We start from the raw sequence: 576,716 nt of genomic DNA on the forward strand, positions 1-576,716 counted from the left end.
AGTAAAATCACATCTTAATTTGTTGGGTATTTTTTAGCCTCTAAGTTATAAATTTTGGAGTCTGCAGAAATACACTCTTATATTGGACAGAAGACAAAGAGGTACAGCCACATCATTTAGCAAAAATTTTGAGTGGCTACTCAGAAATCACTACAGAAGATGGAGTGGTACTCTGCAGCCCTGTCTTAATTCTGAGTCCTATGGGGGCCACAGGGTGGGGGGAGAGAGACCTGGACTGAGAACCAGATGACCTAGGCCCCAAACTACTATTCACTGGGGGGTTCCTATAGGGCCTTGGACAATTCAGGCCAAGGCTGGGCTGGGTCTCAATCCTCCTTCTAGAAAATGAGGGGGTTTGGAGTATTATCAGAGTTTCTCAACTGGGTTCTTATAGCCCTAGACTTAAAAAAAAAAAAAAAAAAAAGAGTCCTTAGGAAAAGACAAGGATGAGCTCTGGGCTTCATCCCAGCTCCCTATTCCCCCATCTCAACATAACAGCTCTGCATCTATATGTTTTATAAATGGGCTTCCATGTGTGAAAGAAAAGATTGTAGCTAAGTATTTAAGAAAATTCTGGTCTAGACAATTATGAATGAGAATCATCACTTACATAATGCTTACTACAGGCCCAGCTCTTTTCTAAGTATTTTACATACATCAAATAATTTCATCTTCACAACTCCTATGAAATAATATTATTATCTCCATTTTATAGCTGGAAAAACTGAGCTATTGAGCAATGTGCCCATGTTCATAAAACTTGTAGGTGGTAGAGTTGGGATATGAACCAAAACAATCTGGTTACCTGATCGGCATTCTCTCTCTCTCTCTCTTTTTTTAAAAGATTTTTATTTATTTACTTATTTGAAAGAGAGAGAGAGCACGCACAAGCAGGGATGAAAGGGAGAAGCAGGTTCCCCACTGAGCAGGGAGCGCAATGTGGGACTAGATCCCAGGACCCTGGGAACATTACCCGAGCTGAAGGCAGACTTTTAACCAACTGAGCCACTCCATGATTGGCATTCTTAATGACTGTGCTGTATTACTATTCACTAGCATCTTTCTCAAAAATTCCATGATTCCAATATCGAAACTTGGTTTCATCTTTAAATATAAACCTTGTCACATAGGAGCTTTCTTTGAGCAAGAATTCAGACTTATTGCCCTTTAGTTAAAGGTGGGAAAGAAAATGATTTTGGATTCCCTTTGCAGGAAGTATACTTTTGAAAAACAATGGGGATTAATTTCCTTCTTCACTCTTCCCTTCCTTGCTTTCATATTTACTGACAATCCGCCATAGGCTAGAACCAAATTAAGCAGTGGAGATGAGGGAACTGAAGTCACAGTTCCTGACTCTAAGGACCTCAGAGTCTACAGTGAAATGAAAATTTTTAATTCACAGAATAAGTCCTAAAGCAGGCACAGGCCAGGATGACACATCAATAAAGAAGACAGAAGAGAATCCTAGAGGAAGTACCTTTACATATTTGAGGGTCAGCACAGGAGGGTTTAGCCATATCGACAAAGCAGAAAAGGGCAAAACTGGTTAAAGGTAGAACAGAAAGGCGTGCAGATAGAGGTGAGACATTTCTTAGGGCCTTTGAAATAGCTGGTGTGATTAGAAGCTATCAGCTATCTGGAATATCAACGAAGATGACTCAAGAGAAGAGCCAGGAGGTAAGGGAAGACCTCATATACTAAGGAGCTTGGATTTTTGTCTATAAGAAAATAGGGGTCCCATTAATTTCAGTATGGACTTATCCGAGGGCTATAGAAGCCAGGAGTAGAAAGGATGAGCAGTAGTTCTATCACCAATCTGTCAACAGTAATTGGGTACCTATAATTCAAGGCTAAGAATTGTTAGGAGTTGGTCATGCTCACTAGGGCTCATTTTACATAGTAACTCCTTAGAACTGCCTGGAGGATAGATACAGGACCCTAGAGATGGATGGCCCCATGAAAGACAGACTCATGCAACATGTCATATGCACTGACTAGGAAGAAAACTGACATCCAGTTTGAGAAACTTCATTCCATTGTACCTGCCACATAAGCCCTTACTGCTCACATAATAATTTGCCACTTCCCCTTTAGAATTTAATTTCTTTTGCAAATACCTTTCAGGTTACCTTGAGTCTTAGTCATTCTTTATCTTTTATAATCTGGTCAAAATTTAAGGTTCAATAAAATAACTAGAGTGTACATGAGTTTTTCCCAAAATTAATTTCATTAGCCATTAATATTTGGAAATAGAAAGAGAGCACAACTAAGAAAAAATACAAATATCCTCTAGTCCTGGTGAAAAAGGAAGGGAAAGGAACTATTATTGACTATTACTGATCACTTAATATGGAAGCAGATTCTCTGCTGGAGTCTCACTAGAGATTATTTCCCTTAACCCTCAGGGCAAGCTGGTGAGGCAGGTATTCTTTCATTTTACAGTTGAAAAAACTGTGCTGCAAAGAAGTAAGTATCAATCTAAAAGTAGGTACTAAAAATCCAAGCCCAGGTCTGCTTGACTGCAAAGTCAACATTAAAACTCTGTATACACAACTTATCTTAAAAGATTGAAAAATTTTAAAGAAATTATGTGCAAGAATGTGCATGGGTGTGTAGAAAATTCCACATGCTTACTTGGATACCAACACTTATTAAATCACTTACAATATTTCAGGGTTTCTTTAGGTGACCACACCTATAAGGCATTTAAAAAAATTTTTTTTAAAGATTTATTTATGTATTTGACAGAGATTACAAGTAGGCAGAGAGGCAGGCAGAGAGAGAGAGGAGGAAGCAGGCTCCCCACTGAGCAGAGAGCCGGGTATGGGGGCTCGATCCCAGGACTCTGGGATCATGACCTGAGCCAAAGGCAGAGGCTTTAACCCACTGAGCCACCCAGGCACCCCCCTATAGAGAATTTTTAACAGCTTTCTGTTCTCTATCATTTTCCAGCTGAAGCTTTCAGGTTGCGCTGTCAGATTCCATCAGTTAAGACACATGCTTAGAAGGTTCTTATCATGCAGACAGGACTAATCTGCTCTTCTATTTGGCCTGGCTCAGTGTACCTCCTGCTGGGTGATATGATTCAATAAGCTCAGTTAGTAAAGAAATTGAGTTAGATTTCAGAAAATAATTATACTCCTACCTCTCCTCAAATACCTCCAAGGATCTGAGCCTGGTAGAAGAGAACTTCACACCTGCTCAGTGTGAGGAGCAGCATATACTTTGTCTGGGGAGAAGACATCAAGGAAAGTGTGGCCTTTCCATGAGCATAAATGAACATGAACACAGTCTTATTAGCATGTTTCAAATATTTAGCAAAATTAAGACTACATTTACATGCATACTGTCTGAACTAATATACCTTCTGGTATGAATGAACCTTGAAATTGTGAGGTGCCTAAGGCAAAGGTCTTCTCCTGCCTTTCTCAGTTTGTGTTTAATCATATTGAAGTTCCTCAGAAGTCCAAGAGGACACAAAAAAACAAGAGCTCACATGCTAGCACATGTAGTCAGAAAACTGGCCACTATGATTACAATGAGCTCAAAGTTCTCCAGGAAAACCAGCACTTGTCACTGTGGGTAGAGAACAAATATTTGGGGGCTTGTCTTGAGTGTTCTGCTGCTTTGGTATGGTTGTTTTCATAGCAGAGTTGTGTAAAGAGGTAATGATATCCATTCATCAGTGAACATTTAGGTTATTTCCATATTTTGGCTAACATAAATAGTGCTGCAATGAACATGGGGGTGCAGATACCTCTTTAAGATCCTGATTTCAGGGGTGCCTGGGTGGCTCAGTGGGTTAAGCCTCTGCCTTCGGCTCAGGTCATGATCTTAGGGTCCTGGGATCAAATCCCACATCGGGCTCTCTTCTCAGCAGGGAGCCTGCTTCCTCCTTTCTCTCTGCCTGCCTCTTTACCTACTTCTGATCTCTGTCTGTCAAATAAATAAATAAAATCTTAAGAAAAAAAAATCCCGATTTCAATTCCAGAAGTGGTATTGCTGGATCACATGGTGGTTCTATTTTCATTTTTTTTTGAGGAAACTTCTGAGTTTTTTCCATAGTGGCTTAACCACTTTGCATTCTCCTGAACAGTGTACAAAGATTCCCTTTTCTCCACAACTTTGCCAACACTTTTTAAAAAAACAATAGCTATCCTAATAGGTATGAGGTGATGGCTCACAGGTTCTTTTGCTTTCATTTTTTAAAAATTTTGATTAAAGTTAATTCATTAACATATAGTGTACGATTAGTTTCAGAATAGAGTTTAGTGACTAATTAGTTGCAGTGCTGATACTCATTACATCGTGTGCCCTCCTTAATGCCCATCACCCAGTTACCCCATCCCATCACCCCCTTTTCTCCACAGCTCTCAGTTTGTTTCCCATAGTTAAGATTCTCATGGTTTGTCTCTCTCTCTCTGATTTTGTCTTATGATATCTCATAGATTTGATTTGCATTTTCCTGCTAATTAATGATGTTGAACATTTTTTCATACACCTGTTCATACCATTTGTATGTTTTCTTTGGAGAAATGTTTGCTGAAGTTCTTTGTTTAGTTTTTAATAAGCTTATTTGTTATTTGTTTTGTTTTGTTTTGCTATTGAGTTGTAGGAGTTCCATCATCAGATGAATAAATAAAGATACATACAAAGGAGTATTATTTATCCTCAAAAAAGAAGAAAATCTTGCCATTTGAGATAACATGGATGAACTTGGAGAACATGAGTAAGTGAAATAAGCCAACCACAGAAGGACAGATACTGCATGATTCCACTTATATGAGGTATCTAAAATAGTCACACTTGTAGAAACAGAGAGCATATTGGTGGTTGCCAGAGGCTAGGAGGAAATGAGGAGTTATTATTCAATGGATATAAAGTTTAGTTACGCTAGATGAGTAAGTTTTAGAGATCTGGTGTACAATATAGCACCTGCAGTTACCAATATTGTACTGAACACTTCAAATTTGTTCAGAGGGTAGGTCTCATATTAAGTGTTCTTTTTTTAAAAAAAATTCGTTTATTATTTATTGATTTATTTGAGAGAAAGTGAGAGCGAGACAGAGAGAGCACAAACAGGGGGTGGAGGGGAAAGGGAGAGGAGGAAGCAGACTCCTCAGTGAACAAGGAGCCTGATGCAGGGCTAGATCCCAGGATCCTGGGATTATGACCTGGGCCAAAGGCAGACGCTTAACTGACTGAGCTACCCAGGTGCCCCATATCAAGTGTTCTTATCACAGGGAGAAAAATAAAAGAGACATAAAGATAACTTTGGGAGGTGCTGGGTTTGTGTATTATCTTGTTTGTGGTAGTGGTATCATGGGTGTCAAACTGTACACATTAAATATGTGCAGTTCCGGTTATATCAATTATATCTCAATAAAGCCATTTTTTTTCTTCACAAAGAAGTAATAATAGCAATAGCTTACAAAGAGCATCTAGCTCAAATCCTTCTTGAAAAAGCAGACTATAAATAAACAAAATGCAAATCATACTGAATATCTCATTAAACCCTCAAAACAACCTTGCTGTCTGTAATTATTATTTAAATGATAAGAACTCTGAAGTTTGGAGAAGACATGTGACTTGCCAAAATCCAAGGTTAAGATTAGCACTTAGACCTTTTGACTCCAAATATTCCATTCTAATGTAGCAAAGTACACATAATGCCTGGCATATAGTAATTACACATAGAGGTATAACTGGTTGCGATCAGTCCTTTAAGTCTACGGTTATGGATTTACTGCTTTTAGAAAAGCAAACCTGGATAAACCCTTAAGGACCATCTACACTATCTACTCATTTTACAGGTGAAGAGACAGGATGTTGTTAGGGTACAGACTATCAAACAATGCCTATCTTCCTTTCTTCTCAAGGTTCAGGGAAAAGAGAAGAGCAGGGCTAATCAGAGAGCAGTAGATACTGTTGATTGACCACTGAAAAGTCATTCCCAAGCTCCCTCCTCTTCTTCTGTCATTTTTCCTCACAAAAGCTGCACAAACCTGAACCTAAATTCCCTAGCTTCCCTTGAAAGTAGGAATGCCATATGAGTCCATCTTGGACAATGATGTATAAGAGAAGATGTGCTGGAGTGGTCTGGGGGAAAGAAACTCTCTCTGTGTGAAAAGGACAGAATAATGGAACTCCATTATTCCTGCGTTTGAAGATGATGGTGTGAGGACACAATGCCTGGACCTTTGGCAGCCATCTTGCTACCTTGAGGGAAAGGCCAAGAGAAATACACTAATGTATCATCCAGACCTCATGAAATTAATGGATCAACCTCAAAATTACTGTCTTCAGACTTTTTGTTACTTGAACAATATGTACCCTTAAGTTTTAAGCCACTGTTAACTGTGTTTCTTAATATCCACAGTCTAATGCATGCTAATCAATGTGGAGCAGAAATCAGCAAACATTAAGTTCTCTCTTCCTTTCCTCCCTTATCAACTGTCTTGGAGGGATCCAGGATTCTGGAAATAGCTCCACTATATCATGAACTTCATTACAGCAAGGATGGTGTCTATCTTGATCAGTGCTGTATTCCTATACCCAGCAGAGTGCCTGGTACATAATAGTGCTTAGTAATAATTGCTAATTTTTAATTCATTCATTAATCTCTCCACAAATATTCATTGTGCACTCATCTTATACATGAGACACTAAGATAGATGCTGATGATAAAGAGATAAATAAGACATACACTCTACCTTCAATATGTTGGTAGTTCAAGTAGGGGAGGCAGATTGGACATGCAATTATGATGCAATGTAAGAAGTGTGTTATAAATGTCATAGGAATATGGGAAGTAGAGAAACTAATGCTGTAATGGGAGGCAGGGTGAGGATGGAGTCACCTCTCCTCATATATCCTGCTCTTAATTTTCAGTCTTGGTGTTCAGTTTAGATAGTGAATATTTATTCAACACCTACTTTATACATGACATCATTCTTGGCAATAATTAATAACCATTACAAAAAGAGCTAACCTTTATAGTGCTTATAATGCATCAGTCTCTGTTTTTTGTGGCTTATATATATTTATTTCTTCCCCACAACAACGTGATGAGATAGGCACTATTGTTTTTCCCATTTTACAGATGGGGAAACTGAAACAGAGAGAAATGAAGTTCGTTTACATGGAGAGTAAGTGGCAGAGTCAGAGCTCAGTCCAGACTGTCTGGCTCCAGAGAGCAGGTATTAGCCAGTACTTGGAAGACATGTTCACTCTTCTGTAAATATTTCCAATCATTTGAGAAAAATGGAAATGGATGCTTTCATCACTGCCCTGGTTCCTGCTTTGATTTGAACACATATTTTGCTGGATTTTAAGTCTAGCCAAGAACATAGCACCAGCATGTTCTTTCCTCCTCAAGCAGTCACCCCTTTCTTACAGAGCATACAAATAACAAACCATGACTACATCAATTTCCATCCTTATTTTAAATGTGGTGAACAAAGGATCAAGTCTGAGACTGGGCTGAGAAAGTCTCTGTCCGTGGAAAATGAGTTTAAAGACACTTTCCACTACGGACATTTTTTTCCTTACAAAATTCTCAAAATGTGAAGTCTAATTACTTGGCTGTGCCAGATATGCTTTTTCAGCTTCTGCTAGACTTAGCTCAACACTAACTGTGCTTACCCTTGCATACAAAATGAATCTCATTAATTCCTTCTTCCTTCTTTCCAAGCTCACAGAAGGAAAATGGAAACAAAACTAGTGGCAAATTCTCCTCTTTAAATGTGTCTGTTTTAGAAACCTCCCTTCAAATCTGGCTCTTTCCACTCATAAAAGGGCTGCCCTATGACCGGCTGGTTCTGAGTTCCTGAGGTAGGAACTTACAGAAATTCTGTGACTAATATGATTGTTTCTCCTGTGAAAAATCTCATGAAAGAACACTTACTGAGGAGCTCTGCAAAGAAACCAAGTTACATTTAGAGCCAGGGATGCATCCACTTCCTTCCCTGTCTTCCCTTCCATGATCAGTATCAGCACTGTATTCTCTTAGATGCCACAGCAGATATAATTTGTTGATAGTATGCTCAGAATGACACAGACTTTCTTAGGTATATATATATATATATATATATATATATATATATATATATATTTCATTATTTCACACCTAATGAATTTCAGATCATTTAATGATATTGATCATCTTCAATGTGAGATTCACCAAACTTTTTACTTGTAACCACTCCAAGATCTAACTGCCAGTGATAGTTTAAAAAGATGTCCATAAATTCTTTGATACTTCTCTTTTCCAAACATAGAGCCCAATTCCCATCTCCTTAGGGACTCTTTAAGGACTCACTTCTAATGAACAAAACGTAGTAGATATGAAAGTGTGTGACTTGGAAGTCTAAAGGACTAAAAGATTTGCGATTCCCTCTTTTTTCTCTCTTGCTCTCCCTCTCTCTCCCTCTCCTGGATCATCTGCTGAGGAGAAGCCAGCTGCCATATTGTGGTAGGCACTCAACCGGCCCTCTTAAGAAGTACATGTGGAGTTCCCAAGTTGCCTGTCAACAATCAGCATTAAGTTACCAGGTGCATGAGTGAGCTGTCTGGAGTGGGGTCCTCTAGACCTAGGCAAGCCTTTGGTCCCAGCCAACACATTGACTACTCTAACATCCAGACCCTGTGTCAGAACCACTCATCCAAGCACTCTTAGGTTCCTGATCCACAGAAACTGTGTGAGATAGCAAATGCTTATTGTTTTAAGCTACTACCTTTTAGAATAATTTGCTACTCAAAACAGATAATTAGCATACTGACAGAATAGAAAGATAGATGACCTACAAAAGAATGACATCAGACGGACAGACTTCTCATCAGTAATAGTAATCCTGAAGATAATAGTGTCTTGAAATGCTAAAGGAAAAGTCACCGCTTTTACTTACGTCTTTTCAATGTTATCTCCTTCACTTTTGAGTCCCATCTTTTCTGCCTCCTCCTGGTTTTTGCGCTATTACTGTCCTTTGTATTTCAGTATCTCTTCCTCTGACTTCCTGCCTACAGACAAATATCTCTTTTATCCTAAAATGACAAAACAACTACCAACAGATTAAACTCTTTATTTGGTCTGGTTTCCCTTTAATTCTTTTGTCCATTTCCCTCACCTTCTCTTCCTCTTTCTCCTCATCTACCTCTACTCCCTCACAGCCCACTCCCTTTTGAACTCTACCACACCACTCTCCCAAGCATCACCAAAGACTTCCTAATTGTCAAATACAAACCCAATGACCTCTCGGACTTTATTGTCCATGACCTTAGGAAGCACCAAAATTAGAAAACTGTAGCTTGGTCCTGGGGCCCTCTGCCCCTGCACATGATATGTTTACAGTTCAGCCAAACTGGCTCTACCCATTCACTGCTCTACCATTCTGGTCCTCTCATATCTCCTTTAGTGGTTCTCCTTTCTGGTGCTCTTTTGTTTTGTTTTGCTCCCTCCACTATTCCTTAAACTATTAAAAGCCTCTCCATAAGAGACACTCAACGTATACTTCAAGTTAGTCTCAAGAGTCCTGGCCCTAGGGGCGCCTGGGTGGCTCAGTGGGTTAGGCCGCTGCCTTCGGCTCGGGTCATGATCTCAGAGTCCTGGGATCGAGTCCCGCATCGGGCTCTCTGCTCGGCAGAGAGCCTGCTTCCCTCTCTCTCTCTCTGGCTGCCTCTCTGTCTACTTGTGATTTCTCTCTGTCAAGTTAATAAATAAAATCTTAAAAAAAAAAAAAAAAAAAAAAAAAGAGTCCTGGCCCTAAAGTAGATTTTTCTCTTTAGGACTTTGGCTTCAACTCCTACTTATCATTCTAGCTTGGAGTTCTCTCTTCATTTCTTGAATCTCAAGATACGCTTTGCTTGCCTGGAGCATTGTTCTGTATTTCTGTTAAATGTATGATTATTTGGGGTCATTTCTGTGTATTATAGTGGGACAGGGACAGGGACCCTCCTGAGTAGCTCCATTGCAGAGGTTTACTCTATTGCAAAAGATAATACCCTTAGTGTCTTGTAATTTAGACATATGTCTACTTGATTTATCCCTGCCACTCTATAGAAATTCCCTGAGGGCAGTGCTCTATTTTATCCTTTTTTGGTAGTTTTTGATCTGGAGCTTTCACCCTAGCAGTGCTCAGATGGATAAAAAAAAATCAAATATTAAGCATCTTAATTTCTCTTTTGAACCAACTTATCAAGCTTAATAACTGTTTATACCCCCCCCCCCCTTTTCCTATTCAATACCCTAAGGAGCCTACAGTGCCCTAAATAAGCACAAAAAAAAAAAAAAAAAAGAAAAAAAAGTCCTGGGAAACCAGAGCAAGCTGAGTGCATAGAACCAGAGCAGAATGTAGCCTCAGGAAGAATTCTTTTTTGTCTGGTATAATCACTAGTTATGATGACTTTCCTGGCTTCTGGTTTTACAAATGTAGGTTGTATCTAAAATTAAAGTAGATTACTCCATTTTTATAAATCATAAATATGAAATGACAGAAAATTTCTACAGGTTTAGGCTTTCTTCCATTAAAAGGAAGGGGAAAAAGAAGATGGGGGGAACCAGAGGGGGAAACAAACTGAGGGTTTCAGAGGGGAGGAGGTGGAGGGATGTGTTAGCCTGGTGATGGGTATTAAGAAGGGCATGTGTTATAATGAGCACTGGGTGTTATACACAAACAATGAATCATGAAGCACTACATCATAAACTAATGATGTACTGTATGGTGACTAACATAACATAATAAAAATTTTTAAAATGATAATTTAAACTGAACTTCAATCGCGGTTAATATTTGGATATAGACAATTAGAACTTACATGTAGTATTATTATTTTTAAAAAATCATAACCAAATGCTCATTTCTAATCACACACACATGAAGGAACAGATATCACTTTGTTTTCTCTATATTTACAAATTTCAGTGTCATTTCACCCATGCTCTTTTTTCTAACCAATTTCAAAATTTTCTTCTTTGGATTGGAAAACAAACAAACAAAGCCAGTGTAACCAACTTAACAGCCTGCCTTGATCCCATGTTAGAAAACATTTAGTAATTTTTCCTTCTTAGGGTTCTTATAAGCTTTCCCAGGAGCATTCGCATCATTGATATTCATGAGCAACCACTGTGACAGTTTAGTAAACAAACCTGATGATAAATCCATCTTTCCTGTCATATGTGACAAAAAAACCTTCAGAGGCTTTATTTATGCAATTTAGATCTCCAGGCTTTAAGTATGTGGTAGTTTTATTTCACAAAGGCTCCAGGCAGCAAAGTATTTATTTTACACTCTTGGACCTCATCAAGGGACTGGCATAACCTGTTCTTGTGTTTATCTTTTTGCAAATGGGCAACATAATATGGAGATGCCACCTGCTTCGTGGTAGGGAGGAAGGGGGGGGGGAGAGCAGGAGGAGAAAGGTGGAGGATTAATTAGTTAATATCTATGAAGTACTTTGCAGATGGAGAGTGATATGCAACTGTGAATTTTAATTATGGTTCCCTGCCCTCCTTGGCAGATACAAATAGGATAATTTCTTAGAATGAGAAGCAATGGTCTAACTTAGCACTCAGATGCTTTGATTTGGGGGAGTAAAGTTCTTTGTGGGTTTTTGTGGTGATAGCAATATTTATACCTCACTCCATTCCTCTGCGGGGGAGAGGCGGGGAGAAAAGGAAAGTCAAGGACATGTAATTGCGATCCTCATGGCCCCATCCAGAAGTGGAGGGCCCTGTGGGAGCGGCTTTGTAGTCCTCTTATGAAATCATCAAGAGTTTAAGACTATCACTAGATTCTCTCTCTCACCATCATATGCTTTTTTTCTCGATGATGCATATGTATGTTTTCCTTTTCAGAACATACAGAGTTCACTTAAAGAAAAGTATTAGAACCTGAAATTCCATTTCTAGTTATATAACTAACAAATGTCTAAACATTTCCATTGTAAGTCCATGCACTAGAATGTTCACGGCGGCATTATTTGCATTAGCCTTACACTGGAAACTGTCCACATTCCCACCAAAAGCTGAAATGGTAAATAAACTGTGATATATTCACCCAGTGGACTACAATACAGCAATGAGAATGAATGATCTATAACTAAATCCAATGAAAACATATATATCATCAACATAAAAAAATGAAAGATACCAACACAATCATACATACTGTATGATTCTAGTGATTTTAAAGAACAACAAAAAAGACAGAACAAAAATGCAGGATGAAATGCATGTTGTTTCTAGTCAAGATAGTGATTAACCTTGAGGGATGATGACTAGTGATTTGATGAGACCACAAGAGGATACTTCTGAGCTTCTGACAGTGTTCTATTTCTGAACTTGGGTGTTAACACAAATGTGTTCAGATTGTGAAATTTTATTGAGCTATGAGCTTATGTAAGCTTAAGCCCCTTTTAGATAATAAATCTCAATGCAGTATTTTAAAAGAATAGTACTAATTGATCTACTAATATTAGGCTAGTTGGATTCCAAGCATAACAAAGCATTTGCTAGGTGTGTCTGGAAAAACCAATAAAAATTGGGAGGATTTCTTTCTTCCTTTTTTTTTTTTTTTATAAAATTAGTAAGAATTTTCCCAAAAAAACCTAAGTCAGAGGATAAGTAGGTAACATGTTCCAACTCTTTCCATTCCCTATTTGGCAATTCAACAATGAAATTGAGCAAGGCAGCTTACATTTCTAGTTGGCATATTACTATTTACACATGCTAAATTGAGATCCATACCAGATAAAATATCTATGGAATGCCTTCCCTTATGGAAAAGATGCTGAAAATGACCCCAGGGTTTAAGTTCAGCAACTGAATAACAAAATATAATGCAACTTTCATCTAAATAATGGCATTATCTCTCAAAAGACAACTGGTATTGGAAAATTTTACCTTCATTTAACTTACTTTCCATCACAAGCCTCTCTCTGAAGTGTCATAGTGCTGAAAAAATTGCACCATGGTTTACTAGTGCTCTTGAAGGGTTTGACAGAAACATGCAGTGGACTCCTGGTGACTTTAGTTACTGGTAGTAGGCAGTGGTAAGTTAAGAATTCCTTGTAAAAGCTGAATCTACTAAATGAACTGGTATATCTGGACCAATCTATTGAATATTGGTTATCTTGCAGGTATGTACAATCTCAATCCCAAACTCCAGTGGTTAAAAGCAATATACAGAATCAATTTTTGTAACTGAGAGATAGAAGAGTATGTTCATGTCCTTTTCTATTGCTTCTTCTAAATCAAAAAGTCCTGACCTGGTATCATTAGACACATCCAATGACACATTGCTATGCATGTGTCACATCTCAACCAGTATTTTAAAAATAATTTAACTTTAATGTTTTTTTTTTTTTTTTAGTATAAAAGTCATAGATTCATAGAATAAAGAAAGATGCCACAGAATCAGATGAGGAACTGATCCCAGGAGTGTGTGATAGAATGTAATGCCCCAGGATGTGTTGTTGATATCACTTATCCAGGTAATAGCTCTTCAGATAGTTAATGCTCTCAGACTTCAGGCATAGTTCCAGACCACCAAGAAATGGTAACAAACAGAGCAGACTAAAATTTGTGCCCTCTTGAGCATACATTCCATCAGGTAAGACATACAATGAACAGTAAATTTAGCAAACAAGTATATAGCATGTTAGAAAGTGATAAATTCTATAAGAGAAAAAAAAAATCAAGGACAGAAGTCTAAAATGTAGGGTAACTTTGAGAACGGGACAGGTTGCAATATTCAATAGATTGGTCCAGATCTCAGGCCTCACTGAAAAGGTGAGGCTCGTCCTTGATAGACATTGGGGACCTTAATGAGGTAAGACTCTTAGATTGATGGGTTCCCTTGCTCAGCATCAGGCAGGCTTGCCTAAAGAAATGGGCTGGATCTACATGAACAAATAATTGCTTGTACTTTAAAAGTTGTATACCATATGGCCAAGACAATGTGGCCTTGTATGATCTTCAAAGCAGGTGTTAGCAATTGCCCACCACAGCCACAGAAATGTCTCTGTAAATCTTCTCAGTAACCAAATGAATCAACTTATTTCTTAGGGTTATCAAATTGAACCAATTACATTTAAAGGACATCTGCCAAAAATAATGATCTCCATTTTTGAGTGGCTGATAATTATGCCATTGTTTCCAGTAACAGATTGCAGGACAAACTGTCTTCTGAGACCTCTTCTAGTTCTGAATAATCAGATCAAATCATCCATGAAGAAGAAATTTCCCTCCTATTCTCAATGGCCTAAATGGCAATCATCCACAAGCATTCACATCATTAATTTATGAATTAAAATAGGGAGGGACAGACCATACAACTTTAAGGTCAGAATCTATGTTATACCTAACTCTTTCACCTTTCTTTGCCACACTACTTCTTTATCCAGAACCTAATTGCCATTAATATTTTTCCATACCTTTTTATGTTTTTACACTACTCCTTTGTTCCAGCTATCCTCATGCCAGAAAGAAGAAGGGGGAACCCTTCTTCCCAAGTCCTATCCTCATTTTAAAGCATCATGATAATTTTCCTTTTTGTGAGGCAATCTGAACCCTCACCCTTCCAGCCACTTTTTTTTTTTTTTTTTTTTTTTTTTTTTGCTTCCTGAAGCATTTATATAGTATCTGCACTATTTCTTGGCACCAGCCACTCTTGTACAGTTAATTATGTTTTATGTCGTTTCCCTATTTCCCTAGTGATATTGTAAAACTCTTAGGTTTTTGCATTTCTCAGTCTTAGCTCTGATTCCTTTACCTGTTAGGTGCTTATTAAATGTTGGGTATAACATATGGTAATGAAAATGGCACTAGTAGAAATGATCAGTTTTCAGCTGATGAGTGGGAATCCTAATCGTTCTTCAAATGGCCCTTAAATGGTCGATGAACTGAGCCATTGAGAGGTTCTAGTTGTCCATTTATGTCATCAAGTTCCCCACGCACAGACAATGACAATTACACTGTGACGGCAGCCTGACTGACAGCATTTACAAAATATCATTGATATTAAGTCACAGAACATTTTCACAGATATGAAAATATGGAGAATATGTTCCTTAAATTATATAAAAGACTTTAGAAGAAAAAAGTGAGGGAAAGTAACAACCATTCATTTATGGTCATGAAATTCACACAAATAAAATTACTAAGTACCACTATTAAGTGTCTACTGGGAGCCAGGTCCCACACTAGGTGCTTCAACACATAGTACTTTTAATCCTCAGACCAGCCCTGCAACTCAGGTTCCATGTTTCCATTTACAACAGAGGATAAAAGTACAGGGAGATGAACTGATACACTCAAGATCACTCAGCCACTAAGAGGCATGTTGAGCCTTTCTACTCAGGTTTGTAGTATTCTCTCCACTTCAGTAGGCATCCTCAATCCCATGGTACAAATGCTCCCGTGGTTACCTCATGTTTTTATTTGTTCCTGGCAGCAATACATATGAGAAGAGGACTAGATTTCACAAAATGTTGAATATATATTTCATCATCTTCTTGAAGAAGTTTCCTTGGTGAAGAAACTAAGGCCCACAGATTTATTTATTTTTTAAAACTATTTTATTTATTTATTTGAGATAGAGCAACAGCAAGAGAGTAAGTGAGAGAGAGCATGAGCAGAGTATGGGGCATGGGGAGAGGCAGAGGGAGAAGGAGGTTCTCCCCTGAGGAGGGAATCCAATGTGGGGCTTGATCCCAGAACCCCAGGATCATGACCTGAGCCAAAGGCTTAAACAACTGAGCCAGGCAGGCATCTCAGAGGCCCACAGTTTTATATAACATGCTCAAACACACACAGTACATAAAGGACAAAACCCTAACACAAACTGAATTTGGGTGAACTCTAAAACCCTTGTTCTCTCCATTACCTAATACCAAAGAGATGTATGTGTCTCTTATGATGAGAGATTCAATGTTGGTGGCCATTGAGCCCGACCATCGACTTCCCCTAACTCTTCATGCTACCATTACATCTTAGAACTGAAGCCTTCTTAGGCTTCTGGTCCTTCATGGGAATTTTCCAGGTCAGACATGCTGAGCAAATGAAGTCTGACCTTGAGAACATAATTTCTTGCATTTATTTATTTATTTATTTGTGTTTGTTTATTTATTTATTTTCTTGCATTTAAAAATGATTAAAAAAAGAAAGAGATAAAGAAAAGCTCTATATATCAAAACATAAATAATGATGGCAATAGTCAATATTTTGTATAATTTGAAGGCAAAACATTACAAACCAGAGTTAATAAAATTTAGAAGTTAATAAATATCATATTCCTATAATATTCTTTCAAAAAGATGTATTACTCTAGAAGAGGCTGAAAGGCATTCTCATCTTTAAAATGAAATCAAGAACTGGCAGAGATACATTAGAAACAAGGTTTTATGACAATCATCAGCAAAATTTAAAGTGCACTTGTCCTTTAGCCCTGTAATTCTACCTCTAAGAGTTTATTCTTTGGATCAAGGTGTCAAGTATACGAGATATCTGTCTGCATATGCTCTGTGTAATGTTGTTTGACTAGTGAAAACTTGGAACAATAAAAATGTCTATCTATAGAATGAATTGAATAAATTAGAGTACTTACATACTATGGAATATTTTTCTGTAGTTAAAACAAAGGAGGTAAGTCCTTATGTTCCACTGTGGAAAGAGTTACAAGACATATAGATCAGTTACCTACCACCATAATAACATTCCTCAACTAATTATCACCAAATTCAGTGGCCATATAACAAGTTCAAACCCTAAGCATCTGGTGTCAGATGGAGAGAGAAGAGGTAGTCAGAAGACCACTGATTATGACTGGGCCTACTTACACATCTAGTGGTGGCCAGGCTGTTGACTGGTCTAAGCTAGGTTAGGATAGGGAGTCTAGGAAAACTCGACTCTCTCCATGCGTTTTTCATTGGCCAGTAGCCAAAGCAAATGACACAGATGAGTCTAGTGTCAAGAAATGGGGCAGGTGAACTACCCATGGCAGGAGAGCACAGTTACAGGAAGGAGTGAAGAACTGGGGCAATCACTGCAATCTACCACACTATATAACTTGAATTATTTTCACGATTTATCCCATTACTATCCAACCATCTATTTACCTAAGCATTAACATAGACAGATATATATTTATCTGTCTATAGAACATTTTTAGAAGGATGGCAAGAAAATTTATATTAGTGACTAACTTTGGGGGATGTAGGTTCAGGGAGGTGGGTGGGATAGATTTTTAAATCTCATTTCCCATCCTCCAAGAATATATAATTTACAAGCTTATAATTAAAAAATTAATTTTCAAAAATTTTTAAATGCTTATTTTACTGAGGTATCTAAGTTTGTGAGATTTAGAGCAACTCTTCACAGCTGGGTGACTTTGAACCCTAAATTCTTTCTGTCAAACCAGTCTCCCAAGATTTGAATGGTCCTCCAGATCCTTCTGCTATTGACTTGGGCCCCAGCTTGGAAAGAGCTACTCTGCTGGAGGGATAGCTCATTAGCGAGCAGGATAAATGACCTCCAGATTTGTCTTGAACAAATCCTGCCAAATGAAGTGGACTAAAGGGATTGAAATATGACACATGTAATAGCCAGTGCTGGGGAAGCTCTTCTGGCCTGAAATCCAATATCCAACCTCTGTTCATTTTCAGCCACATCATAAATTGAAGTTGGCTAGAATCATCACGGAATTTATATTTCTTAAATATGACTGTGTCTGGCTGCATCTTTCTGTCAGAAACTCACAACAGTCCTATGCAAAGCTAAAGACTGCTTTCCCTAGAGGAAGCAATAGCACTAATCATAAGTGAATAGATCATTTTGTCTGATGAAACCTCAGGTGTCTTATTAGTATTCTGTGATTGCTATATAATTTAAAGCCTTGCACAGGAGCCCCATGTAGCTCCTGTAACACCATAAGCATTTGTTGGATGCCAAGAAGTTGTACAATTAATGGCTTCTTATTTTCAGTGGACTCTTCTACAATAAACATATTAAATCAAGATTTTAAATGTGGAAATTGATCCAAATATAAAATTTATTCAGGTATGTTGATGAATTATCAACTGTTTGGGGACAAGAAATTGACAAAAGTCCAATTAAATGAATAAATAATATTTATGGATTTTCTTCTAGTAGACTAAAACAATTCAAGAAGTTACAGGTAACAAAGTGAAACTTTGGTTACTCATTTATTCAAGTATTTAAAAGGTTGTTATGTGTTAGATACTGTTGTATCTTAACTGAATTGTAACTTAACTGAATTCTACAGATGTAGGTATGACAATTCAAGGAGAACATCTGACCATCTACATGTACTGGGCACTGTGCTATGCATTTATTTATATCTTCACAGCTGGGTGGCACACAGGTGGGAGGGCTGGGAAATACCCAACTGACACTGAAATCACAATGCACAGAGAGATGGTGGCAGCTTGTGGCCTGAACCCAATTGGTCAGTTAACTGCTAATATGAAAACAACAATGTTCTCCATAGAATTTAAACAACAGAGTCTCAAACATAATGTCCAAAATATCTAGAACATAACCCAAAATTACTCAACACAGACACACAGACACACACACACAAACCCCCAAAATTGTAACTCACATAGAAGACAATCAGTAGATGTCAATTACAACAAAATTATCTGACAAAGACTTTGAAGAAATTCTCTTTAATTAGGAGCACTTCTATGTTATTTTTAATATGATAATACTATGAGGCTTAATGTGAAGAAATAAAAGTTAAAATTCTGAACATATAATTATTTTTGGAGTCTTTAAGCTGTATTAAACATGTGTGGAGAGCCCAGAAAGGTAAGTATGTGGAAAGGGTAGTATTCTAGACTCAAATGGCATCTCAACTCTGGTCCCTTCTTAGCTACTTAATCATGAATGGTTTACTTGCCCTTTCTCATCCCTAGTGTTCTCATCTTAAAATTCAAAGTAATAATGCTTTGTGACTCCTTGTGAGCATTAGAGGTCAGATATGTAAGTCACTTCATAGTGCGGACATGTAGAATGGGAACATTAATGTTCATTTTCTCCCTCCCTTCCTTACATTAGCTTGCTAATTGCTGCCATCCTGACCTTGAAATGGTGACATTTTCTTCTTATTCTGGAAAAGAGTCACCATCTTTGAAGCTTATTTCTCCATTTCAGATTCAAGAATACTAAGAAGGAAAATAAAATTTCTCCCTTAACTATGGTGTGATGCCACCAAATGGTTTCTCTGGGGTACTGGTTTACATAAGGCCCACAAAATGCAGAGTAAGACTTTTCTGGGGTAGCTGGCAGTGGAAAGGTCTATTGCATGTGGGGTGCATTACGATACCTCCTGATTAGCACCTCGGTTGATTTATGTGTTTGACCTTTTCATTCATGTTCAGCATATGGAAAACATCAAATGTGTTGCTTTGAGATGGATTCAGATTTTTAATATTAAAAATGGAAAAGTTAAATAAAGAGAGGCATTGCCCTTCGCACCAACCTGATGAAAATGACAACAGGGTGACAGGATTTTAGAGCTAGAAGAGGCCTGGGGAAGTATCCAGGTCAGTGCCCTCATTTTGTACTTGAGGGAACGAAGGAGAGGGAATATAATTTTCATGACTTAGCAATTATTGTTTATATAAATACCTTTTTTTAAGGGCCATTTTCCATAAAAGCACTTAGATACACTCAAGAATGAGGTCAGGGAATGTGTCCTGTTCACCACTATATCCCCAGCTCCTATAAGACTTTCTGGGACACTTCATAGGCTCTCAAAAAATATTTGTTGAAGGAATATAGTAATCTTAAGCTGCCAGAGATAAGTATGCTTTTGTGATGGTTTAAAAGTATATCTGTGTAGAAAATTTTAGAAAGTTCCTTTTTAGTTCATAAAAATAATTAACTCCCATAGAAAGATCAATGTCTAAAAGGAGTACATATAACTAACATTGAGGACACTCTAGTTTAGCCTTGCAGCCTTATTTTTCTCTGTCTCTCCCACTTTTCCACCAACCCTAATCTCTAAGCCTCTACCTTTCTTGCCTCTGGTGCTGCTCTGACATCCTAGTCAGTCTAGCCTGGACCCATCCAGATGCAGCTGTGCCTGTCTCCTGTTTGCAGAACTGCTTTATTGCTGGACCAGGGGTGTTGGGAGCTGGCTTTGTAACTAGGTCCCAGCTTTTCATTGAAATAGTTTCTTGCCTCTATGAAATTTTGTAGTTAAACCTTGCTCCACAAAGTCCCGAAGCACTATTTTGGACCCATAGAATTGATTGATCCCCTTCAAACCAGGAAAATAGACTTTCTCTAAGTGCACTAGAGGTCTGTTAACACATCAAGATATATAGATAGATGATATAGATATAGATATAGATATAGATATAGATATAGATATAGATAGATATAGGTAGATAGAGATAGAGATAGAGATATATCTCATAATGGTTACCCTACAGGTGTTTGTGGTATACCATTTAAGCATGTACTCTCAACTGCAGTTACAAGCTGGTATTTGAATTCTTGCTATCTATATATTATGTCAGAATGTACAGTGGAAATATATTTAATAGGCTGAGCATATATCTCTGTTTCCCTGGGACAGTCCTGGTAAATGCCCAACAAAAAAGACTGTACCCTTTTATTGTTAAATGTATTTTAGTCTGAGTGATAACTCTTCTGTTAAGAGATGTAGTCTGATCTCTAATAGGACATTAGCTGATAGGACATTAAATTTAGAATAAAGTCATGGATTGGTTAGTGGTTAAGAGCATGGACTTTGGGTTCAAAATCTGACTGTATCGTGCACTAGTTAAGTGATTTTAAAAGAAGCTGCATATCCTTTCTATACCTCAGTTTCTCAGCCATAATCAGGGGATTGGTAACAATAACTACCTTATTGGTTTGATATTTAAATAAGATAATATATTCAAAGCATTTAACACAATTCCAGGCATATAATTATTCCATAATAATAATAATAATATATTGATAGTTATATTAAGTGATAAGTAGTTTCATTTCTTGCCCTGATTTTCCTCTCCTCTTTCATTTCAACTCTGGGCTTTGCTCTATGACTACACTGCATTTTCTTTAAAATAAAATGTTCATGGTCTTGGTCTTCACACCTCATGAATGGTGTCTGGTTCAATAACTGGAGCTTTACAAAGTGACTTTTAGGTCTAATGAACACAGGGCTTAATTCTAGTTTCTGTTACAAGGTAAAATGAGAGCATATGATCTGTGTGACTCAATGCCAAGCCACAAGGGTCCAATAATGACCTGAGAACTGGATCAGGTTATTATTTGGACCCTTGTGGCTTGGCATTGGCCATGTAGGTGATAGGTCTAAACAGACATGGATAAATGACAGGAGACTTCATAGACTTAAGCTTAATAAGGAATTAAGGGTTTCTTATTAGCAGTTTTTAAAGGCTATTTTTTTTTTTCTTAGAGGGAGGGAGGAAGAGTAGAAGGAGAGGGAGACAGAGGTCTTAGGCAGGCTCCATGCCCAGTACAGAGCCCGACATGGGGCTCGATCTCACAACCCTAAGACCATCACCTGAGCCAAAACCAACAGTCAGATGCTTAACCAACTGAGCCACCCAGATGCCCAGGGATCACAATTTTAAATAGTGTGGTCTTGGTAAGGTCTCACTGAGAAGGAAAGATATGAGCAAAGCCTTAAAGGAGTTGGACATGCAGATTTGGGGAAAACATTACAGGCAGACAGAAGAGCAACTGCAAAGATCTTTAGGCTAAAGTGTGCCTAAGTGCTGGGGCCACAAAGGTGAAGCCAGGGTGGTTGGAGTGGAGTAGAGTGTAAGGGTAGGGGTTGGGGTATAAGGTTAGGGCGGGAACAAGTTCTCTGAGCTGTGCTGTAGCCTGATCATATTGTCCTCGATTGTTTGAATAACCCTTTACATGTCAAAACCGTAGATCGTGGATCTAACCATTTATAAGACATTTCCACCAGAATGCCCTAAAATACTCAAACTCAACATAAACAAAACCTCAACGTATTACTCTCTGCACCGACACCTTCTCCAGTCAACCAAACCAGAAACTTGGGGGTCATCTTTGAATCTCTGGACCCCTCACTCCTCTTTTCACCAAATTAAATTATCAAGTCCTAGCTATCCTCTGCAAAATACCTCCCAAATCCTTTCATGTCTCTGCATTTCTACTACCTCTGAGCTTGGATCACATACACAGACCACCAAGGTCATTGCTGCTGCCTTTTAATTGTTCTCTCTGCATCTAGTCTTGTATCCACGCTACAACTCTGCTGTCACACTCTCCTAAAGTTACTTTTTCAAAAGATCCAATAAGAGGAGTCATTCTTCAACTTGAAACTCCTCTGTGACTAACCTACCAGAACCTTCATCTCAGCTCGCAAAGCCTTTGCTAACTTGTTACAATCATAGAACACCTTGAGAACTGTTCTGGTAAGGACACTGTCTTAAATTTCAGTCATGTTTACCTGTCTTTATTAGGGTAGTACTTCAGACACTGATGCAATCACATCTCCATAATCCTGCTTTGTTGAGGGCTCAGAAATAGCACTGCCTGCTCTGAAATGAAAGAGGTAACAGCTTATGATTAGCAGCCGAAGGAGAAATATACTAGCTCTGGGGTGCTTCCAAAAGTATGGATACTTAAACAAACAAAACAAAGCAATGATAGGACTTTTGGCATCTCTCTTTTCCTCAAGAAGAGGAAAAGCCAACAGCCCTAGCCAGGTTACCAGTCTTGGTTTACCTTTTCCTAGTATTATAAGACTACACCTGAAAGGCAAGCTGGCACAATGAGAGAACTATTGCATTTAGAGTTTGAAGGACTGGATTTTCCATCTGGCTGTCATGCCATCAACGTATGTGGCTGTGGACAACCACTTCAAAATTCTAGGCCTCAGTTACTCCATCTGTGAAATGTAGAATTTGGCTTTAATGGTGCAAAAAGTCCAGCTATGTTATTCTATAAATCCACGATTGTTGGGCAAATAGAAAAAGGGATAGCGAAAGACAGTTTATCTTTGTTTTCCCACTGATGGAATAGCATAATGGGTGATATTTTCTATGTGCTCATTTGTTTAATAAATATTTATCATGTATTTACTAGGAGCAAGATCAGAGGCTAGAACTTTTACCTAAGAACTGGACTTAAACAAAAGTATATCAAGTTGCAGAAGTGGCTTTTCTATAGATACACATTGTACAGCTTAATTGCTTTCAGACAAATGCTCCACTGAGCTTAGATATCTAAATGGCTTTCTTAGAGAATATATCATATTTTAAAACTGTAATTTTCCCCAGTATTATGTATTAAAGCCCTGCAATAAAGAAAAAGAGGCTCTGACCTGCCACCTTGAAATCTAACATTTGGACGAAATAATTTTAATTCATGAATTCATCAGAATTGCTATCAAAATGATTGAAAGCAGCAAAAAAATTCTAGTAGAACTGGACCTTTAAGAACTGATTTTTGTTGGCAGAGGAAACATGTCCACTATAATAGGACAATTTAAATGCATAACTGTTAAAACAAACTCTTTAAACTATTCCCTGCATGTCCCAACATTCATCATGTTGACTAGCAAGACATCAATTTTTCATAAAATACTGTATAACCGAAAAGGAGACATTTAAAAGGGAGAAAAAATTGAATTCGCTGTTTCAGCTCAGGCTCTGATGATTTTGGCATTTTGTAAGGTGATTAACTGATTGTATGGGGGGGGGGGAAGAAGCAAGTGGTACTTCACAGAGCTATACAGATTGAGTTCTGTTTTCTATTTTACATTTTTTTCTTCCTTAACCACCTTGATTTTTTCCCTTCCCTCAGGCACTGCATATGTCACAAGAAGAATGAGTTGGCTTCACGACAAAGTCTATGCTATTGTGCCTTCACATCTGCCTCAACAAATACCAGTGTTGGCAGCCCACATGAGGCAAAATGGATTAGAACAGGACACAGCTCTATTTTGCTGAAAGTACCCACGATGCCTTTTACTTTGGCAAAGGGGAAAAAAAGGTTAGGGGTAAAAATAGTTTTTTAAAAAATATTTCAAGGGCCATTCCTAATATTTTATCAAGGAAGCTAGTGTTGGGTTTTTTTGTTTTGTTTTGTTTTGTTTTGTTTTTTAATGACTTCACTCCAATGCCTCAATTTTTTGGTGTCTAAAATCTCCTTCTCCTTTAGCCTAAATTTCACATAAAGTCCCTTTTAAAGGGCCTTGGGGTTAGAGAATACAGAAACTCCAGTAAATGTTCTCTGGCTTAGCTGGTTTTTGGGCACAACAGATAAGCCTCATCCTTGTCTCAATACAGAGTTAAACAGTATCAACAAATAAACCTTATTCTTGTCCACAGCATAGTAATATTTACTTTGATTTTGAATAAAAACAGATGGTTAAGGCCATAGCAAAGACCACGAAATAAAGAACTTCTTGTCTCATAAAAAAACAACTACGCCAATAGTATGCTGTTGTGTAATTTTCAGAAAGGTATAATCCTGACTCATGAAATATAAAATGACCACACATCAAAGGTTGTTTCCAACTCATAAATTAATAAGGGAATCCAGAACATGTTAAGGCCAAAGGAGAGCTTAAAGAACAAACATATATATATATAGGCAATCAGAAATGGTGAAATGAATGTGTTAATAGATGCAAAACTGGTTAATATTCCTTGAGGCTGTAAGATGTAATGTTTTAGGCTTTTTCTATGGGGTAAAAATCAATTACATTTCTATGGGGCATAGTTCATTTGCATTCCTATGGACAAGAATTATTTGTATTAATGTTCATTTTCTATAACTTAACTTCTTTCTTTTCAGAGTTACAAAAACAGTCTAGTCAATAGAAATATAAGGTTCACACATAGAAGCATATAATCCATGGAGAGTCCACTAGACATCTACACTCCATTAAAGAATACCTAAGTAATCTCTTCTGTCCATTTCCTGCTCTTGAACACTTTTTTGAAACAATTTTTTGAGGGGGAGGAGGGTAGAGGGAGAGGGTGAAAGAGAATCCCATCCTAAGCAGGATCCATGCCTGGCGCAGAGCCCATTGAGGGGCTGGATCTCACAACCCTGAGATCATGACCTGAGCTGAAATCAAGAGTCAGATGCTGGGGATGCCTGGGTGGCTCAGTTGGTTGAGCAGCTGCCTTCGGCTAAGGTCATGATCCCGGGGTTCTGGGATCGAGTCCCGCGTCGGGCTCCTTGCTTGGCAGGGAGCCTGCTTCTCCCTCTGCTTCTGCCTGCCTCTCTGTCTGCCTGTGCTCGCTCACTCTCTCTCCCTCTGTCTCTGACAAATAAATAAAATCTTAAAAAAAAAAAAAAAAAAAGAGTCAGATGCTTAACTGACTCAGTCATGCCGGCACCTCAACCAAACAATTTAAGGTAACAAAGCCATCACATTTCACCGTATCACTCTTGGTTTGTTAGAGTAATACAACATTTATATTGTTCCAACTTCCTTTTCTTGTGAGAAACATTTTACTCATTATCCTTATGCATATATTTTAACACACATTTGCTAGCATTTATACAGAAGAGTTTCCCATTAGTACAATAACTAAGTAAAAATGTATGATCATTTTTTTAAGGAGTAACCAAAGAGCCAAACTGCGTTCCAAAGTACTTTGTTAATTTTATTCCTAATAAAAAGTATGTGGGGGGTGACCATATCTTCAAATTCTGCTAACACTTAACATATTTATTTAAAATTTTCACTCTGCAAGGAAAACAATGAGATATTTGACTCAAGTGTGTATATATAAAATATACGTGTGTATACACACACGTACACACACACAAACACACATATATATATGTACGTAGTTATACGTATTTGTGTGTGTAAAATGTTCCTTCTTGGGTCCAGGATTTTATGATTTCCTATAAATGGCTATTTCCCAACTGAAGTATATAAAAATATTTTTCTAATTCTTTTATAAATTCTTAAATATTTAGACCTGTAGTCTATCTGGAATTTTTTTCATATATGGTATGAGGAAAGGATGTAAATTTACATGTTTGTCTTCAGATGGATAAACTATATCAAGATAATTTATCAAATAGTATATCTGGATTTTCAAATTTTCTTTTTCATTCCAGTATAGTTAACATACACTATTATATTAATTTCAGGTGAACAACATAGTGATTCAAGAATTCTATGCATTATTCAGGACTCTACATAGATCTACCTTTGAAGTCTATATTCTGTAACAACACTGATCCACTGCTTATTTTTTGAAACTATACAACACTACTTTAATTACTGTAGCCTTATAGGAATTCTATTATTTGGAAAGACAAATCCCCTTTAGTGTTCCTCTTTTCCACAATTTACTTAGTTCTGCTTTCATATATAACCTTCCCACTGAATTTTAAAAATCACCTTGTCCAGTTCCACAAAAAGCCTACAGGGATTCTGAGTGTGTTTACATTGATTTTATAAATATACTTGGAAAAATGGAAAATTTTAAGTTATTGAGTCTTTTATCCAGAAACCCAACCACTTAATTTATTTCGGTATTATTTTATGTCTTTTAGTAAAAGTCTTGTGGTCTTATCACTTAGGTTTTATGAACTTCTTGTTAAGTTTACTCCTTGGCATTTTTAGTTTCTGACCCATTTATGAATGAAATCTTTTACCGTTACATTTTATAATTATTATTGCTGGTATATATAAAAGTAATTTATGTTTTTAAATGTTTACCTCATTGTTGGTTTTCTAATTCTTCAAGTTTTTCAACTGATTCTCTTAAATACTCCAGGTAAAGGATCATCACACTTTTTTTTAAATTGTTATGTTAGTCACCATACAGTACATCATTAGTTTTCGATGTAGTGCTCCATGATTCATTGTTTGTGTACAGCACCCCGTGCTCCATGCACTACGTGCCCTCCTTAATACTCACTACCTGGCTAACCCATCCCCCCATACCCCTTCCTCTAAAACCCTCAGTTTGTTTCCTGGAGTTCATAGTAGCATAGTTCATCTCCCCCTCTGATTTCCCCTGCTTCATTTTTTCCCTTCCTTCTCCTAATATCCTCCATGCTATTCCTTATGTTCCTTGTTGAACATAAGGAATAGCATGGAGACCATCACACTTATAAATACTGATAGTTTGGTCTCCTTCTTTCAAATAACTATATCGTATTTCTTTTGCTTTCTTATTCCATTGACTGGGATTCTCAAAACATCACTGAGTAATGGAAGTAATGCCAGACATTCTTATCAGGCTCTTTAATGTTTTGTCATTTTATGTATTTTTATGTGTTTTTATGTATTAAATAAAGTATTAAAATATTTTAATGTATTTTGCCATTAATGCAGTTATTATATTATTTTAATAGCTCTGCTTTTTTAGGAATGGATCTATTGGAGAAAAGCAGCAACTACTGGGATAACTGACTTTCTTGTCCACTCCTTTTAAAAGCTATATTCATGGTGCACCTGGGTGGCTCAGTTGGTTAAGCATCTGCCTTGTGCTCAGGCCATGATCTCAGGATCCTGGGATAGAGCCTCACATCGTCTGGGCTCCCTGCTGAGCAGGAAGTCTGCTTCTTCCTCTGTTTCTGCTATGCCCCCTGCTGTGCTCTCTTTCTCTTGCTCAAATAAATAAATAAAATCTTTAAAAAAATAAAATAAAATCTCTATTCATATAACTTGGTATTATTTAGAGTAAGCACTGCTTACTCTAATTGTTGGTGAATTGCAGAGATCAGGAGGAACTATACACCAGAAAATCCCAAGTAAATAATTAATACTTTAGAGATTCTGAAGGATATTCCAAAGACTCATTATTCTAGATTCACTCTTCTTGGTTACTCTTTGAAACAGATTACCAGAATTCTCTATATTTGGATTATCTGTCTTCTCAATAAAATTGACTTTACAAAATTATAAATTAATTCCTTGGCATGTTCATCAAAGAGTGATATAAGAAATGCCCATAAATAAAACAGCACATTTTTTGGTAAAAGGGCCAAAATCCAAACCAGTTAGGACTGATGTGAGTAAAAGTACTTCTGTCTTAATGAACTGGTATGATCTCTTATTAGGCAAAGAGAGCCATTTAAAACACTCATTTTTTGGCCTTCACTGCCAGGTAGCTTAGATCTAAGTTATGATATTAATAAGTATATTCACTTATATCTATTTCTTCTCTATTTTTTATACACAAAAGAGTATAATTCCCTATTCCTTTGGAAGTAGGTGTGGCTGTATAACTTATTCTGTCCCACCAAGAAGAGGTGACTACAAGTAATATGAGTCACTTTTAGGTTAAAGCATTTAATTGCTAGAGGTCAACTCTCCAGCCCTCTTTCTTCAGCTGTATTAATCAAGAGTCTAGAAGATGGTAGATCCTGTTATCCTAGATCTAAAACTGATCAGTTAGAGGAGAAGGCAACTCTCAAACCATACTGGATGCATAACATGAATAAGAAATAAATTTGTATTGTATTTGATCATGGAAACTTTGAGATTATTTGTTATTTCAGCATAATCTAGCAAATTTTATATGATACCTAGATTATATTAAGTTGCTTAAAATATCATTTTAAAAAGTATATTTCTACATCTATCCTCTGGTATTTAGTTTTCATCCTTTTTTTAAGTGTTTAATTACTTGGGCCTTTGAAAGTAATCTGCTCCTCATTTTTGTTATTTTTTTAGTCTCTTTTAGAGGTAGAGTATAAGAAATATGAGCACAAATTTATGAATATTGGATCAACTTGGTCAAAGTGATTGCTCAACTACATAAAATGAAAGGATAAAAGCAAATCTGACTATAGGAACTGTACATAAAGTCTATACTAGGTTTTGTCATGGCTCTTCGCTTTTATATTTTATAACTAGTTAGCTACAGAGAGTGGTCCTCTTATTGTTGTTTTTATTGACAATCTTTCAGGATAGATCTGTGACTAAATTTTTATTGTTGAATCTCTTTACCTTTTGTATGCTTCTAGGACTATGTCTTTGTTAAGGAGTATCTATAACATCTGCTGATGCTGATACTGGTCCTTTCATGCTGCTGTTGCTTTGAAGAGAAGCTGCTACCACCAGAAATGAAAGGTATAACTGGGGAAAAACATAAAGGTCACTGTCTTTTGAACATCATTTAATCCCCAGAGAGCATGTGACCCTCCTGGTGCAGACCCAGGCCAGTCCTCAACATCCTAGAAAGAGCCAAAGTTTTATTATATCCCTCAAATGGTCATTTGTTTCAGAGACTAGACAATGATGCCAAAGCCACCTCAGTCCAAAATGCTAGCCAAATGTCAGCTTTGTCTACTATGAAATTATCCACTAACATAAACATAATGCTTATGAAATCTCTGCCAAATGTTAAAAGATAAGGTGGAACCATTATTTTTCTTTTCCTATACTGGTACCACACCTTCATTTATTCAACATTATGCAAATATTTACTGAATACCTACAATGTGCCAAACCCTTTCCTAGGCCCATGTGGTAGGTCAGTGAGTGAAACAAAGGTCACCACTACTCTTTGGCTGGCCTGCATTCCAGTGGCATAATCAGTCAGACGGTGGGCATATGAAGCTGATAAGTGCCATATAAAAAAGTAGTTGAACAGGGTAAAGAGACAGATTGCAATATTAAATAATATGGAAGGTTAGCTTCACAGAGAAGGTAACATCTGAGCAAAAACTTGAAAGAAGTGAGGTAAGTGGCTAGGCAAGTATTTGGGGAAATCTCCCAGGCAGATGAAGCAACCCGTATAATGTCCTGAGGGTGGAGTACACCTGGGAACTAAGTAAAACAGCAAGGGATCCAGGAGGCTGAAATGGGGGGGGGGGAGGAGTATGGTAGAAAAAGAGGTCAGAGAAGCAAGGAGAGGAAGAAGGTCTTGCAGGGTGTATAGGCTCTTGCCCTGAGAGAGATGGGCACCCAGTGGAGGGTTAGAGCAGAGGAGGAACTGGCTGACTGAGGTTTTAAAAGGATCATTCTGGCTGTTGTATTGAGCACAGAACATGAGGATAAGGGTGAGGCAGGGAGACCAGTTAGGAAGTTATTACAGAAATCCAGGCAAGAAATGATGGGATCTCAGTTCAGAGTATAGCTGCAGTGATGGAAGAAGTGTTCATGTTCTCAATGTGTCTTTAAGGTGAGACATCAGGGTTTCTGGATGGATTAGGTTTAGGATATAAGAAAAAGAAATAAAGGATGACTCCAAGTTTTTTTGGCCCAAACTAAATATGGTCAGGAAGAAAGTCAGAAAGTCAGGAAGAAAGAAAACCCATAGTAAATAAGGTTCAATTCAGATTTTTTCTTTATATTCACTAGAAAGTTGGTCTTGTGAAATGAAAGCCAGTGATACCTGCATCAGGGTTACAAACAGGAACCTTTAAGTTCAAGGGTCACCTCTCTTAACCTCATAAATATGCTGGGTCCACCTTGTTTTGAGCTTGCTTGAGATTTTTCTGCTCGTATTTTTTTTTTTTTAAGATTTTATTTATTTGACAGAGAGAGACAGCCAGAGAGGGAACACAAGCAGCGGGAGTGGGAGAGGAAGAAGCAGGCTTCCTGCAGAGCATGGAGCCCGACATGGGGCTCTATCCCAGAACCCTGGGATCATGACCCCAACCGAAGGCAGACACTTAATGACTGAGCCACCTAGGTTCCCTGTGTTCATATCTTTTAACCCATTCCTTGTGTAACTGTGAAAATAAACTGTCCTAAATGATTCACCTTACTCAAAAGCTCTCATAAACAAACCACAGTAAATTAGGCATCTTCCTGTAAAAGTAGTTCATGAGGTAGTTAAAATTTGCCCACATGAAAGTGACACTTATTTGGCACATTTATGGCATTTAACAGAGACTAAAATAGCAACCACTCCTTAAGCTCTATTATGAACTGTGGTAGACGGTTATCCCATATACGACACATCTTTTACTAGACTGTGGTCCACTTTCTAAGAAAAAGATGCAACAAGATGTGGTGAAAATTGCTTAGGTTTTGAATCAGCCCAGACTGTACTTGAATCCTAGCTTTGATAATTACTAGCTATATAACACTGAAAAATTTGCTAAACTTCTCTGAGCCTCACTCATTTTCCTTATCTATAACTTCGGAACAACAATTTCTGTCTTGCTTGGATGTTGTGAGGATTTAAAATAACATATGTAAACCCTGGAGCCTGAAAAGTGCTAAGCAAATAGAGATATTATCATAACATATGATACACATGTATTAATGATTACTATTATATATTGGCATATAAATTACTATATTTTAATAATGGTATTAATATATTACTATTAATCAGGCCAAAGTATGAAAATAATAATAATAGTAATAATATGACAATGACACCTAAGGCAGATTCAATGCACAATTAATTCCATATATTTTATTAGAAGAAATAAGAAAGTTGTATCAGACCATATCATGTCTAGAGTTTGTTGGTCTATATAACACTAATTGTTTGGATAAAAAAGAGATACACAATTGAAAATGTGTTACCTTAAACACAGCAACAACTGATAACAAACAAGGTGACCAAAAGCCCATTTCCTGATGTGATGTCGTGACTGCAAGAGCTGGAAAAGAGAAAAATTGTTCTACCCAAGGGCCACCTGCAAATAGGATTTGTGCTGTCACCCACTCCCTAGGATTTGAGGATTGCCTATCTCTTAGAGTCAAAGTGTTATTCAATGGCAAGACTTGGCAGATATTTCCAGAAACCTCTGACACTCAAGGAAACTTTACTTAGCATTTCAAACTAGATACATTTCTGCCACTTTTCCCCTCTAACATTGATTGGTTAGCTTGGAATTGGGTTGAAATTTTAAGTTATATCCATACCCAAAACATTAAACTAGGGTTCAGAAATGCAAAATTTCATTTGTGATTTCTTGCTAGAAAGCAAAAGGATGATATCTGGGGACTTCAAAGGGGCCACAGCATTCTTTCTCTTATTATTGGTATCAGCATTCTTGATTTTTTATGCAGCTTTCTTGGAAGAGATAAGGAAAAATCAGACCACTTTGTGGCACACACTGTGGATGAGTCAGCAAATGAAGTCTTGATTTACTGAGCACCTCTTACTGAATCAACAGCCGTGCACAACACTGTCATAGACATTGTCTCACTGGTCTGAATAAGATAGATGTTATAACTTCCATTTTACATATGAAGAAACTGAGAATGGGAGAGATTAGGTTACAAGCCAAAGTTCACACACCTGATATATGGTACAGCAAGGACTAGAACACGGTCTCTTCCGCTTTCCCAGGGAAAACTCTCTCTCCCATTTCTTCTCACATTTCATTTCTTCTTCCCATCTTTTCCCCACGAGATTAGGTGTTTTTTCTGTCATCTGGGATCAACACTGCCACTATGGTGGCCACTCGCTGAGTTACAGGACTCTAATGTGACCCTCAGCGAAGGGTTGAGGAAGAAACCTTTGGAAGTTCCCGGCATGCACCGTGGTTTGTGTTGACTAATAGGGGACTATCACTGCATTATTTTGAAGCTGACTTGAATCTTCCAAATCAAATGAATGCCCTAAATATCCACTGAGGGAATTAAAACTAGTTATTTCCAGTAATTACAAATTATATTACTCCATTTTATGCATAGATAGTTAAAAAACTACCACAGGCTATAAAATTATTGGCTAATGAAAAGAACATCCTAAGGTTTTGATTTATTGTCACTGCTATCAGAGACGACCACAGCCACTGTTAGAAATGTATAAACAACCTCAATGAAGGTTTAATGTGTTTTTATCATGAGCTTCCATTGCCTGCTCCCTGTGAGACGAAGCTTTGTGCCTCTGTGCATTGTGTAATTAAAATCCTTTCACTCAAAAGAGAAGCAAAGACAGTTATCAACTAATTTATGAAAGAAACAGGAAGACTCTTACATTACCAGTAAGAGCAGTGGTAGGAATTTTTATTTAGGTGTGAACATTATTAATTGCCACTGAGACTTTGGAGGCAGACTTCTCAGATACAAAGCCTTCAAAAGAGGCTGTGTCTAGGTGATAATAGCAGATGATGGTGAACAGATTCAGCTTCCAGAGTTGTTTTCAATAACCTGCTTTCCCTGCCTGAGAGAGCTCAGAGGCTTCCTGAGAATGCTGTACCCAGAATACAAAGAGTACAGTGTAAACCTGACATAAAGACAAGAGTGCCCTCACAAGCCCCATGACATGACACCAATCAGGGCAACCACACAACAGAAAAAGACACAAATTTACTACTGCGTTCTCCTTTGAGAGTGAGTGTGTCAGTAGGATTAGATGTGATCAGAGAGGAGATTAACATCTCCCAAATATTCTGAGTTAAAAACAAACAAACAATAGAAATAATCGTACTATGAGTCAATGATCTCTTTGATATTATACCTCCAGAAAAGGTTTCCTGAAAATCAACACCACCACCACCCCAGGAAGAATTATTCTTTTTGCCCAAATGACTCTTTTGGCTGGAACTGATCGGCTAATGCGGCAAAGCTCAGCAAACCCCCGCAGTGCAGAGTGAATCACTGATGACACATAAATACCAAGATTAACCTTAAACATTGTTTGGGCTGCTCCCCTAACCATTACAAATCAGGTAACAACAATGCAGACATGTGGGGCTGCTGAAGGCAGTTTTTTTTTTTTTCTGCCAGAAGTCACCTAAGAAAATATTTATGCTTTTGAAGAGTTTTCATTGTTAGGGATGGATCCCGTTTTCAAAGGGAGAATGCCACAGTCACTGATTCTGCCCTTTTAAGCTCTTAATCATTCCTAAAATTTATTCCTATTCTCTGACTCCATGTTTCACTCCACCTGACAGAACCTGGCAGCAAAGTGACCAAAGGCAGTACACAATTGAGAGGAACAAAAGATGCAGTACATGTTCATTGTCCTTGAGATTAAATGGCATGATTACTCCTATTAATCCTCTCTTTGTGGTTCATACATCCCTTCCTTTGGTTTATAAATTCTAAATCCTAAGATTTCTCCTAATATACTGACTTGTTAATAATATACTTTTTAAAAAGTGTTTAAATGCCACAGGCTAATGAAAGGCTAAAACACAAAACTAATTTTGCATTATATAGTTTCAGATGAAAAAATAAAAATTGCTCCAATATAAATGACTCATTATTCTTGCAAGAGGTATTAGCCTTCAATTACTTAAAAATCAGTCACTTCTTCCAGTTACTTGGCATCTCAGACTACCAAAAAATAGATGACTGAGACAGTCCAAGACAGAACAAAGCAATAATTTGTGGTTGCCTATTCTTCCTACTTAACTTGATTTCCCCAGTGCTTATGGGATATAGGGCTGTAGACTATAACAAATCACCTGAGGGGGAAGGGGAGATAATCCTGTGAATTCCAGAGTGTGACCATGAAGAAAGCACTTGGGAAAAAATACTTCAGCCATGTTATTCTTCAGGAAACGAGGACCAGGATCGGACACTGGGCTTTTTGGAGACAGGCTAAAATTGTCCAGCTTGTCTTGATTGGAAATCAGGAAAATTAACTGGAGTGTATAGAAAATGGGTTATTTGTATCAACAGGAGTTCTTGGTTTTCAGAAATATTCATTCTACATTCCACAATTCAACCAAATAATTAGTTAATGCACCTCTAACTTCGAGCAATCAAGGCTACTTTTTGGTTCAAAAAAATTAAGGAACTGAAAAAGAATAAAGTAAAAACTGAGGAGTACTGCCATCTTTTAAAATTCAATGAATGGATAAAGAAGATGTGGTCCACATATACAATGGAATATTACATCTCCATCAGAAAGGATGAATACCCAACTTTTGTATCAGCATGGATGGGACTAAAGGAGATTATGCTGAGTGAAATTAGCCAAGCAGAGAGAGTCAATTATCATATGGTTTCACTTACTTGTGGAACATAAGGAATAACATGGAGGACTTTAGGAGAAGAAAAGAAGTGAAGGGGGGAAAATCAGAGGGGGAGATGAACCATGAGAGACTGTGAACTCAGAAATAAACTGAGGATTTGAGAGGGGATGGGGGATGGGGGATGGGTGAGCCTGGTGGTGAGTATTAAGGAGGGCATGTATTGCATGGAGCACTGGGTGTTATACATAAACAATGATTCTTGGAACACTATATCAAAAACTAATGATGTATTATATGGTGACTAACATAACACAATTAAAAAAAAAGAAAAATCAATTTTGGTATAACAATGGAGTAGTTAGCATGTGAAGAGAAAGTCCAAACTCTTAGATACCACATCTGAAAATTATAATATTAAGGGTCAAAAACAGCCTTTTTAATGGAAGCCAATGCATTACCAAGTTCTTAAATAGTGTGTTCCTCTCAGTGAGCATTTTTAATATGGAGTCTACAGTTGGGGCTATTGATGTAGAGACCGAGGGTATCCAGGTCCGTCAACTGTGGTACACAGGCCCAGAGGTGGAACAAGACTAGAATCATGACATGTTCATCTGCAAAGAACAGGCATGGAGGAGAAGAAGGTCTAGCCAAGAATATGAAGCACAGCATTTAGATGAGACAAAAAGACAGTGGCACGTGCCCATTCAAAAGATGCTGAGGTTCAAGGAAGTGCTTTTTCAAAGTTTTGTTACTAGATCTGGAATCCAAGGTCAGAACATATATGAAGTGATATTTAGTTAAATAACATGCTAAATTAGGGGTCCTTAAAGTGTTCCTTACTTAGGAAACACTTGGCTCTGGGATGAGGGGTAGTGTTGAAGCTTTTGTTGGCCACAGCTACTGTCAGAACAGGACTCTTCTAGCAGGAGCCAAGCAGTGGTTATGCCAGGATGATCAGTTCCTGGTGCAGAACTGACCATGAAATATGATTCCTTTACAAAGCCCTTCATGCTAAAATCATTTGTCTCTTTTTCATGAAGATTACATAAAACAATAATATAATATAATAAAGTTGCAGTCTCCTACACAGTGGAATATTGCTTGCTTTTTGCATAAATAATTAGTGAATTACAACTGACTGAAGTAGCCTCTGTGTGAGTAACATATAAATCCTCTAGAAAACTATTTTCTGTTACTTAAGAGGGGTTTTGACTTTTCAACACCTTTCTAAGCATTATCTATATTTTATACATATGCAACAATATTATGGGCCCTTCTTTTGTTTGAAAGGCCATAAGTTAATTGATTCATGGATCAAATGTGAAGGAAAAGTCAGTATCATTCCTAAACTTCACATTAGGTTGTCTTGGAGAAGGTTCATTTGGTGTTTATAAGTGCTTTTTCAACATTTGTTGAAGATGACACATTTTCAAACATGAGATCAGGTTTAAAATTTCCTTCACTCTTTCCTTAATGCCTGACTTACAAAGCCCTTCATTAGTGGCCTGTGACTACCTCTCTAGTTTAGTCCCACAAACCCACTCTACTTTTAAATATACCAAACTATTAAGAGTTTCTCAAACATAAGCTACTTCAAACAGCTATGCTTTTGCACATGCTGCATTCTCTACCTGGAATGTTCTGCCCTGAGTAAAGGTTATCTCCTGTTTATCCTTGAGGATTCACCCAACACATCTTCTCTTGTTGCAGGCTCCTCCTTCCTGGGCTCAACTGGGCATCTTGCCTAGATGCTGCCAAAGCAGTCCGTGTTTATGATTGTCATCTGCCATTATTTATTTATTTATTCATTTATTTGCCTAAAATGTGAGCTCCTTGTGGGCACTCATTCTCATTAATTTTAATAAAAATCTATGTAACTCAGGATATCTGAAATATTATTTTCTCAACATGTTACCAACATAAATAAACTATGACTGAAACATCTATATTCTTTTTGTTTCATAGTAAGTCTTCACTCCAGTGCTTATTTTATACATGGGATACACAAGAGTTGAGCCAGATACAATTAAAGTGTTCAATATGTGGCTAGTGGTCACCATGTTGAATATATGGTTCTATTTCATTGCTCTTATTGCAGTGTCTAGAACCCAAAAGGTATTTAATAAATGTTGCTGACAAATTCAAATGAGTCTCAAGCACAAGCAGCATTAAGTATTGTATCTTTAATGCCAAAAAGTTGAAATTTCCATGTAAGGTCATTATGATAGACAATTTTGGAATTAAATCTTTCTATAATCTCTGGATTTTTAATGATTCCTTAATGCATGGATTGCTTTAGTTAGTCATGTCTCATCATAAGTAACAGCATGACTAATAATCTTATTGTACTTCAGTCTGCTCCTTTGTGAGGTATGGAGTTACTTAGGAAGAGAATGCTTTTCCTACAGCTAATCTGCTTTTTAGGGGCCACAGATTCTCACAGGGCTCAGAGATATGCTTCTTTTTACCCTAACTTGTTCAATTTTTTTAAGTTACCTTCTGTCAAATCACTCAGTTGTCCATCACTCTGTTCACCTCTTCTACCCTTACTGCTTCTTTATGTTTGCTTCGTTCCCCAGCTCCTCTAACATCAAAGAGCTGGAGGCAAGAGTACAAACGGAGCCCTGCCTATACCATATGTCTAAATACTTAAATTTGTAAATTAAGTCAACAATCTGTTAAATAAAATATGTTCATTTCTTCCCTATTGACAAACGTATTGAGAATACCAAAATTCAAATGATTCATGCAAAGCAATGTTTTGTTATTGGGCCAGTGATACTTAGAAAAGTAATAAAATAAAAGTCTCCTTGATACATCATTATTTATTTAAAATATAAATAAGCTGTTTATCTTAGAGATATACTATGTTATTATAATCAAGATGTCTTGATTTTATTTTTTCTTTTTTTTTTTTTTTTTTTTTTTATTTATTTTTTATTTTTTATAAACATATATTTTTTATATACATATATTTTTATCCCCAGGTCTGTGAATCACCAGGTTTACACACTTCACAGCACTCACCAAATCACATACCCTCCCCAATGTCCATAATCCCACCCCCTTCTCCCCAACCCCCTCCCCCCGGCAACCCTCAGTTTGTTTTGTGAGATTAAGAGTCACTTATGGTTTGTCTCCCTCCCAATCCCATCTTGTTTCATTTATTCTTCTACCCACTTAAGCCTCCATGTTGCATCACCACTTCCTCATATCAGGGAGATCATATGATAGTTGTCTTTCTCTGCTTGACTTATTTCGCTAAGCATGATACGCTCTAGTTCCATCCATGTTGTTGCAAATGGCAAGATTTCATTTCTTTTGATGGCTGCATAGTATTCCATTGTGTATATATACCACATCTTCTTGATCCATTCATCTGTTGATGGACATCTAGGTTCTTTCCATAGTTTGGCTATTGTGGACATTGCTGCTATAAACATTCGGGTGCATGTGTCCCTTTGGATCACTACATTTGTATCTTTAGGGTAAATACCCAATAGTGCAATTGCTGGGTCATAGGGCAGTTCTATTTTCAACATTTTGAGGAACCTCCATGCTGTTTTCCAGAGTGGCTGCACCAGCTTGCATTCCCACCAACAGTGTAGGAGGGTTCCCCTTTCTCCGCATCCTCGCCAGCATCTGTCATTTCCTGACTTGTTGATTTTAGCCATTCTGACTGGTGTGAGGTGATATCTCATTGTGGTTTTGATTTGTATTTCCCTGATGCCAAGTGATATGGAGCACTTTTTCATGTGTCTGTTGGCCATCTGGATGTCTTCTTTGCAGAAATGTCTGTTCATGTCTTCTGCCCATTTCTTGATTGGATTATTTGTTCTTTGGGTGTTGAGTTTGCTAAGTTCTTTATAGATTCTGGACACTAGTCCTTTATCTGATATGTCGTTTGCAAATATCTTCTCCCATTCTGTCAGTTGTCTTTTGATTTTGTTAACTGTTTCCTTTGCTGTGCAAAAGCTTTTGATCTTGATGAAATCCCAGTAGTTCATTTTTTCCCTTGCTTCCCTTGCCTTTTGCGTTGTTCCTAGGAAGATGTTGCTGCGGCAGAGGTCGAAGAGGTTGCTGCCCGTGTTCTCCTCAAGGATTTTGATGGATTCCTTTCGTACATTGAGGTCCTTCATCCATTTTGAGTCTATTTTTGTGTGTGGTGTAAGGAAATGGTCCAATTTCATTTTTCTGCATGTGGCTGTCCAATTTTCCCAGCACCATTTATTGAAAAGGCTGTCTTTTTTCCATTGGACATTCTTTCCTGCTTTGTCGAAGATTAGTTGACCATAGAGTTGAGGGTCTATTTCTGGGCTCTCTATTCTGTTCCATTGATCTATGTGTCTGTTTTTGTGCCAGTACCATGCTGTCTTGATTATGACAGCTTTGTAATAGAGCTTGAAGTCCGGAATTGTGATGCCACCAACGTTGGCTTTCTTTTTCAATATCCCTTTGGCTATTCGAGGTCTTTTCTGGTTCCATATAAATTTTAGCATTATTTGTTCCATTTCTTTGAAAAAGATGGATGGTACTTTGATAGGAATTGCATTAAATGTGTAGATTGCTTTAGGTAGCATAGACATTTTCACAATATTTATTCTTCCAATCCAGGAGCATGGAACATTTTTCCATTTCTTTGTGTCTTCCTCAATTTCTTTCATGAGTACTTTATAGTTTTCTGAGTATAGATTCTGTGTCTCTTTGGTTAGGTTTATTCCTAGGTATCTTATGGTTTTGGATGCAATTGTAAATGGGATTGACTCCTTAATATCTCTTTCTTCTGTCTTGCTGTTGGTGTAGAGAAATGCAACTGATTTCTGTGCATTGATTTTATATCCTGACACTTTACTGAATTCCTGTATAAGTTCTAGCAGTTTTGGAGTGGAGTCTTTTGGGTTTTCCACATATAGTATCATATCATCTGCGAAGAGTGATAATTTGACTTCTTCTTTGCCGATTTGGATGCCTTTAATTTCCTTTTGTTGTCTGATTGCTGAGGCTAGGACCTCTAGTACGATGTTGAATAGCAGTGGTGATAATGGACATCCCTGCCGTGTTCCTGACCTTAGCGGAAAAGCTTTCAGTTTTTCTCCATTGAGAATGATATTTGCGGTGGGTTTTTCATAGATGGCTTTGATGATATTGAGGTATGTGCCCTCTATCCCTACACTTTGAAGAGTTTTGATCAGGAAGGGATGTTGTACTTTGTCAAATGCTTTTTCAGCATCTATTGAGAGTATCATATGGTTCTTGTTCTTACTTTTATTGATGTGTTGTATCACATTGACTGATTTGCGGATGTTGAACCAACCTTGCAGCCCTGGAATAAATCCCACTTGGTCGTGGTGAATAATCTTTTTAATGTACTGTTGAATCCGATTGGCTAGTATTTTGTTGAGTATTTTCGCATCTGTGTTCATCAAGGATATCGGTCTATAGCTCTCTTTTTTGGTGGGATCCTTGTCTGGTTTTGGGATCAAGGTGATGCTGGCCTCATAAAATGAGTTTGGAAGTTTTCCTTCCATTTCTATTTTTTGGAACAGTTTCAGGAGAATAGGAATTAGTTCTTCTTTAAATGTTTGGTAGAATTCCCCCGGGAAGCCGTCTGGCCCTGGGCTTTTGTTTGTTTGGAGATTTTTAATGACTGTTTCAATCTCCTTACTGGTTATGGGTCTGTTCAGGCTTTCTATTTCTTCATGGTTCAGTTGTGGTAGTTTATATGTTTCTAGGAATGCATCCATTTCTTCCAGATTGTCAAATTTATTGCCGTAGAGTTGCTCATAGTATGTTCTTATAATAGTTTGTATTTCCTTGGTGTTAGTTGTGATCTCTCCTCTTTCATTCATTATTTTACTTATTTGGGTCCTTTCTCTTTTCTTTTTGATAAGTCGGGCCAGGGGTTTATCAATTTTATTAATTCTTTCAAAGAACCAGCTCCTAGTTTCGTTGATTTGTTCTATTGTTTTTTTGGTTTCTATTTCATTGATTTCTGCTCTGATCTTTATGATTTCTCTTCTCCTGCTGGGCTTAGGGTTTCTTTCTTGTTCCTTCTCCAGCTCCTTTAGGTGTAGGGTTAGGTTGTGTACCTGAGACCTTTCTTGTTTCTTGAGAAAGGCTTGTACCGCTATATATTTTCCTCTCAGGACTGCCTTTGTTGTGTCCCACAGATTTTGAACCGTTGTATTTTCATTATCATTTGTTTCCATGATTTTTTTCAATTCTTCTTTAATTTCCCGGTTGACCCATTCATTCTTTAGAAGGATACTGTTTAGTCTCCATGTATTTGGGTTCTTTCCAAACTTCCTTTTGTGGTTGAGTTCTAGCTTTAGAGCATTGTGGTCTGAAAATATGCAGGGAATGATCCCAATCTTTTGATACCGGTTGAGTCCTGATTTAGGACCGAGGATGTGATCTATTCTGGAGAATGTACCGTGTGCACTAGAGAAGAATGTGTATTCTGTTGCTTTGGGATGAAATATTCTGAATATATCTGTGATGTCCATCTGGTCCAGTGTGTCATTTAAGGCCTTTATTTCCTTGCTGATCTTTTGCTTGGATGACCTGTCCATTTCAGTGAGGGGAATATTAAAGTCCCCTACTATTATTGTATTGTTGTTTATGTGTTTCTTTGATTTTGTTATTAATTGGTTTATATAGTTGGCTGCTCCCACGTTGGGGGCATAGATATTTAAAATTGTTAAATCTTCTTGTTGGACAGACCCTTTGAGTATGATATAGTGTCCTTCCTCATCTCTTATTACAGTCTTTGGCTTAAAATCTAATTGATCTGATATAAGGATTGCCACTCCTGCTTTCTTCTGATGTCCATTAGCATGGTAAATTCTTTTCCACCCCCTCACTTTAAATCTGGAGGTGTCTTCGGGCTTAAAATGTGTTTCTTGGAGGCAACATATAGATGGGTTTTGTTTTTTTATCCATTCTGATACCCTGTGTCTTTTGACAGGGGCATTTAGCCCATTCACATTCAGGGTAACTATTGAGAGATATGAATTTAGTGCCATTGTATTGCCTGTAAGGTGACTGTTACTGTATATGGTCTCTGTTCCTTTCTGATCTACCACTTGTAGGCTCTCTCTTTGCTTAGAGGACCCCTTTCAATATTTCCTGTAGAGCTGGTTTGGTATTTGCAAATTCTTTCAGTTGTTGTTTGTCCTGGAAGCTTTTAATCTCTCCTTCTATTTTCAATGATAGCCTAGCTGGATATAGTATTCTTGGCTGCATGTTTTTCTCGTTTAGTGCTCTGAAAATATCATGCCAGCTCTTTCTGGCCTGCCAGGTCTCTGTGGATAAGTCAGCTGCCAATCTAATATTTTTACCATTGTATGTTACAGACTTCTTTTCCCGGGCTGCTTTCAGGATTTTCTCTTTGTCATTGAGACTTGTAAATTTTACTATTATGTGACGGGGTGTGGGCCTATTCTTATTTATTTTGAGGGGCATTCTCTGAACCTCCTGAATTTTGATGCTTGTTCCCTTTGCCATATTGGGGAAATTCTCCCCAATAATTCTCTCCAGTATACCTTCTGCTCCCCTCTCACTTTCTTCTTCTTCTGGAATCCCAATTATTCTAATGTTGTTTCGTCTTATGGTGTCACTTATTTCTCGAATTCTCCCCTCGTGGTCCAGTAGCTGTTTGTCCCTCTTTTGATCAGCTTCTTTATTCTCTGTCATTTGGTCTTCTATATCACTAATTCTTTCTTCTGCCTCATTTATCCTAGCAGTGAGAGCCTCCATTTTTGATTGCACCTCATTAATAGCTTTTTTGATTTCAACTTGGTTAGATTTTAGTTCTTTTATTTCTCCAGAAAGGGCTTTTATATCTCTCGAGAGGGTTTCTCTAATATCTTCCATGCCTTTTTCGAGCCCGGCTAGAACCTTGAGAATTGTCATTCTGAACTCTAGATCTGACATATTACCGATGTCTGTATTGATTAGGTCCCTAGCCTTCGGTACTGCCTCTTGTTCTTTTTTTTGTGGTGAATTTTTACGTCTTGTCATTTTGTCCAGATAAGAGTAAATGAAGGGGCAAGTAAAATACTAAAAGGGTGGCAACAACCCCAGGAAAATATGCTTTAGCCAAATTAGAAGAGATCCAAAATCGTGAGTGGGGAGAAAGGGGATAAGAGGTTCAAAAAGGAAGAAAGAAAAAAGAAAAAAAAAAAAAAAAAAAAAAAAAAAAAAAAAAAAAAAAAAAAAAGAAAAGAATTTTTTTTTAAAAAAGAAAACACCTAAGAAAAATGTAAAAAAATATATATATATATTAGATAAACTAGTAAAAAATCGTTAAAAAAGAAAAAGGTAACAGTTAAAAAAAAAAAAAAATTTTACCCGAAGGCGAGAAAAAAAAAAAAAAAAATGAAAAAGAAAAAATTAAATTAACTGCAAGACTAAAAAAAATCACAGGAAAAAAGCCATGAGTTCCGTGCTTGGCTTTCTCCTCCTCTGGAATTCTGCTGCTCTCCTTGGTATTGAAACCGCACTCCTTGGTAGGTGAGCTTGGTCTCGGCTGGATTTCTTGTTGATCTTCTGGGGGAGGGGCCTGTTGTAGTGATTTTCAAGTGTCTTTGCCCCAGGCGGAATTACACCGCCCTTAGATTTTATTTTTTCTATTCACAGAATGACCAAAAGCTGGAGCCAGTAAAATAGTAAATATTTTTAGCATTGTGGCCCTTAGAAGTTTATCTTCACTACTCAACTGTGCTATTGTAACGTGAAAGCAACATGTAAACAAATGAATGTGTCTCTGTTCTAATAAACCTTTATTTGTGAACATTAAATTCAGAATTACATGCAGTTTGATATGCCACAAATATTACTTTTTGAAATTTTGCCTAACTATTTAAAATGTAAAAAAAGTTCTTAAAATGCAGACTGTACAAAAACAGGGGCAGATTTGGACTGCACGGTCTAACCTGCTGACTACTGATCTAAATGACTGAAATACAAAATACAATTGATTTCAAAGTATACAAAGTCTGAGTATATTACAAAAAATATAAGTTAAAGTAAACATAAAAATACAAAAATAAATAATTTCTCATTTTCTAAAAAGTCTTTTTCCAAAATATTAAAAATTATTTACTAAAATAGAAAGACAATATACACATTTCAATCAATACATATAAAAATTTAAAGTCAAACTTCCTTAAATATTTCAGAAATTCTCAAATTTTTATTTCATACTGCATAATTCTTAGCTCTTTTTTAATGCCAGTGTCAAGCATGGTCCATTTTCACTTTTAATTTGAAATTGAAGGTCTTTATTTCAAGCCCCTTCTGTTCACTTCCCGGTTCTAATTAACAATTTGTACACTTGAGAAATACAGCATGGCTTATTTTAAGACTAATTTTTTTCAGAGTGTCCTACTTAATTTGTAGTCATCCTGAAAAATCAGAGATAACAGCATTTAATTACTGAAAAACAGGTTTAAAAAATGCTTAGGCATGCTAAACATTTCATATATTCTTTGACATATATTCTTTGACCAATATGAGTATCTCAATTTTGATTGTCTATTCCAGTAAAATTCAAAAGTGCATGACTGTCTTTTGCCATAATGTATCATAGAATATTCTGTGATGCCAATGGGAAAAAGAAAAATCAACACATGTGAATAATGATAATTCATAGACTTTTTTATTGCACTAGTTTGCAAAGCACTTCCATATACACTGTTTCCTTTCATTTTTTAAATTCCTGATATAGGGAATGCCCTTGAACTTGACCTTTTTCTCCCCTTAGCACTCTTGTCTTCATCCAACTGATGGAATGCTACACATCTCAGGTTAAAGATTCCCTTCTCTATGAACCTGTCTCAGTTTGTACAAGAGTTTGATGCTTCAACCTCCATATGACCAATACTTCTTGTATCTTATTAAACTTGCCCAGCTTTTTGGCAAGAGTTGACTCACAACTGCATAATGTGACTTCCCTAAGGATTAGGATTGCAATTTTATTCACCTTTGGATTTCAGCAGCCAGCATGATGTATGGCAAGTTACATACGCTCAGGCAATCCATGATTGATTCATTTATTCATCCAATGGTTATTTGTGAAATGAACTAAAAGTTCCAACTATCATTCTAGGCGCTGGAGATGCAACAGTACACAAAACAGATAAAAATCTCTGCTCCTGTGAAGCTTTCATTTTATGAGAAGAGTCAGACAATAAACAAGATAAACCAGGAAAACTTATGGTATGTTTGGTGATTACTAAGTGTCGTGGAGAGAAATGAAGCAGGAAAGAGTACAAGGAGTGTTGAGACAGGACTGCCTCATTAAGAATGGACATTTAAGGGCTCCTGGGTGGCTCAGTTGGTTAAGCAACTGCCTTCGGCTCGGGTTATGATCCCGGAGTTCCAGGATCAAGTCCCACATCAGGCCCTCTGCTCATCAGGGAGCCGACTTCTCCCTCTGCCCCTCGCCCCTTTCATGCTCACGCTCTCTCTCAAATAAATAAAACCTTTAAAAAAAAAAAAGAATGGACATTTAAGTGAAAATTTAAGAAAGGAAGGAAGAAAACCACTTGGATAACTGAGGGAAAGCAGGAGGGAGTATGCTTTTCCTACTGGAGGTAGGTGTGCCTGGGATGGACTGAGCAAAGAAGAATCAGTAAGGAAGCCATATCTGTAGCCTCAAAGACTACTACAAGCACTGCAGTCTTTACTTTGACTAAAATCCAAACTTTTAGTTATAAAATAAATTAGTCATGGGGATGAAAAGTACAGCATAGGGAATATAGTTAATAATACTGTAATAACTTGTATGATGACAGATGGTAAAAACATTGATTATGGTAAGCACTGTGTTATATATATAATTATTGAATTACTATGTTGTATACCTGAAACTAAACATAATATTCTATGCCAGCTATACTTCAATTAAAATTTTTTTAATTAAAAAATCCATTGGAGGATTTAGAGCAGAGTACTAACATATTCAATTTTGGTTTTATCAAGATCATCTTCATTAAAAGTATGTACATGTGGAGCAACTGATTAGAGAAAACATTTGCCTAAAGTCATACAGTTAGAATTTGGAAAATATAGGACCAGAACCAAGCTTAGCCCAAGTGATTCTTTTTCCAGCACTGTTCACTGAGAAAGAGTTCTCAGGAGTGCGACCATTGTTGAAAAGAATGATTTTGTTTTCCTTCCAATTGCTCATTGATTATGTCTAGGGGTCGCTGATTACTTGCAAAAAAAAAAAAAAAAGAAAAAGAAAAAAAAAAGAAATCAATCAATCCTGATATTTTAACTGGATAACCTCAACTTTCTAAAAACGTTGCATATTTAAAAATGTGCATACGTTTGTCATTGTCCAGACAATACAACTGGATGTTAGAATGAATTGTTCATTTTTTATTTGGCTGGTCATGGGTTATTTATGCACCCAACTAGTCTCTTCAGTTTTATTTACATTCATGACAAGTAACACTTGGGGTTAATTATTTATGAATTTGAATTATATAGCTTTATGGCATAATTTTCTTTAAAAAATCCTATGTATTTGTACATAAATAATAGCAAACAAATTTATTTTATTCTTCCCACTCTCCAATATTTGAATCCTTAGCTACTAATGATTAACCTGATGCTTAGGTTATATAGACATAATATTGATCACTTATCTCCCTAAAATACTATCTCTATTCTTGAAATGAGAAATAATATCCACTTGAAAGCTGATAAGTGATACACATGAGGTATTATTATTATTACAATATTATTAATTTGTCATTATTAAAATAAAATTTCTGAACAGCATATTTATATTATCATTTCACTGGCAAAAAATTATCAGAGATAATGGTTAAATAAATTATTGAGGTAAGAGAAGACTAAGAGAAGAAGAGTAGCAAATATTTAATAGGTTTTCATTGAATAAAATGAACTAAAAAATAAAAATTAATTGCCATTCTTATCATTAGGTTTTTTAATACCATTAGGTTTTTAAAATTTTCACCTTTATTAAGGTATAATTGACATATAAAATGATAAGGTATTCAAAATGTACCTCATGGTGATTTGATACATGTATGCATTATGAAAGGATTTCTCCCATCTAGTTAATTAACACATACATCACCTCACATATTTATCTTTTTTGTGCATGTATGAGAACATTTAAGTTCTCACACAGCAAACTTCATTTATGTGATACAGTATTATCAGCTATAATCACCATGTTTTATATTAGATACTCAGACCTTTATCTTATAGCTAAAAGTTTGTACCCATGAACAACCTCTTCCTAATTTTCCCTAACCCCAGCCCCTAGGAACCACTTTAACTCTCTGTTGCTGAATTTTACTTGACTTTGTTTTGGGGAGTTTTTCCTCTTGTTTCTTTGTTTGTTAGCTTCCACATATGAATGATACCATGCAGCATTTGTTTTTGTCTGGCTAATTTCACTTAACATAACGTCCTCAAGCTCAATCCATGTTGTCACAAATGGCAGGATTTCCTTATTTCTTATGACTAAACATTATTTCATTCCATAAGTATGTATATGTGTGTGTGTATAACATATATAATATATATAATATAACATATATATAACATCTTTTTTTAAATCCATTCATCTGCTGATGGACACTTGGATTGTTTCTATATATAGAATATATCCTAGCTATTGTGAATAATGCTGCAGTGAACACAGGAGTATAGTTGTCTCTTTGAGATCCTATTTTCATTTCATTAGGATATATACCCAGAAGTGGTTTTGCTGGATCATTTGGTAGTTCTTTTTTAATTTTTTGAGAAACCTCCATACTGTTTTCCATAATGACTGCACCAATGTATATTCCCACCAACAGTCCACAAGAATTCCCTTTTCTCCTCACTAACACTTGTTATTTCTTGCCTTTTTTATAATAGCCACTCTAACAGGTGTGAGGTGATACTTCATTGTGCATTTCCTTGATTATTAGTGATGTTTTGTATCCTCTTATGTACCTCTTAGCCATCTGTAGTCTCCTTTGGAAAATTTTCTACTCAGATCTTCTGTTCATTTTTTAATTGGATTATTTGGGTTTGGTGGAGCTTTTTTGTTTCTTTGCTTTGTTTTGTTTGTTTGTTTGTTTGTTTGTTTTTGGTTTTGGTTTTGTTTTTTGGTTTTTGTTTTTTTTTTTAGTACTGAGTTGTAAGTTCTTTATATATTTTAGGTATTAACCCCTTATCAGATAGATGATTCACAAATACTTTCTCCCATTTAGTAGTTTTCTTTTCATTTTATTAATGGCTTCCTATGCAGTAGCTTTTTGATTTAATATAGTCCTATTTGTTTATTTTTGCTTTTGTGTCATTGCTTTTGGTGTCAAATCCAAAAATATCATTGCCAAGAGCAATGTGAAGGAGCTTATCCCCCATGTTTTCTTCAGGAGTTTTATGGTTTCAGGTCTTATGTTCAAATTTTGAATCCATTTTGAGTTGAGTTGATTTTTATTTATGGTGTAAAATAGGGGTCCAGTTTTCCTAGCCCATTTATTGAACAGACTCTCCTTCCCCTGTTGTCTATTCTTTGTTCCTCTGTTATACATAATTGACCATATCTGCATGAATTCATTTCTGGATTCTCTATGTCCCATTAGTCTATGTGTCTATTTTTATGCCAACATAACACTGTTTTGATTATTTTAGCTTTTTTTTTTTTGTTACGTTATGTTAGTCGCCATACAATACATTATTAGTTTTTGATGTAGTGTTCTATGATTCACTGTTTGTGTATGACATCCAGCGGTCCATGCAATACGCAACCTCCTTAATACACATTACCAGGCTAACCCATCCCCCCACCCACTCTTAAACCCTCAGTTTGCTTCCCGCAGTCCATAGTCTCTCATTGTTCATCTCCCCCTCTGGTTTCCATGCACCTTCATTTCTCCCTTCCTTCTCCTAATGTCCTCCATGCTATTCCTTATGCCACTGGAATTCTGATAGAAGAGATTGCACTGAAGCTGTACATTGCTTTAAGTAATACAAACACTTTAAAATGTAAATTCTCCCAATCCATAAGCATGGAGTATCTTTCCACTTATTCATGTCTTCTTCAATCTCATTCATCAATATTGTGTAGCTTTCAGTATAAAGTTCTTTTACCTCTTCAGTTAAATTTATTCCTAAATATTTATTCTTTTGATGCAATTGTAAGTGGGACTGTTTTCTTAATTTATCTCTCTTTTTAAAAATTATTATTATTTTAAGATTTTACTTATTTATTTGACACAGAGAGATCACAAGTAGGCAGAGAGGCAGGCAGAGGGAGAGGGGGAAGCAGGCTCTCCGCCGAGCAGAGAGCCCCATGCAAGTACCCTGAGACCATGACCCAAGCCAAAGGCAGAGGCCTAACCCACTGAGCTACCCAGGTGCCCCTTAATTTCTCTTTTTTGATAGTTCATTATTAGTTTGTAGAAATGCAATAGATTTTGTACATTAATTTAGTGTTTTCTCAAAATTTACTGAATTTATTTATTAGTTCTACTTATTTTTTGGTGAAGTCTTTAGAAGTTTCTATACATAACATCATGTCATTTGCAAATAGAAACAGTTTTACTCTTCTTTTCCAATTTGGATGATTTGTATCTCTTTTATCTTGCCTAACTGTTCTTGTTAAGACTTCTAATACTATGTTGAACAAAAGTGGTGAGAGTGTCTTTGTCTTTTTCCTGATTTTTTCACCATTGAGCTTTTCACCACTGAATATGATGCTAGTTGTCAACCTGTCATATATGGCCTTTATTATGTTGAGGTACATATCTTCTACATACATTTTTTGAGTTTTTATCATAGTGGATGTTGAGTTTTGTTAAATGTTTTTCCTGCATCTATTATTGAGATACTCATATAATGCTTATCCTTCATTTTGTTAATGTGGTATGTCACACTGATTGTTTTTCAGATGTTAAACATCCTTGGCATCCCTGAAATAAATCCCGCTTAATCATGGTATATGACCCTCTTAATGTACTGCTGAATTTTGTTTGCTAATATTTTGCTGACAATTGCTGCATTGATGTTCATCAGGGATACTGACTTGTAACTTTCTTTTCTTATCGTGTCCTTGTCCAATTTTGGCATCAGGGTAATATTGGCCTCATAAAATGAGTTTGGAAGTATTCCCTCCTCTTATTTTTTGGAAGAGCTTGAGAAGGATTGGTATAAATTATTCTTAAATGTTTGGTAGAATTCCCCAGTGAAGCCATCAGTCCTGGACTTACATTCATTGGGAGGTTTTGATTACTGATTAAACCTCCTTATTACTAATTGGTCTGTTCAGATTTTCTATTCTTCATGACTCAGTCTTGGTAGGTTGTATGTTTGTAGGAATTTATCCATTGCTTCTAAATTGTCCCATTTGTTGGTATATAACTGTTCATAGTAGATATCATTAATTTTTGAAGACCAGAAAAAGGGCCCCTACTTTTTCAGATACTAATATAAAATCCCAGAGAGGAGAAGCCCCCCAGTGGGTCAGTATCAGGGCATAACCTAGACCCTGATTCTGTAGTCATCTTCCATTTCTTGTCCAAAGGCATCAGGCACTCAATCAAAAGAGTATGATGTAATCAGCTACATAATTGTATTATTATTATTGACTTACATATATCAAGCTCAGAGGTTACAAAGTGCAGTCACATACATTATTTCATGTATTGATGTGTCAATTTGGTTATACTAATAACTTACTGATTATTATAATTAGTAGTTTGTATCTAGACATAGTTAGATATATAAGTTAAGCTTACTTACTGACTCTTCAAACCCATATTTCACAGGTCCCTCTGGAGTTAATTTTAAGCATCATTTAACAAGAGCTAAGCAACAGTGTCTCCCTGCCCACATCTACCAGTATGCTCACCAACCCAGGAATTGTTGGAGGTATGATTTGTGTGGGTCAACAACATTTCAAAAGATATGTTTTGCTGTTAGTATTAGGGACAAAGGTTGCCAAATTGTTATTTCATCAGGTAATGAAATTTTTTAAAGTACGTATTTTTAGAATCACCATTTTACTCTGTGGTTATCACTGAATCAATGATTTGTTCAAAGTTAGCCAGTATGGCGCTCTTTAGGACTTAAGCTTTGGTCTTCTGACTCTTATGCCAGTGCTAAGAAGTAAAGTTTAATTCTTAAAACAAACAAAAGACAAACAAAACACTTAGGGCTGGTAACCAAAAATCACCATGTTTAGACATCAGAATGAGAGAATAAATGTGGTAGAAAGAAAAGCAATGAAGTGGGTTTTAACAGGTGGATGAGAAATGTTTAGTCAAGAAATAACAGAGAGAAAATGTCCTTATGGTAGCCTGAAACCAGCTGGGAAAGAATCTTAGGTAAGTCAATAATTGGGAGTCTGAGAAAAATTGGAAAGGATATAACCAACTTAAGGTGGTATTTGATGAAAATCTTTGTATCCAGTATAATAAGAAGTGGAAAGGCTTGACCAAAGGAGTTAGAAGGATTCAAGATAGTGAAAAAGAAAAGGTACTGGAGGTGGAGTTAAATAAGAAGATCAGGAGTTAAATAAGAATCAGAAAATTGGGAAAATAGAGAGAGCTGAAAAATGTAGTGAAGGCAGTAACATGCTGTTTTATGAGCAAGTTAACGTGGACGTTCAAAGCACCAATGAACGTTCACTAATTCAGGGCTCCTAAGGCACAGATTTTTCAGTGCCATTAATTTGGCAATTCGTCATATGCTGTCTTGTGATTTTCCTTATATTGTTTGAACAGTTATTATCTCTTCTGTTATTTAACTTTTTATGTCATTATTCTTTATCTCTTTAGGATGTTCTGGGGTGAGGGCAGTACAGGTGAAACAAGCTGGTGGGAGCAAAGACAAATTCTGTGTGAGATAAAAAAAAAAATCTGGTTTGTGAACAAATTTTATGTGGAATATCCAAGATAGCCTGTAATTCCCAACTCTCTATGGATTATACAAATGAAGTGTCTAGGACATAGGTATTATCTGACCAACAGTGAAGAGATACTAAAGTGAATGAAGAAAAGTTATAAGCTACTACATATGGGTCATAAGGTTTCACAGGAGATTAAAATTTCTCTCGGAGAGTAGGAATGACCACTATAAAGAGTATTCAAAGGAGGTTACAGAAACCTCCCTGGAAGATTTTAAAGAGATAAGGTTGAGATTATTTAGGCATGGTAGAGAAGGGTTTTCAAATGACAGACTGGACCAGTGCTTGTTTCTATGAAATTTTTACATGTATCCAGTGAAATCAGAAAAATAAAACAAAGTCAGTATAACAGATAAAGATATGGATTCATAAATGACACAGTACAGATATAGTTGTTAGATATTCTTTTCTGAGAAGGACTTTTTGTTCTGTATTCCAATATATTATCCTTTTTAGTTTTTTGGGGGGGTTAAAATATTTTTTAGTTAAATCATGCTGATAGTAGAAATTGGTATTTTTAACATGTTATTACATGTTAAAGAAAAATTAGCATTCTTATGATGTAAACTACCTTTTCTCTTTCAAAAAATGTCTTTTTAAATGTTGCTGTCCCATGATCTACAGGCAGGCAACCCCTAGATTAGAGGGCATAGTGGAAGATGTGCAGTGAGGGGAGGACCGTGCAGCTCAGCTGTTACCAGATGATTCTTAACTTTAAAGCCAGTGGGGCCTGTGAGAGATAAGTCTGGGGAGGCAGCAAATGGTTCAGTCTAAAGAGGTATGTCTAGAATTATTAGTAATATTAATAGTTAATCATTATTGAATGTATATGATACTATTAACTCATTTTTTACAGGTGGAGAACTAATTGCCAGGGAGATTAAGCTACTTGCCCAAGGGCACAAACTGGGAAGTGCTGACACTGGCATTTGAACCCAGGTTCACCTGAATTCCAAGTTCTTACTCACCATGCTATTACAACTTTCATTAATGTTTAAGTAGTTATTAAAAACTCTGAATACAGAAAATACTGTCAACAGGACCAATATGAAAGGATGAAGAGGGGTCCTTAGCAGAAGATATGAACAGACACTTCTCCAATGAAGACATACAAATGGCTATCAGACACATGAAAAAATTTTCATCATCAGTAGCCACCAGGGAGATTCAAATTAAAACCACATTGAGATACCACCTTACACCAGTTAGAATGGCCAAAATTAGCAAGACAGGAAACAATGTGTGTTGGAGAGGATGTGGAGAAAGGGGAAGCCTCTTACACTGTTGGTGGGAATGCAAGTTGGTGCGGCCACCTTGGAGAACAGTGTGGAGAGTCCTTAAGAAATTAAAAATAGAGCTTGCCTATGACCCTGCCGTTGCACTACTGGGTATTTACCCCAAAGATACAGATGTAGTGAGAAGAAGGGCCATCTGTACCCCAATGTTCATAGCAGCAATGGTCACGGTCGCCAAACTGTGGAAAGAACCAAGATGCCCTTCAACGGATGAATGGATAAGGAAGATGTGGTCCATATACACTATGGAGTATTATGCCTCCATCAGAAAGGATGAATACCCAACTCTTATAGCAATATGGACAGGACTGGAAGAGATTATGCTGAGTGAAATAAGTCAAGCAGAGACAGTCAATTATCATATGGTTTCACTTATTTGTGGAGCATAAAAAATAACATGGAGGACATAGGGAGATGGAGAAGAGAAGGGAGTTGAGGGAAATTGGAAGGGAGGTAAATTATGTGAGACTATGGACTCTGAAAAATAATTGAGGGTTTTGAAGGGACAGGGGGTGGGAGGTTGGGGGAGCCAGGTGGTGGGTATTAAGGAGGGCACGTATTGCATGGAGCACTGGGTGTGGTGCAAAAACAATGAATTCTGTTATGCTGAAAAGGAATTTTTTTAAAAATGTAAAAAAACAAAAGAGAGAGCGGGGTCCTTAGCCAAATGTAGTGGTTATTAGCAAGACACAATGATAATTCACTCTGTTTGGTGTGAGAAGTATAAGCACAGCAGCTATTATTTTTAGCCAACCTGAGGTCACTAGAGACAAGGAAAATGAGAAATTTATGGAGTTGTTTGGTTTGGATGGAAGACATATTGGAAAGAAGGTAGAGCTACTGATTCAACTAAATATCATCACTGAATTCCAGTGGATGACTCTAGATCAGAGTAACCAGAAAAATCATTTGAAGCAGTACATAGAAAAGACATTAAAGCAAAGAGACCCATGCTCAGACTTCAGAGTATCACAGAGTATATCACTGATCAATAAGTGTTTTAAGTTTTTATCATAAGTCAGATACTGTTCTAGACACCAAAGAACAATGGTGAACAGCCAGACAAACTCCCAGTCCTTCTGAACCTTACACTCTAGTGTGAAGGAGGAACAATAAACAATAAATATATGAGAAAGTGATCAAGACAAAGGGATAGGGAGAAACCGAGTGGATGCTATTTTAGACACTTAATGGTGAAATGCATCATACACACCAGCCCTCAACTTCCACTCTCAAGAAATTCAGTACATCTCAACATACCATGCCATAACAGAGCAACATCAGGTAATAACTTGTGACAAACAGTTTCTGTTACAGAATATTCTAAAAGTGGAATATCTGTCTACAGAGCAATATCAATACAGACAGACCAATATGATTATACTTCATATCAGAAGACAGTCCTGTCAAGTCTGCCATCTCTTGGGCACCTGCCCCAATCCTTCACCCTTCGTGGTGTGGAGACAGTAATGAATTCAGCGTGATCCAGGCATTGCTCTGCAGCATCACTGTCAGGCTCAATTCTTGCTATGAGACTAAATACCAAATTTAAGAGCTAGTGGAGGGGATGCCTTAACTCTAAGCCTCTTAGGTGCTTTGTTTTGCACTGAGATAGTTTTGAAACATTAGCAACAAACCAAGAATATCCAAGGGAATGTGTGGAACCCCTCTCCCAATCCTATGCACACATATGCATTAACTAGAAAAGTATCTGATGACTATGAATTTGATAAACACTCAGTATCAATTCTATTTCACCCTAGGAGGGAAAAAGCCACATAAATCCCTGTAGGATATTGAGATTCATTAGTCAAGTGGAGGATTTATGAACTTTGAACTCATGAGTCACTACCACATTGCTCTGCCCAAGTCTTTGTACTAGTTGCATCCTTTATTTCCACTGCACAAATTGCAGAGGTGACAATTCAATTTCTTTCCATGCCAAACCGCAAAGTACTTTTAAATCTCCTAAAGTAGAGTGGAGAAATAGTCTCTCAGAAAGCCACACAGAGGATATTATAAACATTCACTGCTACAGGTTAATTTTTAGAAATGTTCATGGAACACCTACTATGTGTTAGACTCAAAGTCTTAAAGACACCGACTTTTCCTTTGCAGTTCAAGGAAGAGAAACCAAGATCCCTTTCTCTTTGAGTCTTGATTTTATTGCCATTGATCCCTTATATGTTGTTCTAATTCCTATCCTGTTAGTTCTAAGAAAGCCATTTCTTTAAGGCCACAGAGTCTTTCATAACAAATCAGAAAGTATTTTTATTTGGTATCTAGTATGTAAACTTCTGAAAGTAATGTTCTCTTAGATTATATTTTATTGGTCTTTTAGAAGGCTGCATCAAACTCCAAATCCCTGTTTCCTAGCTTTGCTAATATACAGTTCTTATCTTGAGCTCAATGGAAAGTAGGGTGATGATAGCAAGATACACCGTAAACAGAAAACAGTACAAAGTGTTCTTCCCTTGGAAAGTTCCCAGATTTTGTATTAAACTATTACTGGAGCCAGGAACAAGCAAAATAGGTATGCAGCACTGTGAGAAAAATTAAGAGTACATTTGGCTATTTTAGAATTAGCTTGTCCAAAGAAATTCATAGTTTTCATTACACAAAAGTTGAAGAGTTTCTATTTTCCTACTTGGCTTCAGGTATAGTCTGTTTTCCTTCTTTATCCTTCCCCAGGCATATAGTAAAAATAGAACTCATTATAAGTATAAAAAACTATAGTTTTATTTTTCTGACAGAATAGGGAGAAAAAAAAATATGACTTTCCACAAGACAATGTCAATTTGCAATCCCAAACATCACCCTCGACATGAATTGGGATTGCCTGGCCAAACATTAGAGTTTATGGAACAGAGATTCCAGGTAATAGACCTGTTTCTATAAAAAATAGCTGTTTGGGTAGTGATTGAGTTAGTGGGTGTTTTGTTAGGGGTCTCACAGAAATCCAGATAATGAAGTATGATCATTTTATCTACCAAAACCTGCCAGATGGCTATTTGCACAGATGTGAATCTGTCTGGTAGGGCAGGGAAAACTCTGCAGTATTTATTCAATATTTTATTATTGGACAACTTTTGAGGGCCCATCATCCTTTGGGTTTATTACTATCACATCACTAGCTTTCAAACCAATGCAGCAGCTGTTGTGATCATTTATCATCTTTCTATCCATATTTCGCCTTGCTCTTTATGAACGAGGAAATTTTGCCTACTATCTAAATATAAGGTCCTTAATTTTTTACTTTCTTATATACCACATAAAAATACTATTTATTAGGGGCGCCTGGGTGGCTTAGTAGCCTTAGTAGCCTTAGTGGCCTAGAAGGCCTCTGCCTTTGGCTCAGGTCATGATCCTAGGGTCCTGGGACCGAGCCCCACGTCGGGCTCTCTGCTCAGTGGGGAGCCTGCTTCCCCCTCTCTTTCTCTGCCTGCCTCTCTGCCTACTTGTGATCTCTGTCAAATAAATAAATAAAATATTTTTAAAAAATACTATTTATTGGAGTGATTTACTTACCTATTAGGCCATTTTTCTCTTTTTTTCTTTGATCTTTTTATTCTACTCCTTTCACTTTTTAATGGATTTAATTCTACTGTGGCTATTTATTTCCCTTGTGAACCTTCACTCAGATCTTGGTTATTACTAACTGTATACACTTAAGAAGAGTAAGCATGAGTTTATTTTCAAAAGAGCTATAATTGGGAATTCTGGACATAGGAAACTGAGATGGAGGAGAGTGAAACAGGGTAAGTAATGGGCATTACAGAGGCTCCTTGAACACTGCTTTGTTTGTGAAATTTTCCCCAGAAAAACCCACTCACCCTGGTTACAGGAGAAGGTGGGCAGGGGCAGAAGCAGTTGGAGGGAGAGTTCTATTAGAGGGATCAGCCCTCTGGACCCAGGGGTGTGGAGAGAGTAGTCTTTTTTTTTTTTTTTTTTATGCTTCATTTGAAAGTTTTTTTTTTTAATATAATTTTTTATTTTTTATAAACATATATTTTTATCCCCAGGGGTACAGGTCAGTGAATCACCAGGTTTACACACTTCACAGCACTCACCAAAGCACATACCCTCCCCAATGTCCATAATACCATCCCCTTCTCCCAAACCCCCTCCCCCCAGCAACCCTCAGTTTGTTTTGTGAGATTAAGAGTCACTTATGGGGGCGCCTGGGTGGCTCAGTGGTTAAGCCGCTGCCTTTGGCTCAGGTCATGATCTCAGGGTTCTGGGATCGAGTCCCGCATCAGGCTCTCTGCTCAGCAGGGGGCCTGCTTCCTCCTCTCTCTCTCTCTGCCTGCCTCTCTGCCTACTTGTGATTTCTCTCTGTCAAATAAATAAATAAAATCTTTAAAAAAAAAAAAAAAGAGTCACTTATGGTTTGTCTCCCTCCCAATCCCATCTTCTTTCATTTATTCTTCTCATACCCACTTTAAGCCCCCATGTTGCAACACCACTTCCTCATATCAGGGAGATCATATGATAGTTGTCTTTCTCTGCTTGACTTATTTCACTAAGCATGATACGCTCTAGTTCCATCCATGTTGTCGCAAATGGCAAGATTTCATTTCTTTTGATGGCTGCATAGTATTCCATTGTGTATATATACCACATCTTCTTGATCCATTCATCTGTTGATGGACATCTAGGTTCTTTCCATAGTTTGGCTATTGTGGACATTGCTGCTATAAACATTCGAGTACACGTGCCCCTTTGGATCACTACGTTTGTATCTTTAGGGTAAATACCCAATAGTGCAATTGCTGGGTCATAGGGCAGTTCTATTTTCAACATTTTGAGGAACCTCCATGCTGTTTTCCAGAGAGGTTGCACCGGCTTGCATTCCCACCAACAGTGGAGGAGGGTTCCCCTTTCTCCGCATCCTCGCCAGCATCTGTCATTTCCTGACTTGTTGATTTTAGCCATTCTGACTGGTGTGAGGTGATATCGCATTGTGGTTTTGATTTGTATTTCCCTGATGCCGAGTGATATGGAGCACTTTTTCATGTGTCTGTTGGCCATCTGGATGTCTTCTTTGCAGAAATGTCTGTTCATGTCCTCTGCCCATTTCTTGATTGGATTATTTGTTCTTTGGGTGTTGAGTTTGCTAAGTTCTTTATAGATTCTGGACACTAGTCCTTTATCTGATATGTCGTTTGCAAATATCTTCTCCCATTCTGTCAGTTGTCTTTTGATTTTGTTAACTGTTTCCTTTGCTGTGCAAAAGCTTTTGATCTTGATGAAATCCCAATAGTTCATTTTTGCCCTTGCTTCCCTTGCCTTTTGCGTTGTTCCTGTTCCTAGGAAGATGTTGCTGCGGCTGAGGTAGAAGAGGTTGCTGCCTGTGTTCTCCTCAAGGATTTTGATGGATTCCTTTCGCACATTGAGGTCCTTCATCCATTTTGAGTCTATTTTTGTGTGTGGTGTAAGGAAATGGTCCAATTTCATTTTTCTGCATGTGGAGAGAGTAGTCTTGAGAGAGGCAATGAACAGGGTAAAAGCAGAATGTTCCCCTGACTGAGGTGCATACTCAGCATTAGAAAGGCTGAAGTGAGAAGGAATAGTTACTGGAGAATGGTGAACACAAGAACATTTTCCACATGATTCCCAGCCATCTGTGAGGCTAGTTTTGGTTTCATGGGAGAGAAAAAGCAGGTCTTGGTTAAACGTAACTAATCATATATTGCATTATAAAAAATCTGTCTTATCCTTGATTTTTTTAAATTAATTTTTTATTTTTTATAAACATATATTTTTATCCTTGATTATTGGCCCTACTGGGCAACTTTAAGAATACAAACACTTGAGAATTGGTATGTGAAATGAAAATAAGCAATTGTCTCCACATGCTGTGCAAAGGGTTTTTTTTTTTAATTTTTTTAATTTATTTTTTAATTTCTTTAAAGTGTTCCAGAATTCATTGTTTATGCACCACTCCCAATGCTCCATACAATACAAGCCCTCCACAATACCCACCACTAGTCTCACCCAATCTCCCACTGCCCTCCCCTCCAAAACCCTCAGTTAGTTCCTCAGAGTCCACAGTCTCTCATGGTTCATCTCCCCCTCCAATTTCCCCCAACTCCCTTCTCTTCTCCATCTCCCCATGTCCTCCGTGTTATTCCTCATGCAAAGGTTCTTTAGTAAAATTCATTGGCAGCATTCTCTTTCACAGCAAGTACTGGAAAATTCTTCACCATCTTCTTCAATTAAATTTGGAAATGGGGCTTCCTGACTCTTTTTTTAAAATTAAATTTATTTATTTTCAGCATAACAGTATTCATTATTTTTTCACCACACCCAGTGCTCCATGCAATCCATGCCCTCTATAATATCCACCACCTGGTACCCCAACTCCCACCCCCCAGCCACTTCAAACCCCTCAGATTGTTTTTCAGAGTCCTTAGTCTCTCATGATTCAACTCCCCTTCCAATTTCCCCCAACTCCCTTCTCCTCTCTAACTCCCCATGTCCTCCATGCTATTTGTTATGCTCCACAACTAAGTGAAATCATATGATAATTGACTCTCTCTGCTTGACTTATTTCACTCAGCATAATCTCTTCCAGTCCCGTCCATGTTGCTACAAAAGTTGGGTATTCATCCTTTTCTGATGGAGGCATAATACTCCATAGTGTATATGGACCACATTTTCCTTATCCATTCGTCCGTTGAAGGGCATCTTGGTTCTTTCCATAGTTTGGCAACCGTGGCCATTGCTGCTATAAACATTGGGGTACAGATGGCCCTTCTTTTCACTACATCTGTATCTTTGGGGTAAATACCCAGGAGTGCAATTGCAGGGTCATAGGGAAGTTCTATTTTTAATTTCTTGAGGAATCTCTACACTGTTCTCCAAAGAGGCTGCACCAACTTGCTTTCCCACCAACAGTAGAAGAGGGTTCCACTTTCTCCACATCCCCTCCAACACATGTTGTTTCCTGTCTTGTTAATTTTGGCCATTCTAACTGGTGTAAGGTGATATCTCATTGTGGTTTTAATTTGAATCTCCCTGATGGCTAGGGATGATGAACATTTTTTCATGTGTCTGATAGCCATTTGTATGTCTTCATTGGAGAAGTCTCTGTTCATATCTTCTGCCCATTTTTTGATATGCTTGTCTGTTTTGTGTGTGTTGAGTTTGAGTTCATTATAGATCCTGGATATCAACCTTTTGTCTGTACTGTCATTTGCAAATATCTTCTCCCATTCCGTGGGTTGCCTCTTTGTTTTCTTGACTATTTTCCTTTGCTGTGCAGAAGCTTTTGATTTTGATGAAGTCCCAAAAGTTTATTCTCACTTTTGTTTCCTTTGCCTTTGGAGACATATCTTGAAAGAAGTTGCTGTGGCTGATATCGAAGAGATTACTGCCTATGTTCTCCTCTAGGATTCTGATGGATTCCTGTCTCACATTGAGGTCTTTTATCCATTTTGAGTTTATCTTTGTGTATGGTGTAAGAGAACAGTCGAGTTTCATTCTTTTACATATAGCTGTCCAGTTTTCCCAGCACCATTTATTGAAGAGACAGTCTTTTTTCCACTGTATATTTTTTCCTGTTTTGTCGAAGATTAATAGACCATAGAGTTGAGGGTCCATATCTGGGCTCTCTGCTCTGTTCCACTGGTCTATGTGTCTGTTTTTATGCCAGTACCATGCTGTCTTGGTGACCACAGCTTTGTAAATCAGGTAACGAGATGTCCCCCGTTTTATTTTTGTTTTTCAATATTTCCTCAGCGATTCAGGTTCTCGTCTGATTCCATACAAATTTCTCGATTATTTGTTCCAGCTCTTTGAAGAATACCGGTGAAATTTTGATCGGAATGGCATTAAAAGTATAGACAGCTCTAGGCAGTATAGACATTTTAACGATGTTTATTCTTCCCATCCAAGAGCATGGAATGGTCTTCCACCTTTTTGTGTCTTTTTCAATTTCCTTCATGAGTGTTCTTCCTCAAGTACAGATCCTTTACCTCTTTGGTTAGGTTTATTCCCAGGTATCTTATGGTTCTTGGTGCTATAGTAAATGGAATCGATTCTCTAATTTCCCTTTCTGTATTTTCATTGTTAGTGTATAAGAAAGCCACTGATTTCAGCACATTGACTTTGTATCCTGCCACGTTGCTGAATTGCTGTATGAATTCTAGTAGTTTGGGGGTGGAGTCTTTTGGGTTTTCCATATAAAGAGTCATGTCATCTGCGAAGAGAGAGAGTTTGACTTCTTCATTGCTGATTTGGATACCTTTTATTTCTCTCTGTTGTCTGATTGCTGTTGCTAGGACTTCTAATACTATGTTGAACAAGAGTGGTGAAAGTGGGCATCCTTGTCTTGTTCCTGATCTCAATGGGAAGGCTGCAAGCTTTTTCCCATTAAGGATGATATTTTCTGTGGGTCTTTCATAGAGGGATTTGATGAAATTCAGTAATGTCCCCTCTATCCCTATACTTTGAAGCGTTTTAATCAGGAACGGATTCTGGATTTTGTCAAATGCTTTTTCTGCATCAATTGAGAGGACCATGTGGTTCTTCTCTCTTCTCATATTAATTTGTTCTATCACATTGATTGATTTGTGAATGTTGAACCATCCTTGTAGCCCAGGGATGAATCCCACCTGGTCATGGTGGATAATCTTTTTTTTTTTTAATATAATTTTTTATTTTTTATAAACATATATTTTTATCCCCAGGGGTACAGGTCTGTGAATCACCAGGTTTACACACTTCACAGCACTCACCAAAACACATACCCTCCCCAATGTCCATAATACCACCCCTTTCTCCCAAACCCCCTCCCCCCAGCAACCCTCAGTTTGTTTTGTGAGATCAACAAGTCTGGAAATGACAGATGGTGGATAATCTTTTTAAAGGAGTATGCAACCACCAAGCTGACACTGCAGGAAATATTAAGGGGGGTTCTATAAAAGAGGAAAAATCCTAAGAATAGCATTGAACAGAAATATAGAAACAATCTACAGAAAGAAAGACTTTGAAGATAACACGATGTCAATAAAAACGTATCTCTCAATAATCACTCTCAATGTGAATGGCCTAAATGTGCCCATAAAATGACACAGGGTTGCAAATTGGATAAAACTACAGGACTCATCCATATGTTGTCTACAAAGGACCCATTTTGAACCTAAGGATACACCCAGACTGAAAGTGAAGGGATGGAGAAGCATCTTTCATGTCAATGGGCCTCAAAAGAAGGGCGGGGTTGCAATTCTCATATCAGATAAATTAGATTTTAAACTAAAGACTGTAGTCAGAGATACAGAAGGACACTACATAATCCTTAAAGGGACTATCCACCAAGATGATCTAACAATTGTAATATCTATGTCCCCAATATGGGAGCAGCCAATTACATAAGAAAACTGTTAATCAAGATAAAGAGTCATATTGATATGAATACACTAATCGTAGGAGATCTTAACACGCCTCTCTCAGAAACAGACAGATCATTGAAGCAGAAAATCAATAAAGAAACAAGAGCACTGAATGACACATTGGAACAGATGGACCTCATAGATATATACAGAACATTCCACCCTAAAACAACAAAATGCTCATTCTTCTCAAGTGCACATGGAACCTTCTCAAGAATAGACCACATACTGGGTCACAAATCAGGACTCATTCGATACCAAAAGACTGAGATTATTCCCTGCATATTCTCAGATCACAATGCTTTGAAACTGGAGCTTAAATCACAAGGAAAAGTTCAGAAGGAACTCAAACACCTGGAAGCTAAAGGCCACCTTGCTTAAGAATGCTTGGATCAATCAGGAGATCAAAGAAGAACTGAAACAATTCATGGAAGCCAATGAGAATGAAGACACTTCGGTCCAAAACCTATGGGATACAGCAAAGGCAGTTCTAAGGGGGAAATACATAGCCATCCAAGCCTCCCTCAAAAAAATTGAAAAATCCAGAACACAGCAGCTTTCTCTACATCTTAAAGAACTGGAGAATCAACAACAAATCAAACCAACTCCACACATAAGAAGGGAAATCATCAAGATTAGAGCTGAGATCAATGAGGTAGAAACCAAAGATACAGTAGAACGTATCAATAAACTAGAAGTTGGTTTTTTGAAAGAATCAATAAGATCGATAAGCCACTGGCCACACTAATCCAAAAGAAAAGAGAGAAAGCCCAAATTCATAAAATTATGAATGAAAAGGGACAGATCACAACTAACACCAAGGAAGTAGAAACAATCATCAGAAGTTATTATCAACAGTTATATGTCAATAAGCTTAGCAACTGTGATGAAATGGATGCATTCCTGGAAAACTATAAACTCCCAAAATTGAACCAGGAAGAAATCGACAACCTGAATAGACCGATATCTAGTAAAGAGATTGAAGCAGTGATCAAAAACCTCCCAAAAAATAAGAGCCCAGGAGCTGACAGATTCCCTAGGGAATTCTACCAAACTTTCAAAGAAGAAATAACACCTATTCTCCTGAAGCTGTTTCAAAAAATTGAAGCAGAAGGAAAACTTCCAGACTCTTTCTATGAAGCCAGCATTACCCTGATCCCCAAACCAGGCAAAGACCCTACCAAAAAGGAGAATTTCAGACCAATATCACTGATGGATATGGATGCTAAGATTCTTAACAAGATCCTAGCAAAAAGGATCCAACAGCACATTAAAAGAAGAAGAATAAATGAAACAAGATGGGATTGGGAGGGAGACAAACCATAAGTGACTCTTAATCTCACAAAACAAACTGAGGGTTGCCGGGGGGAGGGGGTTTGGGAGAAGGGGGTGGGATTATGGACATTGGGGAGGGTATGTGATTTGGTGAGTGCTGTGAAGTGTGTAAACCTGGTGATTCACAGACCTGTACCCCTGGGGATAAAAATATATGTTTATAAAAAATAAAAAAAATTAAAGTCTAAAAAAAAAAAAAAAAAGATTATCCTTCCTGACTCTTTAAATGTGAATAATCAAATATCATCTTCATTATTAACTAAGCCCCATATATATTTAGTGACTGACAAGTATTTCATTGTGAAAAGAAATGGGATTATATGATCAAATCAAAAGTATACAAAAATCTTCTGCCCATTTTTTGATATGTTTATAGCAGCAATGGCCACGGTAGCCAAACTGTGGAAAGAACCAAGATGCCCTTCAACGGATGAATGGATAAGGAAGATGAGGTCCATATACACTATGGAGTATTGTGCCTCCATCAGAAAGGATGAATACCCAACTTTTGTAGCAACATGGATGGGACTGGAAGAGATTATGCTGAGTGAAGTAAGTCAAGCAGAGAGAGTCAATTATCATATAGTTTCACTTATTTGTGGAACATAACAAATAGCATGGAGGATATGGGGAGTTAGAGAGGAGAAGGGAGTTGGGGGAAATTGGAAGGGGAGGTGAACCATGAAAGACTATGGACTCTGAAAAACAATCTGAGGGTTTTGAAGGGGCAGAGGGTGGGAGGTCGGGGTACCAGGTGGTGGGTATTATAGAGGGCACAGATTGCATGGAGCACTGGGTATGGTGCAAAAATAATGAATACTGTTATGGTGAAAATAAAAAATAAATTTAAAAAAAGTATACAAAAATCTTTCCTCCTTTCCTCCCTTCTCTTCTCTTTTTCTATTCCTCCTCCTCTCCTTTGAATGGAGGAAGTTGGTGTTGTTGGATAGAAAGCACAGTGGAGTGCTGTATTTTGTTAAATGTTTTTTCTGCAATTATTGAGAGAATTGTATGGTTCTTGTCCTTTTTCTTTTTCTTTTTTTTTTAAATTAAGATAGCACCAAGAAACTCTTTTTCACAGAGGAGGAACAAACAATCCTAAAATTTGTATGGAACCAGGAAAGACCCTGAATAGCCAAAGGAATGTTGAAAAAGAAAGCCAAAGCTGGTGGCATTATAATTCTGGACTTCAAGCTGTATTACAAAGTTATATTCATTAAGGCAGTGTTGTACTGGCACAAAAACAGACACATAGATCAATGGAACAGAACAGAGAACCCAGAAATGGACCTTTAACTCTATGTTCAACTCATCTTTGACAAAACAGGAGAGAATATCCAATGGAAAAAAGACAGTCTCTTTAACAAATGGCATTGGAAAAATTGGACAGCCACATGCGGAAGAATGAAACTAGACCACTTTCTTACACCATACACAAAAATAAATTAAAAGTGAATGAAAGACCTCAATGTGAGACGGGAATCCATCAAAATCCTTGGGGAGAATACAGGCAGCAACCTCTTTAACCTCAGTCACAGCAACTCCTTGTTAGATACATCTTCAAAGGGAAACAAAAGCAAAAATGAACTATTTGGACTTCATCATTGTTTTTGCACAGCAAAGGAAAACTAAAAGACAAGCAGAATGGGAGGAGATATTTGCAAATATCTTATCAGTTAAAGGGTTAGTATCCAAAATCTATAAAGAACTTGTCAAACTTAACACCCTAACACCAAAAAATCCAGTCAAGAAATAGGCAGAAGACATTTCTCTAAGAAATACATAAAAATGGTCAATAGACACATGAAAAAATACTCTACATCACTTGGCACAAGTGATGAAACACAAATCAAAACCACAGTGAGATACCACCTCACACCAGTCAGAATGGCTAAAATGAACAACTCAGGAAACAACAGCTCTTGGCAAGGATGCAGATAAAGAGGAACCCTCTTACACTGTTGGTGGGAATGCAAGCTGGTACAGCCACTCTGGAAAACAATATGGAGTTTCCTCACAAGTTGAAAATAGAGCCACCTTACAAGCCAGCAATTGCACTATTAAGTATTTACCCAAAGGATAATAAAACCATAGTGATTGGAAGGGGCATGTGTACACCAATATTTATAGCAACAATGTTCACAATAGCCAAAATATGGAAAAAGCCCAGATGTCCATTGACAGATGAATGGATAAAGAAGAGGTGATATATATACACTGCTCTTAATTCCATATATATATAGAGAGAATTCCATTATATATGGAATTAAGAGCAGTGATATATATATATATATATATATTATGTATATATACATTATATATATATATGAATATTACTCAACCATCAAAAAGAATGAAATCTTGTCATTTGCAGTAACATGGAAGGAGCTAAAGGATGTTATGTTAAGCGAAATCAATCAGTCAGAGAAAGACAAATATCAGATTATTTCATTCATTTGTGGAATTTAAGAAACAAAAAAGATGAACATGGAGGAGAATGAAACATAAAATAAGACTAAATCAGAGAAAGAGACAAACCATAAGAGACTCTTAACCATAGGAAACAAAGTGAAGGTTGTTGGAGGGGAGTTGGGTGGGGACAGTGTTACCTGAGTGATGGACATTAAGGAGGGCACCTGAAGTAAAGAGCACTACATGTAGGCAACATGATGAATCACCAAATGCTACCTCTGAAACTAAATAATACACTATATGTTAATTGATTGATTTTAAGTTAAAAAAATTTTTAAGAAGTACAACAAGGAAAAAAGAAGAAAGCACAGTGGAAGGAAAGAAGAAGTAAGGGAGGGAGGGAGGGCCACTACTGAGAAAAAAGTAGGTCAAACTGCAAGAAATATTTATTATCTAAGAGAATGAGACCTTCCCATCTTGTTTCAGATTTCTAGTTCAGTTTAGTTATAAAAGCTCAAATAGGAAGATGATCTGGTACCTTTTCTGCATGATCCAGTCATGACTTTAAATACCAGTTCTATGCCAATAATTCTCATATTTATATCTCTAGCTCATGTTTCTCTTCCAAATTTCAGATATAACCTAAATCTTCATAGATATCTAATATCTAACTTACATTCAACATATTCTTAATTTCTCTCTCCAAATCTCTTATATTCATGCTCTCCCATAACTCATTTAATGAGAATTTCAAACTATACATTCCTCAGGCAAAAATAAATGGAGTTATTTTTTAATATGATTTTTTCTCTTTTAATAATAACCCACATTCAAATTCTTAAGAGGATCATGTTGGATCAATCTTAACAATATACCCAGAATCCAACTTTTCTGACCACTGCTCTTAATTTCATGGTCTTTACCACCATTATCCCTCTCTTGGATTACTACAATCAATTCCATATATCTCCGTTGCCCCCTACCATCTATTCTCAAAACATTTGCCAGAGAGTTCCTTCTAACATCAAAGTCAGGTCAAGCAATGCCTCTTCAAACCCTGCCATGGTTCCCATTTCCCTCAGAGTGAAAATCAGATTCTTTATAATGACCTACATAGCCCCACGTGCTCTCAGTCCCCATCAACCAGTTACTTTTATGATCTCATCTCCTACTATCCCACTGTCTCTGTTCCAACCAATCTGCTCTCCTTGCTCTTGCTGAAACACTCTGGGCATTCTCCTACCTCAGGACTTTGCATTGTCTGTGTCCTCTTCCTGAAATGCTCTTTCTTTAGATAACATGACTCATCTTCTCATATCTATCAAGTAAATGTCACCTTTTCTAGAAATAAATAATTTAAATAGCTTCTCTACCCTCCTCTTGCACTTCCTTATTTTACTTAACATTTTTTTTCCATATGATTCTTCACTTTCCAACATACAAATTACTTATTTATTACATTCACAGTTTATTATTTGTTTCCACCAGCTGGACCATAAATTCTATGAGAATAGGAGTTTTTCTTTCGTTCGCTGCTTTAATTCCCAGTGCTAAGAGTGGTGTCTGGAGCATAGCACATGATCAAATGTTAAATAAATAAATGTGAAAATAAGTCAGGTATTGTCTAAAGAGAATTCAGAATTCCATGGTAGACATCTGGCACCAGGGAGCAGCTGATGGACAACTTATTGCTTCTCTATAGCAGAGACATACATTCCAAATCACCAGCATTGCACACTAGATCACAACTTAAAAATAAGTGTTGAATCACTATATTGTATATCTGAAACTAATATTATACTGTATGTTAACTAATAGGAATTTAAATGAAAACTTGAAAAAACAAAGAGAAAAAGTAAGTGATCAGTAAATGATTGTGGAATAAAGTTAGGGTCCACAGGTGATAGAAAACTACTGATGTCCTTGAAAGGAAAGGCCTAATGCAAAAAAGCATTTATGAGAACATAATCCTGTCAGTCTCTTGTAGTAAAGAATGTAGAAAAAATACAAGGTTCATTAAAACAAATTCTGTCTCCAATTGAATCTGAGTTTAGTTTTCTTTTGATGTCATGGTCAACTTGCACTTTTATAATAACTTATCATAACTCAAAACCAAAACCAGCAACAAACAAACACATAAAAATTAACTCCATTTATAGGAAATTCTGGAAAAGGCAACACTTTATATATAACAAACAGAGGCAAGATTGCTGATTGCCAGGGGTTGGGGATAGGAGAAAAGTCTGGCTATAAAGGGTATTAGGATTGGTCTGCTTTCTATTTGTAGTGGTGGCTACAACATTTCGGTATTTGTTAAAACTCATAGAACTATATGCCCGAAAAAGCGAATACCACTGTATGTAAATTTTTTAAATGACATTCCCCATTTACAAGATACTGCTGATGCTCTGCTAAAATCTAAGCTATAAGTCTACACACCCATAAATTTAAGAGAAAGTGGAAGCTTAATGGTCCCTGGGCTCCTTATAATGTTTGCACTGAGCATCTTTAGACAACCAGAGAGGGCTCCTCTGGGTCCAGATATTTACATTTGTCCAGTCATGCACTATTTGGCAGTGAAAAGTTCTGGGTATGTGTTTGCTCTAAGGTGTCATTTATTAAAGCTTCCCTGGCCTGTTACTCTCACACTTGTGCTGTCAGCTAACAAACTAGAGGCCTACACAAAAGTCACACCTATGGGTCTTTGTTTTCACAACAAGCCTGCTGATCTAATAACTGTGTGAGACAAGATCTGCTTTCCCTTTTCAAGGCTTTACCTACTTATGAATTACGGGACTCATTCTTCTACAGAAGACCATTTTCTTGGAGTAGCATTTAGTCCTTGGATAACTGGTTTAAAGAATGAGCTTCTTTCTGATTTTTAACAACTCTATCCCACCATCACCTTGCATTTTTGCTTTTACTCTAATCCCCAGTTCATAGGACGCATTATTTACATTCAGGTAAACTCCTCTTTGGAAATTTTGAAGTTATCATATTAATTATTTTGATAATACCTTATCTTTAATGTGTATCTTACAGTTTACCATATACTTTTATGTGTGGCATCTTTAAATTTTTGTTGTAATCAATTAAGTTCACAGGCAGGAAGTATCATTTCTAGTTTAAAAATTAAGACAAAAAAATTAAGACAGAGACTCAACGTGGTTAAACAACATTCTCAAGGTCACAGAGCCTATCAGAGGCAGGGCAGGGACTAGATTCCTGTTAAGTGTGAGGGATCACTTAATTCTCATTTCTCTTAAAAAAATACCATCTGATGCCACTCTGAAAACTTTCAGCATATAATCATGTTCTTTCTAAACTTGTCCTTTAAAAGATAGGTAAATACTAAATTATATAGACAATTGACTCAAATATCCTATGAAATTCCATGTGCAATTCAACTTACAACACTGTGCTTGCAATATGTCCACTACAAAGGGACACTCTCGCAAGTGCACCTTAGTATCTCTTAGTCACCTATATATCACCTATTTTCTAAGTTGCCTTGTAGAATTTTTACAGATTGCACAATTTTAAATCAACATGACATACCAACTATGGTTCCCTCCAGTTTTTAGGTGCCTGTTCCTGGCACATGTCTTTGACACACTGTGAAGTATTAGCTTGGGAAGCTTAAAAGCCAAGCAAGTTCTCACTGAAACAGTTTCATCAATAACAGAGTGACTCCTTTTGGAAAGTGTGGACTGTATTAGAGCCTTGGGTGTCCCACTGGCCCCTTGGAGACCCTACCATGCAGAAGGCAATCCTGTCACAGGCAGGTCTTCTAATAGGTACGGCCATGGTACTGCTCTTCAGGCCCATGTTCCAAATTCAAGCCACCACTGCTACTTGCCATTTCCCAATTATACTGCATTTTAGCCTTTGCACAGACTGTTCCCTCTGCCTCGATTACTTTTCTCTCACTTGTGTTAGGGACTTGCCAGACACGGTCATTTACTTTTATGGGGGTCTGCAGAGGTGGGAAGTACTACACCAGGTGCCATGCCACTGACTGTGACAGTCAGTGGACAACGCAGGTATGTCCAACAAAAATTTCTAAACTGACTGCCCTCACCTCTCTTAACTCCCTCTCCCTGGGCCCTGTGTTTGCTGCCATCACAGCCATTTTTTGGATCCTGCTTTTGTACTAAATCAAGTCCCTTCTAACTCTGCTGTTTGGCTGTTATTCAGGCATGGACATTTCCCAGATACTAACTCTAATCCTTCAAAGTTGGGTTCAAATACCACCCACACTCCCACTCCCACACTCCCACCCTCCCACCCTAGCAAAAGTCCCCTTTTGTATATCTCCCAGTGGGGAGCAGAATCAGTCGTTCTACCCCGTGTCCTGTGACCATCTGCACATGAGCCCTCATGGCACTCTTACCTCAGTCCTTAGTTCATTGTAGCTTGTAACCCTGCTGGAAGGTGAGGTTCTGAGGGTAGGAGCTATGTTGTGTTTGTCAGTGTTTTCACTACATATCCAGGACACTATCTGCTGCTTAGTAAATTCTCAATAAGTGTTTCTTACTTCAGTAAATAAATAAATATAATTTTATTGCTTCTTAAGAAGGCTTTATGCATATTGATTTAATAGAGAGACAAACTGAAAACTAAAAATAAAAACTCCAATGAAGTAAGAATGCTGACTCCAAAAACAGGATGAATGAAACGGTTTCATTCCAGAAAATTCTCTATCAGAATTCATTCCTAACCTTTGGTTAGATATTTGAGCCAACCTAGTCTACACAGTAATTTTCCTTTGAAACAATCTGGTTCAAAGGGCAATAGTTCCTGTCCTCTCATCGATTAAATTCACCAGAGTCTATGTTGATTGGTGATCCAGTTAGTGTGTGTGTGTGTGTGTGTGTGTGTGTGCGCATGCAGATATTGTGCCAAACTCATTATTTGAAAAATATACATTTGCCAAGAATTTCAATTATTATTGGCAATCTTGATACATGTAAGAAAAGAGAGCTTTATCCTCAGTCTATTCTGTGTTTTTACATGTGGACATCTGATTCTATCTTAGCAGGTTCTGTGGGTCTCTCTCTTGGCATATATTTTCTTAGCTTTATTTCATTAACATAAAGCACCATTGTTAGACAGTGAAACATTAAAAATGCAAGTGATATTAATTATAGGAAAGCTGTCTCTCCATCCTGAAACAAGTGTCTCTCTTTCTCTCTTTTAAAAGCTCATTCAACAAATATGCGTTAAGGTGTTTTATCTTAAATTTGATCTAACCCAATTCAAATAAGGAGAATGCAGTGAAATTATGGGAAAGAAACGCATAAAACTAGGTTGGTTGTCCAGATTTATTTTCCTTTAGATATTCAATTTGCTTTAAAAGAATTGAATTCCTTTGCCATTTTCTCTTTGGGAAGCATTGTGAGAAGTATAATTTAGAATTGCTCTTTTTTTTTTGCATGATCTCTGTAAGACATAAAGGGTGATCACAATGCATGTTTCTACTATAGTGAGGGCTCTGTTCTGTTTGCCTTTATGTGAATTGCTCCTTTAGATAGAAAGTTAAAAACTGTGAGTCAAAATGCTCCCAGGGCCTAAACTACTCCTAGGGAATAAATTGTGCATATTTGGATGCTTAACTCTTTTATACCCTAAGATGCATTTTCTTTTAAAATTGCTAATCAGGGGAGCCTGGGTGGCTCAGTGGGTTAAGCCACTGCCTTCGGCTCAGGTCATGATCTCAGGGTCCTGGGATCAAGCCCCGCATCAGGCTCTCTGCTCAGCAGGGAGCTTGCTTCCTCCTCTCTCTCTCTCTGCCTGCCTCTCTGCCTACTTGTGATCTCTATCTGTCGGATAAATAAATAAAATCTTAAAATAAATAAATAAATAAATAAAATTGCTAATCACTCAAGAAACTTGATTCTATTGTCAAAGTTGTCTAATTAGCTAATGAGGGGTAGGTAAGTTCATGATCTCTTCAGTCTAATTTTTTTCCATATTGAAATGCCTAATTCAAACTCTAGCAAATCAAAAATTTTGTCTGGTTTCTCTGTCTACTACTCTCAAAATAGAAATAGCAACAGGGACTTGCTAATTAGCAACCACTACCCTCCAAAACAAAACAAAGAATCTCCACTGAAGCCTGAACATTGACCAACCAGTTTGATGGAATTAACTAAGGTTTCATTATAAAAGAGAAGGCAGGGTCGTCTGGGTGTTTCAGTCATTAAGCGTCTGCCTTTGGCTCAGGTCATGGTCCCAGGCTCCTGGGATCGAGCCCCACATCAGGGTCCCTGCCCTGCCAGGAAGCCTACTTCTCCCTCTCTCACTCCCCCTGCTTGTGTTCCCTGTCTTGCTGTGTCTCTCTCTATGAAATAAATAAATAAAATCTTAAGAAAAGAGAGAGAGAGAAGGCAGACTGGCATGGCCAAGAAGAACACATGTTTCATGAGTATGTTGAGGTTCTTTCATTGCCTACAAAAATGTATTCCAGGGGTAGTACAGGACTAAACAATAAAGTACTCAGCTCTAAAAGGAATTTGTTTGAAGAACAGACTGGCCTTCAAAGAATTCTGAATTAAACTACTCTTGGTTTCTAAAATAAGCAGTGAAAAAAATGATTCGTGAAGCAGTAGTAAAAAGAGTAGTACTATCACAAGGTTTGTAATCTCCCCAAAGAAATTCTAATTTAAATCATCCAGGTTAAATTTATCCTCATCAGGAAAAATATAGTAAGGTGGGAAATGGCAGAGATTTGATGACATTTGGAGGCTGGGGGGAGGGTGTTGGTGGGTAGGTTGGAGGGGTGCACAGAAGAGGAGCCAGGAATTATTATTAAGAGTACAGGATGGAGAAATTATTTCTCCAAGAAACTACATATAATTTTGAATAGAGGATAAATACTGAGTACAAGAAGCACAATAGATGTTTATCAAGTTTCTATTTCATGCATCTAAGGAAATTGATTTTCAGATTTCTGAGCACACAGCTATCTGATCTTATACAGCATCACTTTCTTGTGCACTAATGACTAAGACAGATGTCCCCAGCCCTGGCTGTTTTGATCTAGTCATTTCCTTGTTTTTGATCTGACACAGTAATGGTTTTGGGGGGTTCAATGCAAGGGAGACACTATATTGGAATGAGTGTCATTGATTTATGCCCTCTGACAGACTTCCAGGGAGTAAATTATGAGGTCCTTTTCATCCTTTTCGAGGACTTGTTCAGTTTCTTTAAACACTTCCCCAGTAAATTCAGGGAGGTGTATGTGTGGGCTTGTATGCCTGTGTGTATGTATAAAAGCATCTAATCCATAGTGTCCAGTCTGAATTGTTTCAATGTCTGCAGGGCAGGACAATTCCAGAGAGCTGATGGTGTGACCCAAAGCCTCCCTTAACCTGTAAGCTAGGCAAAATTGTAGCAGATTTAGTGGATTTGGCAAAGGTTTTATCAATAAACAGAGACAAAACCACAATCAGTCCTTAGGAAGCAATGAACTCAGTCTTGCCAATCTGTTTACAGTTAGCCTGTTATCAGGACAGAAAAGGCAAGAAGTTCTTTCAATAGAATCCATTTCTTTCTGTGGTTCCTTTCTTTAAATATTGTCCTGAAGAATCAACAGCATCTTTTTCCTGACTAACATAGTTCTAGTACTATATGTGAAATAAATGCTTCAAGTTCATTTCTTATAAATAGGTATCGAGTTTAGCATGCATAAAGTTTTAAAATTCTAGCCCTATAGTTCTTTTAGTATAGTTTTCTTCTTTTCTCCCACCAGACTTGAAAGAAAGGGTCACCCTGGCCTCAATGTTATTTCTTCAATTTAATTTTAAATCATTATTAAGTCATTTTCACATGTGCTCTTTCCTCAGGAGAAAAATACTCTACATTCTTCAAACTTTTAAGAGGAAGAATGTTATAGAAGTCTAGTTAATAATATTTAAAGCATTAAATGGAGTTTTCTTCTTTTCTGAAATAGCCAGAGAAATTCCAGAAGCATTTTTCTGAAAGACAATATGCACTGCCTCTTTTCGTAATATTCAGGGGAAAACTCCTATGAATTAATGCAGTGATAAGTACTGCAGATATAGCCTCTAGATATATAGTAGCATGATGTTTCTAATTAGATGCAAGATTCTCAAACAAAAAATTATATTAAGAGCCAAAATTAGAATAACTCGTATTAAAGGTTATCCTAACTGTAACATCAACCCATTGCCATTGTGTATTTTCAGTAACAGCTGACTAAATTTATTTTTTTAGAAAGTAATAAAATTATGGAGTGAGTCTAGTTGAAATAACAGATTTGTTTTTAGTGTTGTAAGTCAGTAAGTAGCAGAGTTTTTCATTCAATTTTGCTGTTGTTTAGAAGTTCGTGGGAAATGAAAACAAATAAAAATTTAAAATAACTTTAGTGCTAACAGTTCTCATAAAATGCAATTCACTGAAAAATGAAACAATTCGTAGCTTTTAGATTCATTGTTAAACTAGTATAAGTTATCCTAAATTAAATCAATGAGTATCCAACAAATATTTATTGAATACCTACTTTGTGTACAGCAGAGTAGAAGGTGATACTTAATAGAATTGATGTTGCATTTCTTCTGAATAAAAATTTACTTCAGATTCCACATTTGGTTTTAGTTTACTAGACAGAAGATAAATAAAATAAATTCTGGATGGAGAAGCTATTCTCATTTACTACAAAGATTGCCTTGATGAAGTAAATGCTAAAAGATCTGTACTTAAGATCTCTCTCTCTCTCTTTAACTTTGTATCAGTAAATTAAAATCTGTATATGCTCAGCTCTGTAGAGCTGTAAGTGCAGGAAGGTCTCAGGAACTGTTCACAGTTGGTTGGTTGGTTGGTTGACAAGTATTTTTCCCATTTTGTCAACTCTGAATACCACTATCAAACTAAATTATGAGCTATCATTTAATGATTACCTACTACATGGGTGCCTGGATGGCTGAGTCCATTAAGCAGCTGCCTTCGGCTCAGGTCAGGATTCCAGGGTCCAAGGATTAAGTCCCACACAGGGCTCCTAGCTTAGTGGACGCCCCGCTTCTCCTTCTCCCTCTGCCTGCTGCTCCCCCCACTGTGTGCACTCTCTCTCTCTCTGTCAAATAAATAAATAAAATCTTAAAAATTATTACCTACTTAATGGTTATCATTGTGCTACACACATCCCATTACCTAGCAACCTTACTCCTAGGATTTACTTGATAGAAATTTATGTGTATTTGCAGCAAAAGACATATTGTAGCAGCACTTTTTGTGACTATCCAAATACTATCTACAGTAGAATAGAGAAATCATACTAAGGTCACACTATACATAAAATTCATAGGAGTTGTGCTTTATATACTATTCTACTTAATAATCTTCAAAACTCTGCAAGTACTATCAGTCTGTTTTAAATAAGCAAGTGGAAGTTCTGAAAGCTAAACTGATTTGTCTAAAAGTATTCACCTAGTAAGTATTGCATCCAAAAACAAACTCCTCAAATTTCCAAAGTCCAGACTTAATAGCTGTCATTCATTAAGCACTTTGTGCTTAACTCTTAGATGCTTTACATATATAATCGCACTTAATATCATCTCATTTTAATCTCATAATAGCTCTACAAAGTTAGGAAATTGAAACTCAGAGAAACAAGAAAGTGGGAAAGTTAATATTAAAACCCAGCTCCTTCAATCTCAAAGCTCACATTCATTCTGCAATGACACAATATCTCATATAGTTTAAGCTACTTTTGTTTTTCTTTAAATAAATTTATGAATCTAATGATGAAAATATTTTGTGTGTAAAATCAGAGATTGTATAGTAAAAAATTTTTGATTGTGTTTTATTTACCCTAAAATGTAAAATTAGGTCTATTAAACTTGATAGTCTGTTTTGATTTCTTCCCTTCACTTTTAATTTAAAATGGTGATATAAAAAAACCTAGAGAAAATTAATATTTTTCTTATGAGGAACTTAATATCTTAAATGTTTATTTTCAAAATAAGACTACCTAATGTTTTTATCTGAATTTCTTGGAGAAAAATTGATGAATATTTTCAAGGTTACTTTCATTTTATTTTTTTTTAAAAATCTATACACTGATTAAGAGAAAGTACCTTATAAAAACATATAAAAATGTTAAAATACAGTGATAAAGAAGGGCCCCTGGGTGGCTTAGTTGGTTAAGTGAGTTGGTTAACTGCTTTCCATTCAGGTCATGATCCCCAGGTCCTGGGATAGAGCCCCACGATGGGCTCCAGGCTCAGAGGGGAGTCTGCTTCTCCCTCTCCCTCTGCTGCCCCACCTGCTCATGTGTACACACTTTCTCTCTCTCTCAAATAAATAAATAAACAATCTTTTATAATAAATAAATAAATAAATCACACATAATTGTATATGATAGTAAGGACATGTAGGTAATAACTCAATGCTATTAAGAGCAAGAATATTTTAAATAGTAATACCTCACATTTTCTCAACTCTTATCCATGTCAGGAACTGGAGTGAGCACTTGACATACATCATCTCCTTTCATTTGTAGAACAACCCCACTAACTGGCATTACTGTTACTACTTTTTTCAAGATGAGCATAACAATTTTAAAGAACTTACCCAAGGTCACGAAATCAATAAAAAGCAGAGCCAAATTGATACCCAGTTCTGTCTGTCTGCAAGGAGGGACTCCTGGCCATCTCTTAATATAGAACAATACTTGCCGAGTTAGAGTATTAAAGTACATATAAAACTCCCTATCTCTATCTTCACTTACACTTGAAAATATGAACATCTCTACAATATGGGTGAAAACACTGGTGAAAAATAAATGAGCTTCTGGAAATTTGGTTAGCACACCAATCATTGCCAATCCCAAAAAACACAGCTCTGAGAATGAGTGTTATCTTTGCAGTAAAAAAAGATGGCATTCATTTAAATAAAATAGAAGGTCCTTGCTCTATAATATCCCAATTCCATGACAGTCACCTGTCATTAACTCAGCATGTAACTCTTTCATTCAGGCTGAATAATGTTCTGGAAAAGGCAGCCAGACTACTTAAACATTCATACCTATATTGGGTAAGAATTCATTTTTTCAACCACTGAGCACTCCTTCCTTATGGACAAAAAGAGTAAGATATGAATGAAATATGTATTGAGGAAGGAACTATTTCCCCAGGACAGTTCAAAATAGGTGGAAAGAACCATAGTAATTTCCTTGCAATTGCATAGTTCCTTTGCTTATTAAATTTTGAAGAGGTTATCAATTTGGAATATAACCTAAAGAGTTTATGTTTCATAATTTTACTTTATTGCTGAAATATTTATGCAAATATTCAGTGTAGGAAGATGCTGCCAGATGGAAATGCAATAGTTGTGGAATTCTTCCTGGCATTTCCGACAGAATATATAATACCGAATCGCTTTATGCTAATGTTTTGCAATGGAATACATATTTTATAGCTACTTTGAAATGCAAATTTAAAAGATCTGAACACTTTAGAAATCATGCCAATGCAAAGGAAACTAATATAAAAAGTAGGAGTTAGATAGATAAATTATAGCAGTGTCATATCAACTGCATTTTGGTAAAAGTAATGAGCCATGTCTTTACAACCTTTGTGTAAATACACTTTAATATTTAGAAGTAAAACAGTGTTTTGGCAAGATTAATGTTAACTAACCTCAAGATATATGTGACACCTGTCAAATAGCTGACTTCTAATCTAAAAGGTACACTTAAATATACTTAACTTTCCTACTCCTCCTTCTCACACTATTTTCATCATTGATAAATTCTGTGATGTGGGGTATGTGGCATCTTTGCTGCATCCAAAATTCAATAGAAAATTTAAAGTGTTGGTCACAAATGAATTTGAGTTAAAAGAGGATTAAATTTTTATTATTATTGAAAGTCTTTAAGTCTGAAATTTGTTAAATTTCTATTACTTGTCAGTCAATTTTATCTCACTATGTTATAACACCTTGCAAGAAGCAATGCAGTATCTTAACCCTGTTGTTTCTTAAAATTGCAGTCAGATGCTCAGTGTTTAAATACCAAAACACTCTTTAAAAGACACTAGAAAGAATCACCAGGTTTACACACTTCACAGTAAATATATGTTTATAAAAAATAAAAAATTATTTAAAAAATTATATAAAAAATAAATAAAATACTTCAATAGCAAAAAAAAAAAAGACACTAGAAAGAACAATCTTCTCATTGACTCTATTAAACAATTTCCTTTTTTCAAATTGGGATATATTTCAACACAGAATTTTAAATAAAATGACATCTTGTTTTGAAAGTTATGGTTGTTTTTGACAATGCATTCAATTTATATTCTCATTTTTAGAGCTACTTTGAACATGACTCAGGAACTCAACCTAGGCAAGAAAAAGGAAACTGTGAGTGTCTCATGAATGATTAAAATTATAAATGGTTAAAATAACTACTTAGGTTTATTTAAGATCCCAAAATACCTGGACCATTTTCTCTTTTTTTTTTTTTTTCCTTTTTTTACCCTATATACTTCTTTTTTTCTTTCTTTTTCTTTTTTTTAAATTTTTTATTTTTTATAAACATATATTTTTATCCCCAGGGGTACAGGTCTGTGAATCACCAGGTTTACACACTTCACAGCACTCACCAAAGCACATACCCTCCCCAATTTTGCTTCATTCCTCCTTAGTCTCACAGAGGATATTAAAAAACAAACACTATCAATGCCATGGGACTTTTTTTGCACAGTAGAATATTCAAAGCCAAGAAAAGCAATTTTGTTGAATTCACTATTAATAAATTATATTATGCTATTTGACCATTACAAGTTGTCTTAAATGTCATTATTCCAATTGTTCCTTACAATTATTATAGAAGGTAGGTATTATTATTTGTTTTCAGTGGGAAATAGACACCTAGAGATTAATTGGCTTACCCAAGTCACATCCAGGGAATGCTATTGCTGGTTTCTTCTGATAGTTAAAATTTGATAAATTAGGCTTAACTTAAGTTCATGCTGCAATTGTGAATTGGAATGCCTCAGTGTTACTTTCATTCTGCCACTCCAACTGGAGAGAAATTCTTTGGAACAACTACTATCCTGTGATCTACCTTGCTTTCTCTCAGTATAGTCTATACAGGTAGAACTATACTTACTATAGTCTAGTCTAGTATACTAAACACAGTACTATCTATGGTAATGTATATATGTACTACAGTAAGTAAATGTGGAACATGTGAAATATTTGTATGTGTGGAGGACAGAGCTTGTGAAGAATTCAGATTTGGTCATGAAGCCAGTGAGGTATAAGTCTTCGGAAAAAAAGTACGGGAGGAACAGTATTATTTCTCCTTCCTCCTTTACCTGAAGCCCTGTGAGGGGGAAACCCTGGCAACAGTATTTATTATCTCTGAGGCCTGGCACTTAAATGTGATCCTGCATTTGCAAACTTAAATCTGATATTGCAGGGGTTGTATTTATTAACAAAAGCACTAGTACATGCATTGAAGTTTTACACAAAAATTTTACTCATGCGCCATTAGAATTTTCAGGTGAATATCTGTATGACACATTCACTAATGTCAATGCCTATGCCCCTATACACCTAGTTACCTCACTTAGAAAGGGTGCTGTGGCTGGTTATTTTTTATAATAAAATTGCTATTCTCTACAATGCACAAACCCAAGCTAATCAAAAATGAATCATGTGGCTCCCAACACATTTGAGGTAAATTAGGAATCACCATCTGGCAGAGAGCTTCTCTTCTTAAAATTGCTCTCTCCTTTTTTAATTAAAATGTGTTTTAATTAAAAATAGACATGTCAAGAAGCACTGTATATCAATTACATGACTGACAATATGCTTTCATTTTTTCCCTAAAACATATGAACCAGAAATGGGATGTCATCGTTTCTCTCAAGAGAAACCATAAAATATAAGAGAGAGAGTTAGAGAGAGGGAGAGAGAGTTGCAACTAGAAGCCATTTCAGCTTTATCAAAATCCAATCAAATCTTTTCTTGAATGTTTTTTTAATTAAAGAAAACAATGAAATGTTGTTTATCCCTCATTTTTTAATGCCACTAATAGTATTTTTCATTCTCTCTGAATCAGTGGTTTCAGGAAATTTCTCAAACGTTCTTAGCCATTTTCCTCTTAAGTAACCTGGGATATTCTAAGACCGATCCTCACTGCCCAGGCCCTCCTTTATCCTTTTTCTGTCCATGCTCCTTTTCTGGTTTGCTCAAAGAAATAGCAGACTTCTTTTGTGTAGCCAGAGGTACAAAGGGTGGGGGTGATGGATGAGGGTCTAGAAGGAAGCAGCAGGAAGACAGAACAAGAAACCACAGCAAGGATCAAGCGTATCCCCCCGCACACACCCAGTGTAAAACTAAGAGAGTGAGTGAGAGAGAAAGGACAGAGACAAAGAGAGAATGCTGTAAAATAAACTGGACCTTCAATCCATAATACTGGCATTTGAACCTTCCTACCATCGTCTTAGGCAGTCCTAGGTAATTCCTTCAGAACATCCAGCTCTAAACATGTAAAGGTAAACTATTAATGATCATAATGAGACATACTTAGCAATAATCAAATGATTTTTAGTTTGGATTAGTTTTCTCAACTGTTACAATTATTTAGTATCACTGTAATTTTCTGTTTTTAAAAAAATCTGTTTCCAGTATTTGGCTTTGTCTTTTAATTTGTTTTTATTATTTTTCCTTACTTTATATCACTGCAATTTAGTAGTTTTCTTAAATAGACTTGTTTATTTTAGAATAGTTTATATTTGCAAAATAATTATAAAAATAGTATGGAGTTCCCATATCTCACACCCAGTTTTCCTTACTATTAACATCTTACACTAGTATAGTATATTTGTCACATTAATAAATGAACATGGATACATTATTATTAGCTACAATTTATATTTTATTCATATTTCCTTACTTTTTACTTAATATAGGTTTTTTTTGCCTCAGTATCTTATCCAGGATGCCACATTACAGGTAGCTGTCATTTCTCTTTAAGTTCCTTTCGGCTGTGACTGTTTTTCAGACCTTCCTTATTTTTGATGATCTTGAGAGTTTTAAGAGGTACTGGTCAAGTATTTTGTTAAATGTCCCTCTACTGGAATGTTATTGATATTTATCTGTAGTTGTGTCTTTTGGGAGGAATAATGCAGACATAAAATGCTACTTCAGCACATCATATCGAGATTACATAATATCAATAAGACTTACTACTCTTGACGTTAGTCTTGACCACCTGGTTGAGGTACTGCTTACCAGGTTTCTCCACTGTAAAGTTACTCCTCTTTCTGACCCTCCATCTTTTTCATACTTTTCCCTTTATTGGAGAATGGCATTAGAAACCAAGATGAAACTCAACATATGTATATATATGTGTGTGTGGGTGTGTGTTTAGATAACCCACCTTGCTTTTTTTTTTTTTAAGATTTTATTTATCTATTTATTTATTTATTTATTTAACACAGAGAGAGATCTCAAGTAGGCAGAGAGGCAGGGGGAGGCAGGCTCCCCACTGAGCAGAGAGCCCGATGTGGCTCAATCCCAGGACACTGAGACCATGACCTGAGTGGAAGGTAGAGGCTTAACCCAGTGAGCCACCCAGGCGCCCCAACCCACCTTGCTTTAAAATAATTTTGAAGCACTGAGGCATCTGTGTGGCTTAATCAGTTAAGCATCTGCCTTGGGTCAGGTCATGACTCCAGGGTCTTGGGATCAAGTCCCACACTGGGCTCCCTGATCTGTGGGAAGCCTGCTTCTCCCTCTCCCTCTGTCCCCCTCCCCAACTTGTGCTCTCTCTCTTGCTCTTTTGTTTTCTCAAATAAATAAGTAAAATCTTGGGGTGCCTGGGTGGTTCAGGGGATTATGCCTCTGCCTTCAGCTCAGGTCATGATCTCAAGGTCCTGGGATGGAGCTCCACATCAGGCTCTCTGCTCAGCAGGGAGCCTGCTTCCTCCTTTCTCTCTGCCTGCTGCTCTGCCTACTTGTGATCTCTGTCTCTCAAATAAATAAATAAAACCTTAAAAAAATAAAATAAATAAATAAATAAATAAAATCTTTAAAAAATGAAATAATGTTAAAGGCTTATTAGAGTTATCTTCCAAATAGCAGCAGATCTTTTATTTAAAAATTAAATAATTTATAAAAACACTTAAATTTTATCCATAAAAAATAATCTCCACTTGATAATTTATTATACATTTCAATTTCCATTCTACATCGGACCTGTGATATATACACACCTTCACAGCACAAATTTGGCATGTGCAATGTTGATAATAACAAGGAAAGCATTCTATCCATAGCATTCCACAGATAGTATCTGATAGACTGAACCTGTTGTAGAAATATCTTCTTCAAATAGATTGTGGTCTCTGGGGTGGGGAAGGAGCTGTGGTCAGAGACAGGGGCAAGAAACAGACTAACACACAGGGAAGTACATGGAGAAAATAAATCCCCATTGCAGTTAGCTGGGAAAACAAGAGGAGCTGAATTTCATGAGTTCTTTCAACCAATGGGGCTTAAGGTCTGGAGTTCTAAAGGTCAGCAGGCTTGGCTCATGGAGAGCCCAGAAACACTGAGGCTACTCTCGGAGAGAAGGCCCATGAACATACAGTGTAGAAACAGTAACCTGAAGAGCACCTGGGGCTCACGAGGGGGAGGTTATTTGCTCATCTCAGAGCATGTCCCAGTTTAAAGGCAGCATTCACAGAGAAACCCCTCCTGGAGAAATGGGAATGGCAGGGGCCATTTCCCTCCCCAACCCCTCAGGATAAACACAGAGCCACCTTCAAGACTAGTACAGTGCTGGCATTTACTACCTAACTTGCTTACACCAAGCTCTTCCCCTCTATCCTCTTGTGGAACCACCCTTCCCATTGAAGCTTGCCTTAGTCTCAGAACAGGGGGCCCATCTCCCAGAAGACTGGACAAAATCCCTGCCCACAACATGTTTTCCAATCTGAGAGTTGTGCAGGACCTGAGTTCTGGCAGCAGTGGTGACAGGTCTCATTTCATAAGCAGACCAGAGCATACCTAGTTAAAACTTGCTACATTCAGGCCAGGAACCAAACACTGTCCACAACAGGCAATAAGAGTCTCTGCAGACAACTACCCTGAAGGACAAAGCAGTCAGGTCACAACAGCAGAGCATACGCAGCACACTTCAGAGGGTCTCCAGGAAATGCCAGCCCCTGGAGAGCAGGGGACCCTACACTGCAGGACACTATAGACCTCTCCATAAGGCCATTACCCTCAAGAACAGAAGTGGCTAACTTTTCTAACACCCAGAAACATGCACAAAGACTTAGAAAAAAAAAAAATGAGAAGACAGAAGAATATGTCCCAAATGAAAGAATAGAACAATGTCATGGCCAGAGATTAAGTGAAATAGATATAAGTAACATGCCTGATGGAGGACTTAAAGCACTGGTCATAAGGATTCTCAGTGGAATTGAGAAAAGAGTGGAAGAAATCAGTGAGATCCTTAACAGAGAGATAAGGAATAACTTGGCAGAAATAAAGGGCTCAATAAATGAAATGAGAAACATGCTTGATAGAATGAACAACATGCTGGAAGAAGCAGAGGAATGAATTAATGACCTAGAAGACAAGGTAATGGAGAGTAATCAACTGGAACAAGAGAGAAAAAAGAATTATGCAAAACAAGAATAGATTTAGGAAATTCAGTGACCCTCAAATGTAATAACATTCTCACTATAGAGTCACAGAAGAAAAAGAGAGGTTAAAGGGGGCAGAAAATTTATTTGAAGAGATAATATCTGAAAACTTCCCTAATCTGGGGAAGAAAACAGACATCTAAATCCAAAAGGAACAGAGAACCCCAACAAAATCAACAAAAGCAGATCCACACCAAGACATATAATAATTAAAATGGCAAAATACAGTGATAAAGAGGGGTGCCTGGGTGGCTCAGTTGGTTAAACATCTGTCTTCAACTAAGGTCATGATCCCAGGGTCCTGGGACAGAGCCCCACATTGGGCCCCCAGCTCAGTGGGGAGCCTCCCTCTTCCTTTCCTTCTACTGCTCCCCGTGCTTGTGCTTGCTCTCATTCTCTCTCCCTCACATAAATTAAAATCATAAAAAAATACAGTGCTAAAGAAAAAAAATTTAAAACAGCAAGACAAAAGAAGACAGTTAAATACAAGAGAAACCCCATAAGTTTACCAGGGGATTTCTCAGTAGAAACTTTTCAAGCCAGAGGCAGGCGCATGATATATTCAAAGTGCTGGGTGAGAAAAATTTGCAGCTAAGAATGCTCAGTCCAGCAAGGCTATAATTCAGAATAGGAGAGATAAAGAGTTTCCCATACAAACAAAAACTAAAGGAATTCATGACCACTTAACCAGCCCTGCAAGAGACATTAAAGGGGACTCTGAGTAGAAAGGAAAGACCAAAAGGAAAGACCAAAGGTGACAGTATGCAGGTAGGAAACACAAAAGCAGCAAAAATAAATATTTTTGTAAAATATCAGGAAAGTAACTCACAAAATTAAAGGATATAAAATATGACACCATATACCTTAAATGTGGGAAAGAGAGGGATAAAGAATGGGTTCAAATTTACATAACCAACAACTTAATATAGACTACAATATGCAGAAGGTGTTATATACAAACCTAATGGTAACCACAGATCAAAAAACACTAAAATATGCAAAGACTAAAGACAGACATCCAAATATGTCATTAAAGAGAACTAGCAAGTCATGAAATAGAAAAAGACAAGAAAGGATCAGAGAAAATCTTCAGGAACAATCACAAAACAGGTAACAAAATGGCAATAAATACACATCTATCAATTCTCACTCTGAATGTAAATGGACTAAACACTTCAATGAAAAGGCATAGGGTGACAGAATGGATGGTAAAAAAGAACTCATCTATCTGCTGCTTACAAGAGACTCATTTTACCTTAAAGAAACTTGAAAATTGGAAATGAGGGGGACGGAGAAGCATTTATCATGCAAATGAATGGTAAAAGAAAGCCCAAACAGAAGTATTTATATCAAACAAAATAGACATTAAAACAAGGAATATAACAAGAGACAAAGAAGGACACTACATTATAATAAAGGGGACAATCCAACAAAAAGATATAACAATTGTAAATATTTATGCAACCAAATGGGAGCACTCAAATACATAAAGCAGTTAAAACGAACACAAAGGAACTAATCAATAATACAAAAATAGTGGACTTTATCTCCCAGTTACATCAATGGACAGATCATCTAAACAAAAAATCAATAAGGAAACAATGACTTTGAATGACACACTGGAAAAGACTTATTTAACAGATCTATTCAGTGATCCTGGGTGGCTTAGTTGGTTAAGTCTCTGCCTTCAGCTCAGGTCTTGATCCCAGAGTCTTGCGAATGAGTTCTATATTGGGCTCCCTGCTCAGCTAGAAAGGAGTCCGCTTCTTCCTCTGCCTGCCATTCTGCCTGCTTGTCCTTTCTCTCTCATGTTCTTACTCTCAAAGAAATAAATGAATTATTTTTTTTATTCTTAAAATATTTTATTTACTTATTTTATTTATTTTATTTTATTTTTTTTTAATTTTTTATTTTTTATAAACATATATTTTTATCCCCAGGGGTACAGGTCTGTGAATCACCAGGTTTACACACTTCACAGCACTCACCAAAGCACATACCCTCCCCAATGTCCATAATCCCACCCCCTTCTCCCAAACCCCAAGGGGCACGTGTACTCGAATGTTTATAGCAGCAATGTCCACAATAGCCAAACTATGGAAAGAACCTAGATGTCCATCAACAGATGAATGGATCAAGAAGATGTGGTATATATACACAATGGAATACTATGCAGCCATCAAAAGAAATGAAATCTTGCCATTTGCGACAAAATGAATTATTTTTAAAAACCAGATATATTCAGAACATTTCATCCTGAAACAGCAGACTACACATTCTTTTCATGTGCACATGGAACATTCTCCAGAATGTATCACATAGTAGCCCACAAAACAAGTCTCAACAAATTCAAAATGACCCAAGAAATACCATGCATCTTTTTGGAGCACAACACTATGAAAGTAGAAGTTAATCACATGAAAAAAGTGGAAAGACCACAAATAAACAGAAACTAAATAATCTGCTACTAAACAATGAATGGGTCACCAAGAAATCAAAGAAGAAATAAAAAATCTCATGGGAACAAATGAAAATACAATGGTTCAAAACCCTCGGGACACAGCAAAAGTGTTTTTTTTTTTAAATTTTTTATTTTTTATAAACATATTTTTTATCCCCAGGGGTACAGGTCTGTGAATCACCAGGTTTACACACTTCACATCACTCACCAAAGCACATACCCTCCCCAATGTCCATAATCCCACCCCCTTCTCCCAAACCCCCTCCCCCCAGCAACCCTCAGTTTGTTTTGTGAGATTAAGAGTTACTTATGGTTTGTCTCCCTCCCAATCCCATCTTGTTTCATTTATTCTTCTCCTACCCACTTAAGCCCCCATGTTGCATCACCACTTCCTCATATCAAGGAGATCATATGATAGTTGTCTTTCTCCGCTTGACTTATTTCACTAAGCATGATACGCTCTAGTTCCATCCATGTTGTCGCAAATGGCAAGATTTCATTTCTTTTGATGGCTGCATAGTATTCCATTGTGTATATATACCACCTCTTCTTGATCCATTCATCTGTATGGACATCTAGGTTCTTTCCATAGTTTGGCTATTGTGGACATTGCTGCTATAAACATTCGGGTGCACGTGCCCCTTTGGATCACTACGTTTGTATCTTTAGGGTAAATACCCAATAGTGCAATTGCTGGGTCATAGGGCAGTTCTATTTTCAACATTTTGAGGAACCTCCCTGTTGTTTTCCAGAGTGGCTGCACCAGCTTGCATTCCCACCAACAGTGGAGGAGGGTTCCCCTTTCTCCGCATCCTCGCCAGCATCTGTCATTTCCTGACTTGTTGATTTTAGCCATTCTGACTGGTGTGAGGTGGTATCTCATTGTGGTTTTGATTTGTATTTCCCTGATGCCGAGTGATATGGAGCACTTTTTCATGTGTCTGTTGGCCATCTGGATGTCTTCTTTGCAGAAATGTCTGTTCATGTCCTCTGCCCATTTCTTGATTGGATTATTTGTTCTTTGGGTGTTGAGTTTGCTAAGTTCTTTATAGATTCTGGACACTAGTCCTTTATCTGATATGTCGTTTGCAAATATCTTCTCCCATTCTGTCAGTTGTCTTTTGATTTTGTTAACTGTTTCCTTTGCTGTGCAAAAGCTTTTGATCTTGATGAAATCCCAATAGTTCATTTTTGCCCTTGCTTCCCTTGCCTTTTGCGTTGTTCCTAGGAAGATGTTGCTGCGGCTGAGGTAGAAGAGGTTGCTGCCTGTGTTCTCCTCAAGGATTTTGATGGATTCCTTTCGCACATTGAGGTCCTTCATCCATTTTGAGTCTATTTTTGTGTGTGGTGTAAGGAAATGGTCCAATTTCATTTTTCTGCATGTGGCTGTCCAATTTTCCCAGCACCATTTATTGAAGAGGCTGTCTTTTTTCCATTGGACATTCTTTCCTGCTTTGTCGAAGATTAGTTGACCATAAATTTGAGGGTCTATTTCTGGGCTCTCTATTCTGTTCCATTGATCTATGTGTCTGTTTTTGTGCCAGTACCATGCTGTCTTGATGATGACAGCTTTGTAATAGAGCTTGAAGTCCGGAATTGTGATGCCACCAACGTTGGCTTTCTTTTTCCAATATCCCTTTGGCTATTTGAGGTCTTTTCTGGTTCCATATAAATTTTAGAATTATTTGTTCCATTTCTTTGAAAAAGATGGATGGTACTTTGATAGGAATTGCATTAAATGTGTAGATTGCTTTAGGTAGCATAGACATTTTCACAATATTTATTCTTCCAATCCAGGAGCATGGAACATTTTTCCATTTCTTTGTGTCTTCCTCAATTTCTTTCATGAGTACTTTATAGTTTTCTGAGTATAGATTCTGTGTCTCTTTGGTTAGGTTTATTCCTAGGTATCTTATGGTTTTGGGTGCAATTGTAAATAGGATTGACTCCTTAATTTCTCTTTCTTCTGTCTTGCTAGCAAAAGTGGTTTTAAAAGGGAAGTTTATAGCAACACAGACCTATCCCAAGAAGCAAGAAAAATCTCAAATGAACAATCTAAACTTACACCTAAAAGAGCTAGCAAAAGAACAAACAAAACCTAAAGTCAGCAGAAGGAAGGAAATAATAAATGATATGGAAACTAAAAAAACAATAGAAGAGACTGATGAAATCAGGAACCAATTCTTTGAAAAAAAAAATCAACAAAATCAATAAACCTTTAGACAAACTTACTAAAAAAAAAAAAAAAGGAGGAAGGACTCAAATAAATAAAATAACAAATAGGAGAGGAGAAATGCAACAACACAGAAATACAGTGAGAGAGTATTACGAGAAACTACATACCACAAATTGAAAAACATAGAAATGGAGAAATTTCTAGAAATGCACCTACCAGAACTGGTTGAAACTGAAAATTTGCACAGACCAATTACTAACAAAGAAATTGAATCAATAATCAAAAAACTCCCAAAAAACAAAAGTCCAGGACCAAATGGCTTCACAGGCAAATTCTACCAAACACTTAAAGAAGAGTTAATGTCTATTCTTCTCAAGTTATTCCAAAAAATAGAAAAGGAGGGAAAACTTCCAAATTTATGCTATGATGCCAGCATTACTTCAATATCAAAACAAGATAAATAAACAAAACAACAAAAAAGAGGTCTATAGGCCAGTATGTCTGACAAACATATATGCAAAGAAAAACATCAACAAAATACTAACAAACAGAATCTAGCAATACATTAAAAAAATCATTCACCATGTTAAGCAGGATTTATTCCTGGGATGCAAGTGTGGTTTAATATTTATAAATTAATCAAGCATGATACATCATATCAATAAGATAAAGGATAAGAAACATATGATAATTTCAATAGGTTCAGAAGAAGCATTTGACAAGATAAATGATAAAAATCTTTAACAAAGTGGATTTAGAAGGAACATAAAGTTCATATATGAAATATCATAAAGTCCATATATTAAAAAAAAACAAAAAACAAACACAGCTAGTTTTCATCCTTAATGGGGAAAATCTGAGAACTTCTTCCCTAAGGTAAGGAATAAGACAAGAATGTCCATTCTCACCACTTCTTTCATCACAGTACTGGAAGTCCTAGCCACAGCAATCAGACAAGAAAAAGAAATGAAAGGAATCCAAGTCAGTAAGAAAGAAGGAACATTTTCACTATTTGCAGATGACATGATACTACTTACAGAAAACCCAAAAGATCCCACCAAAAAACTACTAGAACTTATAAACAAATTCAGTAAAGTTGCAGGATACAAAATCAATGTATGGAAATCTACTGTATTTTTATACACCAAAAATGAAGTTGCAGAAAGAGAAATCAAGGAATTGAATCCATTTAACCAAAGAGGTGAAAGACCTATACTCTGAGAATTATAAAATTCTGAAGAAAGAAAATGAAGATGATACAAGGAAATAAAAAGACATTCTACAGCCATGGACTGGAAGAATAAATATTGGAAGAATAAACAATTCCAAAAAATTGGAAAAAATAAATTGCTAAAATGTATATACTACCCAAAACAATCTACACATTTAATGCAATTCCTATCAAAGAGCAACACCATTTTTCACAGAACTAGAACAATTCTAAAATTTGTATGGAAACACAAAAGACCCTGAGTGACCAAAGCAATCTTGAAAAAGAAAAGAGCAAAGCTAGTAGTATCACAGTTCCAGACTTCAAGTTAAATCAGGAAGTTGTAGTAATCAAAAGAGTATGGTACTGGCATAAAAACAGACACACAGATCAATAGAACAGAATAGAAAACCCAGAAACGAATGCACAGCTAACTATATGCTCAATTAATCTTCCACAAAGCAGGAAAGAATATACAATGGAAAAAAGATAGTCTCTTCAGTGAATGGCATTGGGAAAAGTGGAAAGCAACATATAAAAGAATGAGACTGGACCACTTTCTTACACCATACACAAAAATAAATTCAAAATGGATTAAAAACATAAATATGAGACCCGAAACCATAAAAATCCTAGAAGAGAATAGAGGCAGTAACTTCTTGACATCAGCCATAGCAAATTTTTTCTAGATAGGTCCTCTGAAGCAAGGGAAACAAAAGTAAAAATAAACTATTGGGACGCCATCAAATAAAAAGCTTCTGGACAGCAAAGGAAACTAAAGTGTCAAGAAAACTAAAATGTAATCTACAGAATGGGAGAAGAAATCTTCAAATGACATACACAATAAAGGGTTAGTATCCAAAATATATAAGGAACTTGTACAATTCAACAGCCAAAATTCGAATAATCTAATTAAAAATGAACACAAGACAAGAACAGACATTTCTCCAAAGAAGACATATGGATGGCAAACAGACACATGAAAAGATGCTCAACACCACTCATCACTAGGGAAATGCTAATAAAAACCACACTGGGATATCACCTTGTACCTGTTAGAATGGTTAAAATAAAAACCACAAGAAACAACAATTGTTTGCAAAGATTTAGAGAAAAGGGGACCCTCATGCATGGTTGGTGGGAATGTAAACTGGTGCAACTACTTACAGTGTAAGTGGAGAACAGTATAGAGGTTCCTCAAAAACCTAAAAATAGCAATATTGCATAACCCAGTAATGCCATTACTAGATATTTAACCAAAGAAAATGAAAACACTAATTCAAAAAGATATATGCATCCATATGTTTATTCTAGTATTATTTACAATAGCCAAAATATGGAAGCAACCCATGTGTCCATCCATAGAATCTAAGAAACAAAATCAATGAATTAAAAAAAGAGACAAATCAAAAACCAGACTTAACTATAGAGAAAAAACTGGTAGTTGCCAGAAGGGAGGTGGGCAGTGGGATGGGTGAAATAGGTGAAGAGGATTAAGAGTACTGAGCAATGTATAGAATTGTTGAATCAGTGTATTGTACCTGAAACTAATATAATACTCTGTATTAATTACACTTGAATTTAAATAATTAATTAAAAAAAAAAAAAGATAGGACAGGATTTGCCAGCACTGGTCCTGGGGCAAGGCTGAAGGCCTAGCAGGTACCACATCAAACCCAATATACAGTTGTCTCTTTTAGATCCATGATCTTTACAGATTATCTTCACTTGCCTCTCCCCTGGACCATTGCAAAAACCAGTGAAACAGTCTCACCCACAACATCTTTATACACTTCAGATGATCTGGAAGGCCAAATTAGAATGGGAAGATATTATCAAGCAATATTTCCACATGAAATATTTCAAGCTGATTCTTGAATGATATAATCTCTTACGGCTTTACAAGTTTAGTGGGTATGTAATACTGGATTTTTTCCTCCACAGAACATGATCTTCAGCAGTGTGTCTGAGTAAGCTATTGTGCTTACTCTTATTGTGCATGTTTCAAAACTGAAAGTAAGTATGTTTTTAATATTTGCTTTCTTTTATATTTATTATCTTTTCTAGTTCACTAGAAGGATGTCCTTCATTCTGGGAATTCAGAATTAAGCATTTGGGCCATAAGCCCTGCCTATCACAACTAAAAACTTGTTAATTTCTTTTTAAATTTCAACATTTACTTGAAAAATCCCATGAATATTAGTACTTTCCGTACTTTCCAATTAAATACGTATAATTTGCTTACAGACAGAGTAGAAGGAGAAAGGATCCTATCACATGTTGATGATATCAGACTAATATAAAAACTCAACTTAAAGGTTGAATTCAGATCAATACCTTTAAAGCAGGTATTATAAGGTCCATAAGTAAAAGACTAGTTTTTAGTATCTTTTTTGAATCACTCCTATCTGCTATGTTCTTTCAGGATTGAACTGTGAGTGTTTGATAAATCACAAATTTAATTTCAATCTCATAGGAAAAGTCAATTCGGAGTGTGTGTATGTGTGTTCGTGCATGTGTGCGTGTGTTAAAGAGAGGGTAGCTGCTAATAGTTGAGCACTAACTAAAATCAGCATTGTAGAAGAACAAGTTTTCATTTGGTAATTGTCTTTTTGATAATAATTTTAATGATAATTATAGCAAACATTCATAAATTATTTATATAGTCCATGTACTATATTAATGTCTTACATTCATTTTCTCATTTAGTTTTTCTCATAAATTCTCATATAATATTTAAATCTTCCAAGTGTTATATTTTGCACCGGAGGGCCAACTGTTTAAATGGATGTAAAAAAATCATACATCTGAAACTTTGGATTTATAGATAATTTAACGCCTTCTCTAAATAAGTGAGTTTATATTTTAAGTTCCACAATATAAAAGCAAAAACAAAAGGAAAAAAATCCTCATGTGAGGCTGACTTGAATTTACCTTGGAAAATTATTTCCTTATAATTTCCAAGGTACATGCTTTATTTCAAAAGTAATGTTCTTTCAGTACCATCTCCTCTTTTGTTGCTTATTTATTTCTAAATCCAATGAGAACTCTGAATTTCCAGCATACTGAAACTGATGCTGACTGTCAAGCATGGACTGTGGTGTATAAGTAGCTCTTGCAAAATACTAGGATCCATAAATAGTGCAGTAAAAACTCAGAAACATATCCATTTAACTGCTTTGTAATTGATGGATAATCATTTCACTTCCACAATCAGTGATGTATGAAAATTTACTGCTTATATTTCCAAATCTCCTCACCCTGCCCACCCCCTAGGCCCTCACATATATTCTCTTGACTGTCAAACTGACTGATGCTTATTTAAATTCCACAAGCTCAGAGGCATCACAATTTAACCATGGATATTCATTTCCATGATCTAACCCCCATACATAAAATAAAAGTTCCACTACAAAGTCACAGGCTACTCTCAGTGAACTCTATACCAAACCTTGCAGGATTGTATTCCGGGTAGCTAAATATTTCATTTCTAGAAGCAGCTAACTGTGAATGCATTAATTTACAGAAAAAAAATCTTTAAATTCATAGTTTTTTAAATTCTCAAATTGTGAAACAGAGAAAATGTTTAGTGTTTTACAATGGTAAATATTAGGATGATTTAATGGAGAGAATATGGGCTTTAGAGGCAGATTTGAATTCAAATCCTGATTTGATCATTTTTTAGCTCTGTGATCTTGAGCAAGGTGTTTACTCTGCCTGAGCTCAAAATCTTTATCTGTAAAGCAAAGATAATAATACAATCTCATAGGGCCCCATTGGGGAGAAAAGAAGATAATTTTGGCAAAATAATTAATTCAACAACTATTTATCGAGCATCTATTATGAGTAGGTACTGTGTTAGGTACTAGAGATTGAGACTAATAGTGAAACTCTGCTTTTGGGGCACTTAGAGCTGAGTTGAGGGGATGGACAAATAAGTAGTCAATAACACTAGTGTTAAGGGATGTGAGCAAGTACAGCCACTGCCAGGTGAGAAGTCAGGATAAGGCACCCTCAGGAGGGGATACCTCACAGATGAATCAGGATTGGGCAGATTCTATGCAAAAGTCCTAAAACTGAAGCAGCTCAGGGTGGTCTGGGTGCATGGCGAGGTAGAAAAGTGACATGGGATGAAAATGGCAATGCCATGAACAGCCGAATGAGGGAATTTAAACCTCACCCTGGACATCCTTAATGATTTTAAGCAGAGAAAAGACATGGTCAGATGTATGTTTTGGAACTCATCCTAGCTTACTGGTTCTTGAACTTTCACATCTGGAAGGAGTAAGGCTGGTAGAGGGTATGACCAGTAGAGAGACTAGTTAGAAAAGCAAAACAGGAAAATAATGAAGGTCTAAAATAACGTAACCAGTGCTGAGGGGGCCGGGGGGAAAGAACAGTTAGGATCTACTGAGGCAAAGTTGGTAAGATTTAGGCCCTGAAAAGGAAATGGTGGGATGGATCTCTGTCTGGATCAAGGAGTAAACTATAGCACATTCCTTAGGGTATGGAGAAAAAACAAGTTTGGGGAGTCAAGTATGGATATCAAGAGCTTGATGGATCTATATGACATTTCCATGGAAAATGGCAGCCCCAGACTCTGTGGTACACTGACCATAATCTCTTGGGCATGAACTTGTGACTTTTTACCTAAGTTTCCTCTCTTCCATGCGCATGGATATCCAAACCAACATGATGAAGAAGCTGTCTTCTGGCCATGACAAAGGCAGTTGAGGGATACATACCCCACCATGTCCCCTCCTCCCTCTGGGGGAGAAAAAAATCTAAGATGCCTTCTATACTATCTTCCAGAGTACCACATCAGGACTGAAGTCCAGTTGCACATAAGTTGTATTCTGCTTCATGATAAATCCTTGATTCCTATATCATTTCCTCATTCCTCTGTGGAGCTTTCTGGAATATCCTCCCAAATTAACTACTTTCATTCAAACTCCTGTCTCAGGGTCTGTTTATAATGAGAGATCCCATCCAAGTCATGCCTCGTAGGCACTGGGGCATATGGATCTGTATAGGAAAGAGATATCTGGGTAGAAGATATAAATTTAGAAATGATCAGCATAAATAAAATTGTTGAATCCAGAGGAAGAAATGAGTTCATCTTGAGGAACAGAGGAGAGGTGAGATATTGGTACATAAGAGAAAAAAATTAAAAACTCAAGCACAGTATATGAAACCAGAATTAATACATACCAGTTCATTTTCAAATAGTGATCTGTGGCAGAGAAGTTCTCAAACAAAGTTGCTGGAAATACTGGACTAATTATTTTATAGTAATGTAATCAATTTAATTTATAGTTCTTCTGCTGTACCTGGAAAATTGGGTATTTACTGGCTCTTTATGAGCTGTAACATTTTGACTTGTCAGGGCATTGATTGATATGGTACAGTGAAAAATAATCATATAAGATTACCCTAAAATACGTATCAGTATCTGTCATTTTGACAGTGGAATTGCAATACTATAAATCTACAAAGATTAGAATTTTTAAGTGGAATGTTCTAAATTGAGTATTTATTAAAATACCCCAACACACTGAAAGAAGAAACAAATTACTAATTTGACTTGAAGAAAATTTAGGTCTGGGATTTTAGGTCCATATGTTTATGGACCTAGAGTTATCTGCCATTCTTACCACATTTCTCATAACAATTTCTAGACTAGTGTGCAATCTTATGGGATACCATCTCTCCAATTACATATCTAAACAATGACTAGAAATAGAAAAAGGCATTCTTGATATATGCATGCATTAGTAACAGTCTACCCCCACAATCGGGAGAAAAATATATAAAATTGAGGTTATCTTTCAACAATCTTAAAGAAAACATGGTGGGGGTGCCTGGGTGGCTCAGTGGGTTAAAGCCTCCGCCTTCGGCTCAGGTCAGGATCCCGGGATCCTGGGATCGAGCCCCGCATTGGGCTCTCTGCTTGGCGGGGGGCCTGCTTCTCCCTCTCTCTCCGCCTGCCTCTCTGCCTGCTTGTAATCTCCGTCTGTCAAATAAATAAATAAAATCGTCAAAATAATAAAAAAAAAAAAACAAAGAAAAGAAAACATGGTGAACTGGTTTTATCTCTCCATCTCCCACAATAGTCCTGCTATGGGCCAGTGACTCCTGTCTGTTTACCTGCTAGTATTCATTTCAACTCCCCAAGGTTTTTCAAAGATTTCATGCATTAATGACACATTCTGAAAATTAATTTTCCAATGTTTTTTTAATCAGTGATAAACAAATCTAGTCAATCAATTGAGGCCTTTCAATCAATAGGACATATAACCACAGCCATCATCTCTGACTTGAGAGAACTCTAGCCAAGAGGGTTTTTAAAAAAATTATTAAGGGTCTTTGTTGCTCTCAATTTTCTTTCACTGGTATGTGGGAATTGAGGGTCTTCAAATGGGAAATACTGCTATAGATTTACAACCAGGACTAAGGTCTAATGTATCATCTAAATGCAATTTTCAGCAGTTAAGAGAAAACAGGAAATGTTGGAAAGAAAAAAACTGGAAGCGAGATGATGGCCATAGAAAGAAGTAGGATTTGTCATAAAATTGGAATAGAGATGGTTTTTATATAAATAAATATGAAATCCAACTGACTCCACAGACCGTGTTCTGCATCACTTGTACTCCTCACACAGAATGCATCATGTCCTTCCTTCATACAGCCTTCCAGGAAGGAGCCCCCAGGAGAGTCTCTAGGGAAGTTTAGTAGGTGTTTTGCTAAAGACTTCATCTCTTTCTACCTCATAACTGTACCAGGGACCACCTTAATTTTCTTTCTTTTTGTCAACATGATCTTCTTGGCCCCATCAAGTTTCTGCTTTTAAGCTTGCCCAATCCCTCACTGAAAACTAATCCCCAACAAACACCCCCCTCCCCAACACAGGTTATCTGATGCTAGAACCACCATGTAGCTTAGAATATCACCTTGGGTAGGAGAGATTATGCTTGGGGGATGGGTAATACCATAGTTAACTTGTGTTCTTGTCCTACTCATCTATACATTCCTACTCTCACTCAACATTAAGGGACATTAGTTAATTAAGATATCAATGTATCTCTGAGGGCCCAAATGGACATCAGTTTTTTTGTGTTCTTTGCAATAGGCCAAAAAAAGGATTTAAAATTTGTTAGACACGTATTATGTACCACAGACTATACTGACTGCTTTACCTGCATTATATTATCTCAGCCTCTTATCATTCCTATGAGGTGGAAATAAGGCTCATTTTATAAATGAGGAAATTGAGACTCAGAAAATTAAATGACCTGGCCAAAGACACAGTGAAATGTACAGCATTTAAAACACTGATGCTTTGACAACAAACTCTAAACTTTTCCCATTCCAATTCATATAAATCTGACCATATAATTCACTCTCCTGTTCAAAACCCTTCACTGTCTTTTCATTGCCCAAGAGACAAAGTCCCCAACCTGTGGTTCAGTGACTAAATGCTCCCAGTCTGGCCCCACCTACCTCCCTGAGCTCCATTCTGGCTGCACTCTTCAGCCATACTAAACCATAAGCATTTTTCTGAACAGTCCACACTGCTTCACACTTCCTTCCTTCCTTCTATCTTTCGTTCTTTCTTTTTATGATTTTATTTATTTATTTGACAGCGAGAAAGAGAACACAAGCAGGGAGAGTGGGAGACAGAAAAGCAGGTTTCCTGCTGAGCAGGGAGCCAAATGTGGGGCTCAATCCCAGGACCCTGGAATCACGACCTGCCTGAAGGCAGACACTTAATGACTGAGCCACCCAAGCATCCCTGCTTCACACTTTCTTGATTTGCTTATCTGCTTCTGCTTATAATGCTCTCCTCTATCTTTGACCACCTGGGGAAAACCACTCACCCTTATGACTTAGGTCATTTCTGTATCCACTCTGAAGTCTTTTCTGAAGAGCTGCTTTTTCTTCATCCTCTAATTTGGCCACCATCCTTTTTAAGCCTCCTTACCCTAGTCTCAACCCCTGCAAGAGAATGTTGACATATTTCTATCATAGCCCCATCTCTTGAAATGTGACTTGTGTAACTGAGGAACTGAATTTTTAATTAGTTAGATATTTAGCTAATTTAAATTCAAATAGGCACACGTGACTGATGGCTATCATACTGGATAATGCACCTTTAGAGCTTTATGAAGGTTTTGAGAAGTAGTAGGTTATCAGTAGCTATTTGCTGAACTGTACAACTATTCATTTTAGGTCACCCAAGGTTTCCACCTAACGAAGCCCAAGAGCCTTTGTTATATTTTCTAATTCCGCTCAGCGACCTTATTGATGAACATTTTCTGGGCCATTCTTCTCATTTCCCATACACTTTCCAGACCTAGCTGGAGGAGCACCCCTCTCTTTCTTGGAACTCTTTCTGACCACTGATTTGCTTCCCTTGCTGTTTTTTTCTGCCTCTCATTTCTACAGAGGCTATAAAATAGGATTGTATTTCCACCAGAGCCTCATTCCACAATGTGTAACCATAAAACACAGAAGCAGAGTTATTAAAGCCTCAAGGGAAAATGTATGAACAAAATATCAGCCTGATTCATTATGAACAGTTATTATTATAAACAGTGGGCTTGCTAACAAATGACAGGAAAACTAATTTGCATTTGCAACGAAATTACACCACACACATCTACCATGTTCCCATTCCTTCTCCTCTCCCCCACCCCAGTATTACTAGGACTCTTTAAAGAAGTACTGACAACTTAGAAAGCTTTACGGTCTGTGACTCATATTCATGAGGGTATGACTTGAAATTTTTGCTAATAATCTCAGTTTGCCTAGGTTTCCAGGTGAATAGAAAGTCCACTAGATTCCCAAGAAGAGTACCTGAGCCTGCAATTTCGGCATACTTACAACAATCTGGGCACTATGTTAAAAATTTCACCCTCCCTCAAGAACTTCTGAATTGGTATTAATATTACCATTGAACCAATGAAGAAGAGGAGGGTGAGAAAGGTCACTAATTCCCCTATGGTCATCAATGGCTGAGTTGGGAATATAGTTTGAGTTGCCCAACTCTGAAGCCCATGCACTCAAAACTACCTAAGTGTCTGTTGATGGATGAATGAATAAAAAACTATGGGGAATAGTGAAGATATATACAGATATATTTATATATATAGTGAAGATATATATAGATATATTTATATATATATAGATATAAATGTGTATATATCTATACATAGAGACGTATCTATATAGATATATCTTCACTATATATCTATATAGATACATCTTCACTATATATCTATATAGATATCCATATCTCTTCTATATACATAATGAAATGTTTTTCAGCCATAAAAAGGAAGAAAATCCTGACATTTGCAACAATATGGATAAAACTTGAAGTTATTATGCTAAGTGAGATAAGTCAGACAGAAAAAAACAAATACTGTATGCTCTCACATGTATGTGGAGTCTAAAAAAGTGAAACTCATAAAAATAATGTGTAGTTTGGTGGTCGTCTACATGAAGGATGGGGAAAATAGGGATATGTTGGTCAAAGGGTAAAAACTCTGAATTATAAGATGAATAAGTCCTGGAGATCTAATGTGTATCATGGTGATGATAGTCAATGAAACTGTATTATATACTTAAAATTTGCTAAGAGAGTGTATCTCTTGTCCTGTCCTGAATGTAGGTTGAATTTTCAAGGTGTTAATTTCAAGTTCCAGAGACCTTCTCTCTTATCAATACCCTCCTTGGCCTGGGAGTTTATAAAAAATAAAAAATTAATTAATTAAAAAAAAATACCTTAATACCATGGACAAGAACAGACAACTTACGAGGAAGAAAAACATGATTTAACACATGAAAAAAAAAATTCTCAACCTCATACAAATTAAGCTACAGTGAGACACTATTATTCTTTAACCTATCAAACTGGCAAAGATGAAAGTTTGGTAATGCACCCTGTTATACCCCCATAAGGCTATAAGGACTATAAATTCATGGAAACTTATATAAAGCAATCTGACAAAATATACGTAAATTAAAAGGCATATATCCTTGATTTGGAAATTCCACTTTCAGGAATTTATCATACAGATGCATTTGCATATGTATTAAGAGACTGACTATGCAAATAAACAATGGTTGCTCCGTATATAAAACTAGAACTTTGACCCACAACCTTAAGTGACTGCCCAGGAAACCAACTCCTTATCTGCAATAAATAGCCCAGGAAGCGAGCCTGCTATGTGTCAGACTTGAAAGAAGCTGGACTAGCTATTTCTAGTAATAACCCAGGAAGCTAACCAATAGCTTCTCTAATAATCAGTTCAAAATGTTTAGGATTCTATTAATAATTAATAGATTCCCTAATTTTTGTCTCCACTTCCAACTTAAGACCAATCAGAAAAAGACAAATATGCTCTCCTAACCAATTACATAGGATTCCATGGCTAATGCACCTCCAGCTTCCCCATGCCAACAGTCTCCAATCAGGGTACACGGGCAGCTTTCCCTTTTTTCTACCAGAAAGCTTTCCTACTCTTCTGTCTGCCTTTGAGCCTCTGCCAAAATGCAAGTGAAAATGGCTGCTCCTTAGCTATAGCAAGACTGAATAAATAGCCTTTGCTTTTCTCATTTGGTTGGTCTTTACTTCAACAGTATGCAAACATGTATGTAAAAAGATATTTATTCTAGCATTGCTTTATGTAGCAAAGACTGACGATAACTCGAATGTTCATCTATAAGAGAATGGCAGAACAAATTATGGTTCATCGATAGATAGAATACTGTACAAAAATTAATGAGAGAGTTCAAGGTAGATATATATGTGTGTGCAAGGATCAATCACTAAAAAAATCATAATTAAGGAAAAAGCTAGCATTGGAACCACATCTATGATACTCTATGGTGTACAATCATTCCATGATGACCTCTGTACATTTTTGAAAATGACAGAAATTAAAGAGTGTCCTTTAAACAAAAAATGCACTTCGCAAAGAGGAATGACCAAGATTATACTATTTCTAAAGAAAAACCAAGACTTACCATCATATGTCCAAAATAAATGGCTCCTGAGTACAAAATTCCAAGAGACTCGACCTGCATCAGATTGATGGTCAGAGGTAAACTACTAGAACCAGGTTGCCAAGAAAACCCATGTCTCATTACCTGTGCCACAGGGGGATGTTATTACAGCATCAACAGAGCAAACCTGTGACATGTTAAAACACTTAACTGGCCAACATTAAGTATTGCCTGACACATTCAAATAAGAGTAAACCATGATTATAAAAGGAGGAGGCAATGTATGTATCATTAATTATATTTGAAAACTAGAAACCAACACATGGACAGATGCTTTAAAAAAAAAAAAGTAATAGATTTCAAAGCAAATTGAAAATAAGGCATTAGTTCAGAGAAGATAACTGCCTAAACAAGTGGATTTTACACATTAACATCAATGCCTAAGAAGTTGCCCCTACTGACACCTTAATAAAACCTTAACATATTCACCGAACAAATTATCTGGCCCAGTTCTCAGGCAAATCCATGGGCATATAAGCACACCCTAAATAGATACAGAAACCTGCATAGATATTCATAACAGGCATTTAGGTTACGTACAGGCAGATAAGTTATTTTCAGGGGTTTTGAGGCGGTTTGTCTATCTTACGGTTATCTCTCTCCACTCAAAACCAACAATTAAGGCTTTTCATGCTCCAACTTTTGGAGCACTGATGAACTTAATCGCTGCTTATAAGTCCAAGTTTCAGCATGTAGAGAGAAATGAAACATTTTCTCCAAAGAAGTTTCCATATCACCACTGCTCAAATTCAAATGTGAATCAAAGAGATCCTTCCATCAAGGCACCTCTTCTCCAGGGTGTATGGGAAATGATTTGAGCTTCAGGGAGCCCTCATGAGCCACAACTGGTCTTTGGGTTTTGTGTGGATGACAACCAATATTTGGATAAAAAAAAGAGAATATAAATAATATTCTTGAGGAGAAAATAAATAACCATAGAATGTCATAGATGGAGGGAAAATACAGAAGCCATCTAACTCTATTACTCACTTTATAGTGAGTAATAAAGATTTGATGAGTAAATGAGTAAAAAGAGTAAGATGATTTGAGAGTAAAAAAAGTAATGATTTTGAGTAAAATCATTTTACTCAAAAAGATTAAATGACTTGACAAAAGTTCAAAAAGAGTAAATGATTTGACAAAAGTTCTTCTTTGCATCATGCCTTTTTATGAATCTCCTATTGGTATGTTTCATTTCTCACATGTTCTAAGATTAAGCCTTTTCTTTTATCTTACTATTCTACTTTACAAAACAACTCTATCCTTAGAAGTGGACTAGAGCTTATTCATTGGACAAAGTACACTTAAGCTTAACATAATTCCTTTTTCATCACTTTACTTCCAAGTACATTATAAAGACCTTGAGTTTATATGAATATTAATTGTTTTTAGTAGTTTCTCAACAATTTGCATCCAGGCTATGATTTATAATAAAGAAATTGACATAGAATGAATATGAATATAAACATTAATATGTATATAAAGATAATTTGTCACAATGTGATACTACTACCCATACCCTGAATCAAAATGCCTAAATAAAAGCCTAATAATACCAAGTGTTGGCAAGGATGTGGAGCAATTATAACTCTCACAATCTTTATTTATTATTGTGTTCAATTAACCAACACATAGTAAATCATTGGTTTTTGATGTAGTGTTCAAGGATTCATTACTTGCATATAACACCCAGTGTTCATCAAAATATGTACCCTCCTTAATACCCATTTCTGGTTACCCCATCTGTCTCCACTCTAAAACCAACAACTAAGGCTTCTCAATCTCCAACTTTTGGAGCACCGATGAACTTTACTACCTTCCTCCCCTCTAAAACCCTCAGTTTGTTTCCTGGAGTTGAGTCTCTCATGGTCTGTCTCCCTCTCTGATTTCTTCCCATTCAGTTCCCCCCCCTTTCCCTATGGTCCTCTGTACTATTTTCTATGTTCCATATATGAATGAAACCATACAATAATTTTCTTTCTCTGTTTGACTTATTCCACTTAGCTTAGTCCCCTCCAGTTCCATCTATGTTGATAGAAACATCCTTTATGATGGCTGAGTAATAGTCCATTGTATATAAGAACCACATCTTCCTTATCCAGGACATCTCAGCTCCTTCCATAGTTTGGCTATTATACACATTGCTGCTGAACATTGGGATGCATGTACCCCCTCTTTTCATTACAACTATATCTTTGGGGTAAACACCTAGTAGTGCAATTGCTGAGTCATAGGGTAGTTCTATTTTTAACATCTTGAGGAGCCTCCATACTGTTTTCCAGAGTGGCAGTATCAGCTTGCATTCCCACCAACAGTGTAAAGCGTTCCCCATCAAAATGCCATCAACATTTTTCACAGAGCTGGAACAAACAATCCTAAAATTTGCATGGAACCAGAAAAGATCCAGAATTACCAGGGGAATGTTGGAAAAGAAAACCAAAGCTGGGGACATCGCAATGCCTGACTTCAAGCTATATTACAAAGCTGTGATCATCAAGACTGCATGGTATTGGCATAAAAACAGACACATAAATCAATGGAACAGAATAGAGACCCTAGAAATGGACCCTCAACTCCATGGCCAACTAATCTTTGACAAATAAGGGAAGAATATCCGAAGGAAAATAGTATCTTCGATGAATGGTGCTGGGAAAATTGGAGAGGCATATGCAGAAGAATGAAACTGGACCATTCTCTTATACAATCTCAAAAATTTTTGGTGAGAGGCTAAATTGATACAGTCTTTTCAAAAATATTTGGTTGTATCTATTTTTAAAGCTGAACACGCACATAGTTGATTACTGAGCAATTTCATTCTTAGAAATACACTGAAAAGAAATGTGGACATATTCACCAAAAGACATGTATTAAAACATTTATAGCATCACTGTTCCTAAAACTAAGAACTGGTAACAATTTGAATGCCCATGAACAGTAGAATGGATAGAGAGATGGTAGTATATTTGCCTAAAAATCATACTTCACTTAAAGTGGTGATAACAGTTATAAAACCTCAGATCCAAGTAACTGAAAAACCAAGGATCAAATGGAGCTTAAACATTAAGGAAATTTATTATTGAACACAACTAGAACTCCATAGATAAGCTTGATTCCATAGGTGGTTAGAATAGCAGCTGAAAAATGCCGGTAAACAACTGGTTCTTTCCAGGTTCTTTTTGTTCTGCTGTCCTCAGTGTTGCCTTCCTTTTCTTACTAGAAACAAGATGGTGGTTGGTCAATCATGTGGTCAAGTCTCAGACAATACATCCAGAAACAGTTACATACAGAGGTAAAAGAAGGTGAACTACCTTTTACTTACTTCTTGTATAAGAAGAACAGAAATTTTCCTTGGGAGGACCATAGTACAGTTTCCCTCAAATTTCATTGGCCAAAAGTGTGTTTCATCCTATTTCAGAACCAATTACTGGCAGGGTAAATGAACTGATAAAATTTGACTAAGACTGATCTTCTGCAATGGACTGGATATTGGAGTACTGACTAACATGACAACTAATTAACAGTAACAGTTAATTTATTTATTTATTTATTTATTTTTAATTAATTTTAAGAGTATTTATTTAGGGCTGCCTAGGTGGCTCAGTTGGTTAATTGTCTGTCTTTGGCTCAGGTCATGATCCCAGCATCCTGAGATCAAGTCCTGAGTCAGGTTTTCTGCTCCATGGGGAGTCTATTTCTTCCTCTCCCTAGGCTTCTCTTCCCAGTTCCTTCTCTAAGTAAATAAATAAATATCTTTTTTTTTTAAAGACTATTTATTTAAACCTCAAATACTGGATTTTTTAGTTTTTGCTGAGAGGTGGAAACAACAACACTCTCAAACTTACAACAAAAATGCTGAATAAACAGCATATTCACAATTTTTTTTTACCCATCAGAGTGCTGAGGGTGCAGGGCAACCAACTACCTAGAATCTAGGGGAAAGCAGGTGTCTGTAGTGAGACACGAGACACAAACAGTGACCAAAGTATTTCCCCCCAAATATTTATTAATAAGAACATCAGTATCTTTATAGTAGAGAAACCTGACAGGTATCACCTACCCAAGTGATAAAAGAAAACATCACTAATGATAAGTCAGTTCAATACCATATAGCTCCCTATATGACACAATAAAGCAGTTACTTTACTTCTATGGCATTCTTCCCTAAATTCCATAACCTTAATTTAACCCTGAGAAAAACCCATGCAAATCAAAATTGTTGACTATTCTACTAAATATCCAAAAATATTCTTTGCAAAAGTTAAGATGATGGAAGACATAGAAATAATGAGTAATCAACATAGATTAGAGGAGACTGAGACATAACAATAAAAGGCAACAGAGGGTCCTGGATCAGATGCCCATACAGAAAAGGACATTAGTGGAAAAAATGATGAGATCTACATAATGTCTAGGGTTTGGTTAACAGTATTATACAAAGTTAATGTCTCACTTTTGAAAAATGTACCATGGTTTTGTTAGGTGTTAACATTAGGAGAAATTGGGTGGAGAGTATATAGGAATTCTCTATACTATGATTGCAAATCTTCTGTAAGTCTAAAATTATTTTGAAATAAAACATTTTTAAAATGTTTATTTGCTATTCTTTAATTTTTATTTCAGGATTCAAAACTTTAAAAAAATATTGTCAGACTTTCACTTATTTTCCCAGTTCTCTACACTGGTCATGTTTGTGCCAACAAAATGAAGTGATATCTTTATGGTTCCTAGGCACTAAAGATAAAAACAAACAAATGTAAAGTGCCCAAGTTTAGGGAGGCATAGGAAGATATAAGCCAGTTAACAATAATTTGAATGTCAGGAAACTAATAATTTTGCTTTTATACTATTTCCTTCCCTCCTATGTATCTTGGTTAAGAAGTGATTTTCTCAACTCCTTTAATGCTTATAAATCTTCCATACGCCTTATAATCACTGATAAAGAAGTTTTTTCTCTTATTAACTCCATTATATACTTTAAAGAATAAGGACTGTAGAGGGTCTAACTTAGTAGCTGCATAGTTTCTAATCTGAACTACAAAAGAACGGATTTAATATATTCTTTTTTTTTTTAATTTTTTATTTTTTATAAACATATATTTTTTATATACATATATTTTTATCCCCAGGTCTGTGAATCACCAGGTTTACACACTTCACAGCACTCACCAAATCACATACCCTCCCCATTCTTAATATGATACTAATACTTGGGTAGTTTCTCAAGAGGAATAACCATGAAAAGGAAAGAAGATGACATTTGTGATTGAAGTTAAAGAATAATGCAATGTTCTATAAAAGCAAAGGCAAGAAAAAAGCCTTCTATTTGATTATTATCTTTCCCTACAGAAAATGTTAACCATGATGTTTATCCCTAGTCCACCATGAGTTACTGAATGTATGGAGAAGTATGGTGGGGAGATAATTTGCCTTTCTAGTTCATGGGTCAGCAGGTTATAAGGAGCCATCTCAGAAACTGATAAAGAGAACTGGCACCTCCCAGGATTATAGAGTTTGAACTCCATGCAGAAACTATATGAGATTTCCTTAATCTGTGTAAAAGAGAAAGAGTCAAATGAGTACTTGGTAACCAGAATGGAGGAGAGGGATAGAGATTACAATGTGTTCACCAAACCCGATTTTCACTTCCTCCTAGTGGTCAGCCAGACCACATTCCCTAGTCTCTTGTGAAGCTAGATGGGGTCATACAATTGAGTTTTGGCCATGGAATATAGGAGAAAGTGAGGCATATCATTTTTAGAATTGGCACATGATAAATGTTCAGTCCAACACACTCTTTCTTCTCCCATCTCTTGGCTGAGTGTTTTTATCAAAGGCTATCTTGCTTGTCCCAAGTTCAAGAGAAGGGTGCCTCTGTTTGCCTTTGTTGCTGAACATGCCCGTCAGTCACCATTGCTTTATCAATTTATACTGAAAAATAATGTGAGTGAAAAATAAACATTTATTGTCTTATGCCACTAAGATTTTGGATTTATTACAGTGGTTAGCCTACCCTGACTAATATAGTATTCCTTATGATTTAATAAATAGTGATATGAGAGATTATCAACTTTGAACCTGCTAAATGATACATGTTCTGTCTAGATAGATCAAAGTTAGGCAGGCATTCCTGAATAGTTTTTTTACTATCCCTTCCTTGTAATTCCTTCTTTTTCCTTTTGTCTTATCTTGCCTAGTCTATGGTTCTGTTGTACTGAGCATTGGGATAACTGGGGTGACTATATGCCCCAGCATTCCTGGGATAGGGCTAGTTTATGTCTATGCCTCAGTATGATGATTAATATTAACCCTCTCATGCTTGAAAGTTTAGATGATAAATTATACGGGCACTCTAATGATAAAGCCACCTTATCTTCTTCTTGGGAATGAAAGAGACAAAATAAAAGAGTAAATAAAATAGATTTATCATGGAAAGCATTATATTTATGAGTATTTGCAGTTGCATTCCCCCTATTATTTTTTAGATAGCCAAAAATACGATGCTTTGTCTCCAGTGTATCATACAACATCATCTTCTTACAAGTTTATCAATCATAATGATTAGATAAAGATTAAGTGGGAAGCCTCTAGAATATAATGCTGAAATTCTTTCAGTCATTTAAACCAAACTATTTTGGTGTCTGTTACATGATATTATTATAACTTATTGTGTAATAAATCCATTTATTACATACTAATAATTATAAAACTGTGGCCATAATAATTTGGATAAAGATAATCTACATATAAATTTAGGATTCTCAGAAGAAATATAACAAGAAGAGAGATCTGGATCACATTCATACCTGGGTAGTTGAAATTTAAGTTTGCATTAAAGGCCATGTTTAAAAATTAATTCCATGTGAATTTTTTCCATTAAAGGGAATTTCAAACTGATAAAGGTATTTTTCATTGGCAAACTGGGGGTAATTCTTGATTTTCTGGATCATTAACTGCAAATAGACATTTCTTCACACTCCTTAGAGACAGTTTTAAGAAATGACTTAAATTTAGACCATTTTCCACAACAGGTTTAAAAAAGAAACAACAAAATGGAAGCCCTAGTGACTATGATTAAGTTAGGGTTAATTAGAAATTAAAATTAAAAATAGTTTCTTTTTAAGCAAGTACAATGAAGTAACTTCTCTCTCAGAAAGGCAGCGTATGAAATGAGCTATAGTGAATATGGTATTACAAAATCATGAAAACTATCATGTGAATGGAAAGGATTATGAACAGGCAAGTAGAAGATTCACCTTTGCTATACTTTCCACAATAATCCAAACCCTGGTCATTCTGAAGATAGATTATGTCTCTATTTTAATTCTGGCATGCAAATCTTATCAATTTTATTCAGGTTGCCACCTGAACCTACATTACTGAAATCTCCCTCACCTCAGCTCTAATTTATTGTAAAAAATGTCATTAACCTTTCATGAGAATTAATCACAAAAGATGTTGAAATTTTTGTGTTATAGCCTGTACCTGCAAGCCTATTTGAAACGTGCTCTACTACATTGAGTTTCTGTCTGAAATAGCTGATTTAAGTCCTTGATATAGTGGAGCTGGTACCCCATTCATTGTGTTATCATTTTATACAGTCTGTCCATAAAAACCCCAAGAGAAGAATGCACTGTCTGTCCATGAAAAATAACCCACTGTCTGTGGCTTATGGAAACAACGATAGAATTTTAAATACCTTGGAAAAACCAGGCATAGCCATTTACAGGCTTTTGCCAGCACTCTTCTGGTTGAATGGCAATATTCAAATATAATGAACAAAGGAACACAATTAAATATGCACCCTAATGAGGAATGAAGAAGTGAGACTTTTGTCATTTTTCAAAAACAAAAGCTCCCAAAATTTAAAATAATGAAGGAACATGGCTGCTGGAGAGAAGTAAGGGATGCATTATTAGACACAGCAGTAAATGTCAAATATAATATACTACAGCAATATTCTTCAGTTTGACTATGGCTCTTTTATTTCTTGTTCCCATGTATCTCCTGCTGTTAACTGTTCATCTCCCATCAATTTTATTCTCATCAGTAGTTGCCCCGGTCAGGCAGAGAAACTGTATTTAATTAAATGCCCCCACTAATAAGAATAAGCTAAGCAGACTTGGGCATGCCTAAAGTGCCACCCTCACATTTGAGCAGGTGGTGACAAGTCTTGCGCTTACACTGAACTCTCGGCTTTATTTCTGTTTAACTTGAAGATATGAAAACTGATCTTTTTAAAAATTTCTCTAAATCTTTTGGTCCTAAAATATGAAAGTAATTTATGCCAAGATAATTATTATTGGTTTTTGTTACATGGAACACTATCATAATGACTTCAGATATATTATGCACTTAACAATTTTGCTTTGAGTATAACTGTAATCCAGATACTATAGTGTGGATCTGGCAAGGTGTTTAACTAAATACAGTTTATTAAAACTAAAGTTTAGGTATTGAAACATTCCGAGTAGTTTGCAGGTTGAGGGATAATGCAGGCACATTTGATTCATCTTTACCAATTTCAACCTGATAAGAGGAAGATGAACAAGGAGGAAGAGAAATAGTAGTGTGTGATCTGATAACCTGGAAGGTTACACGATATCTTCCACACATGATCAGGAATCCAAAGGACCAGGCTACAGCATTATCATTATCAGATGAGCATGACTCTATGTATATCTTTGTAGCATGAAAATGAGTCTAATTCTACATCTGGTGGAAATTGGGTGAGCAAGGGAATGGTAGCAGAGTCTCAGCAACCCATGAGCAGCCAGGAATGTAGAAGCATTGGTTCTGTCTGTGAGGTCCCTGAGAGGAGTCTTAGAGCACGGATTGAGTCAATTCACTTGTTTGGACTGAAGGTGGTTGTCTAAACTGGAGATAGATGTAATTTGTAGGATATTGTAAAAGTGATTGTATTTTTCCATTGGTTGTTCTTTATTGCATATGTCATAAAATTTAAAAAATGGATCCACAATCCCCACATACATATCCAAAAGCATCAGTTATTTTCCCTTGCCCATATTTCCTGCCAGTCCTTGACATATGTAAAGGTAATAGATCAGTATGCCAAGTGATATCCTGGGCACTGTCTATATTTGCTCATTCAATCCCCACAATGACTCTGAGAATTACCCCCATTGCACATGGGTGACTGAGACTTAGGAAAGTTAAGCAACTTGCCCTACATTGTGTGACAGATTGAAAGACTCTAGAATTGAGTTCTGTGGGTCCAAAGCTAAAACCTCTACTTTTAATCATTCTGTAGCATGGCCTGCTGTATTATGTGATCAAATCACGGGTGGATTTTGTATACTGCTTTATTTTTCCACTTTATGTTAAATGAATTTGTCTTCTTTATTGGCTGCACAAAATTCATTTGAAGAAATGTATCATACTTTAACTGTTTCACTATTCATGGATTTTTAAAAAGAATTTATTTATTTATTTGACAGAGTGAGAGCATGCACAAGCAGAGAGAGGGGTGACAGGCAGGAGAGGGAGAAGCAGGCTCCCCACTGAACAGAGAGCCAGATGTGGGACTCGGTCCCAGGACTGTGGAATCATGACCTGAGCTGAAGGCAGACACTTAACCAACTGAGCCACCCAGACACTCCTATTCTTGAATATTTATGTTTTTCTTAATTTCTGCTTATATAGTGAGCACTGCAATGATCATTTCCTTGCCTGATGCTTTTTTAATTTTTTCCTTCCTCCTTTTGAATTGGTTCCTAAAGATAAATTTCCAGGGCTGATGTTATTTGGCCAATGGATATAAACATAAAATATTTAATTATTTTAAATACATCTACATACATTGCAGATATTTTAGAGAACTTTTAATGAAGGGCTAAGAAATATTATATTCTTTCAATATTCCTTATGAGTTTTTGCTACATGCTGGGTACTGAGCTAAACATTAGAGATACAAAAACACCAGAAAATCAGATTCCTGTCTTCCTGGTACTTAAGTCTATTGAGGTAGGAAATTACATATTTATTTTAAGTATATATTTTCTTCATAAGTTATATGATGGCAAAATTTAAACCAGATCATTCTAAGTCATTAGAAATTTTTAAAAAGCCTCAAATAGTCACAAAATTGTGTATTTTTTCATAAAGAAAGACAGCATTTTTAGATGTCTAGTATAATACCAGCCCCATACTTAAATGGCATGTTCTTGGGCAATTTACTTAATCTTTCAGTTTCTACATGGAAATAATGTATGTAGGATTACTGAGATAATAACTCTGAGCCCTTAGAATGGTACACAACACTTAGCAGGCACTCAGTAACTGTTAGCTAATTCAATAATGTGCTAGAACCTGCTCAGATAAGCTTATGATTGCTATATTTTTAGGAATTTTTTAAGATAATTATTAAACACAGATACTATTAAATACTCCTTATGGTGGAAGTATTTATGTCACAGACATTGGCAAACTACTAATCAACAACTTTTATCCAGAGAGCAATAGTTAAGTGTTTGCCATCATACTACTGACTCTTATTATTCATGTATGTATTACCCTTCCTCTGGAAGTAGTTGCTGCAGATGGTGATTAATACCCACACGTTTAGTGGGTAAAGAAACAAGCAGTCAGTAAGGGTTCTTTCTGTAATGCTTTAGATAATGTGTGTTCTAAGTTGGTTAAGAAGCTAAAGATTGCATATTCAATGTGTAGATATGTTTTAAATAATTCCTGCACAGACAATTGACCAATAAACTATGCTGAAGTGGAATTTAAGCAAATCATTTGTTTTTGATTAACAAATATGTTTGTGAAGGAAAAGCAAAGGGAACATGGAGTGGGCTAATGGAGGTAGTATTCATGGTTTTGTCACAGACCAAGCCAGTTTACTAATTTAAAACATTCGTTAACCTAAGTCTTGGCTTTCTTATTAAAAAAAAAAAAAAAAAAGTCCATGCCCTCTATAATATTATAGAGGGCACGGATTGCATGGAGCACTGGGTGTGGTGGAAAAAATAGTGATACTGTTATGCTGAAAATAAATAAATTTTAAAAAATAAATAAAATAAAAGAATAGAATAGAAAATACCAAAAAAGTCAGATAATAACACTTAACTCATAAAATTATGAGAATTAGTTGAGATAATATGTTCTCCAGTGACCAACATACAGTAGGCACCTAATACAAATCTGTCTTTCTTTTATGCTTAAAAAACAAACTGAGGGTTGCCAAAAGGGAGAAGGGTAGGGGATAGGGTAACTGGCTGATGGGCATTAAAGAGAGCATGTGATATGATAGGCACTGGGTATTATATTGAACTAATGCATCAGTGGACATTATATAAAAAACCAATGTTGGACTATACCTTGGTTATAAATTATATATAATTTATACTTAAATTATATATATATAACTTTATATATAAATTATACATATATATATACTCACACACATATGTCCATATTGAAAGAAAGAGCCAGTAAAGATGAAAGAGAACTTATTATTATTATTTTTTTAAAGATTTTATTTATTTATTTGACAGAGAGAGATCACAAGTAGGCAGAGCAGCAGGCAGAGACAGAGGAGAAGCAGGCTCCCTGTTGAGCAGAGAGCCTGATGCGGGACTCGATCCCAGGACCCTGAGATCATGACCTGAGCCAAAGGCAGAGGCTTTAACCCACTGAGCCACCCAGGCACCCCAAGAGAACTTATTATTGATGGGACATGATCTCAGAGGACTCTGGAATGGATAGTATCAGTGGAAGATGGAAGGATTATCTTTGGACAGGAAGAAGAATCATACTTCCTCTCAGAAAGAAAAGAGGAGTTAAATAAAAATGAATTTGTAGGTGTAGGATGGAAAGATCAAGAAGTTCACATCTGAAAGCCTCTGTCTTCTCTGCACTGTTAAAGGAAAGTTGTTTAAGAGCTAGAAGCTGGGGGAGAGGAACCTGGAATGGCCCTGAAAGAGGCCCCAAGAACACAGCTTGGTGCAAGACCACATTTGTAAAGAGACCATCTTCTACCCAACCCCAGTGGGGCTTTGCACCAGATGTGGGAGTGGAGGAGACACCCAAATGGACTGATCCAAGAATCAGAATCAGCAGGGCGGGGGTGGTAGAAAGATGAGGCAGGAGAGGAGGATGCTGTAAGAGAGGATGAAGCTGGCTTAAAGTCTTGAAGAAAGGGGATGTGTCAAGGAACCAGAGACCTCAACAGAACTCAAAGAGTAACAGTCATGGAGGGATAGGGATAGGGAAGAGATATGGTAGGACTGGGATAGGAAATGGGCTGTTTGCAGAAACCGTGAGGCAGAGGCAGGGGTATCTGAGCTTAACTCTTCTGGCTAGTAACAAGGGTTTGGGTCCAGCCCAGTGTTATTCAGAGCCAAGTCCTCTTTTAAAGGTTGGCTTATATTATTATATCTTAGAAAGTTTATAATATGTCATATCTTAAAATATAAAGCTATAGGGGCACCTGGGTGGCTCAGTGGGTTAGGCCACTGCCTTCGGCTCAGGTCATGATCTCAGGGTCCTGGAATCTAGTCCCGCATCGGGCTCTCTGCTCAGCAGGGAGCCTGCTTCCCTCTCTCTCTCTCTCTGCCTGCCTCTTCGTCTACTGGTGATCTCTCTCTGTCAAATAAATAAATAAAATCTTTAAAAAAATATATAAAGCTATAAATAAGATATGAATCTATAGATAAGATACAAGACTAATTTTGGTGGGGGGGGGGGTAACGGGCTCTTTACGAAGAAGAAAATAAATCTAAAAGTTTAAAGGAATTAAAAAAGCCAATGATATAAGTAAATAGTTCTCATTTTTTTTTCTTTTTAAAGAAAACAACATGCACTTGTATATGTTACTATGTGTATGCTTCGGTGAAAAATAAATCTTGTTTCTTCATAGCCTCATGGCAGCTAAAGAAAGACAACGTAAAAAAACCCAATAAGATGTCATTCTAGCTTCATTTATGAAAGGAAAACACTGGAAACTTGAATATCAACAAAGCATAGTGGTTAAGGGAACTGTGGAATATACCTCTGATAGAATATTGTCTGGTTACTAAAATGATGGTTATAAAGAACTATAGAACAACATGGGAAATAGTTATGATAATAAATTAAGTAAAATCAAGTGCAGGATTCAGATACACAGGCACACCACAATTCTGAGTGTTTAAGAAACAAACATAAGACAAAGACCTAAAATTATACTTGGTTTTAATTTATTTTTTTTCTGTTTCCTGGAATTTCTATATGAATATGTAAAATTTAAAAATTATTGGGGTATCTGAGTGACTCAGTCAGTTAAGCATCTGCCTTCAGCTCAGGTCACAATCTCAGGGTCTTGGGGTGGAGCCCCATGTCTGGCTCCCTGCTCAGTGGGGAGTGTGCTTCTCCCTCTATTTCTTTCCTTCCGTTCTTGCTCATGTTCACTCTCTCTCTTTCAAATAAATAAATAAAATCTTTAAAAAAATATTAATATTCTATTTCAACTCTTTCTTACTCCTCAAAAATTCTCTTGGACATCTCCAGACTTCCTTAAACAGCCCAAGAAAGGAGCTTACAAATCTTCATTCCCTGCTTCCAGCTTCAATCCCACCTCCTCACCTAATAGGTGACCTTGCCTTTGACCAGAGACTAAATCTCTCCATGGAAAGTCACTTTCTTTCTGTCTTCCACTCTCTTTGCCTTTGCATTTAATTATCTGCAATATCAGACAAAGGACCCCATCCTCTTTCCCGGCTAATTTCTTCATGTCTCTGGAGAGAGAATGCTTGGCCTGTTCTTCACTCCAGACAGTGGCTTGTGATTTCCTTTTTTTTTTTTATTTTTTTTTTTATTTTTTTTTTAAAGATTTTATTTATTTATTTGTGAGAGAGAGAATGAGAGCGAGCACAGGCAGACAGAGTGGAAGGCAGAGTCAGAGGGAGAAGCAGGCTCCCTGCGGAACAAGGAGCCCGATGTGGGACTCGATCCCAGGACGCTGGGATCATGACCTGAGCCGAAGGCAGCTGCTTAACCAACTGAGCCACCCAGGCGTCCCTCCTTTTTTTTTTAATTTATTTTTTATTTTCACCATAACAGTATTCATTATTTTTGCACCACACCCAGTGCTCCATGCAATTCGTGCCCTCTATAATACCCACCACCTGGTACCCCAACCTCCCACCCCCCGCCCCTTCAAAACTCTCAGATTGCTTTTCAGAGTCCATAGTCATCAAATTTTCTATGTTTGCCCAGGACTTGGGGGTTTCCCAAGACATGACATTTTTGGTGCTAAAACTGGGAAACATTCCAGGTAAATTGGGATGGTTGGCCACTCTGCCTTGATGCCTAAGATGATGTTTTACTTGTTGTAGGTGCTTAAGGATTTCTTGTTGAATGTATTTATATGTAAAATACAAGCAAAATGATGATGAGCACACACAAATATTTTCTGTTAAACATAAATCTAAAAATCTGTATTCACAGTGGGACAATTTCTAAAATGGTGAGGTCTCTTTTCCTATGTTTATATGACAACTGATATAACAAATCCTTTTTGGACAGATATATTTAAACAAATATATTTAATGTGTAATATATTTAAACAAACGATATATTTAAACAAATGATATATTTAACAAATGATATATTTAAACAAATCCTTTTTTGGACAGATAATGTGTTCTGATATTATAGGCAGCTCTTCCCTTTTTTATTTTACAATATTATTAGTCTTCTGTAATGATTTGTACCATCCTTTGGGGAGAAATAAACTTTTAAAACTCTTGTTCAAATTCTAAATCTGTATAAATTGACAGATTTCTGTTCACTCTTAAAAATGACTAGATTATAATTAATTGTTTCTGTGGTTTAAGTTATTTCTGCAGGTACCTTTCTAATTGCCTAGAGTTGCGGATTCCTGATCTCAGAAAAATTCTAGCCAATAGAATGTTCGGTTGAAGCAACTTGTCACCTTGACATCACAAGCTTAGGTCTCCTCACTACCCCTAGCAACCAATATGCAAACATAGCAACGGCAGCTGGTGCACCGGAACAGCATTGTTTAAAATAAACACTTTCCCAGTTGGCATTTGCAAGTAATCTTTTTCTTCCCCTCATTTAAAATATAAGTGTGAACATATCATAAGATAAAGTAAAACAAATGAAAATGAAAACTACTTGGAAAGGTAGGCAGGAGAACAAAAATCATGGGAAAATGCTAACTGCCAAAGGGATTTATGCTTTGACCTCTACCACCATTGGAAACTCCATTATCAGATGTATTGGAGGGGCTTTTTCCTAGGGGTTCCCAAAATTTAGAATTCAAGGACCTTCTGAAAAAATCATATTGTTCAAGCATCTGGAGAGTGCCTACCATGTACTAGGAGACACAGGTACGCAGAGATGGAAGAAAGAAAAAATCATAAGATATTTATATAAATAACTACAAAATATAAGGTATATAGATAGGGCAGATTACACATTAATCGTTCAGAACATGGTATCTCAAGCCATGTTTGAGAACTATGGCCTAGCCATTTAATAGTGGGAGACTTCATAAGTCACTTATCTTCTCTGTGTTGCATTTCCTTATCAGTGAAATAAGGGGGTAACTGTAGCACCTACTTCTGAAGGTAGATGTGAGGCTTAAGTGAGTTAATTTACATAAATGCTTAGAATAGGGCTTGACACATAGCAAGAGCTATAAATGTGTGTGCTATTAATTTAAAGATTGAATGTGACAGGTGACAGAGACAGTTTCAGAAGACATGCAATGGACATTTAAGAAAGAGCTTATCTCAGGACAGCAGGGCAAACTTTAGGTGAACTGGATTTTAAGTAGGTGATAAGGACAATAAGAGAAGTATAAGCAAAGTACAAAAGTGATTGAGCAGAGGCACAGATGAAGCTTTATAACTTGAGGAGGAAGAGGGCAGAGAGGGAGCAAGGGGACAGGAGGGGGACTATGCCAGCATCATCTGACCAGATTTCTCCTCACTGGCTCTCTCAGACTATGCACAACTCTGTGAGACCTGAAGGTGAGAACATGCCATTACAGCCAGTGCTAAAGCTCTGAATTTGCGTTTAACTCCATGCATTTGGAAAACGTTAAGAGCTCAGTTTTGGCCAAAGGACAATTGCATGGAGTTGAGCTGAGGGTTGGGTAAAGGGGTACAGGAGAAGAGCAGAAGAAGAAGCTGAAGAAGACCAGGGAGGCCAGGAAAGGCCAGGAAATCCACCAACGTCACACTAAGGAACTGGGCTTCATTATGTAGGCTGGCATTTCTCAAAGTGTGTCTCCTCAGAGTCTTCACCTTACAATCTACTATAGTGGGTTAAAAAATGCAGATTTCTTAGGAGAGAAGGATATTAAGTGAAATGGTTGTAGAAAAATGAGGCAGCAAGTTGGCTTAGAGAAGGAGAAAATTGTCCCATAGTCATCTTGTGAAGTTCCTGTTTCTAACCCTCACCTTCCCAAGATCTTCCTTCACTGTAAGGTACAAGAAGATGGGATAGCTAGATCAATTATACCTCTCCTATCCTCCCTCATGGGTTTGTAACTATCACCTGAACTCCTGAACGTATGTTTAAACCTTCTTTGAGGTTGAACATATGAGAGCTTACTCCCCTAAAAGGGTAACCAAGGCCCCATCAGAGCAGAAACTATACTCTGGTAATTTGTGTGCATCAGAAACATTGTGCTATATCAGGAGTGGCCTGCAGACAATCAGGGATTACAGTGAGGATCTCTCACCCTATGGTGGGCCCCACTTAGATGGCCAGAAAGGGGTGACACTACACAGATCATACCATGCTTTATGAAAACAATGCAATGGCAACAGCAATGCTAACAAAGATGTCAAGGATATCAGCTGCAGAGCCAGGCAAGTGAAAAATACACATTTCTCTTAAGCTCTAGTAATCAATCTAAAGAACCTCCCTCTTTGGTGTAGTAAATGCCTATGGGAGGCTGTCATTGTAGTTTGATGGGTGTCTCTTCAAACTTTACTCTTTTGCCTTCATTTTTTGTTGTATTCAAAGAACTATCTGTATCCTTTTCTCAATTTGAGATAACAGAGGCTGGGTCTGTTGTGAATTCTATTACTCAAAGCAGCACCTGCACAAGCTCTCTCTCATGTTTCTGTGGGTAAAAAGAAAAACAGTCCCATTGAAGCTCAGACTATCAGAGATAAAGGAGATCTGAAGGACCAAAACATAATGGGTATGTCTTCCTTTGGAAATAACTGGACAGTTCAGAGAGCAAAGTACACACAAAGTACACAAAGTACACACACTTGCGCACATGTGCACACACACGTAAGCAGCCAAATAATCTTGTTTGTAAAACCAATGAAGAATTCACTAAACTGTGCGTTTTATAATTGATGATTTAATGCTGTCTCTGTTAGAAGGCTTGAAAATTTTCTGATTTGTAAATATTTTAGAATTTGTATCATGGAAAAGTAAATCCAGAACTTTCAACAAAAAGTTAAGTGGTAAGGACATTCATGCACTGAAAGCATGGGGGAGAGAAGAGAGAAACTTTAGACCTCACAATGCCTGCCATGTTCCATATACTGTCCTAAAATCTTTTTATGTGCATCACTTTATTTTGTTCTTAAAACAATCCCATAAAAGCAATAAAAGTTATTCCAGATAGTAGTTTCTTTTACAAAGACTCTATAAAACAATATTTCTGATATCTAGTACCTGGAAACAGTATGAAGATAATGATAATCAAAAAATAATTATGTGTACAAGCCATTTTATTTCATTTAATTTTTTACTCACAGAAATGTTATGACAATGAAGGACAGAAATTGTGACCTCTGCTTTTCTAAATACAATAAATACAGCTCAGATAAGATAAGAGACTTAACCAATGAGGCCTAGTTGAATATAAATCCCAATTATTGAGATTTCCAGGCCCACATTCTTTTTCTCAAAGTCAATTCTCAGTAGAAACTGATGTTGAAGAAATCAGCACCACCCAAGCTGGGTCTAGGGTAATTCCCCACACTCTCCCTACCCTCTCTTCCAAAAGCGACCATCTCACAGACGTGTCTTCCTGCCCCCCCGCCCCACTACTTGGAAGGCATTACAAGCAGATCAAAAGCCTCTGCCCCCATCTTAGCACACAAATATAAATACTAATGATATAAAACAATACAATGGACTATTAAACAAAAAGATATATACACTTACTAAAATAGGTGTTAAGATTAATTAAGTGAAAAAAAGCAAGCTACAAGATATGTGTGATCCTTTGAGGATTCAAGGATACATACTTTTTTTAGAGACTACATATACACATGTACATGTATATACACATATAGCAATGGAGCACATTCCAGACAAAAGCTAACAGCTTTTTTAAAGCAGTTCCTTTCAGGAGTTTGGGGAAGGCACCACATGGTAATCATAGGGGCTATGCCATGGTGTTTGAGTACTCAACCTCTAGAGCCACACCATGTGGTTTTGAATCCTAGCTCATATAATAGCCATGTGACCTCAGGCAAGTTACTCTGTACCTCAGTGTCTTCATCTGTAACATGAAGATGATAATAGGGTTGATACAAGGGCTAAATGATGTAATAACATATAAAGCACTTAGTGTCTGGTACATAAAAAAGCTTTCAATAAATGTGAGGCTTTTATAAGGAGAATATATTACTTATATATCTTTTTAAAAACTTAAGCATTTATTCTTCTCGTACCCACTTAAGCCCCCATGTTGCATCACCACTTCCTCATATCAGGGAGATCATATGATAGTTGTCTTTTGCTGCTTGACTTATTTCGCTAAGCATGATACGCTCTAGTTCCATCCATGTTGTCGCAAATGGCAAGATTTCATTTCTTTTGATGGCTGCATAGTATTCCATTGTGTATATATACCACATCTTCTTGATCCATTCATCTGTTGATGGACATCTAGGTTCTTTCCATAGTTTGGCTATTGTGGACATTGCTGCTATAAACATTCGGGTGCACGTGCCCCTTTGGATCACTACGTTTGTATCTTTAGGGTAAATAAGATGGGATTGGGAGGGAGACAAACCATAAGTGACTCTTAATCTCACAAAACAAACTGAGGGTTGCTGGGGGGAAGGGGTTTGGGAGAAGGGGGTGGGATTATGGACATTGGGGAGGGTATGTGCTTTGGTGAGTGCTGTGAAGTGTGTAAACCTGGTGATTCACAGACCTGGGGATAAAAATATATGTATATAAAAAATATATGTTTATAAAAAATAAAAAAAAAAAAAAATAAAAAAAAAAAAAATAAAAAATTAAAAGTCAAAAAAATAAAATAAAATAAAATAAAAAGTCATCAAAAAAAAAAACTTAAGCAGAAGAAAATAAAGATGATCTGGCAGCAGTTAAAAAAAAAAAAACAAAAAACTTTTTCAAGCAGAATTTGAGATAATGAGAAGATAGGTGATTTAGTTTCCTAAAATGTCCACAACAAAAGTACTGCAGGGTGAGTGGCTTAAACAATAGAAATTTATTGTCTCCCCATTCTGGAGGCTGAAAATCTGAGGTCAAAGTGTCAGGAGGATGGGTTCTTTCTGAGGCTGTGATGGAGGATCTATTCCATGTCTCTCTCCCAGTTTCTGGTACTTTGCTGGCAACCCATAGCATTCCTTTGGCTTGTAAGTGCACCCTGACCTCTCCCTTCATCTTTACCTGTTGTGTTTGCCTCTGAGTTCAAATCCTTTTTATAAGGACATCAGTCATGTTGGATTAGGCCTGTCCTAATAAACTTATCTGAACTGGATCCTCCGCAAAGACCTGATTTCCAAATAACTTCACATTCACAGGTACTGGGGGTTAGAACTTCAACATCTTTTGAGGGGACACAATTCAACCTGTAGCAATGGGAGAAGACCAAATAGAGGGCATTGCAGTAGTTCAGGTTTTTCCTTGAGTACTGGCCAAGTAGATTTTTTTTAATGAAAATAAATAGTAGGGGTGCCTGGGTGGCTCAGTGGGTTGAGCCTCTGCCTTCAGCTCAGGTCATGATCTCGGGGTCCTGGGATTGAGCCCCTCATCAGGCTCTCTGGTCAGCAGTGAGCCTGCTTCCCCTCTCTCTGCCTGCCTCTCTGCCTACTTATGATCTCTCTCTTTCTCTCTCTCTCGCTCTGTCAAATAAATAAAATCTTTAAAAAAAAATAAAGAAAAGAAATAGTAAGACTTGGTGATTGGAATTAATGTAGAAAAGCAGAGATACTGGAGTTTTTGGCTAAAGCATCTCAGATGCTGGTACTGGCATTTGCTGAAATGAAATGAGGGCTAGACAACCTGAGGGCAAATACTAAAAAGTCTCCAAAATTAGCTTTAACAAAATGCCCATTTAGCTTCATTCTAGAGAAGATGTGGAATAAGCCTACCACGTTTATTTTAAAACATTGAAGCCTGATTTTTATATTTTATTTCCTATGCTTTTAGTCTCCTTCATCGCTTCTGGTACTTGCCTTTCAGTGTTGTAGGTCTTTTACAATCACTTCCATGTTGTTCTCCATGGAGATTTCTGCAATCCCTTGGATTTGAGTATCAAGTGTTCAAATAGTTTCAGGTGCAGACCTGGTCCACAGGATTAGGACTGATCCACTTTGCAAGCAATGGTGGAGTGCCCATTCCTTTCATTGTTCCATCTCCACTTAATTTAAAGGGCCCTTAATAAATGCTCCCAGCATAAGCAACTAGAGTTGTAAAGTAAAGCTAAGCTGGAGTAGAAATGGGGAGAAATCTTTCATTAAAGTTTGTTTTCTCTCTAAAGTGCAGACAGTACTGAAGATGATATTTTTAATGGGGCAACTCTTAGTTATTTTGAAATAAATATGAAATTGAATGAAAAGAATAATCTGAGGACAGTTGTAAACTTCCTTATTAGACACTCCTTTTAAAAAGCCCAACCTTGATTCTATATGAAGACTTCACAATGTTTTGATGGTGGACATTTCAGTAGCAGAAAAAATAACTCTAAATACTTTTTGGCAGGATTTGAGTAAATTTTCAACTTTCTGCAACATATGCAGACAATAACCAGATAAAATTATGAATTATGGTATGCCACTTGAGAGTTTTGTTGAAAGAAAAAAATGTCATCTCAAATCTCAGTCAAAAGGTAGACTATAAATAAGTACTTATAGGTTCTCCAGTTACAATTTTCAAAGTTGTTTCATGATACAAAGGAGGATATTTTAACAGCATCTCATTAGCAGTTCCAATTTATAAGAGCTCACTGAAAATCCCGAACTGAATTGATAGTACCAGTACTTGTCCTTTACTGTTTGTTGATGCAGAGATGGAACAACATAGACATTTTGCTAGTAGTAAGATAAAACTAACCCACATTTATCAAATGCTGTTAAAACAAATGTTTGTGGGTTTAGGAAGCATATTACTTGCCTAGTACATAAAGCCATCACAGAGTACTTCCCAAATATCTTAATGAGCAACTAATCCAACCGCCTTATTGTATAAATGTGGAAACTGAGTCCAAGAGTGGATAAATAACTTGTCCACATTGTTCAGCACCACAGGATCCATCACAATGCTCCAAAGACATGGCATCTGCAGAGTACTGTCTTTGTAGTTAGGATGAACCCAAGATCACTGCCTTGTAGCTTCTGACCTTATATCTAATTCTAATCTTTGTGTCCCTTAGTTCTTGGAAGACTTTTCTCCCTCCATACCTCCTTTTCTCTATTGTCCTGGATATCAAATTAACTGCTGAGCTTTCTTGAAAGCCTATTATTCTCAGGATATCATTCAGACAATTTGACTCAATATTATTGAATGTAAAATAACAATTTCTCTATCTCTATTACTCTGTGGGAGGGAGAGAGGCGAGAGGGAAATAGAACCTTCTTTCAGATGATTATTTTCTTTAGAGGAAAATTGAAGTAACACAGGGAGACTTTTTGGGGTACCGAGAATAGTACCTGCCCCCCTGCCCATCCCCAGGTCCTGTCTCAGGAAAGATATTATTTATTATTGGAAATTGAGGGTTGGGACAATGGAACATAATTGTGCAACCCAATATGAAAAGCAAGCATTGATAATCCCTGAAGTTTCTATCCTTATCACATTTAATCATCATTTTATTTAATGTTTTCCCCCTATCACTGACATGTATGAGGACAATATTAATTATATATTAAGGAAGATATATTAAAAAAGATTTTGTAATGGATGCTTTTTGAAGACTGGGTGAGAACTGGAGGGGAACTCAACATCGGAGATTATGGTTATGGTGGTGATTTGGTGACATATGATGGTGGCTTAGACCAATGTGTTGGCACTGTTAATGAAGAAAAGTTATATACTTAAGAGACACTTTTCTATTTTTAAAAATTAACTTATAATGTATTTTATGTTTCAGGGGTCCAGGTCTGTGATTCATCAGTTTTAGACAATTCACAGCACTATAGCACATACCCTCCCCAATGTCTATCATCCAGCCACCCTATCCTTCTCACTCCCTCCCCCTCCAACAACCCTCAGTTTGTTTCTTGACATTAAGAGTCTTTTATGGTTTGTCTCCCTCTCTGGTTTCCTCTTGCTTCATTTTTCCCTCCTTTTCCCTATGCGCCTCAGTCTTGTTTCTCAAATTCCTCATATCAGTGAGATCATATGATAATTGTCTTTCTCTGACTGACTTATTTTGCTTAGCACAATACCCTCTAGTTCCATCCATGTTATTGCAAACGGCAAGATTTCGGGGGTTTTGATGGCTGCATAGTATTCCATTGTATAAATATACCACATCTTCTTTATCCACTCATCTGCTGATGGACATCTAGGTTCTTTCCATAGTTTGGCTATTGTGGACATTGCTGCTATAAATACTCGGGCGCACATGCCCCTTCAGATCACTACATTTGCATCTTTAGGGTAAAACACATGCTATGTTCAGTATACAGAGTCATGATATTGGCAGAACACTTCCAGAAGTATGATGTGATATATTGAGATCCTTAGAAAATTTTTTTTTAAGATTTTATTTATTTATTTGACAGAGAGAGATCACAAGTAGGCAGAGAGGCAGGCAGAGAGAGTGAGAGGGAAGCAGGCTCCCCACTGAGCAGAGAGCCTGATGAGGGGCTCGATCCAAGGACCCTGAGATCATGACCTGAGCCAAAGGCAGCAGCTTAATCCACTGAGCCACCCAGGTTCCCTGATCCTTAGAAAATCTTAAAACAATTTCTATTCTGCTTATAGTAATCTCTTGTAAGTAAACAAATGTAAAAATACATAAACACCCCTAATACTGATGCTGTTGATATCAACAGTGGCATGGTTCAGTGAATTATAGCTCATATGTCTATATGATTTAATATTATACAAACATTCACCAGTGTGAATGTTTGAGGAATATTTCTTAAGGTCTACATAATATAAAATTTCTACTATATATGTATAACTCCAAGGAATTCATCAAAATATTAATAATGGTAGTTTCCATCTATTGGATAAAGGGTGAGATATATTTTTTAAACTGTCTAATTTTCTAAAATGAGCATAGATACACATTATAATTAGAAACAAATAAGCATTGCTATAAAATAAGCCAGAGAATTTTATAATGTAATTAAAAACATTGTAATTGAAAATATGAAAAACAAAAAAAGGTAACCTGCCATTATTGGTAGATTTCACTTAAGTAGAATCCTCATTTCCTAAGTTTTAGATTAACTAGTTGTCACTGTTTTAATTTTTATTTATTTTTTAAGATTTTTTTATTTATTTGAGAGAGAAAGAGAGAGAGCATAAGGAAGGGCAGGGACAGAGGGAGAGGAGAAAGAGAGTCCCTGTTGAGTGGGACTTGAGATAATGAGCCGAAGGCAAATGCTTAACTGACTGAGGCACCCAAGAACCCCTGTACTTTGTTTTAAAGTCAAAGTAGCACCCTTCTACCTACAAAGCTCGGGTTTGTTGGTCTATATAAAGATGTAAAACATATTTACATGAGAGTAAGCAGGTTTGAAGCTGGACATTTCAGCTTTTGTCACTAAACAATTTCTATTAACCTCTTTTATTTGAATATATAAATGGCATATTATTATCTTTACGATATATATAAACATGTCTTTTAGGTACATATGTAGAAGCCCTTGTATTTGCAAATGATTCTGGTCCAAAAAAGGGAGACCATTTAGAACCTTTCTGTATAATTATTATCACATGGCTTCAATTTCAGTGACATAAATAAATGCTACCTTGGATTCCAACAAGTTTTCCTGCCTTCCTCTTCTTTCCAAAATCATTAATAGAAGTTTCAAAACTACATACTTCTCCTCCCTATCTTCTAATTAGTCTACTTGGTTTAATTGGCAAAATGACACTTGCACCACGAACAGATCTCCTTCAAAGAAGACTATGATGGGCGTGATTTTCGAAGGTCTATAAAAGGTTCTGTGGCCTTCTGTAGGGCCCATCTGACCATTCAAATGGAAGCCAGCCAGCCACAAACAGTCTATGTGTCAGACAGGGAGCTTCCTTAACACATGCATATATCCCATCCCTTTTCTACTGGCACAAGTCAGAGGTGCTGTTCCAAGTGTGAAATGTGGGTATGAGCAGCAATTTACAGAGTGTGCGTTGCTTTTTTTGTGTCTGTTGGTGGGACACTGGAAAATGGGTCTGGCACAGTTCACCCCTCACAAATGCTTAATGCCATCCCTGGGGACAGAAATATCACAAGCCCAGAAAAACACAGCTTTTAGCTGCTTGGTACTGAAAATTTCAGGCAAGATTCCAAAAGCCCTCAAAGCTAATGTCGAATTGACAAAGTGCCAAAAACCTCTCTAGCATTAAGTTTCCACTCTTTATTTTCTCCCTTCAGGTGAACAGCTTGTGAAAATACTAATGTGATAATGCCACCCTGTGTTCCAAATATCTCAAAGCACCATCTTGTTAAGCCTCTTGGTGTCCCTTTGAGACTAATGGGAATTGAGCCTACTCATTCATTTTACAGATGAGAAAATCCCACAGGAGGCAGGTCAAATATCTGGGCCCTGGTCATGAAGACTTATCACATACATCCCAGGTCTGAATTTTGTTTTCAAAACAATGCCAAAGTATTGTAGGAAAGAACCTGAAAAGTTCAACTAACATCAAAAAGGGCTAGAGCAAGTCTCAAGAAGAATACTAGGTGGGTTGAGGTAATAAACTTGTGAAAGTGATCAAAACACATCCCAGGAGGGGGGCGCCTGGGTGGCTCAGTCAGTTAAACGTCTGCCTTCAGCTCAGGTCATGATCCCAGGGTCCTTGGATCAAGCCCCACGTCAGGCTCCCTGCTCAGCGGGAAGCCTGCTTCTCTCTCTCCCACTCCCCCTGCTTGTGTTCCCTCTCTCGCTGTCTTTCTCTATCAAATAAATTTAAAAAAAAAAAAAAAAAAAAACCACATCCCAGGAGGAATAACAATAAGGCACAGTCTAGGCGTGAAGCCAATTAGTAGCAGTAAGAATTTGTGAAGGCCATTAGTAGATCTAATGTAGCTCTAGGGGCATCTTAAAACAACAGGCATGGTAGATTTCTGTCCTTTATTTTTAGTACATCTGAGCCCCCATCTCATAATTATAGAATCCACTGTTATGGAACCCCAACCTGCCACACCAACTACAAAAGTAACTTTCCTTCCCTGAATCCTAGCAATCTGGTTTTGAATACGTGATCTAAACCAGTCAAGGGGATGGCCCTATTAGGGCTCTGAAACTGGAGGAAATGTCCCAGAGAAGCAAGGGATGTTTTAGAGCTCCTATGACCACCTTATCCACATCCCATGAAGCTAATAGCACCTGAACAATGTCTTCCTGTAGGTGTGCCTTTGAAGTTCTGATCAACCACATTCCCTTGGTGCCCCCTTCTCTACTGAGCATGATTCTCTAGCTTTCCTGTCAATCCAGTGAGATAGCTGATAACAAAATAATTTTTTCTAATAAATAAAATTTTATTATTCTAATAAATTAATTTTTAGCTGTAATTAACTAGGGTCAGGTTCTGTAATTTGTAACCTGGAAGACTGAAGTAGACAGTGTCCAAGGATGTAGAGAAATTAACATCAAGCAAATCCAGAAGCATATGTCAAGCTTGTAGCGGCAGGAACTATAGGTTTGGAGGAAGAACCCCCTTCCAGGTGGAGGAAGTACAGGTAATGGTACAAAGTACCACAGACTAAAATCCATTCTCTTGTTTTATTTTTATGTATCCTATAGGACTATGTTTTCCAGTCTCCCTTGCAGTTAAGTATGTCATCTGACTGAGTTCAGTAAAAAGAATGTGAGTTGAGTGATGTTTATCTCAATCAAACCTGGCCCACTAAAACCTTCCACATGTGCTGTTCCATTTCCTTTTCCCTTTCTGGTTTGCTGGAATGTAGATGATTTTAGGGTGGCCTTGGAAGCCACTTGTTAAAGATGGCAGAGCCCCCAACATCTCCCATCTGCTAAATGACTCTATGAAGAAGGACTGTCCCGCTGACTTACTCACCAGTCCAGTATTGATACCTAACCAAGAAAGAAACTTCAGCTGTGTTTGAACTATTGTACTTTTGGAGATTTATTTGTTATAAAATAGCCTAAATATACCACATATGGTAAAAACTTAATTGGTCAAGAAAGACATTCAAATTCAGAGCAGGGCCAAAAGAAAGGCTGTTATTTTTATTTAACTATGAAATGAGAGGTAAATACTGAGTCTTTAAATTGATGAAATTTCCCTCAATTAGTAAAAGAACAGATGACAGTTGAGATAGAAACTCTAACAGTAGATATGGCTATACAGGTTGAAAGGATGCAAGCAAAAAAAAACTCATTAGAGATTTGACAATCCTGAACAGAATTGTAGAATTTATTAGAGATCAATAAACTTAAAATCTTTGTTTTTTAATGCATTGAAGTATCTCCACACCAGAGATAATGACAAGATAAATTCTAATTCTGATTCTGCTTTTTCCCCGTTAACCTTGTTTTCCCTTCCGAAATAGATTCAAAAAGTGATGTATTTTACCCTCCCTCCTGGGTGATTTTTTTTCCCCATCCTCTATCTTCATTAATTTCTCAATTTCTCTCTGTCTTACTTCTTCTCAGGTGAGTAGTTCCAAGGGGCTCAGTCAAATTTGGGTAATCATATTAGTTCTGAGACCATGCAATGCCTTGAGCATGTACCCCAAAAATGTTTGTTGAATGAAGAAATTATTCTCATTCTCATTTTTAGGGAGACAACATTGCACTAATGTTGACTCTCCATGTTCAAGTTGAAAGAGATCTTGGAGATCAGTTAGTCCAACTGCTAGACAAATAGACACATACACACATACATTATAGAGTCTATCCAGTCTGTGCATGCATATTTCTGATGATGAGAAGCTCACTTCTTTATAAAAAAGCCTATATCACTGAAGCACAGCTCCAAAGATTAAAAAGTTGTACTTATTTTAAATTTTAAAATTTCTTCATAAAACTTCCACTGATTACTTAGCATTGGGGTTTCTTGGAGACCACATTCCCCAGTAAAAATTCCCTTGCCTGGTAATCAAAAAACCTGCTTTCTAGTTTCCACTTCAGCTGACCTTTGACAAGTTTTTTCTCCTCTCCTGTGAATGAAATCTTCTCAACTATGAAATGAGAGGTAGGAAAAAAATATATTTAAGGTCATTGATTAAAAATGACAGTCCATTACATACCACTAGAGACTTATCTCCAGGCTAACTCTGATTAATTAGTTAACACTATTTTGATTAGTCTACTTAACCAGTAAAAATGAACCAATTTGTATTATTGTTTCATCCACAGTTTTTTATCTTCTCAAAGATATCAAAAAAATACTTCAATGTCATATTGAAGTCCAGATACAATGCCTTTATTAATATTTCTAGTAATTACAATAAAACTTAAAATGGATACATTTGTATGACTTCCTCTAAGGCACTGAAGTTTGAAATTCTTTTCTAACTACCCTCAAATTGTTAGGCTGAGTCTATCTTTGAACAGTTACTAAAATTATTATATACATATTAAAATATTATAAATATTATATAGATAATATATCATGGATTGTCAACAGACCGGCTTACTATGCCAAAACTCTGACCTGCCCAGGATAGGTTGATCAGTTCCAATGCACCCACCATGAAACCCTAGGTGGAGAAATGTTTCTTTCCTGCCATTGTGCTGCACAGGGGTCAGAGATCAAGAACCAAAAGAGCATCCTGGAGAAATGTGCTATTGATATCACTACAGAATGTCGAATTCAAAATGGGTTTTCTATCAAGATGGGTCTTATTAATGATGTCAGGCATAGTGCAATGTAGTGTGTCAAGTGCAGAAGTGCCAATGAGATGGTGTCAAAGATCTAAGTAAGATGAAAATTAGGAGCACAAAACAAATTAGGCAAGATGTAAATGACCTCAGTTCATCCCATTAACTGGCTACCTGGTTATGCGTTTGTGCTTTATATGCTCCAGCTTCAGTTTACTTATGGGAGGGAGCCAGATTCATTTAGAGGTACTGAGATTTAAAAGACTAGTTAAAATGAGAAATGCATGGTATTCAGACTTATTCTCTTTAGAGGATATTTTTGTTCTTTCAGTTACTTGGACATTTTCCTTAGAGAGTCTCTAAGCCCTTCTCAGTTCTCTGAAATGGTTCCAGTTTCTCCATATTTTCTAATAATATTTAATATAAATTTCACATCAGTTAGGTCATATCTACTTAGGCCCAACACGTACTAAAAAGAATGTGTCTTGTGAGTAAAACTGGGAGAGGAAGGAACATTTAATGGTAAAATGTGACAACTAAAAACAAAAATGACTTGGTGGAAATCTCTGTGCAGAAGCCTCAATGCAGGGTGATATTCTAGAAAGCTGAAGAACTGCCCTTGGAGACCTCATGTCACCCTATCCATAATGCTAGAACCTTACTGAAACCCAGAATCCATTAGGAACCAAATAGGGTCCTACTTCATTAAAATAATCTCAAGATGCCTGTTTCCATCTAAGAAACTACCCTTTGGGATTTTCCTACAACATGTTCCACTTTTAGGCTCTTCCCTAATGAGACTGGTCCTGTTGGGACACTAGTTACAAAAGCTGCTTTCAACAGGAAGCTGTGATAGAGACTGTTGCAACAGAAATGAGTCTGTGAGTATTTGGGATGTAAAAACAATTTCCAAAAGCAACTTAACCTTTTTTGTGCCCAAAATGGGTTGAAAATAGCTGTAAGAATCTCACCTGTCAATCAGCTCCCTCTATATTCAGCCACCCTGCAAAGCATCCTAACTTGGGTGGTTTTCAGCTAAGTAAATATGCCCTTAAATCCTTTGTAGTCAAAGGTTATCAAGCCTTTGCAAGGATGGGTGGACCATGAAAAAGAGATCCATGAGCATATTTTCACATTGGCAAGAAAAGCAAAATGTCACTCACCAAATTTAAGATTGTTCACACACATCTGCTACCACCAGAATGTTATAAACAGAAGAAAAAGAAGAAGAGGAAGAGGAGGAGGAAGAAAAGAAGGAAGGAGAAGGAAGAAATGTGAATGTTCATAGTCTTGATAGCTCCACATATATTTCTATTGTTCAGATGACTTATGCTATTTCAAAAATGATTGAAAGGCTATCAAAGCAGAAGCCAAACATGTTTGTAGTTTGTCATATAGGAATTATTTTTTGTTAAATAAATACACAGGCAACCATATCTCAACTACAAAATGTATGTGCTAGAGAGCTGTTATTATAAATATATCACTAAAATGTGTGTAAAAGGAAATATAAAATGTTAAACTTCCCACAATCTCATAAGTGAATCACATCCTTGTGAGAGAGGTACAGAGACAAAGATTGCCAGAGAATAAATTTCTGAATTGGGTAGATTTCTCCACATTTCAGGACATAAAACAGATGTGTTTTGTGACATAAGCCTCAAATACTCAAAATTAGGATATTACAGTATAATCAACCAGAATGATTTGTCCAAAGTCCACTACCAGCAGAAAATTAATGCAGTTTATCATAAAGAAACAAAGTTTTAAAGTCACAGAAGTGCACACAACAATTATTTCCATAGTGTATGAAAGGCACTACTACACATCTGTAACAATCAAAGCAGGACTATAAAATTTGGGAAAATGAAACTAAAAGAACTAGAGTCATAACTCTACCTTTCACTCCTTTCAAAAACGATTTCTTTTATATACTGACACAAATTAAAGAAATCACCAGTGGATTTATTAAGCCAAGCAGTTAGAAATGTATGAAAAGACCTCCTTAATATAAAATTAAGTCTCATCCTCCAAAATCTTGCACTTCATACACTGTCAAAATGTAAATGTCATTTATCTAAAAATCAAATGCCAAATTACTAAAGAGTTAAGGAGCAACACCAAATTCACTTAGAAATTATTTTTAACAAAAAGAAATTAGTTGCATTTGAATTAGGGGTTTAGCTAAGTAAATTACATTTACTACTTGTTTTTACATATGAGAAGGACTATTGAGGAAAATAAACTCCATATTACAATAATATAAAAAGATAGCTTTATTAGACTTTAAAATAAAAAGCTCATTGTGAAAATAAAAAAAAAAGTTCCAAACCTCACTTAACTGACCTGAGAAGAGATAATTATTTGTTATAGTACATTTTTATAACACTATGTTCTCTGAAACAAATTTGAATAGTTAATCAAAATATCAATTGGGGTCATTCTCAGCAGTAATTTGAAGTTTTTTTTCTTCACTGGTTAAGTGGTATCATATCATAGAACTACACCTTTGACAATCTTAAGGAGGGTATTTAAAGACATTTTTTAATAAACCATTTCTTTAATTTCTGGCTTGAACAGTTAATTTGGACTATTTTGAAACTAATAAAATATTTTCAATGATGCCTAAAGGTATGTCTTTAGTGGCCTATTATCTAGCCATTTTATAAAAGGATTTGTCCTTTCCACTTAGTATAGGTTTTTACTGTATATATTTTATACCACTAAATTTAAAATTTTGATAAGTTATCCAATATCCCCAATGTGTCCCAAAATTAGAATACTTAAAACATGTGCTCTTTTTGGTAACCGGAAGTATAACTTGGAATTAAAAAATTAAAAACTGTCTTTCTAAACACAAATCAAAAACTACTTTTCAAAAATAGTTTTTACAAATGACAACAAATCACATAGTTGGGATTTTTAAATTGTGTACATAAAAACGCTATTTCCAAAGCACTTGTTTTGTTCAACTGCCATGCAATTAATTTATGGCAAATTAAAACAAAAACTTAGATTCTAAAACTTCAAAGCACGAAACATTCACATATCAACTGCTGGAATGAGAAAGTAATTTTTCAAATTAATATATTAACACTTCCTAAAATAGTATCTTTAAGTGATTAATACTGAATTTGAAATGGAATGAAAGCCATCACTTTTTACAGCTAAATTTAGCATAGCTCAGTTAGACATCAAAGTTTCCTTTCTATGTATGCAAAAATAGGATACACGTAAAAAACATAACAGACATTTAGAAAACTTACACTTTCAGATTGCTTGCTCTGGTCACAGCTCCAGGCCGCCTTCGTCCCACACTGCCCAGATCTCTCCATGGTGCTGAAGAGCTACCCTTGCCCATTTGAGAGGAAAGTTATTTATTGAATCTGTAAAGAGTTGCCTGCATTAGCAAGTAAAGTTATCTGAAGAATTTCTGTAACACATACTGCAAAGGAGACGCTTTGCCCTTCAGTTATCAACCACGATGCTCAGGCGGCTCAAAGAAGATTTTGGAGCAGAAATCTTCAAGTATTGATAAAAAAGGGAGAGAGTTCTGTGGGAAATGAAGTTTGCTGATTTTCTTCAGTGTTCTTCAGATTGAAAATACACACACACAGACACATACACATACATACAGAATACAAGACTATCCAGAGAACTGATGATTCCATAAAAGTTCTTGATCTTAATGCAGAAAACGAGCTCCCACTAGCCCAAAGCATCCAATTCACTTCATCCTATCATTGCATCTACTTTCTATTGAAAAAAAAAAAAAAACAGTAAAATGAAATAAAGCTCAGAATTCAACAAGGCACTGCACACACTATGTAAACAGGTTTGCCTTACTGTAGCATTAGCCTCTGTCTGCTGAAGATTATCACAGCAGAAATCAGGCTCTTGCGGCTTTCACAGATTATCTCTTTCTGAAGCTGAAACGTATAAAGAGCCACATGACACCCAATGATGTCATCTCTAAAGCAGGTCACAGTTGCTGCGGTATGTAGATGAAGTTCTTCTAGTGAAGTGTTTGGCATAGTGATTTTCTTGGAAATCTACTTGCATTAAATAGCATGGTCTTCTATCAATATACTTAACCCTATCAAAATGCTGCCATGAAGAGAAAATCAATTTATTCCTCATATGTGAAGCAGCTTGTCTGTTTAAGTTAAAATCAGCTTCTGGCACTGCTTTGGAAATGAATAATTGTAATTAACTCAGAGTGAATATAGTGAAGAAATTGTTATGAGAACTAGAGGAATTGTAGAGACATATAATCCACTCCTAAAAAATCTTTCAGAATTTTTAGCAAGTTAAAAGAAACTTATTCTTTTTAAAATAAATCCACGAAAAATTGCAAAATAAAAAATAAGGCAACCGTCTTCAACTTCTAACAACATTTTATGCAATGAAATTTCTTTTTTAAGATTTTATTTATTTATTTATTTGAGAGAAAGAGCAGGGTGAGTGAGAGAGAGCACGAGGCAGGGGAGGGGGAGGAAGAAGCAGGTTCTCCACTGAGCAGGGAGCCTGTTGCGGGGCTCAATCTGAGGATCCCAGGATCATGACCTGAGCCGAAGGCAGATGTCTAACAAACTGAGTCACCCGGTGCCCCTATGCAATGAAATTTTTTAAAAAGTTTCAAAGACATAGAAAAATCTTAATGAAAGGCTCTAAGTATGTCTTCAAATGTTGGTAAGAAATTTTAACTTATTACTTTTAGATATTTTTCAGCTCTGAAAAAAGTAACAATTAAAATTTTAACTATACCTACTCTGTACATGTAATTGGTGATAGTAAACATAGATACTACTTTAAAGAATGTGTAATAATGAGAAATGCCCATTTCTATTCTGTGTAATGCATTTCTTTTCTCTTTCTGAAATATGTAGTCACACATCACACTTGAGGATTTTCAGTCATAGTTGACATTCCTGTGAGCTAATAGTTAAATAATCTAATCCCCTTTTATGACAACTAAATAATCTTCACAACCAAAGTGAAGAATAACTTAAAACTAATCAGAGTTTACTGAATGTATCCCCTTTAATAAAAACCAAACTGAATCAAACAACAGAAATCTTTCTTGAGGAGCATAGAATAAACTGTCACGTTTTTGAGAAAGAACCATAAGTTTGAAGAAGAGAAAATGGAATTTGCAAACACAGTGCCACTGGGGAAATTCCATTAAACAATAGTGACTGTTTTGGTATCAAATCAGGAAAATTTTGCTTCAGCACTTCCCCAATGTATATCTTTGCCATGCTAAAACTTTGAAATAAAAATTGGGAGAAATATATTGATCACCTGCATGTTCTGTTCACATAAGTTTACTAAATAAAAGTTACTACTTTTTTGTAATTCCTATATCATAGTAACTTTTATACTTTAATGATGATAAGGATTACATTTTTTAAAAATTTTAAAAATACAGAATCTCGGGCCTCTTCTCGGATATTCTGATGTAATAGATCTGTTGTGGTTCTGAAATCTCTATATACTTTTTAAAGTTCCCAAAGGAATTTTTACTTGAAAAACATTGCAATAATTAATATAGTACAGTATATACAATCTTATAAAAATCAAAACAGGTTAAAAAAATTTGATATTTATCATAATAAAAGGTCATGCTACATGAAGCATCCAATGTTGGGGGCTCCTTTCTTGTGTCCTCAGGCCCTAAATACTCCCACACATCAATCCTCTCCATGAAGGTGGAATAAGTAACCCTGACTGGAGGATTAGGTAAAGGGACTGGGAGCCCAGTATCATTCTCTTTCCATCTTTCTATGGGATCCACCTCCCTGCACAAGCTCTGTGGGTGAGGTTGGCAGTTTTCAGTGCTCCCCACGACTGGTAGCTTTGCCTACAAAAGTCAATAGTAGGAAGCTCAGTGTTATCATAAGTCAGAGTTATACCCTCAAATCCAAGTTTGACAGTAAATAAAGATGAGATTTTGATATAATTCTTCCTAAATCTCTTGCCTTTCAAAATAAGTTCCTAAATCAAGATGGGGAAAAGGAGTTATTTATTGGCTTCCTAAAACTACATCTCTGACACTGTTATATTGTTAACTAGGCTTGTCTTTTTTATTTAAACTCTACAAGCCAGTTACTGTAACAAGTTTTACATGTGAAGTAAGTTAATTATATTTGTATTTGCATAATATAGTTCTATATAAAAATCCTATAAAAAGGAATGTAAAAATTTCATTGAAAGTTTCAAAATGCATTCTTCAACTCCTATTAATTTTATTATTGAGCCACTGAGAAATTCCAGCTCTTTGAATTTTTATTCAACAAGCACTAATTCTAGAACAGCATTTCCTGAAGTGTTCCATGACTCTTAGTGGGTTTCATGGTCAAAGAAGTTTGGAAAATATGAAAAACAGTACCTCCCCCCACACACACAAATTCAAAATATGTGTTAGGTTAGGAAGTCTCTAAGATGTCCTGGTATAAATGATTGGCTTATTTTACCCTTTCCACAATTAACATCCATCTATATCCAATGAAACTACTATTCTAGGTACCATATTATGGGAAATTCTGCTCTAGGAGATATTTTAGCAGTCAGATTTTTATTAAAAATAATACCTAAAACCTTCTATACAATTAATCAATAAAATTTTATGATCTATTATAAGTTGCCAGTGCCTCTGTGACAAGAATTGCCAACCAGGACCAGGGAATTATGTAAATTTTGCAAGAGCAAAGGTTGAATGTATTTGGGTGATTGTATTGCCAGTGCTTGGCAAGGGGCCAGCACACAGTAGGCACTCAGATATTTGTTGAATGAGTGAACAGACAATGCAGACCCAATCTAGGGATGTGAATAACCCCCTCCTATTGATGTCTTATTTACAAAAAAGAAAGAAAGAAAAAAGAAAGAAAGAAAGAAAGAAAGAAAGAAAGAAAGAAAGAAAGAAAGAAAGAAAGTCCAAAAGAGCCTTAGGCCAGTGAGCTTCCAGAATGAAAGGAATAAAAGAGTAGATCTTCCTCTAGTGCTACCACATCCAACTTCTCCTTGGATCCTAAAGCATCATTCATACTCACCCAGTGAATGAATTACTGATTTGTAATACTGAAAATGGATTTTATAACAGAGGGTGCACTCTTGGTCTTAACAAGGGGATTTGACACTATAGCTCACCAAAGCTGCAGAATAAGGATGGGATCTACATGAGGACAAAGACTGAGATAGGACTTGAGATAAAGTGGAAAGCAAACAAGTTCCTTCTCAACTCTGTGCTTTATCAAAATTGAGGTGCTTGATGCTTAGGTTTTTGCAACTATACTGAAACATCAATAACTTCGAGATTGCTAAGGAGGCTTGATTATATTATTATGGATGAGTGGATCTGTTATCAAACAATGAATTATAAATTTTGCATACCATTCTTAACCCCAAAAATGATCGGTATTAGCAGTTCTCAAAAAAAATTGTAATCCCCAAATTGAAACAACATACTTATTTTTAAATCTGTTGAGAAAAAGGTCTTCAAATCCTTAAGTTAAAAGGACAATTTGAGAAAAAGAATCTGTAATATAAACCAATATTCAAAGATATAAAAAGGAGTGTTTTGGCATAAAGATAACAAATATTTTTATATATAAACATATTAATTCAAACTGTCATATAAGATTATAACGTAATTTCTAAAACTTTGGGGAAAAATTGTTCTCTAAGACCCTAGTTTGAAGAAAAGAGAATTCTATCTACTTTTATATAAATCCCAAGAAGTTTTCTCTTTTTACATATGATTACTATAGTCTCTGAACCCAAGTTTGGGGTTAGACTGACAATTTGTGCTATTTGGGGTTATGAGAGGCTGGATGAAACACAGAGTTTGGATAACAACCATTAAAATTCCTGGGACCTAAGTTTATAACAACAGCTGGGCATAATACTGTAACTTGTCCCTGACCTGGAAAATCTAGGTTATTAAATTATTGAGTAGCACAAGGCTTACATTCTCTATAATCTCACAGCTTTCAAGACTGTACTGGAAGAAGTCCCAGGAAATCTTTTAGGGTCTGAGTTCCTCCCCCTACCTCGCCCCCCCAAAATAAGTGTGACTTTATGAGGAGCCTTTATCCTTTTAGTCCACAAATTTTTCCTGATGGATTTAAAGCCTAAAAGTTGTAAATTTCAAAATGGCCAATAAAACTTGAAGATAATAAAGCAGTCTGAGTGCGGGTGTACATGCCATGTTTGGCAGATAGAACCAGTACTGGCTTTTGGTAGTCAGTATTTGGGAAGGTGTGGTAGATCACTTGGCTGCCTGTTGCTAACTATCCAGCAACTCTTGCTAAAGGCAAGGGCAACCCAAGCAGCCCCAATCATATGAGGGCTCCATGGGCTTCTCTCCAGGACAACTGAAGTAATGGGGTCTTTAGCTGGCCCAGACCACTGATCTTTGAACCTGCTCAGAACTGTAATTTTTCTTGACCAGGAGTGAAGTAAGTCATTGTGGCTGGAGTTGTACAGCTGCTGGAAGAGTGCTATGGCATTGACCTGCCTGTGAGATGAAGCCACATAACTCTGTTCACCCCAACATGCTGCAGATCCCCCCATTTTTCCCCCAAATCTGAAGACAGCAGAGAAACCTAGATTTGCTTTTACTACGTATATGGGTGTGGTCTCTCACAAGATGCCTGCCCACTGAGAAGCGAAAATACTTTCACCTGCTTTTACCTTTGGAACTTGAAAATTAGTCTTTACAAGAAGCAACACTAAAACAAATTCTTGATGTATTACTTTGTATTATACAGTTCCAGTCTCAGAACATACATACATATTCTGAATATAGATATTCTAAGATACAATTTGGTTCTCCTATATTCATCAATCTGAAGCAGGCAGTCTGCACCTTAATAGGAACAGAGTTAAAAATTCCACTTTTGCTCTTCACGAGATTTACAGTGTTTTGAACAAATGGAGTGTTTTCAAAAACAGATACAGAATCCACTAACATTTATTGAGAGCCTTCAGGGTCTCACACTCTGTGCTACATTTTACATATGTAGTGCTGTTTAATCTTCACAGTGATATCAATCCATCTTTAAATGGGTGTTACTTCAAGTTTGCAGACAAAGAATGGTCTCTTAGGTGGTACACTTTAGACTCACAAAAATTGTGGCAGAGCTTCTATTAAGTCATGTCTGTTACTAAGCCAGGGCTTTGTTCCATGAGCCACAGAGACTCCTACAGGTCACACCATAATAATATGGGAACACATTGGAATAAGTGGGTGTGGCCAGGAAGATACATCCAAATAGAAACAAATGGAATTTAAAAAGTCGCCAAATAATCCAAAGATTCTTCTGAAATCTGAGGGCTATCCTAATGATTTGTGAAAAGGTTACCTAGTCATTTTGAAAATACCATTTCACAGTTTCTGTCCATGATCTTCTATTAGACAAATTACAGATTTTTCAGAGCTGGGAACTAAAAGTATAAGTACTTGGTCATATGGAATTGATTAATAACAAATACACAAATCACTTTCCACTATTGTCCTCTATGCAATAACTAATATTTTTATGATAAAAAGTTCTTTTTTTCTCACTTTGATACCCACAAGCTCCATTACACAATAACTTGCTATTCAAAATTGCTATCCCTGGGTGCCTGGGTGGCTCAGTGGGTTAGGCCGCTGCCTTCGGCTCAGGTCATGATCTCAGAGTCCTGAGATCAAGTCCCACATCGGGCTCCCTGCTTAGCGGGGAGCCTGCTTCCCTCTCTCTCTCTCTCTGCCTGCCTCTCCATCTACTTGTGATTTCTCTCTGTCAAATAAATAAATAAAATCTTAAAAAAAAATGCTATCCCTAAAATAAATAAATTTTTCTGTTACCTCATGATATATTGTGGTATAAGGACATTTAACATTCAAATTGCTAACATAATTTCATATATATCTTCCCTCCTGTTGCTCTTTAATTTGGTACTGAGCAGCTGAGGTTTGAGGTTTTAATCAAAGAGCATTGAATGAGGCAATTTATAAAATCAAATGAGGATTCTTTTTTCAATTATTTCATTCACTGTTTATACCTACTAAATTGTAGAATAGTCTTAGAAATGCATTGATGCACAGATTATTTCTTCCTCTGCTTGACCATGTCTAAATGCAGGCTTATTTTCAAGTGGTACAATATAGTAGAATAGTGAAGCATGACGGCTACAGCCCAATGAGTAACTCAAGGCAAGTTAGTTTCTCTTTAGGTCTCATTTTCATCAACTGTAAAATGGAGATACACCTCCTTCATATGGTCAGTGAGGGGATTAAGTGAAATAATCCATGGAAAGAATTAGCAAGGTGCCTGTCACATCACAAGTGCTCAGCTCTTATTAAGATGATGACTTTGAGAGCTCATACTGAAACATTACTGCTCTTATATTTTTTAGAGCAGAAATATTCTCAGAACTATATTAATCATTATGCTTAGCCAAAAGAGAGCAAAAGCACGCAAGAGCATCATTCTCAGCTTGGCACAGGGACTCGCCCAGCTCAGGTTGTTGGCTTCCCATGCAGCACAGGCCTGGGGCAGACGGCTCCTACAGGCAGTAACTGCAGTTCCTATAGTCATGGGGCAGGCAGAGCAGCTGGAAAGGCCCACGGGTTAGAGAAGGGCAGACTGGCCTCCAATTGAGGTTGTGTTAGAGGACAGTAGAAAGTTAGTAGTAGGGACAAGACAGGCAGCTGATCAAATTCAAGAAGACAGACAACAGTCTAGGCAGCAACAGTGACAGATCAAGCCCAGAGAATGAGGGCTGAGTTCAGCTAGCTGGAGATAAACGGTGGGAGTTAAGGTCCCAGAGAATCCCCCAGGGAGATACCTCATTGAGAGCATTTGACCTGGACTGCAGGCTTTTTACCCCTGAAGTTCCAAATGGACTCATTTTATTAGAGAAAACTCATCTCTTTATCATAGACAAGGTGGGCCGGGGATCATCCTTATCCTCTCCATAGACTTGAGGTCTATCGGTCAGAGAGTAGTAAGACCAAGTCTGCCTATTTGGAACTCCTTCAAAGTATGTATGAACCCGTGGTGTGGTAGGCTGATCAAAGTAGAGCAGAGTCACTTTCATGGGGCTGTGACCGCCAAAAGATGTAAGAATGAATCTTCTGAAAGAGGTCCCAAACAAAGTGATGATCATGAGAAATAAAACAACTTTAACTAGACATACCAGCTCCAAACAATGAAGCTTAAAGTTTTTAAAAATTATGAAATGGATATTTTACTTGCCTGACAAACTAGAGACTTGGGGATGTTCCAGCCACTTATATTTTCATATTTTATTTTGCATATTTAGTGTCACGTTACTGCCGTCATCCATGCCAAAGCTGTTGTTATAATCAATAACCTCTACTAGAATTCTGGGCAGGGTCTGTTTGTTTTCTGAAGCTAATTCCAATAATGTTTTCTGAAAATGTCTTGATTCTCACTGTTTATAAGCAATCGGGAGTGAGCCAGACTTCCACACAACGAAGAGAGTTATCCTGGTCCCATGAGCACAGAGATAAGGTATGATGATACTGTGGTGGAGCAGCGTGCCACTCCCAATTCATCCTGAGACACACAGAAGAAACCAGCCTGCTGAGGACATTGGAGCGAGGAAATCTGCTCTACTAAGAAACATCAGGGGACCTAGAGGCCAGGCTAAATTAAATAAGGTAGAATTGTTAGCAAAGCTGTACAGAAGATATTGCACATCACGTTTATATGATGACCCATGGGGGAAGAACGTGCATTGATGCACAAAGATACTTAAGGTGCTAGAACCTAAGTGGTATAGCAGGCTATATGTAAAACAAATGTAGATTATCCCAGAATTTCAATAAGGTCAAAAGTTAATCACCCTAAAGCAACACTAAAGCCATCACATATCACTGGACCCAGCAATGGTTGATACTGTCAGGAACGGGGCTTTGAGAAAATCGGAAGGCCGTAAGTCCAAACCTTTAACACACAGGCAGAATGATTTCTGATACTCAGTTTCCGTCATTCAAATAAAATATTCAGTCATTTAATTCCTATTAAATTAATTCTATTGTCATTCCCAGCAAAGGCACCCTAAACACTTAATTTTCACATTACTTTGGACTTGCAAATCGTGAGATAATTTCATACTTAACTACATTTTCCAATATGGCTCATCAACGCCCTCTAGCGATCATAAGATCAGTTCAAGTCAGTCATCCCCCCCACCAAAATTGTTTTAAAAAGGTACCAAGTCACTGAAGTGTTCAATTTCTGCTGCCTGCTAAAAATAGATCTTCTGCCACTGTTATTTGTACTCAAGTTACTGCTCTTTAGAATCCATAACAGACAAAACCACTTATTAAGGAACATGCAATTCAATCATCTGAAAACATGTTAAAGCAACCTTTGCTTGATCTCATTGTGAACATCAGAGAGCCTTTTAACCATGAATAAACATGATTACAAAGTAGTTAAGAAACATCTTTTTTTTTTTTTTAAATAATACACTTGTTTAGTTACTTCATTTCTCTTCCCAGCTTCTTTCTATGTATTTCAATGACTATCATACATGATCGCAAAGGCCATATTCACAACAATCTGTATTACAGTTGCCTGGTCATTTATTTCCCACCACATTTGGTATGTTTGTTTGCTTGTTGTTGTTGTTTTTAAATAAAGACTTTCAGCAGATGTTCCCATTCATTAACTGTGTACCAGGGTTCTTAAACAGGTGGCCTCTAGGATCATTGATCTGCAGGTATGGTCTAGTCACATTTTAAATTTTCTTACTAGTTGCCAACACTTAAACATCTGAATTTCTGGCATCCCTTAAGAGAAGAAATCACATTTGGCAGTGTCTGTCTATCCAACATCCCTGCTTAGCAACACATCCAGGATCTAAGCAGGACTCCTCCATTAGGTAAAGCCTGTGTTCTCCAGGAGCCAGTCACAGCTTAGCCTACATCAGCCACAAGGATTTCTTACCTGGCCCCTCCAGGCATCTGAGTTTCAACTCCTGAGTTTGTGACCCATTTGAATTCCTCCTGTAAAAGTTTTCTTTATAATCCTTATAACCAAACTAATCTATCATATTAGCACAACAAAACTCTACCAGAGGCACAGACTAAAGGGAACACACTGTTATAAAGAAAAGGAAAAAGATATTCTTAGTAATAGACAAATGCAAACAGACAAATGAGTAGTCTAGGTTGAGGTCAAATGCAATCGATTCCCTCAAACTTGATGAAGTACACGTTGTGCTTATGAATTAAGTCTTCATTCTCAGATGACAAAACCTCACCACGGGTTCATTTATAGCAAGTGAGCAATAGTGATAGACTTAACAACAAGCTACCTGTTCACATTTCAACATTTCCTTCTTAGAACCAAAGACCTAATGATCAAATGATTAGCAGTCAGACCATAAAGAGAAAACATGGCACTCACAGGTGTGCTGCTGTCTGAGAAGGTGTTCATGCTGACAGAGCTGCTCAGCTTCTCTGAGGACACAGAGGGTGGGGACGGGCTTCTCTTCTCGAGAGGGTCCTGCCGCTGCAGGTACTCACGCCAGGCTCGCTGAATGCTGGAAAACAAAACAAAACAGCATGCGCTCTGTCACTACTTGGTCACAGACTCAGAAAAGCACAAGAAGTCTGAAGGAATTGGCTTTGGAAACAGAAAATGTAACACACAGAATGTGACACAGGAAATCGGAAGACCTGTACTGTTTCTCTCTTCTACTGATTTGACAAACATGGACTAAGTTAAATCAGTCTACAAGAGTCATCTTGGCCAGAAAAAGTCATCAAAGTGAAACTAGTTTGCACATGTAAATGTACTTTGATTTATGGGACACAAAACCTTTCAATTTCTCATTCTACGTTTCAAATGAGAATAATAAATAGGCTAGCATATCCCTTATTCGTGCACTAATAAAGCCTTGTTGAGAGACACTTTGAGACAAGGTCAGCCCTAGGCTCTGACAGTGACTGCAGTGCAGCTCGAGAGGATGCCATCTGCACAGACCTCAAGGTGAAGGGAATCCCATGATGCTATGGCCCTGCTCTGGGGACAAGACAGTCAAGAGCCCTGTGGTCATGGATTTTTACATACTGTGGAAGGAAACAGGTAATATATGATAAGTAGAGGAATGGGCAGAGAGGACAGAATATCTTGAAGTGCTATGAACTATCCAAAAGCTGAAACAACACAAGATTAGGTGGCTGTTGGAGATTTTACCCAAGGAAACTTTTTATTTCCTGTGATTAGTATCAAAACAAAGTCTTCTGCTTCCTATAATAGAAAGCTCTTCTTTGTGAAAGAGAAGTAATTTTTTTTTCTACCTGAGCTGGTTTCTAATCTTTGAAATTAACATCTAGTTTTTCACAGGTGATCAGTGAATATAGTTCTCTTCTGGGAATTAACCAAACGTGAAGACCAATTTTCAAGATTCAGCCTTTTAAAATAGTTTTAACTAGTTGCACTAATTCCACTACTATTTCTTCTTCACTTGTAGAAGTATCTGATCTTCTACAATTCTTCCCAAACCCAATCAAGGCAATCAAAGTTGTCTCTGTATAAACAAACTGATTTATTTGTACTTGGCTGAATGGTTCAAAAAGCATCAATTTTCAATGGTCAGAGGTTAGAAAGGGCACCAAAAAACTACGATGTTACAAAATTTATACATGTCCCTATTAAGGCTCTGAATTATAATGCTCAAGGTAAAGTCCAAAAGCCACAGTTAAACAATACCTTTGGGTCAGAGGCCAATTTCCCCTGAAGCTATGAAACATAAGTTTCAAGGGCCCTTACAAGCTAGGGTTTTCTTCTAAGACCCTAAGAGGGGCTCTCCATGGTTTGCATAAAACTGCAAAAGTAGAAGACTTCTAGGATTTTTTTTAAGAGCACTCCAAATTATATATACAGTTCAGACCCTATTAAGGCAGGATATGGTCCTGCTTTGGATTATATGTGGTTTCTGTTTAATTATACAATGCTTGCTCAAAATACATCCTTATTTATTTACTTTTCTTCAGTTTAGGTATTTTAAACAGAATCTCAAGGAAAGTTCTGTAAGAGTTTGGTAGTCCTGCTGCTTCTTCAGGGATACTTTTTATTAGGGAGTAGAAAAGTTTTGGAAACTGTTAATAATTTTTATGTCATCTAAAGTACTTAGGGTCTCCCAGAGTCCTGATAACAAGTTCAGCCACTGGAGGGCACCTAATGTTTGTAAACCTGACCATTAAGGGCTTTAAAAAAAAAAAAAAAAAAAAAAAAAAAAAAAAAAAAAAAAAAAAAAAGTGTCACCGTAAAGGCTATTTTAAAAATATAAAAAATTAGCAAGGCATGGGACACCCATACATTTGGTAGTATTGAGGTGTTCTCTCTTTCTTGCTTATCGTCTTGATTATTTAGAAAATATGGGAAAAAGACGTAGTAGCCAGTTGAGTTTTCATTTTAGTTTATTGAACACCAGGGGGCAGTGTGATGCCTTTAAAGAACCAAATAATGCCGGGCAAAACCGAAGTGAGATGGGCAAAGGTGAATTTGCTCTTAAAGCATCCCCTGCCCCCTCTTAGTTCTGTGGTGCCTGGAAAGTAACATTATCACTTTTCCTTAAGCTAAAGACTAAGAAGACAGCATTCCTTTCTTCAGGTGGGTGAATATCCTCTTTTAGTTGACAGAGAAATGTGACAAAATTAAATACCTTTAAAATGTGTATTAAAATCACCTCCTCCTCTTCACCTCTTTAATACAAAAGCTATTTTAAATTTTTGAATATTTACCTTCTATCCTTGTCCACATATATGGAAACAATTTTACTTATTTGAAAGAGTATTATACTATATTTTATTCTTTTTTAACTCAGAAGTTAAAAATGAGAGGTCAGGCACATCACTATTATCTAAATTGCTACATTGGATATTTTTTAAATGGTAGATATTTTTTAAATGCTATTATGCTATTATTACTCTCTGAATCATAGAGAACTATTTACATCACACACTGTTTACTCCCATTTGGCCACTTTGTAGATTAAATTGTTCTATTATTAGCTCTCTGAATACAATCCCCAAATGCTATTTTACCGAAAGAGGGAATTAAAACCAAACGGAGAAGCACCTCATCCCTCAGTCATGGAGAATCACTTTTCAGCCTTCTTATCCCAGCTGTACCACAATTCCTACTCACAAGTCTCCTTCAAGGCTGCAGAGTAAACCCTGAACACCAACTACCTTGACATATTTATTTCTAAAACTAAGCCTTGCTATCAATATAATTCTTTAAAGGCTGGTTGCAGTAAAGGAGAACATCCTGTGTGTTTCTATATTTTGAATTATGAATATAGAGGCTTATTTCAAAGTACATGAGAAATACATTTTTCAATAATTTTTTTTGCTTGTCTAAGTCTTGTTTGTCTTCTATCACAGAGCTAGTGTCAGAGCCTGCCTCTGCCATTTCTCTGTATGTTCCTGTCCGTCTCACAGCGCCAGTGGCTCCCTCCTGCGCTCATGGTCACTTGATGTCTTACAGGTTGTGCAGTCCTGGTTGTCACTGGCTGTCCTTACATAGAAGATGTCCTTGCCGAGAAGACAGAGCTCTGTGAGCTGGGATGCTTAGAGAAGGTTTGAGGGAGTCCTAGTGCTTTAATTAGCCCCGAAGGGTGGAGGGATTTAGACTAGTAAGAAGGATGAGGAAAGCCCAAGGGCAAAGCCTTGGAAATGAGGCTACCAGGCAGAAGGTAGGAGGTTTCCAGAGGAAAGTAGTGGGGCATGAGGCTGTGAAGACAGAAGAAGGATCCCAGATGTCTCTGAGGGTGGGCCTGGGGGCAGACTGGGCAGTACCTGCCCCTTGGGAGGGGGAACCCCATCCTGGCACAGTTGATTATTGCCAGATCTTACTACTTATCAAGAACAGTCAGAAATCTGAGTTCTTATATGAAAGTTACTATTTCCTAAATCTTACCAAATAATTTTTTAGTATATGTGCTGCCGAAGCGAGCACGTTACCAAATAATTTTTATGACTTCAAAATACATTATTACCCAAGTAGGCTAAATTTGGGGATGGGAAAAAAAAAAAAGGAAACCATCAAAGAAGACAGAAGTCTGAGCATATTAGGACATAACATCTAATTACATATAACCCATTTTATGTGTATTCTTCCATTCAATCCTTATCACAAGTGGAATGTGAGAAGATGCATTACCATCATAATGGTAGTTTTTGCCTGCCTGATATTAATTTTTCCTTAATTTTGTTCCAGCATTCATTTTTCTTTGGGGACCCACCAATCCATGGGCACAATGTTGGGAGAGCCCACATAAGAATGAAGCTATAATGTCCAGAGCAGAGCTTACAGAAGAAGGAGGACAGAGATATCTGATGATGCTTGACTACCTGGGTCCAGATATGCTTGAGGCACGTGAGGCCCTGGTGATCTAATATAATCTATTTTTTATTAAAAAAAAGTTAGTTTGAGTTGAGTTTTTTTTACTTGCAACCAGGAGTCCTCGACAAGTTACAGGAAACAAGATGGGAGCTAACTGACAGACCTGACATTTGGACCAGATCCCCTGTCTTTCCATTACATTGTGTTCCCTCCTCATGGTTTGGCAAAAGGCAGAAAGGGAGAAGAAAGCAAGATGATGGATTTGGCTTGTCACATACTGACTTTGAGTAGATAAGTAGAACCCCTATTTGTTTAAGCCTGTTAAATTTTCTATGTGCGACTAAAAGCTACCCTAACAGATAAGCTGAGATTTCATTATTTGGTGTCTGCCTCTATCCTGTATCCTGATACAGACCTGCCCAAACACCACTGAAGGGCCACTGCATGCAACAGGCAGGTTTCCCACAGCATTTGCCTGTATCTCTAGCCTGCTTCCACTCCATTCCAGTTTCTGCCTAGCTTGTAACTTCTGACTTCATTTGATTGTTGGTACTTCTTAAGCATCATGGATTATGCCTTATGGATCTTTCTGCGGGTTTCTTCACCTTGACAGTCCCCAACTCCTAACTCCATCACAAATGGCATTTGGGTAACTTGGGCCTTGGCTCTATAACACTCTTCTTTCTGAAGATTGAGAAAGCACTCTAGAAATAAGGCACCTAGAGACTACTGCATCTGAAAGAGAACAGCAGCTCTCGGAGATATTAACCACGCAAAAAGAAGAGTGTCAGAGTGAAGTAAGTCAAGCAGAGAGAGTCAATTACCATATGGTTTCACTTATTTGTGGAGCATAACAAATAGCATGGAGGACATGGGGAGATGGAGAGGAGAAGGGAGTTGAGGGAAATTGGATGGGGAGGTGAACCATGAGAGACTATGGATTCTGAAAAACAATCTGAGGGTTTTGAAGGGGCAGGGGGTGGGAGGTTGGGGGAACCAGGTGGTAGGTATTAGGGAGGGCACGGGTTGCATGGAGCACTGGGTGTGGTGCAAAAAACAATGAATACTGTTACGCTGAAAAGAAATTAAAAGAAGAAGAAGAAGAAGAAGAAGAAGAGTGTCAGATTAGGCTAATCCAAACAACTCTTTTCCAAGAAGTCTTCTGCCTCCACTAGACTGTGACTCCCTTGAGGGCAGTGTCCATCATATTGTCACAGTTCTAAAAATATGGTAAGTAGGTGATCAACAAATACATTCTCCTAACATTGTGCCCCAGAAGTAACTCAATAAATCTTCAAACAAGAAAAAGTTTTCCCTCATGAGGAAGTGTGCTTAGAAGCTAAGTGTGTGTATTATATTCAGCAGCTCTGTGACCTCTGTTTGGAACTTTCCTATATTTTCCATCTCTTCATGGAAGTTCTTACTGTGCTCATCCAATCTTCTCCCAAGTTCAGTGAGTACATTTATGAGCATTACTTTAAACCCTTTATTATACAATTTACTTATCTCTGTTTGATTAAGGCTCCCCCCCACCCAGGCTTTATCTTGTTTTTTCATTTGGAACATGTTCTTCCGTTTTTTCATTTTGCTTGACACTCCCTACTGGTTTCTAAGTGTTAGATGAAACAGCCGCCTCTCTGAGTCTTAAATGGTTGGCCTTGTGCAGCAGATGAACTCTGCCCTAGCTGTTGGCTATCTCTCAAACTTTGTGATTGTCCAAGCAGCCTGTTTTTTAAGTAGTTCCCAGTAGTGGAAGTTGTGCCAAGACCAGTCCGTATCCTAAAGAGGAGGATCATAATCAGAACCTAAATTCAGGCTGACTAGAAGCCAAACCCTTAGGCAGCAGCTTTTAAAGTATGCAAACATATACGTTCCTGTGTGGCTATAATTGTAAACTCTGCTGGCCTCCAGAACCAGGTGATCTGGAGATGTTCCCTGGGTGACAGTAGCGAAATCTGGGGCTCTAGATGAGTATATTATCTCCTCTCTGGGAGATGTGGGTGAGCTGCAGTGACGTACAGAGAAAGCACAAAGATGGCATCCCCAGGCTTCTATTCCCTGGGACCATCTCTGTAGCTTACAGATGTGTGGCAAATCTGAATTCTGCCCCTAAGGCCCACACTCCAGGTCAAGCAAACAGACCTTTTTCACAGAGAGGCCAAGGCTGTGCTTCATCTGCTGCCTATTCAGGGCCCCAGAGTGGTAACCTGCCAAGAATTAGTCTCTCCAATTGTTACAGTCCCCTAGGATCCAGGAATGCAAGCTCCCCTGGCTATCAGAGCCAAGCAATCAAGAGGTTTCCCCTGGGCAGCAGCCACAAAAACCAGGGCAATAATGTAAAGACTGGGACACCAGACATGTATATGAGCTCCCCTCCAAGACATGTTAGGACTCGGAATGTGGTAGAAGGAGAGTTTAAAGATAGTGCCTGCCCTCTGAGGTCTTAGGAAAGGTTGACAGTCAGTCCTTCAATGTGTATTTAATTAAAAATCTGCCCTTGGGGCTGCAGCTATGACGATAAGCTAATAGACCTCTTTCACACCAGTACTGAGCTCCTGGGTCTGTTGCTCTTGCTGTGCCCTGGGGGTGGTAGCTGTTTAAGACTCCTTCTCTGTTGGTTACAGTCCTATGGGGACAGCTAGTGCCACCAGAGCCAGTCAGTATAGAGATATTCCCTGGCAGCAGCAGCAAAAATCAGGGCCCTAAACAAAGGTGTAAGCTCCTTTCTCCAAGATTCCAGTGTGCTGGAGCAAGGCAGAGGGACAGCACGAAGGTGGCATCCGCTGGCCTCCATTCACTGAGGTCCCCACTGTACGCTCCCAGATTGGTTTAAAACCAGGAGCCTGTCGCTCAGGCCAAAGCTCCTGGACCAGCAGCAAATAGACCTCTTTCTCAGAAAGGTGGGTATGTGTTTCAGTCAGCTGTCTGTGCCGTGTCCTGGGAGTGGTGGTCTGCCAGGAACTCTCTCTAATTGTCACAGTCCTGTGGGATACGGGAATATCAAACCCCCTGGCCTCCAAAGCCAGGTGATCAAGGGGTATTCCCTGGGTGGTGGCCACCAACACCAGGCCATCCAATCCAGGCCAGCTGTCCTCTGGGAGATACCACTGTTCTGTAGTGCAGAAGGAGAACACAAAGATGGTGCTCATTGGCTGAAGCAAGAAAGAGGGGGAGTGCAAAGATGGCACCTGCCAAAAACAGAAAAAGAGAGAAAGCAAGAAGGAAGGGGAGGAGAAGTCAAAGGAGGAGAGGGAGGAGGAGAGGGAGAGCGAGAACAAAAAGAGAGAGAGAGAAAAAAGTGAAGAAATAAAAAGAAAAAAAAATTTAAAAGATGGTGCCCACTAGCTTTAGTAAGGCAGAGTAGGAAGAGGGCTCCCACAATTCTCTGACCCCAGAGAACACCCCAGCAGGCCTCTGGTTCTCAGACCCATACTTCAAAATTAGGACACCAGTTTTTTTCACATGAAGTCTGGGCACTTTTCAAAGGGCTCCTTCTGCATGGGACCCTGGGACAGGTGTCTGCACACAGGCCCTTTAAGAGCTCTGCCCTCAGTTGGCCATAACCCTGCAGGTCTCATGGGCACTGGAACCCCTCTCATCTCCAAAGCCAAGTGTTTTACAGACTTGTCTCTCGGGTGCTGGTCTTAGTAGTTAGGGTACCTGATGCAGAGTAAGATCCTTCATTCTTCAGGAAGAAGTTCTGTGTTTTGAGTTCCTTCTTGATTGTGAGTCCCTGTACTGGGATTGGGATTTACAGCAAGATTATGTCCCAGCATTTCCTACCTGTTTTGATGTGGTTTCCCTCTCATCTGCCTGACTTAAAGGGGTTGCTCTGCCAGTTTGGGTTTTTTTTTTTTTTTTTCAAGGGATATTGTTCCATAAATAGCTGTAAATTCCACGTGTCTAGGGGTGAATTCAGAGTCTTCCTGCATTAGGCATCTTGAACTGGAACTTCCAAGAAACTAAGTGTGTTTAGAGACATACAGGTTTTAATCAGTTTACTTCTCATTAGTTGTGATCTTTGGGTAAAATACTAAAGTTATTGGCTTACATTATGCTTACTCACAAAACAGGAATAACAATAACCTCTGTGAAATTCTTGAAAGGAACTAAGGATAAGGTATCTAAGTCAGTCTCAAACTTGATAAATAGAGGTCTTAGAAGATCATCATAATTACTTAAAAAAACCAAACACTTTCAGAAATTTTAAGTAATATGTGCTAATCATATATATTAGTGTGATATGCTGGATTCCTAAGGATCCTTAAGGGAAATATTTCATTAGCCCAATTTGGCATAAAAACATGTTTGAAAACAGTATAACTCCATGGAAAAGATACATTAGGTCAATTTTTTTTAATCTTCTCATTGAAAGCTTACTACAATCCTTTTTGACAGGGTTAATATTATTTTATAGAGGAATGCAACTGTGGCCGATAGGCAAGCAGTGTTCCCACGGTCACACAGTGGGTAAAGAACAGAGCTGGGATTTATTCTATTTGTTCTAACCCCAGGGTCTATGCTCTCAACCATTCTTCTCTCTTTTCTTCTTTTAACTAAACTTCTGATCAAACTTGATGGGCATAACTCTCAAATGAATGATACTTAGCAAGGCTTTATTGAGAAATATCTTTGAAAGTCTTCTGGGAATTGTCTTTTTACTGTCTGTCTGTGTTTATCTCTCTCGCTCCCTCTCTTTTATAGAATCTAAATGTTATTTCATCACCAAATCATCAAATACATTAATAAAAAATGAGGGAAACTGGACACATTTAACAAGCAGATGTTCAAAAGATGACTTGTAGTCAATAGATGCCTATATTGTGCATAGCAAAATATTTATTTTGCTAGAACATCAGAGAGGGATTGCACACAGTTAGTGAACAACTGTTAAGTGACGGTTTGTATTCAGAAGATGCACTGTAGATCTTACTACAACAGGCAAGATGTGACCCCCATGTAAAGGGCAGCAGTTTTATGGGATTTGGAGAGTCCATTTCATTCCTTTCAGTCAGACCACTATGCTGAAGCCTGTGCTCCTTGATGTGTGCCTTCAACCCCAGGCCCCCAGGCAGCCTTGCCTCTTAAGAAGACATTTGTCTTCACTCTTAGACTTGTGCTGAGGGACTTTGCTGTGGTACTTTCACTATGACTTTTGCTTTCACTGAATTTTCTGACTTGCGAGGCTTGCCTTTGCTTGATCTTCAGAAAACCTGCTTTTCACCTCCCTCAAACGACTTTTTTATTAATAGCTGTGCAACCTTGATTGCTTTTTCCCTTTTGACACAGTCCTTTGATCCTTCAAGTCTGAAACTCAAAATTACCTGTGAACGGGTGCATTCATGAACCAGGCAATGTACCCTTCCCGACATTTCCTCTAAATTCCACCCCCACACTCACATGTGTTCTTTCCTGGCAGGTCTTTACTTCTTTCACGGACACTCTGCACTCCACAAAGAGGTTGAGACTTTCTTTTTCTTTTCTTTTCTTTTTTTTTTTTTAAGATTTTATTTATTTATTTGACAGAGAGAGATCACAAGTAGACAGAGAGGCAGGCAGAGAGAGAGAGAGAGAGAGAGGGAAGCAGGCTTCCTGCCGAGCAGAGAGTCCAATGTGGGACCCAAACCCAGGACCCTGAGATCATGACCCGAGCCGAAGGCAGCGGCTCAACTCACTGAGCCACCCAGGCACCCCAGAGACTTTCTTATCAAATTCTTTTCTTTTCAGTTGGGCTACGTGTGAGGAAACAACTGAGCGTCTTTCCTGCCCCACCTCAAGTTCTCACTAGTGCACGTGTATGATGGGGGCAGCCCACACTTGAGAACAGTCTCATCCTCCTTATTGTCTTGTATGCTCACAGATTGGCCGCCAAGGTGCATCCCACCTCAGGGCTTGCAGAGGTTGGAGTGTCCAGAAAACCTTCACTGGAACCTTCTAACCCTCTCCGCCTCATCAGGGAAGGGAGAGGAGAGTTTCCAGGAAACCAAGCAGATCTTATAATATAGTAATCCTCACTTCACTCACTTCTCTCTACCCACTAGAGGAAGATAGATATTCAGCAGGTTCCCACCAACAAATGCCAGAAGACCCTGAGAGAAAGCCTATGAAGTCTGACAGTGACTCTGGAACCTGGCACAAGGCCCCATCTTTCATATCCAGTGCTATGAAGGACTAAAGAAAATCCTTTGGGAAGTGGGAATGAGGGTTTGCCAAGATCCACCTTGTTGTGAGGATGCCTAAGGTCAGTCTGAGGGAGACAGTCCCAGCAGAGCAAGGGGCACAATGAAAGGCACAGCCTGCATCATTGGTGGGGACTCAGGGGAGACCAAATGACCCTTCTCACAGGGCCCCAACACTTAAGAGCTATTTTTGAGGAAACAACTGACGAGGCGCTAAGTGTTACCATTAGTGGGAATCCTGGGGCAGTTGGGTGTGTAGCACATGGGGGATGGGAGAGGTAATATCAAGGAGAAGGGGCAAGTAGAAAGAGGAGAGAATACAGAGGAGAACGAGCTACACGATTGTAGGAAAGATCTAATGTGTGTAGAGGGGAGATGTTCAACCTGTCTTGAGAGTTAAGAATTTAATAACCAGATTAGGCAAGAGTCAATGAACTGGACTAAATTCTCCGATGGGACTCAAATTCCATTATTGGACAAGATTAAGCTTTCTCTTCCTCATCCCCCTCCAGTGAGTGGAAATGGGGTGCAGTGTTATTAGAAGAGATAAAACCATTCTGTTTGCACCTCACTGAGCTGAGACTCCTCTATCAAGCCAACCACAGGGAAAGTCCCAGACTCTCTGAGCTGGCTGGAATCCCATCCAGAGATTTTTTTTTTTTCCTTGCCTGTTCCTCTTCCTGGCACCTGTCCCTCTGCCTACATATTAGGGATGCTGAAAACCAAAAAAGACCAGACAGGTTTCTTAGCTTCATTTCAGCATTCAAATCAAACACTCCTATTTTTCACACAAACAACTTTCCATTCTAGCACTTTTTCATTTAAGAGGATGTTATCTTAATGAGAAAATTCCTAAGAATAAAGCAACCTCTGTTTGAAAACTCACATCCTGTGTAGTGAGGCTGACACATTGCTTGCATAAAATTTGGTAGCCTGATTTATTATTCACTTAGTAAGCATGACACAGAGCTTCCTAGGAAGGGACCCAACAGGTTCAGAAGCTATGTTTGAACTTTATCTTGAAGGTATCTCTATGTTTTCACTCAGAGACAAGCTTTTTATTGATAACCAGGGTTAATGTAAATTGGCAGGGGTTTATGTTAATATTTGCTTTTATCCAGCAGGATATTATATATCTGTGCATCATTTCTGTTCCTAAATCCATGGTTTATTGTTCTTCAAAGTCGTACACCTCAAGCCTCCCTTCTTCAGGGTGACTTATTTTCTAAAAGATTCCTCTTAGGGCTTTCCTGAAAATGATCAGTCATCAGTTATGAGTAGCCAACCTCAGACATGTTTAAATTCTCAGATACATGCCTCTCAGAGTATTAAGCTTGTGTATGTGCCCACGTGTGTGTGTGTGTGTGTGTGTGTGTGTGAGAGAGAGATTATATAGGCTCTCACTGAAAATTCTTATATGCACTACTGAGGGAAAATCAGAACAGGAAAGGATCACAGAGAGCGAGCATAGTTTAAAATTGCTTCTAAGGTGATTATGATAGGTCCCTTCTCTACTTAAATATGGTTTTAGAAAGTTGCTGTTTTGTTCTAGAATATAGCCTGTCTCACTCTGGAAGTTACCAGTTTCATTTTTGTTAATATTCAAGTGTTCTTAGAATCATCTTTTTTTTTTCAAGATTTATTTATTTATTTATTAGAGAGAGAGAGAGAGAAAGAGAGAGAGAGGTTGTGAGAAAGGGAAGGGGCAGAAGGAGAGGGAGAAAGGGAATCAGACTCTGTGGAGGAAAGCAGACTCCGTAAGGGGCTCCTGACATGGGGGCCCCAACCCAGAGGCTAAAGCAGAGCTTGATCTCAAGACCCTGAGATCATGACCTGAGCTGAAATGAAGAGTCAGAGGCTTAACCAACTGAGCCACCTGGGGGCCCCATTCTTAGCACTATCTTTATATAATAGTCATTTGTAGTTGGGACAGGGATTCACATTTGCCCTTATTAAGAGAGAATAAAAAGGAACATGACAGGAAGTGAATAGGAAAAGAAGAGATTTTTTCCAAATTATATGGATGAGAGGTGGAATGGAAATAGGAAGAAGAGGATTAAAAGTGTTTAAGTGTTTAATAAAAAAATGGCCCAATGTAAAAATAGTCAAGTTGTTCCAAGGTGGAATTAACCAAGTTACTAAGATGAAAGACAGCGGCAAATGCTAGTGGATGCGAAGAGGTGCATTCTGCCTTAAAAACGGAAAAATCAAGAAATGAGGCCCGTGATGACAACAAAATAGTCCCCCATATTATCCAGTAGATGGTGCTGTTTTCCCAAAACAGTTTTGTTGCCGCTCAGAACAGAGGAAATTATCTTTAATAAAATATAGATGTGAAATACATAAATGCTTAATTCTTGTATCCCCAAATTCCAGAGTAGTCTAGAAGTTCAAAAAACAAGAACTGTAAAATTACTGCTTTAATGTAAACTTTGAAATAACTTACATTTTCACCTTTGATTCCAGGGGCTGTAGATTGAGGGGATACTTTTCAATATTATTCTCCATATCCATGGCCAGCTGGTGACTAGAAACAGAAATAATGCCTCAATATAGCTGAATCTAGACAACCTACATGGCAATAAAACTGCTAATTTATATTTATTTGAAAAAGCAGATATACATCCAATTTTGTTCATTTTAATTAATTCAAAGAGGCCTAAAGGTTGCTATTGATGGATAATGGATAAATAACCATATCATAAAAAGAAAATATTGTTTTGCCTTTTACCTTTTCTGTTCTTTTGATTTTTTCCTGTTAGTTCAATATTCATATTTAAGGCATGAGAGTCATTTCCTTTAAGCAAAGAGGAAAACAAAATATTGGGCCGTTTAGGTGGGGCGGGGGGAATATAAGAAGAGTGTTACAAATCCCATGGCATTGTCCAAGTTGTAAAGGAGATTTCATTCATTCTCACTCCAATGGCACCACTGTCATTGAACCTTTCCTCCTTTCATTCTGTAAGCTTCGCAGAGCTCTCACAATGAGAAAAGCATGAATCTCCGCCTTGGAAAACTCCTGGCAGGGGTCTATAGATATAGGATCACTGCTCCTCTGGGCTTATTAGGCAATCACTGGGTGCTACAATGATCAAGGAAGATTTCATGGAGATGGTGGTAGTTGATGTGGGTTTTGAAGAATGGACAAGAATTAAGTAAGTTGAGATGTGAAAGGTAATACATATGAGAGAGATATTAAAACAAAGGATTAGGGGTGATAAAATTCAGGCTATTTTTAGACAATAAAGAGCAATTTGGTGAAAGTGGAGGATAAAAGTAGGAAATAAGTTTGGCTAAGCAGAAAACCAATAGTCACTGGCCACAAATTACATATAAAACACTATCATAGATATTATACATGTATTATCTTAATTCTCACTGTAGCCTCTACCAATTATTTTCCCCACTGTACAGCTGAGAAATCAGAAGCTCAAAGAAATTATGTTCTTGTCACTATACAGCAGAAGCCACATTGAAACTCAAGTCTCACAACCACAAAATATGGCTTGAAGGATTTTAATAATGTATTTACTAAACTTAATCGTACTGACTGGTTTTCATAGGTCAAATATTTGGCATCCTGATCCATTACATGCATGTGCTAAGGGTGTTTGTGTGTGTGTGGTGTGTGTGTGTGTGTGTGTGCATGTGCACGCATGTGTATTTAAATGGAAACAAAAATTTCAGGGTACATTATTTCCTCAACTACATGTAATGTATGCTGATATCTTTTATTATATTTTAGATTTTAAAAATTATATTTCAGTAGTGACCCATCAAATTGATTTAACAAACCATCAGTGGATTGCTATCTACAGTGTGAAAAATTGCTGCAAGGGTGCCTGGGTGGCTCAGTGGGTTAAGCCTCTGTCTTCAGCTCAGGTCATGATCTCAAGGTTTTAGGATTGAGCCCTGCATTGGGCTCTGAGCTCAGCAGGGAACCTGCTTCCCCCTTTCTCTCTGCCTGCCTGTCTGCCTACTTGTGATCTCTATCTGTGCCAAATAAATAAATAAAATCTTTTTTAAAAATTGCTGCAGGGAAACATAAAGCTTTTGGGGTAGGGAAACTTGAATGGGATGTTTAAGGATGTTGTAGGAGTAAGAAAGGAGAATGATGAAAAATATTTAGGAAGGTATTCAAATTGGTCTGATAATAAAGACCAGGACTATGGTTTTAGAAAAGAAAAGAAAAAGATTAAAAGCAATGTGCTGAAGTTATCTAGGATTTTCTCCTCTTTCCTCTTTCGAAAGGAATAACCAAGAGATGGGGAAACACATAGTGGAATAGATAAATTCCTATGTGTTCTATGTAGATGGTGCCATCAGCACAATATAGCTTTGTGGTTGCCTAGCTGGGATGTCCAGAAGTAAGGGAAAAAAGCACTCTTGTTTGCTCTGCACCATTCGTATTCTGGGTCCATTATTAATTCATTCTTATTCACTCATTTGTAAATGTATTGTATGTTTTCTGTATGTGTCAGAAATGATGCAGAACACGAATGATATAATGGTGAAAACACTAGACATGGTCCCTGTTCTATGGTTTTACAATCTAGGAGACAATAGATATTAAACAAATAATTACAAGTTGATGGATGCTATTATAGGGGAAACACAGAGGGACCTAATCCAGGGTTGATGGGCATGGAAATTCTTCTTTTTACAAGTCTATGATCTTGTAGGGACAACAGCCTTATAGTAAAGATAATTTAAGATTTTGTTAATTAGGAGTGCCTGGGTGGCTCAGTGGATTAAAGCCTCTGCCTTCGGCTCAGGTCATGGTCTCGGGTCCTGGGATCAAGCCCTGCATCAGGCTCTCTGCTCAGCAGGGAGTCTGTTTCCTCCTTTCTCTCTGCCTGCCTCTTGGCCTACTTGTGATCTCTCTCTGCCATATAAATAAATAAAATTTTAAGAAAGAAAGATTTTGTTAATTAAACCACTTAATAGCATATTAGCAAACCGGGCAACAGAGATACATGTGAGGTGTTGTGGGTCCTGTAGTTATGCAGCAACCAAAGCCAAAGGTCAAGTTTTCATAAAAAAGAAAAAAATTATAACATTAATAAATTTGCTGACTTGGGGTTATAATTTATATAACCTCAACAAACTCTAAATTATGAATACCTGTAGGTTTAATTGGATAGCTTTAGCTCATTCATCAATAATTACCTGTGGGTAATAAAATGATGATATGTGAGGTGAATGTGTGACCAACAACACACATTTCCCACCAGAAAGCCAGCCTGATTCAGTATTTACAACAAATAGCAATCACCCTGAGGTCTTATTGAAGTTAATAAATGATTATCAAAAATAATATAGTCATAAACAGGCTCTTAATTAATGGTCTTACTAATTACTCTTCTTTCTATGGGCACACAGGAAGCTTTACTGAGTGTGTGTATGTATGTGCACAGAATGCACAGGACTGGCCCTGCATACAGTCTCCAGTAGAACAGAGTTGCGGCTTACCCTCCCTTCACACTGACTGTCTACCACAAAACCCTGTTGAACATTCAGAATAAATGTAATGTTCCAAGGGGGAATAACTGATCAACTGCTATGACACCACTATCACTTAACTTACGGTCATTTCAAGTAGCTGAGATGATTTACATCAGCACCTAAGTCAGCTACAGCTATAATGAAATGCCGAACTGCTCCCTCAAAGTATACCAATTTTTCAATCAAGTCTGACAGCTTTCAAGGACACAGCCCCACCCCAAAGCCAACCAGGAAAAATCTCTAGAATTCCAGGCAAATGGGTATAGGTTGTTAAGGCTGGGAGCCACTGTTTTCTCTCTGTCCTGGACAAATACGAAAGAGAAGCTTACCCCACACGTCTGTGTGCTTTGAGGGGAGACTTTAATTCCCATCTCTGGAATTCCTCAATCATGATAAGGAAAAATAAGCATCAAAGCTGATTGGCCATTTCCAGGGGCTTTTAGCTTCTCCCTGCTTCTGGGTAACAAGGAAAGAATAGGGGAGGAAGGAGGAGGCAGAAGCCCACATATCTGCCATTAATCTTCACAAATCTTCCTGAGAGCAGAGAGCTGGGAAAGATACATGCTGGCACTAGTGAAAAGTTGAATACAGAGTTGTGGGTCAATTAGCAAGGAAAAAACTTCTGGAGTCCACTTCTTATATTAAAATCAATAATGAGATACCAACATAACCAAATTTAATAGATAAAAGTGATAAGGAGAACAAAGGCAAGAGAAATGTAGATAAAATTAAATTTCCTTACAACTTGCAGCCTATTGACAAATACCTAAGATATGCAGAGTATAATATTCCTCAGGGAACTCCTGGCTGCCTTAATAATGTTGGTATTTTGCCAGGGACTAAAAGCAACTTTTGTTTGAGAACAGCCAGACCTCCAGGATCCTGTAAGTCTTCTTTAGCATATGGAAATCCATGTAGAGACTTTCTTTATCTCTACCCTCTCCCCACAACCTAAATGTATATAATCAACAGCTCCTCAAGATCACAGTGCAACTCTTTCTGCTCACCGGCCCTGTTCCCATTTGCTTTAATAAAAACACATTTTTGCACCGACAATGTCTCAAGAATTCTTTTGTTGACCATTGGCTCAGTGGCCCCATGTTAAAAGAGATGAAAGTCACAGAGAAAGTGTGTCCTAAGAGAATTAAGTTACATGAGATTATTGAATAACCAAAAGGAATCTAAAATGTACCAAGACCACTGGTTCTCATCCCCAGCTCCTCATTTGAGTCACATGAAGTCAGCTTTTAAGAAATACTAATTTTCATCCCCAGTGATTCAGATTCAATTTGTCTAGGGTGGAGGTTATGCCAAAGCTTATTTCATTTTTTATTAACTCCCAGGTGATTCTAAGGGCATCCAGGATGAAGAACCACTGATCTAATGTCATTACCACACTAATCTCTGTAAAGGAAAACCTTTCTAGTTACACAGCCAAAAACTTTTTAATTATTATTGTTTACATATTGCTAGTGGTGATGAGGGGGGTGGGAACTGAACTGATTTAGTCTTAGTTATTCATATTAATAAGAGTAGACATGATAAGTATAAATTAAATCTGAAGATAACTCAGAAACTTCATTTAATCAAAGGGCTGAAACTGTTCTTCAAGTGATAACATGGCAAATTTTTGGAATCATGGAGATAGAATGAATCTGAAAGTGTCTAGTCCAAACAATCACAGGGCTGGAAAGAGAAGGAGCTGACATGGAAGGCACGGTGCTATTGTGCACGTCCTATTTAATGCTCTCACTAAGACTGTCAAGTCAGTGTTACTATCTTCATTTTTATTTTTATTTATTTTTTTAAAAGATTTTTATTTATTTATTTGACAGAGATCGCAGTAGGCAGAGAGGCAGGCAGAGAGAGAGAGAGAGGAGGAGGAAGCAGGCTCCCTGCTGAGCAGAGAGCCTGATGCGGGGCTCCATCCCAGGATCCTGGGATCATGACCTGAGCAGAAGGCAGAGGCCTAACCTACTGAGCCACCCAGGTGCCCCACTATCTTCATTTTTAGAGATGAGGAAGCTGGGTTCAGGGGGATTAAATAATTTTTCCAGACTCACAAAGCTAGGATAAAATCAGAAAGAGGAATCACATCCAAGATTTCCCATTTTTAGGAATGCTTTCAATAGCACTTCAGATGGATGGTTATTTCACTCTTGGGAACCCCTAGTATCTGTCATCTCACTCTTTAACTCGGAAGTCCATTCTGTTGGGCAGGCAGCATTTTTATAAAAGTTATTCTTTTTCTGAGTCACAGAGCAGTCTCTCTATAAGTGCTGCTCACTGATTCTTGTTATGCTCTCTAGAGCAAGAAAGGCAATTTAGCCCCCTTTTTAATAGGAAAATTCCTTCAAATGTTTGAGGAAAGCCATTATGTTTCCTCTGAGATTTCTTTTCTCCAAGTACACATACTCAGCTCTTTGTAATAGTTTCACATTATTCCAGAATCCCCATAATTTTAATTAACCTCCTCTGATGCTTTTGGGAAGGTCTATATGGTTTTTATTTTATTTCATTTTATTTTACAAAGACAGAGAGAGAGAGAGCACATGAGTAGGGGAGAGCAAGGGAGAAGGAGAGAGAGAATATTAAGCAGGCCCCATGCCCAGAGTGAAGCCTGAGGAGGGGCTTGATCTCACAGATCCTGAGTTCAAGACCTGAGCCAAAATCAAGAATTGGACGCTTAACTGACGGAGCCACCCATGTGCCCCTGTATGTGCTTTTTAAACGTGATGACCAGAGCCACTGGTGACACCCACATGGGCTTTGCACTGGGACTTAGCTAGAGGTTGAGAGCACTGGTGGCATCCAAATTCTCACCCTCGCTGCTCTGAGCTAAATATCCTTAGATAAGTGCTGACAGCTCTCTGAGCCTCTTTCCCTGTCGATAAAATGGAAATAGTACCTATGTAAAAAGGCTGTAATCAGAATTCTATGAGGAAACATCTGTAAGCATTCACGAATATGGAGGATATTGCAAATGCTCAGTAAATGATAGTTCATTTTCATTTTTTCTTGACAATGCATGGCTATTGATCAGTCTTATATTGTAGTAATATTTTTAGAAGCCATATAAAATCATGGCCTCATGTTGGCAACAGATAAGACCTCAAAGTATCTATTCACAAACTGAAATCAGAATATATCCCTCACATGCACTAATTGCACAATCTTTTAAAACTCTAAATGAAAAATTCACTTGTATCCCTGTTAAATTTCATCTCTTTCTTGCCTTTTTTTTTTCAGCACGATTTTGTTCCATTCTGTAATGTTATTTAAAATATCCATTCTATCGGTCTTACTGTTGTTACTTTGTCCTTTTTGAAAATTTTATGACTGCCTTCCATACACGTCATTGATTAAAAGCCAAAAACAGGGCAGGATTGTCAAGTTTTAAGCCTCAGACATAGCACCACATCTCCATGCATCATATTATTCTGCTAATCAGTATATTGTGTTTCATAGCTCAATTAGGCATACATCTATCTACTGTATCAAATAAGCCATATTCCTGGGTTCTGATTTCAACAACATCATAAGAAACTGTGGAGTTTACTTATTTATTTTTGTCTTGCCAGGTATTTTTTTTTTCTTGCAAGCTTTTTTAACCTCAAACAAAATAATTTCTTGTATTTTTTACTTACTTTTCAAGTAAATATTTTCCATCATTAACTTGTTCTAAAGGATTCTGCAATCTTTTCATTTCTTCCTGTGAAAAAGAAAAGAAGTATAAATTGACCCCATGTACTTGTGGGTAATAATATTTGAGTACAAATGTTTGCAAATTGAGATAACACACTGCTGAGAGTTCTGGACTTTGCAATGGATAAGTGCTTAAACATACAATAAAATTTGATCCTTGATCAAATTAGAATACAATACTGCCAAATTGTGTGATTTTTTTCATGCCACTAAAGATAATACTTTCTGTTATTTTCCCAGAGTGGGGATGTGTGAGGGGATGGATCCACTCACGCTCTTCCTAAATCTACTCTGTCAACAGTGTTATGTTTGCTGGTTGCTGGGTGAAGGGCTCTAATGAGTGTGTGCCAGGTTTGGCCATTCAGCAATCATCCCCTCCTGTCTCTTGGTAACTGTAGGTAAACTTGTCCCTGAGTCACAGTGTGCAGAAATGCACGACACACACACACACACACACACACACACACACACACACACACATCCCTTCTCTGCATTTTAGGCACCCATAGTCTCTGTAATCCCATTCTTCAGGCCATAGTGATTAGTTCAGGGATATGACAGAAGCACTACTTGCCTCTTCACAAAAACTATTAACGTGCCAAGAGGAAGCCCCAATTACACACATTTGTCCCTACAAGACCATCAGGATGAGTCTCAACATGCTTCTCAGCTACCAGAACTCTAAGTCTCCTAGGTCATCCCCCATTACTCATTTTCTTTAACTTTTTACTGCATTGTGCATCCTAGAATTTGACCCTGTCACCCACCTCTCTCCAATCCCTCCAAGCTTTCCACTGAGCCTTTTGGAATTCATAATCTGTCATCAGCAAAATCCTCTATCCTCTCTTTGAACATTAACTTATTCTGACTGTACTCTGCCTCAATGCTCTAGGAAGAGCTAAGTTTTTGTTAAAGCAAGAAGATCAAAGAACCATTTAGAAAAGAGTTTTAGGATATAGGGGACTTGCTGATGACACATTTGGCTGAGTCCCTGAACACACCATCTCTCCTGCAGTCTGCTTAAGAGGCGGTCATTTCTATCCCACATGTTATACCCAGCACAGTCTAAAGGAGGTATGGGACCCCTTCTTCCCCTCACTGATTCATCCAAATCATCCTCACTCCTATGAAATCTTAGCTCCTCTGGAAGTATGCCAGGAGTTTATCCTAAGCGTCTGTCCCCTTCCCTGTCAATCCTCACTCCTTAGGAGGTCTTATCCAGTCCTATGGCTTTAAATTTATATTTGCACCTGACCTCTCCTCTGAACTCCTCCCTTCTACACTAATTTCTTACTTGACAACTCCAGATGCATGTCCAATGGGCATCTCAAGCTCAAAACCAAAGTCTTGATTTCCTTGCCTTCACCCTCCCGCCCCAAACTCCTTCTTCACCACTTTTTCCTCATTTTAGCAAATGGCATCACTATTCACCTAGATATGCAGAGATAAAACCTAGGAATCAGGCTTTACGCCTTTGTTTCTCTCACAACACACAATCAACTAATCTTGTTGATTCAATTTCAAAATATATCCAGAACCGACCTCTGCTTCTCCGTGTGGTCTAAGCGAACTCTGAGTCTCTTATCTCTGTTTCCCATATTAGCCAACTTCAGTCAATTCTCCTTACATCAGCCAGCATCACCTTTTAGTTCCTAGCCTTTTACTTTTTAGTGCATGAAATGCACATACCATAAACATACTTTTTTTTAAAGATTTTATTTATTTATTTGACAGACAGAGATCACAAGTAGGCAGAGAGGCAGGCAGAGAGAGAGGAGGAAGCAGGCTCCCTGCGGAGCAGAGATCCTGATGCAGGGCTGGATCCCAGGACCCTGGGATCACAACCTGAGCCAAAGGCAGAGGCTTTAACCCACTGAGCCACCCAGGTGCCCCCCATAAACATACTTTTGACAAATGCATACACTGGCAGAACCACCACCCAAAAATGAAATAAAGAACATTTCTTTCTCTAGAAAGTTTCTTTCCAATTCTTCTAATTCCCCTCTCCTGTTCTGATTTCAATCATCATAGATTAATTTGGCTTATTCTAGAACTTCATATAAAATTATCTATTCTTTTGTGTCTGGCTTAATTCACTAAACAGTATATTTTGTAATTTGTTGCTCAACCAATATTTATGGTTTAAACTGCACTTTGATACCTAGAGAAGAAATTCTATTTTTTTTTTTCCCCTCTGAATTCTCAAGTATAAGGATTTTGAAGTGTGAAGAACCCTGGAACAAATGCAAATATTTGCTATGGTAAGAGCTACTAACTGGAAGAAAAAGATAACATAGCAGAAAGGATGAAAGCCAAGGAAAACAGTTAAGAAACCAATGCTCTAGTGATGCTGTGAACATCTTGGTCAAACTAGAGCTGGAAACCAACATACTGATAGACTTGTCAGCTTTACAAGCCAATAGATTCTCTCATTTGCTTAAGGCACTTTTGCTTAAGATTTCTATTATCTTTCAGTTGAAAGAATCCAAACTCAGAAATGACAGTATGAGCCATAACCTAGGGCTACTATATACAAAACCCTAACTTAGATGAGGCATGGAACTATAAAAGTTCAGAACCGGGCAGTTCTTGTTTATTTTGTTTTGTTTTGTCAGTGTCTTAAAACATGTGTTATTCAGAAGAATAATGGATAAAGCAGGTCATGGTATTCAGTTCCTTTTTATTAAATACTCCTGCTTTTATATCCAATACTGGTATAACAAACCTCACATGAAGAATAATTCTGCATCTTCTGCAAAACTGCTTTATAAGACACTGTATGTTTTGTTACAGTTTCTCTCGTATAAAAGAATAAAATTTTAGGATTTACTAGGAGGTGATATTTTCCCCTTCTGATACAATATTTCACTTGTCTTCATCAACAATAACAATTTATAAGTCTTACAGAGGTTGTTTATTTTGCCTTGAAGATTAAGCTAAATTAAATACTCCATTGTCAGAATGTTTTCCATGCTGTTAGTACAATTATACCCTGTTCCTTCACTATATGGTGTGTGAAATTCTTTATTTTTACTTTAACTCTTTTACATATGTGCTTTTCACAGTAAGTGGAAGCCAGCAGGATAGCAGCAGAGTACATATATGACAAATAGGTAAGAAAGAGAAATATGTCGGGCTCTTTGCTCAGCGGGGAACCTGCTTCCTCCTCTCTCTCTGCCTGCCTTTCTGCCTACTTGTGATCTCTGCCTATCAAATAAATAAATAATTAAAAAATACTTTAAAAAAAGAAAGAGAAATATGATTGATAGGTAGGTAAGTAGGTAAACAGAACATCTTTTTCACTTCTATACATGGCTTTTTATTTTCAAGGTAAAACTAACTCTTCAGTACTATATACACTGGTTTCTTACTCCAAGAACAAGTCTCCATATTTATCCTCTATTTTCCCTCAAAATTCCAACTCTCCCATCTAATCCTTCATCATTTCCCATCCCACATCCAGTGACATAGCAATAGATGAAGCAGCTGCTATACAGAAAGGAAACAGACTGAGTAAGAATCCATGAAATCCTGAAAACCAAAGGAGGATTTTTAGGTCATAAACTTGTTCTTTTTTTACCCCCTGGATTATGATTAGGAAAGAGACTGAGCTGTTAGTAGTCCCAGGACTTTCTTCTCTAAGATGTGCCTGTGGCCTGCTTTCTTCTTTTCTTTTTCCCTGGGGGTTTGGGGAGCAGGAAATAAAGGGCTTTTGCACTCTATGCCAGCCACTCTCCTTTCCGTGGTTCTTTCATTGCAGAGAGCTTGCTGTGTGGGGAGGGCTTTGATGCAGCACTTTATTCAATCTGACTATCCACGTTCTAGGAAATCGTATTAAACATAAGGTCAATGACTAACAAGAGCTTTCTGAACAGCTGTTCTGCTGACAATTTGGAGGATTGATTTCATCATTTGGTTATTTAAGCTAACTATACAAAAACACTTCAATTCAATTGGCCTGGAATTTCCAAACCATGTCCTCATTTTCTTGGAAATGGATAAGGAAGGTGGTTGCTCAACAGATCTTCACTTGGAGTTTAACTTTTTGAAAGTTTTGTTTCAATTTACCATTAAAAATATATACAAATTGGTCTTTCCCATCACTGGTTTCTCCCACTAGTCCTTTTTGTCTCTGATTTCATATCTGGAAACGTCATTTCCCTACTAGAAACCAACAGTAGCTCCCCACTGCTTTGAGGACAGAATCCAAATTCCGCAGTCAAGGTCTGGTGCAACAGGGCCCAGCAGTCTCTCCCCACTCCACCTCATATGCCCTGCCCCACACACTTCGTCCCTAAGTCTGGTCATATGAAACTTCACATAATCCTGGAACTCACATCCTCTCTTACTGGACATTCCATAGCAGTGTGCCCCCAATTATTCTACTTGTCCACTCCCACTCTTCCTTCAGGAAGCCCCCAACGTTATTCTTTCCCATAGAAGCTTTTGGAACTCGACAGGAAGGTCGGATACCATACCTTGCTTCCTTAGCAAACTATGGTGATCCCTATTTTAACATTACCTCTCTACCTGATGCACCCTGCCAGCACTAAGACCTCTGAAGTTAGGGATGGTGACTTGCTCATGATGAGATGCTTATTCCCCAATAAGGCATTTAGGAGTGCTTAATAAATATCTGTTGAATAAATGAATAATAAATGAATTGAATGTATTGTTCTAACTGAAGTGAAAAGAAATCTTAGTAGCTTAATGCCCCTAAAAATCCCGAGAAATTTTATGTCTTCTGCTGACTCTTCTCTACCTCTCCCAATAAGCTTTTTTTTTAATCATTCAGTAACTTTCTTTTTTATTTAGCATTATATTTTTCTAGCTTTACTGAGGTATAATTGACAATTTAAAATTATATATGTTTAAGGTGTACTATGTGATGATTTGATATATGCAAACATTGGGAAATAATTGTCATAATCAAGCTAATTAACATATCCATCACGTTACAGTTAGCCTTCCCTCCTCCCTCCCACCCTTCCTTCCTTTCTTTTTTCCCTTCCCTTTTCTTTCTTTCTTTCTTTTTTTTAATTTTATTTTATTTGGGGTTTTGGTGGGGTAAAAACATTTAGGATCTACCCTCAGCATATTTCAAGTTACACTACAGTATTATTAACTGTACACTGCTATTCATTGGATGCCTAAAGCTTACTTATCTTGCATAACTGAAACTTTGTTCTGCTTGATCAACATCTCCCTATTCGTACTCTTGACACATCCCCACTCTCCTCTGAGTTCTGGGAGGTTCAAAATTTTGGGCTATATGAACCTGGCCCCTTTGTCCTGTGGCCTTGGATAGGATTTGAGCAGTGGGAGGCACTGCATAAAATCAGAAGTTAGCAGAAGAGAGAAGCTGGACTACTTACTCTCTTTTCTCCTGTCTCTTATGAAAGCACAGACTGGTGTTACTAGAGGCTACAGCGCGCATGGGGTGGCCTCTCCCACAAGGTGGTTCTTGTCCATAACTGCTCCCATTTCTTGACTGTTCAAGGCCTTTCTTTTGTTTTCTTCCTTTGCCTTCCTTATTATTGCCCTTTCTAGCTATTGACAGACCCAGATGCATCACCATCCCTTGCGATTTTCCGTACTCTGCCCATATCCATGTAGCCACTCCATTAACTCTTTCAATCACTCTTTTAAATGAGTCATATGTCTTCTTACTGGACTCTGGCTGATATGTCTCAAGGATCTTAATTTTGCTTTTGCTTGAATTATTCAAGCATAACCAAGACATATAGTATCCCATATCTTTACTCTTATTTTCCCAAATAAAACTTGTGTTACAGGAGGCTGTGAAATGCAGGCTGTACAGTTAGGGGGCATAATTGATTGATTATTTGCCAAAGCCTATGCTTCGCAATATCATAAGAGTTGTTTTGAAGTAACTTGGATGTAAACTGCTAGACTAAATGGCAGATGCTAGATTTTGTTCTTTTGTATCTGGCTGTCCCTCCTACCTTACTCCTGCTGGTTTTTCTCCTGTCAAAGACAGAATATAGCTAAAAGGTTAGGTCAGCTCATCTTTGTGGCTCCTTGGTCAGTCCCTTAATCTACCCAATAATAAAATATTGCTCTTTTATTATTTTTTCTGTCCTTGCCACTTCTACTGTCTAAACAAGCAGGATATGTCCTTTGAACAAGTTTAAAATAAGAAATTCATTCAAAATTATTTTTTCTCTAAAGTGCACTTATATTTTTTCCTTTTTTATTTTATTTTATTTTATTTTTTTAATTTCTTATAAACATATTATGTATTTTTATCCCCAGGGGTACAGGTCTGTGAATCACCAGGTTTACACTTCAAAACACTCACCATATAAAGTGCACTTATATTTAAACACCAAACTTTAACCTTTCTGACTTATATCTTTGGCCATTTTATTCCCAGAGTATCCCAGAGAATTTAAAGTAACTTAAAACATGGAAACAATCTGCAATTTACTTCATTGTGTAGCTATGGGTGACAAGGCCTGTGCCACTTATATACATCATTTTTTGTGTGTTGGAAACAATTTCATGTTAACCTAAAGGTAACTATTTAACAAAAGTTAAGAGTCAAAATTACTTTTGACTATTCTATCATTCAATTAAATATCACCAATCTTCCTTACTGTCCCTCTACATTGGCCTTTTTTAAATGGAAATGTAATAAAGGTACTAAAAAAGGGGTTACTAATGTTTGCATAATATGGAAAAGTAGAAGACACAAAATCTATACTAATTTTAGCTCTGCATCATTAAACATGAAATATTGATTATTGCTCTTTACAACAGAATTTATGAAGCTAGCTAGGCTGCTGTGTCCACATAAAGTGATTCTGATGCTTTGCCCTCAGATCTCAGTGGCTGTAAATGATGCTCCTTGGTGACAGCTGGGAGGCTGGCATTCTGATCCACAGCCTTAAGAGATACATTTCCCAGATTAGACCAGGAATGACCCAGCTGCACAACCCAACTTCAGAAAATTAAATTGGAGGGAGTCCAACCTCTGTTGAAATAACTGTGTGAATTACAATGTTTCCATGGGCCTTGTTATAATGTAAATGTACTTTACAATTTACTGTCATTTCCCTTCTGCTCCTGCTGTGAATATGGGCATTAATAGTCATCTCATATATTTAAAGGCAAAATGGCATCAAAAATAAAAATGCAAGATTCATGTTTCTCCCTTGGAAAGCAGAGACTAAACTCCTTTCTTTTTTGCTTTTGCCATTTTTTAAAAAATAGCATACTTTTTGTTTATGTATTATGTATTAACGGTTCTTATGGCTGAGAGACCTGTAAATTTCACACAGGAAGTTATCTTGCAGCTGAACATGAATTTCTTTGGGAGGAAAAAGTGGCTAATGGGACATCAACAGCTCAATTAAAGGATTCATTCAGGTAAGTTATGGGCATATGAGGTAGTAGACTTAAAAAGAGATTTGCTGGTTTCTAGTACTTTAATGACGTTTTGAATGTCCAACAAGATGCAGAGGGGCTGTGATTTTATAGTGACAATCACTAAGTGAGGTAGTTCCAGGCCTCACTATGCCAGTTCTCATTGGCATTTTTATTTGCTACCTCATACATAGTAAAACTTACAAACTTACCTACATAAGATATGATGATGTGAATTGTTGTGATAGTTCATTTTTTATTCTTATTTGACCAATCAGGCTATGTTCATAGGCTTTAGGACATAAAAACACCCTTGACTGCGAAATTCTGAGAGTGCCAAATACCTGAACTCACTTGAACAGATGCCAAAGAGAAACATATTAAGTAAAAACCCAGTTATGGCTGTATATGTCATTAGTCACCTTGGATCTGAGCTGATTTCAGACTTTGAGATTCTCATGGAGTAGAAGTGAGGAAGGATACTCATCTGGAAGAGTATACCTACCACCACACCATCCACATCAGCCCCTTGCCCTGATGTGAATAATTACCTACAACTTCATGCAGATGCACCAGACGGCCCCAGTGGATCTAGGATTGTCAGACAGGTATTTATACTTAGGCTTAAACGTCTCCTTTCTCCTTTCCCTAAGATTATGCATGGTCTCAAGAGCTTTTGCTAGTTTTAGATCACAGACATTCTAAAATTATCATTATAAAATAAAATGCTCAGGGGTGCCTGGGTGGCTCAGTGTGTTAAAGCCTTTGCCTTAGGCTTGGGTCATGATCCCGGAAACCTGGGATCAAGCCCTGCATAGGGCTCTCTGCTCAGCGGGAAACCTGTTTCTCCCTCTCTCTCTGCCTGCCTCTCTGTCTACTTGTGACCTCTCTCTGTCAAATAAATAAATAAAATCTTTAAAATAAAATAAAATACTCAGCTCATTAGAAAAAGTCTAACCACTCCTACTCAATCTAGGATGTGAAAAATTAAAACACTATTAGCAACAATTTTAAAGTAATCACTCTACTCAAAGTTAATTCAGCTTAACAGCTAGACAACCATGAAAACTCAACTGAGACTGAAATACTAAGTACAATCACGGGGGTATAGATATTTTTACATCTTATATATTTCTATATTCTGGGGGAAAAGTCCTAGATACCATGCATTAAGTGAAAAATTCACATGCACGCAAGCATAAATGTATACATGCCATCAGATAAACAGCTGTTAGAATGCAGACAATAGCAAAGATGGATTAGTGAATCCATACACCGACTCCAGATTTCCTGTCCTAAAGGACAAGAACAAAGCACAGGTAATCAGAACACCATGTAACACCCAAATTATTTATATCTGATTCTAAAATGTATTTCATTATAGTGTAGCAAATGCTGTAACCAAGATTATATTTTTTCCTAGTCCAAGTGGAAAATGAATTTGCAGTTCTTATTTTTTACCAAGTGATATTATGGGGAAACAACCCAAATTCATGCTGGGAAGAGCTCTCCTAACATGCTATGCAGTACCACAGACTTGTCCTCTTTTTGTTCCTTCCACTAACACCCATGGTTGGGACCATAGGGTTCTCATCAGAACCATTACATTGGGTTACCTAATTGTTTTTCTTTAGGTACATTTCCAATAATTTAATTCTCCTACGCATAAACTCTAAACAAAAATAATATCCAGGAGTAAAAATATTCTTAATCCCACAACTGCAATACTGCTCCTTCTATACCTTCTGAAATCCCTTAAAGTTCACTTCAAATGCAATTTTATAAATGTTAATATTTCCTTCCATATTTAATGTCATGTAATTTTTTGAACTACTGTTATCACTACTAACATTTATTGAATTTTACTAGGTTCCAGCCTCTTTGTATAAATTGTCTTTTAAAAATTATGACTGAAGCCCCATAAAAATAGGAAAAGATACAATTATTATTCCCATTACTTGGATAAGAAAACAGACTCAGAAAGATTACAGAACTTGACCAAGGTCTTACAGGAAACATGGCATGTCAACCTAAGCAGTCTGATTCCAGAATCTAAACTCTATCCTCTCCACTCTTTTCCCATGAATGACATAGAACATGCAACAATGTGAGCAGTGGCAGTAATTCACCAATGAGGCCTATAAACAAGAAGTTGTAGTGTTCTGCAAAATATTCAGATTTCTTATCTGAACCAGACTTGTCATCTACTTGCTGTGTCATCTTAGATAACACTCTTTCTAGGTCTCAGTTTCAGCATTTGTAAAATGATAACGACAATGCCTACTCCACAGTGTTATGTGAGGATCAACTAAAATAACGGATTTAAAAGCATTCTTTGTACAATAAAGTACTGGCCACGCATAAGGAGATTCCTTAAGTGCCTGTCTTACTAAGGACAGCAATTAAGTCTCACTTGTTATTCCTGTGGCACCTACCTCTGCGCCTTTTTGCTAGGAAAGCCCTTTGAGCCCCAGTTTCATAAACTTTTTTTTTCTTTTTTTTAAAGATTTGTTGTTATTGTTGTTTTATTTCTTTTCAGCGTAACAGGATTTATTGTTTATGCACCACACCCAGTGCTCCATGCGATATGTGCATAATACCTACCACCTGGCTCCCCCAACCTCCCACCCCCTGCCCCTGCAAAACCCTCAGGTTGTTTTTCAGAGTCCATAGTCTCTCATGGTTCATCTCCCCTTCCAATTTCCCTCAACTCCCTTCTCAGTTTCATTATCTTTAAGATGGAGACACTAATTATACAAAATTCCAAGAATTGCCGTGCTACTTGATTAAAAATTCACATAAAGCATTCAGTTGTGCACTGGGGACATAGTAGATGCTCAATAATGTTATTTTCATTATTATTAAATTTTTATTATATCTCTCTAGCCCATTCAAAACATGGATGTACATCTAAACAACTTCTCCTGGCTCAGTCTAAACTCATTTCCAGTAGTCACTTAGTTCTGTCAATTCCATTTTCTAATTGTCTCCAGAGCATACCCTCCCTATTTGCAATGTCCTTTGTTAAGGATTTATTGCCTGCCAGAGTGAACAACCTAAAATGCCAACTTCATCATTAGTTCAGTCACTTGCTTGAAATCCTTCTTGCTTCCCTTCACTTAGCTGATGGAGCCTAAGTCTCCAGGTGGGACCTCATAGGATGGTTCTGTGTAACCTGCCCCATCTGTCCCTCCCGTTCCTTTCCTAAGAGACCCACCCCCACTACACTTAATCCTCTTGGAACATCAACATGTCATTAAAACCCTGAGTTAAAATCAGGTGCTCAAAAACTTGAAATGATTTGGTCCATGTGTTGAAATAAAACAATGATAAAGAGAAGTTTTTTGAAAAAGAAACACACGAGTAATAATACATTATGGTATACCTGTCATCATTAAATAATAAACACAGCATTACTTCAATTATCAGGACAGTGGTCTCTCAGATACATTGGAACACGTCTCCATACCCAGATAATTGGTTTTCTGCAACCCAAACACCTCTCACACAGCCCCTAAACTCACCTGTTTTACCTGAAATTCACTTAGAGACTTCTTTAGAAAGCAATTATTAAACAAGCCTAATTTTGCTTCCTGACTTGTAGCAAATAAAATAATTCATTAAAGACGAGATTATAAAAAGATGTAAAAGAGGTGACACAGACTAGGTGTGGAAGGAGGAAATAGAAAACTAAAAAGTAAATCCTAATCTATATTTTCATTGAACACATAAAGGAAGATCCTTAACTGCCTGGAATGTTGCTTTCTCTTGAAAACTTTCTGGAAGTTCCCCCCTTTTGAAGTAAATTTTGCTTCTCTGAAATATTTTACAGCTGTATATGTCATGCTGAGAACAGCCCTTAAGATGACCGTATAAGTTGTATTTTATTTTCCTCAATATAGCCTAGGAGTTTAGGGGTAGAATTCTTTTTTCATTAAGCTTAAGTGACTTATCAAACTTACACACCCTATTTCTGGACTTCACAAATGCGGGTGTGCCAGCAATAGGCTAGGGGTATGTGAAGCTTTAGATCAGGGCAAATATATTGAAGATGTTAGTTTTACTCCACGAATAGCAAATGAATGGTTTTAAAATGGAGTTCAAAGTTTGCACTAATTTTAAAATGAAAACAGGAGTTGTCAAACAGTTTTAGGTTTGCATATTGCTATTTTTTCCCATATGCCTCTAATAATAATACTCGTGCGATTCTCTGCCTTCAAAACTTCTGGGTGGAGAATTGATAAGCACTACTCTGGTCAGGATGGAAAGTTACTATCAGGTATTTTTAAAGTTAAGATTGCTGAGAAATATGTAATGGTATTATTTCTAACAGCACTCCATAAAGCAAAAAACATTTTGTAGTTATAAGGGTAACATTTTTTTTTTCAATGACATAGGACTTTATTTCTACTTCCTTTATGGAACTCAGTGGTTGTAGAGGGAGAAGGTAGAATCCATATATGTCTGTCCATATAATAGCAAATAAAGTAGACACTACTATACTTAGGGAAGGGAAAACTCATTCTTTTTTAATTAAGTTTTTTCTTTTAATTCAATAATAGTTAATATAGAGTATTATATTAGTTTCAGGTGTACAAAATAGTGATTTGACAATTGTATACATCATTACTCAGTTCTCATCATGGTAAGTTCACTCTTAATCCCTTTCACCTATTTCACCCACCCCCCCACGCACTTCCCCTCTGATGTGCTTTATTTTAAACAAGTACTCTCAGTTAAAGTTTTTTTTTTTTTCCAACGAGAACATTATTTACTTGAAGTATACTTCAGAATACATGGTTCTAAAAGATATATATAAAACTTTCTATCCAAGAAAAACAGAGTACACATATTCTTTAAGTACACACAGAAGAATCCCCCAGTTAAATCACATAAAGAGACATATCAAATATTACAAATTTAAGAAGACTGAAATCATACCACATATATTTTCCAAATACAATCATACAAAACCAGGAATACTCACTTCTATATCTGATCGCATACCAGACTCAGTGGCTGCTGAGCTTTCTGAGCTTGGATTATGATCTCACAGGCACATCAAGCATGATACATTTTAGCATCCAGCATAATTCCGAGCAGACAGCAAGAAGTTGGGTGTTAAGAGGGATATTCAGTAAAATTCACTAATGGAAGAAAAAGACACTTAGGAGGTTGAATGGAGGAGCGCCTGGGGGGCTCAGTCAGTTAAGAGCCTGCCTTTGGTTTAGGTCATGGTTTCAGGGTCCTGGGATCAAGGACTGCATCAGGCTCGCTGCTCAGTGAGAAGTCTGCTTCTCCCTCTCACTCTGCCCCTCCCCTCTGCACATGCTTGCGCTCTCTCTCTCTCTCTCTCTCTCGTGCTCTATCTCAAATAAATAAATAAAATCTTAAAAAAAAAAAAAGAGGTTGAATGGAATCTACAACAGAATAAATAGACTTGAGAGCAGAACTTGAGAGAGAACAAGAAAAAAAAAGCACTGCAAGTCAGCAAACTTTCCTCTCATCATTATTCATTGTTCCATTCATTCCTTAACAAAAATATAGTCACATATGTTAGGTACTGTGCTAGGCATGAGGATATAATGAGGACATGGGAGAAGACAAGCAGGCACAGCTCTGTCCTCCTGCAGCTTGAAAAGTTGAATACAAGCAAAGAAGGAAAGATGATGGGTTTTTGTTTTTGTTTTTAAGATTTTATTTATTTATTTGAGAGAGCGAGAGCAGGGAGGGACAAAGGGGGAGCGAGAAAGAATCTGAAGCAGACTGCATTTAGTGTGGAGCCCAACATGGGGCTTGATCTCTTGACTGGGAGACCATGACCTGAGCCAAAAGCAAGAATCAGACACTTAACGGACTCAGCCACCCAGGTGCCCCAAAGAATTAACAATGATTCCTCACTTAAAAAAAAAAAATGGTTTAAACATTTTGCCATTCAGGACAGAAGACAGATTAGTCAAATAAGCCTGACTCCTGTGTGTGTGTGTGTGTGTGTGTGTGTGTGTGTGTGTGTGACAACAGAGTTTGAAAGATAATATTCTAGAGAGGGCCAAAAAAAGATTTGTCAACCTGTGTGCTTCTGGTGGGACAATTGTTAGAATTGTTCAGAATGGTATGCCTGTGTACAGAATGTGAAAATGGTGATGGCAATGCCATGAGAGTTGAAATGCAAAATTCTGGAGTATGAATTAGAGGCTTATTCAGTAAGAATGGTATTTATCGAGGAAGAAGACACAAAGCAGGAAGACAGATGAGAACAAAAGAAAGTGTGTCCACATCTGCTTTGTCAAGCGATGAGCCATGACATCATTACAAATAAGAATGCCCATTTACACCCTGCATATTATAATCTACTAAAGATCAAATATTACATGTTTTTAGTAGCATCAAAGGCAGATCATGCAGAAGAATAAGTCTTTCTCCTATAGATTTATCTATTCTAAACCAAGGGTTAATTTTCATGAATAGAGAAACCCATACTGAAGGGAAAATATTAGGTTTACATAAACAGAGCATCATTTTTCTACACCAACAAGAAATTCCCACTGAGTTGACTTTATTCTGCCTATATGTGAAATTCCCCATTAGATTTGTATCATTAGATTTCATGATTTTAGTGATTGCCCAAATTGCTTCATAACAAGTAGCTGAACAATCTTGGTAAGAAGTACTTTACTCTAAATCAAGGCACGTTAAAATTGATATTGTTCCTCAGACATACATGGCAGAATATTCAGAAAGAACACTGAAGTGCCAAAGAGGAAATTAAACCTCAGTTGAGCTCTCTGTTATTAAAACAACTATTGTATCTTTAGACATGTGATCTCTATGTACTCAAGACACAGTGTCACAACTATTATCGAAAAACCAAGTGGAGATATATAAGGGGGGAAATAGCTGGTTTTCCATAGGTAGATGATGAGGAGAGGGAGAAAGGGGAGAATAACAAATGATTGGGAAAAAAACATAGAATGGTATTCTCTACTACTCAGGATTGCTAAATTCATGAGGGCTACTAACTCCCCTGTGCTCAGTTCATTGAAGTTCCCATCCCCAGTCTGGTGACTAGACTACTAGACTACTCTTGTCTTTTCTCACTATTCACATCAAATTGCCATAGCAACTACACTTAGCCTTATATTCAACATGAAATTGTCACTCTCTATATCTGTAAAATCTTCAAATTGGGATTTCATCCTGAATTCTCCAATGACTGTGTTCTTAAACTCTGTTCTTAACACCTGTTCTGCAACATCCAAGTTCCCCCCTATATTGATTGGAAAGCTCTTCTGAAAATGCATTCCTTCTTTGATAAAACATTTACACCATAATCACTGGATAAATGTTTCTCCTTTGCTATGTGGAAATCTTGAAGAATGCTCTTTGAATAATGCTACGGGAAATATCTTCAAGATAATCTTCGAGAAAATAATCTTTGAGAGAAGCCTGGTGCACACCATAGGCTCCATTCAGCTGGCATTTATTTAGAGTCCACTCTGAACCTGGCCATTTTCTGCCACTAGGAACTGTTAAGTGCTAAGGTGGGGAGACAGCCATCAGATCCACAATGCCACATTTAAAGGCCATTGTAATATATCCCAGCATTTACCCAGATGAAAGTTAAGTGAGAAGACCAAATGCATTCTGGGACATTGCCTTAAAGAAAAGAATCCTGATATTTCATCCTACCAGGAGCCCACACAGAAAATAATAAAGATGCTCACTTTATGTAAGAGGTCTTGAAAATATCAATATAAGTGGTTATAAGCCTTAATAGACCTTGGAATCCAATTAGCAACAATTTTGTGGTGGCTTAATAATTTATGATAATGGCAAATTCATTAGATTATAATTCCCCACAGCCAAACCTATGGATTTCCTGGTATCTTTAAAAATATGTATTCTCAAGGTGAAGCATGGTGTTGTCTATGTTCATTGCTACCAAAATACTCTAATTTTAACAATTCAGAATACATTCCATTACTTAAACCTGGATCATTTGGAGATTTTCCCTGTTAATGCAAAGACATAAACCTAAGAGCATTGCACCAGTTCATTAAGCCTCCCAATTTCAGCAGCTGTCTAGTATTAGCTGAAAGCAATCTACTGTGTGTGCTGAAATGGCCCCTATTCACCTTTTCCTCTGCTCCACAAACAAAAGCAGATCTAGAGAAAGTATACATACATGTGTGTACACAACAGAGAACACTTGCACAAAAAATGCGTAGTTTGGTGAATTATTATACGGTAAGTTCTTATAACCATTTCCTAAATCAAGAAATAAAACCACAATGCGATATCACCTCACACCAGTCAGAATGGCTAAAATCAACAAGTCAGGAAATGACAGATGCTGGCGAGGATGCGGAGAAAGGGGAACCCTCCTACACTGTTGGTGGGAATGCAAGCTGGTGCAGCCACTCTGGAAAACAGCATGGAGGTTCCTCAAAATGTTGAAAATAGAACTGCCCTATGACCCAGCAATTGCACTATTGGGTATTTACCCTAAAGATACAAATGTAGTGATCCAAAGGAGCACATGCACCCGAATGTTTATAGCAGCAATGTCCACAATAGCCAAACTATGGAAAGAACCTAGATGTCCATCAACAGATGAATGGATCAAGAAGATGTGGTATATATACACAATGGAATACTATGCAGCCATCAAAAGAAATGAAATCTTGCCATTTGCAACAACATGGATGGAACTAGAGCGTATCATGCTTAGCGAAATAAGTCAAGCAGAGAAAGACAACTATCATATGATCTCCCTGATATGAGGAAGTGGTGATGCAACATGGAGGCTTAAGTGGGTAGAAGAAGAATAAATGAAACAAGATGGGATTGGGAGGGAGACAAACCATAAGTGACTCTTAATCTCACAAAACAAACTGAGGGTTGCTGGGGGGAGGGGGTTTGGGAGAAGGGGTTGGGATTATGGACATTGGGGAGGGCATGTGATTTGGTGAGTGCTGTGAAGTGTGTAAACCTGGTGATTCACAGACCTGTACCCCTGGGGATAAAAATATATGTTTATAAAAAATAAAAAAAGTATAAAAAAAATAAAATAAAATATTGAAAATACAAAAAAAAAAAAAGAAATAAAACTTCACCAAACATGTCAGAAGCCCCCTCACATATGCCGTCCTGATTATAACTCTCTCCCTTCCTCCCTCCAGAACTAACCACTATTATTACACCTTATATAGTAATTACTCCCTTATACTTCACTGTAGTATTCTCACCCAAATGTGCATTCTTAACTACAACCTTGCCAATTCTTTAAAACAAATCTATTTATTTATTTATTTATTTATTTATTTATTGGACAGAAAGATGGAGAGAGAAAAAGAGCTCACGAGCATTGAGGAAGGGCTGAGGGAGAAGCAAACTCCTTGCTGAGCAGGGAGTCCAATGGGAGATTCAATCCTAGGACCCTGGGATCATGACCTTAGCTAAAGGCAGACACTTAGCCAAATGAATTACTCAAGCACCCCAGCCTTGCCCATATTTAAACTTCTTTTCTGAAATAATTATAGATTCACAGAAAGTTGTGAAAAATGCACAGGGCGGTCCCACTCACTCATCACTCCTCGTCTCCCAATATTAGCAATTTGCATAACTACCGTACACTATGAGCTCCATGGAATTGCCACTGACGCATTTCACAGAGCTTATTGAAATTTCATCAATTATATATTCACTTATTTGTGTGTGTGCGTGTTTATAGTGCTATGTAATTTTATCACATGTGTCCCTTTGTGTAACCATCACCACAATCAAGACACAGAACTGTTACAATACTATAAGACTCCCCTATGTTACCTCTTTAATAGCCACAACCATCTCTTCCTCTCCCAAATCCCAATGCTTTTTTAACAAAAATTGTTAAATTTTAACAAAATTATTAAACTATTTTCCAGAGTGACTATACCATTTTACATTCCCACCTGCAGTACATGAGTTAGCCTTTTTCTCTGCACCCTTATTACTATTTTGTGTTTCCCATTTTTCACAATTTTGATAAATTAAATTTCTTTTAATTTACATATTCCCCCTCCATCTTCTTCTTTTCCTTAAAATATGCTTGTTGAAAAACCCAGACAAGTTAAACTAAAGAGTTTCCCAGCTTGAATTTTACTGATTTATATGCTCATGGTGAAGTTCATATTCAAGTTCTCTAGCTGGATCCAAAATCTTGATCATATTTTACTTTGACTCCTTTGGCATGGCCTTAAGCAGAGGCATGTTCTTTCATCAGGAGACTCATAATGGTCTGATGGACTCTTTATCTCTGATGATAGAACCACTGGATATCAGTGCTTACATTCATTAATGGGGGGGTTGCAAAATGGTTATGTGCTAATTATACAATTTTATTGCATTTATTATATACATGCAATAATTTATATAATATATATAAATAATTTTGTAAAGAAAATGTATTTACTATCGGCTTACCCACTAGTACATTCATCTAAAAGAGGCGGGATAAATCTTGATTATTTTCTCTGAGCAGTTTACTAGATCTGTTTACATGACAACATCTCAGCCATGTCACAAAGGTAGTCAAGTTTCTTTTAACATCACTAAAGTATTTATGAATATTAACAGATTTGATTTTTTCTTGTTATTAAATATTAAGTATTTCTAATTATGATTTTTCTTATTATTAAAACTCTACCCCATTTTGGGGCAGCGAGAGCCTCTTCAAGTTGACTCCTGACTCCTTTTGATATAATCCCAGTAGGCTCTGATAACTTCCTGGCTATTTGGTTTGACAAAATGATCCAAACTTACATATTTTCTAGCAGAAACTAGGAATCATCCATTATTTTACAAAACCCTGGTTTCTTTTAGTGGGCAATGGTATTTTTAATATTATAATATGGGTAATAGGAATGCTCATTATCACTGCATTGGTCATTGTTTCTAAGACTTTTCAGTGACAGAGTTAGGATATAAAATAAACTACCTCATGGGCTCTAACTGAGATTTCCAATTCAATTTCAGGACTGCAGAGTTTTAACTTAACCTCCTTTATAATATGTCTATATTGCCATTTCCACACTAAAGTCCTAGTTCTCAAGGACATAGGAGGTAACAGAATTAGAATATTGCATAATTGTTCACTCCATAACTATATTATATACATAAGAACACATATGTAACATTACTAATATTATTACCATCCATTGTGATTGCTCAAAGTAGTTAAACTTTTTATATACACTATGCTCACTTTTTATCCCTCACTTCTATTTTTTTTAGAGTAGGAAAATTTATTTGCGATCTTTATAATCAAAGTTATAAATCAAATCCAGCATATAATTTAATCCCTTATTCTTTTAATAATTTTATTACATTATACATTACTGCATATGGCCATTATATGCTATATTATCTCTCTTTGACCCTTATTTAATCTTAATTTTTCAGTAAGTATATATTTAATGCCTACCACCACTCATCAGCTCATGTGTCTCTAGTCAGTTTGGTTGTCTGAAGCTTATTCTCTAGTTAACTCCTCTTAGAAGTAAAATTCCCTAAGTTCTTATATGTCTATAAGAGTTTGTATTCAAAGAGTTCAGGTCATGCCACCCCAAAATATGCTGCTTTGGTATACTTATTCTTTTGAGCTGAAGACACTTGAAAAGTAGCAAATGCTGGGATAGGCCTTCTCTGAACTCCTTATCTACAGATATTCCTAAGGAAAACTCATAAATCCCTTCCCCTGGGAGTTTATCCAACCAAGGAAGGTAGATTTGTACTACAGGAGAGAAGACTAGAACTCCATACCACATCCAAACTTTATCATAAACTATTGTATCTCCCATCTATTATTCTAATGGCTCTTTCATATTCCCTAAAAATCATTTGCTCTCCCATAAATTGCCTACATCTTCTCTCTTCCTTCCCTATTATAATGATATATAAACTCTCAAATCTCACAGACTTCTTGGCTATTCATTTCCCCTCTATAATGCCTCTGTACATGTAATATAAAAATTTGGTAAATTTTTATTATATTAATTTCTCATTAACCTCCCTGTTGCCAGTTTATTTTATAACCCCGGTATCAAACCTAGAAAGGTAAAGTCTTTTCTCCCTACATTTCTCTTTATACTTGGAAGTTTTGCTTTCAAATATACTACATCTTTGGTATACATTTTTTTCCTTAAGAATTTTAAGTATTTGAGGGACACCTGGGTGGCTCAGTGGGTTAAGCCGCTGCCTTCGGCTCAGGTCATGATTCCAGGGTCCTGGGATGGAGCCCTGCATCGGGTTCTCTGCTCAGCAGGGCGCCTGCTTCCCTTCCTCTCTCTCTGCCTGCCTCTCTGCCTACTTGTGATTTCTCTGTCAAATAAATAAATAAAATCTTAAAAAAAAAAAAAAGAATTTTAAGTATTTGAGTTACTCCATTTTCTTTGTGTCTAATGACAAATCTGAAGATAATATAACTTTCTGCCCTTACAAATCACATGTTCTTCTTGCCTGGATATTGAATGGCTGTTTTTCTTTTTCCTTTCAGTTGAGAAAGTTACTAGAATGTGTCTTGGAATTTGTCATTCTGGGTTGATTAGTCTTGGGTATACATGGTCCTCTTTCAATATGTAGTTTCAAATCACAAGGATTTCCTGATGAATTATAATTATATTATCTGGTTCCCTTGCTTTCATCTACTTCTTTAGAGATTGAATGTGTTGAATCTTCCTGGCATGTCTATAGTATTTGTCATATTCCCTTCTCAAATCTCTTTTTTCTATTCCTTCATTTCTTTTTGATTTTAAGCATCCTCCTCTTTTTCACCTTTTACTTCTCTTAAGTGCCTACTCACTCTTGTGTGTCTTGTCATTAGTGTTCAATTCTAAAATTCTTTCTTTCATTCTTTTTTTTATTATTATTTTTAAAGATTTTATTTATTTATTTGACAGAGAGAGATCACAAGTAGGCAGACAGGCAGGCAGAGAGAGAGAGAGGAGGAAGCAGGCTCCCTGCTGAGCAGAGAGCCCGATGCGGGACTCGATCCCAGGACCCTGAGATCATGACCTGAGCTGAAGGCAGAGGCACTGAGCCACCCAGGCGCCCCTCTTTCTTTCATTCTTAATTCTTTCCTGGCTTCTGTCACCTCCCCAGCAGAGAAGCTGGCTTGAAGTTAAGCCTACCAGATTGGAAGAGTGAATGGAGCTGAAACTCCTTTTAAAACTAGTTTGCTCTGGCTTAAGGGACTGAGACAGCAGGGGGTTTTGCTACTTGGCAGAATTTGGACTAAGCAAAAAGCTGACAGGCATTCTATATTCAACCTCCATGAAATCTTTGAGATGTTGAGCAGGATATTATGTCCTTTTAAAGCCACAGTGTTTGAAGTAGCAAGCTGAGACTGCTTCAGCTAGCCGGAGATCAGCTAGATAGCTTATCTAAAGATTGCAAACACCTGAAAATCCATCGGCAGATCGAAGAGAAGAAGAACAGCAATTCTGGAAACAGAAAAACAACCACTTTCTGAAAGGTAGGACCGGCGGAGAAGTGAATCCAAAGCGACGGGAAGATAGACCCCGGGGGGAGGGGCCGGCTCCCGGCAAGCAGCGGAGCAACCGTGCACAAAATCAGGACTTTTAAAAGTCTGTTCCGCTGAGGGACATCGCTCCAGAGGCTAAACCGGGGCGAAGCCCACGCGGGGTCAGCGTGGTCTCAGGTCCCGCAGGGTCACAGAAGGATCGGGGGTGTCTGAGTGTCGCAGAGCTTGCGGGTATTGGAACGGGAAAGCCGGCTACAGAGACAGAGCTGACCGTAAGCTCGCAGCTCCGTGTTACCTTGAACCGGTCGTAGGCTCGGTGAGCTCGGAGCGCGGCCGGAGGTCAGGCAGACGGGAGTAACTGGGCGCTGTTCTCTGAGGGCGCACTGAGGAGTGGGGCCCTGGGCTCTCAGCTCCTCCGGGCCAGAGACCAGGAGGCCGCCATTTGTATTCCCGTCCTCCGGAACTCTACGGAAAGCGCTCAGGTAACAAAAGCTCCTGAAAGCAAACCCGAGCGGATTACTCACCCCGGCCCCGGGTAAGGGCGGTGTAATTCCGCCTGGGGCAAAGACACTTGAGAATCACTACACCAGGCCCCTCCCCCAGAAGATCAACAAGAAATCCAGCCGAGACCAAGTTCACCTACCAAGGAGTGCGGTTTCAATACCAAGGAGAGCAGCAGAATTCCAGAGGAGGAGAAAGCCAAACACGGAACTCATGGCTTTTTTCCTGTGATTTTTTTTAGTCTTGCAGTTAATTTAATTTTTTCTTTTTCATTTTTTTTTTTTTCTCACCTTCGGGTAAAAATTTTTTTTAACTGTTACCTTTTTCTTTTTTAACGATTTTTTACTAGTTTATCTAATATATATATTTTTTCTTTTTACATTTTTCTTAGGTGTTTTCTTTTTTTAAAAATTCTTTTCTTTTCTTTTCTTTTTTTTTCCTTTTCTTTTTGTTTTTTTTTTTTTTCTTTCTTCCTTTTTGAACCTCTTTTTATCCCCTTTCTCCCCACTCACGATTTTGGATCTCTTCTAATTTGGTTAAAGCATATTTTCCTGGGGTTGTTGCCATCCTTTTAGTATTTTACTTGCCCCTTCATTTACTCTTATCTGGACAAAATGACAAGACATAAAAATTCAACACAAAAAAAAGAACAAGAGGCAGTACCGAAGGCTAGGGACCTAATCAATACAGACATCGGTAATATGTCAGATCTAGAGTTCAGAATGACAATTCTCAAGGTTCTAGCCGGGCTCGAAAAAGGCATGGAAGATATTAGAGAAACCCTCTCAAGAGATATAAAAGCCCTTTCTGTAGAAATAAAAGAACTAAAATCTAACCAAGGTGAAATCAAAAAAGCTATTAATGAGGTGCAATCAAAAATGGAGGCTCTAACTGCTAGGATAAATGAGGCAGAAGAAAGAATTAGTGATATAGAAGACCAAATGACAGAGAATAAAGAAGCTGAGCAAAAGAGGGACAAACAGCTACTGGACCACGAGGGGAGAATTCGAGAGATAAGTGACACCATAAGACGAAACAACATTAGAATAATTGGGATTCCAGAAGAAGAAGAAAGTGAGAGGGGAGCAGAAGGTATACTGGAGAGAATTATTGGGGAGAATTTCCCCAATATGGCAAAGGGAACGAGCATCAAAATTCAGGAGGTTCAGAGAATGCCCCTCAAAATCAATAAGAATAGGCCCACACCCCGTCACCTAATAGTAAAATTTACAAGTCTCAATGACAAAGAGAAAATCCTGAAAGCAGCCCGGGAAAAGAAGTCTGTAACATACAATGGTAAAAATATTAGATTGGCAGCTGACTTATCCACAGAGACCTGGCAGGCCAGAAAGAGCTGGCATGATATTTTCAGAGCACTAAACGAGAAAAACATGCAGCCAAGAATACTATATCCAGCTAGGCTATCATTGAAAATAGAAGGAGAGATTAAAAGCTTCCAGGACAAACAACAACTGAAAGAATTTGCAAATACCAAACCAGCTCTACAGGAAATATTGAAAGGGGTCCTCTAAGCAAAGAGAGAGCCTACAAGTGGTAGATCAGAAAGGAACAGAGACCATATACAGTAACAGTCACCTTACAGGCAATACAATGGCACTAAATTCATATCTCTCAATACTTACCCTGAATGTGAATGGGCTAAATGCCCCTGTCAAAAGACACAGGGTATCAGAATGGATAAAAAAACAAAACCCATCTATATGTTGCCTCCAAGAAACACATTTTAAGCCCGAAGACACCTCCAGATTTAAAGTGAGGGGGTGGAAAAGAATTTACCATGCTAATGGACATCAGAAGAAAGCAGGAGTGGCAATCCTTATATCAGATCAATTAGATTTTAAGCCAAAGACTATAATAAGAGATGAGGAAGGACACTATATCATACTCAAAGGGTCTGTCCAACAAGAAGATTTAACAATTTTAAATATCTATGCCCCCAATGTGGGAGCAGCCAACTATATAAACCAATTAATAACAAAATCAAAGAAACACATCAACAATAATACAATAATAGTAGGGGACTTTAACACTCCCCTCACTGAAATGGACAGGTCATCCAAGCAAAAGATCAGCAAGGAAATAAAAGCCTTAAACGACACACTGGACCAGATGGACATCACAGATATATTCAGAACATTTCATCCCAAAGCAACAGAATACACATTCTTCTCTAGTGCACATGGAACATTCTCCAGAATAGATCACATCCTCGGTCCTAAATCAGGACTCAACCGGTATCAAAAGATTGGGATCATTCCCTGCATATTTTCAGACCACAATGCTCTGAAGCTAGAACTCAACCACAAAAGGAAGTTTGGAAAGAACCCAAATACATGGAGACTAAACAGTATCCTTCTAAAGAATGAATGGGTCAACCGGGAAATTAAAGAAGAATTGAAAAAAATCATGGAAACAAATGATAATGAAAATACAACGGTTCAAAATCTGTGGGACACAACAAAGGCAGTCCTGAGAGGAAAATATATAGCGGTACAAGCCTTTCTCAAGAAACAAGAAAGGTCTCAGGTACACAACCTAACCCTACACCTAAAGGAGCTGGAGAAAGAACAAGAAAGAAACCCTAAGCCCAGCAGGAGAAGAGAAATCATAAAGATCAGAGCAGAAATCAATGAAATAGAAACCAAAAAAACAATAGAACAAATCAACGAAACTAGGAGCTGGTTCTTTGAAAGAATTAATAAAATTGATAAACCCCTGGCCCGACTTATCAAAAAGAAAAGAGAAAGGACCCAAATAAATAAAATCATGAATGAAAGAGGAGAGATCACAACTAACACCAAAGAAATACAAACTATTATAAAAACATACTATGAGCAACTCTACGGCAATAAATTTGACAATCTGGAAGAAATGGATGCATTCCTAGAAACATATAAACTACCACAACTGAACCAGGAAGAAATAGAAAGCCTGAACAGACCCATAACCAGTAAGGAGATTGAAACAGTCATTAAAAATCTCCAAACAAACAAAAGCCCAGGGCCAGACGGCTTCCCGGGGGAATTCTACCAAACATTTAAAGAAGAACTAATTCCTATTCTCCTGAAACTGTTCCAAAAAATAGAAATGGAAGGAAAACTTCCAAACTCATTTTATGAAGCCAGCATCACCTTGATCCCAAAACCAGACAAGGATCCCACCAAAAAAGAGAGCTATAGACCGATATCCTTGATGAACACAGATGCAAAAATACTCAACAAAATACTAGCCAATAGGATTCAACAGTACATTAAAAAGATTATTCACCACGACCAAGTGGGATTTATTCCAGGGCTGCAAGGTTGGTTCAACATCCGCAAATCAGTCAATGTGATACAACACATCAATAAAAGAAAGAACAAGAACCATATGATACTCTCAATAGATGCTGAAAAAGCATTTGACAAAGTACAACATCCCTTCCTGATCAAAACTCTTCAAAGTGTAGGGATAGAGGGCACATACCTCAATATCATCAAAGCCATCTATGAAAAACCCACCGCAAATATCATTCTCAATGGAGAAAAACTGAAAGCTTTTCCGCTAAGGTCAGGAACACGGCAGGGATGTCCATTATCACCACTGCTATTCAACATCGTACTAGAGGTCCTAGCCTCAGCAATCAGACAACAAAAGGAAATTAAAGGCATCCAAATCGGCAAAGAAGAAGTCAAATTATCACTCTTCGCAGATGATATGATACTATATGTGGAAAACCCAAAAGACACCACTCCAAAACTGCTAGAACTTATACAGGAATTCAGTAAAGTGTCAGGATATAAAATCAATGCACAGAAATCAGTTGCATTTCTCTACACCAACAGCAAGACAGAAGAAAGAGATATTAAGGAGTCAATCCCATTTACAATTGCATCCAAAACCATAAGATACCTAGGAATAAACCTAACCAAAGAGACACAGAATCTATACTCAGAAAACTATAAAGTACTCATGAAAGAAATTGAGGAAGACACAAAGAAATGGAAAAATGTTCCATGCTCCTGGATTGGAAGAATAAATATTGTGAAAATGTCTATGCTACCTAAAGCAATCTACACATTTAATGCAATTCCTATCAAAGTACCATCCATCTTTTTCAAAGAAATGGAACAAATAATGCTAAAATTTATATGGAACCAGAAAAGACCTCGAATAGCCAAAGGGATATTGAAAAAGAAAGCCAACGTTGGTGGCATCACAATTCCGGACTTCAAGCTCTATTACAAAGCTGTCATCATCAAGACAGCATGGTACTGGCACAAAAACAGACACATAGATCAATGGAACAGAATAGAGAGCCCAGAAATAGACCCTCAAATCTATGGTCAACTAATCTTCGACAAAGCAGGAAAGAATGTCCAATGGAAAAAAGACAGCCTTTTCAATAAATGGTGCTGGGAAAATTGGACAGCCACATGCAGAAAAATGAAATTGGACCATTTCCTTACACCACACACAAAAATAGACTCAAAATGGATGAAGGACCTCAATGTACGAAAGGAATCCATCAAAATCCTTGAGGAGAACACGGGCAGCAACCTCTTCGATCTCTGCCGCAGCAACATCTTCCTAGGAACAACGCAAAAGGCAAGGGAAGCAAGGGAAAAAATGAACTACTGGGATTTCATCAAGATCAAAAGCTTTTGCACAGCAAAGGAAACAGTTAACAAAATCAAAAGACAACTGACAGAATGGGAGAAGATATTTGCAAACGACATATCAGATAAAGGACTAGTGTCCAGAATCTATAAAGAACTTAGCAAACTCAACACCCAAAGAACAAATAATCCAATCAAGAAATGGGCAGAGGACATGAACAGACATTTCTGCAAAGAAGACATCCAGATGGCGAACAGACACATGAAAAAGTGCTCCATATCACTCGGCATCAGGGAAATACAAATCAAAACCACAATGAGATATCACCTCACACCAGTCAGAATGGCTAAAATCAACAAGTCAGGAAATGACAGATGCTGGCGAGGATGCGGAGAAAGGGGAACCCTCCTACACTGTTGGTGGGAATGCAAGCTGGTGCAGCCACTCTGGAAAACAGCATGGAGGTTCCTCAAAATGTTGAAAATAGAACTGCCCTATGACCCAGCAATTGCACTATTGGGTATTTACCCTAAAGATACAAATGTAGTGATCCAAAGGGGCACGTGCACCCGAATGTTTATAGCAGCAATGTCCACAATAGCCAAACTATGGAAAGAACCTAGATGTCCATCAACAGATGAATGGATCAAGAAGATGTGGTATATATACACAATGGAATACTATGCAGCCATCAAAAGAAATGAAATCTTGCCATTTGCGACAACATGGATGGAACTAGAGCGTATCATGCTTAGCGAAATAAGTCAAGCAGAGAAAGACAACTATCATATGATCTCCCTGATATGAGGAAGTGGTGATGCAACATGGAGGCTTAGGTGGGTAGAAGAAGAATCAATGAAACAAGATGGGATTGGGAGGGAGACAAACCATAAGTGACTCTTAATCTCACAAAACAAACTGAGGGTTGCCGGGGGGAGGGGGTTTGGGAGAAGGGTTTGGGATTATGGACATTGGGGAGGGCATGTGATTTGGTGAGTGCTGTGAAGTGTGTAAACCTGGTGATTCACAGACCTGTACCCCTGGGGATAAAAATATATGTTTATAAAAAATAAAAAAATTATTAAAAAAAAATAAAATAAAAATAAAAATAAAAATAAAAAAAAAAAAAAAGCCACAGTGTTGCCTCTACTTAGAGAAAATTGTCGTAATTTATAATGACTTCATTCTCTGCAGGAAAACACTCAGGGACAATCACCTTCAGGCCCTTTCCTCCAGAATTCTAGGACTGCAGCAGAGACCATTTTAAGAACAACTTTTCAGAAAAGCATTACTTAACCCTTGAAGATCTCTTGTTCACCATCTGTGGTATTAGGGAAGGGGCCTAGAAATGATAGAGCACCTACTCTGCACCAGGTACCTTACATTTATCACACAATTAAATTCACCCACACAAGCCTATGAGACTATTTTAATCATCACCATTTTAAAGAGGAAGAAATGAAAAACTGAGAGTTTAGGTACTTGTCCAGTATTACACAGAAGAGCAGGCATTTGAATACAGTCTTGTTCTCACTCCAGGACCATAAATAATGTTACCTTCTGTTTGAAACTTGAAAAAGAAGCAAAAACAAAACCAAGTTTTGCCCTCCCCCCAACCCCGGACTTCTTAATTTATCTGCTTTCTGCTGTTTTATTCTAAGTTATCTTTCAAATGCTGGCAACCTGAATTATTCTCTCCATAACAGATTTTCCCTTCATATCTTTAGGCTTCTCAGATTCTGAAAGAATTTGAAGGGTATCAGGATATGCCATCTAAAAAAATATGCTGCTTTGGTATATGCTGATTATTTGAGTTGAAGGCAGTTGAGATGAAGTGGATTTAAGAAAAATTCTCTGTCCTTCCCATATTTGCCTAAAAGCAAGACATGAATTTACATAGGTGCTTCTCCCCTCCCTTCTCTACCACAAAGGACAGAAATTAACCCCCAGAGACAATTCTAGACCCTTATCACTCCAGTGACTGGCAGAGGAATCTACTTAACCCATCTTCCTAAAACTAGGCCTTATCTACCATTAGTTTTCCCATGTATTTACCTTCCCCTAATTTGCTGCCCTAGAAACTCAAAGTTCTTTTCCACTATCTTATCACTTCTATAAAAATGTATTGCTCTTTTGTTAAGATGTTATATAAGCCCAAGTTCTAACTACTCTCTTGAGTTACTCATCACTGACTACTCCCATGTGTACATACAATGCACATGTTAGTTAACTTCTATTTGTTTTTCTCTTGTTAATCTTTCTTTTGTCAGGCTAATATATAGGGCCCCAGGCTGAGAACCTGAGATGAAGAGAAGCAAAATATTTTCTCCCTCCCCCACAAACAAAACATGTATATGACAACTGATATATAGACAGCATGGCACAGTAATGGAAGCTTTAGTTTAAGGGCCAGAAGACCTTGGTCAAATCATCTTGAACTGTCAACACTGTTTATGAAAATAACAACAATCATAGTCAGCACCAGGATATGCAGCCCCCAAATCTTAGTGTTCTAAAACTACAAAGTTAATGTTTGCTCATGTTCCATGTTCATCACAGGTCCACAGCTGGAGTGCTGTATCTTTACTGCGCTGATGTGGGGCCTCTGGCCAATGAAGCAGCCACCATCTGAAGTGTTTCTAATCCCCATGACTAGAAAGAAGAGATTGTATTAGTTTCCAAGACCTGCCATAACGAAATACCACAGACTGGGTGGCTTAACCAACAAACATTTCTGGAGACTGGAAGTCTAAGATCAAAGTATTGGAAAAACTGGTTTCTCCTGAAATTTCTCCACAGAGGACTGCATTCTTGCTGTGTCCCCACGTGGCCTTTCCACTGTGTACATACCTCCTTGGTATCTGTTTCTTCTTATTAAGGACACTAATCTTATCGGATTAGGCCCCCCCCATGATGTCTTTTAACCTCAATCACCTTTTTAAAAGTCCTATCTCCAAATGCAGTCACATTGAGCATTAGGGCTTCAATATATGAATTTTTTTTTTGGAGGGGGCAAATTCAATAACCTTACTTCCATTTTTAGGCTGCTTCAGAGACTGTCATTTAAAGGCTGACAATGGGAAAATGAAAAAGGAATTATCAAGGAGTACATGTCATGGAAACCTGAGATCAAAGAAGAATAAAACCACACTCATTGTAGATTCAGTCCTTGTCCATTAGGTTGTATTCATCCCTCAACAGAGAAAAATTTCAAAAAACATAAAGAGCAAGCAAACTTCTCCAGAGACACTGTTGAGTGCAGAGGAAAGCATCCTATTTAACTAGGCTTTATTTTTCATTCAGCAAGGGCCTCATCTGGTGGGATAGACAATAGGAGAATACTGCAGACTTCAACATGAAGTGGAAAATATCAAGAAGTCTTTTTAGACTGGACCAGAGTCATTACCCAAATACAGATGAATGAGGCAGGCAGTTTATATGTATCTCCTGGTGATATCAGCCCCTCCATATTAAGGCATGGACACAAGTCAATACGTTTAAAAAGAAAACATTAAAATCTCTAGCAAAGGAAAGATCTTTCATGTTTTACTGGGAAAATATTATGATCTTTCTGAAAGATCTGGAATTGGCATTTTTTTCAAATAACGTTTTTTGAAGTTTGCTAATTTAGGACTACAAAACTTACCTTCATCTCTTGTGCCAAGCATCAAATGGTCATGTGTATCTGGAGTATGAAGAGGTCATCCTTCCTTCTGACCACAGAACACTGTGGTAGGGAGGGGGTGGGGTTCCTACCCTACACTCATGTATGAAAGAAAGCCAGTCATATTCTGTTTAATATGTACAGAACTGAGATGTGGTCATTTTAAGTTTCTGGGTGAAGAAGACTCCCCTCCATCTTTCCTACAACTAAATTCTAATAAAGAGCAGCTTCCTTTTAAATTATAATATTGAAAAAAAATTCTGAATCTTTGGTTTTATTTTCTACACTATTTTCAACCAGATGTAACATATAGGGTGGGGTCCTTTGGCTAGACATGCTTTTCTTAGAGATTGTTAATGATTATAATAGACAGAATAATGCCTCCTGCTTCCAAAGATGAAATCCATGTATATTTTTCCTTACATGGCAAAAGTGACATTGTAAATGTGATTAAGTTAAGGATCTTGAGATGGGGTGATTATTTTAGGTTATCCAGGTGGGTTTAATGTAATTACAAGGGTCCTTATAAGAGGGAGACAGGACAGTCAGATTAAGAGATCTGATGACTCTTAGCATCATAGCAGCAGATATGCAGCTGACTTTGCAGATGGAATAAAGGGCCAGAAGCCAAGGAATGCAGGTATCCTCTAGAAGTTGGAAGTATATTCTCCCCTAAAGTGTTCAGAAGGAATGCAACCTTTCACACACTTAATTTCAGCCCACTGAAATTCTATTCATACTTCTGATCATTAGGTCTGTAAGATAATGTGTGCTGTTTTAAACCATTAAATTTATAATCTATTATAGTAGCAACGGAAAATTAATAGAAAGATTCAATCTATGTAGCCTCCAAATAGGATTTAAAACAGAGAATTCTTGGGGTGCCTGGGTGGCTCAGTGGGTTAAGCCGCTGCCTTCAGCTCAGGTCATGATCTCAGGGTCCTGGGATCGAGTCCCGCATCAGTCTCTCTGCTCTGCAGGGAGCCTGCTTCCTCCTCTCCTCTCTGCCTGCCTGTCTGCCTGCTTGTGATCTCTGTCTGTCAAATAAATAAATAAAATCTTTAAAAATAAATAAATAAAACAGAGAATTCTTTTTTTTACGGCTGGGTAATGAATGAAATCTTGCCATATGCAATGAAATGGATGGCGCTAGATATTAATAGGCTAAGCGGAGTAAGTCAGGCAGAGAAAGACAAACACCATATGAATTCACTCAAATGTGGAATTTAAGAAGCAAAATAAATGAAAATGGGTGGGGCAGGAAGAGAGGCAAACCAGGAAACAGACTCTTAACCATAGAGAACAAACTGATGGTTACTCAAAGGGAGCTGGGGGGTGATGGGTGAAATCGGTAATAGGGACTAAAGAGGGCACTTGTGATGAGCACCAGGTATTGTATATAAGTGCTGAACCACTAACTAATTCTATAACTGAAACTAGTATTATACTGCATGTTACCTAATTGGAATTTAAATAAAAGCTTAAAAAATAAAAATAAAATAGCAAATTCTGCCTGCTGTTTATTTACCCCACTGATAATATAAACCATTCTGAAACTTACTAATTTTCAAATCCTTTTTCTCCTGCCAGGTCACCTAGGGAGTTTCAAATGGTCCAATTAAACCAAGGTAGATTATGACACTTCTTTTTGCTCTCTCTTCTTATATAAAAGACAAACTGTTTCAAAAAGCTCTGGTACAGTACTATAGTTTTATGTTTCTGACTTGACGCCTGGGCCCATCCCACACATGTCATTGACTAACTTGTCATAATCTTGCATCTTTCTTGTGTGTTTGAATTTTTGACAAAATTTTCTCTCTCTCTCTCTCTCTCTGTGTATGTGTGTTTGAGAGAGAGACAGAGTCTACAGAGACTACAGAGTCTCTCTCTCTCTCTCTCTGCACCCAAACCCCTTAACACAAACACATTTCTCTTTTGGGAACATAGGTTTATCACTGTCTCAATCTTTCAGTATAACAACTTAGGGCACACCTAATTGGGAGCTACACTCACCATGCCCCTCGGCCCTTGTGACTCTGTAGTCACTCACACAGACTTGTTCATCCAGTATATTTATTGAACTCAGACTCTGGAGCCAGACTGTCCAGGATCAAATCCTATCAACTTTTCTTCTTAAGTTGTGTGAATTTGAATATTCAAGTTAATTACCTTTTTTATTTTGTCTCATTTCATCATGTTTAAATGGGAATAATAGCAGTAACTTTCAGGAAAGGCTGTTCAGGAGGCTTATATGGAGAGATTATACAAAGTGGTTGAAACAGCAACTGCCACCAAGGCTCTAGTAATGAAAACAACATAGCCCCTGTTGTCAAGGAGCTTTCTAGTGGGAGAGTCGGGTAAGAAAAGAGGCCAGTGTGACTCAGGATGGATGCTTCAATGGACAGGCTCTGGGAGTTACACAGGGGGATGCAGAACCCCAGGGGTGGGGTACAGGTAGGTAAGGCTACTGAAGGAAGGTAATTCTTCAACTGAGACTGGAGTTGGCCAGGTAAATGATGAATTAGGCCAAACAAAGAGTTGGCCAGGTAAATGAAGAATTAGGGGAGGATGCGGTGATGTGGAACAGCCATAAAAGGGAAAAGAACAAGAGGTTCTGAGTAGTGGGAATTAAGTATAAAGATGCTCCCTAGAGGATGGACAGTATGTGCAGGAAGGATAGTATCTTGCGTTAGATACTTGATTTACTGTAACACTGCAAACTGAAGCCTGCTTTGAGTACAATATGCAAATTTAAGATTACGCTTCCCATGTAATAGAGATTGAGTGAGAATCCATGCTTCTGATTCCTACATAACAAGAATTATACATACTCACAAACTCTTAGGTTACCATGATTAAATCTAGCCAAGCATGTCATACACACTCAACTAATACAAAAGATATCATTTTATTTTTCTGAAGAAAAATGTCTTGATGGACCACCTTGAAATCTAAATGACAAATCAGTCAACCAATAATAAGAAAATCACAACTTAATGTTATTTGTAAGAATTCTATAGATATAAAAAGTTAGAGTTTTCCAACCCTGGTTAGACATTAGAATTACCTAGGGAAATTTTGGAAAATTACCATTTCCTAGGCCTTGTCTCAAACCAATTGAAACAGAATTATCTAAGGATGGGACCAGTTCATTGGCAAGTTTTAAAACTTTCCTTAGTGATGGTAATATGCAGCCAGGGATAAAAATTACTAACTTAGCACTATCTGTAAGGTTTTAAAGAGTTTTGAAATATTCTAAATTTTTCCATTAAGTGATATACTCCAATTTATATTACTGTTTCAACCCAAATTTGTTGGACAAAAAGGGTAGAGGTGACCAGGCTCTTAAATTGGTAAAATGGGAGCTATTTATTATTTTAACAATTAAATTGATTTTGTGGTTTGAATTATCTCTACTTTCATCTATACTCATAGCAGTCAAGTTATTGACTTCTATTTTTTATCACTTTATTTTGTTTTTAAAGATAACATTAGGGATTGTTTTGATAATACCCCTCTGACATTTCACTGTATTGTCAAACTGAACACAACATTAATGGGAAATGGACTGTGTGCACTTACGTACTCATATATTTTGAAGAAAAAAATACATGCATGTCAGTCAAGAAACAAGTCAAAGGCAGCAGGAAAAAAAAATGTCCTGCTGAATAAAAAATTAGGCAATGGGCGGAAACAAAGGGCACCATAATGGAAATCTTTCAAGCTTGAATTAGGTTACTGACTAATGAGGATCCTGCAGGGAACAGTGATAAGAGGGCTGGATGTTTATTAAAGAACTATTCATGTAAATTACCTGACTGATGGTGTTGCTGGCAAGGCCCTTAAGATCCCCTGATAAGGCAGGACCTAAGGGGCAGCAGCCATTAAGCAATTTAGATACAGAAGCATCTGAAAAGAAAATTAAGAATTTTATTTACATGTACTCCAGAAAAAGAGCTGGCATAATTTATCAAAAGAAGATACTTTGGCAAATATGTCTTAAGAAATTATACCAGATGATAAACAATTTAAAAAGAAGGATCTTTTATTTGGAGTTTACCTACAACAGTGTTATGCATCAATGATGCAGTGACACTGTGCAATTAGTAGCAAGTCTAGCCAAAGCCTGGAGTTATCAGGAGAAAAGTGAAGGGCAAAAGCATCTCAGTTCTTTTGAGTCATTTGTGTGTGTGTGCGCACACGCATGTATATGTATATACATATACATATATACATTTTTTTTCATACTTTCTTTCTTTCCCCCAAATTCTCCCTCTTTAAGGGGGGGAGGGAAATCCTCTAATTTCTACAGGGGCACTTAGCTTTCATTCATTCCATCTGCAGTTAGAGATTTCCAAGTAAAATAAATTGTTGTAAGCACTGGGTATGTAGCAATGGTTTGAACACAACCCCTATTCCTGAGAAAAATTTGAAATAGACATGAAACAAATAATTACAGCATATTATAGGAGGAAACTGTGCTTCCGTGGAAAACTGTGGAGTATCTAAATCTACTATATCCTTCACATTATCAGGTCTAGCTATTTATTGCCTTCCAGCTATTTTACAACTTTGTAAATTGTAGATAACAGGTAACAATGCAAAAATAATCCTTGCCTATAGACAGCTAAACTGTCCTGTCCAAGGGAGGTTCAATTGACTTCTTTCTCTTCACTAGGTAAGGGGTTAGTTTTACCTTTGTTTGTACCTTCCTTTCAATATTCCTGATCTATAAATGTGTATGGCTTTCAATTTCTTCTTTGATTTGGTATAACATCTTTGCTGGTTTTCTCATTAATGAGTTAAATAAAATCCTTAACAAGTCTATTTGTTGCTCTATATGAGAGTTGTGATTTTATACTCTTTTGAAATTATTTTTTAACAATAGATTTCCCTTAAGTGTGGCAGATTGAGAGTGGATAGCAATATACCCTCTGTCTCCAAACACATGGACTTGCTGGATCAAATTTTTAAAAACAATTGTAGATACAGAGCCAAGCTCAAAATTAAGAAAGGAAACTATCCAGCTGCCAGAAACAAAGAAGCCACCAACAGCCACAGCTATGAGCCAGAGCTCAAATCCTGCAGCTCACAAAGACACTGGGTTAGTGCATACCTCATGGGTAGGTTTTTATGTTTGTGCATGCCCAGTACCTGGTGGTAAGGTAGACAGGGTCTTTTCTATAGTACTGGAACCCAGAAAGAAATGGGATATATGTACATGGGTGGGGAGAAATCATTGCCAGCAGCCTGCCCTTGGCCACATGGAAAAATTGAATCATCATTAACAGATAGGGACCTAACGTTTATGCTAGTAGATGAGAGGTCTGAATTTGAAGCATTTATTTGTTTAGAAATTTGTTTAGAAACCTCAAGCCAAGAAACTAAGCTTAAAAACCATACAGAACCAGTGAATTTGGTGAGGACCCTAATGGAAAGATTGGGAATAGTTCAAACAAGATTGTTGAAAGTTGAACTTGGGCAATTGCAGTGAGATCCAGAGAAGATAGGATGGAGCCAAGAGATCTTTAGATCTTTAGAAGGCCAAACAACCTGGGCTAGCACTTGATAGAATCAGGAAACGAGGGAGAGTTGTCTGTAATAATTCCTAAGGTTTTGGCTCCTGGAACAGATATCATTAATAAGAATGGATAGAGAAAGAGAGTGAGAAAACAGGGTTCGGGTGGGGACAGAGGAGATTATTGTTAGGTCTGTGTTCAAAGGAATGAGACTGATACAAAGCAAAGGTCAAGCAAAGCTTTATTTTGCACCAAGCATCAAGAATCAAACCAACCATTCGGGGCCACCTCTTACAGAGAGGGCGACCACCCACCCCAGCCTCACAGACTAACTTGTATAGAGCAAAGGCCATGTGATTGGGCCTGGTCACACACAGATGGCCAATGAAATTGTAACACACAGAGAAAGCTGCACAGTCATGCTAGGTCACACACGGGTGGGCAATTGAATTACAATTCACCCTATAGTAGCTATTTGAACTAGCCCAAAAGGCAAGGCCCACATTCCTTGGTAGCTAGGGAGACAGTATGCGCCCTCCACTGATTCGATGTCTCCACTTGGCCCAACTCATCCGGCATTCAGGCTCGTTGTCTCCACCTGACCTGCCCTGCCCTTGTATTTGGGCTCTGTTATCAGGGACTGACTGGTAGACCACATTCTACTGGTTTCCTGGTCTTGCTTTTAAGTAAGTTCCCCTGGTGGGGGAGGGGAGGCGGGCAGGGCCAGGACCAGTTTAAGTTTTACTACATAAACAAAAAAATGGCTGTTCAACAGAGATGGAGTCTCCCTGGCTAAATAGGCCCTTACAATTAAAGGTCCAGTTCTGTGTTTGTTACATTTAAGGTCCATGGATATGTCCAGAATATAGGTCCACAACTCAGGTGATGGTCCAGGATAGAGAACGAAATTTGAGTACAAACAGGTAGTAATAGGAAAAATGGGATTTCCTAGGGAAAATGTGTCAGGTAAGAATAAATGAGAAATAAAGATAGCTCTGAAGGACATGAACATTTAAGGGATGAGCTGATGAAAGAAAGTCCACAGAGTAGATTGAAAATCAGCAGCCAGTGAAGTAGGAAGAGGAAATAGGGTCATAAAAGTTAGGAGTTTCCAATAAGAGGGCACCAAAGACTAAAAAGATTATACTTGAAAGCTATCTATTGGTCATGACAAGTAGGAGATTCTTTGTGGTGGCAGTAAATTTCACTTCTGTGGTTTAGACAAGCCAGATTTCAGGGGAAAAGCCAGATTTCTGTGGTTAAGGAGTAAATTCCTCTTTCCAGAGCCCTCAGCTACTAAAGTTGGCCTAATTTTTCCATAACAGTATCATCCCTTTGAAAGAGTGAGACCTGGAGAAGTGAATTGCCTGCACTTGTTCACTTGTTCATTTGTCCATCCAGTAAATATTTATCAAGCAAGCACTATTTTTTTTTTTAAGATTTTACAGAGAGAGAGTGAGAGAGAGAGAGAGAGAGAGAGAGAAATCACAAACAAGGGAAGCACAAGGGAAGCAGCAGGCAGGAGGAAATAGGGGATGCAGATTTGATCCCAGGACTCATCCCAGGACTTGGGATCATGACCTGAGTTGAAGATATAGGCTTAACTCACCGAAGCACCCAGGTGCCCCAAGCACACACTACTATGAAGAACTCTGCTAGACAGTGGAATGTAGGAATCTATAATACCCAAATCTTTAACAGTAGGAGTTTGAAATGAGTAGGCAAATAAAATAAATAGTTATAGTACAGGACAGGCTGTGCATAGGGCCTTGTGAGAGGATGCCCTATGGTAGCCTAGAACTAGAATCAGGAAGCACTCCCAACAGGAGATTATTTCATGAACTGAGTTTTAAATAATAGTTAGTTTATGAAGCACTTGTTAGGAGGCAGCTTCCATTCCAGATACTAAATATTTAACTCATTTCATCTTCATATCACCACTAACTCACATTTTCCAGATAAGAAGAAAGTCCAGAGATTGATTTGCCTAGGAACACACAGCTAGAAAGTGATAATGCTGGGATTTGAACCCAGGAACTGCTCTTGCAATATCAGTGCTTAAAACCACCATTCTACACTGCCTTTTAAAAGACAGCTTGGAATTTGTTCATTGGATAAGAAGGGAATGATTGTTCCTAATCCAAAAAGGGCATGCACTAAGACAAAGAAAAGTGGAGGACCATGCACAGTTATGCTAGGTTTCATATACAACTACCCTGGGAATAAAAATTCTCTGATGGTTTATGTCATCCTGATCTTACCTGCTATCTAACTCAGATTATACCTTTTATTTTGAATTTGATTTGTAGATTTATTCTTTGCATAGTCAGACACTCTTCTACTGAACTGCAGCTGCCTTTACTTACGTGACGCATCACAAGAACATCTTTGTCTCCTTTATCACCTTCCATTTTCTTCCCTTCCATTCTACCTGACTTGACTCCAGTTCTGGCAATTTTCAAATTTCACTTTAAAACTTCTCTTCTGTCTAGATTGTGTGTCATCACCATTGCATCCTTCCAAAGAAATACAAATTTGATGATGCACACCAGTGCTTCTGAAAGTCTCACTAATGAAAAGAGTTGGAATTTATTCCAATTTAAATGGACTCATAATCTCCCTTCATTATTCACTGGTTATTCAATATTTATAACTCACAATTGATAGTAAAGCTATCAATTGCCATTCTTTTTAAAAATTATGGTAATTTTAAAGTTTATTTTATTATTATTATTTAGTAATCTCTACACCCAGCATGGGATTCAAACTCACAACCCAGAGATCAAGAGCCTCACACTCTTCTAAGTCAGCCAGGTACCCCAATTGCCACTCTTATTAATAGATGATTCTTAATGTCCATTTATTTAGAACTACAAACAATACTTCCAATTTTACACTTAGTTTTGTATGAGCACAACTTTCCCCTCCTCTAAGGAATAACAAATAGGAACAGACTGGAGAGTGGAAAGAAGCTATGATGCTGGGTAACAGGTTTAAACTAGAGGTGTCCTACACAAACCAGGACATACGGCCATCTTAATTATTTACATAACTTCCTTCTTTGCTGTAAAATATTTGTTAAAATAATGTTCAATTTAACTAGGATAATTTTAAGCAACAGATTTAAATTTGGAGAAATGACTTGAGTCGCCTGGGTGGCTGAGTGGGTTAAAAGCCTCTGCCTTCAGCTCAGTTCATGATCTCAGGGTCCTGGGACTGAGCCCCACATCAGGCTCTCTCCTCAGCAGAGAGCATGCTTCCTCCTCTCTCTCTGCCTGCCTCTCTGTCTACTTGTGATCTCTCTCTCTCTCTGTCAAATGAAATCTCAATAAAATAAAATAAAATAAAATAAAATAAAATAAAATAAATTTGGAGGAATGACTTAAAACTCACCATTCCTCAAATTCTACATCTGCCCTTCCTCATTCACACAATGATGAAACCTACCTATCTGATACCAAAGGCATCATTTTCAACATCTTACCAGTACAATAAAATTTATTTTCAGAAATAACCATTTGATAATGAATAATAACCATATTTTCAGGATTTACTCTTTGGCCTTTAAACAATGATTTTTAAATAATTCATTTCAATTTTAAAGATATTCAAATTCAGTAAAATATTTCATATATGAAATACAATTTGTACTTATCAAACGAAAGTAATATAATTTCACTGTTTTAAACTCAATCACAAATAAAAATTCAAAGTAGTTGCATAGAGTAAGAGAACTGAAATAACTCAAGCTGTTCCTTTGTCTTTAGAATCTGTGTGGTATCATTGCTTCTTATGAATTTACTACTTACACACAAGAATATGTAGTCAGGTGTTGGAGACACAAACTGTGCCCACAGTAACCTCAAATAATTCCTTCTTGTATGCACTGACTCTCAAAACAAGTACATGCATATCAGGGGTCAATTGCATAACTTGAATTAACTTCAGTGTAAAATACAGTGTTTATTAAAGGCTAAATAATAAAAATGTGCTACTTTGAAACATACATATATAATATTAAGATCAATATGGCAGCAATTGTTTAAAACTTATACCAATGAGGGGCACCTGGGTGACTCAGTCAGTTAAGCATCTGTCTTTGGCTTGGGTCATAATTGCAGGGTCCTGTCTCTCTCCTTTTGCTGCTCCCCCCTGCTTGTGCTCTCTCTTTGTCAAATAAATAAAATCTTAAAAAAAAAAAACAAGAAATACAAACAATTATAAGACCATACTATGAGCAACTCTACGCCAACAAATTTGACAATCTGGAAGAAATGGATGCATTCCTAGAAACATATAAACTACCACAACTGAACCAGGAAGAAATAGAAAGCCTGAACAGACCCATAAGCAGTAAGGAGATTGAAACAGTCATCAAAAATCTCCAAACAAACAAAAGCCCAGGGCCAGACGGCGTCCCAGGGGAATTCTACAAACATTTAAAGAAGAACTAATTCCCATTCTCCTGAAACTGTTCCAAAAAAATGGAAATGGAAGGAAAACTTCCAAACTCATTTTATGAGGCCAGCATCACCTTGATCCCAGAACCAGACAAGGATCCCATCAAAAAAGAGAGCTATAGACCAATATCCTTGATGAACACCGATGCGAAAATTCTCACCAAAATACTAGCAATAGGATTCAACAGTGCATTAAAAGGATCATTCACCATGACCAAGTGGTTTTTATTCCAGGGCTGCAAGGTTGGTTCAACATCTGCAAATCAACCAATGTGATACAACACATCAATAAAAGAAAGAACAAGAACCATATGATACTCTCAGTAGATGCTGAAAAAGCATTTGACAAAGTACAGCATCCCTTCCTGATCAAAACTCTTCAAAGTATAGGGATAGAGGGTACATACCTCAATATTATCAAAGCCATCTATGAAAAACACTCCACAAATATCATTCTCAATGGAGAAAAACTGAAAGCTTTTCTTCTAAGGTCAGGAACAAGGCAGGGATGTCCATTATCACCACTGCTATTCAACATAGTACTAGAAGTCCTAGCCTCAGCAATCAGACACAAAAAGGAAATTAAAGGCATCCAAATTGTCAAAGAAGAAGTAAAACCATGTCTCTTCACAGATGATATGATACTATATGTGGAAAACCCAAAAGACTCCACCCCAAAACCACTAGAACTCATACAGGAATTCAGTAAAGTGTCAGGATATAAAATCAATGCACAGAAATCAGTTGCATTTCTCTACACCAACAACAAGAGAGAAGAAAGAGAAATTAAGGAGTCAATCCCATTTACAATTGCACCCAAAACCATAAGGTACTTAGGAATAAACCGAACCAAAGAGGCAAAGAATCTCTACTCAGAAGACTATTAAGTATTCGTGAAAGAAATTGAGGAAGGCACAAAGAAATGGAAAAATGTTCCATGCTCCTGGATTGGAAGAATAAACATTGTGAAAATGTCTATGCTACCTAAAGCAATCTACACATTTAATGCAATTCTTATCAAGTACCATCCATCTTTTTCAAAGAAATGGAACAAATAATCCTGAAATTCATATGAAACCAGAAAAGACCTCGAATAGCCAAAGGGATATTGAAAAAGAAAGCCAAAGTTGGTGGCATCACAATTCTGGACTACAAGCTCTATTACAAAGCTGTCATCATCAAGACAGCATGGTACTGGCACAAAAACAGACACATAGATCAATGGAACAGAATAGAGAGCCCAGAAATAGACCCTCAACTCTATGGTCAACTAATCTTCGACAAAGCAGGAAAGAATGTCCAATGGAAAAAAGACAGCCTCTTCAATAAATGGTGTTGGGAAAATTGGACAGCCACATGCAGAAAAATGAAATTGGACCATTTCCTTACACCACACACAAAAATAGACTCAAAATGGATGAAGGACCTCAATGTGAGAAAGGAATCCATCAAAATCCTTGAGGAGAACACAGGGAGCAGCCTCTTCGACCTCAACCGCAGCAACATCTTCCTAAGAACATCGCCAAAGGCAAGGGAAGCAAGGGCAAAAATGAACTACTGGGATTTCAGATCAAAAGCTTTTGCACAGCAAAGGAAACAGTTAACAAAATCAAAAGACAACTAACAGAATGGGAGAAGATATTTGCAAACCACATATCAGATAAAGGACTAGTGTCCAAAATCTATAAAGAACTTAGCAAACTCAACACCCAAAGAACAAATAATCCAATCAAGAAATGGGCAGAAGATATGAACAGACATTTCTGCAAAGAAGACATCCAGATGGCCAACAGACACATGAAAAAGTGCTCCATATCACTCGGCATCAGGGAAATACAAATCAAAACCACAATGAGATACCACCTCACACCAGTCAGAATGGCTAAAATCAACAAGTCAGGAAATGGCAGATGCTGGCAAGGATGTGGAGAAAGGGGAACCCTCCTACACTGTTGGTGGGAATGCAAGCTGGTGCAGCCACTCTGGAAAACAGCATGGAGGTTCCTCAAAATGTTTAAAATAGAACTGCCCTATGACCCAGCAATTGCACTACTGGGTATTTACTCTAAAGATACAAACGTAGTGATCCAAAGGGGCACGTGCACCCGAATGTTTATACCAGCAATGTCCACAATAGCCAAACTATGGTAAGAACCTAGATGCCCATCAACAGATGAATGGATAAAGAAGAGGTGGTATATATACACAATGGAATACTATGCAGCCATCAAAAGAAATGAAATTTTGCCATTTGCGGCAATGTGGATGGAACTAGAGCGTATCATGCTTAGCGAAATAAGTCAAGAGGAGAAAGACAACTATCATATGATCTCCCTGATATGAGGAAATGGTGATGCAAAATGGGGGATTAAGGGGGTAGGAGAAGAATCAATGAAACAAGATGGAATTGGGAGGCAGACAAACCATAAGTGACTCTTAATCTCACAAAACAAACTGAGGGTTGCTGGGGGGAGGGGGGTTGGGAGAAGGGAGGTGGGGTTATGGACATTGGGGAGGGTATGTGCTATGGTGAGTGCTGTGAAGTGTGTAAACCTGGCGATTCACAGACCTATACCCCGGGGGATAAAAATATATTATATGTTTATGAAAAATAAAAAAAATATTAAAAAAAGATAGAACTTTCTAAGAATAAAATTGAAAATGCTTTTCTGCAAGAGGAAAAAAAAAAAACATACCAGTGAACGATTTGTGAGTAGCAGCACTGTCGCAATGATGTAATTTCTAATTGTTGGACCATAGTGATAATAAAAAGCAGACTGACTTTTAGTTGGTTTTATATTTTTTTTAGTTCCATACAGAGTATGTACTCATTCCCTGTACTGGACAGACTGTTCCTGCTGTCCCACTCTTGATCAGACACTACTTCCATAAGACCATGAAGTCCCTCCACTCCATTCAACTGCTCCTTTCCTCTGAACTCTGGCCCATTTTTTCTTAGGTTTTTAAGTTTATTTTGCTGTGCCTTGTGTCTGTCTTTACAGTTAAGATAGCTCACACTATAATAACATGACATTTTTAAAAAAGTGTGCTTAGATCTTGTGCTGAAAACTAGAACATAAACTCCCTAAGGAGGAGGCAGATTCATCCCTCTCAACCTCAAAGTGCGAATTCACTAGTCTTTCCTTGTTTAATTTGTTTTATCCTCACCACTAAGACCCACTCCAGCTATTACTGTATAAATCCAAGTTAGTATTGAACAGCTTGATCCAAGCCCATCCCTGGCTGAAGCAGACAATGTATGAGTTTCCTAGGGCTGCTATATGAATAATCACAAATTTGGTAGCTTAAAACAACAGAAATTTATTCTTTCAGAGTTCTGGAGGTCATAAATTTGAAATTGAGGTGCCAGCAGTGCCATACTCCCTCCATATGCTCTAGTGGAGAATCCTTGCTTGCTTTTTTCGAGCTTCTGATGGCTCCAGGCATTCCCTGGGTTGTATCTCCTAACTCTAGTCTCTTTCTCTGTCTACACATGACCTTCTTTCTGTGTTCCTCTTCCTCATGGCTGGGTCTTTTCTTATAAGGACCTCTGTCTTTGGATTTAGGGCACTCCCTAATCCAGGATGACCTCATCTCTAGAGATCTCCAGATCCTTAATTACATCTATAAAGAATCCTCTTCCAAAGAAGGTTACATTCATAGGTTCTCAGGGCTAGGATATGAACATAATCTTTGGGGGGCCACTATTCAACCTACTACAGGCAGTGACAGTGTTGGCAAGGTAAGAATCTCCCACAAATATGAAGTAGGACAAAAGAGAAGTCTTCTTTGTAAAATGAGGACAGTTAAAAATTGAGCAGACTTTAGTCCACTGGCCAGGAATTCTGCCCTGGGACCAAGTACCTTGGAAAGAGACTGAAAAGTACCCAGAACTCAAGAGGAATTCTGGGGGGATGGCTTTTCCTTGAAGAATAGTCTGGGCCCTTTCTTGTCATCTGTCAAGAGCTCCACAGAAGCACTAACAAAGAGCTCTTTCACACTGAAAGTTCTCTGGACTTGATGGTCCATGAACACTCAATGAGCTCATTTTTCCTTCCTTCTAAGTTACTCTACTCCCACAATAGCAAATGCACATTCATTATCTTGTCACAACTGTGCTAAAGGGTAAATTTTTAAATAATGCTGCTCTGCACCACAGCCCTAATTGCCTCCAAACTACTGTATGCTTGCTTTTTTAGAACATGTACAAATGAAGTCAGAAGATCTGGCTGCATTTGTTTTTCAACTTGCTCAGCTAGGGATGCAAACTGGAAAAATCAGTGCAATTACCGAGTGCCCCAAAGGTTCAAGATGAAGTTAGTTATTACCCCTCCCAACACCAGCCAGATGGAACTATATTTCTAATAACTTCTACAAACTTCCCAAAAAGATACATATTTTCAAAAACAACTTCCTGACCTATTTGTTATATTCCCAAAACACGGAACTTCCTTTCTTATCAACTTTTGATGAATGATCAGAAATATTATTTACAACTTCTACGAGTGAGAATATGACTCTTTTAGGGCTGCTTATTTCCAGGACACCAGAACAGCAATAGTTCTGAAACCCATCAATGCAAAGTGGTTTTCAAAGTCATCTTTTTATTTATTTTTCAAAAATAGTATACTGGACATTTATTTTTCTCTTTGATCATTTTATAATATCTTGAATTTCCCCACAGCTCTTCATTTTGAAATACCATAGCTTTTTTTTTAATTTTTTATTTTTTATAAACATATATTTTTATCCCCAGGGGTACAGGTCTGTGAATCACCAGGTTTACACACTTCACAGCACTCACCAAAGCACATACCCTCCCCAATGTCCATAATCCCACCCCCTTCTCCCAAACCCCCTCCCCCCAGCAACCCTCAGTTTGTTTTGTGAGATTAAGAGTCACTTATGGTTTGTCTCCCTCCCAATCCCATAGCTTTTAACTGCCCTATTTTATTAATAAGGAAAAAAGTTGATGGAAAATAAAACAATATAGCCTTTACTGTTTTTCATGACAATGCATAGTTGAATGCTATAACCACTTGGGTTTTGAAGTAAGGTTCTGAAATACGAAGAAAATCACAGAAAACTAACTATGAACTTAACTGTTTAGATTGATGGCATGACAGCGAAAGGAGTTACAAAATAGGGCATGTAAACAGACTCTGTGCCTAAACATGTCTTCTAGTATTGCATGGAGAATACAGCTGCTGGGCTCAAAGGATTTGTACAGCAATTATACACTTATAAAAGCCTATTATGATGTTGACCATTAAGTTATAATATCTTGGTATCTTATAGGAGAGCAAGATAGAGAAACTAAATTATTAGGGTTCAAGATTTAAGAGGGAAGCAGATAGTGAAATAGCAAACACAGATGTCTCAAGAAATTTGTGAGTGATAGAACTATATGGACTTAAAAAAATTATTTATTTACTCATTTATTTGAGAGAGAGAGAGAGAGAGAACACAAGCAGAGGGAGGGAGCAGGACAGGCCAACTTGGAGCTGAGTGCAGAGCCTGAGGCAGGGGTTGATCTAACCACCCTGAGATCATGACTTGAGCCAAAATCAAGAGTGAGGTGCTTAACCAGCTGAGTATGGGACTTGTGATGAGTTATATAATTTTTCTGAATTTAAACTTACTTAAATTACTACTATGTTATATACCACAAACAAATGTTACACTGTGTCAGCTATACTCACATTTTAAAAAATTTAAAATACATAACTATACTTGAATTAGTTAAACTAGAAAGTTTGTTCAGTACATATTAGCTTTCCTCCTTCCCTGTACTTTACAAGATTAATGGAAAATCAAAATGTGCCATCAGGATTCTTTGGTTTCTAGTGGCAAAACTGACAGGCTAACTTAGGGGAAAAGGAATAATTTATCAAAAGTTTAATAGAATTAAAAGAAAAACAGGAACTAGGTCTTAGGAAAATATATAAACCAATGCAAGTCTAGAGGATGCAGATAGCAGAATCCCAGGGTCTGCATGTTCCATCAGTCTCAGGAATAAACATATGCTAACCACTTTCAACCTTGTACCACTCAGATAAGATTCCTGTTCCAGGGGAGAGCACCTGGAACTGGCCAGGCTCACACAACTCTTTAGTAAGAACAGGGAAGGTATTTTGATTGATAATCCTAGTGGATTGCTAGCCCATATTGGAGAAGACACTACTCTGCAAAACTTGGGTGTTACTGCTTGACAAAAAGGAAATAGCTAGCTAGGTACACAAAAACAACAGATCCCACCATGATATGCAACAGTATTTGGTAAACTACACAGCACCACATATATGCAAGTTGCAATCATTACAACTCCACTCCTGGAGAGAATTAGGAAAAAAATAAAAAGAAAAAGGAAAAGGAGGAAATAGCTTAAACTGAAAGTTTAAACTGTAGGTTACCAAAATAGAGAAAATGGTGGCTAGGAGGAATTGGTGGGTTTAAGCATACCACTGAAGAAGGAGAAACTGACACTGAAAACAGGTAATAACTGAGGACTGAGAATAGAGGACTACTCCTCTATTTTAGGGGATAGACTCTCAAGGGTTGAGGGAGAGGTCCAGGCCAATTCTCAATTAGGAAGCAGGGAACAAAGAAAAGGGAAGAGGGAAAATCTTCTGGCAGAGATAAGCTGAGACACTGCCCACCCAGGTCATTCATTTCTTTACGTTTCTAACAAATTAAAAAGAGGGGTTGCAAAGACCACTGGGGAAAGAAAGAAAAGAAAACCTGAAATGTTTCACAATTTTAAAGCAGAAAACGTTAGTTGCCAGAATTTACATACTACAAGAGTAACATGTTATATCCTAATTCCTAAATGTCATTCAATATTTCTCTGATGTATTCTCAGAGTATTCTGTAGGTAAGAGGTAACCATTCACACTGCTGGCTATCTTCTCTATATGAAATTGCATAGTAAAGAATTTAACCTTACTGAAAAAGATGTCTAGCCTTTTCTCTCAGCTCCTAATATGACAACCTTTGGTTGTGGTCCTTGAACAAGCCAAATTACTAACAATATGAAAAAGGGTGGGGGCTGGCCATTCCAGAAAGACCATCAGTATGATTTAGGGTAGGACTTTGGATCATATACTATTAGTTGACTTAGAGACTAAGATTAACCACATAGAAAACTAATCAATTATACCAACATAACAGAGTCCCAACAAAAACTCTGATCACCAAGGTTTAGATGGGTGTTCTTAGTTGACAATATTTTCTGGGTGTTGTCATGCATTGGTGATGGGAACGTAACATGGCCTGAACAACATGGGAAGAAAACAATAGAAGCTCTGTATTTGATACTTCCTTGTCTCTGCCCTATATGCATCTTCCCTTGGTTGATTTTTAACCTGTATGCTTTCCCTGTAATAAAACACAACACTGAGTACAAGAGGTTTCAGTGAGTTCTGTGAGTCCTTCTAGAAAACTACTGAAACTGGGGGTTGGTGAAACTCTTTACACATTGCATGTTGTTAAAGTACTTCCTGTTTGTCAACCTGGAAACAAACATATGAGACCAGGAAGAAAGACCAGAGTGGAAGCTAAAGGAGACCTGATACCTGGTGATTCTGTTTGAAGTGGATCTACTGTGGAGCAGGACCTGCCTTGCAAACTATCCTTTACGACAACAGTTTACCACCCAAGGGTACCAGAGGGGACAGGTGCAGCCTATAATGTGCAGACTGCAGAGGCATGGCATTCATTCAGTCCTTTTCAGAAACTTCCTCATTCTGTTAGATTCTCCTACCTCCACCACACTCACTTTGGTCATTTATGTCTGGAGTCCACCCAACAGAAATCACCTTTCCACACACACACGAAGATCCTGACCTCCACATACCCAAAGACCAAGCCCTGTTACACACACAGACTCATCCATCATTACAGCAGATGCAGATGTAATGATATGGCCATAAATTTTCTGACACTTCTCCCAATGAAAGATGGAACGTTTCATCCCTTTGAATCTGGGCACGCTGTATGACTGCTTTAATCAAAAGAACATGGCAAAAGTGACACTGCCATTGTGGGGCTCAGGCCTTGAGAAACACAGCTTCAACTTCTTATTTTTTAGAGCACTAGCTCAAGAAGCTCGAGCTAACCACTTGGAAAGATTACTGGGCAGCCTCAGCTGTTCTGCTAGCTGAGCCTAGGTGCCAAACATGAGCGTGAAGTCCTCTTGAACATTCCAGCATCAGCAGATGCAATGCAAAGAAGCAACAAAACTGAGATGCAGACATATGACCTTGTAAAGCCATTCTATCATCTAGTCACTTGAGCCATCCCAGATGAGGCCACAGTCATGCAGGAGGAGAGATGAACTATCCCTGATATGTCCTGTGAAGATTTCTGACCCACAAATCTGTGATATATAATAAAAGGATCATTGTTTTATGACATTAAGTTTTAGGAAGTTTGTTATACAATAATAGATAACAATACTCCTTTGTAAATGAGGCCCAGTCTTTCATACATGGGTCTCTGCCTTCTCATTCTTAATGGACCCTGGTTCTCTCTCATATGCAGAGCTGTGACCATCTCACAGCCACAGAGAACCAACCCTGGTATATGTACAAGAATTCAATCCTCTCCCACCTGGGGTACATATCCTTACACCACAGAGGGACAAAACTCTTTCATACATAGGGAGGCAACCTTCTTACACCCACAAAAAACCATAATTAACACACACTAGGGATTGAATCCTCTCCCATCTGGGGGCTGAGCTCTCACACACCTAGAAGAAGATCACCCTCTTAGGCCCGCTTGGAGAGTGGTGCTCATTTTGACGGCCTGCCTTCCATGATCAGAGATACCTCTTTCTCTCTCTCAAACAAGGTTATTCAGTTTTTTCCTCCCTCGATCCTTCCACCCACCTCTACCTCATGTACACACACACACACACAAGGATCCAGCACCATCTTGTACACAGTCTTTCTCTCTTCAGCTAGCACTTAACAGTGGCCTGTAGAGACCATGATGTGACCTTTGGAGTCCGATATATAAGTCACTTCTAATGACAGACATTCAGGAACCTTAGGAGGAAAGATGAATTAGATTGTTGGGCAAATGAATCAGGGTTGAGGGTGATATGTGGAGCCATATTGTAACAAATGGAACATACACTGAACCAGAAAGCTCAGGACCTAGGATGTCCATTCTTTGTTCCAGTGAATTTGACAAGTGGCCTTATCTCACAGAGGTGTACTTTCTTTATAACTAAATTGGGCAAGATCACTCCACAGACTGTACCCTCCATAACTGTTGTTGACATGCTAAATCTAGTGTCTCATGTACTTTCAGTAAGAAAATTATATTAAATGACCAATGAAAAGGAAACAGAATACCCTCTTCAACTCAGTAGTGCTGGGAGTTTATATCCTGAACAAAGGAGGGAAAGTCTTCATAAGTTATTTAATTTCTGGGTGAGAATGAACAGCCAACAGAAAGGGATCTATTTAATGATGTATTTCCTAGAATCCTAGACCAACTAACCATATCAGGTAGGGTCAAAAAGCAGTTAGAAATGTGAGAGTCAATTAAAAACCCATTGTACCTTATCAAAAAGAATCTATGTTACTTGTCTGTGAGCTCAGCTGTGATTATTGAGCTAAAAAGAAAGCTGACTGAGGCAGCTCCCTCCTTCTCCAAATGGCACACACAGCAATCTGCACAATTATGCTCTACTGCTGCTTAGACAGCCCCAGAACAAGCGTGGTGATTGGGCATTTACAATTTGCTTAGCTTGCCGCCATGCAGCCTTCCTATGCTTTGGCAGTTGAGGTGCACACTGGAGAAAGCCAACAGGATTAAAAAAAAAAAAAAAAAAAAAAAAAAAAAGGAAGAACAGCAACTTCTTTATCCTTATCTGTTTCAAGAGAAAGTCAAGTTGGACCTGTCAGAAAGACTGTGAGGGGATCTGCAGGAGGCAACCAGGGAATAAAGTCAAGTGAATGGAAATATCTCAGGGAACACAAACTGAGAAACCTGCTGTTAAATCAAATCTTTATATTTCGATTTGCTTCTGTTTTGATAAACCATCTGGCCCTAGTTTTCATGTTTAGAAAATGAGGTTGATCCTTCAAATGATGTTATCTTCCCTTCTAGTTCTCAGACTGGGAACTATTCTTGGTTTGAAACATTCTAAAAGGAAAACTAGGGTTTATAGATAAGAGAGTAAGTTTTAACCAATAGAAACTTAAAGGGTCTTTCAAGTTGCAGATGGATCTCTGAGAAACTAAAGAAGCTACAGACACTCTCCCACAGAAAATATGAACATGAACTTACACACAAATTTTATATACAATTTCAGGAAACCTACAAGTGAATAGGAAATCTTAGAAGTGAAGTAATTTTCCGAAGGTCACACACTAGCTAAAAGGAACTGGTATAGAACCCACATTTCCCAGCTTCTAGAGCAGTATATTTCATGCTCTTACATTCTATGCATTGGAAGAACAATCTTCCAACTGAGTCAACCAAACTTTAAGCCCCATGAGGGCAAGAACCATAGTGGTTCTCCCTTCCAGCCTAGACCATAATTGACTCATTCACTTACTGATGAAGATTTTTTAAAAAATCAGATTTAGAACCATTGTCAACAGTTTTGTCTTTAAAAATAGTATTTGAGGGGCACCTGGGTGGCTCAGTGGATTAAGCCGCTGCCTTCGGCTCGGGTCATGATCTCAGGGTCCTGGGATCCAGCCCCGCATAGGGCTCTCTGCTCACCAGGGAGCCTACTTCCCCCTCTGTCTCTGCCTGCCTCTCTGCCTACTTGTGATCTCGCTCTCTGTCAAATAAAATAAATAAAATCTTTAAAAAAAAATAAAAATAGCATTTGATACAACTCTTGGCAGATTTGGTCTTCTATTTGACTTGTCCAAAATAAATGATTTTTCACATACATGTATATACATCCATAAAGAACTATCCAGGCATGCTTACATAAATGCATTGGCATTAAATATATCATAGAATCATATTTTAATGATATTTATTCTAGATCACATCTCCCACATTGATACTTAATTATTCACAAAATACTTTTGGTTAGGATTTTCTGGTTCCTACTACTATATAAAATCCAAAGCTTCGCTTTTAAAAAGAATAACAGAGGGGCACCTAGGTGGCTCAATGGGTTATAGCCTCTGCCTTCAGCTCAGGTCATGATCCCAGGTTCCTGGGATGGAGCCCCGCATGGGGCTCTCTGCTCAGTGGGGAGCCTGCTTCCTCTTCTCTCTCTGCCTGCCTTTCTACTTGTGATCCCTGTCAAATAAGTAAATAAATAAAAATCTTAAAAAAAAAAAAACCAGAGTGGTCTCTGTGGAATTAATCAGATTATCATTAATTTTAACTTGTATGTGTATATATACATAATAAGCACAGGTCCTCATATAATTATGAAATGTAATCAGCCAATTACTCTTCAGTTTCTATACTAATGCCTTCTCTTCTTGCAAAAACATATGTGCTCTGCCTCCTTTACTTCCTAATGATCCAACCAGGCTTTTTTCAAGAACTCCTTATGATTTACTGAAGAATTTCTCTTAACTTTCATTTTATTTCCTTCTTCACCTTTTACACTTACTTTTCTCTTCACTCTTAGATTCCACCTTACTATTAAACTATGGTAGCTCCTTGTTTCTTTAACCATCTTTCCCATAGCTAATTCTGTATCACCCAAATTAGCCTAGATAGGATCCTCTCCTCTAGCTTTCTCATCTGTCCGTGAGGCTTTTTAGAAGTCAGCAAAGATGTGTAGTCCTATATATAATCTTGATATGATGGAGAGACCAGATGTTAGATCCTTTTCCTCTTTGTTACAGGGAGAAGAGCACATATAGCTAGAGCTTAATGAATTAGATGTTCTCTTCCAGGATTTTGAACCTTGACCAAGAGACACAAGGACAAAAGAACAAGACTCATTTAGTGATCCCACCTTAACCTGGGCCTTCCTGCTAGAGGTTCACGGTGGGGCTCCTGCTTCTGGTGTCTCCAGCTTTCCCAACAATCCTGAGAGCACACCAATTACAACCAATCCTGCCAATCAGCTCCCTTTCACTTAAGTCAGACAAGAAGTTTCTGTGGTTGCAACCAAAGAAACTTAATTGATTCATAAAGAAATCCAGGGAGTAGGCTAAACCAGACCACTTCACTTCTCCAATGCCACAGCCACATCATACCACCAGAAGATGGTTAACGTTTTTCTTCTACCACCTATTTCAGAAGGTCACTCTGTCTAATGGGGAAAAAAGAAATCTCTGAACCAGGAGGCCAAAACATCTGGAGTACTGACCCTGACTGTCCAGTGACCAACTATGATAAATATCTCAGTGATATTTATTCATACTCTAAGTAGCAAGTAGTAGTGCTTACACTCACTGATCACTTACTATGTGCCAGGCATTGCTCTAAGTGCTTTAGATATATGACCATTTACTCCTCGCAATAATCTTATGAAAATACTATAGTTATCCCCTGTCTCAGGTGGAAAACTAAGTCAGGGAAAGGTTAAATATCTTGCTCAAAGTCAGACAGATATGAAGTAAGTTGAACCTAGAAAATATGAAGGATATGCACTCTTAGCTACTAAACTATGCTGTCTTTGGGGGTTTTGGTATCTTTTTTCCTAAGTTGTAATTGGACTACTTTGAGCATACTTTGTTTCTGCTTGCAAGAGATACATACTCTAGTTGTAGGCCATTGTGAACTGGTATGATGGACCCAGGTCTGTTCCACATGTAAGTGTTTTAAACTTTAGTCCCATCTGGAAGACTTTGGTTACTCCCTTCAGCTCCCAATGAATGAAATAAGTGAGTCCTCAGAGCCTATTTAACCAAGACAGATGGCCCTAGTTATAATCTTCACCTTAATTGTCTATTCCATTGCTGCTATAACAAATTGCCACAAACTTAGTGGCTTAAAACAACACACATTTATCATCTTACAGTTTCAGAGATTCAAAGTGTGACACAGATCTCATTTAAGCTAAAGACAAGGTGTTGCAGGATTGTGTTCCTTCTGGTGCTGGGAGTGATCTGTGTCCTTGCCTTTTCCAGCTTATAGAGGCTTCCTGCATTTTTTGGCTCATGACCCCTTCCTCCAACTTCAAAGATAACAGTAAGGCATCTTCAAATCTTTCTCTGAATATGATGTTTTGCTTTGGTTATTACATCTTCTCTGACTCTTTTAAGGATGCTTATTATATTTAAGGCCAACTTGGATAATCTCCTGATCCCAAGGTTTTTAATCACATCTTTAAAGTCCCTTTTGCCATGTAAAATATCATACTCACAGATTCCAGAGACTAAGATGAGGAAAACTTTGGGGGCCATTATTATGGCTACCACACAGTCTGAATAAAACCTACTACAACAATGGAAAATACTGTAGATACCTAAGCCTGGAAATAATGGGAATTCTGTATTTCTTGGACTTTTTAAAACATATATTTATTAAAGAGACTAATTCTTCCACTGCTTGTGGCAGAAACATGGAGGCAGGAAACCCTGAAGAAGGGGAAATCATGAGTTGCGACTCCCTCTGATTAATCAAAAAAACTATGAATTTTTATTGTTCAATCCATTCTTTACTCTATCTTTTATTGCTTAAATTCAGAAGCAGTTGGCTTTTCAAGTCCACTAAAGCCCTAAATTTCTGGTTTCTCCATATTCGCTTCCATTTTTAATCTCAAACTAGCCAATTTTTACTTAAATATCTTATCTAATGAAGCAAGAAAAACCATTACCAAATGTTCTGCCACTGGGTTTCCAACTTCTCAGCCTGAAATATCTATTTCCTTACTGCCTGACTGCAAATTAAGAACCACATGTTTTAGGTTTTTATATAGCAGTACTCACTTCATGATATCAATGTCTATATTATAATATAAATTGTTGTAACAAATAGATGTCAAAGGGTATGAGGTTTAATTAAACACAATTAAAGTTAATTTTTTGCTGACATAGACCAGTGTGAAGGTTCCAGGTTGGTAAGTGGTTTTCTGTCATGAGATAATTCAGTGACCTGGGTTCTTTTCATCTTGTGGCCCTGCCATCATTTCCCTGGTCCTCATTGCCATCAATTTATATCTATTTCACAGAACGACCAGCGGAAGGGCATATCTTTAAGCTTTTTAGAAACAGTATATTCCTCTTCAGCTCAAATTCTATCGGTTAAAACCTAGTCATATTGCCATACAGATCTGTAAGAGAGGCTAGGGAATATAGTTTACTTCTGTTTTCAGAAAGATGAGAATATTCATTTTGGTTGGCTTATTGGCTCACCAAAGAGAGAGTGAGTACTGGGGCAACTGCCCTATTTGCTCTAGTCTGTATTAGAAGGTAGTAGAAAATACCTGAGAGCTACATCTCTTTTCATAGATTAAGATCCTATGATTTTCCCCTTATGATATTCTTCAGATCACTGATTTCAAAACAGTACCACCCAACTTTAAGATTCCTTCTATTCGAAGTGGAGAAATGGTGGAGTTCAATGGAAGGAACACAGATTTTAGCACTAAAGAGAGTTGTGTTTGAATCTTGGGTTTATCCCCTTACTGGCTACTTAATCTCTGGTGAGTTACTTTTTTTCTTTGAACTACGCCCTCCCACCCACCCCCCCCCCCTTTTTTTTTTTAAAGATTTTACTTATTTGTCTGAGACAGAGACACACACACACACACACACACACACACACACAGAATGCATAAGCAGGGGAGGAGCAGGCAAAGGAAGAAGCAGGCTCCCCGCTGAGCAAGGAGCCTGATGTGGGACTTGATCCCAGGACCCTGGGATTATGACCTGAGTCAAAGGCAGAGGCTCAGCCACCGACTGAGCCACCCAGGCACCCTGAACCCCCTTTTTAAAGAAAGAAAGACAGAAAGACGGAAGGAAGGAAGGAAGGAAGGAAGGAAAGAAAGAAAGAAAATAAATTTTATCCATGATTATCATTCTTGTGTATCTCACAGTCTAGCCACTGATATCTTATTGACAAATCTAATAGATTTTCATCATTGTTTTAACACCATCTTGTCAACTATTACTTAGAACATGCACAGGGGAAGCAAGGGTTCATCCAGCTATATTTCTAAGATTATATGGAGAATTGATACCATAGTTATTTTACCTAGCAGAATGCTTTGTATATTGTAGATGCTCAGTAATGTCAGATTCCATTTTTTTTTTTTCTTTCCATTTTCCATTGGCTTAGAATCAAGGAAACATGTTTCTGTGAGGAAATGTTGGTGCAGTGAACTACACATGCTTTTCTACTTGATTAAAATTTCACAGTCCATCTAGTTACCCTATAACCATTGAGGAGATGTCTCCATTTCTGCCACACATTCTTAGTTTAATAGGATAAAGCTCATTTCAGAGATTGCTGGAAAGCACTTTTCATTAGGATTTACAGGACCTACTTTTAAAACTCAAGGCCTTGGGGTATTTACAATTCAACAGAGAGTCAGAGTACATGGAGGAGAAAACAACTTTCCCTAGACCACTAGTTGCAAACTAGAGGCCACAGAACACATCAGCCGCCCATGGGCATGGTTTGTTTTCTGTACTGTGGTAGTAAAAATTTTTATTTGGTTTCCAACATCAAAAAGCCAGGATATATCAGCATATTAAATTTGAATTTCTGGCTTATGGAGATAGCTGGGAAAAATCTGGCCACACCAAGCCCACCCTACCCCAGGTAAAGATGTACTTAGTTCAGAGAACCCCCTCCCTTTGTACCAGGAAGAAACTCTTGTTTGCCTCAGCTCCCCACCTTTAACACCTTTAATGAAGAAAAACAGTACAAGAGAATGGGCAATGTTAGTTCTCTTCTTTGAAGGGCAGGGCATGGGAGAAGGCTGGAGGTGGGGAATGATAAAGAGTTTAGTTTGGCAGGTAAGATTCAAACAATGGATAGAGATGTTCAGTGATATAGTATAATAGTCAATCACATGGACTCTAGAACCAGAATGCCTGGGTTTGGATCCTAGCTGTTCCTACCTGTGTGACATTGGATAAGTAAGTTACTTAACGTCTCAATGCCTTGATTTCTTCTTAAAAAAATGGGAATTAACAAGCATGCCTACTTCATAATGGTAGTACAGGAGTGAATCTGGAACCTTAGAAAGAGACATTGAGCCACTATAGGCATGGACAATGAATGTGCTTCCTTGGGACGATAATGGAGAGGGAAGAAGAGCAAACGCAGAGCCCCGCAGGAGGAAGAGAGGCAGACAGAACCCTAGGACAGCAGTTCTCAAGTCTGACTGCATACTGTAATACCTGGAGTACTTCCAAAAAAATACTGTTGGTGGTCTTACCACTGGAGATGCGGATTGAATTGTTCTGGCATGTGGCCTGAGTGATGGGAGTTTTAATATTTTTACCCAGGTGATTCTGATGTCCAGCCAATTTTAAGAACCACATTCCTATAGGAAGACACAAAAAATGTAAGATTCTCATTTTTAAATGGACCGCATCCATCAAAATGTAGATTTAATGTAAATTGCAACAATTCCTTTCTTATAACATTACTATATATCCATGACTTGTACAGATATAATAAAAATAATAGCTAACATTTACTACCAATTAGAGTAAAACAATGTACTGATTGTGAGCATGAGCTCTGAAATTAGACCTTGGTTCAAATCACAGCTTTACCATTCACATAACTGTGTGAATATAAGAAAGATACTTATCTTTTCGTGTTTTAATTCCACATCTGTAAAATAAGTAAATTAAGATCACATAGAGTTATTTGTGGAATGAACACATTATTACATGAAAAGAAGTTAGAGCAGTGCCTGGCACAGAGTAAGCATTTAATAAAAGTTTGCTATTGTTATTCTTATTGTCATTGTACAGTGCTAATAATCTGCTAGGGACTGTACTGTGAACTTTGTAAGTAACAGGGTGAATTACAGAGACTTTAGTTGGTGTCTTGTCTTTCTAGCCCTGAGGGCCTGGTCAACAAAAAATAAAGATTAATTTTCTCTTTTCTTCCTGAGACATAATCTGATAGACCTTTGAGTTATGAGTTTTGTGCTTATTTTCAGTGTGGGAGTGACAACTTTTGTGTCTCAGGCCCAACTAGGAAGCTTCACACCAGGTATGCTGGATGTTGTAGTCCATTCCTGGGATGTTCTTTTAGGACCAAAGCACTCATTCCCCCAATGTTGGAAGTGCTGGCTCTTCTGGCAAGAGGAATCCGCTTGGCAAGAGGAACTGCCTTCACCAAGATCACACATCCTTTGGGGGTCATCCACATCCAAAGACTGATCAAGGTAGGGATACAGAGGCCTAATTCTTCTGCATCAATTTAAGATACCTCGGATGGTACATCAGCACTCCAGACTTCTCAGTGGGATCAACTGAAGCCTCGTTGCCATTTTTTGCCTGTTCCCCTCTCCCTTCTTTCTGTGATTCCTTCATGGGCATTGTCCCTGAAAACATATCCAGATACATTTTCTGTACAAGAACCTCCATCTCAGAGATGTTTCCCAAGGAATCTGAGCTAAGACAGTGAAAAGAAAGACCAAGGGTGATTGACTACTAATTTAAGGAAAAGTATAAAATCCAGTGGGCCAAGGCATCTGGGTGGCTCAGTAAATTAAGAGTCCCACTCTTGATTTTGGCTCAGGTCATTATCTTAGGATAGTGGGATCTAACCCTGGGTCAGGCTCTGTGGTCAGCAGGGAGTTTGCTTCTCTCTCTTTCTCTCTCCTCTGCCCTCCCTCCTTTATCTCTCTCTCTCTCTCTCTTAAATAATTTAAAAATCTTGAAAAAAATTTCAGAAGCCCTCCTAGACAAAAAAATAATTTTCCTCTCCAGGGTGGTTGGAAGTGGGAAGGAGGAGGGAAGTCAGAATAAGCGGAGGCAGGCTAGAGACCTAATCACTGTGGTAGCAGAGTTCCAGAGAAGGCTGAATTCACTAACTGAGCAAATCTGCTAAGAAAGTTCAAGGCCCTGTTTGAGGAGGAATGGGACCTTGAGACTTGGGCTAGGGACATCTGGGTTTGACATACTTAAAAATTTTGAAAACCCTGATCCCACTGAACCATTTGGGCTTACGGAAGGAAGAGACCCACCCATCTCTGTTGAAAGTTACCACTCCCTGGTCACCGGGTGATAATACTACAAAGAATTTTGACTTGAAAGACAACATGTGCTTGCTTCTTCAGAGTCTACCTATGTAATCCCTAATCACCACCTGACAAGTAACTAGGATATAAGTTAAAACCTAACCAACTGAGTGAAGAAAGGCACTGTATCCTGAAGAAGACAAAGGATCTAGCAATATATACCAGCAAGATCCAGGAGACGATGCACAGGACTAGATCTTAAGGATGCTGGCTAAAGGAGCAGAAAATAAAATTGGGTAAGGAAGAGTTTATAGAGTTTATACAGGAACACAATCCAGTGATACAAGATTTAAAACCTGACAAATACTTTCAGAAAAGGTGCTAGCATGACAATAGGAAGGCTCAAGGAAGTTTGCATGGCTCATATTAAGTCATGTCATAATTATTATGTCAGAAGATGGAAGGAAAGGTCAAAGTGCTCAGAATAGTGGCATGCTAGAATGGGTATACTATATAAACCTAGAAAATCCTTCAGTCAACTATTTTCAATGGACTCAGAGAGCTCAAATGGCACTTTGAGGGTCAAAAATGACAAGGAGGGTGTCTGGGTGGCTCAGTGGGTTAAGCCGTTGCATTCGGCTCAGGTCATGATCTCAGGGTCCTGGGATCGAGTCCTGCATCAGGCTCTCTGCTTGGTGGGGAGCCTGCTTCCCTCTCTCTCTCTGCCTGCCTCTCTGTCTACTTGTAATCTCTCTCTGTAAAATAAATAAATAATCTTTTTAAAAAATGACAAGGAATATGCTGCTGATAGGGATATCAGCATCACGGAGAAGCTCAGAAGCAAGCATCCTTTGAGTCCAGAGCTATTGGCAGGAGATGTTGTTATAGAATTGGGCTCCTTTATAGCAACAGACTTAACAGGTTCCCAAAGTAATGGAGACCAGGTGGTGACACTTAACATCAGAAACAAAGTAGGTACAGTTATTCCAGTAAATCAAAAGTCAGAGCAGCTTCCAGAGGCACTTAACCCACAGAGACTATGGAAATAGTTAACAGGATATACCATCCCTGGGCAAGATAGATGCAGAGACCACCAGGGTATTGCATAGGTATATAATCAAATTAAGGATGGATTATCAGGAGGTCCAGGGTAATCAATAAATTTTTATAATTCCTCACACGGCTTTCATATCTGAGAAAGTCTTCAGCCCTACAGCCCACTGGCTGTAGGAGAGGCTGGTTTACCAGGAGAAAAGATCCTGAAACACCACGGCAATTGCATATGGTAATATTTCTTCAGTCCTCCATAATGGATTCTATGAACATTTACTTAAGTATCCAAACACTGAGGAACGAGAAAAATCAATACATTTTGAAGACTCTCTACATTGATAACCCTTCACAACTAAGTATATAGAATGACTTAGGCACTTAGCCTCTGTCACTGGCCATGCCAATTTGGGCACAATGACCATATGAACAAAATAGCCATGATGGCAGGAATAGAAGTTATACATGGACCTGACAGCATGGGATCCTACACATCAAGTTGTACCTAACTTTCACAGCTGACAAATGTCCCATCTTCCAGAAAAAAAAAAAAAAAAAAAAAAAAGACCAATGACTTCCATATGGCACCATTTATTGAGAAGATCAAGTATATACTTGGTGGTAAGTTGATTACATTAAATCCTTTCTGCTTAAGAAGATAATGATTTATCTTGACTGGAATTGATATGTATTCTGGATATGGATTTGCTTTGTCTATCCACAGGGTCTCAGTCTGCATTACTATCCAAGGGTTTACGAAATGCCTGATCCACAAATATACATCACACTGAACCAAGGAACACACTCTAGAGCAAAGAAGGTAGAATGGTGAGCATATGAGTATTGCATCCAGCTCTCTTAATCACATGCTGTACAACTCACAAGCTTCCGCACTCAGCTGACATCTGGGCGGCTCACTGAGCTATCAGTTTGGAGATGACACTCTTCAATGGCAGTATGCTACCAATAGTTAAAAATGCATGGATATGAAACACAGGTTTGGAAGCAGGAATGGCCTCACTATCATTACTCCTAGCAACTTACCTGGGGAAGTTGTATCTCCCATCTTCACAGCTCTAGGCTATTTAGGTCTACAGATCCTGGCTTGCAAAGAGGTAATACTTCCCTCTGACCAGGTACCTAACGGGGCATCTCTTGATCTGCCCAATTTTGAAAATCAAGTGTAGCAGTCACAGACATAGACAGGCATGGTACCTAGGGATTCAGACCCTTCAGGGAAGAGGGTCTGGGTTGCTTCACAACAGAAGCTACTTTGACTGCTAGAGTTTTGAGGGTGTGTGATAGGTAGTAGAGAAGGGAAATGAGAGTATCAGTTGGGACCCTGAGACCAACTGCAATATAGGGGCTGAGGTTTATCTTCTAACCTTCCTCTTAAAAGTTTTCCCTGGAAAGAGGCTAGCCAGAATTCTTGAGAACCTGTTCCCAAATGGAGTGAACCTAGTATCTGAAGACAGTGGATTTGAGCATGGAAGAGGTGAACAACAGCAGATGCTGTGTACTGCCCAGGTTGCCCTTCAGAAACAAGACATACCTTCCTCGAGATGCAAAGAGTATTGGCCGGTGATGGTGCAGAGCAGAATTCCTCCCAGGAATTACTCTTGGCTTAGAGGGCTTCCTTGCTCAAAGCTACACTGCCTCCCACAGGCAGTCCATATCCAATGGCTGGTCAATGCAAGGATATAAAAGCCAGACCCTTTGACCTCATCTCTGGACAACTCTGATGAGCTATTTTAGTTCCCAAGTTCCCAGTGGTACTGGCTGAGACCTTGTTGCAATTGCTTCACAGTTCAGCTTCTCCCTGTGCCCAATCTTCCTTCCTTTACTCCCTCAGATGAGTGACTCATGACAGTTCTCTCCTATAAATGTCTGACATGCAACTATCCATCTCAGAGTCTGAGGAGTGAATCTATAGCACCAGAATAAAGGTTTCATACTTAATGAATTACAGAGAAACTCTCTTCATCCCAAATTTTCCCTTGATGAGAATGGCAATGTCAGGATTCTAAAGGATGTCTGTTTATCTCCAAAGCATGTAATTATTATAAGTAAAAATAAAATAGGTATTCCAGAGAGAATATGCCTTTAGGAGCCAAAATTCTAATTTTCCCAAACAAGATCACCTACCAAGATACATTAAACAGCAGAGTCCTCCTAATGCTTTCAGCATAAATTTACAGTAAACTTAGTAAGTGGAAAGATTTTGCTCTTACCCCTCTGGACTCATAGGACAGTGTCACTCCTCTAGGAGAAAATTTTAACTTCTTACAGGAAATAATTTTCTCCTAAAATATCTGAAAGTGTTTCAATGGCATGACTGGTTTCTTGTATGAAGAAATATACTAGAGATATGGCAAGAAAATCATCATAATGATAAAATATAGACCTCTATATAGACCTTAATGGGAAGAATGGAAAACAGAGCTTGTGTCCAACTGCTACTTTTTCCTGAACAGAATTTTTAACCTTGGCCAGAGTGTTTTCAGAACAGCTTTATACCAACTTGTAATAGAGATAAAATCTCCCTGTTAAAATAGCTATAATATTAGTCACCTCAGGGGGGATGCTGTCAGGCTTTGTAAAGTGCTTTGTAGATTCTCAGATAAAAGCAGAGATAAAGCTGCAGTGTTATTATTTTTAAACTTGGAGTGCTATTTGGCTAACCCCCTGCATGAACTCACTCTAATAAACCAACTCAAAAGCCCTTTATAAGCTATAAATTCCAATATCCACTTCATTTCGGCAATGACAAGGGAAAATAAGATGACCACTTGCTCCCTGAGCCTCAAGGAAGTGTCAGACTCCCACCTAGGGAAATATGAGAAGCTAAGTAATGAATTTCAGATGCATGATGGGGGTGTCATTGATGTTCCCTCCAAACCATGATGTATTTGGACAAAATCTTGATCCTCAATCTAGAGCCAAGATACTCAATGATCAGACCCCAACCTCCTCCTCCTCCTCTTCTTGATCATCTTTCTAACCAACAGAGGCAGGAATAGCTAACTGTGTACCAAAACCCATGCTCCTCTTCCTGGGCATAGAATTGTTCTGTGAAGCAGCTGCCACCCAGGTAAGGCCATGGGACCTGTTCTCACTAAGTTATATGTGTTGTCTTCAGGTCTGAGTAAAGGTTAAGAAGAGTTGTGTTTTTCCCACTTCCACAGGCTGACTAAATGCCATGGGCTCTGAGATCTCAAAGGATGGTGAAGTCACTGAATTGAAGAACCCCTGAGAATAGGAGCATGCTCATAGCACTGTTACATGAGTGAAAAATAGACCTCTGTTAAGAACTGAAATTTGTAGGTTTATCTGATACAATGTCTAGTGGTACCTTAATTGTATAAGACTACTTTTTGGTCCATTGCTATGTGTCATAAACTTCCAAGAATATATCCTAGATATCTCTTTTAATCCTGACATCAAGCTTATAAATTAGCTACTATTATCCTCATTTTTACAGATAAGAAAATGAGGCACAGAAAAGTTAACAAAATGTCCAAGGTTACATTGCTGGTAAACAGTGAAACCAAATCTGGGACCCAGGGCTGTCAGTGCAAGATCCCTACCAGCCCCAAGATTTTGCTGATAATTCTCTCATTTTATTTCCTTTTTGTGCGTCTCAGGCTATAGCCTCACCAGGTCATACACTTCATGACAAGTTTTGTTGTTGTTGTTGTTGTTATGTGTTTTTTTTTTTTTTTTAATATCCAAGAGTAGCTTTTTTTTTAAATTTATTTTTTATTTATTTTTGGCATAACAGTTTTCATTATTTTTTCACCACACCCAGTGCCCCTGCAATCCATGCCCTCTATAATACCCACCACCTGGTACCCCAACCTCCCACCCACCCGCCAATTCAAACCCCTCAGATTGTTTTTTAGAGTCCATAGTCTCTCATGGTTCACCTCCCCTTCCAATTTCCCCCAACTCCCTTCTCCTCTCTAACTCCCCATGTCCTCCATGCTATTTGTTATGCTCCACAAATAAGTGAAACCATATGATAACTGACTCTCTCTGCTTGACTGATTTCACTCAGCATAATCTCTTCCAGTCCTGTCCATGTTGCTACAAAAGTTGGGTATTCATCCTTTCTGATGGAGGCATAATAAGAGGTAAAGGATGTGTATTCGAGGAACTACAGAACATTCATGACAAGTTTTTGTGATGGAAATGATTTTCCTTTTCTCCATCTTCTCCTGTCTAATCCAATAAGGCACTGCTAAACTTCCAGATGCTTCTGAAGCAGTCCTTCCCAGTCAGGATTCACCCCTCATTTCCCAGCTTCACTCTGTCCTCCACTTCTCCTTCTGTAGCCAGAGAAGAATGAACTCCCTAATAGGCCTCCTTGGCAGAATGACTTGTTCCTAGGTAGGTATCCCAGATGAGACCATAATCCTGGGAATTCATGCTACCTTTCCTACCTCAGAGACTCACACATCACCTGGAAGAAGCAGGTGCTAGGAAATGCTTATTGAAGTAAACACGTGTACCTGAAATACAGAGCAGTAAGACAAGTGGTTATTTTCTTCAATAATATGCTGAAAGAAATAAAAAAGTCTCACTTGGGAAAGGACAGGCTTTCTCCAAGTCACTGCAGCTGAGTAGGTTACTAATCCTGACCTCCCTTCTTGGCTCTGGTCATATACAAGGTGGGGTTTGGGTACTTAAGTCTACATTTCAGAAGCACTGATATAGGAGGGATCCTACCTAAAACTGTATCCACCCTCCACACCCTAGCCATACTGTATGATGTCTGAAATTCTACTACTAGAGGTTCATCTCTTAACAAGGTTCAAGCATTTGCAGATATTCATATCCTGATATAAATGGGCGTGTTAGGCCTTTTCCTAAGAGTAGGTTTTGAAAGGGAAATGAGAGTGTGAAAACCCTAGCATAAAGGCACTACAGCTTGAGGAAGGAGGGATCAGAATTAGCAATGAGGAAAGAGCTGGAAGAAGAACAACTGGGACATAGAACACCAGTTTTTCCTTCTTCACAAGGGTGCTCATTGTTGGTCTGAGCCCGAGATTGGCCCCCGAAAATATTCTATACCTGTTTACAGAAGAGGGAAGCCACTGACAGCCTCCCTAACTTACCCCAACCTGAGTCTTCTTGTAAGAGACTCCTACCCTTCACCAGGACTAAGCACTAACTGCCCTAGGTAATCAAATTCCACACAATTCATTTTTAGAGCTTCACTCAGGTTCTTCGTTAGTTTTAGGAATTGCCTGTCACTATCTCCCTCTAGTGCCAGAGGATGAATATGAGCAACATAAAATGATGAAAAGAGCCATAATTTGCTAGGACCATCCTAGACTTAGATTTCCCAGAGCTAAATGTAGAGTTGGCTTTTAGTAAACTTGCGAAGGGCTAAACATTAACTTGTATATCTGTATATTACAGATAGATAAATCAGGCTTAAGAAATTATCAATATTTTCCCCCAGCCTCAAGGTCTAAGAAAGATGTATAAACAAACAAATAATCACCACTTATCATCTGCAAGAGCCCCTTTCCAAATTTACCTTTTCTTAGACAGGATAAGGCAAGTGGCCTGTAGTAGCTGGTATTTCTTTAATTTTCCCTCCCAAACATCCCACATAGTTGCTATCTTCTGAATACTATCGTCTTATTATGTCAAAGTTCTGCCCATGACATTTGACTTCACATAAGCTTGTCTCTGTAGCATGAATTCAGGTGTGCCATGAAATCCCCAACAACTAAAAAACCTCGCTTCCAATCCCATCACCACCGCTGCCTCCAACTGAACCTGTGATTTCATGCTTAGAGCATCATCTACTCTGATTTAAATTAAATTCCAGTTTAAGATGCAAATCCCCCTAGAGGGAAAATTTCTAAAGCTATAAAAGGAACTGGGACTATAAAAGTCAGCTTTTCCTAATTCAACTATCCAACAAGTAATTTCTTCAACTCCTACTATGAGCTGGACACATTGATTTCATAAAGGTAACACTTGATTTAAGTTACAAGATGAAGGAGCAGGATACCAAGGAAAGTCTAAAAAACTGCAACAGCCAAGAGGAGCCTAAGAAGATGTAACAGCTATCTGCAATGTTGTATCCAGAATGGGATTCAGGAATAGAAGAAGGGCATTAGATGAAAATAAGAAAATCTGAATAAAATATAAGCCTTACTTAATAATAATGTATCAAATATAGATTTATTACCATCTAATTTAAGGTGTTAATAATAAGGGAAACTTGGTGTGCAGTATATTGGGAACCCCTTGTGCTAGCTTATAATTTTTCTATAAGTCTAAAACTGTTCTAAAAAAAAATAAAGTCTATTTTAAAAAAGAAATTAGAAGTCTAAGAATGCAAAAGACAACACCATGGCAAAGGCATGCATAGCCTCTCTTTTTCATCTCAGTGCCTGAATTTTCTTTAAAAAATCACCTGTCGCTTAACCTCAGTGGGTAGCTTGGGTGGGACTGATCCCATTCCAGCTTCAGTGAAGAGTTCTGACTGGTTTTAAGCCAGTTAGCATATCCCACCCACCGTGACAAGTTCAAAAAAATAGGCTTGTAAACCAATCAGAGCAGTAGGATTCCAGAAGGTGCTTGCTGAGGCCTTTGGAAATAAAAGCTTTTACTCTTCTGGGGTGCCTGGGTGGCTCAGTGGGTTAAGCCTCTGCCTTTGGCTCGGGTCATGGTCCAAGGGTCCTGGGATCGAGCCCCGCATTGGGCTCTCTGCTCAGAGGGGAGCCTACCTCTCCCTCTCTCTCTCTGCCTGCCTCTCCACCTACTTGTGATCTCTGTCTGTCAAATAAATAAGTAAAATCTTTATTTAAAAAAAAAACAAAAAAACTTTTACTCTTCCTCCGGATCAGGGCATGAGAATATGATGCTATCTCGTACCATGAAGAGAATGAAACCAAGGGATGCTATGAGGTAGCTTATATCCAAAGGAAGCAAAGCTGAGAAACTTGGTCTGGTGCCATTATTTGAGCTCCCCTATGACTTCTCCTAAAGACAACACAATTGTTTGGGTTTCTGCCTTTTGCAATATGAAAAATTCTATCTAAACTTGTGGATGTATACAGTTCACGGTGTTCATGGTGGCCACCTGACTAAGCAGAAGAGGGTACTCCCCTTCTCCCTAGAAGTTCCTTCCATGCTGAAGTCACTGGACCTGTGGCAGAGCCAAGTTCATCTGAAGGGGTACACTCAGTCAACTTTATAGTGTTTGTTGAGTTTGAGTCTAGCTGGAGGTTTCTAACCATGTGGGCTCTCCAAAGAGCTCCTTGAATTGTCCTTCTAACATGATTGCTAGTTTCCCTCAGATCAAGTGTTGCAAAACATCCATCACAATCAAGTTCTCCTCCATTTCTGGGCAAGATGAAGAAAAGCTCAAAAAGTAATACCTTTTTTGAGTTTGATACTGAGTTTTCAATCAGGAATAAAAAGCTGGACCTTAACATCTATGGAGGCAGATTATATTTCTCTCTTATTTACCCCGTATCCCCAGGGCTTAGCACACCAGCAAGAGTCTAATAAGAGCTCCTTAAATATACTCTGAATAAAATACATTGCTGAAAATTGTCTTTACTTAACTTTGGAAGAATTTCTTTAGATTGAAAAAAAAAATAGTTATAACAGCATGTCTAATCCAGTGACTTAAAAACATAAACTTTGAGGCATGTTCCAAAACTTGCTCAATATCCACATTAAAGGGAAGCTCAATGGTTTCTCAGAACTCTTTACCCAAGCAACAGATTCCTGTCACCCCAAGTCTTGCTTTTCACTTGCCAGAAAACTAGCCATGTGCTTCACAAAAACCTTTCAAAGATGTCCAATCTGATGACATTCTGTTTTTTCTCACCAGCTCTCTCAAAAGTGCTATGTTGGTTTAGACCTGCTAGTTCAGATTGATGAGTGAGAAATTTGCTGCTCTGCCATTAACTGCATCTTGCTAGACAGGAAGTAACTTTTCAAAAATAGCAAGTGATTCAAGCTGGTGAAAAAGGAAAGTAAGATAGAACAGTAACAGTCACCTTTCATCCCATATGAATTTGCTGAATCTAGAGGGTGAGAACATTTTCTGCTTCTCAAAAGCCATGGCTGTCTCCTAATAATATCTAGAGCATGTGGGGCTTTAACTTGCTCTCCACTATAGGTTCTATTTGCTGGTTACAAATCCTCAACAATATATACATGAGAGTTTCCACTTAGCTTTCGACAACATTTGAGCTTTGTGTACTGTTTTGAAATGAGCTGTCTTATTATTAAAGAAGTAATTCAGAACCAGATACAAACAAATTGGTCACTGAATCACCATAGTTGAAGGATTCATTTAATTATGGTTTGGGATCCAAAAAGTTGACAGTTATTCATCTGGCCATCATTTATCCAGATTCAATCAGTCTTTCCATCCTTTATCCGTTCAACGTTCATAGTGTTTACCAAGTATTGCAGTGTTTACATGTACAAGATGTTAGAGATACATAATTACTTATGCTGATCTAGATCTCTGAGACCTATTCTAGACCCCAAAAGTTTAGCCCACTGAATCAACATTTACTACAGAATGATTCTCATTCTAACAATCCCCCTGCTCTGTGAACCCTTGATGGGTAAAGGTAACTGTGGTGGTTTTTATATATTTCAACAAATCCTGTTACTTTTCTCTTCAAAGGTAGAACCTAATTCCCTTCCTCTTAAGAATGGACTGGACTTAGGAATTTTACTGATGTGATAAAATGCACGAGTTACAATGCTAAATGAAAAACAACATCATATAAAGATGTACATAGAATTTTATGACAAAATTGGGCAAAAAGATCCATATATCTAAGAAAAAAGACAGGAAGAGAACTCATTCAAATGTCACAATATGTTAATGTGGCTATATCAGACTGGGAGCTTATGGGTGTTTTTTATTTATTTCTTCTGCCATTTTTATATCATCCATGTTTTCTCCAAATTTTAATGGAAAATATGAAACAAAAAAGAGTTATAGTATAAGGAACACTCACATATGCTTCACTTGGAACCCATATGCACTGTTTTTTAAAATTTAATTTTATTTTTCCAGCTCTCCAAGATTCACTGCTTGTGCAGCACACCCAGTGCTCCGTGTAATACGTGCCCTTCTTAACACCCACCACCAGGCTCACCTATCCTCCCATCCACCTCCCCCCCAAACCCTCAGTTTGTTTCTCAGACTTCACAGTCTCTCATGCTTCATCTCTCCCTCTGATTTCCTCCAATTCACTTTTCCTTTCCTTCTCCTAATGTCCTCTGTATTATTCCTTATGCTCCACAAGTAAGTGAAACCATATGATAACTGACTCTCTCTGGTTGACTTATTTCACTCAGTATAATCTCCTCCAGTCCCATCCATGTGGATACAAAAGTTGGGTATTCATCCTTTCTGATGGAGGCATAATATTCCATTGTATATATGAACCACATCTTCTTTATCCATTCGTCTGTTGAAGGACATCTTGGCTCTTTCCACAGTTTGGCGATTGTGGCCATTGCTGCCATGAACATTGGGGTACAGATGGCCCTTCTTTTCCATACAGTTGTATTTTTGCGGTAGATACCCAGCAGAGCAATTGCAGGGTCATAGGGACCGTGCAATTTCTTAAGGAACCTCCACACTGGTTTCCAAAGTGGCTGTACCAACTTGCATTCCCACCAGCAGTGTAAGAGGGTTCCCCTTTCTCCACATCCTCTTCAACACTTGTTGTTTACTGTCTTGTTGATTTTGGCCATTCTAACTGGTGTAAAGGTGGCATCTCAATGAGGTTTTGATTTGAATCTCCCTGATGGCTAATGATGATGAACATTTTTTAATGTGTCTGTTAGCCATTTGTATGTCTTCTTTGGAGAAGTGTCTGTTCATGGCCTCTGTCCATTTTTTGATGTGATTATCTGTTTTGTGTGTGTTGAGTTTGAGGAGTTCTTTATAGATCCTGGATATCAGCCCTTTGTCTGTAGTGTCATTTGTGAGTATCTTCTCCCATTCCGTGTGTTGTCTCTTTGTTTTGTTGACTGTTTCCCTTTGTTGTGCAGAAGCTTTTGATCTTGATGAAGTCCCCTTATGTACTAATTATTAATATGTTTTACATGTTTATTCTCTCTTTTTCTTTTTTTCTTTTTGAATATATATATAATTTTTTATTTTTTATAAACATATATTTTTATCCCCAGGGGTACAGGTCTGTGAATCACCAGGTTTACACACTTCACAGCACTCACCAAAGCACATACCCTCCCCAATGTCCATAATACCACCCCCTTCTCTCAAACCCCCTCCCCCCAGGAACCCTCAGTTTGTTTTGTGAGATTAAGAGTCACTTACGGTTTGTCTCCCTCCCAATCCCATTTTCTTTCATTTATTCTTCTCGTACCCACTTAAGCCCCCATGTTGCATCACCACTTCCTCATATCAGGGAGATCATATGATAGTTGTCTTTCTCTGCTTGACTTATTTCGCTAAGCATGATACGCTCTAGTTCCATCCATGTTGTCGCAAATGGCAAGATTTCATTTCTTTTGATGGCTGCATAGTATTCCATTGTGTATATATACCACCTCTTCTTGATCCATTCATCTGTTGATGGACATCTAGGTTCTTTCCATAGTTTGGCTATTGTGGACATTGATGCTATAAACATTCGGGAACACGTGCCCCTTTGGATCACTACGTTTGTATCTTTAGGGTAAATACCCAATAGTGCAATTGCTGGGTCATGGGGCAGTTCTATTTGCAACATTTTGAGGAACCTCCATGCTGTTTTCCAGAGAGGTTGCACCAGCTTCCATTCCCACCAACAGTGTAGGAGGGTTCCCCTTTCTGCGCATCCTCGCCAGCATCTGTCACTTCCTGACTTGTTGACCTTAGCCATTCTGACTGATGTGAGGTGGTATCTCATTGTGGTTTTGATTTGTATTTCCCTGATGCCGAGTGATATGGAGCACTTTTTCATGTGTCTGTTGGCCATCTGGATGTCTTCTTTGCAGAAATGTCTGTTCATGTCCTCTGCCCATTTCTTGATTGGATTATTTGTTCTTTGGGTGTTGAGCTTGCTAAGTTCTTTATAGATACTGGACACTAGTCCGTTATCTGATATGTCGTTTGCAAATATCTTCTCCCATTCTATCAGTTGTCTTTTGATTTTGTTAACTGTTTCCTTTGCTGTGCAAAAGCTTTTGATCTTGATGAAATCCCAATAGTTCATTTTTGCCCTTGCTTCCCTTGCCTTTGGCATTGTTCCTAGGAAAAAGTTGCTGTGGCTGAGGTCGAAGAGGTTGCTGCCTGTGTTCTCCTCAAGGATTTTGATGGATTCCTTTCGCACATTGAGGTCCTTCATCCATTTTGAGTCTATTTTTGTGTGTGGTGAAAGGAAATGGTCCAATTTCATTTTTCTGCATGTGGCTGTCCAATTTTCCCAACACCATTTATTGAAGAGGCTGTCTTTTTTCCATTGGACATTCTTTCCTGCTTTGTCGAAGATTAGTTGACCATAGAGTTGAGGGTCTATTTCTGGGCTCTCTATTCTGTTCCATTGATCTATGGGTCTGTTTTTGTGCCAGTACCATGCTGTCTTGATGATGACAGCTTTGTAATAGAGCTTGAAGTCTGGAATTGTGATGCCACCAACATTGGCTTTCTTTTTCAATATCCCTTTGGCTATTCGAGGCCTTTTCTGGTTCCATATAAATTTTAGAATTATTTGTTCCATTTCTTTGAAAAAGATGGATGGTACTTTGATAGGAATTGCATTAAATGTGTAGATTGCTTTAGGTGGCATAGACATTTTCACAATATTTATTCTTCCAATCCAGGAGCATGGAACATTTTTCCATTTCTTTGTGTCTTCCTCAATTTCTTTCATGAGTACTTTATAGTTTTCTGAGTATAGATTCTGTGTCTCTTTGGTTAGGTTTATTCCTAGGTATCTTATGGTTTTGGGTGCAATTGTAAATGGGATTGACTCCTTAATTTCCCTTTCTTCTGTCTTGCTTTTGGTGTAGAGAAATGCAACTGATTTCTGTGCATTGATTTTATATCCTGACACTTTACTGAATTCCTGTATAAGTTCTAGCAGTTTTGGAGTGGAGTCTTTTGGGTTTTCCACATATAGTATCATATCATCTGCGAAGAGTGATAATTTGACTTCTTCTTTGCCGATTTGGATGCTTTTAATTTCCTCTTGTTGTCTGATTGCTGAGGCTAGGACCTCTAGTACTATGTTGAAAAGCAGTGGTGATAATGGACATCCCTGCCGTGTTCCTGACCTTAGCGCAAAAGCTTTCAGTTTTTCTCCATTGAGAATGATATTTGCGGTGGGTTTTTCATAGATGGCTTTGATGATATTGAGGTATGTGCCCTCTTATCCCTACACTTTGAAGAGTTTTGATCAGGAAGGGATGCTGTACTTTGTCAAATGCTTTTTCAGCATCTATTGAGAGTATCATATGGTTCTTGTTCTTTCTTTTATTGATGTGTTGTATCACATTGACTGATTTGCGGATGTTGAACCAACCTTGCAGCCCTGGAATAAATCCCACTTGGTCGTGGTGAATAATCCTTTTAATGTACTGTTGAATCCTATTGGCTAGTATTTTGTTGAGTATTTTCGCATCTGTGTTCATCAAGGATATTGGTCTATAGCTCTCTTTTTTGGTGGGATCCTTGTCTGGTTTTGGGATCAAGGTGATGCTGGCCTCATAAAATGAGTTTGGAAGTTTTCCTTCCATTTCTATTTTTTGGAACAGTTTTAGGAGAATAGGAATTAGTTCTTCTTTAAATGTTTAGTAGAATTCCCCTGGGAAGCTGTCTGGCCCTGGGCTTTTGTTTGTTTGGAGATTTTTAATGACTTTTTCAATCTCCTTACTGGTTATGGGTCTGTTCAGGATTTCTATTTCTTCCTGGTTCAGTTGTGGTAGTTTATATGTTTCTAGGAATGCATCCATTTCTTCCAGATTGTCAAATTTATTGCCGTAGAGTTGCTCATAGTATGTTCTTATAATAGTTTGTATTTCTTTGGTGTTAGTTGTGATCTCTCCTCTTTCATTCATGATTTTATTTATTTGGGTCCTTTCTCTTTTCTTTTTGATAAGTTGGGCCAGGGGTTTATCAATTTTATTAATTCTTTCAAAGAACCAGCTCCTACTTTCGTTGATTTGTTCTATTGTTTTTTTGGTTTCTATTTCATTGATTTCTGCTCTGATCTTTATGATTTCTCTTCTCCTGCTGGGCTTAGGGTTTCTTTCTTGTTCTTTCTCCAGCTCCTTTAGGTGTACGGTTAGGTTGTGTACCTAAGACCTTTCTTGTTTCTTGAGAAAGGCTTGTACCGCTATATATTTTCCTCTCAGGACTGCCTTTGTTGTGTCCCACAGATTTTGAACTGTTGTATTTTCATTATAATTTGTTCCCATGATTTTTTTCAATTCTTCTTTAATTTCCCGGTTGACCCATTCATTCTTTAGAAGGATGCTGTTTAGTCTCCATGTATTTTGGTTCTTTTCAAACTTCCTTTTGTGGTTGAGTTCTAGCTTTAGAGCATTGTGGTCTGAAAATATGCAGGGAATGATCCCAATCTTTTGATACTGGTTGAGTCCTGATTTAGGACCGAGGATGTGATCTATTCTGGAGAATGTTCCATGTGCACTAGAGAAGAATGTGTATTCTGTTGCTTTGGGATGAAATGTTCTGAATATATCTGTGATGTCCATCTGATCCAGTGTGTCGTTTAAGGCCTTTATTTCCTTGCTGATCTTTTGCTTTGATGATCTGTCCATTTCAGTGAGGGGAGTGTTAAAGTCCCCTACTATTATTGTATTATTGTTGATGTGTTTCTTTGATTTTGTTATTAATTGGTTTATATAGTTGGCTGCTCCCACATTGGGGGCATAGATATTTAAAATTGTTAAATCTTCTTGTTGGACAGAACCTTTGAGTATGATATAGTGTCCTTCCTCATCTCTTATTATAGTCTTTGGCTTAAAATCTAATTGATCTGATATAAGGATTGCCACTCCTGCTTTCTTCTGATGTCCATTAGCATGGTAAATTCTTTTCCACCCCCTCACTTTAAATCTGGAGGTGTCTTCGGGCTTAAAATGAGTTTCTTGGAGGCAACATATAGATGGGTTTTGTTTTTTTATCCATTCTGATACCCTGTGTCTTTTGACATGGGCATTTAGCCCATTAACTATTTAGCCCAGGGTAACTATTGAGAGATATGAATTTAGTGCCATTGTTTTGCCTGTAAGGTGACTGTTACTGTATATGGTCTCTGTTCCTTTCTGATCTACCACTTGCAGGCTTCTCTTTGCTTAGAGGACCCCTTTCAAGGTTTCCTGTAGAGCTGGTTTGGTGTTTGCAAATTCTTTCAGTTGTTGTTTGTCCTGGAAGCTTTTAATCTCTCCTTCTATTTTCAATGATAGCCTAGCTGGATATAGTATTCTGGGCTGCATGTTTTTCTCATTTAGTTCTCTGAAAATATCATGCCAGCTCTTTCTGGCCTGCCAGGTCTCTGTGGATAAGTCAGCTGCCAATCTAATATTTTTACCATTGTATGTTACAGACTTCTTTTCCCGGGCTGCTTTCAGGATTTTCTCTTTGTCACTGAGACTTGTAAATTTTACTATTAGGTGACAGGGTGTGGGCCTATTCTTATTGATTTTGAGGGGCATTCTCTGAACCTCCTGAATTTTGATGCTCGTTCCCTTTGCCATATTGGGGAAATTCTCCCCAATAATTCTCTCTAGTATACCTTCTGCTCCCCTCTCTCTTTCTTCTTCTTCTGGAATCCCAATTATTCTAATGTTGTTTCGTCTTATGCTGTCACTTATCTCTCAAATTCTCCCCTCGTGGTCCAGTAGCTGTTTGTCCCTCTTTTGCTCAGCTTCTTTATTCTCTGTCATTTGGTCTTCTATATCACTAATTCTTTCTTCTGCCTCATTTATCCTAGCAGTGAGAGCCTCCATTTTTTATTGCACCTCATTAATAGCTTTTTTGATTTCAACTTGGTTAGATTTTAGTTCTTTTATTTCTCCAGAAAGGGCTTTTACATCTCTCGAGAGGGTTTCTCTAATATCTTCCATGCCTTTTTCGAGCCCGGCTAGAACCTTGAGAATTGTCATTCTGAACTCTAGATCTGACATATTACCAATGTCTGTATTGATTAGGTCCCTAGCCTTCGGTACTGCCTCTTGTTCTTTTTTTTGTGTGTTGAATTTTTCCGTCTTGTCATTTTGTCCTGAGAAGAGTATATGAAGGGGCAAGTAAAATACTAAAAGGGTGGCAACAACCCCAGCAAAATATGCTTTAACCAAATTCGAAGAGATCCCAAATCGTGAGGGGGGAGAAAGGGGATAAAAAGAGGTTCAAAAAGGAAGAAAGAAAAAAAAAAAAGAAAAAAGAGAAAAAAAAAAGAAAAGAATTAAAAAATAAAAAGAAAACACCTAAGAAAAATATAAAAAAGAAAATATATATATATTAGATAAACTAGTAAAAAATCGTTAAAAAAGAAAAAGGTAACAGTTAAAAAAAAAATTTTACCCGAAGGCGAGAGAAAAAAACAAAAAATGAAAAAGAAAAAAATTAAATTAACCGCAAGACTAAAAAAAATCACAGGGAAAAAGCCATGAGTTCCGTGCTTTGCTTTCTCCTCTTCTAGAATTCTGCTGCTCTCCTTGGTATTGAAACCGCACTCCTTGGTATGTGAACTTGGTCTCGGCTGGATTTCTTGTTGATCTTCTGGGGGAGGGGCCTGTTGTAGTGATTCTCAAGTGTCTGCCCCAGGCGGAATTACACCGCCCTTACCCAGGGCCGGGGTGAGTAATCCGCTTGGGTTTGCTTTCAGGAGCTTTTGTTCCCTGAGCGCTTTCCATAGAGTTCCGGAGGACGGGAATACAAATGGCGGCCTCCTGGTCTCTGGCCTGGAGGAGCCGAGAGCCCAGGGCCGCACTCCTCAGTGCGCGCTCAGAGAACAGCGCCCAGTTACTCCCGTCTGCCTGACCTCCAGCCGCGCTCCGAGCTCACCAAGCCTGTGACCTGTTCAAGGTCACCCCGAGCTGCGAGCTTACTGTCGGCTCTGTCTCTGTAGCTGGCTTTCCGTTCCAATACCCGCAAGCTCTGCGACACTCAGACACCCCCGATTCTTCTGTGACCCTGCGGGACCTGAGGCCACGCTGACCCCGTGTGGGCTTTGCCCCGGGTAGCCTCTGGAGCGATGTCCCTCAGCGGAACAGACTTTTAAAAGTCCTGATTTTGTGTGCAGTTGCTGCGCCGCTTGCCGTGAGCCGGCCCCTCCCCCCAGGGTCTATCTTCCCGTCGCTTTGGATTCACTTCTCCGCCGGTCCTACCTTTCAGAAAGTGGTTGTTTTTCTGTTTCCAGAATTTCTGTTCTTCTTCTCTTCGATCTGCCAATGGGTTTTCAGGTGTTTGCAATCTTTAGATAAGCTATCTAGCTGATCTCCGGCTAGCTGAAGTAGTCTCAGCCTGCTACTTCTCCGCCATCTTGACTCCTCCTATTCTCTCTTTTTCTATATCTCTGTCTCTCTCTTTCCTTCCCTGTCTCCCTCCACCCATTTTTCTATCGATCCATTCATACATACATCCATACACTGTACTTTATTCTTCCTTAAGAAAGGTCCATATATAACACTCTTTTTTATTGAACCATTCTTAAGTGGCAGACATCATGTTCTTTTGTCTTCAAATATTCCTCCTGAGAATAAGGGCATTTTGAAGAGGATAATTTTTTAAATTATACTAATTATACTACATGTATATGTATGCACAAATCACTAGGGTTATCTGTGTGTGCATGCATGTGTGTTTGCATGTATTTGACAGAAAGTCAGAGAGAGAGCACATGTGAGAGTGCTAGCTGTCAGTTTTGACCCATGGGTGAAAAATGATTTCAAATAAACTCCAGGATACAGAATTTTCATGTTTTGTTCTCTGCTGATAATACAGAATCAACATTTCTATTTAAGCATATGTATCATCTACAGATAAACATCCCATATGCCAAAATAGTCCCATCTTTCCTTCCAAGCCCACCTCAGAGGCAACATCCTCTATGAAGCCTCTTCTGCTTATAGCCTATGTAAGAGTTATGCTTCTTAACAAATCGCAAGACACATTCGTTCATTCTCTTCTTATAGATCCCATCATATCTGCCATGAATTGTTAATTCTCCACTTGCATAGTCTTTTTAATAAATATATTTTTTTAAGATTTTATTTATTTATTTGACAGAGAGAGATCACAAGTAGACGGAGAGGCAGGCAGAGAGAGAGAGAGAGAGAGGGAAGCAGGCTTCCTGCCGAGCAGAGAGCCCGATGCGGGACTCGATCCCAGGACCCTGAGATCATGACCTGAGCTGAAGGCAGCGGCTTAACCCACTGAGCCACCCAGGCGCCCTTGCATAGTCTTTTCTCAGGATTCCATGTACATTTGAATCTACCTGAGTACGAGCTGTGTCTTGTTCACAAAATCACAGCAAAGGTAAATCTGGATTGGAATTCTGGCTCTCCTATTTTTTAGTTGAAAATAATATTTAATCTCTAAGTTTCTGTCCCTCATTCAAAATGTCCTCATAAGCTTGTTGTGAAAGTAAAGGAAATAACATATTAAAGCTATATCTTTACTAAATACTTATTAGGAAGTAGTTATTCATAGTCTCTTTTCATAGAAATGTAAACTAAATACTTGCATGATTAATACTAACTTATTGGTACCTGACACTGGCTGAATATCTCACATCTTTTCTCCCATACCTGCAACAGATACTTTAAGCCAAGAAGAAATAATGTGAGAATTTAACAGATATATATTCCAGTGACATGATAGGCCTACAAGTGCCTTTTCATTTTCCCTCAAATAACTGCATCATGGTAACTATCACTTACACTGGTTAAAATCAATATTACTACTAGCCTACCAACTGGTTACCAGTTTCATAGATCCTTTGAAAGGTGTTTGAAAGCTGGAAAAATCAGAGTGGACATAAAACTTCCAGGTCACAGCTGCCAGAAGTGGAGACTTTATGTAGGAAACTTGGACCATATCAAAATAGTTCAGGGGCTCCTTGGTGGTGCATTTGGTTGTGTCTGACTCTTGGTTTCAGCTCAGGTTATGATCTCAGGGTCGTGGGATCTAGCATCACATCAGCTCTGCACTCAGCCTGGAGTCTGCTTAAGATTCTCTCTCTCTCTGCCCCTCAACCCAATACAGACTCTTAAATGCAAATCAGGCAACTGCCACATTGCTGCTCTTTGTTCTATGTCTTATTCCATCTGAACTGTATGTTAACAAATCGAGTGACACAGAGACATATACAAAGGCAATTGGTATACAGTATTTGGATCAAAGAAGGAAACAGATATCATCCTTTCATTTAACACTGGTTCTGTATAACTCTTATTCATGGGCATTGTGCTAGAGATGATTTGGGAATAAGGGTTCTGTACCCTGTACTCAGAATATCATTTAAAGTGAAACAAAGCTATGTCACCACTCATAGCTTCTTAGACCAAAAGCTAGCACAGTTAGTAACAAGGTATCATGATAAAGTTGAAAGTGCACTGGACAAGGGATCAAAAGATTCAAAACTGAGAATGGATTCCATCCCAAACTTGTTGGGCAACTTACAACCTCTCTATAGACTCTTGTTCCTTCCTGAAACTGAAATAATAATATCACCTTTATTTACCATACAGCACTGTTTTAAGGATTAAAAAAAATCAAAGTGCTCAACTTGATCCCAAAACTAGACAAAGATCCCACCAAAAAGGATAATTACAGACCAATATCCCTGATGAATATGGTTGTAAAAATTCTCAACAAGATATTAGCCAATAGGATCCAACACTACAGTAAAAGGATTATTCATGTTGACCAGGTGGGATTCATTGCTGGGCTGCAAGGGTGGTTCAATATCCACGAATCAATCAACATGTATACATCACATGAATAAAAGAAAGGACAAGAACCCTATGGCCCTCTCAATTGATACAGAAAAAAAATTTTGAAAAAAAAATACATCGGGGCGCCTGAGTGGCTCAGTGTGTTAAGCCTCTGCTTTCTGCTATGGTCATGATCTCAAAGAGTTCTGGAATCAAGCCCCGCATCGGGCTCTCTGTTCAGTGGGGAGCCTGCTTCCCCCTCTCTGCCTACTTGTGAACTCTGTCTGTCAAATAAATAAATAAGATATCCAGGATCTATAAAGAACTCCTCAAACTCAACACACACAAAACAGATAATCATATCAAAAAATGGGCAGAATATATGAACAGACACTTCTCCAATGAAGACATACAAATGGCTATCAGACACATGAAAAAATGTTCATCATCACTAGCCCTCAGGGTGATTCAAATTAAAACCACATGGGGGCTTAAGTGGGTAGGAGAAGAATAAATGAAACAAGATGGGATTGGGAGGGAGACAAACCATAAGTGACTCTTAATCTCACAAAACAAACTGAGGGTTGCTGGGGGAGGGGGTTTGGGAGAATGGGGGTGGGATTATGGTCATTGGGGAGGGTATGTGCTTTGGTGAGTGCTGTGAAGTGTGTAAACCTGGTGATTCACAGACCTGTACCCCTGGGGATAAAAATATATGTTTATAAAAAAAAAAACACATTGAGATATCACCTTACACCAGTTAGAATGGCCAAAATTAGCAAGACAGGAAACAACATGTGTTGGAGGGGATGTGGAGAAAGGGGAACCCTCTTCCACTGTGGGTGGGAAGCAGGTTGGTGCAGCCTCTTTGGAGAACAGTGTGGAGTTCCTCAAGAAATTAAAAATAGAACTTCCCTATGACCCTGCAATTGCACTCCTGGGTATTTATCCCAAAGATGCAGATGTAGTGAAAAGAAGGGCCATCTGTACCCCAATGTTTATAGCAGCAATGGCCACGGTTGCCAAACTGTGGAAAGAATCAAGATGCCCTTCAACAGACGAATGGATAAGGAAGATGTGGTCCATATACACTATGGAGTATTATGCCTCCATTAGAAAGGATGAATACCCAACTTTTGTAGCAACATGGACGGGACTGGAAGAGATTATGATGAGTGAAATAAGTCAAGCAGAGAGCGTCAGTTATCATATGGTTTCACTTATTTGTGGAGCATAACAAATAACAAGGAGGACACGGGGAGATGGAAAAGAGAAGGGTGCTGAGGGAAGTTGGAAGGGGAGGTGAACCATGAGAGACTATGAACTCTGAAAAACTACCTGAGGGTTTTGAAGGGGTAGGGGCTGGGAGGTTGGGGGAACCAGGTGGTGGGTAGTGGGAAGGGCACGTATTGCATTAAACACTGGGTGTGGTGCAAAAACAATGAATACTGTTATGCTGAAAAGAAACTAAAAATAATAATTTTAAAAAAATCTTAAAAAAAACCCACATCATCCTTTCTTGATTAAAACTCTCCACAGCATAGGGATGGAGGGAATATACCTCAACATCATAAAAGCCATCTAGGAAAGACCCCACAGCAAATATCACCCTCAACAAGGAAAGACTGAGAGCTTTTCCCCTAAGATCAGCAACAAGACAGGGATGTCCACTCTCACTACTGTTAGTCAATATAGTAGTAGAAGTCCTAGCCTTACCAATCAGACAACAAAAAGAAATAAAATATATCCAAATTGGCAAAGAGTTCAAGAGCTGGACAAACAATTCTAAAATTTGGATGGAATCAGAAAAGACCCCAAACAGCCAGAGGAATGTTGAAAAAGAAAACCAAAGATGGTGGCATCACAATTCTAGAATACTGGGTATTTACCCAAAGGATATAAAACTGTGATCCAGTAGGGAACCTGTACCCTGATGTTGACAATAGCAATGTCTACAATAGCCAAAATATGGAAAGATCCCAGATGTCCATCAATAGATGGTGGATAAAGAAGAGGTGGTATACAGTAGCCGAACTATGGAAAGACCCTGGATGTCCATCAACAGATGAATGGATAAAGAAGATGTGGTAAATATATACAATGGAATACTATGCAGCCATCAAAACCCCCAAAATATTGCCATTTGCAATGACGTGGATGGATCTAGATGGTATTGTGCTAAGCAAAATAAGTCAATCATAGAAAGACAATTATCATATGATCTCTCTGATATGAGGAATTTGAGAGGCAGGGCAGGGGGTCATGGGGAGAAAGCAGGGAAAGATGAAATAAGATGGGACAGGGAAGAGAGACAAACCATAAGAGACTCTTAATCTCTGGAAACAAAACGAGGGTTCCTGGACAGTGGGGAGGGATAGGGCAGCTGGGTCATGGACATTGGAGAGGGTGTATGCTATGGTGAGTGCTGTGAATTGTGTAAGACTGATGATTCACAGACCTGTACCACTGAAACAAATAATACATCATATATTAATGAAAAAAAATGCTATGAATGAAAAAAAGAGGTGGTGGTGGGGTGTGTGTGTGTGTGTGTGTGTGTATTACTCAGCCACCAACAAGGATGAAGTCTGACCATTTATAAGAATGTGGTTGGAACTAGAGGATATTATTGCTAAACAAACTAAGTCAATTAGGGAAACACAACGATCATATGGTTTCACTCATATGTCGAATTTAATAAATAAAACAGAGGACCATGGGGAAAGGGAAGGAAAAATAAAATTAGACAAAACAGAGAGGGAGGAAAACTATAAGAGACTCTTAACCATAGGAAACAAAATGAGGGTTTCTGAGGGGGAGGTCAGTGGGGGGATGGGGAAACTGTGATGGGCATTAAGGAGGGCATATGATGTAATGAGCACTGGATGTTATATGCAACTAATGATTAACTGAACTCTACATCTGAAACTAATGATACACTATACATTAACTAACTGAATTTAAATAAAATAAGACATAAAAAATTAAAATGCTCCATAGCCATGAAACACTATACAAATATAGAAGTTATTTTCTACCTGGATGTCCCACAGGTCTACTCCCTTCAGGGAAGAACACAATGAAAAGATGAGACAGCATACAACCCAGGGGCAGAACATAAGAAGCAGATAAAGAAAAAAGCTATTGGTATAAAGCACATAGAGGTATAACCCAGAAGGTGTGGCACTGTGAGATAATGCTTTGGTCACTCTCTGAATATTCAGTTGTTCCAAGACTCCTGCTTCATTCCCATCAGAAATGACCTTATTGGGCTGATTGTAGGACTGTAATGGCTTCTATCATCAGAGTGAGTGGTTTCATTACTAGGTAACAAGTCATTCACCCAAGATTAAGCAGCTGCCAGTCAAGTTGGGTCTTGTACAGACTCATCAGTGCTAGAGATGTATGATACATCTTACCACACTCTTTCCCATGATGGGCCTTTTCCTATTACTTAGTGCACTCTTATACTTAGTATCACCTACTTCACAGTGAATTCACTCCAAGGGTACTCACATCACAAACATGAGAATAGAAATGAATACATATTTCAAAAGCTGTTACTGCCTAGTGTCCCTTCTGAACAGCTTCCTTGGTTTGCTTAAAAGATTTACTTATTTGAGAGAGAGAAAGGGAGAGTAAGAACAAGTGAGCACAAGTAGGAGCAGGGTGAGGGAAGAGGGAGAAGAGAGAAACAAACTTCCCACTGAGTGGGCCCCCATGATGTGACCTCCAAATGGGGCTGGAAGGGTGGGAGGAGGCTCAATGGAAGCTCCATCTCACAAAGCTGAGTTCATAACCTTAGCTGAAATCAGGAGTTGGACCCTTAACTGACTGAGCTACCCAGGTGCCCCTTTTTGGGTTTGCTTTAAAGAAAACGTGCTTAAAACTGTATTTACTTAGCTTTAGAAAATAAATTATAAAGATGTTAATTATATGCCTGAATATGTCATTAAAAACAAAAAAGTACATTGTTTCCTAAAGTCAGCAACTGTCTTACTATCTATTCATGGACCAAGAACAGTATCTGACACAATTTAGGCAATCAATATGCATTTGTTGAGTTGAATTATGCCAAAGCAATATTGGTTTCCAGGTCAAATCCCATTACTTTGTATGAACTGGTGTTGTATCATATTTATACTCTATTACCTTTGTCCCTCCTTTGGTCCTAGCATTTAATAGTAACCCAATACATTTGTTTAGTAATATCTACAGTAAAGGTCAATATTTTTTATGTATGACTCTATGAGTCTGGCAAATGCATAAAATTATGCAACTATCAATGCAATCAAGATAAAGAAATGTTTCATCACCTCAAAAAATTTTCCCGAGTTTTTTCATAGTCATTGCTTTCCTCCATCTCTAATTCCTGGAAATCCTTGACTTGTACAGACTTGAATTTTCAGTCACTTCAGTAAATACCTCAGAGTAGGACTGCTGGGTCAGGTGGTAATAAAGATATGTTTAATTTTATAAGAAAGTGTTTTCCAACAATAGTGCAGGAGTTTCAATTGCTCCATGTCCCTTCTAGCACTTGGCATATTTAATTGTTATCTTTCACCAGGCATTCTCATAGGCAAGCAGTGACCTAGAAAATTGCTATATCTGGATTGCTGAACAGGGGACAGAAAGAAGAGCACATAACCAGATTCTAATATAGTGTGGGAATTTTGTGATAAACCATTGAAAACCATTCAGAAGGAGCCCCATTGATATGGGTCATTGAATAGTAATACTGAAAAACTATTTATTCCTTTGCCTGCAGAAAGAAACTTAGGTGTGCAGTTCTAACAGAAAGCCTCCCTACTGTTTTTCATTTAATGATGAAAGTATTCTCGTCACTAACAGGATTTCTGAGATCTACATCCACTTTCCAGGGTGTAATAAACAAATAGAGCTTTAATAAACTACCCAATGGCATTTCCAAGAAATCTTCAAAGCTGAAATTATTTTTTTATATTCCCCTGGCTACCCAGTTGAATCTCATATATTTTGTCAACACTTTGTATGGCATTGTGTATACTATAGGAGATTATTAAATTGAATTAAAATTTGTCTTTCCTCTAAAATATGTCCTGGCCAATAAATATGACTCACTACTAGTTATATGTGCCCACTGAGTGCTTAAAACGTGGCTTGTGCCACATTTCAAGAAGTGTATGAAAGAATCTAAAATATCTCATTACTTTTCATAGTGATTATATGTTGAAATGATAACATTATGGGATATATTTCAGTTAAATAAAATATATACTAAAATTAGTTTCACCTTTTTCTTTTTTTTTATTATGTTCAGTTAGCCAACATACTATCATTAGTTTTTGATGTAGTGTTCAATGATCCATTAGTTGCATATAATACCCAGTGCTCATCAAAACATGTGCCCTTCTTAATACCCATCACCCCATCACTCCATCCCCCATCCCCGCTCAGATAATCTCCATTCAGATAATCTGAACAGATTAATAACCAGCAAGGAAATTGAAATAGTAATCAAAAGACTCCCAAGACACAAGAGTCCAGTGCCAGATGGCTTCCCAGGGGAATTCTACCAAACAATTAAAAAAGAAATAATACATATTCTGCTGAAGCTGTTTCAAAAAACAGAAATGGAAGGAAAATGTCCACAGTCTATGAGACCAGCATTACCCAGATCTCAAAACAAGACAAAGACTCCATCAAAAAGGAGAATTATAGACAAATATCCCTGAGGAACATACTCAAAATACTCAACAAGATCCAAAATACTCAACAAGATCCTAGCAATAGGATCCAACAGTACATCAAAAGCATTATTCACCACGACCAGATGGGACTTATTCCTGGGATGCAAGGCTGGTTCAACATTCACAAATCAATCAATGTGGGAGATCACATTAGCAAAAGAGACAAGAACTGCATTATCCTCTCAATTGATGCAGGAAAAGTATTTGAAAAAAGACAGCATCCTTTCTTGATTAAAACTCTTCAAAGTATAAGAACAGAGAGAACATACCTCAAAATCATAAAAGCCATCTATGAAAAGCCCACACCAAATATCATTCTCAAAGGGAACAACTGAGAGCATTTCCCTTAAGATCAAGAACACAACATGGATGCCCACTCTTACCACTATTGTTTAAATAGTACTAGAAGTCCTAGCCTCAGCAATCAAACAAAAAGAAATAAAAGGTATCCAAATTGGCAAGGCAGTCAAACTCTCTCTCTTCACAGACGACATGATACTTTATGTGGACAAACCAAAAGATTCCATCCAAAAGATTCCATCCCCAAATTACGAGAACTCATACAGCAATTCAGCAATGTGGCAGGATACAAAAGTCAATGCACAGAAATAAGTTGCATTTCTACACACTAACAATGTGACTGAAGAAAGAAAAATTAAGGAATCAATTCCATTTACAATTGCACCAAAAACCATAAGATACTAAGAATGAACCTACCCAAGGAGATAAAGTATCTGTACTCTGAAAACTATAGAACACTTATGAAAGAAATTGAGGAAGACACAAAGAGATGGAAAATATCCTATACTCATGAATTGGAAGAATAAACATTATAAAAATGTTGTCCAGAACAATTTACACTTTCAATGCAATCCCCAACAAAACACCATTGACATTTTTCACAGAGCTGGAACAAACAATCCCAAAATTTATATGGAAACAGATAAGATTCCAAATCTCCAGCAGAATGTTGAAAAAGAAAACCAAAGGTCAGGTGTCATCAGAATGCCTGGCTTCAAGCTATATTACAAAGCTGTGATCATCAAGACAGCATAGTACTGGCATAAAAACAGACACATAGATCAATGGAACAGAATAGAGAGCCCAGAAATGGACCCTCTACTCTATGGCCAAATAATCTTCAATGAAGCTGGAAAGAATATCCAATGGAAAAAAAGACAATCTCTTCAGTAAATGGTGCTGGGAAAATTGGACAGCCAAAAGGAAAAGAATGAAGCTGGACCATTTCCTTATACCATACACAAAGATAAACTCAAAATGGATGAAAGACCTCAATGTGAGATGGGATCCAACAAAATCCTAGAGAACACAGGCAGCAACAACTTTGACCTTGGCCGCAGCAACTTCTTGCAAGACACATCTCTAAAGGCAAGAGAAACAAAACAAAAATGAACTATTAGGACTTCATTAAGATAAAAAGCTTCTGTATAACAAAGGAATACTCAACAAAACTAAGAGGCAACCAATGGAATGGGAGAAAATATTTGCAAATGACATTACAGATAAAGGGCTGGTATCCAAGATCTATACAGAACTTCTTAAACTCAACACCCCAAAAATGAATAATCTAGGTAAGAAATGGGCAGAAGACATGAACAGACATTTCTCCAGAGAAGACATGGAAATGACCAATAGACACATGAAAAACTGTTAAAGATCACCGGCCCATTAAGGAAATATAAATCATAACCACAAGGAGATACTACCTTACAGAGGTTAGAATGACAAAAATTAACAAGATAGGAAACAAATGTTGGTGGGGATGTGGAGAAAAAGGAACCCTCTGACACAAGTTGGTGGGAATGCAAGCGGGTACAGCCACTCTGGAAAACAGTATGGAGGTTTCTCAAGATGTTAAAAATAGAGCTACCCTATGACCCAAGAATTGTACTATTAAGTATTTACCCCAAAGATACTTATGTGAAAAGAAGGGGCACATGCACCTCACTGTTCATAGCAGCAGTGTCCACAAACTGTGGAAGGAGCCCAGATATCTTTCAATAGATGAATGGATAGAAAAGATGTGGTTCATATATACAATGGAATATTACTCAGCCATCAGAAAGGATGAATACCTACCATTTGCATTGACATGGATGGAACTGGAGAGAATTATGCTAAATGAAATAAGTTAAGCAGAGAAAGAAAATTATGGTATGGTTTCACTCATATGTGGGTCACCTTTTTCTTTTAATTTGTTAAGTAGTTACTTGGGAAGTTTAAATTATGTATATAATCACATATGTGATTTGCCTTACATTTCTGTTGGGCAATACTGCTACAGAATACTGCTACTATTGTTAAAGAAAGTTAAAATTTAGTCACATTTTCAACAAGAATAAGGCATTTCAATATCTTGTGTTACTTTTATATAGATATATATGCAATTATTAAGTAGTAAGGTAAGTTATTTACTAATTAAATATTAAATTTTAAAAACTCATTCATTCTATTGGTATTCTTCTAAAATGCATATATCAATGTCAAATATTTTTTTTAAAAAGTATTTTTAAGGCCTTTATTTCCTTGCTGATCTTTTGCTTTGATGATCTGTCCATTTCAGTGAGGGGAGTGTTAAAGTCCCCTACTATTATTGTATTATTGTTGATGTGTTTCTTTGATTTTGTTATTAATTGGTTTATATAGTTGGCTGCTCCCACGTTGGGGGCATAGATATTTAAAATTGTTAAATCTTCTTGTTGGACAGAACCTTTGAGTATGATATAGTGTCCTTCCTCATCTCTTATTATAGTCTTTGGCTTAAAATCTAATTGATCTGATATAAGGATTGCCACTCCTGCTTTCTTCTGATGTCCATTAGCATGGTAAATTCTTTTCCACCCCCTCACTTTAAATCTGGAGGTGTCTTCGGGCTTAAAATGAGTTTCTTGGAGGCAACATATAGATGGGTTTTGTTTTTTTATCCATTCTGATACCCTGTGTCTTTTGACATGGGCATTTAGCCCATTAACATTCAGGGTAACTATTGAGAGATATGAATTTAGTGCCATTGTTTTGCCTGTAAGGTGACTGTTACTGTATATGGTCTCTGTTCCTTTCTGATCTACCACTTGTAGGCTCTCTCTTTGCTTAGAGAACCCCTTTCAAGATTTCCTGTAGAGCTGGTTTGGTGTTTGCAAATTCTTTCAGTTGTTGTTTGTCCTGGAAGCTTTTAATCTCTCCTTCTATTTTCAATGATAGCCTAGCTGGATATAGTATTCTGGGCTGCATGTTTTTCTCATTTAGTGCTCTGAAAATATCATGCCAGCTCTTTCTGGCCTGCCAGGTCTCTGTGGATAAGTCAGCTGCCAATCTAATATTTTTACCATTGTATGTTACAGACTTCTTTTCCCGGGCTGCTTTCAGGATTTTCTCTTTGTCACTGAGACTTGTAAATTTTACTATTAGGTGACAGGGTGTGGGCCTATTCTTATTGATTTTGAGGGGCATTCTCTGAACCTCCTGAATTTTGATGCTCGTTCCCTTTGCCATATTGGGGAAATTCTCCCCAATAATTCTCTCTCCCCTCTCTCTTTCTTCTTCTTCTGGAATCCCAATTATTCTAATGTTGTTTCGTCTTATGCTGTCACTTATCTCTCAAATTCTCCCCTCGTGGTCCAGTAGCTGTTTGTCCCTCTTTTGCTCAGCTTCTTTATTCTCTGTCATTTGGTCTTCTATATCACTAATTCTTTCTTCTGCCTCATTTATCCTAGCAGTGAGAGCCTCCATTTTTTATTGCACCTCATTAATAGCTTTTTTGATTTCAACTTGGTTAGATTTTAGTTCTTTTATTTCTCCAGAAAGGGCTTTTACATCTCTCGAGAGGGTTTCTCTAATATCTTCCATGCCTTTTTCGAGCCCGGCTAGAACCTTGAGAATTGTCATTCTGAACTCTAGATCTGACATATTACCAATGTCTGTATTGATTAGGTCCCTAGCCTTCGGTACTGCCTCTTGTTCTTTTTTTTGTGTGTTGAATTTTTCCGTCTTGTCATTTTGTCCTGAGAAGAGTATATGAAGGGGCAAGTAAAATACTAAAAGGGTGGCAACAACCCCAGCAAAATATGCTTTAACCAAATTAGAAGAGATCCCAAATCGTGAGGGGGGAGAAAGGGGATAAAAAAGGTTCAAAAAGGAAGAAAGAAAAGAAAAAAAAGAAAAAAGAAAAAAGAAAGAAAAAGAAAAGAATTTTAAAAAAAAGAAAACACCTAAGAAAAATATAAAAAAGAAAAAATATATATATTAGATAAACTAGTAAAAAATCGTTAAAAAAGAAAAAGGTAACAGTTAAAAAAAAATTTTACCCGAAGGCGAGAGAAAAAAACAAAAAATGAAAAAGAAAAAAATTAAATTAACCGCAAGACTAAAAAAAATCACAGGGAAAAAGCCATGAGTTCCGTGCTGTGCTTTCTCCTCCTCTAGAATTCTGCTGCTCTCCTTGGTATTGAAACCGCACTCTTTGGTAGGTGAACTTGGTCTCGGCTGGATTTCTTGTTGATCTTCTGGGGGAGGGGCCTGTTGTAGTGATTCTCATTAAAGGCCTTAAACGACACACTGGACCAGATGGACATCACAGATATATTCAGAACATTTCATCCCAAAGCAACAGAATACACATTCTTCTCTAGTGCACATGGAACATTCTCCAGAATAGATCACATCCTCGGTCCTAAATCAGGACTCAACCGGTATCAAAAGATTGGGATCATTCCCTGCATATTTTCAGACCACAATGCTCTAAAGCTAGAACTCAACCACAAAAGGAAGATTGAAAAGAACCAAAATACATGGAGACTAAACAGCATCCTTCTAAAGAATGAATGGGTCAACCGGGAAATTAAAGAAGAATTGAAAAAAATCATGGGAACAAATTATAATGAAAATACAACAGTTCAAAATCTGTGGGACACAACAAAGGCAGTCCTGAGAGGAAAATATATAGCGGTACAAGCCTTTCTCAAGAAACAAGAAAGGTCTTAGGTACACAACCTAACCGTACACCTAAAGGAGCTGGAGAAAGAACAAGAAAGAAACCCTAAGCCCAGCAGGAGAAGAGAAATCATAAAGATCAGAGCAGAAATCAATGAAATAGAAACCAAAAAAACAATAGAACAAATCAACGAAAGTAGGAGCTGGTTCTTTGAAAGAATTAATAAAATTGATAAACCCCTGGCCCAACTTATCAAAAAGAAAAGAGAAAGGACCCAAATAAATAAAATCATGAATGAAAGAGGAGAGATCACAACTAACACCAAAGAAATACAAACTATTATAAGAACATACTATGAGCAACTCTACGGCAATAAATTTGACAATCTGGAAGAAATGGATGCATTCCTAGAAACATATAAACTACCACAACTGAACCAGGAAGAAATAGAAATCCTGAACAGACCCATAACCAGTAAGGAGATTGAAAAAGTCATTAAAAATCTCCAAACAAACAAAAGCCCAGGGCCAGACGGCTTCCCAGGGGAATTCTACTAAACATTTAAAGAAGAACTAATTCCTATTCTCCTAAAACTGTTCCAAAAAATAGAAATGGAAGGAAAACTTCCAAACTCATTTTATGAGGCCAGCATCACCTTGATCCCAAAACCAGACAAGGATCCCACCAAAAAAGAGAGCTATAGACCAATATCCTTGATGAACACAGATGCGAAAATACTCAACAAAATACTAGCCAATAGGATTCAACAGTACATTAAAAGGATTATTCACCACGACCAAGTGGGATTTATTCCAGGGCTGCAAGGTTGGTTCAACATCCGCAAATCAGTCAATGTGATACAACACATCAATAAAAGAAAGAACAAGAACCATATGATACTCTCAATAGATGCTGAAAAAGCATTTGACAAAGTACAACATCCCTTCCTGATCAAAACTCTTCAAAGTGTAGGGATAGAGGGCACATACCTCAATATCATCAAAGCCATCTATGAAAAACCCACCGCAAATATCATTCTCAATGGAGAAAAACTGAAAGCTTTTCCGCTAAGGTCAGGAACACGGCAGGGATGTCCATTATCACCACTGCTATTCAACATCGTACTAGAGGTCCTAGCCTCAGCAATCAGACAACAAAAGGAAATTAAAGGCATCCAAATCGGCAAAGAAGAAGTCAAATTATCACTCTTCGCAGATGATATGATACTATATGTGGAAAACCCAAAAGACTCCACTCCAAAACTGCTAGAACTTATACAGGAATTCAGTAAAGTGTCAGGATATAAAATCAATGCACAGAAATCAGTTGCATTTCTCTACACCAAAAGCAAGACAGAAGAAAGGGAAATTAAGGAGTCAATCCCATTTACAATTGCACCCAAAACCATAAGATACCTAGGAATAAACCTAACCAAAGAGACACAGAATCTATACTCAGAAAACTATAAAGTACTCATGAAAGAAATTGAGGAAGACACAAAGAAATGGAAAAATGTTCCATGCTCCTGGATTGGAAGAATAAATATTGTGAAAATGTCTATGCTACCTAAAGCAATCTACACATTTAATGCAATTCCTATCAAAGTACCATCCATCTTTTTCAAAGAAATGGAACAAATAATTCTAAAATTTATATGGAACCAGAAAAGGCCTCGAATAGCTAAAGGGATATTGAAAAAGAAAGCCAAAATTGGTGGCATCACAATCCCGGACTTCAAGCTCTATTACAAAGCTGTCATCTCAAGACAGCATGGTACTGGCACAAAAACAGACCCATAGATCAATGGAACAGAATAGAGAGCCCAGAAATAGACTCTCAACTCTATGGTCAACTAATCTTCGACAAAGCAGGAAAGAATGTCCAATGGAAAAAAGACAGCCTCTTCAATAAATTGTGCTGGGAAAATTGGACAGCCACATGCAGAAAAATGAAATTGGACCATTTCCTTACACCACACACAAAAATAGACTCAAAATGGATGAAGGACCTCAATGTGCAAAAGGAATACATCAAAATCCTTGAGGAGAACACAGGCAGCAACCTCTTCGACCTCAGCCGCAGCAACATCTTCCTAGGAACAACGCCAAAGGCAAGCGAAGCAAGGGCAAAAATGAACTATTGGGATTTCATCAAGATCAAAAGCTTTTGCACAGCAAAGGAAACAGTTAACAAAATCAAAAGGCAACTGACAGAATGGGAGAAGATATTTGCAAACGACATATCAGATAAAGGACTAGTGTCCAGAATCTATAAAGAACTTAGCAAACTCAACACCCAAAGAACAAATAATCCAATCAAGAAATGGGCAGAGGACATGAACAGACATTTCTGCAAAGAAGACATCCAGATGGCCAACAGACACATGAAAAAGTGCTCCATATCACTCGGCATCAGGGAAATACAAATCAAAACCACAATGCGATATCACCTCACACCAGTCAGAATGGCTAAAATCAACAAGTCAGGAAATGACAGATGCTGGCGAGTATGTGGAGAAAGGGGAACATTCCTCCACTGTTGGTGGGAATGCAAGCTGGTGCAACCTCTCTGGAAAACAGCATGGAGGTTCCTCAAAATGTTGAAAATAGAACTGCCCTATGACCCAGCAATTGCACTATTGGGTATTTACCCTAAAGATACAAACGTAGTGATCCAAAGGGGCACGTGTACTCGAATGTTTATAGCAGCAATGTCCACAATAGCCAAACTATGGAAAGAACCTAGATGTCCATCAACAGATGAATGGATCAAGAAGAGGTGGTATATATACACAATGGAATACTATGCAGCCATCAAAAGAAATGAAATCTTGCCATTTGCGACAACATGGATGGAACTAGAGCGTATCATGCTTAGTGAAATAAGTCAGGCTGAGAAAGACAACTATCATATGATCTCCCTGATATGAGGAAGTGGTGTTGCAACATGGGGGCTTAAGTGGGTACGAGAAGAATAAATGAAAGAAGATGGGATTGGGAGGGAGACAAACCATAAGTGACTCTTAATCTCACAAAACAATCTGAGGGTTGCTGGGGGGAGGGGGTTTGGGAGAAGGGGGTGGTATTATGGACATTGGGGAGGGTATGTGCTTTGGTGAGTGCTGTGAAGTGTGTAAACCTGGTGATTCACAGACCTGTACCCCTGGGGATAAAAATATATGTTTATAAAAAATTAAAAATTATATTAAAAAAAAGTATTTTTAAAATGGAAACATAATAAAAACCAAGATATTAAATATAAAATCAAAAATTAAAAACAGAAAAATTTATGAGGCACCTGGGTAGCTCAGATATTAAGCATCTGCCTTTGGCTCCTGTCATGATCCCAGAGTCCTGGTATCAAGCCCAGCATCGGGCTCCCTGCTCAGCGGGAAGCATGCTTCTCACTCTCCCATTCCCTCTTCTTGTGTTCCCTCTCTGGCTATCTCTCTTTTTCAAATAAATTAATAAAATCTTTATTTAAAAATAAATAAGAATAGAAAAATTCAAAAAGACAATTTGAGTTCTTTAAAAGGCATTTTAAGAAAATAAAAAGGTAATCCAAAGACATTCACAGAAAGGAACTCCAAGGAAAATATTTGAAAAATATATATCTTACTGAAGAATTTTGTTCAGAATACATATAAAAGTCCTACGATGGAATATTAAGAAGACAATTTGTTTCAGAACAGGCAAAAAATTTGAACAAAAACTTTACTGAACAGCCTACATGAATGGAAAGTGAGCACATGAAAAATGCTCTACATCATTAGTCATTAGGACAATGCACCCACCCACTTAAATGATTAACATTAAGAGTCACAATTTCAAGTGTTGGCAAAGAAGTAGAGCAACAGGAACTCTAAGGTATAAATAGTAGGAATCCAAATGGTGCAGCCGCTTTGGAAAAATAGTTTATCAGCTTCTTACACAGTTAAAAATATACTTACCATACATCTCAGAAATTCTAGTCCTGGATATTTACGCAATCTACACAAAAGCTTATAGATGAATATCACTTCTATTCATAATAGCTCCAAACAGGAACCAATCTATATTACCAACAATCTTCCATCAATACGTAAATTATCTATATGGAATACTACTCAACAAAAAAAGAAACAAACTACTGATACATGCAACAACATGGATGACTCTCAAAAACACATTATTTTAAGCAAAATTCTAGGAAAAAAGAAAACTAATGATTGAAATCAGACAAATGCTTGCTAGAGACTATGGGTGGGAAAGGGGAGTGGTCCAAAGGGGCAAGAAATAACTTTTTGGGTGATGGAAATGTCTCGATCCTAATTATAGTAGGGCGTATATTTCTGTTAAAACTCAGTATTTGGGGGCATCTGGGTGGCTCAGTGGGTTAAAGCCTCTGCCTTTGGCTCAGGTCATGATCTCAGGGTCCTGGGATCAAGCCCCACATCGGGCTCTCTGCCCAGCGGGGAGCCTGCTTCCCCGCCTCTCTCTCTGCCTGCCTCTCTGCCTACTTGTGATCTCTGTATGCCAAATAAATAAATAAAATCTTTAAAAAAAAAAAAAAAAAAAAAACCTCAGTATTGCATGGAGCCCTGAGTGTGGTGCATAAACAATGAATCTTGGAACACTGAAAATAATAAAATTAAATTTAAAAAAAAAAACTCAGTGAAAATAAAGCTGATTTTTAAAAAACAAAATCACCAAAAATTATCAATCACAATGTGGAGAAATGGGAATTCTCATATATTGCTGGTGGAGGAGAGTATAGATCAGTACAAGATTTAGGTAACAATTTGATACTATCTAGTAAAGTTGAAAATGAACCCAACTTATAACCCATGTATTCCACTTTAAATACCCTCTACTGAAAAATTCCCAAACAAGTACACAGTGAGATATGTACATGAATGTGTGCTCCATAAGCACCAAATAGATCTCAAAAATATGGCTAAGATGAAGAAAGGATAGTGCAAAATAGTACAACAAACTATTTTTTTAAATTTATTTTCAGCATAACAGTATTCATTATTCTTTCACCACACCCAGTGCTCCATGCAATCCGTGCCCTCTATAATACCCACACCTGGTACCCCAACCTCCCACCCCCTCGCCACTTCAAACCCCTCAGATTGTTTTTCAGAGTCCATAGTCTCTCATGGTTCACCTCCCCTTCCAATTTCCCCCAACTCCTTTCTCCTCTCTAACTCCCCATGACCTCCATGCTATTTGTTATGCTCCACAAATAAGTGAAACCATATGATAACTGACTCTCTCTGCTTGACTTATTTCACTCAGCATAATCTCTTCCAGTCCCATCCACGTTGCTACAAAAGTTGGGTATTCATCCTTTCTAATGGAGGCATAATACTCCATAGTGTATATGGACCACATTTTCCTTATCCATTCGTCTGTTGAAGGGCATCTTGATTCTTTCCACAGTTTGGCGACCGTGGCCATTGCTGCTATAAACATTGAGGTACAGATGGCCCTTCTTTTCACTACATCTGTATCCTTGGGGTAAATACCCAGGAGTGCAATTGCAGGGTCATAGGGAAGTTCTATTTTTAATTTCTTGAGGAACTCCACACTGTTCTCCAAAGAGGCTGCACCAACTTGCATTCCCACCCACAGTGGAAGAGGGTTCTCCTTTCTCCATATCTGCTCCAACACATGTTTCCTGTCTTGCTAATTTTGGCCATTCTAACTGGTGTAAGGTGATATCTCAATGTGGTTTTAATTTGAATCTCCTTGAGGGCTAGTGATGATGAGCATTTTTTCATGTGTCTGATAGCCATTTGTATGTCTTCATTGGAGAAGTGTCTGTTCATATCTTCTGCCTATTTTTTGATATGATTGTCTGTTTTGTGTGTGTTGAGTTTGAGTTTGAGGAGTTCTTTATAGATCCTGGATATCAACCTTTTGTCTGTACTGTCATTTGCAAATATCTTCTCCCATTCCATGGGTTACCTCTTTGTTTTTTTGACCGTTTCCTTTGCTGTGCAGAAGCTTTTGATCTTGATGAAGTCCCAAAAGTTTATTTTCGGTTTTGTTTCCTTTGCCTTTGGAGACATATCTTGAAAGAAGATATGCTGTGGCTGATATCGAAGAGATTACTGCCTATGTTCTCCTCTAGGATTCTGATGGATTCCTGTCTCACGTTGAGGTCTTTTATCCATTTTGAGTTTATCTTTGTGTACAGTGTAAGAGAATGGTCGAGTTTCATTCTTCTACATATAGCTGTCCAGTTTTCTCAGCACCATTTATTGAAGAGACTGTATTTTTCCACTGTATATTTTTTCCTGTTTTGTCGAAGATTATTTGACCATAGAGTTGAGGGTCCATATCTGGGCTCTCTACTCTGTTCCACTGGTCTATGTGTCTGTTTTTATTCCAGTACCATGCTCCCACAGCAAATATCCTCAATGGGAAAAAGCTTGCAGCCTTCCTGTTGAGATCAGGAACAAGACAAGGATGCCCACTTTCACCACTCTTGTTCAACATAGTATTAGAAGTCCTAGCAACAGCAATCAGAAGACAAAGAGAAATAAAAGGTATCCAAATCGGCAATGAAGAAGTCAAACTCTCTCTCTTCGCAGATTACATGACTCTTTATATGGAAAACCCAAAAGACTTCACCCCCAAACTACTAGAACTCATACAGCAATTCAGCAACGTGGCAGGATACAAAGCCAATGTACAGAAATCAGTGGCTTTCTTATACACTAACAATGAAAATTAAGAAAGGGAAATTAGAGAATCGATTCCATTTACTATAGCACCAAGAACCATAAAATACCTGGGAATAAACCTAACCAAAGAGGTAAAGGATCTGTCCTCGAGGAACTACAGAACACTCATGAAAGAAATTGAAGAAGACACAAAAAGATGGAAGACCATTCCATGCTCTTGGATCGGAAGAATAAACATTGTTAAAATGTCTATACTGCCTAGAGCAATCTATACTTTTAATACCATTCCGATCAAAATTCCACCGGTATTCTTCAAAGAGCTGGAGCAAATAATCCAAAAATTTGTATGGAATCAGAAGAGACCCCGAATCGCTAAGGAAATGTTGAAAAACAAAAATAAAACTGGGGGATCACATTACCTGATTTCAAGCTTTATTACAAAGCTGTGATCACCAAGACAATAAACTATTTTTATAAATTTTGAGAAATATCAAATAATAAATATTATGGAAACATTATTGTGTAATATATTTGAACAAATTTGTTTAAGTAACATAATTCACATTTTAGGACAGAAGTTAGCCTTTATAATGCAATAGAAGTAACCTGATGATAAAAATGTATTTTAAGCATATTTAAATATAAATTTTAAGTATCTATAAATGCTTATTACTCTTAAAATAATCTGAAGTATTTATAACAAAATTTTAGCATTTTTTAATTCCTAAAGGTGTAAATATGGGTGTTTATACTAATCTCTCCTTATGAGTACGTTGGAAATATTTCCTCTTTTATGTAAAGAATAATTTTGAAACCTATCGTTAACACAAAACATAGGTTAAAACTATAACCAAAGGAGATTTTATACTCAATGAAAGAGAAATACTTGAATAATCAGAAAATTTTGTTGTTTAAAATCTTTAAATAAATCAAAGGACAGCATCCGTAAAGCATAAATAGGACCTCTTGGGTGGCTCAGTGGGTTGGAGCCTCTGCCTTCGGCTCAGGTCATGATCCTGGGGCCCTGGGATCAAGTCCCACATCGGGCTCTCTGCTCAGCAGGGAGCCTGCTTCTCTGCCTCTTTCTACCTGCCTCTCTGCCTACTTGTGATCTCAAATAAATAAATAAAAATCTTTAAAAAAAAAAAAACAGAAAACTCAAACAGGAAGATACAAAAAAAAGCAATTAAAAATTTTATAAATGAAAAATGAAGTCATTAAAATTTTTAAAACTCAGTAGATGAGGGAGATGGTGGTGGGATTATGGACATTGGGGAGGGTATGTGCTATGGTGAGTGCTGTGAAGTGTGTAAACCTGGCAATTCACAGACCTGTACCCCTGGGGCTAATAATACATTATATGTTTATAAAAAAAAATTTTTAAATTATTAGAAGAAAAAGAGAGAAATAAAAACTCAGTAGATGAGTGGATTAAAAAAGAAGTACAAAGAGATTCAATGAATTAGAAATTAGAACGGAGGAAATCCCAAATAATGCAGCAGAGAAATACAAAGGGGTGAAAATTATGAGAGAGAATTAAGAGATCTGGAGGATTCACTGAAAAGTTTTAACATACGCCTAAGAGAATTTTCAGAAGGAGGTAATTGCTAAGAATCTTCCAGAACTAGAGAAAAACATGAGTTGTCAGATGGAAAGGATCACATAATACAGAAGCAGAATACATACAGTTTAAATTCACATCCATTTATACTGTAGTAAACTGGCAAAATATCAAGGAAAAGGAGCATGGACAGAAAAAAAGGTTGCCCAGAAGAAATGACAATCACTTGGCAGCAAACTCATCAGCAACAAAAGAGGCAAAAGACAATGGAGAGTATCTCCAAAGTGCGCTAAGAAGATTTAAAATTTTTTATCCTAACTAATTAGAGACTGGAAATAAAGATATGTTCATGTGCATAAGAATTACTACCCACAGATATCTGAAAGGAATGTATTTGAGCAAGAAGAGAAATTATCCCAGAATGTTAGCATGAAATAAAAGGGTCAATGGTCAGCAAAAAAACGGGTAAAATTTGTTTACAAATTGAGATATGTTTCTATTATAAATAATAATATCATAATATTAATAATATCTTCCAAAATGCAGAAAACCCTTGGGTTAAAGATATAAAAATCACCCTGTATTCCAAGGACACTTCACTTTTGAACACTGTTAATGTCAATAGCTTAGAAAAGAAACTATTAAAAAAAAAGTATAATTAAAATCTTAGCATCAAGAAATTAAAGACTAAACATGGAATATAGGAATTTTTGCCAATTTGAGTTCTATGTGCCATCCTAAGGGTTATCCACAGTCTAGTCCTAAAGACTGTAGGTTTGTTTCTGGCAGGTGATCTAGTCTTAATAAGGTCTGCAAAGCAAGATTACCCCAAGACATGTACATCTGTCATAGGATTTTACGTGTTATACATTGTCTTATACAGTGACTTAGAAAAATAACTCTCAACTCCTCTGGTGAACCAGCACAGTACCAAAGAGTATAATTGGAGCTTCTTACAAATCCTTTAGAGATTTCAGGCATAATGAATAGAGATGAGTTTCATTTGAATGCCTTATCAATTATCATAAAAAAGAAACATCAACATGCCCCCTGCCTCTTTCTTTGGCTGCTCTCTGCCTAATAGGAACCTTTAAGCTTTCTGTGTCACCTCTGAGGTAATTAACATCACTCAGAGAATTTCTGAACAGAAGCTGTAGGAGACAGAGCATGTGCTGTCACTTAGGAGAAGTTGCAATTAGGAGCTGCAGGCAAATGCTAAATTCTTAGAAAATGTCCTTCAAACCAAGATAAAACCACATTATCATGAAGAAAAGTGGTAATGAGTAACTTGATGCCAAATATAAAAATGTATATATGTATAATGTAGTTATAACTATAGTTATAAAATTGATAAACACAGTCATAGAGAATTTGGAAATGAAGGAAAGAAAAAAAATCCCATCATCTTGATATGACATTTACTGTTTTAGTTTATATCCTTCTGATATTTTCTTCCTATGTGTACTTTTTCATGGCTATAATCATAAGCATTTATACATTTTTATGAGGATTTAAATCACGACACTTTTCCATGTTGCCAATTTCACAGCTATCATTTTTAATGACTACTCCATGGGAATGCACCATGATTTATTAAACCAATCACCTATTTTAGACATTTTTAGCTATATAATATTCTGACCATTATAAAAAGCAGTGTTGTGAACATCAAGCTTATAGCCATTTTCCATACCTAGTCTATTTTCTTAGGATAGATTCCCCAAAGTGGAATTACTAGACCAACACGGATGGAGGTGTTTATGATTCTTAATATTGCTACAATACATTCCAAAAATGTTTTAATTTTCAGTGACACTAGTGGAAGTGTTATGGATCAGTCAGCCAGCACAGATCACAAGAGTCTAAACTTTGAAGCAATGTCTCTTAAAGGATGGTCTGTGAACTAGCAACATCAGCATCACCTGGGAAGTTGTTAGAAATGCACGTTCCCTAATCAGCCACAGACTTACTGAATCAGAAACTCTGGGAGAGGGGCCCAGCAATCTGCTTCAAAAAGCCCTCCAGGCAACTCTGATGCACACCCAACTTTGAGAACCACTGGATTACAAGCATTGGCCCATACCTTTAGCTGCACATAGGAATCACCTGTGGAGTTCTAAAACCTACTGAAACCTTGGACACATCCCCAGAAGTTCTGATTTATTTGTCTGTACACACGTACATACATACATACATACATACATATCATCAGACCCTACCCCAGAGTCCTTGGGAGGGGGTCCAGGAATCTGTATTTAATAAGCCCTCTAAATGATCCTGATAGATTTTGAAGTTTGAGAACCACTTGTCTAATTGTCTGTTTCAAAAAGAACAGTGTCCAGTGGTTCTGGGACACAAATGTCTATACAACTATCTGTACATGTGCAAATATATGTTGATGGCTGGAATCAGATAATTTGGATTTAAATCACAACAATTTTCCATGTTTCCACTTTTCACAGCTATCATTTTTAATGACTAGTCCATTATGAGGATGTACCATTAATTTATTAAATCAATCACCTGCTCTTGGAGACATATAAACATATGCATGTATATTACATATACATACACATTTTATATACATATACACATACATAAGTAGATTCATGTATGTAATCAAACTGGGAAGTATATAAATACAAGGCTATACACAAACAGAGACTAAGATAGAGATAGAAGTATTGGCTAGACTCCTGAAACCAATATTACACTATATGTTAACTAGAATTTAAGCAAAAATGACAGAGAGAGGAGTTAAGATGAAGTAATAATAGGGGTATCTTGAGCTTGCCCCATCCCTCAAACATAACTAGATCACTTTCCTCATCTCTCAAACACAGCTAGATTAACATGCAACTATTTTGAACAACAAGAATATGATCTGAAGATTAAGAAAACAATCTACACAGTTAGAGGGAGAGAATGTGGCTGATGTGAGGTTCAGAGCCATGAATTGGGGGAGATGAAAGCCAGGGACCTCAAAGGGGAGGGAACCCCTTTTGTGAAGCAAAGTCAGGCAGAGGGAATGAGTGGAAGAGAGCACAGTGTAGGGATCACACAAGCCACAGTGAGGAGATCCTCTGGGTCACACTGGGAGAGATGGCTCTCCTTCCCAGAGTACATTTGGAAGGCTGTATTTTGCCTTTCCAAGGACAAAAGACCAGCTGGGAACCTTTGAGTGGTGCTCAACAGCACGGACAGAGGTGTACACAGAGGACAGATAACTTTGTACAGCTTTTCACTGTGAGCCACAATACCACAATACACTTAAACCATCCTGTGTACACCAAGCAGCTGCTTTTCTGGGACAGAACTGAGCACAGAGCAGACATAGGCAGAATGCAGATAACTGCTTTTCACTTTCTGCCACAATAGATTCAAGCCTCTGTGTGACTGCTCTTCTGGGACAGCATGGAGTAGGGAACTGAATCGCACAGAGCAGATAATCTAGTTGCAGATTTTTGCTGTGAATCACGATAAACTCTAGCATCCTGGTGCACACTGTGTGACTGCTTTTCTGGGATAGGACCATGCTGGGCAGGCCGCAAGCCCCTCCTCCAGAGGAGGAAAGTGGGTTCACACCTTGTTAGGCCATTTAAAATTTGGAGTTTTGAATCCCAACCAGCAGCCAGAGATAAAATACAGCACATCTGTAGTGCTGGGTGTGTCAAGGGGTGGGAAACAGGTTAAAGGCAGAGAACTGAAGAAAGCCTGGGACACAGGAGATTGCTCACTTTTCTGAGAAAGTCTCCTGAACAGCAGTAGCCAGGAGTTCCCCTGACAAGAGGGTGGGGTGACACCATATTCTCCCTCTACCACCACCCCTTCCTCCCTCCCCACATCAGAATGTTTGGACTTCAGAGAGAAACACAGTGGCTCCAGTGGAGGTTGGAGGCCCCTACACTAAATCCAACCTCCTGCACCTGGCTGGGGCATCTTTATCAGGCTTGTGAGCTAGCCCAGTAGGACTTTCTCTCAGAAGACCAACAAATAACCCCCGACAAGAACCAACTCTATTGATTAAAGAGTGCTCCAAAACGTCAGCTTCTGAGGATTGGAAGATAGAACCAGGCTTGCTTCTTTTTTTGTTTTAATTTTTAAAATTTTAAAAACTTTTATGTTTTTATTTATTTTTCATCTTATATGTATACTGTTTTGTTATGTATAATCTATAATATATATTACATATATTTATTGTTATACATAATATGTGTGTGTTTGTGTATATATACATATACTCTTTTTTTGTTTTGTTCGGTATCAGGCTTATAATCTTTTTTGTTCATTTGTTGGTTTGTTGGTTTGTTTTCTTTTCGTCTTTTTCATATCATGTTTCTTATCCTTTTATCTTTTCTTCTTCACTTACTCCTTTTTCCTTCTTTCTTTCTTATTCTTTGGACTCAGGCTTATAGTTTTTTGTTTGCATTTTTTATCCTTTTTCCTTTCTCTTGTCTTGGATCAGGCTCCCCACCCACCTTTTCCAGGCTTATCTTAAATCAAAGTCCACCTAGTTAAAGGTCCAAACAGGAGGACATGGGTGGCTCAGTCATTAAGCATCTGCCTTCAGTTCAGGTTATGATCCCAAGGTCCTGGGATTGAGCCCCTCATCAAGTTCCCTGCTCAGCAGGAAGCCTGCTTCTCCTTCTCCCACTCCCCCTTCTTGTGTTCCCTCTCTCGCTGTCTCTCTCTATCAAATATATAAAATTTTAAAAATTTAAAAAAAAAGGTCCAAATACTCCCCACTACGAGCAAGGAAGAACTCTGTAGAGGATGGACAAGTGGAAAAGAACAGCCAAAACACAACAGCAGAGTGTACATAGCATACACCAGAAACATTTCCAGAAGTTTTACTTGTTGTTATTATTATCTTTTTTTCTTTTTTCTTTTCTTTTCTGGACAAATGATGAGATGGAGAAATTCAATCCAAAAGAAAGAAAGGGAAGTAGTACCCAACCAGGGATTTAATCAATAGGATATAAATAAGATGTCTAAAGTAAAATTTAAAATGATTATAAAGCTACTAGCTACACTTAAAAAAAGCATAGAAAACATCAAAGAATCCCTTACTGTAGAGATAAAAGAACTAAAATCTATCCAGTCTGAAATTAAAAGTGATATAACTGAGATGGAGTCCACATGGAGGCCATTAAAAACAAGGATGAATGAGATAGAAAAGTGATTCAGTGATATAAGAGATAAAATTTGAAAAATAATGAAGCTGAAAAGAAGAAGGAAAGAAAACTATTAGATCACAAAGGCAGACTTAAGGGAACTTAGCAATTCCATAAAACAAAATAGTATCTATATTATAGGAGTCCCAGAAGAAAGGGGGCAGAACAAATTTGTTTATAATTTGTTTATTTGAACAAATTACAGTTGCTTATAATTTGTTTATTTGAACAAATTATAGCTGAGAACTTCCATAATCTGGGAAAAGAAACAGACATTCAAGTCCAAGAGACACAAAGAACTCCCCTCAGAATCAACAAAAGTAAGTCAACACTCTGACACATTATAGTGAAACTCACAAATTGCAAAGATAAAGAGAAGAAAGCAGCTAGGGACAAGAGGTCCTTAACCCACAAGGGTAGACACATAAGGTTGGAGCAGACATATCCACAGAGACGGGGCAGACCAGAAAGAACTCAGATGATATATTCAGTGTGCTAAGTGGAAAAAATATCCAGCCAAGAATACTTTATCCAGAAAGGCTACCATTCAGAATAGAAAGAAAGATAAAGAGTTCCCAGGACTAACAAAAACTAAAGGATTCTGTGAACACTAAACCAGCACTGCAAGAAATATTAACAGGGACACTTTGAGCAGAGAGATAGACCAAAACTAACAAATACCAGAAAGGAACAGAGAGTCTATAGCAACAGCAACTTTACAGGTAATATAATGGAACTAAATTCATATCTTTCAAAAATTACTCTGAATGTCAATGGACTAAATGCTCCAATCAAAGACATGAGGTATCCAAATGGATAACAAAACAAGACCCATCAATATGCTGCCTACAAGAGACTCAGTTTAGACCTAAAGACACCTCCAGATTGAAAGTGTGGGTGTGGAGAACTATTTGTCATGCTAATGGATGTTAAATTAGAGTACCCATAATTATATAGGACAAACTAGATTTTAAACCAAATACTGTAATAACAAAAGAAGGACACTATATCATAATAAAGGGGTCTATCCAACAAGAAGATTTAACAATTGTAAATATTTATGTCCCTAACTTGAGAGCAGCCAAATATGTAAATCAATTAATAAAAAATTAAAAAGAAACTCATTGATAATAATAAAATAATTGTAGTGCATGTATTGCATGGAGCACTGGGTGTGGTGCATAAACAATGAATTGTTACGCTGAAAAGAAATTTTAAAAAATTAAAAAATAAAAAATAAATGATATTAGGGGACTTTAACACCTCACTCATAGCAATGGACACAACATATAAGCAGATCAAAAAGGAAAAAATGTCTATGAATGACATACTGGATCAGATGGACTGAACAGATATATCCAGAGCATTTCACCCTAAAGCAGCAGAATACACATTCTTTCTGAGGGTATATGGGATATTCTCCAGAAAAGACCACATACTGGGTCACAAATCAGGGCTCAACCAGTATAAAAACAGATCATACCATGCATATTTTCAAATAACAAAGCAATGAAACTTGAAATCAATGACAAGAAAAAATTTGGAAGAACAATGAATAATACATGGAGGTTAAAGAACATTCTATTAAAGGAAATTAAAGAATAATTTAAAAATGCATGGAAGCAAAGGAAAATGAAAACACAAAAGTTCAGAGCATTTGGAGGCAGTAAACATGGTCCTAAAAGGGAAGTATATAGCAATACGGTACTTCCTCAAGAAGCAAGAAAAGTCTCAAATACACAAACTAACCTTACACCTAAAGAATTTAGGCAAATAAAGCCTAAATCCAGAAGGAAAATAGAAATAATAAAGATTAGAGCTGAAATCAATGATAGAGAAATTTTTAAAAACCCAGTAAATAATAAAGATTAGAGCTGAAATCAATGATAGAGAAATTTTTAAAAACCCAGTTAAATGAAACAAGGAACTGGTCCTTGGAGAGAATTAATAAGACTGATAAATATTTACCAAAAGAAACTTATCAGAAAAAAAAAAGGACCCAAATAAATAAAATCATGAATGAAAGAGAAGAGATCATAACAAAAACTTAAGAAATACAATGATCAGAGAATATTGTGAGCAATTATATGCCAACAAATTAGGCAACCTCCAAGAAATGGGAAAACCTCTAGAAACATATAAACTATCAAAACTGAAACAGAAAGAAATAGAAAACCTGAATGGACCCATAACAGCAAATACATTGAAAAAGTAATCAAAAATATCCCCACAAACAAGATTCTAGGGCCAGATGGCTTTGCAGGAGAATTCTACCAAATTTTAATGAAGAATTAATACAGACTCCTCTGAAATTGACCCAAAAAATGGAAATGGAAGGAATACTTCCAAACTCTTTCTATGAGGCCAGCATTTCCTTGATCCCCAAAATAGACAAATAACCCACTAAAATGGAGAATTATAGGCCAATATCCCTAATGAACATGGATGCAAAACTCTCATACTAGCTAATAGGATCCAACACTAGTAAAAGTATTATTCACCTTGTCCAACTGGGATTTATTCCTGGGCTGCAATGGAGGTTCAACATCCATGAATCAATCAATGTAATATACCACATTAATAAAAGAAAGGACAAGAACCATATGACCTTCTCAATAGATTCAGAAAAAAAAATTGAGAAAATACATCTCTTCTTGATAAAAACCCTCCACACTGTAGGGATCGAAAGAACATAGCTCAACATCATAAAAGCCACCTAGGAAAGACCCACAGCAAATATCACCCTCAACAAGGAAAAACTGAGAACTCTTCCCCCCTAAGATCAGCAACAAGACAGGGATGTCCACTCTCACCACTATTAGTCAACATAGTACTAGAAGTCCTAGCTTCAACAATCAGACAACAAAGAGAAACAAAAGATATCAAATTGGCAAAGAAGTCAAACTCTCTCTCTTCACAGATAACATGATACTTTATGTGGAAAAACCAAAAAGACTCCACCAAAAAGTTGCTAGATCTCATACAGAAATTCAGCAAAGTTTCAGGATATAAAATCAATGCACAGTAATAAATTACATTTCTATACTTTAACAACGAGACAGAAGAAAGAGAAATTAAGGAATCAATCCCACTCACAATTGCACCAAAACCATAAAATACCTTGGAATACACCTAACCAAAGAGGTAAAAGACTTGTATTCTGAAAACTACAGGACATTTATGAAAGAAATTGAGGAAGACACAAAGAAATGGAAAAATATTACATACTCATGGATTGGAAGAACAAAAAAATGTCTATACTATCCAAATTAACCTACACATTCAAAGCAATCTCTACCAAAATACCACCAGCATTTTTCACAGAGCTGGAACAAACAATTCCAAAATTTGTATGGAATCAGAAAAGACCCCAAACAGTCAGAGAAATGTTGAAAAAGAAAACCAAAGATAGTGGCAACACAATTCTAGACTTCAAGATGTATTACAAAACTATAATCACTAAGACAGTGTGGAAATGGCAAAAAAACAGACACAGAGATCCATGGAACATAATAGATAACCCATAAATGAACCCTCAACTCCATGGTCAACTAATCTTGGACAAAGCAGGAGGAATATACAAAAGAAAAAAGTCTCTTCAACAAATGGTGTTGGGAAGAGTGGACAGCCACATGCAGAAGAATGAAACTGGACCATTTCCTTACATCATACACAAAGAGAAACTCAAAATGGATGAAAGACCTCAATGTGAGACAGGAATCCATCAAAATCCTAGAGAACACAGGCAGAAACCTCTTTGACCTTGGCCACAGCAACTTCTTGCAAGACACATCTCCAAAGGCAAGGGAAACAAAAGCAAAAATGTATGTTTGGGACTTCATCAGGATAAAAAACTTTTGCAGAGCAAAGAAAACAATCAACAAAACTAAAGGGCAACCTTTGAATGGGAGAAGAAATTTGAAAATGTCTTATCAGATAATGGACTAGTATCCAGAATCTATAAGGAACTTATCAAACTCCACACCCAAAAAACAAAAAATCCAGTCAAGAAATGGGCAGAAGACATTAACAGGCATTTCGTCAAAGAAGGCATGGAAATGGCCAACAGATATATGATAAAATGCTCAACACCACTTGGCATCAGGCAAACCATAATGAGATATCACCTAACACCAGTCAAAATGGCTAAAATAAACAAGTCAGGAAACAATAGATGTTGATGAGGATGCGAAGAAAGGTGAGAATGCAAACTGGTACAGCCACTCTGGAAAACATGACAATTCCTCAAAAAGCTAAAAATAGAACTACCCTATGACCCAGCAACTGCACTACTAGGTATTTAGCCAAAGGATACAGAAATAGTGTTTTGATGGGACACATGCACCCCAGTGGAATATTTCTCAGCCATTAAAAAGGATGAGACCTTGCCATTTGCAATGATGGGGATAAAACTAGTAGGTCATTAAAATAGGTGAAATAATTCAGTCAGAGAAAAACAAGTATCACATGATTTCACTCATATGTTGAATTTAAGAAATAAGACTGAAGGACATAGCAGAAAGGAAGGAAAAGAATAAAATAAAATAAGATAAAAACAGAGAGGGAGGCAAGCCATGAGACTCTTAACTCTAGGAAACAAACTGAGGATTACTAGAGAGGAGGGGGGGGGCAAGGGTAACTGGGTGATGGGCATTAAGGAGGCCACTTGAGGTAATGAGCACTGGGTTTTATATGCAACCGATGAATCACTAAATTCTACCCCTAAAACTAATAATACATTATCTTACACTGTTGGTGGGGATGCAAGTTGGTGCAGCCACTTTGGAGAACAGTGTGGAGATTCTTCAAAAAAAATAAAAATAGAGCTTCTCTATGACCCTGCAATTGCATTAATGGGTATTTACCCCAAAGATACAGATGTCATGAAAAGAAGGGTCATATATACCCCAATGTTCATAGCAGCAACGGCCACAATAGCCAAAATGTGAAAGAGCCAAGGTACCCTTCAACAGACAAAAGGATAAAGAAGATATGGTAAAATATTATGCAGCCATCAGAAAGGATGAATACCCAACTTTTGTATCAACATGGGCGGGACTGGAAGAGATTATGCTGGGTGAAGTAAGTCAAGCAGAGAAAATCAATTATCATATGATTTCACTTACTTGTGGAGCATGAGGAATAACATGGAGGACATTAGGAGAAGGAAAGGAAAAAGGGAACTGGGGGAAGTTGGAGGGGGAGATGAAGTATGAGAGACTGTGGACTCTTGAGAAACAAACTGAAGGCTCTGGAGGGGAGAGGAGTAAAAGAATGGGTGAGCTTGATGGTGAGAATTAAGGAGGGCACGTATGGCATTGAGCACTGGGTGTGCTGCATAAACAATGAATCTTGGAACACTGAAAAAATAAAATTTAACTAAAAAAAACTAATAATATACTATATGTTAACTAAACTGAATTTAATTAACATTTTTTAAAAACTTGGGGAAAAAAGTAAAAAAAAAAGTAGTGTTGGCTAATTTCATGATGTGGGGAGATGTTGAATGGTATGTTATTCCTGGTTTTATCCTGTTTCTTTAATGAGACTAATCATGGTTCATATTTGCTCACCTATTGGTTCTTAAGAAAAATGACTTTACATATAAAGTTGGGATGTTTTGATCAATACAATTTTTTTTTAAAGAAATGCTGATTACTGTGGTACCTGGGTGGCTCAGTTAGTTAGGTGTCCAACTCTTGATATCAGCTCAGATCTTGATCTCAGGTTCATGAGTTCAAGTCCTGCACTGGAAAGCTTACTTTAAAAAAATAAAAATTGGCTGATTACTATATGACTAACTTATAAAGAAAAAGGAGAAAAAACTTTCCACAAGCGTAAGGAGAGATCAGAAATGTTATTTAAATACAATCATGCCTAAGAGAATGAGGAAAACATAGCACCTTAACTGAGAATGGAAAGGTAAAATTAGATTATACTAAAATGACAGATGAGTTTATTTTCACTGCTCTTTTTTTTACACTTGGGCTTTAAGAGAAGGCTTATAAGGAACCCACAGGTAAGGCTTTCAGGCCAAGCAATCACCATGCACAGGAGATCCAAGGTTAACTCCCTCTGTTGTCCATGATGGCAAGAAGGGTCATAGCACCTTATCCCAGCTGGGATGATCTCTGACTCAAACCACCACAGTCAAGTTAAAACAGGAAAGGAAAGAGAAAGCAAAAGGGAAGAAATGGGAAAGAAAGAGTAAAATTACATCAGGCTAGGAGTCAGGAGGGATGCCTTTAGTTTTCTGAAGATCTTCTTGTTACTTACTAAAATTTGTTTAATCCATTAAAACACACAAAGAGCTCATTGGCTATAGTCTCATTTCAAAATAGTAAATTGGTCAAAATTGTTCATGGTCCCTCCTGGTCATTAGAACTACCCCAGTTAAACTAATACTCAAAAGTTATTTGCGAAAGTGACCACTTCTGTTGGAGAAAAAAGAAAATGAGTATTGTTTGAGTACTCATGGCCCCTCGCTTCCCTCTTTCCTTTCTTCTTTCCTTCCACCCTTCCTCCATCCCTTCATTTCTCCCTTTCTAACCTACCTAGAAATCTTCAAAAATATAGTGAAAATTTTTCATCTTTGAGACTGAACATACATACTTGAAGATTTCTTCTTAACTCAGGTTCCTTGACCTCTTGCAGAAGTGTGAACAGGCTGTACAGAGTCTCTGAATGTCCTAATATCATAAATAATGAGTTGTGTGCAAGCATGTTATGGATCTTTTTCTGTGGTGAGAGATTACAGGGTATATCAGGTGATCAAAGATATCTGGCCACCAAGAAAGGCTGCTAACCACTTGCTGACATAAAGCAAACTTCCTTCCAGAACTGAGTCTCCAACGTATATTCAGGAGGTCAGTTCTAAAAATAGTGGCAAATAATTTACTTGTAAGTATTGAACCAGAAGGTAAGTTGTTGAGGTGTGGTGGCCTGACATTGGATGGTCTCAAAAAGGTCAGAATTTTTACATCTCATCCTCCCTAAACCACTCAGGAAGGACCTTTGAAGATGGCTAAACACCTCAGGGCTATTCCCTCCCTCTCTCAGTACTATCTCTATATATCCCCAAACTCTGACCCCCCCAAATTACTCCCAAGTTCAAGGAGTACAATTGGGTCCAAGTAATCTAAGCTAGAGTCAGGACCCTGAAAGGGGATGGGACAACAAACCAAAGCTCCCAATGATTTTCTTTATTCCTATTTGTTCTGGCAAATTGCTAGAGCTGTGAGATGATAAAGAACATGGACTTTAGGGCCATTTAGATGCATGTTCAAAATTTATTTCTAAATAATATGTTCTTTAATAAGTGACAACACGTTTTGTTTTTTGTTTTTGTTTTTGGGTTTTTTTTGCCATCTAAGCCTTGGTTCCTCAACTACAAGACAGGAATACCAAATGTATCTCTGCTATAGAGCCAAAATAAGAAATTAATGAAGCAACACATGAAAAGAGATCAGTATGGTGCCAGAGTGTCCTTGAGATATGTTATATGAGTATGAGCTAAAGAAAACTCATATATTATACCATAGTTACCATCACGATCATTGTGAGAGCTTGGCCGGCCTGGCACTGAGAACAATCCCCATTCAAGGGTAACTTCAGTTGTTTGGATCCATTAACTCTTTTAAACTAAAATTTTTTGGGCAGGGGTGGGGGCGGGTAGTATTTGGTCTTTGTTCTTTTGGGTTCAAAATACTTTATGAGTAGTAACCAACAGGAATAAAGGCTGTGGAGAATTCCTGTCTTCAATGTTAAAAATAAATTCTTTCATGCAACCATGAGAGATAGATGTGCAGAGTGCTCTATTACTAATCTCAAGGATGAAATAACAAATGCACTTAGAGGCTATGAAAAAAGTCAGTCATTTATATGCCTTCTCAAAATTTAGTGATTTTGTAAAACCAATGTATAGTCAGCTATGACCAATGAAACCATTTTTTTTTAATTTATTTATTTTCAGAAAAACAGTATTCATTATTTTTTCACCACATCCAGTGCTCCATGCAATCTGTGCCCTCTATAGTACCCACCACCTGGTACCCCATCCTCCCACACCCCCGCCACTTCAAACCCCTCAGATTGTTTTTCAGAGTCCATAGTCTCTCATGATTCACCTCCCCTTCCAATTTGCCCCAACTCCCTTCTCCTCTCTAACACCCCTTGTCCTCCAATTATGTTGTTGCGCTTGGTGCTGAGAGGAGTAGTATTTCCAAATTACTGAACTAATTCTCTCATATCAGATCACTTGATTTATTTTGGGATGCTCCACAAATAAGCGAAACCATATGATAATTGAATCTCTCTGTTTGACTTATTTCACTCAGCATAATCTCTTCCAGTCCCGTCCATGTTGCTACAAAAGTTGGGTATTCATCCTTTCTGATGGAGGCATAATACTCCATAGTGTATATGGACCACATCTTCCTTATCCATTCGTCCGTTGAAGGGCGTCTTGGTTCTTTCCATAGTTTGGCGACCGTGGCCATTGCTACTATAAACATTGGGGTACAGATGGCCCTTCTTTTCATGACATCTGTATCTTTGGGGTAAATAAATGCAATTACAGGGTCATAGGGAAGTTCTATTTTTAATTTCTTGAGGAATCTCCACACTGTTCTCCAAAGAGGCTGCACCAACTTGCATTCCCACCCACAGTGGAAGAGGGTTCCCCTTTCTCCACATCCTCTCCAACACATGTTGTTTCCTGTTTTAATTTTGGCCATTCTAAACTGTGGTTTTAATTTGAATCTCCCTGATGGCTAATGATGATGAACATTTTATCATGAATGATGAACTCCTCAAACTCAACACACACGAAACAGGCAAACATATCAAAAAATGGGAAGAAGATATGAACAGACACTTCTCCAATCAAGACATACTAATGGCTATCAGACAATGAAACCATTTTTAAGATCACTTTGTACTGGTGATTGTGGTAGATGGGGAACCACAATTATATTTCACTGAGTTTTTATTATAAAAACTTACAAGTATAACTGACCAAAGGTTTCAAAACCATAGGTCACTAGTAATTTTGTAAATCACTTGCAAGTACATAGTATGTATACTATAGGAAGATTAAACTGTAGGAGTCTCTGCTCTTTACTGGTTCATGTTTTAGTAGGACTTCCTTCAAGAAGCTTCTTCACATTCCTTCTCATTCTCGTCTTCCTCTCTGAAGCCTCTATACTCAAGCTCACAGTATACAGTGAAAGGAGATGAGTAAGGAAGGAAGGATCCAAAACAATAGGTCTCTTCTACAGATGGGCCTCAAGCAGGACTGGTTGGTCCTACAGCCTGTTCCCTCAACAAAATCAACATCCTTTCTCTGTGCACTGCATCCTCTTTTCCAAAGCCATGCACATTCCCATAATTTAAAAAAATAAAATAAATTAAATTATAAATTAAAATAAAATAAAACAATATTTTCTCTGCCCAAGGATTTTACTGATAGCATCTGCTAGTCTTCCTCATCCTTTTTGATTGCTCCAACAAAACTTCTCTGATATGAATAATGACCCCCAAATAGTTTGGAACCCCGTGCAATAAAGTTTTATCTCTTGTGTTTTCTTCTCTCTCATGATCAGGATCCAATAATCTTACCCAGGCCCTCACATCAGAGGTAGTTTGGATAAAGATAAAATATATTAATTTTATGAATACAAATGAGCTGCCTGGTGTACAAGATACATGAGAGTAGGGATCATGTCTGTTTGTTTCCTATTGTAACACCAGGGACAGTCACATGGTAGAAACTCAGTTAATAACGACTTATTCATTAGTTCAAGAATTCTTCTTGAAAATACTATCATCCTCTATCTTCTAAAGAATTCACAACGCCTGAAATTCTCACATTTATTGGCTTTTTTAAAGCAGGGCATTATATTCAAGATTGAGAGTCAAATGTTCCTTGTGAAAAACAATGCTTTAAGAGGACCAAGGAAAATTTAACTCTTTTTTTTTTTTAAGTTTATTTGACAGAGAGAGAGAGACATCACAAGTAGGCAGAGAGGCAGGCAGAGGGGGAGGGGAAAGCAGGCTCCCTGCAGAGCAGAGAGCCTGATGTGGGGCTTTATCCCAGGACCCTGAGATCGGGACCTGAGCCAAAGGCAGAGGCTTAACCCACTGAGCCACCTAGGCGCCCCTTAAACTCAATTTTTAAAAATAAGCTTTAATGTATTAATCTAACATATTCATTTTAATGTATTGATTAATCAAACACTTAACAGAGCTCACTGGAGACACAAGACAGAAAACTTGTGAATTCAACTGAGCATGGGGAGTTCCAATTCGAGCTCTACCAAGTAGATGACCTGTTTTCCTTATTGGAAATTGTAAAGAAAGTATCCTGCTTTGCCTTGTTGATAGGATTGCTGTGGGAAGTAAATGATGTAAGGAATGTTAAAACTCATTTTATAAAGATGTATGTATCTTGCATGTGTATGTGTATGTGTATACACACACACACACACACACACACACACACACACAAGAATTCTCACTAGTCGAATCCAGTGGACTCTTGTTTAGATGGCAAGAGATACCTGTGCCAAGATTTTAGGTAACTAGAATGTTCTCACCTGACACAGAAGAGGAGATAAATAGGAGTCAAAGACAAATGCTGCCACTTCCCAGTTTGATCAAAGGCAGCCTGTATGTGCAAGATCACCAACTGGACTAGGAAATAACTGGTTGCCTCCTACAGAACTTAATTATATGGTATGGTTAAGAGTAAGTTTCCATCATTTCCACATGTACTAGACACATGCCCCTGGGAACCAGGCTCTGCCCCAGCTTTCTAGAGGTCACTCCCTATAACCTCTAGAAGCCGTGCCAGGGGAGTGTATCTTGAATACCAAAATTTCTTCCATCTTTCCTTAAGGAAGAATTCTAGACCTCTGTGGTTCTTAAAATCAACTACAAACTGGTTAGGTGAAGTCACTCAGCTCTCTTTGCTTAATGTTTTCCTGGAACTCTAAGAAACCATCTAACTGCCATCACACAGCAGGAGAACTGAAAAATATATATAAATGCCCTCAATTATGTTGTTGCGCTTGGTGCTGAGAGGAGTAGTATTTCCAAATTACTGAACTAATTCTCTCATATCAGATCACTTGATTTATTTTGGGATGTGAGAGAGCTAGCATTAAAGTTTAACTACAATCCAGTGCCAGCAAAGAATCCACTTTTCAGAAGTACCCAAGACTTGTTCTAACATAATTTTAACTCAAAGAACATAAAAAATGGATTACAAGAATCCTTGTACCCATTGATGTCAGACTGGAAAAGCCATAAGTGAGGAATTCTAACTATATTTTCTATGTTCCATGGTTAGCTTGACCCAGGTCTAAAACTACACCTTTGAAGATTGTGGCTTTGTTGCTGAAAGTTACAAGGATAGGAAACAGAAACAGATGATGTAATTTTATAAGCTGTGTGAGTTCATTTAAAGTTGGATGGAGAGTTGTCTAATTTTTTGCATGTTGCAGACATTTTAAAAGGAAGGTTCATTTGGATTTTTTTTTTAACACTGAAAATGGTTGCTTAACTACTCCTTCCTGCATTACATGATGCTGTTATAATTTCCACCTGCTGGAGTAAAACATCAATAAAATTATTTCTTTGCAAATCAGAAAGTGGGAAAATGAGCCATTGACTCAAATGTATGCACAAAGTACTTGGAAGATTCCAAAGACTTTTGAAGATACATATGCATTTACTTTTAAAAAATAGCAATTATATTTTGGGTTGTCTGAGTGGCTCAGTGGGTTATAGCCTCAGCCTTTAGCTCAGGTCATTATTCCAAGGTCCTGGGATGGAGCTCCATATCAGGTTCTCTGATCAGCAGGGAGCCTGCTACCCTTCCTCTCTCTCTCTGCCTGCCTCTCTGCCTACTTGTGATCTCTGTCAAATAAATAAATAAAATCTTTAAAAAGTTTTTTAAAAATAGATGTTTTGTTTTACAAAACGTACTTGAAAATAATTTAACACTCTTCCCAAAATGAGGTTGTTTCAGTATGGTTGCTGTTGTAACATAAAATACAGAAGCAGCTTTATGCTCAGATGTAAATAACCCAAAAAGTCCTACCATCCCAAAACGTTCCATTGAAACACAGTACCTAGAGTTACCACCCTTGAAGGCAGTCTCCGAGTTGAAAGTTCATATTCAGAAGACCCTGTCAACACAATGTGCTATCTGGAGGAGCCAACACCTTAACACTCTGTGATATGTACTATAGTCACACTATATCCAGAAGATTTATTTTCCTCATAAGACAACCGAGTTTAGGGCATGCTGCCCTAGTGATGTTTCAATCATAATGAAAGCATTCAAGCAGTATGTATGGCAAAGGCTGCTACTTACATGCTTATATCCATTTTCCCCTTCTTCCGTGGCTGTAGAACTCTTTATTTTTAGTTGGTACATTTCTCAGTCTCCCCTGTCTAGAAGTGAACTTGAGCCTAATTTTACCCTGAAAGATTTAAGCACCAGTATTTTGTGGCAATAGACTTCATTTAAAAGTTCAAGGGCCAAATGCAAGGATAGTGGAACCAAAATCTGGAAAACACCTAATTATAGGTTTGCACATTCCAAAACCACTTTGGAAAAATAGGCCTCCATTGTATTTAGCACACAATTATTTTGAGTTTTCTGTCTCATGCAGCTGAATCTAAGCCTAATTATAGTAGACTGATATAATAAGGTAAAGCGTGACTGAGAGGGTACAAGCATATTTTCCCCTCATACTTTTAAAACAATAATACAAAGTAATGTTCCTGAACTTCAGTAGCAAAGAATAAGTGGAACTCCCTACTTTACAAACATCTGATTTATACAAATCCAATACTGTAAAAGGTCAGTGAGGAAGCAAGAAGTCTAACTAGAGAGTGAGGCTTCTTTCTTATTGTAGCAAAAAAGCCAGTAGTGATCAAAGCTCTCATAGAGCAATCAAGGACAGGCTTTTGCTGTGACTCAGTTACTTTGAAGTTTAATGGGCCCTTGCAAGATATACAGATTAAGGTTCAAAGAGGTTCAAAGGGTGAATCTAACTTGCCATCAAATTCATTGACAAACACAGTTTAATCACACCTTGAATTTATTTCCAGATTTCTTTTTTCTAAATCACCTTCAACATTTATCATAGATTTAGGGTCTTCTGGGTCCAACAACTAACTACTCCCTTATTTATACTCAGGTTGGCTTCCAAGCTTGAAAGTTCAGACAGTTAATTACTATGAAGTCTTAGTAAGAGAAAATGCTCTCTTTCTGATACACATATTCAGAATATGGATCCCAAAGATGCTTGTATCTCAAGCATAGTATATGTAGTATTCACGATGTGGGAACTGTAGCCACAGTACCCAACTTCAATATGGCTCTGTCACTGATATGTGACCTTGGGCAGGTTATATGCACACTATGCCTAGGTTTCCTTACCTGTAAAATGATGATAATAACTACATCTATATCATAGAATGGCTATGAGAAGCAAGTGAGATAATGCATAAAAAATGTATACAATTGTGCTGGACATGTGGTAAGGATTCAATAACCACAGCATTATGAATATCTTCTACACTTAGCACAAGGTCAGGTAGAGCAGGTTAAAGCAGGTGAACATATGGGTGTTTGTGGTGGGACCAAGGCAGAATCTCTTGTAATAACTTGTTCCAATCCCAAGTTTAGGTAAACTTAAGTCCACAAGAAAGAAAAATAGAATATGCAGTACAACTAGTAGGATAAGAAATCAAATCTCTCTTTAGAGCTTAATGTCTTTGAGCTGTGGACCATTTGACATCTGGTGAAGACCGTGGTCTCCTCAGAACAGTGCTCATAAACACAGAAAGCAGAGTACAGAGAGTTACAAATGGAGCTGATTAGAATGAAATACAATCATTAAAATATTTTTTAAAGCACAACTGTAAATATGTATTACCTGTGCTTCATTATCAATTAATTAATTAATTAATTAATGCATTAAATAATAAATATCTAGCTGTATTAAGTAGAATTATTTTCTGTATTTTTGATGCTCTGGCCTTTGGGGCCTTGTTCCTGGAGAGATGACCGCTTCCAGAGCTGGGTAATTCCTAGAGATAGCAAAAGACTCCCTTTGCACATTTTGATATACAAACCAAACAATCGAGAGCCCACACCCTCAACCATCTCCTTTATTAGGGAGCCATTACACACCGAGCCAATATTCCCCCTAACCCAAATCACCCCAGGTCAGGTACAAGACAATGAGAGACTGTCTCTATAACCCAGAGCCTGCTAAATTATTCATACTATCTAATCCTAAATTTGCTCAGCATACCTAATTCTGCTTCACCCATTCTTTCCCTTGAAAACCCCAATAAAGGCTTTGGGTCATGTTCTTCCTTCTCTTCCTTCTCTTCCTTCTGCTTCCTAACTAACCCAGGTGTTCCTCATGTGGCACTGCACAGTGTAGCAAACCTTCTATTTCTAGATATTAGTGAGTTCCTTTATTCCTTGATGACAGCTATTTCCATGCCCACGTGTCTTACCATACTGAATTAAAACACGTCTTGGATACAAATTTTAGAACAGTGGCAGAGGATCTAATTAACTTTATCATTTTGATATAATGATGAATGTAAATAATGTTTTGGGATATCTGCAAATGTTATAATGTGATATGGATACAACTATGATTTCTTTCAGTGACAAAGTCACAGGTACTGTCAATTCTCTTATGGTTTTGCCTAAATTCACAATTTAAAAAACTGTTTAATTTCAGACAGAGTTTAATAAAAATTAAAATCTATATTTCCCATTTAAGTTCACAGATTCCTAAATTTTATGATCTATGGATTCTAAAGAACTCCTGTAAATAAATGTAACTATCTTTTTTTACTTATTATCAGTATAAAACTCAGATCAGATTTGAGTTCTTAAAACTTCTCTTGTAGACAACCATCAAGGAAAGAAGGCTAGTGACATAACTAGGAAGTTTTACTACTCTGAGCACACAAGACTTCTTTAAAGTGTTCAGAATCAGAAATACACACAGAAACCTAGAAACAGTGGTAATCTGCACATGGGGCCACAGGGATCATGTCAATGTTAGAAAAGGACAGGAGAGAATTGTTCCCTTTTACCTTTATACATACTTACACCTACATAAGTACCCATATACATATATTTAAACTAAGATTATATGGAGATAACACCTATTTAAAAAAATATTTCAGAGAATGCCTTCATGCTTTTACCTCAAACCTACCAATAGGCTAGAATGAGCTCATTATTCACAATGTATAAAGATAAATGTTTGCTTAAATAGTAATATTGCCAAAGGCTTTCTTTGACCAGAAACATCATTAAATATTTGTTTTTCTAGAAAAAAAAATAAAAACAAACACTAGAAATAAGCATATAGGACAGGGGTGAGACACATAAAACTTGTATTCATGAATTTTGAAGGGAACCACTTATAAACGTATTGATTTTGAATCAACTTGTAAAACAACTCTGGTCAGTTAATCATACCACAGTTGATTGTAATTACTTGTGAGAGGATAGACCACAGTGCAAATGATGTGTGTCAAATTCCAAATCCTGAACCAGTTTTCCTAAACAATAACTCTTCTCCCTTCATTTCTTCTCCTCAATCTCCTTCCCCTCCCCTCAACTGTCCAGCCATTGTGTGCTCTGGGAATACAAATTAAGTTCAACATTGGACTAAGCAAAACACAATTAGGAAGGTAAATCTGTTCCTGCAAAGATCCAGCAGCACAGTACAAAGCCATATTTTAACTGACTTTTGAATTATTTGCTAGTTTGAAACACTCAGTCCATTGGTAAAAATTACCCATTAGTTTAAAAAAATTGTTGTTTAAACTTAAGAAAATGGAAAATCGCCACTCACTTGCTTCCATTTGGTAGCCAAGTTGGGCAGTGAGTCTTTATAGGTTACCAGTGCCTAAATGGGCTGAAAATTCTTTAACATCTTTTCATTGACTGTGACACTGGTTTTTGCACCTTTACTTTAGTAGTGGAAACCTTCAATGTCTTCTAAGCCCATCCCAAGGCCCTGATCAATGCCCACTTCTTTCAAGAAATCTTCCCAGTTGTCTCTTCTTTACACTTCTGGGACACTCACTTGAACAGGCTATTTTATTCATCTCTTATAAGCACATTCCATCTTCCCAATAAAATCAGAAGCTCCTCCAAAACAGAATCCAATTTTGCCTTAGATTTCTCTCATTTCCAAGATCTAGCACATAGCAGGGCTTAAGAAATATTTGATGAAAACATGTAGGGAATTAGATAAAATCAGGAGGCTCTTAAAATGCAGAGTGCTAAATATGTGTATATATTTAGAAGTAAGATGGCATGTGTTCAGTGTCTCTGGCATTCCTTTCAGGTATATGTTATGGCTACAGTTCAATTTTTAAAATACATTGGGTAATTTTAACACCAGCCAAAGAAGCCAAATTTATATCTCAGAGATCATCTACAATCGCTTAGTAGATGTTCGCTGGGTACCAGTCTGGTCTCTGTACAGTTGTTAGTTTGGTGAAATGAGTAATTACTTTAAAAAACCATAAGTTAGGGTGGTTGGGTTATGGACATTGGGTATGTGCTATGGTGAGTGTGTGAAGTGTCTAAACCTGGCAAATCACAGACCTGTACCTCTGGGGCTAATAATAGATTATATGTTATTATATTTGAGGAATACATGTGGTCTGTAAAGTTCTTGGAGTTGGAAGGTGGGATCTATATTACCTAAATGTTTGGCAAGAAGAAATGACAGATCAGTTGTTGCTCTTCATGGAAGACCAGTCAGAGGCATCATTTAGCAAAGATTGCCACAGAAACTTCACCTTTGTCTTCAATGAAGGGAATTTCTGCTACATTTCTTACCAGGACTTCAGCTGCACTGGCCTAGAAGAGGGAAGTGTAGAAACAAGGAGGGGAAGGGCTGGAAAAGCTGAAAAGAGGGCTAGGGAGACAAAGGAGAAAGTAAAATGAAAGAGAGGGAGATAAAGGAAACAGAGGGGAGAGAGAAAGAGAGGAAAAGAAAGAATAGGAGGAAATGATGTGAGGAAATAGGAAATCTATGTATGTATTAGAGGACAGTGAATGTTGAACTAGGCCACTGGCTCCAGCTATGACACCAGACAGTGTGACTACAGTGCTGGATGACACCCTGACTAGAGATTACCTGAACTCACAATAGCTTTAGAGAGATTTTCAACCAAACGAGCTACCAGAGGTAAGTCCTGAAACAGCATCTTGAAGTTTAAGGAAGCCTTGCTAAAAGAGATAGGCCAAGCCCTTCAACTGCCTGAGAGGCAGAGGCCCTAAGAAGGCACTGGTCGGGTATGAGGAGGAGGTTCCTCCTTGAGAATGAGCAGGAATAAATATAGTAACCAGGACTCTTGACAAGCATACAATTCTAATGGTTGTAGCAGACATGCATAGCCCTTATATCCTGAACCTTCACTGTGCTGTGGGCATCTGTCAGATTATTTTACAGAGGGAGTAGACAGTTTCAGTTATTTGGGGAGTTGATTAAGAAAAGTTAATGAAGAGGTCTTCTACAGAAAATTTTCTTACTGTCATTAAGGTACTCATTGTAAGGATGCAAAGTAATATTTTTATTTTCTTTTCCTTAAAGTTTATATCTAATTTCATGAAATTTTAACAACTGCCAAATCATTTTTTTATCTGACCTACACAATAGTCCTAAGAAAAAGGAAGAATACACATCCTATTTTACATCTGATGTGGCTCATTGTGAGTAAATGACTTGCAATACTTATGCAGCTAAAAACTAGCAGAGCCAAAACTAGCTCCCAGACCTGTGTGTTCCTAGTTTGCCATTCCTTCTACCTCACTACTTATCTTTGTGCCTTTGCAGAAAATGGCCCTCACAGCTCTCCAAAAGTGACTAACACCCAACATACTGCCTTAGCTCACTTCTTTGCAGTAGATTCTTTTCTACCAGACTATGATGTAATTATTTGTTTCTATTTCAATCTTTCTTACTAGAATGGAAATTGGGGTAGAGAACAGATTATGCCTATTTTTTCTTTGCATTCCCTCCCGCCAAGCTTAACACAATAATTGGGCCTTAGTAAGTACTCAAAAATTGTTTATAGAATCTGTTCTTATATAATACTGGAAAGTGGGTATTATCCCCATGTTACAGGGGGGAATTCAAGGTTCAAAAAGGTGAAAATCACACATTTTGTCAATGGGTAAGAGAGTATTTGACCCAAAGTCTTTTTTGTCTGCCTTTATAACCTGTGGTCTTCCCTCATCTAGACACAAAGAAACATATTAGAAGGTCCTAAAGGGTCACCTACAACTTCCCTCATACCACAGCAGTCTGTTAAGAGAACCAGATTGTGGAAGTTAAGATCTTCAGAGAAGGGGGGATCAGATCTTCAAGTAGTCAGATTTCGCAGTCTTTTTCAGTATTTACTTCCCATCACAAGGCTCCACTAATGCCAATTGTGACCTGATTTCACAGACATCATGACCGAACAAACTCCAGGATTAGTTCTTCACTTTCCTTTGCCAGCAGGACCAGTTGATGACCATTTCTCTAACCACATGGTGGGTCCTAGAAACAGGAATCATTTTACTCACCCCTCTACTCAGCTTAGGGCTTTGTATCATTCAGAGCTCACAGAAGTGCACACAGATTGCTAACCTAGAAATTAGACATCTGTGGCAGTGAGGGGTAGTGGGAAAAAGCTTAGGTCATAGAATTTGAATCTGAGGCTTAGAAGGAGCCTTAAAAATAACTTAGTCTTGGGGTGCCTGGGTGGCTCAGTCGGTTAAGCATCTGCCTTTGGCTCAGGTCAGGATCCCAGGGTCCTGGGATCAAGTCCTGCATCAGGCTTCTTGCTCAGTAGGGAGCTTGCTTCTCTGTCTGCCTGTGATTCCTCCTGCTGGTGTATTCTCTCTCTCTCTCTCACACACACACACACACAATAAATAAAATCATTAAAAAATCACTTAGGTGGAGCCTGGGTGGCTCAGTGGGTTAAAGCCTTGCCTTCAGCTCAGGTCATGATTCCAGAGTCCTGGGATCGAGCCGCTCATCAGGCTCTCTGCTCGGCGGGGAGCCTGCTTCCTCCTCTCTCTCTGCCTGCACTCTGTCAACTTGTGATTTCTGTATATATACACAATGGAATACTATGCAGCCATCAAAAGAAATGAAATCTTGCCATTTGCGACAACATGGATGGAACTAGAGCGTATCATGCTTAGCGAAATAAGTCAAGCGGAGAAAGACAACTATCATATGATCTCCCTGATATGAGGAAGTGGTGATGCAACACGGGGGCTTAAGTGGGTAGGAGAAGAATAAATGAAAGAAGATGGGATTGGGAGGGAGACATACCAAATAAATAAATCTTTAAAAAATAGTCTGACCCCCTTTGTTTCTTATTTGTCTATAGGGGGCTGGACCAAGTTCACTCAGGGCCATGGCCACAAGAAAGGCAGCACCACAGAGGACAGACTACAGAGAAAGGAGGTGGGTGGTGGAACAGTCAGAACAGCAGGTGGAAGATGAAGAGACAAAGATAGGCTGGACAACACAGTGGGGAAAGTGCTCTGAGAAAACACAAGTCCATGGCTATAACAATTCTTCAGATAGAGCTAAGCCAGTCAGACCAAACTAGAAGGCACAGGCCAAGTAAGCTGGATCCAGGACTCAGCAGGAGGCCCTCAACTCAAAACACAAGGAAGACTGGCATTCAAGGAGGACACATACAGACGACAGGTGTGGGCTTCCCATACCACGAGGCTGAAAGATTATTGTTTTCAGGAAAGGGGCCTCTATTCTTGCCCAAGATTTGAGCAGACTTCCTGGTGGAAGAGAAGCTCTGTTTCTTAAAAAGAACAGGACTCTGGGAGTGTCTGTCACCCAATTTTGTTGTGTTAGAGGAGGAAAGTGGAAGGCAACACAGGAACTAAAATCGATTCCACACTCTACTACCTTCCCATAGAGCCACTTCCCCCATCACCACTTTACTACCTCACTTGAAAAGGCCTAACAGAGTGAGCACATCTCAGAGTAGGGATGGAACTGGCCACGATACTCCTCTAAAAGTAGAAGCATAAAAGCACCAGGGTAGTCATTTCACATACAGAGTGACTCTCTGAACTATGAGAAGGAAGGAAGGAGACCAAGGTGCCTTAATGATTGGTAGAATGTGCTTATGAGGAGGCACCAAAACCCAAAACTCAGGGTGGGTCTGCCTAATAGGGCCATTCGATCATTTCACACTCAATTCTTCAACATATATTCACTCTACAGTGATGATGTCACAGGGAGACAGAGACGCAGGTTGCCCATTGAGCAAGGACCCTGATGCAGGACTTGATCCCAGGACCCTGGGATCATGACCTGAGCCAAAGGCAGATGCTTAACTGACTGAGCCACCCAGGTGTCCCAAGACTAAGTTATTTTTAAGGCTCTTTCTAAGCCTCAGATTCACAGCACTCAAGAGTTACTATGTGCTGAGCATTATGCTAAGATACAGAGGGCATGGAGATGAATATGAAGCAGTCTCTTACCCTCAAATTACAGAAGTACAGCACCTGTGTGTGTATGTATGCACGTGTGCGTGCGTGCGTGTGTGTGTGTGTGTGTGTGTCTGGCAGTAGTAGGGACAATGCAATAGATGCTCTGGTACCAGACACAAATGCCCTTGGTTCTCACTGCTTTGGTACTTATCCTTGCATTCTACCAAGTGCATCTGCAATTCTCCACCAGCCTTCTTTTCACAGCCTTGCACAGGTCAGAATCGACAAGGATTCAGTACCTCTAGGAGCAATCCTCAATGACATATGGGAACTAGAGGATATAATTCAACTCACTTCTTCCTGCATGGTCTAATTTTGCAATGGCTCCCAGATTCCCCTAGCAGGTTCCAGCATCAGTTGCCCACAGTAAACTGCTTCTAATATACCTTCCACTGGCTTCCTTCACTCTTTCTCACCCACTTTCCTACCGGTACTTCTTGGAATCACTTCCCAAAATACTACTGGCCTTCAAATTGTTGGCTCAGAGTTTATTTCTGGGGAAATTCTCTACTCCAGGCAATCAATAACCAGTTCTGAGGAGGGGATGAGCACTAACTTAAGTTTAAAAAATGAGGAAATAGGTAAGGGCGAAAATGGAGGTGTCAACGAGTAAAACATGCTGGCATTTTAGGCAAATATAGCAAGTGCAAAGAAAAGAGACAAAAAAAACCTCCTTGACAGATGGAGAACTTGACGGACTTTGGAATGGCTGGGCTATTAAGTGAAGAGGGTGTAGAGGTGACTTAGGAGAAGTTAGGAGGAGCTGCATCTCCCTGCCCTGTGAGGCCTCCAGAAAGAGCCTTGTTTTTCTCCTTGAGGGTAAACAGAGATTCAAAGCTTAATGTCAAATGGGGCATTAGAACAATAGGATCAGCAAAATAAATCCCTTCAATCCAATTTACTTAAGATTGCAGTGAATGAGAATAAATGTTAACTCTACTCCCCTCAACAATGTTTACAATAGAACTGTGCTAGGATTTTCAAAAGCCCAGTCCAGTTTCTTAGGAATATCATATTCTCATTATGGTTCTCTGTTTTCTGTTTTACCTGGAGAAGTCTTAGAATTATGCCCCAAACAGCCTCTTAGTGTTTAATGTTTTGCTAATACAACCCCACCCGGAAGCACTCAAGAGCAATCTGGTATAGAAAAAAAAATTTCTATTTTTAAAATGCCAGCAGAAACGACGCTGCCTGTGAAACTGTACCATAGAAACTGTTCACATCCAATATCTGAAAGAGCTACCGTTGGTATGAATAATTCAAAAACAGCTCCAGACAAATGATCCTGGGATTATATGGAAATTGAAAAAACCTCCGGAGTCTGCTGCTCCTTTTATTAAAGCCTGGTTCATATTGAACACTGTTTTCTCTGGGGTTATTTCTACTACAAATGAGCAGTCAATAAGGCAGAATCTCTCCACCATCACAGCAACATAGGAGCCGGAAGGGAAGTCATTTTGATCTTCTATTTATTTTCACCTTGTAAATTATTAACTAATGTGGATTGGGTAAAAATTAAAAGTAAGCAAATTAGTCTTCATTTGTTTTATTTTAATTATTTAGCGGGCTCACAAGCTTCATTATTACAAAATATGCAGAAGGATGAATCTTCCCCTAAATATATGTTGTTTGGTGCACAGATCTGACACAATTAAGAACTGCTGGAGGTATCATCCATAAGTTAAATAAAGCAGGGCCTTGGTGACCCAGATCATATGGCTGACATCAGGCTCTGTTCTGATTTTGTTAATTTTAGTATTGCCGCCAAAAGTGTCAGAGCCATCCAAAGAAGTGGTTACTGTGTGTTTGAATGTCCCTAAAAGATGACATTTTACAAAACCTTTGACATTACCCATCTTAGAGCACTTGGAAGAAAAATCCTTCTTTTACAACCAAATTTTGGCTCTCAATGTGTTAATAAAGCCATTAGGTAGAGGTGATTTTGCAATGTCAAAAAGAATGACTTTGATGGCAAGGGAATCCTTGATGAAAAATTGCACTTCCATTAGGAAAAGACAGTATGTCTAAGAGGTAAATAGGACTTCAGTTTCAATGTGTTTAAGTTAATGGATCACTTTGTACTAGAAAGATGTCAGTATGTGGGAGCTATCAGATAAAATGAGTCTGAGTAGTTAAGTATATGTCTTACAGATTCTCTCAAAAGTTTTTAGTTTGTACGTAAACACACTGAGAATTGACACCATGGAATTGTATCAGGTCAACTGACTCAGGTTAATTAAAAAGTTTTCTTATTTAATACATGATCTTTCAAAAATTTCAACACATAACATAATTGTGTGGGGAAACTGGGGCAAGGGACAGTAAGGTTTGAAAATGAAAAGAGAACTAGGAAGGAGATCTTGTACAAGGCCTCAAATTTGGCTCTAAACTTCTAGCAGGCAAAAGTAAAGAGGAAACATAGTTTTGAGAGGAAACCTTAAATTTTTTTTAAGATTTTATTTATTTGAAAGAGAGAGCATACACACAGAGGAAGAGGGAGTGGGAGAAGCAGGTTCCCTGCGGAACAGGGAGTCTGATGTGGGACTCGATTCCAGATTCTGGGATCATGACCTGAGCTGATCCTGAGCCAAAGGCAGACACTTAATAGAATGAGCCACCCAGGCACCCGAGGAAACATTAGTTTTAAGAGGAAATACTAGTTTTAAGATTAGTTATAAGAGTCACAGAACCCATGAGGAAGTACAACAGGAAGTGAAGAATAAAGTAAATATAGTAATACAGCCAAGTAATCTCACCTTCCCAAAGTCAGATGCTATTCAACTTAGTTCAACAAATGAACATACCAAAAAATGGAGATACCATAACTTAGTGGTTCTCAAACTGCAGATTGTGGATATCTGAATCACCTGGAAAGCTTAAATAAGCAGAGCTTCAGGTTCGACCTCCTGGAAATTCTGATTCAGTAGGTTTGGTGTGGAGCCCAAGAATGTGCATTTTAAACAAGTTCCCAGGTGCTGTTGATGCTGCTGGCTCAGGGCGCACACTTTGAGAACCACTGGTATAAATGGATTTTGTAAGTTTATAGTTCTCTCACATAGTTAGCATCCTTAGAGACTATGTAATGCCCTTTCTTATAAGTTTCATAGAGATTCAGATGTAAAAATTATGTAGGCAAGAATTCATATATTGGTTATGTTGGAATAAACTCAGACAGTTGATTAAACAAATCAATCACAGTGATTATTTCATAAAATTAATTCTTACTGCTTCCCTCTCCTTAATCCCCCACCCCCCAGTCTAACCCTCACCAAAAAGAGAAGTTGTTGAAGGATGGACTAAGATTTGTATTTCAGGACCTAGGTCAAATTCAGTCCCGTAACAAGGGCATAAACTTCTAAGAAAGAGAACAGATAAAGTCAATGAAATTGATACTTGTACTTCAGAGGTCTTGGATTTTCTGCCCTAATATGAGCATATAACTTATTATTCTGTCTCGAGATACTGTGAAGAAGGGGAGAGCCAAAGGTAGTGACTGTAAAGTTAAGTGCAAGGCTTCAGCTGAGCACATGCTTTACAAAATGCTGCAAATGATAGCCTTTATGCCACGTTGAATATTTTAGGCAAAGTCCAAATTCCAGGAGCAAATGAATAAATAATGCTCCTTTCCACTAAACAAGTGCTCTGTCCATTCTCCCATCCTTAAACTAAAGGAGCTCAAATGGAATATCAGTTTGCTATGAATGCTTGACTCCAGTAAAAATTAGCATAAATTCTACACTGACATATTAAAGAGAAATTATACAACTTGAAAAATGAATAGAATTTTCTCAAGGCTAAATCCTGGCACTGAATGAGGAATGTTATTTAATTCATAGATGCTAAAAAACTCAGTGTGAAAAACAGGGATACAACCTTTGTTCATTTATTTTAATAACTGACATTTATTTTAATTATTTATTATAATTCTTCAGAGTGTATTTTTAATAATAATGAAGTCTTAAGGAAGCTGAGCCCACCTGACAGCCCTTGACTATTTAATCTTGGCTGAAAGATGTGGTAGAATCACAAGTTCTTAGTGAGCATTACACAGCTTATGAATTAATGAATTAAGAATTAACATATTTCCTTTCTGTCTGAGGCTTTCACTTATACAGTTGAAAATGTATTTTAAACCACTATAGCCCTTTCTGATTCCAATATTATGCTCTTATGAAATACTTGGCTGACATATAAGAAGTTTTGTCCTGACATATAAGAAGTCCCAGGAAGTTAAATGACTTGTCCAAGGTTAAACACAGTGTAAGTATCAGAGCCAGTCTCAAAATAAGTATGTATTTAACCTCACTCCTCACTGTCTATGGCTCCAATTCTGTGTGGAAGCACAGTTAAGGGAAAGTTTTATTATGAAGAGCAGAACTTACTTCTCTTCATTCTTTCACATGACTGAAATCTAAACCTTCAAAATTTCACTGCAGAGGAGAAGGCCCAGAAAATAGTCTGGGGTGTGAAAGAAGTGACTATACCGTCTTGGTATTATATTCTATCGCATTTACACTGCCTCCTTTTTTTTTTTTTTTTCTCCACTCTGATTTTGAGCAGCTACAAATATTTATTTCCAAAGCCTTCCCAACATCACCTACACCCAAGCCCAGATCAAGCTGCCATATCTTCAAGTTATGTCAAATTGATCTCCTTCCAAAGGCCAATAATGTGAGTGAAAAGTGAAAAGCATTTCTTTCTTTCTTGTTATTTTTTTCCAGCTTTATTGAGATAAAATTGATATGTAACTGTTACTGTTTTTTTTTCCATTTTATTTTATTTCTTTTCAGTGTTCCAAAATTCGTTGTTTATGCACCACATCCAGTGCTCCATGCAATACATGCCCTCCATAATACCAACCACCAGGCTTACCCAACCTTCCACCTCCCTGCCCTCTGAAACCCTCAGTTTGTTCAAATGGCATCAGTCTCTAAGGCTGAAAGAAGGCAAAGTAATCAACTCTTTTTAATCACAATTATACACATTTCCCTCACATTTTTCTTCCCTCTATCCCACCTCCATGCACCCATCAAGGTCCTTCATGTCCTTATTTTTCTCCCAAATATCTCCTTCAGGCAGAAAAAGCTCAATAGCTCTGATGATTACACACTTCATTGCAGTGATTCTGGGTTTAAACTATCCACCCCATCCCAGTTTATAATCACTTTGAAGACAGATTTTACCCAGCTGTGCATCCCACACCAACCTGCATGTTCCTTGTGCATAGTTAATGCTTAATAAATATATGTTGAATTTATTAATATTTATTAAACATTAATATATCTGGAAACTGGTAAAAAATTGATAAAGATTTGTTGAATGAAAAATGGATGGAAAGTTGGAGAAATGAATAAATGCATACAAATGAATTGATTCATCTACTTTTTCTCCAGATAAGTCTTTCTCCTATCATTTCAAAAAAATCTTTTTTTTTTTAAGATTTTTTTTTTTTTTAATTTATTTGTCAGAGAGAGAGCGAGCACAGGCAGACAGAGTGGCAGGCAGAGTCAGAGGGAGAAGCAGGCTCCCTGCCGAGCAAGGAGCCCGATGTGGGACTCAATCCCAGGTTGCCGGGATCATGACCCGAGCCGAAGGCAGCCACTTAACCAACTGAGCCACCCAGGCGTCCCTCAAAAAACATATTTAATAAAGCATAACCTTGAGAACTATTTCAAGAATCAAATGTTTCCTGTCACAAAAATTTCTTTTACAATGTATATTAACCATTCCTGTTCCTAGAGAAAAAAAGTATCTGGGGATTTTTAAGGCTACCTTAGATGTATTTTTCCACCCATGTAACAAAAACACTTTACTGCTTCTTCTCAAATGCAAATTGGCCATTTGTGATCACTGTGGATGAATTAACAGTAAACTTACAAGAAGACATGACTCTATCCATGAGTAGAAGAACCATAGTGCCCTCCCCAGTCCTGCATGCCTTTTCCTCAGTCTGACCAGCTTCTCCATCACTCTCTTCAATACATTATTTTCCCTACTTCACTTTCTGTCTATATTGGTAGAGAATCACCATAGCAACAATCTGAAATAAATCAATTCAGCTACTATTTTCTGGATGTTACAGCCTTGTTCAGAGGTCAGATTTCAAAGAAAGCAAAAGACTAAAGATCTTAACAGATGAAGGAGGCAGACTTTCCTACTAACTTGAATAACACCAATGAAAGGAAACAGAAGGTGATCTCATTGCTAAGCTTGGAGTAAGACAGCTAGAAAGAAATAGAGAAAAGGAGAGAGGGAGGAAGGGAGGGAGAGAGTAGGGAAGGGAGGGAGGAAGTAAGGAAGAAAAAAATGAAAGAAAAGAATATGATCACTCAGAATTCCTTCCGCAGAGACTGTTGATCATCTCTGAGCAATGATGTAAGAAAAGGTGGAAACAATTTAAGAAAATTGAGAGGATGAAGATTTTCCTTATTTCATATGAGACCATTTATTTCTTCATATCCAGTTTCTTAAGGATAAACACATTTCCTTCAATGATAAGAGTGGTTGATTTATTTCCTCTTATAGGTAGTAAGGTTCTTTTCTGCCTGACGAAGATACCAAAATCTTGCAAAATTCTACCCACTGTACAATAGGAATTATGTGTGTGTGTGTATGTCTATATACATAATTTATTTATTTGTTAAAAGATTTTATTTATCTAGTTATCAGAGAGAGAGAGCACAAGCAGGGGGAGCGGCAGACAGAGGGAGAAGCAGATTTCCCGCTGAGCAAGAAGCCTGATTTGGGACTTGATCCCAGGACCCTAGGATCATGTCCTGAGCTGAAGGCAGGTGCCTAACTGACTGAACCATCCAGGTGTCCCTATAAATAGAATTTAGCAGAAAGCCTGAAAATAGACCAGAAGTCAATAGCCCTAGGAATTAACCTGTGGCCCAACCACTTACCCTACAATGTGACCAGGAAGAAGTCATTTAACATCTGATTCCCACTACTTCATCAGTGAATAAGACTAATACTATCTGTCAGTTTACAGGATTGTAGTGAGGACTGGTGAGATAATGTGTATGGAAGGATTCATCCACTATAACACTGTTCTACCTATAGCCAATATCAGAGATCCTTATGATTCCTTAATCACAGCTAAGGTCTGCTGACTATTCTATATTTGCATACACAAAACCTTCAAGTCTAGAATGCTAGCACATCACTGAAAACTCCAGACAACTAGTCTGCATGATCAAAATAAAAGTGAAGTATCAAGAAGCTTGAGTTCTAGTCTTGGATCTGCAAGTGAACAAATGTACAACACTGTGGGCCACCTCACCCATGACAGCATCAATTTCTTCCCTGATGTCTAGTATACTTCCTGGCTCCACTATTCCTAAAGAGCACAGTAAGAACTGGTTAGAATTTTGAAGAAAATGCTTTTTTTTTTTTTTTTTTTGCTTATTTTAGGGAAAATTATTTACACATAGAGTTTCACACCCTTCTTTTCTTCCCCCAAACTGTAAAGCTCACTTAGGCAACTACTGTTGAGCTTCCCTTCCCCAACCTTTACCCTGTTTCTCTGAGGACAGCAAGTGTCTGTGGAGTGTTTGTGGCATGTGTGATATGAAGTATCATGCAGGAAGGTGCAATAAAAAGAAGTGAATGATAAAAACAAAAGTCAGCATAGATGAGACAGAAAATTCTCTTAGGATGGGGGGGTAACATCAAATGTTACTGGAAGGTTCATGCTACTAAATAGTAGAAATAACAGTAAAAATCTGTGTAGAGTTCTTTAAGCAGGAGAAATAAAAATAAAGAACACATTTAGGCCCTGATTATTTAACTGTAACCCCGCTCTTGACCACCTGAACCACAGATTTATAACCACTGCATACCAAATGCTACGAGTGACTTCTCAAACCTCCCCATTGGCTATGTGACATTGAGATGTGACTTCAGTGTTTTGCTCTAAAAACATAAATTTCCTTTCTCAAGAGCTGGTGTGTGGGTATACAGCACAAGTCTATCCAAAACAGTTGTCCAAATGTCATTGCATCTTGTATTTTCATGGAAGTCATTTTGGGCAGAATGATGACAAACACATTGATGACAAACTACCAAAACCTAATATATATTAATTATAGAAATATATATCAAAGCCTTATATATAACAACTGTAGTACCCCCTGATGCTATGTATCTATAACTTAAGAAATCAGTTGTAATAATCAAATTATTAAGACTATAAAAAGATTCATGGAATGAGAGCAAGTCAGTATCACAGATTTGGGGCCATCATTTGGCACTACATACCAAAAATACAACAAAATACAAAAATACAACAAAATATAACTCCTGTCCCCTCAGTGCCTCTAGTTGACAGCTCCCTGCTTAGCATTTACCATCATTAATATCTAAACAATACAGCTTTCTCACTGATTGCCCCTGGGGCCTTTCATACCTACTGTGAAGAACACAAGATCTCCTGGTGTGCCAACAACAAGCAGTTGTCACCTCTGAACAATCCTTAGGAACCTCTAGGAAATAGACTAAACCATGATCAGTTGAATTGAAAGTCATAGGTTTTTAACTAGGACTACAAATTAAAAAACAAAATTGAATGAAATACTTATCCTCCATTTCAAAGACCTGTGACAACCAGTTGTTCAAATGGAAGAAACAGTAATAACGTAGTCAGGCTCTACAGAGGCAGGACTGGTAAGGATTCTGCAAAATTCAAGATAAGTGATTACTCCGTACCTCAAGTTACTCAAACCAACTGAAGAACACTCTAAAGGAGGACACTAATCCCTTATTTTTTAAAGCAATAACAAAGAGATACAACTAGAACTGATTAAATTCTATACACTCAGAGTAATCAAAGGACAATGGGACATGTTCTAATATGTCATAATAAGTAATTTATTCCATAAAAGTAGTTACATTCATAACAATATAATTAAAACCTAAGTATATGAGATATCTTTAAGGACTTCTAGCAGGGTTTATCATACTGGAGAAATGTCAAGAATTGCCAGTAAACCACAAGAAACTGGGAAGAGAAAGGAAAGATTCTCTCTTAGAGGTTTAAAATGGGACATAGCCCTACCAACACCTTGATTTTAGATTTGTAGCCTCCAGAACTGTGAGATAATAAATTTCTGTTGTTTTAAGTCATCCAGTTTGTGGTATTTTGTTATTAATCCTAGGGAACTGATAGATATAAGCATTGTAATTCTCATTTTACAGATGAGAAGACTGAGGTCCAGGGCAGTAGACAACATGCCTAATGTTTCACAGTTAATGTACAGCAGAGTCGAGACAAAAATCAAGTACTTTCGTTCCAGAGTCTGAACTTGAAACCCCTATATATTCTTTCCCCTCTGTTGAACTCACTCTTTCACATTTCATGCTTTGCTTTTAGGCATCTCTATGGAAACTATCTAATAATTTAGCATTATGGACATGGGCCAAAATTTTAAAAGTACAGTATTACTCAAAAACTAAAGATGCTTGAGATTTGTAACAAGCCCAGAATGGAACCCACAGACCTTTGTAATAGTCTCTATGGAAGTCCAGACACAACTGTCCATCTCCAGGCCTTCCCCTTCCTACTTCTGGGATTGCTGGTCAATGGGAGAGTCACTAGAATGGGAGTCAGAATATATTTTTTGTTGCCCTTTTAAAAAATCTGTGAAACTACTCTGTGTAATACCATAAAAAGGGATTCATGTCATAGTACATTTGTCAAAAGCTATAGAATGTATAACACTAAGTATGAATTCTAATGTAAACCATGTACTCTGAGGGTTAACGATATGTCAATATAGCTTCATCAGTTGTAACAAAGCACCACTCTGGTGGGGGGTGTTCATAAAGAATGAGTCTGTATGTGTGTAAGCAGAGGCAGAGGAAACTATATTCAATTTTGTTTTGAACCTAAAACTGCCTAAAGCTTATTTATAAAATGTTTAGTTTTATTCTACCATTTTCAAAAAACATGACTTTTGGGTACTCATCAGAAGACCTGGGTTTGTATCTTAGCCCTGTTCATCACTGGATATGAAACTTTAGGCAACATGTCTCTGATATGATGTGATGTGATGTGATATGATATGATATGATATGATATGATATGATATATGATATGATATAACTTCATTAGTAAGATGGCCATAATACAGCATGCTAAATCTAATCCTCAAATGATCTGTGATAAAGTTACAGAAAAGCACTGAGTGCAAGACCAAGTAGAGACTGTAAATTCTCAATAAATATTTGTTCAAGGCCTGCCTCATTAGTGGTTGCTTCAGGTAGAGGTAAGTGTGTGAGGAGGATTGTTCTATTGAGTTGTCCCCCAGTAAGTGTCCCTGCCCACTGCTGCTGTGCTCCTGGGCTCCTTAGCAAGTCCATCAGGCATTTCCCCTGCTGGTCTCCACAACAATTGCTTCAAGAGTTGCCAACCTGTTATCCCCAGCTAGTGAGCAGGAACAGCCAGCCAAGCAGGACTTTGGTAAGTAGGCTTCAGCCTTCAGGGAAGAATGGTGGGAACCAGACCTCATGTAAGGGGATCATTTATCAGTCTGACAAAAAAGGTATGTGTAAATAATACCAGGAAAAAAGAAACTTCCCATGATACAGTTGTGAGAATTTAGGGTGTATCCAAGTCACGGTCTCACAGTAAAAGGGCTAACAATACAGGACAACATAAAATGTATTTTTCCAAATAAACTATTTTGAAATATAGTTCTATAAAAAGGAAATAAACAGAAAAAAGAGCTGATTTTTTTTTTTTTAATTTTGTTACCTCATCAAGATCAAAAGCCTCTGCACAGCAAAGGAAAACAGTCAACAAAACAAAGAGGCAACTCACGAACTGGGAGAAGATATTCACAAATGACACTACAGATAAAGGGCTGATATCCAAGATCTGTAAAGAACTCCTCAAACCCAACACACACAAAACAGATAATCACGTCAAAAAAAGGGCAGAAGACATGAACAGACACTTCCCCAAAGAACACAAACAAATGGCCAACAGACACATGAAAAAATGCTCATCATCCTTAGCCATCAGGGAGATTCAAATCAAAACCGCATTGAGATGCCACCTTTACACAAGTTAGAATGGCCAAAATTAGCAAGACAGTAAACAATGTGTGTTGGAGAGGATGTGAAAAAAGTGAACCCTCTTACACTGCTGGTGGGAATGCAAGTTCATGCAGCCACTTTGGAATACAGTGTGGACATTTCTTAAGAAATTAAAAATAGAGCTACCCTACGACCCTGCAATTGCCCTACTGGGTATTTACACAAAGATACAGATGTAGTGAAAAGAAGGGCCATCTGTACCCCAATGTTAATAGCAGCAATGGCTACAATCACCAAACTGAGGAAAGAGCCAAGATGTCCTTCAATGGACAAATGAATAAGGAAGATATGGTCCATATATACAATGGAATATTACGCCTCCATCAGAAAGGATGAATACCCAACTTTTGTATCAACATGGACGGGACTGGAGGAGATTATGCTGTGTGAAGTAAATCAAGCAGAAAGAGTCAATTATCATATGGTTTCAATTACGTGTGGAGCATAAGGAATAACATAGAGGATATATGGGGAAGGAGAGGAGAAGGGAGCTGGGGGAAATTGGAGGGGGAGACAAACTATGAGAGACTGTGGACTCTGAGAAATAAACTGAGGATTTTAGAGGGGAGAGGGTTAGGGAGTTGGATGAGCCTGGTGGTGGGTATTAAGGAGACACTTAATTGCATGGAGTACTGGGTGTGCTGCATAAACAATGAATCTTGGAACACTGAAAAAATTAAGTTTAAAAATAATTTTGTGGGGTACCTGGGTGGCTCAGTGGTTTAAGCCTCTGCCTTCAGCTCAGGTCATGATCTCAGGGTCCTGGGATCCAGCCCCACATTGGGCTCTCTGCTCGGCAGGGGGCCTGCTTCTCCCTTCTCTCTGCCTGCCTCTCTGTCTACTTGTGATCTCTCTCTCTCTCTGCCAAATAAATAAATAAAAATTTTTAAAAAAGTAATTTTGTTACTTCAAGGCCAAAGTGTTGACAGAACTCAGGACTCACTTTTTCAATATGTCAATGCCAGTGCACAGATATAAATAAAAATGTTAAATAAAAATCCAACACACTTACTAAGCTGAGCTCAAGGAAGAAAAAAATGTCCCTTTATTTCATATCCTTTCCTTATTCAGGAAAACCCATTTTATAAAAATATGAATGCAAATGTATAGATTTACTTAAATGTTAATTTGGCTTCTTAAGGAAAGAAAGGCATTATTTTAAGGTATTGGAGAAAAGATAATTGTTTGATTTTAGGCCAAGTAAATGGGATTAGTGCCCTTATAGATGAGGTCTGAGAGAGCTCCTTTGTCCCTTCTACCATAGAAACAGGTGTGTTAAAGGATGGCAGAGCCACAAAATGGAAGATGCCTACGTCCCAGCAGCACTGTATTTATGGGAGAGTTGCCTGACCAGGAAACTGCATTATCTTGTTGTGTCCATAAGAAATAAATTCTTATTGTATTATGCTCCTGAGATTTTATTTCAGTAAATAGCAATGCTATTCTAATCACACCGTCCAGTATTTCCTGCATGGGCTGTATATTGGGGTAAAGTCTTTATAACCTTCAGTGCCTAGAGGGGATGGCTGGGTCAAAACAGGTTGGGCTAAGATCAGATGCCAAGCATGGATGACACAAAAAACCTTATCTAGAAAGGAAAAGAGAGTTATGGGGAGACCAGAGATAGATACCATATAAAACTTGCCACAAATGTCAAATGCAAAGGATAATCACAAAAATCTAGGAGAAAGTATGAGCTAAGTATGGTTGCAGTCAGCAAAGCTGCCAAAGGAATAAGAACAAGCAAGGTCCAGCTGGTTTCAGATAATTCCTTACATGACAGCCATCTCTCTTGTCCTCCTCTCCCTTTCCTCCCCTTCCCTCTCTTCTCCTTTTCTTTTTTCTCTTTTCCTGTCCCTTCCCTTTTCACTTTCTTCTTTTTTATTTCTCTTCTTCTCTTTTTTTTTTCAGAGCTCCTGTTCCCATGAGCACAAGCCAACTGTCCTAAAAGTGTAGTTTTCTAGCCCTACATTTATCATAATGTGCCCAAACATCTTCCCAGATGGGTTTGCCTCAGTGACTAAAATCCTCATAATTCTTACAACCCTAGACTGACAGTATTGCCCCCTATTAACATAAAAACACAATCTGTGCTGGATAACAAATGAAGTCATTATCAGCTCTGAATACTTGAGTATTGTAGCTTTATAAGAACAGTTTCCCAATTGCTCATAGGGACCTAAGGGAATGGAATGAGGTATAGGTAATTTTTGCTGATGGGAAGGGAGTTCATCTTCTGCATGGACTGCTGCTGAGAAACACAAGTTTGGATATGCTACTTTGGGGGGAAATATTAACCATGTGGGTAGCAAGCCCTCTGCAAGGGCTCCAGGAAGGAGGAAAAAGGTCACACCTGAGAGGAGTATGTATAAACTTTTTGTAGAAGTGTGGTTCTGGTCACTCTTGAGTTTGCTCCATGACTCTCTCCAGAAATAGAACTGTTCTAAATGCCAAATCAAAAGGCTGAACCAATTCATGCAAATGAACAGATTCTTAGTATTATTTGTTATTGGAGAACCTCTAAGTGGCCGCCCTCTGATCCCCACCTCCTTTTTTTTAAAAATTGAAGTATAGTTGGCACACAATGTTACATTAATTTCAGGTGTACAACATAGTGAATCAACAACTCTATACATTATGCTATGCTCACCATAAGTGTAGCTACCATCTGTCACCATTCAATGCTATTACAACTCCACTGACTGTATTCCCTATGCTATAACTTTAATACCTGTAACTTACTCATTCCATAACTGGAAGCCTGTAGAAGGTATTCACACTTTTGTGTAAATATCTCCCCGTCAGTGTAGAAGCGTATCATGCTTAGCGAAATAAGTCAAGCAGAGAAAGACAACTATCATATGATCTCCCTGATATGAGGAAGTGGTGATGCAACATGGAGGCTTAAGTGGGTAGAAGAATAAATGAAACAAGATGGGATTGGGAGGGAGACAAACCATAGGTGACTCTTGGTCTCACAGAACAAACTGAGGGTTGCCGGGGGGAGGGGGTTGGGGAGAAGGGGGTGGGATTATGGACATTGGGGAGGGTATGTGATTTGGTGAGTGCTGTGAAGTGTGTAGACCTGGTGATTCACAGACCTGGGGATAAAAATATATGTATATAAAAAATATATGTTTATAAAAAATAAAAAATTAAAAAAAAAAAAAAAAAGAAGGGAATTATGACTTGCTTCTAATGACAAAGGCAATGGGATGCCATTTTTATAATTACATTATGGTATATAAGACTGTCATGCTATCATATCAGACTTGTTCTAGAGACTCTCCTTATTGACTTTAATGAAGTAAACAGCTGTGTTGGGAAAATTAGTATGGCAAGGAACAGCAGGCAATCTCTAGAAATGGTGGGCAGCCTCCAGCTGACACCTAGCAAGAAGGTGGGCCCTCCATCCTGTCCAACCACAAGAAAATGAATTCTATCAACAACCTGAATGAGCTGAGAAGCAGATTTTATCCCAGGCAAGACTCTAGATGAGAATATAACCTGGTTGACACTTTGACTGCAACATTCAAGAAACTAAAAAGAGAACCATTCAAGTGATGCCTTGAGCCTTGACTCACAAAAATTGTGAGATAATTAATGTGTTCTTTTAAGGTGCTAAATGTGTGGCAATTTATTATTACACAGAAGAGATAACTAATACAGTCTGTTAAGAGAAAGAATGACCACAGCTCCCTTCTACTCTGCTAATATTACCTTTGCAGGGCACTACTAGAGAATCCCATTCTAACAAACTATAAAGTGTTTCTCCCACTTGTTATCCCCTAGTCACATTTTAAGTCTCTTAAAGGTCCCATGTATTCTGATACTCTTGGAAGCTACAGCCCACATGATATAAATATAACACACCCAAATCACACATTAAATATAATTTTCTCAGCAGGAAAATGAAAATAAACATGAACATTTTTAATTTGCAATTTTACCTTGAAAATTATTTAGCTCAAAAAGTCACTTAATTTAGATTGTCAATGATTTCTTGGCAATTATCATGCATACTTGGGAACTTGTGAAACGAGAACATCTCCTCTTCAAATGTTTCACAATATAACGAAATTTTTATACATACTAAATTAAGCACTTAATGAAGTTGACAATTTTATTTTAGAAGCTGTTTAATTAAATATGTATTATTTTCATTTTTGTAGAGTTCTCTAAGAATTTTAGAGTCAATTATGTCTTGTTCAGGCCTCAATCTGTTTCATTGTTCCCTGAGAACCATCACCTGGACCTTGTTCCAATAATACCTGATGAATAGAAATGCTTTGCTTACATACTTTCTTTTTTATTAGATTTATAAATTTCCACACAAGCAAATCTCATGGATACATCGAAAAAATATTATTAAAAGAAAATAATGAAAGAATACACACACAGAAATGCCAGAAAAATTGGAACTAAAAAAATCATGGTTCTTAGAGGCTGTTAGAGAAAAAAACAAAGAAAGCAAGCATGCACACGGAAGCGCGCACACACAATACAGATGTGCATTGGGATTTTCTTCTTAATTTAATAGTGTGTCAATATTCTCAAATTTCTGTTTTTCATTCTAAAAGAGTCAGTGGAAATGGGAACACTACTCCATAGTCAAGGTCCTGAGGTCAACAGCAACACTTAGATTACACTTTTGAACTCATGATCCCTAAAAAACTAGAACGATGTTTTTCCAAATGAGCAAGGCAGTTCCTGACTTTAAGCCTCAGTAGCCTTATCTGGAAGAGGGAGGAATGGAGTCCTGATCAATAAGCCTCCTTCTGTCTCTAAAATCCCAAGAATCTAAGCATCCAAAGGCAGAAAACAGACATTAATTAGACCCTGAACACTGGCAGTGATATTATTTGTCTCTGTCATGCAACCTCATTATTTGTGAATCTTTCTCATCTTAGAAATAATATAATTTAAAAAAATAACTTGCAAATACCAAAAGAGATTTGTAAAATTAATTGTGCTCACTCAGTTATTTAGGGAAAGAAGAAAAATCCAACCAGAAATCTTCAAATGGCATTATCTTAACCCATGCTTAGATATCATGAGGGAAGTAGTAGAGGTTTTTTTTTTTTTTAAATTTCTTTTCAGTGTTCCAGAATTCATTTTTTATGCACCACACCCAGTGTCCCATGCTATGTGTGCCCTCCATAATACCCACCAGCAGGCTCACCCAACCTCCCATCCCTCTCCCCTCAAAAACCCTCAGTTTGTTTCTCAGAGTCCACAGTCTCTCGTGGTTTGTCTCCCCCTTCGATTTCCCCCAACTCACTTCTCCTCTCAGTCTCCCCATATCCTCTGTGAAGTGTTAGAGTTTTTAAGAATTTTTTTCTCCAAACCATATTCCTTAATTACCTAGAGCTTGAAAGGATTGTGTACCCATTTGCCATTAGTGTTGTTGAGATGGTGTATAGAAGGGAAGCAGATGGAGAATACCCCCAGGAAGCTTCCAATTCTGAGCCTAAATCTTTAAAGCAACAACAACAACAAAATTTTCTCAATCAAAAAGCAGACTATAAAACTCCAGTAGAAGCTAGGTTAACTAGCACATGATTTTTAGCACTTAGTACAAGAAAAATAATAGTTTACTAACTAGTATGGGGATGAGAGTCTAGGAATTCACTGGAAGGGCTTGCAGAAGAGAACACATGAAAGAGTAATCTGTATGAAAAATCAGGTTTGGGGGTACCTGGGTAGTTGGTTAAGTGTCTGACTCTTGATATCTGCTCAAGTCAGGATCTCAGGGTTATGAGATTGAACCCCACATCAGGCTTTATGCCCAGGAGGTATCTACTTAAGATTCTCTCTCTCCCTCCTCCTCTGCCTCTCCCTGTATCCCTCAAATAACAAATAAATAAACCTTTAAAAAAAGAAAAAAGAAAAATCAGGTTCATTTTATGTGGTTAGTGTAAAAAAGTAGATTTGATGTAAGCCATGAGAAGTAGAAAGAAGTTACTCACTGCACAAAAATGAAGCAAAACAATGTAGAGAGATGAGAGTCCAAGAGCCCATGTTTATTATTATGTACTAGATCCAAGGCTAAATAATGTTCATTTACACTTAAATTTAATCCCTTCCCACATATACAGGTTGGGATTTCAATAGGAATAGTAATTAGCACACCTGATTCAAAGGAACAGAACTTAATGAAGAATACAGATATACAGATGGGGTTCACAGAACCATAATGGGTGGCAAGGTATCCAGAGACTAACAACACTTGGAAGCCATTACCACCCCCCCAGGAAAAGATAGTGTTCCTGAAGCAAAGAGGAACTGGAACTGTTGGGAGAGGGACTGTCCAGGGTGCTGAGTCCAAGGAGGGATATAATCCTTGCCGGAGACGAGGCACTGAACCTGAAGGCAGCAAAGAATTACCCAGCCTCTCTTTCTTATCATCATCTGATCTGCCATTGCCTCCCATTAGCCAACCTGAACTGGTAGCGAATTGGCAAGTAAGTCTGGATTCATTTACAGTTATCAGATGTTTAGGGCACTGAGAAAAGCGGAGAAAAGTTTGGGACAGTGAGGAAGAGGGCATGGAGAGTAATCAGACACAACCGTAAGAAAGACATACATACATAATAGCATTTCTATTTGACATGTTAGGAAACTGAGACTCAAGGTAGTTAAGTTACTTGTTCTAAGTTGCACAACCAGCACAAGATGGCAGGGCTGGGGTTTGGACACAGAACCGTCTGGTTCTAAGTATGTGCTCATTCCTTTTTGCTACTCTCAGTATACATAAGACTTTAATGTTTACCAATTCTTTTTACATATTTTACCATATCTATTCCCTAAAATAAACCTGAGGGGTAAGAAAGTTAGATTTTAGAATATTCTACAGATGAAGGAGCTAAGGATCAAAGAAACAATTAACACTTTTCTTCCAAAAAGTAGGTGATAATTAATGTCTTTGATTGAAGAAAAGAAGGGAATAAGCAATAGAGTGTGGGGCTTCCTGGTACATAAATTAGCAAAACAGAAAAGATGAAGCATTGACAGATAATATGTGAAATTTAAAATGAGAAAGGCACTAACAGGTATTTGTTATGATAATTCTTATTAAGTTTGCATAAGTCTTTCATCACTGCTCTAAATTTTATTTTTCCCTAAGAATTCATAAACAGAGATAAGAATTAACATCTAGCTAACTGAGTACTGCTATTTGAATGGCATACCTTCTAAAAAAAGATCACCCAGTAAAGCTCTAGACTACATAATGTTAAAGGTGTGATACAAAACTATTTCTAATTCTCTAACATCTTACAAGCAAGGTATTGCAATCTTTGTCAATTAACAACATGGAAGGAATTGTTAAATGGTAACAAGGGAAGGATATTTTTAATTTACAAAAAAAAAAAAAAAAAAAAAACCTTAACCAAGAGAAGTATGACTCTACTTAAAACCTCTACTTTTGTAGAAAAGTAGATCAGACTAGATTATGCTCTAGCCCTGCTTCCATATGTCATCTGAAAACACATTCCTGTTAACTAAAAGTGGATATTCTATAAAGGTCCATCTAGCCTTGCTCACCATTTTCTCTGACCTGGCACTTCTAGCGTATAGCAGATGTTCTATAATACACAAGGAGCTATTATGTTTCAAACCCTATGTGCCAGAAAAGGCGTGCAATATATATATATATTTCATGCTCATCCCAACCCTATGAGGTTGACATTATTATCTGAATAATAATAATAATAATAATAATCTGAAGAAACTGATCTTACACAGCTAGCAAGTTCTATGATCTAAAATGCACTCTGTCAAATACTGCCTAATGTGATACCATCTATGCCCTTCTTACCCCTCAAAGACCTAGGTGTGAGGGCCTCAAAGATCCACCAGATCCATGGTCTTTGAAACTCAAAGCTCTACCTACAACTTCTGCCAGTTCCCAGGAATTTGCTTTCCACCACATACTGGCTCTGCATGGCCTCAGCTATAAAGGCAACAGTGGGAGCACAGACTGTCTTCAAGATGACATAAGGAAAAAGGAGGAGATGCTTACATAATAAAATTTCCCACCAAACAACTGAAAAAGTCCTATTAAAAGTTTCTGTTTACTATATGATTACACTTATATAACACTGTTGAAATAAATAACAATTACAGAGCTGAAAGACAACTTAGTAGTTTCCAGAAGTTATCAAGGGGCAGGGAAGGGAGGTGGCTATGGCTATAAAAAGGCAACACCAGAATCTTTATGATGGAATTCTTCTGGGTCTTGACTATGGCAGAGGTCGCACTAACATATACACACACACACACACACACACACACACACACACATTATATATATAAGAGGTCACACTAACATATATATATATATATAGTATATATATACTATATATGTATACTATACATATATATGTATACTATATAACATGTATATATACTAATGTATATACTAATGTATATTACTAATATATATATACTAATATATATATATTAGTGCGACCTCTGCCATAGTCAAGACCCAGAAGAATTCCATCATAAAGATGGAATTTCACACACATGTGTGTGTGAAAACATTGCATACAACTAATTACAAACGGGCGCCTGGGTGGCTCAGTTGGTTAAGCAACTGCTTTCGGCTCAGGTCATGGTCCCAGAGTCCTGGGATCAAGTCCCACATTGGGCTCCCAGCTCCATGGGGAGTCTGCTTCTCCCTCTGACCTCCCCTCTCATGCTCTCTCTCACTCGTCTCTCTCTCTCTCAAAATAAATAAAAATCTTAAAAAAAAACTAATTACATACATGTGCACACACACAGAACACACATATACATGCAGATACACACAGTCAAATGAAGACATATAAAATCCAAATAACATCAGTGGGTTGTAGCAACACCAATTTCCTGGTTGTAGTATTGAACTACAACTATGTGAGATGTTACCATTGGGGGAAACTGTGGGAAGAAAACATAGGATCTCTTATTATTTTAGATTTGCATGAGAATCTATTACTATCTCAAATTTTAAAATGGAAATATTAATAACTATATCATAGACTTTATTGTAATTTTTCTTCTCTATTTTCCAAAATTTGTATGACATTGTTTTAGTGATTTTTCTAATTAAAGTTAAAAAAAAGTATTGTTAAATGTGGCATGAGTTGGCACTTCCAGTTATTTTTACCATAGGATAGGACATTAGCAGATGAAGACAGGGATAAGTAAGACAGTTTCAGGACTGATGGACCAGAAGGAAAAAAGGCACAAAGGCAAGAGAGCAAAGAACACATATGTTTAGGAAACAAGGTAAACCCCATTTTAATAGAACACAGAGGAATATGTAAGATTTGTGTGAGAGGTAGGAGAAAATTGTGAGTCGGTCTGTACCATGAAGAGGAAGAAATCCACTCTTAAGTCATTGTGTGAAGAAGTGTTCTGTGTATTTAGAGACAGAAAGGAGGGTGATATCTTCAGAGTGGAGTTTTGGGGAACCTAATTTGACCACAGAGATGGACTAAAATGTCTGTGGACTGGAAGATAAGAATGACAGTGAAAGATCTCTCCCGCCAGAGTCTAGGCAAGACATAACAAGGAGGGAAGTTAAGTCTAGAAACAAAGGACCAATGTGCCAACACAGCAAAGAATGTGGAATGAAACTCACATTTGAGAAGGCAAATCCCAATAGGCATGACTAGAAAAATATTTGTGAACTCTCGATATGTGTATTCTCATATAACAAAAAGAAAAAACATATTTCTAGCATCCATTCCATTATCAGATGGATAAGAAAGAATATTCTTTTCTGTACAAGATGAAATGACATGGGCAGTCTGAAATTAATTCCTGATGTCTAGACTTCTATTCATTCCTCTGGCTCCTATATAATATAGCCACAACCCATTCTTATCTCAGTTACTACTAATTTTCAGCCCTAGAATGTACTTCAAATTCACAGATTCCAAAATTTTTCGTATGAATGTATTCTGTGGTAGTCTCAACTTATTATCCCATAAATTTTAACATGTACCTTTGCCTGATAATAAAACAGAACCATCCCACTAGAATATGGTTTACTCAGCCAAAATGAAATGAAAAAGGAAATCTGAGATGCTTTACAGCTTTATGAAGATGGTAACCAGGAAGCAATGATTTCCAATATTTCCCTCTACAGCCTTTCAAATACAGTATAATAAAAGTGACCGAGGTCTCTTTTTAAAAAGACAGCAGTAATAACTTATGAGAGATCAATGATAACCATTTATCACATAAATAAGCACTGTGGAATTACAGAACTCCCAGATTAAATGAGAAGCATTTATTATGGTTCTGCATTGCAGCAAAATCTTTGGTACATAGTGTACAGAAAACCCAAAGGCAACCCCCCACTGGTTTTTAATTAAGTGTCATTCCCACTGAGTTAATAAGCATGCTATCAATAATGTGACTTTCCTTTAAAGTTTTGATAATAATAGTTCAAGCTATATTTTGTAATTACTGATAATAGATTTGATAAAATTCTCTAATTGCCACCCTCTCTCAACTAACACAACCAGATTTATTATGCCTTCTATGTCCAAGAACAATCAGTCTATCCATTTCTAGAGCCTTAATAAATGCAAACCATGTGAAACTGATGTTTACTCTGAGAATAACACACAACTGGGAAGTTCAATCTTGAAACACAGATTACGTTATGATTAAAAGAATAAATATTTTCAAAACTTTAAACAACCACAGTTTCCTAAGTGCCTCTTCTCTACCAGGCACTGTACAAAACCTTTATAGGAACTTTTATAACCATTGTCATAAGGGCTTATGCAAATAAAAATCAATATAATATACAGAGGCATAAACAGAGAGATTAGCTATCTGGTCCAAGTTCCCACAGCTGATTAGTGGAACCAGAATCCTGAAGCCTGTGCCCTTACCACAGCCCACCAACTCCTTCTGTAAGGTAGAAACTTTGTCTATTTACTAAATGAAGAATGCAGTAATTGGTTCCAGATGAACCATGGCTTGGGTAATATCACATCCAATTGTCTATGATGATACTCTGCCAACAACAGGCACTCAAAACATGCTTACTAACTACATGGAATTCCTTGTTACCAAATTAATGAAGCACATGAGCATCATGCCCACTTGCCTCACTTCAGTGCCCCCAATCTATGCCATAGAGTGGCCAAAAACACAGCACCAGTGCCCAGAGTGGCTAGTGGCCAAGTAAATCTGTCCAGGGTTTCCAGCGAGGGGTCATCAACGACTCGCTGACCCCCATGTGTTAATCACTGATATCTGGCTTTCTTTAATTTTCTGTCCTCCAAGTGGCCCAGGCTGAAACAATGCAGTGGCGAGCTGATTTCTGTTAACTTAGAAGCATTTTTTTAACAGTTGATGATCAAAGTCCTTTGTCAAACACTGAAAATAAGTGTCAGTATGTTGGCTAAGACAACCTCTACCTAGGTTGAAAGAAAGCCGTAGGCAGCTTCCAGGGGTGATCAGGTAGACTTGTCAACTATAATCTAATTCCCTAACAGTAATAATCACTTGAAAAACACCCAGACTTCTCAATCAGTTTAATTCAATTCAATTCAGTTTAGTTAAATTGGTCATTTGTTCAGAACCTACACTTCTCTGTTTCAGGCATTGGAAATACAAAGATAAATTAAACATGATTCTGGCTGAGAGCTAAGCTGGCAGAATAGTAGGAGGACCCTATATGCTTGTCTCCTCGTTAGATAAATTTCAATTCTGAACATCCAAGAAATCCATTTGAGGACTGACAGAACAAACTGTACAACTAGAGGGAGAGAAGAAGTCACATTGTAGAAAGTAGGAGGTGCAGAAACATGATTTGGGGTTGAAGAGGATCACAGTTGCTGCAGAGGGGAGGGATCCCTAACGAAGAGGTACAGGGTGGAGGGAATGAGAAAGAGAGTAGCACACAGGGGACTGCACAAGAAAAATGTTTTCCCAAAACCACTGGCTGGGAAAATGAGAGGAGCTGATTATTGTGAGTTTTTACAACAAGTGGAGCTCAAAGAATGAAATTTTAGAAGTATGCACTGTGCCTGGTATTGAGCCTGGCAGATGCTACAGTGCTCCTGTGGAGAAGAAGGCAGAAGCCCAAGAATGGATGACATGATCTGGAGATCTCCTGGGATTCACTGGGAAAGACAATTCCCTCTTCTTGGAGTGCATCTTGGAGAGGTGGAATTGCCTCTCAGGGCACAAGAGTTGGTAGGTGCCATTACTCTCCCCTGTGCCTTAAGCATAGGGACACAGACATCTGCCAAAGGCAGCTAACCTGGACCCAGGCTATTGCTGCACTTTACTCTAGACTCCAAATTCCTACACACTGGTGAAACTACCCTTCCAGGGTAAAATGGCACCAGCCCCAGCACAGGAGACTCTTCCCAGAGGACCAGCATGGGTCCATGCCATACCAGATGTCTTAAGTATGGAATTTTGAAACTCAACTAGCATGTCTAGGATAAAACACAGATGTACTATGCAGCTGGGCAAGCAAAAAGCCCAAATACAGACCAGGTGAAGGGAAGTGATTTGAAGGATCCCAGGCACACAAGGGACATTGTTTGTTCTTCTGTGAGGGCTTCCCAGAGAGCAGCAGACATGAACTCCCCAGAGAGGGAGAGCTGGTATCATTTTTCTCATCTGCCCATCAGCCAGACTGACTTCAGTAAGCAGCACAGTGGCAATAGTGGAGGCCTGAGCAAGTTACATCAAGCCCTGCCTCCTACACTCTGTAGGTGCTTCTTTACTAGGGCAAGAGATCCTGAGAACCAGAGCAACAGGCCCTTCCCCAAGAAGGCCAGCACATACACCCCACACACGACACGTCTACTGACCATAGAGTGTTGCAAAGCTTCAGCTCTAGTGGAAATAGCATTGGGCCTCTTTTAACAATCAAACCAGAGCACATCTAGTTAAAACTCACCGTTTTCTGGACAAGTTTCAAACACTCCCTGTGGTGGGCAAGGAGAAAAACTGCAGATGACTGACCTGAGGGGAAGAGCAGCCAAAACACAGCACCAGAGTACACACAGCACAATAGAAATGTTTCCTGAAGAACCAGGCCTTGGACAGTATAGGACCTCTTCTTCATAAAGCTATTAGTCTCAGGAGCAGGAAACATAGCAGGCTTTCCTAACACACTGAAGAAGACAGAGAATTAGACAAAATGCCAAGATGAAGAAATTCATCCCAAAACAAAGAACAAGAAGGTCCCAGACAGTGTTCTAATCAAAACAGATATAAGTAATATGCCCGATCCAGAATTTAAAACAACAATCATAAGGACACTAGCTGGGTTTGAGAAAAATAAAGAGATACCAAGGAGTCCCTTACTGCAAACATAAAAGACCTGAAAACTAGTCAGGCCAAAATAAAATAGGCTATAACTGAAATGCGAAACTGACTGGATGTAATGGCCACAGGATGGAAGAAGCAGAGGAACAAATATATAAGATATATAAGGTGATATATAAGATAACATTATGGAAAATAATGAAGCAGAAAAGAAGACAGAAATAAAAATATAGGATCACAAATGTAAACTTAGGGAACTCAATGACTCCATAAAGCATAATACATTCTTATCATAGGAATCTCAGAAGAAGAAGTGAGGGAAAAGTGGGTTGAAGGTTTATCTTAACAAATTATACCTGATAACTTCCTTAATCTGGGAAAGGAAACAGACATCCAAGTCCAGGAGGCACAGCGAATTCACAACAAAATCAAAAAAGCCTGCCAACACCAAGTTGGTAAATTGGTCAATTTTACCATAGTAAAATTTATAAAATACACATATAAGGAAAGAATCCTGAAATCACCAAGAGTTAAAAAAAAAAAAAAAAGTCCTTAACCTACAAGGTAAGACAAATAAGGTTCATGGCATATCATATTCTCCACAGAAACCTGGCAGGCCAGAAAGACTCACATGATATATTGAATGTGCTAAATGGAAAAAATATCCAGCGAAAAATACTTCATATACCAAGGCTACCATTCAGAATAGAAGGAGAGATAGAGTTCCCAGGACAAACAAAGACTGAAGGAGTTTGTGAACACTAAACCAGCTCTGCTAGAAATATTAAAGGGGATGCTTTGAACAGAGAGAGAGAGAGAGAGAGACCAAAACTGACAAAGACCAGAAAAGAATAGAAACAATCTATAGGAATAGCAACTTTACACGTAACACAATGGCACTAAATTCATATCTTCCAATAATTACTCTGAATATAAATGTAAAAAAAATGAATGTAAAAGCTCCAATTAAAAGACATAGGGTAGGGGCACCTGGGTGGCTCAGTGGGTTAAAGCCTCAGCTTTTGGCTCAGGTCATGATCCCAGGGTCCTGGGATCGAGCCCCATATCGGGTTCTCTGCTCAGCAGGGAGCCTGCTTCCCCCAGCCCCCTCTTTGCCTGCCTCTCTGCCTGCTTGTGATCTCTGTCAAATAAATAAATAAAATCTTTAAAAAACAAACAAACAAACAAAAAAGACATAGGGTATTTGAATGGATTAAAAAAAAAAAAAGACCCATTTATACACTGCCTACAAGAGACTCAGTTTAGGCCTAAAAAGACACCTACAGATTGGAAGTGAGGAGGTGAAAAACCATTTATCATGCTAGTGGACATCAAAAGAAAGCCAGAGTAGCCATATTTATATCAGACAAACTAGATTTTAAATGAAAGACTGTAAGAGATGAAGAAGGATACTATGTCTTAACAAAGGAGTCTATCCATCATGAAGCTCTAACAATTGTAAATATTTATGCTCCTAACTTGGGGCACACAAATACAGAAAACAATTAAACAACAAATGTGAAGAAATTCACTAATAATATTACAATGACAGTAGGGGACTTTAACACCCTACTTACAACAATGGGCAGATCATTTATACAGAAAATCAACAAGGAAACAATGGCTTTTAATGACACACTAGACCAGATGGACTTAACAGATATATTCAGAGTGTTTAATTCTAAACCAGCAGAATACATATTCTTTTTGAGAGTATATGGGACATTCTCGAGAAGAGATCACAAACTAGGTCACAAATCAGGCCTCAACAAGTGCAAAAAGACCGAGATCACACCATGCATATTTTCAAATCACAATACTATAAAACTTAAAGTCAACCACAAGAAAAAATTTGAAAAGACCACAAATACATGAATGTTAAAGAATATCTTACTGGACAATGAATGGGTTAATCAGAAAAATAAAGAAGAAATTTTAAAAATACATGGAAACAAATGAAACTGAAAACACAATGGTACAAAACTTCTGGGATACAGCAAAAGCAGTCAGAGGATGGAAGTATATAGCAACACAGGCCTTCCTCAAGAACAAGAAAAGTTTCAAATACACAACTTAACCTTATACCCAAAGGAGCTAGAAAAAGAAGAGCAAATAAAGCTGAAATCCAGGAGAAGGTAAATAATAAAGATTAGAACAGAAAGAAATGATATAGAAACAACAATAACAACAGCAAAACAATAGAACAGATCAATGAAACTAGGAGCTGGTTCTTAGAAAGAATTAATAAAATTGATAAACCCCTATCCAGACTTACCAAAAAGAAAAGAGAAAGGACTCAAATAAATAAAATAATGAATGAGAGAGGAGAAAGCACAGCCAACACCACAGAAATACAAATAATATAAGAGAATATTATGAAAAATTATATGGCAAAAATTAGGGTAATTTGGAAGAAATGGATAAATTCCTAGAAACATATAAACATATAAACAAAAACTGAAACAGTTAGAAATAGAAATTTGAACAGATTGATAGCCAATAAAGAAATTGAATCAGTAATCAAAAATTTCCCAAAAAACAGAAGTCCAGGATCATATGTCTTCCCAGGGGAATTCTATCAAACATTTATTTTTTTTTAAGATTTTTATTTGTTTATTTGACAGACAGAGATCACAAGTAGACAGAGAGGCAGGCAGAGAGAGAGAGGGAAGCAGGGCCCCCGCCGAGCAGAGAGCCCCATGTGGGACTCAATCCCAGGACCCCAGGATCATGACCCGAGCTGAAGGCAGTGGCTCAACCCACTGAGCCACCCAGGCGCCCTCTACCAAACATTTAAAGAAGAGTTAACACCTATTTTAAAACAAAACATAAAACAAACAAACAAACAAAAAGAAATGGAAGGAAAACTTTTAAACTCATTGTACGAGGTCAGCATTACCTTGATCCCAAAACCAGACAAAGACCCCACTAAAAAGGAGAATTACAGGCCAATATACTTGATGAACATGGATGCAAAAATTCTCAACAAAATACTAGTAAATTGAATCTAAGAGTTCATTAAAAGAAGCATGGGATTTATTCCTGGGATGCCAGGTATTCACAAATCAATCAATATCATATGCCACATTACTAAAAAGAAAGGGCAAAAACCATATGATCCCATCAGTAGATGCATAAAAAACATTTGACAAAGTATAGCATCCATTCTTAATAAAAATTCTCATGAATGTAGGGATAGAGGGAACATACTTCAACATCGTAAGGGCAATATATGAAAGACCCACAGTTAATATCATCCTCAATGAGGAAAAACAGAGCTTTTCCTCTACAGTCAGGAACAAGACAGGGATATTCATTCTCACCATTGTTATTTAACATAGTACTGGAAGTTCTAGCCTATGGCAATAAGACAACAAAAAGAAATAAAAGCATCCAAATTGGCAAGGCAGAAGTCAAACTTTCACTACTCACAGATGACATGATATTCTGTGTAGGAAACGCATAGACTCCACCAAAAAATTGCTAGAATACATGAATTTAGCAAATTTTCAGGATATAAAAATCAATGTAGAGAAATGTGTTGCATTTCTATACACCAACAATGAAGAAGCCAAAAGTGAAATCAAGGAATCAATCCCATTTGCAACTGTACTAAAACTTGTAAGTTACCCAGGAATAAACCTAACCAAGGAGGTAAAAGATCTGTACTCTGAAAACTGTATTTTGAGAACCTACTATATGTCAGGCACTGTCTTAAACCTAAGGTTACAATGAGCAAAAGCAAATATAGCCCTGACCTAGAGAATGTAGTGTAATCTAGCAAGAGAGAGAGATTAATGAAGTAATCACACAAATGAATATGTACTTCCAAATAATGACAAGTACAATGATGAAAAGTCATGTGGTGCTATGAAGGCATATTCCAGGGAAAACTACTTATTTCTTCTCTGACGTGACAGCTGAGCAGGCAGCTGAAAGACAGAGCCCTGAGGTACACATGACCATGGAAACAACTGTGAGAAGAGCAGTGTGAGTAGGGTATAGAGAATGAAGAGGAGAGTAGTATGATGGGAGTCTGCATGGGTAGGCAGAGCCAGAACAGATGGAGCCTGTGGACCACACTCTGGATATTTATCCATAGTACCCTCTGCAGATTTTCAAGCAAAGAGTGACCTGATTCAATATCAAATATCAAAGAGATTACTCTAGCCACAGAGTGGAGCCAGGATTGGATGAGGTCAGCGTAGATGTGGGGAGGCCAAGCTTCTGCAGTAATCCATGTGATAAAGATGATAACTCATACCAGACAGATGGTTACAAAGAAATGAGAAGCAGAAGGACTCCAGAGTGGGACACAGACTGGGAATGAGAATGAGGGAATCAGAACTATGAAGCATGACACTACTTTACTGTCTTGGAAGGCAGTGATATTTAGGGAAAGTGATACACTGAAAGAAGACAGGTATGAAACACAGAGTACGTGAAAGGATGATGCAAGAGTGTAGAAGAAATTAAGGACCAGGTGGAATAAGGACCCTGAAAACTCCCTGAAAGAGTCTGGACATTGTACATCAGAACAGATTGCAGACAGAAATATCTTAGGCAGGCCTGCCCTTAACATTTTCATGGCCCGGGTCAAGAGTCTAGATGGAGTTCCTAATTCTATATGTCCTAAAACTCTCCCTCATCATGACTCAAAAAGAGGCAACCTCTAACCCCAAGGGTCTCTAATCCCTCACCCTTAACTATACTTGTTTTATGTCCTTTAAAAGAACCTGAGGCTGGAAGGTTAAAATTTAGACTTCCAAGACTCCCTGGAGTTTAGTACTTGAATGTAGAGATGTGAGGAATAGTCAGCCCTTAGCTCCTGGTCCCTAGCCCCTGGCCTGCCTGCCTCTTTGTTTCCACCCTTTAAACTATCCTATGCTATGAAAGACCTCAAGTGTAAGTCTATGGATAATCCAGCCCACCCATTCAAGTTCTAAATCATTTCCCTTTACAACCTCTGGGAAAAGCAGCTGTCCCTTGGCCACCACTTGGGTGGCCAGAAGCCACTTGGGCAGGGAGTGTCCAGGGTCCTGGACATCAACAGTGAGGTCTATAACAGGGACATATATCCATGTGGGTGCTGTGAACTCTTCTCCCACTTGATGCTTGTTTTATGTCAGTTACATTCCCCATTAACATCAATACACTATTGTATTGCTTTGAGCATAACTTACTTACTGCCTGTCACATTTAAAATTTACTATCTTGAAATAATGGAAAAATGTAAAGCCCCTACCTTCCCAAACTCAATGACTGACTGAGATAAATGCTGCTTCCCTCTTAAAGTCCAAATAAAAGAAAAGCCATCATCATAATAAACATCATTGCCATTCATCTTGGTGGTAATTACCCATTCATGCCAACCCCCCTCAAGATTTAAACTCTAGTTAAAATGCAGAAAAGATGAACAGATTGAAGAATGTAGCTTATTTATTTACATCCAAAGTGAAAGTGCAATTCCTTACTCCAAAGACTTTAAGACAAATCTGACAGCCTAAATTACTCCCCACTAAAGGAAATGGTTTTGATAGAATAAGACATTAATAAACAATCTGGATTTTCCTCATTTAGTTTTACTTTAGTTTTTATTTCTACTCTCTATTTCAAAAGGCAGTTTATGATAAAAATCCATACACAACAACAGATAGCTAAAAGTGAAGTTAAGAAAAAGGTATCTAAATCTATTTAGAGAAAAATGGGAATAATTTTATCAGGAATCTGAAATAAGATATTATTCATGACTACTAAATTAGCTCTGAGTTTCCTAGCAGCCAAGGTAAGGAAACACACACACACACACACACACACACACGCACACACACACACAAAAAACAAAAAACTGAAGAGGCTTATAGATCTCTAAGAGCTTGAAAGGAGCACATTCTCTGTTCTTTAAAAGAGACACACCTCGGTGCACCTGGGTGGCTCAGTGGGTTAAAGCCTCTGCCTTCAGCTCAGGTCATGATCCCAGGGTCCTGGGATTGAGCCCCGCATCGGGCTCTCTGCTCTGCAGGGAGCCTGCTTCCTCCCCTCTCTCTCTGCTTGCCTCTCTGCCTACTTATGATCTCTGTCTGTCAAATAAATAAATAAAATCTTTAAAAAAAATTAAAAAAAAGAAAGAGACACACCTCCCCTCTGCCACCAAAGTCGTATCAAACAGTGCCTCCAAGTAGCAATGTTAATGGCTGCAAAATTTCATTTCATTATTAGCGCTACATATAATCTAAATGTATGCCAAGAAGACATGTGTATGGAGAATAATCTAATGTCGAGCACATGCTTCCTAAAGAACAGACTGTTGCAGGGATCAATATTAGAGAATCCAGAATATAGAGATCTGGTGTGTCCCTGTTGCTCTCTGTCACACATCAATTGCCCCAGGAGCATTTGTAACCAATACAACAGTGAGCTTTAAATGCTTGTGCTCCCGTTAGCTAGAAAATGTGTTTCAAAAGGTTTATATTATAGTTAGCTAAAAGGAAATACACATGTAAAGAATTCCAACCTCTAAGGAAATATGGCTTAACTTCTAATGCCATTAATAAGTGATCTCAGCAGACAAACTGAACCCAGACAAAAAAACTGTAAAAGCCTAAGTTATGCCTTGGTATATGTTCAGCTTGGTAGTATACCAGCCTTCTTTCACCATGATAGACTTATACAGAAACTGAGATTTTTGAATTACCAAATGGCTGTAGATAGTAGTTTTTCTCTTTTTTCTAAGTAATAGAACCCGTAATTTGTCCAGGTTAGCAATATACTCAGCTTAAAATAATCATTTTCCATTCCCTTGCAGCAATGGCTGGATATGCTGGTCTTGGGACACAGTTATGGCCAAGGAGAAATGAGCAAAGTCTACCAGAAGGGCCTGTCGGGAACTAGCTAAATAGGACAAACTCAACTCACACTTGCGCTTTTTTTTTCCCCTCTCCATCCTTCATCTTGTTAGAAAACAAACAAGATATCTGGAGAAAGACCAGCCATCTGGGGACAACGAGTATAAAAACCAGAGATGAGAACACTGAAAAGGAAGCTGGAAAGAGCTTGGGTACTTGACAACTCCTTCAAGCAACTCCACCAGCTCTGGACTGCCTACCCCCGCAATTCTTCTGACATGAAAAAAATAAAATCTTTTTTAGTTAGCCACTGTAGATGGGTTTTTGTTAGACTCAGCAGAATGTAATCCCTAACTGAAAAATAGGCACATACCCACCTCTCTAAATGCCTCATTCAACAAACTGAAAGTAAAATTGAGACTTCATGTCCAGGGAGAATGGGCAGAAGAGAATAAATCTCCCCTTCAGGATAGCATTCATTCTGGTGCCAGAGGCATTGCAGGTGTGCACCAAATCCTGTTTTCCTCACGGTCCCACTGCTGAGCACATTTCACAGCTTTCCGCAGATGTGGCCATGCATCTGAGTTCTGCCCAGTGAAACAGGGGAGGGAGTAATGTCTCTGCCATTTGCAGATTTGGTGCATTAAAACTTTCCTTTGCAATTTACCATGCTCGCTTTATTCCCACACTCCAGGTGAATGTAAAAGAGGAAGAGCTCCTGGAAAATGACAGAGCAAAACAAAGAGGCCCAGGTCCCGGACCCAGAGCGCAGAACCCTGCACTTGCAAAAAAGCTGGACAAGGACACACAAAAAGAAACACTGATTATGGGGGTGCCTGGGTGGCTCAGTGGATTAAAGCCTCTGCCTTCGGCTGGTCATGATCCCAGTGTTCTGAAATCGAGCCCTGCATCAGGCTCTCTGCTCAGCCATGAGCCTGCTTCTCCCTCTCTCTCTCTCTGCCTGACTCTCTGCCTGCTTGTGATCTCTGTCAAAGAAATAAATAAATCTTAAAAAAAAAAAAAAAAGAAAGAAAGAAAGAAACACTGATTATGTTAAGTCACTAAGACTTTGAGGTTGCTGTTACAGAAGTCAGTCTACTATGAATATAACTTGAGGAATGGTCTCCAAAGTGGATGGCAAGCACTCTAGGGGGTACGCAAGATGATCCTCTGGGGTATAGGGTAAAAATATTACAACTATATTTTTAATTAACCAATTTATTAACCAATTAAATGTGTATAATATGTTGGTAAAGCACTATATAAATATACTTATATTGAAAGTATGCTCAAAAAAACGTTTTACTAAGTGGGATGCACAGTTCTAAAAAATTATGAATGCCATTGTTCTAGAGAATTGGTTTTAAAGCATTTTTAAGACACAAAACTCACTCTTCAAAAGAGAACTTCCACATGAAGTCATTAGAGAAAACGGGTGATGGCACTGCTGAGGGTTGAAAACCCAAACACAATCCCTTTGCCCCACCCCAGAAGAAATGATGCTACATCAACAAAGAAATAGAAGTCTCAGTAATGAGGTTTTATACAAGACTTTGATTAGAAAGAGGATGACATTGTTTACTTTTTAAAAGCAAACTTGCTATATAGAATCTATGGAACATTCTAAAAAAATCCCTGGATTTGACATATATTTCTTGGTTTAAATTGGTTTGAATTGGTCACTTATATACTGGCTCTTACTACAAGGTGAAGGGGTTAGGGAGACCTCACCACTTAGCTTTGCTTAGTTCTGTTGTGAAATTTCTTCATCTTCATCTAAACTGTAGGAATAGAGCAGGAGGATGGAAAAAGAGAGGAAATGGCAAAGCTAAGAAAAGGTGATAGTGTTTCTCAGGCTCCTTGAAAAAACAGCAGCTGCTTCAACATCTCCGGCTTCTACTTGCACATGTACAAATGGGCCAAGCAGAGGCCCGTTCCTCTTTCATTAGGTTGAGGGTGCAAAAGAGCTCAGAATTTAGCCCAAAGAAACTATCTAAAACCATTCAGAAACAAGAAGTCTTGCGTGAAATTAAACCTATGTTATGGATAAGTGTGAAATATAAAACAATTATTTACAAAACAAAGAGCCCCAGAAAATACAGTATACTGTTTCTATGGCAAAATTATCCAGAAACCTACATGCACTCAGGGAACGTGGAGCCTGTTTTTTTCTTTCTTCCTTTTTTATCTATCTATCTATCTATCTACCCACCTACCTACCTATTTCTTTATATATTTGAGTATGAGCTGGGGGTGGGGGCTCAGGGAAGCGAAGAGGGAGAAGGAGGAACAGAATCCCTGCTGAGCAGGGAGTCCGATGTGGGACTCGATCCCAGGACCGTGAGATCATGACCTGAGCTAAAAGCAGGTGCTTAACTGATTTAGCCACCAAAGCTCCCTGGAGCCTCTTTCAATCATTCTCTAATCCATAAAAATGAGGTCAGCAAATTAGCAAGTGTCAGTTTGAAGCATACAAACCTCTGACTAATTTCTCCTTTTTCTTTAGGGTGGAGAGAAGAAAAAGGAGATAATAACAAAATTACCCTTGGCAGTCAAGTATGAACTGAAAGGAATAATCAACTTGAACTGTTATTTGACTTCCTATTGCCTCTAGCAAGCTTATGTTGTCAAATATTTGCATCTGTTTTTAAGCTATCACCATCTCTTAATTTTTTAATGTTTTTCGACTTTTCCCCTATTATGGCACTATCCATCTTATATACTACTTCAGGCTCCATCAAGTCCATACAATTTATATTGTCAGAGATCACAGAATAAGCAGTAGTTCATTAGAGTTGCAGGTCTTCCATCCCTAAGTGCTTTCCCCAGCCAGTGCCTCCAGTTGGGTGCCCAGCTTCTGACAGGTACCGATGATGTAATTACTATCTCAGCCTACTGTATCGAGGTGCCAAGGATATTCATATCATCAGTATTGTAAGGGCAGAGCTATCTTTGAACTCAGTGTTGCTTATTAAGTGAACACAAAAGGACAATAAAAAGCAATTCTTTAAGTGGAATGTCCCTGTAAGAATATTCATTTGCTTCTCTGTGACAGATGCTGTCATAAGGGTTATTCGTAACTTCTCTTTCTTTTCCTCCCCTTGAATATGTTTGCTGTCCTGATGATAAATCTACAGTCTATCCTGAGCTGAAGAAAAATAGCTGGGGCTTTTCTGTATGCCAAGGCTATGGGCCACATCTATCATCCTCTTGCTTTGTTTCCCTTTTAATTATCTCACTTCAGTCAGAAACTTCAAATCATAAGCCTAAGGAGAAACTAGATTTTAATTTACAGAAGTGCAGCTAAATATTTTTGTTCTAAGTCTGTATTTCATAATAAAGATTGGAGCCCCAGGGCTCCTTAAACCAAATGGCAACTATAAACATTTTTCTTCATGGCATGTTTTTTTGTTTCAAAAAACAAACCTGACTTCACCTACAGCCCATCAACCAAAAAGTTATTATAAGATCACATTCACCTTTTCCAGTCTGCCACCCAGCACACAATACCCTGAATTAATCACACATTAGAGATGAATTTTCCTAAATGGGTCATTTCTTCAGGAACTATGAAGGTTGATTTAGACTCTAGCTGGGGCTAGGTGACCTCCTTGAAGGAGGGCCCACTCTGCTCCACCCACTCAACTGGGAAAGCACTCCCTCTTTCTCTTTCTTATTTTCCCTCCAGCTTTTCAGGTCCCACCCACAAACAAGCTGGGTCTGCCTTAAGACTGCTCAAACAAGCTCACCCATTCGTTAAGTGCAAGGTCTGTCCAAAGCACCAGAAGTGTACTTCCCAAATAGCTGAGTTCTTCTAGGTACCCCAAAGCCCCGACATAACAGTGAGCAGGACTATGGATCAAGTTCCATGTATCTCATAGTTCTAGAGAGATTTCACATCAATTAAGAGTACTGATGGCCTCAGGATCAGAGGGAGGGGAGGGGAACAGTTAACATTCCCCAGCATTCTGCCCAGCAGCCTTTGTCAGAGATATTAAAGTCTTTCAAAGGCGATATATTGGTTCTATGTGTCCAGAGCTCTGGGTTAAGGGCTTTCCTTTTATATTTGTTTTCTTTCAAGGAAAAAAAAAAAAAATACTTCACAACTTTCAATAAGAAAGGTAAGTTTATGTTTCAAGAAAACTGAATGAACGCAAACATGTGAGTATAGTCAGTGGTGTAAAAGAAGGTTAAAAAAAAATCCAATTTTATAGGTCAGGGTGGAAAAGTAAACAAATGGCAGAAATCTGTCGGGTAGGCTCAAATTTTAGAGATAGAAGGAGCTAAAAGATCCTTAAATCCAAGCACCAACTCAGTTAGCTAAGGAATCAGAGTCTGCAACTTGCTCGCAAAAAGCAGGTGGCAGAATGAGGGTCCTCCTCAGGTAATCAGGGACTGTTGAGCACCTATGGCATGCAGTATTTAATAAGGGTTCTTTGGGTACTAATGAACTCTTCCCAAAAACCCAGCAACATAAGTAGGACCCATTATAGCATTTCTCAAAATGGACTAATTATATGGTTTGCTTTCAAAGAACTCAAAGAAGGGGAAAAAAAACCTCAAGACACAATACTGCATTACACTAAAAAATTAAAATGTTATTTAAATATGTAAAATGGGGGCACCTGAGTGGCTCAGTGGGTTAAAGCCTCTACCTTCGGCTCAGGTCATGATCTCAGGGTCCTGGGATTGAGCCCCGCATCAGGCTCTCTGCTTGACAGGGAACCTGCTTCCCCTCCTCTCTCTGCCTGCCTCTATGCCTACTTGTGATCCCTGTCAAATAAATAAATAGAATCTTAAAAAAAATAAATATGTATAAATGTAAAATTAAATCCCTTATGCTTGTTGTTCTTTTAAGCAACTATCAAACCAGAACAAATTTGAAAATTAAGTGCGAATAAAACTACAAAACCAATACAACCCAATTCATAGCATTATTTTAATGTGACAAATTTATGTGCTTTTGCTAAAACCAAATCACCTTTGGTGCTTATTGCTAAGGCACAAGTTCACTTGTCTGAGCAGGCCCATTTCACCACGTACAAGGGATCTCATTTGGCCAGCTTCTGGCCTTCCTCCCGAGTCATAGGAAGTTAGGATCATCTGGCACCAACACTAGCATGTATGCTAGTCCAGTGTTCAGTTACAGGATGGTCCAGAAGATGCTTAGTCTAATTTTTATACTAGTATCAAAAGAAAAGCTCTTTTTTTAAAAGATTGTCATAGAACATGCACTATAGCCTCAAGAATATAGTCTCAGACCACTCTGAAAGATACTGATCAATTTATTATTTGAAGTTACTTTTTCATTGTTTTCTACTAAAAATCCTGGAGTAGAAAGTTGGCTCAAAGAGGAATATTTTTAATATGATGTGATTAAGACAGAAGAATTTTTATTAGATAGTTTTATATAATTTCAAGTGAGAACATTATTTTAATACTTGAACTCTACCCACTACCATGAATGCACTTCATCAATTTTCTGGTAATAGACTGTAGAACATTCTCTATATTCACAAAGTTTTGTCTTAGAGCTTAGTGGAAATATGAAAATCTTAAATGTAAATCAAAACTATGCAGCAGTTACATATAAGTCCCTAGTGAAGCTAAACCACAAGGTGGGAATACTGGCAGCATAGAGGATTACAGCAAGAGCAGTAAGACCCAGGGCGAGTATTTAAACCCATGATTTGCAAAACCACATCAATAAGGTTTGCTGTAAGCGTCTTCTATTATCATAAAGGACCTAGTCATCTTCTTATGCATGTCATTTTCTTTTAAGCTTCGTTGTATACAAAGCTGCACTAAAATTCCTTTAACTGTAATTTCAGATTGGATACTATTGAATACAAAAACAGATTTCAACTTGATGCAACAGATAGAAAGAAGACTATTTTTTGTTAAACACCCTGAATTCTCAGATTTACAGTCCTTAAAACTCTTTTATACCAATGTAGTGCAGCCTGTACATGTTAGAAGTTCAATTGAGGAATCATCCATGGGGTGCCCATTGTCTGACAGGTACTACACTGGATGCTGGGAATACACAATGAATAAAAGGAAACAGTTTCTTGTAATGGTCACAGTCTAGACAAGGAGAGGACATTGACTCAGTCAATAACCATCGTGGGAGGGCATCTAATGTGACATCTAATGAGAATCAAGCACAAGGTGAAGAAGGAGCACTAGAGGGGAACATATCGTTTTGCCTAGGCTGGAAGTAAGGAAAGCCTTCCCAGAAGAAATGACTTTCTAGCCAGGATTTGAAGAAATAAAAAAGAGTTCATTAGAAAGAAGAACAAATGGGAGAAGATGCAGAGGAAACACAGATGCAAAGGCACATAAAGATAAAACAGTGTAATGTGATGATAATGATGATAATCATAGAGCTAGCCTTCACTGAGTGGCTCTGTGCATCAGGCACTATTTAGACACTTTAGGTGCACTATTTCATTTAATCCTCATAACAGATTTATTTCTATTCTACTGGTGAAAATTTGAGCATTAGAGAGATTCATCTGCCAAAGAACTTACAGCTAGTAAGTGGCAAATTTCAGGTCAAACCTAGAACAAGGTCTTCATAGTCTACATTTCCCACCTCCTGCTCCATAGTTCAGAAAGCTATAAATAGTCTGATATTGTTAAAGCATGAATTAGAAGGCAGAGAGAAAAAAACATATCTGATTGCTAGAATATTACATTTCTATCAACATTGATATGTATGAGCATAAAATATTATAAATCCCTCCCAGATGTTGTTGCAAAACATAGGAGTGATGCTTCATATACAACCTATTATTAGTGTTTATATGTATTAGAGATCTTAGTTATATAATTTCTAATATCATTCTTCTCAGGAAATGTAGATTTTTGTTTGTTTACTTATTATTTTTAATATCTAAGTAGATATGATAAACATCTTCATAAGTTAGTCATGTGTAAATAAATCATAAATAAGATAAAATCCTTTATTAGTACACATGTCCCAATTCCATTTGTGGAAATCAACATACATACACACCAGTTAAACCAAATATAGAACCTGAGGCTTTCTCTATCTAGAAACCAATAAAATAACAGGGAATATGATTATTTGTTACTGAAATTGTAGAGCTTTTAATTGGCGAACAACACAAAATTACAAGAACTGACATGTTTCTCAGCTAATAAAATTAAAGTCTATGGCACTATGTGCTCTCAGCCTTTGAGAATTTTTTTTCTTTTTTAATTCTTTATTTTTTATAAACATATATTTTTATCCCCAGGGGTACAGGTCTGTGAATCACCAGGTTTACACACTTCACAGCACTCACCAAAGCACATACCCTCCCCAATGTCCATAATCCCACCCCCTTCTCCCAAACCCCCTCCCCCCAGCAACCCTCAGTTTGTTTTGTGAGATTAAGAGTCACTTATAGTTTGTCTCCCTCCCAATCCCATCTTGTTTCATTTATTCTTCTCCTACCCACTTAAGCCCCCATGTTGCATCACCACTTCCTCATATCAGGAAGATCATATGATAGTTGTCTTTCTCTGCTTGACTTATTTCGCTAAGCATGATGCTGTTTTTTTGTTTTGTTTTTTTTAATTTGGCTATTTGAGAGTTAAAGTGCAGATTTCTCTACAGTTGAGAGTAAGTAAATAACATTAACATAGGCTCCTTAGTAAACCAAGAGTTAACAGTTGTGGGTTGTATGATCATTTCCTTAAATGTCCTGCTCTCCTCAAGTGAACCTGACAGAAAGGGTGGATTTATGTATTTAAATTACCACAGTTAGAGAAAGGCCTTGTAGGGGAGCTAATCCTTCTACCCAACAAAAGGGGGAAATCATAACAAAAACAGCAGGCATGAAAACAATTTTCCAGCAACCTACTCAGTAAGTGCCAGGTGCTAGATTCATTTTACCTGGTTTCTACCCAGATCAAGGCTGCCATAAGACTAGAGATAGGCAGAAATGCCCACGTATAAAGATTTCTGGTTGAGCTCAGTGCCTGTCATTGATAAATCAAGATCAATTTATCCACCTCCCAGGGCTGTTGGAAGGCTTACATTAGATAGGGTGTTCATAGGGTCTAGCAGTCCTGGGACCCAGGAGCCATCCAATATAGGTTGATCCCATCCCCCTCCCACACAAATTCCATTCTCTCCCTACAATCTCACGGGGACCTTCAAATACTACCATTTTTCCTTATAGTAGTTTCTTAGAAATCTGAAGACAAAATTAAAAAACAACAAAACACTAGGAGTAGGGGAACCTGGGTGGCTCACTGCGTTAAGCCTCTGCCTTCAGCTCAGGTCCTGATCTCAGGGTCCTGGAACAGAGCCCTGCATTGGGTTCTCTGTTCAGTGGGGAGCCTGCTTCCGCCTCTCTATGTGTCTGTCTCTCTGCCTACTTGTGATCTCTGTCAAATAAATAAATAAATAATCTTAAAAAAAAAAAAAAAAAAACAAGGAGTTTATAGCATAATTATTTGATGTTTTTGTAACTTCAAATAGTTGCTTCTGTGACTAAGTGGTAGGCATGAAAGGGTATCAAGATAATGGGAATTTACTGCTGAGCCCCATCTTGGGGCATGAAATTCACCAATAAATTACTGCAGCACAGTTTCACAGCTAATACAGCTATGTAAAATGTCTGTTTGAGAGTCCTTTTTTTTTTTTTTTGAAAGACTCAATATAAGTAATCAAAGAGAATATAAGGTATTTTTGCAAACAAATCTCCTGCTCCAAAAAACCCTCTTCATTGTTTTCTTTCTTCATCACCTATTTTATGCAGGGGAGAATGCATTCCTCTTTGATCCCAAAAATTAAATAACTAATAGGCCAAAGAATTGTGTTTACTTTTGAGTCAAGGAACACTATTATAAATTTAAGTTCCTATCTCTCCTAGTCTTGTTGCCATCTTTAATTTTTTTTTTTTTTATTCTACAAGATGAGAAAATATCAGGTCTATAGGCAATGAGTGATTAACAAAATGCATGCAAATCAAGTAATTAATTTTAACAGACCTTCAGTGTCCTTACTGCTGACAGAAAAGGGGAGCTGGGAAATTTAATCTCAATTTGTGAATACTTATTATCTCTAAATAAAACAGCAATCACAATGGCATCTTCTCAGGGCACCTGGCAGACACTTATATTATGCACGTTTTCGATTCACTTACTTGAACTAGAGATTAATGTCATCTTCACCAACCCAATATTAAAGTTCTTTTCACACCCATAAAGTTGTTTACCAAATTTTTTTTAATTTTAAAATTTAAAATTTTATTTCAAATTTTTATTTTAAAATTTAAAAATAAACACAAATGCACCATTCACATGCTCAGTTCACACAGCTATTTTGGGACAACCTGGGTAAGCAGGAGTTGGGGATGAAAAGAGAGTTCTTCGGGTATAGATACATTTATCCCTGTCACGAGTGCAAGAACTTAGAGAGCACCCAATGAAAGAATGAATACATGAACACAATCTGTTTTGATGGTTAGAAAGGTTAGGCTTTGGGTCTTAGTACCTCCACTTACTAAATGCCTGACCTTTGGCTACTTACTTACCCTCTCTGTGCCTCTCTTTTCATAAAAGAAAGTAATACACAGATTTACGTTGTTGTGAGAATTTTTAAAAAGTAAATGAATGGAAAGCACTTAGGATAATGCCTGGCATATGGTAAATGCTTAATAAATTATTATTAGTATTACTTTCAGCCTTATTACTATTATTACTTAATACTTTTCAGCTTATTAATATTACTATCAGACTCAATAGCACTGTCCTTAAACAAGTTGGAGAGAAGCTTCATTAGCTGGTAGATGGTCATTTTTCAGAAATTAAATATAAAGACTTTAAGGATTTCAAGCAGTTAGGTAGATCAGGTAAAGTAATGAGTTTTACTTGAGAAAGGAAAAAGACATCTCTATATGAATCACATTAGAAAAATTAGCAGAAGGGGTTGTGATAATTTGCAGTATAACAGAAGAACTGACTTCACAAAAGGACTCCCTTCCATAAAGTCATCTTGGTAATAGGATCTTTTGGGGCCTAAAGCAAAACTTGATTTATAAAAATGTAAACAACAAACAAAGAGCATGTACATTAGCTTTTCAGTCATGGAAAGCGGGTCTTGGGAAGTCATTCATGAGTCTGGTTTTTGCCAATTCCAGCGACCAGTGTCCTTTCAAATGCCTATCACATAGCTGACCATTCTCCTTCCTAAACATTTTCTCTACTTTCTCTTTCTGTCTTCCCTTCTACCTCAATGGCTACTCTTTCTCAGTCTGTTTTGCTGGGCACTCTTCATCCTAACTTCCAAATGTTAGGTACTCTGGAGCTACAATCCTTCACCTTTTTCTCTTTCTTTACTCCCTGGAACCTGGCTTTAAAACTATCTATACACAGTTTGCTCTCATGTTTGTATCTCAAGGCCTAAAGTTTCCTCCAAGCTCTTGGTTGTTTCTCTACTTTATTAGGTCCCTAGATGTCTAGTAGATATCTCAAATAAAGCATGTCTAAGATAGAGCTTGATTTCCACTTGAGGTCCGCTCCATCCTAAGCATGGATCCTTAGGACCCCATCCTAAGTCTTTCCTATCTTATTCAATGGCTCCATCATTCCCTCTGGTCAGCCCACTTTGGTTCTTTCATTTCCCTCATTTCCCTCATCACACAATCACACAATTATACAATTCCTCCATACATACATTCAATAAATTACCAAATCCTATTTGCAGTATTTTGAAATGTATTTCAGATCTGACCACTACTTACCATTCCTACAGCTACCAACTTGGACTATGGTAATATCCTCCTAAATGCTACCTCACCTTTCAATTTTTTTGTCCCTATAATCACTCAAAGTGATCTTTTTAAAATGTTAAGTCAGATCACATAACTCCCTGGCTTAAAACCTTACAATGGCTTCCTGACATACAATGCCCTCATCATGGCCTAAAAGACCTTGTGAAGTATCACCTGCCTCACCATATGCTATAGTTTGAATGTTTGTGTCCTTTCCCTGCCCAAATTCATAAGGTGAAATCCTAACCCCCAAAGTGATATAAAGAAATGAAACCTTCAAGGCAGTTATATCAAGAGGGCTTTACTTTCATGAATGTAATTTTGTCCTTATAAAAGAGGCCTAAAGGTGTTCTCTTGCTTATTCATATGAGGAAAAAAATCAGAAGTTGGCAGTTGGCAAGCCAAAAGAGGGTCCTTACCACAACCCAACAATGCTGGCACCCTGACCTTGATTTCCAGCATCCACAACTGTGAGCAACAAATTTCTGCTGTCTATAAGTCACCCAGTCACCATGGTATTTTGTTATAGCAGCCTGAATGGACTAAGACACCATGTACCTCCTTTCCACTTGTTCACCAAGCTGCAACCCCAGGGGCTTCCTACTTGTTCCTCTAACCACCAAGGCTATTCTCCCCTCTCAGCTTTCAAACCTCCTCTTCCTTCTGCCTGGAACATTTTTTGGCCTGGATTTTTCTCTGAATAGACTCTTTCCATTCTCATTTATTCAAATATCTTGACTAATGAATTTAAATTATCTACAACCACCACAAGTTTTTCTCAAGCCCCTTAATACCACCTGAAACTATATGCTGACTTATTCATTGTCTCTCCCATGAGAATATAAACTTGAATGGAATAGAGATTTTGCTTGTTACCTTTACCACTGTATTCTCAGCATCTTAGACAGTGCCTGGAATATAGTAGGAACTGAATAGAGATGTCTTGATAAATTAATCTACTATCTTCCTCTTCAGTCTATAGCTCCAAAGAATGGATTAGGTATCTGCAGTTAGGAGAGGATTCAATGTAACAAAATTATCAGTAATAAAAAGTCACAGACTAGTCCCCAAAGGCTTCTGAATCTAAAATACCACCACACACAGTCAAAGATGTATGGGTTTGAATCTCATCCCCATGTTTCATCTGAATATAACTTTAACAATTTATTTAATCCTCCTGAGTTTCAGTTTCCAATAAAATGGGGATGCTATTATTAACTGGCTGTGTCATTAGGAGAACTATGAGTTCTTGGATTCAGCAGTCATGTCTTGATTTCATTCATGCATTTGTCCACTCAAGCAACATCTTTATAGAGTATCTAATATGTTCTAGACAATGAATTAGTTACTGAGAAATTATTCATCCAATTGTGAGCACAGCAGACATGATTGAGAGCCTTGGGAACTTATTGGCTAGTAAAGCATTATAATAAAGTGCTATTTTCACTTCAGTAAGGGAAATGCAATCAACATGGAATGGGAGCCTAAGCATACTCTGGAGAGGAGATCAGGAAAGACTTTTTTTTTTTTTTTTTTAAGATTTTATTTATTTATTTGACAGAGAGAGAAGAGTGAGAGAGGGAACACAAGCAGAGGGAGTGGGAGAGGGACAAGCAGGCTTCCTGCTGAGCAGGGAGCCCCATGCAGGGCTCAATCCCCAGACCCTGGGATCATGACCTGAGCCGAAAGCAGATGCTTAATGACTGAGCAATCCAGGCACCCCCAGGAAAGACTTCTTGAATTAAATTACATTGAAGGATAAATATTAAAAATGTATAATTATAGGTGTTGTGTAGGTGGTGAGTATGGAGACCACACAGGAATGCAAAGACTTCTGATACTTTAGAGGGATACTTTAGAGAGATTTAGAGCCAATATGGCTAAATTTCAGGATATGGAGAAATTTCGGGATATGGAGAAATGATGGGAGGCCACTGCAGTGAGCAGGAGCTCTAGGAAAATAGAAAAGTAGAATATGGTAAATTTATAACATAAAAACCTATGCAGAATAAGCTAGCAATAAGCTAGCTGTATGCATATGAATAGATATGCAAAATGTATTGAGAAGAAAAAGGTAAGAAAGAAGGAGAGCTATAACACAACGACACTTGTACAAATTTAAATATACACCAAGACTGCATATTTTAAAAGGAATCACACATCAAACACACACATTTGACTGAATGTCTTGGAAAGGGAGAATGAATGTGGTAATCAGAGATTAAGAGGAAAATAAATTCATAAAGCAAGAAAGGGACCTTGCATGATCTGCTGATGAAAGTGTCCAATGAACTGAGAAGTGGGATTAACACAATTCTGAATCTAAGTCCAAAGGGAAGGAACAAAAGGAGGGGGGTAAAAGAAGGCCAGAAACTAGATCACCAGGAGACCAAGGAGAGAACACTTAAGGCATGTTTGGGGAAGAGCAAATGGTCCTGTGTGGCTTGACGTCCCCCAAAGATCACAGATATTTGCTTTGCTCATTTCCAAACTGTCAATTCCCCACTAACTAGCCCTGCTGAGGCCTTGGGCCAAGAAGCACAGACACTGGACAGCGGTTCTCTCTGCCTCACTAGCTTGTCCTTGAAATGAAACAAAGAAACCCATGTAGGTGTATGCAAATTTAATATTCGTGAAATTAAATCACTGCAGGGTTTCCATTTCAAAAATGGGAAACTAAAACGACCCAGAATTATTCCTTTTCAAAAAAAAATTATTCCATATTTCAGCCTCACTAGTTACTAGGAATTTAAAATGTCTCTGTCTGATGTAAACAGAAATGAGGGATACATCTGTCACAGGAAATCACTAACTTAGATATAAAATACAGCAGACAAGTAGGTGATTAAATGTCAACTCTGGGAAGATCCCTCACAGACTTCTATAAGAAATACCAGCATTACAGAATTTTAGATTTAGCCCCCCAAAAAAGAAAACACAAAACATGTTTCATTAATATTTTAACTTAAAATTGCATGTTTTAGTTTGGGCTTTTTGCCCTAAATTACTCTATAAAACATATTTGCTCCTCTTTTTCATTTTTTTTTTTATTCAAACAGTATTACATTAGTTTAAGGGGACAATATAATGATTCACAAGTTCTAAACATTTCCCAGGGCTCATCAAGATAAGTGTACCTTTAATCCCCATTACCTATTTCACACCTCACCTTGCCTACCTCCCAGCTGATTGTTGCCAGAGAAATACAAACCATTTAGTTTGTATTTAAGAGTCTGGTTTTTTGTCTTTCTTATTTATTTATTTATTTATTTATTCTTGTTTCAAGTTCTTATTTAAATTCTAGTTAGTTAACATAGAATTGCATGCGTTTCAGGTGTAGAATTTAGTGATTCATCACTTACATATTACACCCAGTGCTTATCACAACTGCTCTTCTAAATACCCATTACCCATTTACATTTAGCCCATCCACCCACTCACCTCCCCTCCAACAACCCTCAATTTGTTTTCTATAGTTAAGAGTCTTTTATGGTTTGCCTCCTTCTCTTTTTTTTTTCTTCTTTTACCTATGTTCATCTGTTTTGTTTCTTAAATTCTACAGATGACCTATTTCACTTGCATTATACCCTCTGAGTCTATCCATGCTGTTGTAAATGGCAAGATTTCATTCTTTTTTATGGCTGAGTAACACTCCTGTGTGTGTGTGTGTGTGTGTGTGTGTATGCACGTGTGCACATCTTTATTCATCATCTATTGATGGACATTTGGGATGCTTCCATAATTTCACTCTTGTAAATAATGTTGCAGTAAATACAGGGGTGCATATACCTTTTGAAATTAGTGTTTTTGTTTTCTTTGGATAAACAGTCAGTGGTAGAATTTCTGGATCATATGGTAATCCTATTTTTAATTTTTTGAAACAACTCCATATTGTTTTCCACAGTGGCTATACTAGTTTGTACACCCACCAACAATACATGAAGGTTCCTTCATTTCCACACATTCACCAACACTTGTTATTTATTGTGTTTTTTATTTTAGCCATCATCACAAGTGTATAGTGATATCTCATTGTTGTTTTAATTTGCACCATGACTGAGCATCTTTTCAAGTTTTGTTGGCCATATGTATGTCTTCCTTAAAATAAAAAACTCTATTCATGTCTTCTGCCCATTTTTTAGTTGGGTTGTTTGGTTTTTTGGTGTTGAGTAGTTTAAGTTCTTTATATATTTTGGGTATTAACCCCTTACTGAATATATCATTTGCAAATATCTTCTCCCATTCAGTAGGTAATCTTTTTGTTTTGTTGATGATTGTTGATGATTTGTTTTGTTGATGATTTCCTAGATAGGTCTGCTGAGGCAAAATTAAACTATTGGGACTACACCAAAATAGTTCGCTAACTAAATTAGCGAACTATTTTGGTGTAGTCCCAATAGTTTAATTTTGCCTCAGCAGACCTATCTAGGAAAATGGTTCTGTGGCTGATGTCAAAGAAATTACTGCCTAGTTTTCCTTCTAAAAACTTTATGGTTTCAGGTTTTACATTAATGTCTTTAATGCTTTTTGAGTTTATCTTAGTGTATGATGTAAGAAAGTGGTCCAGTTTCACTCCTATGCACATATCTGTCCAGTTATCCCAATGCCATTTGTTGAAAAGACTGTCTTACTACATAGGAATAGAAGTGATCATCCCCAACCTTATAAAGAATATCTTACAAAAAAAAATCTAAAACTAATGTCATATTTAATGGTAAAAGATTGAATGCTTTTCTTCTAAGATTAGAAACAAGGCAAGAATTTTGGCTCTCATTATTATTCTAGCCACTGTAATAAGTCACTTAAAAGTAATAAAAGAGATATTGATTGAAAATGAGAAAATAAAACCCCATTTCCAAATAAAAAAAGATTACTTTCTCCGTTGCATATTCTTGCCTCCCTTTTGAAGATCAATTGACCATAAATGGATTTATTTCTGGACTCTCTATTCTGTTCTATTGATCTATTTTTTCTGCCAGTACCATACTGTTTTGATTACTACAGCTTTGTAGTACATGTTGAAATCTGAGACTTTAAGCTTTTTTTTTTTTCCCTGAAGATTACTTTGGCTATTTGGGGTCTTTTGTGGTTCCAAAGAAATTTTAGGGTTATTTGTTTTGCTTCTGTGAAAAATGTTTTTGGTATTTAATAGGGATTACATTAAATCTATAGATTGCTTCAGGTTATATCAACATTTTAACAATATTGTTTCTCCTAATCTATGAGCATGGAGTACCTTTCCATTTGTTTGTGTCATCTTTAATTTCTTTCATCAGTGTTTTATAGTTTTTGGAGTACAGATTTTTCACCTCATGGTTAAGTTTATTAAGTTAGATATTTTATTGTTTTTATTGTTTTTGGTGCAATTGTCAATGAGATAGTTGTCTTATTTTTTCTTTCTGCTACCTCATTATTAGCACATAGTAGTTTTGTATATTAATGTATATTAATTTTGTGTTTTGTCATTTTATTGAATTCATTTATCAGTTCTGGTAGTTTTTAATGCAGTCTTTAGGGTTTTCTTTATATAGTATCATGTGATCTGCAAATAGTGATAGGTTTACTTCTTCTTTGACAATCTGGATACGTTTTATTTTTCTTGTCTGATTGCTGTGGGTTAGGGCTTCCAGTACTATGTTGAATAAAAGCTGTGAGAATGGACATCCTTGTCTTGTTCCTGATTTTAGAGGAAAAACTCTCAGTTTTTCACCATTGAGTATGATGTTAGCTGTGGGTTTCCCATATATGGCCTTTCTTATGTTGAGATATGTTTACACTAAACCTGCTTTGTTGACATTTCTTATCATGAATGCATGTTGTACATTGTCAAATATGTTTTCCACAACCATATTAAATGATCATATGGTTTTTATTCTTTCTCTTGCTGATGTGATGTATCATGCTGATTGACTGGCAAATATTCCTGGGACTTGCATCCCAGGAATAAATCCCATTTGATTATGCATTTAATGTATTGCTGGATTCAGTTTGCTAATATTTTGTTGAGGAATTTTGTTTCTATGTTAATCAGACTTACCAGTCTATAGTTCTTCTTCTTTCTTCTTCTTTCTTCTTTTTCTCCTCCTCCTCCTCCTCCTCCTCCCCCTCCCCCTCCCCCTCCCCCCCCCCCCTCCTCCTCCTCCTCCTTCTTCTTCTTTCTTTTTTTTAAAATAGTGTCTTTTCTGGTTTTGTATCATAGTGATGCTGGCCTTGTTGAATGAATTTAGAAACTTTTCTTCCTCTTCTATTTTCTGGAATAGTTTGAGAATAGGTATTAACTTCTTTAAATGTTTGGTAGAATTCACCTGTGAAGACTTCTGGTTCTGAACATTTGTTTTTTGGGAGTTTTTTGATCACTGATTCAATTTATTTGCTAGTATTTGGTCTGTTCAAATTTTCCTTATCTTCCTGATTCATTTTGGAAGGTTGATATGTTTCCAGGAATTTACCCATTTCTTCTATGCTGTTGAATTTGCTGGCAAATACTTTTCTTAATGTTCTCTTACAATTCTTTGTATTTCTGTGATATAGGTTGCTACTTCTCCTCTCTCATTTCAGCATTATTTGAGTCTTCTCTCTTCTTTTTTTGATGAGTCTGACTAAGGATTTATTAATTTTTTTTTTTTTTATCTTTTCAAAGAACCACCTCCTCTCTTCATCAATCTGTTGGACTGATTTTTTTTTTTAGTCTCTATTTCATTTATTTCTGTTCTAACCTTTTTTGTTTTTATTTTCAGCATAACAGTATTCATTATTTTTTGCACCACACCCAGTGCTCCATGCAATCCGTGCCCGCTGTAATACCCACCACCTGGTACCCCAACCTTCCACCCCCCCGCCCCTTCAAAACCCTCAGATTGTTTTTCAGAGTCCATAGTCTCTCATGCTCTAATCGTTATTATTTCCTTTCTTCTCATTTTGGGCTTTGTTTCTTCTTCTTTTCTAACTCTTTTAGGTGTAAGTATAGGTTGTTTGAGGTATGCCTATACTGCTTTAATCTTCTCTCTTAGAACAGTTTTTGCTGTATCCCAAAGATTTTTGTGCCATTGTGCTTTCATTCTCATTTTTCCCTCTGTGTTTTTTAATTTCCTCTTTGATTTCTTTGTTGACCGATTCAATTTTTAGTAGTGTGTTATTTAGTTAGCTTCCATGTATTTGTGTTCTTTCCAGATTTTTTCTTGTGATTGATTTCTAGTTTCATACAATCGTGGTTAGAAAAAATGTATGATAAATTTCAATCTACTTAAATTTATTGAGCTTGTTTTGTGGCTTAACATGTGGTCTACTGCACATTCCTTATGTATACTTCAAAAGAAAATGTATTCTGCTCTTTGGTGATGGAATGTTCTGAATGTATATGTTAGGTCCACTTGTCCATGTGTCATTCAAAGCTACTGCTTCATTGTTGATTTTCTGTCTGGGTTATCTAGCCATTGATGTAAGTGGAGTGTTGAAGTACCCTAATATTATTGTATTACTGTCAATTTCTTCCTTAATATCTGATAATAGTTGCTTTATGTGTTTGCTCCTTAGTCAAAGAGAATGTAGACCTTAAAACACCCTTAAATCAATCCATAAGCTATTATTACTCTATTTTTCTTTAACTGAGTCACCAAGTACCTCAAGAGTGGAACATGGCATATTTCAGGAAGCTTAAAAATGTCTGTCAAATCATAGGTCAGTGCCTAACAATGGAGTGCCTAAAAAGTCAAGTCAATACACCTACAAAAGAATTCTCCAGGTTTTAAAAATATAAAATGGACACTATAAATTTTCTGCAAATTCATAATTTTTTACACATTTTGAAACTGAGAGAACATTTAGTAATATTAAATATTAAGTTTATACTAACTTATGTGTAACTTTCATATAAACATTATGAACAAAAGTAAATATTTTCTCAGTGTTCTGAACCACAGACATATCTGAAATATACCACTAATACAAAATAGCTGAAACTTTGCTATGAAAATAAACGAAAAACCTAGCATTAGATGTAAGATACATCAATGTATAGAAATGGACTCTGATTTGAAACAAAAAAAATAGAGAAAAACTTATAGAAATGGCAAATCATTTTATAGAGCTTTTATATAAGTGAAGTTAGATCAATACAGGATGATCAGGAATAGAGAACTAAACTTTATTACTTGTGAAAGAGAAAGAAAGAAAGAGAGAGGCTCTCACTCAAAGCAAAAATGTCAGAAATCACCAGGAATTTTAATTGCTCCCATACAAAATCAAGAAAAGAAAGCACAATATCTACACCAACTAAAGAGTAACAGCTAATGTTCTTAGCAGAACCAATTCACTAGTTATTGCTCTGTTTATACATCCCCTGACAAAGCTAATAATTTGTATATTTTTTAAAATGGTGTTAGCAACTTTAAAGCCATCAGAACCAACAAAGGGTAATATATTAGAGATGCCACAGGTGAAGACTGGTGTCTAGTTAAGTACGCTGGACTCGGTTTATCTAGCATCTGCCTGTATGAATACATATGATCAGTATAGGGCATTTCAACTGGAAAATTACTATCTTTCCCAATTAGAAGCTAGACGCTCATTCATAAATTAATTATTGTTCTTCCCACTAAGGATATTAGTTACTATTATTTTTAAGCTTTTAAATACCTGCCCTCCCTCTGCAACTATTTTTCCCTGAAATTTTGAATAGATTTGTCTTATCACTCTTCCTCCTAGGTACTTAGAGGAATAAATGCTATTATCAAAGTGTACTGCAAAAGTGAAAACATTTTAATAGGATTACGATAAAAGAATCATTATCCAGTGACTGTTGCAAAGAGAAGAGAAAAGGAGACTTGTTTTAAGATTAGAATATAGACTTTGAAAAGAAAAGAGGATTATCTTATTAGCTTGGCAACTGATGTACAGCACTCAAAATCCTGTTTCTTGTTTAGGAAAGAATCATTTCAGGTAAACATGCTTTTAACTGGCTATGAGTGTGACATTCATCATAGCAAAAGAGCTAGGGAAAATATAGTCAACGATAGCCATTCTGCAGATTCATGCCAGCTGTGATTACTTTTTTCTGAATCTGAAAGGCAATCTAACATCCCAGTAACTAAATATGTGCAGCTGCTATGTATAAATAGTAGATAAATGAAACTGTATACAGAAACATACTCTCATGGAGATTTGGACAGAAATATTTTCACTTAAACTGTAAAATAAGTTAATGAGTTTAGCTTTTCTGACATCTTAAAAAAATGTTTAATTGAACACGAGCTAGGGATAGAGTTAATGGCATTAAGAAGGTATTGATCCCAGAAAGATTTGAGCTGTATCTGGTGAAACCACAAGAAAAAAAGAGTCCAAGTCTGGAAGACATTAAATGGGTTCAAGACCATGGCCCAAGAGAAAGTCACTATTAGGAGTTATGTGAACACAGATGGAATCAAGAGAAAATCAATTAACTGGAGGCTGCCTTTAAAGCAAAACACATTGATAAGACAGCTGATATCCACCGACCAGCTCTCTCTTCCACATGGAACAGACTCATTCCCTGCAGGATGATCTACCAACATGCATAGACTATCCCCAGTCTGCAAGGTACATTGTGCTTGGTTCTGACTTAATTCTCCTCTTGACTGATGTTCTCTATACTTCAAAAAGAGATATCTTCTCTATCAAGCATTCAGTAGTATTATCTATATACATTTAATTTTACTATTTTAATTAGAAAACTACTGACTGTGAGTTTTCTCTTTTCCACTTAATGTCACGATTTTGAAATAGTTTTAAAATTTCTCCCAGTTCTAAACTGTGAAAATATTTTAGAGGAAGAATTGAATGACTGATTGGCATGAAATTAAAAACTAAAATTAGTATAAAAAGGAAGATATTCAAAATATATAACCACCATTTTCCTTGCTTTGCCAAACATTAATCTTTTGGTTGATGAATTTTGGATATAGGGACAATAGAACCAGTTTCAGAGAAGGTGCCAGGAGAGTAGAGACAAAGGATCTCACAGAGTAATGGTTATTACCAAGTGATGTGGAAGTATGTCAATATTGTAACAATACTGGCCTTGCTGTACAGGTGCTTACTAGATAAATACCAACCTGTTTATGACAAAAATGATTTATGTCAACAAATAGTTGATAATAAAGAAAATGTCTTTAAGATACACTCATGATTTGATCCATCCAAGATCAAATCTTATCTCCTAAAACACAATTCCATAAACTTAAAACTGGATAACTACCAGATATCTTTTAGCAGCATTAATTTCATCTTCTTATTCTAAGAGTTCACAAGAGGCTCCTCTGTCACTCTTTGCTCCTCCACAAACCCATCCAGTGGTGACACATTTGGCTCTCTCCATTTTACAGCTGTGCAAAGAAAGCAACAGTGAAGGAAGTGGTAGTGTGAGTTGTGGTATGGTATCTGTTCTTTTGACACTTCTCCAGGCCTGTGCTTGATTCCAGAATTAGTCATCAGAAACGCATATTTCTGCGTTGATGCCACAATTCCCAGTAGTGAATAGAAACACCCATTGTTCAAAGGAATAGCAGGTTCTTTCTAGGAAATGCCAGAGATTTATGAAAATAAGATCCTAAAGGCCACAGAGGTGACTTTAAGTAACTTTCTCTACCCTTCTTTTTTATAATATCCAATCTATAGCTAATATAATATCTAATTTCTATATGGCATATCTAATGTCTAGTTCTTTTCATCACATAATAGCATTTTGAGGCCAGAGACAATAAAGTATTTGTCTTTGTCCTCAATGTCCAGTCTTGGCCTGGACATACAGCATATTCTCAGTCAACAAATGTGACTGAAGGAAATACCAGTGCAGGAATGGCTAGAAGCACAGGATTAGGAAATTGCTGAGACATGTGTAAAGAAGTCACACTCAGAGTACCAGGTGGCTCAGACCCCGTTCCTATCACTCACCCATGAATTACCTGTGTGGCACAGCTCATTTCTAGCCTCCATCTCCCTGTCATGAAAAGAAGGAGGGTGGCCCCCTCAGAAAAAGAAATAAAATATATATTTCTAAAAGAAAGACAGTATAAGATGCTGTTAACTGTGGCTTCCATTTTATGGAAAATGGGGGAGACAAATCTTGATTTGGGAAAAAATATAAAATTTTCATAAGTATCTTTTATTATCAAATAATTAGTTAACCAAAATCATTAGAAGTGACTTTCTGAACCATTAGAACTTGACTTTTCTCTAAATGCTTATTCTCTAGAAAGCTAATGAGTTAGATTCATTTTCAAGCAAAGGCTAGCTGGAAACAAGAAAAAGATGTAAATGCCTTTTGCAAAATCATTATAGGAATCTAATAAAATGGTAAGGATCATGCAGGCTTATTATGCCAATGTACACCAGCTGACCAAGATGCGGGAAAAGGACAGAGGAGGTTAATACAAATCTAGGCATTTGTTTCATCATTGCTGAGAAGGTATGAAGGTGAAAAGAAACCAAAAAGCTAATGAAATGGGAGACAGAGTTTGAGCTACCATAGAGAGATTTTTAAATTAACTCTCGTAACTTTGAGAAAAGTCCAAATGAATAACCAATAAATTAAAGATCCAAACATTGTATCAGACTTAAGTCCATAAAAAATTTAATCATTTGAACATAGATCTTGATATGTATGATATGATACTAAAGATTATGACACTTCAACCCTAATACTTCATCTATATCTTCTAAGAATAAGAATATTCTCTTACATCACCTCAATACAATATTCCAAGAAAAATCACATTAATTCAATATTATCTTATATTCAGTCCATGTTTAAATTTCTCTTGTTTTCTCTAAAATGTTTTCTATAGCCTTTGCACAAAGTGGGAGTGGGAGATACAGCATAGAAGCAGCAGTCTGAAAAATGCCGGGATATACAAGAAGGAGATTTGTTTACTTATCTCAGAGTATGTGCTGGAGAAGCAGGGATCTTTGGGAGACTTCTCCAGGAAAAATAAGCTGGTGGAGCAACTTCCCTCCTGCACCACCCAACCTAGACAACTGCAAGAAATAGCAGAGCACCAACAATCCTACCTAACTTGCTAACAGTGAGCCCCGCCCTCTGTTCTCCTGCTGACACACCCACTCCAGCCAGACCTTATTTCCAGGTCCCTTTCCACTGCAGACATTCACAAACTTTGCTAATACCTTGCCCTATCCCCATGTACTTCTGCAGATCCACCCCTTCCAACACAGCCTGCCTCAGACACTAGGTACAGGTCCCCTCCTGCAGCAGAGCAGTGCAGACCTTGTTGGCACAGCACACTCCATCCCCTGTTCTCCTGAAGACCTGTCCCCTAGCTGTGCCCTTGGCCAGAGCCCATCCACAGTGGTTCCACAAGCCTGGCAATATGCAAGTAGCTAACACAGGGTCCAGTACCATACCAAAGTAACTCCTGCTGCAGGTAGGAAGGTCCCTACATACCCATTCAATTGTGGCCTCAGGCGTAGGCTGACCAACAAAAGCTTCTCAGGGGAAAACACAGGGAAAGTATCCTGCAGTTTGGTGCTACTGCAACTCTGGCAAATTCTTGGTCTGATGACTTAAGCTCAAGGCAGACCCAGACTGTCCCACTAACCACACAGGAAGAAAACCATGCCTACAACAGGCAAAGACAGCCACTCCACATAATTAAACTGAAGGCAAAAGTGGCTCAGCCACATTAGGGCATACACAACACACAAAGGAAATGCCTCTTAAGTGTCAAGTTCTGGTGAACAGGGGACATCAATGAATAGATCATCCGATCAGAAAATCAACAAGGAAACAGTGTCTTTGAATGACACATTGGACCAGATGGATCTAACAGATATATTCAGAACATTCCATACTATAACAATGAAATACATGCTCTCTTAAAGTACACACGGAACAGGGATGCCTGGCTCAGTTGGTTAAGCATCTGCCTTCAGCTTGGGTCATGATCCCCAGATCCTGGGATCAAGTCCTGCATTGGGCTCCTTGCTCTACCACAAGCCTGCTTCTCTCTCTCTGCCTGCCTCTCTACTTGCTTGTGCATTTTCTCTCTCTCTGACAAATAAATAAAATCTTTTTTTTTTAAAGTACACATGGAGAAGTGTCCATATCTTCTGCCCATTTTTTGATATGATTATCTGTTTTGTGTGTGTTGAGTTTGAGGAGTTCTTTATAGATCCTGGATATCAGCCTTTTGTCTGTACTGTCATTTGCAAATATCTTCTCCCATTCCATGGGTTGTCTCTTTGTTTTCTTGAATGTTTCCTTTGCTGTGCAAAAGCTGTTGATCTTGATGAAGTCCGAAAAGTTCATTTTCGCTTTTGTTTCCTTTGCCTTTGGAGACATATCTTGAAAGAAGTTAGAATGGCCAAAATCAGCAAGACAGGAAACAACATGTGTTGGAGAGGATGTGGAGGAAGGGGAACCCTCTTACACGGTTGGTAGGAATGCAAGTTGGTGCAGCCACTTTGGAGAACAGTGTGGAGATTCCTCAAGAAATTAAAAATAGAACTTCCCTATGACCCTGCAATTGCACTACTGGGGATTTACCCCAAAGATACAGATGTAGTGAAAAGAAGGGCCATCTGTACCCCAATGTTTATAGCAGCAATGGCTACAGTCGCCAAACTGTGAACCAAGATGCCCTTCAATGGACGAATGGATAAGGAAGATGTGGTCCATATACACTATGGAGTATTATGCCTCCATCAGAAAGGATGAATACCCAACTTTTGTATCAACATGGATGCGACTAGAAGAGATTATGCTGAGTGAAATAAGTCAAGCAGAGAGAGTCAATTATCATATGGTTTCACTTATTTGTGGAGTATAACAAATAACATGGAGGACATGGGGAGATGGAGAGGAGAAGGGAGCTGAGGGAAATTGGAAGGGGAGGTGAACCATGGGAGACTGTGGACTCTGAAAAACAATCTGAAGGGTTTGAAGTGGCGGGGTGGGGGTGGGAGGTTGGGGTACCAGGTGGTGGGTATTATAGAGGGCACGGATTGCATGGAGCACTGGGTGTGGTGCAAAAACAATGAATATCGTTACGCTGAAAAGAAATAAAAATAATAATAATTTTAAATAAATAAATAAATAATAAATAAATAAAGTACACATGGAATATTCTCCAGATTGATCGCATATTAGGCCACAAAATAAGTCTCAACAAATTCAAAAAGACTAAAATCATATCATGCATCTTGTTCAACCCAACACTAAGAAAACTAGAAGTCAATCACAAGAAAAAATCTGGAAAGAACACAAATGCATGGAGGGAAGATAACAAACTACTAAACAATGAATGTGTCAACCAAGAAACCAAAGAGGAAATAAACATATACATGGAGGCACATGAAAGTGAAAGCACAACAGTCCAAAATCTCTGGGATGGAGCAAAAGCTGTTCTACAAGGGAAGATTATAGCAATATAGGCCTACCTCCGAAGAAAAAAAAGTTTCAAATAAAGAAGTTCACCTTAGACCTAGTGGAGCTAGAAACAAACAAACAAACAAACAAAACCTAAAACCAGTAGACAGGAGGAAATAATAAAGATTAAAGCAGAATTAAACAAAATAGAAACTGAAAAAAAAAAAAAGGAATACAACAGATCAAAAAACCAGGAGCTGGTTATTTGAAAAAAAATCAACAAAATTGATAAATCTTTAGCCATAAAATATAGGGAACTCAAATAAACAAAATTAGAAATGAATGAAGAGAAATAACTGACACCACAGAAATACACAGGATTGTAAGAATATTATAAAAATTACATGCCAACAAATTGGGCAACCTAGAAGAAATGGACAAATTCCCTAGAAATATAATCTCCCATGATAGAATCAGGAAGAAATAGAAAATGTGAACAGACCAATTACCATCAAGTATACTGAATCAATAATCAAAAACTTCCAGCTAACAGAAGTCTGAGACTAGAGGCTTCACAGATGACTCCAACCAAATATTTAACGATTTAACTACCTATTTTTCTCAAACTATTTCAAAAAATAGAAGAGGAAGGAAAGCTTCCAAATTTATTCTATGAGGCCAACATTACCCTGACACCAAAACCAGATAAACACACTACAAAAATAGAGACGTACAGACCAGTATCTTTAACAAATATAAATGTAAATATCCTCAAATAAAATATTATCAAGCTGAATCCAACAATACATTATAAAATTATTTAGCATGATCAAGTGATATTTATTCCTGGGATGCAAGGATGGTTCCATATTCACACATTAACTAATGTGATACATCACATCAATAAGAGAAAGAATAAAAACCATATGATCATTTCAATAGGTAAAGAAAACACATTTGACAAAGTACAACATCCATTCTTGATTTAAAAAAGAAAAAATCCCCAGCAAAGTTTACAGGGAACATTCCTCAAAATAATAAAGGCCATAAATGAAAAAACCACATATTTGATGGTGGAAAACTGAGGGCTTTTCCCCCAGATCAGGAACAAGACAAGGAGGTCCATTCGCACAACTTTTATTCAATATGGTACTAAAAGTCCTAGCCACAACAATCAGGTAAGAAAAGAGAAATAAAATGCATATGATTTGGTGAGGAAGAAGTGAGATTTTATCACTTTTTGTAGAGGGTATGATACCAAATACAGAAAACCCTAAAGACTCCACCAAAAAACAACTGGAACTGATAAATGAATTCAGAAAGAGTACATAGCACAAAATAAGTATATAAATCCATTCCATTTCTCTACACTAAGAATGAGGTAGCAGAAAGAGAAATTAAGAAAATAATCCCACTGACAATTGCTCCAAAAATAATAAAATATCTAGGAATACACTTAACCAAGAAGGTGAAAGACCTATACTCTAAAAGCTGTAAAACACTGAAGAAACGAACTGATGACACAAACTAGTGGGAAAGTGTTCCAGCTCATAGATTGGGAGAATAAATATTGTTAAAATGTCCTACACTACCCGAAGCAATCTAAAGATTTAATGCAATTCCAATCAAAATACCAACATCATTTTTCATAGAACTCAAACAAACAATGCTAAAATTTGTATGGAATCACAAAAGACCCCAAATAGACAAAGAAATTTTGAAAAAGAACAACACTGGAGGTATAAAAATCCCAGATTTTTTTTAATTATTTATTTTTTATAAACATATATTTTTATCCCCAGGGGTACAGGTCTGTGAATCGCAGATTTTAAGATACACTATAAAGCTATAGTAATTAAAACAGTTTGGTACTGGCACAGAAATAGACACAGAGATCAGTAGAACAGAATAGAAAGTCCACATATAAACCCACAATTACATAGTCAATTAATCTTCAACAGAGAAGGCAAGAATATGTAACGGGAAAAAGTCTCTTCAACAAATAGTGTTGAGAAAGTTGGACAGCTATGTGAAAAGAATAAAACTAGACCACTTTCTTTTACCATACACAAAAATAAACTCAAAACAGATTAAGGACCTAAATGTGTGAGACCTGAAACCCTAAAAATCCTAGAAGAGACCACAGTCAGTAATTTCTGCAATATCAGTCATAGTAACATTTTTGTAGATGTCTCCTGAGGCAAAAGGGAAACAAAAGCAAAAATAAACTATTGTAAATATATCAAAATAAAAGGCTCCTGTACAACAAAGAGAACAATAAAACTAAAAGACAACCTACTAAATAGAAGGTATCTGCAAATAACACATCTGATAAAGAGTTAGTATCCAAAATATATAAAGAACTTATATGACTCAACACCAAAAAACCCCAAATAATCCAATTAACAAGTGGGCATAAGACACGAACAGACATTTCTACAAAGAAGACATCCAGATGGCAAACAGATACATGAAAAAATGCTCAACTTCACTGATCATTAGGGAAATGCAAATCAAAGCCCTAGTGAGATATCACCTCACACCTATAAAAATGGCAAAAATAAAAAACACAAGAAACAACAAGTGCTGGAGAGGATTGGAGAAAAAAGAACCCTCATGCACTGTTGGTGGAAATGCAAACCGGTACAGCCACTACGGAAAACAGTATGGAGGCTCCTCAAAAATTAAAAACATAACTATTATATGATCCAGTTATTACACTACTGGGTATTTACCCAAACAATACAAAAACACTTTTCAGAAAGGATATATGCACTTCTATGTTTATTGCATCATTACTTACAATAGCCAAATTATGGAAGCAGCCCAACTACCCACTGTTAGATGAATGGATAAAGAAGAAGTAATATACAGAATACAATGGTATTCTACTCATTCATAAGACATAATGAAATCTTGCCATTTTCAGCAACATAGATGGACATAGAGAGTATAATGCTAAGCAAAATAGGTCGGCCAGAGAAAGACAAATACCATATGATTTCACTCATAAGGGCAATTGAAGAAATAAAGCATCCAAAATAAAAGGAGAGAGAGAGAGAAATCAAAAAACAAACTCTTAATTATAGTGAACAAACATGGTGATAAGAGCAGAGGTGGATGGGACAGGGTGGTGAAATAGTCGAAGGGAATTAGTGGTGCACATATCTTGATGACCACCCAGTAATGGAGAGAATTGCTGAATCCCTGTATTGTACACCTGAAACTAATATAACACTGTATGTTAATTATACTGGATTTTTTAAAACGATACCAGCCACTTGTCTTATAAAATGGATTCTGGACTTGTCACATTATTCTATGATTACATACTGATTTAAAATTTTTATCAAGAGTACTATATAGGTGATACTGTATTCTTCTTACACATGAGGAAATAGTTAATGTCAGCTGGTCCCACTTTCAGCAATGCTAATTTGTGTAACGTGGTGTCTTCTGAATCTCTTCACTATAAAAGCACATTTCCCCCTTGGTAATAATTTAAGTCATATGAGAGGTGATATGTTGAGATTCTGAAAATGCCCTGAATCCTCAAATGACTTTCACATCCCACTGATAATCTACTTTATCAGAAATTTAGAAGAGTTGTCTAATTCTATCATTTCTTTTGCACTGATTAGCTGGCATTTTATGAAGAACAGGTTTCCTCACTCTTTCATCTTTTCTCTTTATTTTTAGTATCACTGTTAACCCATGGACATCTGAAAATTTTATTTAATGTTGTAACCTTTTAAAGTTATTATTATTTTGATGTTCAAATGGTCCTGAAATATGCCAAAGGGAGCTCCTTCATGTAATTGTGTGTGTGTATGTGTGTGTTTGTGTGTGTGTGTGTTTGAGGTTTTCAGAATTCCTTTGTTTCTTTTTTCCAACTTTATTGGAATATAATTGGCAAACAAAATTATAACATATTTTGCTCATTTGATATATGCATACATTGTGAAATGATTCTCACAATCAAGTTAACATACCCATCACCTCACACATTTACTCTTTTTTTGTGAGAATGTTAACATCTTCTCTTGGCAAATTTCAAACATACAGTAATACAGTATTATTAATTATAGAAACCATGTTGTCCATTAGCTCCTCAGAACTTATTCATCATGTAACTAAAAATGTGTGCCCTTTGATCAATCTCCCTCCATTTTACCTCCCCCCTGCCACATCCCCGGTCCCTGGCAACCACCATTCTGCTCTTCATTTCTATGTGTTTGTATATAAGTGATACCATATTGTATTTGTCCTATGTCTAGTTTACTATATCCTATTGGCTTATCCATATTGTCATAAATGGAAGAATTTCTTTCTTTTTAAAGACTGAATAATATTCCATTGTGTGTGTGTGTCTTTTATCCATTCATCAATCAATAGTCACTTAGGTTGTTTCTATATTTTGACTACTATGAATAATCCTGATTAAAACGTGGAAGGCACAGGTAACTCTTTGAGACAGCGATTTTGTTCCCTTTAGACACAAACCTAATAGTGGGATTGCCAGATCATATAGTTCTATTTTATAATTTTTTAAAGAACTTGCATACTGTTTTTCATAAAAACTGTACCAATTTACATTCTTACCAACAGTATACAAAGGTTCCCTGTTCCATATACCCTCATCTATGCTTATCTCTTGTCTTTTTGATAATAGACATTTTAACAGGCATGAAGTAATATCTCACTGTGGTTTTGATTTGCATTATCCTGGTTATTAGTGATGTTGAGCAATTTCTCATCTACCTATTGGCCATTTGTATGTCTTCTTTGGAAAAACTTCTAGTCAGGTCCTTTGCCCATTTTTCAGTTGAGTTATTGGTATTTTTGCCATGGAGTTGTATGAGTTCCATATATATAACAGAATAAAGTGAAAAGGAATAAAATAATGATATTATTATATAATATAATTTTATATGAATAATAACCCTTTGTTGGCTATTGGTTTCCAAATATTTCCTCCCAATACACAACTTGCCTTTTCATTTTGTTTCTTTTGTTGTGCAGATTTAATTTGATGTAGTCCCATGTGCTTATTTTTGCTTTTTTGCTTTTGTTTTTGGTGTCAATGTCAAATCTAAAAAAAAAACATTGCCAAGACCAATGACAAGGAGCTTTTTACTGTTTTCTTCTAGGAGTTTCATATGTTTAAGTCTTACATTTATGTCTTTAATCCACTTTAAATAGATTTTTGTTTATACTGTAAGATAGGGGTTCAATTTCATTCTTTTGCATATGGATATCTAATTTTCCCAATACCACTTATCGAAGAGATTACCCTTTCCCCATTGTGAATTCTTGGTATCTTTGTCAAAAATTAATTGATTTTAAATGCCTGGGTTTATTTCTGAGCTCTCTATTCTATTCAATGAATCTATATGTCTATTTTTACATCAAAATCATACAGTTTTCATTACTATAACTTTGTAATACAGCTTGAAATGAGGAGGAGAACTGCCTTGATTTCTGGCACTACAGACTCACCTATATTTCTCTGCTCTACACCTATAATGACCCATTTATCCTAGGGGTATTTTTTTTAAGCAATGTTATTATAGTAAAAGCTGAAAAACTGAAGAACTAGAAAAACAACAGTGCTAAAGTACTCAATAATACACCAAAAAAAAAAAAAATCAAATTAGGGTTAACATTAATCATTAATATAATTTTGAAAAGTTCCTCAATTGATTCTTTTCAGTATACTGTAGGGATTTAGTTGTTTTTTTTTTTTTTTAAGCTATATCTTCAGGAATTAAGATACAAATCAACAAAAGCTAGATGGGTGAAGGGTATTAAAGAGGGCCTCTGTTTTGATGAAATCTGGGTGTTGTATGTAAGTGATAGATCACTGAATTCTACTTCAGGAACCAATACTGCACTGTATGTTAACTAAATAAAATTTAAATGAAAAAATAAATAAATTAAAAAAAAAAAGACATTCCTTTTTCCTAAAAGCTGGTGAGGTTTTTTTATGTTATGCCCACATGAAACCAGACAACTGGTCAATTTGACTGATTCTTTCCAGTTGGCCAGTTTAATAAAAAGAAAATGTAGGAAGCCTAAGATTAAGTCAGACAAATGGGTTTATATTGACCTCAGCTCTGCTTCTCCAAGGGAGGGGATCTTGTAGAGAAGATCTACAGGAAGGCCGCTGCAGGCCATCTGCAAGCACTGGACAGCTCCAGAATCATCTCATTTCATCCACTTGCACATTGGTGTCCTCATAGCTGACATTTACTTCATCTCATTCCTTTCTTCCTAGTTCTTCCATTATGATACAACCACTGCATGCTTCCCCATTTTCAGTGTGGGCCAAGTCTCCTGATCACTGCTCTTTCTTCCCTCCCTTGGCCCTTGGTCCACTGACTCTGGTAAGAAACTCAGTAGGAGCCCCACCCACAAGCTCTGTGGACCACATGCTTAAAGAACCAACCTGCCTATCTATCAACCTCGTGCACCCAGAGTCTCCGTTCCCCCTTGGTAACACACTGAAAGACAGTATTAGAATAAAATCTCATTAAAGCTCAGGACACAAAACTGGGTGTAATGAAGTTACCATTTTTGTCACTTTCATGAGTTTCTCTTTTCCTGCCAAGACTGGCAATAACTGCTTTTACGGGGGGCTCTTCTTTACTACTGGAGGCAGTGTAACCTCTGAAGTCACACAGACTAGCTCCTCTTGTTACCAGCTCTGTGAACCTGAAAAAGTTACTTAATGCTTTTAAGCCTTAATTTTCTCATCTGGAATTGGATATATTAATAGTAGGTATATTATGGGTCCAAAGGAGTTGCACAATATCTGGCACTTTGTAATTCATCAATTATATGAGCTCCCATTATTATTATTATGGCTTTATTCTCACTCCCAGGGAATTTCACCAAAGACATCCCTACCCACTTTCATGCAAACAACTTCCAGATTTATTAACTCCCTTCATCCCTAACATGGTCTTTAAACTCAAGAACTGTCCTAGATCAAAAGCTTTTGCACAGCAAAGGAAACAGTTAACAAAATCAAAAGACAACTGACAGAATGGGAGAAGATATTTGCAAACGACATATCCGATAAAGGACTAGTGTCCAGAATCTATAAAGAACTTAGCAAACTCAACACCCAAAGAACAAATAATCCAATCAAGAAATGGGCAGAGGACATGAACAGACATTTCTGCAAAGAAGACATTCAGATGGCCAACAGACACATGAAAAAGTGCTCTATATCACTCGGCATCAGGGAAATACAAATCAAAACCACAATGAGATATCACCTCACACCAGTTAGAATGGCTAAAATCAACAAGTCAGGAAATGACAGATGCTGGCGAGGATGCGGAGAAAGGGGAACCCTCCTACACTGTTGGTGGGAATGCAAGTTGGTGAAGCCACTCTGGAAAACAGCATGGGGGTTCCTCAAAATGTTGAAAATAGAACTGCCCTTTGACCCAGCAATTGCACTATTGGGTATTTACCCTAAAGATACAAACGTAGTGATCCAAAGGGGCATGTGCACCCGAATGTTTATAGCAGCAATGTCCACAATAGCCAAACTATGGAAAGAACCTAGATGTCCATCAACAGATGAATGGATCAAGAAGATGTGGTATATATACACAATGGAATACTATGCAGCCATCAAAAGAAATGAAATCTTGCCATTTGCGACAACATGGATGGAACTAGAGCGTATCATGCTTAGTGAAATAAGTCAAGCAGAGAAAGACAACTATCATATGATCTCCCTGATATGAGGAAGTGGTGATGCAACATGGGGGCTTAAGTGGGTAGGAGAAGAATAAATGAAACAAGATGGGATTGGGAGGGAGACAAACCATAAGTGACTCTTAATCTCACAAAACAAACTGAGGGTTGCTGGGGGGAGGGGGTTTGGGAGAAGGGGGTGGGATTATGGACATTGGGGAGGGTATATGCTTTGGTGAGTGCTGTGAAGTGTGTAAACCTGGTGATTCACAGACCTGTACCCCTGGGGGTAAAAATATATGTTTATAAAAAATAAAAAATTAAAAAAAAAAAAAGAAGGGATGGACACGATAAATTGTTTTAAGTTTTTTCTGTAACATAGATCATGGTTCTGTGGACCTTGGAGCCTCGTCCATCTTATCCACCTTGCCCATAACATTATATATGTGTCAACAAAAGTATACAACTTGCAAAGCAATTTTATCTTTTTTTCTGTAAAAAGTATCTATACATTCGGGGCGCCTGGGTGGCTCAGTGGGTTAAAGCCTCTGCTTTCAGCTCGGGTCACGATTTCAGGGTCCTGGGATCAAGCCCCACATCCAGCTCTCTGTCTGTCAGGGAGCCTGCTTCCTCCCCTCTCTATCTCTCTCTCTCTACCTGCTTCTCTGCCTACTTGTGATCTCTGTCAAATAAATGGATTAAATCTTAAAAAAATAAAAAAATAAAAATAAAAAAAAAATTAAAAATTAATAAAAAAAATTAATGAAACAAAACAAAAAAAAAAGAACTGTCCTAGAAAGATCCTCTGAGGCTTCTTTAGCTCCCCAAACTCAACATTTCCAAACAAATCTTCTCTAGTACACTCAATTTTTTTCCTCACAATATTTTTCACTTTTTATTTTTAGACAATTATGGATTTGCATGCATTTGTTAGAGATGATACATGAAGATCTTATATACCCTTTACCTAGTTCTTTGCTAGAGAAATGTGATAGAAATTGGAAGGTTTTAATAGATAGACTATACTGAAAAAATGACATTTGCAGATGGTAGTAAAACTTGTTTTACATTTCTCCCATTGAAGAACCTCACAGCATACACACTATTAAGAAAAAAAAAAAAAAAATCCCCAAATCTCCCCCAAAGAGTGTTGGTAGCATTTTCAGTTGCTTCCTCCTCCCACCTGGCCCTGGTTTCAGGGTTCACTCTTTCCAGCCCTGAGCCTATATTTGATTGGCCTAAGTCATTCTCCATGCCAGTGTTTGGTTTAGGAAGGGGCCCATGACACAGCTTTGGGCATAAGGCACAAGAGAGAATCTAGTGGGCAGTTTGTCTTGCCCTTAAAAAAAAAAAAAAAAAAAAAAAAAACAAGGGCAGGAGAAGGAGCCATCTCATTTTTCTGTCTCTGAACATTGTTTTATAAAGATGTATTCAGAGCTCCTAAAATCACCACACAACTATAAAAGGCAAATGTGAGCCAGCACTGAACACAGCAGAGCAGTAAAATGGAAAGAACGTAGGTCTCTAATGAAATCACTAAGCCTCTGAAAATACGCAAAACCCCTCTGTCTCAGGATATCTTGTTAAGCAAGATCGTGGGTGTTCTGTTTGGGGCCTACAAGAGTATCCCAAATAAAACAGCAATTATAAGTGGATCCAGTCTCCAAGCCTGCCTGACATGCTGATTTTTAAGAGAGAACCTATAGGGGCGCCTGGGTGGCTCAGTGGGTTGGGCTGCTGCCTTCGGCTCAGGTCATGATCTCAGGGTCCTGGGATCGGGTCCCGCATCGGGCTCTCTGCTCAGCGGGGAGCCTGCTTCCCTCTCTCTCTCTCTCTGCCTGCCTCTCTATCTACTTGTGGTTTCCCTCTGTCGAGTAGATAAATAAAATCTTTAAAAAAAAAAAAAAAAAAAAAAAAAGAGAGAACCTATAGTTCAGTTGGTTAACAGTGTGTTCATACTTAAAATGAATATTCTAGAAGAGAAACAGTCAGCTCTGCTATATAACTGGTAAGAAAGAGCAGTATAAAAAGCACAGGCTCCAAAAGCAGGGAACCCAGGTTCAAATCCTACCTTTGCAGCTCACTAGCTGTGTGGCCTTAAGCAAGACAATTTATTTAAGTTGTTCATTATGCCCATGGTAATACCTACCTCATAAGTTTATAGAGAGTATTAAATGCAATCATGTAATAATAAAGGGCCCAAATAAATGTTAGTTTCTTTTCCCCTAATTAATCCTTTGCCAAAATGAAACACTAACTCAGTTTATTAGACCATTAATTCAGACACTTTGTTTCCAGCAGGAGTTACTCTGACAGCAGAGCTGGTGTCATCAAGAGTAATTTCTACTGAAAAGGTTCCAATCTTAACATTTCCACTGTGAAACCTAGTGTGGTGCAGAAAGGATTGGGCAGGTTTACTTTCAACTCCAGAGAAAATTGATGTGACGATAACCGCAGTGGAAGGGTTTATATGTCCTTGATTGTTTTATTCTCACACCTTAAAAAGGTATGTGAGTGGAATTAATGGGCTGCAGTGGAAGTGTGCTTGTAACAACTTTTCCTCCAATTTATTTCCAAATTCCGTAACATTTCATCAAAAGCTAATCACATTATACTGATATCATTACCAGACTCCCCAGAAAAATCAACAAACTATTTTATGGATATGTTGTGTTTGAAGTATGAAAACAAAAATAGAAGTTGGCATTAAAAAGAAATACACTTTATTCTTGGCAGAGCAATACAGGCTATTATAAAAGTATTCACCTTTTATAATAAATGAATACAAGTTTTATTTACTTAAATAGTCAGTGATCTAGTTATACTTGTGCACTAACAATAATTAGGATAAAACTGGTAAAAATTTACCTAGAAGACAATTTGACACCAAAATCTTTAAAAATACATTTATACTTTGACCTAGAAATTCCACTACTAGGAATTTATTTTAAAGAAAGAATCAAGGATTTGTACAATGATTTTTTTCAAGAAAAATTTTTCTTGCAGGAAGAAAACATCCTAAACATTCAACATTAGACAATTAGTTAATATTCTTTGAATGGAAATGCCCATCCAAAGGAATACTACACAATCATTAAAATGAAGTTCTAGAAAAACATTTATTGGCATGGAAAGGTGTGCATGATATATTGCTAGGATTTCAAAGGCCATAAACTATTTATAGACTGCTTTACAGTTTTGTTTTTTAAAATATAATTATTTATAAAAGTATCAAAAATGCATACCAGAATAAATGCAAATGATGTTTCTTTCTAAGAGTTTTTATTTCTTCTGTTTGATTCTATGCATTTTATTGAGTATGCAAAAATTAATTTTATAGTAAAGAAAATTAAGTTTTAAAAAGCTCAAAAGAATTAGTAAGTTTACTTTGAAGCTAAATAGCAAATAAATCCCCTCACTATTCATTACATGGATTCTGAGCTCTGGGTTCTCATATTTTCCCCAAAATCTGATTTAAGAAGTTAAAATTTAAGAGACTCACCTACTTCATCTTACTGTTGATCACAAACTGGAAAACTGCTGAGTTCTATTTCTGGCTGGAGGTGGTCTCTTAAGTCAAAGATTCCCACGCTCCTGCAATGAGGCACAGTGAAGTTTTAAACACTACCTGTTTAGTTAGCTCTTTATGATTCCAGGGTAGCTTTCTCTAAAAAGAAAGAAACTGGCTGGTGTCCACCCTGGGATGCTGCTCTTGGATGTCATCTCCAAGTGCACAAAAGCTCTGGTCTCTACTAGAGTCATGCCTGTTGTATCCACCTGGACTCTTATTTATTTATTATATTATTAATAATTATTATTGTAGCTGGTGTTTATTGACCCTTGCTCTAATGTTCCATATATTCTACCAAGCACTGTTCATACATTATTTTGTTTAAACTCTTAAAAGCATCGCAGGAAGATTAATGCTATCCTTATTCCCATTTTATAGATGAGAAAACAATTTGCCCAAGATTACATAGTTAGTAAGGAGTAGAGTCAAAATGGGAACCTGGGTCTACCTCAATTTTATTAGATGTCCCTTAGCCATTTGAATGAGTGTGTTTATAATTCATATTAGAGAGAAATTCCAATTGGTCATGCCTGGGTCTTCCTAAACCAGAATAAAAATGATTTCAAGAAAATATTAGATCAATAGTACAACCAAAGTAATGACTCTGCTACACAGCCATGACCTTGGCTACCAGTGGCAAGGACAGCCAAGACATAACCAGGATAACCAAGAGCCCTTGTGAGTTCAGCTCCACACTGACTTGCTTAAGCTTGTCACTTAACCTCTCTGAACCTCAGGTCCTTATGTGGAAAATGAGCTTTATTATACTTCTCTTAAATACCTCATTTATGAGTATCAAATGAGACAATGTAGTGTAAGCACTTTTAAAAGCACAAAGGGCAAAAATCTTGATTAACCTCTCCCTGCAAATTACTTCTGCCCTCAAAACCCAAAAGCAATGTAACTTTTATATTGCATTTTGCAAAAGACTAAGTGACTGAGGGGCTTTAGATACAGAGAAACAATGTTGGAGGAAAAAAATCCCATGTGTAATATTTTCCCATGTTTAGCATTCAATTAAGTAAGTCCTGAGGAAAAGTCACTGAATAGATGTTACATTCTCCCATCTGAGGCTGTTTGACTTAATGTTTCTTCTCCAAGTGCATGAACTTTTGAACAACAGGAATTTTTGCCACAGGACTTAAGACTCTCCTGTGACTTGATGTCAAGAAATCTTAGTCATTTTGGTTTCTGCTCCCTGGGAGCAAAGTTGAGGCTTTGGCTCTGAGTTGTTACACATTCTGTTTTAACTTAGGATAACATTTGGCTCAATAATTCAAAAATATTACACCAAGGTTTAGGATTATACTTGCATGATGGAATAATTTTTTAAAAAATTAGTATCTGGGGAATAGAGGAAATGAAGGGATTTTTCTTGACCATTTTTTAAATTGACCATTTTAAATTAAAGAGAGCACATGCATCGAACATAGCAACATTTTTCCAGATATGTCACTTATATGTGGAATTTAGGAAATTAAACAAACGAAAGGAAAAAAAGAGAAATATTGAAAAGACTCTTAACTATGGAGAACAAACTGATGGCTGCCAGAGGGGATTTGGGTGAGGGAAGGGTGAAATAGATAAAAGGATCAAGAATGCATTTATCTTGGGGCAGCTGGGTGGTTCAGTGGGTTAAGCCTCTGCCTTTGGCTCAGGTCATGATCTCAGGGTCCTGGGATCGAGCCCCGCATTGGGCTCTCTGCTCAGCGGGGAGCCTGCTTCCTCCCTCTCTCTCTGCCTGCTTCTGATCTGTCTGTCAAAATAATAAATAAATTCTTTAAAAAAAAAAAAACTTTAAGAATGCATTTATCTTGATGAGCACTGATTAATATACAGAATTGTCAAATCACTATATTGTACAACTAAAACTGTACATGTAACATTGTCTTTTTAACTATACTGAAATTAAAATAAAAATACTAAAATAGTGATAGATATTCCAAACTGCCATTTAAAGGTTGCTGTACCAATTTAATCTTTCCTTACAACTGGTACGCAAGAGCCTAACTTTCACCAACAACAGTATAGACTGTACAAGAAACTGTTAGACTGAGGTATATATAATATCAATGACTCGGTGGACACTGGATACCAAGAAATTGTAAATTCCTGCCTTTAAGTATACTGTGAATTATCAGTCTTCTCATTCTGAAAAGAAACAAGATTGCAGTGAACCCAGCCTCATCAAGAGGGGCTTAACACTTAACACGCTTACCCTGTGCCAGGCACTATTTCTAGTGCTTTACTTGCATTAAGTCACATGTTCCCCCCACCAATCCTAAATGGAAGATACTTTCATCATTCCCATTTTACATGCGAAAAAACTAAGCACAAAGAAGTTAAGTAAATTTCTCAACATCATGCAGGTGATAAGTGACAGAGTTCAGATTTGAACCTAAGAAGCTTGAGTCCAGAGTCAAGTTTTTAACCAATGACGCATCTATCTGGCTCTGCACTTAATGATGTGCCAAACATTTATTAAATGCCTGTTCAACACACGGACTATCTTATCCTCACAACAATGTGAGTGCTATCCCTATTCCTCAGAGATATTAAAGCGGCTTGCCAAAGTGACAGAGGGAGAATTAGTATGCAGGCATGTTTAATTCTGAAGTTTCTATTTATTCTACAGCACCATACTTCTTTAGAGAAGCTAGTTGTCATAATATCCATTTTACAGTTAGGGAAATCAAGTCTTCAGAATAAGGTGTATAAGGAGGCTAAACAGGAGTTGTCCCTATCAACAAACAGAGGTACGAGGGGCTGTATCATATGTAATTCTTCTTTTATCAGAGTTATATAAAGTTCAAGTGTTTATGTAAAAATGTGTAAAGAATGAAAAAGATATAAGAAAATATGATGTGCAAATAGGATTTCACAACTGATTAAAGAAGGAGGTGAGGACGAGAGTAATCAGAGGGGACTTAACACAAGTTTGAACTGGGTAACAGGAGGCTGATGTATAGAAATCAGAAAGGTTGAAAGTCTGGGCTCCAGAGTCTGGGTTCAAATTTCAGCTCAGGCACTTCTGACTTTGTATAACCTTAAATAAGTTATAGAATTCTCAGTACCTCGGTTTCTTCATTTGTAGTATAAGGATTTTAATAGTAAGTGAGGACTATACAAGATAATGCATTGAAAGGATTTAGCACTGTGCCTGGCCCATAGTAAATATTCATGAAAGGTTATGTTATTGAATAGACATTGAAATGCTATTTATGGAGGTTATTGATTATGATAAAATAGAAGAAATGCTTGCTTTCACAAAATCTTCCACAGGATATGATAGAGCTATTGATGATTAATTTAATCTTCAAATTATTCTACCTTCAAATATCTCAAACTCAACCCTGTGGTTTTTTTTTTCAATTTCACTTCCTATCACTCCCAATATGGTGTCTCTTCTCTATGCAACGTTATCACCTTGTTGTCTCCTGCTAACATCTTTCTTTTCCCTTCACCCCAAATGCCTATTCCTCCCATTTCCATCAGTTCCTGGTAATAATGTCCTTCAAACTCACCTTCTCCAGAGCTTCCTTGACCAGCTTGCCTGCTCTAACCACGCCAGCTGTGATCATTCCATTCTATGGGCAAACCCTAGAATGGTATCATTTTGATATATATATATATGTATATATATATACATATATGTATGTATATGTATATATATATACATATATATATGTATATATATCTACACACACACACACACCATGCAGATAGATATATGTATATCTATATCTATATGGTTCTCAAGCTATGTTGAAGGTGTGTGTGCCTCCATAAATAATTGTTAATGATGAAATAGGAATAGCATCTCCTGTCTAAAGAGACAGATAAGAACCCTCCTGCTCCACTCACTCTTTTGTCCAAGGATAGAAGATGGCTTGGCAAAGCTATGCTCAATAAATGCTTACTTTAAGAATGAATGTTTTCAGTTATAGGTGCATGGTCAGTCTACAAATTATATTTCTAAACACTCTTTCTATATGTCAGCCTTAAGAAATGAAATATTTCATAAAACAATCTCAGTCATATAATGGGGAAACTAATGTATAGAGGAAGCGTTCTACAATCATTTCAGGTATTACAGATAATACAAATGTGTTTTATACAATAAAGGCCTGGTCTACCATACATCTAAAAGGCAGTAGGAAATCATAATTAGAAACAGAAACAAGGCATTTTTCCTTTCACTATTTAGTATATGCAATATTCCCTACAAAATGGCACTGAATGTTTTCCTGCTGCTACATAGTGTCATATAGGCACAGAAAAATAAGACCTCTTTTTATGCCTATGAAACTGACTTCAAATAAAATAACCAACCTCGAAGGTTGGTTGAATGCAAAAAATGTTTTTACACAGCCCAATATTTGTATGTATGCATTAATGCATATTGCAATACATATTTAAAAAGTGCTACTAAATCTCCAACCATCCACTACATTCAATTTGAAACCCTCATCAAGATATTCACATTCAAAGACAAGGTTCCTACATCAAATAGGTCACAATCTTAGGTGCATTTAAATACTGGAAATGAATGGTACCTAAAATAAAAATCCTTTATATACAGAGCAATACATGAGTATAACATTAATAGCCCACACAGGTTTTTAATGGCTCCTAATATAATATGCCCTTTCAAGGAACCATTCATACATATTGAAATGCATTTTTACTATGCTACTTGGAGTAATTACGAATTGAACAAGGTTGACAAAAATCAGCCTTAAAAGTTAGGTAATTTTCTTAAAATATACATAATATTCTGTAAGTTCACAGCTCTCTAAGTGATAAAATATTAGATCCTGAATGCTAAAAAGTAAAAGTAGCATTCAAAATGATTTTTAAGACTATACATTTTTATTGTTACAATTCAGTAAACTATTTTACCAAAGTTTACAGTCATCTCCAACTCAAAGCCAGTAAAAAATCAATTGTTTGTTTTATAATCAATATCACAAAGCAAAAGCAATTAATAGTCAATGTAAAATAACCTATTTACTACCTCATTTTAAATGTAGTGAGGAACTTAACAAGAATGCATTAATATTATCCTAGTCTATTCCACTTAACAAGTTTACATTTAAGATGTTTCCATTTTCAAATATCAAACCCACTGTACATTTAGAAAACCTACTTGGGAAAATCTATTATTATTTAATTTCTCAAAAAACTCCACTTCAACCTACTTTTCTTTGAATTCTGAGTTGCTACACTATTCTCATCTTTACAACAATAATTATTGATCTCTCAGGAGCAAAAACATCATGTAAAGTGAAAGAATTATTATACTATGAAGATAAGAAAGTGAATAATAATTAAGTTGTATATCTTAAACACAGAGCACATTATAGTCATGATTGGCTTACCACCAGTTAGAAATATATATACACATTTTTCAAAATAAGCCTTTTAAATAAAGTGATACAAGCATCTTTCTAGCTTAAAGATTTGAAATAGCAATTAAGTCTGAACCTTAAATCATTCATCTCTATAACTAGAAGAGCAAGTCCCAAGGATGTAAATCTCACCCAATGAGACAAGGGATGCTGAATATATTATTAATTGCTAAGTAATTTCTTAATTTTAGAATCTACCTCCCAACACGGGCAAATAAATAATGTGATTTATGAGCCCAGACTCTCATGGTGCTTTACTAGAGTTCAATAAACACATGCACATCCTAAACGTACAGTGTAAATGTGATTTCTACAAGCCAGGAAACATAGCAGGACTCGCAATAGCAAATCTACCCCATCTACTTATTATTCAAGCAGTAGTATTTAGAATACCTAAAATGCCTGCTGAACACTGCAGCTCAACGTCCCCCTGGGGTTACTTCTAAGCAGAACCACATCTCTTCTCCTCAGTGATTAGTGAGTTTTAAGAAGGCAGGTAACACGAGGTAGAAATTCTTATGCAGCAGGAAGATAACTCTTCTCGCCAAATTTTCAAAAACCAACACCCTCACACCCCAAATACACACACACACACACACACACTCTCTCTCTCTCTCTCTCTCTCTCTCTCTAACCTTTTTTTTTTAAAGAAAGAAAGGAGGGTTTTTCAAATAGGTACCTAAAACATGTCATTTGCAGGGGGATGAAAAATGTATTTTTCCTCTACTTGCTGCTGTGTAAGATATTTACAGATCTGATTAGAAAACCTGTATGTGCGTGAAAAGTAGTGCTTTCAGGGAGATTTCTTTAGTGAAATATGCCTGTGCATAATGTTATGCAAACATGCCTACATTAACAAGGACACACACATGCACATCTAGACCAATAATTAAGATTCACTGTTCTACAATCCCCCTTTGACATTTTTTTAGCATGCATGTTATTCAGAAGACAGATTTTTTAAAAAATAATAAGCAGCTGCATATAATGCATGCCAAAGTGGCATGTTTAGAGAAGCAAATACATTACCAGACGCATTTTGAAGTTTCTGGAACACCTGCAGGTAAAAGGAGACTGTGAATCGGAAGCTGGCACACGGTATTCCTCAGAATCACAGAGCTCGGTGTGACTGTGGGGGAATGTAAGGCGAGTGTGAGGCTGGAAACCTTTGAGTTGAGCTCACTCTAAGCATCAGAAAGCCTCAAAGAGGGGAAAGAAAAAGGCAGCCCACAGACAGCTAGATGAGAAACTTCTGGCACCTCTCCAGCTCAGGAATGAATTCTCTGTAATTTGGAGACGTATAGTGATGGAAATGAAGAGAAACTTGGATTTACGGGTGCATTTGCTCAGCCATGCAGAAATGGGCAGGTAACAGTCTCTCAGCTCATTTTAAAACAGTCATTCAAGAACAAGACTGAATCAAAAAATTAACAGGCATCCTTTTTTGAAAAAATAAAAAGGCTACTCTAGCCAGTTTCCCAAGATGCCTTTACAAACTTCAAATGGATCATTCCATCAGCTATTTGTTGCACATTTTATTAATCCCAGTGCAGAGGTAAACTGGAAAATCTAATTCCTTTTATGTAGAAAACTGGATTTACGGCTTCTTTTTATAATGCACTTTAGTCATATAAATACACAGATTTACTTACAGAGTTCTCATTCCTTGTGTAAAACCACTACTGTTTGGTCCAGATAAAATGTTAAAAGGTTTATTTGCAGCTTTTCAAGGAAGTAAAGAAAGAATGTTTTAATACTCAAAAGGTAAGCTGAGTACAGATATTTAAATGTTGAATTTGAAGCAAAGAGAGTATAAAGGAAGAGCCCTGAGCCATTAAGTGGTAAATAAGAGATATGGTACATGAGCATTGAGCAGGCAGGTAGCTCAAGTCTATAAATATATACATAATTAAGGGTATGAAGAAAAGAGCTTTGGCAAATTAACTTCTTAGAGACAATAGCTGTGATTTTGTTTAGGCTTACAAATAAGTCAATAATGTCTGGGGAGCACATGTGGACTTCACCTAGTCTGAAAAATTCCACAGCTCACGAATAGAGAGTAAGGTTGGCAGAATCATACACTGGCAATCTATATTCAAATGTAATGAGGAGAAGGACGGTATTACCATGAAGAATGTTGTCATATTACATTGTGCCTATGTGGCTTAACTACTCATCCAACCTTGCAAATAACCATTTGTCTGGACTCACTAGCAAATGTGGTATCGATGGGAGGGTGGAGGTGGGAGGCAGATTTTATTTGTTTTACGACATATGCACCTTTGGGAGTCTCGAGGATAAAATGCATGGGATGAATGTAGGAGTGATTCTCTTTTCAAGGCCACATTTATGTAAAATAAATTCAAAGTGCAATTAATAATGACAAATTAAGCTATTTATTATTTTAACTCTTGAGGTCAAGGGCACAACAGTATTTATGTTTATTGATAAAAGGTCGATGGCAAGATGGCTGAAGATGGCTGGGCTCTCCTTTAATCACTCTCAATAAACATGTATTGACTGAGCAGCCTTTGGGCTTCCTCACATTTCAGTGCCCAGTCTTTTTTGTCTACGATATTTATTCTTATCTCTCCACTGCCATCTGCTTCATCCATTTATTCAGCAAATATCTAGTGAATTAGACACTCTACTTTGTGGGGAACACAGAGACACTTAAGCTCATCCCTCAAGGAGCTTACCATTGTCAGGTAACCACAATAGGTCCCAGTAAGGGATCACACATCGGAATTACTTACAAATACCGGTGCTAACTGCCATCTCTTCTTCTATTTTGGATTCATTTTTGGTGGGGGGAGGCAAGCAGAGTTTGTACACATGTTCTGAAAATCTCCCCAGATGATTCTGATTTAAATCCCCTCTTCCACGCCATGAGACTAACAACAATTCAAGATGATTATCAGCCCTCTAGTAACCTGAGAGGAGGATATCCCATCTACCGCTGCATTACACTCAAACTCAACAACTACTCAAGTTGACCTCTACTCCTGTGTCTTTCTTTGTTCATTTCTCTACTACGGGGACGGCCCATATGTAATCAATGTGACACAGAGCCTGAGTCTGCAAGGTTCTAAAGGGATTTGGAAGCCAAAGCTGAAGGAAAAAAAAAAAGCCCAAATCTTTTGGTTCATTCATATAACTTCTTCAGGTCTGTTTCCTTAGCTATAATTTCTTTACCAAAATTTATGAGTACCTTCTTTGAGAAACCCAGTTCTATGCCAGGCTGACACATACACAAGAGCACATCTGAGATAAAAATTTAGAAATCCTGACTTCTACTATCTTACTGCTTAATGTACCTAGTCAGCAAATCAAATCTCATGATGGTGAAACTTCAGCCTGAAGATCTAGGGCCTCAGCACCAGGGCTTCTCCTTCTCCATTTTCCCTTGGTGGGGACCATGGAGGAATTCAGAGCATGAAAACAAGCATATTATCTGCCAACTCCACCCTCTGCTTCAGCAGCTACCTCAGATCTGGAGGAACCTCTGGTAAATGACATCCAACCATCAAGCAGAATGGTCTCACAGCTAGAAAACAGGCTACCATCTGACCCCCTTCTCCCATGGCCATCCCATTCAAATAAGAAGGTGGTTTGGGCCCTTATGAGAACAGCTCCTCCAGGCTCTACTTCTAACCTGTGGTGGTGGAGGAGTATCCCATGCCATTCCTCAGAGGTATAAGAATGGAATATGGCCACGACATCCTCAGAGGCCAGTCTGCTTGCCCTTTTGGCTTTCATCACAGTTCACTCTATGTCCCATAAGCCCACCCAATGACCATAAAAATAGCTCAAAGAGGAGGGCTCATTCAGCCTCCTTCCCCCACTGATTGTCCTGTGCTCAACATCACCTTCATTCACTCAAGAAGAAACCAACCTCAGCAGATATTTTTAAGATAAAGCTCATGTGATCAACTAAAATATAAACCTCTTCATGTAGCAATTTTATGAAAAAGTGAATGTTTGCTATATCCTCTAGTTCTCAGCTAAGAAAATCAGAAAAGCCTGACCTTCAAACACTAAGAGAAGGAAAAGCACAAATTCCCGAAGATGGTAGCACTGCAGAGACATTAAAGACAAAAAGACCTGAGTTTGAAGACAGGATTCTCTACCTAGAGGATATGTGTCTTTGGGTAAGCTGTTTAAATTCCCTCATCCTGCTTCCTCTGCTGTAAAAGAAAAAAATACCCTCCTTATCAAGTTATGTTGAGAGTTAAAATATGAAAAGTTCCTGAGGCATCATAAGTTAACTACGAAATAGCAACTCATGTCTTAATGATCAAAAGTATCCGATTGTCTTCAATAGTCCCTATAAAGAAAGGGACTATGTTTTAGTTATTTTCATATTCTTCCTACCAGTATGTCATGTACATCCACACCCATTCCATAAGTTTTTTTGAGCACCTGTCTCTCCCACATTTCACCTAGGTGCCAGGGACACAGCATTGGGCAAGACAGTGGTGGTTCCTGCCCTCATATTGTTCACAGTGCATCGAGGGAGACAAAAGTTAAATAAATGCCGTGAATAACTAAAATATATGTCTTAGTCTACTCAGGCTGCCATAACAAATACCATAGAGGGGGTGGCCTAAACAATAGACATTTATTTCTTACAGTTCTGGAGGCTGGGAAGTCTGATGTCAAAGTGCCAGCAGATTTGGTTCCTGGTAAGACACTTCTTCCTGACTTGCAGACAGCCATTTTCTCACTATATCCTCACATGGCAGAGAGGAAGTTCTGGTGTTTCTTCCTTTTCTTACAAGGACACTAATCTCATCCTGGCGGATTCAACCTCATGACCTCATCTAAACCTAATCACCTCCCAAAGGTGCCACCTCCCAATAACCATCAGGCTAAATGTTAGGGTTTCAATGTATGCATTTTAAAGAGACAGAAACATTCAGTCCACAACACTATATAAATGAATTAATGAATTAGTTAATGATAATCCTTTTAGTTGTTTTATTTATAATAACCCACACTATGTCAAGGGCACAAATGGGAGAAAATTTGGGACTGCTTCCAATAATTATCTTCAAGCTTAGAGACTCAGGCTGATGGGGTGGGTCTCATTAAGTGGCACGTTTCCCCCAGGAGCCATCCCCTGAGACCCATCAGGCTAGCTAGCCCAGGCAGCACTTTGATCCGTCCTCAAGGTCCCTTCCATCCCACTGGCAAAACGTTCTGGTTCCTGGACTTACTGTTTTACATCCAAGCTGTCTGAAATGTTTTTGGAGACAGAACATTTCGTAATAGAGATCTCATATATTTTGATGAATGATAATTAGCGACATGGACTGTACCCTCACAAGAATCCAACTGCAGGGTTTATGTGTGTACTCATATGCATGTATGCACATATGTGTGTGTTTAGTGCTCAATATGTGGGGCCTGACATGTGAGTGGGCAACCCAGACAAGTATAAGCTCTATTCACATCACTGCCAACCCATGACCATGAACAGCCCCATTGCACATCCCTTGGGCTTAAATATGTACACACTAATTATGCAGTCCTGCCCTCAAGATTTTAGACCAGAGAAAGAGGGTTTCAAGGGTTCTGGAAATGACTTTGGGGTGTTTATGTAGGAACTTCTGAAGTCTAGTCTAGTTTATGAGACCATGCTCTAAAATGGGGGCCAGAGACTCCAGTGAGCAGGTTCCTGGGTTCCTTAATCCTTGACCTAATAGGAAAGGGTGTGACTAGAGAAAGACACAAGCCCGGGTCCCTAAGATGCAGGGCTCAGCACAGGAACTTTCAGTACCCAAGTTTCAGGAGGTAATTTTTTTTTTTAAGATTTTATTTATTCATTTGACTGAAGAGAGAGATCACAAGAGCAGCAGGCAGAGAGAGAAGCAGGGAAGCAGGCTCCCCGCTGAGTAGAGAGCCCAACGTGGAGCTAGATCCCAGGACCCTGAGATCATGACCTGAGCTGAAGGCAGAGGCTTAACCCACTGAGCCACTCAGGCACCCCTCAGGAGGTAATTCTTGAACCTATGTCTAAATGCATGTCTAAACTGTCCTATTTCTGTGATTCCCTTAATGGTAACTTTGATGAATAAATAATCTGTATCCATGGTTCACTTTTTTTTTTTAAAGATTTTATTTATCCATTTGACAGAGAGAAATCACAAGTAGACAGAGAGGCAGGCAGAGAGAGAGAGAAGCAGGCTCCCTCCAAGCAGAGAGCCCGATGCAGGACTCGATCCCAGGACCCTGAGATCATGACCCGAGCCGAAGGCAGCGGCCCAACCCACTGAGCCACCCAGGCGCCCCATGGTTCATTTTTTTAATCAGCCTTTTTTGTTAGCCTTTGATTTTGCTACTTGTCACATTATAACTTGTGTCCTCACTACCTAGTATAATTCTTTTCTCTAGGAACACTCATAATTTTCTTCTTACCAAATTAAATTGCCCTTGGTATTTCTCCCTCACTTCCCACTTTTAACTGTTAAGATCATTCTTCACCTAGACCCTATGCAGCCTTGCTCTTTGTGCCCCTTTAATGCTACTTTCATTTTCTTCTTCAGCTACTACTTTAAATTCCCTTCATTCTTTATCCTTCATTAAATGTAAGTACTGCTCTGGACCAAGTGTCCTTCTAACTCTGCACATAGATGTTCATCTACTACCATGTATATGCCCAAAGGTACTTGTTCGATTTTCTTTGACCCAGAATGTATCTATACCTTTTTTGTTTTTTAACACTTGAAGACAAACTTTTCAAAATATTTTCACACTAACTCCACTCAGTCCTAATCACTCTAGACAGTATAAAATAATGCCAAAGTTAGGGCTCTGACTCTGGATGAGTCAGAGTCTAATGTAGAAGCACAAGAGATGGTAAAGAGGATTCTCCTAATTTGCCAAGGCTAACTGATTGATACTATCGATATTCCTAGAGTCATGTTTCTCCCATTTTGATATGGACAGGAATCATCTGGGGATCTTGTAATGGAAGTTCTGATACAACAGGCCTGGGTAGGGCCTGAAAAGCCTCTTCACTTAGGTGATGGCTGGGCTGAGGCCTGACAAAATGGAAATAACTCAGACAAGTAGTTACTAAGGGACAATCTCTCAAGAGAGGAAACAGAAAGAGTTACAGCCCAGATTCAGGAATTAGATCAGAGTGAAACATATTTGTCATCCTAGGAGTGTTTAAAAAAAAAAAAACCATAGACTTGTATTCAGGTAATTATGTGTTCTAATATCAACTGACCCACCATGGACAAGCTATCTAACTCATTTTCTATCAAAAAAAATTATTTCTTGCCAATTGTTAGAAACTTTGCTAAATGCCAGAGAATATGACAGATGTGATACTACTCTTGGGAAGCTCCCATTCCAGCCCTTTTAGCCTGTTTCCCCATCTATAAAATGGCTAAATAATGCTACTTTTGCATTAGTCATCAAATGAAATAATGTCTTAAAAATTTTGGTAAATAACACTTAAGTACTTAATAATTATTAGAATCTCTATATTTCCTTACATATTTGGCAATATAATGTTGACAAAGTGTATATACTTTTTGCATATTTAAAATTGATTTTTAAATCTGTTTTATTTTTTCCCCTAAGATTATAAATCCTTGAATTTAGAAAGCATAATCTCTTATAGCTGCTTAGCACCTTGGAGAGCACTGCACTCACACAATTCTTCAACAAATATTTTACTGAGTGTCAAATAAATAAATAAATAGTTTTGTTTTTATGTTATAAGGAAAACAAGAACCAGATAAGAGAAGAAAAGAGTGATGGAGAAGGGCAAATGTTATTATACTAAGAGTAGCCAGGGAGGCCTCACTGATAAGGTCACATTAAGGCTGATCTGAGGAGTGAGGGTGCAAGCACTGTGAGTTTCTGAGAAGAGTTTTTAGGCAGAGGAAACAGCAAGTACAGAAGTCCCAAATGTTCTATGTGTTTGGGGAAAAGGAAGGAAGCCAGCACAGCAAATTCCTTCATTTTATAAATGAGAAAGTTGAGGCCTTGAAAAATAATTTTGGCAGACCCAAGTATATCAACTAAGTTAATTCTAGCTGTTTTAACAAAATAAACTCAAACTCGAGAAGCATTATGTCTTGCTTACAATACCAGTGTCCCAGAGTAGCAGGCACTCTTCCAGGGACCCAGGCTCCCTCCATATTGTATCTCTGCCATCTTCAAAACAAGGCTTCTGGGTTCACTTCAAATGTCAGATCTCTCTCCAGTGTCTGATAGGGAAAGATTATGGAGGACTACATATAAGAGGTTTATAACAGGCCAAGCCTGGAAGTGAATTCTGCTCACACTCACTATCACTTAATCTCTTGACTACCACCTACCACAAAGGAGAATACATAATGTAGTCCAGCAGGAATATGAGGACAAGGGATTTGGTGAGCACCTAGCTAGGCTCTATCAGGCCAAGGCACCTTCGTCCTAGTCCATGCTTTCTTCCTTTGCATATGCATACATGAAAATAATACTCTCTATATAGTGGTTTTTTATCTTAGTCAAAGCTGGCACTAATAATAAGACGGGAGATAGAAGAATTCCTAGTTAGCTGCCAGCTAAAACACATTCTACTGTCAAGTAGTTTAATCTTACTGAGATGGGAGCAAAAGAGAAAGAGAGGTATCTATAATGGATTGAAGGATCAAGTAGAGATATGTTGTGACGAGGAAGGAAGATTGAAAAGACAGAAAATCGTATCATAACCCCACTTCATCTGCCTCCACTAGTTCATGAGATCCAGCTGTAAGTCAGCAACCAGCTGCTCTCTAACTTTTCTTACTCCAGCTCACATCAGCAGGACTTTTGTGAGGATCACATGGAGATTATATAAGCAAGAATATATAATCAAGTATTGTTGTTATTAAATGCAATTTGGTAACTAGTTAGAGGTCTTTTTTAATGTACTTTGGGTAGATATTTAGAACATAATGCTATTAATTTATTGATGTTAATTGTTTAAATTGGACACATTGTTGGTACACATATCTGCCAGGGCTTTATCTAGTAGTATAATTCATAGCAGTTATGATAAACTAAATTACTTATGTTACCTTCCTCTACATCCACATCCTTGTCATGGTCTCTCTCTCTCTCTCTTTTTAATAAAATGCAATTACAATTAATGGAAAGAAAAGATCAGTGTTAAAGAGGCAAAAAATTAGAGTCATACAGTAAAATTGGATTACCCTATAGAAAGTCTTTCTCAATACCAAAAACCGTCTAATTAAAACTTCCAAAAGTAATAGCCATCTAAGGAAATCATGATTACCAGAGAATAAGTCAGTATGTAAACATACTAATGAACAAAATCCAAGGTGTGAAAACTCTACACTTTGTCTTGAAATAACAAGGCAAAAATGCCTTTTTAAAAGATAGTCTTCTGCAGTTTTATATTTCTTACAGTAGAGCTAAAATTACACAATTAAAGTCAAATGAACCCATCCCATACAGGTATCCCATATGAGTATCAATGGTATGGATAAACAACATGGATAACAGCTCAAGGTCTGAGAGGAATGAAAGTGCTCCTTCGACTTAAGATAATATTAGGCTGGATTAATTAAATATACATTAATGATCAGAAAACACTGTATAAATTAAATCCATCATGGATTGTTAATTGAGTGCTGCACATAATGACTGAAAAATCCACCCACAGTAAATACTAAATGAAAGTCATGAAAAGATTAAAATGATACACAGCAAAAATTTAAGAAAGTATCTATCAACCTGAAAAAATAAAAGCCGACTCATATCAATTTTATATTTTAATAAATATTTGCTGAGCATTCACCATGAGTACTTCATGCTAAACACCTCCTGCAAATAAGCCTATTAACCCCAAATTCTGAAAATAGTCATAATTTCTCCCTATCTAGGAATGAACTTTACAACTTTACTTGCATCTAGTACTTAAGACTTTCTTTTACCAGGGTAAATTAATGATGACATGGGGGATTACTGTAGCTTTGGGGCATTCTTAATGTAGTTGATTAAATGGTAATGGGTAATATATGGGCCTGGAGTACACACAATACAAAGATAATTATCCTATCTCAGAACTCATTATATTTACTTCCTGTTCCATTGATTTGTCAAATAATCATTGATCACATGCTTCCTATGACATTTCTTGTCTTGTCAATCTGTATTAAAACATTATTCTTACACTCTTATACTAGTTCAATCTCTTCATCTTGCCACTCTGAGAACAGAAACATACATGTTTTGACTTTTTTGAAAGCACTTTGCACATTTTTGCAGGTGCCAAATTATAATATCTGTTGAAGTAACGAATGAATTCAGAATCTTTGAATTTTTTTTAAGATTTTATTTATTTATTTGACAGACAGAGATCACAAGTAGACAGAGAGGCAGGCAGAGAGAGAGGAGGAAGCAGACTCCCTACAAAGCAGAGAGCCCGATGCAGGGCTTGATCCCAGGACCCTGAGATCATGACCTGAGCCAAAGGCAGAGGCTTTAGCCCACTGAGCCACCCAGGTGCCCCTGAATCTTTTTTTTTTTATATATTTTACTTATTAATTTGACAGACAGAGATCACAAGTAGGCAGAGAGGCAGGCAGAGAGAGAGGGGAAAGCAAATTCCCCACTGAGCAGAGAGCCCAATGTGGGGCTCTATCCCAGGCCCCTGAGATCATGATCTGAGCCGAAGGCAGAGGCTTAACCCTTCTTTGAATCTTGTTTAGACTGGGCAAGAACAAATTAAAAGTAAATCCATGATGGAGTATAGTCTTCTCTCTGTAACTGAGGATTTGAAGCCTCCATTTTAAGTGTTGAGGTTGATTTGTATCAGTAATTACAGGAAATGCTTTGAATAGAAGGAAATACAGGGATGTTGTCAAAAGAATGGACCAGGGAAGAGAAAGGAATACAGTGTACTGAAAAGCACATCACAACTGAACTTCATAAAATCCACCTACCAAAGAGTTGACTAATATCTCTGTAAACTTCACATCCAAATACATATAACAGATTAGGACTGAATGGTCAGTTGGTAAAGACCTTTAATGATACCATCCTAATTATTAAAAAAAAAAAAAAAAAAAAACAAATTTACTAATGAATTTAAACCCATAAAATATATGTCTCCAGGAAATGTTAATCTACATAGTGAAGTATTTTTTATTTTAAAATGGATTTAATTGATAACCACCTTATAATATATTCATATTTTGCCTGGTATATTTTTATTTTTAAAAGTCTAAAGAGATGGGCTCCTGGGTGTCTCAGTTGGTTAAGCATCTTCCTTAGGCTCAGGTCATGATCTCTGGATCCTGGGATCCGAGCCCTGTGTCAGGCTCCCTGCTCACTGGGAAGTCTGCTTCTCCCTCTCCTTCTGCTCCTCCCAAGATTCTTGTGGTTGGGGTCTCTCTCTCTCAAATAAATAAAATCTTTTTTTTAAAAAAGTACAGAGATAACTTTGAAGAAAAGACTGCAGTAGGCAGAATAATGAATGGTCTCCCAAAGATGTCTAAATCCTTGAAACTGTAAATGATAAAAGGGTTTTAAGGCTGCAGATGCAATTAAATTTGCTAGGCAATTGACCTCAAGAGATGAAGAGTTTCCTGGATTATCCAAGTGAGTCCAATGTAATCAAGAGTGGAAGATGCATGAGGAAGAATTAGTGTCTACAAGATACAACATGAGAAAGACTCTGCCAGCCACTGCTGGCTTTGAAGATGGAGAAAGAGGGCTATGAGCCAAGGAATGCAGGCAGTCTTTAGAAGCTATAAAAAGCAAGGAAATGGATTCTTCCCTACAGCTTCAAAAGGAAATTCAGCTCTCCTGACATCTTGATTTAGTCAGTGAGACCCATGTCAGACTTATGACCGCCAGAAATATAAGATAATAAATTTGTGTTGTTTGAACATATTAAGATTATGGTAACTTTTTATAGCAGCAATATACCAATATACAAAGGTCAAAGATTTTAAAAGCTTACTATTTATTTGATATTCATCTCAAATTCACTAAAAAAGAAGTAAAAAAAATGTTTGGTCTTAAAAATTAGTTGCAGCATCAAAAAAACAAATGAACCCAAACCAAGAACAATAAAAGTAACAATAACAAGAAGACCCAAATAGGGTAATATTTTCACGGAGAAAAAAACCCCTAAAACTCAAAAACATTTATGTAATTTTAAACATGCTTAGTAGCTCATTTTCTTTCACAGTGAGGTGTAAAGTGTAAAATATATTAAGAAAAATGTGATGAAATGTGTCTTAGAAAAAATATGTGCCTTAGCATCCCCCCTAAGTGTATTGCTTTGGTGTAGTCCAAAGCCCTACTTTAGCTTGAATTTTAAGAGCATAATATATACTTAATTCAAGTTCAATGGTGAGAAGAAGTTCTATACTAAGAATAGAGAATAGGTAGACTGTGACAAGTTCAAAGTAAACTGCTTCCAGGGTAATAGCAAAACTCCAGCTGTCATCACTTCATCATAGGCAATGCAGTGGAGTAGCAGGGCAGAGAAGATCTTGCTGGGATTGAATTTAATTCAGTCTCTCGATTTTGAGACACTCCAAAATTCAAATTCCATACATACTGTGTTTAATTATAAATAAGTATATACAAATAAGCAAGCATATATATAAATGGAATAGTAAATCTTATTAAAGAAGGCAGGAAAGCAATCATCACTTCATTACTTAAAGCATCAAACTTAACTAGTTACAAGAGAGTTCAGATGGGCCATGCCCTAAGTTGACAGGCTACCTCTAAAAAGCATCCCGATTTCTGTGTTTTGTTTTTTTTTTTTTTTTTTAATTGCAGGGAAAGGGAACAGGAAAAAGATCTCTGATCAGGAGATCCAGGTTCCAATGTCGACTTGCCCAATAATTTATCTTTGTGAATCTAGGTTTTCTAGTTTGAAAACTAAGGAGGTACAATTAAGTTATTATGACCCAAAGTTTGGGATCTATGTTAGTGGAAGTAGTAAATGAGCTCATTAAAAGTATTAAATAATGTTGACTCTCTAAGTAAGAAAGTTATTTCCTTTTCAATTCTCTTTGTAACCTTTATAACAAGGTCAAGGAGAAAGTCTCAGCTTGGTGCTAGTATAGCTTTGACACCTCCCTAATACCAGCAAATATCCTTTTTTAACACAAGGCACACCTTAAACTTAGAGTCTTCCAAGGGCAAAGTCTTTAGCTACAATTAAAATGTTGTTTTACCTTAAAAAAAAAAAATGTTGTTTTACCTTTATTGTATCAAATTATATATTCTTCTATTTATGGCATATAAAATTAATTTCACTTACAGTATAATGTAAGTTATTTAAATAAAAACAGGAAGGTGATTTAAGAAAAAATGTTAATTAGATAATATATAGGTGATAATTACATAGAATTGAGAATGGTAGATTAAATTATTTCCCATTCTTTCTATTCTTTCTAATTCTAACTATAATCCAATGATCAGAAACCTGGTCTCCACTAACAAGGAAAATGTTGAAACACTCTCTATTCCATTTAGTTGCTAAGATAACTCTTGTAATTGTTCTATTATCATTATTTTTTTAGAGAGGGGGAGGGGCAACAGGACAGGGAGAGAAAGATCCTAAACAGGCTCCTCGACCAGCACAGAACCCCATGTGGGCTTCAATCTCAGAATCCTGAGATCATGACCAGAACCACAATCAAGAATCAGACACTTAACTGACTGAGCCACCCAGGGGCCCCGGAGTAGTTCTATTATTAAATTAATGTATACCTGTCTTGTTTCCCCAAAAGATATAATACAACCAGGAAAAGCAATATATGTATCCCATTAATGTATATGGAATGAATAATGGATTCTTCCTTCTCTTACATAAAGATATTTCTGGATCTAAAGAGAACCTTAAATTTAAAACCACACTTAAATCAGCATAACTATATTATTTCCCTATTGATAGTTTATATACTCTTGGGAATGTTAGAAACATAAATCATTTCAATCACTGTCTCAGATCTCAAGTTCCTCTAAAACCATGCACTTCGATACTATTTGAAAGCTCAAACCTGTATCTCAAAATAATATTACTAGCATGCATTGTCTATCTTTGTCCAATAGAGAAGGTACAAGAAAGTGGATGTGCATTCTTCTAATCTGCCAACCCAGTTCTTGTGGTACAAAATCAGGAGAAGGGAAAAAGGATGGGGCCATCCAAAAGCCAGGCCAGACAAGGAAAGTCATGAAAGTATAGGAACCACACACACCTGTGGGCCTTGGCGAGTAACTGCTTGTTACATGTGTAGGGGTGGGGAGTAGGAAGAAAGTTGAAGCAGACAAAATTATGGGGTTCAAAATGGAAGCGCTGTCCTTCTGAACAGAAAAAAAGTAATTCGTGTGTCAGTCTTCCTGGGTCAGCTACTTGCTTACTGTATGATACTGGGTAAGTTGCTTAACCTCTTTTGCTCCAGTTTCCTCAGCTGTAAAATGGGATTAATAATAGTACCTAACTCATTGTGTTTCATTGAGGATTATATTAACATGAATAAGTGTAAGTGCCTGTAGTAATCCCTTTAGCATAATACATGTCCTATATTGTATATCATCTGTAGCACTGCTATACTGGATTATTTTCATCTATCTGCATGTCTTGCCCTGAGACGCACTGTTCCCTTAAAAGGCAGGGACTGTGCATTATTCACTATTATTTCCAGAAACTTGAACAGTCCATAATACAGTCAGACCTTAATTAACTGTCTTTGAATGAATTCATTAACAGGCCAATGCTACTACAATGATAATCATCAATATACAACCCAACTACTTTAAAGGATATACTAACACATGTGGTCATTAAAATTAGAAGAAGAAGGAAAAGGTTTAACTCACCTCAATACAGTTTGGGTATTATTTTTATGGAATTGAAGGAAACTTCAAAACACATAATGTGCATCGAGAAAAAAAAAATGATAAAGAGTGGGAGATTGCACAGAACATTATTGGTTTGTGCCAAGAATTTTAAAGCCCAATCTGGTCTTTCATACACACACTGTAAAAGATAAATAATTTCTTCAATAATCCTTTATTTTTCCCAACATTACTAATTAACCTGAGGGTAGGGACTCAGCCAGTCTGGCTAGGACATTACAGAGTTTGGATAAGGACTTGATATGGGACATTTTCTAACAGCTAGCTAAGACGTTCTCTAACGACATGTGTAATTGCCTCTTTAGCCTTCATAATGCCTCCGCCTCAGATTCACACAACTCATTTCCCAAAATACAGTGCAACTTGAACTTACCCCCAATTGAAAGTACTTTGAAAGCCCACAGCAGACTTTTTAAAAGAAAATACATTATTTAACTTTTGATTCTGAAAATGAGATGATGACTGTAAGAAGGTGCTATAATAAACACAATATTTTTAAAGTAAATTTTGTAAACCAAAGTTAGCTTATATTCTATGTAACATTCTCTCTTTCTGCTGGGGGCGGGGGGGTGGTGGTATTTTAAAAAATACTTTGAATGCCTGTGGCTGGTTAACTTTGCTGGTTCACTTTGCTTAAAGGGGCGCCTGGGTGGCTCAGTGGGTTAAGCCTCTGCCTTTGGCTCAGGTCGTGATCCCAGGGTCCTGGGATGGAGCCCCACATTGGGCTCTCTGCTCAGCGGGAAGCCAGCTTCCTCCTCTCTCACTGCCTGCCTCTCTGCCTACTTGTGATCTTAAAGCTGAACCTAGAAGAACAACAAAAACTCTCATTCACCTCCTGGGAGCTAATTAGTAGAGAACTTGCATGCTAAAGAAGTCATCTCCAAGACCACATGTACTTCATTTAAATCTGTAATTCACCTCTCACATTTAAATTAAGAGAGTTTGAATAATCTGCCAATTTGAGGTTGTTGGAAACTAATATGGCTTAATATTTTCTGAACTTAGCTTTAAAATTTAGTTTGCAGAAATTTCAGCCACTTGTTAATGTGATGGCAATAGAAAAAGGCTGTTTTCTCTTTGCTTGCTACTATTTCCTTCTAGAAAACAAGGATGCAGACTTCACACCATCAAACAGATCTACTGTCATTTGGAACATGTAATCTCTCTTCACATTGTTTCTGCTTTATCAATTAATCAGTCTCTTTATTAAACCATACTGGATAACAAAGAGTAATGATGTCCACAGACCTCACTTTGACCCACTAACATAACCCTAACAGATTCAAATGTAATCTTGTTGATAGTTTTACTGTTAAATTTGACTTGATTTTTAAAATGTGGTAGTAGTAAGGTAACAAACTTAAGTAAATTGCAAGTAGCCTTGAGTCTATTAATAATACAAAGTACATGTGACTACTGTATTATGTAATTTGCTAATAAGATTAACAATTGAGTTCACTGGTCGCCAGAAATTCCTTAACTGGCTCACTTTCAAAGTGTGAAGTTTCGGATATATAAATAGCCCTTGTGAGAATAGCTTTTGTTGATTGTGATTAATTCAGTTCTAGGCACCTAAGTGTCACAAAATAAAAGAACATTTGATGAGTCCCTACGTTTCATGCATTCTTTTTTTTTTTAATTTATTTATTTTCAGAAAAACAGCATTCATTATTTTTTCACCACACCCAGTGCTCCATGCAATCGTTGCCCTCTATAATACCCACCACCTAGTACCCCAACCTCCCAACCCCCCCCCCCGCCACTTCAAACCCTTCAGGTTGTTTTCAGAGTCCATAGTCTCTCATGATTCACCTCCCCTTCCAATTTACCCCAACTCCCTTCTCCTCTCTAATACCCCTTGTCCTCCATGATATTTGTTATGCTCCACAAATAAGTGAAACCATATGATAATTGACTCTCTCTGCTTGACTTATTTCACTTATTTCACTCAGCATAATCTCTTCCAGTCCCGTCTATGTTGCTACATCCTTTCTGATGGGGGCATAATACTCCATAGTGTATATGGACCACATCTTCCTTATCCATTCGTCTGTTGAAGGGCATCTTGGTTCTTTCCATAGTTTGGCGACCATGGCCATTGCTGCTATAAACATTGGGGTACAGATGGCCCTTCTTTTCACGACATCTGTATCCTTGGGGTAAATACCGAGGAGTGCAATTGCAGGGTCATAGGGAAGCTCTATTTTTAATTTCTTGAGGAATCTCCACACTGTTCTCCAAAGAGGCTGCACCATCTTGCATTCCCACCAACAGTGTAAGAGGGTTTCACTTTCTCCACATCCTCTCCATACAAATGGCTATCAGACACATGAAAAAATGTTCATCATCACTAGTTTCATGCATTCTTATATTAATTGGCATAAATGGAAAAAAAATCTCAAAATATTTTTTTCAATAAAATTTAGGTATTTCTAAAAAGCATTCCCATAAAATGGATATCATGGCATAAGTAATAACAAGCATAACTAGAAGGGAAAAAGCACTTCTTTTTTTCTAATTAACTTCATAACCAAGACTGATGTCTTTCCCTAGGATATCTGACTCCCTTTGTTTTGCTTCTAATATCAATTGCTTCAAATACGTAACTTTTTCACCTAGCAGGGGATGATTTCAATTGCATTTCAAAATATGAATCTCCCTCTCCTGGGTTCTAAACCCTAGAGCATTTCTCATTTTTTGCATTTTTCAAAGGGAGTGTTTGGAAAATGCCAAATGTGTCCCACCATGTCGAAACTCACAGTCTCATATATTTGCTAGAAAGATGGCTGGAAATAATTAAGATCCTCAAAACCATTTTGCTGGGTACTCAGAGTTCTGCCACTCAAACTTTTAATTATACACTGACATCTAATAAAGCAGAATGTCAGAAAGCTACTGCAACCACACTCACTTTGCAGTTTTATTGTGGACATTACTATAGCAAAAGCAAGCCTTGCCGATCATTTTTAATTAAATAAAAGGCAAACCCTCCCAGAGCAAGAATTACAATGAAAGTCAGCTTTTCAGTGGAGCAGCTGTGTAAACGGGTTCTAAAATTAGTCTAGTCATTTCCAAGCTGTGTTTTACAGCTTCAATGTGTCTTCTGCAGTCCATGTCAGGATGAGAAAATGAATTTTCTCAAGAGCATCCCAGTCATTTTGGGTTCAGTCCATTTTAATGGTGTCATAGCTAACTCAAAGCTCTCAGTCCTAAGCAGTCTGGGCATAGGGAGACATGATCAAAAAGTGCCATTTGAGAAGAGTGTTTGCTTTAATTTAGATGGTGTTGACAGACCGATAGGTACTGTAATAAAACCACCTGGCCTCTTGCCCAGGGGATGTATAATCTAAATAAGATAAACAAGAATATAATGAACAACTTAGACTGACAGGCAGTAGCCAGCTTCAGATTTCAAGCTTCCTGTCCTTTACTAGGACAGTAAGAAGACTTTTCTAATTCCTATTTGTAATACTTGTTTTTGCAAGGAAGCAGTGGGGGTGATCATAGAAAAAAATTTATGTAAGACAGGACAGCTATTATCCATCTTCTCACCACAAAAAAGAAAAAAAAAACTGAAATAGGTTTTCACCCTTTCTTAACCCAAATTCCTGCACTGGCTATCTTAGAAGATTAAGAGGTAGTGGGGAGAAAACCAGTAAGAGAGGAAAAGAATGAGAATGGAGCTGGCACCACATAGTAGGAGAACATTAGTAAGAATATAATTTATATCTCTGAGAGCATTCAAATCTATACAGGACTACAAATAAGTGAGTACCTGCCTTTCTTATCCTTCATTAGTGATAATTTAATGTCTCTAATGCATATGGTACTATGTGATCCCTTGCAGAATATTTTCTTTACAAAGCAGGTATTCTAAGGCTGGAAACTCGAGATTATTAAGTTGTATCTGAGCTAGGAGAAAGCAACAGGGAGAGGGAGATGGAGGGTGATGTCAAAATAATACACTGACAAATGCTAAACCCATACCAAAAACTTTGAACCAGTAGCTCAACCCATTCACAGAAAGTCACCTCACCACCTGCCCAGGCAGGAACTGTTCCAGAGAATCTAAATGGTGCCTTACTGGGATCGGGCAACTATAAAGTGGCCACTCTAACATGTCTGTGCCCTTGAACATGTATTTTAAAATGCTGTTTTATCTTATCAAGTAGTAAGCACCACAAACATTCTAGGTGTTCAACTTATTTTCTAAGTGTCCTGAAAATGGTGAGCAGAGACAGACCTACCATGAAACTAATGCAGAGCTCTGGTTTGTACCACCCCTGTGAAATCCTGAACTTGTAGAATGTTCAAAGTAGGGAGGGAAGCCAAGTTGAAACCAAGGGTTTATGGTAAATTTCCCAACTAGATCTCAGAAGAAAGAGATGTGAACCCCCAAGATTCCACTAATTTATTGTGATCTCTTTCTCATAAAAAAATTCATTTTGATATCTAATGTATTCATAGCTACCATGTTCTTTTTCTGAAGGAGGCCCCTCAAAATTCATAACATCCAGGCCCCAGAAAATTTGAATCTTCCCCTCATGGTGATATTGAGAGCTTTCAATATGTTCTTAGCCTATCTCTTAAGAAGCAGTATAGCTGTAGTGCTGTCTAGGAGTACTTATTATTAGTGCCCTCTTTCACTCTCAAAAGCATCTTGGTTTGAATGGTAAATTATGTAGTCACTCTAAGTATAGCATAATAGATACAACACAAACTCTGAATCAAACTGCTTAAAACCAATCACTGTCATTTATAACCTGGGGAATTTAACTTGTGTCTCAGTTTCTTCACCTGTAAAATGGGGATAACAGTACATACCTTATAGGTGATTGTAAAGATTAAATGAATCCATACATATAAAGTACTTAGAGCACTGCCTGGCACAGAGGAAATACTATGTGCTAAATGTTTGTTGATATTGTTGTTGTTATTGTCATTATTATTAACTCTTAACTAGTTGTTTTAAAAAAAAACTAATTATTTATTGATGAGAAAGTACTGTGCTTGTAAACAGATAACGATCTACTGGTGGCTATTATTATTTTGTAATCACTGATTTAAAGTCTATTGACTTCTGATCTTTTTTATCTACTGATATTGAAATATAATTCACTTAGAGTAATGCCCTCAAAGTTCAACCATGTTGTTGCAAACAGCAGGGTTCCATTCTTTTTAAGTCTAAACTATATTCCATTGAGTATATATACCACACTTTCTTTATCCATTCACCCTCTGATGGACACTTAGGTTATGGCAATGTCTTGGCTATTGTAGATAATGCTGATATGAACATTGGAATACAGGTATCTCTTCATTTCCTTTGGATATAAACCCAGAAGTAGAATTGCTGGGTCATATGGTAGTTCTATTTTTAATTCTTTGAGGAAGCTCCATACTGTTTTCCACAGTGGTTGCAGCACCAATTTACATTTCCAATAGCAGTGCACAAGAAAGGATTCCCTTTTCTCCACCTCCTTTCCAACACTTGTTATCTCTTGTCTTTTTGATAATGATATAAGATTTGCAAATATTTTCTCCCATCCCGTAGGTTGTTGAGGGTTTCTTTTGCTATTCACAAGGTTTGAAATTTATTGTAGTCCCACTTCTTTTAGCTTTTGTTGTCATCGCTTTGGATATAAACTCAAAAAAAGAAAAATCACCTAATTTGTTCTTGAGTCCAATACCCTCAGTGAATACTTGGAAAATCATTCCTTTTTGTGAAACTTATTTTTAATCACTATTTAGAACAGTGAACATGCCTACATAATATTATTTTATACAAAATCACTTTGAGAGTTACCTAATCATATGCAATTGCTCCAAGAGAATAAACTAAAATTAGTGGCTCATTTAGAGATAGAATTAAACTCAAAATAATAAGACCTTTCCCAAAGACTGTCCAATTTTAAGACAGGGCTGGCTTGTGAGGTGGTGAGCTCTCAAACACTGATGGTATTCAAGAAGTAACTGGCTGGGGTGCCTGGGTGGTTCAGTGGGTTAAAGTCTCTGCCTTCCACTCAGGTCATGATCCCAGTTTCCTGGGATTGGCCCACATTGGGCTCTCTGCTCAGCGGGGGGCCTGTTTCCTCCCCTCTCTCTGCCTGCCTCTCTGCCTTGTGATCTCTGTCTGTCAAATAAATAAATAAAATCTTAAAAAAAAAAAAAAAAGAAGAAGAAGAAGTAACTGGCTGACTAACCACCTGGAGATGTGGTACCTGGATTCTACATTAGATAGATGATTTCACTTGATGACTTCTGAGGTCATGTCCAATATTAAGAATCAATGTTTCTATCATTTTTAAGCAGAACATCTTATCAGTTAATTTCCTTCTCCTTATCACATATTCAGCTCTCCTCACTGCTGCATTTAGCACATTAGGTAACATTCTCTACCATAAGGTATTCTTGGTCTGTTAATTCGCCTTTGTCCTTGCAGAGGAAAAACTTCACAAGGGGGGATTCAAAATTGACAATAAATGCACAAAAAAACAAGATTCTCTAAATTACAAATAATAGAGAAAAGTGAAGATATTCAAGGGGTTTGAAAACTTTGTAGTAAGGAAAAGTTTTAAATATTTAATGTGCCTGCCAAGGTCTTTTTTGGAGAGATTAATATTCAAATGCAGTTTGTTTGTATTAAAGTATTTAAATGCTATGCATTTAATATAAAATACATATTCTCACTTCTTCCCTGATGCAAAATCACATTGGGAGTTATGTGATCATGTGTAATTTGTTAAATGCAAATCATATTTTAAATATTCATATACCATATTTGCATTTTTAAAATCAGAATTTTCAAAAGTGGAAGGGGAAGCAGAGGAGGAACAAAATTTAAAACACGATCTATGGAGGACACCAAAGAAAAAAACTAATATGCATGGTGGACAGATAGATGCCCACAGCTACTGATAAGACAACCAGAGAAATCTGCACAAATTTGAAATGCAAAGTCCACACCAAGCAGTGGATCAGTATCATGAACCCAAATGGGATCTTGGGGGCAGCTGGCCCTACTTGTTCATTTCATGAATTAAGAAACAGAGATTGAAAGAAGAGAAGTAACCTGAATTTTGTTAGACCAAGAGGAAATAGATCTGGTTAGGTTCTATGATGAATGTCCGAACAACAGACATCCTCTCACTCCACATCTCATCACTATTCATTTGGCCTCGCCCTTTCTGAAGATTCATTAAGTAGACTCCATGGACCCCAACAGTTGAAAAATTAAAAATCAGTAAGAACACTAATTGCCTAACAGATAAATGATAATGTCCAAAGCTGTCTACGGTGCTCTGAAATACATTCCTACATTGCGGGCAGCAGTTAGAATTGGTATAACCTTTTGTAAAGCAATTTGACAATCTTTACCAGAAGTGTTAAGAGTGTTAATGTCTTTATGTCCAGTAATTCCAAATCTAAGTATCTAAGTGCAAAGAAATAATGCTAAAGAAGTCTAGGCACACCAAGTTTTATTACAATATTATATATTATAGCCAAAAGTTAGAATTGGCTTGAATGTACAATGTAAGAAAATAATTTATTTCCCTTATTAAAATCTATTGTAATTAAAAATGACAGTTATATGAAAATTATAACACTTAATAATGTATCAAGCAATGTTTTTAACAGATGACTAAATCCATGACCTGAAATGAGAACTATATAATGTCTACTCCATATTAATTCGAGCACAGATAGTTAGAACAACCAAGATCACTCAGGAGTCTGACATCAACATCTAATTTCTTCTTGCTAAAAAACTGGTGGGAAGACTTAGGCCAGTTCTAAAACTTCACTATAAGCAACCTGTCATTCTAAAAGTTTGTCAAAAACTCGGATCCTGATTGGTGGGGTCTGGACAGGATTCAGGAATGGACATTCTGCAATTCTTAGTCCCCAAGGATCAATAGAAAGATTGTTCTTTGCTCCCTTCTGGGTCTGTCTTCTGCCAGGCTTCATGGATTCTCTCATACCTTTGCCCCAGCAGACTGATCTATGATCAGGGGAATCATTGTTTTAGGGTCTATTAACTCACCTCTATCTGTGTTTTCTGGGTGTCTTAGCTCAGTGATGGAGGCAGAGTTGCAGTGAAGGAGGCAGAGTTGCAGTGGTTTTCACCAAATCTTCTGTTATATTTTACTGCTTTGATGAATTTAAAAATATACTTTCAAAAAGAATTTAGAAAATGGATGTTTTTATAGAGCTATGACCAGATATAACACCAAAAAAGTTTACTTAAAAAACTACACAGAGGGTACCTGGGTCATTCAGTGGGTTAAAGTCTCTGCCATCAGCTCAGGTCATGATCCCAGGGCCCTGGGATCGAGCCCCGCATAGGGCTCTCTGCTCAGCAGGAAGCCTGCTTCCCCCTCTCTCTGTCTGCCTCTCTGCCTACTTGTGATCTCTGTCTGCCTCTCTGCCTACTTGTGATCTCTCTCTCTGTCAAATAAATAAATCTTTAAAAAAAAAAAACTACACAGAAACTATAATTTAAGTTGTAGTTAATTTAAAATTACATATTTTATATTTATGTATTAAAATTATTAGCATCCTGGAGGAATGCTGGAAGAGAGAAACAAATCACGTTATCAGCTGATTTTGTGAGGTTTATTTTGAAGACAAACATTAGGTCTTTTTCTGTTAATAGAAAAGATCATATCTTTGCCCTCTGAGTTTTACATACTTAAGTACTACACACAGGAGAAATTATTTGCTTTGAAGAAAAGTGAGTGATCAATGATCCTGACATTCACTTCTAGGAGTATGATGGACCAGAGCTAGATACTCTGAAGAAAAATAACAAAAACATATATTAACCTAAATATATTTTCAAAAGCATTTTGAGGTTAAGGAGATATCCTCAAGGAAAGAAAGAAAGATGAAGAGCTGAATCTTGCACAATGCCACTCAGTTAACACTGATGAAGAAGCAAAGTCATAGGATTTTCCTGGAACCAATGATGGTAAGATAGCAGGAACCTTGACTTTCGCAATGTGAAAGAGCTGAACGTGAACTCCCACATTAAACAAGGACTCTTAAAAGGAGCTAAAGCTTTCCAAGTTGGCAATACCCCCTAGATATCAGCGGATGCAACTGGAAATCTTTTTTGCAGAAAAACAACCAAAATTTAGTCCCAAAATTTCCCCAGGGTAAGTTCAATAATACATGAGTTCACAATCAAAACCCACCAAACACACAAGGAAATAAGCTGTCAACAGTAAAAATCAAGAGATTTAAAAAAAATAGGCCTTCAAGAACATCTGAAGTTGAAATTATTAGATACCATATATAAAATAAATACTGGAGTACAAATGCTTTCAATTTTAGAATTAAAAATAAGAATGGAGGGACACCTGAGTGGCTCAGTTGGTTAAGGGCTGCCTTGGCCTCAGGTCATGATCCCAGCGTCCTGGGATAGAGTCCCACATCGGGCTCCTCACTCAGCGGGAAGCCTGCTTCTCCCTCTGCCTCTGCCTGCCACTCTGTCTGCCTGTCCTCACTCTCTCTGACAAAAAAAAAAAAAAAAAAATAGCATGGAATACCAACATAACCAAGGAAATCTGAAAAACACAAAACCAAAAAATTTTTAGAATAAATACTTTTGAAATTAAAAACTCAATAGATGCGTTATATAGCAGATAAAATACAGGTGAGAGAATTGCAACTGATCAGTAATCAGCACAGATTACAGCTTGACTATATAATGGTCAAAAATATAAACAACATATCGACAGATCAAAGTCATGTAAGATATGTTTAATTGAAGGCCCAAAGAAAGAGAATACAGAGAATGTAAAATAAGTTTTTAAAGAAATAATGGTTGAGAATTACCATAACTGATTAAAAAATACTGTATAAGTTAGCCATTGCTATTAAAAAAATGATCTGAGCAGGAAAGTCTAAGTTACAAGAAGGAATGATAAGTGAAGAAAATGGAAACAGAAATGATACAACATGATAGTATCAACAGATACGATAGTAACAGAAACATATGAAGGTAGAGTCCAATTTTAACAGCAAAAAATTAAAAACAATATAACAGACAATGTTAGTATGTGAACCAGTCAGAGAAAAATGACCTGACGGCATCTTTGTGCATGTGTGGTTTCTTATTTTGAGAGGGGGCCTGACATACAAATGAACTTTAGGCTTTGTTGGATTTTTAAGTATGCATGGTAAGATTTCCAACAACAACAACAAAAAAGAAAAATAAACAAGTGGAACTGTAACTAAAAAGCTTCGCCACAGCAAAGGAAACCACTGACGAAATGAATAGTCAGTCTATTGCATGGGAGGAAATATTTGCGAATCATGTATCTTATCTGATAGAGTTATTATCCAAAATGTATGAAGAACTCACCACTCAATAGCAAAAACACAAACAATCCCATTAAAAAATGGGCAGAAGCGCTGAATATTTTTCCAAAGAAGATATACAGGTGGCGAACAGTACACGAAAAGATGCTCAACATCATTAATCATCAGGAAAATGTAAATCAAAACCATAATTAAATACCAATTCATACCTATCAAAATGGTTAGCATCTAAAAGAAAAGAAATAACAAGTGTTGGCGAGGATGTGGAGAAAAGGGAACCCTATACACTGCAGGTAGGAATACAAAAGTGGTTCCATCACTATGGAAAACCTCTAGCATGGAGGTTCCTCAAAAACTTAAAAACAGAACTACCATATGACCCAGGAATTCCACTTCTGGGAATTTATCCAAAACAAAAACACTAACTCAAAAAGATAACTGCACCCCTTTGAGCACGATTTACAGAGACAAGATATGGAAACAAGTGTCCATTGATGCATGAAGAGATAAACTGTGGTACATATATACAGTGGAATACTATGTAGCCATAAAAAAAGAATGAAAAAAAAAATTTTTTAAAAAGGAATGAAATCTTGCATTTGTGACAACATGGATGGACCTCAACAGCATTGTGCTAAGTGAAATAAGTGAGACAGAGACAATCATATAATCTCTTATACGTGGAATTGAAAAATATATATATTTATATACACACACATACATATATATAGAGAGAGAGATCTCAAAACTAAGCTCACAGATATAGAACAAAATCCGTGGTTGTTATAGGAAAGGAGTAGAAGTGGGAGAAATAATGAGTGAAGGGGGTCGTCAAAAGGTTAAAAAAAAATAGATTGGGAATATCCTGTGCTTTCTTTCTCTTACTTTGGAAAGAAATAGTTTGGCAAATTTTATACAGTATCACAGCCAAACCACAATTTCCTGGCTGAATTGCCCAGATTCTTTCTGGATTCCATTTTGCACCCAAGGTCTTAGGGGTAGAGAGAACAAAACAAAACAAAAGAAGTTGAAGAAGAAGGAGAGGGGAGGAAAAGTGGAAAGGGAAGAAGAAGGAGGAGAAGAAAAAGAAGAATCTCTCTAGCATAGCTTAACAAAGGTGATGTAAAAATTAAATTTTCACTGGTCACTTCACCTTTGCCTTGTCTACCGATGCTGCCAACAGAATAGATGATCCAATAAAATTTTTCCTAATTTGTTACTTACATGAAAAAATACAAAAAATAAAAAAATCAAATTACATTTTGTTGTACAACTGACATTTGTCTTTATTGAAGATAATAACATTATGTAAAAAGAAATACAAAATTCAAGAATATTTGTTATTAGGAATGTAAAAAAAAAAGATAGAATAAGGAAAAAAATGATCAAAAGGAACACAAGAGGAGACAGACCTCTGTTCTATGTGAATAGATATTTCAGTGATTTATCCTGCAGAACTGACCACCTGAATTTGCACATACACAAGCAAGCTAAGAAATGTTGTCTGTTAGACTCATGTTATGGAAATAGCCTTGGGAGGCTGGTTATTTAAAATACATTTTCTGGCCTCCAGGTCAGAACTGGCCCTTCTGTTCTGGGCACTGAGAGCTACAAATCTTTTCTCACATCCCCTCCTGCTCCAGGCTAGTCTGGCCCCCTGGAATGGAATCTGGGCGGAAGGGCAGACACATATAGCCCAGGCTCTTTGAAATCTATAAAAACATGGTAACAAATGCAGCTTGCTCCAAACTGCACATAAGCAAACAAATGTTTAATTTCAAACCCTGTTATTTGTCCAATAATTATGGCCCTAATAGGGATGGTCAATTGAAAGACTCACCTGAAGGGAGGACACCCTGCCCTAGCTGTTTCTACAGGGCTTCCCCAGCTAATTAGGGTAGATGTTTTAAGTATCCAATTTGATGTAACTTTGCCTTATTCTCATTTATTGCATACTATTACCTTCATCTATGTGTAGATTCCTTTCCCCTTCTGTTTCTACTAGGTCTCTATAATAATAATAAAGTTTTCTTCCCTTTTCAAAACTGAAACATGGCTGTTATGAATCTTTTGTTCAGAACAACCCCATGGAAATTTGGGGAGCTAAATATACAATAAAAAGGAAAACATAAAATCACATGAAAATATGGATAAAAATATGGAAAGCAATAATAAATATCCAAGAGAAAAAAATGATAGGAAAAAAATGCTCAAATATGCATATAAATTGAGTCTCCAAAAAGAAAACTAAAGCAAATAAAACAAAAAAAATTTCAAATAATTTAAGAAAAGATGCCTGAAATAAAAAAGACTTAAATCTTTATTCAAAAAAAGACATTACATGTATCCAAAGGAATTATCCCACAATAGGTAATACCAAGATATAGTCTAATAAAACTACTAGACTTTAAAGAAAAGGAAAAAATTACTAGGGCATCCAAACAAAAGACCAGGTTACATATGAGGAGCAGAAAATAAAACTGACATCAGACTTCTCAAAATTTTCAGCAAAATTTTCTGGTGAGAATAACGGAACAACATTTTAAGAGATACACTTGAGAAAGAAACTATAAGCCAATGATTTTCTATACATCTTTAAAAATGAATGCTTCAACCAATTATGAATATGCAAGTACTCAAAGATATTGATTCCATTAGTTTTTCCTGAGTAATCCACTAGAAAATGAGTTTCAGATAAATTATTGAGTAAGCTTCAGCATATAAAAAAACAGATTGAACATTGAACATACTTAACTATACAATTAAGGTTAAAATATGATGATAAGGTAGGTGTGCCTGGGTGGCTCAGCTGGTTGAGTGACTGACTCAGTTTTGGGTCAGGTCATGATCTCAGGGTCATGTCTGGGGTGCTCTACTCAGTAGGAAGTCTGCTTGGGATTTTCTCCCTCTCCCTTTGCCCCTCTCCTAACCTGCATGCATGCTTGCTTATTCTCTCTCTCTCTCTCTCTCTCTCTCTATCAAATAAATAAATAAACCTTTGGGGGAAAAAAAAAGATGATGATAGGGCAGAAAAATAGTATGAAACTGCTATATGCTCTGACAATGTAAAGATGGCACAGCTAGCAAAAAAAGATGGAAAGGGGGAAGAATATGTGGAAATATCAATAGCATTGATGAAGTTCCCCTTCTTAAATAGGGAGTGGGTCTATGCATGTTCACTTTATTATTATGCTTTAAATGTAAGTATGTGATACATATTTTTAAACTTTTTTAAAAGAGTTTTTGAGGTGTTAAGATATCTCTTCACTCCAGATGTAAATAAATACTGCCATATCCAGTAAATTTTATAAAATGGAATAATCCTTATCAATGATCAGCCTTCAGAAAAGGGTCACAAAGATAAGCTTGGGACTTTTTTTTTTAAACCAACATAAAGATTCTAAAAGAAAATATGCACTGATTAAAATCAGTAAGCAGCCACTGCTTGGGGATATGTACTGCAGGGTTGGGGGTGGAGGAGGATAATTCCTAAAGAAATTAAAATTCTTTAATCTCTTGTGGAATAAATAAAATCCTTTTTTTTTTTTTTTTAATTAAAGTGGGCCCGACATTTGGAAAGCCAAGCCAATTGCTAAAGTATCTGACTTTAAACCATGCTTTAAACCCTGTTGGAAATGAAAGGAAGTCTAAAGCATAGAAGTTCTCACTTGTGGGTTAAGACAAGTACCAACGCTCTCCAAGTATGTCTTAGTAATTAGTGGTTGGCATGGCTTCCTTTAAGTCTGTTTCTTACCATCTGTGATGTCTTTTGTTAGCCAATCTCTAACTCCTTATTAAGCAAGAAGACTATTCAACCAAATGATATTTTGAGCTATTGATTACTGAGTCAAACACCAGTGCTACATACGGAGGCCAAATGTCTTGATCCTTGTCTTCTGTGAAGAAAGGGCCTAAAGAGGTGTATGAAAGAAAGTTGGTCCACCTGGCAGTGAACAAGTAAATACAAGCGTGTCTTGTCTCTTACATATGCAACTTCTGGAAGAAAAATGCATTTGTAGATAACATATAGGCCCCCACAAAACTGCCTTCATATGCATATTTTCATACCACAACTGAGTAGTAAATATTTAAATCTATCATACTATGGAACCGCCTGCTTGCAACCACTTTCATTTTGGCAGTCACCATCTTTGTATCGCAATTCAAACAATTACGCGAATATTTTATTGCATTTTGTCTTTTTTGGTTTATAAAATGAGTGGAAAATGTAGAAATGAAGTGTTGATACTAGTGATAGGAAGTATAATTCTCATAAAGTTAATATGATTGGTACAAACTTGGAAATCACTAGGTGTGCTGAAAACAGTGAATCTTTAGACTCAATTGGAAGCTCACTGGACTCAAGCCAGTTGCCTGTGTCTTCAACTGTGAAGGCAAATAAGAAAATTAAAGAACATGCATGAAATGCTGGCACTGTATAATCAAAGATAATGTCTACAAGGAAAGTGAAATGAGAGATTTTATATATTTTAGCTCTATAAAAACAGTGGCAATAGTAGTGTTGAAATAGTACCTACCATTACTACATGCCAAGCTCTGGAATAAGTACTTTATTTACCTCTTTAGCTGAGTGCTCTCAGTTTTATTCTCTTTTGCTTGACCTCTAAATTGCTGGAGTTCAGATCTCAGCCCTTTTTTGCTCTTTTCTATACCCATTTTCTGCAAGATCGCATCCATTCCTGAGGCTGTAATTGTTACCTGCATACCGCGGACTCCCAAATATTTATTATATCTTTGCTCAGTGCCAAATCCTATAACCAACTGCCAACGTGACATTTCCACATAGATGTTTAATGTCTAATGTCTAAAGCAGAACTCTTTATTTTCATACACTGTACCTATATTCTCATCTCCCCCCAAAATCTTGTGTTCTCTATATTAACTAGCACCCAGCCAGTTGTTGCTCAAGCCAAAATGTTAGAGTTTTCATTGATCCCTCTTCTCTATCTTCTCCCACATTCAATCTATGAAAAACCCTGTGGACCCACATCCAAAATATATCCAAACTGCTCTACTTCATTCCATCTCCACCTCACCACTCTGGTCCAAGGCCCTCTCTTCTCTTATCTTAGGCTATTATATGGGGTTTTAACTGGTATCTCTGCTTCTATTCTTATTCGTCCCTAATCCATTTACCATACAGTAGCCAGAGTGATCTTTTAAAATACCCAAATCAAATTACAACTGTTCCTTGCTTAAACTCTTCAGGAATTTTTTTTTCTGCATGCATTCATCCATTTAGGAATTTTTATTGCATTTAGAATAAGATCCAAATTCCCTAACCTAGCCTACAAGGCCATATCCAAGCTCTCTCCACCTGCTTCTCCAGCTACTCTCTCCCTTTTCACTGTGATCCAGTTCCACTCCATCCTTTTTTCTTTCTCAAATATGACATGCTCATTCACAACCTCTACACTTGCTGTGGTTTTCCATTTAATATGCATCTGTGCATAGCTGCCCCTTTTTCATTATTCAGACCTTAACATTCTGAGGAGCTGCTACCTGCCTACCTACCTGAATCCAGGTACCCTGACTCTATAGCTCATATCTAAACCTTCCTAGTTTGACTCTTTAGAGTAAGATTACTATGGGGCACCTGGGTAGTGCAATTAGTTAAGTGTCTGTCTTCAGCTCAGGTCATGATCTCAGGGTGCTGGGATCGAGTCCCACATCAGGCTCCCTGCTCAGCAGAGTCTGCTTCTCCCTCACCCTCTGCCCCTCACCCTGTTCATGTTCTTTGTCTTCTCTAATAAATAAAATCTTTTAAAAAATGTATTAAAAAATAGAGTAAGACTACTATGACTATTATCCAAGGTGTCATCACAACTCTGATGAGTTTTCAAGAACAAGAATATATATACTTGACCATAAAGAGCAATACTTGAGGCACTTGCGTTCCATAATAAAGCAAGAAGAGTGCTGAGGAGGCAGAATAGTCGCTTCTCTTTCCTCTCACATGCAGTTGCCCAGCTGTTTGGGCCTTTTTGAGATATTCGTTTCCCCCCTCCAGATTAATTTGGTTTTAATATGATCTCACTAAAATAATGAGTGGAAGGGGGATAATATTAAGTAGGGATGTATTCTGAATTTTCCTGACCCTTCTATCAAGCCAAGGACAGCCATAACGTTGAACTGTCCCCAAAATGTCCAATGATGAGGGCCAGAAAAGAGTTATATTTCTCCAGATACCATAAGATAAAACTTGGAACCAAAAGAATGCTAAAGCGCCCTTCTATAAACAGGATAAATCCCTTTCGCTAAAGAGCAAGAAAGTCATCTCAGATCACTATGACAGAAATATCCCCACCATTTCCACATCACAGTGATTCTGATGGATGTTGTGGATAAAAACATTGCAAGTCAGTCATGATCAGTAGTGTGAGCCATTACAACACTGAGTAGCTGAGCACAGGGGACTGAGGCATTGGAGAGTTCATGGGGCTACTCTATAATCAAAAAGAGAAGGGGCTTTGTGCCTAAGAAGAAACAGGGAGGCAAGATCATGAGAAGGGTGACCTGTGGCAGTATCATCAGAGATGGGAGCCAGGGATGAGGCCTGACTGGAAAGAGGGGCAGCCCATGGTCAGTTACTGGTCAGCTCCACTCTTAGTTTCTCTCCTCTTTATGAAACATTTTCCATCCAGACTTCCCTTGCTAAAGACCCAGTTTTTCCTCACTTCTTCCCTATCCAAAGCCTGTTACCTGGCTATTCTGCGGGAGAGAATCCAAAGAGGCTACTTTATGGTAATAACCTGATATTGATGTTCTCCAGACACAATTCATTCAATTGAAAGAAGGACACTTCATTGCAGTGATATCAGGCATCAAAGAATTAAAGGCAAACAAACTTCATTGCTGAAGAAACCCCTTAGACTCTCTAAACATAAACCCCTCCTGCCTCTGCCTTCCAGCTAGAAGTGACTGAGTGAGCAGGGGAAGTAGGGATGAAAACAGAACCTATAGTATGGACATCTTAAAGAGGTGAAACTGTAAAGTAGTCAACCAGGGAGTACATGGAAACTTGTTTTTTTTTTTTTTTTTTATATTTTTTTTTATTTGATAACCTTAAATCTAGAAGTGTGTGTCCTCTCTCTTTTTCCTTTGTTACTCTGGCTAGAGGCTTATTGATTTTATTACTCTTTTCAAAGAGCCAGTTTTTAGTTTCATTTCTGTATTAATTTCCTGTTTTCAATTCAGTTGATTTCAGCTCTCTTTGGTCTTTCTTTTCTTTTGCTTACTTTGTTATTTTGGTTTTTGTTTTAATTTTTATTTAAATCCCTGTTAGTTAACATACAGTATAATATTAGTTTCAAGTATACAATACAGTGATTCAACACTCCCATACAACACCCAGTGCACATCACAACATACTCCTTAATCCCCAACACTTATTTAACCTATCCCCTTCCCATCTTCCCTCTGGTGACCCAGTCCGTTTTCTACAGTTAAGCGTCTGTTTATTGGTTTGCCTCTTTCCTTCTCTTATTTTTTCCCCTTTATTTTGTTTCTTAAATTCCAAATAAGAGAAATCACATGGTATTTGTCCTTCTCTAACTGATTTATTTTGCTTAGTATAATGTTATCTAGCTCCAAACACACCATGGCAAATGGTAAGATTTCATTCTTTTTTATGCCTGAGTTTTATTTCATTGTATATATACCACCACTACTTCTTTATCCATTCATCAGCAAATGGACACTTGGGATGTTTCCATAATTTAGCTATTGTAGATAATGCAGCATGTATCCCTTTGATTTAGTATTTTTTTTATTCTTTGAGTAAATACCTAGAGTAGTGCAATTGCTGGATCATAGGGTAGTTCTATTTTTAACTTTCTGAGGAGGCTCCATATTCGTTTCCACAGAAGCTGCATCAGTTTGCATTCCCATCAACAGAGCAAGAGAGCTCCCCTTTCTATATATCCTCACCAACACTTGTTGTTTCTTGTGTTGTTGATTTTAGCCATTCCGACACTGATTACAGTTTTGATCTCTATTTCTCTGATAATAGTGATGTTGAGTATTTTTTCACATGTCTGTTGGCTATGCATATGTCTTCCTTGGAAAAAAATGTTTATTCATGTCTTCTGCCCATTCTAATTGGATTATTTGATTTTGGAGTATTGAGTGTGATAAGTTCTTTATATATTTTAGATACTAACCCTTATCAGATATGTCATTTGCAAATATTTTCTCCCATTCTCTAGGTTGCCTTTTAGTTTTGTCAGTTGTTTCCTCTGCTATTTTTTACTTACTTTGGGTTTAATTTACTCTGCTTTTTGTACTTTCCCAAGATTTCTAGGAAAACTTAAATTATTGATTTTGGAACTTCTTTTCTAATATATGCACTGAATGCTTTAAATTTCCCTTTATGCTCAGCTTTTACTGCATCCCACACATTTTGTTGAATTGTTTTCATTTCTAGTTAGTTAAAATGTTATTTTTTAATTTTTCTTGAAATTTCTTCTCTGACCCATGTGTTATTTAAAAATGTGTTATTTAATCTATGTGGGGCATTTCCCAGTTATCTTTCTGTTACAGATTTCTAGTATAATTCCATTGTGCTCTGAGAGCAGACATTGTATTATTTCTGTTCTTTTTTGAAACAGTTGTGTTTTATGGCCCATATGTGGCCTATCTTGGTGAATGTTCCATGTGAAACTGAGAAGATTGTGTATTCTGACATTGCTGAATGAAGTAGTCCATTAATGTCAATTATATCCAGTTGATTGATATTGTTGTTAAGTTCAACTATGTCCTTACTGATCATCTGGATCAGCTGTGATGGATCTTTCCATTTCTAGTAGAGGGCTGTTGAAGTCCCCAACTATGATAGTAGATTCATCTATGTCTCCATGTAGTACTATCAGTTTTTACCTCATGTAGTTTGGTGCTGTTGGGTGCATACATATTAAGAATTGTTAGAATTCTCAGAGAATCAACAACCCCTTTACCATTACGTAATGTCCATCTTTATTCCTGACAACTTTCCTTGCTTTGAGGTCTGCTTTGTCTGACATTAATACAGCCACTCCTGGTTTCTTTAGAGTTTGCATGTTATATGTATGCATTTACTTTTAATCTATATGTATCTTATATTTAAAGTGGGATTTGGGGGCACCTGTGTGGCTGAGTGGGTTAAAGCCTCTGCCTTCAGCTCAGGTCATGATCCCTGGGTCCTGGGATTGAGCCCCACATTGGGCTCTCTGCTCAGCAGGGAGCCTGCTTCCCCTGCCCCCTCTCTGCCTGCCTCTCTGCCTACTTGTGACCTCTGTCTGTCAAATAAATAAATAAAATCTTTTTTAAAAAATAAAGTGGAGTTTTGTAGACAACATATAGCTGGGTCTCACTTTTTGATCCACCCTGACAATCTCTTTTAATTGATATGTTCAGACCATTGATGTTCCAAGTGATTACTGAGTAGGTGGATTGATATCTACTATGCTACTTTTTTCAATCGATTGCCTTTGCTCTTTGTTTCTATTTTTGTCTTCTATGTTTGTCTTCTATGTTTTTCTTCTATTTGTGATTTTACTTATTTTTTTTTATTTTTAAAAGATAAACATGAAGGTGCATTTGTTCTTATGAAAATAATTCAGTTAGTAGCTGGTGTTTCTATTCTGTTTTTTTGTTTGTTTTGTTTTGTTTTGTGGAGAGGGACATCAAGCCAAGCCTAGGCTGTCTAGGACTTCCCTGGTACTAGGGCATAAGCTGTCAGCTCCTGGTCAGGTTAGAGGGTGATGTCTATATAGAAACATGTGTTCTCCCTTTTTCATCCTTCCTTAGGGTGGGGCATTTTATATATAGGAACAAACAAGAAGAATTATTTCTTTTCTTAGCTCATTTCTGCATAGTTGCAGTAGTTTGTTTGTTTTTTAATTTTTTAAATGAGAATTTTTTTTTCAGTTTCAGAGGAAGAATTTAGTGATCATCAGTTGCATATAACACCAAGTGTTCATTACATCAAGTGCCCTCTTCAATGCCTATCATCCAATTACCCTATCCCTATCATCCAATTACTCTATCCCTTCAACCACCTCCCCTCTAGCAACTCTTAAGTCTCTTATGGTTTGTCTCTCTGAGAATTTTATACGAAATCATTTTCTCTCCTTTTTTTTTTTTAACATATCAGTTATACTACTTTTAATTTCTTTTTATTTAGTGGTTGTCCTAGAGCTTGCAATATACATTTATAACTAGTCCAAGTCCAAGTAACATTGTACCACTTCACAGGTAGTATACATTATAATAAAAAAAATAGTCTTAATTCCTCCATCCCTTTGTCTCATCACTGCCATTCATTTAACTTACATATAAGCATACATTTGCATTTATAGACACATAAGATATATACATAAGGATACATAATCAAATACATTGTTGTTGTTATTATTCTCAACTGTTACCTTGTTATCTGTTAGATGAATTAAGAATAAGAAAAATAATTTTTTTTACCTTCAGTTATTCCTTCTTCAATGTTCCTTCTTTCTTCATGTAGATCAGAGTTTCTAACCTTTATCATTTTCCTTCCCTGTGAAGAATTTCTGTTAATATTTCTTACAATGCAGATCTACTGGCAACAAATATCCTCAATTATTGTTTCTCTAACAGAGTTCTAGACTGGTGATTTTTTTTTCTCTTAACATTTAAAATATTTCACGCATTCTCTTCTTGCTTACATGTCTTCTGAGAAGTTGGATGTAATTCTTATCTTTTTTCCTCTATAGGTAAGGGATTTTTTCCCCCTTTTTGGCTTCTTTCAGGATTTTTTATCTTTTAAATTTTCTGATGTTGAAAATGATATGCTTTGGTATCGTTTTTTGGTATAGTTTTAGGAAAGTATACTGCTTGGTGCTTTCGGAGCTTCCTGAATCTATGGTTTGATGTCTGACATTTATTTAGAGAAATTCTCAGTCATTATTATTTCAAATATTCCTTTTATTCCTTTTTCTCTTTCTCTTCCTTTTGATATTCCCACTATGCACATGTTAATATATTAAATCTTTTGTAGTTGTCCCACAGTCCTTGAATATACTGTTCTAGTGGGGGTTTTTTGTTTTGTTGTTTTGTTTTGCTTGTTTGTTTTGTTGTTGTTGCTGTCATTGTTTTTGCCTTTTAGTTTTGGAGGTTTCTACTGATGTATTCTCCAGCTCAGAGATTTTTTTTCCTCAACTGTATCAGTTGACTAATAATTCCATCAATTTTTTTCCATTCCATTTTTCATTTCTGTTGCAGTGTTTTTTTTATTGATAGCATTTCTTTTTGGTTCTTCTCTAGGATTTACATCTCTCTGCTTACATTGCCCTCTGTTCTTATATGTTCCATTTGAGCTCTAGCATATTAATCATAGTTGTTTGAAATTCCCAGTCTGATAATCCCAATTTCCCTACCATCTCTGGTTCTGATGCTTGTTATGTCTCTTCAAACTGTGTCTTCTGCCTTCTGCTATGCCTTGTAATTCTTTTCTTAATAGCTAGACAAGAGGTACTGGCCAAAAGGAACCACTATTAGATTTTAGTAATGTAGTGATGAGGTATTAGGGGAGAAGTTTTCTACAGCCGTATGATTAGGTCTCAGTCTCCTAGTGAGCTTATACCTCTGGACTGTGAACTTCACAAATGTTCTTCAAATGTTTTTGTTCCCCCTTAGGTGGAACAGGATGACTATAATGGGCTAAAGTTCAGTATTTCCCTACTCCCAGATCATTTATGCTCTGACAACAATCCAGAAAGTTAAGCCCCAGTAAAATAGTTTCTCTTAAGGTCAGATCTTGTTAAGAATAGGATGCTCTGAAATATTTCAAAATAGTTCCTCTTCCTAGAAGCATAAGGGAATTCTCTGATATTCACAATAAGAACCCAATGGAGCTGGAGATAAAACTCAGACTATTGTGGCCCCCTCTGGAGTTTTTAGTTCTGAGCTGTCCACACTGAACATCAAACAATTTGTCAACTACAGTTTACGTTTTTCTACCCAGCACTGGTCCCACTGCAATTTCCACTCATGAGTCTCTGCTCTGAAAAATCATGATTTCTTGTGTTTCTCTGTCCATTTCCTCAATCTCATGGCAACAGTTTACCCTCTGACCTCATTTCTCTTACAGATCCTGTAAGAGTTGTTATTCAGTCTGTTCAGCTTCTTATATAGTGTTAGGGTGGAGTGGCAACTTCTAAGCTTTTTACATGCAAAACTAGAAACAACAATATTCCTAAATTTACATAGTCACAATTAATCTATGGTGATAAAACATCAAAATAGCAATTACTTTGTGGGGAGACTTCTGGGGTGCCAAAAATGTTCTATATCTTGATCTGAGTATGGTTACACATGTACATGCATATGTATAAATTGTCAGCTATACATATAAGATTTGTGTCCTTTGCTATATGTAAGTTATACCTAAATTAAAAAGTAAATTATTAAAAAATGTTTAACAAATATTAGCCAGTAAAGTTCATTATTGTATGGGAAAGACTACTCTATGGTGAAACTATATGCTAAACCTTGTATGTGATGAAGAAATCAAAGTCTTGGGCTTAGCTTACAAAAATTAGCATGTCTTTCTAAGGCTAACAAAAATTAGCATGTCTTCCTAAGGCTAAATATAACTTAGAAAATGGCTAAAAGTAATTCAGAATCTCTAGATGGGAAAAGTTAGGCTCAAAACAAGAGTGCCATTACATGAATAAGGTATGTTATTTTAATTTCACTTTAAAAAGTATATTTAGGGGTGCCTGGGTGGTTCAGTGGGTTAAAGCCTCTGCCTTCAGCTCAGGTCATGATCCCAGGGTCCTGGGATCGAGCCCCACGTTGGGCTCTCTGCTCAGCAGGGAGCCTGCTTCCTCCCTCTCTCTCTGCATGCCTTTCTGCCTACTTGCGATCTCTGTCTGTCAAATAAATAAATAAAATCTTAAAAAAATAAAAATAAAAAGTATATTTAATGTAGTGCTAAAGAGCTCCCTTGAAAGTTAGCCAGATGTGTTTAACAGATAGGTGTTCAAGAGCATAAACCATCTCTCCAAACTCCTAGCTTTGAAAATCTACAACCTGGAATTGGAGATTTGGGCATTAGCATAGTCTTCAATGTCATTGTCAGCATAAGCAACCTTTGGTATCTAATAATGCTTGAATTCAATGCTGCCTTATAGTCTCATGCTTTTCAAAGAGATTTTAATTCACAACTAAATATAGGAATTATACTCAAAAATCAGCAGACTGTGCTGCTATCAGGTCCCAGAGCTCAGCTGAGGTCATAAATGGTTGACAATATTCTGCCCAGGCTGTATCCACATATGCCCAAGGCCTTAACAAGTTTTCCAAATCCATTACTCCACCTGAATGCTGGCAGGCATCCTTGAGAGCCATGATAAGATATCTCCTGAAATATATAAGTGTTGAAGAGGAAGGGGGGGAAAGTGGTCTTAGAATGAAAGAAATGAGTGTAATGACCACCAGCTGTCTCAGTCTCAATACACTCTCATCAGTCTTCTGTTCATCATATCCCTGAACTTTCTCAGCAAAATCACCAAGGACTTCTGTGCAGCTAATGGAATGAATGTATTTCTAAGATAGAATGCTTGATGGCTCAGCAGCCCTTGACCCTTTGCTGACCCCTCCTAGTACTCCTTCCATTGGTTTCCATGACCTTATGCTTTCCTGATGTACACCTCCTAGGTTTCCTTTTGTGACTTTCTCTGCTCTATTTATCTGTTATCGCCAGTCTTCAGAGGTCCAGCCTACTTTTCTCAGTCTCACTCTTGTCCTTAGTGATCTCATCCTGCTCTCTTATAGAAGTCTTCTTTTTTCAGTCCTTGGTGATCTCATCCTGCTCCCTGACAGAAGTTGGGGAATCTACTTGTCATGTAATGAAAGAGAAACCCAGATATTTTGACTTTTCGATAATCTATCAGAACAGGCCCTTTGTTTAGAAAAGGAAAAAGAAATACAGCAGCTCTTGATCCTCTGAACCTCTCTGTTCCCATTCCTCAACTCTCACCTCCCCACCAGTAGCCTCCACCCCATCACTTTGATAAATTGAAAATATAAGGACTGACCATTCTCTTCTTTTAGATGTTGAAATACTAACTTTGAGATTAGTTATGTGAACTTCAGCACAGAAGATGATTAGGAGGAAGGAAGTTAATATGAAAAGGAGAGGAAAAAGGAGAAGGAAAATGAAGTGAAAAGTTTGGGCTAAACAGGAAGAAAATGAAATATTATTAATGAATAAAAGATGTTGAATTTGAGAGAAGACCTCTTAATTACTTGAGCCACACAGCTAAGTCATACCACATCACCTAAAATCTTTTCCAAGGAACTAGTCTAGTCATATTTCCAAAATGAATAGTATATTAAGTGATGCCCAACAGATACCATTTTGATTTACTAGAAAATGTTCATAAGTAAAGACTACTGAGTATTCTAAATACTGATAACATAAAGAATTAACTAACCTCCAGATGATGAACATTTTAGTTCTTGTTCACCAATACAATTAGGTCCACTGCCTTTAATATAAAAAAATCTTTGTTTATCAGTAGTTTAGTAAGTTCATACAAATTAAATTCTTCAATCTAACTTTTTTTGAGGGGTGGGTAAAGATCATTAGGAATTCTTAGAGGAGTGAGGAACAAGACTGAAATGATCAGCACTCAGTTAGTGCTTTTGTATTCAGAACCAATGACTATTTCAACACAAGTAGTAGTTATTAATGCTTCAGTATTGTCTTTTCTTGAGTTCTAATGTCTCTCAGAAGAAACACAAGATAAAGACTGAGAAGGTCTCTTAACGCAACAACAATAAGATGATGGAGTAACACTCAGCTATCAAAGCCAGAATAACTTAATCTTTTAGAAGGAAGATTGAGAAAGAATAGTTCAAAAGAGTAGAAGGTTACAGTTTTAAAGCCAAGTGCATCATCCTACTCAAGTTCCTGAAATAGAGAAAAGTATGCAGAAGCCAAGAAATAAAAACTTGAAGATTAATCTTATAACCAAACCGTGTTCCAGCACTCTGCCTACCATAACAGCAGTGCCACCCACAGTTACCACTACCAGGACTACATTGACCACTCACACCTCAAGAGCTTCCTTCAGTGCCCACAATTATTCCACTTCCTCCTTCATTTAGTCTCCAGTGAATAATCATAAAAGATGGCAAGTGCAGGAGCAAGCAGAGTTCATACCTGTCAAAGCCTTTCCTTAGGTAAATACATTTATAAAAATATAATTTTTGGTGCTATTGGCAATCAACAGCAGGAGTAACCAAATTAGCCTAAGGCTGAGTCTCAGAAGCATATGTGGGCCACATTTACTATGTTATATAAATGAGCTTAAGATGGTCTCCGTGCTTTGGCTATTAGGCTGCATATTTCTTCCCTGCAGGCTGAAATCCATTAGATCAAAAGTCCACCAGTGCCAAACTCAAATTTTAATACTTCCAATTATTTTAAAATTAACCCAAACTACTATAAAGAACTTATCAAACTCAATACCCAAAGAACAAATAATCCAATCAAGAAATGGGCAGAGGACATGAACAGACATTTCTGCAAAGAAGACATCTAGATGGCCAACAGACATATGAAAAAGAGCCCAGATCATTCACCACGAACAAGTGGGATTTATTCCAAGGCTGCAAGTTTGGTTCAACATCCACAAATCAATCAATGTGATACAATACATTAATAAAACAAAGAATAAGAACCATCTGATGCTCTCAATAGATGCTGAAAAAAGCATTTGACAAAGTGCAGCATCCCTTCCTGATTAAAACTCTTCAAAGTGTAGGGAGAGAGGGCACATACCTCAATATTATCAAAGCCATCTATGAAAAACCCACCACAGATATCATTCTCAATGGAGAAAAACTGAAAGCTTTGCCGCTAAGGTCAGGAACATGGCAAGGATGTCCGTTATCACCACTGCTGTTCAACATAGTACTAGAAGTCCTAGCCTCAGCAATCAAACAACAAAGAGAAATTAAAGGCATCCAAATCAGCAAAGAAGAAGTCAAACTACCACTCTTTACAGATGATATGATACTATATGTGGAAAACCCAAAAGGCTCCACTCCAAAACTGCTAGAACTTGTACAGGAATTCAGTAAAGTGTCAGGATATGAAGTCAATGCACAGAAATCAGTTGCATTTCTTTACACTAACAAGAAGACAGAAGAAAGAGAAATTAAGGAGTCAGTCCGATTTACAATTGCACCCAAAACCATAAGATATCTAGGAATGAACCTAACCAAAGAGGCAAAGAATCTATACTCAGAAAACTATAAAGTACTCATGAAAAAAATTGAGGAAGACACAAAGAAATGGAAAAATGTTCCATGCTCATGGATTGGAAGAAAAAATATTGTGAAAACGTCTATGCTACCTAAAGCAATTTACACATTTAATGCAATCTCTATCAAAATACCATCAATTTTTTTTCAAAGAAATAGAACAAACAATCCTAAAATTTATATGAAACCAGAAATTTATATGGAACCTCAAATAGCCAAAGGAATATTAAAAAAGAAAGCCAAAGTTTGTGGCATCACAATTCCAGACTTCAAGCTCTATTACAAAGATGTCATCATCAAGACACTATGGTACTGGCACAAAACAGATGCATAGATCAATGGAACAGAATAGATAGCCCAGAAATAGACCCTCAACTCTATGGTCAACTAATCTTTGACAAAGCAGGAAAGAATGTCCAATGGAAAAAAGACAGCCTCTTCAACAAATGGTGCTGGGAAAATTGGACAGCCACATGCAGAAAAATGAAATTGGACTATTTCCTTACACCACACACAAAAAGACTCAAAATGGATGAAGGACCTCAATGTGATAAAGGAATCCATCAAAATCCTTGAGGAGAACACAGGCAACAACCTCTTTGACTCAACCACAGCAACTTCTTCCTAGGAACATTGCCAAAGACAACAGAAGCAAGGGCAAAAATGAACTGTTGGGATTTCATCAAGATCAAAAGCTTTTGCACAGCAAAGGAAACAGTTATAAAAAAAAAAAAAAAAAAGACAACTGACAGAATGGGAGAAGATATTTGCAAATGACATATCAGATAAAGGGCTAGTATCCAAAATCTATAAAGAGCTTAGCAAACGCAACACCCAAAGAACAAATAATCCAATCAAGAAATGGGCAGAGGACATGAACAGACATTTCTGCAAAGAAGATATCCAGATGGCCAACAGACACATGAAAAAGTGCTCCATATCACTCGGCATCAGGGAAATACAAATCAAAACCACAATGAGATACCACCTCACACCAGTCAGAATGTCTAAAATTTACAAGTCAGTACATGACAGATGCTGGTGAGGATGCAGAGAGAGGGGAACCCTCCTACACTATTGGTGGGAATGCAAGCTGGTGCAACCACTCTGGAAAACAGTGTGGAGGTTCCTCAAAAAACTGAAAATAGAGCTACCTTATGACCCAGCGATTGCACTATTGGGTATATATCCTAAAGATACAAACATGGTGCTCCGAAGGGGCACGTGCACCTGAATGTTTATAGCAGCAATGTTCACAATAGCCAAACTATGGAAAGAACCCAGATGTCCATCAACAGATGAACGGATAAAGAAGATGTGGTATATATACCAATGGAATACTATGCAGCCATAAAAAGAAATGAAATCTTGCCATTTGGACGACGTGGATAAAACTAGAGGGTATTATGCTAAGCGAAATAAGTCAATTGGAGAAAGACAATTATCATATGATTTCCCTGATATGAGGAAGTGAAGATGCAATGTGGGGGGGTTGGGGGATAGGAAAAGAAAAAATGAAAGAAGGTGGGATTGGGAGGGAGACAAACCATAAAAGACTCAATCTCAAAAAACAGACTGAGGGTTGCTGGGTGGAGGGGGGATGGGAGAGGGAGGTGGGGTTATGGACATTGGGGAGGGGATGTGCTATGATGAATGCTGTGAAATGTGTAAACCTGGCGATTCACAGACCTCTACCCCTGGGGATAAAAATACATTATATGTTTGTTTTAAAAATTAATTAATTAATTAAAAAAAAAAAAAAAAAGAAAAAGGAAAAAAAATGTTGAAAATAGAGCTACCCTACAACCCAGCAATCGCATTACTGGATGTTTACCCTAAAGATACAAATGTAGTGATCCGAAGGGGCACGTGCACCTGAATGTTTAGTGCAGCAATGTCCACAATAGCCAAACTATGGAAAAAACCTAGATGGCCATCAACAGATGAATGGATAAAGAAGAGGTGGTATATATATACTATGGAATACTATGCAGCCATCAAAAGAAATAAATCTTACCATTTGCAACAATGTGGATGGAACTAGAGGGTATTATGCTAAGCGAAATAAGTCAATCAGGGAAAGACAATTATCATATGACCTCCCTGACATGCGGAAATTGAGAGGCAAAGTGAGGAGTCTGGGGCATAGGGAAGGAAAAAATGAAACAAGATGGGATCAGGAGGGAGACAAACCATAAGAGACTCTCAATGTCACAAAACAAACTGAGAGTTGCTAGGGGTTGGGGGATCAGGAGAGGGTGGTTGGCTTATGGACATTGAGGAAGGTACGTGCTGAGGTAAGTGCTGTGAAGTGTGTAAACCTGGTGATTCACAGACCTGAACCCCTGGGGCTAATAATACATTATATGTTAATAAAAAAATAAAAATTTTTTTTTAAATTAGCCCAAATTAGAAAATTTTTAGTCATTCAGAGCCTGTCTGCTTAGTATACTCCACAAAACCTCATCCAGTAGATATTACCTAGTAATAGGACAGGGCCTTCCTTGTAGCTACAAGCCACAAACAATTGCTCTCTGGTCTGAAAAGCTCTCTGACCCAAAGATGCCCCAAACTGTGCTGCTAATGGACATCATATAGATGTTCAAGCCCTTGTTCTAATTCCCCTCTCCCTGAGAATTCACTCATCCTCCTCCCCTTCCAGACGCCCTCCTCCTCTTCCCCTCACCATAAATCTCTGGATATGAGGACTTCCCTTCTGTAACCCTGTCCAAGCACCAATAAAGCTTGCATCCTATCTTTTCCTATATCAGCCCCTAAATTCCTTCTATAGTCATATCTTTTTCCTAGATTAGGCCTTATATCCCTCAAGTTACCAAACAACTATTATTTCATTTAATAATTTAATTTAGTCAGGTAGTCAGTTGGCCACTAAATCTTATTAGTAAGGCAGCATGTTAAGCAAGGTACAAGGTAAAGTTCCTATCTTCAAACTTCATACTCTTGGGGCACCTGGGTGGCTCAGTGAGTTAAAGCCTCTGCCTTTGGCTCAGGTCATGATCCCAGGGTCCTGGGATCAAGCTCCGAATCAGGCTCTCTGCTCAGCAGGGAGCCTGCTTCTCCCCTTCCCCTCTCTCTGCCTGCCTCTCTGCCTACTTGTGATCTCTGTCAAATAAATAAATAAAATCTTTAAAAAAATAAAACAAACAAACAAACAAACAAAAAACCTTCATACTCTCTGAGGGAGTTAAGAAACTCACCTACAAGAATAACAAATGGGTACATAGGCACTGAAATGTAATGTGGAATTTCATTTCTACTACTTACTAGCAAGGTGATATTCCTTTACTTTGGCTAGCCCTTGGCTCCTCTTCTGATAAATGGTAACATTATCACATGCATAAGGCTGTTGGTGGGTTAGAATGAGATAGTAAGTGCCCTGTGTCTTTCAAATATATATAGTATGTTCAAATATAGTATCAAATAAACCAAATGAGTAGATCTTCTTACATCTAGTTTTTCTCCCTTTCAGTTATAAAAATAATAATTAAGTAATTAATTGTATAATTTTTTTAAGATTTTTTTTTTTATTATTTGTCAGAGAGAGAGAGAGCGTGAACACAGGCAGACAGAATGGCAGGCAGAGGCAGAGGGAGAAGAAGCAGACTCCCTGCCGAGCAAGGAATCCGATGCGGGACTCGATCCCAGGACGCTGGGATCATGACCTGAGCCGAAGGCAGCTGCTTAACCAACTGAGCCACCCAGGCGTCCCTGTATAATTATTTTTTTAGAGTCCATCTTTCCCACTAGAAAATAAGTTCCATTATAGAAATAAAACTAGCATCTGTCAAAACATTTGTGGAATGAATGAATGAGTGAATAAATTAGTAAAGATAACAGATGTTTTTGGATCTAAGAGGAGGAAGCATGAACAGCGAAAGGTTTATGAAGGATCAGGACTTCACTGGGGTTAATCAGGAATTACATCCATCGAGGAGAAGCAGAAGGTATGGGCAAAGCTGTGAAGGTGGGAATGACTGACTAACTTTCTGTTGCTAGAGGGAAGTCAGCCTGGCTGAACAAATCCTTCCATTGGAAATAATGAACAGTAAGGTTGGAAAAGAAGGTGAGGACTAGATCTTATTAGTAATTTTTTAAAGATTCCCTCACCAACAAGGCAAGTGGAATCCAGTCAAATTCATGGATATCCCCAGGGCTAAAATCACACTTCCCAAGCCCTAGGCAAACCCACCTCATCCCCCAAATTCACATTGTAAAATAAGAAACACTTCAGTTCGTATCCTCAGACCAAGTCACAATATACCAAACTAATTATACTAATTGAACACCCAGGATGGAAATTAATCATAATAACAGTATGCCCTAAATGGAATTTTCTAAATATATATAAGCTTTAACTTCAGGGTTGTAAACTTACTGTGGCTAGCAGAGCCAGTCCTGACAACAAAGGTGCAAACCTCAAGCACCTTTCCATGTTTCTAAGCTAATTACAAAGGTGTTTATTCTCCAAATTAGATGCCATCTGATGTCGTAAAAGGAGCAGTTACCCTAAAACGTAAAATACCCACGTCTCCTCTGAGACTTAAATGATCTGTATCCTGTTAAGTAGTAACCTAATCACTGATTCTCCCCAAGTGAGGCCTGAAACAAACCCCTAAACTCTGTAGGAGCCCCAGATACATAGGACATTCTTTTTTAACAGGGAAAGAACTTGCCCAATTTTATTTGCATTCACTGATGTTTAGGTAAGCTGTCCTTCAAAACTGGTGGCTGTTTTGAAAAATAGAAACTGCACTTTAACAACACCTTTTTTTTTTTTTTTTTTTTTAATTTAGGGTCAACTCTACTAAGGCAAAAAATTTTATTAGGGTAGGGAAAATACTACTAAGAGGGAACATGTGTGTGAAGATGTATAAAGAAGGGGACTGAGGCATAGTTTTATGAGACATCACTGTGTGTCTCATAAAAGATGTCCCAAAAATGATACCTGATTTTTATAGGTGACACCCACCAGGGCCTGTCTGGGTCATGTCATGACCCTTCAGGAAATGACATGAACATGAAGCTCATGCTTCTTGTTGTGCCATGAGTAATTAAGTCCTTTGCCTCTGATCTGGGCAACTTGTGTCTTTAGGCAACATCCATGAAGCTGCAGTAGGCTAACTTATTAGCTTGAAAATAGGATCAAATGTCAGACCCTTTCTAGATCCTAACAAAGAGCAAGATGTAATTTCCATTCTCCCATTTTGTGTATGAATCTTCATGCAAATGTTCCAGTCCTGTTGTGACTACTGAACATGGGTTATCAGGATTTTGTGTTTTCATTTTAAATAAGCCTCACTGAGGCAGCTTTCACGTGATATTGCTCTTTTCTGAAGGTCCTGTGGGGCTTCCATGTGCCATCTCAAACCAGCAACTTGGAGAGCTAGTGACCTAATAATGCAGTGGTGGCCACATTATTTTCTCTTTGTAAATACTATGTGTATTATGTGACATAAAGCAAGGGTTATTTATTAAGCAAGAGATAAAGAATAGATTCTTTTTTAAGATTTTATTTATTCGTGACAGAGAGAGATAGCAAGGGGGGGAACACAAGCACAGGAGAGCAGGAGAGGGAAAAGTAGGCTCCCACTGAGCTTGATCCCAGGAACCCAGATCATGACCTGAGCCGAAGTCAGATGCTTAACAACTGAGCCACTCAGTTACCCCAAGATAGGTATTTTTAATTGAGCACCCTTCCCTAACTAAACAGAGGATTCCATTTTTGTGTTTTTTTTAAAAAAAAAGACAAACATTTTTAAAAAGCATATAAAGGATATACACAACATTTTAACAGTAGTTATTTCTGGATGGAAGGATTATGAATGCTCATTTTCTAATATGAACTTGAATTACACTGTGTAACATTTAAAAATCTACCAAAGCTTCTCACCTAGCAGGATAATACCCGACTCATGGCTTCCCATAGCTTTTATGCCCCACTGCCAATATGTAAATAATCCTGCCAGTAGTCTCCTTACTGGGGGTGTGGATAATGCAACCTTCAAATTACTGAATTTTCAAGTGATATTTGGTTATTCAAATTAGCTTGGCCAACATAACCTTTACAGAACTCTTATTAAAATGTACAAGAAGAGTTTTATCAATCCTGAACACAAATACAAGATCTAATTTAAAACATCTTGTGTTTCAGCTGAAGCCAAAGCAACGACAACCCCTGTAAATTCCCTAAGGTAAGACCAGAAATGCACTGAGTGATATATAATAGCTATCTCCCAAGAAAAGAATAAGAAGCCATTTATGAAATCTTACCATGTAGGAAGACTAATGTGCCTATTAAAAGCAAAAATGTGAACTCCAGGTCCTCTCATCGGGGACTGATTTAAATGCAGTTTTGCTAAATTAGCTATAGAAGAAATCTGAAGGAGAAGGCTAACAATGAAGTCACATGAAACAGCATATCCTTGGTAGGAATAATTTATATGGTACTATTCCAATACAGCACAAGTGAGTAAACAGGTTAAACAATAGATTTTTTTTCTCTTTAAGAAGTTAGTACATTGTATAGAGGAAGAATGTCTTTGTCAAGAAATCCACATCAAATTAGTGAGAAACTGTTTCCCATATTCACATTATTGTTAAGAAAAATAACCCATTTTTAAAAAGCTAAGCATTCATAAAAATTAATGATACTTTATAAATAGAATGTTTTTCCAAACTAAAGCTTCATTTACTCTAGAAAGCCAATACTATAGGCCAACATAAGAAAAGCAGTCAGTGCTGCATGACTTTTAATTCTATCAAACTCATTGGAGAGTTTGTGGAGAAGCAGTTTACAATATAAGCATTTTCTTTTTCCTAATCTGTTCTCTTATTTGTCCAATGTTTAGGACTTTTTTCAAACTTCAGGGAGCAGCATGGGTCAAATACTTAGCCACTTTGGGATAAATTTAAGGTCATTTGTGGCTGCTACACAAACTTGAGAATTTATAAGAAGCATGAAGAAATGTGTTTATGGTATCGTGAGAAGCCAGGAAGTCTTTTCTTTAGAAAAGATTTCAAATGTTCCACTGTCCCTGCCCATCCTCACTGCCTCTACTCCCCTCAACACATACACTTTCGATTTTAAAACATAACTACGCAAGATATTTAACAGTATGAAAATGGCCTTTATTGAACAAGGAAGTCATTAATTCTCCTCTACACAGCAAAACAAAAACATCTGTTATTCCAATTCCTCTTTTGGCTCTTGCAATAAGAAAGCTCAGAGGTTCTGTAGATAACAACAAAAAACACACACCCAAAGGCACAAAGAAAGAAAAAAGCAACCACCAAACAGGCAGCAGTTAACAGCAGGCAGGGAAGGTACCCTGGGTACTGTGCTCGAAGCCACTAGGAGCCTTGAGTGTTTTGCAAGACATCAGGCTTAGTTAGGGCAGATGTTTCTCATTCACCAGAGAGGCCTGGGTACCACGCATGCCTGCCTGCCTACTGAAGGAAACATTATTAGATTGAGGAGTTCGTACACTCTGTTCAAGTCTCTTGTTCTCTTTCTTTTTATAGTTGTGGAAAATTTAAAATAAAGGCAAGAGGGTAAAGCAAGTTAAGAAGAAGATGCTCTATTCTGAACTGTCATGCAAGCACATGGCTTCTGCTCTGGGCCTTGTAGCAGACATGGCAATAATATGACAAGCCAATATGCTCTGGACAGCAGGGAGAAGAACAGTACCTGGTAACAGCCTGGGACACTGCAAGGCAGAGGTTTCTAAAGGATAATGAACTAGAGGGAGTCCATGTCACTTGAATGAGCTACAAACAATAAATTATTTTTCATTCATTTAACCAAAAGACATTTATTAAAAGCCTACTATGTGCTGGTGCTATTCTAGGTGCTGAAGATACAACCTTGAATAATATGAAGATGGTCCTGACCCTCACAAGTCTCATAGTAGAAGAAAGAGATAATAAAGCTACAAATAAATAAATTCAGATAGCATTAAGTGATGGAAATAAAATAAGGTAGGATAAAAGAATGGAGAAAGTCCACTGATGGGCTGAGTGGGTTGGGTGGGATGAAGGAGGGTGGGTTGATGGAGGTGGTTGGGAGGAAGAGAAGCTGGTAGCTACCTTAGATAGCAGTTCAGGATGGACCTACATAAACAAACAAGGATTCCAGTAAAGTCTACCCTTACACTGCCTGCTAAATGTGATTTTAGAAGTGCTGCCTGAACAGGACCCATTTATTTATTCAAACAAATATATACTGTAATATTCAACTGTGTACCAGACACTGTGGTGGGCATTAGGGATGCAGGGCCAAGGCAAGCCAAAGACACATGCTGTCTGACCTTATGAGGGTTACTATCTATGGAGGTAGTCATTAATCAAGTACATAGTAGCCACGAAAACAGAGGATTATGGTTGGTGACCATGGCAAAAAATGCAATGAAGGAAACTGAAAAAGTTATATGTTACTGCTATCAGGAGTCTTCCACACTCAGATGTTTTCTGGCTTCTACAGTCAACTGAGATCAGGCAGGAAGAGAAGGGACAGAGAACATAAACTAAGGAGGTAGAAAGGCAGGAGTCTGGGGAGGCTCCAAGCCTAAAATTACTGAATGTCTGGAAAGATAAGATGGCATCTCAGAGGGTGGAGAAAGTCATAGAAAGGGGAAGTGGGCATGTGCCTGGATCCAGAGGTTCTTATGGTTAGAAGGCATCTCAGAGTAAATTCATCAAAACCCATGCCCACTTCTCAGATGAGGTAACTGAAGGCCACAAGGATTAAGTGGCTTGATCAAGGTCACAGAACCAGATAATGGGAAATCCACAAACAGAATCTCCAGCTATTTGCCAATGAAGTGCTTACTTTAAAACGTGTGTGTGTGTGTGCGTGTGTGTGTGTGTTTTCTTATACATTTAAACTTCTATTTTAACTCAGGGTGAAAGGAGAAGTGTTTTTCCTCTATTTCCAGAATTTAATTAAAAATAAGAAAAAAAAGAGAAGGAATAAGGAATCAGAATTTGCCACCAAACTCAGAGATATCATGCATATCATATCTCTAAGTCCTCCTTAAAATGAATCAGAATTTTATTTTAAAACAAAATTGACCTCTAGACACAGCAGACATGAACTTTTTCAGTTAAGAAAGGGATTTTCTGGGGCTCATTAATTCCAAGCCAGGGTTGTTTTCTGCCCAGCGTTCTTCTGTGTGTATTTTCATTTTTCGTGCTTATACTTTTTTGGGCACTGAGCCCAGCTCTCAAAGACTCAAGGGTACAGGCATTTGGATAGCAGCTGCTGTTGGGCCTGCGTGCCAGTACCATCCCACAGCAGAAAAAAATGAAGATAAACCACCATTTACTTCTAAATGTAAACCTTTTAGTTACTCAGAATGGTGATGCTCTAAATAGCCGGAATGTTCTAAGTGGTGACTTATCTTCATTCCCCTGACACAGAGCAATGTCAGTGCAGCCTGCTGGAGTGGAGAGCAGTCTTGGCTAAGGGCAGCTGTCCTCAAGACAAACTGAAGCTAAGAAAAAGGATTAACAGTCCAAATGTTTTGGAATCACTACTGTACACCCATCCCACCCCATTCCAAATGATAAAGGAAAGTACTTTACTCATAGGTCTTTGTTAATCCTTTTTTTTTAATTTTTAAATTTTTTTAATAAACATATAATGTATTATTAACCCCAGGGGTACACAGGTCTGTGAATCACCAGGTTTACACACTTCACAGCACTCACCATAACACATACCCACCCCCCAGTGTCTATAACCCCAACACTCTCTCCCTGATAATCCTTTTAATTATAGGTAAAGGGCCTTGGCAGTCCCTAAAAAGGATTAGTTGCTGTTTCTTTCTAAAATTTCACATCAGTAGGCAGTTACCCAAGTTCAGCTTCATTGCCACAGGGCACTATGCTTTTAGATAAGAAAAACAGCACCAAACCCTGTTTGTTTTTACTAGGAATTCTTTAAAACACAAAAAGAAAATTTCAGTTCTTTTTGCTCTGCTGGAACCGTGTAGAATCTGAATATGTGCTATCACGTAATGTGTCCTCACCCAGGTGCATCCTTTCACCTCAGTGTTAAATTCCCTTACAGAATGTTCCAATTCCCATTTGCAAAAATCAGGAAAGGGGAACACCGGGATAATATCTTTTATTCCACTGACTTCCTTCTCTTCTCTCTTCTTCCCTAAATCTCCCAGCATATAAAATGGTCAGGCTTTCTCTGATTTTCCTTGCTCCTTCTACCATTAAAGATACAGGGAAAAGCCCTATCACTTTGCTGTGATAGGCGGGAGGATAATCTCTGGGTGCTTCCTGTATCAAAGGAGAGAAATCATGATATTTGCAAAATTCTCTTCAGACAATTGCCTGACTTTCCAGGCTATCACCTTGCTGTATGATCCTACTTTGCATGTCAGAAAACTGATTATTTTCTCTTCTAAGGCTGATGAGCTTCTCAGACTAACTGCAGATGCTCATGGGCTCAAAAATAAGAAAGAGAAAAACACAGTAAAAATCTTCTAAATACTACCCTTTTACTCAGATGGATGGACATTTACAGGCTTCTTTCTTTTGCTATTACAGATAATGCTGCAAGGTTAGACGAACATGTTTGCCTGCATGTGCTAGTTTGTCAATAACATGAAGTCCTAGAAAAGGAATTGCTAAAAATTTTATATTTATGGAAAACATTTGCAAAACTTAAAAGTCAAAATGGAAGGGTAGCGGAGGAGGAGTGAGAAATAAAACTCTTTGAAACTGTGTGGGAGAAGAGAACTCAAAAACATTACTAAAACAACTTATCCAGACACTACTCACATTTCTCATGCCAAATTTCAAACTTCTTGAGAGAAACAAATGAAGTACCTGCTTTTTCACTTTTCATTTGGTTTCCAATTCAGTTCATAGTTCCAGCCTATTCTGGATTGTGTTCATTTGCACTTAAGGTTTTCTTTCTTTAAGATGACTAAAAAATGATTAGACTCCAGGTTACTAGTTTTCACATCAACTAGGCCCATAAAAATGTTTCCAATAGAAAATAAATAAGTAACTAGACTATCACTCTGATGACTTACTCTCCTCTAGCTGATTTCCTTCTCAAGTCCATTCCTTTTTCATCCCTTTTTGTCAAATTAATGTTTTTAATTACAAATACTGAATTGCAATTTTCATTATATTATAATCAGAAGGTGTTTTCCACTTATGTTTCAGGCTAAAGCTGCTCATATTAACCTCTCCTCATTTTTACTCTGCTCCCTAACAGTCTTTTCCTTATTCACCTATGCCTTTATGTTACTTTTCTCCCTTATCCAGGTCTGTCCACTGGGATTCATTCTGTTAACCCAGCACACATGCATAAATAGTCTCTCTTCTAGTCACAATTCATTGAATGCCTGAATTGCAAACCCCCTTACATTCTTCAAACCGTCTCCTATCACTATATTCATCTTTTTTTTAAATTTATTTATTTATTTGAGAGAGAGAGAGAGAGCACAAACAGGGGGATTAGCAGGCAGAGGGAGAAGCAGGCTCCCCACTGAGGAAGGAGCCCAATGTGGAACTCGATCCCAGGACCCTGGGATCACGACCTGAGCCGAAGTTAGACCCTTAACCAATTGAGCCACCCAGGAGTCCCTCATCCATAATTTCTTTAATGAGCATCTTACCTATGGTCAATATTTAGCAGTTTGCATTTCTGCTATGTTCTAGTAAAATTTTCTACAGGAATTAACTGTAGAAGGGAAGGAACAACAAAAACAAAAGAAATCTACCTTAGCTCTACTTTAAGAAGTTAAGCAAGAAAAATACTATATTCAATTGTTCTTGTGAACATTCTTTTACAGGTTCCATTGCTCTAGTCCTTTAATCAAAAGTAAAGATCAAATCAAAATATTTTCAGAAATTGTGAGATGACTCAGTTAGCTAAGGAGGATATCACTGCTGATGTATAGATAATGCAATTATCTCAAGACAAGGACATAAACCCCTGGACCAGATGGCCTTGCAATTGAATTTCTCAAGAAATTCAGAAACATATTACAGGAACCACACTGCACTCTCAGGGACTATACTTTGGGTTTTTTGTTTGTTTGTTCGGTTTTTTGTTTTTGTTTTTGTTTTTTTTTACCAGAGCATAATATCTCAGAAATGTCTAAGTGATTGAGTTTTATGCAAATCAAATCACCACAGACCAAGGCCTCTGTATCCCCATTTCCTAAGATAACAATGTAAAACCTCCTAGAAGGAGAGAAGGATAATACGATTTTTTAATAAGGCATGGTCTACACATGTTTTTGAATACTTCTGAATGTAGGCACACAAAATTCTGGGAGGGGCACAGAGGGTCAGGGGGCATGGGATCACCCAGAAAGCAAAGATAAGAAAGAATGAAAAAAAAATTCCTCCCAAGATTCAAGGACTCAGTTTAGACCTGGTTCAGATGAAGGAATAGGAATTCTTGCCTCTCTTCGCCACCTCTTCCTTACCCCACCCCATATGGACACGGTTCCAATCCCATTCCTCTGTCTTATGAGGCTGTGAGTATGTGCATGTTTGGATTTTAAAGGAATTTTTCCTCTCTGGCTCTCTGGCCAGGCCATCCTTGTGCTGAAGGTTAACGTTAACAGGGAGAGAAGAGCCATATGTTGACCCCCATGGTCAGAAAATGAGGCTAAAATGGTTAATCATCATAACACTCAAATAGCCCCACACTCACTTTTGGCCTTGGAGTGTCATTCACAGCAGCATAAAGAAAATACACTCAAACCAGAAGTGCAAGTATTTGCACTAAGTTTGGGACTTAGTATTTATAAAGCTTGAGTGTGATGAAAAACTTTGATCTACAATATGCCTTTTTAGATTTCTTGCTGATTCCTGGAATATTTTTCTTTCACATAAGCCAGGACTAAGTTAGTCCAGGGCTAGCTGGTTTCCTTACCTGGCAGCAGCTGCAACTCTGACACTAGCTAACTCAGAGGGGCTCTGCAGTGAGGGCGTCTGCAAATAATGCAGTGATACATGTCATCTCAACCTAACTAATTAACACTTTCTTGTCTTCTCTTTCACCTCTGGAAAAGAGATTTGAGACAGGCCATGCAGCTTTTCTCACAGAGGTTCAAGACTAGAATCCGCTGGAAATTGGCTGCAGTTGTTTTTCCACCATTGTCCAGCAAATGCAAAGCCCTCAACATCTGTTTAAAGATGAGTAAATTATCCAAATAAGCAAAAATATTTCCACTGTTTACAAAAGAACTGACACCGTCTGCTTCTTGTGCCAACTGCCCCTCAGTACCTACCTATTATGAGGACAAAATAGACAAAGGGTAATACTTTAATAATATTAGTTATAATGTTATTGTTATGGGTAATATTTTAATAATATTAGTTATAATGTTATTGTTATTACTATGAATTATTATATAAATAACAGTAATTCAAGTAAATTAGAATGCATGCACTTAAAACAAATGCATTTTTAAGAAGATATACAAACAAAAACCTATAAATTAAATAGGCTGAAATGGTTATCCATAAATAAGGAGAAGAAAGAAATCATAGAGCATGGGTATAAAAGAAAATTATCCACTAAGTTACCCAAGTTATTAATTATCCATTAATTTAGTAAATAATTAGTAATTAATACTTAAGTAACAATTAAATCAAGCTAAATATTCAAGGAAATCATATATGAAAAATTAAATCTTTTGACTAAAGAATTGAATGGAGAGTCTTGGGGAAGCAAGATACATGGCCAATGGTGAGAAAAACCCTTGCACACTGACCACCCCCAGACATGGCCTATAGTGGACAGAAGGGAGGAAATAATAGGTAAGGCAACACCTGGAAGCTCCTCTGCACTGCATGGTTGGTGTACAGTTGCATAGCAATGTCTATAGAGAGCACACAGGGGTTCATAGCTTCTGAGCAAGACTAAAGGAACAGAAAGAAGACCTTTGCCTCTTGTAGCCAAGAGCCAGGAAGATATAGCCAGGAAGATATGACACTTTGTTGTAAGAACAAGAAGGACACCAGAGCAGATACCAAAAGAGGATGATTACCAAAAGCCAGCTGGGAGCTCAGACATCTCAGCAGATGCTGGCAGAAAGAGCTGATGTTCAGGGACCAGATGGGCCAATATACTATTCAGCAGATGCCAGCCTGGACAAATGAAACCCACAGACCTAATGCTTCCCCCACTTGCCCTAGATGCCCAAATTCTGAAAAGTCTCTGGGAAGTCTCAGAATTTAGAAGTAGCCTTCATGAGAAAGATGATGTTGTAAGAAAATCTTGAATTTATTGAGAAAACAAAGGAGTGTATTATCCTGATTGATGAGCTTTCCCATTAGAAAACATTTGTCAACATGGACTATAAGTTCAAAATTAAGTAATTCATCTGATAGATTAATTCATCTACAATAATGACCAAATTTGTCCTATGAATTACATGGCTCAATTTTTTTTATGTGAGACACCTTTAAAGGCTCTCACAAGTGATTTTGTTCAGATCAGTTATGACTCCAGAAAACTCTGAAGAAAAGTAAACTCTATACCAAAAGAGATGAGAGGAGATGTAGCAACTGATGGAAAGGGAACACAATCTGTAGTTAGCAGGCTTGGGTTAGAGCCAAGCTCTTGTCAAGTAACCTTGAACAAGTTGCTTAAACTCTCCCTGTCTTTATTTCCTCACTTATAATGTAAAAATGATGACAATAATACCCATTTCACAAATCTTCTATGAGGATAAAATGAGATAATATATGCAAAGGTGCTTTATAAACTATAAAAAACACATAAATGTTAGTCATCATTTTTATCATCATCTATGAATAATAAGCAGCCTTACAGAAGGTATTTGTGTAGATCCTGAACATCTAATATATTCATAGGAAAGCACTTATGCACAGGAAAAATCTGACTTATCTGTTCTGTTTTGGTCTCCTTGGGAGAATAATGCTATCCAAAATCAATTATTAAATGGATGGGCAAAATGCATGTTCAATAACTAAAATAAATTAAAGAAAAGATTAAAAATTTAGTCTAGCTATAGAATGATATTTTGTTTTCTTTATGATCAACAGCTCTTGCCAGCTTTTAAAATAGTGAAATATTTACTCGATATCAAAATCTTTCTAGAATATTAAAAGCAATCATTCGAAGTTGTAGGTAATTTATACTAATCTTCTTGTTGAAATTCTAAATATCATGTATGAATGTTTCATATTCAATCAAACTTTAAAAATATGACAGTGACAAAATGAACAGAAAATTACTTCTTTTTTTAAAACTCTGTATTATCTAAGCATCACCTAGGTACAAAAATGACCTTGAAAGTGAAAGTTTGGTGACTTTTTTAAAGAAAATAAATTCAATCAGAATTTGATGAAAAGGTGAATTATTATACTTTTTGACCAAATAAAATTCACACATTTTATTTTTAAATACACAGACTGGTCAGAATAAGATTATGACATACCTGCGAGACATCTAAGAAAAGATGTTCAGTCTAGATACGAAAACTGGGTTCTCACTTCCTAATAAATCATCCATATATGGACATTTATTGATATCCTGGATGACAAATCTAGTGGAGGTTTTGTGGGGAACACCTTTAGTGAGTAGATATTAAAACTTCACACTTAATGCAGCGGAGTTCTTTCTGCTCTATTAGCCCTTGGTGTTCCCTATTATGTTGTTTTCTAATTATGTTTGCTAGTCTCTTCCCCCAACTTGATTATGAGGATGTGCAAGGCAAAGCTTCTCCTGCCTCTGAGCCTCAATGAATGTTGGATACTTCCATGTAAATATGTGTTTCTAAGCCGTATTAAAGATGCTTGCAAGATGTGCAAATGAAATGGCAACCCACAGAATGGCAAAAAATATTTTCAAATTATATCTGTAAGGGATTCATATCTAGAATAAATAAAACACTTCTAAACTCAATGACAAAAAAGCAAACAATCTGATTTTAAAATGAAAAAATGACTTGAATAGATGTTTCTCCAAAGAAAATATACAAATGGCCAATAAGCACATGAAAAGATGTTCAATATCACTAATCATTTGGAAAATACATACCAAAACCAAAATAAGATACCACTGCACACACATTAAGATGATCATTATTAAAAATAAGAAAAAATAAAAATAATAACAGGAAACACTGGGAAGGAGAAATTAGAACCCCTGTGCATTGCTGATGGGGATGTAAAATGACACAGCCACTGTGAAAAACCGTATGGTGGTTATGCAAAAAATTAAACACAGAATTACCATAAGATCCAGCAATTCCACTTCTGGGTATTTATCCAAAAAAATAAAAAGCAGGGCCCCAAACAGATATTTGAAAACCCATGTTCACAGCAATATTATTTACAGTAGCCAAAAGAGGGAAGCAACTAAATGTCCAGCGATAGATGAATGAATAAATAAAATGTATATACATACAATGAAAGTTATCTGGCTCTAAAAAGAAAGGAAATTCTGACACATGTTGCAGCGTGAATGAATGAACCTTGAAGACATTATATACTAAGTAAAATAAGCCAGTCACAAAGAGACAAATATTGTATGATCCCATTTATATGAAGTACCTAGATACCTTATTCAGTTCAGGCTACCATAACAAAACCCATAGACTATAAAAACCAAATATTTATTTTTCACCGCTGTGAAGGCTGGAAAATCCAAGTATCAACATACTTGCAGATCTGACAGCCGGTGGGTTCCCACTTCCTGATTCATAGACTGCTGTCTTTTTATCATGCCTTCATAGGACTCCTTCTCTGGAGTCTCTTTTATAAGGGCACTAATCCCACTCATGAAGGCTCCACCTTCTTGATCTAATTCACCTCCCAAAGGCCCTACTTTCCGATATCATCACATTGGAGACTAGGCTTCAATATGTAAACTTGGGGAAATAAAAACTTTAACCTACAGCATGAGGGTAGTCAAATTCATAAAAACAAAAAGTAGCATGATACTTGCCAGGAGTTGGAGGAAAGGAAGAATGGGAGGATTTTGTTTAATGAATATGAAATTTATTTGGGAAGATGAAAAAGTTCTAGAGATGGATGTTGGTCATGATGGTCATGGATGGTCAACAATGACAATGTACTTGATGCTACTGAATGTACACTGAAAATGGTTAAAATGATAATTTTTATGTTATGTATATTTTCACACAGTAAAAAATAATAATAAAAGGACACACAAGAATGTCCTTAAAAGTAGTTTTAAACATTCCTTCACAATTATATACAGGTTATTTTTTTCTTACATAATCCTTTCTTCATAGTTTAAGCAAAGCTAAAAGTCTACATAGTCTTCTTAAGGGATTTCTTATGGCCCACCAGTAGACTGAAGTGTTTTAGAGTTTGGAAGGTAATTTCTCTACCATAAAAGACTCTCTCCTGGCAATAAGACTTGTTTCAGGTATCTGGATGGCTCAGTTGTTAAGCGGCTGCCTTCAGCTCGGGTCATGATCTCAGGGTCCTGAGACTGAGGCCCACATCAGGCTCCCTGCTCAGTGGGAAGCCTGCTTCTTCCTCTCCCACTCCCCCTGCTTATGTTCCTGCTCTGGCTATCTTTCTCTCTTCAGATAAATAAAAATAAAACATTAAAAAAAAAAAGGCTTGTTCCAAATTCATCTAACTCATACACACTTTTACTTTACCTTTAAAAATTGCAAGTTACTTAAAAATTCTAAGTTAGGAAGCTATACACCTGGCAATTATACAGTAAATACTTAGAAAGAATGAACCAATTACAGGATTGTTAATCTTCTCCTAATTCCCTCTAGTAGCACTGAATTTATTAAATGAAACAGTGCTTAATAACTATGTGCTCAATGAATGACCCTTATTTTTCTCATATATGAAATTAGGAATCTTTTTTTTTTTAAAATTAAAGCATAATTAACATACACTGTTATATTAGTTTCAGGTGTATAAAATAATGATTCGACAATTCTATACATTTTGTTCTGTTCCAAGGTGGTAATGTAGAAAGACTCGGAACTCACTCCCTTTATGAAACACACCAAATTACAGCTATATATATAACAATACCCCCTGAAGAAGAACTGAGGGCTGACTGAACAGCTTCTGTATAACAAAAGACAGAAAGACTGGCAAAAGAAAACAGCAAGAAAGACAAAGATATGGTAACAAAGGGAACTCCCACCCCTCAATGCTGGAAACTACAGTGGGGAAGGAGAATACTAAGGGACCAGAAACAGATCCTTCTGTCCCTGGGTACAGAAAAAGAGCCACAGTTTAAAAAGCAACTAGCATAGAAAAGAAACCACACTTGAATTCCATATAACAGTGGCAGGAAGAACAGTGGAACCTTCTCCAGGTCAGAGGGACTGAAGAGCCCAGTTTACATTCCCCCTACATCTTAAAAGCCCAGACTGGTGCAGGGTTTGGACATCATAGCTGGCTTGATGCCTCAGCAAACCCTGGGTCCAGAGGCCCATACCAGTCCTGGTAGCACTGAGGCACAGAAAGATGAGGTTTAAAAGGGGCAAAGAGCTACAGGAATGCACTTTGGGCCAGAGGCATTTAAAGAGTGACATGGAGGGCCCCTGGGTGGCTCAGTTGGTTAAACATCCGATGCCTGATTTCAGTTCAGATCATAATCTTAGGGTCATGGGATCCAGCCCCACATCTGGCTCTACTCTCAGAAGGGAATCTGCTTGAGATTCTTTCTCTCCCTTTCCATCTGTCCTCCCCCACCCCCACTTCTCTCTCCCTCTCTCTCTCCCCCTTTCTCTCAAAGAAATAAATAAACCTTTAAAAAAAAAAAAAAAGTGAGCCTTCCGGTCAAGATGGCGGAGAAGTAGCAACCTGAGACTGCTTCAGCTAGCCGGAGATCAGCTAGATAGCTTATCTAAAGATTTCAAACACCTGAAAATCCATCGGCAGATCGAAGAGAAGAAGAACAGCAATTCTGGAAACAGAAAATCAACCACTTTCTGAAAGGTAGGACCGGCGGAGAAGTGAATCCAAAGCGACGGGAAGATAGACCCCGGGGGGAGGGGCCGGCTCCCGGCAAGCGGCGGAGCAACCACGCACAAAATCAGGAATTTTAAAAGTCTGTTCCGCTGAGGGACATCGCTCCAGAGGCTAAACCGGGGCGAAGCCCACGCGGGGTCAGCGTGGCCTCAGGTCCCGCAGGGTCACAGAAGGATCGGGGGTGTCTGAGTGTCGCAGAGCTTGTGGGTATTGGAACGGGAAAGCCGGCTGCAGAGACAGAGCCGACAGTAAGCTCACAGCTTGGTGTTACCTTGAACCGGTCACAGGCTCGGTGAGCTCAGAGCGCAGCCGGAGGTCAGGCAGACGGGAGTAACTGGGCGCTGTTCTCTGAGGGCGCACTGAGGAGTGGGGCCCTGGGCTCTCGGCTCCTCCAGCCCAAGACCAGGAGGCCGCCATTTGTATTCCCGTCCTCCGGAACTCTACGGAAAGCGCTCAGGGAACGAAAGCTCCTGAAAGCAAACCCGAGCGGATTACTCACCCCGGCCCCGGGTAAGGGCCGTGTAATTCCGCCTGGGGCAAAGACATTTGAGAATCACTACAACAGGCCCCTCCCCCAGAAGATCAACAAGAAATCCAGCCGAGACCAAGTTCACCTACCAAGGAGTGCGGTTTCAATACCAAGGAGAGCAGCAGAATTCCAGAGGAGGAGAAAGCCAAGCACGGAACTCATGGCTTTTTTCCTGTGATTTTTTTTAGTCTTACAGTTAATTTAATTTTTTCTTTTTCATTTGTTTTTTTCTTCTCGCCTTTGGGTAAAATTTTTTTTTAACTGTTACCTTTTTCTTTTTTAACGATTTTTTACTAGTTTATCTAATATATATATTTTTTCTTTTTTACATTTTTCTTAGGTGTTTTCTTTTTTAAAAAATTCTTTTCTTTTCTTTTCTTTTTTTTTTCTTTTTCTTTTTTCTTTTTTTTTTTCTTTCTTCCTTTTTGAACCTCTTTTTATCCCCTTTCTCCCCACTCACGATTTTGGATCTCTTCTAATTTGGTTAAAGCATATTTTCCTGGTGTTGTTGCCACCCTTTTAGTATTTTACTTGCCCCTTCATTTACTCTTATCTGGACAAAATGACAAGACGTAAAAATTCAACACAAAAAAAAGAACAAGAGGCAGTACCGAAGGCTAGGGACCTAATCAATACAGACATCGGTAATATGTCAGATCTAGAGTTCAGAATGACAATTCTCAAGGTTCTAGCCGGGCTCGAAAAAGGCATGGAAGATATTAGAGAAACCCTCTCGAGAGATATAAAAGCCCTTTCTGGAGAAATAAAAGAACTAAAATCTAACCAAGTTGAAATCAAAAAAGCTATTAATGAGGTGCAATCAAAAATGGAGGCTCTCACTGCTAGGATAAATGAGGCAGAAGAAAGAATTAGTGATATAGAAGACCAAATGACAGAGAATAAAGAAGCTGAGCAAAAGAGAGACAAACAGCTACTGGACCATGAGGGGAGAATTCGAGAGATAAGTGACACCATAAGACGAAACAACATTAGAATAACTGGGATTCCAGAAGGAGAAGAAAGAGAGAGGGGAGCAGAAGGTATACTGGAGAGAATTATTGGGGAGAATTTCCCCAATATGGCAAAGGGAATGAGCATCAAAATTCAGGAGGTTCAGAGAACGCCCCTCAAAATCAATAAGAATAGGCCCACACCCCGTCACCTAATAGTAAAATTTACAAGTCTCAGTGACAAAGAGAAAATCCTGAAAGCAGCCCGGGAAAAGAGGTCTGTAACATACAATGGTAAAAATATTAGATTGGCAGCTGACTTATCCACAGAGACCTGGCAGGCCAGAAAGAGCTGGCATGATATTTTCAGAGCACTAAACGAGAAAAACATGCAGCCAAGAATACTATATCCAGCTAGGCTATCATTGAAAATAGAAGGAGAGATTAAAAGCTTCCAGGACAAACAACAACTGAAAGACTTTGCAAATACCAAACCAGCTCCACAGGAAATATTGAAAGGGGTCCTCTAAGCAAAGAGAGAGCCTACAAGTGGTAGATCAGAAAGGAACAGAGACCATATACAGTAACAGTCACCTTACAGGCAATACAATGGCACTAAATTCATATCTCTCAATAGTTACCCTGAATGTGAATGGGCTAAATGCCCCTGTCAAAAGACACAGGGTATCAGAATGGATAAAAAAACAAAACCCATCTATATGTTGCCTCCAAGAAACTCATTTTAAGCCCGAAGACACCTCCAGATTTAAAGTGAGGGGGTGGAAAAGAATTTACCATGCTAATGGACATCAGAAGAAAGCAGGAGTGGCAATCCTTATATCAGATCAATTAGATTTTAAGCCAAAGACTATAATAAGAGATGAGGAAGGACACTATATCATACTCAAAGGGTCTGTTCAACAAGAAGATTTAACAATTTTAAATATCTATGCCCCCAACGTGGGAGCAGCCAACTATATAAACCAATTAATAACAAAATCAAAGAAACACATCAACAATAATACAATAATAGTAGGGGACTTTAACACTCCCCTCACTGAAATGGACAGGTCATCCAAGCAAAAGATCAGCAAGGAAATAAAGGCCTTAAACGACACACTGGACCAGATGGACATCACGGATATATTCAGAATATTTCATCCCAAAGCAACAGAATACACATTCTTCTCTAGTGCACATGGAACATTCTCCAGAATAGATCACATCCTCGGTCCTAAATCAGGACTCAACCGGTATCAAAAGATTGGGATCATTCCCTGCATATTTTCAGATCACAATGCTCTAAAGCTAGAACTCAACCACAAAAGGAAGTTTGGAAAGAACCCAAATACATGGAGACTAAATAGTATCCTTCTAAAGAATGAATGGGTCAACCGGGAAATTAAAGAAGAATTGAAAAAAATCATGGGAACAAATGATAATGAAAATACAACGGTTCAAAATCTGTGGGATACAACAAAGGCAGTCCTAAGAGGAAAATATATAGCGGTACAAGCCTTTCTCAAGAAACAAGAAAGGTCTCAGGTACACAACCTAACCCTACACCTAAAGGAGCTGGAGAAAGAACAAGAAAGAAACCCTAAGCCCAGCAGGAGAAGAGAAATCATAAAGATCAGAGCAGAAATCAATGAAATAGAAACCAAAAAAACAATAGAACAAATCAACGAAACTAGGAGCTGGTTCTTTGAAAGAATTAATAAAATTGATAAACCCCTGGCCCGACTTATCAAAAAGAAAAGAGAAAGGACCCAAATAAATAAAATCATGAATGAAAGAGGAGAGATCACAACTAACACCAGAGAAATACAAACTATTATAAGAACATACTATGAGCAACTCTACGGCAATAAATTTGACAATCTGGAAGAAATGGATGCATTCCTAGAAACATATAAACTACCACAACTGAACCAGGAAGAAATAGAAAGCCTCAACAGACCCATAACCAGTAAGGAGATTGAAACAGTCATTAAAAATCTCCAAACAAACAAAAGCCCAGGGCCAGACGGCTTCCCGGGGGAATTCTACCAAACATTTAAAGAAGAACTAATTCCTATTCTCCTGAAACTGTTCCAAAAAATAGAAATGGAAGGAAAACTTCCAAACTCATTTTATGAGGCCAGCATCACCTTGATCCCAAAACCAGACAAGGATCCCACCAAAAAAGAGAGCTATAGACCGATATCCTTGATGAACACAGATGCGAAAATACTCAACAAAATACTAGCCAATAGGATTCAACAGTACATTAAAAAGATCATTCACCACGACCAAGTGGGATTTATTCCAGGGCTGCAAGGTTGGTTCAACATCCGCAAATCAGTCAATGTGATACAACACATCAATAAAAGAAAGAACAAGAACCATATGATACTCTCAATAGATGCTGAAAAAGCATTTGACAAAGTACAGCATCCCTTCCTGATCAAAACTCTTCAAAGTGTAGGGATAGAGGGCACATACCTCAATATCATCAAAGCCATCTATGAAAAACCCACCGCAAATATCATTTTCAATGGAGAAAAACTGAAAGCTTTTCCACTAAGGTCAGGAACACGGCAAGGATGTCCATTATCACCACTGCTATTCAACATTGTACTAGAGGTCCTAGCCTCAGCAATCAGACAACAAAAGGAAATTAAAGGCATCCAAATTGGCAAAGAAGAAGTCAAATTATCACTCTTCGCAGATGATATGATACTATATGTGGAAAACCCAAAAGACTCCACTCCAAAACTGCTAGAACTTATACAGGAATTCAGTAAAGTGTCAGGATATAAAATCAATGCACAGAAATCAGTTGCATTTCTCTACACCAACAGCAAGACAGAAGAAAGAGATATTAAGGAGTCAATCCCATTTACAATTGCATCCAAAACCATAAGATACCTAGGAATAAACCTAACCAAAGAGACACAGAATCTATACTCAGAAAACTATAAAGTACTCATGAAAGAAATTGAGGAAGACACAAAGAAATGGAAAAATGTTCCATGCTCCTGGATTGGAAGAATAAATATTGTGAAAATGTCTATGCTACCTAAAGCAATCTACACATTTAATGCAATTCCTATCAAAGTACCATCCATCTTTTTCAAAGAAATGGAACAAATAATGCTAAAATTTATATGGAACCAGAAAAGACCTCGAATAGCCAAAGGGATATTGAAAAAGAAAGCCAAAGTTTGTGGCATCACAATTCCGGATTTCAAGCTCTATTACAAAGCTGTCATCATCAAGACAGCATGGTACTGGCACAAAAACAGACACATAGATCAATGGAACAGAATAGAGAGCCCAGAAATAGACCCTCAAATCTATGGTCAACTAATCTTCGACAAAGCAGGAAAGAATGTCCAATGGAAAAAAGACAGCCTCTTCAATAAATGGTGCTGGGAAAATTGGACAGCCACATGCAGAAAAATGAAATTGGACCATTTCCTTACACCACACACAAAAATAGACTCAAAATGGATGAAGGACCTCAATGTGCGAAAGGAATCCATCAAAATCCTTGAGGAGAACACGGGCAGCAACCTCTTCGACCTCTGCCGCAGCAACATCTTCCTAGGAACAACGCAAAAGGCAAGGGAAGCAAAGGAAAAAATGAACTATTGGGATTTCATCAAGATCAAAAGCTTTTGCACAGCAAAGGAAACAGTTAACAAAATCAAAAGACAACTGACAGAATGGGAGAAGATATTTGCAAACGACATATCAGATAAAGGACTAGTGTCCAGAATCTATAAAGAACTTAGCAAACTCAACACCCAAAGAACAAATAATCCAATCAAGAAATGGGCAGAGGACATGAACAGACATTTCTGCAAAGAAGACATCCAGATGGCCAACAGACACATGAAAAAGTGCTCCATATCACTTGGCATCAGGGAAATACAAATCAAAACCACAATGAGATATCACCTCACACCAGTCAGAATGGCTAAAATCAACAAGTCAGGAAATGACAGATGCTGGCGAGGATGCGGAGAAAGGGGAACCCTCCTACACTGTTGGTGGGAATGCAAGCTGGTGCAGCCACTCTGGAAAACAGCATGGAGGTTCCTCAAAATGTTGAAAATAGAACTGCCCTATGACCCAGCAATTGCACTATTGGGTATTTACCCTAAAGATACAAATGTAGTGATTCAAAGGGGCACATGCACCCGAATGTTTATAGCAGCAATGTCTACAATAGCCAAACTATGGAAAGAACCTAGATATCCATCAACAGATGAATGGATCAAGAAGATGTGGTATATATACACAATGGAATACTATGCAGCCATCAAAAGAAATGAAATCTTGCCATTTGCGACAACATGGATGGAACTAGAGCGTATCATGCTTAGCGAAATAAGTCAAGCAGAGAAAGACAACTATCATATGATCTCCCTGATATGAGGAAGTGGTGATGCAACATGGGGGCTTAAGTGGGTAGGAGAAGAATCAATGAAACAAGATGGGATTGGGAGGGAGACAAACCATAAGTGACTCTTAATCTCACAAAACAAACTGAGGGTTGCTGGGGGGAGGGGGTTAGGGAGAAGGGGGTGGGATTATGGACATTGGGGAGGGTATGTGCTTTGATGAGTGCTGTGAAGTGTGTAAACCTGGTGATTCACAGACCTGTACCCCTGGGGATAAAAATATATGTTTATAAAAAATAAAAAATTAATTAAAAAAAAAAAAGTGACATGGTTTCCTCTATACCTTAAAAGCACAGACAGGAGCAGGGCTGGCTCTCTATAACCATCTTGCTCCTTAGGAACACCAGGGTTCCCATGGCCCACACCTGCCCAGTAACTCTAGGGCACAGAAAATAAGCCTTGGAGGTGTTATTTTTTTCTTTTCTCTTCTTTCTTTCTTCCTTATCTTCTCTCTTCTTCTTTTTCATTTTTTTCTTCTTTCTTCTTTTTTTTTCTTCAAAAATCCATAATTTAAAAGAGAAACTGGCATATAAAAGAACCTTAGAACCCCACTAAACGGTAAGGGGAGCTGTTGGAACACCTTCAAGGTGGTAGGGGCCGACCAACATGATCTCAACTCCCCCTCAACTTTGAAAGCACAGACCAATGTACATTCTGGGTGCCTTAATTGGCCTGCTGCCACAGTGAGCCCTGGGCCCCAGTCCATACCAGAGTTTCCCCTGTGTAGAGTAACCCCAAAAACCTCAGGCCCATGCCTACATCAGTTTCAGACATAACAGCAGGGCACCACCTGTGTGGAACATTCCAGAACACTCCCATGAGCACTGGCCTGGGCTCTAGTCATCCGGCCAGGAAAACTCTTTTACTGAACACTTTGGGACACCAGAGCTTGCATCCAGTTCAGCTTCAGCTGTCCCACAAACTATTCTCCCTGTGGAGAACCCCAGGACAACCCAGCTTACAAGCACTTCAGCTTCAGGTGTCCTGTCAGGGAGGCTCCTACTGAGAACACCCCAAGACCTCCAACCCTTAAATCCCACCTCAAGGCCACCTACCCCTTCAGGGCACCCTCTATGTGAAGAGTCCTGAAGTACCTTTATATACACTTCAATTTCAGCTATTTTATTAAGGTGGTCTCTGTGTGTAGAGCCCCAGTATCCACTGACATTGGCACACTTTACTTTAAGCCATCTGCCAGAGCACCCTCTGCACATAAAGCTCAGGGACCTGCCAGCCCACATACCACATCAGCTCCAGATTCCCCACCAAGGTCCCCTTGCACAGAGTGCGTTAAAACACTCCAACTTGCATCTATTTCAGCATTAGCTCAGTGCACAGAACCTAGGACACTCCAGCCTGCACCCATTTCAGCTTTAGATGTCCCGATAAGGAACCACCTACATCAAAAGCCCTAAGACCTCCAGCCCATATCAGCCACAGCTCCAGTCAGCCAGCAAAAGTCATCAACCAAATAGTCTACATAGGGAATGACTATACACAAGACCATGCCTACAAAGTTAGAAGTAGCTGTTCTGCCTAATCCACACAAACACAAAAAGTCAAGCAAAATGGGAAGACAGAGGTATATACTCCAAAAGAAATGGAAAAAAAAAAAACCTCAGATAAATTTTTTAAAAAATTAATTGAAATGGAAATAAGCAGTATGTCTGATAAAGAATTTAAAGCGGGCGCCTGGGTGGCTCAGTGGGTTAAGCCACTGCCTTCGGCTCAGGTCATGATCTCAGGGTCCTGGGATCGAGTCCCACGTCGGGCTCTCTGCTCGGCGGGGAGCCTGCTTCCCTTCCTCTCTCTCTCTGCCTGCCTCTCTGTCTACTTGTGATCGCTCTCTGTCAAGTAAATAAATAAAATCTTTAAAAAAAAAGAAATTAAAGCGATGATCATAAAGATACTCACCAGGCTAGAGAGAAGAGTAGAAGAACTAGTGAAATGCTCAAAGAAAAGAAAGACATTTAAAAAATAAATAAATAAAATAAAGAATAAATAACAGATATAAAGAGCACACTAGAGGAAAACAACAGTAGAAGAGAGGATGCAGAATAACAAATCAGTGATCTGAAAGACAGGGTAATGGAAATCATCCAAGCTGAACAATAAAAAAAAAAAAAGAGAGAGAGAGAAAAGAATATTTAAAATAAGGATAGATTAAGGGATCTCATAGACAATAACAAACAAACATTTGAATTATAGGGATCCCATAAGAAGAAGAAAGAAGAGTAGAATATGTATTTAAAAAATAATAGCTGAAAACTTCCTTAACTGAGGGATGGAAATAGACACCCATGTCTAAGAAACACAGAGAGTTCCGAACAAGATGAACCCAAGGAGGTCCACATAAATACACATAATAATTAAAATGTCAAAGATCAAAGATAAAAAGAGAATTTAAAGAGCAGCAAGAGAGAAGCAGAAGTTACCACAAGGGGAAAACTACAAGGCTATCACCTGATTTCTCAGCAGAACCTCTGCAGGACAGAAGAGAGTGGCATGATATGTTCACAGTGCTGAAAGGATAAAACATACAATCAAGAATATTCTACTCACCGAAGCTATCATTCAGATTTGAAAGAGAGATAAAGAGTTCCCCAGACATACAAAAGATAAAGGAATTCACCACCACAAAGCCAGCTTTACAAGTAGTGTTAAAGAAATGGCCAGAAATAGACATAAGAAAATTATGAAATAAAAAGATGTAAAATATGACAACATTCACATTAAACATGGATGAGGGAGTAAAAAAGAAGAAGAACTTAAATAACTTATTTTTAAAATATTTTTTCTCTTTAGAATGTGTGAACTTAAATGGCCATCAAATTAATATAGACTGCTATGTATTTAGAATGTTATATGTGAAACTCATGGCAACCACAAACATAAAACCTGTAATAGATACACAAAAAAATAAAGAGAAAGAAAGTCAAACATAACACAACAGAAACCTATCACAAAGAAAGAGTAAGAGAATGAAGAAGAAAAGAATCACAAAACAATAAAAAAAAAAAAATGACAATGAGTAATAGTAGGGGACTTTAACACCCCACTTACATCAATGAATAGACCACGCAGGCAGAAAATCAACAGTCTCTTTAAACACTGTGTCTTTGAATGACACACTGTGTATGGGTCTAACACATATACAGAACATGCCATCCGAAAACAACCGGATACACATTCTTTTCAAGTGCACATGGAACATTCTCCAGAAAAATCACATTAGATCACAATACAAGCCTCAATAAATTTAAGAATACTGAAATTTACCAGGCATCCTTTCTGATTACAATGGTATAAAGCTAAAAATAAGTCACAAGAAAAAAACTGGGAAAAACACAAACATGTGGAGGCCAAACAAATGATACTAAACAACCACTCAATCAATGAAGCAATCAAAATGAAATCAAAAAGTACATGGAGACAAAAGAAAATGAAAACACAATGGTCCACAATGTTTGGAAAGCAGCAAAAGCAGTTCTAGAGGGAAATATATAGCAATACAGGCTTACCCCAAGAAACAATAAAAAGCTCAGATAAACACTCTAGCCTTACACCTAAATGAACTAGAAAAAGGAAAACATACAAAGCTCAAGATGAGTAGAAAGAAGGAATAATAAGGTCCAGAGGAGAAATAAATGACAGAGACCAAAAACAAAACAAAACAAACAAGACACACACACACACACACACACACACACACAAAAGATCAATGACACCAAAAGCTCATTCTTTGAGAAAATAAACTAAATTTCTTAAACTGTAACTGGACTCATCAAGAAAAGGAAAAAAAAAGCAAAAAACTCAACTAAATAAAATCATAAATGAGAGAGAAATAACAACTGACACCACAGAAATACAAAAGGAGTATGAGATAAGATGATGAAAAATTATATGCCAACAAATTGGGCAATTTCGAAGAAATGGATAAATTCTTAGGAACATACAGTCTTCCAAAACTGAATCAGGATAAAGTAGAAAATCTGAACAGACAGACTGCAAGTAATAAAATTAAACTAGTAATAAAAAAAACTACCAAAAAATAACAGTCCAAGACCAGATGAATTCACAAGTGAATTCTACCAAACATTGAAAAAAGAGTTAATACCTATACTCCTCAAACTATTCCAAAAAATAGAAGAAAAGTTTCTAAATACATTATATGAGGCTAGCATTACCCTAATACCAAAACCACACAAAAATACCACAAAAAAAAAAGAAAACTACAGGCCAATATCCCTGATGAACACAGACGCAAATATCCTCAACAGAATATTAACAAACCAAATTCAACAATATGTTAAAAGGCTCCTTCCTTCTCCATGGTCAAGGGGGTTTTATTCCAGAGATTCAAGAATGGTTCAATATTTGCAAGTCAAACATCATACATCAACAAAAATTAAGGATAAAAATCATATCTCAATAGATGGAGGAAAACATTTCACAAAATTCAGCATCTATTTATGATAAAAACTCTCCACAAACTAGGCTTTGAGGGAACATATTTTAACATAATAAAGGCCATATATGAAAAACCCATCTAAGTCTTACTTAACAGAAAAAAAAAAAAAAAATGAAGGCTTTTCCTGTAAGATCAAGAACAAGACAAGGGACTCTCCTCTCACCACTTTTATTCATTGCAGTATTGGAAGTCCCAGCCATAGCAGAAAAGAAAAAGAAGAGGCATCTATATTTGTAAAGAAGAAGTTAAGCAGTCACTAATTGCAGATGACATGAGATAGATAGATAGATAGATAAAGACTCCACCAAAAATCTACCAGAAGTAGTAAATGAATTCAGTAAAGTGGCAGAATAAAAAATTACACCCAAAATCAGTAGTATTATTATACAGTAATAATGAAGCAGCAGAATTATAATATAAAAACATCATTTAAAGTTGCACCAAAAAGAATAAAATACCTAAAAATAAACTCAACTGAAGAGACAAACAACCAGTAGTCTGATAATTATAAAACACTGATGGAAGTAACTGAAGATAACACAAACAAATATTCCATGTTGATGGACTGGAAGAATTAATGTTGTTAAAATGTCCACATTACCCAAAGCAATCTACAGATTTAATGTAATCCCTATCAAAATACAAACAGCATTTTTCATAAAACTACAGCAAATAATCCTAAAATTTGTATGTGACTACAAAAGACCTGAAATAGCCAAAGAAATCTTGTGAAAGAAAAACAAAACTGGAGGTATTAAAATCCCAGATTTCAAGATATACTACAAAATACAGTAATTCTAAACAGTATACTACAGGCATAATAATAGATACATAAATGAATGGAACAGAATAGAAAACCCCAAAATAAAACTACATGTTCAATTAATCTATGGCAAAGGAGGTAAAACTATACAATGGAGTAAGAATGGTCTCTTCAATAAATGATGTTGGAAAAACTGGACAGCTACATGTAAAAGAATGAAACTGGACCACTTTTTAACACCTTACACAAAAATAAACTAAAAAATGGATTAAATACTTAAATATAAGAACTGAAATAATAAAATTCCTAGAAGATAACACAGGTAGTACTCTCTCTGAAATCACCTGTAGCAACATTTTTCTAGGTATTTCTCCTAAATCAAAAGAAACCAAAGCAAAAATAAACTATTAGGGCTACACCAAAATAAAAAGCTTTTGCAAAGTAAAGGAAACAATCAACAAGACAAAAATGTAAAATGTAATCTACTGACTAGGAGAAGATATTTGCAAATAATATATCAGATAAGGGGTTAAATTCCAAAATATATAAAGAATTTATATAACTCAACATCAAAAAATAATCCAATTAAAAATAAGCAGAGGACCTGAATAGGTATTTTTCCAGAGAAGACATATAAATGGCCAACAGACATGAAAAAGATGCTCAACATCACTCATCATCAGGGGAATGCAAATAAAAACCACAATTCATAATCCTTTTAATGTACTGTTGGATCCTAGGCTAGTATCTTGGTGGGTATTTTGGCATCCATGTTTATCAGGAACATTGGTTTGTAATTCTCCCTTTTGATGGAGTCTTTGTCTGGTTTTGGCCTCATAGACTGAGTTTGGAAGTTTTCCTTCCACTTCTATCTTTTGAAACATCTTCAATAGAATAGGGATTATTTCTTCCTTAAATGTTTGGTAGAATTCCTCTAGGAAGCCATCTGGCCCTTAAATTTTGTTTTTTTTTTTTGGGGGGGGGGGGTTTGAGTGGGATTTATTCCTGGAATGCAAGGGTGGCTCAAAATTCACAAATCAATCAACATGATAGTTCACATTAACAAAAGAAAAGACAAGAACCATATGATTCTCTCAACTGATGCAGAAAAAATACATTTGACAAAAATGTATTTGTCAAATTTGTCAAAAAATACATTTGACAAAATACAACATCTTTTCCTGAGTAAAACGCTTCAAAGTATAGGGATTGAAGGAATACACCTCAGTATCACAAAAGCCATCTAGGAAAAGCCCACAGTGAATATCATTCTCAATGGGGAAAAACTGAGAGCTTTTCTCTTGAGGTCAGGAATATGACAAGGATGCCCACTCTCACCACTACTGTTCAACACAATACTATAAGTCCTAGTCTCAGCAATCAGACAACAAAAAATAAATAAATAAAAGGCATTGGAATCAGCAAAGAAGAAGTCAATCTCTCAGTCTTCACAGATGACATGATACTTTATGTAGAAAGACTCCACCCCAAAATTGCTAGAACTTATATAGCAATTTGGCAACCTAGCAGCATACAAAATCAATGCACAGAAATCAGTTGCATTTCTATACACTAACAATGTGACTGAAGAAGGAGAAATTAGCAAATTGATCCCCTTTACAATTGCACCATAAACTGTAAGATACCTTTGAATAAACCTAACCAAAGAGGTAAAGGATCTGTACTCTAGAAACCACAGAACACTTAAATGAAAGAAATTAAGAAAGACACAAAGATATGGAAAAAATCCCATGCTCATGGATTAGAAGAATAAACATTGTGAAAAATGTCTATTCTTCCCAGAGCAATCTACACTTTCAAAGCAATCCTTGTCAAAATACCATCGACATTTATCACAGAGCTGGGCCAAATAATCCTAAAATTTGCATGGAACAAGAAAAGACTACAAATTCCCAGGGAAATGTTGAAAAAGAAAAGCAAAGGTGGTGGCATCACAATGCCTGACTTAAAGCTATATTACAAAGCTGTGATCATCAAGACGACACAGTGCTGGCACAAAAACAGACACAAAGATCAATGGAACAGAATAAAGAGCCCAAAAATGACCCTATACTCTATAGTCAAATAATCTTCAATGAAGCAGAAAAGAATATCCAATGGAAAAAAAGACAGTCTCTTCAATAAACTGTCCTGGGAAAATTGGACAGCCACATGCAGAAGAATGAAACTGGACCATTTCCTTACACCATACACAAAGATGAACTCAAAATTGATGAAAGACCTCAATGTGAAACAGGAATCCATTAAATCCTAGAGGAGAACACAGGCAGCAACTTCTTCAACCTCAGCCACAGCACCTTCTTGCAAGACACATCTCTAAAGGCAAGGGAAACAAAAGCAAACATTAACTACTGGGACTTCATCAAGATAAAAAGCTTCTGTATAACAAAGGAATACTCAACAAAACTAAGAAGCAACCAATGGAATGGGAGAAAATATTTGCAAATGACATTACAGACAAAGGGCTGGTATCCAAATCTATACAAAACTACTTCTTTGTTTTGGGTATTTTTTTTCCTTTTCAGTGTAACAAAATTCGTTGTTTTTGCACCACACCCAGTGCTCCATGCAATACATGCCCTCCTTAATGCCCACCATCTGGCTCCCTCAACCTCCCACCCACCGCCCCTTCAAAACCCTCAGATTGTTTTTCAGAGTCCATAGTCTCAGGGTTCACTTCCCCTTTCAATTTCCCTCAATTCCCTTCTCCTCTCCATCTCCCCTTGTCCTCCATGTTATTTGTTATGCTCCACAAATAAGTGAAACCATATGATAATTGACTCTCTGCTTGACTTATTTCACTCAACATAATCTCTTCCAGTCCCATCTATGTTGCTACAAAAGTTGGGTATTCATCCTTTCTGATGGAGGCATAATACTCCATAGTGTATATGCACCACATCTTCCTTATCCATTCATCCATTGAAGGGCATCTTGGCTCTTTCCACAGTTTGGTGAACATGGCCATTGCTGCTAAAAAAAATTGGGGTACAGATGGCCCTTCTTCTCACTACATCTGTATCTTTGGGGTAAATACCCAGTAGTGCAATTGCAGGGTCATAGGGAAGCTCTATTTTTAATTTCTTGAGGAATCTTCACACTGTTCTCCAAAGTGGCTGCACCAATTTGCATTCCAACCAATAGTGTAAAGGGTCCATCCTCTCCAACACCCTTTGTTTCCTGTCTTGCTAATTTTGGCCACTCTAACTGGTGTAAGGTGGTATCTCAATGTGATTTTAATTTGAATCTCCCTGAGGGCTAGTGATGATGAACATTTTTTCATGTGTCTGATAGCCATTTGTATGTCTTCATTGGAGAAGTGTCTGTTCATACCTCTTGCCCATTTTTTGATATGATAATCTGTTTTGTGAGTGTTGAGCTTGAGAAGTTCTTTATACATCCTGGATATCAACCTTTTGTCTGTACTGTCATTTGCAAATATCTTCTCCCATTCCATGGATTGCCTCTGTGTTTCATTGATTGTTACCTTTGCTGTGCAGAAGCTTTTGATCTTGATGAAGTCCCAAAAGTTCATCTTCACTTTTGTTTCCTTTGTCTTTGGAGACATATCTTGAAAGAAGTTGCTGTGGCTGATATTGAAAATTACTGCCTATGCTGTCCTCTAGGATTCAGATGGATTCCTGTCTCATGTTGGGGTCTTTTACATTTCGAGTTTATCTTTGTGTACAGTGTAAGACAATCGCCGAGTTTCATTCTTCTACCTATAGCTGTCCAGTTTTCCTAGCACCATTTATTGAAGAGGCTGTCTTTTTTCCACTGTATATTTTTTCCTGTTTTGTCGAAGATTATTTGACCATAGAGTTGAGGGTCCATATCTGGGCTCTCTACTCTGTTCCACTGGTCTATGTGTCTGTTTTTATGCCATGCTGTCTTGGTGATCATAGCTTTGTAGTAAAGCTTGAAATCAGGTAATGTGATGCCCCCAGTTTTATTTTTTTTTTAAACATTTGCTTAGCAATTCGGGTTCTCTTCTGATTCCATACAAATTTTTGGATTATTTGCTCCAGCTCTTTGAAAAAGAGTTTTTCCCTTTTTTGATCAGATCGGAATTTTGATCAGAATGGCATTAAAAGTATAGATTGCTCTAGGCAGTATAGACATTTTAACAATGTTTATTCTTCCAATCAAAGAGCATGGAATGGTCTTCCATCTTTTTGTGTCTTCTTCAATTTCTTTCATGAGTGTTCTGTAGTTCCTTGAGTACAGATCCTTTACCTCTTTGGTTAGGTTTATTCCCAGGTATCTTATGGTTCTTGGTGCTATAGTAAATGGAATCGATTCTCTAATTTCCCTTTCTGTATTTTCATTGTTAGCGTATAAGAAAGCCACTGATTTCTGTACATTGACTTTGTATCCTGCCATGTTATTGATTTGCTGTATGAGTTCTAGTAGTTTGGGGGTGGAGTCTTTTGGGTGTTCCATATAAAGAATCATGTCATCTGTGAAGAGAGAGAGTTTGACTTCTTCATTGCCAATCTGGATACCTTTTATATCTCTTTGTCTTCTGATTGCTGTTGCTAGGACTTCTAATAATATGTTGAACAAGAGTGGTGAGAGTGGGCATCTTTGTCATGTTCCTGATCTCAACAGGAAGGCTGTGAGCTTTTTCCCATTGAGGATGGTATTTGCTGTGGGTTTTTCATAGATAGATTTGATGAAGTTCAGGAATGTTCCCTCTATCCCTATTCTTTGAAGAGTTTTAATCAGGAACAGATGCTGGATTTTGTCAAATGCTTTTTCTGCAACAACTGAGAGGACCATGTGGTTCTTCTCTCTTCTCATATTAATTTGTTCTATCACATTGATTGATTTGCGAATGTTGAACCATCCTTGTAACCCAGAGATGAATCCCACCTGGTCATGGTGGATAATCTTTTTAATGTGCTGTTGGATCCTGTTGGCTAGGATCTTGTTGAGAATCTTAGCATCCATATTCATCAGTGATATTGGTCTGAAATTCTCTTTTTGGTAGGGTATTTGCCTGGTTTGGGGATCAGGTAATGCTGGCTTCATAAAAAGAGTCTGGAAGTTTTCCTTCTGCTTCAATATTTTGAAACAGCTTCAGGAAAATAGGTGTTATTTCTTCTTTGAAAGTTTGGTAGAATTCCCCAGGGACTCCGTCAGGTCCTGGGCTCTTGTTTTTTGGGAGGTTTTGGATCACTGCTTCAATCTCGTTACTAGATATCAGTGTATTCAGGTGGTTGATTTCTTCCTGGTTCAATTTTGGGAGTTTATAGCTTTCCAGAAATGCACCCATTTCATCTAGGTTGCTTAACTTACTGGCATATAACTGTTGATAAAACTTCTGATGATTGTTTCTACTTCCTTGGTGTTAGTTGTGATCTCTCCCTTTTCATTCATAATTTTATGAATTTGAGCTTTCTCTCTTTTCTTTTGGATTAGTGTGGCCAAGGGTTTATAGATCTTATTGATTCTTTTAAAAAACCAGCTTCTAGTTTCATTGATATGTTCTACTATATCTCTAGTTTCTACCTCATTGATCTCTGCTCTAATCTTGATTATTTCCCTTCTTATGTGTGGAGTAGGTTTGATTTGTTGTTGATTCTCCAGTTCTTTAAGGTGTAGAGACAGCTGCTATGTTATGGATTTTTCAATTTTTTTGAGGGAGGCTTGGGTGGCTATGTATTTCCCCCTTAGGAACGCCTTTGCTGTATCCCATAGGTTTTGGACTGAAGTATCTTCATTCTCATTGGTTTCCATGAATTGTTTCAGTTCTTCTTTGATCTCCTGGTTAATCCAAGCATTCTTAAGCAAGGTGGTCTTTAGCTTCCAGGTGTTGAGTTCCTTCTGAACTTTTCCTTGTGATTGAGCTCCAGTTTCAAAGCATTGTGATCTGAGAATATGCAGGGAATAATCTCAGTCTTTTGGTATGGGTTGAGTCCTGATTGTGACCCAGTAGGTGGTCTATTCTTGAGAAGGTTCCATGTGCACTTGAGAAGAATGAGTATTCTGTTGTTTTAGGGTGGAATGTTCTGTATATATCTATGAGGTCCATCTGGTCCAATGTGTCATTCAATGCTCTTGCTTCTTTATTGATTTTCTGCTTCGATGATCTATTTCTGAGAGAGGCATGTTAAGATCTCCTATGATTAGTGTATTCATATCAATATGACTCTTTATCTTGATTAACAGTTTTCTTAAGTAATTGGCTGCTCCCATATTGAGAGCATAGATATTTACAATTGTTAGATCATCTTGGTGGATAGTTCCTTTAAGGATTATGTAGTGTCCTTCTGTATCTCTGACTACAGTCTTTAGTTTAAAATCTAATTTATCTGATATGAGAATCACTACCCCAGCCTTCTTTTAAGGCCCATTGGCATGAAAGATGCTTCTCCATCCCTTCACTTTCAGTCGGGGTGTATCTGTAGGTTCAAAATGGGTCTCTTGTAGACAACATATGGATGGGTCCTGTCGTTTTATCCAATCTGCAACCCTGTGCCATTTTATGGGCGCATTTAGGCCATTCATATTGAGAGTGATTATTGAGAGATACGTTTTTATTGACATCGAGTTACCTTTGAAGTCTTTCTTTCTGTAGATTGTCCTATATTTCTGTTCAATGATATTCTTAGGATTTTTCCTCTTTTATAGAACCCCCCCTTAATATTTCCTGCAGTGTCGGCTTGGTGGTTGCATAATCTTTTAAGCCTTGCTGGTTTTGGAAACTCTTTATCTCTCCATCCATTTTGAATGTCAGTCTTGCTGGATAAAGTATTCTTGGCTGCATGTTCTTCCCATTTAGTGCCCTGAATATATGTTGCCAGACTTTTCTGGCTTGCCAGGTCTCTGTGGACAGGTCTGATGTAATTCTGATGGGCTTTCCTCTGTGAGTAAGGAGCCTCTTTGCCCTAGCGACTTTCAAGAGATTATACCTACATTTATAATTCCTCAATTTGACTATCAGGTGTCATAATTTTTTTTGGAATGTATAATCTTGGGTGGAGACCTTTCGGCCTCTAGTACATGAATGCTGGTTCCATTCGCGAGTTTGGGAAAATTTTCATGAAGGACTTGTTCCACTATATCTTCTACACTTCTTTTTTTCTCCTCCCCTTCAGGGATTCCAATAATTCTGACATTGGAACGCTTCATGGCATCAATTATTTCCCTGATTCTGTTTTCGTGGTTTCTAAGCTGTTTGTTCCAGGCTTCCTCCTGATCCTTTCTCTCTCCTCCAGATCACTGATTCTATCTTCTGTCTCAGTTACCCTAGCTTTGAGAGAGTTTAGATTAGATTGGAACTCATTGAGAACATTGTGAACCTCCTTCCCGGTAGCTTTAAGCTCCGTCCTAATATTGTGAACATCATCTCTTGTCGCTTTCAGCTCGGCCCTAATCAATTCCATTTGGTCATCCATGGCTTTCTCCAACCTAGCTATTGCCTGGATAATTGTTAGCCTGAATTCTCTTTCCGATATATTGTCTATGTTGATAGCTGTTAGCTCTGTTGCAGAAGGTCCATCCTCTGTATTTTTCTTCTGTTGGGCATTCCTCCTCCTAGTCATTTTGGTGGGAAATGACTGAACATATGTAGCTGGATGTATCCCGTGGTGCAGTCAAGGTGCACCCTGGAACACTTTTGAGCAATCAGGATTCCCCACCCAAACGAGAGATAAAAGAAAAAGAAAAAAGAGAGAGAGAGAGAGACAGGAAAGAAAGGGAAGATGAAAGAGAAGGTTCAGCCCAAATGGGCCCCAAGGTAAGATTTATGAATTAGACAAACAAAAACAGACAAACAAAAAGACTGATACAAGTATATGACAAGAGAAAAAATATATATATGCAAATAAAGGAAGAACCTCCTCAAAAAGAACCCCAAGTGTAAGATTTATATGCTATCAGGACAAACACAAAAACACAGAAACACTGGTGGAAGAAAAAGATGGTAGAGTGGTTATAAATTCTCAGTGTGTATGAGGAAGGTTGTTTTGATTCTTCCTGGATGTATCTTGATATCTTTGTTAAAAGACTCAACTTTCCTAAGATAAAGGGGGATTAAAAATTGGTTTAACTACAGGGGTAGTATAGATTGGGGAAAGGGGATTACTTTGAAGTTTAACTCTATATGAATATTAGAAGATAAAAATAAAAAGGAATAAACTAGACTAAACTAAAATTTTAAAAAAGGAATACAAAAAATAGAAATGCAAAAGAAAAACATAGATGTATGTATCAAAAAGTTCATGTTAGAAGGTTATTATAGAATTTGATGTACTGTACAGCTCGCTGTGATGGTAAATAGGTTAAAAAATTACCTATGTATTAAAAAATGAATCAGAATAGTGGGAACGAGTGAAAAATAAAAGTTTTCCTATGAAGTAGTGGTTGTTCTCTTGTAGTCCTTTTTTTTCTTTCTTTCTTTTTTTTTTTCTTTCTTGGTTTGTTTTCTGGGGGAGGGGCCTGCCACGTGGGTTTTCAGTCAATGGTGTTCCCTGAGTTAAGTCCTCCGGCCCCCCTCAAGGGGGTGGGCTCTAAGGAAACTGGTTTTTTTTTCAGGCTTTTGTTCTCTGGCGGTTTTTATGTTTGCTCATTTTTTTTTTCCCTCACTTTGACCGCTTTTGATGGTTTTTGTAGTTTTAGAGGAAAACAAACCGCACCCTGATCTCCCTCTCAGAGAGAAGCCTCAGTCTGGCTGCAGAGCCTAAATAAGTTCTCCCTTGGCCGCTGGCAGAGCAGGTTCCAAGTTGCGGTCCCTGGGGACGCAGGATCTTTTGCTTGTACCCAAAGCCAAGGCAGTGGCGGCTGTCTGGGCAGCTCCAGACCACCAGAGAGGTTCCTGTTGGGCTGGCAGGAAGGGCTACCAAAGATGGCGAAAATTCCCGCCACAAGACCTGAACTCGGACAGGAGAACAAAGGACCAAGATGGCGAAAGTTTCCGCCACACCACCTGAGCTCGGACAGGAGAACAAAGGCCCAAGCAGGAACCTGAGACCCCCGCCCTGGGCTCCTGTGGACCAATGGGATCCCGATGAGCAGGAGGGATATCCAAATAAGGGAAACTTGCCAAAAGACCCCTGAGCTTTCCCCAAGACCCCTTAAAAGCCCCCTCCTCCCTGCCTTGGGCGCGACTTCCCCCACTCTGCTTTCCAGAGTTGCGGAACCTCGCCCGAGGGTGCCCACCTCCTCCCGGTGCAACTTTCTCGGCTCCCCTTCACCTGGGCCCTGAAACTTCACCGGAGAGAACCTTTAATAAACCTTGCCTTACACTCACTTTGCCTGGTGTTGTGTTTATCTCGCCGGAAAAACCTTACATTTGGTGCCGAAACCCAGGAGGAGATTGAGCCCCCACCCCAGTGGGGAGGCTCTCTCCTTTCCCTAGCCAGACTGGACCTGCCTTTCCGAACGCCACTTCTGAAGCCGTGGTGAGTTTCCCCGATTCTGCGCCCCCTTCCGGAAAGCCCTGCCTTAATCGCGGCCGCGTCAGGGCGGACCCCGCCGGTCACCAGGTGACCTCCGTGACTCCAAGAGGCTGGGAGATGTCCCTACCTCTACGGCAGTCGATACAGTTTTTCCTCAACCCAGTGGTGGACGAGGGGACGCCTTCCTCCAGCCCTCGGGTTGCCTGGCAACGAATCATGGGGACCTCCCAATCCAAATTCAATTCTAAAACACCCCTAGGGTGCCTGCTGGCCAATCTTAAGACCCTGGAACTGGACCAGGACTTGCGTAGGTGACGTCTCATACATTATTGTACCGTCGCTTGGCCACAATACCAATTAGACAATCAGTCCCAGTGGCCTCCGGAAGGCACATTTGACTATCAGATTCTCATGGACCTAGGCAATTTCTGCAAACACCAGGGCAAATGGGTCGAGGTCCCTTATGTCCAGGCTTTCTGGACCCTGCGCTCTCGCCCCTCCCTCTGCTCTCACTGCTCCACCTCTCAGGTCCTCCTGGCCCGCTCCCCTCCCCCTACCCTGCCACCCACTGCTCCCAAAGACCCGGACCTCTCCTCCCCGTCTCTCCTCTCTGATTCTCCCCTCTCTGAACCTCCGGAGAGCTTTACCCACCCGCCGACGAGAGGGGCCCCGGCTCCTCTGCCTCCTCCTCCTTATCGCGATCCCCCACCCCAAGGCCCCTCTCTCCCTACGCCCCCTAATCCTCCCGCCGCTCCAATCACCCCCCTTTCGGTCCCTTCCACCCCCTCCACCCTTTCCACCCCTTCCACCTCGACTCCCGTCTCATCCCCTCAACCCCCAAAACCTGAGTCTGCTCCTGATGCGGCCCCCCCCCGAACCTTCCCCTACATCCCCTCCAGCCTCCCCTCCCATCTCCACCCGCACTAGGGCTCGAAAACCCTCCCCTGAGTTAGTCTGCCCCCTAAGGGAGGTTGCTGGAGCTGAGGGAGTTGTTCGAGTCCATGCACCCTTCTCTCTACAGGACCTTTCCCAAATTGAGAAGCGTTTGGGCTCCTTTTCGGCCAGTCCTGATAACTATATTAAAGAATTCCAATATCTGGCCCAAGCCTATGACCTCACCTGGCATGATTTACATGTGGTCCAGACCACCACCCTCACCACAGAGGAGAGGGAACGCATCCAGGCTGCTGCCCGGGAGCACGCAGATCAGGTCCATCTCACTGATGCTGCCATGCCAGTTGGAGCCCAGGCAGTCCCAGCCGTAGAACCAGGTTGGGATTATCAGGATGGCCAAGATGGCCGCCGGCGCCGCGACCGCATGGTCCAATGTCTCATAGCTGGCATGCGGGCAGCTTCTAATAAGGCCGTTAATTATGACAAGATCAGGGAGATTGTCCAGGCCCCTGACGAAAACCCCGCTATGTTTCTTAACCGATTGACTGAGGCCTTAACCCAGTACACTCGCTTGGATCCTGCCTCCCCTGCGGGGGCCACGGTACTTGCTACTCATTTTATTTCTCAATCGGCGCCGGATATACGGAAAAAGTTAAAGAAGGCTGAGGAGGGCCCTCAGACCCCCATTTCTGACTTGGTGAAAATGGCATTTAAGGTTTTTAATTCCCGTGAGGAGGCGGCTGAGCTTAAACGACAAGCCAGACTCCAGCAAAAGGTTCAGTTGCAGACCCAAGCCTTGGTAGCAGCCCTGCGGCCGGCCGGCTCTGGGAGCCAGCAGAGAGGGGCAACCAACCGCACCCCCCCGGGGGCCTGTTTCAAATGCGGGGCCGAGGGACACTGGGCTCGCCAGTGCCCCAATCCAAAGCTGCCAACTCGGCCTTGCCCTCAATGCCATTTGATGGGCCACTGGAAATCCGACTGCCCTAACCTCGGGGTATCTTCGGCGCCTCAACGTGGGGGACCCCCCGAGACAGTAAGTCCGGCCTTTCAACTGCTTGGATTGGAGGACGACTGACGAAGCCCAGACTCGGCCACCCCTCTCACCCAGGCCGAGCCCAGGGTTACGCTCCAGGTAGCGGGTAAGTCCATCTCTTTTTTGCTGGACACGGGGGCTACCTACTCTGTTCTGCCTTCCTACTCGGGACTTACTCGAACCTCACCAATTACTGTTATGGGGATCGATGGGACCTCCTCCAACCCTAGGGTGACCCTTCCCCTTACCTGTAGCCTGTATGGGTTCCCTTTCTCCCACTCGTTCCTAGTCATTCCTTCCTGCCCGGTCCCTCTACTGGGTAGGGACATTCTCCGGAAACTGAGGGCAACTATCTGTCTCTCACCTTCTTCTCCTCCCTCCACCTCAACCCGTCTCATCTTACACCTCTCCACTCCCTCGACCCCCGCTCCAGATGACCTACCTACTGTAGACCCTCAGGTGTGGGACATCTCTGAGCCCATCATCGCTTCCCACCTTACCCCGGTTAAAGTACAGCTTAAGGATAACTCTAAGTTTCCCTCTCGAGCTCAGTTTCCTATTTCCTTAGCCCACCGCCGGGGCCTGAAACCTATCATAGAACGGCTTAAACATCAGGGACTCCTGATCCCCATCAGTTCTCCCTGTAACACCCCTATCCTCCCAGTACACAAGCCCTCAGGGGCTTATCGACTGGTGCAAGACCTTAGGCTTATTAATGAGGCCGTGGTCCCCCTCCACCCAGTTGTTCCTAACCCCTACACCCTATTGTCTCGCGTTCCTCCAAACACCTCTCACTTCACTGTACTGGACCTAAAAGATGCCTTTTTCACTATCCCCCTGCACCCTGATTCTTACTTTCTCTTTGCCTTCACCTGGGAGGATCCCGACACACACGTTTCTGGACAACTAACTTGGACTGTCCTACCCCAGGGGTTCAGGGATAGCCCCCACATTTTCGGCCAGGCCTTGACTACAGATTTACAGCAGTGCGCCCTTAAGGCCAGCACTCTACTACAGTATGTGGATGACCTCCTCCTCTGTAGCCCCTCCTTCTCGGTCTCCCAAGACGACACTTCCACCCTACTTAATTTCCTGGGGGCCAAGGGATATCGAGTCACCCCCTCTAAAGCCCAATTGTGTGCCCCTTCGGTTACCTATCTGGGCATACTCCTGACTCCCACTTCTAAGTCCCTTACTGGGGACCGCATAAGATTCCTCCAAGAACTCCAACCTCCCCAAACGGCGGATGAGATACTATCTTTTCTTGGGTTGGTCGGGTTCTTTAGACATTGGATTCCAAATTTCTCTATCCTGGCCCGTCCTCTGTACCAGGCAGCTAAAGAGACCCCCCAGGGTCCCCTGACTGATCCCACTTCAATCCGTCAGTCATTCCTTAAGCTGAGAGACCGCCTTACCACCAGGCCAGTTTTAGCCCTACCTGATATCTCTAAACCGTTCCATCTCTACACTGATGAGCGCTCCGGCTCTGCCACCGGCCTCCTAACACAACAGGTGGGACCTACGCATAGGGCTATAGCCTACCTATCCAAGCAACTGGATGCCACCGCCTGGGGATGGCAACCTTGCCTCAGAGCCCTAGCGGTAGCCGCTTCTCTTACAAAGGAGGCCCTTAAACTTACCTTAGGGCAGCCTATCACGGTCTACTCTCCCCACCGACTCACAGACCTCCTTAGCCACCGATCTCTGGCCCATCTGACTCCTTCCCGTCTTCAACTATTCCATCTGCTATTTCTAGAAAACTCTTATATCTCTCTCTCTACCTCCCCCCGCTTAAACCCCGTGACTTTACTACCTAAACCCTCACCCACCCCGGAACCTGTTCACTCCTGCCTACAACTTATAGAAGACCTCACTCCTCCCCATCCCGGTCTCTCTGATCAACCACTATCCAACCCTGACCGCGTGCTCTTCGTAGATGGCAGCTCCCTCCTGGCCTCAGATGGCCAGAGGCACGCTGCTTATGCTGTAGTCACTATGGATGCGGTATTAGAGACAGCTCCCCTCCCAATCGGAACCACTTCCCAGAAGGCTGAACTCGTAGCTCTCACCAGGGCATTACACCTGTCGAAGGGACAACGAGTCACCATTTACACTGACTCTAAATATGCCTACCTCATAACTCACACACACTCTGCTCTTTGGCAAGAACGGGGGTTCCTAACTACCAAGGGCACCCCTATAGCTAATGGACTCCTCATTGCCAAGTTGCTTGAGGCCCTTAGTCTGCCCACTAAGGTAGCAATTGTCCACTGCCGAGGCCACCAAACAACCAGGGATCTGGTCTCCCTAGGCAACAACAGGGCAGACTCAGTGACCAGACAAACGACCCTAAGTACCCCTGTGTCTCCTATCCTCTTTCTTAACACCCCTCACCAACCTTCCTACTCTACAGAGGAAACACAAGCCCTCCAGGCACGGGGAGGAAAAATTGGAGATAAAGGGTGGATCTACATTCAGGACAGGATTGCCCTGCCAGGCAATCTGGCGCACACCCTAATTACTGACATCCACCGATCCCTCCATATTGGCCCAAAGGCTCTCCACCAATTTCTTCAGCCATTGTTCTATCATCCTTCCTTATCTAAAGTAATTGAAGTTGTCCACAGGGCTTGCAAAACCTGTTCCGCTGTGAATTCACAAGGAGGAATCCGCAGACCGGGGCCTAACCATCAGCTCCGAGGGCATCAGCCCGGGGAAGACTGGCAACTGGACTTCACTCATATGCCTCGCCATAAAACCTTTCGCTACCTATTAACCTTGGTTGATACGTTCACAGGTTGGATCAAGGCATACCCTACGGCTTGAGAAACAGCAGACGTAGTGGCTACAATACTCATCGAGCACATCATCCCGAGGTTTGGATTGCCCCGGACCCTCCAGTCAGACAACGGACCTGCCTTCATCTCCAGTGTAACCCAGCAGGTAGCGGAGAGCCTCAACATAACTTGGAAACTTCACATCCCATACCACCCACAGTCATCGGGTAAGGTAGAAAAGGCCAACGGGCTGCTGGCCCACACTTCTGCCCCTGGCTCTCACCAGACTCCAAGCTACGCCCCGCGGGCCTTCGGGCTTAAGCCCATTCGAATTACTATACGGCCGGCCCTTTCTTATAAATCATAGCCTTCCGGCCATCTCCCCACCTCTTTTATCCTATTTACTTTATCTTACTCTCCTCCGAGCTCTCTTAAGGGCTCACGCTGACACTGTCATTCCAGCCCCTAGCGACTATGCTTCTGAAGGGGGTATATGAGATCTATCCCCTGGGGACTAGGTCCTCCTCAAAAGCTTGCGGCCAGACTCCTTACAAACTCGGTGGACTGGGCCTTATACAGTTGTCCTTACCACCCCAAATGCTGCAAAACTGTTGGGGCACTCTGCATGGGTACATATCAATAATCTCAAGCGGGCACCCACAGAGACTAATTGGACCTCCCAGATGGCAGGCCCCACCAAACTCCGCTTGGTTAGGGCCCCTTCTCATATTCCTTCTAATCCAGACAAGCCAGGCGGAATCATGTGAGTCTAGCTGCATGAGGGGTTCAGGTACTTCTCGCCATTTTTCAGCCTTTACTTATATGCCTGCAACCTGCTACCGGGGAAAGGAACCGACAACCTGTACGTATGACCAGAAAACCTATTGGGTCTCCAACCTTGTGACAGCCAAACGAGGTATTGCCCCCTGCAACATCTACCCCAGGTCTGGAAAAGTGTGCTGGACCTATCTGGGTCAGGTCGGCCTCTCCGATGGGGGCGGGGTCCAGGACCAGGCTAGCCGTGAGCACATTAAAACAGCAGTCAGGGACATGACTAAACGACTCCAACCCCCCAACGACCTGGTCTATAAGGGCATTAATCTCGGTAGCATCCAAAAATCCCCTACCACTGAACAGCTGACAGTGGCCCTCCTGAACTCTAGTTACAGCCTATGGCGAAATGTGTCGAAAAACGGTGACAGTGACTGCTGGATCTGTTTCCCTTTTTCAACACGTTCTAACATTGTAGGGATACCCCTCCCTATGGATTGGCCACTCCCCAACTCCACGACCACAAATAGCACGGTTCATATTGGCCCCATTGGGGAAAACATACCTATTATTAATGTGTCCTCCCCCCTCACCACTGCAGCTGCCAACATCACTAACTCCTCCCTCCCGTATTGTACTCCCTCGGGAATATTTCTCTCGTGCCCTCAGGGAATCTATCGCTGTCTGACCACTAACGACTCCCTGGGCTGTATATTCATCCTATTATCTCCTTCTACCACCATTTACTCTGAATCCCAGCTGCTATCCATCCTATTCCCCCAACACCGTGAAGAAAGGGCCATCTTCCTCCCATTCATAATAGGGGCAGGGGTAGCCATAGGGGTGGCAACTGGGACAGCAGGGATAGGAACCTCCATAGACTTTTATTACAAACTCTCCCAAGCTCTGAATGATGATATGGAACGGGTTGCTGACTCCCTCACAGCCCTACAGACCCAGGTCACCAGCCTGGCAGCCTTAGCTCTACAGAACCGACGGGCCTTAGACCTTCTGACCGCCGAAAAAGGGGGGACCTGCCTATTCTTAAATGAAGAATGTTGTTACTTTGTTAACCAATCAGGTATAGTTACTTCCAAGATCAAAGAACTCAGGGATCGGATCCAAGCACGGCGGCGAGACACGTCCTCTTGGGGCCTGGACCCCTACAACTGGGTAACCTGGCTGCTCCCTCTGGCGGGACCTGTATGCATAATCCTCCTTCTAATCTCAGTTGCTCCCTGTCTTTTCCGGTACTTGCAGGGTCGCCTACAAGAACTTGCCCGAGTATCCGTCAATCAACTCCTCCTCCAGCCCTACTCTCGCCTGCCCACTACCCTTATGACGACGCCCCCTGTCAGCAGGAAGTAGCCAGAACCGAGTCGACGCCCCTGACACCATTATATTAAGCAAAAGGTCGGAATGTTGGGCTGGCAGGAAGGGCTACCAAAGATGGCGAAAATTCCCGCCACAAGACCTGAACTCGGACAGGAGAACAAAGGACCAAGATGGCGAAAGTTCCCGCCACACGACCTGAGCTCGGACAGGAGAACAAAGGACCAAGATGGCGAAAGTTCCCGCCACACCACCTGAGCTCGGACAGGAGAACAAAGGCCCAAGCAGGAACCTGAGACCCCCGCCCTGGGCTCCTGTGGACCAATGGGATCCCGATGAGCAGGAGGGATATCCAAATAAGGGAAACTTGCCAAAAGACCCCTGAGCTTTCCCCAAGACCCCTTAAAAGCCCCCTCCTCCCTGCCTTGGGCGCGACTTCCCCCACTCTGCTTTCCAGAGTTGCGGAACCTCGCCCGAGGGTGCCCACCTCCTCCCGGTGCAACTTTCTCGGCTCCCCTTCACCTGGGCCCTGAAACTTCACCGGAGAGAACCTTTAATAAACCTTGCCTTACACTCACTTTGCCTGGTGTTGTGTTTATCTCGCTGGAAAAACCTTACAGTTCCAAGCAGCAATCATACACTGAGATTTTCCCGCTGGCCCAAGCTGGGAGTGCCTGGTCTTTCTGGGTCTAAGAGCGCCCAGCTTGCGTGCACCAATTTCAGGGGAGACTGTGGGTCGCGCGCGGGTCTCAGGCTCTGAGCACGGGGCGCAGGTCCGAAAGCACCAGGCTGGGACTTCCGTGCACCTCCCTGGGGGGAGAGTTTGGTGCAGGCATCTTAGGTTCTGAAACAATGGCGTGTATCAAAGGGTGCCTGCTGGGCCTTTGTACCTCTCTCAGGGGAGTATCTCAGGCTCTATAGCAGGGCTCACGCGTTCTGCTGCCCAGCTTGGCTCCCATCCCCTCACAGGAAACGGACCCCACGCGTTATCGGGCACGCTGGTGGCTTAGGGACCAAGAGCTGGTTTCTCCGCCGCATTCTCTCTGCCTCAGCGCCAGGGGAGGCTGTCCTGGGACCGAGGACTTAAGCCCCTGTCCCTAGCCGCCCCGATTCCCACAATTTCCCTCCGCGATCCTTTGCTGTTTTGGAGTGCTTTCAACCAGTCTCCAAGTTAATGCTGGTCCCCAGATGCACCTCTGGTGGCTCCCTCTCCCTTTTGTTTATCTTTCGATATCAGTCCACCATTCCTACTCCGCTTTACCTGGCCACTGGCGTCTTCTACCCCTGTAGAGATCCAGACGCGTATAATTCTGATCTCAGGCTGATTTCATAGGTGATCAGAGTTCTTTGGTAGGTAATCAGCTCGGGTATGGGCTGAAAAGGCGCTCCTCCTAATTCCCCATCATCTTGTCCCCCCTCCTGATCCAAGCATTCTTAAGCAAGGTGGTCTTTAGCTTCCAGGTGTTTGAGTTCCTTCCAAACTTTTCCTTGTGATTGAGCTCCAGTTTCAAAGCACTGTGATCTGAGAATATGCAGGGAATAATCTCAGTCTTTTGGTATCAGTTGAGTCCTGATTTCTGACCCAGTAGGTGGTCTAATCTGGAGAAGGTTCCATGTGCACTTGAGAAGAATAAGTATTCTGTTGTTTTAGAATGGAATTTTCTGTATATATCTATGAGGTCTATCTGGTCCAATGTGTCATCCAATGCTCTTGTTTATTTTCTTTCTTTCTTTCATTCATTTCTTTTCAGCATAACAGAATTCATTGTTTTTGCACCATACCCAGTGCTCCATGCAATCCGTGCCCTAATACCCACCACCTGGTTCCCCCAACCTTTCACCCCCCTACCCCTTCAAAACCCTCAGATTGTTTTTCAGAGTCCATAGTCTCTCAGGGTTCACCTCCCCATCCAATTTCCCTCAACTCCGTTCTCCTCTCCAACTCCCCTTGTCCTCCATGTTATTTGTTATGCTCCACAAATAAGTGAAACCATAGGATAATTGACTCTCTCTGCTTGACTTATTTCACTCAACATAATCTCTTCCAGTCCCGTCTATGTTGCTACAAAAGTTGGGTATTCATCCTTTCTGATGGAGGCATAATATTCCATAGTGTATATGGACCATATCCATTCGTCCATCAAAGGGCATCTTGGTTCTTTCCACAGTTTGGAATGCTCTTGTTTCTTTATTGATTTTCTGCTTGGATGATATGTCTATTACTGAGAGGTATGTTAAGATCTCCTACTATTAATGTATTCATATCAGTATGACTCTTTATCTTGATTAATAGTTTTCTTATGTAATTGGCTGCTCCATATTGGGGGCATAGATATTTACACTTGTTAGATCATCTTGGTGGATAGTCCCTTTAAGGATTATGTAGTGTCCTTCTGTATCTCTGACTACAGTCTTTAGTTTAAAATCTAATTTATCTGATATGAGAATCGCTACCCCGGCCTTCTTTTGAGGCCTACTGGCATGAAAGATGCTTCTCCATCCCTTCACTTTCAGTCGGGGTGTATCCTTAGGTTCAAAATGGGTCTCTTGGAGACAACATATGGATGAATCCTGTCGTTTTATCCAATTTGCAACCCTGTGTCATTTTATGGGCACATTTAGGACATTCACATTGAGAGTGATTATTGAGAGATATGTTTTTATTGATATCGTGTTCTTTGAAGTCTTTCTTTCTGTAGATTGTCTCTATATTTCTGTTCGATGATATTCTTGGGATTTTTCCTCTATTATAGAACCCCCCTTAATATTTCCTGCAGTGTTGGCTTGATGGTCGCAAACTCTTTTAAGCCTTGCTGGTCTTGGAAACTCTTTATTTTCCATCTATTTTGAATGACAGTCTTGCTGGATAAAGTATTCTTGGCTGCATGTTCTTCTCATTTAGTGCCCTGTATATATCTTGCCAGCCCCTTCTGGCTTGCCAGGTTTCTGTGGACAGGTCTTATTCTGATGGGCTTTCCTCTGTACATAAGGAGCTTCTTAGCCATAGCTGTCTTCAAGAGGACCTGCCTACAAATATAATTCTTCATTCTTACTATGAAGTGTCTCGAAGACTTTCGAGAATCTATAATCTTGGGGGGAGACCATTCTGCCTCTAGTACATGAACACTGGTTCCATTCACAAGATTGGGAAAATTTTCATGGAGAACTTGTTCCACTGTATCTTCTAGACTTCTTTCTTTCTCCTCCCTTTCAGGGATTCCAATAATTCTGACATTGGAACGTTTCATGGCATCATTTATTACATGGTTCTGTTTTCGTGGCTTCTAAGCTATTTGTTCCAGCCTTCCTCCTGATCCTTTCTCTCTATCTGTTTGTCCTCCAGATCACTAATTCTATCTTCTGTCTCAGTTACCCTAGCTTTTAGAGAATTAAGATTAGATTGGACTCATTGAGAGCATTGTGAACATCATCCCTGGTGGCTTTCAGTTCTGCCCTAACATTTTGAACATCATTCCTGGTGGCTTTGAGTTCTGCCCTAATCAATTCCATTTGGTCATCCATGGCTTTCTCCAACCTAGCTATTGCCTGGATAATTGTTAGCCTGAATTCCCTTTCCAACATATTGTCTGTGTCAATAGCCATTAGCTCTGTTGCAGAAGGCCCATCCTCTGAATTTTTCTTCTGTTGGGCATTCCTCCTCCTAGTCGTTTTGGTGAGAGATAGCTGAACAGATGTAGCTGGATGTATCGACCATGGTGCAGTCAAGGTGCACCCTGGAACGCTTCTGAGCAATCAGGAGTCTGCACCCAAACGAAAGAAAAACAAAAAAGAGAAAAAAGAAAAGAAAAAGAAAAAGAGAGAGAGAGACAGGAAAAGAAAGAAAGATAAAAGAGGAGGCTCAGCCCAAATGGACCCCAAGGTAAGATTTTTGAAGTATACAAGCAAAAACAGACAAACAAAAAGACTGATAAAAGTATATGACAAGAGAAAAAAAATGTGTATATATATATATATATATATATATATATATATAAAAGCAAAAAACAAAAACAAAAACAAAACCTCATCAAAAAGAACTGCAAGTATAAGATTTATATATTATCAGGAAAAACACAAATACACAGAAACACTGGTGGAAGAAAAAGATGAGAGTGTTATAAATTCTCAGTGTAGGCGAGGAAGGTTATTTTGATTCTTCCTGGTTGTATCTTGATATCTTTCTTAAAGGACCCAACTTTCCTATTTTGATTCCTCCTGGATGTATCTTGATATCTTTGTTAAAGGACTCAACATTCCTAAGATAAAGGGGGATTAAAAACTGGTTTTCCTATAGGGGTAGCATTGATTGGGGAAAGGGAATTACCTTGAAGTTTAACTCTATATGAATATTAAAAAATAAAAATAAAAAAAGAAGAAACTAAATTAAACTAAACTAAAATTTAAAAAAAATTTAAAAATAGAAAAGCAAAAGAAAAACACGTGTATATGTATCGAAAAGTTCAGGTTAAAAGGTTATTATGGAATTTGATGTACTGGACATCTCACTGTGATGGTAAATAGGTTAAAAATTATCTATATATTTAAAAAAAGAACCAGAATAGTGGGAACAAATTAAAAATAAAAGTTGTATGTATGAAGTAGTGGTGGTTGTTCTCTTGTCATCTTTTTTTTTCTTTTTCCTGGTTGGCTTTCTGGAGGAGGGGCCTGCCAAGTGAGTTTTCAGGCAATGTTCCCTGAGTTAAATCCTCTGGCCCCCTCAAGGGGGTGGGCTCTGAAGAAACCGGTTTTTCAGGCTTCTGTTCTCTGAAGGTTTTTATGTTTGTTTGTTCTTTTTGTTTTTTTGTTTTTTCTCTTGCCTTGACAGTTTTTGATGGTTTTTGGAGGTTTAAAGGAAAGCAAACTGCACCCCGAACTCCCTCTCAGAGAGAACCCTCAGTCTGTTCCCCTCTGGGTGCTGAAGAGCACATAAGTTCCCTCTTGGCCTCTGGCAGAGCACGTTCTGAGTCGCAGTCCCTGGGTACACAGGAACTCCTGCTTGTACCCAAAACCACGACAGTGGCAGCTGTCTGGGCAGCTCCACACTGCCAGAGAGGTTCCAAGCAGCAATTGCACACTGAGATTTTTCCCACTGGCCCGGGCTAGGAGTGTCTGGTCTTTCTGGGTCCAAGAGCACCGGGCTGGCGCCTGTGCACACCTCTCTCAGGGGAAGGCATGGGGCGCGATTCAGGCTCTGATAGCACAGCATGGCGCTCATGTGGGGACTACAAAAAGGCTGTGTTTCTGCCCGCTGGCAAGGCTCTCAGCCCCTTTAAGGGAGCCAGGCCCCACATGTTCTCAGGCGCACTGGCGGCTCAGGGACCAAGACCTGGTTTCTCCACCGCACTCTGGTTCAGCACCGGGGTGGCTGTCCTGGGTCCGGGGACTTCAGCACCTGTCCCTAACCACCCTGATTCCCACAATTTCCCCCCACGATCCTTTGCTCTTTTTGAGTGCTTTCAACCAGACTCCAAGTTAATGCTGGTCCCCAGTCACAGGGCACTCTCGTATTGGGGTATTACTTTCCAATGGGTTGCCTCTGGTGGCTCCCTCCCCCTTTTGTTTATCTTTCAATATCAGTCCAATGTTCCCATTCCGCTTTACCTACCCACTGACATCTTCTGCCCCTGTAGAGATCCAGATGTGTATAATTATGATCTCAGGCTGATTTCATGGGTAATCGGAGTTTTTTGGTAGGTAATCAGCTCACTTTACGGTAGAGGTTGAAATGGTGCCTCCTCCTACTTCCCCACCATCTTGTCTCCCCCTATACAGAACTTCTTAAACTCAACACCCCAAAAATGAATAATCCAGTCAAGAAATGGGCAGAAGGCATGAACAGACATTTCTCCAGAGAAGACATGGAAATGGCCAACAGAACATGAAAAAATGCTCCACATCATTTGTCATCAGGGAAGTACAAATCAAAACCACAATGGGATACCACCTTATACCAGTAAGAATGGCTAAATTTAACAAGACAGGAAAGAATAAATGTTGGTGTGCAGAAAGGGGAAGCCTCTGACACATCTGGTGGGAATGCAAGCTGGTACAACCACTCTGGAAAACAGTATGGAGGCTCCTCAAGATGTAGCTACTCTACAGCCCAGCAATATCACTACTGGGTATTTACTCCAAAGATACAGATACAGTGAAAAGAAGAACATGCACCCCAGTGTTCATAGCAGCAACATCCACAATAGCCAAACTGTGGAAGGAGTAGAGATATTCTTCAACAGATGGATGGATTTAGAAGACGTGACTCATATATACAATGGAATATTACTCAGCCATCAGAAAGGATCAATACCTACCATTTACAATGACATGGATGGAACTGTGGAGTATTTTGCCATGTGAAATGAATCAATCAGAGAAAAACAATTATCATATGGTTTCATGCATATGTGTAATATAAGAAATAACACAGGGGATCATAGGGGAGGGAAGGAAAAACTGAAGGGGAAAAAATCAGAGAGACTCTTAACCCTGGGAAACAAACTGAGGATTGTGGAAGAGGAGATGGGTGGGAGGATGGAGTAACTGGGTGATGGACGATAAGGAGAGCATGTGATGTGATGAGCACTGGATGTTATATGAAACTGATGAATCATTGAAGATCACATCAGAAACTATTGATGTTGGCTAATTTAATTTATATTAAATTAAGATTTAATATAAATTTTTAAAAAATAGATAAAATCTCTGGCTTAATTCCAAAACAAAACAAAACAAAATACCACAATGAGATATCACCTTTGATCAGATGGCCAAAATAAAAAATACAGGAAATAACAAGTTTTAGTGAGGACATTAAGAGAAAGGAACCCTCATGTTCTATTGGTGGCAATGTAAATTGGCAAAGCTGCTTTGAAAAACAGTATGGAAGTTCCTCAAAAAATTAAAAATAGGGCACCTGGGTGGCTCAGTTGGTTAAGCAACTGCCTTCAGCTCAGGTCATGATCCCAGAGTCCCGGGACCGAGTCCCACATCAGGCTCCCACCTCCACAGGGGGTCTGCTTCTCTCTCTGACCTTCTCCTCTCTCATGTTCTCTCTCATTCTCTCTCTCAAATAAATAAATAAGACCTTTTTAAAAACTAAAAATAGAATTATAATATGACCCAGTATTTTCACTGTTGGGTATTTACCCAAGGAAAATGAAGACATTAATTCAATTGATTTTTTGACTAAATTGACCAACTGAGGGATGGTCTTATTAATTGTGATGCTGTGCTGTTATCAGATGAATATTTAAATCACAATATTTTCCCTGGTCTATTGAAATTATTTCCCAAGAAATATCAGGCCTACCATTCTCTTAGACTGACAGTTCCATTTAGTTAAACAACTAGAAAAGGAATTTTTTCCTCCTCTGAACTCATCAAATGTGCCACTGTTTCACCAGAACTGGATCCTATATTGAACCATACACTTTGGAGTACATGCCTGAGGTGTTACGTGAGAGACTCAGAAGCAGTTCAGCATCATGAAGTTAGAAATGGGAGACATGAAAAAGTTGTCAGATCACAAAACTGGGATCAGAAACACTGAAGAGCAGAATCTGCAATGAAGAAAGAAAAAGAGCAGCATAGATTCAACCAGGCCCCAAACTGAGATATTCTCTTTCCCCCTTTTTCCTCCTCCACCTCTTCCCCCTTTAGAGTAATTACTTATATGAAAAGTTTACAACATGTATACCTTTGACTGCTTTGTAGCTTTTCTTTTAAAGATTTATTTATTCATTTGCAAGAGAGAGAACACACACAGGTTGTGGGTGGCAGAGAGAGAGATAAACTCAAGCAGACTCCCCGTGAAGAGTGGAGCCCAATGCAGGGCTGGATCCCAGGATTCAGCAATCATGACCCCAGCCAAAACCAAGAGTCTCACACTCAAACAACTGCATCACCCAGGCAGTCCTGAATGTTTTCTATCTTAAGTACATTTAGTAATTAGCTTCAACAATTGCTTATGTGTTTAAATGTCTAGGTTTTAATTTTGTCAATAATGAAAAAAAAGTCTTCTTTTTTAAAAATAATTTTTCTGATTACTTTGTTTTTCTCTTTTTCATGGTAACTCTAACCATTTAGAAGTTAGAATTTGCTTCACTTAAAACTTGATCCCAGTGTGGTATTTTTTATAAAGAATGGGGTGAGAAATATTTAGGCTGCACATCTCAAACCAGCAGTTCCAACTTTTAACGTGCCAGTAAAATTATCGAAGAACTGTATGAAAGGAATTAACAATACAGGTCGTCTACATCTAAAAGGTTAGAATAGTTAATATCTATTATCTAATCTAAGATCTAATATCTAGAATTAATAATATCTATTGAATCCTAACAATATGCCAGACCCTGTTCTAAGGTCTTTACTGGCATTCACTTATTTAATCCTCATGCAACACTAGGAGAAAAGTTCTCATCTTACTCCATCTTACACTTGAGGCAAAGTAATTTGCCTCAAGGTCACCCAGCTCATTCAGTGCAGGCAGGTGTTTGACCAGAGCCCACTTTATTAATACTAAACATAAGAATGTAAAAGATTTTGTCAAAGAAAAATTCTGTAGTATTATTTTCAGTGAAATTTCCTCACTATAAAGGTAAACTTTGCTTCACATCTTTAAAAACAATAACTAGTTGCCTTTCCTTATAAAAATCAGTGAAGACTCTTGCTCCTAACATAAAATAATGAAATACATAATGAACTGTGCATATGACAATATACAACTCATTGACAAAAATGGCAATTTAGATACAAGCAGCAGCAAAATACACTGTCCCAAAATATGCCACTTTGACACGTTGGTCACTTTGAATTAGAATTACTTAAAGAACTGGTGCCAGAAAGACATTCTGGTCTTCCTTTCCCCCCACAAATCAGGAAATAAATACCCTATGTGAAAGGTACTCTCCCTATACCTGGAGGATAGAAGGCATCCTTATTGCTAAAGATAGGGAATTCAGGGTAGAGAAGGCTACATAAGCAAATCTTTTATTTCTTCATTAATTTGCAATTCCAAGTCCAAATCTCTTTGACAAGTCTTCACAGGTAATTGTTTCTTTAAAGGTACAAAAGTTGCCTTCTCTGGCAACTTATATGAGTATCATTTTTATGAACTCTTATACATTCAAAATTAAATTTTTCTCCTATTAATCTGTCTCATGTCAACTTAATTATTAGATTAACCAAAGAACCTAGCAGGCAGCAAAAAGTTTTCCTTCCCCATAGATATTGAAGTAGTTTATAATAGAAATAGTTAAGAGCTTCAGTCTATGTGGCACTAATAAGAAACAATATTAATCCTATTAAGCAAATTCTCTCATGATTCCTATATCAGGTCAAATAAAGGATGTTACTCCTGAGAAATGGATTTTTTTATGTTGTTGTTTTTTTTTTTTTTTTACTTCCTCGACTGAATGGTTGATAAAGTGAATGAGAAAGAAGTAAAGCCAATTCTCAAGCTCTCTTGGCTATTTATTAGAATCTAAAGACTTCAAATTTTACTTTTTATAAACATATATTTTTATCCCCAGGGGTACAGGTCTGTGAATCGCCAAGTTTACACACTTCACAGCACTCACCAAAGCACATACCCTCCCCAATGTCCATAACCCGACCCCCAGCAACCCTCAGTGTGTTTTGTAAGATTAAGAGTCACTTATGGTTTGTCTCCCTCCCAATCCCATCTAGTTTCATTGATTCTTCATTGATTCTTTTCCTACCCACTTAAGCCCCCATGTTGCATCACCACGTCCTCATATCAGGGAGATCATATGATAATTGTCTTTCTCTGCTTTCTCTGCTTGACTTATTTTGCTAAGCATGATATGCTCTAGTTCCATCCACGTTGTCACAAGATTTCATTTCTTTTGATGGCTGCATAGTATTCCATTGTGTATATATACCACATCCTCTTGATCCATTCATCTGTTGATGGACATCTAGGTTCTTTCCATAGTTTGGCTATTGTGGACATTGCGGCTATAAACATTCGGGTGCATGTGCCCCTTCGGATCACTACGTTTGTATCTTTAGGGTAAATACCCAGTAGTGCAATTGCTGGATCATAGGGCAGTTCTATTTTCAACATTTTGAGGAACCTCCATGCTGTTTTCCAGAGTGGTTGCACCAGCTTGCATTCCCACCAACAGGGTAGGAGGGTTCCCCTTTCTCCGCATCCTCGCCAGCATCTGTCATTTCCTGACTTGTTAATTTTAGCCATTCTGACTGGTGTGAGGTGATATCTCATTGTGATTTTGATTTGTATTTCCCTGATGCCGAGTGATATGGAGCACTTTTTCATGTGTCTGTTGGCCATCTGAATGTCTTCTTTGCAGAAATGTCTGTTCATGTTCTCTGCCCATTTCTTGATTGGATTATTTGTTCTTTGGGTGTTGAGTTTGCTAAGTTCTTTATAGATTTTGGACACTAGTCCTTTGGACACATATCCTTTATGTCGTTTGCAAATATCTTCTCCCATTCTGTCAGTGGTCTTTTGGTTTTGTTAACTTTTTCCTTTACTGTACAAGAGCTTTTGATATTGATAAAATCCCAATAGTTCATTTTTGCCCTTGCTTCCCTTACCTTTGGTGATGTTCCTAGGAAGATGTTGCTGCAGCTGAGGTTGAAGAGGTTGCTGCCTGTGTTCTCCTCAAGGATTTTGATGGATTCCTTTCTCACATAGAGGTCCTTCATCCATTTTGAGTCTATTTTCGTCTGTGGTGTAAGGACATGGTCCAATTTCATTTTTCTGCATGTGGCTGTCCAATTTTCCCAACACCATTTATTGAAGAGGCTGTCTTTCTTCCATTGGACATTCTTTCTTGCTTTGTCAAAGATTAGTTGACCATAGAGTTGAGGGTCTATTTCTGGGCTCTCTATTCTGTTCCATTGATCTATGTGTCTGTTTATGTGCCAGTACAATGCTGTCTTGATGATGACAGCTTTGTAATAGAGCTTGAAGTCCGGAATTGTGATGCCACAAACTTTGGCTTTCTTTTTCAATATTCCTTTTTGGCTATTCAAGGTCTTTTGTGGTTCCATATAAATTTAAGGATTATTTGTTCCATTTCTTTGAAAAAGATGGATGGTACTTTGATAGGAATTGCAATAAATGTGTAGATTGCTTTACGTAGCATAGACATGTTCATAATGTTTATTCTTCCAATCCAGGAGCATGAAACATTTTTCCATTTCTTTGTGTCTTCCTCAATTTCTTTCATGAGTACTTTATAGTTTTCTGAGTATAGATTCTTTGCCTCTTTGGTTAGGTTTATTCCTAGGTATCTTATGGTTTTGGGTGCAATTGTAAATGGGATTGACTCCTTAATTTCTCTTTCTTCTCTCTTGTTGTTGGTGTAGAGAAATGCAACTGATTTCTGTGCATTGATTTTATATCCTGACACTTTACTGAATTCCTGTACAAGTTCTAGCAGTTGTGGAGTGGAGTCTTTTGGGTTTTCCACATATAATATCATTTCATCTGTGAAGAGTGATAGTTTGACTTCTTCTTTGCCAATTTGGATGCCTTTAATTTCCTTTTGTTGTCTGATTGCTGAGGCTAGGACTTCTAGTACTATGTTGAATAGCAGTGGTGATAATGGACATCCCTGCCGTGTTCCTGACTTCAGCGGAGAAGGTTTCAATTTTTCTCCATTGAGAATGATATTTGCGGTGGGTTTTTCATAAATGGCTTTGGTAATACTGAGGTATGTGCCCTCTATCCCTACACTTTGAAGAGTTTTGATCAGGAAGGGATGCTGTACTTTGTCAAATGCTTTTTCAGCATGTATTGAGAGTATCATATGGTTCTTTTTCTTTTATTGATGTGTTGTATCACATTGATTGATTTGCAGATGTTGAACCAACCTTGCAGCCCTGGAATAAAAAACACTTGCTCGTGATGAATAATCCTTTTAATGTACTGTTGAATCCTACTGGCTAGTATTTGGGAGAGAATTTTCACATCTGTGTTCATCAAGGATATTGGTCTATAGCTCTCTTTTTTGATGGGATCCTTGTCTGGTTTGGGGATCAAGGTGATGCTGGCCTCATAACATGAGTTTGGAAGTTTTCCTTCCATTTCTATTTTTTGGAACAGTTTCAGGAGTATAGGAACTAGTTCTTCTTTAAATGTTTGGTAGAATTCCCCTGGGAAGCCATCTGGCCCTGGGCTTTTGTTTGGAGATTTTTAATGACTTTTTCAATCTCTTTACTGGTTATGGGTCTGTTCAGGTTTTCTATTTCTTCCTGGTTCAGCTGTGGTAGTATATATGTTTCTAGGAATGCATCCATTTCTTTCAGATTGTCAAATTTGTTGGCGTAGAGTTGCTCATAGTATTTCTTTGTATTTCTTTGGTGTTAGTTGTGATCTCTCCTCCTTCAATCATGATTTTATTTATTTGGGTCCTTTCTTTTTTCTTTTGGTAAGTCGGGCCAGGGGTTTATCGATTTTATTAATTCTTTCAAAGAACCAGCTCCTAGTTTCGTTGATTTGTTCTGTTGTTTTTGTTGTTTTGTTTTTTTTGTTTTTTTTTTTTTTTTTTTTTTGGTTTCTACTTCATTGATTTCTGCTCTGATCTTTATGATTTCTCTTCTCCTGCTGGGCTTAGGGTTTCTTTCTTGTTCTTTCTCCAGCTCCTTTAGGTGTAGGGTTAGGTTGTGTACCTGAGACCTTTCTTGTTTCTTGAGAAAGGCTTGTACCACTATATATTTTCCTCTCAGGACTGCCTTTCTTGTGTCCCACAGATTTTGAACCATTGTGTTTTCATTATCATTTGTTTCCATGATATTTTTCAATTCTTCTTTAATTTCCTGGTTGACCTATTCATTCTTTAGAAGGATGCTGTTTAGTCTCCATGTATTTGGGTTCAAACTTCCTCTTGTTGTTGAGTTCTAGCTTCAGAGCATTGTGGTCTGAAAATATGCAAGGAATGATTCCAATCTTTTGATACCGGTTGAGTTCTGATATAGGACTGAGGATGTGATCTATTCTGGAGAATGTTCCATGTGCACTAGAGAAGAATGTGTATTCTGTTGCTTTGGGATGAAATGTTCTGAATATATCTGGGATGTCCATCTGGTCCAGTGTCTCATTTAAGGCCTTTATTTCCTTGTTGATCTTTTGCTTGGATGATCTGTCCATTTCAGTGAAGGGAGTGTTAAAGTCCCCTACTATTATTGTTGATGTGTTTCTTTGATTTTGTTATTAATTGGTTTATATAGTTGGCGGCTCCCATGTTGGGGGGGCATAGATATTTAAAATTGTTAGATCTTCTTGTTGGACAGACCCTTTGAGTATGATATACTGTCCTTCCTAATCTTTTATTATAGTCTTTGGCTTAAAATCTAATTGATCTGATATAAGGACTGCCACTCCTGCTTTCTTCTGATGTCCCTTAGCATGGTAAATTCTTTTCCACCGCCTCACTTTAAATCTGGAGGTGTCTTCGGGCTTAAAATGAGTTTCTTGGAGGCAACATATAGATGGGTTTTGTTTTTTTATCCATTCTGATACCCTGTGTCTTTTGATTGGGGCATTTAGCCCATTAACATTCAGGGTAAGTATTGAGAGATATGAATTTAGTGCCATTGTATTGCCTGTAAGGTGACTGTTACTGTATATTGTCCCTGTTACTTTCTGATCTACCATTTGTAGACTCTCTCTTTGCTTAGAGGACCCCTTTCAAGATTTCCTGTAGAGCTGGTTTGGTGTTTGCAAATTCTTTCAGTTTTTGTTTGTCCTGGAAGCTTTTAATCTCTCCTTCTATTTTCAATGATAGCCTAGCTGGATATAGTATTCTTGGCTGCATGTTTTTCTCGTTTAGTGCTCTGAATATATCATGCCAGCTCTTTTTGGCCTGCCAGGTCTCTGTGGATAAGTCAGCTGCCAATCTAATATTTTTACCATTGTATGTTACAGACTTCTTTTGCTGGGCTGCTTTCAGGATTTTCTCTTTGTCACTAAGACTTGTAAATTTTACTATTAGGTGACGGGGTGTGGGCCTATTCTTATTGATTTTGAGGGGCGTTCTCTGAACCTCCTGATTTTTATGCTTGTTCCTTTTGTTATATTGGGGAAATTCTCCCCAATAATTCTCTCCATTATACCTTCTGCTCTCCTCTTTCTTCTTCTTCTAGAATCCCAATTATTCTAATGTTGTTTCGTCTTATGGTGTCACTTATCTCTCGAATTCTCCCCTCATGGTCCAATAGCTGTTTGTCCCTCTTTTGTTCAGCTTCTTTATTCTCCATCATTTGGTCTTCTCTATCGCTAATTCTTTCTTCTGCCTCATTTATCCTAGCAGTGAGAGCCTCCATTTTTTATTGCACCTCATTAATAGCTTTTTTGATTTCAACTTGGTTAGAGTTTAGTTCTTTAATTTCTCCAGAAAGAGCTTTTATATCTCCCGAAAGGGTTTCTCTAATATCTTCCATGCCTTTTTCAAGCCCGGCTAGTACCTTGAGAATTGTCATTCTGAACTCTAGATCTCACATATTACCAATGTCTGTGTTGATTAGGTCCATAGTCTTCTTTTTTGTGTGGTGAATTTTTCCGCCTTGTCATTTTGTCCAGATAAGAGTATATGAAGGAGCATGTAAAATACTAAAAGGGTGGCAACAACCCCAGGAACCCCAAATCAGAAGAGATCCCAAATCGTGAGGAGGGAGCAAGGGGATAAAAAGAGGTTCAGAAAGAAAGAAAGAGAGAAAAAAAAAAGAATTTAAAAAGAAAACGAATAAAGTATAAAAAAGAAAAATATATATATATTAGATAAGCTAGTTAAAAAACGTTAAAAAAAGAAAAGCGTAAAGTTAAAAATATTTTAGCAGAAGAAGCAAAAAAAATGAAAAAGAAAAAAAAATTAACTGGAAGACTAAAGAATCATAGGGAGAAAGCTATGAGTTGCATGCTCTGCTTTCTCCTCCTCTGGAATTCTGCTTCTCTCCTTGGTATTGAAACTGCACTCCTTGGTAGGTGAACTTGGTATGGGCTGGATTTCTTGTTGATCTTCTGGTGGTGGGGCCTGTTGTAGTGATTCTCAAGTGTCTTTGCCCCAGGCAGAATTGCACCGCCCTTACCAGGGGCCGGGCTGAGTAATCTGCTCAGGTTTGCTTTCAGGAGCTTTTGTTCCCTGAGCACTTTCGGTAAAGTTCCGGAGGACAGGAATACAAATGGTGGCCTCCTGGTCTCCGGCCCGGAGAAGCCGTGATCCCGGCGCACTCCTCAGTGCGCCCTCAGAGAACAGTGCCCAGTAACTCCCGTCTGCCTGACCTCCGGCCGCGCTCCAAGCTCACTGAGCCTGCGACCAGTTCAAGGTAACCCCGAGCTGTGAGCTCACTGTCAGCACTGTCTCTGTAGCTGGCTTCCCCATTCTAATACCTGTAAGCTCTGCGACACTCAGACACCCCTGATCCTTCTGTGACCCTGCGGGACCGGAGGCCACGCTGACCCCGCGTGGGCTTCACCCCGGTTTAGCCTCTGGAGGGATGTCCCTCAGCGGAACAGACTTTGTGCTCCATTGCTCCGCCGCTTGCCGGGAGCCGGCCCCCTCCCCCCGGGGTCTATCTTCCTGTCGCTTTGGGTTCACTTCTCCACCAGTCCTACATTTTGGAAAGAGTTGTTTTTCTGTTTCTAGAATTGCTGTTCTTCTTCTTTTCGATCTGTGGATGGATTTGTAGGTGTTTGCAATCTTTAGATAAGCTATCTAGCTGATCTCCTGCTAGCTGAAGTAGTCTCAGCCTGCTACTTCTCCGCCATCTTGACTCCTCCCCACCAAATTTCACTTTTAAACAGATTTTAACATACCTTCTGCTGTGGACAATTTGAAGTTTTGTTTTCTAGCAGCTATTTCTCCCTTTTCCAGTAAGAATATTCTGATTTGCCTTTGGGGAACCACTCCCTTCCCTAATCTCTTTTCATATGGTTCAGGTGAAATTTACCCTACCTTCAATACTCAGGCATGGGTACAAAGGCAAGACCTGGCCAATTAGCACAGATCACCTGAATGTTCACAGTAACTGTTTCAAGAATGGAGTGGGACTCAAGACAGGCCAGTCAGTGCTAATCAGCACAAGACCTGCTAAAATTCCAGGGAAATTGGTAGTCTCCTTCCACTGATTTTGCTGATCCAGAAGAATAAAGTTAAGAAAATATTTACCATCTCTTAAGGAGACTCTAAAGGATAAAAACAACTGAGAAGAAAGCAGGGCTGAGGGAAACAGATTGTTAACAGTGTTTGAGTATGTCACTCTAGTCATAATTGAACTCAGATATTCCTGGACTTCTCAAGTATATGACATTTAAACATGCATGTACACACAACATATTTGTGTAATCATACTTTTTTTCTGCATATGTTAGGTCAGGTTGGCTTTCTTTCTCTTCCAATAAAAATCTGCTTTTTAAAGTATATGAGTTAAAAATCATTAAAATTAAAGGGGCACCTGGGTGATTCAGTCAGTTAAGCACCTGCCTTAGGCTCAGGTCATGATCCTGGAGTCCTGGAACTGAGTCCCTCATCAGGCTCCCTGCTCATTGGGGAGTCTGCTTTGCCCTCTGCCCCTCCCCCTGCTGCTGCATGCTCATTCTCTCTCTCTCTCAAATAAATAAATATTAAAATTATGGCATGAAAAGTAAAACATGGTTTTACTCCAGCTGGGGCCCTGTAAGTTAGACTGGCAAAAGTCTCATTAACAAGAAGAAAAGGAAGAGAAGTCTATTAGCACGTGCATTGTGCATATACACAGGAGGACTCAGTGACAAGTAACTCAAAGGGGTATCTCAAACTTGGATTGACAAAGCACCTTAGAAAAAAGACAGTAATTTTTTCGAGAAGTGACAAGAGAAATAAAACTTTGAGCCTCTGGAGCAACAAGTTATGGAAAGGCAAATACATGGGGAAACTGGTGGAAGATAAGAGCCAGTTAGTAAAGTTCATGTTGATTCGTTTTTGTGTCATTTCCAGTGATAAGGCTATTATGCCCTTTCTGGTATGGGAAGTGGGGATGAAGCAGACACCTTCACAAGAAGAATTTATGTTCTACTTTAAGGCAGACGGGGGAGGGAAGAGAGTTCATCCTGGGTGGATTTTCTCGATCTTGAGCTCAAAATAATCTTATGTCAGAGTGGCATATTTTGGGTTTACATTCTCTGAACTCCTCAGGGTAGAGGGGATATAGAGTGAAGGACCCAAACCAACATTCAATATGGAACCCAAGCAAATCGTGCAGCCCACTGCTTCTACTCCCTCTTATCAGATGCTTATACAAATAACATATCTTTACAAGGGACAGCAAGGCAGCCTTGCAGGGGGGAAAAATCATTCAAGGACAGGCTAAGCAGCCTATCAGTATTGGTGGGTGCAGGCAGAGCTTTATGTGATTTGCCTTGAAGAGAGCAGGGGATGGGAGGAGTAAGAGTTCAATGTATAAGACCATGATTTCAGGACAACTCAAATATTGGCTAGCAGAAGCACCTCCATTTTTGCTAGGCTGTCTCCTTGGATTAAAGCACTAGATAGGTACTGCTCCCTGTTTCCCTCTACACTAATCCTAATGTGGGTGGGTTCTTCTCTAGACAGGTATTTCTGAAATAAGTAAACCACACAGGTTCAAATGGACTTACCTCCTGAAGACACCATGCTACTCCTGACTCCACTGCTGCCTTTAGTAGTTAGAATTAGTCACCCACTACCCACAATAAATAGCATAAGGAAGGATCCTTATATGATTCTACACCACCAAAAGCAAAACTTATGGAATTGGTACAATGCTACTAAAATTTACACATCTACAAACAAACTCTATAGTAAGTAATGGAAATGATAGACAGTGGGGGGTGGATATCAAAAATATCTTTTATTTTGAAATTTAAAGGAGCAAATTCCTCCTGTGTACTCAGTAAAACTCACTTCCAGAGGGCCCAAAAATACTTCCTTAGATCCACAGAAAACCATACCCTTTATAAATGGCAGTATTTTATTAAGAAATTGAGTCAACCTCAGAATTCTAGATATAAAACAAAGCCCACAAGTGAAGTTAAATCCAACTTCCTCCTCCTCTGGCACTTTCATAGAGAGTCTAACATCCCTCTGGCTCCTGCTCTCCACCTCCCTCCCAAATCAACTATAAGGGAATTACCACAACTTTTTCTACTTTCCCTTCTTCCAATCCATTTCTTACTTGATATTTCTTAATGTTGACTTGTTTTCCAGGTCATCACTTCAATTTTCAAGTGATTTACAATCTTCAGAACTCTCATTTAGAAAGCGGTTTTGTCTATTAATCACTATTTCTCCATCTTCACTTTATCTTTGCTTCATGCAACCTTGAAAGGGAGCAAGTGAACTTTATATTCATCACAATTACTCCCGCCCTAAATGCCTTTAACCTTTTACTAATATCTGAACATGTCTGGCTAGGAGAAGATGAGAAATAATAGCCAGAGACTTTATAGCATGATACAAATTTATAACTTTTCTTGAGGTGTGGTCTTTCCTCATGAATCAGAATCATTCAAAAACTCTGGGTTTTGGTTTGTTATTTTGTTTGGTTTGTTTTAAAAAGCAGATTCCTAGAATTCACAGGAGACATACCAGGTCTAATCCTCTGAAAGTAAGGCCCAGGAATCTGTAAATCAAACAAATAGGATGTGATTCTGATTCATTCTGAAGGCTGAGAACCAAGACCTGTGTGCTGAAAAAGGATTAAAAGAACTCATCAAACTCAACACACAAAACAATCATATAAAAAAAAAATGTGCAGAAGATATGAACAGACACTTCTCCAATGAAGACATACAAATGGCTATCAGACACATGAAAAAATGTTCATCATCACTAGCCCTCAGGGAGATTCAAATTAAAACCACATTGAGATACCACCTTGCACCAGTTAGAATGGCCAAAATTAGCAAGACAGGAAACAACATGTGTTGGAGGGGATGTGGAGAAAAGGCAACCCTCTTCCACTGTTGGTGGGAATGCAAGTTGGTGCAGCCACTTTGGAGAACAGTGTGGAGATTCCTCAAGAAATTAAAAATAGAACTTCCCTATGACCCTGCAGTTGCACCACTGGGTATTTACCCCAAAGATACAGATGTAGTGAAAAGAAAGGCCATCTGTTACCCCAACGTTTATAGCATCAATGGCCACAGTCGCCAAACTGTAGAAAGAACCAACATGCCCTTCGACGGACAAATGGATAAGGAAGATGTGGTCCATATACACTATGGAGTATTATGCCTCCATCAGAAAGGATGAATACCCAACTTTTGTAGCAACATGGATGGGACTGGAAGAGGTTATGCTGAGTGAAATAAGTCAAGCAGAGAGAGTCAATTATTTTATGGTTTCACTTATTTGTGGAGCATAACAAATAACATGGAGGACAAGGGGAGATGGAGAGGAGAAGGGAGTTGAGGGAAATTGGAAAGGGAGGTGAACTATGAGAGACTATGGACTCTGAAAAACTACCTGAGGGTTTTGAAGGGGCGGTGGGTGGGAGGTTGGGGGAACCAGGTGGTGGGTATTAGAGAGGGCATGGATTGCATGGAGCACTGGGTATGGTGCAAAAACAATGAATACTGTTACGCTAAAAAGAAATTTAAAAATATAAATTAATTAATTTTTAAAAAACTAATGAAATAATCCTTTAGTTGAAAAATAAAACAATGGACATGTATCAGTCAGAATAAATTATGCTATGGTAACAACTGACATTTATATCCCAGAAACTTGAAACAAAACTATGTTTTTTGCTCACATTATATGTCCAGCTAGCACTGATGGTGGTACAGGTGAAGATGGGGAGGAAGCACTGTTACATAGCTTCTCACTAGTACTCAGGCTTATGGAAGCTCCATCTGGAACATTCCTGGTAGCAATCCAGTCAAAAGAATGAGGGAGGTCTTCCACTAGCAATGCAATTCTTCTACCTATGACTCATTGGTCAATATTGGTCTCATGGTCCTACTGAACTGCAAAACAAGCTGGGGAAATACAAATGCTTTCAACTCCCAAAAGGTGAAAAGAACTAGATATGGGTGAGCTGAGAACTGGAAATATCTCCCACAGGAAAGCATCTAATTTCGAAAGATGAGAAAGGAGTAATAGAGAAGTTAAGATACGTTCACAAATTGATACTAAAATCAATATTGGGAACTCACCTCTATAATTCTCTCCAGCAGTTTTAAGATTAACACACTTACAACCCTTCCTATTTCAGGAGAGTTTTGCTAAAGTGCCAGTTATCACAAAGGACAGACAGTACTGGAATTTAAATGTCATACTTCCTGAAGCAGATTGCCTACTGTATAAATAGAGAAAAGAAACCAGTTTGCAGCCTTTTCCCTGAATTAGTCATCAAAGAAACATATTACATATATGTGTCCTGCTCAGTTGTACTAAGGATTTCAATCAAACTGTTACTTGAGCACCAAAATGATGTTAAAGCACCAAAAATGCACCTAAAAGGATGTGAGGCACCTTCTAATTGCATCAATAGAGGTCTATCTGCCCACAGGTCAACTCACCCAGTCCTTTGGGGGAAAAAAGGTGTTCCTGCTTCTCTTACTATTCATTCCCCCTTGCCATTTTGATGGGCCCTTGTCTGGATGTCTGCTCCCAGACACAGCTATCTGTATACATACCTACCATACCACCATGTAACCACACAACCACTTCCCAGCTCTTTGGCAAATTATCAACCAGAATTGAGTGTCTCCAGGTTCAGGAGAGCTGTGTGGGGCCAGAATTGGGAACATACTTGCTCAGCACAAAAAGAAGGACTCATGGGGTATATTTGTGACCTTTTGCCATGTCAGCACTCTTTCCATATGCTTTCTGGGATAGATGAGAGACTTGGCAGATAAAAGCTTTGATAAGGAGACAAATTACAAGTGGCTAACTTCTAGTTCCACATAGGGTAGACAAAGCCAAGAGATAATTATTGCAGGTTGCAAAGGGCAACAAATCAGATTTGGCTCCTTCATATTTACATATATTTTTTAAAGATTTAAAATATTCATTTTCTCAATGATTACAAGTAAAAGAGTTCTTAATCTATCTAATTATAGCTATTATCCTTTTCTTTGAGGACAAACACATCCCTCCTTTGGTTTGCTCATTCAATCTGAGCTCATTCCTTACCCTGCAAGACCTCATGCTTTCTATTATTATATCAAACAGATTTTGATGGACAAGTTCACATTAAGCACCACTCTAGTAATATCAGTGGTATCAAAATTACCAATATATGATTTCATATCAGGTTAATGATTCTATCTATAACCTCTAAAGTTGCTATCCTGATAGTCATTTTTAAGTGTATGATTTGAGCATTGTTCCATTATGTTTGCCATCATGATATTATTTCTTGCTATCAATGTAAGTTTCTGTGATTTGGATCCTAGCACATTTCACACCAAAGTCAAGCCTTGCTATTGTACTTCCTTAAAAGCCATGATAAGCAATAGTGATTTAGCTATGGTATTCTCAAGATTTCCTCAAAGAATCCCCTTGCAATAAAACCTTATATGCAAATCCTCATGCCTTCATACAGGATCCTTGTAACAAGGCTCCAGTAAATTTAAACTAAGCAGCATGCAACATGTGCTGCACTTCCCATTACTGCTGAGACCATTTGTCTTATTTCCTTTCTAATACGCTTTGTGCCTTCTTTTCATTGTATTAGAGACTACTGCTTAAGTGAAAATAGAGAAAAAATAAACCAAAGCATTTGTATTGATTTCTTTTGATCTGAGTCCTCAATCAAACTGCAGATCTAATGTTTGCTTTTCAATATGCTTTTTCATCCTTGTTTTTTATCCTGTATACTTGCTCTATGAATCTGGCATCCTTACTTTCCTTTTCCATTTAAAAGGCTATTACCTAGTCTGTGTATTTTGTAAACTGAGGAGTCAGCAATAGTTCTCAACATAGTTTCATTTACCTTCCAATTAAATTTAGACATGAGATAAACCTTATTATGACTTTGACCTGAAACCACCATGGGACCTGGAAACAAACTTTTAAATTTCTTTTTGCTCTGATATCTATACTGACTCCACTTGAAAGGGATAAATTTAATTTTTCTCAAGGAAACAACATTTTTTTCCACCAAGTTTTATTCTTAAAGCCCTTGAAAGTTTTTAATAGATTTATGGGGGGGCATGGGGAAGAAGAGTGGTTAATTGCTAAAAACAACAGAAAATTAAGTGCTTAAAATTATATATACCTTTTCCCCTACTACCCATCTCTAATGGAGGGAAGGAAAACTTCGCAGCAAATCATAGAATATTAAAGCTTGGTAAGATATTTGGGACTATCCAGACAAGTCTCATTTGGCAGATGAGGAAACAGGTTCATAATAGATTTGCACTTTAATAGTAATAAAAGGCAAAGAAACAAAGCTAATATGGAACCCTTATTATTAGCTAAACAGTTTGCCTGCATTATTTTACTAAGGTTCACAACAACCATTAGAGGTAGATCCTATTAATAACTCTATTTTAAAGACAGAAAATCTGAGGCATAAATAGCCTTTCCAAGGTTGCACAGCTAGTTAGTAAAGTGGTAGAACTGGTCTCTAATTGTAGAACCATAGTCCTACTTCCAGCCCCTGCCACTTCCTGGGCTTTCTGATGGTCCCCAAATTCCTTCATTTAAAATGACCTTAAGGAGTATGTTTCTAGTCTTCATCACAGGGGTCTATAAGGTCAAAACTATTTTTAAATCAATACTAATATGTTGTCTTTTGTATTCACATTCTCTCACAAGTATACAGTAGAGCTTTCTAGAGCCAACTTAATGTGTGAGATTGCAGTCTGAGTTTAGAAGCCAATCTGAGAATCCAGCTGCCTTTTATTAAGCCAGACATTAAAGAGATTTGAAAAAAAATTGCTACTCATGTGGTTTTGAAAAATATGATTATTTTGGTTAAAATTTTATTTATGTAATAAGTAATGAATTTACTTGTGCTATTTTAAGTGAATTAATAAATATTTTAATTTCTAAGATGATAAATCTAAATAGATACAACACATAAACAAAAGCTCCTTGGGACCCTCAATAATTTTTAAGAGTATAAATGGGTCCTAAATAATAAAAAGTTTGAGAACCACTGTTTCAGAAGATGTGCTACTAACTTTAGCTCCCCTGGAGTCTGAGGTCTCTCTCTCTCTCCCCCATCTTGCACCAGCCTAGACCAATAAGTCAGGTCTTCAACAATACTGATACCAAAGGACAAGGAAAAGTGCAAGGAGCACAAAGAAATCCAGGTGGGAACAGCCAAACTATGGAAAGAACCTCGATGTCCATCAACAGATGAATGGATAAAGAAGATGTGGTATATATATGCAATGAAATACTATGCAGCCATCAAAAGAAATGAAATTTTGCCATTTGCAAGACCTGGAAGGAACTAGAGGATATTATGCTGAGTGAAATAAGTCAGTCAGAGAAAGGCAATTATCATAAGATCTCTCTGATATGAGGAATTTGAGAGGCAGGGTTGTGGGGGTTAAGGAAAGAAAAAATGATACAAGATGGGATCGGAAGGGAGACAAATCCTAAGAGACTCTTTATCTCACAGAACAAACTAAAGGTTGCTGGGAGGTGGGGGGTAGGGATAGGGTGGCTGGGTTATGGGCATTGGGGAAGGTATAGGCTATGGTGAATGCTGTGAATGTAAGCCTGACCTGTACCCCTGGGGCAAACAATACATTATATGTTAATTTTAAAAATTACCAAAAAAAAAAAAAAGAAAGAAAGAAAAGAAATCCAGGTGGGTATGAATAGTATTACAACTTTCCCACATACACAGGTAGTTCATTCCATCTGTGTGTGCTTGTGTATGTATGTGGGGCAGGAGGGAGGGAGAAAAAGAGAGAAGGAAAGAGAGAGAGATGTTCTCACATCTGGAACCCCTGAAAACCTCCAACCATTAGTGATAAGATCCACAAGAAAAGGGATCCATGATTTTTTCCTTTGTATTTTCTCCTATACTGGTAATTAATAAACACTCTTCATAGGGTTGAGTCTTGAAGATGCTTAATGATTTCACCATCCTAATATTGACATAGAGTACCTGGCCTAATTTGTCCCCTCTTTCTCTTCAACCTTAAACTCCCCCACCAATACATATCTATATATCACTTTCCTCAACTGGGATGTTGACTTCTGATTTACAAAGAAAGAGAGTAGTTATAGCTAAGGGGGACTTCCCCCTTTCCTGTGTGCTGAGCTCTTTATTATCAGGGCAGAAACTGAGTTCCCTGATACAGGCCAGAGTAAATAAAAATGTGCACCTGGAACTCCTGTCTGTAACTTGAAAAGAAGAATTATAATTAGCCAACTAGTTCCTATATACATCCAGTTTAGGCATCTTACATCCTTATGCTTACTTGGAGAGTTCTATTTGCATATGCCACCATTATGATGATAAAGTCACCAATTCTGTAGTCCCCCCATAATTCTTTTCCTAATCTCTTTTACAATGCATCCTTTCACTTTTTGTTAAAATAATCATTGGCAGGTATCTGCAAAAGGTGAATAATGATAGCAACAATATTAAGTGTTTATGCAAAGCCCCATGCCAGGTGCTTTACCTGAATTATCTCATCTACTCATATTAATTCTATGAGGTAGCTATGATTATTATGGAAACAGAAGCTTAGAGATTAAATCTACTTATCTAAGTTCACTTACCTGGCTAGTGACAGAGCCTGAGGGATCTAACTCATTAATTAATAAGCACCCACAATGAGCAGATTCTAAAGCATGTTTTCAGTGGAGTACCAATGCAAAAGACAGAATTAAGATGGCATCAACCTTGAAAAGCAACTCTACATAGTAATGCATCACTGCATTACTTGGAAACTTTGTTAAATGCATCACTGATAAATTTCTGGTTGCATTTTCTCCTTAGTGGGTTTTTGTGCATTTCTGCCCATTTTTCATTAGCACTGCTATATACTTCCTGATTGGAATAGCCCCAGATACTGTAATATCACTTTAAGGTCCACTCTACGCTCCCTCCTTGGCCTTAATTCAATGCAAGAATGATTTACTAGCACATGAAGCATGTGCTCCTGTATATCAATGCCACCCTCACAAGCTCCCAAAAAAGATTTAGTAGACACTATATATTAGAATAGCAATTATCACATAATGTCAGAACATTAAACATTTTACACTTTCCAATGATACATGAATAATTTGAGCCCTGTGTGTACATAGCCCTTATAAATCAAATATTTAATTTTCAAACAGTTTTGAAAGCTATAAAGGCATCCCTTCTTAACTTTAAAATTGCCCATGGGCTTTCCTTCCATGCCTTGATTTATTCCTCCATGTTAACACTAATTCTTGATTCACAAACAACTGTGCAAGCAACCTAAATTTTTAATAAATTAGATTTATTTTAAATCACACCCTAAAACCAGAAGCACCAAACATCATTAAAACACAGAAATTATTTATCAACACAAAAAAATGAATCAGCTTTCCAGGCAAACAGAAGAGGTGCTGGGATGGTTTATAGTCAAGTGCATAAAAGTGGATAATGACGACTGGTAATCAACTTCATTTCATGGACATTTTTCCTCCAGTTAAAATGTAATTAAAACAAAATGAAACAAACAAAACATGATCCTTATTACTGTCAAATTAAAGAAATGGATGATTAAATTTGTACTTTTTAATACCAAGAAAGCCATGTGGGTTAGAGTTTTTAATTTTTCTGCTTATTCTGACAATCAGAAGCTCCTCTTCAGGTGTCTGGCTTACAATTAGTGTTGATGTTACTATGGTCATTAATCCTTATCCAGATGACACATAAGTCCAGACAGGAACCCATTAAAAATTAAAAAGAAGAGAGAGAGGTTCATTCTGATGGCTTCTATCTTTTAACTAGAAGTCAGATTAATCAACATGTTTGTTTGACCAAAAAGAAAATAAAAGATATCATAGAAATCTCTACTGTCCAAGCCTTGTCACCTGAGACTAACATTCAGGTGAACAAAGCTAAGAATCAGGTAGGACTTACCTGTTCAGCAACTCCATTAACTATGTGAAAGCCTAGGAGAAACTGAAGAAACCAGACTTTGAAATTTCAGCATAGGAAAGCAGTATTATAGAGAAATTAAACTCTGGCAAAATGGAAGATTTGAGTTGTCTGGGTGAAAAGATGAAAACCAGTCACAAAGTTCAACGAAGTAATTTCCACTTTACCATAAAATGCTGAAACATAAATAATCACGTTGTCTTAAAAGAAGACCACTAAATACAACTGTAAAGAGTTTTTTCTCTAAATCTTTAAGATCACATAAGGACAATGTCACAAATGTCAAAATAAAAACCATTCCATGTCCACTTTAATAGTCCACATTGAAATAGCTTTTTTTGCTTAAATAAGTTCACATTTCACAACTTAAGTACGTTATGTGCTCAAGACAAGCTACTTGCAAAACTAACCTGAACAAATAAAGCATGGGACTTGAGTACTAAGGAGTCCATCAACCAGAATTGCCTCAACTTGAAGGGAAAACTACTTCAAATTTTCAAATATTGGTTTAAAGGATTTCAACAGACACAAACTGTGACCTCCCAAACTAACCCTGGGGTAAGCATCCTATAACTGTGTCACATCCACCATCAGCTCATAATTAATGACAGCTCAGGAGGAAAACATCTCCATCCCCATGAGCAATCAATTGTTGTCCTGGCCATTCAGGAAAGATTTGAATTCCGTATCTGTTATCCTTGATTGCCAAATCCACAATAAAATTTGATAAACTATTTGTTACACACTTACAACAAGAAATGTAAGTACAAAACACCATATAAAATGTCATGTAAAACATAAAGAAGCATAGTCTCTTGTCAAAACTTGTTTAAAATATACAGTGGAGAAGCAAGAACAATATGGGAAAATAATAATTAAAAATGTAAGCAACAGGGGCGCCTGGGTGGCTCAGTGGGTTAAGCCTCTACCTTCGGCTCAGGTCATGATCCCAGGGGCCTGGGATCGAGTCCTGCATAGGGCTCTCTGCTCAGCAGGGAGCCTGCTTCTCCTCATCTCTCTCTCTGTCTGTCTCTCTGCCTATTTGTGATCTCTCTCTCTCTGTCAAATAAATAAATAAATAAAATCTTTAAAAAAAAACTGTAAGCAACAGGGGCACCTGGGTGGCTCAGTCCGTTAAACATCTGCCTTCAACTCATATCATGATCTCAGGGTCCTGGGATAGAGCACTGTATTGGGGGTCCACACACAGTGGGGAGTCTGCGTCTCCCCTTCCCTTTGCCCCTCCCCCCATGCTCACTCTATCTCTAAAATAAATAAATAAATCTTTTGTAAAAATGTAAGGAACACATACCCTCCCCAATGTCCATAATCCCACCCCCTTCTCCCAAACCCCCTCCCCCCGGCAACCCTCAGTTTGTTTTGTGAGATTAAGAGTCACTTATGGTTTGTCTCCCTCCCAATCCCATCTTGTTTCATTTATTCTTCTTCTACCCAGGAACAGCTCAGGGGGCTATGTATGAGTATGTCACAAAAGAGGAAATCATTATCAAATCATCACTATGTATGGTATACCATTCAGGGTCCAGTTAGATACACAGAGAACACTCTAGGTATTTTAACAGAGAGAATTTAATATAAGATTGGTGTTGGAAGATGGTTTAAAACAACAAGCGAGGGGTGTCTGGTTGGCTCAGTGGGTTAAGCCTCTGCCCTCAGCTCAGGTCATGATCTCAGGGTCCTGGAATCAAGCCCGGCATCAGGCTCTCTGCTCAGCAGGGAGCCTGCTTTCTCCTCTCTCTCTGCCTGCCTCTCTGCCTCCTTGTGATCTCTCTCTGTCAAATAAATAAAATATTTTAAAAACAACAACAACAAGTGAATGCTGATGCAACACAGCTAGAAACTGCAGGAAGCAGCAACCATCCCTAGGACTGAGGAACAAAAGGAAGCAGCTGGGATATCAGATATCAGACCTAGAAACTTGGGAGGAGAGGACCTATGGATCTGAGACCCAGACCTCTGGAGAGGGTGGTGAGACTGTCTGCCAATACTGGTAATAGGAATTCAGAGGGATGGCCTGGTGGAGCTAGGATACAGATTCCCAAGGAGAAGACACAGTCCAAATGCAACTGGTCCTCTGAGGAGCCAGGTATTGGTACCTGAGCTGAAAACTAGAACTAGCTATTGCTGTCAGGGTGAACAACCATTGCTGAGAACCCAGCAGGTTGGACCAAGCAAACAGAAAGAAGCAAGTCTATACCATCCTACTCTTATCTTCCAGTCTCCCTTTATTGTGTCCTATTGATTTAACCTGATAGGAAGATCAGCTATAAAGAGAAATCAGTTTGTAGGATGCCAGTCTCAACATCACAGAACAGGATATAGAATGGTAGGTTTAGAGCTGAGAGAAAATATGTTCATAATCACCACAAATGGCTAGAGATAATGGATAGAACATAGCAGGCTGAATTAACTGAAGAAGACCTCATGGAGGAGATGGCTATAATACGAGTCTTAAAGGAAGAAAGGTGGGAAGTAATGAGAACAGGCACAGTAAGGACAAAACACAAAACATATTTGGGCAACTAAGTAAACCATTTGGCTAAAACTAGTTTCCATTTAAGGTATAAATGGGTATTTTTTTCCTAAAACTTCAACTATCAATTTATTTGAGGATGCTCTATCAGCAAATCAACATTAATTATTAAGTGTTTATTATGGGATTGTTGGCCTCTATAGAAAACAAGAAAGAAGAGGGTATAAGAAGATGTATTAAACTTTCAATGACAGAAAAGACAGGAGACAAATGGACACTATCAAAAATGGCATATACCTGGTAGACTGTATTTCCAAAATGACTGTAATAATACATCCCATCCCACATGCAAGTCTTACACAATATGACCTTAACATGTCCTCATCAAGAGATGGAATCTATTTATCCACATCCCTAAATCTGGTTGGGTCTGGTAACTACTTTGACCAACAGAAAATGGTAGAAATGATACCATGCTAATTCCAAGCATAACCCTTAACTTCCTGGCATCTTTTGCTTCCTACCTCTTAGAAGTCAGTCACCATGTAAGAATAGCAATCACCACAAAACCACCCTTCTGTGAAGCCCAGCTGTACTGGAGAGACGTTAGAGAATGAGATGCCACAGAAAAAGAAAAAGAAGCTGAGAAGTACCAGACTTGTGGGTAAAGAAGCTATTTTCGAAGTAGATCTTTCCCCAATCATGAGATGAAATGCCCAGTTAAGCCCTTCCAAAATTCCATGATACCCACAAAATCATGAACTAAATAAAACCAATGTTTTAAGCCTCTTAAGTTTGGTGTTGTTTAACAGCAAAAGAAAGCTGAACAATGACAAAGTTGTAAATGGTAGAATCTGTCAATTATTTCTTATGTCTGTAAAATAGAATTACTAATTTGTAACAGACAAAAAAAATTAATGAACAGATTCTTCCTTTTCAAAAGCAGCCTTTATAAAAACTGAACTATTGTATCCAGGATTATAATAGTTGACAAAGAATTATTCAGTTTAAATAGAGAAATGATACAACTATAAATTCAAAGTAATAGGAAAAGGTACTCATCGGGGCCACTATGTGGTTTTCTTCTCTTTCCACTTTGATCACAATATACAGGAAATAGCCAGGGAGCCAAGAAAAACCCAGGAGGGACCCAGTGGTCAGGACCAGGCAGGAAAAATCCATGTTTTCCTTTCCTTCTCTCAGTCCAAGCAAGGTGAACGGACCATTTGTATCATTTGTACCTATTACAGGAAAAAACTGTGCCTGAAGCATCCCCTGGGAAGGACTTTAGCAACAAACTGGCCTAAGTCTGGATTGGGAAGCAAGCCCCTAAGAGGCGGACTCCAAAAAGAAATTCAGCAGAAAATATCTTTTGTTCGTGTATCAGAGAACTACAGGGTTATAGTGACTGAAATGTGATGATAATTAAGGATAATATACTAACTATATCTAGGTGTTTCTTAAATATTCCCTAAATTGTAGCTTTTTAAAAGACACCATGCTTGTGATTAAGATCACAGTTCCAGAACCTAGGGGCCCAGATTCAAATTCCAGGTCTGCCACTTGCTAACTCAAGATTGGGCATATTAGTTCTAAAGCTCTATTGGCCAATACGGTAGCCAACAGGTACCTGTGGCTACTGAGCCCTAGAAATGTGGCTATTCTGAGTGGAGATGTTCTATAAAGATGAAATACACACTGGGTTTCAGAGATTTAGTACAAAAAATGTTAAGTATCCTACTAAAATTTTTACATTGATTATATGTTAAAATTACATATATTTTTAGATATATTAAGTTAAATAAAATACACTATAAAATTAATTTTACCTGGATTTTTACCTCTTTTAATGTAGCTATCATAAAATTTTAAATTCATACATGGTTCACATTTTATTTCTGTTGGGCAGTGCCTATTTTACAGAGATAATAACTTCTAGGATTACTATAAGGATTAAGTAAAATTATCACCCAGAACAGTGATTGCCATGTAGAAAGTTACCCATTCATTCATTCATTCATCCATTCATCTATTATTCATTCAACAAACATCTATTGAGCAACTATTGTATGTCAAGCACTTTCTAGGTATTTGGATTATAGCATTAAGAACAGACCCCCCCCCAAAAAAAAAGCATTTATCTAAATGGTAGTGGTAATTGCTTATTTAAATTCAATGGTTATTCATAGAAGCTAGTATATATGTTCAGTGATTCTAATAAAAGTCATTCTAATGCCCATTGTTTGGGGTATCATTTAGGGGAAATGGATGCTGATGTTGTTTGCTGTTAACTTTCCATGTGGAGAATCCAGCTGTTGGAAACATAAGATCATAAGAAGGTGTATTCAACTGGGGACAGCAGGAGGTCCAACTACAGTAAAGATGCTAAACTCTGACCTTGCAAAGCCCAAACTAGAAAGTGGTCATAAAACTCTTAAAAGGAGTACAGAGGAATGCTAGGAAAAAAAATCAAAAAAGAGGTGGACTTAACATTAGGTCCTATAGGATGCCTAGGACTAACATGGAACTGAGAGAGGAGTGGTATTTCAGGCATTCTAAGATTTATAACACAATAGTGTCCAGGATGGGCTCAGTATTTCTATCTGTGGGTCATACACATATGTGTTTGGAAAACTGACTTTTTTTCCTGTCAGATGCTAGCTAGCACCTGAAGACAGCCTGCAGCATGACTGGGAAGACAAATACCCAAGCCTTAGAAAAGTGATTCATGCCAGCAGAGGCACCCACTTTATTAACTTGGACCTCTCCAATTTGCTCACTTGAGTCTTTGTCTATACTGGTACTCCCCAAACCCTTCAGGCTCCTTCCCTTTTATTTCCCAAACTGTAGTAGACAGAGAAGCAGGCAGAGAGAGAAGAAGAGAAGCAGGCCCACTGCCGAGCAGAGAGACCGATGTGGGGCTTGATCCCAGGACCCTGGGATCATGACCCGAGCTGAAGGCAGAGGCCTTAACCCACTGAGCCACCCAGTGCCCCCCAAATTACAATCTTTTTTTTTTACTGATTTATTTTAATTATGTTTAGTTAGTCAACATATAGTACATTAGTTTTTTTTTTCTATGAAAATAGTGGATTCATTTTTTTAAATTAAATTATTTATTTTCAGAAAAACAGTATTCATTATTTTTTTACCACACCCAGTGCTCCATGCAATCTGTGCCCTCTATAATACCCACCACCTGGTACCCCGACCTCCCCCCCCCCCCGCCACTTCATGATTCACCTCCCCTTCCAATTTACCCCAACTCCCTTCTCCTCTCTAACACCACTTGTACTCCATGATATTTGTTATACTCCACAAATAAGTGAAACCATATGATAGTTGACTCTCTGCTTGACTTATTTCACTCAGCATAATCTCTTCCAGTCCGGTCCATGTTGCTACAAAAAATCTTTTAATTGTTTCCTATTGCTCTTAAAATTAAGACCAAAATCCTTCTTGAGACTTATAGGGCTCTTGCATACCTCATGGCATTCCCCCTTGCTATCTTCCAGCCACTCTGATCTTTCATTTTCTCAACCTCCCCCTTGCTTCCTCCCATCATGGGACATTAGCTCGTGCTCATCCCTCTGGCATCTCATTCCTTCATCTCAACCAAGGCACTCCTTTCACCTTTCCCTACAGTTATTACTTCCCCATAAAAGCAATTCCCCTTTAGCATACATTTGTATAGCACCATATCCATCCCTACATGATTCTCTCTCAGTGTAATTTACACTCATTGGTGGGATTATCTGGGCAATGTCACTTCCCTCTTTACTTTGTGGGCCCTGAAGGTAGAAATTTTATCCTTTCAGCTCACCATTTGGTTTGCCAGCATGTAGCAGAGGACCTGGAACATGGTACACACTTAATAAGTTTTTGTTCATTTCATTTATTCCACAAACATTTTGTGTGAATATTACATAAGTATGTGTAGAGAGAGCTTATAAGAAGGCATTGCACATAGTAAGTGCTATGCAAGTGATTGTTCTTATTATTACAAGAGTTAGCTGAGCTAGCCATGCTTTTTCATCCATAACTATGACTATGGATTTTGTTCTACTTAACTCTTGAGCTTTCTTGTTGTGACGTTCCAGTTACAGGCCTTTAACACCATCTTTGTATCCAATGGAATCTGACTTTTAAACACTCTGCTTCCATAGGAATTCACAGAGTGAATTCCATTTCACTCTCATTAATGCTTCAGGTTGGAGAGGGTCAATCTCAGATATCAGAGTTGGCAGGAATCAAATAATTCTACTCATCAGGATGTAGCACAGAACATGACTTAATATTAAATACTAGTGCTTACTTTTATAAGCATGGTAGAATAGGAAAAAAATCTCAAAACCTCAGAACAATAGAGATGAAGAAACAGAGGTTCAAAAATATTGCAAGTGATGACAATAATTAGAATCATCAATCAGCATTATAACCTTCTCTTACAGATGAGGCTTTAGAAGAACCAAACAGTAAAACTAAAAAACCAGAAGGAAGGTATACAAATGACCAATAAACAGATGAAAACGTACATGATCACATTAGTCATTAGGGAAATGCTAACCAAAACCACAATGACAGTTTGGAAAATGGAAGAGCAGGAGGTTCCTGAGCTTACCTCATGCCAAGAACATACCAGCTAACAGCTACATCTATACAACAAACTCTGAAAACTGATTTGAAGACTGGCAGAAGAGATCATCCACAGCTATTTATAGGGAGAAGGCCACATATAGAAGAGCAGGAGGTGAAATGCAGTTGGGAACCAAGCCTTTGGCATGGCTAACTATACATGGGACTGGTGTGACAAACACAAAGAAGCAAGACTCAGACCCCATACCAGGCACCCCACCACAGGGAACCAATGCTGGGAAGATGAGTCCCCATAGTGTCTGGCTTTGAAAACCAGCAGGGCTTAATTCCAGGAGAGCTGGAGGGCCATAAAAAAAACCAAGTCCCTGTGCTTAAAGTGCCAGCATTTTTAACATTTGGCCCAAGATATGGCACAGAAGCAGCAGTTTGGAAAGCAAGTGGGCAATATGTGAAGGAGATTTACTGATTAATCTTAGAACACGTGCTTGAGGAGACAGTACAGACAAAAGGTTGATATCCAGGATCTATAATGAACTCCTCAAACTCAACACACACAAAACAGGCAATCATATTAAAAAATGGGCAGTATATATGAACAGACACTTCTCCAATGAAGACATACGAATGGCTATCAGACATATGAAAAAATGTTCATCATCACTAGCCATCAGAGAGATTCAAATTAAAACCATATTGAGATATCACCTTACACCAGTTAGAATGGCCAAAATTAGCAAGACAGGAAACAACATGTGTTGGATGGGATGTGGAGAAAGGGGAACCTTCTTACACTGTTGGTGGGAATGCAAGTTGGTGCAGCCTCTTCGGAGAACAGTGTGAAGATTCCTCAAGAAATTAAAAATAGAACTTCCCTATGACCCTGCAATTGCACTCCTGGATATTTACCCCAAGGATACAGATGTCGTGAAAAGAAGGGCCATCTGTTACCCCAATGTTTATAGGAACAATGGCCATGGTCACCAAACTATGGAAAGAACCAAGATGCCCTTCAACGGACGAATGGATAAGGAAAATGTGGTCCATATACACTATGGAGTATTATGCCTCCATCAGAAAGGATGAATACCCAACTTTTGTAGCAACATGGACGGGACTGGAAGAGATTATGTTGAGTGAAATAAGTCAAGCAGAGAGAGTCAATTATTTTATGGTTTCACTTATTTGTGGAGCATAACAAATAGCATGGAGGACATGGGGAGTCAGAGAGGAGAAGGGAGTTGGGGGAAATTGGAAGGGGAGGTGAACCATGAGAGACAATGGACTCTGAAAAACAATCTGAGGAGTTTGAAATGGCGGGGGGGTGGGAGGTTGGGGTACCAGGTGGTGGGTATTATAGACGGCACGGATTGCATGGAGCACTGGGTGTGGTGAAAAATAATGAATACTGTTATGCTGAAAATAAATTAAAAAAAAAAAAAAAAGAACATGTGCTAGAAGATCAGTGATCTACAGGAGACTTCTCTAGAAACAAAAGTGCTGACAGGTACAATTTTTCTTCCCCTTCCTCAGTCTAGATAGCCTGACAATTGAGGGAGCCAGTTCTAATACTCTCCATCTACCTCTCTAACACTGCATGCCCCACCCAGACATTCCCCTTTAGACCTACCAAACTGAATTCAAGGCTTCAGCAGCCATCCTGACAAAGCATCTTCTGCTGCATCACACCTGGTAAGCAACCCTAGCCAGGAATGGCACCATTCCAAAGTGACTCCTGCTTTGGTGACTACGGGAAATAATTTCACACACCAGTGCACCACAGTTACTGCAGCTGGGCCTCTCGGCTGACTGCATAGGGAGCAAGTCCTGCCCTTCAGTGCGTCTGCAGCTAAGGCAAAGAGGCTACTTACAGACAGCAAGACTGAGTGCTAGCCTCACCTACCACCAAACCCAGGAGCTGCAACTAAACCTCTCAACAACATGAAAGCAAACTCTGCCCAGTGCACCACAGAAGGCAAAGTGGGTCATTGCCACCAGCTGAGCTGAAGGCCATTCCAACCCACTGGTGTGCCCAAGGCAATAGCAGCTCAGCCACAACAGGAGAAGACAGAGACCACATTAGTCATATCCCAGAACACCTGGTTCTGGTGACCTGGGGAGATGGTACTATAGGGCACCAAAGGATTTCTTCTACACAAGGCCAACACTTTCAAGACCAGGAGACATACCTGACCTGTCTAATACATAAAAACAAACAAAAAAAGTTAGACAAAATGAGGAGACAGAGGAGTATGTCCAAAATGAAAGAAAAAGACAAGTGAAAGAGCTAAATGAAACAAATAAGCAATATGCCTTATAAAAAGTTCAAAGTAACAGTCATAAAAATACTTATGAGACTTTAGAAAGAGTGGATGAACTCAGTGAGAACTCCAACAAGAAATGGAAAATATAAAAAAGAAATAGAGCTCAAGAATTCAATAACTGGGGGCGCCTGGGTGGCTCAGTGGGTTAAGCCGCTGCCTTCAGCTCAGGTCATGATCAGGGTCCTGGGATCGAGCTCCACATCGGGCTCCTTGCTCAGCGGGGAGCCTGCTTCTCTCTCTGCCTCTGCCTGCCTCTCTGTCTGCTTGTGATCTCTGTCTCTCTCTCTCTCTGTCAAATAAATAAATAAAACCTTTAAAAAAAAAAGAATTCAATAACTGGAAGTTATTGAAATTAAAAATAAAACAGAGGGAATTAACAGTAGATTAAAGAATGTAGAAGAATGGATAAGCAATCTGGAAAACAGGGTAATGGAAAGCAGCCAAGCTGAATAGCAAAAATAATAAAGAATAATAAAAAATGAGAATAGGTTTAGGGAATTAAGCTACATTATAAAGTGTAATAACATTTGCATTGCAGGGATCCCAGAAGGAGAAAAGAAAGAGGAAAGGGCAAAAAACTTATTTGAAGAAATAACAGCTGCAAAAAAAAAAAAAAAAAAAAAAAAAAAGAGAGAGAGAGAAGAAATAATAGCTGAAACTTCCTTAATCTGGGAAGGAAACAGATATCCAGGTCTAAGAAGTACAGAGATTCCTAACAAAATGAACCTAAAGAGGTCTGTACCAAGACAGAATAATTAAAATGGCAAAATAAGCAATTCCAAAGGGAGAATTTTAAAAGCAGCAAGAGGGGGAAAAAAAGTTATATACAAGAGAAATGCCATAAGGCTATCAGCTGATGTTTCAGCAGGAACTTTGCAGGCCAGAAGGCAGTGGTATGGTATATTCAAAACGCTGAAAGCCTACAACCAAGAATACTCTATCCTACAAGGTTATCATTCAGAAGAGAAAAGAGATAAAGGCTTTCCCAGGCAAATAAAAGTTAAAGAAGTTCATCAGCACTAAACCAGTCTTACAAAAAGTGTTAAAGGGAATTCTTTAAGTGGAAATAAAAGGTCATAACTAGAAGTAAGAAAATTCTGAAAGGAAAAAAAATTCATAGTTAAAAGTAAATATATAATAAAGGTAATAAGTTAATCACTTAGCCAGTATGGAGATTAAACACACGAAAATAACAGAATCAATTATATCTACAAAAATTAGTCAAGGAATACACAAAGTAAAAAGATGAAAATATGACATCGTATATATAAAATGTGCAGGGGAGAGTAAAAATTTAGTGCTTTTAAGATGTCTTCAAACTTAAGTGACCATCAACTTAATATAGACTGCTATACACGGAGGATGTTCCAAATGAACACAACAGTAACCATAAATCAAAAACCTATAAGGGATACACAAAATATAAATAAAAAAGAATCCCAGTACAATACTAAAGAAAGTCATCAAACCACAAAGAAAGAGAATAAGAAAAGAAGAAAGGAACAAAGAAAAACTACAAAACAACCTGAAAACAATGAACATGCAACAAGAAGTACACACCTATCAATAATTAGATGTAAATGAACTAAATGTTCCAATGGTGAGTGAGTGGATTTAAAAAAAAACAAAACCCATCTATATGCTGCCTCAAGAGATTCAATTCAGTTCTAAAGACACATATAGCTGAAAGGTAAGGGATGGAAAAACATGGAATTCAAATGGAAGCAGAAAAAAAAAAAAAAGCCAGAATAGCAATACTTATATTAATCAAAATCCAAAGACCATGCCAAGACAAAGAATAGCCCAATTAAGAAAGCATCCAACACATGAGCACCTAAATGCTTAAAGCAAATATTAACAGACATAAAAAGAGAAATCAACAGTAAAACAATAATAGTAGGGAAATGTAGGACCCCTACTTACATCAGTGGCAGAGCATCCAGACAGAAAGTCAATAAGGAAACAGAGACTCTGAAGGACACATTGTACTAGAAGGATACATAGAGAACAGATACATACCATTCATCCAAAAAAAGAAGAACACACATTCTTTTCTAGGAACATTTTTAAGGTCAGAACACGTTAGGTCACAAAACAAGTGTCAATGAATTTAAGAAGATTGAAATCATCAATTATCTTTCTCAACCAAAAATATATGAAATTAGAAATCAATTACAAGGGAGAAGATGGGAAAAAATACAATCACATGGAGGCTAAACAGCATGCTACTAAAAATCCAATCCTTTGATTTCCAAAGAAATCAAAAGGAAATTATCAAAAATACATGGAGAAAATGAAAAATGAAAACACAATGGTCCAAATCTTTGGAAAACAACAAAAAGAGTTCTAGGAGGCAAGTTTATAGTGATACAGGTCCATCTCAAGAAACCAGAAAAATCTCAAACAACCTCACCTTATACCTAAGGAGCTAGAAAAAGAATAAAGAAAACCCAAATCTGGTAGAGGGATGGAAATAATAAAGATTACAGTGGAAATAAATGAAACAGATACCAAAGAAAAAGAAAGAAAGAAAGAAAAAAAAGATCAATGAAACCAAGACCTGTTCTTTGAAAAGATAAGATGTTCTAAGGAACAAGATAAGGATGTCCACTCTCAACTCCATATTCAACATAGCACTATAAGTTCTAGCTGGACTATATAACTGGACCACTTTTTCACACCATACACAAAAATAAACTCAAAATGGATTAAAGACCTAAATGTCAGACCTGAAAACTCCTAAAAGAAAACACAGGCAGTAACGTCTTGGACATCAGCCTTAATAACATAGAGGCCTTAGACATATTTATGGATATATCTCCTCAGGGAAGAGAAACAAAAGCAAAAATAAACAATTGGAATTACCCCAAAACAAAAAGCTTTTGTACAGGGAAGGGAACCACCACCAAAACAAAAAGGCAACCTACTGAATGAGAGAAGATATTTGCAAATGATATATCCAATAAGGGATTAATGCCCAAAATAATATATAAAGAACTTACACAACTTGACACCAAGAAAATAATAGTTTAAAAATGGGCAGAAGACATGAACAGACAATTTTCTAAAGAAAGACATACAGATACAGATACAGACAACAGATACATAAAAAGATGTGCAACATCATTAATCATCAGGGAAATGCAAATCAATACCACAATGAGATATCGCCTCACACCTGTCAGAAGACTAAAATAAGATACACAAGAACCACATGTTAACAAAGATGGAAAGAAAAGGGAATGCTTGTGCACTCTTAGTGGGAATGCAAACTAGTGCAGGCACTGTGGGAAACAGTACGGAGATTCCTCAAAAAAGTTAAAAACAGAACAACCATATGATCCAATAATTCTACTACTGGTTATTTACCCAGTGAAAAAGAGAACACTAATTCTAAAAGTATGCACCCCTATGTTTACTGCAGCATTATTTACAATAGTTATGATATGGAAACAGCCCAAGTGTTCACTGATAAATGAATGAAGAAGATGTGGTGTGTATGTGCATTATAATATTACTTAGCCAGCCATAAAAGAAATCTTGCGTATGTGATAACATGAATGGACCTAGTGATATTATGCTATGTGAAATAAGTCAGACAGAGAAAGACAAATACCATATGATTTAATTTGTATGTGGAATTTAAAAAATAAGAAGAAACAAAAAAACAAAAAACAAACATACTCGTAAATACAGAGAACAAACCAATGATTGCCAGGGAAGAAGTGGGTGGGAAGATGGGTGAAATAGATAAAGGAGATTAAGTATGAACTTCCTGTCTTAAAATTAGTAAATGAGAGAGATGAAAAGCAGCATAGGGAATATCATATCAATAATATCATAATAATGATATCATGATATCAATATCATAATAATGTTACATCAGAACAGATGATGACTATACTTACGGTGAGCAAGGAGTAATATATAGAACTGTCAAATCAATATGTTGTACACATGAAACTAATGCAGTACATCAATGATACTTCAATAATAAATAACAGTGTTTTTATTTTTTTTTAAGATTCTATATATTTGACAGACAGAAGACCCAAGTAGGCATAGAGGCAGACAGAGAGAGAGAGAGAGAGAGAGAGAGGAAGAAGCAGGCTCCCCACTGAGCAGAAAGCCTGATGCAGGGCTCAATTCCAGGATTATGACCCAAGCCAAAGGCAGAGGCTTTAACCCACTGAGCCACCCAGGCACCCCAAACAGTGTTTTTAGAAAAAGAAAAAAAGAGAGAGAGAAAATCACAATGAGAGACCATTACACATCCACTTAGAAGGCTACAATAAAAAATAATTTACTGGAAATTAAGTTTTGGCAAAGATGTACAGAAATCAGAATCTTCATATACTGCTGGTGGGAATGAAAAAACAGTGCAGCCATTTTAGAAAATAGTATGGCAATTCCTCAAATGATTAAACATAGAGTTACCATATGAGTTACCAGCAACTCTATCCTTAGGTATATATCTAAGATAAATGGAAACATATATTACACATAAAGTTGCACAAGAAATGTTTTTAGGAATGTTACTCATAATAGCCAGAAGATGAAAACAACCCAAATATCCATCAACTGATGATGAATAGAAAAACAAAATGCATTGTCCAAATGTATACTATCTGGAACACTAGGCAGCCATAAAAATGAAGTATTGATAACATGCTATAACACAGATAAACCCTGAAAACTATATGCTAAGTGAAAGAAGCCAACACAAAAGACCACATATTATATAATTTCAGTCATATGAAATATCTAACACAAAGAAAATCTAGAGAGACAGAAAGTAGTTTAGTGGTTACTTGCTCTGAGGAAAAGACAGGCAGATAAAGGGGATAATAACTAAAGTGTACAGAGTTTCTGTTTGAGGTCACGAAAATACTCTAAAGCTGATTTGTATGATGTGATTCATATGTATATTCAAGTTAGAGGGTGCCTGGGTGGCTCAGGTGGTTAAGCATCTGTCCTCAGCTCAGGTCATGACCCTGGAGTCCCAGGATCAGAGTCCCACGATGAGGCACATCAGGCTCCCTGCTCAGCGGAAAGTCCGCTTCTCCATCTGACCCTTTCCCCTCTCATGCTTTCTCTTTGGGAAGAAAGGAAGGAAGGAAAAAAGGAAGAGAGGGAGGGAGGGAGGAAGGGAGGGCAAGAGGAAGAGGGGAAGAGAGGAAGGAAGAGAGGAAAGAAGAAAGAAAGAGAAAATCTGGTCTTTCTAAAAATCACTATATTAAAAAAAATGGGAACCAGTACAAAATAAAGAGATTTATGACAAAGAGCATCCAACTGCAGTGTATGACCTTTGTCTGGATAGATTTAAACAAAAAAATCATAGAAAGGCATTTTTTATATAATCAGGGAAATTTGAAAATGAATTGAATATTAATTGATATATAGAATTATTAATTTTGTTGGGTGTGACATGCCATAGTGGTATGCAAAAACAAAAAGTTATTGGATGTTTATAGCAGCAATGGCCATGGTCGCCAAACTGTGGAAAGAACCAAGATGCCCTTCAATGGACAAATGGATAAGGAAGATGTGGTCCATATACACTACGGAGTATTATGCCTCCATCAGAAAGGATGAATACCCAACTTTTGTAGCAACATGGACGGGACTGGAAGAGATTATGTTGAGTGAAATAAGTCAAGCAGAGAGAACCAATTATCCTATGGTTTCACTTATTTGTGGAGCATAACAAATAAGACGGAGGACAAGGGGAGATGGAGAGAAGGGAGTTGAGGGAAATTGGAAGGGGAGATGAACCATAAGAGACCATGGACTCTGAAAAACAATCTGAGGGTTTTGAAGGGGCAGGGGGTGGGAGGTTGGGGGAGCCTGGTGGTGGGTATTATGGAGGGCACGGATTGCATGGAGCACTGGGTGTGGTGCATAAACAATGAATTCTGTCACACTGAAAATAAATAAATAAATAAAAAATTTTTTTAAGTTATTGGAGATGCATACTTAAATATTTACTCATGAAATAACCTGATGGTTGAATTTACTTTAAATATATTGGAGAGGGGTGCCTCAATGGCTCAGAGGGTTAAGCCTCTACCTCTGGCTCAGGTCGTGATCTCAGGGTCTTGGGATCAAGCTCCGAATCAGGCTCTCTGCTCAGTAGGGAGCCTGCTCCCCCCCCGCCGCCTGCCTCTCTGCCTTCTTGTGATCTCTCTCTCTCTCTCTCTGTCAAATAAATAAATAAAATCTTTAAAAATATATATAGGGGAAAAACTTTTACAGAGACCTGGATGAAATGAAAAATATTGATAATTGGTGGAATCAGATGATGGATACAGAGAGGCTCATTCCTCAATTCTATCCATTTTTGTAGATAAATTCTCTCTCCTTAAAATTCTCTTAAATAAATAACATTTCTTTTTTAAAATTCACCTGGAATATTTAAAAATCAGGCTTCTGGGCTCTCCCACTCAAAATTACTGAATCCAAATCTCAGTCTCAAGTATGAGTCCAGGCATGCCAGATTTTAAGATGCTAGGACTCTAGGTATAGTACCTTCCTATCCTGTTCAGGAAGAAATCCATGTAGTCTATGAACCTTGACTTCCCAAACCCAAAACCATCATTAATTTACAAGAATTACAAATCAGGCCTCCATTTACTCAGTTTGATAAATGTTATTCCTGAAGTGGAGGAAGGCAGAAAAAAAAGAAGGAAAAGAAAGGAAGGGAAGTAAAAGAAAAAAAGAAACAGCAATATCTCTTTCTTTACCCCTAGACTTCACATCCACCACCATCACTGATGACAATTAGCCAATTACTTTTCTGCATCCTAAGGGTGATAGCATCAGCCTTCTAATCACTGAGAAAAAAATATCAGCAGGTGAGGGTAGGCTGGGGAGAGGTTTAGAAGTTAATACAATGGGAGTGGATGAATTTCTGCCCTTAAAAACAGAGTCCAGAGGCATCTCTCACCTCACCCTGATTCAAATGTCCAGGTAAATGAAATTTCAAGCTGAATTCTAAATGCACTCCAAGCATATGATTTGCAACTTTAATGTAATGCCTATTGCTTTTAATTAGATGAGATGTCCTTTTTGAAATCAGTTACAGACACTTGCCATTTTCAAAATACCCTCAGGTAACTTCCAACATTTGTGCCCTTCAAGTGAGCAGTTAATTTTCACTCTCAACATACATAATTCACCCAGGCTATTGCTGGCTGTACCTACCATCAGAAGAGATTTACGGAAGTTTCACCACAGTAAATATACCAGGTCAGCACTGCAAGGCTCCAGGACAGTTTCAAGACAAAAATTGTGTAGATAAAGTGGAGACCTGAAAGGATTAATATGCCCCCAGGTGATATCCAAAAAAAAGAGGAAAACTTGAAGGTTTATATGTCTTTCCTGGTAAATTTTAATCTTTTTGGCTTTACTTCTAAATGGATTACTTAAATCTTAACATTCCTTTTGGATTTAAACTTACTCTTTTGATCACCATGGCATGAACAATGATAACTACTTACTTCACTTTTATGATTTATTATTTGACAGACAACAAGAAGAAAACAAAGGAAAAAGTGAAGGCAACTCCTCATTTTTCAGGAAAGTGAGTGAACAAACATAGAAGGGGTTCATCACTCTGGGAGCATTAGGCTTTGTCACTTGTTGTCCATCAATCCATTTTCATTCATCACCTGAGTCTAAGCCAGGAAGATAAGAAATGCCGATTAGACCTTCCTTTTCCCTAGAAGGCCTCCATGAATCTGAAGACTCTGTCTTCCCCAACAACTATAATTTATCTTCCTTTCTTTTTTTCAGCTCTCTGTTGATATACAAGTATTGATTAACTAGATAGGATGGGAAGAATGAGAGGAGGCAGAGCCTTTCCTGCTAAACATGTGGTTCATTTACTGGATGACAGCTGCTCACTAGCTTCTCAGGGTGAGATCAAGTTGGCAGGACAACCCCATATTTATTGTGAGGCTGAGGAATGCTATTAACATCTAGACTGATTTAGAGGGAGGGTAAGAAGAGGTGCCTTTGTGAATTTCAGGTAATAGTTTCCCATTGCAGGGAAGGTCAAGACCTAACTCTTTAGCATATCTTACACAGCTGATCACAGTCTGGTTCCCTCCTCACTTCCCTGCCTTAGTGTCCACCATTCCCCTAACAAATAAACCCCAGTCTGCCCCCAATTTTTTTCCTCTGTGGCTCCATGCACTCCTTTTTCCCACCTGAAATTCTCCCTCAGATATCCCACACATCTTCCAAGGCCCAGTTCCAACAACATTTCCTCAGAGAAAACTGCACTCACCTCCTTTTCCCTCCTCTTTGTTCTTCTAGACTTTCTATATGCCTCTATTGAAGCTCATGAGGCTATTGATGTGGGTGTAAATATTAACATGTTAACTTGTTTTAATATGTAAATGGAACATTATTTTCTTCCCCTCTTTTGCTGCAATAGTAGAAGAAAGGAAATATATCCCTTCACTATCTGGGGGCATTAGAAGATTTTACTTCTGGCCTCCAGAAACATTAGGAAATTTCCTTCCAGTAAGTTCTATTATGAGAGAAGAGAATGGAGGAAACTTTATGCAGAATACAGAGGGAAACAGGGGTCTCAAGAGGACTAAGGAAAAAGGGAAGCGAGTGCAGGGAAGGAGATGGTAAATGACAGAATTCCTGAGGCCTGAGAACCAAGGGAAGTCATGTTGAAAGTGAGTCCTTGCCCATAGACAATTCAGCTTTCATCTTCATGGAGAGCCTCCCATCCTCTGCATCCATGGTCTATGCCATCTTATCCCTCTTCTGTTCGAAAGAGGATGCCCCTTTTCCCTACCCTCCTTCCCTCACCTCTCCTCTGAGTGTACTCATTCTCAACTGCCAATACAGCCCAGAGCAGCAGATATTACTTGGCTCTATCAAACCTCCCCACACTTCAGGAAATCCATAAAGCCATAGGGGAAAGAGAGGTCCTCAACACTCAGTGATGGGGGATATCCACATTTATCCTAATGAGTGGGAAAAATGCCTTTACTGCACAAACTAGAGCCCTATAAAGGAGATCATAGTTGGTGATAACCCTGCAATTATGTCTATCCCTAACCTGACTATAAGCTCAAGGCCCATGTCCCACTATCATGGATTTCCCAGGAATATATGTAATGTAATAAATTTATATTTCAATGAATACCTAAAAGAAAACTGTTTGCTTTTCCCCTAAAAACATGCCTTGTGTATCTGTAGTAGGTAAAAGTTTTTAAAAGTTTTCTCCGTTATTAGTTTTTTAAGTAAGCATTTATTTGTTAAGCACCTACTATGTCCAAGTTACTGACACACGTAGAGAAGAGAGGAGAGGTGTTATAGGAGTGGGCAAATTGAAAAATTACATTTAATGTGAGGTGATTCAAAATATGAAAGTTATCATTTTTATAGATGCCAACATTCATAGCCAAAATGTTAACATGTTAACATAATTTCAATCATTAGTATACTTTATCACTTTATAATGGGCACTAAATAATTAAGTTTTCAAATAGATATCCCATAACCCCATAAATCCTGCCAATAGTATTCTAGGCTATGTGTTGTAGAAAAAAGACTTTGACGGCCATCAACTCTAGGCTTGTAAACAGTGAGGGAAGAAGTGTTCAACATCAGGGTATTATGCATGAGTAAAATACTGTTATCTATAATCTGTGCTGGATTGCATAATTCATGATTAGAATTTAAGTTCCAGAAGAAGAATTACATACCCTTCTGATTTTCTTCAAGGACTGAACTTTGTTATCTGGCAATTCAAAACAACTAACACATCAAGCTGTGATATTAGGAGTGATGAACTAGATCAAATATATAGGTAAGTAATGAGCCTATGGCTGTAATTTAAAAACAGGGTTCAAAGATTTACACTGAAGGTATATACTGATTTAAAGTATATACTGATATATACTAAGGTATATAGTGAAGGTATATACTGATTTAAACTGAAGTTCTTGAGTTTATTTCACAGCAAGACTACTCAGGCCACCTCAAAAGGCTCATCTCCTCCCTGCTTTCTTTCACTCTCAATTCTCTACTCCGTCTCCTTTATACCAACCTCCTTTCATCTTTACTCTTCTAACTTCACATATTCTCCTCACTTACAAGATGAGCTATGAACTGAATTCATGCTCCAAGAAGAAAATGCATCTGCACATTCCTACATAGGCAAAATTCCTTTATTCTTTCCTTTCACTTTATCCCTTGATGTGGTACTGGAAGCATATTAATATTCATGTACTTTCTCTGGTTAATTTTCCCACATCAGTCCATACAGATGCAGAGGCTCCTCCCAGATTTGGGAAGGCTTCACTAAGTGACCATGAACATGTGCTACATGTTCTTCTGGACAAGGTTTTCCTAAAGCCACTGTAAAGAGGCAATGGACTTAGGTGCATACCTTTGCAGTAGGCTAAATCTTAACTTGTATATATCAGAACTATCAGCCAATTGTCAGAAACAAACAAAAAACAACCTAAAGAAATTCAGTTATTCAAATGAAAAAATTCAGTTAACCTACTATGTTGGTGTCAGATGAACAAAACAGCTGGTTGAATTTTAAATTCTTTCATTTTCTTTCATTTTCCAATAGTAACTTTGCAGAGCAGTCATTGCAAATACAGTTCTTTCACGTTATTGAAAGAACTCTTAAGTACCAGGTAGGTGGCAATGCAAAGCATTTAAGCAGGAAAAACTTATCATTTGGGAAGTGGACTAAAGTAGTATTAACCTCTCTGTAATGGTTGAAACTTTACCTCAAAAGCTATCAGTCTATAGTCAGGACATTAAAAAAGTAAACTTAATTCACTGTATAAGAGATTATGAAGTAAATTCCAGCACTGCCAAAATAATAAAAATCTACAAGGAGCCAAACTCAAATACGTTACAGCACTGACATTTTAGTCTTAACCAACCTCTTGAAATCCAGGGCCCACACAAACTGGTGGGACATCATTCACTCTTATCTGTAAAAGCCATATACTTAGTTGTGACCTATAATTCTCCTATAACCAATGTTGGACAAAAAAAAAAAAAAAAAAAGAAAGAAAGAAAGAAACTTCTTTTATGCCATATTTCTTTTCTCTAAAAAAAGAATACATATCTATATAATTTATCTACATATAGATATATATATAATTTCTGATTCTACATAGAGATATTTGAAGTACTGATAAATACTAAATTTGCCTATCCCCTCCCCTAGAGATTTGGATTCAGCAAGTCTGAAATGAAGTTCAAAGAGCTGGCTTTCTTTCTCTTTCTTCCTCTTTTTTACTTTTCATTTTGAAATAATTTTAGACTTGCTGAAAAGTTGTAAAAATAATACACCCATCCTATGAGCATCTTAGACAATCATAGTACAACCATCAAAACCAGAATATTAACACAATGCTCTTAATTAACTGAAGTGGGTTAAGTTTGGCCCCCAAAAGGAATTTCCAAGTCTGAAGCCTCAGCATATGTGAATGTAACCTTATTTTTTTTTAAAGTGGTCTTTCCAACTATAATTAAGGATCTCAAGATAAGATCTTTTTAGATTAGCAAGGTAGACTCTAAATTCAATGGCAAGTATTCTATAAGAAAAGATGACATAGAGGGGCACCTGGATGGCTAAGTCAGTTATGCATCTGCTTCAGCTCAGGTTATGATCTTGGGGTCCGTATGAGGCTCCCTGCTCAGCAGAGAAGCTTGTTTCTCCCTCTCACTCTGCTGCTCCCACTACTTGTGCGCTTGTGCGCTCACTCGCTCGCTCTCTCCCTATGTCAACTAAATAAATAAAATCTTTTTTAAAAGATGACACAGGCAGACAGAGAAACAAGGGAGAAACCATATACAGAGGAAGAGATCTCAATTTCATTGACACGAGCCAAGGAACACCTGAATCAATCAGAAGCTGGAAGAGGAAAAGAAAGATCCTCCCCTAGAGTCTTTAGGAAGGAACCAACTCTATCAACACCCTGATTTAGTACTTCTGGCCTCCAAAACTGTGAAAGAATAAATTTCTGTAGTTTTAAGAGATTTGGGCTTCTGGTGCTCTGCTATAGTAACCCCAAGAAACTAATACATACAGGTAATAATAATAAATAAATATTATCTATCATTTCTGAGTACAGTCACCTCTGCTTACTCTCAGTTTTGTTATTGATTAATTGCTCTCAATTTGGTTACTGGTTAACTGATCAATTTGGCAACTGGTTAACTGCAAAATTATCTTTTATCTTGGCTTATATCATATAACTACACTCTCTTCCCCTCTTTTCTAACTTTATTATTTCTTAAATGGCCTTTCAGAAATCTGAAATTTCCAAAAGAGGTTTTCAAAAATAATTACTTGATCAAGGAGCACTCTGTATTCTTCATAAAAAATTTATTGACTATATGCACCAAATTTTGTGATTATTAAGCTCTGACATAGAAACTGAAGCTCAACATTGCCAAGAAACTAGGAAAAGCTTTTTTACATAAATAGTTACACAGATGGATTTTCATATGTTAAATACTTTAAGACATTTTAAATGTGTATGACATTTTCAACTGGATATCCAGTTAATGTAATATTTTTAACAATGATTTAACTTTTATGTTACATAAATAATAGATGAAGAGTAGATCTTAAGCTTGATATTTTTGAACAATGTGTTTTGATGTATAACCCATACATGGGAAACTTGGACTATATTAAATGATCAAAAATATGTTGACACGGGAATTTCTGTTGACTAGTACACAATTCTGACATTTCAGGGTATGACTAGTAATGTGTTTCAATGTCATTTGATACAGATTATCAATTAAATAATTGAAGTTACACATTCTTTTTTTTTTTAATTTTTATTTTTTTTAAATTTCTTTTCAGTGGTCCAGAATTCATTGTTTATGCACCACACCCAGTGCTCCAGGCAATATGTGCCCTCCATAATAACCACCACCAGGCTCACCCAACCTCTCACCCCCTGCCCCTTCAAAACCCTCAGATTGGGGCGCCTGGGTGGTTCAGTGGGTTAAGCTTCTGCCTTCAGTTCAGGTCATGATCTCAGGGTTCTGGGATCGAGTCCCACATCGGGTTCTCTGCTCAGCAGGGAGCCTGCTTCCTCCCCTCTCTCTCTCTGCCTGCCTCTCTACCTATTTGTGATCTCTGTCTGTCAAATAAATAAAATTTAAAAAAAAAAAAACACCCTCAGATTGTTTTTCAGAGTCCATAGTCACTCATGGTCCGTCTCCCCCTCCAACTTCCCCCAACTCCCTTCTCCTCTCCGTCTCCCCATGTCCTCTGTGTGATTCTGTATGTTCCACAAATAAGCAAAACCGTATGATAATTGACTCTCTCTGCTTGACTTATTTCATTCAACATAATCGCTTCCATAATTCTTAAGATATCCTTTGAATCTACCACTTTGTCTGCAACTGCAAATATGGGTTTTGCTCAAGAAAAATCTTTTGAAATTTTATGTGAAATATAAGAACATGTATTTTATCCTTACCATGTAATAAGCACTGATCTATAAGCCTAAGAATTAAAGTAAACCATTCTTCATCAAAGTAAACATTTTATTGGGAAGTAAAAGGGCTCACAGACCTTTAAAGGATAAAGAATAGTTGCTTTTATGAATGGAACCCATTGCCATTTGCCTAATGCTGCCAAGTATGGAGAGATTCTGGTGAAACTCAAGAGAGACCTTAAAAAAAAAAAAAAAAACTGGCAGGTTTGAACACTTAAACTGCCTTTAACCATTCTTTTGACTGAAATATATTCCAATATGATTAACTCTTAATAATCTTCCTTATATTCTGAATAGGTAAATAAAAACTTTCACTTTAATTAACCTTTATATCCTATAATCTGAGAAATCTCACCAATAATCCTGTCATATAATACCAAATAGACTTTCTCTCATTATGAAGTGTTACTGATTTCCCACTTCTTTCCACACAGCTCAGCAGAATCAATGTGTGGTGACTAATATATTCCTATCCGCCTAAAGATCTGCATTAAAGCTACTAAGAAATATAACACAATCAATGACAAGTTTGTTTTTAAAAATCAAGATGTGAGGATTATAAACATAAATTTCATTCCCTTCTCAATAAATATATTCTGCAGCTGTTTCAAATATATGGAAAGCTGAATCTTAAAAAAATCCAGATATATTTCTAAATATTAAAAAAAGGATATCCTTCTCTGCTCAAAATAGGAAGACTCAACTCTGTCAAGATGTCAGTCCTTTCCAACTTGATCTATAGATTCAATACAATTCCAATCAAACACTCAGAAAATTATTTTGTAAATATTGACAAACTGACTCTAAAGTTTCGATGGTGAGGCAAAAGACCCAAAATAGCCCACACAGTATTGAAGGAGAAGAACAAATACAGAAGACTGACACTATCTGACTTTAAGACTCACTATAAATCTACAGTAATCACAACAATGTGGAATTTATGAAAGAATAGATGAATAGATCAATGGAACAGAACGGAGAGCCCAGATACAGATCAACATAAATACAATGAACAGACCTTTGACAAAGGAAGAGAAGCAATACAACAGAGCAAAGACAGTCTTTTAAACAAATGATGCTGAAATAGTGAGAGAGCCACATTGAAAAAAAAAAAATAATAACCTAGACACAGATGTTATATTCTTGACAAATCAAAAAGGATCACAGACCTAAGTGTAAAATCCAAAACTACAAAACTCCTTAAAATACGAGAAAACCTAAATGATCTTGGATGTGGTAAAACTTTTTAGATATATAAAAGTAAAATCTGTGAATAAATAACTGTTAAACCGTATTTCATTGAAAGTAAAAACTTCTGGGGAACCTGGGTGGCTCAGATGGTTAAGCATCTACCTGCAGCTCAGATCATGATCCCAGGGATCATGTCCTGGGATCCAGTTCCACATCAGGCTCCCCTGCTCTGCGGAGAGCCTGCTTCTCCCTCTCCTTCTACTGCTTGCCCTGCTTGCGCTCTTTTGCTCTATCAAATAAATAAATAAAATCTTTTTAAAAAGAAAAAAGTAAAAACTTCTGCTCTGCAAATGACAATTTCAAGATGATGAGAAGACAAGCCACAGACTAGAAGAATATATTTGTGAAATACTTATCTCATAAAAGACTGTTATGCAAAATATACAAAGAACTCTTTAAATTCCACAATAAGAAAATGAACTACATTAAAAATTTGGTCAGACTATAAAAGACACCTCTCCAAAGAAGACAAACAGATGGCAAATAAGCATATAAAGTGATGTTCTACATTATATATCATCAGAGAAATGCAAATTAAAATAATGAGATACCATAACACACCTGATAGAATGATAAAAATCTAGAACACTGACAACATCAAATGCTGACAAGCATGCGGAGCAACAGAAACTCTCATTCATTGCTAGTGGGAATGTAAAATATTACAGCCAATTTGGAAGACAGTTTGGTGCTTTCCTAGAAAATTAAACATACTTTTATCATACAATCCAGCAGTCATGCTCCTTGGTATTTATCCAAAAAAGTTGAAAACATGCCTATACAAAAAACTGCACACATACCTTTATAACAGCTTTAGTCATAATTGTCAAAGCCTAGAGATAACCAAGATATTCATCTGTAGATGAATGTATAAACAAACTGTGATATATCCAGACAATGGAATATTATTTGGTGCTAAAAAGAAATAAGGGGTGCCCAGGTGGCATAGTTGCTTAAGTGTCTAATTCTTAGTTTCGACTCTGTAATGATCTCAAAATTGTGAGATTGAGGCCCACATTGGGCTCCATGCTCAGTATGGAGTCTGTTTAAGACTCTTTCTCCCTCTGCCTCTCCCCACTACACACAGTCTCTCTAAAATAAATAAGCAAATCTTTAAAAAAAAATTAAGATAAATAAAATAAAAAGAGCCATCAATTCATGAAAAAACACAGGAATCCTAAATTCACATTACTAAGTTAAAAAAAAACAAAAAGCTATACGCTATATGATTCCAACTATATTACATTCTTAAGGCAAACTATGAAGACTATAAAAAGATCAGTGGTTGTTAAGAGTTGGTGGGAGATGAGGGACAAGAATAAATAGGTAGAATACAGATGATTTTTAGGGTAATAAAAATACTTTGTATGCTAATGATAGATACATGTCATTATACATTTGTCCAAACCCACAGCATGTATAACACCAAGAGTGAACACTAATGTAAAGTATGCACTGGTGATTATGATGTGTCAATGTAGGTGAACCAACTGCAAAAAATGTATCCCTCTGGTGGGGGATGTTGAGAATGGAAAAGTCTTTCTATGTGTTATAATGAAATTATATGAGAATTTCTGTACTTTCCCCTCAATTTTACTGAAAATCTAAAATTTAGAAAATAATAATAAAGTCATAGTTAATAAATAAAAAAAAGACATAATATCCTGAGTTCATATTTCTAAATCTTCCTTTCAAATTGCTTCTCTTCCAATGGTCTCCAACCCAGTAAACAGTTCCTTGATCCAACCAATTTCTAAGGCCCAAATTCTTCAGTTTTCCATGATCCACCATCTCCTCCAATACCTAAATATCCAATGCATCAACCAGTCTTAGAGAGACTTCTTTCGAAATACATTTGAATTCCTTCATTTTTCTCTACCCTCACCCTCTAAGATCAACTCAATCTTTGAAAAACGCAAATTTTACCCCCTGTCAAAAGCTATTCAATAGCTTCTCAATTGCAGTTAAGTTAAACTCACAATAACCTATCACCTTACACCTATTAGAGTGGCTACTATCAAAAAGACAAGAAATAACAAGTGTCAGTGAGGATATGAAGAAAAGGGAACCCTTGAGCACTGCTGATGGGAAGGTAAATTGGTGCAGCCACTATGGAAAACAGCAAGAAGGTTCTTTAAAGACTGAAAAATGGAACTATCATATGAACCATAAATCCACTTCTTGGCATATCTCCAAAAGAAATAAAATCAGTTTTTCAAAGAGATTTCTGCATTCCCATGTTCATCGCAGCGTTATCCACAATAGCCAAGACATGGAAACAACCTAAGTGTTCATCAATAGATAAATGGAAAAAGAAAAAGTGCTATATATACATACAATGGAATATTCCTCAAACATAAAAAAGGAAGGAAGTCCTGCCATCTGTGACAGCATGGATGGTCCATCAGGACATTACACTAAGGAAATAAGTCAGACAGAGAAAGACAAACATTTTATGATCTCATTTACACACAGAATCTAAAAAAGTCAAACTCATAGAAACAGAGAGTAGGATGGTGGTTACCAGGGTCTGGGGTATGGAGAAAATGGGGAGATGCTGGTCAAAGTATATAGAATTCCCGACATAAGACAAGTAAGTTCTAGGTCACTAATGTATAACATTGTGACTATAGTTAAAAATGCTATATTATATACTTAAAAGTTGCTAAGAGAGTAGAGTTTAAATGTTTTCACCACATACACACAAGATAATTATGAATATGTTAACTAACCTTATTATGGTAATTTTGTAATGTGTTCATGTATCAAACCATGATGTTGTAGACCTTAAATAATGTTATATTCCAATTTTGTCTCAATAAAACTGGAAAATTTTGTTAGAAAAACACCTTGGGTCCTTTATTTTGCCTACAATGCTCTGAATCACCTGGTCCTGCTTACTTCTCCAGACTTGCGACTACCATCTATCACCAGCTCTCCATGCTGCAGGTCTCCTGGCTACCTTGGGGTTTTTGCAGTTTAGCTCTGCCTGCAATGCTCGTATCACTCCTTTTCACCCAGCTAATCTACTGACCCTTTAAGCCTCAACTTATTCTACTCTCTCATAGAAGTCCTCCAGTACTCTCTGTCCCCTAATCCAAATCTCTTTCCATTACAGTTTTTTTAAAAAAATATTTATTTATTTATTTGAGAGATAAAAGGTGGGGGAGGAGTAGGGGGAGAGAAACTTTAAGCGGACTCCCCACTGAGCATGGAATCCAACATGGGGCTCGATCTCATGACATAAGAGATTATGACCTGAGCTGAAACCAAGAGTCAAACATTTAACCGACTGCGCCTTCAGGATTTGTCACATTATCACTCTTCGCAGATGATATGATACTATATGTGGAAAACCCAAAAGACTCCACTCCAAAATTGCTAGAACTTATACAGGAATTCAGTAAAGTGTCAGGATATAAAATCAATGCACAGAAATCAGTTGCATTTCTCTACACCAACAGCAAGACAGAAGAAAGAGAAATTAAGGAGTCAATCCCATTTACAATTGCATCCAAAACCATAAGATACCTAGGAATAAACCTAACCAAAGAGACACAGAATCTATACTCAGAAAACTATAAAGTACTCATGAAAGAAATTAAGAAAGACACAAAGAAATGGAAAAATGTTCCATGCTCCTGGATTGGAAGAATAAATATTATGAAAATGTCTCTGCTACCTAAAGCAATCTACACATTTAATGCAATTCCTATCAAAGTACCATCCATCTTTTTCAAAGAAATGGAACAAATAATGCTAAAATTTATATGGAACCAGAAAAGACCTCGAATAGCCAAAGGGATATTGAAAAAGAAAGCCAACGTTGGTGGCATCACAATTCCGGACTTCAAGCTCTATTACAAAGCTGTCATCATCAAGACAGCATGGTACTGGCACAAAAACAGACACATAGATCAATGGAACAGAATAGAGAGCCCAGAAATAGACCCTCAACTCTATGGTCAACTAATCTTCGACAAAGCAGAAAAGAATGTCCAATGGAAAAAAGACAGCCTCTTCAATAAATGGTGCTGGGAAAATTGGACAGCCACATGCAGAAATATGAAATTGGACCATTTCCTTACACCACACACAAAAATAGACTCAAAATGGATGAAGGACCTCAATGTGAGAAAGGAATCCATCAAAATCCTTGAGGAGAACACAGGCAACAACCTCTTCGACCTCTGCCGCAGCAACATCTTCCTAGGAACAACGCAAAAGGCAAGGGAAGCAAGGGAAAAAATGAACTATTGGGATTTCATCAAGATCAAAAGCTTTTGCACAGCAAAGGAAACAGTTAACAAAATCAAAAGACAACTGACAGAATGGGAGAAGATATTTGCAAACGACATATCAGATAAAGGACTAGTGTCCAGAATCTATAAAGAACTTAGCAAACTCAACACCCAAAGAACAAATAATCCAATCAAGAAATGGGCAGAGGACATGAACAGACATTTCTGCAAAGACGACATCCAGATGGCCAACAGACACATGAAAAAGTGCTCCATATCACTCGGCATCAGGGAAATACAAATCAAAACCACAATGAGATATCACCTCACACCAGTCAGAATGGCTAAAATCAACAAGTCAGGAAATGACAGATGCTGGCGAGGATGCGGAGAAAGGGGAACCCTCCTACACTGTTGGTGGGAATGCAAGCTGGTGCAGCCACTCTGGAAAACAGCATGGAGGTTCCTCAAAATGTTGAAAATAGAACTGCCCTATGACCCAGCAATTGCACTATTGGGTATTTATCCTAAAGATACAAACGTAGTGATCCAAAGGGGCACGTGCACCCGAATGTTTATAGCAGCAATGTCCACAATAGCCAAACTATGGAAAGAACCTAGATGTCCATCAACAGATGAATGGATCAAGAAGATGTGGTATATATACACAATGGAATACTATGCAGCCATCAAAAGAAATGAAATCTTGCCATTTGCGACAACATGGATGGAACTAGAGCGTATCATGCTTAGCGAAATAAGTCAAGCAGAGAAAGACAGCTATCATCCCTGATATGAAGAAGTGGTGATGCAACATGGGGGCTTAAGTGGGTAGGAGAAGAATAAATGAAACAAGATGGGATTGGGAGGGAGACAAACCATAAGTGACTCTTAATCTCACAAAACAAACTGAGGGTTGCTGGGGGGAGGGGGTTTGGGAGAAGGGGGTGGGATTATGGACATTGGGGAGGGTATGTGCTTTGGTGAGTGCTGTGAAGTGTGTAAACCTGGTGATTCACAGACCTATACCCCTGGGGATAAAAATATATGTTTATAAAAAATAAAAAATTAATTAAAAAAAAAAAACGACTGTGCCATCCATGCACCCCTCCATTATAATATTTAATTGCACTGTTTAAATTTCCTTCCTAGTATATATGCACTATATGTATACTGGATATAACATAATATCTATATCATATATATATAATTTAAATGTATACAGATATTTGTGCAAATATGTGTTTAGTATTTATTCTTCTAATAGACTCTATGTTTTCAGTTTTGGTTTGTTTAATTGTTGTTTTGTTTTGTTTTTTGCAAAAAATGAGTTCTATTTCCAAAGAGTTTTTAAATTGCTTTATAGAAGTAGATTCTATACTTTATGGAGGCAAGAGTGTCTGTTTTGTTCACCATTATCATCCCAGTATATAGCATAGTGTCTAGCATAGGAGGTGCTCAATGTATTTCTTAAATATAAACAGCAAAAACTTTCACCTTCATATCAATAATGTATCCTAAATGTTACTCTGTTATTCCTACTATCTTCTAGATCTAACACTGGGAAGCTTTTATATATCCTATAACTTTTATATACTGGATAGTAAACACAAGACAGAGAGTGCAATATGAAAAGAAGGCATGAATTAGTCTGATATTATGACAAACACCTAACTAAAACATGGGAGGAGGAATCTAGAATCTTTTAACTTCCATCATAATTATCAAGATTCTAGATAATTTGTGTTTAAAGTAATATTATATTTGTATGTGATCTTAGGTTAAGCAAATGTCAAATCAAAATATTAAATAATTTCACAAACCAAACTACTACACCTATAATAGCAAATTTCTGGGGCGCCTGGGTGGCTCAGTGGGTTAAAGCCTCTGCCTTCAGCTTAGGTCGTGATCCCAGGGTCCTGGGGTCAAGCCCTGCATCAGGCTCTCTGCTCAGCAAGGAGCCCGCTTCTCTCTCTCTCTCTCTCTCTCGCCTGCCTCTCTGCCTACTTGTGATCTCTGTCAAATAAACAAATAAATAATCTTAAATATATATAGATAACTTTCTCAGTGGAATCTATACAGCAATGCTATGGAGTGGTCAAGGCAGATATTATCATTCCCCACTTTAAAATGAGATACTAGGGTTTAAAAAAAGAGGAGAAGGGAGTTGGGGGAAATTGGAAGGGGAGGTGAACCATGAGAGACTATGGACTCTGAAAAACAATCTGAGGGTTTTGAAGGGGCGGAGGGTGGGAGGTCGGGGTACCAGGTGGTGGGTATTATAGAGGGCACGGATTGCATGGAGCACTGGGTGTGGTGCAAAAATAATGAATATTGTTATGCTGAAAATAAAAAATAAATTAAAAAAAAAAACTAAAGTCTCACTTCCTTAAAAATCACATGTATGCCAATTTCTGGAAAAGATGGCAGAGTAGGAAGATACTAAGTTCTCCTCATTCCACAGATACAACTAGATAATACCCACATAATCCAGAAAAAGACTTAAAGAGTGGCAGAATAGATGCTGAACAGCTAAATGTTGAGAAGAGGCCACATCAAAGATAGTAGGAAGGACAGAGCCCAGGCAGGAGCTTAAAAAAAAAAAAAATCTGGACTGTCCTTGGGAGGAAGGGATGCCCTGGCGCCCAAGAATAGAGAGAAACAAACTCTCACATCAAGCACCCCAAGCATGAGGAACCCACACCAGGAAGACAAATCCCTGTAACATGTGACTTAGAAAATCAGAGGGGCTGAATTTTGAGATTTTGTATAATCAGGGGGCTTAGTACCTGGAACTTTAAAAATCAGTGGGCTCAACTGTGGAAGAGCCTAGAGGGTGACAGGAAACTGAGTCCCTAAGTTTAAAGAGACAACACAACAAACAGCCCCATGGAAAAACAACACAGAAGCAGTAGTTTGAAAAATGCCCAGGGTAATGAAGAAGATTTATTTACCAATCACAGAGGTGTTCTAGAGGGGCAGGGATCTTTAGGAAACTTCTCCAGGAACAAAGGAGTAGGCAAGTGCCATTTCCCTCCCCTGTCCCATAGCCTAGACACACAAATATCTGCAAGAACCAGCACAGTGACAACACTCTTCACCTAACTTGCTAATAACACACCCTGCCCCCTGCATTCTCCTGTAGACACACCCCCTTAAACCAGACCTCAGCTCTAGGTCTACTCCCACAACAGAACTCTAAAATTTGCTTATACCACAGGTGATGTCTCTGCACTGTCTTAGGGACTTACTCCCTCCAGCCCTTCAGGAGGAGTTTTCTAAAGTGACTTCAGGTCCCCTTCCACATCAGAACAGCACAAGCCTTGCTAATACCTCAAGCACAGTCCCCACATTCTTATGCAGACCTGCTCCTTCCAATATGCCCTTGGCCAGAGCCAATCCAAAACTACAGGACAATGCAGAACCTTTTCTTCATAAGGCCACTACTTTCAAAAGCAGGAGACATCAGTGACTTTCTTAATACATAGAAACAGACACAGTTAGACAAAATAAGGAGACAGAGGAGTATGTCCCAGATGAAAGAACAGGACAAAATCACATTAAGAGAGCTAAACGAAACATAGATAAGTAACATGACAAATAGAAAATATTTTTTATTTTATTTTTTCAGTGTTCCAAAATTCATTGTTTATGCACCTCACCAGGACTCCATGCAATCAATATGTGCCTCCATAATAACCATCACCAGGCTCACCCAACCTCCCAACCTTCCCCCCTCCAAAACCCTCAGTTTCTCAGAGTCCACAGTCTCTCATGGCTTGTCTCCCTCTCTGATTTCCCCCAACTCACTTCTCTTCTCCATCTCCCAATGTTCTCTGTGTTATTCCTTATGATCCACATGTAACTGAAACCATAAAATAATTGACTCTCTCTGCTTGACTTATTTCACTCAGCATAATCTCCTCAGTCCCATCCACGTTGATACAAAAGTTGTACTCATCCTTTCTGGTGGAGGCATAATACTCTATTGTATATATGAAACGTATCTTCTTTATCCATTCATCTGTTGAAGGGCATCTTGGCTCCTTCCACAGTTTGGCGACTGTGGCCATTGCTGCTATGAACACTGGGGTACAGATGGTCCTTCTTTTCACTAAATCTGTATCTTCTTGGTAAATACCCAGTAGTGCAATTGCAGGGTCATAAGGTAGCTCTATTTTTAATTTCTTAAGGAATCGCCACACTGTTTTCCAAAGTGGCTGCACCAACTGGCATTCCCACCAACAGTATAAGAGGGTTCCCCTTTCTCCACATCCTCTCCAACACACTGTCTTGTTGATTTTGGCCATTCTAATTGGTGTAAGGTGGTATCTCAATGTGGTTTTGATTTTAATATCCCTGATGGATAATGATGATGAACATTTTTTCAGGTGTCTGATAGCCATTTGTACGTCTTCTTTGGAGAAGTGTCTGTTCATGTCTTCTGCCCATTTTTTGACGTGATTATCTGTTTTGTGTGTGTTGAGTTTGAGGAGTTCTTTATAGATCTTGGATATCAGCCCTTTGTCTGTAGTGCCATTTGCAAATATCTTCTCCCATTCCATGGGTTTGCCTCTTTGTTTTGTTGATTGTTTCTTTTGCTGTGCAGAAGCTTTTGATCTTGATGAAGTAAGTCCCAAAGGTTCATTTTCACTTTTGTTTCTTTGCCTTTGGAAACATATCTTGAAAGAAGTTGCTGCAGCTGACGTCGAAGAGGTTACTGCCCATGTTCTCCTCTAGGATTTTGACAGATTCCTGCTTCATGTTGAGGTCTTTTATCCATTTCAAGTTTATCTTTGTGTATGGTATAAGAAAATGCTCAAGTTTCATTCTTCTATACATAGCTGTCCAATTTTCCCAGCACCATTTATTGAAGAGACTCTCTTTTTTCCACTGATATTTTTTCCTGCTTTGTCAAAGATTATTTGACCATAAAGTTTCAGGTCCATATCTGGGCTCTCTACTCTGTTCCACTGGCCTATATGTCTTTTTTCATGCCAGTACCATGCTGCCTTGGTGATCACAGCTTAGTAGTAAAGCTTGAAATCAGGCAATGTGATACCCCCAGTTTTGTTTTTCTTTTTCAACATTTCCTTAGCAATTCGGGGTCTCTGACAGATAGAACACTTAAAGTAATAGTCATAAAGACACAGGACTTGAAAAAAGACTGAAGGATCTCAGTGAAACCCTTAATAAAGATAGAGAAAACATAAAAAAGACATAGGGTGAAGAAATGGATTAAAAAGCAAGACCATCTATATGCTGCCTATAAGAGACTCATATCAGAACTAGAGACACATGCAGACTGAGAATGAAGGGAAAGGAAAGCATTTATCATGCAAATGAAAGCACAAAGAAAGCCAGAATAGCAATACCTATATCAGACAAAATGATTTTAAAACAAAGACTGTAACAAGAGACAAAGAAGGTTACTATATAATCATCAAGGGAATAATTCAACAAGAAGACATAACAATTGTAAATATTTATGCACTCAACATGAGAGCACCCAAATATATAAAGCAGCTAATAACAAACATAAAGGAAGTAATCAATAGTAATACAATACTAAGAAAAGTTTTCAACACCCAACTTACATCAATGGATACATCATCCAAACAGTAAATCAGCAATGTAATAGTGGCTTTGAAGGATACACTGGACCAAACTGAACTAACAGATATATTCAGAACATTCCATCCTAAAACAGCAGAATACACATTCTTTTCAAGTGCAAATGGAACATTCCCCAGAACAAATCACATATTAGGACACAAAGCAAGTTTCAACAAATTAAAAAAGACCAAAATCATACAGTGTGTCATTTCCAACCACAACTCTATGAAACTAGAAATCAACCACAAGAAAAAAAAATCTGGAAAGAACACAAATTCATGGAGTGTAAATAATATGCTACTAAACAATAAGTATGACAACAAAGAAATCAAATAGGTAATCAAATACATGAAGACAAATGAAAATGAAAACACAACAGTCCAAAATCTTGGGGATGTAGTAAAAACTACTGTAAGAGGAAAATTTAAAGCATTACAGACCTACCTTAAGAAGCAAGAAAAATCTCAAATAACCTCACCTTACACCTCAAGGAGCTAGAGAAAGAAGAACAAACAAAACCCCAAACTAAGAGAAGGAAGTAATAAAGATTAAAACAGAAATAAATGAAATAGAAACCAAAAAAATAAATAAAAACAGATCAATGAAAATAAGATCTGGCTTTTTAAAAAAAGATTAACAAAGTTGACAAACTTTTAGCAAGACTCATTTAAAAAAACAGAGAGAGGAAAAAAATATCAAAATGAGAAAGAGCAGAAATTACAGCCAACATCACAGAAATACAATGGATTGTAAGAGAATGTTATGAAAAACTATATGTCAACAAGTTACACAACTAGAAGAAATAGATAAATTCCTAGAAATATAACATCCCAAAATTCAATCAGAAAGAATTAGAAAATTTGAACAGATTGGATACAAGCAATGGATTAAATCAGTAATCAAAAACTCTCAACAAAGAGAACTCCAGGACCAGATGGTTTCACAGATGAATTCAACCAAACATTTAAAGAAGAGTTAATACTTATTCTTCTCAAACATTTCCAAAAAATAGAAGAGGAAAGAAAACTTCCAAATTTACTCTATGAAGCCAGCATTACCCTGATACCAAAACCAGATAAAGATATCCCTAAAAAAGTAGAGCTACAGGCTTATATCTCTGATGAATATAGACACAAAAAATCTTTAACAAAGTATTAGCAAACTGAATCTAAGAATACATTTTTTTTCTAAGAATACATTTAAAGAAGCATTCACCACAATCAATTGGGACTTATTTCTGGGATGCAAGGGTGGTTCAATATTTACAAATCAACCAATGTGATATATCACACCAAAAAGAGAAAGGATAAAAACCATATGACCATTTCAAAAGACACAGAAAAAGCATCTGACAAAGCACCATATCCATTCATGAAAAAAAAAAAAAACCCTCAACAAAGTAGGTTTAGAGGGAACATGCCTCAGCATAATAAAGACCATATATGGAAAATCCACAGCTAACATCATACTTAATGGGGAAAAACTGAGAACTTTTCCTCTAAGATCAGGAACAAGATAAGGATGCCCACTCTCACTGCTTTTATTCAACATTGTACTGGGAAGTCCTAGCCATAGCAATTAGACAACAAAAACAAATAAAAGGCATCCAAATTGGTAAGGAAAAAATAAAACTTTCACTGTTTGCAGATGACATGATACTACATACAGAAAATCTAAAGATACCACCAAAAACTACTGGAACTGGTAAATGAATTCAGTGTGGTCACTGGATACAAAATCAAGAAACAAAAATCCATTACATTCCTATGCACTAATAAAGATATAGCAGAAAGAGAAGTCAAGAAAGTAACCCCATTTATAATTGCATCAAAAATAATAAAGTATCTAGGAGTAAATTTAATCAAGTAAAGACTGAAAACTACAAAACATTTATGAAAGAAATTGAAGATAACACAAACAAATGGAAAGATATTCCATTCTCATGGACTGCAAGAAATAGTATTGTTAAAATGTCCATATTACCCAATATTTTAGATTTATATATAAATATATAGATTTAATGTAATCCCTATCAAAATATCAACAGCATTTTTCATAGAACTAGAATAAACAATTCTAAAATTTGTATGGAACTACTAAAGAACCTGAATAGCCAAAAATAAATAAATAAATAAATAAAAGCAATCCTAAAAAAGTAAAGCAAAAATGGAGGCTCACAATCCCACATTTCAAGATATACTACTACAAAACTGTGATAATCAAAACAGTGTGATACTAGCACAAAAATTGACACATATTATCAATAGAATACAAAATCGAGAAATAAACCCACAATTATATGGTCAATTAACTATTATTATTAATTATGTGTCAATTATATGGTCAATTCAACAAAGGAGGAATGATTATGTAATAGGAAATAGTCTCTTCAACAAATGCTGTTGGGGAAATGGGACAGCTACATGCAAAGGAATGAAAATGGGTCACTTTCTTACACCATACAGAAAAATAAATTTGAAACGGATTAAAGGTCTAAATGGGAGACCTGAAACCATAAAAATCCTAGAAGAGAACACAGACCACAATTTCTGACGCTGACAATAGCAAAACTTTCTCAATATGTCTCCTGAGGTAAGGGAAACAAGAGCAAAAATAAACGATTGGGACTATACCAAAATAAAAGTCTCTACACAGAAAAGAAAATCAACAAAACTAAGAGACAATCCATTGAATAGGAGAAGATATTTTCAAATGACATATCCAATAAAGGGTTAGTATCCAAAATATACAAAGAACTTCTACAACTCAACACACACACAAAAATAATAATAATAATTCAATTGAAAAATGTGCAGAACCCATGAACAGATATTTAACCAAAAAAGTTATACAGCTGGTCAATGATCACATGAAAAGACTCTCAATATCACTCATCATCAGGGAAATGCAAATCAAAACCACAATGAGATATCACTTCAGACCTGTCAAAACAGCTAAAATCAAAAACACAAGAAACAACAAGTGTTGTTGAGCATGTGTAGAAAACCAAATCTTTGAGTACTATTTTTGGGGATGAAAACTGGTACAGCTGCTGTGGAAAGCAGTATGGAGGTTCCTCAAAATATTAAAAATAGAATTAGCATGATTTAGTAATTCTACTACTGGGTATTTACCAAAAAAATACTAATTTGAAAAGATACATGCACCCCTGTGGTTATTACAGCATTTTGACAATAGCCAAATTATGGAAGCAGCCCAAGCGTTCACTGATAATGAACAGATGAAGATAAACACACACACACAGTGGAATATTAGTCATAAAAATGAGTGAAATCTTGCTTTTTGCAACAACATGGATGTATCTAGAGAGTATAATGCTAAGCAAAATAAGTCAGAGAAAGACAAATACCATACAATTTCACTCATATGTGGAATTTAAAAAACAAATGAACAAAGGAAAAAAGAGACAAACCAAAAACAGACTTTTTTTTAAATAATTGTCTTTTTAAGGTTTTTTATTTATTGATTTGACACAGAGAGAGCTCACAAGTAGGCAGAGAGGCAAGCAGAGGGGTGGGGGGGCGGGGAAGCAGGCTCCCTGCCGAGCAAAGAGCCTGATGCGGGGCTCGATCCCAGGACCCTGAGATCATGACCCGAGCGGAAGGCAGAGGCTTAACCCACAGAGTCACCCAGGCGCCCCCCAAAACAGACTCTTAACTACAGGAAACAAATTGATGGTTATCAGAGGAGAGGTGGATATGGGGTCGTGAAACAGGTGATGGGGATTAAGAGTACACTTACCATGATAGCACTGAGTAATGTATAGAATTGTTGAATCACTATGCAGCACACCTGAATCTAATATAATACTTTTTGTTTACTATACTGGAATTAAAATAAAATTTAAAAACCATATATTGTTTAGTCTAATTTCAAACTGAGAATCGCTATCCATTATCAGTGTAGTCTCACTGTGTTCAATGAGAACTTCATTCTGAAGTTGTTGAGATATATGGCTTTATAAAGATGTCCCTTTCAATGAACTAAGCAACTCACAAGATGCAAATTCTAATCTTGGTGGGCTTAAGTGGTGAAAAAAGGTAAATTTTCCTCTCTATAATGAGGGGAAAGCAAAGAGAACTCCTCATGGGGAGCAGGTGAAAATAACTTCATATACATGGAATGTAAAACAAATAAAATGCAGCATAAGCTAGCTTCACTCTCCATCTGCAGGTCAGAAATGATAAAACATAAGATAGGAAATTGCAAGGGGGGAGAGGGTTGTACATAAGCAACTAAGTCCCCCTAGAAGCTGCAAGTGGTTTTCACCAAAGCTGCTTCTTTGTAGTTGTTTTAGCTGATGTTAATGAAACTCCTTTCTGGCTAATAGGCCATATGCTCCATTCTGTCTCCCAGAGAGGGAGCACATACATTCTCCCTGAATTTTGTCTCTACTAACTCCAGGAAGACAATGGCTCTTCTGGATCTGACAATTTAAGCAGAGCCTCTGGCTCCAACATTTTTCTGCTTGTCTCTGAAAGAAGCACACTGAGGTGGTAAAGGAGTTGTTGAGAGGTCACTGCTTCATCTAGAAAGATCACTCAAGGGGCACAAGGAGCTCCACAGTAAAGTCAGCCATCTTTCCAAAGTTAGGGGCCAACATGGGCAGGCACAATGACATGCAAGGTAGCAAGGTGCCTGTTCTTGGAAGAAGGCTGTGCTGGAGGTGGTAATTTACAGGGGTGGTTTGGGTGGTAGTAAAAAGTCAAACTGGCTGCAGCAAAGAGTTGAGTATGTATATCTGATACCATACTTCTAATGTTTTCCAAAATAAGTTTCACCAAGAGATGTTATACTAAAAAAGACAGAGATGATGGAGATTGGGGGAGGAAAGAGAGAAAGAGAAGCCTTTATGATTAAAAAAATTTGAAGGGTGCCTGGGGTGGCTCACTCAGTATAGCCTCTGACTCTCAGTTTCAACTCAGGTCATGATCTCAAGGCTGTAAGATCAAGTCCCATGTCAGGCTCTGCACTGGGTGTGTAGCCTGCTTAAAATTCTCTATCTTCCTCTCCCTCTGCCCCATGCTTGCTCATGCTCTCTCTGTAAAAAGAAAAAAAAAAATAGGAAACACTGGGGTTAACAGAACTTCTTTAAAGCCTTGGAGTTGCTTTTATGAACTATAATGCTTTAAAAGAAATAGTAGAATTCAACATTTCCCTAATCTATTTAACCACTTTTTATATAACTTCTGCAGAAGTTGGAATGCTATTGGCTATGAATGGCAATACCTAGCAAACAATGTCTCAAACAATACAACCATTTTAAAAAGCTCACATATCATGATGTGCAGAGGAAGGTTTTCCTTATTTGGTCCAGGGTCTCAGGGAGGTCACAGTGCTGGCTGTGAAGCTCTGCGATTCTGTTGGCCTTTCCCTCATGGTGGCAGAAAACTAGAGCAGTATCAAGCATCACAGAACAACATTCCAAGAGCAGAAAAACAAAACAAAACAAAGAACTCTTCCCACTGGCTTCTCTCTCCTTTTCCCAGAGACCATCCCAGAGACCCAGAGACATCCCCATACATGCCATTAGCCAGAGCTAGATCACACAGATATCCTTAACTGCAAGGGAAGCTAAGAATTTGGATATCTGATTTTCCCAAGCCTCTAGTGGGAAGTAGGCAAGAAAAGGGGGATTGGGAGTAACTCTTGGCCAAGCCTTTCTTGGGGTTACTGTTCTAAGTGTGTTATGGAGGTATGTTTCACCATTTTGGCAAGTCAGGAGAAAGAGAAGCTGATTTAAGTTCTTTTATGGGTTGAACTGAGTCCCCCCAGAATTCATAATGTTAAAGCCCTAGGATTACATGTTTCGAATATGAGAGAGAATGGAATGGAATGGAATGGAACAGAGCAAAATGGAATGGAATAAATGGGAAACAGAAGAGAATAGATCAGAGTTTATCAAAAGTAGATATTTTATCAACTTTTATTTCACTTAGATATGCATCTATACTAGATAGTGAGGTAAAGTATGTATTTTCTGTAAGTCACATTCAAAATAATTTGAAAGCCATTCCATTAGACTCTAGATTCTAGGGCAAGGGTCAGCAAACTATTGTTGAAAGACCAAATCTGGCCTGTCTTTGTAAATAAATGTTATTGAAAGACAGCCACACTCATTTATTTATGTATCGTCTATGGCTGCTTCTACCACACGCAGACAGAGTTGAATACTGTAACAGAAACCATACATCCCACAAAGCCAAAACTGTTATCTGGCCCTCTACAGATCAAGTTTGCTGAACCCTGTTCCAGCAATGTGGACCAACTGCTGAAGGAGACAACTGGTTACTTAAAGGAAAATGGAGATGCAATTATGAGAATAAGAATACATGAACGGGGGAAACAAAAACAAATTTCTTTAGTAACCCCTGAAGAAGAAGCCAAAAGCAGATATAAAGAAAGAGAGCTCAGAGTCAAAGATACAGCCTGGAGGGGTAAAATGCAAGCATCAAAGTGGCCTGGAGCTTGGCATGGCAACCTGTGAGTCAAAGAGGATACAGACTGAAATGTCATCCATTCCTGGTCCTGTCCTTCTCAGTCTTCAAAAACAGACCAAGTCCTTAGTCACCTTGCAGTTTTGTCCATTTGTGCCCTTTGCTCCCTCTACAACCATATCTTAGACGTGAGCCTAGGGTTCCCCCATGTTTCTGACAGTGCTGTTCTGGAGAAGCACCCTCAGTATAGACCAAGTCCTACTTGGACACCAGTCAGGAAAAGCACTCCTCTGCTACCTGGAACATACCAGGGACAACTGTACCATTCTCTGTATTTTAACCAGGATCACATGGCCCAAGTTCCCATTCCTCTCCTTCAAGGACCTCTTAGATCACGTATTCTCAGCCCTTGCACATGGAGACCCCCACATGCTCCAAAAAGCTCCAGAGTTCCAGTTGTTTTGGAGAAGCTCCCAGTTTACAGGGAATGATATGGCCAGAGGAGTGTTTTCATGGGATAAGACTGGCCTATGAAAAGTGCTAACACACAGATTTGGAGAGATTCTCATTCATGTTGGACACATTACCTATGATGGGTCATAGCAATCCTGTGAGCCTGAGCTGTACGTGAGGGCCTCTGTTACAGTTTTTGCTTGTGTTCTAACCACAGTGTTACCTCCCATCTATGGCAGTAGGGGTCTTCTATCCTGTGCAACACCCACTGCAGATAAGCAGGGTAGCCACCCCATTCCCCCACCTCAGCTCCACAGTTTCTGTATCACCTCCATCTCCAAGAGCTTTCAAGACATCTACTCTGCAAGGCTAATGGGCCCTTCTGATCCATGTCCTCACTTGACCCCACTAATATAGTGGCTTGATGCTAAGCTGTGCCAGATGAGGAATGGGTATTCCTTGCTCACATGGGCCCCTCTTCTCACTCTGCCCTTAAGCCCTTCCCTTATCCTCTCCACTGAGAAGATAGAGACAGATTATGATGAACCATGGAACTATGAACAATAATTGCATTGTTACCTTTGCCTGACTGTGGGAGATATGAAATTAGCCAGGAAAAGTCTATTTGACAATAAAGAACACAAAGAGATGGTTTCCAGATGTGAATAGGAAGAGATGGTACATGGACACTACAAAGGGTCTTCACTGGTACAGACTAGACAACATATCATTGCCTAAGTCAATACTGCCTCTCTACACATTATTCTAAATCTTCACCGATAAGCCACTTAGCTTACACAACCCCATGACTTCTGTAAGACACCTTAACTAGACTTGTTTATATAGTAAGGGACCTGCAAAACATATTTGCCCAGGGTTTCATACACCCTGGTATGGCCCTACCCTCTGCAGAATGGCTGTCAAAGCAGTAGATTTGGGGGCACATGCGTGGTGCAGCTTTTTAAGTGTCTGACTATTGGTTTGGACTCAGATCATGATCATCTCAGGGTCATGAGAAGGAGCCCCACATTGGGCTCCACACTCACCATGGAGTCTGCTGAAAACTCTCCCTTTCCAGGATGCCTGGGTGGCTCAGTCGATAAGCATCTACCTTTGGCTCAGATCATGACCCCAGGGTCTAGGATCCAGCCCCATCAGGCTTTTTGCTTGGCAGGGGGCTTGCTTCTCCCTCTTGTGTTCCCCTGCTTGTGTTTCCTGTCTCACTGTGTCTCTGTCAAATAAATAAATAAAATCTTAAAAAAAAAAAAAAAAGACTCTCCCTCTCCCTTTCCCCTCTGTCCATCCCCACTGCATACACACTCTTGCTTTCTTTAATATAAATAAATAAATAAATATTTTTTAAAAAGCTGGTGTGGGGGGGGGATAGCAGATCTGATGTCTCTGCCTTTTGGAGGCCAGGAGGCCCTACCATTCTGAAATAAAGCCCACCTACTAAGAACCTTACTGAGTCACATATTCATCCAAAGATCCAATTTTTAAGGCCTATTGTCCTTGGCAGCCCAGAAGTGGGAAATGTTTCCATTATCACCTCATTACCTATATCTTGAGCCATCCTATTATTTGGGTCTTTGAAAACACTCCTATGCTAAAACAAATTCATGGTTCATCTTCGGTCAGGTTACAAAAGATTTGAAAATGCTGAATCCATTCTAAGGAGGAGCCTGCTTTATATATATCCTGGATGTTGAAGCAGACAGAGTATATCACTTAAACTGTATTTTTATATCAACTCATAAATGTTTTTTCATTATATAAAAATAACCTCTCCCCTTTTATTCTGTCAAAATGTCTCTTTATTAGGTTATGGCTAATGGTTTAAGAAGCAATTTGCAGTGAAACATGTCAATGCATTTTATAGCTATCAAAGAGAAGCACAATGACACCATTTTCAGGGTGTTGATGTCATTATTCTGGGGCCTGACTTCCTTGTGGAACTGATAGGTGCAAAAGTAAGTAATTAAGTATCTCTTTTTCCTTTTGGTATTGTAGTCAAGCTCTCAACTTCCCAGATGTCAGATGGGAGCTTCTGGCTTTTAAATAAGAGAAACAGTTTACAAGTAACCAGGCGCAAAGGAAGGTGACTCCACTTAGCACTTAATAATGAAGCTCTCCTTGTCCTTTTGTGTAACTCTCAGAAGTAAAACTCTGACTAGCTTCAGAAGAGTGGTCAAATTGAGTTCATGTTTATTAATTAGCTCATTATATTTGTTAGGCAGGAAACAAGCTTGTTAAAAAAAAAAAAAAAAGATTTAGTCATTCTATAGCCCAGAATTAACCTTTCTTGAAGTCAATTTCTATGGAGATTAGGCAAACAATATTTCCATCAGACCACCAGAATTATGAAGGTGTTTCGTAAATCCATTTGTGAAGGAAACGGTAAGATCAGAAGTACAAACTATATACAGTATTCATCTCTATTTCTAAATTGTTCATGGAATTTGCTTTGAATCTGAGATGACTCAAGACTACAGAGCTCTTCTGCATTGCTGCACAAGCCACAACAGAATTAGAACATTGCCTCCAATATACATCATGTTGTTGTTCTTGTATTATGTTTGCCTGGAGCCATCAGAGGAGTTCATATCACAGCACATAGATTCTTACATAGCTATTTCAGAGTACAAGTTTCCCAGAAGTTCTTCCCCCTGCACACACTCAGACACATCTGATAAATTTGCAAATAAATGAAAGAACTTGAGATGTGGGACACCCCAGCCATGTTCTCTGTGGTGTGATCCCTTGCACATCTAAAGTACATACTCTCTGAGAGCCCACCTAAGTTTAGAACCAGAGGGAACACTCTAAGTGGAGTCAGGAAGTCCCAAGTTCAAATTCTTCACTACTTATGAAGACAGATAACCTGGACAGGTTACATAAACTCCCAGTGAAATGGGAATAAAAATATCTACCTTCCAGGGCAGTCATGAAGACTGAATGACATATTTGTATGTGAAACACATAAAACTTGGTAGGCATTTAATAAATAAAAAGTGCCCTTAAGATGCAAACTCTTCTGCTTTTGTGACTATTAATCATCAGAAAATGAGAGGAAAGGAGTCGTCTCTTGTATCCTTGAATTTGGCTGCCCTGAGATTTATAGCATCTGTGGAAGCAATAAACCACCAGCTCTAAAATGGGCCAGGTTATAATAGTACCTATTCCTCCTTCCCTCTCTTTTCCCTTAAGTCTTCGGCTCTTTACTCAATAACACTGTATGAAGCATTTTTATGTGCCAAGTATTGAAAAGTATATAATTTAGTAAGAAATGTATATTATATTCTTGTGAAAATAATAGCACTTTTGGTTACTGTTTACTATGCACAAGGCAAAGCTTTGTTTTTATTATCTCATTATGATGATAATAATGGGATAACAATAATTTCATCATAAAGTTACTATTTTTATTCCAGATTTTACAGCTAAAAAAAACTGATACTCAGGAAGACCATGTAATTGGTGAAAACTTTATAAAAGACAAAAAAAAAAAGTTGAAAAGCCTCCAAGCTTTACAGCTGTGTGTTATTTTGGCTTCCCAAGAAGATACCACGCCAGGATGAAAGGGTGGAAAACTCTTCAATAACTACAGAAATGTAAATTAAAACAACAATGAGTGTCATTTTATACATATTAGAGGACACAAATCAAAAAGCTGGGTAATCCAAGCATTGGCAGGGATGTGAGGTATTGAAGGCTTGTAAACTGCAGGGAGAGCACACCGTGGTGCAGCCACACTGGACAGTAGTCTGTTGCTACTTGCTGAAATAAAGAATATACACACACTGTGTCCCAGCAAGCCCACTCCTGGGAATCTGTCCTAAGAAATCCTCCATGTGTCCACAAGGCAGTTTTTTTTTTTTTTTCAGCATAACAGTATTCATTATTTTTCACCACACCCAGTGCTCCATGCAATCCATGCCCTCTATAATACCCACCACTTGGTACCCCAACCTCCCACCCACCCCCGCCATTTCAAACCCCTCAGATTGTTTTTCAGAGTCAATAGTCTCTCACGGTTCACCTCCCCTTCCAATTTCCCCCAACTCCCTTCTCCTCTCTAGCATGGAGGCATGCTATTTGTTATGCTCCACAAATAAGTGAAACCATATGATAACTGACTCTCTCTGCTTGACTTATTTCACTTAGCATAATCTCTTCCAGTCCCATCCATGTTGCTACAAAAGTTGGATATTCATCCTTTCTGATGGAGGCATAATACTCCATAGTGTATATGGACCACATTTTCCTCATCCATTTGTCCGTTGAAGGGCATCTTGGTTCTTTCCACAGTTTGGTGACTGTGGCCATTGCTGCTATAAACATTGGGGTACAGATGGCCCTTCTTTTCACGACATCTGTATCTTTGGGGTAAATACCCAGGAGTGCAATTGCAGGGTCATAGGGAAGTTTTTCAACCTCAGAACTACTGACATTTAGGACTGAATAATACCTTGTTTAGGAGACTGTCCTGTGCAATGCAAGATGTTCAGACCCCTAACCTGTACCTCTCAGATGCCAGTAGCATCTTCTCTGGTAGTGACAACCAAACATGTCTCTAGACATCGCCAAATGTCCTGGGAGGTGCAAAATCATTCCCAGTTGAGAACCACTACCATAAGGGGACATGCTTGAGTATGTTCATTGCAGTCCCATTTATGAAAGCAGGAGTTGGAGCCATCACGATGTCTGTCATCAGGAAAATGCTAAATAAAATTCCATGACCAGCATGGAATAGTAGGCAGCTATTAAATAAAATAGATCAGATGTAAACCATAGCAACATGAATGGAGATTTAAATTTCAGTCCCAAGGAAAAGGAAAGTGAGATATAGAGCACAATATCATTTGTACAAATTTAAAATACTGTATACATTCACAGAATAGACATTTTGCAAGAATACACTTGAACAAAAAGATGCACCTGAAACACATTGGAATGGTTGCTCAACTGGTAGGAACAAGGCATGGAGAGGCAGAGGATTAAAAGGAATAAAACAAGAAAATGTCTTCCTTAAACCAATAATAATACCAGGTGTGAGGAATAAGATAAACTCTGCTAGCTCTTGAAGATAAAGCAAAGCCAAAAGAAATAAGCATAATGAGTCAAATATAGATAATACTCCAGAGATTGAGGTAGGAACCACTTCAGGTGGGAGTGGTCAGAGAAAAGGTGGCAATTTCAGCGGAGTCATGAAGGATGAACAGACTTAACAGATATAAACAAGTATGTGTATGTGTTGAGGGGGGCTGATATTTCAGAATGTTCAATGGCAGTGACCACCCACTGATCACATTTACAAATCTGTCTCACTTGATTTTGAGAATATTTTGATTTCCTCATTGTACATTCTGAAATTCAGAGGTTAAGTAACTTACCTCTCACACCAAAGGCCATTCTGTTTACACATAAGAGTTGTTCTCTTTAGGTCACAGATTTTCTGGACTGGACTTCTTACTTTTAAAAAAGAACCCAGAACACCTCAGGCAGGCAGGGACTTCACATCCCCATCCAAAAGTCACCAAGCCCTAGTGTTTGATTATCTCTAGAATCTATCATCTCCTTTCATCCCCCACTACCATTACCCTGGTCTAAGCCAACAGGACCTCTTGACAAACAGCAGCTTCTCATAGACATCCCTCATTCACCCTTGCACATCCATTTAGATCCATCCTGAACACTCATTTGATCACGGTGATTCCCCAGTGCCCTCAGATTAGAATCTAAATTTCCGAATATGACCATCCAGGACTTTCATGATCTGGCCCAAGGCCCTGGTTCTTTCCAAAAAAAATGCAACTTGGATAGCTGAACTTTCATGCCATATCTAACACTTAACATTCTATTATTCTTTGTCAAAAAGACTTCACAATTTAAAAATTGTTAGTTGGGCTCATTAGATTTAAAGAATTATCTAAGTCAAGGGGTACCTGAGTAGCATGGTTGGTTAAGCATCTGATTCTCGGTTTTGGCTCAGGTCAGATCTCAGGGCTGTGAGATCTCAGGGACCCTGTGATCTCAAGGTCTCAGGGTCGTGAAATCAAACCCTGAGTCAGGCTCTGTGCTCCATGCAGAGTCTGCTTAAGACTCTTTCTTCCTCTGTCTCTTCACCCACCCCCTCAAGTAAATAAATCTTAAAAAAAAAAAAAAAAGAATTATCCAAGTCGGGCACCTGGGTGGCTCAGTGGGTTAAAGCCTCTGTGTTTGGCTCAGGTCATGATCCTGGGGTCCTGGGATCAAGCCCCGCATCAGGCTCTCTACTTGGCGGGGAACCTGCTTCCCTTTCTCTCTCTCTGCCTGCCTCTCTGCCTACTTGTGATCTCTGTCTGTCAAATAAATAAATAAAATCTTAAAAAAAAAAAAAGAATTATCCAAGTCTTATTTAATAATTGCAGGGAACAAAACCAAATAAAGCACTGTATATAGGATAAAGGATAGGATATGTATATAGGATAAATAGGATAAAGCATTAGAGCAGGGTGTCACTCAGAGATAAATGGTAGTAGCATTTGTGGCTTCTGAAGCCATAAGCAGAAAGCATTATATTTAATCAATAAGTAAACAAACATTACTAGGTGTTTACTATATGATACATGCTGTGATGCATAGCAGTAAAAGGGAAGCATTGCTTAGTTCCTGACTTCAGGGAACTCACAGTCCCGGGGTAGACAGGTAACTGTAATGAGTAAGTAGGTTAACTCCTACAATAGAGAGAAGTACAAAGCATAATGGGAGTATACGGAAAGACCACAAATCAAGGAATGCTTCTCAAAGAAGTAAAAGTTTTGCTGAGATCAAAAGTTGAGCACGAAGTAGGAATGTTAAGTTTAGGAGGATTGCGGGTTGGGAGGAGTCAAGGAAAGCCGCTACAGAGGGAATACCCAGTAAGACGACCTGGGGTACGGGAGCAGGACATTCAGGGAAAGAAGCAATTCAGCATGGCTTAAAATACTCACATGGCTTTTAAAACAGGGTATTGTTATGCCCTATTAACATAAATCGACTGTATCTGAGAAATCCTTATGATGCAGAAGGAACACTACACAGAGTGGAAAACCTTTCCTTATAGTCCCAACTCTGCCAGAAACCAACTCTCTGATAGTGAGAATCTCATTTAACCAATCTGAGTCCCTCTTTCTTCATCTGAAATGGAAAAAAAAAAAAAAAAGGACTTTTCTGTCTTCATAAGATTGCAGGGAGAATAGAATGAAACTAAATGAAACTAAAACTCCAGACAAATTTTGGTATTTTTGATTATTGTTCTAAAAATATTCACTTCCCACTGATACTGGACTGAGCCATTCATTGCTTGGCCAATGAATTGTTAGTGGTTGTGACACAAGTATAGGCCTTATAGACCTTAAATGTATTTGTATGTGTTGGTTTGGTTCTTGAGCACCAATGAATCACCATAAGAAGCTCCTCCCCTTCAGCCACTTATTAGCATGAGAATAAATGCTTATCATTATAAACTCACAATGAATTCTGGGGTGGCTATACAGCATTAGTTCATTAATTGCTAACTACACTGCATAAAGTTAGTGTCTAAGAAACATATTTATTAACTCAGTTTCTGCAGATCAGAAATCTAAACATGACTTAGATGGGTTCTCAGCAGAGCTACTTCCAAACTCCCTCAGCTTGTTCACAGAATCTACATCCTTATAGCTATGGGATTCATTGTAGCTTACTTCTCCAAAGCTAGCAAAAGGAAGAGAAACACTCTAGAACAGGTTGGCTAACAGGATCTAATTTTACAACAAAAGGCTTAGAAACCATTTAAGTATTTTAGAGGCACCTGGGTGGCTAAGTCAGTTAAGTATCCGACTCTTGATCTCAGCTCAGGACCTAATCTGCCCCATGCCAGATATGGAACCTGCTTAAATAAAGAAAGAAATAAAGAAATAAAAAGCTATTTGAGTATTTTAATGTAACATCATCACAGGAGTGGCATCCCATCATCTTTCCATACTCTGCTGGTTAGAAGCAAGTCATATTTACAGAGAGAAGATTATGCAAGTGTATGAACACCAAAATGCAGAGATCAAGAGGGTCACTTATCATTTGTCTGTAATAGACCACTGTAAGGCATTCTCATGCTTCTTTCTCCCCGGGCAATGACTATACCAAAACTTAGTGAATAATGTAAGCTATTAGGAGCCACAAATCTATAAGCCCCACCTCATATTTATAAATCCATTGCTTTGACCCAAAAGAAAAGAGGGTAGGAGTGGGAAAACACATATTCACATATATGTTTATGGAAGGTCCATCAGAGGGAACTTTCAGAGTTGGAAAGAACTTCAAAAGTTATTCAATCCACATTACTGTTTATGGACGAGGAGATGAAGGCTGAGAAAGTTGGTTGTTGCAAGACCCAGAGCAGTCAGTAGCAGACATTCAGATATCCAGGCCAATGCTGCTTCCACTGTCTCTGCTCCTTCTCAAGGGTCTCCCAGTAGTCTCTAAGTTAGTTTGATCACAAAGATCAGAAAAAGTTCCTGTTAAAAACACACATTTCTGAAACTTGCTATCAGAATCTCCAGGGTGCAAAAGCCCAAGGTTTTTATTTCAACCAAGCTTCTAAATGTGATTCCGATTAAGCAAGTTTGGGAAACTCTGTTCTCATTTCATTCCTTTAGTTGACAATTTATTTATTAAGCATATCCACTGTGTCAAGTTTTAGGAAAGATGTTGGGAATACAACAGATGGGTGTAGATACCATACCTACCCTTATGAAGGTTGCCACCCAACTAGGAAAAGAGACATTGACCAAGAAACTCCAAGTGTAAGAGTACTAGATGAAGTACAAAATACTGTGAGAAATGGACAAGAAAGGCAGCTAACCTCAGGATCTGGGGAACCTGAGGAAATTACATTAAGCTGAGCCCTGTTAAAGGGCAAGCAAGCGGGGGATAGGGAGAACAGGATAAGAGCATTCCAGGGAAGACACAGCAGATTCAAAGGACCTAAGGCAAGAACACAGATCCCATCTTAAGACCCCACAAGGATGTAGGCAGCGAGTTGAAAGAAGACAAGAGACAGATAAGCCAAACATGAGCTTCTGTAAAGGCCTTAGAACAGTGCTAGGAATCCATAAAATGTATGGAACCAGTATAAAGAAGTCTGCACCCTAGTATGTGGGCAGCCCCTAACAAGTGTCAGTCATGGTTTGTAAACCTCGCCAGTGCACTGATTTACAGCCAGCATCAACACCATGACAGATGCTGTTTTTATTTCAGATGTTCCTGGTGCTCTATTTGACATGGCCTTGGGAACTTAGCAAAGAAAAGCATTTGCTAAGACATTTTGACAGAGAGGACACTGTCAAACAAAAGAAAAAAAAAAGAAAGAAAGAAAGAAAGAAAAAGAAATGGCCGTAAGAGCAGCTGTAGCTTAACCAAATGAATGACAGTGGGGAAAGGCAATTTCTGTGTGGTCACGAGAGGGCAACAAAGACTTAAGGGATTTCCTTATATGATGCTCTGAGTTCACATCCACTAAACTCCAGACCTACTCACACAGATGATTTCCTGCAAGTGAGATACAAGCGGTCTTTCAAGTGTGACAGAGGAAGCAATTATATTTTCTGGTCAAACTGGGTGAAGAAATTCTATGGCTGTCACTATACTGACTTCATATTCTTCAGGAAGAGATTTTTTTTTCCTTCTCCAAACTCTGTAGAGCTTTGTTCATAGAAAGACAAATTACTATACAAAGAAGCTTGGTGAGAAAAATCCCCATTATCTGCAGAAGTTACCTGGAATAGGAAGAAAGGAGGGGAAGACAAAAAAAGAAAAAGTTTTCCTTTTTATTTTATATACTCATCATTGCTTAAATTGTATGAAAATACCATGTTCTATAACTAAGTTTTTAAATTTAAAAAAAATGCAAACACACTAAAATCCAACCCAATCAATTTGCTCATTCAATATTTACTCACTTTTAAAAGATAAGTGTAATTAACTTAAATCTTCAAGTCCCCCACCATACTGAGCCTAGCTACATTGGGACAGGAAAACTAGTCCCAAAAAGCCTTGAAAAATTAGCGAAATTCTGAAAGTTGGACAGAAGCATGAACGTGGGAAATGTGAAGATGTACAAGTCTCTTTGCCATCTCTCTCCTCAGAGCCCCATTGTCAGAGAAGGGGTTAGAAACTCCCATCTCCACACTCTACTTTCAAACCTCCCACCTGCACTGACTCACTGCCTCATTTCTTCATAGCCTGCCCCCTTTCTTCCAGGTCCCTGGTTGTTTCCATATTTCCAGAGGTAGCTGAAGTTGATCTGCTCTCCCAACACTGTTATTCTGCACCTCCTACCCACTACCACATCCACACCACAAAGGCCTGGAGCCACAGCAGCAAGCAAAGAGAACTCCACACTAAGTAGGAACTGGAGGGAAAGTGACTGATACTTCAGTGTTTTCTTGTTTTTTCTCCCCGTCACGCATGACCCTGGGCATTTGGGAAACCCTAAAATAAACAAAACGTGTTTATTCTCTTCTGACTAACAAAACATGGCACTTGCTTTCAGAATTCCTCTAATTTGAATGGTGAGATGAGGCACAAACATAATCATTTTAAGCCAACATGGTATGTGAAAAAATACCACAAGAGAGAAACAAATGAAGAGCTATAGGAAATCAGATGGATTTTTGTTTGAGTAGTCTTACACATTTAAATGGATGTCCAGCACAATAGTGAGGACAGCACAATGTCTGAGATCTCCAAACCCAAGGAGCAAAATAGTTGCAAGGATTATCATGAGTTTCAATCTGCAGCTAATGGATTTTACCCTACCCGCCTATTTGCTGAGAGAAGTGTAGGGCAGAAAGAAACCCTATTTCCAAAGATGCTGCATGCTATCAAATGTTTTCACATAGACATCAATGCTTAATTAACACCTAATATAACTGACTGCAATGACTGATCTGAGGTTAGGATTTAGAAGGACTGTGAGGGTTGTTAGCAGGGATTTTGATGTGGTTCTGGCATATAACACCAGAAAGGATCAGCAAGCCCCTTGAATGTTAGATAAAAGCCATAGAGCTTCTGCTCATAACAATAAATACACAGACCAATAAAATTTGCCTATAATTTTAGTGATAGTTGGAGCGCCTGGTTGGCTCACTAGGTTAAAGCCCCTGCCTGTGGCTTAGGTCATGATCCCAGGGTCCTGAGATCAAGCCCCCGCATTGGGCTCTCTGCTCAGCAGGGAGCCTGCTTCCCTATCTCTCTCTCTGCCTGCCTCTCTGCCTACTTGTGATCTCTGTCAAATAAATAAACAGAATCTTAAAAAAAAAAAAAAAATTTAGGGATAGTGAACCCAAGCCCATCTCTTAAGTTCCCAGGCATCCATGAGCTCCCAGACAAAACACAGGTATTGGAACCAGACATATATCTAAATCTTGGCCCTCCCATCTTTGGCATAGGGTCTTGGAATTCACCTTTCTGATTCTGGGAAGTCTCTTCTACAAACCTAAGGTGATGACAGACCCCAGAGTCGTTGTTAGGCCTAAATTAAAATAAAACTAATATGTAAAACACTGACACATACATAGTAAGTTATCAACAAATACGAATTCCTATTAATGACTATTCCTTTAAGAAACGTATTCTTGAATTTTAAGCAACTGGCTTAAAAATCTCACTTATAAATCATAAAAACAAAAAAGAAATTCCATTAGGACTAAGTTTTAAACTTCCATCCTAAATGTGCATCTTAAATGTGCACACCACTTGAATCATGGGCAAAGTACAAAGTAAATACAGTACAGGGAAATGTATTTTATGTAAAGGATAAATTACTGAAGACCTTGCATAAATGAAAAGCTGCATAATCACAACTAATTTCCCATTGGAATAAATACAGAGTATGAAGATGCTGGCACATTAATCTACAATCATTGTAGCAATATTTTGTTATATAGCAGCCTTTTATTTCCTCAGCACTGTCTATATCATTTCATAAAGTACTGTCTTTGACATGAAGAACACAGTGTCCTGAAACATGTGTTTGTCTCAATAGTATTTTATCACATCTACCTTCCTTGCCGGTTATTGGTTTTCAGGAATATTTTTAGAACTAGCAGCAACACCAGTACCACCCTTAATGAAAACATGTATGACATTATTTCATAATTACAAAAAAACCTCAATTATTCTAATATCAAACATTCAAATAAAGGCACACTAGCAACCAATATCACTTTTAGAAGTTCCTTTTCTGAAAAACCATGGTGGATTTGTCCATTTACAGGGCTGAAGTAAATGGGGTCCCTGTGAAGCAAAAGTTAAACACAGCTACCATTTCACTCAAGCTGCTTTGAAATTACACAATTCTTGATAATTTTTCTTTGAAATACTTGCATTATTTCATATGTGCCCAGGGTAAAATTTTGTTAGTATTTAGTAGACACATTTTCATATGCACACAAAATATGACTATACATAAAATATGACTATAGCCATAAAATATGACTATACTGAAGAACAAAGGAAAAGTAACTTTACCATCTGACTCACAGCTTTAATTAGTGAATCTGATGAGCCTCAGACTTTATCTATTAAGGCTGCCAGCTCTGATACACTGGGTGTTATCTACATTGGTATTAAAGAGTAGAAGTCAACAGATGGCCACAGTTTCATAGCAGAAGAAACACTCTCTGACCTTATCTCACAGGGACTCTGAAAAACATTAGTGCTTAGAATTCTGAGAATCTAGAACTCAGGGCAAAGACAAAATGGAATACTGCCAGCCAGGCAGGCTAACTGGTAGACACAGCTCAGCTGAAAAAGAGGAAAAGCAGAGCAGGGTATTGATCAAAGAAGAAAGAAATGTCCTTGAAAATGAAAAACTATGGGGCGCCTGGGTGGCTCAGTGGGTTAAGCCGCTGCCTTCGGCTCAGGTCATGATCTCAGGGTCCTGGGATCAAGTCCCGCATCGGGCTCTCTGCTCAGCAGGGAGCCTGCTTCCCTCTCTCTCTCTCTCTATCTGCCTCTCCATCTACTTGTGATTCCTCTCTGTCAAATAAATAAATAAAACCTTTAAAAAAAATAAAAATAAATAAATAAATAAATAAATAAAAAGAAAATGAAAAACTAGACCTTCTCAGGAGCAATGTCTACAACAGCTATCTGGTCAACGCAAACTAAAAAACTAAAAATAGGCACTGAAGGGTTGTATCAGTGTCAATTTCCTGATTATGACATTGTCCCACAGGTATGCAATATGTTATCTGACCACTGAGGAATATTAGTGCAGGGTATGGGGGATCTCCCTGTATTATTTTTTACAATTGCATGAAAATCAACCCAAAAATAATCTCAAAGAAAGGGGAAAAGAAAATTGGTATTTAAGTGGAGAAGGCTAATCAGCTATTTGAGCAAGGATTTAGCTACAGGGAAGTTCCTCACAATGCTCCTTATATCATCAAAATACTGCACAAACTATCTAAATGTCTAAAGGCAAGAGATTATTAGCTCATTATAAAAGAGAACTGTGGCGTGTGCATATAAAAAATACTATGCAGCCACTAAAAACGTTTTATAGGAAAACATATACAACTTGGAAAAATGTTCACAATATATTTTCACAAAGCAGACTGTAAAACAAAATGATCACAGTTTTATAAACTGTAGTATACTTTATAAATTTAACCTACAGAAAGGACTGAAAGGATAGGTGAGATAATTTTAGGGATGATTTTTCCTTTTTTGTGATTTGTATTTGCTACAATTTCTACCATGAAAACTAATTCACTCATGTACAGACAAATATTAAGTCCCTGTGGCATGAGAGGCACTGTAGGGTACCAGGCAAAGGAAGAGAGATCCAGGCCCCTCTCTTTTCAGAGCTTCCTGGCTATGACAGCAGGACACAATTGAGCTAGCAATAAACAAATGCTAGTAAATGCTGAGCTTCCCTGAAATAGTATCCTTAGATTTGAGAAGCCTTATTCTGGATCCAGTGTCTTTCAGAAACCAGATTTCAGTCCACATAGTGCAATCTCTCAGTGACCAAACCATCATCTCTGACTTTCATCTCTTCAGCTCCAAGCTCATGCAGCACAGTTTCTGATACACATAGTGGCCCTGTTCTCAAAAGGGAGAAATGGGAACTGGGCCTTTGTGAAGTATCTGCCAAGTGCTAGGCTCTGCCAAGTGCTAGGCACTGTCATGGGCTTTTTATAGGGTATTATGGAGCCCTACCACAGACATAGGAAGGAGGGTTTTTTTTTTTTTTTTTTTTTTTGTCAAAATTTTACAGAAGAGGAAAACAGAAGCACAGAGTGATTAAATGATTTTCCTACAGATGTACAAACCTTCAAACCCAGGCCTGATTCTGAAGTTCATCGTCTTTACACACATACCAGGCTGCTCTCCCCATTTATCTGTCAAGACATCTTCCAACAGAGCTGCTTCTTTAGATTTCTATCTACTGCCCTTGCCCCTTGTATCTAGCCACATTGATAACCTCTGGGATGTCAGACTTCAGACTTAAAGATTTCAACCTCTCTGGGAAGAAATGCTGAGGTTGGAGATAGAATACAGGGAAAATGGGTTTAAACTGATCAGCTACCAGCATAGCTGGAGATAGGGAGGAGAGGGAGTCACACCCAAGGCCAGGGAGCAGCCCTCCTTTCTCCAGCTGCTCCCAAGGTTACATGCACCACATAGCATTATGAACAGTCTGTGAATCCCTTCTCTGCTAAAGAAAAAAGCTTCAAATATTTGTTCCCCTGACACTGCTCAAGTTTCTTTTTAACTCTTAGGACTCAAGAGATCCTTGTCGGAGTATACTTTGCAAGCCTGTCTGGGAAGAAATGTGCTTTTATGTTCCTGATATTTTGCTCTCTTATACTCACTGCCAGTCTTGATAAATAAAAACCCTCAGAAAAGCCACTTTTATGAAAGTCTAGAAACCAGTAAGTCGAGCAATATTGAACCCACAAAAATCAATTCAGTATATAAAAGTAAAATGCAGTGCAGTATATAGACTATACTCTTATCTGTAGTCAAAAATAAAATATTTTTGTGTATTTATAAACACTTTTTTGTCTTTTAAAACACATTAAAAATACAAATAAAAACATATTATTATGAAAAGTGTCAAACATCATAAAAATACACTGAACCCTCCCTGCCCCACTGCCATCTATCACCTAGCATTAGACCTCAAGCAATGTTCAGATGGACTAATCAGTGGGTTTAGGTGTTGTCAGCCTGATCTATATATCATGAAGCTCTACACCTGCCTTTCACTCAATGTTTTTTATCACACATTGATACACATTGCCTAAATCCATTTATTTATGATTGCATAATTCCTTGTCACTTTAGCTGAAATTCTTCTATAAGGAAATATCCCTCCTTAGCATGTGGTTAACTTCAAATACAGGGAAGGCAGAATATTATATTTGATAACTTCAAATATAAGGCAGAATAAATGTTGGATTCTTTTTCCTTATCATTTTATTGTTTTCAGAATAATGAGTTGGTGCCCTAGCAACCTTCCATAGTGACCAATGAGTTTTGTTTCATTTTTAGTGTCACTGTGAGCTCACAGATTTGTTTATATTTTGTGTATTTATTGAACCACAGTCTTACAGTCATTCTTTCTATGATATACACGTGCAAAAAATATAGAAGTAAATAGGGTGTAAAAAAAAAAAAAAGATCCCATCCTAGTCCCTCTCCCCAGAGGTGATCCTACAAAATCCTTATAATAAAGTTCTCAGCATTAAGTATGAGCAGATCTGTTTCTTGCAACTTAGGAAGCAGGCAGGACCACTCTGAAAGCAATGGCTTAAGAGAGGTTTTACTTCAGTTTCGTGGAAGCGGGAACTTTGAAAAGGAGGATTAATTATTTAATTAGACACAAGGGAAAGTGACAAATTAGGGGCTAAGAAATTAATTACACAAGGTTAAGGGAAAAATGTTACAAACAGGAGTTTTCTTTTTAAGGAATAAATGTAGATCATGAAATAAAACTTCAGAGAATCTTAACTATTTTCCCACAGAAAGATGACCAACAAAAGCTGTCATGTTAAGCCAGTGGGGTGACAAGAAGCATTACGACTTTAGAATCTGCAATTCTGTGCAGTAGCAATATCAGTGCTACAATGGAACCAGAATGTGCTAAACCAAATTCCCACACTTCTGGCACTGCCCTGCTTTCCCCAATATCTTCCCCATCCCAGTTAAATGCCATTCCATCTCTCCAGTAGCTCAGGTCAAAAACCTGCCATTATCCTTGACTCCTTTTACTCTCAGACACCCATACTCAGCAAATCTTGTTTACTCTACCCCTAAAATAGATTAGAATCTGATCGTTTCTCACAACCTCTGCTTCTGCCACCCTGATCCAAGCCATTTCTATCACTCACTTGGAATATGGCAACAGCTTCCTAAAGGGTCTTCTTGCTTCATTTTTGTTCCTGTAGAGTGTAGCTTCCATCCACCAGGATGATCTTTTTGAAATTAAGTTGTCTCTCCTACACCTCAGCTCAAAAGTCAACAGTGGCTCCTTGTCTCACTCAGAGGAAAAGCAAACTCCTTGCTGTGACCTTCCATGTTCTCTCAGGCCCCTTGCTACTGCCCTGACCTCATCCTATCATGCATTCCCTCTGTTTTCCATGCTACCCTCACTGGTTGGTGATTCTGCAGATACTTCAAATATGTTCCTGCCTGTCTCTGGGCCTTTACGTTTCCTGTTTCATATGAACATTTTGCTCTCAGATACCTGAATGGTTCATCCCTTTTTTCCCTTCAGGTCTGCGCTCAGATGTCACCACTACACCACTCCAAACACAATAATGCTTTATTTTTCCCCATAACAATTACAACATTTATGGTACGATATAGTTAATTTATGTTAACTACTTACTTTGCTTATTTTTGTCTCTTCCACTAAAATGTATGCTCCACAGGGCAGGGGTTCAGATTTTTTTTTTCAGTGCTAGAAATAGGACCTGGCACATCACTGATCCTCAATAAATACCTACTGAATGAATATAAAATACCCTAATAACCAACACTGTGTGTGTTGCCCAAACCCTGTCCCCAAATATACAGGCATTACTTTTTATCCTCAGCTCTACAGCCCCATGGCCAATGAAAGATAAAATATCAGATTTTATTATGTCAATTTGCTTATCAACAGGCATTTAAATGTGGTTTAAGAACAATTTTTAATAAACTCTTCCATCTCTTAATTGATACAGTGAATAAATATATGTCATAACATATCAGAATTTTACTTGCATTGTAAAATTGAACTGGCAACTGTGTAATAATAAAAAGTTAAGATTATGAGCTGCACAAGAATAAATAAAGCCTGATCACTCAGGTTTAGAATTCTCTTGCCTTTCATACTGGCTGCCATTTCTGCCTTGATTAATAGTTCTTCCAGATTGTGGTCTGGGAGTCAGAAATATCAACACCCTTAGTCACCCTGCAGTGCCTCAGTAAAGAAGCATCTATCATAATCTGCAATGGCTTTGGTTTTAGACTACTTTACCTTTCTCTTATCCTACTCCAGTAATTCTTCACCACAGATGAAATATCAGAGTTGGCTGAGAAGCTTGTTCACTATACCTATTCACCCCATCCCAAGAAATTGTGATCCATAGGTCTGTAGGTGAATTGGGGGAGGATGAATATCAGACAACTGTACTTTAGGAAAACTCCCCAGTGATTCCGAGACGCTCCTCTGGTTCAGAACCACTGCTTTAATTGTTATGTACACTAAATATAATTACCATGTGAGTCATTTTAATTGAAGAGGGGGAGGACCTGGGAAAAACTCTCAGTATTCAAGGACAAACAAGTCACAAGTTTTCCAACAACCAACATCTCCCAGTTGAGGAAAGGACACAGTGGCTATCTGACCCCAACTAGAATAATCCCCTGATCCTTGATGGAAGGGTTCTTGAGGTAAGTGATGGAAGGGAAGGGATTATCAAATGTTGCCATGAGGAATAGCATTTCTGTAATTTATTTAAGCCTTGCCCATAATGTACATTTTAAGATCATGTATGAAATATCTGTTCCTTCTCTCCTAAGACTCTTTCACCACACTTTGAGAAAATAAAATCCCCCAGGCTTCTGTGATCCAAATTGGTCTTTTTCTTCTCTAAGCTGCTGAAAGGGGGGATCTGGCATGAAAGATGAGAATAAAAAATATTCAACAAGAGCAGTGCACAGCAAAAGGAATCAGACAACCAAACAGTGCAGAGGGCTCAGGAAGAGCTTCCTTAAGGAAGTGGATGGATATGTAGGAGTTATCCAGGAAATGAGGAAGGAAATCCAGAAATGGAGAATGGAGAAAGGACTGTTACGGGCATAGGAAGTGGCATGTGCAAAGATACAAATGCAAAAGCAGCTTGCCACATGGAAGGATAAAAACAAGCCCAATGTGGCTGGGGCAGAGAGTTCAAGGACAGTAGTGGAAGAGAATACCCTAAAGAGAAAGGCTAGGGCTGGGGTGCCTGGGTGGCTCAGTGGGTTAAAGCCTCTGCCTTCGGCTCGGGTCATGATCCCAGGGTCCTGGAATCGAGCCCTGCATTGGGCTCTCTGCTCCGTGGAGAGCCTGCTTCCTCCTGTCCCTCTGCCTGTCTCTGCTTGCCTCTCTGCCTACTTGTCATCTCTATCAAATAAATAAATAAAATCTTTAAAAAAAAAAAGAAAGGCTAGGGCCAAAGGCCTAAAATCCATGCTAAAGAACTTGGACTCTATTTTAATGTTGAAGAGGAGCTACCAGAGAGTTTTTATGTAAGGGGGTGACTTGTTTAGCTCTGCATTTTAGGAAAAAGCACTCTGGCTGTCCTAGGACAAACAATTACAGGAACAGGTCTGGACACAGGGAGACATGTAGGAGGATACTATATATTCATTCAGGTGAAGAGCTTTGATCTCCTTCTTCTTCTGCTTTCCCCCGCCAAACAGTATCCTGAGGGTCTAAAAGGTCTTTCTTAAGTCACCCAGCAATCTTTTTTATTTTCTTTCATTATGTTATGTTAGTCACCATACTATACATCATTAATTTTTGATGTAGTGTTTCATGATTCCATGTTCCATGATTACATTGATTACACGTTGAAATATTCTGAATATGTTGGGTTAAGTAAAATATATTGTTAAAGGGGCGCCTGGGTGGCTCAGTGGGTTAAGCCGCTGCCTTCGGCTCAGGTCATGATCTCAGGGTCCTGGGATCCAGTCCCGCATCGGGCTTTCTGCTCAGCAGGGAGCCTGCTTCCTCCTCTCTCTCTCTCTGCCTGTCTCTCTGCCTACTTGTGATCTCTCTCTGTCAAATAAATAAATAAAATCTTTTAAAAATATATATATTGTTAAAGTTAGTTTCACCTGTTCATTTTTAGTTTTTTAAAATGTGGGCACCTAAAAATATTAAATGACATATGTAGCTCATAAGTGTAGGTTGAATCATATTTCTATTGGACAGAGCCATTCTTGGCACTATGCTTAGCACCAAGAATACAGCATAGTACAAAACAAAACCCCTGCTCTCATGAGACCTTGCATTCTCTTGGAATGCAATCCCAAATCAATATCAATCAAAAAATCAAAATAAATATATACTCTGACACCTGTAAAATCAATCTCTGTATCACCAAGAAGTGCCATACAACATCAGTATCCAAGCTTGGTTTTGTGATCACTTTAGCACCAGGGAGTTGTGCACAGACCAACATAACATCCTCGTACCCAGTGGAGGTCAAAGGATATAAAGGCCCCTATACGAAAAAAAAGCCTTGGTGTATGTTCCTCTAGATCTACATGGCAGGATGATCGATAAGTGACACATGAAGAAGAGGTCACAATGTCCAAAAAAGCCTGTACTTTCAACACCACATACATGCAGTAAGTTGTGGCTGTTTCAGCAAAATTGCATCTATCACTTTAAACCAGTGCCACTAATTGGAATATTATTGCTACTATAATTTTATTTCTACTTGGTATTACTAAACTATTTTGGTTTTATAGCTGTACAACTAAAAAATGTAAAGAAGACATAACTAGTTTTCAGTTTAAACATATTCAAGTAATACCATACTATGGTTAATTGCACTTAACACTAGAAGTAAGCTGTAATATTTTTCTCTGAAAAGAAATTCTTATGTTACTTAAGTTTTAGATATCCTGCCCTGGGTCATGGTACCTATCCTACTCACTATACCTCCCTTGCCTTCTGCCCATTCCCTCCTGGTAATCCAGGGGTGTTCCAGTGGCCTACAGTTTGCTACTTGTCAGCAGCAACTGAACAGCCCAATAAACAACTGGCTCCCTCCTCCTGGTTTAAGAAGATGGTCCATGATCATTCAGAGGCCTGTCACCAAGGTAGCTACACCTCTCCAGGGGAGGTACATACAGCCAGGAGCAATATTCAAAACACTCAGTGACAGGTATGCCATGGCATTCCCCAGTCAGAATGATACCGTCTGAAAGGAGAAATTTCAGCCTTACCTTTGGATGCCAACCTGCAAGCGCCTCCCCACACACACACCTGGTTCATCAGGTAAAGAAAGGCTCCTAAGAGATCCCTGTTGCTTTGACTGCCACAAGACTCCACAATTCTATTCTGAAGTATCTTATCTCTGTGTCACCCCATTTATGATTCCTAGGCCAGCATAATAGAAGGGGGGGGAGCATAAATCCCAATAGATTAGGAGACAGCAGAGCATAAATGATAAATTCCACAGCCAGGCAACCTGGGTTGAATCTTAGTCCCCACAACTAGCTGGGGTGGCCATGGGCAAATTCTCTGTGTCTCCATTTCCTTTTCTGTAATATGAGGATAATAAACTCTCAGTAGGATTTATGAGGCTTAATTATCACATACAAAGCACTTGTTTAGCACTCATTAAGTTACTATTACTGGGAAAACCAAGAGTATCTTTCTTTCCCACAGCAGAAATAAGATGTGGACCTAAAAGTCTCAAAACTTGCAGAAACCCCATTCTTCCTGACTATAGAGATTAACAATGCTGGCTGCCTTCGGTTTGAGGAGACTGCCATCTCTGGCTGGTCCACACAGGTCCCTTCCCACCTACAGCCACCACTGGTCCTTGACAGAAAAACAGACTTGGGAACTGCCACATCCAGAGATACATTTAGCAGGGAAATGAGAGAAATGCTTTAGCACAAGTCAGTTTATGGCCTGCAAATCCACACATCTGCAGTTTTATTAATGGAACTCCAGGATTCCATAGCTAAACTTCAAATTCCTTTGAATTAGGGTACATGACGTGTTCCTAGGCATGAAGTTTTTGAGGCCCCTGCTGATTTTAGTCATGCTCATGGAAGGCAGGGAGTAAAGTATCACACCTAAAGCCATGCACAATAGATTTGCCTCCTACTTTATCATGTCCAGAATCAACCTGAAACTGCTAACACAGCTTAATGCTCTAAAGCAGAGGTTCTCACACTTTGGTGGGTTTTAGAATCATGTGGGAAACTTAATAAAAATACAAAAGGCCCAGGTCCTACTCCAATGAGCCCAGGCCTTTGTGTTCTTTACTAGTTCTTCAGGTGTTTCTCTATGGTCATCACAATGTGAGAACCATGGCTCTAAAGAAAAGATAGCTACAGAAGGGTCAGCAGCCCACTCCCCTGCTATAATCCAACACTTTAAGAATGCCTTAACTAAATTTCTCTAATCACAGGCTCACACTTTTAATACTTTAATTAATAAAATGAAGACATAAAAGTACTAATCATGTTTAAGTAATACAGTCTACACATACAGTGGCATTTTGAAAAGTTATTTGCATAAGTTTATTTTAGACTTGGGGATTCTTAGAGCTTTCACCCTGCCTAACTATTACTAAAAGAATACTTTAAAATTATGATGTGAAGACACTTAATTAACTTTTAATTGAAATGGCTCCAGGAAGAAAATTATAAATAGCATACTTGTCTTCAGTGTGTTTTCACTACAAGGCACAAAAAGTAATCGATGGACAAGAAAGCACAGTGGAACTCAGGGCACAGCGCTTATGGTCTCCAAAAGCAGAAACACAAGACTCCAGGATAATGATGTAGTCATTCCCAACAAGTGAGTCCAGAGTTCTAGAAATGAACTACATGGATTCTAATAAGCATCTTGTAAATGTCAGAAATGACTAATATTACATATTCTCAGACACTATAACTGATTTGAGCTAGGAAGTTCCCAACTTAATAGTAGGCAATATTCTAAAATTTTGTTCTTTTCTTTAGAGCACAGCATTCTGCCACAGCACAGGGTTATAGATGGCTGTGTGGTGGCCAGGAAGCAAGATGCACAGTGGAGAGCATGACCCTGCAGCTCAGAAGATTTGGTTCTGAATACTGGCCCTACCATGAATTTGAAACCCCATTCTTCTAGCTGTACAGCCACCAAATCTGGAAGTTACCCTACATTTTCATTTTCTGATATACCACAACCAGTCCAACAACAGCAAATCACATTAGTTAGCTATTCCTTTAAGGTATATCTAGGATCCAACCATTTTTCCACTTTACTACCATCAAGGCTCATGCTACCATCACCTCTCACGTGGATTATTACACAACAGCCTCCAAATAATTCTCCCTACAAGTTAGATCATGCCATACCTCTGCTAATGGAGCTTATTTCACTCCAAATAAAATCACAAGTCTCTTCCATGACCTAAAAAGCTAACTACATTCCCCAGCCCATCCCACTCCAGCCCCAAGACCTATTTCCTGATTCTTCAAAAACACCAAGTACACTCTAATCCCAGGACTCTGATTTTGCTGGTCTCTTCAACCGGCACTCTCCTCCAAACACCCCCAGATAACTATGTGACTCCCTTCCTCTCCTCCTTCAATGGCACTTCAAGTATCAGGCTCTCCATGATGCCTGTAAAATCTGTACCTACTACACTTAGATATATATATAGAAAGTGTCCAGAAGATACATAAACTGTGAACAGCAGAAAACTCCGTTAAGTGGGAATGGTTTGGGAGCATAGTGAAGTAAAGGGCTTACTTTATACCCCTTCATATACTTTTTTATATTTTTTTTTCTTTTAAATAGGTATTTTGGTACTTTATTTTTTTTTTATAAATTTTTTATTTTTTATAAACATATATTTTTTTATAAACATATATTTTTATCCCCAGGTCTGCTGACTTATCCACAGAGACCTGGCAGGCCAGAAAGAGCTGGCATGATATTTTCAGAGCACTGAGGGTTACTTTTTTATATTTTTATTAAAAATTCAGCAGTAGCTAATAATATGATAATGCTGAGTTGATAGATACCCAGGTCAGTTCACAGAAATTCAGGTAGCCTTACCAGTTCTAAAATACTATAGTTCATATGTTTTATGTGCTTGATGGGATTTTTAATCAAGATATAATTGACATATAACATTATATTAGTTTCATAATAAGGATTTGATATTTGTATATACTGCAAAATGATCACATTAACTCTAATTAATATTTACCACCACACATAATTTACAAATTTGTGTGTGTGATGAGTACCTTTAAGATCTACTCTCTTAGCAATTTTCAAATATACAATACAGTCTTGTTAATTATAGTTACCATGCTATATATAGATCCCTAGGGCTTATTTATTTTATAATTGGAAGTTTATACTTTTTGGGCACCTTTACCCATTTCCTCCACCCACTCAAAACATAATAATCATAACATTGTAATTTTTTGTAATGCAGGTCTGCTAATGAAATGACTGAAATTCTTTTGAGAGGATAACATTTTGTTTAACTGGCATTCAAAGTTAGTCTCTTGTATTATCACAACAGCCTAAAATGAATGATCAAGGCAAAGTATGCTCTAAGGTACCGAAACAGAGCTGGAGGGAAATTTATAGAGTAATTGTTTCAGCTCTAACAGATGAAGTGATGCCCAGATTCCTGGTAACATCTGCTCCCATCTCATAGCTACATAGTGAAAATAATCCAGTCTCATGACATGTGGTTCCACTGGGCCTCTTCTTAGAATACTTGCATTTCCTCTGGGACAGCTGACCCAGGGGCATATTCATTGTCTGGAATGCAGTAGGTACCTTTTAGCATTAAAAAGTCACATCTAGAAGAGCCTTTTAAGAGGCCATATTCTGTTTGTTAATGAACAGTGGAATTTGTCCACGAAGGCATCACTGTGCATTATTGCTATGTTGTTTTTATTGAAGAATAGTTGACATATAATGTTATATTAGTTTTAGGTATACAACACAGTGATTCAACAACTCTATATATTACTCTGCTTACCACTATATAGTGTCGTTACTATAAGATGTTATTATATTTTTGACAATATTCCTATGCTGTACTCTTCATCCCCAGGAGTTATTTATTTTATACCTGGAAGTTTGTACCTCTTAATCCCCTTCACCTAATTTCATCCATCTCCCACCCCCTCACCTCTAACAACCACCAGTTTGTTCACTGTATTTATGAGTTTGTTCCTATTTTTGTTTTTGTTCATTTGTTTTGTTTTTTTAGATTCCACATATAAGTGAAATAATAAAGTATTTGTTTTTCTCTGTCTGACCTATTTCACTTAACATAATCCCTTTTAGGTCATCCATGTTGTCACAAATGGCAAAATCTCATTCTATTTTATGGCTGAGTAATATTCCTGTGTGTGTGTATCACATATTTTTTACCAATTCTTCTAACAAAGATAAGAAATAACAAGTGTTGGTGAAGATGTGGAGAAAATGGAACCCTTGTGCACTGTTAGTAGGAATGTAAATTGGTACTTCCACTATGGAAAATAGTATGGTAGTTCCTCAAAAAATTAAAAAGAGAAATACCATACAATCCAGTAATTCCACTACTGGATATTTACCCAAAGAAAATGAAAACACTAGTTCAAAAACATGTATACATCCCTATGTTTACTGCAGCATTATTTACAATATCCAAGATATGGAAGCAACCCATATGCCCATTGCCATGTTGTTATTCATGCACATGACTGTCATGTGCAAGTGTAAGCATCTTGAGGACAAGGGGAGTCTTATTAATCTTTCTGTCATTAACACCTGGCACATAGGGAAATTCTTAAATGCTTATTTAATTAATCAACTAGTAAGAAATTAATGCCTCTTCTTTTGCAAAAATTATTTTCTACTCCTTCACTTTCAGTGAAGTGTCGGTCACATCAATGCTTCCTGCTTAAAACTCTCTAATGGCTCACACTGTACGTAGAATAAAATCCACACACCTCATACTCACCCACAAGGCCCTTCCTGATGTGTCCCCTATCTACCTCTCTGATCTTATCTGTTTCTATGCCTTCCCACTCTCATCACACTGACCTTTTTTTTTTTTTTTTCCATTCACCAGATGGGCCAAATTTATTCAGGCTCTAGAGCTTTTGTAAGGGCTGCTCCCTTCACTTTTAACACTTTTGTCCCCAATCTTCACATGTTTCATCTTGCATTCCTTATCCCTCCCCCAACCATTTATCACTACTCATATTTTCTCATTTGTTTATATGTTTCCTTATTTATACATATTGGAACTCCAGGAGAGAAGAAGTCTTTCCTGTCTTGTTCACTATCACCATGCTTAGCCCCAGTCGATGTCTGGCACATAGTGGGTACTCAATTATTGTTTGTTGAATAAAGGAATTAATTCCTCTAGGACTCCTTAGTCTTCTTCTCAACTATCTTATTTAATACAATAAATATTTGTTGAATAAATGAGTCAAAACTGAATGTCATCCTTTTGGCTCCAAGGTAGGATCTTGGCTTGGATGAAATGTAATTGGCTAGAAACATGCATGCAACGAAAAAATCAGAAAGAACCAGAAAAAACTGATGGAACTATTGGACACACATAAAGTTGTTTAATTCTCCAATTTATTTTCATTTTAATGTATGTCTATTTAAACCAATGCCCCCAAAATTATAGCCTCTGAGTAGCTGGCACATAAATTTCTGACTTTAAAGCCATTTTATTTCAAGCTTGATAAATAGCTTTTGTCACTAGGTAGAGTAATTAAGGGGCAGTATTGGCCACAGCTAGGTTGGGCTGACATTACTTTCTTTTCAGTGTTTTGTTACCTCCCTGTTGGATTTGGCAGAGCTCATAGAAAGGCTCAGGGCTGAGTTATGTACATTCTCTTCTGGCAGGAGCTTTGTCAAGAAGATATATCTCCCCCATCTCCTGGGCAGCCTCTGTTTTCCAGGACCCATGGCCGGTATGCCTGGCCCCTCTCATCATCTCTAGTGGTCGCTGTCACTGGCAGAGAAAGGACGGGCTATTCCGTATTTGAGATCTCCATGCTTTTTGGCCTCTCCACTGTGCTCTAGCCTTACTCTCTACAAATAGCATTTTATTAATAATTCAATATAAATTCCAAAACAAATGCTTCACAGTGCCAGAAGTGTTATCTTGTAGAAAGCATAGAACAAAGGAACACAACAGACCTTGCCAAAGAACAATCTCCCTGGTATATCCAAGAAATAGAGAATTGATGCAAATTATAGATTATTACAGATAAACATTAACTTAAAAATTCAACCACATCATTTTATGGATGATGAAATGAGTTCCAGAGATGAATTAACTTTGTTACTTCACAAGGCTCACCACTGGTAGAATAACTATGTATATACTTATTTGTTCACATGAATGTTAAGAAGACTAAGGTTTAGAAATTTTTATTGAGCCAGAAGTCACTGATTGAGTCCCACACCTAGGACTATTTCCATTTCTCTGTTTGGTCCATAGACTCAAATCATTCCTTAGGTTCTACCTAATTGCATCATGGCTCAGGACAGGAACAGCAGCAGCAAAATAAACTGTACTGACAATTATCTTTAGGGGGCAGGTCTTTCTTTGCGCAGTTGAGCTTTATATCCAGCATCTCTTTTAAGACATCTTAAAAAGACAAAAAGAGATCTTTTAAGCTCAACAGGGCTTTTACCAATATGAGAATATCCCAGCAGAAAGGTACTAAGTGGGTCATCCTGCTGGAAATCAGTCAAGGAGATGCTACCTACATCAGGATTCTGTGCATTTCAGAGGTCCATGAATGATGGGGAGGGGAGTATGACATGAGCATCTGCATGAGAGAGGGCACCAACAGCCAGATTACTACCCCAATTGATGACAGACTCCACCCTTTGTCTTTCATTCTTCACTGGATTGTGGAGAGGACAGGAAAATTAGAGTGACCAGAAGGATTAAAAAATGAAAGAGTAAGCACATGCTCTTCTCCACTGTAGGTCCCTCAGTCTATGTCTGTAGCAGGGAAAGGGGAAGAAGCTTGACAGTGGATGAAACCATAAAATTTGGGTTTATACTGGCGTGGACTCGTTCACATCTGAATGTAATATTGTTCTAATAACTAAAAGTGACTGTAAGGCAACGGGTGCTGTCTGAGTGGCTGCCAAGAAATGTGAGAAAGCCCATATTGGTTAAATATTTTTAGTTAAGGGGGTGCCTGGGTGGCTCAGTGGGTTAGAGCTTCCGCCTTTGGCTCAGGTCCTGATCCCAGAGTCCTGGGATCGAGCCCCACATCGGGCTCTCTGCTCCGCAGGGAGCCTGCTTCCTCCTCTCTTTCTCTCTGCCTGCCTCTCTGCCTACTTTTGATCTCTGTCAAAAAAAAATTTTTTTTTTTAGTTAAGTATAGGTAGAATTCAGGGATGGAGAAGCTAAATAATTCAACATAGGTGAAGGCAGGCACTTATGAATAATGCACTCCACTTTGTGAAAAGTTTGGACTTCACCCCATGTATGCCCAAGAAGAGTCAAATCATCTTACTTAAATGAATGACATCAGATTTATGTACATTCAGTAAATATTTATTATAAACCAATGAAGCATCAGGCTCTGTTCTAGGATCTTGGGATACATCAGTGAACAAAGCAAATAACAAACTCTGACTTTGGGCAGCTTACACTCCAGTGGGAGAGATGTGACAGATATTAAACAAAAATGAGTATATGTTTAATATCTAATATGTTAGAAGCTGGTAAGTGTTACAGATGGGGGAAAAAAAAAGATTAGGCTAAGACAGATCAGAAATACTGAAGCAGAAGAAGATGATAGGATTAGATTTCATTGTTTTCATTGAAGGACCAGGCAGGCAAGGAGGCAACATTGAGAAGGTGACATTTCACTAAAACTCAAATAAGGTGAGGTTAAGTATGAGACAATCTGAAGAAAGAGTATTCAAGGCAGAGGAGATGATTAGTTCAAAGACTAATCATTTTTTTTTTTTAACCATCCAAAATTTATTCTCCAACAAGACAGCATCAGCAGGTAAAACTACAGGGTTTCTCCAAAGATTATACATTCACAAGGGCATTACTTAACAGTAAGAAAGGCTCTGGTGTATTCTCTGTAACAATATCCACTTCACAGTGTAAACAGGTTACTAGCATTGTGTTCAACATACAATTCCAGAAGGAAAGGCACAACGTGGCAAAAAAAATTTTTTTGGATCCTAAAAGTCAGGTGCAATAACACAGACAAACTTTTGGTAACAGTCTTGATCTACTTCCCCACAAAGCAGGAGATTTCTCCACTCAGACATTATGGTCTGTCTTTCTCCTTCCTTTTTGAACCATGAGAGCACGTTTCATCATTCCATATACAAAAAGGGGAGGGAGTTAAAAAACAAAAACAAAAAAACAAAAACCAAAGAATCAAGAAAATATCTTAAATGTCCGGCAGCTCTCACTACATTAATCAACTCAAGGTTTAAGACATGAGAACACTTCAGCGGTCAAAAATAGGAAAATAGACGCTATGGCTACAAAAATAAAAAAATAAATGAGGTAGATAAATTAAAGCTTTCACACCCATGAACTTGCCTGTTCCAACTATGATTAGTTCAACAGTAGGCAGAACCCTACTGTTGTGTTTAAATAAAATCATGAAAGCCACTGTGGCTGGAACAGAATGAGAAGAAAAGAGTAGAAGGAGATAGAGTCAAAAGAGGCCATGACCAGGTAGAGTCTCAAATGCCTCTGATTAACATTGACTTTCATCCGGGAGACATAGAGGGCTATCTTGATCTCAATTATGTTTTAAAAGGATCATTCTGTAATGAAGTAGCAGAAAGATAAATTAAGAAAACAATCCCACTTACAAATGCACCACAAAATAATAAAATATCTGGGAATAAACTTGAACCAAGAGTGAGAACTCTCACTATTATAAAACACTGATGAAAGTTATTAAAATTATAAAACATTGATGAAAGAAACTGAAGACACGAATGGAAAGATCCACAATTCTCACAGGTTAGAAGAAAAAATATTGTTAAAATGTCCATACTACCCAAAGCAATCTGTAGATTTAATGCAGGATACAAAGTCAATGTACAGAGATCAGTGGCTTTCTTATACACTAACAATGAAAATACAGAAAGGGAAATTAGAGAATCGATTCCATTTACTATAGCACCAAGAACCATAAACCTGGGAATAAACCTAACCAAAGAGGTAAAGGAACTGTACTCAAGGAACTACAGAACACTCATGAAAGAAATTGAAGAAGACACAAAAAGATGGAAGACCATTCCATGCTCTTGGATCGGAAGAATAAACATTGTTAAAATGTCTATACTGCCTAGAGCAATCTATACTTTTAATGCCATTCCGATCAAAATTCCACTGGTATTTTTCAAAGAGCTGGAGCAAATAATCCAAAAATTTGTATGGAATCAGAAGAGACCGCGAATCGCTAAGGAAATGTTGAAAAACAAAAATAAACCTGGAGACATCACGCTACCTGATTTCAAGCTTTACTACAAAACTGTGATTACCAAGACAGCATGGTACTGGCATAAAAACAGACACATAGACCAGTGGAACAGAGTAGAGAACCCAGATATGGAATCTCAACTCTATGGTCAAATAATCTTCGACAAAGCAGGAAAAAATATACAGTGGAAAAAAGACAGTCTCTTCAATAAATGGTGCTGGGAAAACTGGACAGCTATATGTAGAAGAATGAAACTTGACCACTCTCTTACACCATACACAAAAATAAACTCAAAATGGATAAAAGACCTCAACGTCAGACAGGAATCCATCAGAATCCTATAGGAGAACATAGGCAGTAACCTCTTCGATATCAGCCACAGCAACTTCTTTCAAGATATGTCTCCAAAGGCAAAGGAAACAAAAGTGAAGATGAACTTTTGGGACTTCATCAAGATCAAGCTGTGATCTCATCAACAGCTGTGCTGTTCCTTCTGCACAGCAAAGGAAACAGTCAACAAAACAAAGAGACAACCCACAGAATGGGAGAAGATAAGCCAAAGAAATAATCTTAAGAACAAAAGTGGAGGTATTAAAATCCAAGATCTCAAAATACACCACAAAGCTATAGTAATCAAAACAGTATAGTACTGGCACAAATACAGACAATAGAGCAACAGAATGGAATAGACAGTCCATACATAAACCCACAATTATGTGGTCAATTAATTTTCAACAAGAGAGGCAAGAATACGCAGTGGGGAAAAAAACATTCACAAATGGTGCTGGGGAAACTGAACAACTATGTTCAAAAGAATGAAATTGAAGCACTTTCTCATATCATACACAAAAATAAACTCAGAATAAATTAAAGATCTAAATGTGAGATCTGAAACCATTGAGATCCTAGAACACAGCACAGACAGTAATTTCTGTGACATCAACCACAGCAACACTTTTCTAGATGTGCCTCCTGAGGCAAGGGAAACAAAAGCAAAAATAAACTACCAGGACTATAACAAAATAAAAAGCTTCTGCACAGCCAAGGAAGCAATCAACAAAACAAAAAGACAACCTATTAAATGGGAGAAGATATTTGTAAACAACATATCCAATAAAGGGTTATTATCCAAATTATATAAAGAACTTACACAACTCAACACACACAAAAACAAATAATCCAATTAAAAATGGGAAGAAAAGATGAACAGACCTTTCTTAAAAGAAGACCTACAGGGGCGCCTGGGTGGCTCAGTAGGTTAAGCCTCTGCCTTCAGCTCAGGTCATGATCTCAGGGTCCTGGGATCAAGTCCCACATCAGGCTCTCTGCTCTGCAGGGAGCCTGCTTCCTGCACTCATATGTGGAACGTTAGAAACAAACAAACAGAAAGAGACAAACCAAAAAACAGATTCTCAACTATAGAGAACAAACTGATGGTTACCAGAGGGGAACTGAGTGTGGGGATGGGTGAAACAGGTGAAGGGGATAAAGAGTACACCTATCATGATGAGCACTGAGTAGCATACTGAATTGTTGAGTCACTATATTGTATACCTGAAACTAATATAAAACTATATGTTAACTATACTGGATTTTAAAATTAAAAAAAAAAATACTAAGTGGAGGGGTGCCTGGGTGGCTCAGTCATTAAGCATCTGCTTTCGGCTTGGGTCATGATCCCAGGGCCCTGTAATGGAGCCCCACTTCAGGCTCCCTGCTCGGTGGGAAGCCTGCGTCTCCCTCTCCCACTTCCCTTGCTTGTGTTCTCTCACTCACTGTGTCTTTCTCTGTAAAATAAATAAATAAAATCTTTTTTAAAATATTAAGTGGATAAAAATGAATTTTGCATATTTGGAAAAAAAATAAGCCTACCATTTTACTTTGTGGTACTTAATAGATATGTTCCTATAATTTGCATGTGTGCACACAATCAATTTTCTGTGAATTGTATTTAATTTGTTATTAAATGGAGAATTTTGCCTTAAAAAAATGGAAACAACTCAAGTGTCCATCAATGGATGAATGGATAAAGATGTAGTATGTGTGGTGTGTGTGTGTGTGTGTGTGTGTGTGTGTATCCGATGAAATCTTGCCATTTGCAACAAACAACATGGATGGATCTAGAGGGTATGATGCTAAGTAAAACAAGTCCATCAAAGAAAGACAAATACCATATGATTTCAGTCATAGGTGGAATTTAAGAAACAAAACAAATAAATAAAGAGAGAACAAAAAAAAAAACAGACTCTTAACTATGGAGAACTGGTAATTACCAGAAGGGAGCTGGGAGGGTGAGGATGGGTAAAGTAAGTGAAGGGATTAAAATCTACTTCTCATGATGATCTAATGTACAGAATTATTGAGTTACAATATTGTATACCTGAAACTAATATAATACTGTATATTAATTATACTGGAATTAATGTTAGTAAATTAAAATAAATTTAAAAATAAAAAAGAAACATTCTGGCTGCTGGTTTGAAACAGAATGTGGTGGGAGGTGAGGGGCAAGGTGGAAGCAAAGGGGGAATTAGCAGGTGTTTGTAATTATCCAGAAGATTACATATTTTAAAAATCACTATGACTACAGGGAGACAGGAGCAGAAAAGAGTGAGGCTGAAAAGACCAAAGTCAGTCAGGACTACAATACTGCCATGCTGTAATAATCCAGCCATGAAATGACTAAGACTTTCAATAGTTCTGACCTGTATCCACAGTCATTTATACTAAAACAATCAATTTTAAGAAAAGAATGAACAAATTGAAAGTACCAAAAATTGAGGCCTGGGGAACAGGTAATAAACACATAACATACCAGAGGGTGTGTCTCAAGTTGGCATGCATTCAAAAACAATTATGAGTGTATTTATTAACCTGTGACTCTAACTTGGTGCCCTATATATAAAAGATGCTCAAAAGTCTCTTTTTGGACTTTTATTTATGCATAAAGCATTAATTGTTACAGGGATTACCCTAGAATAAACAATGAGAAACCTGGAGAAAATATAAAAAACAACTTTTCAGGTACTAGGCAATAGGCAGCTCAAACCTGTGATCTTTCAGTAAAGAGAAATGGTGAGATAAGTGCTATGACTGCCTGGAGACATTTTCTGGCTGTAGCTCAGAGAGCAGGAACTCAAAGAAAATCTGGAAGACTCATTTATTTGAAGAGACAAAGATCAGACTTTAAATCACTAACAGTAAATAGAATTTGTACATCAGAATATGAAGGGAGCTAAAGAGAAAGAGAGATCCAGATATCTTCAAAGAGGTCCCATCAAGTCTACAGCCAAATACTGATGTGCACATGCCTAGGATAACATTCCATGAGGCTGGGTGAGCTGTGAGCTGAAAATGTCCCTGAAATCATAAAGCAATAGAAATAGTTCACATTCCCTTCACTCAGAGTGGATAAACTTCCTAACATTCAGAACATTAGGTAGAATATTCAAAAGAGACATGCCTTAGTAGGAGGGGATAAATTAGGCCTGGAGTAAAAAGTGCCCTGGACCTACCACAAGAAAACTTAAAAACAAGTTTCAAAGGGATCAAACTAATCTGCAAGTGCCAGAACAAAGTCCAATACTCTTTAAAGGAATAAAACAAAATCTGGCATTGAACAACAAAAACTAAGTGCCAGGAATCCAATCAAAAATTACCAGGCATGTGGCAAAGAATAAAACTATGACCTATAACCACAAGATTCTACTAATACAATCAGAAATGACAGAGATGATTAAATTTGCAGAAAAATATACTAAAGTAGCTGTTACAAATCTCATAAATATGTTCAGTGATGTTTAAAAAAAAGAAAAGAAAAATATGAGCACAATTAGCAGAAAAGCAAATGATATAAAAATACTCAAATGGAGGGGCGCCTGGGTGACTCAGTAGGTTAAGCCTCTGCCTTCGGCTCAGGTCATGATCTCAGGGTCCTAGGATCGAGCCCCGCCTCAGGCTCTCTGCTCAACAGGGAACCTGCTTCCCCCTCTCTCTCTGCCTGCCTCTCTGCCTACTTTGGATTTCTGTCTGTCAAATAAAAAAATAAAAATCTTTAAAAAAATAATACTCAAATGGAAATTCTGGATAAGAAATACAAAATATGAAATGAAAAATGCATTGAAGATTTGTAGCCAATGAGATGCTGCATAAAAAAATATTAGTGACACAGTGAAAATATCAGAGTCAAAGCAATAGAAACCCCCCCCCAAAAAAAAAACACAATAGAAACAATTCAACATAAAGCAAACAGATCAAAAAGGACTATAAAACAAAAAAGAACAGACTTCCTGTTTCAGGAAAATACACTAGTTTACAGATTCAAGAGATTCAGAGAACTTCAACTAGAATAAACTCAAGAAATCATGCCCAGATACCTCATAATCAAACTATACCAAGGGGGGGGGGGGATGATACATCAGATACAGGGGAACAATTATTTGAATGACTACAAATTTTTCATAAGAAGCCATGAAAGCCAAAAGGGAATAAACAACATCATTAAGGTGCTAACCCAAACTTCTATCAGAAATATCCTTCAGAAATAAAGGCAAAATAAAATCATTCTAAGAGGAAGGAAAACTAAAAGAATTTGTTGCCAGCACACCTGCTAAAAAACAAATGCTTAAGAAATCTCTTCAGTATGAAGAAAAAATAATACCAAAGGAAAATATGTAACTTCAAGAATGAAAGAGCAACAAAAATGGTAAGTATATGGGCACCTGAAACTGACCACTTTTATTCTTTAAGTTTTTAAAAATACGTATGTTGAAAATAAAAATTATGTGGAAAATACTAAAGAATCTACAATAAGCTTCTAGAATTAATAAGTGAGTTTAACAGTGTTAAAGGAGTCAAGATCATTATACAAAAGTCAAATGTTTTTCTACATACTATAAATGAAAAACAAGATTATAATTTTAAAAGACTCATTTACAATAGAATAGCATCAAGAAACATGAAATACTTAGAAATACATTTAACAAACTATGTGTATGATCTGTACAGAGAAAACTATAAAACATTACTGAATCAATTATGACTTCAATAAACAGAGACATATGTCATGTTCATGATTTCCTAAGATAGCAAATCTTTCCAAATTGATCTACAGATTCAATACAATTCTTATCAAAATGCCAGGAGAAATTTTAATTAACAAGCTGATTCTAAAATTCATATGAAACAACGTACATACAATAGCAAAACAAATTTGAAAAAGAAAAAGTTCAAGGATGCACATAGACTGACTTCAAATTTACATATAGGGCAGTAGAAGAAAGTAGAAAGTCTGGGAATACATGTACATATAGACGGTCAATTCACTTCAACACTACCAAGGTAATTCAAAGGAGAAAAGACAGTTTTCAACAAATGGTACTAGAACAACTGGACATGCATATGGAAAGACATAAACATCAAATCCCATCTCATACCATAAATAAAAATCAACTCACAATGGGTCATAACCATAATGTTAATAATTAAGCTATAAAATATATAGAAGATATTTGAAACTTTTGATTAGGCAAAGATTTCTTAGATAAAGAACAAAAAGGGAAAACCTTAAAAGAAAAAAAGTATAAATTGAGCTTCTTTAAATTTTAAAACTTTTGCTCTTTGTAATATAATGTTAAGGAAATTAAAAGGCAAGTCAGACTGGGAGAAAATATTTGCAAAACATATATTGATAAAGGCTTGTATCCAGCATACATTAAGAATGCTCAAAAGTCAATAATAACAAAAGATCCAATGAAACCAATGGAAGAGACACTTCACCAAAAATATATCTGAGTGACAGAGGAATATATGCAGAATTTCTCAAAATCATTATTCTATTTTGAAAACGCAAAATAAGATTATAATTAGGTGCTCCTACACACCCAATACTTTAAAACTTAGTTGATTAAAACAAAACCCGCGTAAGTCTGTTTCATGTTTTTGTGGGTAATAAATTCAGGCAAGGCTTAAACAGTTCTTCTGCTTTATGCTACACTGAGGTCAGTCACTGGTACTCAGTTGACAACTGGGCTGGACTTGAGACATCAAGATAATTGACTCACTACACAACTGTTTCAGAGAAGAGAATAAAGTCAGGAGAAGGAGAATAGAAAAGAGGTTAATATAACCTCTTTAGCAAAACATCATAAGAATATTTCCAAAAAGGGAAAACTATAATCTAATCTGTCATGAAAATACACGAGTAAAATAAGAATATAGACATTAATGGTTAATACACAATTACTGAACAAAATTTATCCAAAGAATTCAAGACTAGTTTTACATTTGAAATGAAAGTATAACTTAAAAAGTATAATTTACCACATTAACTAATAAGAAAAATCATATGACCATCTTAATAGATGCAGAAAAAAAGCAGTTGATAAAAGTCAATGCTCATCAACAATTTTAAAATAACTTAGTGAACTAGGAATACCGGGATCATGTTTAATCTCCCTAAAGTTACCTACACAAAATCCTATAGCTACTATCATACATAAATGTAACATTTAAATGACTTCTTGAAAAGATAAATATGTTTACAGTAACCACTTATATTCAGCCTTACACTGGAAGTCCTAGCCAGTACAATAAAGAAAATGAATAAATGCTATGAGGTTGGAAAGCAAGACAAAGAACTCTATAATTGGCACATGGCATTATTTATATTCAGAAACTTCAAAAAAGCCTCAAACTATTGTAATGAATTAATTTAGTAAAATCACTGTACAGAGTGTAAACATATAAAAGCAATTTCAATTTTAAACACAAGTAACAAAAAATAAGAAAAATAAATTTTTAAAAATACTCTTTATAGGGGAAGGTGGAAGATGATGGCAGAATAGGAGGATTCTAGGCTCACCTCATTCCATGAATGCAACCAGATAACTATCAAATAATCCTAAATACCCCAGAAATTGACCTGAAGACTAGCGGAACAAACTCCACAACTAACGTTAGAGAAGTGGTCACATCAAAGAAGGTAGAAAGTGTAGAGAAGCAGTTTGGGAGGCAAATGAATCATGGCCACTGCAATAGAAAGGGAGCCATGATAGTGGAGAAGGGCAAAAGACAAACTAGCACAGTGGGGTGTGCATGGGGAAAATGAATTCTATAGCAATTGGCTTGGAAAGCAAGATGGCCAAATTCTATGATTTCTTGAAACCAGCAGGGCTTAAAGCTGGAGTTTTAAAGGTCAGTGGTCTTGGATGGGACAGAGCCCCAAGGGCATTGTACTATTCTTGGAGAGAGACAGACAAACAACCTACAGACAAACTGCATGGAAATAGCAATCTGAAGAATACCTGGGCACACAGTGAGGAGGTTATCTGCTCATATCAGAGCATAGCCCAAACAGACAGCATTCAGAGAGAGACCTCTCCTGAAACAAACTAACTGGCCAGTGCCATTTCCAGCCCCTGCTTCTCAGTATAAGCACAGGACCATCTTCAGGAACCAGCATAGCACTGACAATCCCTACCTAACTTGCCTAGACCAAGTCCTGCCCCTCTGTGCTCTGATGGGACTGTCCCTCCCAGTCATGTTAGACTGAGTCCCTCTCCCCAAGATGACCAACCCAAAACCTTGCTCATACTGCATCATCTGATGTGGGAGTTTTGCAGAGCACTGGCTCCCACAGCAGTGGCAACAGGTCTCATTTCACAAATAGACCAGAGCATATCCAGTTAAAAAGTTCCATATTCAGGCTAGGGACCAAACACTGCCCACAATAGACAAGAAAGCCTCTGCAGACAAATGGCCTGAAGGATAAAGTGGGCAGCACAAAATAGCAGAGCACATGTAGCATATATTGGAGACACTACTGGAAGTGCCAGGCCTAGGAAACAGGGGACATTACACTGCAAGGCACTCCAAGACCTCTTCTTCAGAAGGCCATTATCTTCAAGAACAAGAGATGTAGCTAACTTTCCTAATACAGACTTAGGCAAAATGAGAAGACAGAGAAATGGATTCCAAATGAAAGGACAGAGCAAGTCAACAGCCAGAGAGCTAAGTGAAACAGATATAAGTAACATGCCTGATAGATAATTTAAAGTAATGATCATAAGGATACTTACTGGACTTGAAAAAAGACTGGAAGACATGAGTGAAACCCTTAATGCAGAGATAAGAAATAACATAGCAGAGATAAATGACTCACTAAATGAAATGAGAAATGTGCTTGATAGAATAAACAGCAAACTGGAAGAAGCAGAGGAATGAATTAATGAGCTAGAAGACAGAATAACGGAAAGTAATCAAAGTGAATAAAAGAGAAAAAACAATTATGCAAAAAAGAAGAATATACTTAACAGAACTCTGACTCTATTAAATGTAATAACATTCCTATTATAGGAGTCCTAGCAAAAGAGAGAAAGTGGGGAGGAATTTACTTAAAGAAATACAAGCTGAGGAAAACCCATGAAAGCAGCCTGAGATGTAAGAAGATATATCTTGATCTCTACAAACAGAACATCTCCGGCAGTTGGTCTCGAGGTATGAACCAGGGAATCGTAATTCTGCGGGAAGATATGGGAAGATAAATGGGGTAGGGAGCCTCTGGGATCTTGTGCCAGAACACAAAAACCTTCTACACTGAGGACCAGGCACAGACTCAAAAACTGGTAGCAGTGGGGAAAGGACTTAAGGGCAGCCCCCCAAACTGAAACAGGAAGCTGTGGGGGCACACATGCAAACTGGGGGCGGCTTGAGGTTTTAAAGGCACAAAGGGCAGAGATATACCCATCTCTGAACTGGGAGTGCTGCTATGGGGCACACAATCCAGGACACTGTGGTTTTTAGCAGCCTGGACAGAAACCAAGATAATGTGGTCTAGAGAGCTCAGTGAAGAGCAGTGATCTCTCTGTTCTGAGACAGAGGTTTGGATATGGTCATTTCTGCTCTGACTCAGAAGAATTGCAGAAAGTCACTAGGGAAAGCCACCAGAGAACAAAAGCCTCAAAACACTGCTTTTCACTGAGCCCATTCGCCCACACACACAGTGGGCAGGGCAACTCTGCCCGAACAGGGTTGCCTGAGTAACAGTGGCAGGACCCTCCCCCAGAAGACAGGCTGGAAGAACAAGAGGCCAACAGCCCTAAGGTCCCTATAAAACAGGAGCATCTTGCTTGGGTTGTAGTCAATAATTTGGACTCTGAACACTCCCTCAATCACCTCTCAACAGAATGACTAAGAGGAGGAATCCCCTGCAAAGGAAAGGCCCAGAGAATGTGGCCTCTGCCACAGCATGAATGGATATGGATATAACCAAGATGTCAGAAATATACTTCAGTGTAACAATTATCAAGGCGATATCTAGGTTTGAGAAAAATATTAACAATAGAATCTTTAAGGGCAGAAATGAGATCTAATCAAGCTGAACTTTAAAATGCTATGAATGAAATGCAATCTAAACTGGATTCTCTGACTGTAAGGGTAAAGACAGAAGAACAAATTAGTGAGCTAGAGGATAAGATGATAGTAAAGAAAAAAACCAGGCAGCATGGGAGAAACAAATTAAAACCCAAGGAATCAAACTGAGAGAGATTAGTGACTCAATGAAACATTCCAATATGAGAATAATTGGGATCCCTGAGGGGGTGAAGAGAAAGAGAAATCTAGAAGATATATTTGAGGGGCACCTGCATGGCTCAGTGGGTTAAGCCTCTGCCTTAGGCTCAGGTCATGATCTCAGGGTCCTGGGATCGAGCCCCGCACTGGGCTCTGTGCTCAGCAGGGAGCCTTCCTCCCCACACTCTGCCTGCCTCTCTGTCTATTTGTGATCTCTCTCTCTCCTTGTCAAATAAATAAATAAAATATTTTTTTTAAAAAAGAAGAAGAAGATATAGTTGAGCAAATTATAGCTGAGAACTTCCCTAATCTGGAGAAGGAAACAAGCATTTGTGTCCAAGTGGCAAAGAGGACCCCTTCCCCAAGATCATTGAGAACAGTCCAACACCAAGACATATAATAGTACAATCTGCAAACCTCAGATCCAAGGAAACAATCTTGAAAGCAGCAAGGGGAAAGAGATTCCTTACACATAGAGGGAGGAACATCAGAATAATTCAGGCCTGTCCACAGAAACCTGGCAAGCTGGAAAGGGCTGAAAAGATATATTCAGGGTACTAAATGAGAAGAACATGCAGCCAAAGATATTTTACCCAGTAAGGCTGTCATTCAGAATGGATGGAGAGACAAGGAGATTCCAAGACCAGCAGAAACTAAAAGAATATGTGACCACCAAGCCAGCCCTACAAGAAATATTAAGAGGGGAGGGGAGTTTCCATTAAAGGAGAAAGACCCCAGGAGTGATCTAGTATAGAAACTTACAGAGACAATCCACAGAAACAAGGACAAGGACATCATAGGCAACATGATGATGATAAAGTCATATCTTTTAATAATCACTCTTCATGTGAATGGCCTAAATGCTCCCATGTAAAAAGCACAGGGTTGCAGACTGGATAAAAAGACATGACCCATCCATATGCTCTCTACAAAAGACATATATTGAACCTAAATATGCATCCAGACTTAAAGTGAAGGGATAGAGAATCATTTTTCATACCAACACACCTCAAAAGAAAGCTCGGATAATAATTCTCATATCACACATATTAAACTATTTTAAGCTAAGAACTCTAGTCAGAGATACAGATGGACACTGTATCATTCTGAAAGGGTCTATCCAACAAAAGGATCTAACAATTGTAAATATCTATGCTCCCTACATGGAAGCAGTAAACTTCATAAGCCAAATGTTAACCAAAATAGAGAGACATACTGATAATAATACATTAATAGTAGGAAACCTCAATACTCCACTCTCAACAATAGATAAATTCTCCAAGCAGAAAATCAACAAAGAAGCAAGAACTTTGGATGACACACTGGACAAGATGGACCTCACAGATACAGATAGAACATTCCACCCTAAAACAACAGACTATTCATTCCTCTTGAACGCACATTGAACTTTCTCCAGAATAAACAAAATACTGGGTCACAAATCAGGTCTCAACTGACACCAAAACACTGAGATTATTCCCTGCATGTTCTCAGACCATAATGTTTTGAAACTGGAACTCAATCATAAGAAAAATTTTGGAAGAAATTCAAACACTTAGAAGCTAAAGACCATCCTGCTTAAGAAAGTTTGGGTCAACTATGAAATCAAAGAAGAACTTAAACAATTCATGGAAACCAATGAGAGTGAAAACACATCGGTCCAAAACCTATGGGATACTGCAAAGGCAGTCCTAAGGAGGAAATACATAGTCATCCAAGCCTCACTCAAAAAAAAAATTTAAAAATCCCAAATACACAAATTACCTTTATACCTTAAAGAACTGGAGAAAGAACAACAAACAAAGCCTAAGCCATACTGGATAAGAGAAATAATTAAGATTAGGGCAGAGATCAATGAATTAGAAACCAGAAATACTAAAATCTTTAAAAAAAAGAAAAAGAAAGAAAGAAACCAGAAATACAGTAGAACACATCAATGAAACTAAAAGCTAATTCTTTGAAAGAATTAATAAGATCAATAAACCACTGGCCAGACTTATCCAAAACAAAAGAGAAAGAACCCAAATAGATAAAATTATGAATGAAAGTGGAGACATCACAACCAACATCAAGGAAATAGAAACAATTATCAGAAACTGTATCAACAACTATATGCCAATAAATTAAGCAACTGGAAGAAATAGATGCCTTCCTGGAAAACTATACACTAGCACGACTGAAACAGGAACAAAGTGACAACCTGAATAGACCAATAACCAGTAATGAGATTGAAACAGTGATCAAAAACCCCACAAAAGAGAGAGTCCAGGGCCAGATGAATTCCTTGGGGAATTCTACCAAACATTGAAAGAAGAAATAATACGTATTTCTTGATCCCCAAACCAGGCAAAGACCCCACCAAAAAGGAGAAATTCAGACCAATATACATGATGGACATGGATGCCAAAATTCTCAACAAAATTGGAGCAAACAGGATCCAACAGCACATTAAAAGGATCATCCACCAATATCGGGTGGGATTTATCCCGGTGATGTAAGAGAGATTCAACATTCACAAATTAATCGGTGTGATAGAACACACTGCTAAGCAGAGAGACAAGAAACATATGGTCCTCTCAATCAATGCAGAAAAAGCATTTGACAACATACAATATCCTTTCCTAATTAAAACTCTTCAAAGTGTAGGGATAGAGGGAACATTCCTCAATTTCATAAAAACCATCTATGAAAAGCCCACAGAGAATATCATTCTCAATGGAGAAAAGCTGAGAGACTTTCCCTTAAGAACAGGAACACAGCACAGATGCCCACCCTCACCACTATTGTTAAACATAGTACTAGAAGTCCTAGCAACACCAATCAGAAAACAAAAAGAAATAAAAGGTATTCAAACTGGCAAAGAAGTCGTCAAACTCTCACTCTTCACAGATGACATGATACTTTATGTGGAAAACCCAAAATCTCCACCCCCAAATTACTAAAACTCATACAACAGTTCAGTAATGTGGCAGGATACAAAATCAATTCACAGAAATCAGTTGCTTTACTATACACTAACAATGTAACTGTAGAAAGAGAAATTAGAGAATCGATTCCATTTACAAGAGCACCAAAAACCATAAGATACCTTGGAATAAACCTAACCAAAGAGAAAAAAGATCTATACTTTAGGAACTACAGAACACTCATAAAAGAAACTGAAGAAGATACAAAAAGATGGAAAAGCATTCCATGCTTATGGATTGAAAGAATAAACATTGTTAAAATGTCTATGCTGCCCAGAGCAATCTATACTTTCAATGCCATGCTGATCAAAATACCAATGGCATTTTTCAAAGTGCTGGAACAAAAAATCCTAAAATTTGTAAGGATCCAGAAAAGACCCCAAATCACCAAGGAAATGTTGAAAAAGAAAAACAAAGCTGAGGGCATCATGTTGCCTGATTTCAAGCTATATTACAAAGCTGTGATCATCAAGACAGCATGGTACTGGCACAAAAACAGACACACAGACCAAGAGAACAGAATAGAGACTCCAGAAATGGACCCTCAATTCTATGGTCTACTAACCTTCGACAAAACAGGAAAAAATACCCAATGGCAAATGATAGTCTCTTCAATAAAAGGTGTTGGGAAAATTGGATAGCTCTATGCAGAAGAATGAAACTTGGCCATCCCCTTACACCACACACAAAGACAAACCAAAATGGATGAAAGGCCTCAATGTGAGACAGGAATCCATCAAAATCCTAGAGCAGAACATAGGCAGTAACCTCTTCAACATCAACCACAGTAACTTCTTTCAATACATGTCTCCAAAGGCAAGGGAAACAAAAGCAAAAATGAACTTTCATGACTTCATCAAGATCAAAAGCTTCTGCACAGCAAAGGAAACAGTCAACAAAACTAAGAGGCAGCACATGGAATTGGAGAAGATATTTGCAAGTGACACTACAAATAAAGGACTGTATCCAAGTTCTATAAAGAACTTCTCAAACTCAACACCCAAAAAAGGATTAAGACAAAAAATGGGCAGAGGACATGAACAGACACTTTTCTAAAGAAGACATACAAATGGCTAAGACACACATGAAAAAAGATCATCAACATCATTAGCCATCAGGGAAATTCAAATCAAAACCATACTAAGATACCACCTTACACCAGTTAGAATGGCAAAAAATCAACAAAGCAAGAAAAAACAAATACTGGAAAGGATGTAGAAAAAGGGGAACCCTCTTACACTGTAGGTGGGAATGCAGGTTGATATAGCCACCTTGAAAAACAGTGTGGAGGTTCCGCAAAAGGTTAAAAATAGAGTTACCCTAAGACCCCGCAATTGCACTACTGGGATTTACCCTAAAGATACATATGTAGTGAAAACAAGGGGCACATGCACCTCAATGGTCATAGCAACGATGTCCATGATAGTCAAACTCTGGAAGGAGCCAAGATGGCCTTCAACAGACAAATAGATAAAGAAGATGTACAATATATACAATGGAATATTACTCAGCCATCAGAAAGGATGAATACCCAACTTCTGGATCAACATGGATGGAACTGGAAGAGATTATGGTAAGTGAAATAAGTCAGTCAGAGAAAGACAATTATCATATGGTTTCACTTATTTGTGGAACATAAAGAATAGCACAGAGGATATCAGGAGAAGGAAGGGAAAAATGAAAGGGGGGGAATCAGAGGGGGAAATGACCCATGACAGACTATGGACTCTGGGAAACAAACTGAGGATTTTAGAGGGGAGGAACATGGATGAGCCCAGTGATGGGTATTAAGAGGACACATATTGCATGGAGCACTGGGTATTACATGCTAACAATCAATCATGGAACACTACATCAAAAATTAATGATGTGCTATAAGGTGACTAATATAACATAATAAAAAATGTACTATAAAGAATAAAACAAAATGCATCTCCTATAATCTTTGGTTAAAAATGGAAAATGAGGGGCACCTGTGTGGCTCAGTGGGTTAAGCCTCTGTCTTCGGCTCAGGTCATGATCCCAGAGTCCTGGGATCAAGCCCCGCATCGGGCTCTCTGCTCAGCAGGGAGCCTGCTTACCCCTCTCTCTGCCTGCCTCCCTGCTTGCTTGTGATCTCTCTCTCTGTCCAATAAATAAATAAATAAATCTTTTAAAAAAAATGGAAAATGAAATCTAATACTAAAAATAAAGATCTAAAAAAATTTTAAAAAGAACAAAAGATACACAGCCTGAAAACTTCCTTAATCTAGGGAAGGAAACAGATATACCAATCCAGGAGGCCTATAGAAATCCCAACAAAATGAACAAAAGGAGATACATACCAAGATATATTGTAATTAAATTTGCAAAAGTACAGTGATAAAGAAAAAATTGTAAAAGCAGCATGACAAAAGAAAACAATAACTTATAAGGGAAAACCCATAAGACTAGCAAGGGATTTTTCAGCAGAATCTTTGCAAGCCAGAAGGGAGTGTGCGATATATTCAAAGTGCTGAATGAGAAAAATCTTCAGCAAAGAACACTCTATCCAGCAAGGCTATCATTCAAAACAGAAGGAGAGAAAAATAGTTTCCCAGACAAACAAACACTAAAGGAGTTCATAACCACTAAACCACCCTCAAAGAAATATTAAAGAGGACTCTTTGAGTGGAAAGGAAAAACCAAAAGTGACAGTGTAAAGGTAGGAAACACAAATGTAGTAAAAATGAATACTTCTGTAAAAAAGCAGTCAAGGAATTCACAAGATAAAAGGATTTAAAATATAACAACATATACCTAAAAACAGAAAAGAGTAAGGAATGAATTCAAACTTAAATGACCATCAACTTAATATAGACTACTATATGCGAAACAGGTTATATACAAACCAAATGGTGCCATATATCAAAAATTACTAATAAATATGAAAAGAATAAAGAGAAAAGAAATCCAAACACATCACTAGAGAAAATCAGCAAACCATGAAAGAGAGAATGGAAGGAATAGAGAAAATTTTCACAAATAACCACAAAACAAATAATGACATAAACACATATCTATAAATAATTACTTTGATATAAATAGAGTAAATGCTCCATCCCAGGGCCATAGGTTGATGGAATGGAAAAGAAAATAAGATCTATCCATACACTGCCTATAAGAGGCTCATTTTAGACATAGAGACACCTGCATAGTGAAAGTGAGGGGATGAAGAAACATCTATCATACAAGTGGATGTCAAAAAAAAAAGTAATTGATAAGTAATTGATAGTAATACAATAATAATGGACTTTAACACCACATGTATATCAATGGATAAATCAGCAAAACAGAAATCACAAAGAAACAATGGCTTTGAATGATACACTGGAACAGATGGGTTTAACATATATATTTAGAACATTCCATCCTAAAACAGCAGAATACATATTCCTTTCAAGTACACATGGAATATTCTCTAAAATAGATTATATACTAGCTCATAAAACAAGGCTCAACAAATTCAAAAAGACTGAAGTCATACCATGCATCTTTGTTGACCACAATGCTATGAAAGTAGAAGTCAACCACAAGAAAAGTCTGGAAAGACCACAAATACATGGAGGTTAAATAACCTGCTACTAAACAATGAATAGGTCAAACAGGAAATTAAAAAAGAAATTAAAAAGTACATGCAAACAAATGAAAATGAAAACAAAATGGTCCAAAACCTAGGAGATGCACCAAATGTGGTAAAAAAGAAATTTACAGCAATACAGGCTGACCTCAAGAAGCAAGAAAATATCTCAAAAAACAATCTAACCTTATACCTAAAGGATCTAAGAAAAACAACAAAGAAAACCTAAAAGCAGAAGGAAGAAAATAATAAAGACTAAAGCAGAAATAATTGATAAAGAAACTAAAACAAACAAGAAAAAAAACAACAGAACAGATCAATGAAACTAGGAGCTAATTCTCTGAAAAAAATCAATAAAATCAATAAACCTCTAGCTAGAATAATCAAGAAAAAAAAAAGAGAAAGGACTTAAATAAATAAAATCACAAATGAGTGAGGCAAAATAATAGCCAACACCACAGAATTACACATGACTAGAACAGAATATTATGAAAAACTATATGCCAACAAACTGGGCAACATGAATGAAATGGATAAACTCCTAGAAACTCCTAACTATCAAAACTGAAACAGAAAGAAATAGAAAATTTGAACAGAGGCATCAAGACAGTTTCACTCACTATGCAATTTGTTTCAGAGAAGAGAATAAAATCAAGAGAAAGAGAAAAGAGGTTAATATATAGTAATGAAAACAAAACACTCTTGGTTCAAGGTTTAAGCAAATAATACAGACTAGAAAGTCTAGTCACTGACCCACATACACCCAACCTTACCATCAATATAAAGTGGAAAAGCACAGTCTTTTCAATAAATGGTGCTGGATCAATGATATCCGTAAGGGATAAAACAACCGTGACTTCTATTTCATAGGCATATGAATCAATTCTAAATGGAGCATGGAGCATAGGCTTAAATGTAAAAGGTAAAAACAAATCTTCTAGAAGATAACATATGATAATATCTTCAGGACCTTGAGGCAAGCAAAGATTTCTTCAATAAGATATAAAAAGCTCTCACCATAAAGGAAAAGTCAGATAAACTGATTTGATTAAAATTAAGAACTTACATTCATCACAATATACCATTAAGAGATAGAAAACAAACTACATCCTGGGAAATTTTTTTTAAGATTTTATTTATTTTTGTCAGATGGGGGGGTGGGGGTACAAGCAGGAGCGCCGGCAGGTAGAGGGAGAAGGCGGCTCCCTGCTGAGCAAGGAGCCGGATGTAGGACTCTATCCCAGGATGCTGGGATCATGATCGGAGCCAAAGGCAAATGCTTAACCAACTGAGCCATCCAGGTGTCCCAGCCAGAGAGATTTTAAACTGTGTATATCTGACAAGAATTCTACCTAGAATATATAAATTACCATTATAAATTAATAATAAAATGATAACTAAATCCAATTAAAGGGCAAAAGACTTAAAAATCAATGCACAAAAGATGACATCCAAATAGGAAATTAACAGATAAAAAAGTGCTTAACATCACCAGCAATTAGGGAAATGCAAATTAAAACCTCAATATATTCACCAAAAGGCTAATTTTTTTTCCCTAAATATTCAAGTATAAGCCAAGATATAGAGAGAGCAACGGAAACTCTTATATGCTGCTGGTATGAGTGTAAACTGTGTAACCACTTTGGAAAACAGAGTATCTGCTAATACTAAATAAATACATACCCTATGACCTAACAGTTCTACTCATAAGCATATAACTAACATAGCCACATAAATATGTGTATCCAAAGACATGCACAAAAACATCCACAAAGTATTATTCATAATTGCAAAGACTGGAAGTAGTTCAAATGTCTATCATAAATAGCATGGAAAAATAATTACGACATAGTCATAGAATGGAATACCATGTAGCAAAAAGAATGAACAACAACCATGTGCCATAACATGGATGAAACTCACAGTCATAAGGCTGGGCGGAGGGGGAGATTGGGGGAGGCAAGCTAGACACAAAATACTAATATGTATCAAATTCAAAACAAGTGAAGTTAATCTACACTGTTAGATGTCACAATAGAAATTATTCTAGAGGGATAATAACTAGAAAAGGCCTAATGAAGCCTTCTTGGTTGCTGGTAACATTCTATTTCTTAATCTGAGTGGTAGTTACATGACTTTGTTCACTCTGGAAAAACTCACTGCATTATAATTTATGGACTTTTCTGTATGTATGTTAAATCTCAATAAAAAAGTTTACAAAAAAGAGACCAGAAACATCAATTGTTTTCCACAATCTAAAGAAAGTTGTATTTTCTTCAAAAAAAAAAAAAAGTTTACAAAAAGAATACCTTGGTGGCTCAGTCAGTTACATCTGCCTTTGGCTCAGGTCATGATCCCAGAGGCCTGAGACAGTCCCATATCAAGCTCCTTGCTCAGCGGAGAGCCTGCTTTTCTCTCTGCCTGCCACTCCCCCTGCTTTTACTTAGACAAATAAAGAAAGAAATCTTAAAAGGAAAAAAAAAGAGGATGAGAATTATGCTATGTATATACAACATTTACTAAAAGAAAAGCCTCAGACTAGAATGGATTATATTTGGCAATGTATAAGCTGTGGGCAGAACAGTTCTGGGCACAGGTACTGTGCTGAATAATGTCCCCCCAAAAGTCATGCCAACCTAGAACTTTGGAATGGGACCTCATTTGAAAATAGGGCCTTTATAGATGTAATCAAGTTGGGCCCTAATCCAATGATAGCAGGATTTATAAGAACAGCGAAATTTGTACAGAGTCACAGAGAGAACACCATGTGAAAACAGATACACAGGGAGAATGCCATATGATGACAGAGGCAGAAACTGGAGTGATACGTCTACAACAGAGGAAACTCCCAGGGTTGCTGCCAACTAACAAACAGAAGTTTAGAAGAGGCAAGGAAAGAGTCTTCCTTAGAACCTTGTCAAAGAACATACCCTGCCAGCACCTTGAGCTTGGGTACTTTTTTAAAACAAAGAGCTTGGTCTCGTACACCTGTAAATTAAAGATAAAGTATTTTGCCTATAAATTACCATTCTGCCATGAAGAGACAAATGTTTTTACATATTAAAAGTAACAGCTGTGTTATTTAACTCAACAGAGGAAATACATGCAAAAAACACCATCTCCGGTAACCCTAAGAAAGATGGCTATGAATTGTAAACTTGTGATAGCAAGAACATAGTAATCAGGTTAATTCACTAAATATTATTTGTGTGTGGGGGGGGGGGATGACCATGTCATATAAGCACTCCCCCAGAAATGTCCAATCCCGACAATAATAAATGCTAAAAGGATAGACCTGACTCTTAACTCTACAGCATCCAACATTTATTGTACTTACTAAAAGGGGATCAAAGGGGAAGTCTGCAGGGAATGAAGGGTCTATGAGAAACAGTATTTCTTATATCAATATCTCACTTTCACAACGGTTGCCTTCTTCAACATAATAACAACCATCTTAATGTCCTAAAAAAGCAATAGCAATCAAAGCTCATATTCCCTGAGGTTTGAACTTCAATCATCAGGTGATGCATTTTTTTGTTACACAGTCAGAGTTTATGCATTAGGGTTACTTTAAAATAGGGTGATGACAAGTTTGATCTCACTGTATTCTATTAACAGTTTTACTTTGTTTTGTTTCAAAACAGAGAATCCAGGAAGGATGAACCTAAAGGGTAAACCACAGTCTTGCAGGTTTAAACACCTTTCTTTGGAAATTGTGTTAACCTGCCCAAGGCCTGAGTTATGTCTACATTAGTTCTAAAAAATGTGTACTTCTAGTGCATCCTCAAGGTACATAGAAATACAGAGAGAATGCTAACTCAACTACAGAAATCATTTTTTAAGGGCTCTCAGATATTTTGAAAGCATTAATGTGATTTGCATATGCTAATGACAAAGCATTCTGATTAATTCAAAGACCCTCAACCACACATTATTTATTTGCTTATTACTATAGTTTAAGCTAATAAATTAAATTAATAAAATAATAAATCTTTTTTGAAAATATATACCCAAGGGATACCTGGGTGGCTCAGATGGTTAGGCACCTACCTTCAGCACAGGTCATGATCTCCAGGTCCTGGAATCAAGCCCCACATCAGACTCCCGGCTCAGTGGGGAGTCTGCTTCTCCCTCTCACTCTGCCTCTCCCCCTGCTTGTGCTCTCTCTGTCTCTGCATCTCTCTCAAATGAATAAAATTTTTAAAAATCTTAAATATATATCTATATAGAGAGATATATAGATATATATATAGATATATCTCCAAGAATTTTCAGTCATTTAAACTGTTCTTGTCTATCACTCCTCTATAACATCTTAATCTAAGCAAGTGTAATTTGTTTAAAATGAATTCAGTATGTGCAAACTTGTACTTACAATGAAGATTACTTTTAAGACACAATTGTTCATTTTATCAATGGGATCTTCATTTAGAGACAGTCACTAAAAAGAATGTTTAAGACATTCCCATAATGTGCCTAAAATAAAATTTAATTTACATCCCATTTGTCAGGAATATATCTGAGTAAAATGAGATATGAATCCAACTCCCCACCTAACCAGCAGATACTTACATGGTTAGTCCTACCCTTTACTCAGGATATTCAAATGCCCCCAACCAGTAAGAACTACACTGACTACCCTATATGAAATAGTATCCTATGCCTATAATTTTCTATCTCTCCTTACTCTGCCTTATTAATTTCAGAGTATTTATCACCATCTGACATATTACAATTAATTGTTATTGTTGTACTTAATTTCCATCTTCTCCCACTAGAATGCAACCACCTTCAGAGCAGATGTCTGCTGAGCTCTCACTCCAAGAATAATCTGGGGCAAAAAGCAAGTAGTCAATAAAAACCATTAAATAAGTGAATAAATATCATAAAGTAATATAAAATGAAGTCTTATAATTTGTAATGAAAAGAAGCTTAAGGTTTTCTTAGCTGTACTAGATTAGGAAGAAATTATCCCACTTGGAGCAGCAATATAATTTCCTAGAATCATTTTTCATTGAGTAAAAAGTTTCAGGGCAGATCTTTTATGAACTGGCTATCAATCTTCCATTTTTAAGTCAATAAGGATAATTAACTTAGTACAGATCTTTTTTAAAAACAGTAAAATTGGGGTGCCTGGTGGCTCAGTCGTTAAGCATCTGCCTTCAGCTCAGGTCACAATCCCAGAGTCCTGGGATCAAGTCCCGCATCAGCCTCCTTGCTCAGCAGGAAGCCTGCTTCTCCCTCTCCCATTCCCACTGCTTGTCTCTCACTGAGACACTCTCACTTGTCTCTCACTGTCTCTCTTTCTGGCAAATAAATAAACAAAGCTTTTAAAAAGTATAAATAAATAAAATAACAACAATAAAATTATTGGGGTACCGGGGTGGCTCATTCAGTTAAATATCTGACTGTGGCTCTGATCATGGTCTCAGGGTCCCAGGATCAAGCCCCAAGTTGGGCTCCCAGCTCAGCAGTGAGTTTGCTTTTCCCTGCCTCTGCTCTTCCCCCAGCTCATGCTCATGCTCTCTCTCTCTCTCTCTCTCTCTCAAATAAATAAAATCTTAAAAAAAATAAAATTATTAAAAACTGAAACTGGTTAATGGTAATAATAGTTAAGAATGGGGGTACGGGTGGAGAGTAAATCAAATCTCTCCAAAGACAAAACAGCGCTCTGATTCAGGTGCAGCCCATTCTGACTAAATTATGAGATATGCAGTATTTCCCTTACGGGAGTTCTGACCTCTAGCTGTCAAAAAGGAGGTGATGAAGCACTTGTCCTTATTATTATGCATTTTATGTGGATAATGGATGGCTTTTTTATTTTTTTGAAGGTAGTACTTTGTTTATGAGTCACCTCTGAAATCTGTTTTCTTTCTTGAGTGGCTTTTCATTGTGTCCTATTGTGGTAACACCTATTCTTCATCCTTGTCACGCCTGGAGTAAGGGAGCATTTCAGAAAATGAATCTGCACTATACTTTGCACCACAAATGATATGCACCCCATAATTTTTCAATATGTTCATATCTACTGTGTTAGGTGGTTTGCGTTATGCTTCAGAGATCTGCTCCTGACCTCAGACACTCCTCTTATCAATAATCCTTTCCTGGGACATAATAGCCAGAGGGGAAATGAAAGAAACAGACATAGAGTGGCTCCCTTCTACCAGAAAGGATTTTGACTCAGCAAAATGGGCTCACTGACCCTAATAGACTAACCCTACAGAACTAAGGTTTTATTTCTGACTCCATGGGAAAAACTAAAATGTGTCACTTCTAAATGCTTCAAACCAGAGGAAGCCCATCATACTAATACTAATGCTTTCCAGTGTATCCTATTGTATTCTGAATGTAATTCAGGCTTCCACCTGTTGGAACACTCAGTTCAGACTATTATGCTGCCAGCAGCAAAGAATATCCAAATCTCAGTGACTTGTAACAATGTCGTGTAGTTCTCACTTTTGTAACATGTTCAAAAGTCAACTTCAGCTCTACTATCTTCATTCCCAGCCCAGGCATTAGGCACAACCCCTTTCTGAAATATGTCAGTCTCATGCAGCAGCAAAAGAGTACTGATGGAATTACACATGGCTCTTAAAGCTTTTACTCAGGATTGGAATTTGTCATCTCCACTCACAACCCATCTCCACTCACAACTCAAAAACCAACTCCAGGATTAGTGGGGTGGAACTCTAAACCTCCTGCAGGATGGGGCCAACAGGGAGTTGTAGAAAAAAGTTGTGAGCAATAATACAATCTACCATCCCAGTGAACTAAAATCTTGAATGGTCTAGGACATGGTTGCTTGACAACTGTGGGAGTGTTCACACACGACTTTGAGAATCTGATGAAAAATAAAGAACCTAGCCCCAGAAAAATGTACACACATACAAACCTATTCCCAGAAATATGCACAAATACAAATACCTACAAATTTTTGCATATAATTTAAAGAGCCAGAAATACCTAGCACTATATATGAAACCAGACCTAGAATAATAACTTGTTTTAGAGAGACATTTTCTCCATCAAGCACTAAACAAACTGCCATTTATCAACATGAGGTTAGTTTTCTCATTATACCTGAAATTAGATGAAAAAGACCTCATCAAGGAGGGACATCTAGGTTTTCTGCCAACTGTCTGCTCATTCTGAAGGCCGGGGCCCTAAATCACTGCCCTCCACATCACCGTGGAAAGTCCACTGAAAGAGGAATACATTGCCTTTAAGATGTATTGTCTTCCAGTTTAAATTGCCCAGCATTTTGGAGTGCCTGGATGACTCAGTTGGTTAAGCATCTGCCTTCAGCTCAGGTCATAGTCTCAGGGTCCTGAGATAGACCCCCACACTGGGGTTGGGGGGGTAGTCCCTGCTCAGCAGGGAGTCTGCCTGTCCCTCTCCGTCTGCTTCTCTGCCTGCTTGTGCTCTCCCTCTCAAATAAATAAATAAATAAAATCTAAAAATATATAAAAATATATATATAAATAAATTGTCCAGCATATATTGTATTTACAATATATTTACAATATATATTGTAATACTGAAACTTAGTAATACAGAGTAATTTTACTAAGTAGTAATATTAAATAAATCATATTTCCTTATCCTAAGGCAACCAAATGTGGTGAGTTTACACATGTGTAATACCTTTGTGTATTTGTGGCTCTCTCACCTGCATGGAGTAGAGGATCATATATAACAACCAGCATTTTTTCTAAACTCCAGCAAAATCCTCAAATGTACCACAGTGAAGACTGGATAGGGAACTAAGGGGGGGAGGGGGGACGAGACCACTCATCACCCTACTCATAAAGCAACTCTGCCAATGGAGTCTGATGAGGAAACATGGTCTGCCATAGATACGATGACATTTTATCAAATGTTGAATAAGGTGAAATGAGCCACCTCCTAAAGTAACAAAAACCTGACAGAACTGTCAGCCGGCTCCTTTTTTTTTTTTTTTTTTTAAGATTTTATTTATTTATTTGACACACAGAGAGAGATCACAAGTAGGCAAAGAGGCAGGCAGAAGAAGCAGGCTACCTGCTGAGCAGAGAGCCCAATGCGGGACTCCATCCCAGGACCCTGAGATCATGAGCCCAGCCAAAGGCAGAGGCTTAACCCACTGAGCCACCCAGGCACCCTGGCTGGCTCCTTCTCAGAGCCATTTTTGTTCACACCATAATTTGAGTTCCCTTGTGTTTTTGTTGTTGTTGTTTTGTTTTTGTTTTTAATTATTCAAAGCAGCATCTTGAGTGAAGTTGGAGGAGGTTCTGGCTTTCTGACCTGCATATCTCTCTCTGGGCTTGGGTAAAACATGGAGCGAACATTTTAATTTGAGAAAAGAAAATACCCTGAACATTTTATGACTGTAAATTTCATCTTAAAGCAGACATAACTGGAAGTGCTCCTCCTGGATCCAGAGGAAGATACCAAGCAAGTCACAGGCCCATGTCCAAACTGGGTTCTGCTCATGCCTCATGGCACAGGCATTGCAGTTCTGTGTCCAAGGGACCTGCTGCCTGGGCCTTGAGGGCAAAGGAAGACACAGTGCTCTCAAGGGAGAATCTTCCCATATTCTCATCTAAAGAAACTCTCAGGGACGCCTGGGGGTTCAGTGGGTTAAAGACTCTGCCTTCAGCTCAGGTCATGATCTCAGAGTCCTGGGATTGAGCCCGGCATCAGGCTTTCTGCTCAGCAGGAAGCCTGCTTCCTCCCTTTCTCTCTGCCTGCCTCTCTGCCTACTTGTGATCTCTGTCTGTCAAATAAATAAATAAATAATCTTTAAAAAAAGAAAAAAAAAAAAGAAACTCTCAGCTTCAGATTTATTTTCTATTAGAGGAAGAAAACACTTCAAAGGACTATAAAATCTCAATGAGAATTGAAACAAAATAACTGTACCTTGGAATTTATCCACAATTCAGAAATGCTTTCTGTTGGAAAAACCAGTTTCTATGTTTTGCCTTTATCAAGTCCTTAACATCCCTAATCCTATTTAGGCATGTGCTTTAAAACTTTCTAAGGCTTTAACAAAGTTCCCCAAGATTTAAATTATGAACAAAGTCTTGAATAATAAGGCTTGCTTGTTTGGTATGTTACATTCTGGTATAAGGTCATCATCACTCGATGTTCTGGCTATCACAGTGTTGTTCACAGAATAACTGAGTTTTCTTGACAATTCCTTTGTCATAATGAACTCTCATATCAGATCATTAACAATGTCCATTTCTGAGTTTCTGTCATTTATAATTGTTCTTATTCTCTTGCAAAATGAGTATCATCTTCAAGGAGGTTCAGATAAAAGACTTTTAGGACAATACAGGTATTCAATATCTTTATGATCAAAACTGAAATGAGTAATAATTTCCGGAACTAACTAAAAACTGCATTCAAAATGAACAAGAATTAGTAACATGGGACTAAATAAACTAAAGATTATAGTTTTGTGACTCTTGTTTGAAACACTGCTCATTCTCTAACGTTTCTCTTCCAGATTAAGGAACCTTCCTCTTAAGATATCTATGACTTACAAAAATGCAATAAAGTATTCATTTGTGAACAAATTGAAGCATTTAACTTTTCTCTCTACCTTAACTCTCTGAAATTCAAAAGATCTCAGTAAGTATTCCTTCTTCCATGGAAATCATAGTCATTTGCATAAGTTCAATAACAATCTGTTCTCCTTGTAACAGGACATCACTGGAAACACTGATTATTTTACCAAGGCTTTGACTGGAATGTCCTATTTGAGAGAGACATGCATAGCCTCAGACATGACCAGACAGTTTTAAGGAACTACGGTTGACTTCATGAAACCTGGAGCCATGAAGCCCCTTGGAACTGTTGGCCTGTTGCCTTGTTTACAGAGTTTCTAGCAGCCTCACCAGGTAAGTAAAGAATGTCACTTCCTGGCAGGTGCAGGAACCTCAGAATATATTGGGGACCTTAATGAAGAGGAATCCACCCAAATCTCCAGGTATTACAGGCACATCTAATGGCAAGTACTTTGGTTGGCTTCTGGCCTAGAGAGGATACTAAAAGTTAAACCTAGAGATTCCTTATAAAAAAGTTCCAGCAAAGCATATTCTCAAACATCTACATGATCAATAGATATTCTTGCTGAGCTTATGTAAATGATTAGGTCAAGTTTGTTAAAACTGGACTTGTTTTTCAAATAAATTAGTCCTGATTTGGCTATCTCGAATTAAAAATGAGGGTATCTTTAGAGAAAAATTATGTTTCAATAGCCTACCTTCGCAGATGTTAAATCCTAGTTTTGGTTGTCCTTAATGTTGTTAGCCTAAGTGACACAAGGTGAGGTAAACTTCATGGAACTAGCTTTTCTGTTTCTGCACAATAGCTCATGTATAGATAATCTTCTTCCTTGTGGGGATAACAAAACCCCATGGACACATGATTAATTAAACAACTGGAAAATGGGATTGATTTCCCAACAAGTGTATAACTCAACTAGCACCTTAACCAATTCCGTGTGGCTGGGATGATGAAATAACTCCTTAAAAGCCAGAGCATACCCCACTCTGTGGAGTTAACTATGAGCTTGTGGAGATAATGGATGACCCCACTTTATGATTGGATTGGATGATGCATTTGGGGATGCCCTTATCTCTTTTTTTTTTTTTTTTTTTTTTATTCGACAGAGAGAGATCACAAGTAGGCAGAGAGGAAGGCAGAGAGAGAGGAGGAAGCAGGTTCCCTGCTGAGCAGAGAGCCCGATGCGGGACTCGATCCCAGGACCCTGAGATCATGACCTGAGCCGAAGGCAGCGGCTTAACCCACTGAGCCACCCAGGCGCCCGTGCCCTTATCTCTTGACCAGTCTTCTCCCACTTGCCAATGATTCCTAAGGATACTGTTAATACTGGACCTCAAACAAAGAAGTCTTCTCAATGGTTTCATCCCTCATCGTCCTATTTATCCTAGAAGCAACCTTTATTGAGGTGCAATTACAAACAAAGGCTTTAGCTAAACACATAACTGCCCTCCTGATAAAAAGAGCCTGAAAGCTCACTATGGGACAATCTCTGACTATAATGACTTCACATCAGGTCCAGGGTGTCTTAGAAACCAAAGGCCACCAATGGATGATGGAGACCGACTTACTAAATGCTAGGTTGTGGTTCATAGATATGCCTGAAATAATACTTGAAACCTTTCAGACTTTAAACCCAGCTATCCTTATGCCTGGACCTAATCATCATACTTCTATAAAGCATAACTGTTCAGAGGTTATTTATCTTGTTTATGCTAGCCAATCAGATTTAAAAGATGCCGCTAGATGACAGTTGGTTTACTGATGACAATAGTTTTATGGAAAAGAGAGTAAGAAAAGCTGGGTATGCTATGGTGCTCACTCAAGCTTTGCAACTGCCAAAGCCTTAAAAATTAATATTTATAAAGACTCCAAATATGCTTTCCTAGTCCTACAAGTCCATGGAGCAATTTTAAAGAAAAGGGGATTATTAGCAAGCCATAACCCCCCAATCAGATATGGGCCTGAAATTATCACTCTTCTTAAGGCCGTACACCTACCTACCTAAGTAGCAGTAATTTACCTCAAAGGATGTCAAAGAATATGACCTTAGGAACCAATGAAAGTAATGCAGGCTTTACACCAGGCCACTGATTTTGGTAAAAAGGCCATGGATGACAAAAACTTTGCTAAGAAAAACTGTCCCTGGATTTGGACTCCATTGGTCCATACAAAGTGACAATGGACTGTCTTTTATTACACACATTCAAAAGATTCCCCCTCAAAAACTGAATAGCCCTTGATATTGTAAGGACCTATTTAGAAACTGTCCCTGCTCCCCTTCGCCCAGCAGATAAACCAGTTTCAGGTAACAAAGCCCAGATACAAAGGTGGGTCAGGCCAGGTGGAGATATCTGATCAGTGGGGGGATGCATACTGTCTCCCTGGTTACCAAGGAGTATGGGCCCTGCCCTTTGGGAGCCTTTTGGGCGCCAATCCCAATCAAGGTGTAATAGGCTGGTTCAAATGTCTACTAGGTTAAATTTTAACTCAATTGGTCACCTAGCATCACTATGGAGTTTCCTGTGTGTGTTACAATCTCATTGGCCACCTGTGCGTGGCTAGGCCCGACCGCATGGCCTTTGCCCTTAAAAGCTAGATGTGGAACAGAGAAGGGTCACTCTCTCTTGTAAGAGGTGAGGCCCCGAACGTTTGGTTAGATTCTTGATGCTTGGTGTGAAATAAAGCTTTGCTTGACCTTCCCTTTGTATTAGTCTCGCTCCTTTAATCACGGACCCATTATTGGGGCATAACAGATATCTTGACCATAGTTAAAGGAGGCCCAAAGCTAGAGGCCCAGCTCCTAAAGTGACCCAATGGCGACACAGCTCTAACTTGTAGCCATGGCTTCCCCCAGGCTGGATAGGTCACTGTACCCTGGGTTTTGCCTGGATGCATGGACACATTATTAAAATCATTACCAACCCAGCCAACCTTCTAAATTTAAAACAACGGTGAACACATTCTATGTCTCATTGGTATGACCAACTAACATCCATTTTTTGTTCCCTCTTTGGGATGGACAATGTTGTTTGGCACACAGAAGCTCTTAATAAGTACACAAAGCCCTAAGCAATACTCAAAATAGCATTTCTCTACTAAATACTGAACTAACACAAATGTGTGGAGCAGTTTTATAAAACAGAATGGCATTAGATATTTTAACTGCTACACAAGGTGAAACGTGCACTATCACAAAAACAAAATGCTATGTATATGTTCCAGATTATGACAAAATATTTCTGGGTTTCTGACATAAATACTCAAATTGGCACTTTAAAGATCGCTCTCTTTCCTTTAATGATTGCTTTAAACTCCTGGACTGGGGGGAAATTATCAAAATCAACTATCAAAGATCTTTTATTTAGAGTTTCTGGTTACAATATTAACCTTATTTTGTCATTTCCAGTATCTCCCTGCGTAGTGCCAAGACTCCTTTACTGCCATAACTTCCAGCTAATAGATGATCCTATCTACCCAAGGAGGTTCACATATGTTAATCGCAATGGATTCAGCTGCCTCCCCCTTTGTAACTCCCCTATATGATCCCCAACTGACCAATATTAACTGGTTTATAGGGACATCTCTATGCCCCTATTCAGCTAGAAAAAGTAACAGAAGATGAGACCTTTTACCTTCAACAACTTTAAAGATTTAAGGGTCAAAATTGTTCAGAGGGGAAATGATGAGGGAGCAGAAGGCTGGCAGAAGATAAAGCATAAGCTGACACCCCACAATCTCTCCCCAACCCCACTCCTGGGTGGGACATATGTGACATTCTTCCAGGAATCTCCTATCTTAATGTTAATGCCTTGCTGGAGGGGAAAAACAACCTTTACCTGACAATGGCAAGGCCTCTAGTATCTAGTAGGTCCTCTTTAGCATATGAAAGTTCTTTTGAACCTCCCTTTTTCCTTACCTCCCTCTCCCAACTTGTAGGTATCTAATGGGCCACTCCTCATGACCCTGATGCAGCTCTTCCTGTCCCCAGGCTTTAATAAAATAATCTTTTTAAACAACAACAACAACAAAAGCTTTCTGTTGTATTCCAAAATCCTGTTTGAATTTTATATATAACTGCATGCCTTGCTTAAGCAAACCAAACACATAAACATCCTGATTAAGGAGAATTTCCTTTACAAAAACTCTAAGATTCCTTTAGCAACCTTCTTTAAATGCATTTAAAAATAAAATACACATTCTGGCACATAACTAAGATATTAGGTGAGTATGCCATCCACCCATTATTTAGTCATAATAATGATCCTTAAGACTTTGCTAAAACATACGTATAAAACAACAACAAAAACCCTCCAAGTATATAGAATAGCCACATTCTATGATCTACCAAATAACTAGCTATTTAAAATAATAATAAAGGGAGCAATATTTGTGCAAAATATACAAAAGTATATATGTTACTGCCCTCTGAGAAAAAAAAGATTAACTATTATTAATTTCATTTTAAGGGACTTAAGTTTCAAATCATACAGCATATCAGGATTTTTATTTTTTAATAATAATGACTGTGAAATAATTAAGTGACATACATGAAACATTTTTCCCACTTCAGATGCCCACCCCCCCCTCCGAGTTCTCAATGCTCTGGAAATATCCCATACAAGCTATCAGTTATAAATGCCATGTCAGCTTCAACCACAGTACCATACCAACTAGTACTACTCTGCTCCCCTTTGTCAGCGCTTCAGAAATGGATTGTTAGGTCCCCCAATAATGGGTCCGTAATCAAAGGAGCGAGACTGATACAAAGTGAAGGTCAAGCAAAGCTTTATTTCACGCCAAGCATCGAGAATCAAACCAGCCGGTTGGGGCCATATCTTACAAAGAGGCGACCCCTCCCTGCCTTACAGACTAACTTTTATAGAGTAAAGGCCATGTGGTTGGGCCTGGCCACACACAGGTGGCCAATGAGACTGCAACACATAGAGAAAGCTGCAGTCACACACGGGTCACACATGGGTGGCCAACTGAATTACAATTTACCCTAGTAGATATTTGAACTAACCCATCACCTTGTTAAGAATTGGTGCCCAAAAGGTAGGACCCACACTCCTTGGTAGCTAGAAGACAGTATGTGCACCACACTGATTGGATGTCTCCACCTGGCCTGACCAGCCCTTGTATTTGGGCTTTGTTACCAGGGACTGGTTTCCCAGACTTGCTTTTAAGTAAGTTCCCTGAGGGAGGGAGGGGGCAGGGTCAGTTTAAATTTTACTGCAAAAACAATAAAATCACTGTTTAACCGGAAGGAATCCCTCTGGCTAAACAGGCTTTTACAGGATGGCTATGGAATAAGAATGATAAGACACCTTTCAAGCTTTTATAGACCAAGGAGAAGATAGGTCTCCAGATAATGGGCCATTTTAATATTCCAATCCTCAGATTTAGACATCCTATTACAGAGATGTCATGATTAGAAAACACAAAGGAAAATCTGTAAAGTTTTACAGGTGAGGTAGGCACAAGGCAAGATTTATTAAAGCACTCTCCGGCAAAGTTTCGGGACTCAGGAGAAAGGGAGCCAGGAAAGCCATGCCGGGAGGAGGTCGGTACTCTTGGTCGAGATTCCACAACTCGGGAAGGGGGAGTTGAGGAAGTCGCACTGGGAGGGAGTCAGCAGGGTCTTTTATCGGGCCAAGGCAGGGCATGGGTTCTCATCCATACGTGGTAAGGTATTTGGTGATCGGAGGGTATGGGCGGCGGGGGGGGGGGGGGGGGGGGGGAGGGTATGGGAGGGTATGATGCTCCTGTTTCCTGCATAGGTATGGGGTTACCTATGGAGATGTGACCTGGGCATACATCTTTTAGGCGGGTTAAGGGTTAAGGAAGGGGAAGGCTGGGAGATGGTGGCCCCAGAGGTCATTTCTATTGTTCCTCATGCATTCCCGGAGCCACCGACCCAACAAAATCACTTTACATGATTTATAACTATTTCCTAATATTTAAAAATATCACATAACCCTCCCTAATGTTTTATTATTTCTGGAAAGACATGCTACATGCTGATATCAGCTGAAAACTGGGATAAAATACAGGGGTAGGAAGACTTATCAGGGACAGAATGGAGCCCAGAAATCTTGATTAGCAACCATCTCCACCATGTAATGATTTTCTGGACTAGCAGGGGTGAAATTGCATGCCAAAATCACAATAAATTATTCTCCATCTGAACACAGACTAGCCATATCATCACCTAGTTTCAGGTTTAGAAGACTGAACTTATCAAATGCATTGCTGAACAAAAGCTGGCCTTCATTTTCTAATGCAGTTGACTGTGCTAGAAGATTGATTGAGTGTGGATGAAGGTTCAGTATTATGGAACAGTGATCAAAGACCATATATCAACCACTGGGCATGCAGTGCTGTTATTACAGTGTCAATCAATAAACATAGTCTTTTAAGAGACTCTACCAGTAACACATTAATTCAAGAGCTGGGCCAGTATATTGCATAACTGCTCAACAGAGAAATTTACAAGGTACCACAGTTGCTATGCCCCTTCCTTCAAGTAATTTCACCTGTTACTATAGTAAGCTATCTACACCTTCTAGATATTTTAAAAAGCTGGGTACCATTTTTTATAAAAAATGGTGTAGAACAGCCTTGAAGGCAGATTGCGAAGAAACCAATTCAACGTCCTCAGCTACATTTGCCAATATTTCCATTCCCCTTAATCTATATCTTTCAGTAGCATCACAATAAAAGATACAAGTGTGCCTAACAGTTCCCAACAAACACCAATTACAAAGAAAATCACAGCAATGAAAAAATAAAATAGCAAAGAAACATAAACTTCTCTAAGATTCTCTGCTTCAGATTCTTGATAAATATGAGCAAAGATGTGCATTTGTGTTTATATGTGGTTTAATAAAAAATTCTTCCTGAGATATTCTGAGTCAACAATGTCATGCTTATCTGTATACAAATAGTTGCTGAATTTCAACACTCATTCATTCATTCATCTTTTCATTCAAGATTAATTCAACAAAATGTTAAAACGTGTGGTAAGCTCTGAGTTCAGCATAGGAGACACAAAATGAAAATGTTTATCTTTACCCTATTCTTAAATACTAATTAATTAGAAGGGGGAAAAAGTAGGATAAATGCAAAGATAGAGATAGGCTCTAAGTATTTTGAGTCTCCTGTGAAGACTACCTTAAAAAATGAGAAGCTATTAAGGGGAGACTTTCCCAGGGGGGTGACACCTGAACTGTCCTAGAGGAGAACAAATATCACTTCATTCAAAGATAAAGTAGAGCATACTGAGCATACAGCCTGAACAAAGAAACAGAGACCAGAAGAGACTCAAGCTATTCTGCAATATAGAATGTGAAAGAGAAACAGGCAAAGAGTAACAAGAGTTGGGTGGAGAGGTGGGCAGGGTGGATCAGGAGGTCTTGGGATAACAGCCCAAAGATTGGCTTTAATCAAAAGCAGTCTGAAGCCACAGAAGAGGAGTAGCCTAGTAAGATATACATTTTTAAAAACCCCTATGGGAGGGGCACCTGGGTGGCTCAGAAGGTTAAGCCTCTGCCTTAGGCTCAGGTCCTAATCTGAGAGTCCTGGGACTGAGCCCTGCATAGGGCTCTCTGCTCAGCAGGAAGCCTGCTTCTGCCTCCCTCTCTGCGTACTTGTGATCTCTCTGATAAATAAATAAATAAATAGTCTTTTTAAAAATAATAAATAAAAAAAGTAAAAACCCCTATGGAAACTGTATGGAAAATGGGTCTGGCCAGAATCGAAGTGCCCAATTAAAAATAGTCCAGAAGAAAGTCGTTGAAGATATTGATCTATGGCAGAGGAGCAAAGAGATTAAAATATGGAAGGCAAAATTGCCAAAGGCTGCTGCTTTATTGGATATAAGCGTGAGGGAAAGAGAAGAGGCAATAAGGCCCCGGCTTGGGGCTCTTAGCGAATGAGTGAAGGATGATGTTATTGAATCAGATGATGAAGGGAAGAAGAGAAGCTAGTGTAGAATGTAAATAATGAGTCCAATCATCATCTGTGTTTGAGGACCTATGAGACCATCAGTAGCAGCTGCATTTTTTAATCTAGGGCTCAGGGTAGAAGTCTGCTGATATATAAAGATGGAAAAGTCTTTTTTTTCCCCCACAATTGTACAACAGTTGGTAGCCAAAGCATGCATATCACCCACAAAGAGCATATAAAGCAGTAAGAACCATGGCTGAGGCCAGAATCTTGGGACCCCTTAATATTTAAGAAGTGTGAAAAGGAAAAGGAGTCCAACTTTGAAAGAGAAAGAGTAATCTGAGAAAGAGGGGAACACGTCATAATTGGAAGGAAAAAGGTAAAGAGCAATGTTAAACATGCAAATCCAGCAGAGAATGTTTCATAAGGCTAGAGACTGGAAACTATCCATCATATCTGGCAACTAGAGGATATCATCATTGATCCAAACAAGAGTCCTATTAATGGTATAAAAGAGGTAAACCTGGTTTAATGCCTTGAGGAAAGAATAACTGAAAGTAATGAGAGTAGGGATGCCTGGGTAACTCAGCCCTTAAAGGTCTGCCTTCCGTGCAGGTCATGATCCCAGGATCCCTGGATCAGCCCCAGGTTAGACTGCCTGCTCAGCAGGAAGCCTGCTTCTCCTTTCCCACTCCCCCCTGCTTGTGTTCCCTTTCTTGCCAACTCTCTCTGTCAAATAATAAAATCTTAAAGAAAGAAACCGATTTCTTCCAAGAAATCTGAATAACAAGGGGGCTAGATTAAGCACTAGTTCAAAGGGGAACTGAAAAGGCTGAGAGAAGTCATTCTACACCTTTGTTTTGTAAACATGAAGGGTTTGAGTATGTCTATAAATTGAGGTGTAGAAGCTATGAAGAAAAGGGTTGAAGATTCCAGATTAAGGGGGATGAGAGACTGTACATGGAGTCATAAAGGAGTATGAGATGCCACACCAAGAAAAAAAAGGGGGGGTGGTGAACTAAGCCTGGTGCTAGTTTCAGCT

At 37.9% G+C, this 576,716-nt stretch overlaps 1 protein-coding gene across 1 annotated transcript; it reads right to left on the minus strand.

Annotated features, from left to right (window-relative positions):
- Positions 1-103,944: 103,944 nt before the first annotated feature.
- IQCJ (IQ motif containing J) lies at positions 103,945-358,536 on the minus strand. Its single transcript, XM_059163659.1, has 5 exons — positions 358,376-358,536; positions 161,783-161,847; positions 155,077-155,157; positions 142,504-142,639; positions 103,945-104,057 (listed from the first exon to the last, which is right to left on the minus strand). The coding sequence occupies exons 1-5, from the start codon at positions 358,382-358,384 to the stop codon at positions 104,055-104,057; spliced, it is 294 nt and encodes a 97-aa protein (XP_059019642.1). The 5' UTR covers positions 358,385-358,536; the 3' UTR covers positions 103,945-104,054.
- Positions 358,537-576,716: the final 218,180 nt, after the last annotated feature.

Source organism: Mustela lutreola, chromosome 2 (assembly GCF_030435805.1).
Source record: "Mustela lutreola isolate mMusLut2 chromosome 2, mMusLut2.pri, whole genome shotgun sequence".
NCBI lineage: Eukaryota > Metazoa > Chordata > Mammalia > Carnivora > Mustelidae > Mustela > Mustela lutreola.

Coding starts and splice junctions, on each gene's coding strand:
- IQCJ (XM_059163659.1), bottom strand. Junction 155,158..161,782: donor GGAAAATATTTACTTGAAAA/GTAAGTAAAAAA, acceptor TTCTGTTTCTAG/TCACCAGCTGGCCATGGATA. Junction 142,640..155,076: donor CTGGAATCAAAGGTGAAAAT/GTAAGTTATTTC, acceptor TTTGTTTTCCAG/CATTCAGCGAGCCTGGCGTG.